Source organism: Aquarana catesbeiana, linkage group LG01 (assembly GCF_042186555.1).
Source record: "Aquarana catesbeiana isolate 2022-GZ linkage group LG01, ASM4218655v1, whole genome shotgun sequence".
NCBI classification, from domain to species: Eukaryota; Metazoa; Chordata; class Amphibia; order Anura; family Ranidae; genus Aquarana; species Aquarana catesbeiana.
In genome coordinates, this window is record NC_133324.1 from 744,289,681 (window position 1) to 744,866,396 (window position 576,716).

Consider the following 576,716-nt stretch of genomic DNA (forward strand, 5'->3'; position numbering starts at 1 on the left):
ATTCCATCGTGAACAGGTTAAATTCCTAGGCTATGTCATTTCCACTGCTAGTTTTTTGATGGACCCAGAGAAACTTTCAGCAGTCCTGAAGTGGCCCCGACCCATGGGTTTACGTCCTCAGCAGCGTTTTCTTGCCTTTGCCAACTATTTTTGGAAGTTTATTCATAACTTCTCGTCTCTGGTCAAGCCCCAACTGATATAACCAGAAAGGACGGTAACCCACGGAGTTGGTCCATTAAGGTCTTTGAGAGTCTCAAGGCTGCCTTTGTTTCTGCTCCTGTGTTGGCACATCCTGATCCTACGTTAACTTTTATCCTTGAGGTTGATGCTGCTGAGACTGGAGTTGGCACCCTTCTTTCTCAACGTCCTACCTCTGAGAGCGCTATGCATCCTTGTGGCTACTTTTTCCAATTGTCACCTGCAGAGTGCAATTACGAGATTGGTGACAGAGTGCTGTTAGAGATAATTTTAGCCCTGAAAGAATGGAGACATCTTCTCAAAGGTACCACGGTGCCGGTTCTCATTCTTACTGACCATATGAATCTCACATTCTTGTCTGAGGCTGAACGCCTCTCTCCCAGAAGGGCGCGATGGGTTCTTTTCTTGTCTAGTTTCAATTACATTGTCTTTCTTACCCGGTACTAAGAATGTAAGGGCTGACGCTTTGTCACAACAATTTTCCTCCACTCCCAAGATGGAGTCGGTTCCGGTTCCTGTGATTCCCCCTGATCGTATTCTGGCTACGGTTCGCACCAGTCTCACTTCTCCTTTGGGTGACAAAATTCTTGTCGCTCAGGTCCATGCTCCTCCTGAGAAACCTTGTGACCGCTGCTTTGTCCCAGAGAGTCTCCATACTGCTGTGCTCCAGACTTACCATTCTCCCAAGACTGCTGGCCACCCTGGGAAGAATCAACTCTTTTGGGCCATTTCCCAACAATTCTGGCCTAGTCTACGTGCTGATGTAACCGCCTTTGTAGCTATCTGTTCCATGTGTGCGCCATGTAAGACTCCTCGACACCTTCCAGTGGGCCTCCTACAACCCATACTCAATGAAGAGAGGCCCTGGACCCACCTGTCTATGGATTTCATTGTGGCGTTACCCAACTCTCAGGGCAACACAGTTATCCTTATGGTGGTTGATCGGTTCTCGAAAATGTCCGATTGTATTCCACTTAAGAAGTTGCCTACTTCTAAGGAACTGGCTTCCATTTTTGCTCGGGAGATCTTTCGCTTACATGGGCTACCCAAGGTGAATGTCTTGGACAGGGTTAGTCAGTTTGTGTCCTGCTTCTGGCGGGCCTTTTGTACACAGTTGGGAATTCAGCTTGCTTTCTCCTCTGCATATCACCCACAGTCTAAGGGGGCCACAGATCGAGCCAATCAGTCCTTGGAGCAATTCCTGTGTTGTTATATTCTGACCATCATAACAACTTTTCAGACCTCTTACCGTGGGCAGAGTTTGCTCACAATAGTGCCTTGAATTCTGCTTCCCGATTATGGTGAACTATGGTTTCCAACCTTCCATGTTGCCTGACTCGTTTGTTCCTCAGAATATTCCTGCATTAGAAGAGCATCTCCGTGGTCTTCTTTCCACTTGGGCAAAAGTCCAGGAGGCTTTGAGACATGCTAATGATAGGTACAGACTCCTTGCTGACCGCAGACGCCTGCCTGCACCTTCCTACGAGGTTGGGGACTGGGTCTGGCTGTCATCTCGCAACCTTCGACTTCATGTTCCCACTCCGAAGTTCGCACCTTGGTTTATTGGGCCTTTCCGTATTCTTCGCATGGTTAACCCAGTGGCTTACGCATTAGACCTTCCTTCTAATATGCGTATCTGGAATATATTTCATGTCTCCTTATTAAAACCTTTGGTCTGCAACCGCTTTACCACCTCGGTGCCTTGTCCTCAACCTGTACAGGTTGAGAACCATGAGGAGCATGAAGTACAGTCCATTGTTGACTCTCGTAGGTTCGTGGGCACATACAGTACCTGATGCATTGGAAAGGGTACAATCCGGAGGAACGCTCTTGGGTCTCATCCTCGGACTTACATGCCCCTGTCCTCCTCCGTTATTTCCATAAATGTTTTCCTCTCCAGCCTGTTGGTCCTTTGAGGGGGAGGGGTAATTGAGGAGGGGGTACTGTCAGGGCTGGGCTCAGCCCTTCCTTTCTAAGCTGGCCGCTTAGCTGTCAGCTAATTGCCAGCTCTTTTCTCTCCACAGTGATTCACCTGTTGATGATATCCTGCTCGTCAGTCCCGCCTACTTAAGCCCAGATGATAACTGCCTTCGCCTTGGTCACATCTCTAGAGACGCTCTCCTGTGTTCCTGTTAAAGACTTGCTTGGCTGACATTCCTTCTGGTTTCAGATCCTGCTTACTGTTCTACAATGCTCATCTCTGTCTCCCTGACGTTTTGACTTGTTTGACTATCCGTTCTGGTTCCTGAACTCTAGCTATATTTTGACTATGTTTGCTCTGTTTACCTTTTTATTATTATTATTAAGCAAGTGTGATTTAACTGTTCTTCTGTATCAGTCTGATTCATGGTTTCTGACATCTTCTCAGTTAAGAGCTGTGCGGGGAGGTGTCACAAGACAGGCAGGCTGTTCTCCCAGCACAGCCAGAAAACAGACCATGCTGGGAATGATATGCTATCATGCCTAGCATAGTAAGTTTGAAATAGGAAAGCAGGGGGTCTGCCAGGTTTACCAGGAATTTCACGAAAAAGAAGGGACGCAGAGAGAACAGGTTACTGTACTTTTTAACACAAGTGAAGACACATATTAAGAATATCAAATGTTGGGGTAACAAACAGTTTAAACTGAATCTGTATAAATCACATACCAGTTGCTCTAGCATTATCACCTTTTTAAACCTTATAAGGACCAATGAGATAATGATTGATATATTCAGTGCTCTTTTCAGCACAGTCTCTGTTGGTTTCTATAGACACATTTCGGTGCACTTATGCCAATACAGTAAAACTGAAGAAAGTCTGTACAAATTGGAAGTGCTAATGTCACATAGAAATGAACTAATTATTCTGTAACAGCTTTGTTTTGGGTTCAATTTTCTTTTCTCTACACTTAATGAAGGAGTCCTTTTGGAGCCAGTGAGTGCACTGAAAAGCACTACTCTACATGCTGATATCCGTAGGTGCATTAACTCCTAATATGACAGAATGACATCTCCAATCACACGTAGTGGTCTCCTTCAAAGGCTATTTAGCTATATCAAAAGGCAGAGAAGTATCCGGTGTCTAGAGAATCACTCTCTGATGTGTGCGAATAGATGATAAGAAAGCTCAGAGATGGTTATTAACATTTTCCCAAGAATATTTTGCAGCAGAATGCTGAATCCAACTTTGCCGTTAATATGGAATGACAAATAAAAGAACAATACTTCAGAAAAGGCAAACAACTGAAATGGTATCAAACATCACACATGGTATGGTTTTGCTTGTGGCTTATAAAGAGAGAGACAAGTAAAGTCCAAAGCTTTTTAGGCCTAACTGATCTCATATGTACAGAACAAAGTTGGAGTAGTAATCTGGAGTAGTGACAGAAATTTAATATCATCTATGTTTTTTTAAATCTGCTATTTCAATATGTACAGTAGTATAAAATAAAGTGTGTGATACACTTCAGATATTGCCCCCAGTAAGCATGTTTGAGAAGATCCTCATCTCTAAAAGAACAGGTCCTGAACTGTTCAAAGACATTCACATAAGCCAAACAAGTGGCAGCTTCCACTATGATTACACATTAGGGGATCAAGCATTCCTTTGTATATTGTATAATATTATTAGGCCTAGTTCACACCAGTGTGATTTCAGGTGCAACTTGTGTTGCACAGAATCACATGACAAGGGAAATTACATTATTCTTTATGGTGCCCATGCACACCAATGCAGCACAGCACTTGCGCATTTTTGGAAAAGGTGGCACTGCTACTTTGGTGTGGTTGCTGCACATGTTTGCCCCATTAAATAGACTTAAGTAGAAACACACCAAAAACACATGCAAAATGCATGTACGTATATGGTCAATGGTGTCACCTTTGTTTACTTAAGTGGCAAGGAGAATCAGGGATGTCATTTGGAGCAAGGCCAGTGATGGGATCAGTTGGGTCTTGGTGGGAGGCTTTTTTCATGTGGGCCAGTGGCCATTGATGATGGATGTACAACAGGGAATATTTAAAAAAAAAATTTAAGAAAGGACTTGTCAAAAACTGTGTTTGTGTTTTTATTCACCGACGATTGTTTTTTGGTGAATGAGTAGGGAGATCCCAGGCCCCCCACCAATGTGAATGAGCATCTCACAGTATGCATTAAAAGCTATGTACATCATCCTTCTGGCTCTTTCCACCAGCCATGATCTACATGAATGGACAGGTTTGATTTAAAATTGTAATTAGCATGTTAGTAAAGGGGAAAGAAGGAAACAGGGAAGGCAAATATATAGATTAAACTTCAGCTTTAAATAGAGAGTAATTACACTGAGATATTTTTCAAGATAAGCTATTCAAATCAAATATGAGATGAAAGTGGAAGAGTGCTAATATTTATCCAAATGCACGTGTTTTTCATTTACTGTCTGTGGTATTTTTAAATTAGGCAATAGCAAATTTGCAGAGTACAATATTCCATACCAACAAAGCAACAATCATCTGTTACTGTTATAATATCTGTTCCTCTGGTATGGTGTATTGTAAACTATTAAAGTAATCCATTACCCCAGAGGTCAGCCAATGAGCAGGATCCAGTGGGATTTCAGATTTTATTTAGCTGTAGACAATGCAGGGAATTATAAGGGTTGGTTCCTTCATTTTTGGTGATGACAAAATATAATAAGGAAGCTGTATTCCCTTACTAGTTCCTACCCAATATGGGGCATCCTATCTGCTCATTACTGGCTATGCCTACTCAGGAATAAAAAGCTAAAATTTTATCTGTTTTTTTTTTATTATTATTAATAATTACTACATTCTGCATATCATCATTGTTCTTTGCGCTGCCTGGGCACACATTGATCAAAATTCAGCTGTTTCAGCAGAGACCAGCCAAATTTCTATTCATGTGTGGCCACTGTGGTTGAACAAATGTCAATCTACCGACCTGTCAGTATTTTTTTACTCGATTAGCGCCCCAGGAAATAGGCATCAGCACTGATCCTTGCATTCTGATTGTGGGGAAGTCTCCTCACTGTGAGAATACAAAAAGACAAAGGTTCCTCCATCCACCTCGAATGTGTGGACGGGGGAATCGGGTCAGTTTTTTTTTCTCAACCCGCTGGTTAAATGAAAAAAACTCATCTATGGCCAGCATCTAAGACTCATCCAGCTTTAGCCTCTCCCAGATACCTAGCAGAGGCACCTAATTAGTGGAGTTTCCATATTGCACTGAGAACAAGGTTGTTTTTCTTTTTTCTGTGTTTATTTTTTTACATACTGTAATTATCTTTTAATTTGTTTACTATTGTAGTTTTTTTCAAAAGACATTATGCACAGCCCTAGAGTAATAATGTTATAGTTACATAGTTAGTCAGGTTGAAAAAAGACACAAGTCCATCTAGTTCAACCAATAACAAAAAAAAAAAAAAAAATTAACCATACAATCACATGTACGCAATCCTATACCCACAGTTGATCCAGAGAAAGGCGAAAAACCCCAGCAAAGCATGATCCAATTTGCTATAGCAGGGAAAAAATTCCCTCTTGATCCCCCGAGAGGCAACCAGATATTCCCTGGATCAACTTTACTAATAAATGTTAGTAACTAATTATGTTATATACATTTGGGAAAGAATCCAGGCCTTTTTTAAAGCAATCTACTGAGCTGGCCAGAACCACCTCTGGAGGGAGTCTATTCCACATTTTCACAGCTCTTACTGTGAAGAAACTTTTCCATATTTGGAGATGATATCTCTTTTCCTCTAGGTGCAAAGAGTACCCTCTTGTCCTTTGTGATGACCTTAAAGCGAATAACTCAACACCAAGTCCACTATATGGACCCCTTATGTATTTGTACATGTTGATCATATCCCCCTAAATCTCCTCTTCTCAATAGAGAATAAACTCAGTTCATCTAATCTTTCCTCGTAGCTGAACTCCTCCATGCCTCTTATCCATTTGGTTGCCCTTCTCTACACTTTCTCCAGTTGCCCGATATCCTTTTTGAGAACTGGTGCCCAAAACTGAACTGCATGCTCCAGATGAGGTCTTACTAATGATTTGTACAGGGGCAACATTATCTCTCTCTCTCTCTCTCTGCAGTCCAGGCCTCTCTTAATACAAGAAAGGATTTTGCTTGCTTTGGAAACCGCAGCTTGGCATTGCATGCTATTATTAGGCATATGATCAACCAAAACCCCCAGATGCTTCTCCACCATTGATTCCCCCAGTTGCACTCCCCCAGTATATATGATGCATGCATATTCTTAGCCCCAAGTGCATAACTTTACATTTATCATCGTTAAATCTCATTTGCCACATAGGCGCCCAATTATACATTGCATTGAGGTCGGCTTGTAAGATGGAGACATCCTGTAAGGACGTTATTGCACTGCATAGCTTGTTGTCATCTGCAAAGACTGAAATGGTACTTTTAATCCTAGACCCTATATCATTTACAAAGTTGTTAAAAAGTAAGGGTCCTGACACTGAACTTTGGGGTCACCACTGATAACCTTAGACCATTCAGAGCATGGCGTCACTAGGGGATGGCTTCTGGAGCTACACCCCTGAATCTGAGGCCCATAGCCCCGAGTCTCTTATCGGGGTCAGTGGTGCGCTCTGGGATTATGCCCACTCCATTAGAACTGGTGCCTGGTGGAGTGATATGCTTTGGAGTGCAGTGCCGGCACTCAGAGGGTGAGGCTATCCAGAACATTCGGACTGAAGGCTGAAAAAGTGAACGAATCCCTGCCTGCAGCCGCTGCCGAGCCTTATGCAGACACACTGTGCTTCACCAGCTGCAGTAAGTAGGCACCTGCTAGCTAGTAAAAGAAACAAGGCATGCTTCTCTCTCTTTCTCCACAGCCCATTATCTCCTGTACCATGTCCACAGCCCATGTCATCTCCTGTACCATGTCTGCAGCCCATGTCATCTTCTGTACCATGTCCACAGCCCTGTACCATGTCCACCTCCAGTCCACATGTCCTTTAGGAGTCTTAAATTTAATGCTAGAGGAGGAGCAGCTCTGGGGACCCTGATGTAAGGGGGGGGCAGCTCTCTGTGGATCCTGAAGTAAGGAAGGGCTCTCTGAGGGCACTGATGTAAGGGGAGGCTCTCTGGGGACCCTGATGTAAGGGGGCTCTCTGGGGACCCTGATGTATGGAATGGCTCTCTGGGGACCCTGATGTAAGTAGGGAGGCTCTCTGGGGACCCTGATGTAAGGAAGGGCTCTCTGGAGACCCTGATGTAAGTAGAGAGGCTCTCTGGGGACCCCGATGTAAGGGGAGGCTCTCTGGGGACGCTGATGTAAGGAGAGGCTCTCTGGGGACTCTGATGTAAGGGTGGGGGGTTTCTGGGGGCCCTGATGTAAGGAAGGGCTCTCTGGGGACCCTGATGTAACTAGGAAGCTCTCTGGGGACCCTGATGTAAGGGAGGCTCTCTGGGAACACTGACATAACAAGGAAGGTTCTGGGGCCCAATCAATAATCACAAACCATGGGATCTGCACTCAGATATGTAACAATATTTTAAATATATATAATATGTATATACAAACACACTTATATTATATACAATCAGGTCCATAAATATTGGGACATCGACACAATTCTAATCTATTTGGCTCTATACACCACCACAATGGATTTGAAATGAAACGAACAAGATGTGCTTTAACTGCAGACTTTCAGCTTTAATTTGAGGGTATTTACATCCAAATCACGTGAACGGTGTAGGAATTACAAGTTTGTATATGTGCCTACCACTTTTTAAGGGACCAAAAGTAATGGGACAATTGGCTGCTCAGCTGTTCCATGGCCAGGTGTGTGTTATTCCCTGATTATCCCATTTACAAGGAGCAGATAAAAGGTGCAGAGTTCATTTAAAGTGTGCTATTTGCATGTGGAATATGTTGCTGTCAACTCTCAATATGAGATCCAAAGAGGTGTCAGTATCAGTGAAGCAAGCCATCATTAGGCTGAAAAAAACAAAACAAACCCATCAGAGAGATAGCAAAAACATTAGGTGTGGCCAAATCAACTGTTTGGAACATCCTTAAAAACAAAGAACGCACCGGTGAGCTCAGCAACACCAAAAGACCCGGAAGACCACGGAAAACAACTGGGGAGGATGACCGAAGAAATCTTTCCCTGGTGAAGAAAACACCCTTCACAACAGTTGGCCAGATCAAGAACACTCTCTAGGAGGTAGGTGTATGTGTGTCAATGTAAGAAGGGTCGCTGGTTCGAATCCCAACCACGACACTACCTGCCTTAAGTTTGCATGTTCTCCCTGTGCCTGCGTGGGTTTCCTCCGGGTACTCCGGTTTCCTCCCACACTCCAAAGACATGCTGGTAGGTTAATTGGATCCTGTCTAAATTGGCCCTAGTATGTATGAATGTGAATTAGGGACCTTAGATTGTAAACTCCTTGAGGGTAGGGACTGATGTGAATGTACAATGTATATGTAAAGCACTGCGTAAATTGATGGCGCTATATAAGTACCAGAAATAAATAAATAAATAAATAAATAAATAAAGTCAACAATCAAGAGAAGACTTCACCAGAGTGAATACAGAGGGTTCACTGCAAGATGTAAACCATTGGTGATCCTTAAAAACAGGAAGGCCAGATTAGAGTTTGCCAAACAACATCTAAAAAAGCATTCACAGTTCTGGAACAACATCCTATAGACAGATAAGACCAAGATCAACTTGTACCAGAGTGATGGGAAGAGAAGAGTATGGAGAAGGAAAGGAACTGCTCATGATCCAAAGCATACCACCTCATCAGTGAAGCATGGTGGTGGTAATGTCATGGCGTGGACATGTATGGCTGCCAATGGAACTGGTTCTCTTGTATTTATTGATGATATGACTGCTGACAAAAGCAGCAGGATGAATTCTGAAGTGTTTCGGCAATATTATCGGCTCATATTCAGCAAAATGCTTCAGAACTCATTGGTCGGCGCTTCACAGTGCAGATGGACAATGACTGCGAAATACTGCGAAAGCAACCAAAGAGTTTTTTAAGGGAAAGAAGTGCAATGTTATGCAATGGCCAAGTCAATCACCTGACCTGGATCTGATTGAGCATGCATTTCACTTGCTGAAGACAAAACTGAAGGGAAAATGCCCCAAGAACAAGCAGGAACTGAAGACAGTTGCAGTAGAGGCCTGGCAGAGCATTACCAGGGATGAAACCCAGCGTCTGGTGATGTCTATGCATTCCAGACTTCAGGCTGTAATTGACTGCAAAGGATTTGCAACCAAGTATTAAAAAGTGAAAGTTTGATGGATGATTGTTAATCTGTCCCATTACTTTTGGTCCCTTAAAAAGTGGGAGGCACATATACAAACTGTTGTAATTCCTACACAGTTCACCTGATTTGGATGTAAATACCCTCAAATTAAAGCTGAAAGTCTGCAGTTAAAGCATGTCTTGTTTGTTTAATTTCAAATCTATTGTGGTGGTGTATAGAGCCAAAAAGATTAGAATTGTGTCGATGTCCCAATATTTATGGACCTGACTGTACATGTGTATGCCCGTCCAAGCGTATGAATTTCTTTACTTTGCTGCTTTAGGCTCTAGCCCCAGATCTTTTGTAGACCTAGCAATGCCCCTGATTCAGAGTAAGAATCATTAACAACTAGTCTCTGAATTTTGTATTTTAGCCAGTTTTCTATCCATTTACAAACTGATCTTTCCAAGCCTGTAGACTCTACCTTACGCATTAACCGTGTGTGGGGAACTGTGCCAAACGCTTTTGCAAAATCCAAATATTCCACGTCCACAGCCACCCCTCTGTCCAAGGTTTTACTTACCTCGTCATAAAAATAAATAATGAAAAAATTATTAGACTCCCGCGCTTATGGTGAAAATGAAAAATAAGGAGCTGCAGCCTCTATCAATAAATTCACCCTAAAGTGAATCTAGAAGAAATGTGAAAAAGAGGGGATAGGTATAGTGCTGCTCTTATTAAGAGGTGACCTACAACCTCTGAATACTTGAGGGGTGTGTGTCACAGGTGCATTTAGTGCAAAAAGTGACAATAAAAGTGCAGAAAATGAATATTTGTATATTCACAAAAAAATCCTACTGTGTAAACTTCCTAACCGCTTATACATAATACATATTGTTATGTTCAAACGAAAATAAAATAAAATAAACACAATCCTGTGCAAAAACTTGCAATTCAAAGTGACATTTCTGTGCAAAAAAATGCAACATATATGACTGGAGTATATTGTTGATGTGAAACTGGGTTCATAAATATGCAAATACTGTCCCTAAACCCTGGTGTATTAAAAAAAAAAAACAGAAAAAAAAAAGGTCCAATAAAGTGACAATGTGCTCCTTCAAATTATTCTGTGCTTCTTGGAAAACAGTGCCCTGTAAGAAATGCACTCACCGCTATTATTCACCCCACAAGGAGGTATTTCACCTTCACAGTATGAGCCACTGTGCAGCCTGTGGAGTGGGAGGAAACTTCCTGTCCTGTGTTCTCCAAGTGCCTCCTTGTCTGCGATGTAAGTGGTCTCCTCACTGTTAACATCTTAGATGTTGAGTGAAGGGTTAGTGTGTGGGTGTGGCGCTGTCCTAATTTATAGAAATACTTGGTAAATCGTGTGTAGCCAAATCCCATATGTAAAGTCGCATATAAAGTATAGACCAAAATTGCAAATGAAAAATTCAACGAAAATAAAACCAAACATAAAACAGCAAAGTGACCCCCTTTGGAGTGTGTAGGTGTAACGTTGTCCTAGTTTAAAAAATACTTTGTAAGTCGTGTGTAGCCAAATCCCACATGTAAAGTCGCATGTAAATTATAAACAAAATATGAACAAAATCGCATATAGCAAATTTAACGGCTAGGTTGGCCCCCTTTGAATTGGGGGAGGGGGGAAAGGGAACAGGGGATGAAATCAAAAAATGACTTTAGCCAAAACTATTCCATCCGCATAAAAACCCCATATAGTGATTGATTTAAAAGTCTTTGACAAACATAACATTGCTGAATGATTACATAGGTTAAATCGTGACTAGTGCTCAGTGCAACTTAAGTGAAAAACTTGACATCTTTGTAAAAGAAGGCAGGTATTTGTATTAATCTTTTTTTTAGTTTTTCACTTAAGTTGCACTGAGCACTAGTCACGATTTAACCTATGTAATTATTCAGCAATGTTATGTTTGTCAAAGACTTTTAAATCAATCACTATATGGGGTTTTATGCGGATGGAATAGTTTTGGCTAAAGTCATTTTTTGATTTCATCCCCTGTTCCCTTTCCCCCCTCCCCCAATTCAAAGGGGGCCAACCTAGCCGTTAAATTTGCTATATGCGATTTTGTTCATATTTTGTTTATAATTTACATGTGACTTTACATGTGGGATTTGGCTACACATGACTTACAAAGTATTTTTTAAACTAGGACAACGTTACACCTATACACTCCAAAGGGGGTCACTGTTTTATGTTTGGTTTTATTTTCGTTGAATTTTTTATTTGCAATTTTGGTCTATACTTTATATGCGACTTTACACATGGGATTTGGCTACACACGATTTACCAAGTATTTCTATGAATTAGGGCAGCGCCACACCCACACACTAACCCTTCACTTACTCTTAGATGTTGCCCATATGTAGAGAGGAAAGAGACTCCATAGTGTGATACCGTACAAATATCCAAAAATGTATTAATAATACTGATGGGTACTCACATTTAATAAAAATCATTAAAAGCAGTGTTTAAAAACAAGGAACCGGAGCGATCTGCGCCCCACGGCTCGAAACCAAAAGTGATGCAATGACGCTTCAGGTTCCCGCCCAGTGAGGAGACTACTTACATCGCAGACAAGGAGGGACTTGGAGAACACAGGACAGGCTGCACAGTGGCTCATACCGTGAAGGTGAAATACCTCCTTGTGGGGTGAATAATAGCGGTGAATGCGTTTCTTATGTTTGCCAAGAAGCACAGAACAATTTGAAGGAGCACATTGCCACTTTATCACTTTATTGGATCTTTTTTTTTTTTTTTTTTAATACACCAGGGTTTAACCACTTGCCGACCGCCTAACGTATATATACGTCGGCAGAATGGCACGGGAAGGCAGAATCACGTACCTGTACGTGATCTGCCTCCCGCGGGCGGGGGGTCCGATCGGACCCCCCCCCGGTGCCATCGGCGGTCGGCATCTGACTGGGAGCGTCGGGAGGCGAGGGGGAGACCATCCGATCGTGGCCCCCCCCTCGCGATCGCTCCCAGCCAATGGGAATCCTCCTCTGCCTGTGTGTAGTTTCACACAGGCAGAGGATGTGATGTCATCTCTCCTCGGTCTGGCAGTTTCCGTCCAGCGCCGAGGAGAGAAGACATGTAAGTCCACACAACACAAACACACACAGTAGAACATGCCAGGCATACTTTACACCCCCGATCCCCCCCCGATCGCCCCCCGATCCCCCCCCAATCACCCCCCCCCCCCTGTCACAAACTGACATTAGCAGTATTTTTTTTTTTTTTTTCTGATTACTGCATAGTGTCAGTTTGTGACAGTTACAGTGTTAGGGCAGTGAATATTACCCCCCTTTAGGTCTAGGATACCCCCCTAACCCCCCCTAATAAAGTTTTAACCCCTTGATCACCCCCTGTCACCAGTGTCACTAAGCGATCCTTTTTCTGATCGCTGTATTAGTGTCACTGGTGACGCTAGTTAGAGACGTAAATATTTAGGTTCGCCGTCAGCGTTTTATAGCGACATGGACCCCCATATACTATCTAATAAAGGTTTTAACCCCTTGATTGCCCCCTAGTTAACCCTTTCACCACTGATCACCGTATAACTGTTACGGGTGACGCTGGTTAGTTCGTTTATTTTTTATAGTGTCAGGGCACCCGCCGTTTATTACCGAATAAAGGTTTAGCCCCCCGATCGCCTGGCGGTGATATGCGTCGCCCCAGGCAGCGTCAGATTAGCGCCAGTACCGCTAACACCCACGCACGCAGCATACGCCTCCCTTAGTGGTATAGTATCTGTACGGATCAATATCTGATCCAATCAGATCTATACTAGCGTCCCCAGCAGTTTAGGGTTCCCGAAAACGCAGTGTTAGCGGGATCAGCCCAGATACCCGCTAGCACCTGCGTTTTGCCCCTCTGCCCGGCCCACCCAAGTGCAGTATCGATTGATCACTGTCACTTACAAAACACTAAACGCATAACTGCAGCGTTCGCATAGTCAGGCCTGATCCCTGCGATCGCTAACAGTTTTTTTGGTAGCGTTTTGGTGAACTGGCAAGCACCAGCCCCAGGCAGCGTCAGATTAGCGCCAGTACCGCTAACACCCACGCACGCACCGTACACCTCCCTTAGTGGTATAGTATCTGATCGGATCAATATCTGATCCGATCAGATCTATACTAGCGTCCCCAGCAGTTTAGGGTTCCCACAAACGCAGTGTTAGCAGGATCAGCCCAGATACCTGCTAGCACCTGCGTTTTGCCCCTCCGCCCGGCCCGGCCCAGCCCACCCAAGTGCAGTATCGATCGATCACTGTCACTTACAAAACACTAAACGCATAACTGCAGCGTTCGCAGAGTCAGGCCTGATTCCTGCGATCGCTAACAGTTTTTCTGGTAGCGTTTTGGTGAACTGGCAAGCACCAGCCCCAGGCAGCGTCAGGTTAGCGCCAGTACCGCTAACACCCACGCACGCAGCATACGCCTCCCTTAGTGGTATAGTATCTGATCGGATCAATATCTGATCCGATCAGATCTATACTAGCGTCCCCAGCAGTTTAGGGTTCCCACAAACGCAGTGTTAGCTGGATCAGCCCAGATACCTGCTAGCACCTGCGTTTTGCCCCTCCGCCCGGCCCAGCCCAGCCCACCCAAGTGCAGTATCGATCGATCACTGACACTTACAAAACACTAAACGCATAACTGCAGCATTCGCAGAGTCAGGCCTGATCCTTGCGATCGCTAACAGTTTTTTTTAGTAGCGTTTTGGTGAACTGGCAAGCACCAGCGGCCTAGTACACCCCGGTCGTAGTCAAACCAGCACTGCAGTAACACTTGGTGACGTGGCGAGTCCCATAAGTGCAGTTCAAGCTGGTGAGGTGGCAAGCACAAGTAGTGTCCCGCTGCCACCAAAAAGACAAACACAGGCCCGTCGTGCCCATAGTGCCCTTCCTGCTGCATTCGCCAATCCTAATTGGGAACCCACCAATTCTGCAGCGCCCGTACTTCCCCCATTCACATCCCCAACCAAATGCAGTCGGCTGCATGAGAGGCATTTTCTTTATGTCCTCCCGAGTACCCCTACCCAACGAACCCCCCCAAAAAAGATGTCGTGTCTGCAGCAAGCGCGGATATAGGCGTGACACCCGCTATTATTGTCCCTCCTGTCCTGACAATCCTGGTCTTTGCATTGGTGAATATTTTGAACACTACCATGCACTAGTTGAGTATTAGCGTAGGGTACAGCATTGCACAGACTAGGCACACTTTCACAGGGTCTCCCAAGATGCCATCGCATTTTGAGAGACCCGAACCTGGAACCGGTTACAGTTATAAAAGTTAGTTACAAAAAAAAGTGTAAAAAAAAAAAAAAAAAAACACATACAAAAATATAAAATAAAAAAAAAATAGTTGTCGTTTTATTGTTCTTTCTCTCTCTATTCTCTCTCTCTATTGTTCTGTTCTTTTTTACTGTATTCTATTCTGCAATGTTTTATTGTTATTATGTTTTATCATGTTTGCTTTTCAGGTATGCAATTTTTTATACTTTACCGTTTACTGTGCTTTATTGTTAACCATTTTTTTGTCTTCAGGTACGCCATTCACGACTTTGAGTGGTTATACCAGAATGATGCCTGCAGGTTTAGGTATCATCTTGGTATCATTCTTTTCAGCCAGCGGTCGGCTTTCATGTAAAAGCAATCCTAGCGGCTAATTAGCCTCTAGACTGCTTTTACAAGCAGTGGGAGGGAATGCCCCTCCCCCCCCAACGTCTTCCGTGTTTTTCTCTGGCTCTCCTGTCTCAACAGGGAACCTGAAAATGCAGCCGGTGATTCAGCCAGCTGACCATAGAGCTGATCAGAGACCAGAGTGGCTCCAAACATCTCTATGGCCTAAGAAACCGGAAGCTACGAGCATTTTATGACTTAGATTTCGCCGGATGTAAACAGCGCCATTGGGAAATTGGGAAAGCATTTTATCACACCGATCTTGGTGTGGTCAGATGCTTTGAGGGCAGAGGAGAAATCTAGGGTCTAATAGACCCCAATTTTTGCAAAAAAGAGTACCTGTCACTACCTATTGCTATGATAGGGGATATTTACATTCCCTGAGATAACAATAAAAATGATTAAAAAAAAAAAAAAAATGAAAGGAACAGTTTAAAAATAAGATAAAAAAATAATAATAATAAAGAAAAAAAAAAAAAAAAAAAAAAAAAGCACCCCTGTCCCCCCTGCTCTCGCGCTAAGGCGAACGCAAGCGTCGGTCTGGCGTCAAATGTAAACAGCAATTGCACCATGCATGTGAGGTATCGCCGCGAAGGTCAGATCGAGGGCAGTAATTTTAGCAGTAGACCTCCTCTGTAAATCTATAGTGGTAACCTGTAAAGGCTTTTAAAGGCTTTTAAAAATGTATTTAGTTTGTCGCCACTGCACGTTTGTGCGCAATTTTAAAGCATGTCATGTTTGGTATCCATGTACTCGGCCTAAGATCATCTTTTTTATTTCATCAAACATTTGGGCAATATAGTGTGTTTTAGTGCATTAAAATGTAAAAAAGTGTGTTTTTTCCCCAAAAAATGCGTTTGAAAAATCGCTGCGCAAATACTGTGTGAAAAAAAAAAATGAAACACCCACCATTTTAATCTGTAGGGCATTTGCTTTAAAAAAAATATATAATGTTTGGGGGTTCAAAGTAATTTTCTTGCAAAAAAAAATTATTTTTTTATGTAAACAATAAGTGTCAGAAAGGGCTTTGTCTTCAAGTGGTTAGAAGTGTGGGTGATGTGTGACATAAGCTTCTAGATGTTGTGCATAAAATGCCAGGACAGTTCAAAACCCCCCCAAATGACCCCATTTTGGAAAGTAGACACCCCAAGCTATTTGCTGAGAGTCATGTTGATTCCATGGAATAATTTATATTGTGACACAAGTTGCGGGAAAGAGACAATTTTTTATTTTTTTTATTTTTTTTTGCACAAAGTTGTCACTAAATGATATATTGCTCAAACATGCCATGGGAATATGTGAAATTACACCCCAAAATACATTCTGCTGCTTCTCCTGAGTACGGGGATACCACATGTGTGGGACTTTTTGGGAGCCTAGCCGCGTACGGGACCCCGAAAACCAAGCACCGCCTTCAGGCTTTCTAAGGCCGTAAATTTTTGATTTCACTCTTCACTGCCTATCACAGTTTCGGAGGCCATGGAATGCCCAGGTGGCAAAAAAACCCCCCAAATGACCCCATTTTGGAAAGTAGACACCCCAAGCTATTTGATGAGAGGTATAGTGAGTATTTTGCAGACCTCACTTTTTGTCACAAAGTTTTGAAAATTGAAAAAAGAAAAAAAAAATTTTTTTTTCTCGTCTTTCTTTATTTTCAAAAACAAATGAGAGCTGCAAAATACTCACCATGCCTCTCAGCAAATAGCTTGGGGTGTCTACTTTCCAAAATGGGGTCATTTGGGGGGGGGTTTGTGCCACCTGGGCATTCCATGGCCTCCGAAACTGTGATAGGCAGTGAGGAGTAAAATCAAAAATGTACGCCCTTAGAAATCCTGAAGGCAGTGATTGGTTTTCGGGGTCCCGTACGCGGCTAGGCTCCCAAAAAGTCCACACATGTGGTATCCCCATACTCAGGAGAAGCAGCTAAATGTATTTTGGGGTGCAATTCCACATATGCCCATGGCCTGTGTGAGCAATATATCATTTAGTGACAACTTTGTGCAAAAAAAAAAAAAAAAAAAAAAAATTTGTCACTTTCCCGCAACTTGTGTCAAAATATAAAACATTCCATGGACTCAACATGCCTCAAAGCAAATAGCTTGGGGTGTCTACTTTCCAAAATGGGGTCATTTGGGGGGGTTTTATGTCATCTGGGCATTTTATGGCCTTCAAAACTGTGATAGGTAGTGAGGAGTAAAATCAAAAATGTACGCCCTTAGAAATCCTGAAGGCAGTGATTGGTTTTCGGGGCCCCGTACGCGGCTAGGCTCCCAAAAAGTCCCACACATGTGGTATCCCCATACTCAGGAGAAGCAGCTAAATGTATTTTGGGGTGCAATTCCACATATGCCCATGGCCTGTGTGAGCAATATATCATTTAGTGACAACTTTTTGTAATTTTTTTTTTTTTTTTTTTTTTTTGTCATTGTTCAATCACTTGGGACAAAAAAAATGAATATTCAATGGGCTCAACATGCCTCTCAGCAAATTCCTTGGGGTGTCTACTTTCCAAAATGGGGTCATTTGTGGGGGTTTTGTACTGCCCTGCCATTTTAGCACCTCAAGAAACGACATAGGCAGTCATAAATTAAAGGCTGTGTAAATTCCAGAAAATGTACCCTAGTTTGTAGACGCTATAACTTTTGCGCAAACCAATAAATATACACTTATTGACATTTTTTTTACCAAAGACATGTGGCCGAATACATTTTGGCCTAAATGTATGACTAAAATTGAGTTTATTGGATTTTTTTTAGAACAAAAAGTAGAAAATATCATTTTTTTTCAAAATTTTCGGTCTTTTTCCGTGTATAGCGCAAAAAATAAAAACGGCAGAGGTGATCAAATACTATCAAAAGAAAGCTCTATTTGTGGGAAGAAAAGGACGCAAATTTCGTTTGGGTACAGCATTGCATGACCGCGCAATTAGCAGTTAAAGCGACGCAGTGCCGAATTGTAAAAAGTGCTCTGGTCAGGAAGGGGGTAAAACCTTCCGGGGCTGAAGTGGTTAAAGAGGAGCTCCACCTTAAAAAAAATATTAAAAGCCAGCAGCTACAAATACTGCAGCTGCTGACTTTTAATAAATGGACACTTACCTGTCCGCGATGTCGGCAACAGATGACGAGCAATCGCTCGGTTCTCGGCTGCCCCCACCACCATCCTCGGTCAGGGAATCAGGAAGTGAAGCGTTTCGGCTTCACTGCCCGGTTCCCTACTGCGCATGCACGAGTCACGCTGCGCGTCTTCACTGGTCCCCGTTGTGTTGTGGGAACTGTGTGTTTCCCAGAACACAACGGGGGGGGGGGCGGACATCTGCGGCTAGCTGCGGCTAGCTATTCCTGGAAGTGGGTGCAGATACCTGTATTATACAGGTATCTACACCCCCCTCCCCCCTGAAAGGTGGCAATTGTGACACTGGAGGGGGGGAGGAATCCGATGAGCGGAAGTTCAACTTTAGGGTGGAACTCCGCTTTAAGGACGGTATATGCATATTTCTGAACCCAGTTTCACAGCAACAATATACACCAGTCATATATGTTGGATTTTTTTGCACAGAAATGTCACTTTGAATTGCAGGTTTTGCACAGGATTGTGTTTATTTTATTTTTGTTGAAACATAACAATATGTATTATGTATAAGCGGTTAGGAAGTTTACACAGTAGGGTTTTTTTGTGAATATACAAATATTTATTTTCTGCACTTTTATTGTCACTTTTTGCACTAAATGCACCCGTGACACACACCCCTCAAGTATTTAGAGGCTGTAGGTCACCTCTAAATAAGAGCAGCACCATACCTATCCCCTCTTTTTCACACATAAAGAAATAAGGTGTGTTTGGCAATGTCTGTCTTTCATGAATCCATGCTGTCTGTTGCTTACAATATTTTTTCCAGCAAGAACTCGTCTATGTCGTCTTTTATGAAACTCTCCAGCATCTTCCCGACTATAGAAGGTAAACTAAAAGGTCTATAGTTACTTGGTAAAGACTTTGAACCTATTTTAAATATAGGCACCACATCGACCCTACGCCAATCCAGTGGTATTATTCCAGTCATTACCGAGTCCCTAAAAATAAGAAACAATAGCTTTAAAATGACAGAGCTCAATTCTTTTAGGATCCATGGGTGGAGGCCACCTGGTCCAGGTGCTTTATCCACCTTTATTCAGTCTAAATATTTCTGGACCATATCACTTTTGAGCCAGTGTGGATCATTTGGTGCTGTGTCAATACCATCCCCATTATGGACATGAGCTCCCCCATGCTCCTTTGTACTGTATAAGCAGAGCTGAAGAAAGTATTTAATACATTTGCCTTCTCTTTGTCCCCAGTCACCCACTCCAGATTATTTTGTAAAGGGTCTACATGCTCAGACCTGACCTTTTTACTATTAATACTGTATATTTGAAGAATTTTGGGGGGTTTGTCCTACTATCTTTTGCAATCTATCATTCACTTTTGCGTCCTTGAATTTCTTTTACATATTCTGTTATATGCTTTGTAACATTTAAACGATGATAGCCATGTGGACGAGAGGTCCATTTACGCTCACTGTGCAGAGACGGACCTGTCAGAGCCCCGCTCTCCTCTATGGGAAAATCAGATGAAAACGGGCCGCCTGTCCGCACGGGTCTGGTGCGATTGACGCAAGATAAATCGTGCTGCAACCGCAGAAACCCGCAGCGTGTGAAGCATGTCGCCCAAAAGTAGCTCCTGACTTTTTTTGGGTGACATGTTTCACGCGATGTGGGTTGCAGCGATTGCAGCATGATTTATCGCGCAACAATTGTGGCAGACCAGGTGAATGGCATCTTAAATGTGAGTCCTGCGATTTGTCATTCACACATCGGCACTTTCAAATCACGGACAGAATCATGGCAAAACTGCCCACTATTCCAAAGGCTGGGATAGCAGCGGGTGTCAGTGGACATGTCACAGCTGACATCAGCTACCCCATAGTAGTGAATGGAGCGCCTGATCAGGTCCGCCTGAAAAACTGACAGGCAGACCTGATCGGAAAGCCTGTGTGAAAGGGCCTTAGGTCATTTTAAGTAATTGCATCAACATGTTGCAGAACTTTGTTGCAAACCTTTTACATATTTGCCAGCTACAATATCTCACAAAAGTGAGTACACCCCTCACATTTTGGAAATATTTTATTATATCTTTTCATGTGACAACACTGAAAAAATTACACTTTGCTACAATGTAAAGTAGTGAGTGCACAGCTTGTATAACAGTGTAAATTTGCTGTCCCCTCAAAGTAACTCAACACACAGCCATTGATGTCTAAACTGCTGGCAACAAAAGTGAGAACACCCCTAAGTGAAAATGTCCAAATTGGGTCCAATTAGCCATTTTCCCTCCCCTATGTCATGTAACTCGGAGATTTGTCGCGATTCGGAAAGCGCCGATGTGTGAATAACAAATCGCAGAACTCACAATGGAGAGCACGGGTCTGGTGCGATTGACGCACGATAAATCGTGCTGCAACTGCAGAAACCCGCATCGCGTGAAGCATGTCGTCCAAAAGTAGCTCCTGACTTTTTTTGGGTGACATGCTTCATGCGATGCGGGTTGCAGCGATTGCAGCGTGATTTATCGTGCAACAATTTGGCAGACCCGTACTGCAATTTTAGGTGAATGGCATCTTAAATGTGAGTCCTGCGATTTGTCATTCACACATCGGCACTTTCAAATCACGGACAGAATCGCGGCAAAACTGCCCACGATTCCAAAGGCTGAGGTGGGAATGCAGCCTTATAACAATTTAAAACACCATTCTCTGCAGATACCAACTGGAGGTGCATGAACCAATTGTTTTGGTGTTCATTTTTTTACAATGTCATAGATACCAGCAGCTGATCAGATTAGCTCAATATATGTACAATATATTAACCACTATACATATATCAAGTTGAAAAATCAAAACAGCAGTATTGCAACACTGACTGAATAGAATGGATTTTTAGAACAGGAAACAGGGTGGATGGAAGGAATTAGCAAAGTCTTATTGCTTTAGTTAAACTAACTTGCTGAGCAATGCCTAAAGGCAACTGGTTGTTTTGCCAAGTGGCCTAGGAAGCCAGTACAACAATTAAACTCTCTTTGCAGCTTTGTGGTTTTTGGAGCTATGATATTTTTTGAGAAAGGAAAAGACACCACTACATGTATCAGAATGCAGCTTTACCTATACTTCCCAACTTGCAGCTCAGTTTATTGATCCTTGACCAGACCTCAGTTTTTCTTTACTTTAGACATGTAATTATCTTTTAACCAAAGAATTACTGTTATCTAGTGTTATTCTTTCCTATAAACCCCATGACCATCTCTTGTGTGATTTACTGGATTATGCTTTTACTATTACCAAATAGGTCCTAAGTAAGTCAATACCAAATTGATAGCTTAGTTCTGAGTGGACACTAGCTGGCACAATAACCTGCTGACCATCCTTGTATTCTAAGCCCGCGTACACATGAGCGGACTTTTCGGCAACAAAAGCCAGGCGACCATTTCGGCGGATTTTCGTCAGACTTTCGACGGACTTCCGACGGACTTTTGAATGAACAGACTTGCCTACACACGATCACACCAAAGTCAGACGGATTCGTAAGTGATGATGTACGACCGGACTAAAATAAGGAAGTTGATAGCCAGTAGCCAATAGCTGCCCTAGAGTGGGTTTTCGTCCGTTGGACTAGCATACAGACGAGAGGATTTTTAGAACGGGCTCGAGTCTGTCGGAAAGATTTGAAGCATGTTTCAAATCTAAAGTCCGTCAGATTTTCGACTGGAAAAGTCCGCTGAAGGTCCAATGAAGCCCACACACGATCGGATTGTCCGCCGGACTCGGTCCGTCTGACCAGTCTGGTCGAAAAGTCCGCTCGTGTGTATGCTGCATAAGTCTCAGCATTCTTGAAATGGTCTTTTGCGGCTTACATGCTCAATGATGTAGCCATGGGCAATCTACAAAATTTGCTATGGAAAAAGCCTGAACCCTAAAGTCACTATTATCTATGTATCCAAGAGACAATGTTAACAGTGAGTAAAGCTGGAGGACAAAAACAGTATAGCTACAACTCACACAGCACTGCAGGTGGATACCAGCCGAAGGGAAAGGTAAGGAAGATAGGTCTCTGGCTTTGTTAACATAATTTTGACTTTTTAGTTGTTCTTATGGCACTAAGGAAGAGCCCAAAGCCAGGCCAAAAGCATTATACACTCATGACGCTTATCACCCACAGTGGCTAAGTGACCATTCTGGATCACATGGAGTTAGAGGTGGGAAGGGGGTGCTGGGGATTGGGGACATGAGCAAGATTGACATGCAGCTGAGCAAACATTTATAGTTTTTCCAATACCTGTATTTTACTGGTGCTTCACTTTTGCTTTTAGTCTCTCTCTCTCTTTCTCTCTCCCTCCCTCTCTCCCTCCCCCTTTCACTCTCTCCTTTTCTCTCTCCCTCTCTCTCTATCCCCCTCTCTCCCCCTCTCACCCCCTCTCCCCCTCTCTCCCTCTCTCCCTCTCCCCTCCTTCTCTCCCTCTCTCCCTCCCTCCCCCCCCTCCCCCCTCTCCCTCTCTCTCTCTCTCTCTCTCTCTCTCTCTCTCTCTCCCTCTCTCCCCCTCCCCCTCTCTCCCCCCTCTCTCCCTCCCTCTCCCCCCTCTTTCCCTCTCTCTCTCTTCCCCTCTCTCCCTCTCTCCCTCCTTCTCTCCCTCTCTCCTTCCCTCTCCCCCCCTCTCCCTCTCTCTCGCTCCCTCTCTCCCCCTCCCCCACTCTCTCTCTCTCCTCTCTCCCTCCTCTCTCCCTCTCTCCCTCCTTCTCTCCCTCTCTCCTTCCCTCTCTCCCCCCTCTCCCTCTCTCTCTCTCCCTCTCTCTGTCTCTCCCTCTCTCTCTCTCTCTCTCTCTCTCTCCCTCTCTCTCTCTTTCTCTCCCTCGCTCCCTTCGAAAAAGAAAAAACATCCAGTGAGTGTCAGTTGTATGGACAAAATGCCTTTGTTGATGTCAGAGCAGAATGGGCAGACTGGTTTGAGATGATGCAGCTCACTAAACAGGTGCAATGTTAGAAGTAATTATGCAAAACGGGTCCAGGATGGTCCCGGAAAAGAGCATGTATACACAAAAAGATTATGAAAGCTGCACAAATATGGCCTTTTCACAGCAATTTCTCTGCAGATACATCAGGGTAACATGTACAGTATGTGCACATCATAGTCATTATATGACTCTGTAACAGCAGATAGTGTAGCTGAGAATCACTACTTTAGTAAAACAGTTTAGAACACTACCATCTACTTGTGATCATCCTCATAAACAGCATCCCTCTCAGTGAAGTTCAAGGCAGCTCCAGTAACACAGATGAATAGTGGGAGGAAACCATTGACAAAAAAAACCTGTACTGTAACTAGAGCAATGTTTCTCAACAAAGATACCGTGGCGCTTTGGGGTGCTGTTCTTGTTTCCTCAGAGTCCTGCAAACATAGGATGCAGTTTGCCCTGGATTAGAACCATGCATTGCCGTGGTGTTGATGGGCTGGCTGCCAGCACCATAACAACCAATGAAGCTCTAGGGCCAGGATGAACAGCGACCTGCCCGCACCACGAGAACGCATGATGCTGATACAGGGCGTCTAATATGCAGGGTGGTCCCCAACATTCAGGAGAAGATGAAAGTGCACCTCTGTCCAGGCCTCCTCTGCCCCAAACCCTCTGCTTTGCAGCTGGAGTAAGATGGTATTCTAATGATGGGGAGACTCTGTGAAGGGGGAACTCGATAGTGGTGTGAAGCTCTCATGTCCAGGGGGGACTCTGATGGGAAAGGTGGGCTTTTAATGTGATAAGAGGATTCTCTGAGGGGGGAACCTGAGTGGACTGGTGTGATTGGGGACCCCTGATGGGAAGAGGGGCTTCTGATGTGATGGAGGACTCTTATGTGATGGGGGGCTTCTAATGTGAAGTTAATTTAATCAAGGTGGTTGTGTGCATCACCCCAGGGTATAGTCACCCCATTGATGGTAAGTAACGTTTATATTTTTTACATTTTAGACTGATGTGACTCGAGATTTTGCATACTTTTATCGGGTGTCATGACTGCAAGATTATTGAGAAACACTGAACTTAAGTACTCAGGTAACCTTTGCGGAGTAGATGGATCATGCAGAGAAACTGCGTGATATTAGGCTCTAGCTTGGCTGCCCACATGCCAGTTCATCAAGTGTGGCGTCTCTGATCTGCTAAGGGAGGAAAGCTGAGGGTCTTATCTTCCCTAAACATGGCCAGAAACTCAGGGAGTTAAAGGGGCCTGATCCTGCATCTGAGCATGGTGAGTAAACAGGCACTCTGCTAAAGGCACAGGCTGCAGTACTGGATCACTGGTCTCTCCCAGCAGGGTACCAGCAAGGTACAAAGCAAAGCAAAAAGGAATTTAGAATTTTTAAATAAAAAATAAGTAGTATGTCAAGACTTTCAGCATTTTTTTAATTTTTATTTTTCAGATATAAGTCTGTAAAAATAAGCACAGAGTGTGGAATATTACTGAAATATTTATACGGCCCTTTAGCCAGAATAGTTTTGCAGATAGTAAATTACCAAAAGCACAGCTGAATTTATACACTATAAAATGAATTTTGTACTCATATTTATATGATGATCCTGATTCATTGTGTAATGAGCAGGCTAGAATTGGAAAAATGAGAGAGAGAGTAGAGTTGTGTGAATCACAAGTCTGGCTAAAGAGAATTACAATATTTTGGTAAGTGAAACAGTAAACCTATATGTATTTTAAATGTGTATGTAGCTTTCTGTATGGAGTTCCATTTTAGAGTGTATGTATATCTTAACTATAAACTACTCTTATTTGCTCCCCTTTGGCCTGGTGGATATCCCATTAAAAGTGGTTTGCTGTATTTGTTTAACTTACCGTAAATCAGTTTTTTCTGTGCTCTCTGCCTCGGCTGCATTGTTATCAGTTATATTGTTCTGAGACTACAGAACCCTGCTCATCTATGTTATGGACTAGAGGACAGAGGTAGGGGAGAATTCCACATGGCCTGTCCTGATACAGTACAGTGATGGAAATGTTGTCATACTAGGACAGGAAGGATATTATTGGCAAAATTGTTACATAAAAGTAAAAGAAAAAAATTCTGAAAAAGAAAACTAATGCAGTCACCATATTCAAAGATTGGAAAGCTGATGTATACAGTATATAATGTTTGTTTTCTAATTGTAGATATGCTTCAGGTAGATTTCTATTATGAAGATTTTCATTCTATTCTGTGTATCCATGTTCTACACAGCATTTTTCTTAGCAGTGGCGGCAGGTGCTACATTTTTTTTGGGGGGGGAGGGGGTGGCAAACTAACCTGGCCCCCTCACACCCCCCCCTTTAGCTGTCAATCTTGATGAGCCGGTGTTTGGGGGAGACCATGAAGCTCCCGGATTGATGCTGTTGCTTGGCTCCGGGCGGCCTCCTTTAGCTGTTGCTGCAGTAGAGGTGCGGGGAGGAGGACAATGACGAGGTGGTGGTGTTGGTGCTGGATCCGGGGTAGGGCTCCTGGAAGAGACTGTTGCTGCCCCGCTTCCCCTCCACCTGCTGCACATGGCCCGCAGCCTGCAGAGGGAAGAGCTGGGCCATTGCTTCTCCTCCCGGCTGAACAGGAAGAAGGTCCTGAGACCCGATTGGCCGGGAGTCCTAAGACTCCCTGGCCAATCAGGTCTCAGGAACCCCTTCCTGATTGGCTGGGAGGAGAAGCAGGAAGATATTATGTCACACAACTGGGCGAGCCCACCCTTTTTGAAGCCAATTAGAGCCTCATGCTCTATTCATGTGCTTCAAAAAAAAAAAAAACCCACATTGAAATCCATGCCTCCAGCGCCCTTCATAGAAAATAGGGGCCGGGCGTATGGATTAGGGGGATGGCACCCCCTGCACCTCCTATTGAGTGGACCGCCACTATTTTTGAGTGTATAAAACCGCTCAAATTGATCCTGGCTCCCTGAAGAAACGTAGAATTTAGTATCCCTACCAGAGAAATGCAGGCACACATACTGTAGTTTCATCAGAAATCAATTTAGCAAAATAGTCAGACACAAGTGGAATGTAAACACTTCACACTTGGGTGTCATAGACACCCTTTAGAATTTTTTGGTTCTGAAATTATTGGTGTCCAATTCATGTACCTATCAGACTCATGACATTATTCTTTTAGAGCCCAGCACTGAAGATGGAGTGCCATACTAGACACTCTTCACAGTGCGCACCCTCCCTGACCATTCCACTCTTACACGACAGGAACTTAGCCTATGGGTTCTGTAATATAGTGGGCAAAGCTTGATGGTGAACCAAGAGACTAGTTCCTCATCAGGTTGCCTTGCTGTTTATTGACAATGCGTGGCAGTGGGAGGGTCCATAGCTATGATTCTGTCCAATAGCGAGTTTCAAATCCACCCAGTGGCATCAGCTCACTGTTTATCAAAAGTAAGGAGGACCTGATAGGAAACTAGTCTCTCAGTTCTCCAGGAGGCTCCATCCACCCAACAAGGGCTAAAGCCATATGATCCAGTCATTTCCCAAAGATGGGCATTGCCATATTTGGGTAATGACATCATCAGTATCCCTAGCCCCCTTGTTTACATTTTGCTTTCGGCCAGGGAATTGTAACAGCTTCCCAGGAGAAACATGTTCCGCTCCGAGAACAGACAGACTTCCATATGACAGCTCATACCTGGTCCTAATTACTGCCAGTGTCCTAACCTATGGACTGGTGGTAATTCTTTAACAATCTGTTGCTACCATAGTGGCAGGTTCTTAAAGAGAGTAGTTAGGACAACCTGAATTTAGCACATATGTCGTAATACTGAAACCGGCTCAGTACTTGCCTGAATTAGGCACAAGTAGTTCTAAAGGAAACCTGTAAACCCTTTACTGAGTTCCCCCAGTATGTCTTGTAGAACTGGGCCCAGGAAACCTGTAAATCCTTTACTGCATTCCCCCTTTGTCTCTTGTAGAAACTGGGCTCAGGACCCAGGAAACCTATAAATCCTTTACTGAATTCCCCCAGTGTCTCTTGTAGAAACTGGGCCCAGGACCCAGGAAAACAATAAATACTTTACTGAATTCCCTCAGTGTCTCTTGTAGAAACTGGGCCCGGGACCCAGGAAACCGATAAATCCTTTACTGAATTCCCTCAGCGTCTCTTGTAGAAACTGGGTCCAGGGCCCAGGAAACCTGTAAACCCTTTACTAAATTCCCTCAGGGTCTCTTGTAGAAACTGGGCCCAGGACCCAGGACACCTTTAAATCCTTTACCTTATTCCCCCAGTATCTCTTGTAGAAACTGGGCCCAGAACCCAGGAAACTGATAAATCCTTTACTTTATTCCCCCAGTATCTCTTGCAGAAACTGGGCCGAGGACCCAGGAAACTGATAAATCCTTTACTGAATTCCCCCATGGTCTCTTGTAAAAACTGGGCCCAGGACCTAGGAAACCTGTAAATCCTTTACTGCGTTCCCCCAGTGTCTCTTGTAGAAACTGAGCCCAGGACCCAGGAAACCTGTAAATCTATTCCTGAATTCCCCCAATTTCTCTTGTAGAAACTGGGCCCTGGACCCAGGGAACCTGTAAATCCTTTACTAAATTCCCCCAGGGTCTCTTGTAGAAACTGGGCCCAGGACCCACTAAACCTGTACATCCTTTACTGAATTCCCCCCAGGGTTTCTTGTAGAAATTGGGCCCAGGAACCAGGAAACCTGTAAATCCTTTACTGAATTCCCCCAGGGTCTCTTGTAGAAACTGGGCCCAGGACCCCAGCTCTGTAAGGACAGAGTGCAAACCACGCAGTCAAATTGCTGTCTCATTTAAAGTTAACCACAGTTTTCCAAGTATAATTTATACACCTTGTAAAAGTGCCTAAAGTGTGAATGTAGGGCGATTTTAGAATTAATGCATGTAACAGTCATTTGTGGTAGACTGCTAATCCCAAACACAACAGGTTAGCCTGTAAAATATGGATTACTGCTGATTTTGTCTACTAATATGTTATACAACTTTGTCAGTATCCCCTCGGCATTCTATCAAAAATGCAAAGCTGAACCAGGCATACTGAAGCAAATGATGTGAGTTTCTGCCACAGGAATGCTGAGGGAATAATCAGTAAAAAATTCTTCGAGAATTCTCTCTCGGACATTTTTAAAAGCCTCGGATCTGATTCAATTAAAGCAAATCTACATCAATGTGTGTTACAGCTTGTTACAGATGTGATAATAATCTGTATAGATTGCTTTTAATAGCTTGTGGGGGTTTTGGTGAGAGGACATTTGATCATGAGAGTTGTTTTAAGAATCTCGACAGTGATGGGGGTATAAATTATCCTGGAACCTTTGTTTAATTGCTTTTGGCATAGCAACAACCCTAATACCTGAAAGGTATTACATTAAAGCATGGTTGACTTTATGGAGTGGAAGATACAACAGTTTGAAAAAACAGAAGGGACTTAATGGCCGCTATCACAAAAATGCTGCACCTGCATTTGATTAATACATGAAACATTAGTATATGAAATAAATAATAAGTTAGTAAACAGCATATTCATTAGGTTTTATATATTTTTTTGATTACCGGTATCATTATTTATTTTGTTCTCCAATCTGCAAAACAAGCTATTTGGTAAAACTGATGGCACCAAGGGTTGGGACAAATAACATTGCCAGGGGGCTCTCTATGTACACATGGCTTAAAGGACAACTTCATTTCACAGTGTAGTTGTCCTTTACCACGATGTCTCAAAAATAAAAAACATACAATTTTATTAAAGCCATCCAATAAAAGGAATCAATGCCTGCAATTATTACAGGTATTGATTTCTTTTATTGGATGGATTTAATAAAATCATATATGTTTTATTTTTGAGACATCGTGGTGCCAGATTGTTTTTTCTTTTATTGGACATTTGGAAGCCTGAGTACTGGGCATCTGAGCACATGAGTCTCTATCTCATCCTGTTTATCATTGAGGGCTATTTTGGGTTAGGAGCATTATTTCAATAGATGCATGTAGTTGTCCTTTAAGTGCCTCTCTTCTCCCCCACCCTTCTGAGTGCAACCCATCTGGTGAAATACCTTCCTCCATGTTCCCACAATCTTCACTGTGAATCCGTACCTACCCAGTGCCACACAGTCTTTATAAGAAAAGTACTTGGTTGGCTCCTTTTCCTATTGCACATGCATGCCACAAACACATTATTTTATTAATTTTTTTCAGGTACTTATATAGCGCTGTGAATTTACACAGCTTTTTACATGTGTATTATACATTCACATCAGTCCTTATAACTTAAGTGAGTGAGGTAACTTAATGAAGTATGTCCCACATTGTTCAAGCAGCTGAATCATGTAAAAATCTTCATTGCAGGGATGCCCCATCCTCTTCCTGCTGCTAAACTTAATAGCTTTGGATCTTCTGTGAAGTTGTTGTGAAAAAGTTCCCGATGATTACTTGCTACTCCTCTCGCTTTCACTTCCTGTAATATGATCTATGAATGGTGAGAGAATCCTGTAACTCATCAGACTCTCCTCCATTCACAGATGTCTTCACATGCAGTGAGAGTAGGGTTGCCACCTGTCCAGGATTCACCCGGACAGTTCGGATTTTGAATCATGTGTCAGGGTTTCAGACCACCTGAAACCCGGACACATTATTCAGACTGGACTATGGCTTCCCAGCAGGGTTGCTGGCTGCAGTTGGCTAAGCCGAGAGTGTCTGTTACACTGTCTTTCACACTGCCCAAAGCTAGCCCTAACCCCCCCCAAAACACATACTGAGGAGAGAGGGCTTGATCTGCTCCTCTTCCTCCCACCCCTATCGCTGTGTGTCTGCCCACACTCCAATGCAATAAGAAAAGGGAAGTGGGGGAGGGACATTTGAAGCCCAGCAGATGCAGATACATCTGGATGAGAGGTGCCGACTGCCAAAGGGTGAATAAGCTCACATCCATACCTGTCTGTGACTGAAGTCTCCCCCCTCCCCCCATTCTCTCTCCTGCCTCTGAGTGAGTTCACTAAGGTAAATCAGGGTTCTTGGAGCACCCCTTACACCAGAGGCCACAGTGTTCCCCCTTACATCACAGTCCTCTCCGTACATCAGAGTTCCCCCTTACATCAGAGTCTTCTCCGTACATCAGAGTTCTCAGTGTTCCCCCTTAAATCAGGGTTCCTAGAGCATCAAAAACAAACAGGCCTAGCTTGCAGCATAGGCCTGCTTAAATTTACTTGTACTGACAGAACCTACAACACTATACTTTTAGCACCTACCTATGGTAGAGGGTGCTACACTCCCCCCCACCCCCCCCACCACCACCACCACCATTTTACAGTTGGTCCCCAGCTGTGGGAAGAAAATGAACTTTTTTACAAAAATTACTCCTGGTCCCAGGAGTAAGGGCATCCCATAATACAAGTTGGATGGGGAAAGGAGCAAAACTTGGACAGGGCTATGATACAAATAAATTACATGCAAAAATATAGGCATTTACATTCTTGTAACATATTTATACTGTACATTTTTACATCCAGAGCATTGCTCCCAGGAGGAATGCTCTGACTCCCAATGGTCTTCATTCTCCTAGGCGATGGAGATGGACAGCCATCCCATCTCTGATGTACCTAAAAGAAGACAGAAAAAAGTTACATCCCACTTCTACAATCTAACTATACAAGTAATTCACCACTGAGAGGGGGTTAAAATCTTCCCTATGATGAAACATCAATTACATTTCTTGCATGTATTTAGCCGCCTGCTGTCACTCCACCAGGAGGGATCTAGGGGAACCTCCTGCAGAGCAACAGACAGACATACATGTGCGATCAGACCCCTCCTTGCTCCTGAGTGAAGGGGCCCCTTTTGAAGTAGCAGGTAGCAAAGAGGTTGACAGGGACAGTACTAACTAGTGTCCATATTGCACTTTTCCTCCCATCAGGCACTCTGGGTGGCAGGCAAAAGACTGTCCCCGCAAAGGATTTGAACTATCAGTGGAGAGAAACCACACAGGCCCTGCCCTGTTCTTGCTGTCCCTGTGGCCGCTTTTATGTGGGCTGCACAACACAGCAGTCCTCCTCATAAGTAAAAGCGTGGATCCGGCAACCTCCTCCGGCTATCCCCCTCTCCTCTGACGGAGACCAAGTGGCTCCTAGTAGGCCGACCCGCCTTTACAACCAGGACCCTGTCTCGGTATATGGCACAGCCCAACTTCCATTCCTGCTGAATGTCTTTAAACCGGCCCCGAACCTCATTTTCTGGCACCCGGAGTGGCCTGGGCACATGCAAATAGTCCCAAACGAGGTCATCCTCCCACTGTCCCCATGAGTCTTCAATGGCGTCCATGGTTTGGGCTGGGACATATGGATAATCTAAGCCCCACTCCAAGGCAACCCTCAGTTGTACCTCCCGCTGGAAACGGGAGAGCTGGGGCAGCTCTTTAGATTTTCCCTTTCCAGGCAGGACACAGGCGTCTGGGGCCTTGATGACCCACTGCCTGTATGTGGGTGCTCTGATCTGGGTAGTGGTGGGCTGATTGACAAAAAGTCTGCTGGTCTGCACTGGGGTCCATGCTGGGGATTGTGGTTCCTCCATTGTTTCAGGTGGAGTACCTGCAGATGGGGAATCTTCTGTCTCCCACTCACTGGTGTCCTCTTCTGGGGAAGACCAAGAGAATAGCTTCTCCACTGATCCAAACCTTTCCAGCACTCTGGGCGAACCCCAGTCAATGACCCAGTCCTCGCTCACCTCATCCAGCTCACTTGAGGGTTCTCCCTCCTCCTGCAGCATGGGCTCCTTCCGGATGGGCACAGCAAGGGTCTTACTTGGAGCCGGCTCTTCAGGGAGATCAACCAGAGGCTGCACACTGACTCCTGCAACCACCGGGCCCCTGGCCATGCCAAGGTCTCCACAGCAGTCTTCTTTTCCAATATGTCCCGGACCTCTGAGGTGGACATACCTGATGGCAGCTCTCCTTCATAACTGGCAGGTGATCCTCGGCCCTCTCTGGCCCTCCGAGTTTCCTGTGGTTGCGGCATGCACAGTCCTGTGAGCAGGTGTATGGAATAGTATCTCAATTCCCGCTGCCCTAAGTGGGTTAATGGCTCCCCACAATGACTGCACCAGGCCCAGGGGTTGACCCCGATTGTGGGTATATGGCACCTGGGGCATAGCACGCACAACTGCTCCACTCCTCCGATCGCCCCCAAGGCAAGTTCTCCACAGAGTTCCAGCCGGATACCGGTGTCGACCAGCACCCGATCTTGCATTTCAGGTGATCACTGAACAGCGGGTATCATCCGACCACCCTCTGCTATCTTCATCTGCCTCGTGGTGTGCGCAGCACGCTGGTCTCCTTCCCTGTTCTCCGCTGGGGCGTGACTCTGCCCACACGCACATTGGTTCATCGTGCGAGGAACTGTAAGCAGGATTCAGGCAGTGTGCGCTGTAGTGACACTTGGTGGCAGGCGCTGATGAATTGCAGGCACTGTTCAGGCATGTAGTTTTAAAACTGCATCACAGAAGCTGGAAACTGAAGGCAGGCAAACTATACAGCGATCACCATTACCATAGTAAAGTCTCTCCTGTAACATCCTACTGTATGGAACTGACCGTGCAACATCCCGTCATAGACATCCCCTCGATGCATATCGTTACTAGGGGCAACAGCAGACATTAACAACCTCCTTTTACTGTGTTAAGCAGGATTTTAAAATTCAGTTCAAATTTTCTGCAATGCAATATGCAATGACCGCACCATGCAGAGCGCTGGTCATATTTGTAATCCATGAGCGCGATCAATCGCCGTGGTTGCCATTGGTGATAGCACATGGTTACAGTCACTGGTTGCAGGGCTTGTCGCTGTAGTGAGTGTCCATTGAGGCAACCGGGTGCAGGGGCGTGATGGGAACGCTGATCCTGGATGGTTGCAATGGGCAATAACACTTTGCAACAAGCTTGGATTTGGTTGCTATGGGCAACAGCATGTGGCAAAAGTCAATTTTGAAGGCAAACACAGTCCTTTCCTCGTTATACTCCAAACTTGGCAAAACAGGCAAAGTCCCCCCTCTCTGCTGGTTGCTAGGGGCGACGGCCAGCAGGTTAACCATGAAGGTGGATCTCGGTGGGACCTTCAAATGTAGCGTGTGTTGCCACTAGTTACTAACATCCACACAAATTCACCCTGCTGCCAGACATCCATACATCACACTTGTAGGCAATGAAAAGTCTTTTGCTTTGTTTTGTTTTTGTTTATTGGGGGGATATAATTTGGTTGGGGGAAAGGGTATATGGGATGCCCATAGATCGAATTACTTTGCCATCATATTTATAAATTAGAACTTCGTTTGAGCCTTGAAGAAATAATGCACATGTATAACATTTACAGTCTCTTCCCTGCATCGCCATGCAGATTATTGCTCCTCCTCTGCGTAACTCCTGCAGACTATTGCTCCCAGGAATCCTTCCCTCCTGCATAAACTTATTCTGTAGCACATTATGTTTTTTGTCACATCCTCTTCTATATGCAAAAGAAACCACTCTGAATAGTCTCTAATGCTGACTCTGATTAGTTGCTGCTACTAGGCCAGAGGTCTGCAGTACCTCTCCCCGGAGGCCTAGTAGTTTAGTAGCATGTGCTAAACGGTGGACTACTGTTCCCAGCTAGTCCAGCCTGCAAATCCTGCGCCTTTGGGCTGCATCGATTTGACACTATTTCCCACAGTCTCTCCTCTGTTCCAGGACTTCTTATCAATGACCGTGTAAAGATGAGGACTTCATCCATAACCGTGTAAGGATAAAGTTCCCTCCCAGACTTCCTGGCATGTCTCCACATCAAGCACTCCACTGTAATACACTCCGCGACCTTTCTTTGCCCCAAGTCCATGATAGAGAACTTAACTGGACCATACGTTGAGACAGCTTCTCCTGCCCCTCTGCTCCAGGAACTCCTCATCAATGACCGTGTAAAGATGAGGACTTCACCCATGACCGTGTAAGGGTGAAGCTCCCTCACAGCTCTCCCGGCCCTCCTCCCGCTATCAGCGCACCCCCCCCCCCCAGATGGGGGTGCCCTCCTGCTGCTGTCTAGTACTCCATTCTACACTTCTCCCGGCCGACAACTCCCCCCAGTGGCCTGTTACCTCAGCTTATATGGGAGGCCTGCCCCCTGCCTATTCCAGTTGGGGATTGGTCAGGGCGCCTCACATGAGCTGCCTGCCACTCCAGTTCTAGGCCCTGCCACTCTTCCACATTCTCCCTGGAAGCAGGGGAGGCACCCCAGAACTAAAGCCCAGGTGGTCACACCCACTGCTACACTAACCACTTCCTGCCCCAGATCAAAAACGAACAGACCTAGCTTGCAGCATAGACCTGCTTAAATTTACCTGTACTGACAGAACCTACAACACTATACTTTTAGCACCTACCTATGGTAGAGGGTGCTACACTCACTCCCCACCAATTTACAGTTGGTCCCCAGCTGTGGAAAAAAAATGAACTTATTTACAAAAATTACTCCTGGGCCCAGAAGTAAGGGCATCCCATAATACAAGTTTGATGTTACACTAATGCCCTGTACACACGATCGGACATTGATCAGACTTTTTTTTTCCAACGGATGTTGAGCCAACGGATGTTGGCTCAAACTTGTCTTGCATACACACAGTCGCACAAAGTTGTTGGAATTTCCGAACGTCAAGAACGCGGTGACGTACACCACATACGACGGGACTATAAAAGGGCAGTTCAATACCAAACGAGCCACCCTTTGGGCTCCTTTTGCTAATCTCGTGTTAGTAAAAGTTTGGTGAGAGACAATTTGCGCTTTTTCAGACTCGTGGTTTTCAGTTTGTTTTTCTGCTGTTCAGTTTGTGCTTATGGGTTTGTATCTGGTCTTCAGTGCGTGCAGTGAGTTTCCATTGGTTTATTCATTGTGTTCTTGTCCATTCATTACTGATTTTCAGGCCTTGCTGTTCTTCAGTGCGTTCTGTTACTTCGTTCTGACCAGCCGACCGTTTTGAAGCCATGTTGCGTGTATGTACTCATCGTAGAGTTCGTGCTGTGTGGGGGCTTGGTTTTGGGGTTCTTACTTTGACACAAGCCCAGTCCATGAACAGGGTGGGGAGGAGTTCATGGACCAAGAATTGGTTACTCCAGCGTGACCAATTCTGTTACATGCCTTTGCTCTGTGAGACCTGTGAGAATAATCCTGACGATTTCAGGAACTTTCTCCAGATGACGGACTCCGTTTTTCACCGTTTGTTGGCTTTGCTGACCCCTTATATCAGCAGGCAGGATACCTGCATGCGGAAAGCCATCAATCCGGAGCAGAGGCTAGTCACCACCCTGCGGTACTTGGCGACTAGGAGAAGCCTGCAAGACCTCATGTTCTCGACAGGCATCTCCCCCCAGGCTCTGGGGATCATTATCCCAGAGACCTGTTCTGCCATCATTCAGGTCCTGCAGAAGGACTATATTGAGGTAAGATGTATTCTTTAACATCACATTATATGTATTTAATGTTTGCTAATATATTGTATTTCTTTCATCATTCCCTAATTACCATGATTGTAATATGCTGTGAATGTCCCCTTTGTCCTCATGCATGCTGGAATTTTTTAACTTTTTTATGTCCTTCATGCATATTTGCCTTCACTTACCTCCCCAGCATGCTCTCCTGGGCCTATATCCACCTCGCCTAGTCACCTAACAATGTATTTTGTCAGCTCCATAGTAGTGCTTTACCCTAAACCCCCCTATTATGTGTAAAGATGTTATTTGTGTCCTTAAATTCTGGCAGAGTGCCAGAGGCTTTTTTTTGGGTCCCAAACTCATTTGGAACCCTCCCTACACCCAACCGCTAAGTCAACTGGTACCAATCCTCTATCTGCTGACTTTGCAAAACCCATACACACTATACCTACAAAAATGAAATAATTGCAAAATGAATAATTTTTATTTCCTGGTTTGACTCCACAGTTTCCTTCCACACCACAGGAATGACAGACTGTGGCCTCCCACTTTGCCCAGTGGAGAACACGTTTGGAATAATGGCCAGCCGGTTCTGCCTATTACTTACGCCAATACACATGGCGGAATATAAACTCAATCACATCATCCTGTCTTGCTGTGTTCTCCACAACTTTTTAAGGAGAAATTCTGTGCACTATGCTGCCTCAGTTATGCCTGAGCCCGGAATTCATATTAATAAACCAACCCTGACGGTGCTTGAAACTGGCCGTCCTGGCTTGCCCCCCCTGAGTGCCCGCGAGGTCCATATAAGATACATGGAATACTTTGCGGATAGAGGGGCCATCGATATGCCAGACAATGTCTGAGACATTTTTTAAATAAAAATATATTTGAAACTGAAAAAATATTAGCTTTGATTTACTGCTTGGCTTTCTTTTAGCTGTCTCCTCGGTTATCTTTTATTAATGTTATATTTTTTTGGCCTTTTTCTTCAACAGTGCAAACAAAATTTCGTTGACACATGAGGTGACAATCTCTTCTTCGGCTAACTATTATTATGTTGTGGGTCTGCTACACACACACCTTGTTTTTTTTGTTAATGTATGTAATGCATTACTGACAAAAATATTAATAATTTTCAACACCATGACCGAAATTTGGGGAGTCATGAAAATTGCGTGATTGTGTAAATTTAGAAAGCACTGTTGGGTGTTATTTACTAAAGGAAACTACACTTTGCACTACAAGTACACTTGAGACTGCACTGAAACTGCACTTGTAGTGCAAAGTGGATTTGCCTTTAGTAAATAACCCCCATTGCAACTGAAAACAACAACTTTACTCCAAAAAATGCTTTTGAGCATTGAAAGAAGAAGCCACACATTGTTGATTATCAATCTTTTTAATCAAAGCATAATCACATGTGCGTTTCTAAAAGGGTTTTTGAACAAACCAACATGTTTGTTGTATAACTTTTTTTTTAGGTCACAATAATGATAAATGGCCTTTCATGGGTAAAACAGGCATGTTTAAACCCATAAAACAATACACAACTATGGAACTTACAAAGTTCAACTTTTATAAAGTGAAGGCAATATCAGACATGAGTATGTACAAACTGTGTTTAATAGTGCGTTCAGCAGATGGGGTGATGTCACCCCTGTAAAAGCCAAATTTAGAAGATGCACACAAATTGCCTAATGTCAACATGTGCTAGCTGCCATCATGGGGGGATCAATGGACGTGTTTTGTGTGTGCAACCCCTTCCTCTCAGCTACTTTACTATCGAGGAAGGGGTTGCACCCACAAAACGCGTACATTGATCTCCCGTGGTGGCAGATAGCACATGTTGACACACTGTGTGCACCTTCTAAATTTGGCTTTTAACATACGTAAAAATTTTTAGTCATAAAAAACAAAAAACAGAAGTAATTTAGGGATTTCTGGGTGTTTTAGATTTTCCCTAAAACATCAATGATGTTCTTCATTTTGTTTTGAACATCATTGATGTTTTGCTTTATGTTTTCTAAATCTCTATTACACCCCATTATCTCCCCGATGAGGATCTGGGCACTTTCACTGCTGAAATGACATTCCTCTTCCACAACAAACCGTATTGAACTGCATTTGGCCAAAACGTCGTATTTTAGTGGCTGAACAAACAAGGTTTCCTACGAACGATTAATGTGCCCATGACCATAAGAGTTGCCATTTTAAACTGTACAACAGTAAAGAAAAGCACATGGAGCAGCATGAACTTAATAAAAAGAAAGAATAGGAACACAGGACAACTCTTTACTTTTTCGCAGCACTCTCCTGATCCTTCTATATTGATCGTGCTCCCTTAATTTGAGGTCCGACCACCGTTTCCTCAGTTGATCCTTGGATCACTGTACCCCAAAATTCCTGTGCAGACTCTTCACAACTTTAGCCATGATCTTGGCCTTTCTCACATTTGGGTTGGGGTAAGGTCCATACTTCCCATCATAGTCGGCCCTCTTCAATATGTCCACCATCTCCACCATCTCAGCAAAGACCATATTTGAGGCCTTAAATCTCCTCCGGGATCGTGACGTTTCTGGCTCCGGGCTTTCCTCCTCCTCCTCGTTGCTGCTATTATCATGCACCTGCTGTCTCTCCGCCATGTGCTCTTCCCCACTGCGCCGAAAGAGAGGGGGCAGGGAATAGACTAGAAAGAACGTCAGGGGCGGGCGGAGTTTGACGCATGCATAGTGTATATAAAGCGTAACACGTGTGCATCGTACGTACGATCTGTGAGCGGAGGAATGAGTATCGGAAGCACCGATTGTGATAATGAAGGTACAAGTTTCACTTGGGCCTATACTGCTTATAGATTGAGGCCTATGTTGGGACAAGATTAGGAGAGTTTAGCCTGACATTAGGGTTTGTCTTGTGTTGTGTCTTGCAGAGAATATGAATGGCTTCAATGATCACAACTTCCTCTCCCTGTTCATAGACAAATACAGGGAGCTGCCCTGTCTGCGGCAGGTCAAACACCCGCATTATAATCATAAACAAAAGAGGCAGGCAGCGCTGGAGAAACTGCTGGAGTTGGTGAAGCCGGTGGTCCCCACGGCAACCATCCCTATTTAAAAGCCAAAATTGGTGGCCTGAGGAGCACTTATCTGAGAGAGTGCAAGAAGGTCCAGGATTCCCAGAGATCAGGAGCTGCAGCAGATGACGTTTATGTCCCCAGGCTGTGGTACTATGCGATTTCTGTCAGACCAGACTGAAGTCAGGGAATCCCTCTCAACTCTTCCTTCCACTCTTCCTTCCACCCTATCTTCCACCCCAGCTGAGGCTTCTGATGTCCAACCTAGGACTTCCAGCCAGGAAGAAGTGGAGGAGCCCAGCTTGAGTCAGGTATAGCATTGTTCTACAGATTTCTTGGCAAAACATAAATGATGTTTACTAGATGTTATTATTGATCACTAATTGCTGATTTAATAAAGATGTTTACATATCAATAGACAGTAGTGGGCAAAAATAATTGGGACAAGAATGAAAAATGCTGGGCTCAGAATGATAGTCTTTTCTATTTAATAACATTCAGTTTGCAACAGTCATGAGATGAAAATTGTGTGTGATTGATGAAGAAAAAACTAAAACTATGTCCCTTTTTTATACACAGGAAGACCTCAGCCAGGAGGAGGCTGTGGAATGTGGCACACAGGGGGAGGCTGTGGAATGTGGCAGCCAGGAGGAGGCGGGGGTTAGTGGCAGCCAGGAGGAGGCCGGGCCCAGTAGGAGCCTCAGAGAATCGCAAGTTCCTTCCCTCCGCCTTCAAAACAAAAGACCCAGGAAGGGGAGTAACGTGGAGGAGTCAGCACTCAGGCTGATTCAGGAGGCTTCTGGGTCCCTCAGAGCCACCCCCACTTGTGAAGAGGCCTTTGCCTCCATGGCTGCCACCAAACTGCAGGACATGCAGGAGGGTCAACGCCTCATGTGTGAGGAAATCATTTATAAAACATTAAATAAGGGGTTGAGGGGCCAAATCACACCCAATACCCACCTGTGTGAGTTGCATCATCCTACTCCTCCTCCTGCCACAACTCCAACACCATAGACACAGCCTGGAAGGAAGAGTGGAAGGAAGACAAGAACCTGATGGCCTGGGTTCAGTCTGGTCTGACAAAAGATGCAGGCTCTTGTATGAACACAGCAAGGGGACATGTATGTCATCTGCTGCTGTTCATGATCTCTTGTAATTCTGGACCAGATTGTACTCCCTTAGATAAGGACTCCTCAGGCCACCAATTTTGCCTGAAAATAGTTGATGTGTGCCCTGGGGGCCAAAGGCTTTGACAATTTCTGCTGTTTCTCCAGCGTTGCCTTGCTCTTTATTTGGTTAGGACCCCTTAATAAAGTTTTTTTGGGGAACTAATACTTGCCTATGGCTATGTGTGTTTTCCTTCAAAAAGGACAGTTTGTTTGTGAGTAGGCAGGTACATTTCCAAAATACAATGTGAAATTAACAAGGGACACCAACACCAACCAATCTCCTTGAGATTAAAAAAGACAAGATAATAATGGTGTTGTGGTAACTTGACACACAAAACAAACCCAAAACTATTCTGGAGATCACCAAATAACCAAAAAAAAAACAGGAGATCTGGATTAAAAAAAAAATACAACAAATAATACCAAAAAAATATATAAAGAATAAAAAAAATTTTCGGTAGATGTGACAAATAAAAATATTATATTCATGAAATCACGAGAAATAATAAAGAAAGAAGATTGTGAGAACTTTGTGTGAATATCAGCAGCAAAACAACTGAATTCTTCTAGCATTATAAAGAAGAGAGTGCGCTGCATTCAACAATTTAAAACATTGCAGCGTGACGAAAGTGCTATATCCATTCCGAACGCTAATTTTACCAGACCGAGCAGTTCCGTCTCGGAATTTATTCTGAGCATGCATGGCACTTTGTGTGTTGGAATTGTCCACACACGGTCGTAATTTTCGTGAACAGATTTTGTTGTCTAAAAATTTTATAGCCTTCTCTCAAACTTTGTGTGTCAGAAATTCCGATGGAAAAAGTCCAATGGAGCCCACACATGGTCGGAATTTCCGACAACAAGCTCCGATCGCACATATTCCGACGGAAAGTCCGACCGTGTGTACAGGGCATAACACTGCTGGAAACATGCATTACTTATAAATAGGGATGCACCAATACCATTTTTTTTACGAAGAGTATGAGTACCGATTCTTCTTTTTCTGTTTTTTTTTATAATAAGCTTTATTGGATTTTAAGAACAAAAACAATATAAGCAAAGTATTCATGAAAGTAGGTGAGCGAGAGAAGTATAGTCCTCGCTTTATAATTTTACAGTGCAACAGATAAAAATAACCTTGGTATATCGTGAATACAACATATAGTATCAACTACCAGAGGGAGAGAATTAACGAGAAGATACGGAATGGACCATTTCCCTTAAATTTTCCACAAGCAAGTACAACTGGGAGATGGGAAATGGGGTTGTGAGAGCAGTAAAAAGAGGGGGGGTGCTGGCTGTTTTCCTGGCATCTGGGGACCAAGAAAGATGAGAGGTAGGTCCCGACTGAGGGGGTGTGTGAGAGAAAGGAAAGAAGGGAGCAGCAAGGGGTTTGGGGGCTTTTTTTTTGTACTGGTCGATACCAATTACTGATACCTACTGCAACTGTTTTACTTACACATCAGATGTCAGCAATGGTACGAAGTATTAAAACGTTATTTACAAATGAAATCATTTTATTTATTTATTTATTTTTTGCCTTTTTTTCAATGTGAAACGTGTAAATATATGTTAAAGGTGTAAAAATATTAACAAACAAAGCATACAAAAAAGTTTTAATTATTAATAGTTTATAACATAGAAGTGAACAAAAAAAAATCAGCAGGAAAATAGTATTTCAATTGAGAAGGAGAATAAGGAGTTATTTAAGGCTGATTAGAGTAAATTAAGGGTAAATAAGGGGTTAAACAGAGGAACATTTATTAATAAATAATAATAATACATTTTTTTCTCAGGTTGCTTTAAACTGACTTCATCTGCAGATCGAAGTTCATCCCTTTGTTCTGTAGATGAATAAACGGAAAGATACAAAAAGAAACAATGTTTCTTTTTATCTTTCAGTTTCAGCGGCTGAGCAATGTTGTTGATAAACATTGCCTGACTGCTTTTTTTTTTTACATCTCCAATTGCCGTGACTTCATTTACATTTCAGCTGTCAACAAGGGAACCCCACCAACAGCTGAATGAGTCATTGGTTGTTAAGGACGCAGCGGTCCCACTCCTTAACAGCTGATAATTGCCAGCTTTTTTTTACATTTCAGCTGTCAGTGGGGGAATCCCACTGACAGCTGAAAGAACCGAGCATGAAAATATCGGTTTCAGGTATTTACACGAGTACCGATACTCATGCAAATGCTTAATATCAGCACTTTCTCTACCTGAAGAACTGGTATAATCGACAACATGTGTAGTACCATTGCCATAACTGCCTTGTTTGTATAAAGGGTGTTCAAATAACTCTGTGTGGTGATTTCTCTCAATCTTCAGGTACACTGAGTAGACCCCACCTACAATTCTGTACACACTTATTTTACCCTATAAGAATAATCCATACTACTGTGTATAGTCATACAGCAAACATACATAAAAATATAACCTTCTCATTTTGCACCTGAAGGCACCCAAACGTGTCATAGTGATAGGGATTAAGTTGTCAAATTTACCCTATACCAATTGAGTCTAACTAATTATCCATACCAGGAAGGTATCTTGCATTCATCCAGGTAACCCAAATAAAAAAGGAAACCCTGATTGTTGAGGTTGGGGCTTCAGGCCAAGGGTTCGACATGTGTTCCTTCATCCCCATTCTGTACACAAAAAAGCAAATGTAATGTTAAAAAATCTAAAATAGGAGACCCATACCATTTAGGGGCTGTATAGCTGTGATGTACACAAGTCTTTTTTTTATGTGCCTTCTGCCACATAAATAATACGGATGTATGTATATCATTACATATTAGTTTATGCTATATAAAATCTTGTCTGTCATCAGAGTTTCTTTACATGTTTATCAGAGATTGTTCAGAGTTCATAGGTTGTGTAAAGTTCTTACGTTCTGTTCAAGTACAACTGATACACTAGAAATACATCTGCATGGTGTTGTTCTTGGTAGTACATGCACAGTTTAGACATTTACAGCATATTAAACAGAACTAAAAGAACCAGACTTGGTGCTGAGTTTGCCTTTCTGGCCAACTGATGATGCAGCGGCCCACACAGACTTTATGATTTCTGCTCTAGCTGACAGAACTTTTTATCCAGTGGTTGGGTCAAAATAAATACGATAAAAATAATGTCCCTCCATTAAAGAAGAACCCTTTCCTACAGTTTCAAAAGACAGAGCTTTTAGGTCTGAATATAATATATTTAGTTTTAGTTTTTGAAGCTATTGATATAAAAAATATCTGTTCTTTCATGTTAGTACATGCCCTACTTCCCAACTACAGGAAGAAATGCTGTGTCTGTCTCAGTTCCTATCATTGTATAATCATGACTAATGCCGTGTACACATGGGTTGACTTTTCGGCATCAAAGGTCCAACGGTCTTTCCAACAGACTTTTGACGGACTTTTGACGGACTTCCAACAGACTTTCGAACCAACGGACTTGCCTACACATGATCACACCAAAGTTCGACGGATTTGTACGTGATGACATATGACCGGACTAAAATAAGGAAGTTGATAGCCAGTAAGCCAATAGCTGCCCTAGCGTCGTTTTTCATCCGTCGGACTAGCATACAGATGAGCGGATTTTTCGACCGGACTCGAGTCCGTCGGAAAGATTTGAAACATGTTCCAAATCTAAAGTCCGTCTGATTTTCGACCAAAAAAATCCGATGAAGCCCACACATGGTCAGATTGTCCAACGGATTTGTTCCGTCGGACCAGTCTGGTCGAAAAGTCCAGACGTGCGTACACGGCATAAGACACGGTTAGGAGAGACGGTAAGTGGCATTTCCTTTCCTCAGCGCTGTCACTGTGTGAGGAAAGGAAAAAGCCAATAACTGTCTATCCTGTAAAAGCACACATTTACACTGATAAGCAGGGCACTGATCATCAGTGCTAATCAGTGTCTATCAATGTAGCATATCAGTGCCCATCAGTGCAGCATATCAGTGCCCATCTGTGCAGCATATCAGTGCCGCCTATCAGTGTTCATCAGTGTTGCCTAACAGTGCCGCCTTATCAGTGAAGCCTCATCAGTGCCTCCTCATCAGTGCCCATCAATGCAGCCTATCAGTGCCTATCAGTGTAGCCTTATCAGTGTCCATCAATGCAGCCTCATCAGCGCACATCAGTGAAGAAGAAAAATTAGATATTTGCAAAAAATTTTAACATAAACAAAGAAAAGGTTTTTTTTTTTCATTTTTTCAAAACTTCTGGTCATTTTTTGTTTGTTTAGCAAAAAATAAAAAATAAAAAGTGGTGATTTAATTAAATACCAACAAAAGAAATCTCTATCTATCTCAAAAAAATTATACAAATTTCATATGGGTACAGTGTTGCATGACCGTGCAATCATCATTCAAAATGCAACAGCACTGAACACTGAAAATTGATCCAGGCATGAAGGGAATGAATGTGCCCATTAGGCAAGTGATTAAGGCACAAATTACAAGGCTGTGTAATCTTAAAATCGTAGGAATATAATTTTATTTTTTAGGTTAGGTTTAGGTTCCATAATTAGCTATTGGCTGTACTAATTCTCCACATGTTGGTTATCATAGGCTTCAAGGGCAAGTTGCCAAAGGAAATCATTTTATTCTAAAATAGGAAAGTAAAAGAGGCAAAAAAAAATGGGAAACAAGAAGGGGGAGGTTGGGGGATAGATGGGCATATTCTAATGGGATAATTAGGGAAATACAGTTTATGATGTATTTTATCACCCTCAATAAAAAATAATACTTAGGCCAATCATAAAAACTGCCCTACCCCCTGCATTTAGAAGTTGTGTGAGATTAATATTTTGGGTCACTTAGTTCAGCTTTAAGGGCAATGTTTGAACTCCATAAATTATTCATATGTGGCAAATAACAGAAACATTGTGTATATAAAGGCTAATTTTTAAACCGACAGATGGTGAGTGATAAAGTTATGATTCAGCAGAAACACATTTACAAGTGCTTGTAAAAATGAAATGTTTTCATTCCAGTTTAGGTCAAATAGTTTGGGTTAAATTTCGCTCAGCCAAAGATTTTCATGAAATGTACTGATTTTCATGAAAATGTGTTTCTATATATATATTATAGTTTAGGAGGTGGACAATAACAGTGGGTAAAACTTGTTATATGGACTTGTTATATGAACGGTGGTCTATTGAGCAGTTCCCAGTTGAAATTGTGTGATGGAAAATCACTATTCAAATCCGTACAGAATTAAGCAATGAGCAGCGGAAAGTGAATAGCACGTAGCAATACAGCATAAATGGATTGGTGGCACATCTTCGCACCCAGCCACAGATGAATGGCAAAGCAGAGGAAAGATACACAGAACTGAGGGAGCAGGCAAACTCAAACAGTAAGTCCTCATAAGAGGCAATCCACGTGATACACCACGCAACCTCAATATTCCGAACAGCACTGAACAATCTTTAGAGTGTGGGGTACCTGGCCTCTGAGGTCACATCAATACCATATCAGGTATAATACAGTCTCCACGATGTCCTGATGTGCTATATGGATCACCTCCGGTGTGGCTGCCTGCTGCGGCCGATGTGTCTCTGTTGTGCTCGGGCTACATCTACATGTTCGTGTGGGAGTCAGACCTACCCACGTAGCTACCCAAATCAGTGGAAGGTGTTGATCTTGTGACTAGTGGAGTTCAGCGTAAGTCTGCATGATGTCAAGGCATTTCACTGGAGACCCAGCTTCGTCAGGACATCATACAATACTTTTGGTAATATAGGGTAGTGTACTAAAGAGATGTAACCGCTTATTAAACATTACATATAGCAAACTCTTACTTATAAAATGGGAATTCTTGGTTCACATCTATTGCAACACGCGTTCAAGCTGGCCAACTGTGTCAAAGTGATCCCTCTCTCAAAATTCACAATGTCTGTCTAAAGTAATACTTTTAGTAATAAGAATGATATCATTAGCAGTAATCAGCATGGATTCATGAAGAATCGTTCTTGCCAAACCAATCTATTAACCTTCTATGAGGAGGTGAGTTGCCATCTAGATAAAGGAAGGCCCGTAGAAGTGGTGTATCTGGATTTTGCAAAAGCATTTGACACAGTTCCCCATAAACGTTTACTGTACAAAATAAGGTCTGTTGGCATGGACCATAGGGTGAGTACATGGATTGAAAATTGGCTACAAGGGCGTGTTCAGAGGGTGGTGATAAATGGGGAGTACTCAGAATGGTCAGGGGTGGGTAGTGGGGTTCCCCAGGGTTCTGTGCTGGGACCAATCCTATTTAATTTGTTCATAAACGATCTGGAGGATGGGATAAACAGTTCAATCTCTGTATTTGCAGACGATACTAAGCTAAGCAGGGCAATAACTTCTCCGCAGGATGTGGAAATCTTGCAAAAAGACCTGAACAAATTAATGGGGTGGGTGACTACATGGCAAATGAGGTTCAATGTAGAAAAATGTAAAATAATGCATTTGGGTGGCAAAAATATGAATGCAATCTATACACTGGGGGGAGAACCTCTGGGGGAATCTAGGATGGAAAAGGACCTGGGGGTCCTAGTAGATGATAGGCTCAGCAATGGCATGCAATGCCAAGCTGCTGCTAATAAAGCAAACAGAATATTGGCATGCATTAAAAGGGGGATCAACTCCAGAGATAAAACGATAATTCTCCCGCTCTACAAGACTCTGGTCCGGCCGCACCTGGAGTATGCTGTCCAGTTCTGGGCACCAATCCTCAGGAGGGATGTACTGGAAATGGAGCGAGTACAAAGAAGGGCAACAAAGCTAATAAAGGGTCTGGAGGATCTTAGTTATGAGGAAAGGTTGCGAGCTCTGAACTTATTCTCTCTGGAGAAGAGACGCTTGAGAGGGGATATGATTTCAATTTACAAATACTGTACTGGTGACCCAACAATAGGGATAAAACTTTTTCGCAGAAGAGAGTTTAATAAGACTCGTGGCCACTCATTACAATTAGAAGAAAAGAGGTTTAACCTTAAACTACGTAGAGGGTTCTTTACTGTAAGAGCGGCAAGGATGTGGAATTCCCTTCCACAGGCGGTGGTCTCAGCGGGGAGCATTGATAGCATCAAGAAACTATTAGGTAATCACCTGAATGACCGCAACATACAGGGATATGTAATGAAATACTGACACATAATCACACACATAGGTTGGACTTGATGGACTTGTGCCTTTTTTCAACCTCACCTACTATGTAACTATATATAGTAGAAAAAATATTTTAAAGAAAATCAAGACATTTCATGAAGGCATATAGTATATATCTTTAGTATATATCTTTGGAGAAAAGCTGCTTTTTCAGGATGATTACCTCAGTGAAGTCTTATAGCTCTAAACAAACAGCAGATATTACATGTTTTGGCTGCAAATATCTTAATTAGGGAAACTTCATTAAACTATACGTGTCCTGAAATGTCTCATCTTTTCTGTATAGTGAATGATTACGTAAAGTCTCTCTAAAGATGGTGTGCTGGTGACATGCTTGCTGCACCAAAGGCATAATTACGCAAGCCACTTTAGCACCCACTACTCTCTTGCCCAGTTTCCATACACTGGTAAGAATGACATTTGATCACTGATGCGTATGACAAAACTTTTTTATAAACATTACAAAGATTAAGCTCTTTAGTGAGCCACAAGTACTACTGTAGCAGTGTATGATGGCTCATTGTTGTATCCTATTAGTGTTTTGTTGCTACATAATAACACTTTCAAATATAACAGCACGCATCTCTTCTTCAACGCATCAACTGCGTTATGATCCAGTGGTATCTGTTGTCTTTTTGGTTCTCCAGTGCTGAGGAACACAGGTTCACATAGAAATAATAGACATTCAATTTTGCATGTGTGTCACCAAGGTACAAATGTTATACAGGAAAAAAAAAAAAGAAAGAAAAAATTTCTAGTGCGTATCTTGTGTGACATTTATTATTACATTTTTAGAAAATCAAAAATACATTTGGCTAAATGTCATAAAAGGTAGCAGTGTTGCAAGATCCTTATTTACATTTTGTATAGCAATGGTTGGCATATTGGAAATGTGAAAGTGACTTACTAACAAAAAACAAAAAAATAAGTTAACCACTTTAAGACCAGGCCTTTTTTTGATATTTGTTGCATACAAGTAAAAATCTTGATTTTTTTTCTAGAATCCCCAAACATTATATATATTTTAGCAGAGACCCTAGAGAATAAAATGTATTTGTGCAGCAGTCTTTCAAACACAATTTTTTTGGAAAAAACACACTTTAATGATTTAAAAAAAAAAAAAAAAAAGAGTAATAGTTAGACAAATTTTTTTGTATAATGTGAAAAATGATGTTATGCTGAGTAAATAGATACCTAACATGTCATGCTTTAAAATTGTGCACGCTCGTGGAATGGCAACAACTTACGGTACGTAAAAATCTCCATAGGCAACACTTTAAATATTTTTAAAGGTTACCTGTTTAGAGTTACAGAGGAGGTCTTGAACTAGAATTATTGCTCTTGCACTAATGATCGCGGTGATCATTAGTGTGGTTTGAACACCATTTACATAAGCGGGCGTGACTTACGGATGCGTTCGCTTCTGCGCGCAAGCTCGGAGGGATGGGTCGCTTTAAATTTTTTTTTCTTATTTATTTTAATTTTTATATATTATTTTTACACTGTCCCTTTAATTTCTATTTATTTTTTGATCACTTTTATTCCTATTACAACATCCCTTATAATAGAAATAAGCATGACAGGTCCTCTATATTGAGAAATTTGGGGTAAAAAAAACCCCCAGATCTCTCATTTACCTTTTAAAGCAAAAAAAAACAAAAAATTAGATTTTTCCTCCAAGGGCATAGAACCATGTGGGGGCTACCATGCCCTCACTCAGCTTCCTGCCCAGGCATCCGGCGGATCAGCTCCAGGTTTACCGATAGGTCCATTAAGCTCAGAGACGACCGGGAGGGAGGGGGGGAGGGGCACCTCTAAAAAAGTGATCTTGTGTTGAATGTGCCACTGAGACCACTTTTATATGAAAGCCAATCGCCTGCTGTAAATAAAGATATCGGGTTATGGCAGTTAGCTGTTGCCATAACCCCGGTATTTAACGTCAAAATAATGACATATATTTACAGTTAGGTCAGCAAGTGGTGTTACTAAACCCAGGACCCTGCATTCAATGATCTGATCTTCCACAGTACACAGAACATGGAAATGCAATAGTTTAGTAAATATAAAATGCTAAATACCTTTTCTCATCACTAAAAAGGCTCCAAGGCTCTGTTCTATCAGGAGATGGATTGGGGAAAGTGGAAGAAGGGGAGGATCAGTGAAGACAGGATCACAGGATTACACAATGCAGAGGATTAAGCCCGCAGGTTCCACAGTGAGTATAACAAGCATATACAGAGTGATGTTACTGTTGTGGGTTTAGTAACGCTTTAATATCAACTTGGATGTTAAGGGGAAATTTTGGATAGAGCAGGGAAGGGTTAGACCTTCAGCCATTTTTTTTTTGTTTTTTTGACTGTGTCCCCGCTGGGGTGATTAGAGAAAAAGATAGAGTTAGAGATTCATTCATTTCTTTGAAGATATGTTTAGTCACTAGTAATAATTATTCTGTAGATTTATAAAGCATTGAATAGCCATGTTTGCAGATTTTTTTTTGTAATTTTATTTGTATTCTATCCTACTCTATATTTATTTAAAAAAAAAAAAGAAGCAGGAAGTAAAACTGAGTTTTAGTTCCCCCTTAGTATCAGTCTCATATAGAAATTGCATGTTCAAAATAATTGTATGGTGTTGTATATTAAATTAAAAATGTAAAAGTAAAGGATATTCAGAATAAATGTGGATACTGGACTAGAAAACGGCTGCCACATTAAAAGGGTTCTGTACTGTAGTGTAGGTTCTATACTGTATGGAGGTGGTGGACGTCTCAGTGTTTAGCTTCCATCTTCCTTTCAGTTCAGAAGTGCACCTCCTTACCCTTCCTCCTGGACCACACACAATGTGCACAGAGGCCAGAGGAATGACAGGCCTCTACAGGCTGCTGTGGGGAGGAGGTGATGTCATCAGTGGAAGGAAGAAGGGGGCAGAAGCTTTCTCTCTCTTCTCTTTATAATATATCAATGCAAAGGTGAAAGCAAGGGTGAAGTGAGGACAGGGGAAATGGTTGAGTATGTAGTGGCAGAGTTTCTCGTTAGCAGAAAGGTCTAGTATCTGGGGTGTTGGAAGTCAGTACGTCAGGGGCATTGGGAGCTGGGGAGGTCAGGGGTGCAGTTCCAGGGGTGTTGAGTTCTTCATAGGCTCGAATGCTAAAGCTGTCTACTTGTAAGCCTGCAGGGAGTCTTCTATGACTGAGTGCTATCCCAAAAGGTAAAAACTGCTGGACCACATTGCATGCTGATATAAGTTAGTTGCAAAGGGTTTAGTTAGCATGGGGAGCAGGGTTGCCAACGCCCCGCAGAATTTTTTGCTGACAAAACATGGAAAATTTACTGGCAGAGCACATTTTTTACTGGCAACCTGAAAAATTACAGAACTCCTATTGAAAACTAACAGTGAATTTATGAACAGTATAAACATGATATGGAAACACTGACAATACCTAGAACAAAGTAATTTGCTTGATTTACACTTAAAAAAGTCAACATGGCATGAAATTATCAGCCCCTGATATTTACTGGCAGTTGTAAAAAAAAAAATCACTGATTTTTACAAACTGTCAGTACATTTACTGGCGGTTAGCAACCCTGCATACTAAGCTTGTGAAATATGAACTGTATGTTCTACACTCCACTCTACAGAATACAGCCACACACTGCCTAATCCCCCCCCCCCGGCCCCCCCGCCCACTCTAAGGATCACAGACTTCTCCTAGTAATATATAGATATCAGCAGTCACATCCATAGGCTCACCTCATCCACAGGCTGCCATTGTACAATCGCATCTACACCAATATCAACACACTGAGCCTATTGTAGCCATTTTTACTGGCACCGTTCGGCTCCTACGCACATTTACGGACCCCGGAAAAGTGCCCTGTTTTTACGGGCTGCCCGTAAATCTACGGGCGATTGGCAACACTGATGGGGAGGGATGTCATTACGATTAAGTTGTTTCAAAGTAGTTAGGCCTCCTTCAGACCTACATATTGTGCTAATGTGTATTTTACTGCAACGGTTACACAAGACAATACGTGGGGGAAGTTGAGGTGCCATTCACTTAGAATGGCACTCCAATGCACAAGAACATTAGGTGGCAAAAGAATCACATTGTAGCACACCACAGCACATGTGCCTTGCATTGTGGTGCCCTGCATTAAAAAAGGGTCTGTTTTTTTTTTTTTTGGCCTTTACATACATTGGCAGGCCATTCTCAATAAAATGGCTGCTTTAAGGGATCACATGTTTACTTGAATGCAGTAGTGCACTGCAATGCATAGTGTGAAGGACGTTTTAATCATTTCATCTGTGCTGCTTGCCATGTGAAGTGTGCACCATGAGGGCTTAGGAGGGTTCAAGTTGATGGAAACTCTGTGATTTCCATGGCATTTTCTAAACATACTTTACTCTTTTCCTCCCTCCCGCTGTGCTAATTCATCCATCCTCCCCCTTCTCCACTGTCTACTCACACGGTTCTACTGGGAACTAGTTCCACTGTTTACCAGTGGCTGGTGTGTCTGTGGCCAGGAGACTAACCTGTCTTTCGGCACCATGGAAGTCTATACAGTTCTACTGTGCATGTGTAGGTGGTGGTACCCAGACCCAGCATCTACTGACAGTAATGCTGATCTTCTCTAACCTGCAAGAATGTCTGCACATACCAACAATTTGCTCCTGGCACAATCTCCCATGCATATAACTTATTTGCAGTTCTCTTCAGTAGATCATGTGACATGTGGGTTCACTCTGGGGGTAGTGTAGAGTCTTTGGGATAAGACTAAATTGTGCCAATACTTGCACAGTAGCAGCAGAAAGATGATAACATTTTCTGCTGCTACATATTTATGGTATGATCAACATGTAAACATAGACTAGTGCTATTCACAACAGCCATAACCATTGTGTTGCACATCCAGAGTAGTGCCTGCAGAAGGTGAGCCTGTCCCCTTCAGTTCACACCACCTCACTATCCCAAACATCTGCTGTGGCTTACACCGCCACACCTGCAACCTGCCTCCGAACCACTAAGGATTCGATTTGAGTTATTTGCAATGTACAATTTGCAAGGAACTTCATCTGTTCACAGTTCATCAAACAAACTGAATGGCCATATTGGGCCTGTATTACTGCCACTAAATTACAAACTCTCTCTGTGCAAGCTGCATTGGTCACTAGAATGCTGGTGCCATATGCATCCTAGCATCCAGAGACCTTGTGCAGGACATCCACCTGCATTCTAGCAACCAATGATGTAATTTATGTTTTGATGACCTTTATCTGAGAAAATGGACTAATACATATTTTAGGATTTTTCATGCAAGAAAGAAAAAGAAAAGAAAAAGGTGCCCCCCCCCCAAAATCTATACCAAACCTTCATTTGAGCAATATGGTAATTGATGTGACACTAACCTTGCCTTTTTTGTTTACATGGGTGGGGATTCGCACCCAATAAATCAATGGGAGTGGATGACCTTACTAGTTGTTAAGACACAGCGACCTGCCATATCTTTAGCAACCTTTGACAGCAAAGAAAATGTCATAGTAACGGTAGAAAACCTGCTACGTTAAAGAAGTTGTAAAGGTTTTTTTTTTTTTTAAACAAACATGTTATAATTATCTCATCTGTGCAAGGAAATTGTATGACAGTTTCCTTGCTGTCAAAGGTTGCTAAGGAATTGGCCGGTCTTTAAAGGGTTTGTAAACCCTCAAGGTTTTTCATCTTAATGCATTTCATGCATTAGGTGAAAAACCTTCATTAGTGCAGCAGCTCCCCCAGAGCCCCTGTTTTACTTACTTGAACCCGCTCTTTCCAGTGACGAGAATGAGCACGCCACTCTCTCGGGACCTCATTGGATAGATTGATAGCAGAAGGAGCCATTGGCTCCTGCTGCTGTCAGTCAAATCCAGTGACACGGGAGCTGGGGGCGGGGCCGAGTCCGGCTGTCTGTGTCAATGGACTCAGCAGCAGGACTCTGGAGCGTGCCCGCACGAGTGCACCCATGGAAAGCAGCTCTCTGTGGGGGCACACGAGAAGAGCAGGAGCCAGAGGCCCCACTGGTGGACCTGGGAAGAGGAGGATCAGGGTCACTTTGTGTAAAAGTCCTCTGGAAAACCAACTCTTTCAGGTGTTGTCCCCCTCAACTCTCACTTGCTCTTCCCTCTTTCCTCTTTCCTCCACTCACTACAGGATAGAGTGGGTCATCATGAGGAACAAGCAAGAGCTGTAAGGATCCACTGAGATCAACACTTCTGGGAGTGTCAATTGCCCAGTGGAGTTTAGAGGGCCACTGCAGGAAAAGCGCAGCGATAAGGAACACAGACAGCAGGAAAGGTAAGTATTTACACTCATTTTTTTTACAAGTATGCAATTTCTAGGAGATTTCTATGCATTTATGTTAAGTAATTGTAATACCTCCAGATAGCTACCACCAAGATCAGTATACTCCCAATGACAATGCCTTAATCTGCTTTCTTTTTCAGAAGAATTAAACCTTTTTTGTTCAGGATTTATACAGTCTCAGCATCTCCTTCCTGCACTGTGATACTGACTCAGAGATGAAACAGTCTTCTAATTTTTAAAGTCTATACAGTTCTAGGCTGTGTTCACTAATGTCTGAGACATTCAGCTCCCATTCAGACTGAGAAAATGCTTCCTTCTGTCTGCACCTGATCAATTACATCATCTGAGCCTTAAATCACTGATAGGACCTCAATGAGTATTTTTTATGATAAAATGAAAGTTTATTAGTTATATATTGGGGCATGTCAGTTATAGAGTAGTCCACACCTTATGAGCCCTAGAATTCGGAAGATTAACAATGAGATTTGATTTATACTCATGGTAATTTTTGTATGAAAGTTTTCATTATGGATTACACTGAACTGGAAAAGATGTATATACAGTATCTGTAGTATTATTATTTTTTTGGAGAACTCTATCTTTAGAGTTGTATAAACTGTTTTTGTTCATTTATGACTATGTTTGTTTTCTTTTTGTTTCTTGTTAAATACATACATTTTTATCATATATAACATACTATTTAAGTGCTGTGCTTACTAATAATAAAATATGTTCAGTGGTTTTGTTCACCTGAATAATCTGTCAGTTTCCCAGTGTAATAAAGAACAAATTATTTTGGCATGGCAGTACAAAAGCATTTTTCTTGTTCAATATATTTATTGAATTTTTGCATAAGAAAAGACAAAGTATATCAGATATCATAACAAGGGATACATATATGAACAATAGAGACATATCTATATAGTCATTACTAAAACAATTCTCGCAGGCGAGGTGAAAGCAGAGATAATAGATATAATTTAAATTAGTTAATAATTTGTGGACCCAAATATGAATCAATATTTATATATGAGGTATATAAAGCATGCCTCCAGACCACCTATCCACCCCTCATGGGCTCAGACTGTGGATAGGTGGGGGCATGGATATTCAAAATTGAAATTGTTATTACAAATAAGAATTAGTCCATATAGTATACCTGAGAGAAGAGAGAAAAAAATTAAAATAGAAAACGAGAAAAAGGAGTGATACTCTCATTACAAATTATTGACTATACTTAACTATTGAAGGAGAAAAATTGTGAAAGTCTAATATGCATAAAGGCATTACTCATTGATAATGAGATATGAGTCCTTTAAGTAAATTGTTAAAGTATCCCAAAATTATCATTAATGTTGTAAATAATAAAGGAAAAGTTAGTAGAGAAAGAAGAGAATAGAATATAAGAATTATATGGGCATTATAACCTTAATGCTGAATACTAAATAAAAATTACATAGGTTTGCCCTAGAAATTAAAGGAATCTAAGAAAAACAGATAGTAAGATAAGAAGAGAAAAGAAGAAAAGAAAGAATCCCTCGAAGTGGTGTCCCGGCTCCCGACATAAATATGCAATAATACATAAATATTACAGGAATTTTAATAGGGTAACATCAATGACTGGTCGAAATCAGAAGGAAAAAGTGCTTAACCCATGGCTGCCAAATCATATGATATTTATTAATATTATTATCTTCGATAGCTGTCATTTTTGCGAAAATGAGGGCCTTGTTCGTTCTATGTTTGGCTTCCGCCACAATCAGTATATTAGACTTCCATGCCTTGGCTATGGTTTGTTTGGCTGCAGTATTGATTTGAATGAGCAATTTGAATTGATTACGGGTTATGTTGTCCGGTTTAAGATTTAGAAGTGCAATGGCTGGATCTAGTGTTATAGGAATTTCTAAAGCTTTAGATGCCATAGCCAATATGTTTTTCCAGAATTCTTGAGCAATCGGGCATTGCCACCATATATGCAAGTGGGTACTTGGTGAGGAACAACCTCGGAAGCAATTATTAGGATAAGAAGGAGTAAATTTTGCTATTCTAGCTGGTACTAAATACCAACGCGCCAAAACTTTAAAATTAGTTTCAAGAGCAAAGCAATTAGGGGATGAGGATTTGGTAGCCAGCCATATATTAGACCAGTCATCAATGGTGAATGTCCGTCCTAAATCTGTTGCCCATTTAGCAGTATAAGAGGGAAGTATATCATTGGAAGTATTCATGAGATTTTGATAAATGAGTGAAATAAGCCCTTTAACATGTGGGTCACTCATACAAATATGTTCAAATTGAGACATTTGATTAAGTGTAATACCGGTCCTAAGGAGAGGCGTATAAAAATTTTTGATTTGTAGATAACAAAATAATTAATTACAAGGTAGTTCATTGTTATCACATAAAGTAGAGAATGCTTGAAAATTATCAATAGAGACTAGCTTGTATAATCTAACCAAGTTTGTAGAGGATCAAGCAGAGAATGACTTTGGAAATTTCCAAGCAGGATAAGAGGCTGGGTTCCCTAGAAAAGAAAGAAGGGGATTGTGCATAGATTGAAGCATATGAGATTTACCAAACTTATCCCAAATAGCTAACGAATGTTTCGTGATGGGGTTAAGTAGATGAGATCTATCTCTAGGTTGCATCCATAACAAATTGTCTACAGATATGGGGTCGCTATCAATAGATTCAATAGCTACCCAAAGGGGTATTTCTTCCCTAGAATGGTATTTAGATAATATTGATATTTGTGCAGCATGGTAATGAGAGGAAAAGTTTGGTAACCCCAAGCCCCCGCATGTTTTGCTAAGGTAAAGAGTAGATTTAGATATACGGGGTTTAATATTACCCCAAATGAACGACATCACTTTACGTTGTGTAACTCTAAAAAAATATAATGGTAAAGAGATTGGAAGTACTCTAAATAGGTATAAAAATTTTGGTAATAACGACATCTTTATAGTATTTATCCGTCCCAACCATGACAATGGGAGAGAGGACCATTGTTTCAGAAGGCCTGTGGCTTGTTTCAATAGAGGTAGATAGTTGACTGCAAAAAGGTCGGAAAGTGAGGATGTAAGGTATACTCCTAAATATGGTAATTGATGAGAGACCCAATTAAATGGTAAAGAAATTTGAGCCTGTTGAAGATCTGATAATGATAAAGATATATTTAGCGCATTTGATTTAACGGGGTTTACAAAGAGCCCTGAAATATGTGCAAATTTATCAAGTACGTTAAGAAGATTGGGGGCAGAAATGTGGGGATGAGATAAAAAAATAAGAATATCGTCTGCAAAAAGACAAAGTTTGTGTTGGTAACCACCTAATTTAATACCTTTGATGTCTGGATTAGATCTGATTAATTGTGCTAAAGGTTCTATAAGTAGAGTGAAAAGCAGCTGGGATAGGGGGCAGCCTTGTCTCGTGCCTCTTCTAATATCCAGCTTTGCCGATTTTTAGCCAGCATATTTAATATAAGCCCTCGGATTGTTATAGAGAGAGGAAACCCAGGTCAGAAAATGTATTCCAAAACCCCATTTTTGAAGCATATACTGCATATAAGGCCAGGTGACTGAATCAAATGCTTTTTTGATGTCTAAAGATAAGAGGCAGGTTGCGATGCATCTGGATTTAGCTGCATGAATGAGTAAAAGGGTGCGTCTTATATTATCTCCTACCTGTCTCTTGGGCATAAAACCCGTTTGGTCCCTGTGTATAAGTTGACCTATAATATTGTTCAATCTAGATCCCAATATCTTGGCAAGCAATTTAATATCCATATTGAGTAGGGATACAGGGCGATGATTAGTCCAAGAAGTAGTATCTGAACGGGGTTTGGGAATCATAACTATAATAGATTTTAGTGGCTCAGATTGAAATAAGTGTCCTGCCAAAATAGAATTGAAGGCTCTAGTCAAGACTGGAGTCAAGACGTGCTCCAAATTTTTATAATATGATGCAGAAAACCCGTCTGGGCCCGGTCTTTTATGAAGTTTCAAACTTTTTATAGCGTTCTGAACTTCAATAATTGTGATAGTCTCTCTCGTTGTTCATTAGCTAGAGTAGGGAGTTTAATATTGGAGAAAAGAGTATCTGCATTGGTTTGATTAAAATCATGAGTATAAGAATACACTTTAGCTAAATTAGATCGAAATACTTCTAATATTTTAATTGGATTACTAGTATACACGTCACGTGACGTTTTCAGTCGTATAGGGGTCCGTATTTGATCTATTGATTTCAAATTTCTTGCCAAAGAGGTGGTGGATTTGTTGGCATTAAGGTATTGAATATGTTAGCGTTTACGTATGAGTTTGTCTGCTGAGTCAGTTAAAAATAAATCCAGATCAAGATGGGCATTGTCTAATTTAGCATTGTAAATGGCATTCGGGGATGATTGAAAGGCGGAATGACAGGAGTTAAAGTTATCTTCCAATTTTGCAAACAAAAGTTTACATTATCTTTTAAGGTTTGTAGCTTGTTGTATCAGTCTACCACGAATAACCACTTTGTGAGCTTCCCACAACATGGTGTCAGAAATATCTCCGGTGTCATTGGAACAGAGATAATCATTTAGTGCTATTTCAATTTCACTTCGACGGGAAGGGTGAGCTAATGTGGAGTCATTAATACACCAATTAGTATTGTGGGACCTAGGTATTGTAGATGCAAGGGATGTGCGTATCGCACAGTGATCTGTCCATGTAAAGGGTAGAATGCTTGAAGATGAAATTTCAGGGGTCATGCTATAAGGGATTAGGATATGGTCTATACGTGAGAATGATTTATGTGGGTAGGAATAATGTGTAAAACGTCTACTAGTAGGATTAAGCTCTCGCCATGTGTCTACCAAACCATGTTTAGCAAGTAGATGTTGAAGAGTTACTTTAATTGACCTATTGATGGGTGCCGGAGGAGACTTATCTAAGAAGGGGAAAACTGTTGCATCTGAATCACCACATAAAACTACAGTGCCAAATTTGTGGGTTCTACAATTTGGAAAAGATGAAACAAAAAGGATTCTGGTCTCTTATTCGGTTGCATAATATGATACTATTGTGACAGCCATATCCATTATATAACCTGTGAGAAGTAAATATCTTCCCTCCGGATCGTTCAGTTGTGTTAAAAGGGTGAATGGCATAGAACGATGAAATCCAATAAGAGTCCCTCGTTGTTTAACTGTGGTTGAGGCAGTATAAAATTGTGGCTAAGAGGGGGAAAGAAATTTAGGAGTAGCTTTATCTGTAAAGTGAGTTTCCTGCAAACAAATAATGTGTGCCTTCTTGGCTGAGAAAGATCTCATTGCTTTTGTGCGTTTATGTGGGATATTAAATCCTTGAACATTAAAGGATAAAATGTTTATCGAGGCCATAATAGATCAGAGATGACTATCACAACATGTAGAATACAATTAATAACTAGAGCCAAGGACACCACCCCGAGAGAAAGAAAAGGAAAAGAAAGGACAGAATAGGAGAGAACAATTTGCAATCGAGTAACCCTAATATGATAACATTTTAAGCATAAAGAAAAGCAAAATACTAGAGTATGGGAGCAACTTAGAGGAGTAATCAAAAAACTCCAAGAGACCCCAAAACCATGCACAGACTCCCACATAATAGTAGCGAGAGTCCGAGGATGGAGAGGGGGGCAACAAGAAGTTCCAAAAGGACGAACTTCGCCGGAGAACATAGCTCCATTAAAATATTCCACTATAACTTATAATACTAGACGCAATCTTAGGCAAACTAAATTATTTAAATCGCTACCGGCCTTAAGATTGTTTATTTTTATGGTAATTGTGACTGAAAAAAAAATAAATAAATAAAAATAAATAAATATATATGCAAACGCATACATACACACATATACACACCTATACACATATTCATACATATATAAATATACATACACATACTTTTTCTTAACAAATAGGATATTAAGTGTTATATCCTGGTACCAAAGGATAATAAAAAGTGATTATTAAAAGCTGTCAAAAAAAAAAAAAATTATATTTGCTCAAAAGATTATTGATGATATAATCATTAGAAACAAGGATTAGACTGGAAGTCCATAAACCTGAAACATTGGTATTGTGGATAGTGGGTTCGCTTAAACAGATTGTAATATAATACTGAAGATTTGGATAGAAGACATTATTTAACAGATATATAAAAATCAGTCCATTGAATCTTCATTATTAGGGGAAAGGTTGTCAAAGCGGCCTCGCTTATGTAGATTCTGACGTGAAGGGGTGGAAGAGTTATGGACTCCTGTTGCATTTTGCTGAGGTGATCTTGAGGCTGACCTTCTGCGTGGTAAATCTTTAGATGAATCCTGGTCCACTAGGCCCAACTCATTCAAGGCTGACTGCAAGTCCTCTGAAGAGCGACATACATATTTAGTTTCTAAATGTGTAAATCTGAGGAAAACCCCAATGAAGTAATTTGATGACTCTGAAGTACTTGTAACTGGGGTTTGAGTGCACGTCTTTTTGCCACTGTAATAGGAGAAAGGTCTGCAAAAAGCTGATATACATGACCTTGAAAGGTGAGAGAATCCTTTCCTCTGGCTGCTGCAAACAATTGTTCTTTAGTGCGATAATAATGCATTTTAGCAATTATGTCCCTAGGAGGACCATTTATTTTACGTTGAGCTAAAGCTCTATGCACTCTATCCATTTCTAATCTCTCTATTGGGATACCAGGTTGTAATTCCTGAAATAGTGTGGTAATAGTGGCTTGAACATCAAGGACAGTCTCAGGGATACCTCTAATCTGCAAGTTGGCCCGACGGTCCCTATTCTCTTGGTCCTCTAAACGTGACTGTAATACAGCATTTTCTTCTTTAAGGTTCATAAATTCTGATACATATTGCTGTGTTTGGCTTTCCAGATCATCCATCCTTATTTCTAACTCAGCTGTTCTTTGCTGAGTTAGAACAGCTGAGTTAGAAATAAGGATGGATGATCTGGAAAGCCAAACACAGCAATATGTATCAGAATTTAATCTCCCTTGTTAATTCATCTATTATGTGGTCTGACATCTGTTTTAGGGCTTTTTGTAATATTCGTTTAAATTTTTTAAATAAATCTCTTTGTGATGCTGACTGTGAGCCTCCTATGTCTGGGTCAGACTCTCCAGAAAAATCTATAGTGCTTGTATTGAGTTTCAATGGCTTGACAGTATGTGAAGTGCTGGGCTGTGAGGTGACTGCCGCCGCCATCTTGGATATCGGCCGGGCCGGCGTTTCTTTAATGTTACCGGACTTAAATTTAGATTTGGTACCCTTCAGAACCATTCCAACAGTACCTGAGGGCTTTACAAGTAAGTGCCTGGTAGTTTTGAGGATTTTCGGCGTCACTGGGATCTGTAGTCCTCCGGCGAAAACAGCCTCGGAGCGGAGCTCTAAGCAGGCATAACTATCCCCTCAGGCATCCGCGCATGCGCCCGCCACAAAAGCATTTTTATACTAAATTGTTATTTCCAGCTTCTTAGCCATACAACATTTTAGCTGTCAACTTTAATTTAATTTTCTGCTATGTCATTTCATTTCTTTTTCTGCTATGTACAGAACATCCATATTCAAACTACCATTCTAAACTAAGTCAAACATATGCACCCGACATCTTACAAATAAATACCACATGCTGCAATTACTTAAATATATATTTTCATAAAATTTGTACAATAATGCAGAAAAGCTTCTTTTTTTTTGTATACAAAGTCTTTATTTTGGTTTCAAATGAACATTGCATTGGAAAGATGTTATTTCAGTACATTGTGGTTCAATAAAAATAATTTTCTGCATGTTTTATTTACAGACTTTCCTGAATGTAGTGTATCTATAGAATATAAAACAATAATGTCAGGACAGGTCACTATATTTCAAATGTACATCCATAAGAATTTTCCACTCAGCCTCACAAAATAGATCCTTGGTGGGATAAGATTAGACAAGTTGAAATTTCAAAAAATTATAGGCATTAGATCAGAAATGGGAAACTGCTTAAAGTATCTCTGTCCCTTTATAAAAATACAAAAAATAAAAACAAAACAAAGTAAAGCTGCTAACATGTTTAAAGTGTTTTCACAGAGTATCTGCCCATGCCTACATCCGTTTTCAGTCCTCTCTCTCCTCCCAGGCCCTTTACTGTTTTGATCAGGCAAATTTTCTGCAACAGGCAACAGTTTCTGGTAGACACAAACTTCCCTGCTCTTACTAGCACTCAATACTGTACCTTTCTACTGGTCAAGCGTTAAGATGGGTTTTCTCACTGGCCAGTAGAAATGGATGGAAAGAAGGGGGCAACCACACTACTGGGTAGTGCTGGAGCTTTGACCAATCAAACCCTAATGTACTATAGGGCTCTCTAGACTTTATATTCTCCATCCTAAAGCAGAAATCCCAGCGTATAATTAAAACATGATATGCAAAGTTGACCAGTGTCGACACCTTGAATGATGTGTGCAACTGACTTATGTTCGACCCTAATGAGGAAAGTACATTCATTCAGGTGTCCAAAACTGATTCTCATTTGCAACTTTCTGTTATGGTGACCACTTACAGTATCTACAATCCTTTTCAGTTGTCTGCTGATCACAAATGTACTTCACAGCAGGCAGCTCTAGCTTCATTATATCTGCATTACATATGGTTGTTTCCTCCAACAGGTGAGAGTTCTGCATAATTTACCCATCTACTCACTGCTTACCACAATCTTCCAGTGCATATACTCTCGGTAAGATGAGCTATGACCACTTTGTTGTCACCACCCAGAATTCCACCTCAAAAACCCCCATAGACTATTTCATATAGTGGCTTCTTCACATCACTCATGGCAGGTGTGTTTTTCAGCTGCTGCTGTCTTAACAGGATGAGATGTAGTACAGTCAGGAGAACCCTAATAATGTTTACAGTGATGTAGTGAACAAAGAAAACATCACTGAATATATATTCAAATACAAATGTGATAAACAGTTACTCATGACTCTTTTATAAAAACAGAGGCAAAAAAAAAACGCACAATAAGTGAAGAACACAGACAGATCATTTCCACATGCGCCTGAGGTTCAGCTGTAAAGATATTTCTAAAACAATAGCCAATGTTGCAACATGCCATTTGCTTTCATTACAGTCTGATAACTGTGCCTGATTTGTGTATACCTATAAGCAGTGGCGTCGCTAGGGGGTGGCTTTTGGGGCTATAGCCCCGAATCTGGGGCCCATAGGCCCGAGTCTCTGCAGAGGTCCCTAAGGAGAGGGAAGGCTCTCTGGGGGCCCTGATGTAAGTGGGGGGCTCTCTGGGGGCCCTGATGTAAGTGGGGGGCTCTCTGGGGACCCTGATGCAAGGGGGAGGCTCTCAGGGGAACCTGATGCAAGGAGGAGGCTCTCTGGGGACCCTGATTTAAGGGAAAGGCTCTCTGGGGACCCTGATTTAAGGGGGAGGCTCTCTGGGGACCCTTATGTAAGTGGGGGGCTCTCTAGGGACCCTGATGCAAGGGGGCTCTCTAGGGACTCTGATGTAAGGAGGGGCTCTCTGGGGACCCTGATGTAAGGGGGGCTCTCTGGGGACCCGGATGTAAGTGGGAGACTCTCTGGGGATACACACACACACACGTATATTACTGTATATACATGTGTATGCCCGCCCAAGCGTAAGACTTTCTTTACTACGCTGCTATGGGCTCTAGCCCCAGATCTTTTGTAGACCTGGCAACGCCCCTGCCTATAAGCATTTGATTTTAAATATCTGGCTGTTGCTGTGTAATATCAGTAAGCAGCCAGATAACTCTGAGCCTCCTGAGCTGCTGGAACCTACAGCAGATGAACAGTGTTATAGGGTTCAGCTAAAAATATCACTCAGCCAAGAGATGGAATGAAGCTGCAGCTGTAGTAAATAGCTGTATGGCAGTAGACAGCCAAATCTGTAGTTAAATAACATATCAAACAAAGGCAATGGATCTGGTTAACTGCTTGCTGACTGCCGGCCATCAATTGACGGCCAGGGGGCGCAGCTCTCGTGGCGGGCGGGCGTCATATGACGGCCTCGCTTCCCCAGCCCACCAGGGGGTGCGTGCGCGCCGACGGCGGCGATCGCGCGCGCCCACCGTGTCACTGGGCACCCGGTCCGCGTGCCCGGTGGTCGCGATGTCCGCCAGGCACCCGCGATTACCGGTAACACAGCAGGACGGTGGATCCACGGTCCTGTCAGAGCAGAGGAGACCGATGGTATGTTCCCAGTACAGAGGAACTCCTCCCCTAGTGAGTCCCCACCCCCTACAGTTAGAATCACTCCCTAGCAAACACAGTTAACCCCTCGATCACCACCTAGTGTTAACCCCTTCCCTGCCTGTCACATTTATACAGTAATCAATGCATTTTTATAGCACGGATCGCTGTATAAATGTGAATGGTCCCAAATATGTGTCAAAAGTGTCCGATGTGTCCGCCGCAGTATCGCAGTCTCGATAAAAATCGCAGATCGCCGCCATTACTAGTAAAAAAAATAAAAAAAATAAAAATGTTGTAAATCTATCCCCTATTTTGTAGACGCTATAACTTTTGCGCAAACCAATCTATATACGCTTATTGCGATTTTTTTTACCAAAAATATGTACAAGAATACATATCGGCCTAAACTGAGAAAAAATTTGTGTTAAAGAGAAAAAAAATTGGATATTTATTATCGCAAAAGGTAAAAATTATTGTGTTTTTTTTTAAACTTGTCACTCTTCTTTTGTTTATAGCGCAAAAAATAAAAACCGCAGAGGTGATCAAATACCACTAAAAGAAAGTTCTATTTGTGGGGAAAAAATGATAACAATTTAATTTGGGTACAGTGTTGTATGACCGCGCAATTGTCATTCAAAATGTGACAGCGCTGAAAGCTGAAAAGTGGCTTGGGCAGGAAGGGGGTGAAAATGCACTGTATTGAAGTGGTTAAAATACTCCATACAGATTTCCTTTACATTCCTCTCTATGGATGAGGTTCTGTTTGACCATCACCACGGTTACAAGATTTGTAACCGTGGTGATACAAACAGGAGGTGGACTTCCTGTTTGCATCGCTCTTTGTTATATACATGCTTTTTTCTACTCTTCCAAATGTGAGTGTTTTATTCTATTTTTAATAAATTGCCCTTTTTATACGGTATCACGCTATGTTAGCCCATCTTTTCATTGCATGATATATCCCTCCTGGTATTTACCTTCCACCCTCCTCACGATGATTGGAGCCTTCAAGTCACTATTCAGTGACAGTCCAAGGTTGATTGATTGATACAGATCTAGGACCAGTTGTTTCCAACAGATGTGTTCAACCTAATAAGCTCTGCAGACTTGGGTGGTGTAAGCCCCGCCAAGTCAATAAGATCTGGTAAGCCTCCCCCTGTTTATGGTGGTGGTACTTCTGTTTTTTTTCCTTCACAGTTCATACCGGTGATTGGAATCCCCCATATGTCTAACGGGACTACACATCTAATTAGATTTCTTTGGACTTTACAATTCACCATTTCTGTTTTTTGAACTTACTTTATTGTGCAGTTGTTATACTAGCACATTATTATACTAGCACATTTTTCAGAAATTATTCTCATTTTTTCTGAATTTGGACTCACATTCATTATGTGTTAATCCTTGTTTATTTGATGTGTTTCTGTTTTATATTAACACCCTAACTTCTATATATCACCTGATTTATGGTAAAGTCGCCATACTAGCACATATTTCACCATACCTGTATTTTTTCAGAAATTTCACTTTTTCTTTGGTTGATTCACATTTCACCATGTATGAATCTCTGTTTATTTGATATACTTATGTTTAAGTCACATTTATATAATTTATGCAAATTTGCTTTTTTGCAACCTTAACGCTGCACTTATTTATTCACTGTGTTTTCTAACTGGCCCGGTGGCAGAGGAAGGGGGGCCAAAATTTTGGGGGACCTCACCGCAGCCAGGTTTCCCAGAAGTGGGAACAGGTACCTGTCAGGTACCCCCCCCCCCCCCCGAAAGGCACCAGAGGGGGGGAGGAAGCAAACAAGCGGAGCTTCCAGTTTTGAATGGAACTCCGCTTTAAGTGCCGGTTCACACTGGTGCGATGCGAGAACACTGCGAATCCACTGCGTGTTCCCGCATCGCATGTCAGTTTACACTGCCATATGCGAATCGCTGAGGAGTGTCAATACATGGTTAACGACACCCCCAGTTCAGCTTGCATATCGCACTGCGAACTGACAGTTCGGACATGAATTGGATCGCATATCTGAGAACACACATGCGATCCGATTCTGGTCCGAACAGAAAAAAGGGTCCTGTGCGTGTTTGCACCGAATGCAGTGCGATATCAGTCATACTATCTCAATGGCTGATATCGCACCACACAGACATCGCATGTAATGTGAACGGCAATGGACTGCGAATTACATGCGATGTCTGTGCGATGTTTGGCATCGCACCAGTGTGAACCGGCACTGAAGGTTTATTGATTTTTATTTTAAAACGAAAGAGACTTTTTAAGTTTCAAGTGCTCTGCACTTGTTACTGGCTTACTTTAGCTCACCACACACAGCTACATAGTTTGAACGGAAAATAAAACTAAGTGCAAGTGCACCCAAACCACCTCAAATTATATCACATTCACAGCAACCCCCCCCCCCTCTCTTTTCTGTAATAATAATAAAAAAATAGGCATACATTGCTTAGGCCTATTACTTCTTATGAAAACTGTTCTGCTAATAGTAAATAATTATACAATGTCTTCTGAAGTGTCCTAACTTTTGTGGTAAAACATGCTCCTGTGCTCTTTGACTCTAAATTGGGGCCTGGCCTCCCTCATTAAAATTTTCTGCTCCTGGCTAATTTTACACTGCTGTATCATCTGGCGTCTCTTATTTTTGTGGTAAAACACCTGCCTGTATTCTTTGTCTCTAGTACATTTCAATCTGTCATCCCTGAATAAAACTATTCTGTTACTGGCCAATTTTTACACTTCTGTATCCTCTGCATTTTCTTAATTATTGTAGTAAATCCCCTGTCTGTACTCTGTCTCAAGTAAATTAGGGCCTAGCCTTGCTTATTAAAACTATTCTGCTTCTGGACAAGTTGGACACTGCTATTGTCAAGGCAACTAGTAGAAAGTTGTGATTCCTTCCACAAGAAAGACCTCTTCTCAGACAGGAGAAGCCTCTGTATAAGTGTCCTGCAATGGATTCTGGGAAAGATATAGACTAGGAAGGGAATACCACAGGTCCTGGAAAAATACATAAGCATCATATCGGAAAGTCAGTAAAATCCAGCAGATCTGGATGGACAACATTAGGGGGGAAAGGTGTTAAGGAACATTTCAGTAGGTAATTCATGGGACTTTCGTGATCCCTACAGAAGACGTTTATGGATGTAGTGGAGATAAACCAGCCTTTAGAATTTTTCAGCATACATCCCCGGAGTCCACAATGTTCAAGCGAACTACTTGTCAAGGTCACAATTACACCCAGAGATGTTTGAGAACATAGTCCATTTGGGATCGCCATGTCAACCTGCTGGGCAGCAGCCTCCTGAGTAAGGATGAGCCAAATGCAAGTTATTGTCATAAAAAGTGTTTGGGAACCTGAGTCCTGCCTCAGGGGACATGTATCAATGCAAAAAAAGTTTTAAAGACAGCTTTTTTTTGGGAGCAGTGATTTTAATAATGCTTAAAGTGAAAAAATAAAAATGAAATATTCCTTTAAATATCGTGCCTGGGGGTGTCTATAGTATGCCTGTAAAGTGGCGCAGTTTTCCTGTGTTAAGAGCAGTACCACAGCAAAATTACATTTCTAAAGGGAAAAAAAGTCATTCAAAACTGATTGCGGCTGTAATGAATTGTCGGGTCTTGGCAATAGAGGTAAAACTCATTAAAAAAAATGGCATGGGTTCTCCCCCCCAGTCCATTACCAGGCCCTTTGGGTCTGGTATGAATATTAAGGGGAACCCCCTTAATATTCCGTGACATCAGAGGAAGGTGGGGTCGCCCATTTACGTCACCGAGTGGCCCCGCCGTCAGCTATATAACAGCTGTCATCGAGAAGAAGCGTCACTCGGCGGGAGCCTCTAATGGAGGTGGAGCTGTTGCGGCTTTTTCTTTTTCGGTCAGGCGGCGTGAGATGGATCTACATCACGGGACATTTTTATTTTTTATTTTAAGATTCCAATAAGCCCCCCGCCCGCAGTTCCCCACAACCACCGGGCAAGGGTTGCGGGGATGAGGTCCTTGTCCCCATCGACATGGGGACAAGGTGCTTTGGTGACCCCAAAGCATCCTCCCCATGTTGAGGGCATGTGGCCTGCTTTGGTTCTGGAAGGGGGGTCCTTCCCTCTTTTCCTGCGGCCTGCCAGGTTGGGTGCTCGAATAAGAGTCTGGTATGGATTTTAAGGGGGACCTCTATGCTTTTTTTTATTTTGATTTAGGGTTCCCCTTAATATTCATACCAGACCCAAAGGGCCTCGTAATGGACTGGGGGGGGAACCCATGCCATTTTTTCAATGAGTTTTATCTATTTTGCCGAGACCCGACAATTCATTACAGCTGCAATCAGTTTTAAATGACGTTTTTTTCTTTAGAAATGTCATTTTGCTGTGATACTGTTCTAAACACAGGAAAACTGTGCCTCTTTTCAGGCATACTGTAGACACCCCCCAGGCACGATATTTAAAGGAATATTTCATTTTTATTGTTTCACTTTAAGCATTATTAAAATCACTGCTTGCTCCCGAAAAAACGTCCGTTTTAAAAACTTTTTTTTGCATTGATACATGTCTCCTGGGGCAGGACCCAGGTCCCCAGACACTTTTTATGACAATAACTTGCATATAAGCCTTTAAAATTAGCACTTTTGGTTTTTCATGTTAGTGTCCCATAGACTTTAATGGGGTTCCGCGGCTTTTGAATTTGCCGCAAACACCACATAATGTTCATTGTTCGCCGAACAACCAAAGTTCAGCCTGAACTTATACTCGGGCCAAACCGTTCGCCCATCCCTACTCCTGAGTTTCCCTAAAAATGATCTGCAAAGTGGCCCTATAGTGCGTTATCAACACATATCACATTACTGTGCTGAACCTAGGGATGGGAAGACCTGGAAAAATTTTGAAAAAAAAATGTTTTTTTTTCAATGGTTTTTTAAATCTTTTTTTTGTTTGTTTTTTTCTGGAAAAAATAAAAAAAAAGAAGTGTGGAATATGTTCTCTTACAATGACAAATAATATATCTATGGCATGGTATTCAAACTATATAACAAAGACCTTAATTAAAGATTTCTAAGACTTTATGTAAAGTCTTAAACTATTGCAAGTTCTCTCAGCTGAAACAAGTAACTCCTGGAATACAATTCAAGTAACACAGTACTTCTCAATGCAGTTCTCAAACATGAGAAATATGCATATCTGCCACTAGGGGGCACTGTAGGGGAAAGGCTCCAGTTTAGTTTGCTTGTGGGCTCCATCTTGTATCAGTTGGGTGATTGCTGGGATACAGTAGATGATAGTTTCTGTCCTCTCAGGCCTTAATTGACAGGTAAGAGGGTAAATTTGTCTGACAAATCAGTGTTGTCTTTATTACTTTAAAATGATTCCTATTAATGTTCTACACCAGCACAGCATAATGTCTACCTATAGTCTGGTCAGTAAATTGGTCTTTTCCTTCTCGGTAAAATGGTGAGACCAACATCTATAGTTTGGGAACATTTCCACAGTGCAACTTTGGCTGAGAGCAAAGCTGCAATTTGCAAATATTGTAAAATGAAATATTCTTTACCAAATGCTACAATGATGACAAAACACATCCTTGCATGCCAGATGTGCCCTAAAGACATTAAAACATGTTATGAAATGAGATGATGAGGAGCATAATGAAAGTGCAAGAAGCTCCAGTGTTCTCATTCCAGAAGCAATCTTTCTGCTGCTTCTGGATCATCATAAAGTGTTTCTTCCCTAGCAGCATCTTCAAGTAAAGAAGTGTTACAAACCACTGCCTCACAAAAATACACAATACCCTAATTTATAGATAAAATAACACCTGAAAATCAGGAGAACATTGATCAAGCTCTTACAAGCACAATAAATGCTTCTGGATCAGCATTGTCAATAACTGAAAATGCATATTGGCAGGAAGATTTTACATTATTATGAGGGAAAGGGGGTGGTTACCTGTTCTCATGTATAGCTTTAATGTTCTTAACACATACAGTCCTTGTTATTCTATTTGTAATAAAATACAATTTTAAAACGCAAGTTTCGTTTATTTACTGAATAAGCTGTACTTTAGTTTCAAGCATAATATACACAAAAAGAGGGAATTGGGGTAAAATTACCCCAGGGACTTTAAAGGTGCTTAAAACTGGAGGTAGGTAAGGGCAAAGGAATGTATGCAATGTCTTAACTACACAATAATCTTTTATTGATTCAATTTTAATACATAATATCAAAAAGTTAAAAAAACAATCTCTCAATCTATAAGATCCAATTTTGACAGAGGCAATGGAAAAAAACACTCAGTAAATACCACTCGACATGTTTCGCTCATTCATGAGCTTCATCAGGAGTTTTGGTACACATGTGGTATACAAGCCAAAAAGGATTGAAGATAAATAACGTATTGGTTGTAGATAACGGAACACAATAGATCGCATTCACAAAAACTGGATAGGTGTCCAATGTCTGGACTTTCCAACCATTATGGCCACAGAGGGGCTATGTGTGGAGTATATAGCCAAAGGCTTATGTTGAATCAAGAGTATATTGTTGGGGGCTGATAAAGCCTTGTAACAAAATTCAAATGAAGCAGCTGCTTTCGGGTCTCCAACAGGTGACACTCAGCATTAGCCCATGAATTACAAAGAGGAAGATCCAAGATAGTGCAACAAAAGTATGCTGAATTGGTGAACTGTTCAGTGGCTTCTCAATGTTAAAGGGGAGGTTCTGTGTCTCTCTCCCCTTTCCTGCATGCCGTCCATTCACCAATTCAGCATACTTTTGTTGCACTCTTGGATCTTTGCCCTTACCTACCTCCAATTTTAAGCACCTTTAAAGTCCCTGGGGTAATTTTACCCCAATTCCCTCTTTTTGTGTATTCCCTAACATGGGATGCGGTGCTAAGGGTTAACTGTCCCTGCCCTCTTCATACAAAAATTCAAGCATAATATCTTTATACACACTGCACTATACCTTCCCAGTGTAACAAAATGACTTTCAATTTGTAAAACTACTCTACACTTAAAAAAAAATCTATTTTTCCACAATTTCCATTTTGTCTGAAAAAAAAAATTTCTAGAAAATTTCTGGAAATTTTCCATCTCTAGTTGAACCCACTTCCTTACCATAGTTAATTTTGGTCATGAAATTCTTTTGAAAGCTTACATTGGCATTTAAAATGATTAAGCATTCCCATCCCTAAATATTGATTTAGTTATTCCCTATTTGTCTGCTGATATGGAGCTGTCAGTATATCAGAAAATTATATTCAAATACAATTTCCATTCCTGACAGGCTCCATATCAGCAGATAGCCCTCCTATTTTTGTGGCTTCCTATGGAATGCTGTGGGTTTGGTAGAGTCAAAATTTGTTGGCATATGGTCTTGTGGGGGGGGGGGGGGGGTTAAAGGAGGGCAGAGTCTGTCCATTTATGTGCTAACATGGAGCTTCTCAGGAAAGGAAAGTTATGATAAGTGTTTGAACACACAGAATATACATACAAATGGCCACTGAACCTCCTCAAAACTTCAGCCCAGAGTTCCCTGTACTGACAAATCCCACACTAACAAAAATACCCTCTTTTATAGTCTAGCATCAACTGAAAATACCATCAAAATATACAACATCAACAAATACAAATCTATGGAGCTTTTCTCTTTTACATGACCTATTTATTGATACAAAAATTAAAACCAAGGTATAAATGAACAGGTCTTCTAAAAGAAAAAAGTCTGAAGGGATTATATTTGTTGTAGTGTTTTCAGTCTTTGGTAGTTCATAAAACAGGATTTTTTTTGTCAGTGTAAGTATTTAAATACTATTTTCTGATTCTGATTTCCAAGACTGATGGCAAACAGGTAAGTATCAGTATATTTTTAGATACCTACCACCAGTTACAAGGATACAAGAATTGCAGTGGTTGCATGAGTGAATGGGCCTTGAAAAAATAGGAGGTTTGCTCCAACACCCTCTTTCTACACCAGTTGCTACTGCTGTAGCTGGTCAACCTTCACATTATACACCTTCCTGCTCATCCCTGTGGTTTCTCAACTTTCCTGCAGCTGTCATTTAGCACCAAAATAGTTCTATATGTGTCACTGTTAGTGAATGACAGTGGAAGAAAAGTGAAGGAGTCATGACAACAGACCCAAAAAGTAAGTTGGGTGTTTAATGTTACTATGAATGGCATCACAAGGTCAGAGAAGGGGACTATCAACACTTGTGTAAAGACACTTCCCATCTTCCATTGATGAAACACCTGCAGGTAAAGTAAGTGCTAGATACACAACAGAAAATTCCAAATAACATCGGCAAACATGGAGTTCTCTAAAATGTGTAAAGTATTAAATCTTACGTTGCATTTATATGCACAAAGTTTCGCAAGTACTAAAATGTGAAAGTCATATTTTTCAGGCTGCTCCAAATATATTATTGTACACATTCCAAGTTCTTATATTCATTGGGTTATCTATGATGGCACTAATACATCAGGACCAGAACAGGACATTGTTATGAATTACCTTTTTCTGCTAAAATCTAATTTAGCAGTTTCCACATTTTTTGGGAGATTATTAAATCATTAGGTTACAGAAAAACTTTTTGGAGCAGAACACGTCTCTTTTTCAACTACTGAAGAATCAAAGATTTTTCCAACATCTTTTGTGTCCCCATAAATATATAACATATTGATTTTTTTAATAGAAAAGAATAATAGAAAGGGAGGACCCCCACTATGTCAACATCCAATGAGTATATGTAAGGACTGAGAGGATTTAAAAACTCTCTCAAAAATATTTTTTTATACAAATACAGCCTCATGGTATGCCCACAAAATTCGCCTTTTTTTTAGAGCGTTTTTAAACTCTCTTAATCCTTACATATAAAAGAATAATACAAATTTGTCCGTTTCCAAACTTTTTGGAAGATTATTAAATCATCAGGTTACCCAAAAACTTTTTGGAGCAGAACATGTCTCTTTGTTTACTTACTGAAGAAACACAAAGATTTTTCCAACATCTTTTGTGTCCCCCACGAATATATAACATATATTGATTTTTTAATATAAAAGAATAATACAAATTATGTCAAATTGTATTGTGTTTAAATATCTTTTGCTTAAAAATTGACAAATAAATGATACAAACGTTTCATCAAAGTATGATGCATTAATATAAAGCATAAAAATACATTGGACTTTATTTATAAACAGCAAATTAATTGGAAATTGAGTTGCTGCCCATAGCAACCAGAGTATAGCTACTGTACCAGGTTAAAATAATCTTAGTTTTGTATCCTCCAAACACATCCAGATTTAGCAAGGGTAACACGGGACTTCTGGATGGATCTGTAACTTTTTGTCATATGATTATGATCTGTGCTCTTAGTACACAAGTATAATTGTGCTACTCTAGCTTTCTGCATGGTAAAATCTATATATAGTTGTGCTGCGGGCTGGAGTAGGTTTTACCTAATCAACTGAATGGTAGTATAGACAGCAGAAGTAAATATGGAGAGTGGAGGTGGCCATAGGGGTGATAAGTTTATGGTGGCAAGGGGGGGCCTCTGATATAACCATAGTGCATTAACCACATGCCTGGGTGAAACACAATTCTCCCTCGGTAGGGAGGCTCTGATTTCTCCATGCAGTCCATTAATACAGTTAATATCATCATTTCAACTGAGATATGCATTTAAAGCAAACACCTAATTGGTATGGGCAAGCCACCTAATTTCAACATATTTACATTAATGAAATCCACTATGGCAATATGACAATCACCCATAGCGGTACATAGACATACATTCTTCACTCCATAAATTATGTTTGCCGAGGTATACATTTATTTCCTGCTGGAGTGGTTTCTAACAACGAGCTCTATCAGGTTCCATAATAGTGGTTATAGGAAAATAAAATACTGTACCAATAATAACAGTTACTGTAAAGGATTATGAAACTATGTAATCTTTCCACCAATCAGGGCCTTAGTATAAGGCTGAATAGTGAAATAAGCAACTTTGTAAATAGCATATCTCTCTTACTCCATTATGCATGTGTAGGTCTTTAAAATGTATACTGTACCCACTGACAAATGTTTATATTTTTTTCTGTTTGCCATAGAGGTATGTCTACTGTTATACATGGCTGCTCAAAAAATGTCAGCCTAGACAAAGCATTCCATGTGTTTCCAGATCCACTATGGGAGAAAACATTGTTTGTTTAGATCTAGATTGACTGGGTTCGTTTTTTTCTGTTGGGCTCCCATGATACAGTAAGAGCTCCACAAACATAAGGGAACAAGTTAATAAATGCCATATACACAGTTCACAGTTTAGTAATTCTGCATTTCAATATCAAATCTATAAGAAAGCTAGATTTGGGAAATTTAAGGATCTCTGTATTACAGTTATTTCGCTAGCTGTAAATGTCAGTTATTTTTATGGATGGCAATATGTGTCATCTAGTCAATGTACATAATTCTATAGTGCAGTCCATAAATATTAACTCTACTAATGGTAGTATTATTATATATTTAAATGCTGGTAAATACTGGCCAGTTACAATGAAGTTACTGCTTGCACACATGAGTTTTGATTGAAATTTTTCATGCACTGTTGCGGGATTACAGGTATCCACCATGACAGGTTTAGATGTGTGGAAGAAAATGTTAGCCTGCAAGTAAAATCCAGAGCAACCACCTACTTGACACTTTTTGATTGGCTTTAGCACAAGATTTATGCTGTATCAAAAAATGTAGGTAGTATTACAGGTATCCACCATGACAGGTTTAGATGTGTGGAAGAAAATGTTAGCCTGCAAGTAAAATCCAGAGCAACCACCTACTTGACACTTTTTGATTGGCTTTAGCACAAGATTTATGCTGTATCAAAAAATGTAGGTAGTACAAATGTAACAATTGACAAACAATGCAGAGTCAAGCTGATTAGTTTAGACATGCCCTTTCTGGTCCTCATAAGTGTCCATAATTGAAAACATTCATTTTTACACCTGAAACTCTTGCTGTATTAGCAATTCTTCAGAGAGAGCAGGCACTGAAGTTCCACTGAGACCTGAATGCACAGGTGAGGTGGAAGGAGTATGGACTGTGAGCATAGATAAGGAAGGAGAAAAGTTTGGGGGCATGACTGAAGACTGACATGCCAGGCTGGAGAAAAAAGGAGAACGGGGATATTTTACAAAGGTTTGTCCTGACATAATAGTTGGCATTCGAGGTGGTACAGCTCTTATCCCTGGCTGTGCAACAGATGTGATAAGAGGGGGTGGGAAAATAAAAGGCTTCTTTTGCTTTTGTACATTCCTGTTCATATTTTCATCTTTTAGTCTGCCAATGTCACCAAAAACAGAGGAAAGAGTCTGAAACCTGGGCTCCCAACTAAGCAGGTAATCCCAGTTGTAGCTTCCTCTCAAGTCCTCATCAGAAGCTACTAAAGATGCCAGAGAACCGTATCTAGAATCATAGGACATGGGGACATAGATATAGTCTTGATTGATATCTTGCAAAGTGTTTTTGTCCTTTGGATTTGTGTCATTGCTGTGGTGGGTGGGTGGCAGTTCTGTTTTGCAGGTATAATGTACTTGACCCTCTCCATTTCCATTGTCCTCCTTAACTATCTCAACACTTTCATTCCTTTCTGACCCGATCACCACATCTGTTTCATCTGACTCACATGAAAGCAGATCAGACTCTCTTGGAATTCCAGAGTCTGGAACTCGTGAACCACTTTCACTCAGAACAGAGCCAGATTCTTTTCTAATAGGGTATTCATTGATCATCTTTATTTCTTCATCTTCAGCAGTTTCCCCTTCTGTGGAGCCATGGCCACTTGAGTCTGAATTCCTGCATTTGTTCCCAGTGTCTTTCTTTTCTCTGATGCCAACTAATCCTAACCACTCAGATGTGTCTGGAGTTATGCCGTTCTTAACATTTTCAAACTTTGGACATTCATCAGGCATGCAGTCTTTAACATTTGACTTGGGAAGTGCAGGGATGGCAGCTTCTTTTATCCCACAAGCATTTACTACATCTTTGTGCTTGTATCTAAGAATAATTCCAATAAGGCTTATTGCCAGTAGCAAGAAAACCACAAACGAAATGCTAAAACTAATGGAAAGTATGTTTGCTGACATACCAAAGTAGCCCTCTAGAGCTGTTGAAATGTTAACTCGAACAGTACAAGTTGATGACTTTGAGTCTAGCTTTGGGCTTTGAGCTTTTACTACTAACTCCATAATGTCATCATTTTTCTTAGCATTACTTCTTATTTTATGAACACTTCTGGTTAGATATATAGCTCCGCTCGTAACATTAACAGAAAAAAATTGTGAAGGTTTTTCAAGTGAATATTGGACAACACCATCATCTCCTTCATCCTTGTCTGAAGCTCCCACTTTACCAACAATTTCTCCAGGTTTATTTTCTATAGGCAAATCAAATAAATACCGATCCTCATGAAACACAGGTGGAAACTCATCCTGTCCATTAATGTCCACATATAGTAAAATACAAGCTGTAGATTCACTTTTATCTTTCACCTGAACAATAAGGCAGTATCTCTTCTGTGACTCAAAGTCAACTTTATACTTAGTATAAATATCTCCAGTTAATGAGTCTATGAAAAATGTATCTTGGCCTTTGGGTTCATTTGGGCAGGTTGAAGGAATAGAGTAACTCAAGACACCAAATGGCCCAGAATCCAGATCAATGGCATTGGCTCTACATACTGGTGTAAAAGGGGGCATGTTTTCATACAGACTGCAGCTTAAACTGTTGAAAAGGAATTTTGGTATGAAGTCATTATCATCAAGCACATTTATATAGAGTCTTGAAAAGGCATCATGCTTTCCATTTCCTCCACCATCAGTAGCTTTTATTATTAAAGTATAGATAATTGCAGCTTCATAATCCAGATGGTATACTAAAGCGACAGTACCATTTCCTGGATCTATTGTGAAAAATCCTTCATCATTCCCAGACACTATGCTGTAAATTATTTCTGCATTCTCTCCACTGTCAATATCATTGGCTGAAACAGAAATCACTTCACTTTTTATGGGATGATGTTCTTGGATGCTAACATGATATTCATTACTCTGCAGTAGAGGAGGATTGTCATTTGAATCAATAATAGATATCAGGACAGTGGTGCTGGAACTTAAGGAAGGTAATCCTCGATCTGAGGCAATTAAGAGTAGCTTATGGTTTCTGTTGATTTCATAGTCCAAAATCCCATTTATAGCTAGTTTTCCAGTAACAACAAAAGGGGGCTGGGAAAGAATTCCAACACTTTCCACAACAAACATGTTTTGCAAATTTCCACCGGCAATTGAAAAGTCAATGTATCCATTTTCACAGGTCCAGTCCAAATCTGTCGCTGTGAAAGTGAGAATGGTTTCCCCAATGGATGTATTTTCTCTGACACAGATCTGGTAAACATCCTCTGAAAATATTGGTGCATGATTATTTGTATCGTGTACCTGGAGCTCAATAATCACAGTTGAGGTTAAAACTGGGAAACCATTGTCCTGAGCTGCTACCAAAATTGGAATCACTGTATTCTTGTCCTTGATTTCCACTGGGGTATCTGTATGAATTGAACCTGAAAAGAAAATTGAAAAAAAAAATGAAAAAGTAGGTCAATAATTGTTATAAAATATAACATATTGTAGCTTACCGATTCTGCAGTACAGTAAGCTACAACAGGAAATAGACAAAGCACAGTTTAAAGATCCGGTTCAGGGTTTTTAAAAGTCTTCTCATCTAAAAATGAGGAGTGACCTGACCATGACAATTTGGGGTTTGATCTGAAGCATTTAGATGCAATTGACTACATTTGTAAACTAAAAATAAAAAATCATCTAAAACATATGCTTAAAACTGCAATATGATGCAATTTGCAGACCAGTTAGGGCATCTTTTTACATCTCAACAGCTTGTAAGCCCAGGTATGACGGGCAGGCTAATGATTTGCCATTGCCACATGTCTGCCAGAGGCCTGCAACATGCAGTAAAGATTGCAGTTTTTGGGTTCTGCTTTACATTGTAGGGGGAAATAATTTAGTGAAACTGAAGTAACATGAAGTATCTGTGACATTGTGTTCCTGCTGCTTTACAAGCTTGCAAGGCAGCGTGGGGGCGTTTATATAGTAGAGAAAAAGATAATTAGAGAAAGATGTTGTAGAACATTGTGAGGTTATGTTAGACATATGGCTGCTGCATATGTTATAATAAATGTTGATAAATGGTTAGCAGAGATTAAAATAAGAAGATTCGGAAGATATTACATCAGTGATTCAGAGCTTTATGAATGGGAAGTTTTATGAATGAGCTATATGCAGATGAGTATGTTATTTTACATTAGGTTTAATCAATGAAGGGATTTGTTGAAAAAACAAAGCCATTAACTTTTAAAGAGCTGATGGGAGCAAGAAACCTTTGTCTGCTGCACAAAAGTTTCTTTCCAAGGCCTCCACATGGACCTCCTCTTCGCCTTTTTCCATAGCTAAGCAACATAATCTAGCATATCTAGGATTAAAAATCGTCAAGAAACCCTCCTCTCTATATCATTTAAATTACCATACGATGATTGCTAAAATAATAGGAGAGATGGAGGCATGGATGCACCTAACTCTGTCACTATTCAGGAGATGCCACTTATTCCAAATGGATTGCTTTGCCCCTCTTTTATATTCATCACATACTATACCTTTCCTTATTCAGCAAAACTATATGCATAGGATACACAAAGCTATGCTATCTTTGGTGTGGCTCAATAAAAAAACATTGTATAGCTTTATCTACACGTTATCTCCCGAAGAAGGTAGGACAAACCTTCTAAATATCAGAGAGTATATTCTCGCTTGTCTCCATCGTAATGGCCTGGATTAGATACTGCAAGCCTCATGTTAAAAAAATTAAGTCGCCACCTAATTGTTACAAAGCTGTCAACCTGAGTGAACAGGTTGGGCAGGATACAATGGTGGTGTGAACAATGCATGGCCGATAGCTTTACATGATGGGAAGTGCATGGATTTCTTTAGATGAAAGTAGTTTCCACAAGCCAGTGAAAAAAATTTCCACGAGCCAGAGAAAGCTTTAACTTACCAATTTTTTCCCTTAATTTTGCCTTGCAGTGAACATTACGCTAAGGTTTCACCTAATGCGAAACAGTATCTTACATGACAAATCTAGCTAATGCAAAATTGTACACTATGCCCAATTATCAGGTGTGGTTTCAGTGTTCAAGAATAAACCAATGAAGTGTGCAGAGTTAAGGGAGTTGTGAGCAGACAGGTGGAACAGAACAGAGCTGGATAGTACAAAATAAGGTGAAAAATATGTTTTGTTAACAGCTGAGGTCAATGTCCTCTTCACCTGTTCACATCCATGGTTTTCATATTTTTATGAGGAGCTGCATGGAAAAAAATGGTTTGGAAGCTGTGGGAAAAGTATGATTTTTGTTAAGCAAGGTTGTAATTAATACCTCCAAGGTCTTGATGTTACAAGTATTTAAGAAGGTGACGATATCTTGACCTTCAAGTGGTAGTGCAATAAAACCACTTATGCATAAACATGCCCACTGGCAAGTGCATATGTTTATGTACTGTGCAGACAATCTTGATCTGAATGGAACATTAATGACTGACTATAAATTCATATCTAGATTTAGTAGTGGATACTCCAATGGCCTATACATAGTGTACATTTAGCCTCCAAATATTTGCTGAGTGAATATTTGTGTCAGTTCATAAACTTTATTTAGTCTTACCAAAGATAGGTTTTTCGCACAAATGTGGCCTGGGTTCATTTATAATGTCAGAACTGGTATTCCCTGTACAACAGTGTCAATGTGTGATTGGAATCATGCATGAATTGTGCAAGTAGCACAATTTTATAGTTTGCATAGAGGAACCCACTATTTTTCCAGGTAGCAGTGTTTTTTTGTATATTTACAGCAATCGATCAGAACTTATTTATTATCTTATGCTTGATAGGGGGGAGTGATCTGGGAAAAAATGCACACTTAATAGGCCTTGAGTTCTGAGTTTGAGAAAAACTGCACAAACTATAACATTTTGACTCAAAGAGTGGTCTTAATAAAAATCTGCTGCAATATTTCCTACATTTAGAAAATTTAGTACTCATTACTCATTAAAAGACTAAGAAGCTTTTTAACATTTATGCTGATGAGGCAAAGTGTCCAGTTTCCACCTCAACACAGTCATAAAAATAAGTGTGTAGATCTGCTATTTAGAGAATAAAACAGTGGAAGACTCTGTGTGATCTGAATGTGTTAGAATCCCTTCACACTGAAAAATATTTGTGTGGGTACACCTTGCTATGAGTACTATTTGCCAACAAGTAGGAAGACAGTTAGTGTTTGTAAAGAAAATGATGACTCTAAAATATTAAATTGAGTTTATTTTGTAAAAATGTAAAACTATTTTTAGTTTATTTTAATCTTATGCAGGGTGGATTGGTGGGTGATCACAGGCACCACGTCCCTTATGAAAGCAAAAATACCCAATTTTTGTTGTAATTAGACTTTTTTTGTGTTTGGCACCAATAAAATCCCACCAAAACAAAGAATGCATATCTTTATTTTAATCTTGTTTAAAAACCAAAAATACATTTGTCAGATTACTCAACAGTGCAAAATATTATTTCCTCTTCTCTTGGTAATAAATTAGGGTTATTTAATGAAACCTTACATCATTTGGTGAAAAATTTGCAGTTATTTGACCAAAACATATGCAGTATGAACAAAATGTCAATTAGTTTACATACCAGTGGTTGGATTAATTACAAATCCCTTATGTGGAGAAATGATTCTGTAAGAAACAGGCCCATACATCTCAGAGTCCCTGTCTGTAGCAGTTACAGATATGATAAACGTATTGGACTCGGTCAATTCAGGTACAGTTACCTTCAGGGGAAAAAAAATAAAAGGAGAAAAGTAAAAAAAAAGTATAAATTGTCACAAATGAGAATTTTGTCTGAAATTTGGAAGTGAAAGTACATTTGACACCAAAAACAATATACAGAGTTTCACTAGTATTTTCATTGCTGATCTATGCAAGGTATTAAAAGATTTCTGAACAGTTCCAGAATTCAGATGCCCTTTCTGATTTATTAAAGCCCTCAATTGGAGATGTGGATTTACATAGCATCATATCCTGGGCAATCTCATGATGCAGCAGGACAGGGTGTAATTTAACACTAATAGAAGCAAGGCTTCACACAATATCACTGTCTGTGTTGGCTTGTGGTGGAGCAGCAGCTGCCATGCCATTGTAAATATACCCAGTGTTCCGCATACTTTCATAGGTTTGATTGACTTTGTACTTATTTGTATAATTTTTTCATCTTTTGCCTTAAGAGTCCATCAATATATATGATATCTGATATATGCGTACATGGGCTAAAACTGAACTCTTTGTTAATGTTTTATCAAAGGGGCTTTACATCCAACTGTACCGAATGTACCAGAAATGAAAATATCATTATTTTCTTCATTCATTCTATCTCATGTGGTGGCTAAAAACTTCACCTTTCAAAGAGTTACATACATCGGTCAGATGATATAGAAGAGTTAAAGTACAGTATTATTTTCTTATTTTCAACAGTGAAATAAATGTATATATACTATTATATTTTAAAGGAGCATATATCTATGTATTGGTTAGTCATTTGTTTTAATATGATAATATCTATTATCACTTATTCCTTTACTGAAACTATCTGCCACATTTCATTCAGCAAGTTTTAAGAGAAATCAACCCTTTTTTTTATCTAATTGTATCACATTGCATTGATTTATTAAAGCAAAATAGGCTGTTCCCTTTGTAAATGCATTTTCACTTAGCTTAGTGAATGTGATGATTGGATGATCAAAGTAATCAGAGCTTTACCACATTAACTAAGCAAATAGAAAATTAAATTGCAAAGTGAAAACCCCCTTGCAAAGAGAACAGTCTATTTGTCTTTAGTAAATCAAGCCCACTGCCTCTACCTATAGTTTTAATTACAAAATGGATCTTGCACAGTCATATTGGTTTGAGAAAGTGTTCTTTTAATGCATACATAATTTAAACTGGTCAAATAAAAAAATGTATCGTGTACTTGCTTTGGATGAATCATGGACTTTGTCTGGGCACCAGGGAGAGAAAGAAAAAAATGTGGAATGACAAATAGCCTTTGTGGTTCTTTTACAACTTCATAAATTATAGTTTTAAGGCACTCCTTTGCTTTATAAGTTTGGGTGAGTGCAGCTGGTGTCTTAATTGTACACTATATATGCATATCAATGTGGTATGAATCACCCAGAAACTGAATACTGCTGGGCTTAAATTAATATGTTCATAAACAGCCACTGATTTTCCAGGTGTTTTAAATAAAGGAAACTTTTCCTACTCCCCCCAATTATAAAAATGGCAAAAATAATTCCCAATGTCCTTCTTTCCTCTGTTCTAGACAGGCCCTAGTATTCATTAAGGAAAAAAACAAACACATTTAGGATTAAAGTAAATCTATTAAATATTCTATTCTATTCTGCCTGTAATTCTGGTCCAATGGCATCAGTAGTGTCAGAAACCGTGAATCAGACCGAAACAGAAGTACAGTTAAATCACACTTGTTTAATAATAAAAGTAAATAGAACAAACATAGTCAAAACATAGCCAAAGTTCTGTAACCGGAACAGATAGTCAGACAAGTCAGAAAGTCAGGAAGCCAGAGATCAGCGTAGTGGATCAGCAAGCAGGATCTGGATCCAGAAGGAATGTCAGCCAAGCAAGTCTTTAACGGGAATGCAAGCGATAGTCTCTGTGATGTTGACCAAGGCGAATGCAGAGATCATCTGGGCTGGACGGCTGAAGTAGGCAGGACTGACGAGCAGGATATCATCAACAGGTGAGTCACTGTGGAGAGAGAGGGGCTGGCAATTAGCCGAAAGCTGAGCGCCCAGCTCAGAGGAGGGAAGGGCTGAGCCCAGCCCTGGTGGTACCCTCTCCTCAATGGCCCCTCCCCCTCAGAGGACCACCAGGCTTGAGGGGAAAATATCTATAGATGTCCGAGGATGAGACCCAAGTGCGTTCTTCCGAACTGTACCCTTTCCAATGCACCAGGTACTGTATGCGCTCACGGAACCTACGGGAGTCAACAATGGACTGTACTTCATACTCCTCATGGTTCTCAACCAGTACAGGGTGAGGACGTGGCACCGAGGAGGTAAAGCGGTTGCCGACCAAAGGTTTTAATAAGGAGACATGAAATATTCTTGGCGCCAATCACTGAGCGATTCCTCAGCTCAGGTGCAGATGCCTCTCCCCCCTCCTTGGGCTCACGCATGTGGCGTTGGTGGCGTGTACATACATATCTCCCAGTTGGAGCTGGCTATTCACACGGCTGGTCTCCGCCTGGGGTTCCTGCACACCAGCTTTCCCTCTACTTGGTGTTGCATGGCAGCAGCACCTGGGTAAGTGTCCTTAGGTCTAGGTTCACCTTGGTTGTCATGATCCCTTTATTGCACACCATTTGGCTACACCCATTTATATTTTTTCCTCACCATCCACTAGCTCCATGCTTCCACGATTTTAGATATTGTCAGTCACCTTTCAATATTGGATCAGCCCATCACACATACACTTTATATATTTTTCACACAGGAAATGTTTATTGAGTAAACTGAACATTACACTTGATTATGATGAGCATATGATACTTACAGGAGCACATGAAAACAATTAACACAGAATAGGGTGATACACATTCAGATGTAAATTTGGGTCAGGGCCTAGAACCATCCACATGTCTTATTCGTAAGTAGACTTTATTAAAAATGTAAAAAAGGGATCTCATTCTCTTCTTCACTAAATATGACAGCAACTTTTTATGCATTGTAGCATGGTATTAGGTCCATCTCACGTGGGATTCCACATGACCTAGGAATATTTCTTTAGGGGGGGGGGGACCAGAGGGGTAAAACTAGAAAAGCAAGAAAGAGTTGAAGAAGGGGTAGAAGAAATAGCTATCGAGGATGGGAGGGGGAGAGAGGGAACTAAAACGGAAGGAGGGAGGGAGAAGGAAGGCCCCTAGTGAGACATACTAGTGTATTTTAAAGATTATCTTCACAATAGAAAAGAAGTGAGAGGGGGAGGTTGAAGAAGAAAGTAAGAAGTGGGAATCCGGAGGAGCTTGGTCACCCTCGGTCGTGCCAATACCACCATACTACAGCACCTTCTATAACTAGGGATATGGTCTCTACAACCCGCTTCCAGCCAGCCAGCCTCCCAAGACCCAACTCTCCGGCGCACTCACACCACCAAATGTCGAGCTTCAACCCAAGCCGCCCAGATTTTGTCAAACTTCTTGGGACAGTTCCTGCCCATGTAGGTGAGCTTATATAGTGGCAGTACTGCATTTATCTGTGCCCTCCATGCCCCAACAGGGGGGGTCCGATAACTTCCAGCGCAGCAAAATCTCTTTCCTGGCATAATAAGCTGCATAGAACACAAAAAGTTTGGTATACTTGGCTGTGGCCAAATTATCTGTGATACCCAAGAGGAACACCATCAGGTCGACTTCTAAATGCAGCCCTGCCACACCATTTATATCCGTTACTATTTCGCGCCAATAGGTCTGGAGGACCGGGCACGACCATATTACGTGAAAGAAAGTCCCCACCGACTGTCTGCATTTGGGGCACCCATCATCAAGCTTTGTGGGGTGTAATAGACTCTATGAAGAAACTTCAGCTGGACAAACCTGTCCCTTGCTGAAATCATGAAAGGGATGCATTGCTGCAGACCCTCTGACCAGTCTTCCTCAGTCAGAGCCGGGATTTCTAACTGCCATTTATGGAAAAGGGGAAGCATTTTGGAAGTGTCTTTGCACGTAAGTCTAAGGTATATGGAGGATAGTGTTCGGTCTAGATGATCGGTCATCAACAGGGATTCAACTGAGTGGGTAGATAACTCTATCCCATGCGGTAACTGCGCTCGAACCGCATGTCTCAGCTGTAGGAAACGGAAAAACATCCACGAGGGTAGGTTATATCTAGTCTTCAATTCTGCAAAAGGGGGTCTGAGGGTCTGAGGGTCTGGAACAGATTGGAGGTGCGGCATCGTTGGGTTACCCACTGGTAAGATACGAGGAAACCTGCTGCCACACCTTCACCGTTGTGTTCATGGGTGTAGTGACTTGTGGGCTGTATTTCAGGCCTCTGTAGACCAGATTACTGAGTTCAGAGTATAAGCCTAAAATCGCTGCCTCCAGATTAACCGCCGGGTTAATTTTGTCCTGAGCAAGCCACCAGCGCATGGTGACCAGCAGCGCCGCCCAATAATATTTCCTAAAATTTGGCAGGGATAACTGCAACGTTTGTTTGACTATCCTGGGTGTTGTCCCCGCCCATACAAAGGAGGTGATAGTTTGGTCTAATTTGAGGAAGAATGAATTTGGGGTGGGGACCGGGGTGTGACGAAAGGCATATAAAAATTTTGGGAGGAAGGACATCTTGATCAAGTTCACCCTCCCCACCGGGGTTAGCGGCAATGTTTTCCACACCGCACATCGCTGGATGAGTTGATTTAGAATGGGATAAATGTTTTCAGCTAAATAACATTGCAGGTCTGATTGGATGTGGATGCCTAGATATTTAAATTTAGCTACTGACTTGAGGGGGAGGAGGGGCGTCGACACCGGAGCGTCCATCAGGGGAAACAGGAGAGATTTCTCCCAGTTCATCCTGATCCCCGAGAAAGCGCCAAATCGGTCAATAATAGATAAAGCCGCTCTGAGCGATTGCTGGGTGTCACGAAGATACAATAACATATCATCCGCGTAGAGAGATACCTTTTCAACTAGGGGCGGGAACGAGATGCCGCCCACCTCAGAGGATGACTTAAGGAGTTCAGCCAGCGGCTCGACCGCAAGAGCAAAGAGAGCCGGTGATAGTGGGCAGCCCTGCCTGGTGCCTCGGTGGAGAGGGATAGAGGCCGATAGAACCCCGCCCGTACGAACCCTAGCCGATGGGCCAGAGTACAACAGCCGGAGCCATTGTATAAATTTGGGCCCTATCCCAAACCTATGTAGAATTAGCCATAAGTATTCCCACTCCACCGAGTCAAAGGCTTTTTCTGCATCCAGGGAAGCCACCACACCAGTCTCCCCCCCAGCAGCCGGACTCGCCAGGACAGTATGGAGTCTTCGCAAATTAATATCCGTTTCCTTGCCCGGCATAAAGCCAGTCTGATCTCCATGTACTAGTGATAGGATAACTGTGTTGAGTCTGGTTGCCAAAACCTTTGCAAGTATATTTGCATCCACGTTTAGAAGCGATATAGGCCTATACGAGGAGCAAAGCTCAGGGTCCTTGCCAGCCTTAGGTATCACGACTATCACAGCTCTAGACATGGGGGGGCAGAGAATTTGATTCAAAAGAAGCAGATAGGATCTCCAGTAACCTGGCAGCTATGGTCTCAACATGCGTCTTATAGAATTCCACTGGGAGCCCATCATGCCCTGGGGTTTTCCCAGATTGTAAGGAGCTAATGGCGTTTTGGAGTTCTTTGAGAGTGAGCGGAGCGTCGCGTCTCCCACAGGCCTCCTCCGACAAGGAGGGCAGCGTAATGTCTCCACGTACGCTTGGAGATCAGCAGTAGAGTAGCGCACTCTGGACGTGTATAGATCCTCGTAGTATGAGGCAAAGAATGTATTTATTTCCCTAGGGTCAGACAACATCTGCCCCGCTGCGTCTTTGATATTAGCCACTGACGTTGTTACCGACTGCTCCCTGGAAAGCCACGCCAAGAGTTGCCCAGTCCACTCACCCTGCTCAAAGATACGTTGTGACTGATGTAATAACTGTGTTTTGGCAGCTGCTACCCTAAGGAGCGCTACCTCATGCACAGCACACTGCAAGTCCGCTCTATGTACCTCGTCTCTAGTAGTAGCGTATTGAATTTCAAAGTCGGCTGCCCTCCGTTCAGCCTGGAGTAGAGCTGCCCCAGTCTGACGTCGGGTGCGAGCAATTGCCATCCGATAATGTTCCTAAGCATAATACTTCACATGACGCTGAGGACGTCATCTGACGAAGCGCGCACGACGGCACCACGCTCTTTACGTCACCTCCGGGCACACGAGAGGGTGGAACGCTGTATCAGCGTCTGGCTGCTATACCCCCCATCTCGATCTATGCTCTGGAATAGTGACTTTTTAAAATTTGTTTATCTGTCGGGAACTGTTTGTACCCTATCCCAGCCACTAACTGGGTGGGAATACATAAGTTTTTGAGATCCTTTTTTTCTCTTGTTTTATACATGTTTTTTAAGGAAAATAAAGTGGCTTTACTTTATTACGCTATGGAAGCTCTTTTTATTTTCTGATGCACGAAGGTATCACAATACCTCCACCATTTAGGATACACAGGAGGCATCCACTGCAGAAAGCAGCAAGCGGAGAGTTCCATCCATAATATACTGCAGGCGCACTACCCCTGCAGGGGTCCGGAAGCTGGATACATCGGAGGCACCCATCGCAGTAAGCAGCAAGTGGAGAGTCCCATCCATAACATAATACAGGCGTATTACAAGCTGGTGAGTAGGCAGCCACAAGGGGGAGCACTAAAGTCACCAGGCAACTGTTTCTGCACCAAAGTCACCCCTGGGAGTTCTTGACCTGACATAGTGTTATTATATGGGACTAATATACTCTACTGAGATGTAATTGCTGCAATTCCTATATTATGAACTGTTATGCGTGTATGCGATTTCCATTTCAAAACTGGTGTATATATGGCTTGTGATTAATGCAGTCTGATCCAGGTGTAACATATGCAATAGTAGTAGTGGTTTGTTGAGCAACCCCCACCCCTGATGCACACCAACCGTGCGGTTATGCAGATATGTTTGTATGGGGATATTTTGAAGTACATGGCATTTTGTATAGTGCACTAATTGAGGCATAGCCTCTAGTTTTCTCTATTGGTTGCTTGTCTGTATTTTTCCGTTACAGTGCATATTGATACATATAGTTGAACTGGCCCTAATATTGCACATAAGTAGTTATTATCAATGTGATTATACCCATATAACTTACCTCATCCCCACATCCAACAACTTTATGGGGAAGGGATTCTTAGATGCTTAAAGTTATGAAAATGTGCAAGAGTGTAATGATTTAATCAGTATACAAGGCTATTCCTGTACATACCTAATACTTAGGTTTTCAAGGTAGCGCCAACTATACCCACATTTTTTTTTATATTTGATGTATAATACTTAAATGTCTCCCAGCTAGATGCGGGTGTTGTAGCGGCGGGATTGTCAACCCAAAAGTCCCGCATTGCAACCTCCGCGTCCTGCGCTATACGGTCATCTGAGACCCAGAATCGTGATAGGCGCCAGAGACAGTCTAAGGAAAAGAGGAGAGTGGTCCGATATGCCCCTGGGCAGGTGAGAAATCTCTTGAACCATGTTAAGGACATTGGCAGTGGCGAACACCAGATTGATACGGGACATAGCCCTGTAGGAGGCTGACTGGCAGGTGAAGGATCTCAGCAGGGGATTGTTCCAGCGCCAGACGTCCATAAGACCAAACGTAGAGGCCCATGTAGACAATGGGGACTCCATAGCCGCGTCCGGCTTCAGCCTATCCAGATTTGGGCACGGTGGCATGTTAAAATCCCCCACCAAGATCACCTTGTCAGTGGAGTACCCTGCAATAAGAGTGGTAATCTTGTGGAGTACCGCCAACGACGCCGGTGGAGGTACATACAGTCCCACAATTATCATGGCTACACTGGCAACGACCGCATGCAATACTACAAATCTACCCTCGGGGTCCAGGTGCAGGTTGAGCAATGTGAAAGGCAGGGCCTTGCGTACCAGTACGCTGACTCCCCGAATGGTCCAAGAGATTAACTTTATAGGAGCCATAGGGAGTCAGAGCACATTGCAGCAACCCTTGAAATGAGAAGCACACCGGAACCCCTAGGAGGAAGAGTCCAGCCCGCCTCCCGCAGCACATCATAAGTCATCACATATATTAGCATCAAGTAGCATGAGCCTGCGTAATATAATATAAAACATTCCTGTGTATAACTTGCATAACTTCCCCTCTCTGAACGTACACCCCCCCACCCCTCACACCCCCCCAAACCTGGGCATGCCTGTTCCCCAAAACCAAAAAAGGTCATGAACCTCACGGGGTCATATACCAAATGATGAGAAGTAGATAATGTCTACTTAATGTACAGTGTTCCTAGCCTGAGGAAGATGCCGCCATCAAGCGGGAATAGACATGTTCTTCTCCTGGCCAGTGCCAGGGGCACAGACTTGGTACAAACAAGATTGTTGAAAATCCCCCCCCCCAAGAGCACATTTAACCAGGGTGAAGCAGGTGTCTCTACCCACGATCCAGGGGAGAGAAAGCGATCTGCCAAATAAACAGTAGCCACAGCTTATAGCAGCTCGTTCACCAGTGCTCCCACCGATCCAGTCCCACCCTGGTATAACTTAATGGATTAAGTGGAATAATCAGACGTCCAGGAGCCAGGGCAGTCTGTACAGTTCCATATTAAATAGGTGGAAACCATTCGGTCAGGAGATGCCCAACATATTTTGTAATGAGCCTGCTGTAGCTAAGTTGGGGGATAAAATCCCTCTGAAGTCAACGCGCCCTGCATTAGGCTTACCCCAACATCAGTGCCAACAGAGCAGAAGAGTAACTCAGGGGGTATAGATACGGTTGTTCCAGATCAGCGAAGAGTACATCATCACCATGCCGCCAGATTGGTCAGTAGGTTAGAGTTCCGGAACAGCATATATGAAGAAGGGATATCCACATACCTAATGTCTAGGCAGAGTGTTCAGCCACTGTGAGGCCTCATCTGGGGATGTAAAGAACCGGACAGTCTCACTGTCTTGCACGCGGAGTCGGGCAGGAAACAGCATGCTGTAGCGTATTCCTTTAGCTCGTAGGGCCTGCTTCACTGGATCAAATGACTTCCTTTGCTTCTGGGTGTCCACAGAGAAATCCGGGAAAAACATCAGACGGGCCGCCTCGTGGCGGATGTCCGCTATTTTGCGGGCCTCGCGTAGTATCAGATCCCGATCCCTGAAATTGAGCAATCGGAATATAAATGTGCGAGGCGGAGTCCCAGGCAGGCCACGGGCCGGTGGCATCCTATGGGCCCTTTCAACTGCAAAATGGGTTGAAAAGCTCGCCTGGGGAAACAGGGTGCAAAGTAATTTCTCCATGTAGGCAGTGGTATCGGAGCCCTCCAACCCCTCAGGGAGTCCTATGATCCTCAAATTATTGCGATGATTACAGTTTTCAGAGTCCTCGGCTCTCGCTTCCAGGTGTTTGACCCTTACTTGTAGGGTATGCAGAGAAGCCGAGTGATCTCTAATCGTGTCTTCAGCATCCCCCACCCGACACTCCACCTCGGTCACCCGCTGCCTCACCTTTTCAAAGTCCTGTCTAATAAGCCCAATGTCCAATTGAACTGTGTCAATCTTCATTGTGAGGGTAGACAGGGAGGACTGACATCCCGTTATGGCTTTCATCAGGGCAGCAAAGTTGCTCTGTTCAGTGAGAGCTGGCTCCGGATCCTCCGTCTGAGTCGCCATGCTGGTCACTGCCTCCACGTGTGCGGCTGCTCCACCCGAACTAATCTGGCTAATACTCGGGTTATAGTGATCCAATCGGTGCCGGTTCCATGTCCGCATCGGCAGGGGGGGGCAAGAGGCACCTCGGATGGGTCTGGAGATGTTCAGAATGGGGTAAAAGCATTAATTCCCCGCGGCGGCTGCAGAGCTCCCTAGCTAAACGTCCTGCACCATCGCCATCTTGGACACGCCCCTCCACTTTATATATTTTTACTACTCCTTTTTTGCAGACACACTGGGCGCATATTTATACACTACTTCTAATTTATCACTATATCATACTATATTATATATACTTTATGTTTGTTCCCAGAGAGCTCGGTCTGATGATCTACACCCCTACACTCGTGCTATATGGAGACTATCCCTACACCCAGGCACTCCAACACCACCTGTTGCTGCTAATGTATGTCACACTGCCTCAGCTCCTGTGGGGTGGTCTATGCCTCTGACCCACCATGTGCCACTCGCCTCATGCCGCACTCACTGCCAGGGTTGGTGAGTGTGCTTGGTTAATCTTTTTAAATACAATTTTTTCATCCCCATCCACGAAACGCGTCAAGCTATATTTGATGCTACAGAGATACTTATTAAGTCCTGATGATGTCATCTATATTATATACTATTTACTACATTTATACCATGCGATTATTTACACGAGTGCCGGGCATGCCGCTCTTAGCACTTGCAGGCCATATTGCTGTAGTACATGTTTTCAGTCGATTATTATGTATTTATCCTGATTCATGTAGTTATTTATATATACCTTTGTGCTATCATGTTTACACCATGTGCCTATATGTATATATATGAATTTATTTTGTACTCATTTTGTTATGAAATAAAATATTTATTACTCTCACCTCCACATTTCAGCTGCTTCATTCAAAGTCCCAAATTCCCCTTCATATAAGGTTTTAACAAGGAGACATGAAATACATTAGAGATACGCATATTAGAAGGAAGGTTTAATGTGTAAGCCATTGGGTTAATCCTGCGAAGAATATGGAAAGGCCCAATAAACTGAGGTGCAAACTTCAGAGAGGGAACACGAAGTCGGAGATGACAGCCAGACCTTGTCCCCAACCTGGTAGGAAGATGCAGGTGTCTGCGGTCAGCAGGGAGTCTGTACCTATCATTAGCATGTCGCAAAGCCTCCTGGACTTGTGCCCAAGTGGAACGAAGACCACGGAGATGCTCCTCTAATGCAGGAATACTCTGTGTAACAAATGAGTCAGGCAACATGGAAGGTTGCAAACCATAGTTCGCCATAAACGGGGACAATCGGGAAGCAGAATTCAAGGCACTATTTTGAGCAAACTCCGCCTATGGTAAGAGGTCTGACCAGTCGTTATGATGGTCAGAAATAAAGCAACGTAGGTATTGCTCTAAGGACTGATTGGCTTGTTCTGCAGCCCCAATAGACTGCGGGTGATACCCAGAGGAGAAAGCAAGCTGAATTCCCAACTGTGAACAAAAGGCTTACCAGAACCGGAACACAAACTGACTAACCCTGTCCGAGGCAATCACCTTAGGTAGCCCATGTAAACGAAAGATCTCCTGAGCAAAAATGGAAGCCAGTTCCTTAGAAGTGTGCGACTTCTTAAGTGGAATACAATGGGACATTTTCGAGAACTGGTCAACCACCATAAGGATAACTGCGTTGCCCTGGGAGCTGGGTAACTCCACAATTAAATCCATAGACAGGTGGGTCCAGGGCCTCTCTCCATTGGGTATGGGTTGTAAGAGACCCACTGGAAGATGTAGTGGAGTCTTACTCTGAGCTCACATGGAGCAGGCAGCTACGAAGTTGGTTACATCAGCATGTAGACTAGGCCACCAGAATTGTTGGGAAATAGCCCAAAAGTGTTTATTCTTCCCAGGGTGGCCAGTAGCCTTGGGAGAATGGTAAGTCTGGAGTACGGCAGTACGGAGACTCTCTGGGACAAAGCAGCGGTCACAAAGTTTCTCAGGAGGAGCATGGACCTGAGCAGTAAGAATTTTGTCACCCAATGGAGAAGTGAGACTGGTGCAAACCATAGCCAGAATACAATCAGGAGGAATCATAGGAACCGACTCCATCTTGGAAGTGGAGGAAAATTGTCATGACAAAGCGTCAGCCCTTACATTCTTAGTACCGGGTAAGAATGAGACAATGTAATTGAAACTTGACAAGAAAAGAGCCCAGAAAAGAGGTGTTTAGCCTCAGACAAGAATATGGCATTCTTATAGTCAGTAAGAATGAGAACCGGCACAGTGGTACCTTCAAGAAGATGTCTCCATTTTTTCAGGGCTAAAATGATCGCTAACAGCTCTCTGTCACCAATCTCCTAATTACACGCCGCAGGTGACGATTTTTTGGAAAAGTAGCCACAAGGATGCATATCGCTGTCAGAGGTAGGACGTTGAGACAGAAGGGCGCCAACTCCAATCTCAGAAGCATCAACCTCAAGGACAAAAGGTAACGTAGGATCAAGATGTGCCAACACAGGAGCCACTGAGAGATTCTCAAAGGCCTTAATGGACTCCGGAGACCAACTCTGTGGGTTACCGTCCTTTCTGGTCATATCAGTCAGGGGCTTGACCAGAGATGAGAAGTTACAAATAAGCTTCCGATAATAGTTGGCAAGGCCAAGAAAACACTGCAAAGGACGTAAACCCATGGGTTGGGGGCCACTGTAGGACTGCTGAAAGTTTCTTTGGGTCCATCGAAAAACCAGCAGTGGAAATTACATAACCCAGAAATGTAACCTGTTCACGATAGATTTCGCACGTCTCCAATTTACAATAGAGATTGTTCTCTCTTAATTTCTGAAGCACACGACAGACATCTGTGTGGTGGCTCTCCAGGGACTTGGAAAATATGAGGATATCGTCGAGATAAACCACCACACATAACTGGAACAAATCTCGGAGGACATTGTTAATGAATTCCTGGAAAACTGCCAGGGCGCTACAAAGGCCAAAAGGCATTACGAGGTACTCACAATGGCCTGTTCTGGTATTAAACACAGTTTTCCACTCGTCGCCCTCCTTAATCCTCACAAGATTGTATGCCCCTCTCAAATCAAGCTTTGTGAAAACCGTTGCTCCCTTGAGGAGGTCAAATAACTCCGTAATCAACAGAATCGGATAGGTATTCTTAATCGTGAAACGATTGAGATCCCAATAATCAATACAAGGTCTCAGTTCACCACTCTTCTTTTTCACAAAGAAGAAACCAGCACCAGCAGGAGACGAGGATTTGCGTATGAAACCTCGAGAAAGTGCGTCTGCAACATACTCCTCCATGGCCTTATCCTCCAAGACCGACAAAGGGTAAACCCAGCCATGAGGGGGTATGGCACCAGGTTGAAGGTCAACTGTGCAATCATACAACCGTGTGTAGGCAAACTACCAGCTTGACCTTTGTCAAAGACATTGCTAAAATCGCAGTATTCCTCTGGCAGGAGGAGAGTGAAGAGGTGCACAGGACCTTGGCTACCTTCTGGAAACATGTCTTACTGCATTGTGGCGACCAGGAGAGAACCTTAGCATGGAGCCAATCAAAAGAGGGGTTGTGCCTCTGTAACCAAGGATAACCAATAACCAGCGGAAGCGTAGGTGAGGAAATAAATTGGAATTGGATTATCTCATGGTGAAGGGCCCCTACGGCCATGGACAAAGGAACAGTCTCATGAGTCACATGGGCAGGCTGTAAAGGTCTCCCATTAAGAGCCTCAATGGCAAGTGGAGTGTCACACAGCTGCAGTGGAATCGAGTGCTTCGATACAAAGGTAGCATCAATGAACAGGTCTTCAGCCCCAGAGTCGATTAGAGCCTGTATCTCGACGGACGACTCAGCCCAAGATAGGGTAACTGAAACCAGGGGCTTATCCTGGATAACTGGGGGCAAAACAATGCCACCTAAGGTCTGTCCCTGACAGGACTTTAAAGTTTGGGCGTGCCCTGGATGGGTAGGACAAGACTTCAAAAAGGGACCTGCCTGGCCACAATAAAGGCACACTCTCTCCCTCTTCCTAAGGGTTCTCTCATCCACAGAGAAACGCATGAAGCCCAAGTGTATGGGTTCACCTTCACTGACCGACTCGGTACCAGGAGGCATGGGAGGTGAGGGAGGCAAGGGTGGGACTACAAAGCTCGGAGACAAATGTACAGGAGACTTATGACCAAATCCTTTTGGGCAGGAGCACCCCACTCCCTCATCAGTGCCTCTCATTAGTGTCCACCTGTGTCATAGGTGGAGACCTTTTAGTTCTCCCATATAGAGAAGTGTATGGCTCCCATGGTTCAGAGAAGCAGGATCTCCCAGTCTATGGATAGTGTAGGATCCACTAAACATATATAGCAATATGGTGTGACCAAATCCCCATATTAATTGATATTTATTGATGTTTTTTGAAAATGTCTAGGTGTTTTAAATAGCCTTGCAGGAGGTAAATGTCTTTTTTGCATGTGTGCGCTGTAATATTTTGTTCTTTTCATGAGAAAAAGCAGCCGCATTGTTCCAAGCAACCTCTGCTGCTAGAGTACAGAATTCAATGGCATAATGGCATAATGTTTGATGGACATGAGGCACTTGGCAGCAGAAGTGGAGTGCGCGGGAACGTCAAATACCCTTTTAAAAGTAGTCACAAACTCAGGGTAACTCAAGACAACAGGTTTTTGCCTCTCCCATAGAGGGTTTGCCCAGGCCAAGGCTCTCTCAGAAAACAAAGATATCACGAAACCTACTTTGCTTCTCTCTGTGGGAAATGCCTGGGGCAGCATCTCAAAGTATATCTCAACCTGGTTGAGAAACCCTCTGCATTGGATTTGATCACACCCAAAATCTCTGGGGAAGCGGAGTGGAACCAGACATACCTCTTACAGAGGTAATACTCGAGGCGGGTGCCTGCACAGAGACTGGAGCAGCAGCAGGGACAGCCTGCAATACAGGTTGTATCGGAGCAGCCACAGTGGGAGATTCCAGGTGAGCTCTGTGATTCAGGAGTGTTTGTAACGCCTTGGCAAACTGATTCATGCTGTGATCCTGCTCATCCAATCTGGAAAATATATTACCAACAAGTGGATTGACTGCATCTTCTGAATTCATGACCTTCGCCTACTGTCAGAAACCATGAATCAGACTGAGACAGAAGTACAGTTAAATCACACTTGTTTAATAATAAAAGTAAATAGAACAAACATAGTCAAAGTTCGGTAACCGGAACGGATAGTCAGACAAGCCAGAAAGTCAGGAAGTCAGAGATCAGTGTAGTGGAACAGCAAGCAGGATCTGGAGCCAGAAGGAATGTCAGCCAAGCAAGTCTTAGGAGCTGGCAATTAGCCAATAGCTGAGCGGCCAGCTCAGAGGAAGGAAGGGCTGAGCCCAGCCCTGACAAGTACTTTCTGTATCCCTGATCCAGAGCAGATATGCAATTCTGGAGCTTTAACTTCACTTTAGTCCTAATTCACTAAGCTTTATGCAAGGATAAAGATCTTGATATTCAGCCAGGTGACTGTAATTTTAAATGTCATTGGACTTAACTGAAAAAAATGTATTTGTAACTTTTTTGAATATCCCACTAAACGCTAAAATAACAAAACCAGCTTTGCTACAATAATTACCTTAATGCCAGAAATGATACTGTCATCTAAAGGAGGTTGGGACACTGGTAAACAGAAAAATTATAAGCCAGCTCCCATGTAATTTTGAACCAGGGACCCCTATTGTTACAGGATCATCATCATGTTGGTCTTTCTTGGCTCCTTCTGGTGAGACCAAGGCTTCATCAGAGACCTCCATGCCTACTCAAGATTTCCTAGATGTTTCTGCTCAGCTACTGGGGCATTCTGCCCACATAGGCTCTCAACAAGCTTTGGCCCCATCACCTTCTGAGCCTGTTTCTGACCCTCCTATGCCCTTTATATCAAACCAGGCTTGTAGCCCAAGTTACCATCCATGATTCAGGTCCCAATAGTCTAGCCATGAAAAAAATGCTTTTGAGACTTAGATTTGCATTGAGTTGTTTCAGATCTTATTAATGCAGTGTGCATAATACTGCATATGTATAATAGCAGTATACATGATGTTTGGCTGAACGGGTAAGTGTTTGGGTCTTCGTTCAAATGCCTGAAAAGCTAAGGTTCAGTCCAAACTTGTGTTTCTGACCGAACCTTAACCTCATCCTTAATGAGGATAGGTGTCTTCTTTGGAAGTTTTCTCCTCTATTCCCATTTTAGTGACTCAAAATTATGTATTTTCCCTCAATTTCAGTGAATCCCACTGAATCGAATCACTATTTACACCATTCCCTTTGCATGTGGTTAATAAACACACATATGAATGCTAGGCTGAAATACTATTTTGCGTCCCTTTAGTGTCGTATTGAAACATTAAAGAAAGACATAGCTTATTTCACTGGCATCACCTATTTTATTCCTCATTGGGTTTAATATATAAGTGAAACGGTAAACTTCTGGAGAAGTGTGAGATAAGCTTGTGGGTGCCCAATTACCTGGCAGCTCTTGGAAATCATATGAAAAAAAAACAAGTATGAATAAAACAATAGGAAATTGTTGAAGCACATTTGTAAGCGATAACAAGCACTTAAAAACACCAGAAATGCCAATGATGAGCAGTTAAAGCTGAACTTTTATGAAAAATTCCCTATTCCTTAAGCACATACACATAATAATATATACATTCCTCAGAAAGACACTCAAGATTGAACATTTTATCCAAGAAAAAGAGGAGGGGGGAAAAGGGATATATAGACAGATGTGTTCATATAGTAGACTAGGGCATGTGTATAAAATCAACAAAGACAGACAATATTAGCCTGATAACGGATGTATAGCCTCAAATTCATCAGCTAGAGAATCAACCAAATAATCGTCACTTTGAAAGTATGCAAATGTAATGTTGAACACAATTTATTTGTATATTTTTACATGATCTTAATAATTAAATTATTCACCTGCTTAAAATGTACTTGTCATAAGATATTGGTGGATTGGTGTGTATGATTTTCCACACAAAAGTAAAAGAGGGGTTGTAGGTTAGGATCTTGCCAAAGACAGCTTTTCTTTCGTTTTCTGTAAAGCTGATTTTTGGCTATTATAGTGACTCAGCAAAAAAATGCATCTCCTGCTGAAATACTCATCTCCTTTCTGGTGATGACATCTGCGGGCTTACTCTCTCAGATGTCCAGTGCTGGACCTCTTCTGTTTAAATAATGGTCAGCATCATTATTACACCCCTAGGGGTGTGGTCATCATGTAGACCTGAGCTCACATACAGCATAGAGTGAAGTCTTTAGTGAAAACCAGGAGCTGCTTAAAGAATAAGGGGCGTCCTAAGGGGGTGTGTCACCTTGCGGTCAGCAACCATGGTCATGATATGATTTTATATCTTTGCATTTTTGTATGCTTACCTTATAGGAATCTTTGGTAAATAGCGGGGAGTTGTCATTAACATCCAACACCTGTACGAGGAGCTCTGCTTTAGTAAGATGCAATAAATCAGATGCCTGGATCCTAAGGTGATGTTGTGGTTGTTCTTCATAATCCAACAACCCAATAAGGGTTAAAACACCAGTATACTTATCAATGTCAAACTTCATACCAGGGTTACCATCTTCAGTAAAACTGTATGATACATTTGGTTTTAGATCCACATCATTGGCGGTTACACACATTACAATGTAGCCAGGAGAAGCATCTAAAATAGTACAGAGCTCTTGATTAACATTCAAAGAAAATATCTTGATATCTTATAAATTAGATGTAAATACTCTGCTGAGCATTATTTTTTCACTATATTACCTTCATGAATGTAGACGGTCTCCAGAGGAGGAATAGTGGGTGCATTGTCATTTATATCTGCAACCAAAACCATTACTATACTTGTTGCAGAAAGACTTGGTGATCCTCTATCAGCAGCTTGTAGAACAAGTCTAAAATTAAGAGAAATGTTCTTGGTAAATACAGCTTAAAATTCAAAAGAAACATTTAATGCAAAATATTATTATAAAACAATATATTTTGTGAAAAAAAACTTAAAATACAACTAGCATTGGATAGATTTGGAAAGGAAAGTGTAGTGTTCTTGTATAGGTTTAGATGTGCATAGTGCACATTCCTAATGTTGAAACTTGCAGACAGTAAGTAGTAAATGTGAGGTGACAGAGATATATGGACACCAGGCTTTGCTACTACTTTGTTGTGAATAGTATGTTGTAAATTACAGATTACAGGCATACCCCACTTTTAAGTACACAATGGGGTTTATTTACTAAAGCTGGAAAGTGCAAAATCAGGCTCACTTCTGCATAGAAACCAATGAGCTTCCAAGTTTTATTACCAAAGCTTAATTGAACAATCTGGGGTTAGAAGCTCATTGGTTTCTATGCAGAAGGGAGTGTGATTTTGCGCTTTCCAGCGTTAGTAAATAAACCCCATTGTTTACTTAAAAGTGAGGTATGCCTGTATACACACACTAACCACTATATGAGTGAAAGCAGGGACACATCCCCCATTCTTTCTTCTATCTGCATGAGCAGTCCAAAAGTGTAGGGCTAGTGCTTGGCTTTCTTATTAGCAACTCCGGCATACTTGTCAAAACAATATTTTAGAAGCACCCTCTATTAAATGTTTATTGTAAAGAAATATACAAAAAAGAAATATACAAAAAGCAGTGCATACACTGGGATATGTTTTAAATAAACTAAATTGACAAATACATTTACTTATAGCTTTTTATCAACATGTATACAAGTGTATAGCATGTACATATCTTGTTATAAACTTAAGGAAGTCAGTCCAAGCAGCTCATGACCCAGTTAGACTTTTTTTTTATTGCATCAGCTTGCCCTGTGCTGTCCTACACCATTTCCCTTTTTATTCCACCACAATATGTTAGTGCCATTGAGAAATAAAGACCTGCATAGAGACAGGGAAATAAACCTGCGGGGCGGGTCCAGCAATATGGTATGGCCCATCCAAGATACAGTATAGGCCAGTAGCAGCAAGGTTTTGACTGCTCCAAAGCTCACCACAAGTTACAATCGGATTGTACAATCTGTTAAGCCGGCCATAGAAGGTGTGATTTTCTTTCCTGCAACCATGGGCTGCAGGGAAAAAAAATTGCTTGATTACCCCATCAACACAGTTAGGGTTGATAGGGCAATCCCTCCCATGGAGCTATAGCCGCTGGCAATAATTGCATGAAGAATCTGACAGACTGGTTGTACCCAAGTTGATTGATCGATCAGCTTGGGTGCAATCAGCCTATCCATACATGTTTCAAACAGTCTATGGGCGGCTTTATATCTACCAACCAGTATGTAGTGCAAGGACCTTCCTGATTGGATAGTTTAGGTGGATCCTCATATTACATCACTTTGGTAGATCTAAAGAGGATTGCACAGAGATTGTAGGATTGGATGGCAACGCATCTAGTGATCCTAAGAGATCTGATTTGCCACAGGTCACATGATTCTGCTTGTGGCTCTAATAGTATAGGGCTTGTTTTTACTGCAGTTACAAGGCTAAATTGTAATGGTATGCTTTATATGACATTTTTTTCAGCCCAATTAGCAGTTTGTGATAAAGCACATCTATTTTTTATAGGTATGGGCTATTGCAGAGAGGCAAGGAACATTTGTATCATAGATAGTTGCAATCAAGCTATCAAGCAGCATTTCTTAACACTAGCTCTTGTTTTCTCCCTGTAATGCACTCAGAAATGAATGCTGTATTCATTTCAATGAAAGATTTCAAAGAGATTTGCATAGTGAAATGTAAAGCTAGCATTTTTAGAGCAACGTCCAAAAATAGCTCATTGTTATGATCGACATACTGCTGTGCTATTGTTAGCAAATTTTGGCATTTAAATCTCTGAGTAAAAAAGTAATTGTCCATGGAATTCAATCAACAAAATCTAAAGAAAAATAGAGAAAGTTTGGAAATAATGGTGTAAAATATTCTCATTTTACGCCCATGTTTAGTAACAGTAACTCATAACATATACTGCGTGTAAGACTGCAGATATGATTTGTTGTTTTAGAGTGGTGTGAAATGGCCAGCAGCCAGTAAGATGAATCCAAACCCCACTAAAGTGTTTTCTGAGATTCATAATTAATGACTTGTTATTTTTAAAATACTACTTCTGGATTTCAAGCCAATTTTAAACCATAACAAATGTTGGATAACTACGTTAAAGGGAGACTAATGGACTGTGCCTTGTCTTGAAGAGTAATCATTTTATTCTACAGTAAATGTCTCCCATTTGCCTAGCTCGAATACAGTTTTTTTTTTTTAATTTGTAACTTTCCTAGTGGTTTTCTCAAGCTTTCATATTAGTTACCACTCAGGGATGATTTTAAAGTACTTTGTCAACATTTGTTTTATATCTAAACATAGGAGAAGGATGTTTGGGCATAGAGCAGTGCAACTGAAGGGGCTCTGTTTCTCACCAGGGTTAAAAAAATCTGGTTGGCTGCTTATTGTTTGGGAACTGATCAGCAGCGCAAAGTCTTTATGCTCGTTAGCATTTATATATATATATATATATATATATATATATATATATATATATATATATATATATATATATATACACAAAAGTGAGTACACCCCTCACATTTATGTAATTATTTTATTACAACTTTTCATGTGACAACACTGAAGAAATGACACTTTGCTACAATGTAAAGTAGTGAGTTTACAGCTTGTATAACAGTGTAACCTTGTTGTCCCCTCAAAATAACTCAACACACAGCCATTAATGTCTAAACCACTGGCAACAAAAGTGAGTACACCCCAATTAGCCATTTTCACTCCCCGGTGCCATGTGACTCGTTAGTGTTACAAGGTCTTAGGTGTGAATGGGGAGCAGGTGTGTTAAATTTGGTGCTATCGTTCTCACTCCTACTGGTCACTGGAAGTTCAACACGGCACCTCATGGCACAGAACTCTCTGAGGATCTGAAAAAAAGAATTGTTGCTCTACATAAAGATGGCCTAGGCTATAAGAGGATTGCCAAGACCCAGAACCTGAGCTTCAGCATGGTGGCCAAGACCATACAGCAGTTTAACAGAACAGGCCTCGCCATGGTCTACCAAAGAAGTTTAGTGCATGTGCTCAGCGTAATATCCAGAGGTTGTCTTTGGCAAATAGGCGTATGAGTGCTGCCAGCATTACTGCAGCAGTTGAAGGATTGGGGGGGTAAGCCTATCAGTGCTCAGACCATACACTGCACACTGCATCAAATTGGTCTGCATGGCTGTTGTCCCAGAAGGAAGACTCTTCCAAAGATGATGCACAAGAAAGCCTGCAAACAGTTTGCTGAAGACAAACAGACTAAAGGCATGGATTACTGGAACCATGTACTGTGGTCTGATGAGACCAAGATAAACTTATTTGGTTCAGATGGTGTCAAGCATGTATGGCGGCAACCAGGTAAAGAGCACAAAGACAAGTGTGTCTTGCCTACAGTCAAGCTTGGTGGTGGGAGTGTCATGGTCTGGGGCTGCATCAGTGCTGCTGGCACTGGGGAACTACAGATCTTTGAGGGAACCATGAATGCCAACATGTACTGTGACATACTGAAGCCGAGCTTGATTCCCTCCCTTTGGAGACTGGGACGTAGGGCAGTATTCCAACATGATAACAACCCCAAACACACCTCCCAGATGACCACTGCCTTGCTAAAGAAGCTGAGGGTAAAGGTGATGGGCTGGCCAAGCATGTCTCCAGACCTAAACTCTATTGAGCATTTGTGGGGCATCCTCAAATGGAAGGTGGAGGAGTGTAAGGTCTCTAACATCCACCAGGTCCGTGATGTCGTCATGGAGGAGTGGAAGAGGACTCCAGTGGCAACCTGTGAAGCTCTGGTGAACTCCATGCCCAAGGGGGAGAATAATGGTGGCCACACAAAATATTGACACATTGGGCCCAATTTGGACATTTTCACTTAGGGGTGTACTCACTTTTGTTGCCAGTGGTTTAGACATTAATGGCTGTGTGTTGAGTTATTTTGAGGGGACAGCAAATTTACACTGTTATACAAGCTGTATGCTCACTACTTTACATTGTAGCAAAGTGTAATTTCTTTAGTGTTGTCACATGAAAAGATATAATAAAATATTTACAAAAATGTGAGGGGTGTACTAGTACACTTTTGTCAGATACTGTATTATATGTGAATAATAATGACAACTATAGTTTTTTAGGAAAATATATACCGTTTTGTCTGTCTGTCTGGTGCTTCTAAAGTCTGAATATATATATATATATATATATATATATATATATATATATATATATATATATATATATTTTTATATATATATATATATATATATATATATATATATATATATTTATATATATATATATATATATATATATATATATATATATATATATATATATATATATATATATATATATATATATATTTTAAAGGGGCTCATAAATATGGATGTGGTACCCAACTGGTCCATTTTATAGATCTATAAATGAGACACATGACGGACTCTTTCCCCCCCCACCCACTGATACTCACTTTACCAGCATTTTTTAACTGCTCCTTACCCCATTGCAGCCAGAGACGATATCTAGTGCTCCCTTGTATGAGTGGAGCATGTAACCTCCTCCAATGGACAGTGCCCAGATCCAGTAACCAGATGTTGGGCCTCAGCAATATCACTTGTCAGAAGTAGTAATATCAATATTCCCCTCTAGCGTCCATCACCAGACGATACTGGGGATTTTAGTGACAGCTGTACTTTTTCTAGTGCTCTGGACTTCCTCAAAATCTCCTAATTTCATTTCTTTGTGATCATGTGATCAGACTTCCTGTTAGAGGGTGGCTATAATTGCTCTCCCTGGCCCCACTGGATGTGGGATTGTAGCCACATGGGATTTCTAGTGTGCATAGAGCCCTACGCATGACTGCAACTAACATGTACTACTCATTCCAAATATACAGAAGTGCGGATGCACTCAGTACCGCCACATAATCACACCTTGGTCCTCCTCTGAGCCTAATGATCGCCCACTTATCTCTGCCCTCATGCTTTAGATTGACAGCAACAATCAGAAAAACAGAATCAGATTGTGCATGCACAGTAAACTAAGAACCTGCACTGAACCATGGCATTATAGTGCACAGTGAGCAGTGCATGTGACTGCAATAAACATGCACTGCTCATTTAAATAAAACGGAAGTGAGTGGGCACAGAAGATGTATGGGAGCCTGAAACGGACTGCAGGAAACACAAATCAGTTTGCACAGCGAGAGGGAAATGCTGCTAATTCAGTGATTGGTTCACTGCTATCAGTTATAACTAATTCAATTGTAGTGGAAAGAGGAATTGGTAATGTCAATCCCTGGATACAATTAAGAAATGTATTGCTTAGATGCATTAGCTAAACAATATTTTTGATCAAGTTCTCTACTAGTATCTTGGAACAAATTACCACTACATACAAAATACTGTAAGTGTTTTGTTGGCCTGTTGCCTTTATATCATTTCCACTTTCCCAGGAATTGAAATGTATCAATGTAAGCAACAATCGCTTAGAGCCTCCATCTGTTAATTATGATAAAAAACAAAGATAGCTCAACATTAAATTCCCAGAGAGACTCGATGCTTAGTCAGATTTGTTACTTCAATTTTGTATCATAATAGGCAGCTATCAAGAATGAGCAAGTTTTACTGCATTACTGCATGTCCTATGTTGTTTGTATGCGTAAAGTAGACCTTCAGTCATTTTTTTCAACTTTTCATCTGTTAAATCTTCTGCCCTTGTTGTTTTAACTTTGGATAGTAATTTTTTTTTCTGACAGTAAATACCTTATACAGCCCACTTCCTGTTTCTTGTCCGGTCATTAGCATAGGCTTATGACATCATGCACAGCTCTCTCTCTCACTCTTGTGAGAGTTTGCCAGAAGGGAGGGGGGGTGAGTCAAAGGAGGGCCAATGAGAGCTGCAGGGCAGCAGAGCTGGAGGTGTGCCTCTGTGTGTCTCTGTAAAGCCAGGAAGTGAACAGGCAGCAGCTTCAGCTGCCCACAGTTAAAATGGTTGCAGCCAGACTCAGTGGAGGGAGATTTCTGAAGCATATTTGGCAAGTACAGAATCACAGTACAGTGAAACCTTGGTTTACGAGTAACTCGATTAACAAGCGTTTTGAAAGACGAGCAATTTTTTTTTTAAAATCCTGACTTGGTTTGCGAGTGTTGTCTCTCAAAACTAACAGGATTCAAGCCAATGGGGTGTGCAGTACCGCATTTGGCCAGAGGTGCGGGGGTGCCGGTGAACAGTTCAGAGCCGTTCCGAAATAATCGGGAATACTCGGAAACACTCAGAAATACTCCGTTCCCAAGTGTTTCCGAGCCTTTCCGAGGGTTTCTGAGTTCAGCCAAGCTGTCTCCGAGCATTTCTGAGGCTCTCCGGAAACCCCCAACCTCTGGCCACATGCGGTATTGCATGCAATAGGAGTCAATGCGGAACGAATTATATTCGTTTCCATTGACTTCTATGGGGAAATTCGCTTTGATATGCGAGTGCTTTGGATTAAACGCATTCTCCTGGAACGGATTATGCTCGTAATCCAAGGTTCCACTGTATAAATAAAATAATATGCAAAGTGGTTGGAGGGAAGCTTCAAAATAGCAAAGATGTTTTTATTACAAATTATGTGAGCAGACTACAGTTCCTCTTGAATAATTGTCTTCAGCAAGGTAATCTGATAGACAATTTTTTTTTTTTTACTGCTTTGTACTTGTGGCATAAACCTGAAGCATAAGATGACCTTGTCTTTGACCTGGAAGAGCTCTGACAATTCAGGGGGCGAGTGGGTGTAGAAATCAGGGAAGAATTAATTGGATTCACTGTTGGCATTAGTGTTGTCTTAGGTTAAACTGAACAACCAGCACGCCTACTAGTTACTTATTTTGATTCACAAAATATGTGTAACAAGCCAAATTTCATTTAAATCATAACCATGTAAAATAAATAATGGAAAAAAAGTAGTACAATAAAATACAGTAAAACTATGGATTGCAAGTAACTTGGTCTGTGAGTGTTTTATCAAGTTATCAAGGCCCTAAATGGTAATTGTACAATATTATTTAACTGCAGGCCATCTGGATTTGCTGCAATGGTGGGGGTTCTTTTTAGGCTTCTTTATATGGGAGGGGGTAAACTGTTTACATATGTGTATGTTGAGGATGTTATATGTTTACATATGTGTGGAGTTTTTGTAGAATTTCATTGTAATTTGCTTGCAATGGCAATAATTTATTTATCTTATCTATCTTATCTCAAAATAAATTATGGAAAAAAAAAAGTTAAATAAAATACAGTAAAACCTTGTATTGCAAGTAACTTGGTCTGTAAGTGTTTTACAAGAGGAGCAAATTTTTTTAGAAATTTTAACTTAATAAATAAAGCTGGCTACGCACTATCCAACTTTTGTTATTCGTTTTCCTTTAGATTTACCTTCAGCTAGTGCAAGGGCCTGCCTGCTTGCATACAAATTGAAAGTGTTTAGGTTTGACCTCATATCATATGGTTTTGGTAAATCTAAAGGAAAAAATCTAAAGAAAATTGTATAGCGTGTATCCAGCTTTAGGCTTGGTTCACACTGCCGCGACTTGGGATCCGATTTGTGAGACTCCAAGTTGCGTCACATGTGAAATCCCATTTTAGTCAATGAGAGCTGTCTTAATTAGCAATACTTAAGACGCTCCGACTTTAGAAAAGTTTCCTGTACTACTTCAAGGCGACTTTTTTCTGACTTGTGCCCATAGACTTTAATGGAAGTTGCCTCCAAGTCGGATCCTAATCTTAACAGATGTTATTTGGTTCGGACATTACAAGAAGATTCAGGCATTCCCTGAAGTTGCTTCCAAGTTGCCTAGAAGTTGCTGGCAAAGTCCTGCTGACTTTCAGGTCACAGCAATATGCACCTCCTCTCTTGTCTTTTATACTCTGTAGCTCCTGAAGTGCAGGTTAATTTGTTTTATTTTTACAGTAGACTTTATACTGTATTTTGTATTACTGTAATCATTTTTATATGAATAAATGGTTGTGGAACGAATCATCTGAGTTTCTATTATTTCTTATGGGGAAATTTGCTTTGATATATGAGTGTTTACAAGCCGGAACAAATTATGCTCGCAATCCAAGGTTTTACTCTATATCTGAGAATAGTCTTTAGTTCTACAATCTGTCTACAGTGAAATCTCTTCCAAGATAATTCCAAAGTACTTGGTTCCTCCTGCGTATCTCTCTTATAAATGCCAGTCCTATATTGTAACATATGTATGTTGTCTTGTTTGTATCTTTTAGCACCTTCATGTGAAGAAAAAAAACATGTCAAGCCTTGCTGTGCCCTACACCTGTGCTCAACAGATAAACTCACCAGAGGTGAATGACCTTACTAGATTATTTAGGTCAAAATGCACTTCTAATGATAATCTTTACATTTACTTGTTATCCGTTCATCAGTTCCACAGTTCCCTCAAGCAAAGCAAAAATAAATCAAACTCCACTTAGTCTAATACTGTAAAAATACTTCACTTTATTAAAAGTATGCAAAGCGCTATCACCCACCTCCCACCTAGTTTGTGAAAGAGGATTGGAGAAAGTAATTTTGACAAAATATGTCGGGAAGAGGGGCCTGAGCAAGCACTTGAGTAAATCACTGGGCGCTGAGCAAAAACATCAAGACTGGGAGATTTCACATCAGAGCGGAATGGTGAAACGTTTCATAGGCTTTTAAAACTGGTGCAGGTGAGAGCAGCAACAAATGTGAGTACATTAGCTTTCTCTTCCTTTTAATAAAGCAAAGTGGTTTTACAGTATTACACTATTTATTATATTATTATACAGGATTTATATAGTGCCAACAGTTTGCACAGCACTGTACAATAGACATGTGCATTCGTCTTCGTCCGAATGCATTTTCTTCCGAATTTCGGATATTTTCGTTATCGTTTTAACAAACGATAACGAACATGCAGAATCCGAAAACCGAAAGATCCGACATAAACAAATGCTTTATTTTCATTTTCGTTGCGACAACAGTTCGATATAGATAGGAGATTCGACATGACGCTGACAATAGCGATCTGTGTCCATCGAACCTGTGGTCAAATGTGCCTAACCTTAGCTCTATTAGTCCAAGATTATTCTACATAGAGAGAAAAGATTCGACATAGAGAGAAAAGATTCGACATTATAGAGACAATAGCAAAAAAGGTTGACTGTGCCTAATCTAACTCTATTAGTCCAAGATTTTTCGACATAGAGAGAAAAGATTCGACATGAAGATTCAACGAAGCAGTCACCGCGAGCGGACATTTATGGTCAAATTCTCCACCCATAGGCTATAGAAGAATTCTAATGTTGGTTGACTAGTAATAATAATTAATAAATATAATTATTACTAGTGTCATACAACATTAGAATTCTATTATAGCTTGTAGGAGGAATATTCGACTGGAAATGTACGATTGCGGCATCGTACAGTTTAGCTGCTCCGTCGAATCTTCTTAGAACATTCGACAGACACCATAAGCCTTCAATGACAGATTTGACCTTAATTATCTCGGATTTTCAGACTAATGCATTTTTTAACGAAACAAAATAAATAAAAATGAATTTCAGGAGTAACTAAATAAATGTATTTTTCGAACGAAAAAGAAATTCCGAAACTAAATATTTCAGTGTGCACATGTCTATGTAGGGCAAACAGTACAATTACAATACAATTCAATACAGGAAGAATCAGAGGGCCCTGCTCGTTAGAGTTTACAATCTAGGAGGGAGGGTCAAGTGATAAGGAAGGGTAATAACTGTGGGAGATGAGCTGATGAAGAAAATAAAAGAACAGTTGTTAGGGGGAGGCAGGGTAGGCTTTTCTGAAGAGAAAAGTATTCAGGGATCGCCTAAAAGTAGATAGATTTGGAGACAGTCTAACAGATTGGGGTAGGGTATTCCAGAGGATGGGCGAGGCTTGGGAGAAGTCCTGGAGGCGGATATGGGAGGAGGTGATGAGGGAGCTAGAGAGCAGGAGGTCTTGGGCAGAACGAAGAGGACGATTAGGTTGGTATTTTGGGACTAGGTTAGTGATGTAGCTGGGGGCAGAGTTGTGGATGGCTTTGTAACTTATTGTTAGTATTTTGAATTTAATTTGTTGGGTGAGTGGCAGCCAATAGAGGGATTGGCAGAGAGGGGTAGCAGACAGTGAGTGGTTTGTAAGGTGGATCAGTCTGACAGCAGTATTCATGATGGACTGAAGGGAGGATAGTCTATTTAAAGGTAAGCCAATGAGGAGGGAGTTGCAGTAGTTGAGATAACCAGGGCGTAAATCAGGAGCCTTGTGGTGTCATTGTTTAGTAAGGGACATAGTTTGGAGATGTTGTAGAGGTTGAGGAGGCAAGCTTTGGAAAGGGATTGGATGTGGGGCTGAAAGGAGAGTTCAAAGTCCAGGATAACACCTAGCACCCTAGCATGTGGGGAAAGGTGGATGGTTGGGCCGTTGCTCTTGACAGAGAAGTCAGGTGAAGAGGTATGCGGGGGTGGAAATATTATGAGCATGGTTTGGAAAAATTGAGTTTGAGGAAGTGGTTTGACATCCAGACAGATATGTCTGTTAGTAAGTTAGTGACGCTTGAGGAGACTGATGAAGTGAGTTGAGGGGTGGATAGATTTGGGTGGCGTCAGCATGGAAATGATATTGAAAGCCATGTGAGGAAATCAGCTGACCCAGGGACCCAGGGAAGAGGTGTAGATTGAAACTAAGAGAGGTCCAAGAACAGAACCTTGGGGGACCCCAATGGAGAAGGGAAGAGGAGAGGAGGAAGTAGAAGTGACACTGAATGTGCGTTGGAATAAGTAGGGTGAAAGCCATCGAAGAGCGCAGTCATGGAGACCGAGGGACTAAATTTTTTTGAAGATGAGGGGGTGGTCAACCATATCAAAGGCACTATCTGGAGTCCTAATTATTTTTACTTTGCTGGAGGGAAAAGTGAAACGGATGAATGTATAACAAGTGAATTATGAGAAAAGTGTATTTTTACATAAATAATCTAGTATGGCCATTCACCTCTGGTCAATCTGTCTATTGAGTACAGGTGTGGAACAAAGAATGGCTTGAGGTGTTTTTTTCTTCCCATTAAGATATTGAAAGACACAAAAATTTACTGTTCTTTGTTGCAATATAGAACTGGTTTATTTATGTTAAAAGAGATCTTTTCAAGAGAGATACACAAGAGTTACAAAGTACTTTTACTTGTGGTTGGAAGAGGTTTTATTGGAGATAGATTAGAGAACTAAAGAATATACACAGATATATTGAGAACTAAAGACTATACACAGATATATTTTATTTCACATGGTTAGGATTGTAAGTACATTTAATTTTTTACAGTGATTGGTACACTTGTTGTTCAGTTTAATTGTCACATGGATGTAGGTACACTTTACCAGGTGACATTTGTGGTATGATCACTGCAGTTCAAACAAATATTGCAAATTGCTTTCATTATATAATGTTATGCTTGGCCTTTGAAGAACTGTGAGAACTGTGATTTGCACCACCTATGACTCATACAGTAAAAACAAATAGTCTATTTACAGAATGGTAATGGCATATTAGTATCATTGTAAAAGCAACATGATGGACAGATGATTGCCTAAATAAAATAACATGCAAGATTCATTGCCTTAGCTGTGAGGTACACGTACAGTGTGTGGTTTAGATATCTGCCAGCCGTACCCAACTACTGGACACAGTGGTGACTTAGGGGCTTGGCTGGAGCCACAGCATATGGTGGGGGCGTAGGCATACCAAGAAAACTCTGTGGGTGGGTTTGCTCTTCAAGCAAGTGAAGATTCCACCAATGGGAACCAGGACACATATGTATAAAGTGTCTTCTTCACTGTAATGCCCCGTACACACGGTCGGATTTTCCGATGGAAAATGTGTGATAGGACCTTGTTGTCGGAAATTCCGACCGTGTGTAGGCTCCATCACACATTTTCCATCGGATTTTCCGACACACAAAGTTTGAGAGCAGGATATAAAATTTTCCGGCAACAAAATCCGTTGTCGGAAATTCCGATCATGTGTACACAAATCCGACGGACAAAGTGCCACGCATGCTCAGAATAAATAAAGAGATGAAAGCTATTGGCCACTGCCCCGTTTATAGTCCCGATGTACGTGTTTTACGTCACCGCGTTCAGAACGATCGGATTTTCCGACAACTTTGTGTGACCGTGTGTATGCAAGACAAGTTTGAGCCAACATCCATTGGAAAAAATCCTAGGATTTTGTTGTCGGAATGTCCAAACAAAGTCCGACCGTGTGTACGGGGCATTATACATTTTTTAGTTACAATAATACAGAAAAGACATCAACATATTGCTTGACAGGTGAATAAAAAAAAAGATTTACATTGCTTAGTAATTCATATATAGATATTATATGAACCAATCAATTTTTTTATATTGGAATTGTAGAGTGGTACACTATATCTATATAGTACAGTATCCTCACAATACAATTTAAAGATATTAAAAGTTTAAATGGAGTGTGGAAGGTGTTATATTATGGTAAGTATAGTGATGTAAAAAAAAAAAAAAAATGTTGGATAATTTAAGGGATCATAAAACACTCAAATGGCATGTTGTTTTTTGTTGCCTATTTTTAGTTTACACAATTTATAATCGGTTACAGCAAACAGTTTTTCTTTTTCATACATCATGGGACACAGTACGCTATAAATCATGACTACCTGGGTTATGCAACATCTATAGGTGAATGGACACTGGCAGAAAAATAAAAACCGACAGACAGCCCCCCTATACAACCCCTCTTACCCAGGACGTTACTCAGTTTTTCTCACTAGTGTCTGAAGGTGATGGCCACTAAAGGGCAGCTCTGCATGATAGTACCAGGTTCTCAAGTGATTCTAAAAGGGATGTGGAGATTGGGCGTCCAGATCTATTCCTATAACTGGGAGGCTAAGATGGGTGATACTCAGGCCCCGCTACAAAGGGATTGGACGTTTAATTGTGGATTGCCTGTAATATGGTCAGTCGGTGCTGCACCTGAGGATATGGAACCTTGTGCTGTTGTAACTGACAAAAATGTGTTTGGTAGGGTGCTGTACAGGTCCAAGGCAGTGGACCCCAAAAGAGGATCAAGTCCCTGAGGGTCCAGAACGACATAGCCTGCCATAAATGATGAAGATTGGATCCTTGTGTCTGAGACATTACGTCTGGTATTTTGGCTACTGCAGGGGCTTTTGTTAGAAGCGTGTCACAAAAGAGGACTTGGTATCTGCCTTGGCTGGTTTGGAGGGAAAAGTTGCTGGTATGCTTGCCTCTATAGGACAGAGTGGCAAGAAACAGGAGCGATCTCCTTCACCAGTTCCCTATCCGGTTAGGGAGGAGGAAAGGGTGGAGATAGACGAGGAGGCAGTAGAGGTGGAACTTGAAGGTCAGGCTGTGGATTCCACATCTGAGCCTGAGGGAAACTCAGAAGTTGTCTGTTTCTCAGGCACAGAGTATGTTTGTGAATTCCCTAACTAAGATGGTTCCGTCCCATTTCAAATTGCCACCTGCCAAGTACTTGTCTGTTAAATATTCTTATCTAGGATCATTACGTTCTCCAGAGAATCGTCTTGGAAGAGATGTATGCTGAGTGGAGTCACCTGAACAGGGTGTTTGTGCCGCCAAAGTGATTTGCTCAACTTTATTAGATGGAGGAAAAGTTTATAAAGAAAAAAACAACACCCTCAGTAGACGTGGCAGTGTTGTATCTCATTAAGAATTTGACTTGTGTGGTTGATGATGTTCAGGTCTGACCCGGTTGACAAAAGATTGGAGATGCTGGTCAAAGCCTCTTTTTTCTTGGCTGGATCCGCTATGTAGCAAGTGGTGGCAGCCATTGGGGTATGTTAAGGTCTTAAGCATCGCATTAAGTGAGTGGTTAAAAAGAACTGGGTGTGCTGCTGAAGAGTTAACAGAGTTGTCCTTTGCTCTTTATTTTGCAACGGCCATAAAGGACTCCATAAAGGTCTCCATTTAGCCAATCTCTTGGTTTGGTGTGTTGTACATTTGTATGTGCAAGGCTCTGTGGTTAAAAAACTGGTCTGCAGAATTGCCATGTATAAAGTTAGCAGGTTTCCCTTATCGTGCAGAATGTTTAATCGGGGGTGATCTGGATAAATGCATTCAATTTCTGAGGGTAAGAGTTCTTCCCACTTGCCTCCCAAGAAGAAAGGTAAGTGCCCAGCATACAGAGCATCCATTCCTCCTACATCCGCTTGTAGCTCATCTAGACAACCCTTTCTGGCTCCCAGGCTGTTAGTCCCAGGGGGAGGACAGTTGGGTCCTTTCTACGGTCACTCAGGGGTACAGATTGGAGTTTCTGGAGTTCCCCCCTCCTTGGGTTATGATGTCAAATATTTAGGTAAATCAGCAGAGGAAGCACACTTTCAGCTGACTAAATTCCCCCTGAGTATTCACAATACAGATGCTGGCTCCGGGCCTGAGTCTGACTCAAGCAATACTCATTCTGGAGTACCCAGATGATCTGTTGCTCAGAAAACAGTCAGCTTATCAGTTAAGGCAAAATGTCTCTTGCGGTCCATATTTTGGAAAGCTTGGGTTGGGTTTTCAATATGCAGAAATTGGCATTGGAACCAGTGCAGAGTCTGGAGTATCTGAGTGTCAAGCTGGGCACCGTCCAAATTAAGCTGCTGCCTCCAGAAATTGCAAATGCCCCCTGATTCGTCTCTGTATGAGACTGCTGAGAAACACAGTTGTCACGTTCGAAGTTGTTCCATACGCTCAATTCCATTCCAGGCTATTACAGAGGAATATCCTGTTAGAATGGAAGAAGATTCAGTCATCCAGATTCATCCAATGTCCCTACATCCTGATACGCAAAGGGCATTGGTTAGGTGCATGGCTCCTTGGAAGTTGGAGGCTGGAAGGTCGTTTTTTCTGATTGCCTGTAAGGTACTGACAATGAATTTCAATCTGACAGGATGGGGGTTCGCTGCTCTTGGGTTACTTTTGGTTTAGGGGACTCGATCTCCCTAGGAAAGATTATTACCAATCTACATTCTGGAGAACTGAGCTCTCCGTCTCGCTCTGTTGCACTGGACGGGGCAGCTGCAGGTGCTTCCAGCCAGGATCCAGTCACAGTGCCATGGCTGTGGCAGCCATTAGGGGGGCACCAGCATCCTGGCTGCCCAGGAGGAGGCGGCTCTAATTCTGTATCCCAGGGGTGGAAAATTGGCAGGTGGACTTTCTCGGTTACTACTGTTTGGTGCCAGAGGGGAGGTCTCTTCATTCCAACGTAATCAGGGCACTTTGCCAGCGATGAGGCACACCCAATGTGGATCTTCTGGCATCCAGATTCTAAACAAAACTGGACTGGTTAGTCTCCAGGACAAGAGACCCACAGGCAATTGCAGTAGACAGATCCTCGTTGACACTATGGGGCCATTTCTATCTAATAAAATGCTTTTCTGCTAATCCAGCTTCTTTCATGTCTGTTGCACAGGATTCGAGTGGAAGGAAAGCTAGTGATTCTGATCGCACCAGCTTGGCCCAGAAGAATGTTTTATGCCCACATCGTGAACTTGGCGGTGGATGGCCCTTGGGCACTTCCAGCTCGACTGGACCTCCTGTCTCAGGAGCCAGTCCTCCATACTGCTTTACAGTCCCTGAACGTAATGGTTTGGCTATTGGAACTCAAGTTCTGAAGGGGAGAGCAGTTTCTGACATGGTCATTCCCACATTTTAATGAGAACAAGGAAGGCCTCTTCCAGGAATATTCGCCATAGGAAAATATTATGGGCTGATGTGAGGCTAGGACATTTCGTCCCTGTTAATATGTAATGGGGTGGTTTTTGGCTTTTCTCCAGTCAGGTGTAGAAATTGAAGTTAGCCTTAAAGCGGAGTTCCAGCCAAAAGTGAAACTTCCGCTTATAGGCTTCCTCCCCTCCTAGTCCTCCGTGCCGTTTCTTCACTCACAAGTGCTGTGACTGACGGCTCCCACGTGCAAGTGCAGGAGTGACGTCACGCAGCTCTGGCCAGTCACAGAGCCGGAATCTGCGGCTCCGGAAGGAAGAGGGGCAAAGATGCAGTCACCAGTGGGGACAGGTACGCTTTGTTTGCAGGTAAGTGCCACATAATGGGCAAGTGTGCAATGCATACCAGCCCATTATGCTTTTACTTTGCAGGGGAACAAAGAGGAAGTAAAACCCATCAGGTTTTACTTCCTCTTTAACATTTGAAGTAAATATCCAATCATTTTGCCCAGTCAAAGAGACTAAAAACAACACTGAGATAACAAAATCTTTCACCTACCCTTGGGCTCTATTTTGGTTTTAATTCAGCTCTTATTTAGGGCTGTATCCATCAAATATTCATATTTCAGTATTGGGCAAACACTGCTGTGTGGAGTTGCACACCAGTTTCTTATATCACCTAAACCTCAGTGCCAAGACTTCCCCACTAAAATTTACAAACACGTCTCATGATTTCCCCATCAAATGTAAAGTAGTTATTACTGGAGATGGGATTTAATTTTACGTTGAACATGCTATTATGGCAGGTAGGGATGGGCCCGATTCGCAGAACAAACGAACATCTGGGGTGCTCGCGGGAAGTTCGCCCGCCGCGATGCGCCCCATAATGCACTGCGAGATCGCAGTGCATTGAAGGCTGCTGATTGGCCAAAGCATGCACCTGACCTGTATGCTTTGGCTAATCACAGCGCAATGTGCTGTGAGAGCCATGACTGGCCAAAGGCAGGGTGCCTTTGACCAATCGGGGTTTAGGGACTAGGTCCACACCCCACACTATATAAGGCTGCTTACACAGCGGCTGTGTATAGTGTTTATGAATAGAGAGAGATTAGGCAGGTTAGTTAGTGGATTGAGCGTTTAGTCGGTGTAGTGTATATAACCATACAGTCTAGAGTATATAGTGCAGTCAGTGTAGTGTATATAACGCAGTGCAGAGTATATAGTGCAGTCAATTTCATGTATATAACGCATATATAGTGCAATCAGTATAGTATATATAATACAGTACAGAGTATATAGTGTGATCAGTGTAGTGTATATAAGGCAGTGCAGAGTATATAGTGCAGTTCAGAGTATATAATACAGTGTATTGAGGTGGTTAAGGGGAACCCTGTGACAGAATTAAGAAAAAAAAATGGCGTGCCCCCCCAAAATCCATACCAGGCCCTTCGGGTCTGGTATAGATTTAAAAGGGAACTCCACACCATGCAAGCAGCCTGGCAAACCAAGAAAGGGGGGGACAAGTGAGCGTCCCCCCTCCTGAACCATACCAGGCCGCTTGCCCTCAACATGGGGAGGGTGCTTTGGGGTGCCCCCAAAGCACCTTGTCCCCATGTTGATGGGGACAAGGCCCTCTTCCTGACAACCCTGGCTGGTGGTTGTCAGGGTCTGCGGGCAGGGGGCTTATCGAAATCTGGAAGCCCCCAGATCCCACCCCCCACCTATGTGAATGGGTATTGAGTACCACATACCCATTCACCAAAAAAGTGTTAAAAAAGTAAAAACCGCAAGAGACCGTTTTTGACAAATATTTAATTATTCATTTTTTTTTTTTTAATTTCCGGCGATGTAAATCCACCATCAATCACGCCACTCGACGGACCAGAAAAATAGCAAAAATGAAAACGCTCCACCTCCATGGGAGGCCTTCCGGCAACTGCTGTCTCTTCGCTTTGACAGCTCTTAAATAGGCATGGGCGGGGTCCACCCGGTGACGTAACCAGGTGACCCCGCCCCCTTCTGATGACACATGAGAGTTTTCATTTTTGCTATTTTTTTTGGGTCCATCGGGGAGCGTGATTGATGGTGATCGTGGTGATTGCAGTGATCGCGGGAGACTTTTTTTTTCTTTTTTAATAAAGGATTTATAAAAAACTGTCTCTTATGGTTTTTACTTTTTTGACACTTTTTGGTGAATGGGTAGGGGTATGATGTACCCCTACCCATTCACATGGGAGGGGCCGGTATCTGAGGGCCCCCTTGTTAAAAAAAGCACCATCCCCATGTTGAGGGCAAGCGGCCTGGTATGGTTCAGGAGGGGGGCGTTCGCTCGTCCCCCCCTTTTCTGGCCTGCCAGGCTGCTTGCTCATATAAGGGTCTGGTATGGATTTTGGGGGGTGCACCCTACGCTGCCTATCCCTATTGTCAGGCATAGGCCCAGTTTTCTTGCTGACATCACAGTGCAGATGACAAACATATGATTAGTTAGATCATAACTAATTCGTTAAATCAAACATATGATTTAGTTAAAGACTAAAGAGGAGAGATTGTGAAAAATAATCTTCAACACACATTGTCATTTTTCAAAATGATGTCAGACCAAAAACGTATTCCAATACATAAAATACAGTACCCTACATATTAAGACAGGTAACAAACCTATAGGAGGATTTTATTTCCCGATCAAGAATAGCATTAGTTGTAATAATGCCCCATCTGGAATCTACTAAAAAAGCTTGATTTTCATTGCCATCCACAAATGAGTAATCTATTTGCCCGTTCATCCCACTATCTGCATCAGTGGCAAAAACCTATAAAATAGACAAGAATTACGTAAACATTACAAAGAAACTTTACAAAGAAGAGACTTGCAAAAATATGATGAAATATATACATTAACACTGTATAGAATCACAAAGTGCATAAAAGTGTGGTTGATTAATTACAACTGGGATTTTCCAGACTTTCTGTACCACCAATAAATTAACGTTTTACTGGTTTATGTCAAGCTTTAGTTGCAGATTTCTCCTAGCAACAGATAGGGGTTGACTTGATTTACAAAAACTGGAGAGTGTAAAATCTGGTGCAGATGTGAATGGTAGCCAACAGCTTCTAACTTTGGCTAGTTCAAGTCTGGAAGTCTGGAAGCTGATTGGTTTCTTTCTATGCAGAGCTGCACCAGATTTTGTACTCACCCATTTTAGTAAATTAACCCTAAAGTTCTAAAACACATTAACATGTTGCTTATGTTAATCACTAAATCAACCATTCAATGAAGTCCTAAAAATCTTACTTTGAGTGTCAATGCATTCAGTGGGTATCCAATGCGGACTAATAAAGACCGACTAAAAAAAAAAAGATCAATGCACAAGTACACCTATCACACCAATGTAAAAGTGATCACCTTTACAAAACAGTCCATCGCTGGCTAAAAAAAACAGGGCCTAACATTTCGTCTACTGACTTGTACTGTTAAATTAAAACACAGATATGTAAGTACAGGATACTTTTATTCTATCGATTACATGTACCACATTGTTGCTATGTCCAATCAGTTCTTTGTAATCACATGTTATTCCAGTATTGATATACTACCCTTCCCTTCTTTTTCAAAAGAAATGGAACAGCACACCTTCTTGTAGCCCCTGAAGGAGGAAATATACATGTTAAAGCGGTTGCATTCCCGATGAAATTTTTTTTACCCCTGTAAAGCAAAAGGCATAATGAGCTAGTATGCACCGCATACTAGCTCATTATGAAATACTTACCTTAGAACGAGGCGTCGGTATCTTACCTGGTCCACGCCGAGGTAGCTGACATGTTGCCTCGGCGTGTCTTCCGGGTATCACGGTTCCAGCGCTGTGAGTGGCTGGAGCCGCGATGTCATCACTTCCGCGCATGCGTGTGGAAGATTTCTTTCCTGGCAAGGTCCGGCAGTTGCCGGGCCTTCAGCCGAGAATCCCCTGTGCGCATGCGCCGCTGCAGTCAGCGGCTCATAGCAAGGGCAAAATCTCCTAAACCGTACAGGTTTAGGAGATATTTTTTTTACCTACAGGTAAGCCTTATTATAGGCTTTCCTGTAGGTAAAAGTTAAAAAAAAGACTATACAACTGCTTTAAAAAATCCCTCTTTTGCTTTCCGAAACATGTTGGGTACCTTGGCATACACGCCTCACCAGTCTAACTTCCAGTCTCGATCTGCGGTGTGTCCCAAGTTCAGCGGCTGTTTCATTCCAATGTTAGGTGTTTTACTTCATTGTTTTTAGGTGATTTTTGTACATTTATATTGTATTGTATATAATTTTTGTATCAATAATGTTGATAGATTTTTTACATAACTTTGGGTGTACCCGAATTGCACTTCTCTCTGTGTCCGTAATATCCCTGGGGCCAAACCTTTTCTGCATAAAAAAACAGTGCCAAGATCATTAGCAGCCACAATCTTGTAATGCTGACAGGATGTTTATATTCTTACATCGTTCAGTAAGTGGTTAAACTTACAGTTTACTGAATAGATTCAGAGAGGGAACTGACAATGCCAACACAGTCAAAGTGGCAAAGAGATACAATATAACAAAAAAATATGCATATGACACAATACAATGTTCAACAGAAAATAAAAAGATTGCAATAACAAGGCTCTCTAGGAGCAGTTTGCCTAAATGGTCACTAGGTGGCAGCAGAGTCTATGAAACAGTGAGTAGAGACCGGTAATCAGCCAGTACTAATGACTACTTGCATTTCCCTTGAAGTTGCTAGTGGTCCAGGTGAGCAGCTGAAGGGAACCCTAGACCTTCTCCATAGGGTGGTTGCAGGAAGGGTCTCTGCTCCTGATACACAGGATAACGGTTGCATGCACCGGGTCACCCTACTTTAGGCTTAGGACTTGGGGTGCAGTGCTCTATGCAGTGATTTGGGCTTAGAAGGAATCTGCATACTCTTGTGCTTAAAGCAGGTGGCCCACAGACCTGGACTACAGTAGGCAGGCCACTCACCTGGGTACAGCTCACATGCCCAGTCACTGCTGTCTCATCAGGTGCAGTCTCTCTGAGCACCAAAGGCAGGAGAGAGATAGCAATCTCTGGGAAACAGAGTCAAAGGAGCCCAAGCCTGCATTTGTGAATGGTAAGGAATGGGTCACGCCTCTACAACTGTATTGTACAAGACCATGTTTTTGTCAAGTGCCGCACAGCGGAGGAGGACATATGCTACAAATAAGTACAAATTACTGTTTAACCTAGAACCTAAAGAACATTACAGCCAATTAATAATTAAGGTGTATGCAAAGCATTTTGGATGGAATAGGGCAGGATTAAAACCCCTGTCAGTTTTTTTGTTTTTTTGCCATCTGTGTACCATTGGGGAGATTTGACCTCACTTCCTGTCCTTTAGACACAACAGGAAGTGAGAGGAAACTGAGTGAACTCTTAGACAGTTGTTTTCAGAACAAGTGTGCCTGTTAGAAGATGTTCCCGCTGTGCCTGTTCATCCCTTTCAGTCCCAGTGACATTGATCACCAGAACAAATAGAGATGGAGAGTCTCCCCAGGGGGGACTCAGAGAATAAAAACTTGACAGGGATTCCCAGCTCTCACTATTCTTTTAAAGCTAGATGGGCTTGTGTCTTTTTTCAGACAGACTATGTAAGTATCAGCATAGTGATTTACATCCTGAGGAAGCACTGCTAGATAGCCCATAACTCAGCAAATAATGGGGGAAGATATCCGTCATAGCCCATCACCATTTTCTCCTAAAACCTGCAGGCCAATGTTGTCTAGTGGAGTCTCGTGGTGCCCATACATATAATATATTTGCCTTATCTGGCTGATTTTGGATGTACTGGGGAAACTATCTCATATCCAAGATGACCTTCTAACCTTCTAAAATCCATCTGAACAAGTCTGTGACTGCAGCAAGTCCAGGCATGAGCAGACTTTCTCCTCCATACTTTTGATTTACAAATACATAGTAATTGTGTGCGGGGGGGATTATTTTTTGCTTGTGCTTAGTCAATGATAAACTCTTTGAGACTGTGTAATGTCAAAGTCCCATCCCTCTGTATATTCAGATTTAACTTTCTCTGAAAGGGCTCATTCACACTTATGTCTTACAACACACGTGGTTTAATATGCATGTGCAGAGATTCACCATTTTAATGTTGCTAGTTCAAAAATATGTGGTACGTTAACATGCCTTAGCCAAATAACTTTCATGTCTGATTTTTCAGCCATTGACAGGCATTATAGGAGCATTTGATAGAAATGGCAGCACATATTTGTGTATGACATTGCACCTGCCCAAACCAATAAAAAAAAAACAATGAAAGGGGAGACAAATGGGCACAAAGCTTAGGCTTTTTGGAATGTGTCAATGTTATATAAAAATTAACGGCTACTGTGTGCAGTATATATAGTGCAGAATAATGCGAAGAGGTCAGTTTTGGAACTATGCCTCATAAACTCTAACATTATTACTGCTTGAAGTTATTTTTCAATACGTGGTAGGAAAATGGTTGAAAAAAAAAAACTTAGCAGTGAGTACTTGGAGCCTAAACTCTTTGTGATTTTATGTTATAAATTATGGAGCTGGGCGTTTGAAGCACAAAAAATATATCAACTGGCAGTAGCAGCAGTAGCGGAGTATTAACAAATTTATGTTGTGGTCTCAGGCAAAGAACATTTATAATCTCATACCATTTCCTACCATTTTCATGCTATAAATCTGGCGGTAATGAAATATTACATAAAAATACACTTCTGTATTAGCAAAACATATTATACTTCATAGTTGGAATATAAATTTAGGATTATAATCAATGTAAATTTGATAATTACTCAAGACCACAGATTAGGAAAACACCTGAAATGTTGAGGTTGATTTACTAATTGAGTTTTGACTCAAAAGCATCTGCATTTGAGTAGGTACAGGAATTTTTTTTTTACATGATTGGATAATTAAAGTGAATATTTACACAATTGTAAGAGAAAATCCTTGAATCCTTTAATAAATGAACCTAGTTATTTTTTAGATAATATTTAGATAACATTTAAAATGTGAAAGCCCCAAGTGTAGATGCTATTAAAATACCACAAACCAAGCCCAGCAGATAGAGAATTGTATGCAGTTACTGTACCTGGATAACAAACAGGTTGTATCCCTGACCTTCCAAAACAGAAGTTATAAGATGGTCTCGATCAAACACTGGTACATTATCATTTTCGTCTTGGATCAATACTGAAACTCCACAGTATGCCACAGAAGTACTGCTTGTGGCAGCGACGACTAGATTCATTTTCATGTTGGCTTCTGCATCAAGTAACAAAGGCTCCTTCACAGTGAGCTCTCCTGTTAGACAAAATACAACAGATCTAAAAGATCTATAAGGAAACCAACTTCTACAATGAGAACACGTAATCAAATGTATGACATTTAAACTGTCCATTTTATACCACATATTACAAATGCAGCTAAATACTAGTTACGGGATACTTATAAATAGCGTAATGTAGATTTATTATTGCTGGCAGCAATTCACAAGCTATTTTTGACCAACCAGTCTTATTTCATAAAATGTGTGTATTACCCACTTCACGACCGCCCACTACACATATACTGCAGCAGGGCGGCCGCTCTGTTCCAGATCACGTACTTAGTACATGATCTGACACTTCCGGGTCTGGGGCCTGCTTCCGCTGTAATCACACAGCAGGAGCCCAGCGGCAGGTACCACGGACTCGATGTCCGTTGGCCATTGGCCGATTGTTTAGTACAGAGGCCTAACGGTGATCTGCCTATGTAAACAAGGCAGGTCGATGTTCTGTCAGTAGGGAAGACATTGATCCTACAACCCCTGGCAAAAATTATGGAATCACCAGTCCCTGAGGATGTTCCTTCAGTTGTTTATTGTTGTAGAAAAAAAGCAGATCACAGACATGGCCAAAAACTAAAGGCATTTCAAATGGCAACTTTCTGGCTTTAAGAAACACTAAAAGAAATCAAGAAAAATAATTGTGGTGGCCAGTAACAGTTAGATTTATAGAACAAGCACAGGGAATAAATTATGGAATCACTCAATTCTGAGGAAAAAATTATAGAATCATGAAAAACAAACAAAATAACACTCCAACACATCACTAGTACTTTGTTGCACCACCTCTGGCTTTTATAACTGCTTGCAGTCTCTGAGGCATTGACTTAATGAGTGATAAACAGTACTCTTCATCAATCTGGCTCCAGCCTTCTCTGATTGCTGTTGCCAAATCTTTGCAGGTTGGAGCCTTGTCATGGACCATTTTCTTTAACTTCCACCACAGATTTTCAATTGGATTGAGATCCGGACTGTTTGCAGGCCATGACATTGACCTTATGTGTCTTTCTTCAAGGAATTTTTTCACAGTTTTTGCTCTATGGCAAGATGCATTATCATCTTGATAAATGATTTCATCATCCCAAAACATCCTTTCAATAGATGGGATAAGAAAAGTGTCCAAAATTTCAATGTAAACCTGTGCATTTATTGAAGATTTAATGACAGCCGTCTCCCCAGTGCCTTTACCTGACATGCAGCCCCATATCATAATTGACTGTGGAAATTTGCATGTTTTCTTCAGACATCGTCTGCATAAATCTCATTGGAACGGCACCAAACAAAAGTTCCAGCATCATCACCTTGCCCAATGCAGATTCGAGATTCATCACTGAATATGACTTTCATCCAATCATCCACAGTCCACGATTGCCTTTCCTTAGCCCATTGTAACCTTGTTTTTTTGTGTTTAGGTGTTAGAGATGGATTTCTTTCAGCTTTTCTGTATGTAAATCCCATTTCCTTTAGGCGGTTTCTTACAGTTCGGTCACAGATGTTGACTCCAGTTTCCTCCCATTTGTTCCTCATTTGTTTTGTTGTACATTTTCTGTTTTCAAGGCATATTGCTTTAAGTTTTCTGTCTTGACGCTTTGATGTCTTCCTTGGTCTACCAGTATGCTTGCCTTTAACCACCTTCCCATGTTGTTTGTAATTGGTCCATGTTTTAGACACAGCCGACTGTGAACAACCAACATCTTGTGCAATAATGCGTGATGATTTACCCTCTTTACCTACATACTAACAAGCAGATTTAATCTGATGCAGGTGTTAGTGTTTGTAATAAAAATTTACAGGGTGATTCCATAATTTTTTCCTCAGAATTGAGTGATTCCATAATTTATTCCCTGTGCTTGTTCTATAAATCTGTTTATAGAGTCTCTCAGGGACTGGTGATTCCATAATTCTTTCCTCAGAATTGAGTGATTCCATAATTTATTCCCTGTGCTTGTTCTATAAATCTAACTGTTACTGGCCACCACAATTATTTTTCTTGATTTCTTTTAGTGTTTCTTAAAGCCAGAAAGTTGCCATTTGAAATGCCTTTAGTTTTTGGCCATGTCTGTGATCTGCTTTTTTTCTACAACAATAAACAACTGAAGGAACATCCTCAGGGACTGGTGATTCCATAATTTTTGCCAGGGGTTGTATATTCCTGCTAAGCAGGAACATGGATCTATGCCATCCCTTAGTAGAAGCACCTCCCACACAGTGAGTAAGCACTTGCTAGGAACACATTTAACCCCTTGATTGCCCCTGCTGTCAACTACTTTCCTGCCAGTGTCATTAGTACAGTGACAGTCCATATATTTTAGCACTGATCACTGTATTAGTGTCACTGGTCTCCAAAAGTGTCAAAAGTGTCAGTTAGGTGTCCGATTTGTCCGCTGCAATATCGCGGTCCTGTTATAAGTTGCTGATCACCGCCATTACTAGTAAATGAATAAATAAAAACATCCCATTGTTTGTAGATGCTTTAATGTTCGCTTACTGTTTTTTTTTTTTACCAAAAATATGTAGCAGAATACATATTGTCCTAAATTGATGAAGAAATTAGAGTTTTTCAATTCTTTTATTGGATACGTTTTATAGCAGAAAGTAAAAAATATTGTTTTTTTTTTCAAAATTGTTGATATTGTTTGTTTATAGCACAACAAATTAAAACTGCAGAGGGGATCTAATACCACCAAAAGAAATCTCTATTTGTGGTAAAAAGGACATCAATTTTATTCATGTACAGCATCACATGACCGTATCGCAACAAATGGCCTGGTCTTAAAAGGGGTAAATCTTCCGGAGCTGAAGTGGTTACCCAATGACTACCAAACAGATTCCGTGCAGTAAAATGGCTAAAGGAGAGTGAACTTTGAAGGCATAGTCTATTTTTCATAAAATGTAATAAATGTACCAACAATTAATACAAAATGTGCAAACTTTTTGCATTCAAGTTTGCAGGGAGCTGGAACTGTGATTAGTGTGCCACAGGTGCAATGCACGGGCTCCTGTATTACCCCAGGTCCTTACGAAGGTATGGACTTTTTGTTATGGGGCTGGGGGAAGAAATCAGTGAACTACAAGTGCAGTGACTGCCTTGCTTCAGCAGGATCTCTGCCGCAGTAGCAGATGGGACCTGTTCACAGATTCCTATAAATGGATGACGGGGTTGTGTGGGCAGTCACGCACAGCTGCACCGAATTCAACTTACAGCAACCTGGAGCAAGAAGCAACTCATGCTTCAGATGTGTGGGAACAGGGGGAATGGGATTGAGAGTTGGGATTAAGGAATGTCGTCATACTTCATGTTACACCCTAAGTATGAGTTTAACATGAAGTATGGTATCAAAGGTGGACTATGCTATTAAAAAACAAGGGGAAGGGGGGAAGCCCTATAGATGGGCTGAAGCAGGAGTTACTCTAGGCAACAGGATTGACATAGGATTGTTTCTTTAAAAAATTAAGCTTTATTTGGAATACCCAATATAAAATTCACATAATAATGTAGCATATATTCCTCATGAATTATTAACAATTATTGGCCATAGACATACACAAGACAGACAAGACTAACATGTTAAAGGAAGTGGAGCTAGCCCAGTCCGAGAAGAAGCTACGCCATCTGCACGGCGAAACGCGTTGACGTCACAATGCAGCCCAGTCTGTGGACACCACGGGCAAGGAGGCGGACGTGAGACAGTGGAGCACAAATCAGGAGCGGTTGATCGGCGTGCTAATCGGGGATTCCCCATACCATCCATAGGATCTGGATGAACAACTAAAGAGTGCAGCAGCTAATTATGCCGTTATTACCCTGCATGGATCGTCGCTTCACCTAAGACGCACTGCAATCAATGCGGAAGCAATATGGGACTGAACTCCCTGCCGACCTGAGGATAGCGGCGGAACAAGCAGTGCAGTTCCAGGCGAAGATGGCTAAGTACGGTAAAGTACTAACTCACAGGGTACTTGCCAGCACATACATTTGTATTGTCTGTCAGTAGCAGCTAGCTCATTAGAAAAGTGTGGATACTGCAATAAGGACAAAGTTACCTGTAATCATTGACTTAATCATTCATAGTCTGACAGCGATCTCTAGCATATACATGCAGCGATGACATTGCCTTGATTATTGGACTGTTTTCTCTCAACAATAAATACCTGGGCCAACTGGGGATCAGTGTGATTGATGAACATGATTTATTCTGTGAATAAATGCCATGTGATGAATAATTATAGTATCCTCTTCAAGGCTTAAATCACTGGATTGATTACTCCTGGATATGAAATACTGTTTTTCCGGAATCACTCTTGATCGCCTGAAGTAACTCTGCTCCTTTCTTTATAAACATAAGCAGCCCATCAAGTGCAATATTATTACATCTAGTTAACAACTTGCGCGCTCCTCCTCTCTCTCTCTCACTCCACCCCTATATTGCTCTGAACCACAGCTGACCCTAATAATTTGTATGATACAATCGTATCACCAACCAATAGTCTAATTTGCAAGGTCCCAGTGGTACAAAGCAATAACGCCCGGACTGGGCTAGCTCCACTTCCTTTAACATGTTAGTCTTGTCTGTCTTGTGTATGTCTATGGCCAATAATTGTTAATAATTCATGAGGAATATATGCTACATTATTATGTGAGTTTTATATTGGGTATTCCAAATAAAGCTTAATTTTTAAAGAAACAATCCTATGTCAATCCTGTTGCCTAGAGTAACTCCTGCTTCAGCCTATCTATAGGGCTTCCCCCCTTCCCCTTGTTTTTTAGTACCTAACCATGGTTACAGCAACAGTACTTCAACAGGTCAAGGATTGAGTACAGGCCCCAGCATTTCTTTGGGCTAGTACCGGTGGAAGCTCACATTACCCATTCCAATCTCCCCTTCCCCTTCCCCCATCCCAATATCTGAGGACTATGCTATTAAACTGGTCATTGTGGGGCAAGACAGAGAGTTCTAACTTGGCCCGTGGACCATTCTCTTAATGGAAGACATGCTGGTAGGTTAATTGGTTCCTGCCAAAATGTTCCCTAGTATGTGTATGTATGAATGTGAGTTAGGAACCTTAGATTGTAAGCTCCTTGAGGGCAGGGCCTGTTGTGAATCTACATTGTATATGTAAAGCCCTGTGTAAATTGACGGCGCTATATAAGTACCTGAAATAAATAAATGAATGTAATTCAACTATAGGAAACATCTGCTGATTGGGTTAACCCACGGCTTCTTAAATCTCACTTTGAATACAAAGGGAATTTCAAAAACAGGACTTTTGTTTGTAGATGATTGACATGAACGCCTAATCACCTTATTTACTGAACTAGGCGAACGGCCCTTTTTCCTTTAGTAAATTCTATGTGTGTGAAAAACTTTTGAGCAACATTGAAGCTGTAAAACAGCCCCAGTGGGGTGGATTTACCAAACAATTACAGGCTGGTTGCCATAGGTGTGCGCAGCCTATTAGGGTGTGCACTAGGGATGAGCCGAACCCACCCTGGTTCAGTTCACAGCAGAACATGCGAACAGACAAAAAATTTGTTTGAATGCGCAAACACTGTTAAAGTCTATGGGACACGAACGTGAAAAACCAAAAGTGATAATTTTAAGGGTTAATATGCAAGTTATTGTCATAAAAAGTGGGGACGTGAGTCCTGCCCCAGGGAACATGAATCAATGCAAAAAAAAGTTTTAAAAACTGACATTTTTTTCGGGAGCAGTGATGTTAATAATGCTTAAAGTGAAACAGTAAAAGTGAAATATTCCTTTAAATTTCGTACCTGGGGGGTGTCTATAGTTTGCCTGTAAAGTGGCACATTTTTCCCGTGTTTAGAACAGTCCCTGCACAAAATGACATTTCTAAAGGAAAAAAAGTAATTTAAAACTACTAGCGGCGATAATGAATTGTCGGGTCCCTGCAATACAGATAAAAGTCATTGAAAAAAATGGCATGGGATCCCCCTAGTCCATTACCAGGCCCTTTGGGTCCGGTATGTATATTAAGGGGAACCCTGCGCCAAATTTTTGCATGGGGGTCCCCCCAAATTCCATACCAGGCCCTTCAGGTCTGGTATGGATATTAAGGGGAACCCTGCGCCAATTTTTTTTATAAAAAATGGCGTAGGGGTCCCCCTCAAAATCCATACCAGACCTGAAGGGTCTGGTATGGATTTTGAGGGGGACCCCCAACGAGGGGACCCCAATATCCCCCCCATTTGAAATGGTAATGGGTACATTGTACCCATACCATTTCACAAAAAAAGTGTCAAAATGTTAAAAAAACACAAGACACACCTTGGGACAAAAAATAAAAATGTCCCATGAAGTCCATTCATCTTCTTCTATGGCTTCACCGACAGACTGAAAAAAAAAAAAAAAACTTGCCATCGATCCGCCTCCATGGGAGGCTCCCGCCGTCTGACATGTCTTCGCAGGTGACAATTCTTATTATAACTGAGGGCGGGGCCACTCGGTGATGTAACCGGGTGGCCTGCCCCCTCTGATGCCCTGTGAAAGCCATGGGGAAGTCCCTGTGCGTCAGAGTGGGGCAGGGTCACCCGGGTATGTCACCGTTTGGCCCCGCCCTCAGTTATATAAGAACTGTCACCTGCGAGGACGCATCAGACGGCGGGAAACTCCCACGGAGGCGGATCGGTGGCGGGTTTTTTTTTTGGTCTGTCAGCGGAGCCAAAGAAGAAGATGAATGGACTTCGTGGGACATTTTAATTTTTTTAATATTTTAATAAAGGACTTGTCCCAAGGTGTATCTTGTGGTTTTTTTTAACATTTTGACATTCCAGATTCCGATAAGCCCCCCGCCCGCAGACCCCCCCCATAACCACCGGGCAAGGGTTGTGGGGATGAGGCCCTTGTCCCCATCAACATTGGGACAAGGTGCCTTGGGGGGCTACCCCAAAGCACCTTCCCCATGTTGAGGGAATGTGGCCTGGTACAATTCAGGAGGGGGGGTGCTCTCTCGTCCCCCCTCTTTTCCTGCGGCCTGCCAGGTTGGGTCTGTTATGGTTTTTTGAGGGGATTATGTTATGGATTTTTGAGGAGACCCCCATGCCATTTTTTTAAAATTTTGGCGTGGGGTTCCCCTTAAAATCCATACCAGACCTTAAGGGTCTGGTATGGATTTTGAGGGGGACCCCTACGCCATTTTTTTTTTTAAATTGGCACAGGGTTCCCCTTAATATCCATACCAGACCTGAAGGGCCTGGTATGGAATTTGGAGGGACCCCCCCACAATTTTTTTTTTAAATTTTGGTTCGAGGTTCCCCTTAATATTCATACCAGACCCAAAGGGCCTGGTAATGGACTGGGGGGGATCCCATGCCGTTTTTTTCAATGACTTTTATCTGTATTGCCGGGACCTGACAATTCATTATAGCCACTAGTAGTGTCATTTTGTGCAGGGACAGGCATACTATAGACACCCCCAGGTACGAAATTTAAAGGAATATTTCACTTTTATTGTTTTACTTTAAGTATTATTAAAATCACTGCTCCTGAAAAAACGGCCTTTTTAAAACCTTTTTTTGCATTGATACATGTCCCCTGGGGCAGGACCCAGGTCCCCAAACACTTTTTATGACAATACCATACATATAAGCCGTTAAAATTAGCACTTTTGATTTCTCCCATAGACTTTTAAAGGGTGTTCCGCAGCTTTCGAATTTGCCGCGAACACCCCAAATTGTTAGTTATTTGGCAAACACCCGATGGGGCTCATCCCTAATGTGCACCCCAAAGCCCAAATATGTGTGTGTGTGTGTATATATATATATATATATATATATATATATGCACACACACATATACATACATACATATAGTATATACACACTCTATAAATAAATGTAAAAAACTTTTTAAAATGTATTAAAACATAGACAGTGTCAGTAGAGCAGTAGATGTTGTTAGTAGGGCATAGATTGGTGTCACTGGGGCAGTGGATGGTTTCAGTAGTTTTTTATTTTTATGATTTTATTTTTGTATTATTTTTTACAATTAAATTTTTAATTATTTTTTAAAAAATTTTTAGGAGCCCCGTTGGAGGGGGCTTTGGTGAAATATCAGCAAAGGTAATCTGCGCTGCATGGGGTGATTAGGGTGTGCCCCGATACACCTGGCACACCCTCTGCACATGCCTATGCTGGTTACTCTGCCAAAGGAATGTTAAAAGGTAAAACTGACATCACTTCGATTAGCCCATCATGATTTAGCAAAATACAGAGTAAACAAGTTTTGAAGCTAAGATACCAAATATCTCCTTTTACAATGGAGCTAAACTGATAAATCTTTAGCACTTACTAAAGGATTAAAAAAAAAGTATTTTATGCTTTTATTTTTGTTGTTACCCACAATGTAAATTTATCACTGTAAATATAATAAAATACCTGTTTCAGAGTTTATCATGAAGGTTCCTTTGTCACCGCTGATAAGGCTGTAAAATATGGCATCTCCATTTGGATTTTGGCGTTTGGCTTCTACGGTCACAACTGATGAACCTGCATTAAAAAATAATGTAGTAAAGACAGAAGATATGCACGATATACAGGTGGATATAAAAAGCCACCTCTAAGTTTACTAACCAATATAAAAACCAAAGTTAATATTTATAGTACAGAAGATTCCTATGCACAGAAAGGAAAATATGATTAAAGGTTGATATGTGTATAAAAAAAGTGGTAATGTTAAATAACTGATGTATAAAGTTATACAGCATTAATCTCCTTTTATTTGCCACACTCAGAGTGCACATTCACAGACTGAGACTTCTGTGGTTGTTCATCATAGATATAAAGCACGATCTCTACCTATATATTTGATGGATGGAAGTTTTAATTCTTAAATGGAAAATTCAGGTCACAGAATAATTAGCCATACCTATATTACTGTGAATCTTACAGCCACAAGGCCTGATGCTCTTTTGACATTAAACAATTATATTATTAAAGACCCCACCATGTTCACTTCCACTTGTTTCTGTGTACTTCCTAATTCACACATTGCAAATTATTAATTATTTTAAGTCTAAAATTCTTACCTGCATTCTCTCCTTACTTCCATGGCTAGCAAAGAGTTTTTAATGAATTTGCAACAACAGATTTTGAAGAATAGAATAAAGCACACAAAAACATTTCAGGCTATATGACAGAGGAGCAATCACTCTAATGTCATAGCTGGATAGCTCAGGGAGAGGTGGGGGATTCAACCAACAGGCATCAACAGAAAATGAAATTAGCAGTTTTGGTTAGAATTATATTTAAGAATTTAGTATAATATTAGCACATTCCTAACCTATAAAACAAATCCATAAATAGTATTTAAGAGCGGTGTTGTGGTGTAGGGAGAAATAAATTACAGTACTCATTGGAGTTGATTTACTAAAGGCAAATAGATTGTGCACTTTGTAAAGTGCAGTTGCACTCTGCAAGTAAGCAGAAGCCCTGCTGATTTCCATCATCCGATCATGTGCAGGCAAAAATTATGTTTTTTTTTTTTTTAATTTCTTTGCAAAGTGAAGATTTATCTTGCTTATTAAGCTCTGGAGCAACTGAGCTGGCAGAGAGCACACTTTATTTGCCATTAGTAAATCAACCCCATTACATCTATCTAAGGTCTCAAAAGAAAACATACCTGGTTCACTGTTTTCCAGTATTATGGCTTCGTATATACTCTGGAGAAAATAAATATTTCTTTCCAGTCCTTCTAGGGTAACTGTAACAAGACCTGTGGATGTTTTTGCTGGAGTACCAAGGTCTGAAGCCTCCACTTTGAGAACTGCATTTGTGAAGGTGACAGGGGATAGCAGCTTAATGACTTTAATTTCTCCTGTTTCTCTATTAATGTAAAAGTGTGGATCAGCTTTCACAAGACTGTACACCACTGTTCCATTTAAGCCCAGGTCTGGGTCACTTGCATATACAGTAGCGATGGTTGTATTTATAGAGCGTTGGGGAGAAACAAGGACCTGCATAGGGTTAATTGCAAATATTGGCTCATTATCATTGGCATCATCAATATGTATTATAACTTTGGCAGTGGCACTTTTTTGACCATATATGCTACAGTCAGTTGCTAGTGCCCTAAACACATATTGATGTTTAAATTCTCTGTCCAAGGCCTTTGCCGTCTCGATGTTTCCTGTTGTTTGGTTTATAGTGAAAGCACCTTGTGTATCATCAATCAAGGAGTACATTACTTCTCCGTTTAAGCCCTCATCTATATCAAATGCCTGAAGGCTAAGAACCACTGATCCAATGGTTATGTCTTCTCTGACAGATGTGCGGTACTGGCTCTTAGAAAACGTAGGTGGATTGTCATTTTCATCCAAGACCGTAATGTGCAGTTTGGCTATGGTGCTTTTCCGGGGGCTGCCCAGGTCATAGCATTCCACAGTGATGGTAAAATTGCTGACATCCTCTCGATCTAAGCTGCGTGTGGCCCAGAGCTCCCCCGATGTGTTATTGATGGCAAAATATCCGCCCGTGTTTCCACCTTCAAAAGTAAAAGAAGCATTAAGCAAAAATTGACAGTAAAAGACAGACAAGCGGAAAGATATGTCATCATGGGAACACCAATGAAAAAATTGTTAATTCCAATAATATTAAGAATTTCTGCTTGTACAGCAAATGCTTAAGTGTCTCTGGCATGTGACTGCCATGTGTTTGAATTAAAACCTGCATTTCATTTAAATCGGTGGGTGGCACTGACAGTAAATGTAGGAGTCCTCATCCATTACTGTGAAATTACTTTACCAGATGTAACTCTTTCTTCAAAAGTGATACACCTTATAAAATATGTATCTTAATACAAATTCAGCATGAGGACACGTAGCAGCTTTTTCATACAAACACAAAAAAACGCATCAAGTGCCAAAAACAACACGTGTAAACTGTCCTCTGGTCCCAAACAGCATCTCATTAACTGAAGTGGAAAGTTCTTTTTAGTTATGAGTTCTTTTTAGTTGTGATACTACCATCTACAGGGACAACAATTTATTTTAGATTGTGTTTCTAGGGGTTGCCACTCACTGCTATCCTGAGTGGAACTTCCATAGCAAAGCTATCCATCTACCAACTAATGCAGTAGAGGGAATGATCACTGGAAGGTCTCTGTAGGGGTTATTTACTAAAACTGAAGAGTGCAAAATCTGGTACAGCTCTGCAAAGAAACCAGCTTCCAGGTTTTATTGTTGAAGCTTAATTGAACCAACCGAAGTTAGAAGATGATTGGTTTCTATGCAGAGCTGCACCATATTTTGCACTTTCCAGTTTTAGTAAATCAACCATATTGTCTTTTGCACTTTTGGCCACTATTAAAACGCACCTGATATTTAAAAGATAACCTCTCAGATGTGTTAAATAAGTTATTATTAATGCAGAATCAAGAGTAAGCAGTCACCATTGCCTCCTCTATACAGTGATCAGTACCTGAGCACTGCTTTCTGCCCAGAGGTAAATGAACACCTACCTACGACGTATTCTTCCTTCTCTCCACTCCTGTAGGTTACCTTTTGACATATATATATATATATATATATATATATATATATATATATATATATATATACAGCCCGCTGGGTTGAACGAGAAAAAAAACTGACAGCTCTGGTCAGAGCCACTGCACTAACAATCTGAAGTTAGTACAACCATATCCCCTGTTGTGCTATTGTGTTCTGACAGGGGGACATCCCCCGCCACTCCGGTCATTGAGCCTGTCTGTAGACCTTTTTTGGTCATGACCCTTCTGTAGGACTGGCTGTCATACACACGGGTCGAATGTCAGCTGGTTTCTAATGAACCGGCCGATGCTGCTTAACTTTCCGCCCGTGTGTAGTAGGCTTTAGTAATAAATGATCTTCAAACAATAGTATAGTTTATGTGTGCTTTGTAAATGAGCAGTTTATATTGAATACATTTAGAGTTGGATGGTAGGTTACTCTATTTAGGTTACTAATAAATCAGCTATTGAATAAGTATGAATTAATGCAATAGGTATATATTATTGCATTTGTTTCTTCCAATGGTAATTCCACATTTTAAAAGCTTATACCTATGTTAGATGTATTGACGAGAATGCAAGAATTATCAGCGCACCTACACGACCAATATTCCCATTTCCAGGACATATGGCTTCCCTGGATATCTTTTATGAAAAACCCTGACTTTGCAACCTTATTATTCTAGAATTCCTTCATCTGACCCTAAAACTCCTATATATATATATATATATATATATATATAGGAGTTTTAGGGTCATATATATATATATATATATATATATATATATATATATATATATATATATATATATATATATATGACCCTAAAACTTAAAAAAAAAAATATTTATATAATATATATATATATATTTTTTTTTTTTTTTAGTATCGGACATCTTGTCGACAGGCCCATGTCATCATTATTTCCCCCTTTTTTCTTTTTTCTCCTCTTTCTTCTCCTTTTCTCTCTCTTTTCTTTGCAATCTTCTACATTTACTTATGGTTTTCAATGCTTAATCTCTTAAAGTACAATTTTATGGTAATCTATGTTATGATCCATAGGTATATCACTAAACATATTTAAGGCACCTATGAGTTTTTCCTATGTTGTTAATTGTATCTCTTTTCTTCCCCTAGAAAACATTTTTTAAATTTTTATGATGAAAATTTCAATAAAAATATATTAATCAAGATGTATTGATGCATTTGTTTCCTTGAGTATTAAAAAAATCGAATACCCATTTCAAAAGTTTTACCTAGGTTTTATTACTATAGACACATGTAAAATATATACTGTTATTTGTTTAGAATTATACGCTATGTAAGGTGTAATCTTAAAAACAAATCACATTGGGGCTCTAAAATGTTAGAGGCTGACTTTGAATATCCAAATATGTTCAAGGGAAATTAAAAAACTGAATTTTTGCCATCACATGACTGCTTTTGAAATGTACAGATTCATAGTTTTTACTAAATTTAGTGAATATTCAAGTTGCAAAGTGAACATTTACATTACTAAGTGAACAATCACTGGTGCTTTATTAAATAAATACCTCATAACCCCAAACCAAACAATACTGAATACATAACAGGTAAAAATCGACATTTCATGCCGTGTTAGACATCTGTGCAGGCAGTTTAGAAAGCATTATTTATTACCAATTATTTGGAAATGCACTCTGCCATTGTTGCCAGTATCCTTGTCTGTAGCCAGCACATTGTGAATTATTCCTGGAGCTTGGTTTTCTGGGACATGGATCTCAGCCTCAGGAAGTAAAAGCTCGGGAGTATTATCATTTTCATCTAGCACTGTACAAACAATTGTTGTGGAGCTGGAGAAGGAGGGGGTTCCACCATCTGTCACCAATACTAATGATAGAAGAATTACAGAAAAGGCATAGATTAGCAGTAAGGTCCAGAACCTAGCAGTCAAAGACAATGTAAATAATGTCATATGCTATAATGATGAGGAGCTAAAAATAAATAGAAAGAAACCTGACAAAACTCACAGGTATATGATAGATCTCTCTAGAGTTTGCAGCCCTCCATACTATGAAATCAGTATGTCAGTTAATTATGCTGTTTATATACACTTAGTGATATTTTACAAGTTTACCTTATAACACACTATGCAGGCAACTAAAATACTGCATACGGTATTATCCTGTATGCATAGGAAGTTTTTAAAGTTGATGGAAAACTGGAAAGGAAAGATGACATTTACTACAATACTTTTAAGGCTGAATTTACACAGAGTTGATTGATCAATCAAATTGGGTACAAGCAGCCTGCTGGATTTTACTTGCGATTATGGCTAGCGGCTGCTATAGGTGTTAGCAATAATCACTGCCTTCTCCCAGTGAGGACGGCTTCCGCCAACCACGGGTTGCAGGAATTTTGCACCGTCTATGGCCTGCCTTAATCTAGCAAACATACTGTTACACATATTTTGTTGGCAGCAAGATTTAGTGTGGCTAGGCATTGGAAATCTCCTCACACCCCTGTGATCCTAGAACTGGTAAACCTAGTTCAAATGCATTGCTCCTATGAATTATTGATGGCCTCTAGTAAGGTTAGTTACTCCCGGCAATATCCTTATGGCAACCCTGTTCACAAAGGGGTTGATTTACTAAAGGCAAATAGACTGTGCACTTTTGCAAGTGCAGTTGCTCTAGAGCTTAATAAATGAAGTAAAGCTTCACTTTACAAAGAACACCCAATCATATGCAAAAAAAAAAGGCAGCAATTCTGCTTGCACGTGATTTGATGATGGAATTCAGCAGAGCTTGCTTTCATTTACTAAGCTCTGGAGCAACTGCACTTGCAAAAGTGCTCAGTCTATGTGCCTTTTGTAAATCAACCCCAATGGTTCCAAGGCACATACAGTACTTGGCTGGTATCTCATAATACCTATCACCCTTTTTCCTTTGCCTACTTAAGTCCTTGTTCTGGAATAGGGGACTCTTTGATAACTGGTTAACTAAAAGACCTTTTTTGATAATGCATTTTATGGGGTTGATTTACTAAAACTGGAGAGTGCAAAATCTGGCGAAGCTCTGCATATTTGTCAAAGCTTAATTGAACAAGCTGAAGTTAGAAGCTAATGTTGCCCATGACACAGCTACATCAGATGTTGCACTCTCCAGTTATAGTAAATTAACCCATATGTGTTGAAGTCACTGCTTATTTTTAACCGCTTAAGGACTGCCCGCCGCATTTGTACTGCAGCAGGTTGGCTCCCCTGCGCGAATCACTGTCATTGTACGTTAGCTCGCGCAGGCACAGTTGCGGGCGGCCGCGCGCCGCCGGCAGCATGCTCTCGCACCCGCTGCACGCTGCGGGAGCGTGCCCGTGGGTCAGGCAGACTCGATGTCTGCTGGCGACTCACGATCGCCTACTGCAAAGGCAGAATGGGGATCTGCCTTTGTAAAGAAGGTTAATCCCCGTTCTGACAGATGACATGGCAGAGATTCACTGTTCCCAGTCATCGGGAACAGTGATCTTTGTCATGTCCAGGCAGCCCATCCCCCATACAGTTAGATCACACCTAGGGATTATAGTTAACCCCTTGATCACCCCCCAGTGTTAACCCCTTCCCTGCCAACGTCATTTTTACATTGATCAGTGCATTTTTATAGCACTGGCCCCTAAAAAACTGTCATTTGGGGTCAGAATTGTCCGCCGCAATGTCGTAGTCCCACAAAAAATCACAGAACGCCACCATAACCAATAGAAACAATAAAAAAAAAAGTCCCTAAATCTATCCCATAGTTTGTAGACGTGATAACTTTTGCGCAAACAATCAATATACACCTATTGCATTGTTTTTTTTACCAAAAATATGTAGAAGAATATACATCGGCCTAAACTGGTATATTGTTTTGGGATATGTATTATAGCAAAAAGTAAAATAAATTGTTTTTTTTTTCAAAATTGTCACTCTTTGTTTATAGTACAAAAAATAAAAACCGCAGAGGTGATCAAATACCACCAAAAGAAAGCTCTATTTGTGGGGAAAAAAAATACGTCAATTTTGTTTGGGTACAGCGTAGCACGACCACGCAATTATCAGTTAAAGTGACATAGTGTCGTATCGCAAAAAATGGCCTGGTCATTAAGGGCCAAATCCTTCTGGTCCTTAAGTGGTTAAATGATGCCCATGATACTTGATTTTGCGCTTTTGTGACTCCACGGTACCAATGTCTCAGCTTGGCCATACTGTATATTTTGTACCTACTGGAAATGAGATGGATGCATACTCTTTTCTTGGTCTATAGTTTGTTCCTTAAATTTCATTCTAGAAACTTCAATAAGCAGTTATTAAAATGAAAAAATAAGTTAATATTATTTATGTAAAGGACAAAGTGTAATATATAATGTGGAAATACTTATAAAAACATGCAGCAGAAGTATTATATGTAAATGTACCTACTTGTGTGATATGGTGTAAGAGTTAATTGGGGTATCAATTTTGCTAACTTGAACGTACATAGTACGTCTTTTATTCAGACACCTTTACTGTTTTGTACTGTACTGTAGACATGTGCATTCGTTATTGTCTAAATGCATTTTTGTCGAATGGGGATTTCCGTGTTTGTTTTAACAAAATGATAATGGGCAGAATCCGAATCCGAAAAAAAATGCTTTATTTTCATATCTATTATATTTTCATATTGTTGTGACAACAGTTCGATATGGATAGAAGATTCGACATGACGGTGACAAGGGATCTGTGTCTATTGAACCTGCAGTCGAATGTGCCTAACCTAACTCTATTAGTCCAAGATTATTCGACATAAAGAAAAAAAATTCACATTATAGAGACAATAGTAAAAGAACTGTTATGCTGTGTACACACGACCAGACTTTCGACGGACTGAATCATGTCGGACTTTTCAACGGACTTCTGTCGAATCGGACTTGTCTACACACAATCACACCAAAGTCCGACGGATTTGTGCATGATGACATACGACTGGACTAGAATAAGGAAGTTCATAGCCAGTAGCCAATAGCTGCCCTTGCGTCAGTTTTCGTCCATCGGACTAGCATACATACAAACAGATTTTTCGACCGGACTCGATTTCGTCGGAAAGATTTGAAACATGTTCTAAATCTAAAGTCCGTCACATTTTCAACAGAAAAGGTCCGCTGCAGGTCCGATGAAGCCCACGCATCATCGAATTGTTCAACGGAATTGTTCCGACGGACAAGTTTGGTTGAAAAGTCCGGCTGTGTGTACACGGCTTTAGTGATTGCTGTTGGAATGGGTGGGGGAAGTAAAATGATGATGATGATGAATGTTATTGGCTGATCAAAAATATGTATTATAACGTTCGGCATGAAGATTCGACGAAGCAGCTAAAAATATACAATCGCAGCGAGCGGACATTTACGGTCAAATGCTCTGCCATAGGCTATAGAAGAATTCTAATGTTGTTTGACTAGTAATAATAATTAATAATTATAATTATTACTAGTCAAACAACATTAGAATTCTACTATAGCTTGTGGGACGAGCATTCAACCGGAAATGTACGATCGCCGTGTCGAACAGTTTAGCTGCTTTGTCGAATCTTCTGAGAACATCCGACAGACACCATAAGCCTTCAATTGACAGATTCGACCTTAAAGCGGAGTTCCACCCAAAAATGGAACTTCTGCTTATCCGGTTCCTCCTCTCCTCCATTGTCACATTTGGCACCTTTCAGGGGGGATGGGGAAGCAGATGCCTGTCTAATCCAGGTATTTGCTCCCACTTCCAGGGATAGATCTCCTCAGAATCTGCGGCGATCTTTGTCATGTCCGGCCCCTCCTCCATTCCCCCCGCTGTTTTCTAGGAGACACACAGGTCCCAGAAGACAGCAGGGACCAGCCAGGACGTGCATGCGCAGTAGGGAACCAGGCTGTGATGCCGCAAAGCTTTACTTCCTGATTCCCTTACTGAAGATGCCGGCGCCTCCACCCGGGAGCGGAGGGATGGGACGGCTTTGGGTGAGGACATTGTGGGCACCCTGGGCAGGTAAGTGTCCTTAATTTAAAAGTCAGCAGCTGCTGACTTTAATTTTTTTTTTTCCGGTGGAACTCCACTTTAATTAATTTGGATTTTCCTATGAATGCATTTTTTTTTAACGAAACAAAATAGATAAAAACGAATTTCGGGAGTAGCTAAATAAATGAATGTTTCGGACGAAACAGAAATTCTAAAACAAAATATTTCAGTGTGCTGATGTCTGCTGTACTGCAGGAACATGTTTATACATTACCCATAACGCAATACAAGCAATTCAAATACCTCTAATGACAAAACGGTCCTCTTTCTCTCTGTCGAATGTTGCTGATGTAACAATTTCTCCTGTCTCAGGTATTATTCTGAAAAGCTCATTGCTTGGCAAAATGTAGTAAGTAAGTATAGCATTCACTCCTGCAAAATATAAATAACATTCCACATAATCTTTCTAACATTAATTACCTTTTCTGGCAAGTTCAGTGTGTCGTCTGTGCTCACAATCTAAGTAGAAAGAGATTACTACTAATGTACAGCTGGACGACATCCGTAGACTGGGACAGATATTAAAGTCGACATTATCACTGGACACATATGGAAAACATTGAACTGCCCGCAGATAGATGCACAGCTATTATATTAACCTTAATCTGTGAGCATACATATTTCTGGTGTATTGTGAAAAACAACAAACAGGGTGAATCAAATGTAAAGTTTGAGGTAAATACTGAATGTAAATTAGAATTGCCAACCGTACCAGATTTGCTGGAACATTCCTGCTTTTTAGTCAATTGTCCCACAATGGTTATGTCCCAGGCTGTGATAATAATGGTTGCCAAATGTTACTTACTACTGTGCATAGACATAGTGGGAAAAGCAGGTCCAATCACCAATCACCCTCCCCCAGCCGCACAAGGGCCTAGATTTTGATTTTTTTTTTAAGCTGGCCATACTCATCAAGAACTGGACAAATTTCGATCCTTGTATGGGCACCCTGGTTGTACATAGGTTGATTTATTGATTGTCTTGTGTACAACCAGCCTGTTGTGTTTTTCCCAAACAATTAATGCCACCAGCTATAGCCTGCAACACTAATCATTGTGTTCTGCTGGCAAGGAAGGTTTGCCACACTCTCCGCCGACTGAAAACAATAGTGCTGATGGAGGGATTGCCCCATCAACACTGATTTTGTTGATGGAGGAATCAAGCAATTTTCTTCCCTTCTACCCATGGTGGAGGGAAAGAAAATTGCCTGATCTATGGCCTGCCTTGGGCATACTTCCAGCAATCCCTTCAGTCACACTTGCTGACAGGCCACTGCTTTTTTGTTTTTTGACAGTTTATGCAGTAGCAGCATCAGTGCTGTCCACTAGTCTTTCCTCCTGACTGCCACTTCCAGCAGCATCTGTAACCAAGCCCACTGGACCTACCCTCTGCCAACCCACCTTCAGATTGTTAGCGTATTGCATAATAGGCCGGTGGTGGGGGCATTTAAGAAAATGAGAAAGTGGCTGCTCAGAGAACTCAGGGGTTGATTTACTATAGGCAAAAAGACTGCAGTTGCCCTCTGCACGGTCGGTTGCTCCAGAGCTTAGTAAATGAGTCTCTATACATTGGGGCACCGTCCTCCTATAGTCACTGACCTACGATGTGTGTGTGTAGAGGGGTTAACAGCACTGCCACTGACTAGGGATGGTCCAGATGTTCGAAACGGACATAAGTTTGACTCGAACACCGGATGTTCCTTTGTCTTCAGACGAACCGATCATATAGGGAGTTCGTGGCAAGTTCGAGCGCTGCAGCGCGCCCCATAATGCACTACGAGATCGCAGTGCATTGATGACTGCTGATTGGCCAAAGCATGCACCTGACCTGCATGCTTTGGCGAAATAACAGCACAATCTGCTGGGAGAGCCATGATAGGCCAAAGGTTTGCATGTTCGCTAGAACTTTTTGCCTGTTTGCATGTTCTGGTGCAAACCGAAACGGGGAGTGTTCAGCTCATCACTACCACTGACTACCAATGCACTGGCCACTGACCACTAATGGTGGACTGTATTAAATAACACTGCTTATGACCATCAATGCAGCAAGCGTGTTAAAGGGGGGATTAAGAACATTGCCACTAACTACCAATGAAAAGGGGGTTTAAATAGCATAACACTGACCAGCAATGTGGATTTTATTACTGTGATCCCATGCTATGTTGTTTTTTTCACTCACCAGTGCTGGGGATTATTATTGCAGTCACTGGCACCAATGCTGGGGGGTTATTATTGCATCCAGACACCCATGTTGGGGGTTACTATTGCAGCCAGTGACATCAATGCTGGGAGTTACTGTTACTGACACTGACACCAATGATGGGACTTATTTTACACCCTCTTTCTCTTCAGTGTGCCTAGCAGTAAAAAAAATACAGCAGGATCAAAATATTCAGGTGTTGAGGTGCGTTATAGCCCATGAATGGGCTACCTAACTCAGTTCAATGCAATTCAATGCATGAAAATAAACTGATTTTATACAGCCCTATTATTATTTAATTTTTTTTTTTACCACCACTGAGCTAGATGCTAGCACTGACACTGTCAGTGATGATAAGTGTCACAAACAGAAGGGGAGGGGAACAAAGACTGGTCTTAGTTGAAGATACCAAAAATGCAAGCTGGATAAATCTTCTTAATGAGGTACATACATGCAAATGTAGCAAATGTAGATAAAAAAACAGCATTTATAAATCTTTGTATCGTTGTCTTTTATAAAAAATAAAAAAAAACTTGATTATCGGTTTTGATGAATAATACTTTAAACACTTGCACTTACAACAATGTAATACAATCATAAAAGTCTGGACAACACTGCCCCCATGTGGCCAAAAATCATTTAACCAGTAGATTTATAAAGCACAGACTGCATACCGGTACTAATCAAGCAAAGTCATGCTGAAACATTTCATTTTTACTGCAGGTGCTGGCATTGCCTGAAACTAGTATGTAAGAACTGACTTCAGAGGCTCTAAGGTCCCATTCACATTTGGCGTTTTGAGATCTCAGGTAGAATCGCTGCGATTCTGCCCACGATATCAAATCACACTGCAATAGTGGCAAAATGCACCACGCACATTCAGGTGCATTGTGCGAAGCCTGTCACCCAAAATAAACTCTTGCTCCTTTTTGGGGTAACAAGCTTCACGTGATGTGCAAAAATCGCAGCGTTTATGTGCCATTGAAAATGAATGACACCCCAGCACGAATGGTGCATTTTTCCACTCTTGCAGTGCAATTTGGGATCAAGGGCAGAGTCGCAGTGATTCTGACCAAGATCCCAAAATGCCAGATGTGAATAGGGCCTAAAGTTCAAAGCAACTCATTATGATACAGGTATTCGAGCTGTATCATTTAAAGTAGTATTAAACCCCTAACAACTTGAAGCCAAATTCCAGCTAATACCTTATAAGCAGTTACAACAGTGTTTTTCCTTGTGGTATAAAGGCTAAAAATAAGTAAAAGCTGATCATTGTAAGCATCCCTGTCAGTGTTATATGATTTATCTAATCTCTGTAACTGCAATATACATATTTATAAAGACTGGGCAGTGGAGCTGATTTGCCAAGGAGTTAAGAACCTTCACACAAATTGTGTGAATATTCACTTCATTTATCCATTCATGTGCAGATGAAATAAATAAACAGGAATTTATTTTCACATGATTGAATGACTGAAGTCAATATTCAAACAATCTAGTGTGAAGATTCTCAATTACTTTAGTAAATTAGACTTAATATCTATCTCTCTGACATTTAGGCTTGGTTCATTCTACCGCAATGTGACTTTGATGCGATTTTACAGTGCAATTATGTGGTGTGACTTTGATGTGACTTTCATGCAACTTGGCATATTCTTTGGGGACAAGTAGCACTGTAAATTGCACCAAAGTAGTGCAGGAACCTTTTCCAAAATTGCACCATTCTGGGTCACATTGATTAGAACAGGCCCCATTGAAAACAAAGTGATTTCCCTTGTCATGCAATTTTGTGCGATTCAAGCTGCATCAGAAGTCGCACTAGTGTGAACCAAGCCTTTCTAAAATATAATGACATGCTGGGGAGTAATGCTACTATAGGTCATATTTTCATAAGGTGACTCAAATATAACTTACAAAAAATCTATTTTAAAAGTGGAACTTAAGGCAAACCACAAAATACACATTATAAATATGCAGTATATATATATATATATATATATATATATATATATATATATATATATATATATATGTACTATTTAGTATTTGTTCCAAAGGCAGAAGGTTTTTTACCTTAATGCATTTTATCCATTAGGGTAAAACACCTTCTGGGTGCAGCTCCTCCCCCCTGTCCCCCCTTGCATCTCGATCCAGCGATGTGCATGAGACCAGCAGCTCTCCCATGTCTCTATTTCCTCATTGGCCCATACAGCAGAGGAAGCCATTGGCTCCTGCTGTTGTCATTCAAAGTCAGTGAGCCAATGAGGAAAGAGTGGAGGGCAGAGCCAAGCCGGACTCCATGTGTGAATGGACAGGTGAAACATGTAGTTCTTAAGCAATTCATTTTCTTTACTATTTCACACTCAAGTAAACAGATTATATAAGTTTAAAGTGGATGTAAACCCTCTGCTATACCCAGTGAGGTGAACAGCCTCAGATGATACACAGAGATTAAACAAATCTTTCTAAATAAGTTTTACTTGCATATCTTCTGTCTGCAGCTTTCTAGACTCTTTAGAAAGTGCATACCATGTTGTAAATGTTTCTTCCTGTTTCAGCAGTGGGAGGGGAGTCTAGGTATATATTGTGTATACCCAGATTGGAGGAAAGGCACACCCTCCACCCCCCTCCACATATGCAGAGGAATGAAGAAACTTGCAGAGCTGTGCTGTGAATAGACCAGCTCTCTGCTTATTTATCTGTAAGTTCCCTCCCCGACACAAATTTCCAGCTGCTTTTATCTCCTGTGTTGGAGAACTCGTCAGACGTTATCATGCTGATAATAGAGGAACAGAGCAGCAGAAAGACATGGGACTTAGGGCTTTGGAGAGAGATAAGTAAACACTACAGATACTGTATATGTGCCCAGGTCAGATTTCATGAATAGGGTTTATATCCACTTTAAGTTACCTGTATACCATTTACTGTAAACAACACAATACAATACATGAGATTTTTTTAGTTACCTGTATCCATATCCTCAGCTTCTACTTTCATTACATGCATTCCAGGCTCCTGGTTTTCAAGAACTGCAGCTTCATAGATGGCCTGCTTAAATGTTGGTGGCTTATCATTGACATCACCCACTGTAACTGTCAAAATCTGTGTAGCAGAAAGAACTGGAGTGCCATTATCTGTAGCCAGAATGGTCAAAATATAAGTCTCCCGAATCTCACGGTCTACTGTGGAGGATAAAGTTAACCAACCTGGATAAATAAATTATATAACAGAAATATTACAATCAATATAAAAAAAATTAATACACAATACTGTAGAACTGGTATTTGAAAAATCATGTGATTATTTGGCACACTTAGGCATTTGTGTTTTGCTTCTGATTTATATTATATGTCAAGCTTCTAAGCAGGACCGGTACAAGGCAGGGGCAGAAGGGTCGGATGCCCAGGGCGGTACAATTTTCTGGAGGGGGGGGCGCAGCTGAAGTGCCGGCAGTGTGCTTCACAGTACACACTAGCCGGCGCCGCTAATCGTCTCTGTACCTTTTACTGTAATGTGCCAAGTGCGCTCCTGCACCCGGCACAAGCCTAGGTAGATAGTCACCGCACACGCCCTTTCCTGTCAGCGCTTCACCGCCCCTATGAAGGCGCTGCCTCATAGTCCCGTCCCGGCAGCGTGACGTCAATCACGGCCGGAGGCGAGATGGGAGGAGCGTAGAGAGCTGCTGCCGAAGCTGCGCCTGCAACCTAGAGGAACCAACAAATTGTGTATATCACACAAAAGTAAGAACTAAGCACTGCTAATGATTGCCAAATGCCATGCCATTAACCCCCACCACCCCCATGCTGCATATTACAGAAATTAAAAATAGCATTGGTAATTATTGTCCCCTCAGCCTCCTCCCCGCCCCCTATTGGATACAGACAGTTCATTTATGAATGTGCAGCAGATTCATAAATAAACTGTCTGGATCCGATTGGGCAGGAGAGGAGGCTGAGGGAACATTAATTACCAATGCTATTTGTAATTTCTGTAATATGCAGCATGGGGGGGGGGGGTTAATTACCCTGACACTGGTGCCACTAATGCAGCACAAAGGGGTTAATTAACTGCCACTGGTCAGCCACTGATGCATCAGTGGACCGGCAGTGGCAGTACATTAACCCCCCCATGCTGCAAATTACAAATACCATTGGTATTTAACCACTTGAAAAGACAACCCGTCACAGTACATATACTGCTACGAGGTGGCAGCTACAGGCGTATGACGCTGCCTGTTTTAGGGTGTCGGGCGCATGCTCCCACCCACCTACTCCCCTGTGATTTGACACAGCAGGAGACTGTCAGCAGATCCCAGCCAATGATTCATGGCTGGGACCTGCTGATCGGCTGTGTCAAATCACAGCCCAGAGCTCTGTGTTGATAATCAATACAGGGCACTTTGCAGAGTAAAAAGCAGCACACACAGGAAACATAGATTCCCACTATAAGCTGCTGATCGCCGCCATTATTAGTATAAGAAAAATGTATTCCCCTTTTTTTGGGCACTACCTTATGCAAAAATAATGCAAAGCTGAAAACTTAGTATGTTCACACGGGCTCTGACAGAAAAAACAGTTAACAGGCCTTTCTACAAGCACATTTTCTGCATTATTATTCCAAAGCACTTTAAGTGCCTCTAAAAATGCATATAATTAAAATGTGTGTATTGTTTTAAGCATTTTCTTGTTTTGAAATGACATTGCCCCTTTTTTTAACACCCGGGGGGGGGGCAGTTTGGGCACCGTATAACCTTGCTCCAGCACTGCTTCTAAGGAATACAGTGTTCACTTACATTCCTTTAATAAATTCTTTAAAGGAGAAGTCCAGCCTGAGCTCATTAGGCTGGGCTTCTCCTCTGGGTCACAGGAGTGCAATTTGTTTTGCACTCCTGTGACCCGTATTCAGCGGGGAGCGGTCTGAAGTCCGCTCTCCACTGACGTCATTGCCATCACTGCTGTCACTGCCTTGACTGATGGCAGTCTCAGCCTCTTAGCAAGCCGCTGAGATGGCGGCTCCTAGCCCCTCCACAGCTCAACGCTCCAATGAGCATGGAGGAGCAGAGGGGAGAGACGCTGACTGACAGTCAGCAGCTCCTCTCTCTGGGATTTGTGAGAACCGAGCCATCGGCGATGTTTGGTGGCTCTGTTCTCAGTGCAGAGATGGCGAGGGACAGATGCAGCATCGGTCTGATGATGCACCCACCAAGGTAAGTTTGAATCTAAAAAAACAAAAACCCATACTTCTCTTTTAAGTGACAAACAACATAGACACAGCCACCATTTTCACATCTTTAAGTGGCTGTTTCAAATATACAAATGCACATCTTTAAAATGTTTGTGAGTGAAATACTACATTGACTTATCATTGTTGCTTGGTTCTGATTAGTATGGTGTGGGCACTGGTCTAATAGGAAATTGTGGTTTTATGATATTGGGACCAGTGGCGGCTGGTGCTAAAACCTTTTGGGGGGGGTAAACAAACCCCTCCATGTCTGCACTCACCAGAGGACACCGTACATTCCACGGGACTAGAAGCCAGAAACTGGAAGTGACACAACGACGTATATTGTTTTGCTAAAATCAAAAGTGGAAGGGTAAGGACAACCCAAGGACAACCTAAAACAATCCAAATGAAGCCTCAGCCTCAAATCACATGCTTGTCAAAAATTTACAGACCTAATAGACACCCATTAGTCTGGCACCCCTCACAGTGCAGACACATAAAACAATTTATTTTTAAATAAATGATAATATGACTAACATTTCTTAACATCTTAAAGTAGCTTTCTTCTTTGGCAAACTAACTTTGAGAACTTTGGGGGGGAGGTGCCCCTACGCCCCTTATGAAACGGCCGCCACTGATTGGGACAGTAAAAGTTAAACTAAGGAAAGAAGGTAGGTGACTAGAGCTCTGGGTTTGGGGGAGCAAGGGTAGGGTTGGGGTCAGTGATAGAGGAATACAGTATGTAGAGTGGGGATGAAAGCATAGAAAAAAAGGAGAAGAGAGGAGAGAGCCCTGTGGCATGCATGTAGAATTTAGCATTCAGTAAAGAGACTTGTATTCAGGAGTCAATTTTAAATCCTGACAGTAGAACAATATTTTTCTGAATTTATCCTCTTGGCATCTAATACAATAAGGGCAGCTATCTTTTGAGTTTCGTTAACTGCGGAAACCCAAGTACTGGGAAAAGGTGGTTAACAGTTTTCCCATTTAGCCAGTATGCAAGCTCTGGCTACATTAAGAATTTGGTGTTTTTGTAAGTGCAGCATGTCCTGTTTTATTATGTTACTGATTTTATTCTTCGTTACAGTTCAATGGGAAAAAAATGGGAATGAATGGTACATTAATTTACTCTAAAACATATGTCAAAAACTTTTAATTGTATTTCTAACATTGACATACATAATTACTTGCATGTAAACCTTCCCCATTTCTTTCCAAGACTTGCCACTTTTGTTCTCCAGATTTTTCAAATGTCCATATCTTTTTTTTTTCAAATTTCCAAAAAGCGAATAATTAGGCAATGCCACTTTTATGCCACCTTTATTTCCCTGAGGGTGTATGGTGGTAAAAACAGTGCAAATCAGCATCTGCTTTGAATTCTCATTGGAATTCTAGTTTAGAGCAGACAGGCAATACATGAAATGCCACTCTGGGGCTGTGTGATAGTGTAAGGCCCTGCCAATGTGAAAAGGGTAGTAGACATAACATAGGGGTTACACATTTGCAGAATTTAGGGCTCAGGAGTATTGATTCTGAACAAAAAAATGTGTTTTTTTTAACTTTCTCTGGGTTTTGGTACTCCCAGATTGGGTTCTGGAGATTGGAGGGAAGAAATGCCCGACCCAGTAACCTGATTTTGCAGGAGACCATTAGGCTGTGAGTGTGCTGTGCACAGCTCTTTTAATGATGGACCGCTCCTGTTAGGAGACAGGTGTGTTCCACTCATAAGACAGCACTCCACGCTGGAGGAGAGATTCCTTGTCTATAGGGCTGTGAGAATTATGAAGGCTACTGGAGTCAGGGAGACAGGGAGAGCCGAGCTGACTAGGTGAGTCCAGGGGACTGAGGGAATCTGAAAGTCTTGGAGGAGTGAGAGAGCCTGGGTGTCAGAAGGACTCAAACCCAGACTAGGGAGTAGGTCCAGACAGCAGGGTACTAAAAGAGCCAAGTGAATTGAGAGAGAACTGCATCTGGAAACATAGAGGTACTGTGTAAGGTGGTCTGGGGGATCAGAAGCCAAAGGCCAAGGGTTGGGACCCTGCTAAAGAGAGAACCAGGTAACTTGGTATTATTTCTTAATACCTGCTTATGATGGTAAAAAAAACCCTGCGTAGGGAACTGTTTCTGTTGAACTTTGATTTGTTTCATAAACGTGGGCTGATAAATCTTGAGACCACAGTTCTGATCAGCATTGGCTCACTACAAATGCTTTTATCACTGAACTAAACAACCCCTAATATCATAAGCTGGTTTAAAATACCTGGAGCAAGCAAAAATTGGAAGGAAACTGGAGGCTGTCAGTAGCAACCATCTTGCATCTCTCAAAAAAAGCAAGGCATCAGATTGGTACTAGGTCACTATGGCTACTTACCTTTCAACTTTCAGTTAGTGGTAATTCAGCCTATGTGTACCTTTTTTTAGTTTTGAAAAAAGCAAGGTGTCCCATGTACTAATTAAATTTTAATTGTGTTTTACATTTCTGTCCACTCTGCACTGCTGAAATGTAAACTTTGATACCATCTTCATTGTTCCTCTCTGTACTTTGTTATATAAAGCTAGCCATGGACAAGCAGATGTCTATTTAACAGCTACAGTTATGGAGAAATCAGCCTACTAACTACCTATTAATGTTTGTCATAACAGTTGCTCATTTGTCTGAAAAGGCACATTCGTGGTGAATACATCCAAAAATCTCCCTGAGCAAAAGCAAGAACTTCTGATAGAAGGACTTATTATCAGCAAGCAGACTATCCTTACATTGCATAGTCCTTGCCCAAGTGTGGCTTCAGGCATTATATTGGAGTTCAAGCATTGCATGGCCTGCCTTTTGCCAAAGAAAAGGTACAAGTGGTGCAAAAAAAAAGGTATCAATGGTACAAAAAAAAAAAATATCCTGCCATTAACACACTGGGATAGGATGAAAATGCTTACTAACTGTACTGTATCTATGGAGGAGCAGCACTGTCACCCTAGGACAGGAAGTGTTTTAGGACTAAAGAACAGGTAACCCACCTTTCATCTCCATAATATGGTTGAAAATGTTAAGTCCACAGAGGTAAATTGGGTAGGCCTGATAACACTGCATGGGTTTTTAGTGCAGCACAGGCACATTGCACAGAAAGTTATGAACTTACTGGATTTTTTGCAGGATCAAAAAACATTGCCCTTTCAAAGGTAAATCTACCCGACCAAAAGGGATCATATATGAGGAGATCCTTTTTAAGGATTACATTACTTTTATATTACTTTTATACCTAATTGTTTTTGGTCTCTAGTTTTAATGTTGACACTTTTACTGTATGAGTTATGGAAATCTTCAAAGTTATAATGTATAATGACATAATATATTCCTTCATGTCGCTCTCTTTTATTAAATGTACTTGCTGGTTCTTGATAATGTACAGTATTGCAAAAAAACAAAGCAATAATCCAGAAGCTATTGACAAGATTAAATAATTATGTGTGAAAATAAACTGAAACTGCCTCAGTGGAGTTTTGTTTAGCATTCTTCTAAATAAAATGCAGTTGGTATCTGAACAAATTAACTTTGTAAACATCTAAGAGTTTTAAGAATGATTAATGCTGCATCCCTTTGCAGCTTACTTTTCATTGTTAGTGTCGGTCAACTTAAAGTGCTGTCTGTCGCAGTCAATCATTCCACTGCAGCTATATTCAAAATTAGACAATGCTATTCGCATACTACATAACAATAAAGTAAGCGTTAACAAGCAGCAGAATAAACTGTCAGCTATTGGTGATTATACCTTGCCATGCACAGACCATTTATTATCATTATTTCATGATAATATTTTACATAAACGAAACCCAGATGTGTTGAGCCTTTTCTTAGCCAAGAATAGGTCCAGGCATCTGCACGAACAGTTAGAAGTGGGAAAATGGATCATCTGAAATACTTGTTCCAGAAACACATTTTCCCTTTTCAACCACCAAGTTGCAAATGTATCTACTGTCATATTTGAGTCCAAGGAAAATTGTCTCCCTTGAAAAATTAAGTACAATACCTGTTGTTTGGTCCAGCAAGAAAACTTGCTCTGAATTCCCATCCATGATGTAAAAGGCTATTTTTCCATTCCTTCCCTCATCCGGATCTTCAGCTACTACATGATGTATAAGCGAGCCAATTTCTGCATCCTCCATAACAAAGGCAGCTGGAGATGATAGGAAATTTGGACTGTTGTCATTGACGTCTTGAATGATAATCTGAGCTGTCAGTGAACTGCGTCGACGCTGTGTTATGTTAGCGGCCTGATCTGTTGCAATTACTGTAAATACATATGATTCAACCGCCTCTCTGTCCAGTTTTTTGTCTGTGATCAAGCTTCCATCCCATTCGTGAATAAAGAAAGGGTATTCTCCAGGTCCATCTGTTTTTAATGAATATTTAACCTTGTTGTTTGGTACATTCCCATCTCCATCTTTTGCTTCAAATGTATATAAGACAGTTCCTATAGGTACATTCTCTTCAAAGCCAATGACTACCATGGGGTGAGGAAAGACAGGATAGTGATCATTCTGATCTTCTATATCAATCTTTAGGATGACAGAATGGTTTTGAGGAGGAATCTTGGTATGGTTCTGTATGTTAATGAGTAAAAGGTAGTTTGGGCTTGTTTCATAATCTAGTGGTCTGGAGAGGTATAAATCTCCTGAGGAACTGTCAATGACAAAATGGCTGTTGGGCTCTTCCTCAGAAATTTGGAACTGTATTTTTTTATTAGATAAAAACTTTTCACGTGACATTATTGAGCCTACTACTTGAGAAGGTTTTGCATCCTCTGGAATCTTCAAGCTTTTTAGTTCAACCATGCCTTTCGATTTCTCTTTAGCAGTTGAAATGACCTAAAAGATATGATATAGAAATATTATGGGTCTAATAATATTCTGATGTTATTTACCATAAGGATGAGCCCTGTCAGTTCACCTCAAAATGATATGGGAATTGCAGGTTCACAAGGCTGGGCTAAAAAACCGACTAACATCTTATAACTTGAGAATACCACCAAATAAAATGTCCCCAAATCAGTTCTCAGAACTAATCCTCAAATGATTCCCTCCTCCCGATTAGTACTCTATTATTTAATATTAATTTAAAAAATCCAGCAGAATGACTAAGCTCCCTGTCGTTCTAAAAGCTGGCATCTGTAAATGGCTATGGATATTTATGTGACAGTACAACTGGCTGCTTAGGCACTGAACACTGAGTTGTGGAAACCAAATGTGAATGTCGAATTTTTCTTGGGGCTCTGGCCTAGATTTGGGTGTAGGGAGTAGAGTGAGGAAGTGCCTTGGGATGCCTGTGGATTGGTTAAGTAAACCTGTACTTAATGCAGCTTTACTCTAAAGTGATTTCATGCATGAGGTCAGATTTATAAAACTGTATTGTAAATAAAGGATTCATTTTAACTTTTGGCCATTAATATACCATTTGCAGATTGTCTGTAAATCAAAATTATCTTGCAGCAAGCACTATCAAACACAAAGCACAAACTTGATAAATAAAAAGTATATACATCTCCCTCAATATAAATGTATCATTGAAAACTATGTATGGAAACAAAAGCTGAAGCATTTAACACACTCAGACATTTTAGTGTTGTCAGCATTAAAAATACAATTAAAAATATATTTTTCACTCAAGTACTCTTGAACATTGTATTTTTATCACCAGCCAACAGGTTACGTTCTGTGCACCTTTTTATATGTTTACATGTTTTATCTTAAAGCAGAACTAAAGTCTGCATCATTTTAGGCTGGGTTTACACCTATGTGTTTTTCAGTGCATTTGCAGATTTGCAGAAACACACTACAGTCCATTTAACATTAGTTCCTATGGGTCACATTCACATTTATGCAGTTTCCACTGGTGTGTTTTTGGAAAGGTGCAGGGACCTTTTTAAAAGCAGCACAGTGCATTTTTGGATCCATAGACTGCTATGGAATTGCATCAAAAAAAGATGAAAAGCATATGTACATGCGTTTTTGATACCTTTTTGTTGCATTTTACTGCACGACAACAGACACCTCCTTCTAGCAATATTAACACATTCCAAAACCACAAAACACAATGAAAACTTATTAAAAACACATGAAAAACAAGCTTGAAGAAACGCTGAACGTGCTGGAAAATGGGCCTCAAAAACATGCATAGATGTTAAAGGGGTTGTAAAGGTAAAAATTTTTTCACCTTAATGCATTCTATGCATTAAGGTGAAAAAACTTTTGACAGTACCGCCGCCCCCAGCCCCCCCGTTTTACTTACCTGACGCCTCGAATCTTCGCTGCACGTTCTTGTCATCTTTGCTGCAGCTCAGCCTGGTCGCTGATTGGCTGCAGTGGATGGATTGAAAGCAGCGCAGCCATTGGCTCGCGCTGCTGTCAATCACATCCGATGACGCGGCGCGCCGGGGGGCGGGGCCGAGTGATACAGCGAGCGGCTATAGCCGCCGGCTGTATCACGGGAGCGCGCCCGCAAGCACTCACCACCATGCGAGGGAGCTCGCATTAAGGTGGTGAATGCTTGCGGGGAGGAGCTGAGACAGCCGCCGAGGGACCCCAGAAGACTAGGTTCGGGGCCACTCTGTGCAGAACGAGCTGCACAGTGAAGGTAAGTATGATATGTTTGTTATTTTTTAAAAAAAAAAAAAATACCTTTACAACCGCTTTAAACCTAGCCTTAGGTGGCGTTGTTCTGTCACAATGTGGTGTATCCATTACTGTTGTGTTGATTTGCATCATTAATGAATTAATGACTTGGTGCTGACACCTAGTGGCCATTCAGTGTTATTACGTGTTTATTTCTGCATATCTCAGTGGTATGACCCAGCTCCCCTCTCTGTTAGGGCTAGTTAGTTTAGTCCTTTAGATAGACCCTCTCTTTCTATGTTCCCTCAGTGAGCTGCTATCCTTCATATCAAACAGAAGACTGAGAAGATTATTGTCTTTTTATACTTCAAATGACAAGTGAACATCCCACTTACTGCAGGTTAAGAAGTAAAATTATATAGGATTAAACGCCCGTGTCTTATTGAAGAGTTAAAGCAGAACTTCATCCAAAAGAGGAAGTTCCGCTTTAAGACCTCCTCCCTAACTCCTCTTTAAGAAGGGAAATTTTTTTGGTTGGGGGGGGGGGGGGAGCAGATACCTGGTTTAGACAGGTACTGAGGTACCAGCATCCAATTCAACTCGGATTACCTAGGCCATCCGAGCAGACGTTCTCTTTCCCCCCTCCTTCCCCACAGTCTTTTGGGACACGTCACATGTCCCGGAAGGCTGCAGGACCATTCACAATCCGGCTCGCGCAGGGAAGAGCCAGCAATTTAAATTTTCAGAAAAACGACTGGAGCCCTTCTTCAAGCTGTCTGTGGAGGGAGCGTATTAAGCAGCTGATCATACTGACCAGGTGGACTGAGGTCCAAAGGAGTTATGTCAAGGCATAATGCAGCAATGAAACAGAAAAGGAGTTTAGTAATAAAGTGAAAATATGCACAGCACCTTTACACATTATTGCAGACTTATTTTGCAAAGTACCCACCCTACAATTCAACATCTGTGCCCCCACCATCCTTTCTTTTGATTACCAGTGCTTCCATCACCTTCTTCTAGGGCCTAAGAATTTGACTGTTTAGCACTTACTACTGTGAGCAGCACATTTGCAGCTGTCAGCGTTTAATTTGTAAAAAAAAAAAATGTTAGCAGGTGAGGTAAAGAGTTTAGGGTATAAAAAGCATACATAGTCTCTTCCACTATAAATAGCTACATGCTAGATTTTTTTTACTCAAAAGTTTAGTTGAACTTTAATTGGTCCATTAAAAAACCCCCAATAGCTCAATCTGAAAATTACGTACACAACTAAGACGTAAGAAGTGTGAATTTGCACTTTCCCTCTCTGCCTACCTTCTCCAGTCCATCAGAGGAAGACTGAAAGAAAACCTATCCTGGTGTGCTCTCTCTTTAAAAATCCCATAATGCTCTGGAAATCCTGTGTCATGTGTACACCTCATATTAAATGTTTAATTGTCTATTCAATATTGTATACAGATAGTAGAAAAAGTACAGTAAAATTATTAGTTTAAATACATTTTTATAACATGAATTTTAAATGTTATCTGAAGAAACACTCACTATTGTATAGGAGAAATAATATTTCACATATATCCTTTTAAAAAATCATATATTTTTTTTTTTTTTTAAAGCAATAAACATTCTTCATATAAAAAGAATCTCCTAATGGAGTTTAACCTCCTTGGCGGTATTCCTGACCGTGGCTCGGGGTTAAATTTCAGTACCATTAGTGTTAACCCTGAGCCCCACTCGGGATTGCATCGCAGGATCCAGGAAGAGGTTACATACCTTGTCCCCAGGATCCTGCTGTGTCCAGCGGGCAGCGGCCAGATCCTCTGGATGATGCTCTGTATTCCGGGTTCCATTCCCTGCAAGCGTCGCAACGCATGGGGGGTGGCACAGGCAGCAATTTTAAAAGGTATAAAACACAACACATACACAATACATTGTAATCTTATTGGAGTACATTACTGTATCAAATCATTTGACCTCAGTTTGTCCCCAGTGCTTTGTTCAGTGCGCTGCCTGCAGTTTTACTGTTCTTTCTGACATTCTTTCTGCCTTGAAACTTGAGAACGACCATGGCATCCAAAAAGCGCGTTTCTACATCAAAAGCAGTTTATGACCAGCTTGAAAACAGCAATAGAGAAGTAGAATCACTTGCAGAATTGAGTGATTTGTGGGGAAATTTGTCATCAGACACAGAAAGTGACGACAGCCACAATTCTGCGACTGAGCTCAGTGATGTGTGAACTTGGTGCTCTATTGACTGCGGTACGGATCACGCAGTGCCCCCAAGATTCCCACATACTGGAGCGCCTGGTATGAAAGTGGACGTTGAAGATGACAACCCCTGGCATACCTACAACTATTTCTGGCCGATGAGGTTATTGAAAAAATAGTTACGGAGACAAACTGGTACCATTAGCAACAAGCTACTATGCATCGGAAGCTTTCAAGAAGCAGAAAGTGGGAACCAGTGACCAAAGATTACATTTGGAAAATTTCTGGGCCTAATAATACTTCAGGGAGTGGTGGAGAAACCCCTTCAGAAGTGGTACTGGACAACTAATAAATTACTTACCACTCCATTCTTTGGCACGGTCATGTCAGAGTACAGATTTTCGCTGATGATGAAATACTTACACTTCGAAAACAACAAAGAATTGGATGAAACTACTCAACCTGCACCACAACTCAAGAAAATTTGGGAAGTAGCTCAAATGATTCTAAAAAATTTCCAACGGAACTATGTGCCAGAAAGAGATTTTAGCATAGATGAAAGTCTAATGGCCTACAAGGGAAGGCTCAGCTGGATACAATACAGTGCATCAAAGAGAGCACGATTTGGCATAAAATCCTTTATGCTATGTGAATCAACTTGCTACATTTGGAATTCAGTCCTATACACTGGGAAAGGAATAAAATTCAACCCAAAATACAGCAACTATGGAATGGCAACATCTTCTGTTCTTTCACTGATTGAGCCATTGCTAAATCAGGGCTATTGTGTAACAACCGACAACTTTTACATATCTCCTAAACATTATGAGTTTCTTCTGCAGAACAAAATGAATGCCTATGGATCTGTTAGGGCTAATCGGCGTGACATGCCGCCAATGTTTGGCAATAAGAAGCTGAAGACTGGAGAAATGCTTGCCTGGCAGAAAGGCAAAATGATGGCACTGCGATGGCGTGACAAGAAAGATGTGTGCCTAATGAGTGCAGTCCATAATATCTCCGCTGTTATGGTACACACAAAAGGTGGGAAAGAAATCATGAAGCCACAAGTAGGGAGGTGTTGACAAAGCCGACCAAGCAATGACATTCTATCCAGCAATGAGGAAACTGCAAAAAAAGTACTACAAGAAGATCTTCAGACATCTTCTTGAGCAATGCTTGTGGAATGCCTACATTCTGCTCAAAAAAGAGAGTGACAAGCCTGTAATCCATTCTGACTTTATTTGGAAAGTTGCCGAACTGATCTTTGTGAACCACCAAACACCAGTTGGCTGTGAATAGAGCTGGACATCGTGCTGCCGGCGTTGTCAACCCGGAACGCCTGACTGGTCATCACTTCATGGACTACATCCCACCAACTGAGAACAAGTCAGCACCTACAAGGATGTGCGTGGTTTGTTGCTAGAAGCGAGATGACAGTGGAAAGAAAATCCGAAAGGAAACCAAGGTTCCATTGTCCTGATTGTGACGTCTGACTTTGTGCAGTCCCGTGTTTCAAAATTTTTCATGTTTACTAAACCAATATGCAGTGACTAGTAATATTGCACCCTTGTTTGGACAAATTTCAGTGTTTCTGATTTGATTACACTATTCAATAAAATGTATTGAACAAAATGTATTATTATTATATTAATATTTGTTATAATTTATAGTTATTTATTGTATTATAATTTATGATTTTGTATTTCAAACTTTATCAAACCCAGATGTCTACTAGACTCTTGTTTGGACAGATTTAAGTGAGTTATTCCTAAGACTTACAGGCCTACAATATAAAACGCCAAATTCCCATGTAAAACAATGTACCACTTTGGCATTCTAAAATCAGACATAATCATACCGCCAGGGAGGTTAAATTGACCTTAAGGTCCTCATTTTATTTATTTTTTTATAACAAACATGTTATACTTACTGTCTGTGCAATGGAATTGCAGAGAGCAGCCCAAAGCAAAGAGGGCAGAGTGAGCACATCAGCATGCTCAGTGATTCACAATGGGAGAGATTGCCACATGTAGCAAGCTTTCAGTACAACAGCGCTGTGCTTAACTCTTCCTATCCTTTGCCCTGGGAGATCTTCAGAGCAGCCAGGTGGGCTGGTGGACAAGCAGCCAGGAGGGCTGGTAGTTCCTGCAGGCAGTAGAGCTGGGAGCAGTTCTACAAAGGAGAGGAGATACTCCTGTATGCAGTTTACAACATACTGTACTATTTTCTAAAGGGGCCTGAGAGCTCCGAGTCCTCAAGGGACTTGTGCTTTTTTTTTTTGATCACTAAGGGCTGATGATGTCCAGGAAAAAGAACAGTCCAGGATTTTGTACATAGGAAGGAAGTTGTTCCCATTCATTGTTTCAGTCATGCTGGGCATCCCATAACCCCTTTACCCCATCTAAGTTATTATCCCTAATAAAACAACAAAACCAAGCTCAGACTGTTTTCTTGTGCTTGGATGAAAGTGGAAAATGCTTGTTGCCTGGCTGTGCAGGAATAGGGGAACCAGTTACCAGTTGCCCCTCCGACAGTAATGCTACACTTTCTTTCTAAACGTTCTGCATTTATCAATGGCTTACAAGGTACAAAAATCAGCTAATGATTTTACTTAGTATGTATGCATAACATACTGTATACCATGAAAAAATATCTACAAGAATGGGTACACTTTAGGATATTTAGGAGTTGTCGATAATATATTTTTGTATTGTTCGTACAGGGCATAGTGAAAGAAACTGCCTGGATCTTTCTTCTTACATTTCAGTGAAATTATCTTTGTTCCAGTACAAACAATGAGTCCTACAACAAGGCCTGCTTTGCTCTGTCACATTAGCTTTACAGAGCATCTCACTGCAAAACTGCAGGGGCAGCTGTTTGGCAGGAAGTATGAATTTTCTGCATATTATTAAACTGATTGGCAAGGTGACAGTGAACTTTAATTACACCCACAGTGTTTGCTTTTGTCTTGATAGTCTACAAAGTCACCCCAACTGATATAAAATATTACGTTTGCGAACTATGCTACTTGCAGCAACTAATATTTTTAATAACTCTGCTGCAACAGTGTTTTGAAACATGACAATGGGGCCTATCTGCACAGAGTTTGTGGAACAGACAAAAGTAAAACTAGAATGGCTACTTAAACGTCTCTAACCTTTGGGATATCCTTCTTAAGCAAACCTTAAAATGTAAGCTTTCTCTAGCTAAACCCCAACAGTTAAAGGGGTTGTAAAGGCAAGGTTTTTAGATAAAAATCTTCTGTGTGCAGCAGCCCCCCTCAGCCCCCCTAATACTTACCTGAGCGATGTCCACGAGTCCCTTGACTGTCCGAGACTCTCCCTCCTAATTGGCTGAGACACAGCAGCGGCCCCATTGGTTCAATCAAAGTCAGTCAGCCAATCAGGAGAGAGAGGGGGCGGGGCCGCGGCCCCGTGTCTGAATGGACACAGGGAGCTGTGATTTGTCTCTATTTGTCCTGTTTACCATTGTTACCGAAAGTGAAAGAAAATCCAAAATGTTGGGTTGTCTTTAGAACAGTAATAGAGGGGACATCTTCCAATGGAGACACTAGTTCTGGTGACCTTGCTGTCAACCAGGGATTTCCTCTCACTTCATGTTTTGGGACAAAAAGTGAAATCTCCCCTCCGGCAGTAATGGGACACAGATGAAAAAAAAAACCGACAGGAGTTATAACCTCCCTTACTCTATCCAAGATGAAAAAAAAAGTTTTGTCTTTAGTTCTACTTTAACCGCCACCCTAAACTCAACCGGTAACCTGCTCTCTAACCATGCCCTTAACCATAATGCTTACTCTTATGCCCTGTACACACGATCGGACATTGATCGGACATTCCGACAACAAAATCCATGGATTTTTTCCGACGGATGTTGGCTAAAACTTGTTTTGCATACACACGGTCGCGCAAAATTGTCGGAAAATCCGATCGTTCTGAACGCGGTGACGTAAAACACGTACTTTGGGACTATAAACGGGGCAGTGGCCAATAGCTTTCATCTCTTAATTTATTCTGAGCATGCGTGGCACTTTGTGCGTCGGAATTGTCCACACACGGTCGGAATTTACGCGAACGGATTTTGTTGTCGGAAAATTTTATAGCCTGCTCTCAAACTTTGTGTGTCCGAAATTCCGGTGGAAAAAGTCCAATGGAGCCCACACACGGTCGGAATTTCCGGCAACAAACCCCGATCGCACATATTCCGTTGGAAAGTCCAACCATGTGTACAAGGCATTATAGTGATACTAAAGTCTAAGTTTTCTCATTTAAAAATAACAAACATGTTATACTTACCTGCTCTGTGAAGTGGTTTTGCAGAGAGCAGCCCAGATCCTCCTCTCCTTGGGCCCCTCGGCTTCTCTCCTGGTCCCTCCCTCCTGTCGAGTGTCCCCACAGCAAGCGGCTTGCTATGGGGGTACCCGAGCCAAGTCGCTGCTCTGTTTGTCCATTCAGACACCGAGCAGCGGTTTGGCCCTACCCCTCTTTCTCCTCACTGGCTCACTGATTTTGATTGACAGCAGCAAGAGCCAATGGTGCCTCACTTCTGTCTCAGCCAATGAGGAGGGAGAGTCCCGGGCAGCCGAGACTCTCCTGCAACATCGCTGGATCGGGATGGAGCTCAGGTAAGTATTAGGGGGCTGAGGGGGGCTGCTGCACACAGAAGGTTTTTAAATTTTTTTAATTTAAAAAAACCTTCTGACTTTACAACCACTTTAAACCCTTTACAGTTACAGACCCTAATAATCCTAATACCAACCCAACCCCAACTTAATCTCAACCAGAAATTACATCTACTGCAGCATACATACCTTATTAGGTGCCCTTAAAGGGATATTAAGGGCTCACTTTTTTTAATAATAAACATACTTAATCTGCTCTGTGTAATGGTTTTGCACAGAGCAGCCCCCCTCCTCTTCTCGGGTCCCCCGTCAGCACTTCTGGTCCCTTCCCCTTGCTGAGTGCCCCCATAGCAAGCCACTTGCTATGGAGGCACTTGTGCATGCTCGCTCCCAGGCCGCCTCTGTGTGCCCATAAGACACACAGAGCAAGGGTCTGCCCTGTCCGCCACTCCCTCCTTACTGCCTGCGATTGACAGCAATGACTCTCACTGTTGTGTCTCAGCCAATGAGGATGGAGAGACCCAGGAGAGCCGCTGTTCTCCACATCACTGGATCGAGATGATGTTGGGGGGGATGTCGCACACAGAAGGTTTTTTACCTTCATGCATAGAATGCATGAAGGTAAAAGACCTTAAGTCTTTACAGCCACTAAGCATTACCTTAAAATGATTTAATTGTCATGTCAACATCTAACACCACTAAATCACAGCACTAAAACCTACTGATCCAGGAGACCGGTCACCAAACCAAGTCTTGTCAGTGGGGATACAGACAGCAAGTAAAGGTCCTAACTCATCCCTATTATACTGAAAAATGTTTTTAACTGAAATACCACTTGACTTATGATTTGCCAACACTTTAACTTATTATTGTGGGTTCACTTTCACAACACTGACCACACTTTGAACATGTATGAAGTATCCCTTGGCTAAGAAATCCTGATTTGTAGTAAGCAAGTGTCATGCTTAAAGTGGTTGTAAACCCACATTTGTAAGTTTTACCTATAGTTAAGCCTATAATAAGGCTTACCTTTAGGTAATGAAAATATCTCCCAAATGTGCGCCGTTTAGGAGTTATTTCCTGTACACTGCGCCAATGATGTCATCGGTGCATGCACTGTGAAAAGATGGACCTCCATGCCGTTTCTTCACTCGTTTGTGCCTTGAATGATGCGCGCATGCATGGGAGTGACGTCATGCGGCTCCGGCCAGTGATAGAGCCTGAGTCCGCTTCCCCGGAAGGAACAGAGCAGAAGATGGATGCGGCCACCAGCGGGGACACCGCAGGCTTCGTTTGCAGGTAAGTGGCACATAATGGGCTAGTATGCAATGCATACTAGCCCATTATGCTTTTACTTTGCAGGGGTTGCAGGGGAACAAAAAGGAAGTAAAAACCATCAGGGTTCACTTCCTCTTTATAGAAATGTTCACAAACCAATGAACAATAGGTCAATACACTTGTATCCTCACCTGAATATTCACAGTTGCATATTCCTCCAGAGGAGGGACCCCTTGATCCCTTGCTGTTACTGTTAAGCAATAGTATGACTTCAGGCTAACTGAGAAAGGTTGTGTTGTCCAAATTTCACCCGTAGAAGCATTAATAAAAAAATGACCAAGATCATCATCTGTAAACAAAAAGAAACATGAATAAAACTGACATCAGTTTCTAAAAATACATTTTATTTTAGTAAGCACTTGGCTGTACTGAGAGAGCAATCACCTAGCTTGGCCAGTTTATGAAAGTTTGGGTTGCTGGATTTCACAAAATGCTGGTGTACATGGCAATATCATTTAACACAGATGTAAAAAAATTTCAGTGGCATCCAGTCCATAAGGGGCGCAGGGGCGCTGTCCCCCTAATCCATGTGCCTAGCCCCTAATCTACATGCAGGGCGCCGGACGCATGGATTCCAATGGAGTTTTTTTTTTTTTGAAGCACATGATTAGAGCCTGAGGCTTCAAAAAAGAGTGGGCTCAGGGGGCAGAGCAGAGTTGTGTGACGATAGCGAATTAATATTCACTTTTGTCTTCCTGATTCTCCTCCCAGCCAATAAGGAAGCGGGTCCTGAGACCCAGGATTTCCTGGCCAATTGGGTCTCAGGACACACTTCCTGTTCAGCCGGGAGGAGAAGCAACGGCCCTGGCTCTTCCTTCCCCCTGCCTCCTAAGGTAAGGACCATCTCCCATGGGGGTTGCGTTGGATCGCTGCCGCCTTCTCGTCCATCTAGCGCCGGGGGGGTGGGGGTGTGCTTGTGACGATTGCTGCCTTTCCGTCCACCATCCGTCTCCTGCTGTGCTGATTTCTGATTCTGCTGAAATTCATTAAATGTATCTTGTACATAAAGCTGGCAAAAGTACCCGAACTATTCTTGTTTTCACTTTCCTGATTCCCCTGTATGGTTTCTCCTAAACTGAGAGAGGGAGGGCAGCCCTGTGAACCAATCTGACTTTAATGCATTGCATAGTTCTATCCATCTAGCAATGACAGCTTTCACATAGCGGGAAAGAGCAGAATGATGATTTCACCAGTGTGCTTTTTCCTTCAAATTCTAGACCATGTAGCCTCCAGAGAAGTCTCAGGAAGTGCTAAACATGGTCAAAGTGTCAAGATGACAAGGCTTAGTCGAAGAGAATTACAAATACCTTGGCAGGTTAATTATATTTTCTGTAATTCAATTTTTTAGTCATCTGTTGGCTTGGAGTTCAGCTGTAAAACACCTCTTTTATATGTTTATGATTAAAATTTGGTCTTAGTGGTGCAATAGTTGAGGGCTGAATAATTCTATAGTGCATGAATTACAGCGGCAGGGTAATTTTTTGAAGCACCTGATTCGAGCCACAGGCTCTAATAGGCGTCAAAAAAGGTAAACAGCAAGCGCCATGCCTGGCTGTGTTAGAAAACCAAATTAATATTTGCTTTCCTAACACTGAACCACCTCTCCTCCGATCAGGTGCTCGGGTCTGTTACCTATCACCTGATTGGCTGAAACAACAGGCGCCATGATTGGACGCCTATCAGGCGTCCAATCATAGGAGAGGACGGGAGGAGGGGACGGGAGAAGACATCAAGGACATGGAGGAAACTGCTCTCCGCCATCACCCACTGCCCCACCGAGACAGGGTAAGTGCCGGGCAGACGGCGGGCGGGGGGGCACAGTGGCAGCATTCGATGGGCACAGTGGGAGCATTTGATGGCACAGTGGGAGCATTTGATGGCACAGTGGGAGCATTTGATGGGCGCAGTGGCTGCGTTTGATGGCACAGTGGCAGCATTTGATGGCACAGTGGGAGCATTTGATGGCACAGTGTCAGCATTTAATGGCACAGTGGGAGCATTTGATGGGCACTGTGGGAGCATTTGATGTGCACTGTGGGAGCATTTGATGGCATAGTGGGAGCATTTGATGGGCACTGTGGGAGCATTTGATGGCATAGTGGCAGCATTTGATGGGCACTGTGGGAGCATTTGATGGCACAGTGGGAGCATTTGATGGCACAGTGGCAGCGCTTCATGGGCACAGTGGCTGCGTTTGATGGGCACAGTGGTGGCATTTGATGGGCACAGTGGCGGCATTTGATGGCACAGTGGCTGCGTTTGAAGGGCACAGTGGCAGCGTTTGATTATTCCTACTAAAGAATGTATTTGTTGCAACTTCCTATACCAGCCTTACCTTGTAGCCTACCCTCCTCTCTCGGGGGGGGGGGGGGGGATTTCTACATGTCTGGTCAAGGCCCCTCTCTTGTTGTTCTTACAACAAACCAATTTTTGATGACATATACTCTGTGCCTCTTTGCTCTTTTGCTTTTTCCCCTTTTATACTGATATTTGTGTATTGATCTGCACACTGTTATACAATAATAAAATATTTGAACAAGAAAATGGGATGCATAATATAAACCGCAAAACACAAAATTAGTACAACTATTATCACATCTCATAAAACAGCATTAACTTGTTGCTTACCTGAAGACAATAAATACTGTACTGTCCCATTACCACCAGCATCAGGATCTTTTGCAAAAACAGTTGTCACCAACATGTGTCCTTTCTGACCTTCTGGAACCTGGAAAAAAAGAATAGAAATCCGAGTGAGTGAGTTATTAAAACTAAAACATGTGATGCCTCATCACAACAACACCTGATAAAACATTATAGTGCATATAGATAATATGAACAAGTGATAGATATTCTAATTGCTGGCACAACATTCACATTTCCTGTGCATTTTTTAAAAAATTCCCTCTAATGAGCTTTTTTTTTTATACACAATTTTTGTAACTTAGCACAATATGTTAAAATGGAACAATTATAGTACAATTGTATTCACAAACATCTTGCTCGGTGCAGCATCCAGACCGAACACTAGGTGGCAGCCAGCTTTCATAAGTGGAGTAAAGTTACACAGCTGTTTACTTTCCAATATTTAACAAACCTTGACATGCAGTTGCTTTCCTAATGGCAGTTGTGGAAAATATGGCTTGTTATCATTAAGGTCAGCAACTGTGATGTAAACTGTGGTTGTGGCATTACGTCGTGGAGTGCCATGGTCCGTCACTAACACAGTAAACTGATGGTGTGTTTGCTTTTCATGATCTAAAGCAGCACAATTTATAATTTCACCTAAAGAATGCAAAGAAAGACACAAAAACATGGTATGATTTGCAGGTTCATTAAAGCAGAAATAAAAGTGATTTTTTTTGTAAATAACCACAACCAATCAGCTTTCCATTTTCTGCAGCCATATTAGTTCATAGAAGATTTCTGATTGGTCATCTTAGGTGTCTACTTTTTGCACACAGAAGTTGTACTTTAGGCTGCCTTATTAAATAAGCCTATGGGAGAGAGGTTCAATATAAGCCTTATGCCACAAGGATGAAAGCACACTAAGCATGTGCCACAAGGCTCATTATAAGGCTCCATGCACACTGGGCTTAAAAAAAGTCTGTTTTATTGGGAGTAAAAAATGCTCATATAGAGCATTTTTTGTAAAAGTCTAGACGAGATTAGAAGAGTTTTACTTTTTTTTTTGCCAGTGAGCTCCAATCAAAAATGCGTACCAGAGGTTTTTTTTTTCTTGCCTCTAAACGTTGAGCTCAAAATATGCCTGTAAACGTCCTAATGTACATGGACACATAGGGGTTGATTTACTAAATGGAAATAGACTGTGCACTTTGCAAAGTGCAGTTGCCCTCTGCAAGAGCAGTTGCTCCAGAGCTTAGTAAATGAGCAGAAGCTCTGCTGACTTCCATCATCCAATCATGTGCAAGCAAAAATGCTGTTTTTTAAATTTTCCTTGCACAGGATTGGGTACTCTTTGCAAAGTCAAGCCTTACCTCATTTACTAAGCTCTGGAGCAATTGCACTTGCAGAGGGCAACTGCACTCTGCAAAGTGCACAGTCTATTTCCATTTAGTAAATCAAACCCTATGTGTCCATGTACATTAGGACGTTTACAGGCATATTTTAAGCTCAACGTTTAGAGGCAAGAAATAAAACACCTCTGGTATGCATTTTTGCGTGCACAGAGCACAGAAAGTGCTGCCTTTAGTAAATCAACCCCATAGGATAACATTGAGCTGCTTCTACAGGCAGAACACAAAACTCCTGTAGAAGCAACATTTTTTAAACCAGTGTACATGGAGCCTAATTTTCCAGAATAGCATGATACAGTGGGGTTGTAAATAGGCTGTTTACTTTGCAAGGCAATTTCAGTTAGCTTGGTAAATGTAGTGAAAATCCACTTTGCAACGAATCCCCATTAGGCAAGGGAACTAAAAGAAAAAGAAAACTGTATTTTTGCTTGCACGTGATTGGATGATAGAAGTCAGTGGAGAGTCACCACATTCACTAAGCTAAGGGAAATGTCCCCTGTAAACTGAGAATTCCCTTTGAAAGTGAACAGCCTATTAGCCTTTAGTAAATCACCCCCATTTGAACTAATATGCATCTTGGGCAATTTTAATAAGTATAAGTACATTTTTTAGTTTGTGAAATAGGTTTCTACAAACATATTAAAAACACCTAAATAAATGCAGTTGCCATTAAATACACTCAAATTTAACAAAAATTGTTTAAAGCACAGAACAAAGATAAATGATAACATGAGAATAAAGGCTTCTAATGAACATCAACATACTGGAAGAGTAAATAACAAAAATATCGAAATAAAGCAGGCATTGGAAGGATGATTGGCCTATGCTAAAAAGCAAGAGGTATGGCAATAAAATATTGTCATTTTGCTTATCAGAATGTTGGTATAGGGATTATTTCAGAACCATATATTGGGTGTAATCCAGAATTTAATCGTTCACATGTACATATTTTGCAGTTTTTTTTTTGTTTTTTTCATAAATTCAAGCTTCTTAATCATTCAATACCATGCGATTACATGTGATACCATTCAAATCTGTGCAAACCATTTTTTGCTGGAAACCACATTAAAGTTGCAGCAAGCAGGATTTCTGCTAATGCAACACATCTAAAATGTGTAAATGTGAACAGAGCCTCAAGGCTCCCACTCCCATTGTTTGTTTTTTTTTTCTCTTGTTTCCATGCTATGGAGAATGTACCAGGAGGAATGGGAAAATGAAAAATCAGCAAAAACACCTAAAACTCCATGCTAGTCAGGGACAGATCTGGAAACTATAGCAGTCCCAAGCCCAGACGTAAAGCCCAACTCTGGGGAAAATAAAAATCCTCTCTTGCTGTGGGGCTGCCCCACACACCAAGGGTTAAATGCTCGCTATGGGAAGGGAAAAGCAGTTTTACCACAGGTGTGCACACAGGGTGTGCTGGATGTGCCTGGGCACACCCTAATCACCCAATGCGAATTAGACGGAAGTGGCTTCCTATGGTGGCAAATCGAGAGGAGGAGGAGCCAGAAGTGCCAGTGGTGGACCTGAGAAGAAGAGACTTGGGGCTGCTTTATTATTTACAAAAAAATGCCTTTACAATCACCTTAACATTCTTCCACAAGTTAAAATATACTTGTAAAAGTAGTTATACTTAAGGATGATTTATCATTCATTTTAAGAAAGCGCTGGACTTAAAGTAAACCTGTACATATCCTGAAATATTGGCTTACTGGCTGCCATGCTGACCTTATAGGCTCTGTTTGAAAGACCTGCAATAAGTATGGAAATGAGAGGTTCTGACTTCACTGGCTGTTTGCAAATTCTAGATCAGTGACTTAAAAAGTATGAGGGTCAGAGACAGCTAGGCCACTACCATTTTACTGAACCATATCACCAACAGCAACAGAGATGTGCATATTTATTATGTAGCCAACACACTATTCCCAATGCACACGTTCCTGTAAAAGTGGCTGTATGTAAAAGTGGGTGCTGAAGCAATCACCGGTTGGAACCGTGAACAATCTGAGCGAGAGATGTCACCGGCACACCATGGGTCTCCAAAATTGGGTACGAAGCTTTATTAAGCGATCCCATCATTACAGCAAACAGCAACATTTTGGAGCCATGCAGGACCCCTTCATCAGGCAGGTGTCCTGCGTCCACATCATATGCCTGATGAAGGGGTCCTGCGTGGCTAAGTTGCTGTTTACTGTAATGATGTGATGGTTGAATGAAGCTTTGAACCCACGTTTTGTAGACCCATGGTGTGCTGGTGACATCTCACCCTATTTATTATGTAGGTCTCTGCATTGACACAAAGAAAAAAAAAAGTTTCCTACGTATCGTATACACAGCATAACACTTCTGTCACGTGAGCAGTTTTTTTTCTGCGTGGAAATATGTAACATACATTTTCTGCAAGGGCATAGAGAAATCCATTGTTCTCTATGTGCCCTGTTTACACCACAATGTTGATGTCATGTGAGGTGTTTTTTTTCTGCACAGAAAACACACCAGTGTTGTGGTGTGAACAGGGCACATGGAGAACAATGGTTTTCTGTATGCCCTTACAGGGACAGGTGCAGAAAAACACGGTGTGCAGAAGGCCTCATATGGATGGCAAAATATTTTCTCCTATGATGCTAATCCTAGGTTGAATATTAATGGGCTATTCCAGCTAGTAAGTCTGAAAACAACATAGTTGATAAGCCTATACATTACCTGTCTTAGAGCTGATTTGGAAATAATTTTCTTCGGACAAGAGGAAAAAGGAAAGCTGCCCATTTTTCCCAGAGTCTCTGTCAGATGCTGTGATTGTGCCAATTACTCCATTAGGACTAGAGCTTTCCACAGTGGTGAAAAAATACATGGTTTGACTGAAAGCAGGGGAATTGTCATTAACATCCAAGACCTTGACAATTACTGAAGTAGAAGCTGTTTGCTCCTCTACAAAGTCTGTACAACTTGCCACTACGATCAGATTGTACATATTGGTTCTTTCGAAATCCAGAGACCGACGCAAGAAAATTGATCCGGTATTGCGATGAATTGCAAATGGAACTGAACTTTCAGGCCACAAAGAGTAAATAATCCTTGACAGCTGGCTTTGTCTGCCTTCAATGTATGCTTTCACCTGGAGGATTGTGGAATATACTGCAAAATCTTCATTGATTTCAATTCGATGCGCTAAATTACCAAAGGTCAAAGTGTTAATTGTGTCTGGCTTTGTGACACTGATGGTTAATGTAAAAAGAGAACTTAAAAACGGATGTCCATTATCTTCAGCTGTTATCAGCAGAATATGTTCACACACCATTGTTAAAGTAGTATTGAGGTACAAGATTCCAAAATTGGGGTCAATGACAAACACATCCTGGTTTTCACTTGAAATGCTATACGAGATGAGTCCATTGTATCCACTGTCAATATCCTGTGCCTGAGCTATATACAGAGCACTGCCAGGAGAAGTGTTTTGCTGCACACTTATTCTGTCATTCTCTCTTGGAAATAAAGGTGGATTGTCATTCACATCAGTTATAGTTACATTGACTTGTGTGCTGCTATAGGCTGGAGAGTTTCCTAGTTTGGACTGGACAGTGAGCACAACAATAGGCTGAGTTTCATGATCCAGCTGCTTTGCTGTAGTAATAATACCAAACTGGGGGTTTATGGAGAACATCTCTTGCAGATCGCCAGATAATATCCTGTATGAAATGGGCTCCATGGAATCTTTAAACAAGCCAAAACAGACTTGATTAAAAATGAATATTAACAACACATAGAAAATTGGAACTCAAAATATGAAGATGGATTATAACTGTGACAATACATTACAACTACTGCATATAATAATTCATACCCTTATCTTCAGAATATATGAATATCTAACAGTTTAGCACTTTTCAGTATGTGTGAATGAATTGTTTACATCAAACTCTCAGGAACACCAGAAAATAAATGTTTTCCTAATAGCCTTGAGAAAGACATATAGGGGTTGATTTACTAAAGGCAAATCCACTTGAAAGTGCACTTGGAAGTACAGTCGCTGTAAATCTGAGGGGAGGATCTGAAATGAGGGGAAGCTCTGCTGATTTTATCATCCAATCACGTACAAGCAAAAGTGCTGTTTTTTTATTTTCCTTGCATGTCCCCCTCGGATCTACAGCGACTGCACTTCCAAGTGCACTTGTAGTGCAAAGTGGATTTGCCTTTAGTAAACAAACCCCCCCAGTGCCTTGTCGAAACATCGTACCAAATAAACCTGTTCATGTTGCTTCAATGCAAGATCTGCAAGTGCCTCTTCCACTGGAGTGTATATAATTTATATATATATATAGATATATATATATATATATAGATATATATATATATATATCTATATATATATATCTATATATATTTATATGTATATAGATATATATATATAGAGATATATATCTCTATATATATATATCTATATATATATATATATATATAGTATCTCACAAAAGTGAGTACACTCCTCACATTTTTGTAAATATTTTATTATATCTTTTCATGTGACAACACTGAAGAAATGACACTTTGCTACAATGTAAAGTAGTGAGTAGAGCTTGTATAACAGTGCAAATTTGCTGTCCCCTGAAAATAACTCAACACATAGCCATTAAACCACTGGCAAAAAACGTGAGTACACCCCGAAGGTGAAAATGTCTCAATTGGGCCCAATTAGCCATTTTCCCTCCCCGGTGTCATGTGACTCGTTAGTGTTACAAGATCTCAGGTGTGAACGGGGAGCAGGGGTGTTAAATTTGGTGTTATCACTCTCACTCTCTCATACTGGTCACTGAAAGTTTAACATGGCAACTCATGGTAAAGAACTCTTTGAGGATCCTAAAAAAATAATTTTTGCTCTACATAAAAATGGCCTAGGCTATAAGAAGATTGCCAAGACCCTGAAACTGAGCTGCAGCATGGTGGCCAAGATCATACAGCGGTTTAACAGTGCAGATTCCACTCAGAACAGGCCTCGCCATGGTCGTCCAAAGAGGTTGAGTGCATGTGCTCAGCATCATATCCAGAGGTTGTCATTGGGAAATAGACGTATGAGTGCTGCCAGCATTGCTGCAGAGTTTGAAAGGGTGGGGGGTCAGCCTGTCAGTGCTTAGACCACGTCGCACGCTGCATCAAATTTGTCTGCATGGCTGTCGTCCCAGAAGGAAGCCTTGTCTAAAGATGATGCACAAGAAAATCTGCAAACAGTTTGCTGAAGACAAGCAGACTAAGGACATGGATTACTGGAACCATGTCCTGTGGTCTGATGAGATCAAGATAAACGTATTTGGTTCAGATGGAGTCAAGCGCGTGTGGCGACAACCAGGTGAGGAGTACAAAGACAAGTGTGTCTTGCCTACAGTCAAGCATGGTGGTGGGAGTGTCATGGTCTGGGGCAGCGTGAGTGCTGCAGGCACTGGGGAGCTACAGTTCATTGAGGGAACCATGAATGCCAACATGTACTGTGACATAATGAAGCAGAGCATGATCCCCCTCCCTTCGGAGACTGGGCCGCAGGGCAGTATTCCAACATTATAACTACCCCAAACACACCTCCAATATGATCACTGCCTTGTTAAAGAAGCTGAGGGTAAAGGTGATGGACTGGCCAAGCATGTCTTCAGACCTAAATCCTATTGAGCATCTGTGGGGCATCCTCAAGTGGAAGGTGGAGGAGTGCAAGTTCTCTAACATCGATCAGCTCCGTGATGTCGTCATGGAAGAGTGGAAGAGGACTCCAGTGGCAACCTGTGAAGCTCTGGTAAACTCCATGCCCAGGAGGGTTAAGGTAGTGCTGAAAAATATTGGTGGTCACACAAAATATTGACACTTTGAGGCCAATTTGGACATTTTTACTTAGGGTGTACTCACTTTTGTTGCCAGTGATTTAGATATTAATGGCTGTGCTTGAGTTATTTCGAGGGGTCAGCAAGTTTACACTGTTATACAAGCTGTACACTCACTACTTTACATTGTAGCAAAGTGTCATTTCTTCAGTGTTGTCACATGAAAAGATATAATAAAATATTTACAAAAATGTGAGGGGTGTACTCACTTTTGTGAGAAACTGTATACATACACTTAAAAACAGAAAAGCTGATAAACTAAAGTAGGTACTGAAGATACAAGCCTGGAAGGAAAAAAACATACACATTTTCTAAAGCAGCATTCTTCAGTAGAATTATTTTTCTATTTCCACCTAATGTAGTTGTTTCAGCTTTTGTGAGTAACTGATGTTGTGATATGTCCAATTTCATAGCTACTGCAACTGCTGTTGAGTCAAGACGATAAAGGTAAAATAATGAAAAGCTGAAAATGAAAATGTCACTCTTCCTGCAGTGGAACTGTAGAAATTTTGTTTTTTCAGCATAGCCAGTGTAGTTAGACATTCAACTGGTGGGCAAATGCAATTTTCTGTGAGCTACAACAAAGCAGCATATGCATTGCTGTACCTGATTTGGAGGGACTGTCCCTCTTCTGGAAGAAAGTGCATCTGTCCCCCTTTCCTTCTAATTTTGGTCTCATGTATATACATATTCTATAAAAAATATGTTCTTTTTAGCTATCAAAAGGTGTATAACAGTACTAAGCCTTTTATTCCATTTCTAAAAAGTTGCATTTGGAAATTTCAATAGCAATAGTAGTGGTTAAAAGTACTATTTTTTGCAATTTAATTCTCCAGATAATGGGGGTTTGGCAGGGGTGTATGCTTTGTCTACATATTTTGCTAATAGTTGCCCCTCTTTCCCATCCCAGAAAGTATATGTAACAAACAATATATATTTTAGTAAACCAAAAAGCAAGCAGTTGTAAAATACATTAAAAAAAGGCTCATCAGGATTTTCATCTATCAGATCATTATTGGGGACTTCAGTATGGGATTTTCCATTTGCTTGGTAAAATCTGTCACAGCATACCAATGCAATTTCCTTTCTCTGTAAGATTTCTATATCATTCTTAGTATTCAAGTTACAGTCCCTCACATATCAACACTAAGCAATGCTATTTCTAAGCAGGCACCAAACAGATTCAAGCATGTCCTAAAAAAATGAAAGATTAGATTGGAAAATCTGAACCTATTTAGCCAGGGAAATAACATTTCGTAGTATTGACGTTTTAATACAGTATGTCAAGCCGATTATTCTTTTTTATTTTTAGCAATCTAAAAAAGAAAAAAAAGGAAAAAATCTGACATTTGGGACTACCAAACTGCAAGGCGAGAGTGAGAGACTTGTCTTTTATATTGCTCTAGATGACAGCAGAGACTAAACCCGTGTCCAGTTCTGAAGCTGTTCTACACATAGGATGGTAGCGTATTTTCCTATTTCTTCTTGCATAAGGTGTAACGTGGTGCCTGGAAAGTCAATGTGGTTGTCATGCATTCTGCTAGTAGGAGATCCATGTCCCTTAGTGCACTTGGTAGGACGCATACACATTAGTAATGATAGGTACATTACAGTATATGACCAAAATATTGAGGGCATCTGACCATCATGCCCTTATGAGTTTATTGGACATCCTATTAACATGAGGTTGACCCCCCCTTCTCTCTTCCCAACCCTTGCAGTTATAATAGCCTCCACTCTTCAGGTAAGTTCCAAAGATGTTGGACTCCATTCAAGTTTCTCCTTAACAAGCTCCTTAAACCAGTTCTTTAGATGTGGCTTTGTGCACCTGAACAAATAACCTGGTTCACTAAGAACTAAGATGAAGCAACAAGCATGGCACAGGAAGTATTGCTTTGAGAATATAAATAGGCTGAGGGCAGTCAAATGTTGGCCCCAGAACTTGACGCCGTCCTTCTAGTATACTTTAACGTAGTCATCATCTGCTTTATTAGCCAAAATTAATCATTGTAAACAAAGCACTAATTAACAATGGAGCTACAAGCATAGCTTAGGAAGTACCCATTTACTCACCATGCTCAGATGCAGGTGCAGGCCTCTTGAACTTCTACAATTTCCTGTTTTTTTTAGACATGCCCAGTGAGGATAAGCTTCTCTGCTTCGCTCCTTCAGCAGCTCAGAGAGGCAACACCTGATAGGGCATAGGTAGCTGGGCAAATGATCTGCGGCCAGGTGAATGGACCCTCCATTTTCAGAACCTGAGTTGTGTGCAGAGTGTGTGGGAATGTGGGCAGCTGGCCAAAAGCCAAAAAGTATGCAGCTTCTCTAAAAGGTCCAGCTACTATGAGAAGATCCTCCCAGATTGCTATCAGAGTACTCTAGTTTCAGTGGGGTAGACCTCTGTCCTTGGTCCTTTGACCCCTCCAGCTGTTCTGTGTTAACCAGAGATTTTCTGAACTTCACTGTGAGGGATGCTGTTTATGAGAATATTCTCAAGTCTGTGCTTTGAACTGTTTTACTAAAGTAGTGCTTCTTGGAAATGCCCCAAACTGTTCAGGTATTGGCGCAATATAGTAAATACTATTAACCATGTCTATCAAACCTGCATAGATCTAGACCCTAAAATATGTCTCACTCTCTTGGGCTAGATGAAGAAATATTTACTCCTGATATTATAACACCTATAATTAAGCTACTATTTATAGCTTGCAAAACAATTGCATTAAAGTGGTTGTGCCCTGGGCCCCCTACACACGAGGAATGGCGACTTCAAGTTAACAATGCTTTATTGAAAGAATGACAAGTGTATTGGAATAGAGGCACAGCTAATACATTTTAGAAAGTTTGGGAGCCCTAGTTGGCAGGTCTTGGTTTAGCCCCCTTCTCATTATTTTCTTATAAAATGTAGCAGTGCTAATTGGTTGAGCGAGGGATAAAATACATCAGTGATGAATAACACAAATCTTAAAAATAGCTCAGGAAGGCATACAGATGGTAAGCACGCTGCCAGCACTAAGACATACAAAAAAAATTCATTTCTTTTTAATGATCAAAAAATGGTATAGTTAATAAATATATGAAGGCACTTGCTAAAAATGCATATACCACTGTTCTAACCCCGACAGTCCACAAAAAAAACACCAATATAGCAAGCATATACAAAAACATGGTGATAAATAGGGCATGCTTCTCATGATTCCATTAAATTGGCATAATAGGAAAAATTGCCCCGTAATTAATCTACAAATGATCCCATTCATATAATTCAATATAAAGATATATATTATTATAAGTCATAAGTGGCACAGCCAACTACAATAACAGGAATAATAAGAATATGCACTATTCCTGTCAGGAATAATCCAGTGATAAGCTATGGCCTGTTTTGAAAACATAATTTGGAGTGGGATTTGGAGTGGGATTAGAGCAGTCACAGTAACTGCTTTTATATACTGTATGTATTAATTCATGTTTTGACAATTAAAGTACATATATTATTTTTGTATGTCTTGATGCTAGCAGTGTGCTTATTTCCTACCATCTACATGCCCTTTTGAGCTATTGTTAGAAAACTGTTATGCCGCGTACACACAATCAGAAATTCCGTCAGAAAAAACTTGTATGGTTTTTCCGACGGAATTCCGCTCAAGCTTGCCTTGCATACACACGGTCACACAAAAGTTCTCTGAAGTTTCGACCGTCAAGAACGCGGTGACGTACAACATTACGACGAGCCGAGAAAATGAAGTTCAATGCTTCCGAGCATGCGTCGAATTGTTTCCGAGCATGCGTGATTATTTGAGTGTCCGAATTGTATACAAATGAATGCATTTTCGGATAGGAGCTTTTCCCAACCGAAAAATAGAGAACCTGCTCACAATCTTTTGCTGGCTGGAATTCTGCCAGCAAAAGTCCGATGGAGCATACACATGATCGGAATTTCTGGCCAAAAGCTCACATCCGACTTTTGCTGGCGGAATTTCTGATCGTGTGTACGGGGCATTAGGAGATTAGTTTCAGGATATGAATCAAACCAGGTATAGCTGAACGGTAGAAAAAAAAAAAATCACAGATGAACCTCCTAAATGAGAAATTGAGGAGCAATTATTGTCCTGCTGCATTCAAATATATGGAAGAGAAGACAGGAAATTAATCTCTTGAAGTTTATGCCATGCGTTAAAGTCTAAATATTACGAGAGATTAATTACTAAACTGTCTTACTTAAAATCTTATTGATTGATAACATTTTTATAGTGTGACTAAGCTACTAAAATTCACTCATGAAGGGCTAACCTAAAGGTGATATGAAATGCAAAGAGACAGAATATAACTCTTATGATAGTTAAATGAATACTACTTTTAGCATAAAACATTTTTTAATTCTGTTTATTTTTGATATAAGAAAAATGTGTGGCCCTTTGGAAAAGTTGATAAAGCATAAGGCCCAAAACACTTGAAAACACTAAAAATTCCACTTGTGAGTCCAATCATATGAAGATCAGGTGGATAGCTAACAAATCAAAAATATCAAATAACTACCTAATGTAAACATTTATCAATGAAAATACTATACAGCATTTCAAATACATTTCAAAGACATTTCAGCAATAAATATTACAACTTTAAAAGTAATCATGACCTTGAGGTAGAGACACATGAATAAGCAAGAATCAAATGTTTTTTTGTGTATGCCATACTTGGTCACAAAGTATATACTAAGTTAGGATCAGCCTTTTCCCCCAAACAGTAGATACTGTTTTTTCTTGCAGACATTTACCCTCCATGATCTTAACCTTTCTACATTTTAGTATTGACTGCATGATGGTATGCAAAATATACTTGATTTAAATTTGTACAATATGAGTTATGTGAGCTGAAGAAAAATAAAGACCATCAATTTCTGCTTTATGGGTGAATATTATATATTTTTTAAAATTTAAACTCAACTTCAGCCAATAGATGTATGGAGAACAACTTCTCTTCTAAAGATGTGATTGCTTTGATCCTATTAGGGAATTGTGACAATTAACACTATAGTAAATAAACTAATAAATAAAATGATTAAAAGCAGCTGACCTGTAAAACCTTTTCCTTTTTTTCTGAATCTAGCCCTTTATTCCATCACTGCAATTTGGCAGTTTCAATAAGAACCCTACATTTTTAATCTACAGATCTGTTTCTGCCCTTATTCATCTGACTGCTGAACCTGTTTCTGATGTCTATACTATCTATCCAGCAGTCTTATTCAGCATCAGCATTTAACCATTTAATATAGCCTTAGCAGCTGCAGTGGGGTGCACATACTTGATATGTTTAGTCCCATAGTCCCCTTTCAGTACCACCCATTAAAAAAAAGTTCAGGAACTAGTCATGAAAAAAATAAATAAATACATACATATATATATATATATATATATATATATATATATATATATATATATATATATATATATATATATATATATATATATGTATGTATATATATATAGAGAGAGAGAGAGAGCAAAATTATAGATGCAACCAGGGGCGTTGCTAGGTCTACAAAAGATCTGGAGCTAGAGCCCATAGCAGTGCTCACCAACCGTTTTGGAGGCCCGGGGAGGCACACAGGTGTAAGCAATTATTTGTGGGCAATGGCTGGTGTTGGCGCTTCAATCATCAGGGCACCATGGTTGATATGGCGTCAGGGTGATTGAAGAGCATTATTTCTATTATTACATTATAATGTATAATGAAGAGGTTCAACTCACCATAATGCAGAATCAGTGGGAGCCCCCAGTGTGTTATATCTCCTGCCACCAGATGCAGCTTGTCACTTGCCACTGTCACCTGTCACCAGGTGCAGCTTCTTACTTGCCGCTGTCGTCTGGCACCAGATGTGGATTGTCATTTGCCACGTCACCAGATGTGGATTGTCACCTTCCACCAGATGTGGATTGTCACTTGCCACCGTCACCTGCCACCTGAAGTGGATTGCCATTTGCTACGTCACCTGCCACTATTTGCAGATTGTCACTTCATCTACCACCAGATGTACATTGTCACCTGCCACGTCACCTGCCACCAGATGTGGATTGTCACTTGCCACATCACCTGCCACCAGATGTGTAGCATGGCAGCACTGGTCCATTTAGTTCTGAGTGAGGGCAGGAGAGCGGTGATGTGGGGCAGGCAGTGAGAGATGATGTCATCTCACTGCTCCCTGCCACACCTCCGACATTGAAGAGGCCTGCGCTGTCAGGGCGGAAGAGCGGTGATGCGGGGCAGGTGGAGATAGATGATGTCATCTCTGCTCGTCCGCCCGCTCACTTCTCTCATCCACCTGCTCGGCTCTCTCATGCAGCCCACCTGCCACACCCGTGGCCGACTGCAGAGAGGCCACGGCCCGCTGGTTAGGCAGGGACCCCTGCAGCAAGAGACTTGGGGCTATGGGCCCAAGATTTGGGGCTATAGCCTCAATAGCCACCCCCTAGTGATGCCACTGAATGCAACACTTTTGTGTTTGCTACTATTTATCATGAGCTGAACACAAAGATCTACAACTTTTTCTATGTACACAAAATGCCCATTTCTCTCAAATATTGTTCACAAATCTGTCTAAATCTGTGTTAGTGAGCACATCTCCTTTGACGAGATAATCCATCCACCTCACGGCTGTGGCATATCAAGATGCTGATTAGACAGCATGATTTTTGCACAGGTGTGCCTTAGGCTGGCCACAATAAAAGGCCTCTCTAAAATGTGCAGTTTTACTGTATTGGGGGGTCCAAAAACCAGTCAGTATCTGGTGTGACCACTATTTGCCTCATGCAGTGCAGCACATCTCCTTCACATAGAGTTGATCAGGCTGTTAATTGTGGCCTGTGGAAGGTTGGTCCATTCCTCTTTAATGGCTATGCAAAGTTGCTGGATATTGGCAGGAACTGGAACACGCTCCAGAGCATCCCAACCATGCTCAATGGGTGACATGTCCGGTGAGTATGCTGGCCAGGCAAGAACTGGGATGTTTTCAGCTTCCAGGAATTGTGTATAGATCCTTGCAATATGGGGCCATGCATTATCATGCTGCAACATGAGGTGATGGTCATGGATGAACGACACAACAATGGGCCTCAGAATCTCATCACGGTATCTCTGCCCCTATTGAATGCCTTGCATTTATTGAGAAAATGACAAGACGTCCTCTGAATGCCACTTGTGTTGAGTGAGCAATCCTCTGTGGTTATTATGCAGCAGGGCCAAGTATGGACCAGAGAAGATAATGGCAATCACTGTAGTAGTGGTGACTACTTTAGTGATTCTCTGTTTCCACAGATGTCTATTAGGTATAAGATATGCTTTCTTTTATTGGTCCAAGATGGACCTATATAACTGTGCAAAAAAATCTATTCATAAACTTCAGCTTCCAAAAAATAAATGTAAACAAATGTCAACAGTAATTCTTGTGACCTCATAATCCTCCATCAAGAAGCATGATTAAGGATCTTTGGCCTAAAAATGTTAGTACTTAAGGGTGTCCATCAAAGATATTCCAGAATGTTGGGAACAGGAATGAGTTAATTCAATTGAAAATAAAGCAAATTTACACTATTTAATTTGCCTGAATATACAAACGTGTCCAACTTGCTGGGAATCAAAGAACGTAATATTCAAAAACTGTGTTATTCTCTGCAGATTCTCCACAAAAATCCCACCTTATTTTTTTTGTCTTCAGTTTTTCTTTCACTGACACAAAGCTTCTTGAAGCTTCCTTTTTTTTTCAAATCAATTAAATGACTGCAGTTACCATGATTTGTATAGTACATCTGTACTATAATCCACAGCAGGACAGTTTTCTCCATTGACAGAGATCTATATATTTGATTTTGAATTTGGAAGTAACACAAAGTTTTCATTCCAATTAAACTATGCAAGCACAGATTTCTAGTGCTGACCTTTTTCAAATGAAGTCAAAATAACTAGAGAAAAAAAGTGCACATGCAGCTGCTAACTAAGGGGGCTACCATTTATCATTGTGGTTTTTTGAAACAATGTAAGAACAGCTGTTAACTGGGACCTTCAAGTTATATCAAACTTAAAGTGTATGTCTGGGCAAATAAGGATAAGGCATATTTAATACATTTCTGCAACACATTCACATTTCCCCAAGTTTTGTCATTTTCAAAATACGGCATGCACAGCAAATACCTGCTAATCTGTTTTGGATGTTTAGGTATTTTGCTTGTGGCTTTTGGTTAAGGTTTAGTGGCCCTTTAAAGATATCCTTTTCTAAAGTGGTTCTAAAGGCTTATAGTTTCTTACTTATATGTATTGTATTTCTGAAGATTAAAAACCATCAGTGTAAAGCCCCCCCCCCTATACTCACCGATCCCAATGTGCATGAGAGCAGAAGCTCTCCTGGGTCTCTCCCTCCTCATTGACTGAGACACAGCAGTGGCTAGCGCTGCTGTCACTCACAGCCAGGCAGGAGGGTGGGGCCGAGCTGTGCTCTGTGTGTCTAATGAACACACAGAAGTGGCTCGGGAGCAAGAACGCACTAGTGCCCCTAGGGCAAGCAGCTTGCTATGGGGAACTCAAGGGGAGGGGGGGGGGGTTGCGCTTGAGCGCTGCATGTTTGTTATTTTTAAAAAATCTGAAGCTTTACAAACACTATAGTGCAGAATAGGCGCTATCAGTTACAACTCTAATCCATCTAATCATGTTCACGCCTCTCTGTTATGAAAGTGTACTGTTTAGTAAATGGAAAATCATCAAAGACAGCAGAGAAGAGAAAAAAACACACCTATACATAATTGGAAAATGGATAGCCTAGTCCTGATGCTAATTAATTTTTTGTATCTGTGATACTTTAATTATGCCGTTAACATATGTGCCAAACTTACATTGTAGTGAAACTGGTAGATACTTACTTAACGGTTCCCTGGCCTTGACAATGCCGACAGTGCTACCTTGTGGAGCATCCTCTGCAATTACAAACACGTAGCGTGATTTCTCAAATACTGCCGGTGCCACTGCAGTCTTCAGAATTTTAACAGTGATTGATGCATTCACAGAAGATGTACGACCACCCTGGTCTCGAGCACACACAAAGAAGGTCACTTGTGAATCTTCCAAATGATTGAGAGCAGAGATCAAATAGATAATTCCTAAATATATAAAAAAAAGACACACAGTTACAAGTTGTCCAAACAGCCCAAGCTTCGCTACAACAAACAGAAATCACCTGAATCACAATTTATAAAATATTATTTCAGTCTGCTTTTAGTCTAAGTGGCAAAACAGTATACCGCATAAGCCTGTGCTATGCCCACTTACCTTTCTGTCCTGTCATATTTTAGTACACAGCCATATCATCACATCACATCAGATCACATCAATTGTCTGATCAGATCGTTACATGTATGGCCACCATTAAATCTTGTGTGTTTATATGATCATAGCACCGTTGGTAAATGTTATATCTTTGCAACTAATAGCATTCCACACACTATACAGGATTCATTCTGCACCCCCAATTAGATCTGGGCAAACAGTTTGAGCCGAGCAAAAGTTCGGCCCGAGCATTTCCTGTTCGCCCTTTCAGCGAACACCCGAATTTGCGAGGCGCCCCACAATGCACTGCGTGCTGCATAGTAGATAGATGGTTGTTAAGGAGCTGGCCGGGAAGCTGGCTTCTGTGTCCTTAACAACAGATGAGTCACAAGCTTTCAACGGGTTTCCCAGCTGACAGCTGAATGAAAAGAAAAACATTGCCGGCAATAGAAAAAAGCGAAAAAAACAGTGTGGGAGCTCCCCTGCCCCAAAGCACCCACCCACCCCCTATGTTGAGGGCATGTGGCCTGGTATGGTTCAGGGGGGTGGTCCGCTTGCTCGTCCTTCCCCTTTCCTGACCTGCCATGCTCAGATAAGGGTTTGGTATGAATTTTGGGGGGCACCCAAAAGGCCTTGTATGGATTGGGGGAGACCCCCCCACACAGCTTTTAAACATTTTTGTATTGCTGGAAATGGTATTATATTTCTGGCAATTTAAGTGTAATTTTTTTTTCTTTATAAATGTCAGTTTTTCTACAGCAGGTTCTATACATGGTACAGATGCGCCACTTTACATGCAAAATAAGGGGACCCCCTGGCACTATATTTAAAGGAATTTTTCATTTTTATTGTTTCACTTTAAGCATCATTAACCACTTCAATACAGGGCACTTTTCCCCCTTCCTGCTCAGTCCAATTTTCAGCTTTCAGAGATGTTGAATTTGAATGTCAATTGCTTGGTCATGTGACGCAGTACCCAAAGAAAATTTTTATAATTTCTTTCCCACAAATAGAACTTTCTTTTGGTGGTATTTGATCACCACTGGGGTTTTTATTTTTTTTGCTACAAATAAAAAAAGACCAAAAATTTTGAAAAAAAAAAAAGTTTCTTTGTTTCTATGACAAAACTTTGTAAATAAGTACGGTAAGTTTTCTCCTTCACTGATGAGCACTGATGAGGCTACACTGACAGGCACTGATGAGGCAGTACTGATTGGCACTGATGAGGTGGCACTGATGATGAGGCACTTATATGCAGAGCTGATGGGCACTGATAGGCGGTACTGATAAGCAGCACTGATGGGCACTGATAGGTGGCACTGATATGCAACACTGATGGGCCCTGATAGGAGGCACTGATGGACACCCATAGGCTGCACTAATGGGCACTGATAGGTGGCTCTGATGGGCAATCATAGGTGGCACTGATGGGCACTTTTAGGTGGCACTGATGGGCACTGATGGGTGGCACTGATAGATGGCACTGATAGGTAGCACTGATCAGGAGGCACTGCCAGGCATCATTGATGGACACAGAGTGCCATCCTAATGCCACTGATTGGCACCCCTGGTAGGCTCACCTGGTGGTCTGAAGTGGGCATCCCTGGTGGTCTGAGAGGGCATCCTCAATGGGTCTGCACTAATAATCAATGCACTGATTATCAGTGCAGACCCCCCTGTCAGGAGAAAAGCCAGTTGGCTCTCCTCTACTCGCGCCTGTCAGTGCGAGTGGAGGAAAAGCTGATAAATGGCTCTTCCTGTTTACACTGGGATCAGCTATGATTGGACACAGCTGATCACATGGCAAAGAGCCTACATCATAGGCTCTTTACCTAGATTGGAGATGCGGTGTGTCAGACTGACACACCTCACCATCGATCTCCGCGCTTAGCGCCCCCCCGGAAACACTAGTGGCTTTCCCGTTGGACGTCATATGACGCCTAGTCAGGATCTTTTAAAAAAAAAATGTTTTGCATGAATACATGTCCCCCAAGGCAGTACCCGGGCCCCCATACCCTTTTTATGGCCAATAACTTGCATATAAGCCTTCAAAATGGGCACTTACAGTCCCTTGCACCAGACCAGCCTGGGCCTCCCTAACTGATCTCCTCTGCCCCCCCCCCTTTTTTGTTTTTGTGAGTTTGGTTTCAAGATTTATTTCTCCCTAATTTTGTGGACTGCTCCACACCCCAGCCCCTGAGCAATACAGCTCAGACACCCTGTCTTGACCCACGGTTTTGATCAGAGGGTTATTGCTGTTCGATAGTTCATCTCACAAAACACGTTCTATATGATATTTTATGTTGCACTATGAAAAAAAAGGGGGGGGAGACTTAGTGGGACTTTATATAAAACGCATGTGAATAGGTCTCCATCCCTGATTCAGTAGAAACAAAAAATAAATAAAATGGGACTTTATATGAGGTATGTGCGGCAACAGAAACACAGTCAATATAAAAACACTATTTTTATTGCTAAATAATGATTACATAACAGGTTAGACAAATCCATTCATAGGTTTGTGTCCATAATTTACATTTAAGAAATATTGTATGTAAAACAACAATAAATGATACATTGTATAATAAATATAGAATCCCATGATTAAGTCTATCTATGACGAAACATGTCGGGGGCGTGGCTGTGAGATGTGACACACAGCGCGGATAAACTACACAGGAGTCAGGAAGTTTAAGTGCACGGAGGAGCAGAGGATAGCCGAAGGGAGGGTGAGATTGCAGTGTAACTGCAACCCAGAGAAAGCACACCTCAGGTCCACCGTGACCAACAGTTGTTTTGTTGTTTTGATTTACACCTGTTTGAAGATTGCTTGAAGATTGATGTGATCCACACATGATTTCTGCTGTTTTATCTTTTGTACAATGTGAGTGCATCAGTTGAAGATTGCAGTGGTTTTAATAAATAGCATTTGCTGGTTTACACTATTGGAGCACTTTATTTTCTTACATGTGGATCCATATAACAACTATCCTCCTGAACACTGATTATTCCATTTACACCTGAGTGTGGTAAAACAAGCGCTTTTTGCCTTGCATGAAAGTGCTGGCATTGTAATTCGGTGAGTGCATTTCTGGAGGGTGTGATTCACTGAACACAGGGGTGAGGTGAAAGACACACGAAGACACTTGAATGTATGCAGCTGATTTTGCACTAGATGTGATCACAAGCAGTTCCTCTTGGATGGATCTGACATATATGGACTGTCATATTATGTTTTGAGATGTCACAGTATGGAGTGCAGTGATTTCACATAGTGTTTCACGTGAATGTCACAATCATATACATTAATTTGTTCATGTGTAGAATGATAGCACTATTTATCTGTCACGTGTGACACAAACACAGTAGGAGGGTTCCACCACTATTGTGCTAAACACGTTTTTTTGTTTATAGATTTTATTATTTGTAGCGCCCCATATTTATCCCATGTGCCTCTAGGAGATTATTGGGGTATCAGGGGCATGTAGGATCAAATATTTCGTTTGTATGGTTTATATATTTTAAAGGGGCAGCTGATCCTAGTTGTTTATTTTCACGTTTTTATTATATTTTGTGTACACCGTTTAACACTGGTCAACACTATTCTTTCAATTAGGGAATCGGATATATTGGTGTTCACTATTTAACACTGGTTAACACAATTTTTTTAGTTTAGTTGGTGACATTGGCGCGGTGGGGGTGTCTGTTTGTTGGAAGGGCGCTCTATCAAGGATACCCAGTCATCAATAAATATATAACCGCTGCATCAAGATTATACATTGTAGGGTATATATAACAGCCATCCTAGATGACATGAACCACCTCAGAAACAGTATAAAGATAAAATCTATATATATGAAACTGGTTAAACCATCCAATGGAGATGAGATGCATAAAATAATTCCTACGCGTTTCATGCATTTAATCCACTCTTTGGGGGCTAATGCATTAAATATCTGTGAAAAAACACAAATATATAAAATAGAAAAGAATATTGTATAAAACAATCTAGCCAGGTGCCTGACAAAGATGAATACTAACCAAAGGTAGGAGAGTGCTTCTCCCCCTTGGGTACTTACATATGAGCTAAATATGAAGTGGTGAGATAGCAACAAAAGTGCCACTCAAGGCGTCTGTCATGGAAGCTGAGGTACTGGGAACCAAGGAGTAGAACAGGAGCATAAATGGAACCTGTTTGGGTGGAGACGCCTCCTCCTTCCCTCCGCTCGTCAAGCCAGCGTGACGTTGGGCGGGACTCTTTTCACAGATATTCAATACATTTGCCCCTGAAGAATGGATTAAATCCATGAAACGCGTAGGGATTATTCAATGCATCTCATCTCCATTGGATGGTTTAACCAGTTTCATATATACAGATTTTGTCTTTATACTGTTTCTGAGGTGTTCCGTGTCATCTAGGATGACTGTTATATCTACCCTATAATGTATTATCTTGATGTAATGGTCATATGTTTATTATAAAATGTATCATTTATTGTTGTTGCCAGTTTTTTACATAAAATGTTTGTTACATGTTGTCATTATGGACACAAACCTATGAATGGGTTTTTCTAACCTGTTATGCAATCATTATTTAGCAATAAACATTGTGTTTTTATATTGACTGCATTTCTGTTGCCGCGCATACCTCATATAAAGTCCCATTTCATTTATTTTTTGTTTCTTATGTTGCACTATGTTATGTTCACTGCTCATATCCCCTGCATGGGATTGTTACAGCTATATATCTTTTTCTTTTATTTCAATAAAAAATATTGTACCAGGAAAAAAACGCTACTATGCATGGAGCCTAATACTTCCTAATAGTCATTGACCTGTGACATGCACATAGCCAGTGAAGTCAGAAAGCTTTATTAATATACTTGTTCGGGGTCAGTAGTTTAAAAAGTAATGAAGACATTAGATCAGCGTAACAGCCAGGCAATTAGCATTTTCCAAAAATGAGATCAGCACAGATCTCTTTTAAACATACATTAAGTTTAGAGCAATAAAATGATATTATGCTAAATTATTACAGCATATTTCACAGAACATCTTTTAAGAAATGTCTGGGCTCTAAATATGGCACAAAATGAATTTTAAGCGTCAGGACAAGTATGCAAATGAATTATGCCAGAACGGTAATTGTCCAATTAACCTTTTAGCTGTCTTTTAGCTATCTCTCCTTTGGGGCAAGTTCTAATATGTCGAGTCTTGTATATGGAGCTATAAAATATGTTTCCAAAGCAAGTGTGAATTCCCATTATTAGGATTTATAAGTTATTTTTTCACTGGGTCAAATACAATACCATTCTTACAAGGCACACTTGTATAATTTCATTTGAGAAAGACATTTGTTCATGTATTCAAGCAGCATCAGGACACCCAATATAATTATGGGTCTGATGCCTGGGTCACTAAGAAGTCAAGTTTAAGTCAGACAGTCGGCAGATGGCCAAACATGGTTAGCAGTTTGTTACCTAAACTAACCTTAAAATCTAGTAGACAAATTATTTAAACATGTTTAAGATGGAGTACAACTGAGCAGGATTAGACATTTGCATTGCCCACAAACCACTAAATCTGTTTTCAAAAGCACTGATTTCTCTGAACATGCACATAAAAACACACAAGGCTGACCATATGAGAGAACTATTAAACACAATAATAAAATAATATACATACCAATGGGATACTGGCATTTATATTTACTTTTTATTTGTAATAGTAATAAACATGTAAAAAAAAAAAATCATTCTCATTTATAAACATTTAGGATACATGCACACGAGTAGGAAAAAACACCACTTTTTTTATGCCTCTAAACACAGCTCACAATTAGCCAAAGTGTCAATACACATTGTAATATTTATGTTTGTATATTAGAGCAGCATTTAGCATAAATATCCCAACCTGCCTTTGGCATACTGGCATAATTTACACATATGCATGCATAAACATGCATATGTGTGTTTTAAATTTGCAAAAACGCATGCATACGCCCGTATTTCAGCCTGGTGGATACAACATATGAATATTCTAGCCACTAGAATGAAATTATGAGCAAACATCTTACACAGATCAAGTATCTTTTACACAGGAACTGGCAGAAGGATAAAGTGTAAATGGGCATATTTTATTACGCCCATGTGCATGTAATCTTTAAGTGTTTTGCATTTATTAAAACAGCATCATGTTGCAATTTACAGTGTTAAAGGTTTCATTCTCTGGTATAGCTAGTAATGCAACTTGGGCTGCGTAATAAGGAGAAAAAAAAACCAATCAATTAATCAAGCAAGTAAATAAATAAAATAAATAAATGGAAAAAGAATAAAATTAATCTTGTGTGGATTGCAATAAGCCTTTTTTTAATCCATGCTTTACAAAGTAAACATTCACTGAGCTTAATAAATGCCAATAATATACCAGCACAATCTCGTCTTTTTATTGTTCAATAAGGGACACTGGATTCAGTTCATCTCAAACAATTGGTATAAAAACTGCGGCCTACAGGAGCATTTGGACAAACAAAAGAGTCTACGGTTGTCTAGATATAACTTTCCCTCCCCCCTCCAAGCACTCCTAGCGTACTTCAGTTTCTTTCTAATGTCCTAGAAGGATGATCATTGTTCCTCTATTAATAAAAGTTTATCCCCTTTTTACTAGTCATTTTATTTTCTTTATTTTATTTTTTATCAAGATATTTTTTCTTTAACCCCTTCCGAAAGACAGCTATAGCGTGAGCTTAATTTGCCGGGAGGGTCTACATGGACATCCTCTTGTGATCGGGCGGCGCGCTCTGTGATCGCCGAGTCCTTCAGACCCAGCTGATCACAGATCGGGGTAAAGGGCCATGTCACAAGTCGGTTACCGGCTTTTCTTTCTTCAAGCTCACAGCGTGAGGAGAGAAAAAAAGAGCTGATGTCCCCTGTGTTAAGGGGACATCAGCACTGATAATCAAGTCCAGTCCCAACTGTGCCCACCAGTGCTGCCAATCAGTGTCCACCAGTCTGCCAATCAGTGCCCACCAGTGCCGCCAATCAGTGCCCACCAGTGTTGCCAATCAGTGCTCATCAGTACTGCCAACCAGTGCCCATCAGTGCTGCCAGTAAGTGCCCATCAGTGTCTCCTCATCAGTGTCACCTATTAGTGCTTCCTATCAGTGACCATCAGTGTCGCCTATCAGTGTCCATCAGTGTCACCTATCAGTGCCCATCGGTACCACCTATCAGTGCACATTAGTGCCGCCTATCATTGCCACCTATCAGTGCCCTTCCATGCTGCCTATCAGTGCCCATCAGTACCACATATCAGTGCCCATCAATGCCGCCTATCAATGCCCATCAGTGCCACCTATCAGTGCCTCCTCATCAGTGCCCATCAGTGCACCTCATGAGTGCCACCTATCATCAGTGCAGCCTATCAGTGCTCATTAGTGCAGCCTAATCAGCACACATCAGTGAAGGAGAAAAATGACCTGTTTGCAAAATTTTATAACAAACTATACAAAATTTTATTTTATTCTAAATTTTCTGTCTTTTTTCGTTTTTTAGCAAAAAATAAAACACCCAGTAGTAATTAAATATGACCAAAAGAAAGCTCTATTTGTATGGAAAAAAAAGATAAAAAATTCACATGGGTACAGTGTTGCATGATTGCACAATTGTCAATCAAAGTGCAACAGCACTGAAAGCTGAAAATTGGTCTGGGCAGAAAGGGGGTAAAAGTGGTCACTCTCCCCTCCTATCTCCTTCACCCCCCAGCACTGATTACATGCCCTACACTCAATTCGACCCCCCCTGCAAATCCACTCTCCACAGCTACCATCATTAGCTGGCATCCCTCCTTTTCCACTCCCACCAGCTTCAGGTGCTGCATGGGGCTTGGGGGGATCCATATGTGTCCCCCCTGCCAGTAAGATCGCCCCCCAACTGCCCCCGCACCCCCGATCCATGGTCGCTCTGAGCGGCATCTCTCCTTCTCCTCCTGCCGCCTGCAGCTTCTCCCTGCACTGATCTCCATGATCTGTCAGGCTGGGGAGCGCGTGGGCGGGGTAGCGGTGCAGGTGGGGGTGAAGTAGGGGCTTGGGGGGTAGTAAACATGTGTAGTACGGTGGATATAGGCAGCGATCGCTCCTGTATCAACTGACAGCTAAAACATAGTAACTGCGAGTGTTACAATGTATCAGACTGTCATTTTCTGAATGAATGAGAAATCTCTATACAGATTCCTCATACATTAAAGTAAAGTGCTGCAGAGAAAAGGGAGTATCATCAGTCACTTTCTCTGTCTCAAAAAAAGAGATATGGGGGTCTGTTTAGATCTCTGATATCTCACCAAAGACCCCCCCCCCAAAAAATGTAAAAAGTGACTGTAAAAAAATGTAAAAAGTTAAATTAAAAAAACACAAACATAGTAAGACCCCCAGGTCTGCCCACACTCACCCCTCGACAGAGACACCCCCCCCTCCTGCACTCACCCCTCCATGGCTTCCTCCTCTTCTCCTCCCGGGCAACCTGATCCATCCTGATTGGCCAGGAGGAGCAGCTGGAAGATGATAGCGAATATTACTTTGCTATTGTCACAAGTGGGTGGGTTCGGGGTGTAATGCTCTGCGCCCCGAGCCCAACCTTTTTCAAGCCAATTAGAGACTCAGGCTCTAATCATGTGGCTTTAAAAAAAAAACTCATACAAACGTATGAGTCCGGCGCCCTGCAGGGGGGCGGCGCCCCAGCATCCCTAATGAACCGGCCACTCCTGGTAAGACCCCTTTCACATGGACTCTGTCAAGCAGATCCACCTGCTTAGTGAGGGATCTGTCTGCTGATCCCCACTGAGCAGGTGGATGAAAGGTCCGTGTCCGCTCTGCAGATGCAGAGCGGACACGGACACAGCCTGTTGTTTTCTATGGAGCGGTTGGATGGAAACAGACTGCCTATCCATTTCCAACGGATGACATCCAATCTGCTAGATGGATGGAGAATGGAATCCCCATTCGTCTGTCTGGATCAGAAAACGGACAGGCAGACTCGATCGGTGTGCTTGTGTGAAAGGGGCCTAAGGCCTTGTTCACACAGGGCATATACAGCATACCTTTACAGGGATGCACAGGTGTTCCGTGTAGGTCCGCATGCATGTCCCTAAGCTCACACTGTCTGCATCTGGGGTCATGTACCCACACGGATGTCAGATTGGGAACAGCAGCTATGCCTGTGCAGCTGTAGCATCCCAATTGACATAAATGGGACTGCTTGTACGGGGATGCACGGAACACCTGTGCATCCCTGTGTGGGTAAACATGGCCCTCCATAGGCGTACACTTTAGTGTGCCACATGTGAACGATGCTTTAGTAGTAATTTAGCAGGGATTTTGTAAGTTACGTTGTTTTTATGTGCACTATTAATGATCTTAGTGTATTTTTTGTGATTCTACAGGTCATGTGATTTTAGAAAATGTCTAATTTGAGGGGTCTTTTCAAATTCTGAAAGCTGTAAGTGAAAAATGGTAAAAGGTGTTATTTAAAATGTACAAATATTTGTTATTTATTTACTTAATACAGTTTTAACTTTTATATTTACTAGGAATTTAGCAGGAATTTTGTACATTTTGCCATGTATGAATCCACTATTAATGATTTTAGTGTATTTTTAGCAAAAATATTGCTTTGGTAAACATTTGTGCAGATATCGTGGGGCCTTAAAAATCAGTAGCATCTTCTTTTTATTCTACTGGTCTTATGCAGAAAAAATATGGTTTGGGGGGGGGGGGTCTTTCACAAATTCTGAATACTGTAAGGGAAAAATGAAAAGTGAAAACCTTCATATTTTTAGAGCAATTTGTATATTCTCAGTTTTGCGTATGTTCAGTTTGAACCATTTTGAAAAATGAAAACCTTCAGATTTTTTAAGAAATTTGTATTTTTACACTTTTGCGTCTGTTCAATTTTCATCATTTCGCAAAAAGGCGCAATTTAAAAGTTACAAATATTTGTTATTTATTAACTCAATACAGGTTAAGCTTTTATATTCAGTAGAAATTTTGTAAAATGTGTTGTTTTTATCTGCTAAAAATTGTTTTAGTGTATTTTTTGCAAATATATTGGTTTGATAAACATTTGTGCAAATACTGCGGGGTCTAAAAAATCAGTAGCACCTTCTTTTCATTCTACTGTTCATGTGCTTTGGGGGGGGTCTTTCACAAATTCTGAAAGCTATAACTGACAACTCAAAAAGCAAAGGAAAAATTGCAAAAATGGTCTGGCCACCTGAGTGTACAAATTGGAGCACAGGGTCTGTCAGCGAAAGGGTTAATGGCTGTGTGTTGAGTTATTTTGAGAGGGCAAAAAAAATTACACTGTTATACAAGCTGTACACTCACTACTTTACATTGTAGCAAAGTATCATTTCTTCAGTTTTGTCACATGAAAAGATATAATAAAATATTTACAAAAATGTGAGGGGTGTACTCACTTTTATGAGATACTGTATATACACACACAGTATTTCACATGCCCCTGTAAAAAGCACTATTTTCTTCTGTAGTTACAGTAATTACTAATGTCTGTTAGATGTTTTGAACAAAGGTTCCTTTGTTTTAAATGATGCAGTATTTTAAAATCAAGCATTAACAATAATACTAGACTCCATTAGGCTGGAAATTTGGTATTTTTTAGGCTGATCATGACTGTTCAGCATAACTCTTACATTATTCACCCAAAAATGACTTAATCATAGGGATCTCTATGATTAAGCCCTTTCACTGAGTGGTCCAGGAAAGCATAGGCTGTTTCAGGTAATTTAAGGGATCCAATACTGGAACCTTCTCCAATGCTAAGCAAGAGCACACAGCATCAGTAATGGTAGCTATGGCATTCTTTAGCTTGGTTGAAATCTTCATAACAGACATTTCATCCTGATGTGATTTATCAGAGGGTTCAGCCTTAATTGTAACCTCCTCTAAATGTGTCTGGCAAATTGTGTCTGGCACACAAGGTGTAAGGTACCTGGTAGGAGAGCCTGACTGTAGGAGAAGACCTCTCATACAACGCTGGTTCAGGAGCCACTGGAGTGGGGACAGTGGTCTCCTGAGCGCAGTGGGGTAGGAGTGCCTGTATAGTCTCTGATGTGGAGGCAGAGATCCCTCCTGGGATGGCAGAGCTGCAGGTGAGTGGAGACTGGAACAGCAGTAACTTGACTCACTGGGTTGCAGGTGAGAGGAGACTGGAACGGCAGCAGGCTTGACACACTGGATGGCTGAGTTGCAGGTGAGAGCAGACTGGAACGGCAGCAGGCTTGACACGCTGGAGGGAGAGATCACTGAAGCTGAAGCTGAAGGTGCAACAGCAAGTGAACAGTAGGCACAGAGTCAGACAGTCCGGGTCGGCAGGTAGCTGGCACAGGTAATAACGGCAGGCGAGGCAGAGTAGGTGAACAGGCAGGGTTCGGCAACGGTAGCAAATACAGACAGAAGAGTAGTCAGACAAGCCGGATCGGGATAGGAGCAGGTCGGATGGTCAAACAAGCCGGGTCAAGATCAGGTAGCAGACAATCAGGATACGGGTCAACAGATTCACAGAGCTGAGACGAAGCAGCGATGTTCTCATGGAACAGGGGAACTTTTATGTGCTAAAATGGCGCCAAACCGGCGCTAACCCGAGCGCCGCGCTGATGCACGGTAGTTTGATGCCGTGTCCGAATGGAAGCGCGCCGGCGCATAGGCGAATGCAAGTGCCCTGGACTGGTGCTGGTAGATCCCTGACATTGCCCCCCCCCAAGGGGCAGCCTCCGGATGCCCAACAACCTCTTCTTCTCAGGATGAGTAGAAAAATAAGCGCGCACTAAACGCCTGGCATGCACATTACTGTCCGGTTCCCAAGAGTTACTTTCTGGGCCGTAGCCTTTCCACTTGATTAAGAATTGGTTTTGCCCTTGCCTTCTTCTACAATCAAGGATAGCCTCGACCTCAAATTCCTCGCTGCCATTAACTACAACAGGTTCAGGGGGTCTTGTGCCCCTAGCAGGAAAGGGATCAGGTACAGCAGGTTTAAGCAGAGATACATGGAATACTGGGTGAATTTTAAATGAATCAGGTAACGTCAACTCATAAGAAACTTCATTGATTTTCCTTCTGACTGGAAAAGGTCCCATGAATCTAGGTGCCAACTTCTTGGAAGGACATGCTAATTTGATATTAACAGTAGAAAGCCATACCTGGTCGCCAATTTGCAAGTTCAGCTCCCCCTTCTTTTCCGGTCGAAGATTCTCTTACCCTCAGCCTGAGCCTTGGATACCTTTTCCTGTAACAACCGGCTGTTGTGACTGAGGAACTCCACCGTACTTTGTACTGCTGGAACCGAAGACTCTGAAAGGAAATCAGGTAGAAAGGTTAGGTGAAAGCCATAATTGGCGAAAAAAGGAGATTGACCGGTGGCAGAATGTTTGGCATTGTTATAGGCAAATTCTGCTAAGGGTAATAGAGATACCCAATCATCTTGTGTGAATGATGTGAAGCATCTGATGTATTGTTCCAGGGTCTGATTAGTCCTTTCTGTCTGACCGTTTGTCTGAGGATGGTATGCCGAGGACAAGGCCAATTCAATCTTTAGGGTTTCACACAGGGATCTCCAGAAACGTGAAGTGAATTGAACCCCTCTGTCAGAGACTATGTTTGCAGGTACTCCATGAAGTCTGATGATCTCCTTGATAAATATGCGAGCAGTTTCGGAGGCAGACGGGGTTCCCTTTAAAGGTAGAAAATGAGCCATTTTGGTTAGACGGTCCACAACTACAAAGATAGCTGAACATCCTTCAGAACATGGAAGTTCCACAATAAAGTCCATAGAAATCATTTTCCATGGTCTATCGGGTACGGGCAATGGTTTCAATAGGCCCCAAGCTCGGTTCCTGGACGACTTATTCTGGATGCAGATGGGACAGGAACTAACATACTTTTCACAAAAGTCTTTCAGATTAAGCCACCAGAAAGTACGCTGTACTAGTTCCAGGGTCTTGCGGACTCCAAAGTGGCCTGCCAATGGGTGGTCGTGGAGAAGTGTTAAAACCTTGACTCGAATGTCTTCAGGAACAAAAATTTGGCTTCCTTTCCAGAACAGACCATCTCTACTTACTAAAGAAATTCCAGTAGGCCTGGCTGATTCAGAGGATGCTTCCTTAATCAGAGAAAGTAAATCTTTTTGCAGCAGTAAAAAACTGTTTGAGGGTAAGATGGTGTCCGGAGTGGATAAGTCCTTAGGGTTGTCATGCATACGTGATAATGCGTCTGGTTTGATATTTTTAGAGCCTGGACGGTACGTGATGTGGAAGGAGAAACGTGAGAAAAACAGAGCCCAGCGGGCTTGTCGAGGCTTCAGACGTTTGGCAGATCGTAAGTACTCTAGGTTTTTATGGTCAGTATAAATTAGTACTGGATGCATAGCCCCCTCCAACAGGTACCTCCATTCTTCTAGAGCAGCTTTAATAGCGAGAAGTTCTCGGTCACCAACGTCATAATTCTTCTCCGCAGGGGAGAGTTTGCGGGAGAAGAACCCTACAGGATGCATTATCTCTTTGCTACCTTTGCGCTGTGAAAGAATCGCACCTACCGCAATCTCGGAGGCATCAACCTCTAAAATAAACGGTAGGGATGGTTCAGGGTGGCTGAGGATAGGTGCTGAAGTAAACAGTTTCTTGAGATTTTCGAAGGCATCTTGGGCAAGTTGGTTCCAGGAGAAACGGATATTTTGTTTGGTTAACTGCGTGATGGGTGCAATTATGGCTGAGAACCCCCTGATGAATTTTCTGTAGAAGTTTGCAAACCCCACAAACCGTTGAACTCCTTTCTTGTCCAAGGGTACCGGCCAGTCCAGCACAGCGGACACTTTTTGTGGGTCCATCTTGATGCCTGTTGCGGAGATGATTAACCCCAAAAATTGGATGCTCTGTTGTTCAAACTCACATTTCTCCGCTTTTGCGTACAGACTGTGTAAGCGGAGACGACCCAACACCCTGCGGACATGTTCCTGATGTAATTCACGGGATTCAGAAAAAATCAAGATATCGTCCAGGTATGCAATTACAAACACATTTAGAAAGTCCCTGAGGACGTCGTTAATCAGGTGTTGAAAAGTTGCAGGGGCATTGCAGAGTCCAAAGGGCATGACCAGGTATTCATAATGCCCGAATCGGGTTCGGAATGCTGTTTTCCACTCATGTCCAGCCCGGATGCGGACTAGATTATATGCCCCTCTTAGGTCAAGCTTGGTGAAGATGACGGCAGTCCTTAATTTTTGAAAAAGTTCAGGTATCAAGGGTAGGGGATACCGATTTTTGACCGTGATCTTGTTTAGCTCACGATAATCGATACACGGCCGGAGCGACTTGTCCTTTTTGGTCACAAAAAATATTCCGGCACCAGCTGGAGAGGTAGAGTGACGTATAAAACCTTTGGCCAGATTCTCATCTATATATGTTTTTAGTACTTCCTGTTCCTTCTCGGATAAAGGAAAAATGCGTCCGAATGGTATCTCGGATCCAGGCAGCAAATAAATGGGGCAATCGTAGGGCCGATGAGGTGGAAGAGAGTCTGCCCCCTTTTTACTAAAAACATCGATGAATTCATGATATTGTTTAGGTATGACCTGGCAGAGTTTCTGGTCGGTGTCTAGACAAAGTAGAGTAGATGAGGAATCCGAATCTTCCTTTAAACAGTGTTTAAGACAGTAAGAAGATGAGAATTTCACTTCTCCAGATGTCCAATGAATGTAAGGGTTGTGGGCCTGCAGCCAAGGAATGCCCAGGATGATGGGAAACATAGGGGAGGAGATGACATCAAGAACCAGCAGTTCCTTGTGTTGGGAGGAAGTAGAAGCAGGCAGAGGCAGGGTTTCTTGGGTTACTTGTCCTGATCTGATGCGGGAACCATCAGCTAGAAACACAGCGAGTCCATGGGTCTTGGTTTGTAATGGAATGTTATGCTGGCTGGCGAAGTTTGAGTCAATAAAGCAACTGCATGCTCCGGAATCAATGATGGCGTTGATCGTTATTGTCCCTTCTTGCAGCTGTAAAGACAGAGGAATGGCAATGTGGGTAGAGTTCGCAGACAGAGCAGAAAGACTGGTACACACAGAGGATGGGCACTTACTTAATTTGACTGGACAGTTCAGGACATAGTGCCCAGTCCCACCGCAGTAGAGGCACAGATTGAGTTGCCAGCGCCGGGCCCGTTCTTCAGGCGATAATGCAGGTCGCATCAGTCCCAATTGCATAGGCTCCGCAGAGTCAGGCATAGCATTAGCTGGATTTGAACTGGATGGGGGTAAGTAGCGTGCTGCCGGGAGTGGTGCTCTGGCTGTCATCCACATCGGGCGGGATTGTAAAGTGGATCGTTCAGAACGACGTTCCCGGATTCGCCGGTCAATTTAGATAGTCAGATTAATTAATGCTTCAAGAGTGTCTGGTACACCCACTCGGGCAAGTTCGTCCTTTAAACCTTCAGACAGACCTAAGCGGAACTGATGACGCAGGGCCGCGTCATTCCACTGAGTGTCCGCACTCCAACGTCTAAAGTTCATGACATAATCTTCCGCAGGTATGCGACCTTGCTGGAGCGTGAGCAGTGCTGATTCAGCTGTTGCAGTCTGTTGAGGGTCCTCATAAATTTGTGCCATGGCTTCAAAGAAAGAGGATAAAGACTGGGTTAGAACTGAGTCCTCCTCAAGTAGCCGATGAGCCCAGATCTGAGGTTCCCCTTGTAGGAGGGAGATCACAAACCCCACTTTGGTGGCCTCCAGTGAAAAGGTTCGGGGCTGTAACGCAAAGAAAAGCTTGCAGGCGTTGCGAAAGGCCTGGAACTTGGACCAGTCTCCAGAGAATCTATCAGGAGTGGGAACCTTCGGTTCAGGTGGAAGCATTACAACAGAAGGTCCAGGAGCCGTCTGTGCTGGGGTTGTGGCTGAAGAGGAGGCCAAGGGGTTAGGCCCTGCTAGGTTCTGGACTTGTCCCTCCAATCTGTTGTAGTTATCCTGAAGGGATTGTACGGCTTGAGTGAGGGCCGCAAGGTGGGTGCATATTTCTCTCAAAGGGGAGGTATCTCCTGCAGGCTCAGTCATGGCTGCTTCGTACTGTAAGGTACCTGGTAGGAGAGCCTGACTGTAGGAGAAGACCTCTCATACAACGCTGGTTCAGGAGCCACTGGAGTGAGGACAGTGGTCTCCTGAGCGCAGTGGGGTAGGAGTGCCTGTATAGTCTCTGATGTGGAGGCAGAGATCCCTCCTGGGATGGCAGAGCTGCAGGTGAGTGGAGACTGGAACAGCAGTAACTTGACTCACTGGGTTGCAGGTGAGAGGAGACTGGAATGGCAGCAGGCTTGACACACTGGATGGCTGAGTTGCAGGTGAGAGCAGACTGGAACGGCAGCAGGCTTGACACGCTGGAGGGAGAGATCACTGAAGCTGAAGCTGAAGGTGCAACAGCAAGTGAACAGTAGGCACAAACAGAGTCAGACAGTCCGGGTCGGCAGGTAGCTGGCACAGGTAATAACGGCAGGCGAGGCAGAGTAGGTGAACAGGCAGGGTTCGGCAACGGTAGCAAATACAGACAGAAGAGTAGTCAGACAAGCCGGATCGGGATAGGAGCAGGTCGGATGGTCAAACAAGCCGGGTCAAGATCAGGTAGCAGACAATCAGGATACGGGTCAACAGATTCACAGAGCTGAGACGAAGCAGCGATGTTCTCATGGAACAGGGGAACTTTTATGTGCTAAAATGGCGCCAAACCGGCGCTAACGCGCACGCGCGCCCGAGCGCCACGCTGATGCACGGTAGTTTGATGCCGTGTCCGAATGGAAGCGCGCCGGCGCATAGGCGAATGCAAGTGCCCTGGACTGGTGCTGGTAGATCCCTGACACAAGGGCAAAATAAAAGATGATTCAAGGATGAAGCGGCACAGTCTATGACCAGAAATCGTATCCATGATATCTAACATTGTGGCAGAAAATTGTTCTCTAGAAAAAAAAAGCTTTTTTTGCAGATAGCCCAGCTGAATGACTGGAGGAAGGCAGGAAGTCAGAATGGAGCAACTGTCAGAGGAGAAGGTACTATGGACCTGAATGGATAAACTACCTCAATGGAGAAAAAATGTAAGCTTGAGCTGGCAAGTCCATCTAAACCTCTTTCCCTACACTTAAGGTCTGTCACCTCAAGGACCTCAGCAACAGTAGAGAGGGAAGGGGGGATGCCTTGGTGACAAACAATAGGTTCCAGTAACCCAGGTAGTGTGATATTAGTTGCTATATTTTTACAGAATAAACGAGTGCAGCGCAACAAATTCAATACATGTGCACATACGTCTCAAAATCCATAATATTTGTGAAAATCCAAAACTATTACTCAAAAGTTCAGTTATAACTCGACAATAAAATCCTCCAAAAATGTGCAGATAATCAAAAATGAGTAAAGTCCAGTGCTTCCCAGAAAGTGCTTAATCTTTTATCTCTCACATCTTCATGAAAATGATTTGGAGATGTATGTGCACATGTATTGAAGTTGTTGTCCTGCACTAGTTTATTTTGTATTGCTATCATAAGGGTGTTGTGAGAAGACTATTGAGTATACAGCTGGCAACTTAATATAAACTGTTAGTCAATATATTTATCGCAAATCATTTAGTTTATAATAAAGTAAGTTAGTGGTGGTTGCGCTGATTGTATTGAGAGCAGCCCACAGGGAAGAATCGGAAGATGGCAGGATGCACAACTGCAGAAGATCAGATGAAAATGAGCTAGCGCAGGCACGCTAGTCACCAACCGGGATGATGCAAAGTAGTTCCAAAACAGGCAGACCAGTGAATTACAGTTGGTTCCAAATTTAAAGTAATCCTGGCACTCCCAGCAACCTGCTGTGACCATAGGAAGGTTGGTTGGTGGCCCCTACACACCTTAAAAAGGGGTCTAAAGAATAAGGTACACCCAAAAAGTTTGAAGTGATTCTGTTCTGTACTCAGCAGAATTAGAAGGCAGGAGTAATAGGGGATTAACCCCATTCAGGTCCCATTTTGGGCATACCGCTGCGGGGGTCTTCAGGTACAAGCCTCTGCCACAGCTAGTCCATGGGCCTGGTCCTGTAAAGTAACCTACTATTAACTCCACATGTTTCACTATGTGCCAAGGAAAGCTCCCCCAGCAGGAACCAATGCAAGGCAGAAACATTACAGGCTGGCCCCACATCTTCCATATGGCAGGGCCTAGGTTTGGTCCCCCCAAGGCTCTGCCACAAAGACTCTCACCGTAAAAGCTGCAAGAGAAATGGCATAGGCAATAGTGCAGCAGGAATCTTGATAGACGAATAATCTTGGTGGAACATCATCATTCAGATAGAGAGATACAGGGAAACTTCCATAGAAGAGGGTGAGCATCTCTCAATAAATAAAAGAGATCCATTACCTAAGAACAATAGTGTAGCGCTACCTCCGCAGGAGCCGCTTGAATATTGGTTGGTTCCGTACTCTGTCTCTCAACCCTAAGAACAGTCTCAGCCCCTCTGGCACACCTGGCAATAGTGTAAGTGCAAGGACCAATGAAAACACACACGTTATGATAAAACACAGAATTGTCTTTACTGTGAAGCTTCTGTGGAAAAGTAACAAAGAATAGCAACATATATCAAGTAAATCAACTGAACAGTAAGAATTGAGATCAAGAGCATTATAGCTCAATACTATAGTCAAGCTGCTTTCAGGGGACTCCACAACTCCGGATTGATTACCTCTACTCAAATTGGCTCTGAGTCCAGGCAGGAGTAGAGCAGAAGAATGACCTTCTCTTATGTCAGTCCTCTTTCTTCTGTCCCCTGACACCACAGGCCCAATTACAAACACTGTACTCAAATCAACATTCAATGGAACAGCTCCCAAAATAAACTGTCCCACACACACTATATATACAGAGCCCTGAGTATGTGTGTGTCCGTATGGCACCAATAACTTCAGTCCCTTTGAAGAAGGATAAAGCCTTGGATCTTCGGTTAGCCACTTTAGTTGGTACACTTAAATTCCTGCTTAGCAAAGTGTATCTGTGTGGTATTCTGACCGTATCCAGACAGCAAGGCGGACGCTGTAACTGCTTAACAGGCCATTAACAAGACCCAGGTTCTGGTAAGTGTTGGCAAAGTGAAGAATCTCTGTCTGTGTGCAGTGTCCTTTTTTCCTGCAAATGGGCAAGTGCCCTCTCACCAATCCTGCGGTCAAGGCCCAAAAAAATGTCCTGGAACAGGCAGGCTCTTCTAGTAACCTGTCTGGTCACCTCACACTGGAACGCTTCACGCTCTTGGTGCAGGGGAGCCTGGATATGCACCTGGGATCCCCCTCTCTCTGGCTGGGTGTCTTGACCAGCTGTGGATGCCTGAAATCACACGGTGGTCTGACCTGGGAGGAGGCACCTCTCCTCTGGGTAATGGCCTCTTCCAAAGCATTGTGGTTTCTGAAATCCCTCAGATAAGCAAGATTGAGTATTTTGTTCCTTTGCCCCCAGAGCATGCTGGCTCCTCTAATTCCTGCCCCCATACAAGGCTATGGGGCCATTTTAGATAAGAACTACATGTCTCAGGATCCTTTGCAGCTACTGCTGCTGCTGTTTAAATCCTTCTCATTGGTTCCTGATAATAGCTCCTCCCCTGCCAATACGCCTCCTGCCAATAGGAACACAGGGGAGGGAGCAGAGAGCGGGTGAATGCCTGTGCAAGTCAGTGAGGAGACAAAAAGGGAGAGGGGAGAAATCCCCCGCAGGAACTGGTAGGCTCTCTCTCCCTCTCAGGAGAGCCTGTGTACTTGTGGCAGCCAGCTTAACAAGGCCACGGAAGAAACAGGGCACCCACTACAACAGCAAAAGCTGGGGCTAGCTGGGAATGGGAGGGGTTATACTGCGGGATGTCCTTGCAGTTTTTTCCCCTTTTTTTTCTTTACAATATTATCCGCTTCCGCACCAGTCACCGCAGTTTTACTGCGGCAGGTTGGCTCCCCTGCACGAAACCATGTAACTGTACGTGGGCTTGCGAGGTCTGAATAGCAGGTGCGCATCCGTTGCACAGCGGGGGTGCTGGTGCTCGTGGCCGACGGTCTCGATGAGCGCCGGCCACGATCGATCATGAAGAGGAGAGACAGAACAGGGACGTGTGTGTCTAAACACACACATCCTTGTTCTGTTTTGACAGGAGTAACAGATCGTGTGTTCCTATTAGCTAGGAACCACGATCTGTCACTTCCTGTAGTTAGTCCCTCCCCCATCAGTTAGAATCACCTCCCAGGGAACACAGTTAACCCCTTCACCATCCCCTAGTGTTAACCCCTTCACTGACAGTGACATTTTTACAGTAATCAATGCATTTTTAATCGCACTGATCGCTGTATTAATGCCAATGGTTCCAAAAATGTGTCAAAATTGTCTGATGTGTCCGCCATAATGTCGCAGTCATAATAAAAATCACAGATCGCCGCCATTACTAGTAAAAAAAAAATGATAAAAATGCTATAAATCTATCCCCTATTTTGTAGACGCTATAACTTTTGCGCAAACCAATCGATGTACACTTTTTTTACCAAACATATGTAAAAGAGTACATATCAGCCTAAACTGAGGAAAAAATGTATTTTTATATATTTTTGGGGGATATTTATTATAGCAAAAAGTAAAAAATCATGCGTTTTTTTTCAAAATTGTCGCTTTTTTTTGTTTATAGCGCAAAAAATAAAAATTGCTGAGGCAATCAAATACCACCAAAAGAAAGCTCTATTTGTGGGAAAAAAAGGACTTCAACATTGTTTGGGTACAACATCGCACGACCGCGCAATTTTCAGTTAAGGCGACACAGTGCCGAATCGCAAAAAGTGCTCTGGTCAGGAAGGGGGTAAATTCTTCCATGGCTGAAGTGGTTATAAACACCTGAAGGTAGCTGCAAATAACTTAGTCCTAATGATTAAAGGCTAAGTTCACCTTTGTTCACCTTTTTTTTTTCTAAATTCCAGCTCTCCTATGTACCTAAATAGCATTAATGCACTTCTTTTGCAAAAATAAAACAGCTTTCCATTTATTCTACACATGCTTACCTCACTCTCTTCATGGATGTATAAAAACACTGCTCCATTACTTCTGCCTGGCTTCTTGAAAATACTTTAGGTCATGACACCGGAAGAAGTTGATCAGTTGATCTCATTAGCACACGCCCTGCATCATCTGCCCTCAGCTGGTCAACTAATTCCTGTGTCATGACCTAAAGTCTGTTCAGGAAGTAAGGCAGAAGTATTGGAGCAGGGTTTTTAAACATCCATGAAGAAAGTGAGGTAAGCGTGTATAGAATAAATGGAAAGCTGTTTTATTTTTGCAAAAGAAGTACATTAATGCTATATTGGTACATAGGGGAGATGGAATTTAGAAAAAAAAAAGAAAAGGTAAAACAAAGGTGAATTTTAGCCTTTAAAGAACCTGAGTCTTGCACTGTTTAATTAGAAAAATTATTTGATCTCTGCATGATTTTTGTGCCAGGCTCAATTTTCACACAACCCTTGGGTTTTCCATGAAAAAATTGTGATTTAAAATCTACAAATAATTGAAACCCCTTCATAGCCAAATTATAAATTGAATTTACCTGTTATAGCTGTTATATTACCCAAAAAGTAAAAGTTAGCAGCTACAGGTATGACAATGGACATTTGAATTAATTTACATCTTTGTATTTTATACTTGCACAAAAAAATTTATTTCATATACAGGTTACACTGCTTTGTTTGTTCTAACATTTACAAAAACTATTTCATCCCATCTTTCACAAATGACTCTGAAAATGTTATATATTCACTTCAAGGCTTGCCAAATTACTTTGCTCATCTGTTACAAGCAAACAAGAAAAAAACAAGAAATAACATTTTGTAAAACATTGTTTGTGAATTGGACAGTATATTAAGGCAAAGCAAATATGTTTGATCTCGGTAAATTTTCTTGTTTCCTTTTTGTTGAGTGTTCAAAGACAGAATTACATAGTGGTGCTATATAGGTTTTTATCCCTAATATAAGCACTGTCCCCTCACTCTGAAAGTCTAGCACTCTGAAACTTAAAGCATAACTAAAGACTAAAACTTTTATTTTTTTAGTTTTGGATAGAATGGAAGGGGATTAGAACACCTGTCTGGTTTTTATTGCTTTCTGCACTCCTGTTAGGGAGATTTACCCTCTCTATTTCTCCTGTTTACCGTAATTTGGGTTTTTGCTAGAACAGGGGTCTCCAAACTATGGCCCTCCAGTTGTTCAGGAACTACAATTTCCATCATGCCTAGTCATGTCTGTGAATGTCAGAGTTTTACAATGCCTTATGGGATGTGTAGTTCAGCAACAGCTGAATGGCTGTAGTTTGGAGATCCCTGCTCTAGAAAAATAATAAAGGAAACATCTTCCAATGGAGATGCAAGTTCTGGTGACCGTGGTCAAAACAAAGAATTTTCACCCTTTGAAGGGATTACCTCTGACTTCCAGGCTTTGACCATAGGACAGGAATAAGGGAGCTGGAGGACCTAAGTTATGAGGAATGACTACAAACATTAAAGCTATGCTTCCTGGAGAAGTGATGCTTAAGAAGGGATATGGTAGTGAGATACAAATATCTTAATGGTGATTCTAGCATACGGAGGAAACTATTTAGTTTTCAATTGCTTGTCAGGCTACATAGACACTCAATGAAGTTGGAGAAGCAGCGGTTTTACCTTAAACTGTGTAAGGGGTTCTTTACTGTCAGAGCAGTAGCTCCCTTCCACAGTGGGTGGTGTCTGTGGGCAGTATCGGAAATTTTAAAAGACTCTTAGATCAGCATCTTAGTGAATGCAAAATACAGGCATATGGAAAATGATGCTAACATAAACACCCACACAGGTTGAACTTGATAGACTGATGTCTTTATTCAACCTTACCAACTATGCAATTATGTAAGGAAGTGACAGGAAATCTCCCCAATAGGACACAAGTGCCAAAAAAACTGACAGGGGTTTTAATCCTCCCTTGCCCTATCCAAAATGAAAAAAAAAAATTGCCTTTAGTTCTACTTTAAATGTTAATAGCCTCATCTAATAGGCCTCTTGTCCAGGTGTTCTAAATCTGTTTATTTTAGAGTTTAGCTTTTTCCACTCCAGATTTCTATGCATACAGGACCAGTGACAACAAAATAATTTATGTATGATTTCCAAAGGTCATAAAATAAACCCAAATTGACAATCAAGTTCAGTAACAAAGCAAACAAACATTTGTTTTTTTTCGTAAACTAAAAATATGTGTTATAGTCTGATACCGGAAAATATAAATTGTAGTATGTAGAAGTTAATCCATAAACATTTGATTCTTTATTTAAAACTTTTTGTGTTTTTTTTTTTGTTTTTTTGTTTTTAGTGTGATAAATTGCTCTCTGCATGCTTGTGTCTGTGCAATGTTGTTGTTTTTCCTAACCTATGTTAATTAAGCGGCATAATTGTCATGCTATTTAATCAGACATACACATAGATGCTGAATCGCTCTCCTAATTGACAATCAGCATTCCACAGATTATGTTAAACTAGGGCATAGGAAGTGGTGTTTTGATGTTCCTAAGCACTATGTGTTGCTTGTGTTTTATTCTGTAATTCCACATCCCAATCACTCTGTAATAAAAAGTTAATTTAGCCAGGTAAACAAGTCATGATTTTTTTTCCCCATCAGATGTGATGTGTAATATTTGTGACAGTGAAAAACACTGAAGTGGATTTAGATGCAAATACATAAACATGCCCAAGGTCATGGGCTTATTTGTACCTTTGATGAAATAATATAAAACAGCATGTTTTTTGGCGCATTGAGCTGCAACCAACGTCGCAGAGCTATCATCTAACGTCTTCAGCTGGTTCTTATTAAATACATCATATTTTTGCCTAATGGAAAAACAAGCAGGATCAAGCACTCAAGTTTTGAGTTAAGTTTAGCTTCAAAACATATCTACCACAAAGGTTTATATATAACTCAAATATTTAAATGTATCATGCTGTGCCAAGTAATCTTATTATAGAATGCTATTAACAAAAGTAAAATCTAAATAAGCAAATGTGTTTGTTTCCAATTGGGTTTTCATGCATCAAAAGCATAACACACAATGAACAAGCCAATTGTTCGGAAATGACTCTCAAAATCACAAGAGCTCTGACAGACTACACACTAGAGACCTTCTGCTAGTGAGCGTGTAATACTGCTTTAAGGTCATTGCTCCGGTCTAATTTCTAAGGTCGCATATCAGTGTTTTTGGATCTTGAAGACCCCTGTGTAAACAATAGTCTGGTTCCCAGCAAGAAGGGATATTTTTACAACTTTTATCAATATACATTTGGAAACTGTTCTTTTGTGTAAGAACATTATGTATGTTTATTTGGTAGATTTGTCATAGTGAGGGGTTTATTTCTGCAAGTAACGCAGTATATGTTGTGTACTGTCTGCAAGGAGTCTTCAAAAAGTGTACACGGAGGGCTGATTGGAAAAAGGGGAAAATGTTCAATAAAAGTGATTTTTTTTGTCTAGGTTTAAGATTATATATTGAAATATAAAGCTCATAAGTATATTTTAAGTTAAACCTATCTGAATTAAATTTCCCCCGAATAGCACCCACAACTAACACTCTTTTATTCAAGAATCAATCCCTGTTGAAGACTGACCCCTCCTCTTTTCTTATAGGTACTGCTAACTACTGATGATTAAATCAGTTGATTCATTCATTTTGAAATGTTCCTATCTAAATGCATAGAGCAGGGGTCTTCAAACTGCGGCCCTCCAGGTGTTCAGGAACTACAATTCCCATCATGCCTAGTCATGTCTGTGAATGTCAGAGTTTTACAATGCCTCATGGGGTGTGTAGTTCTGCAACAGCTGGAGGGCCGTAGTTTGAGGATCCCTGGCATAGAGCAAGTTTTCTGTACAAATTAAACAAAAAAATTCGAACTCTCGCTAGCTTTCAGTTAAATTTCAGAATTATCCAGCAACCATGGAGTGTCACCACTGTATTAGTTACCATAATATACATTAGAGTATAAAATTATTATAATTTAAATCTATTTTTAAAAAGTTTTGTGGATGAATGTAGATTTTAGTTTTTTGAACATTTCTTAATTCAAATCAAGGAAATAGGAGGTTTATTAGGCTTTCCATAACAAACATATTTCCCTTTTGAGATCCATGCTTATGTTTACTCTATCAACTGTATTATTTACCATTCCCATGATGTAACGTTTCTGCACAAATCATCAGACCATCACATGAAATTAAAATTCAAGCCATTCCCACGGATATACCTATTCTACTAGATGGGCAGCTGTCTTCCTTTCGTGTTTTACAGTAAAGTTGTTTCCTGAAGCAAAATGATTGGCAACGTCCAAAAATAACCATTAAACCAAATAACTATTTAATGTGAAAAATAATTTACGCAATATTTACTGTACATAAGTGCACTAAAAATATTTGATGAAAAATCGTTTAAGGTAAAGCAATGAATAAAGTTGAAATAAGTGGACTGGTAACAACAGTACTTTATGTGATTTTTTTTTAATTTTCATTTCTAATGACAAACAGTCGGGAGATCTGCTCCCTTGTTCCAGTCCAAGTAGCATTGAGTACAGATTGTACCCCTAGAAAGAAGATTCCCTAAATCTTGTTCTGAAAATAGAAGTGATGCAGATAAGAAAGTATCACAAACAGTACTCAGCTGTTATTGAATGTCAAGCTTGTATTGCCCATCAAGTAATGTAAATGCAAATATTTAGTTGAGCTGAATTTTAAAGTGGTTGTTAAGCCACTACACTATAAACATACCACCCTCTCTGTAAAATAACATTATGTGCCCTTGGGTCTGTGTTATATAAAAAAAAATGCTGATTATACCTTATATCAGAGCGTCTCCCGGCGCTCACGTGACTCCTCGACTCTCTCCTCTCCCAGGCTGACAGCTATAGCAGGCTGGCCGAGCACTCCCGCTGATGTCAGAAGAAAAAAAGCACTGCCGAAGCACCACTGAAGCATCATCGAAGCACCACCGAAGCGATACAGAAGCATCAAAAGCACATCAAAAAAGCATGCTGAAGCGGTAGGCGCTTTATTGTGTGTTGAAGTCGAAGCAAGTGTAAATGAGCCCTAAATTCTTTACTACGTCAGTCTCAATTTGTACCCACAATCAGAAAACATACTAGCAGACTAAGCAACTTATTCCTAAAATTGTCCTTATAGCTTTATGTAGCTTTTTTTTGCTTATATAGCTTATGTGACTTCGGACATTAGATGGCATCTTTTGAGCCAGGAATGGGATAAGTTCTCTGTATAAAGAGCTGCATAATATATTGGTGCTATATAAATTAAAAGAACACATACATACTTAAAGGGGTTGTAAATCCTCATGTTTTTCCACCTTATTGCATTCTATGCATTAAGGTGAAAAAACTTCTGACACCGACCAGCCCCTCAGCCCCCCAGCCCCCCCGTTTTACTCACCTGAGCCCCACGGCGGACACACGCTCTACCTCTCTGACCATTGTCTAGGCTCTTGATTGGATAGATTGATAGCAGCACAGCCACTGGCTCCAGCTGCTGATAATCAAATCAAATGATGGAGGCGTGGCCGAGTCCGGCATTCCTTGTCTGTGGGCACAAAAGCCAGACTTGAAAGCACGGCCGCACGGTAACCCCCTGGGAGAGCGCTTTTCCTAGGGGGTTTACCGATGCGGAGAGGAGCTGACAGCTCTGTCAGGGGACCCAAGAAGAGGATGATCGGGGCCACTCTGTGCAAAATGAACTGCATAGTGGAGGTAAGTATGATATGTTTGTTATTTAAAAAAAAAAAAAATGAGTGTTTACAACCCCTTTAATTGTGCTGAATAGCTGTTAAACAGAAAGTTCAGCCAAAACATTTTTTTAAAATTTTGAAATAAAGTGAGAAAGGATTAGATCCCATGTTAGGTTTTTACCGCTATCCAAGGGCTCTGTTGGAGAGATTTCCTCTCTATTACTGTTACTATAGCAAAGGTTTTACCAGGCAGGAAGTGAGAAAAAAATCTACAACAGGGGCAATAACAGCACTAAAAAAAAAACACACACACAAGGGTTCAAACATTACCCTACTCTACTAAAAAGGTATTTGTATGTGACCCTGTAGAAGATTTCCTCTCACTTTTTGTTTGGTAAAACCATTGTACTTCGAGAGTAAGTGAGGAAAAATCTCTCTTATAGAGTTCCAGGTAGCAATAAAAATGGTCTTAATAATTCCCACTCTATCCAAAAAAGTTTTGACTGGACATACACTTTAAGGTTTAAAAATTAAGTGAATGCTAAGGGAAATTCACATGGCAGTAGAATGCTGTAAAGATAGGTAATTGAAGTTTTCATATTATTTTCTATAACATCCATTAATTTGGATTCTACATTTTAAACTTCCTAAAATAAAGAAGACAAAATTATATTAATTACTCAAATTGTCAAAAATGCTCATACAGCTGGTCCATTGTAGCTGTTCTCTTTTACTTCTTCCACTCTTTGTTGTTTTGTTTTTTTGTATTCAACATTTTGTGAACATCTTTGTACGTTCAAAGAAACAATTCAGAGAAGCAGGACTGTTTTTCTAGATATGTGTAGTAATAAAAATTCTACTACAAATCATGCACCAAAACAATTCATCACATGTAATTAACATTCCTTTCCATTCTGAAAGTCAATATGCTAGCAATTAAATCTGAAATAAACAGCATGTTTTAAATCATGACAATAGTTATAAAAATAGCACAATGTATTATTAAATGTTACTGGTTCACAATTGTGCAATATAAAGTCACATGTAACATTTATTTCTGGGTGAATTTATATGGAAATAAAACACTCGCATTTCAGAACTACATAGTCTTATTTATTTATTTTTTTCTTTTATTGGTTTTACCTGATTTTTTCAGGCATTATGTTTCAATTTTACAGCCCCATATTTGCAATTTTAAGCAAAAAGTTAAGTTAAACAAAAATACACAAAGAATTTCTGGCTATATAATAATCTCAGACACCTATAGGTCTGTTTATCAATGTGTGAAACTAAAAGATGCCAAATGCTGATGCTATGTTATGAATGTCACTATAATTTTCCAATACTTTGCAAACTGAAAACAATAGCAATAATATTTTACAAACCCACCTGCAAATACCACCAGTGCACTGAGTGTCCAAAATGTTATAGAAACCTTTCTTATATTGTGCTGATAATCCTTTTTTTTGTCCCAGGCTAAATTTGTAGACTTAACAAGTTGTCAAAAGGATTTTTTTTAAGAATTTTGGATCATACCAACTCCAAGGATTCCAAAGCTGTACTGAGTTGGGAGATTTTTTTTTTTTTTCACAAGAAAAGAGTTGGGAGATTATTTTAATCTAAAAGGGAGTACTACATCATGATAAATGAGCAGGTCTCTTTATTAAAGTGAACTAAAATATTGCTTTTTACCACCGGTGAAGAGGCAGAGAACTGTAAAGCCTCGTACACATGATCGGATTTTCCAACGGGAAATGTTGCATGTCAGGCTGTTGGAGGAAAATCCGACCGTGTGTATGCTCCATCGGACATTTGTTGTCGAACTTTCCGGCAACAAATGTTGGCTAGCATGTCTTCAAATTTTCCGCCAACAAATGTGTGTTGTCGGATTTTCCGATCGTATGTACACAAGTCCATCGGACAAAAGTCCAAAGTACAAACACGCATACTCTAAAGCAGAAGCGGTCGATCTTGTAAACTAGCATTCGTAATGGAGAATTAACATTCGTGACGTGGCGAATTATGAAATATCCAAATGCAGAGCACAATTCTCTTCTTCTTTAATGAGATAATAATGAAGCTGCTTTGCTGGTCATACTGATGGAGTTATTGCAAACAAACAAACAAATTATGCTTTTTTTTTGTGCAAGTTACCACAACACCATTATCCCGTAGTTTTTAAGATCAATGATACAACTATGTTGGTGTCCCTTGCAATTTTACATTGTATTTTTTTTAATGTAACTGCCTACTCCTAAACTGTCATTTGAAGCAAAACACATAGCCAAGTATTATTCTCCACAATTTTTTTATTGTGCATTAAAAAAAATAAATAAATAAAATTAGGCATGCTATCTGCCAATAGAACTTAACCAAAAAGTGCATTCTATGCATCCAAAAATATAGAAAATATACCAAATCAAATCATTATTCAATCAAAAAAAAATGTCAAAGCAATAACTCCAAGGCCAATAATAAATAACGCGTTATCTCCTCCGATTCCGCAACATGTCTGATTGACGAACGGCCTTTCAGAAACTAACTGAAAAAATGCAAAAGGAAAAGCGCAAATCAACACTCACCAAACTTCTACTAACACGAAATTAGCAGAAGGAGCCTAAAGGGTGGCGCTAAAAAGCTGAAAAACCACGTAGTACAACAAGTACATCACTACGTTCGTAATTGTTGGCCAACATTTGTGTGACTGTATGCAAGACAAGTTTGAGCCAATGCCCTTCGGACAAAATTCCACATTTTTGTTGTCGGAAAGTCCAATCGTGTGTACAAGGCATTAGACTCCAGCATCTACTTTTTCACTACTTTGGCATACGATAAGTTTGCTGCTACAAAGGATAGTTAGGACAATGATAGAGTAAGAGGTTAGGGCTGAGGTTAGAGAACCAGACCAAACTTGGCAGAAACTATATGCATCCATTAAGTAGACACGATTTTAATAACCAGCCTAAATAACGTTTATATCTGTTTTTTTAAAGTTAGGCCTTTTGTTTGGTATACTGTTTTAATTAATACCCTACTCACTATTTTTAATTACAAGCTGAAAATGGAGAATGGAAAGATGCCTTTTTAGTTAGTTTAAACAGAAGTATTTTAAAACTTTGTGAAATAGGTAACCTTTTCCAAACTGTAATTATTTTCAACATTGTACTTCATTCTCTGTACACAGGGAGTGCACAGAGACAGAAAGGGACATCTGCAGGCAGCAGAGGTTCACTTGTTAAAAAAAACTTCCAGCCACTACATAATCACCTTGATTGGCTGTCATGGCAATATGGTTTATGGTTTCTGAACATTAGTCACAGACATTGCAGTCTCTGAACCAGCAGCAAATGCAGGTGCTCTCTGCTAGTTCAAAGCTTCAGCAAAGGCTAACAATCTCTCAGCATTGATGAACTGTCCCTGAAAAGTTAATTTACATGTAGCGGGCACCTACTTTTAGGTAGGTGACCCTTTTTGCTAGCTTTCTATGTCAGGTAAATTTAGACAGGCTTATGCTATTACAGCAGGCCTGTTGTTGTCAATTCCCATTTGAGTGGCAGGTAGTTTATGTGATAGTCTCAACCAATCATTGATTTGCTTGGTAATGCCCGGGACTCTCATATAAAAGGGGGTCACGTGGTGTCCGGGGGAGTTTGAGTCCAGTCCTGCTCCGAGGAGCGAGAGAGCCAGTCTGGTTCCCGGAGGGGGAGGTTTTTCCCCTCCGGGGAGCCAACGGAGCTTCACCTTTGCGAGAAGGGTGAAGAACCGGTCCTCATGGAGGAACAGATGACATCTTACAGCATGTAGTCGCTGATGTCGTTGGCCGCCCCTGCAGGGAGGGGAGCGGGCCACAAAGGAGAAAAGGAACTAAGAATCGTTGCGGGAGAAGTGGAGTCAAGTGGAAGGAAACTGGGTGATGGATCGCTTAGGAGCGACACACGGGCTATTGATCAAGTGAGTGAAAAGCCCAAGGGAGAGGTACTGTCCAGAGGCTGAGGGATGTTGGTACACAAGTCAGCAAGACAGGTGGTTGTGGCCTGTGACTTTGGGTTCAGCATTGCCCCGGGATTTCAATCAGTCAAGCGGGAGAGGTAATTTAGAGTGACTCTTATCGTTTATTCTCTGTCAGAAATCTACTTCCATCTTCCCTGATAAAGTAATCATCCAGTTTTGAATCGCTGTCACCCGCAATGCTGTGAGTCTTTGCAAGTGAAGCAAGGAAAAGATCAGAAATCCACAAAAGAGCATCTCAAAGAAAGTCCTTCTCCCATCCCAGTTTATGTTGATGAATAAAGCATTAAGAAAAAGCATTAAGGACTGTGACTTTCAAATCTATGGGTTGCGAGAGTTGGGTGGTAAACGTGAATTAAGGATAAAACAATTATTTAGCCGCTCCTTCGGGGGTAAGCGCTTCATACAGATTGCAGTTAAGTTGGTTATTAGGTTACATGCTTAGGGTTAATCTTAAATTGATACTATAACAGTTTGGGTAGATTTTATTTGAATTTTGTTATAAGTTTCTAAATTAGTTGTAGATTTTTCTATAGATATATTTGTTTTACCAACAAATATTAAATGCATAATAAAAGATTCCCAGAGCACCCTGGATTCTCAAACAAGAGATCAGAAAAAGTTGTTCCCTCTTAGGCAGTCTGCCCCTCATTAAAACTTTAGATAGAGCTTTCAAGTAGGGGACATGTTGCAACTTGGAGCTTACACGGGGCCAAGGGCTGTATTTCAATACCCCATATGACAGTTCTAGGTGTCAGCTGCCAATCATTAAGCACCACCACTGTCACATGGTAGGAAAGGGGGTGAGTTTCATGATCCCCATACACATAAATAATAGCTATATTGCTTTGTAGCCAAATGGAGTGGTAGAGGAGAAAAGGTCCTGTGCATTTTTAGTGTGGAATCGGTGGGATTTAAGCCATACAGAATAATGTCTCAAATCCCACTGCTGAAGAATCGCATGTAGTTTCATAGTTAGTCAGGTTGCAAAAAAGACACAAGTCCATCCAGTTCAACCATAAAAAAATTAATAAAATAAAAAATATCGTACAATTCAGTATACCCAATTCTATACCCGCAGTTGATGCAGAGGAAGGCAAAAAACCCCATTTGTTACAGCAGGGGAAAAAATTCCTTCCTGATCCCCCAAGAGGCAATCGGATTTTCCCTGGATCAACTTTACCTACAAATGTTAGTACCCAGTTATATTATATATTACGTGGGAGTGTCCCAAAACGAGGTAGACCTCAAGGAGATGGAAAACCAGGGCTGGATGGGCCGATGTGGATGTCAGTCAGCATTGCTGGGGTTCTAGGGGTGCTGATCATTGGAGCACCTCATGGACCTGAGTGACCTGTTGGCTGTGGTGGTTGCCTTGACAATGCGTTTTGCACAGCTGCACTTTTTCAAATCATTCAAACCACCACAGCCAACAGGTCACTCAGGTCCATGAGGTGCTCCAACGATCAACACCCCTAGAACCCCAGCAACGCTGATTGACATCCACATCAGCCCATCCAGTCCTGGTTTTCCATCTCCTTGAGGTCTACATCATTTTGGGACACTCCCACACAGCTGGGATTCACATCTATTGGGCTCTACATTCTGGGAACATATAGTGTCATCCACACTGCAGCATCGCAGCTCTCTCCCCTCCACCTGTTAGTATGCCAGTGGACCTGGCGTCCCAGCCACGTGCAGCTTGCAGTTCGGGCCTCCACCTTCCAGCTGTCAATCATCTTCGCTCTCTTTTCCAGCACATCCAGCCCTTCTCCACACTCCACATTCGGCTGCAGTGCAGCAGGGGTATTGGCACCCCCCCATGCTGCAGGAGGTTTTTTTGTAAACCCCAATGCCATCAGCTCCTTGTTGCTCCATGGATCTTCTGTGAAACTGTAAGCTGTTGAATTTTTGTTTACCTACCTCACATTCCTTTCTGTCTGACAACAGGATTGTTCTTTTATAGGCATCACTGAATAAACTAGGACTAATTATGTTCAATTACCTGCTGTGAGACTGTGTTTACTCCTCAACCCATTGAGCGCTGGTCTGTTTTTTTGTACAAATTTTACTAAGCAATAATGTTATTGAATTGGCATCACTATTCATTTAGTAACATCAGACATTCACTTAGGACAATGCTGTCAGTTGAATCTCCTGTTCCTCCACACTAGAGTCACTTTTCTTATAATCTTTTACAGGATTCATTTGGTGTGATTGGCAGTAAATTTAAAGCAGAACTCCAGGCAGAAGTTTTTTTTTCTTTTAATTTCCAGTTTGTGTTAAAATGTTACCACTCAGGTGTATGCTATGGCTGGATCACTTCTCCATCCTTTAAAATAACTAATTTTCTTAATGCCAGATTGTACAGCTGCCAATGTACCTCAGGCCTGCTGTGGATCTGAGAGCTAGTGTTTTTTTTTTTATCCACCCAACTTGGCTATTAACAGAACACCTAGAATTCTGTGAATGAAAAGTATAATACATTCATACACTTCAATTCACGATACGTTGACATTTTTTTGCATATTACATGTCATTTATAGCCTATAGTAATGCAGCCTAGCACTGAAAGTTCATTTTTTATTTATACAAGTGACAAAGATTTTACCTACAAATCCACATGGACCAAAAGATGCCAGAAAGGCCTTCTTAAAAATCCAAGGCAAAACAAACACTAGGGCTACTTATATAAATGGTATAACATAGGGAAAGCACTTGCCAATATTGAGCAGATTTATTGTTTTACTTTGGCAAAGATCGAATCCAAACTCTGGGCTCCCCTCTACTTCCTTTCTCCCCAGTGATTTCATGGCCACAAAGGAGCAGAGGATGGCACTGTGGGAGTAGAAGAGGTTATCCCAGAATTGGGCATATGCGTATCATTTTCTGAAGTCGTTATACTATTCACCTTAAGAGCAGGTCCTCTTCTTTTTTGGATCTTCTCCTGATGGCGAATGGCCATAAATGATGCATAAAGTGGCATTGGCATAATATCATCTATGTCCCTCTGTGCATCATTACATAGTGAGAGAAGGGCAAAATGACAACCATACACCCTTAGTATATTCTGAGTCTCTTGGATTGAATGACCCAGGGAGACATTCACCTGTACAACTGGGAGCATCTAGTGACCAACCTAAGTACTGCAGGACAAGCGCTGGAGAGGATATAAGCCCAAGATGCTTTCTTTTTGCTTCATTGCTGGAGAATATTTAAAAAAAAATACCAGCAGTTGGACTTTAAAACATGAAATCTGAATGGTTGTAAAAAGGCTTTCTACTTTTGTAAAGGATTTCATCTTTCCTTCTTAAGTCCTTATAAATTGGGCCCTTATTGGCATTCAGAGCCAATACAGATAAAGTTCAGTGCATCAATCTGTGTATATGTTTATGCCTTGCTTAGTAACAATACGCAAGAACATCATGTGATGCTATTAACTTGGTCTCTTTACATGTTACTACAGAGAATGGGCACATTATATCTAGAGAATATCTATTTAGGATCAGCACAAAAAAAAACAAGGATGTTAGAAAGCTATGAAGCTTATTATGGTAAGAAAATCTGGAGTAAAGCTCTTACTGACTTCCATATACTGTCCTGGCAAAACAAGAAGATGTTTTCTATGAAGTATTCTTATAGATGTTAGGGATAGCTTTTGACAATGATGGATAATTCTTATTAGCTATATTAATGAAAACAACATGTTGTATATAACAGTAATGATTTTAAAATAGCAATATTCTGTTTCATGTGGGCTTGAAAAACAACAATAAATGCAAAAAAAAAATCAAAACTCATATTCTATAAAATGATACACAATGACAAGGATAAAATTAAAATGGTACAAAAGAATTGTCTTGTGTGAATTGTATTTAATAATTATTTTAAATATTGAATCCACTAAAGTTAATAATATATTCAGATTGACCTCACATAAACAAGTGTGAGGCATCACAGGTACTTATAAAGACCCTTCATTCATCCTTTTACATGTTCAGACTTGTTGGGGGGGGGGGGGGGGGTAGCAAGTGCCTTTTCCAGAAGATACTTGTTCTCACTCCTTCCTTCACTCCTTCCTTCCTTATTATAGGCTTACCTGTAGGTAAAAATAAAACAAGGGTGTTTACTACCGCTTTAATAAATGTTATATACGAATTTTAGTCCCATGCTTACTAAAAACATCTACCTTCTTAAGGTTTCTTTTTGTTTGTTTGTTTGTTTGTTCAGTCGTTTAGTCATGTACGACTCTTCGTGACCTCATGACCCTAGTATGTCAGGCTTTTCTGTCCGCCACTGTCTCCCGGAGCTTGCTTAACTTCATGTTCATTGTTTCGATTATGCTATTGGCCATCTTGTTTTCTGTTGTCCTTTTCTGCTTTTTCCTTCCATGTTTCCCAGCATCAGGGTCTTTTCCAATGAATCCTCTCTTTGCATTTGATGGCCAAAGTATTCGAGTTTTAGCTTCAGGATTTGTCCTTCCAGTTAATATTCAGGGTTGATTTCCTTCAAGATTGACTGGTTTGATCTTCTTGCCGTCAAAGGGACTTCAAAGAGTCTTCTCCAATACCATAGTTCAAAAGCATTATATCTCCGGCATTCAACCTTCCTTATGGTCCAACTTTTACAGCTATAGGTTACTGGGAATACCATAGATTTGACTATACGGCACTTTGTCGGTAGGATGATGTGTCTGTTTTTTATAATGTTGTCACTTCCTGTATTTCTTTTCACATGATGTAAAGCCATGATAAAGATATCTCCCATGAAAGTGAAGGTGTTCTGCTGTATACAAAAAGCTTCCAGCAGTTAACTGCAATACTCTGCATAATAGGTTATGGGTCCTAGGCACCCAGGCATTGGAGAGGATAACCCAGCCCACCCAGTGTACCCAGCAGGCACCCAGAGGCACTGGAAAGAATACTTAGTGAGTACAGTGAGTCAGTGGATACTGTATACAAGCTACTGAAACATGGCAAGTGATTCAGATGTGAAGTTTGCAATAGCAAAGCTGAGCAATGCCAGTTACCAGCTATGGAAATTTAAACTACAAATGTTTCTCAGCAAGGATGACTTGTGGCAAGTGCTGAAAAGGGACAGACCCACAGATGGAGAAACGGAGGACTGGGACAGGAAGGATAGACAAGCAAAACCCATTATAAGCTTACTAGTGGAAAATGACAGCTTATCCACATAAGAACAAAGAAAATGGGCAAAGGTATGTGGACTTCATTACAAAAGTTGCATGAGCGTTCAAGTCTAAACAGCAAATTGTTTTTGCTATGAAAGTTAAAAAGGAGACTAGAAGAAGTCCAGCAAATGTGTAACCATGTAAATGCTATGCTAGAGATCACCATCAGAGAGGACATCAAAGATAACTATGTTGTTACCCTGCTCCTCTGCAGCCTTCCAGAGACATACGCAACTCTCGATAATGCTTTATAGAAACCAGACCCGAGCAGGAGCTGACACTGGACTATGTCAAAGGGAAATTAAGTGATGAATATGACAGAAGGAAAGAAAATATGCACCATGATGACAAAGCTATTAACCTCCCTGGCGGTATGATTATTTCAGATTTTTGCGTCTCAAAGCAGTACAATTATTTAGCATAGAAATTTGGCGTTTTATATTGTAGGCCTGTAATTCTTAGCAATAACACACTTAAATCTGTCCACGAAGAGTCTAGTAGATATCCTAGGTATGATGAAGTTTGAAACACAAAATCATAAATTATAATATAATAAATAAATAAATAAATATAAATAATTATAAAAAATAATAATATAATAATAATAAAATAAATTTCCCCACGATTCACTATCGCTCAATTCTGCAAGTGCTCTAATTTACTATTGCTGTTTTCTAGCTGGTCTAAAACCACTTTTGACGTAAAGGGACACTTTTTGGTTGCTATGGACAATCTCCAGTTTCCAGGCAGAAAGAACAGTATATATCATATAAAACTGCGTGCAGGGCACTGGACAAAGCACTGTGGACAAAAGGGATGTGAAATGATTTCATACCGTACTGTAATCTGTAAGATTACAGTGTATTGTATGTGTTATGAATTTTCACTTTTTTTAATTTGCCGCCAGGCTCCCCCCCGTTCGTCGCAACGCTGGCAGGGAACAGAGCCCGGCACACAGAGGCTTCGGGAGGAGGACAGAGCCTGCGGACACAGCAGGGGGACATTGCAGGATCCTGGGGACAAGGTAAGTATACCACACCAGGATCCTGAGATGTAATCCTGAGTGTGGCTCGGGGTTACCGCTAATGGTGCTGAAATTTAACCCCAAGCCACACTCTGGAAAACCGCTAGGGAGGCTATGATCTACAAAGGCACAAAGCACAACAAAGAAAGCAGAGCCTGTTTGCGCTGTAAAAGGACTGGTCACTTAAAAAAAAAAACTGTTCTATCTGGAAAGCCGAGCAGCAAAAGCTACAGCTATCCATAAAAAAAGTCAAAGCAACCACAAAGGAAACTGCGGACACATCATGGAGTGGCACCTTTAAAGTAACACAGAGCGGCAAGCCACGCGACTGGTGCATAGACTCAGGAGCGACAAGCCACATGACTGACAATGAGATCTTCTTTATAAACATTGATTACAGTGCAATAGGCAAAGTTTCCCTAGCAAATGGGAAAAGCATCACATCAGAAGATAAAGGCCAGGGCTTCTTGAACTGCACTGCATCACAAGGCAAGCAGAGTATACTTGTAAAGAACTAGAAGGCAGCCTTCTATCAGTGAAAAGTCTTGCAAACAATGGTCTCACAGGTAAATTCCAGGGTGATGAATGCACAATTCATAATAATAAGCCATTCCTCGCAAAAGGAAGATTGGATGATCAACTATAAAGGCTCATTACCACAGACTAGCAAGCCATATGCATGTCAAGAAGCGATATGGTTTTCTCAACTTTTTGTGGACATTGGGATAGACATGTCAAAACCAATTCCCATTTTTGAAGACAATGTATAAAGCTTATGGAATCAGAAAGGGTCAATCCTAGGACCAAACACATCGATGTCAAGTATCACCTACTGAGGGATAATAAAGAGCAAGGTGTTATTGACATTCAATACTGCCCGTCAGAGGAGATGACTGCTGATGCACTCACCAAACCTTTGTTGAAGGAATGTCATAATTATTTCCAGAAGAAGCTGAATATAATTTGACAAAGCACATGCTGTTGAGAAGGGGTGTTGAAAGAAGCAACTGCAAGTAGCTTTCTATAATTTGAACTATATATATGCACTATACCTATCTATAACTGTAGGTGGCACTGCCGTGTTATATAATATGTATTCTATGGTAAGGTAATTAGAGGAAGTACCATCCTTATTGTGTTATATGTTCTTGTATATTCCTGCTTCCTGTTTTCTGTTCTCTATGATGTAAAGCCATGATAAAGATATCCTTCATGAAAGTAAAGGTGTTCTGCTATATACAAGAATCTTACAGTGGTTAATTGCAATACTCTGCACAATATAGGTTTGCCATTGCTTTCCTCCCAAGAAGCAAGCGTCTCTTATGCCGCGTACACACGGTCGGACTTTTCGTCTACAAAAGTCCGACAGCCTGTCCGACAGACTTCCTGCGGACTTTCGGCGGACTTGCAGCAGACTTTCTAACGAACGGACTTGCCTACACACGACCACACAAAAGTCCGACGGATTCGTACGTGATGACGTACACCGGACTAAAATAAGGAAGTTCATAGCCAGTAGCCAATAGCTGCCCTAGCATGGGTTTTTGTCCGTCGGACTAGCACACAGACGAGCGGATTTCGGGGTCCGTCGTAGTTACGACGTAAAGATTTGAAGCATGTTTCAAATCTAAAGTCCGTCGGATTTGAGGCTGAAAAAGTCTGCTGAAAGTCCGGAGAAGCCCACACACGATCGGATTACCAGCCAGCTTTAGTCCGTCGGCGTCCGTTGGACTTTTGTAGACGAAAAGTCCGACCGTGTGTACGCGGCATTAGTTTCATGGCTACAGTCACCGTCTGCCGTGATATTGGAGCCTAGAAGATAAAATCTGTCACTGTTCCCTTTTCTTCTCCTTCTATTTGCCATGGAGTGATAATTTTCTTAATATTCAGTTTCAGACCAGCTTTTGCACGCTCCTCTTTCATCTTTATTAAGAGACTCTTCAAGGTTACACGTTAAGAATCAAGAAGAATTAAGTCATTTTTGTGGAAAAAGAATGCTAAGTGCCTTTTTGTACTACATAGAATATCTCCATCTATTTAACTATCAATCTCTTAAAAGGACATGGTAACCTCTTCCCCAGAATTGTAAACTCACCCATCCACCCTCCCTCATTGCCTCTCTGCTCCATTGGGGCATTTGCTTAATTTTTCTATTAGAATGGGCCATTCAGGTATGGGGAAGCATGTGACCTCCCTCACTTGTCATTGCTTTGAACAGGTGAGTTTTTAGCACGTGTGTTATAATGCATCACTTTATAGGGGACACTTGTCTATATTAAGATAATTCTAGGCAAAATTCTCCACTCATTTAGAGCTAGTAAAACCCTATTGGATTTGTGCTAAGATATGCAAAGTATAGCTGTGTTTTGTGCTCCGTATTTAACTTTTGCAATTTAATAATTTTTCAAGGTGACTTGTCTGATATCTGCAATGTGTAGCAAAGGCTGGCAAAAATAAAAAAACATTTTACTCTACAAATTGTAAGCATATCATGAACGATACTTACATGTTTTTCTGATGACCCAGAATTTTTTTCTTTTTACATTCTTTTTTTAAAATATATTTATTTAGGAAAGTAACATATAAGGAGGAGGCAAATGCTGAAGATAAATATATCAGACCTAATGACGGTCTTTGGAGTTGCTGGAGAATGGTCAGGGCTATGTCATATGAGCAGCTGCAAAACCTCTTGGTGAAGTGTTCTCACTGCTTCAAAAATGTATTATGGGGAAGGAGGTAAGGGCTATGTCATGATTGCATTTGTATTTATTCTCAAGAAAATCACTTTCAGTAGTGTTACAGCTATCCACAAAATCCCCAGCTTCAGTAACTGTTCATGTTATCCATTGCAGATGCTGATGGCCATACCAGTAGTTTGTAGCTGCAAAGACCTGTATTATATCCAGCTACAGAAGCAATTTAGTTGCTGCTCCAGATCTTCGCTACAAAACATTACTGTAGATTTTACTTCAGAAAAAAGAAAACTGTAAAAACAAAAATAACATTTAGAAATGATAATGAACTCATACTTAAGTATCTAGAGTTTCATTTTCAATTTATTTGGTCAATGGTGTTGGAGAATGTCAATTGTTTACCGTATCTTTACATATTGCAGAATATACAAAAATTTTAAATATTTGTGGTGTCCGCAGATTTAAAACACATCTCACCCCAAACTTTTTCTTTTGGTTTTGAACAAACTGGGAGAGGGTTTGAATATCTACCATGTTTTTGTTTCTTTCATTTCTTGAATGGTCACCAAGACAAGATGTGAGCAAAATCTCTTCACCAAGGGCACAAAACAGGGCAAAAAACATATTTTTCTTTAAAGTACAGTGGGGAAGAGGGAACATCTGTAATGTTTTGCTTCTATTTGGTCACCAGGACAAGAAGTTAGGTGAAATCTTGATATAGCTACACTAACTCAAAAAGATCAAGGCCCCCTCATCCCAAATTGGACAATTTTAGAGAAGAAGGAAAGAGGATGTTCATGATGCCACAGGTAAAGACACATAATGTATTTTTCAATAAAAATATTTTATTAATATCCAAAAATTGAAAGAGAGTAAACAATGTTAATTCCCATAAAGACATACCTAAAATTATCACAGCATGATAGGAACAATAATGTGCATATAAAGCTAATTATAGCTATAAAAATGCTTGTTAGGCTCTACATGTTTTGTTATAGTGCTTCTTCAGGAGCTGTAAGGCATATATTGGCCATCATATATATGATAAATAGATTTATTTAGAATCCTGTTGTTCAAGTAAGAGAGGCAGATAAAGGAGCATCAAAATTCAACAATGGCAATCGCAGGGTGAGCACCAGAAAAATATCAGGATGATTCCTTATATCATTCACTGCAAGAGTGCTCAAGATAAAAATTATAACATCACAGGTATGCAATATGGAAAAGAAGTTCCCAGAGTTTTAGCTACCAAATCTGAAGAAGACATAGACTTCCAGACGGTGCAGCCCAGGGTGCAGCCCAGGGTACTTTCAAGCTCCCACAGGAATGGAAAGCCCAATCAGGTAGCCCACCAAGGAAATAGGAACAGCATCACCCCTGCTCTCAACAGGAACGATGGTGAAATCTTGTCAATAGGCAAAAGGAAAATAATAAAACCTGAGAGTGGTCAGAGTCTTAACTAAGTAAGCAAGATTCAGCAAAAATATTGAAAAATCCAAGTGTTAGTAAATATAAGTGTTAACTTTTTCTATGGGCAATCATTCTAAGATGGTAATAGAAAAGAAAAATGTCACCCAGTTTTAAAAAAAGGCTAGCATTTAACTTATTTCTGTCTTCTGCCCCAAAGCAAAAGATCCTGCAAAAAAGTATGATGGAGACATTTAATTTAACTAAGATACTTGCAAAACTGCATGCTTAACAAAAAAGAAACTTTGAAAAGCATATAAGCAAACATATTTTATGAATTTTGATTTATACACTAGAGTTATCGTGTCACAAAGTCCTGATGATTCTATGAAAAAAAAAAAGTGAGTGGGGAGAGAACAGCGCATTCTTGACACTTAAAAGGAGTCTCATATCCAGGTAACAGGGTAACTAAGGCATGACTTTTGCCAGAGTTACCCTGCTACAGGTAAGTGAGGCTTCCCACTGAGAGCCCAACCCTGACATAAGAATGTACCTGTCCTTGAGGTAAGCCTGACATTATGGTTAAAAAAAATGTACCTGTCTTGCACCCTGTTCTCTGCTTTCCTATTAAACAGAGAAAGTATTTTTTCCATTGTAATATTTTCCCTTTATTGCTGTTCCCTCCCTTTTAGTCCTGTGACGGTGCTAACATTGACAACAGGAGAGAGTCAATCTCTATAACAGAGACACAAACAGGAATAAAAACCTGCCAGGAAACCTAATCATCCAAAACTAAAAAATAAATAAATACAGTTTAACCGCTTCAGCCCCGGAAGATTTTACCCCCTTCCTGACCAGAGCACTTTTTGCGATTCGCCACTGCGTTGCTTTAACTGACAATTGCGCGGCCATGCAACATTGCACCCAAACAAAATTGACGACCTTTTTTTCCCACAAATAGAGCTTGTCGGCCTTTTTTTGTTTCTAGCGCAAAAAATAAAAACTGCAGAGGTGATCAAATACCACCAAAAGAAAGCTCTATTTGTGGGGAAAAAAAAGGACATTGATTTTATTCAGGTACAGTGTTGCACGACCATGCAATTGTCAGTTAAAATAATGCAGTGCCGTATCACAAAAAAAAATGGCCTGGTCATGAAGGAGGTGGAACCTTCCCAGGCTTCATTGGTTAAATTTTCATGCAAGATCAGATTTAAAATGACCTCATTGCCTAAAAGTCCCAATTAAAGCCTGCCTCAATAAAAGAAAATTATTGTTTGCTTCTCCTACTGTCCATGACACTGAACACTGCTCCACTTTAGAGAAACTTCTAACTGAAGTTTCTACTTAAATGGACACATCCAGACATGTTGATCTCCTGGTCCCTCTCTGTGCTTGGTGATTTACCCAGGCCACTAGTACTGGTGACGTAGGGGATAGAAGGAATAACCACTGAGCGATGTGGGAGGAGGCAGGCATAGGCAATTAAACACTCCCAGAAGTACAAAAAAAAATGCTTTTTTGTGTCAGAAAACTAGAACCTTATAGAGGTTATTAGACAAATAAAAGTGTTTGGTGTAACCCTAGTCAACAGTGGAGACAGTGAAGCACCCTATGTGATGTAGTTCACATTGTTTCTTCTGTACCCCAACATCAGACTAAAATCGCCACATATAAACATATCTATAATATCTACAATACAATAAACATGCAGTACTTTTAAATTTGAGAGGTCAAGCTTCTAACTCCTGGAAGAGTTGCCGAAGAAACTTGGTTGGGCAGGAACACTTCAGAAAAGATGGTGGGGGATCTCACTGTTGTAAATTTAGGTCACCAGGGACTGATTCATCCCACCACCAAAGAGACACACGATTTTAATAAGGGGCATAAAAAGAGTAGCACTGGCAATCTGAAAACTTGATTAAAGTCACCTATGGTCACAGTGACCTTGCAATCTTGATAATGAAAGGTCAGCTTATAGGTCAAAAATAACAATGCAGAATGAGAAATCTACTTCTCTTCACCAATTTAAGTCTAAGTGAATTTGTTTAGCAGTAACCTTACAATCAACATAGAGGTGACAAGGTGACAACATAGAGGTTTCTGACTTTCTTGTCTACCCTCATTTGTTTGTTTGACCATAAAGGAGTTAATTTTAGGTGGGAAGTAGGAATGACATGAAACTGAAAAAAAAAGAAGATAGACAGCATATAGGTTGTGGGCTATTGCCAGTAGCCACCAATCAGCTTCTACCTTTCATTTCACAAAAAAATAAATCAACAATAATTCTGACTGACTGCCATGAGCAAAAACTCTACTTTTGTGCTCATTTTCTTTTTTCTAGTTTTAATGAATCTTACCCTGAAGCTCACTGACCCGTACCTATTCTGTAAGCTGACCAATACCTCTCACTATCCAACCCTACCACATAAAATAATAATTTCTATTCAGCCAGTCCATTACAGCTCTGGTTCATAGCACAGCCCCTCTATCAGGGCATGAGGCTTGATTTGTATCTGTTGCAATTAAATATCACACTGTCATGTCTCTGCCCAATGACTGGAAAGAGAAAGCAGAAACAGCATACTGGTGAGCTTATCTATCTGCCACTTTGCTGTTTCCTCCATTCAGGATGCTCCTTAAACTGAAGCACAACCGGCTGGCTCCTTGTGCAGTTTTTCTCTCCCCCTGTCTGGATTCTATTATACAGGTAATGTAAGAGGCTGAAACCAAGTTAAACTCAAGTAATTACACTGCTTTTATTTAGATACATACTGTACATCATATATATACTGTAGTTTGGATGTGTGTTTAGCTTTAAGGTTGTTTGGTTTTTGTCTTGGTTCAGTTATTATACAAAAAAGCTGCAAATGTCAAGATGTCAGTAGCAATATCTGTTACTATGTAGTATATACTGTATAGGTACTACCATACATTTTAATAGGAACTATACAGAGGTAACTTGAGGTTTATCTGATTAGTAACAGGCTTAGCATGCATTTTATCTAGAAAATATCATGCAGACACATCTAAGTGAAGACATGATATTTCACACACAACTTTTGCTACCTTGAGTAGGAGCAAAAGTTCAGAAACATCCAGGGGGTATTGTGTTCAGTCTAATAAAACTAGAGAAATAAAAGTACACACATGAATCGACTACGAATGTCATAAGTTTCAGAAAAGAAGTGTGAGCTGCCACATAACTGACTGATTTCAGAGGGGAGTGGATGAAGAAAAGTCTCTGTTAGGGGCACAAAGCCTCCTTTAACTCCCACAATACCTTCTCATGATATTTAACATCATGAACTGTGTGAAAATGTTTTGGACACAATGGCATGGTTTTGATTTGAGGTTAAGAACCTTTTCGAGAGTATCTTTGATTATCTGCAGGCTTGATAACCCATGGCTTTTTTTTTGTTTTCTTTTCAATGCTTAGTTTCTATAAGTAAATGACGTATAAAATGAAGTGCAAAAAAGTTGCCGCTATTGACCATAACAGCCAAATAAAGGCCAACTTTTCCTTTTATCAAATTGATTACAAAGAAAAGGTCTTTAGAAAAACAATGGATACACCAGATACTTTTCCCCTCTGCCCATATAAATTAAGCCTCTGGTTACAGTATTGGTAAAGTACAGTGTTTGAGAAGTGAACCTACTTACCTGTTCTTTACATATTTACATAGAACATAACTAAGAATAGGCACACTTCCCTCTGTTGAGAGAGAGGGGCTATCAGATTGTCTACTACACATAATGATGGTATTATTATTTTAACCGAGCTGATCATCTCAGAAACTACAAATTTAGAAAATGGCTGATCTGTTAACCTTTCATGGCCAAAGATGGTGGTACATTCCATGGTGCCAAGAGATAGTCAAGAGATATCAGGTATTAGAGATGGTCAGGTCAGGCAGCCATGGCAGTATAGGTGGGTTAGAAACAAGAGTGTTACAGACAGTAGAATATATCATATCCTTTAACACCTAATACCCATTCTTTAAAGGTTTAAATAGACTATAACCAAGATAAGGCACTTTTGCTTCTTTTGGAGGAGAGGGGCTGTCAGATTATCTAATGCTTTTAACAATGGTATTGTTTTCACCCAGTTGATCATGTCAGAAGCTACACATGTAGTGAATGGCTAGTTGGAGTGTACAATCTGTTAACCTTTCATGGCCAAAGATGACGGTCCATTCCATACTGCAAGTCAAGAGATATCTCGGATTGTCCGACAGGGGGACATGAAAGTATTGTCAAACTAGGTGGGTTGGAAACAAGGGGGTTACAAGACAGCAGAACTTATCCTTTAAAATGATATCCACCAGTGGCATATGGGGTCAGGGATGACATAAGTACAAGAGCAAGAGATGGAGCGTACACACGGTCGGACTTTCCAACAACAAGCTCATATCCAACATTTGTTGTTGGAAAAACCGATCATGTGTACGAGGCATAACTCATTACCCCTTAAACAGATTACCGCTCTGTCCACATGGTGGCCCAAGACCTGTGTCGCTCCCTGTGACTGTATCTTCACAGGCTATGTGGTAGTCACTGGGGGGGGGCATGTGCCTGAGGAATAGGCAGAATTCAACCACGTGCTAGCTATGTTTAATGTGAAATGCGTATCAGATTTTAAGACAGGCGCTTTGATCGCCCTCTCTGTGTATGGGAGGCTAAGACTTTGTTACAGATACATGTGGGGAGAGAAAGGGGGGGGATTTGATAGTTGGAAGTGGGTCATGTTGGAATGTTCAAACTTAACCAGTTGCCGACCGCCGCACGAACATATACGTCCTCAGAGCGGCACGGGCAGGCAAAAGGACTTACAGGTACGTCCTTGCCTGCCCGCGGGTGGGGGGTCCGATCGGACCCCCCCCCCGGTGCCTGCGGCGGTCGGCAAATCTCCCCCGGCGATCGGTGGTGAGGGGGAGGCCATCCATTCGTGGCCCCCCCCTCGCGATCGCTCCCAGCCAATGGGATCATTTCCCTGCCTCTGTATTGTACACAGAGGCAGAGGAAATGATGTCATCTCTCCTTGGCTCGGTATTTTCCGTTCCGGCGCCGAGTAGAGAAGACTGTACTGTGAGTTACACAAACACACACACACAGTAGAACATGCCAGGCACACATTACACCCCCGATCCCCCCCCGATTACCCCCCGATCCCCCCCCAATCACCCCCCCGTCACAAACTGACACCAAGCAGGTTTTTTTTTTTTTTTTCTGATTACTGCATTGGTGTCAGTTTGTGACAGTTACAGTGTTAGGTCAGTGAGTGTTAGCCCCCTGTAGGTCTAGGGTACCCCCCTAACACCCCCTAATAAAGTTTTAACCCCTTGATCACCCCCTGTCACCAGTGTCACTAAGCGATCATTTTTCTGATCGCTGTATTAGTGTCGCTAGGTGACGCTAGTTAGGGAGGTAAATATTTAGGTTTGCCGTCAGCGTTTTATAGCGACAGGGACCCCCATATACTACCTAATAAATGTTTTAACCCCTAGATTGCCCCCTAGTTAACCCTTTCACCACTGATCACCGTATAACTGTTACGGTGACGCTGGTTAGTTCGTTTATTTTTTATAGTGTCAGGGCACCCTGCGTTTATTACCGAATAAAGGTTTAGCCCCCTGATCGCCCGGCGGTGATATGCGTCGCCCCAAGCAGCGTCAGATTAGCGCCAGTACCGCTAACACCCACGCACGCAGCATACGCCTCCCTTAGTAGTATAGTATCTTATCGGATCAAAAAACGCAGTGTTAGCGGGATCAGCCCAGATACCTGCTAGCACCTGCGTTTTGCCCCTCCGCCCGGCCCAGCCCAGCCCACCCAAGTGCAGTATTGATCGATCACTGTCACTTACAAAACACTAAACGCATAACTGCAGCTTTCGCAGAGTCAGGCCTGAGCCCTGCGATCGCTAACAGTTTTTTTGGTAGCGTTTTGGTGAACTGACAAGCACCAGCCCCAGGCAGCGTCAGGTTAGTGCCAGTAGCGCTAACACCCACGCACGCACCGTACACCTCCCTTAGTGGTATAGTATCTGAACGAATCAATATCTGATCCGATCAGATCTATCCTAGCGTCCCCAGCAGTTTAGGGTTCCCAAAAACGCAGTGTTAGCGGGATCAGCCCAGATACCTGCTAGCACCTGCGTTTTGCCCCTCCGCCCGGCCCAGCCCAGCCCACCCAAGTGCAGTATCGATCGATCACTGTCACGTACAAAACACTAAACGCATAACTGCAGCGTTCGCAGAGTCAGGCCTGATCCCTGCGATCGCTAACAGTTTTTTTGGTAGCGTTTTGGTGAACTGACAAGCACCAGCCCCAGGCAGCGTCAGGTTAGTGCCAGTAGCGCTAACACCCACGCACGCACCGTACACCTCCCTTAGTGGTATAGTATCTGAACGAATCAATATCTGATCCGATTAGATCTATACTAGCGTCCCCAGCAGTTTAAGGTTCCCAAAAACGCAGTGTTAGCGGGATCAGCCCAGATACCTGCTAGCACCTGCGTTTTGCCCCTCCGCCCAGCCCAGCCCACCCAAGTGCAGTATCGATCGATCACTGTCACTTACAAAACACTAAACGCATAACTGCAGCGTTCGCAGAGTCAGGCCTGATCCCTGCAATCGCTAACAGTTTTTTTTGTAGCGTTTTGGTGAACTGGCAAGCACCAGCGGCCTAGTACACCCCGGTCGTAGTCAAACCAGCACTGCAGTAACACTTGGTGACGTGGCGAGTCCCATAAGTGCAGTTAAAGCTGGTGAGGTGGCAAGCACAAGTAGTGTCCCGCTGTCACCAAAAAGACAAACACAGGCCCGTCGTGCCCATAATGCCCTTCCTGCTGCATTCGCCAATCCTAATTGGGAACCCACCGCTTCTGCAGCGCCCGTACTTCCCCCATACACATCCCCAACCAAATGCAGTCAGCTGCATGAGAGGCATTTTCTTTATGTCCTCCCGAGTACCCCTACCCAACGAACCCCCCCAAAAAAGATGTCGTGTCTGCAGCAAGTGCGGATATAGGCGTGACACCCGCTATTATTGTCCCTCCTGTCCTGACAATCCTGGTCTTTGCATTGGTGAATGTTTTGAACGCTACCATACACTAGTTGAGTATTAGCGTAGGGTACAGCATTGCACAGACTAGGCACACTTTCACAGGGTCTCCCAAGATGCCATCGCATTTTGAGAGACCCAAACCTGGAACCGGTTACAGTTATAAAAGTTACAGTTACAAAAAAAAGTGTAAAAAAAAAAAACACATACAAAAATATAAAATAAAAAAAAATAGTTGTCGTTTTATTGTTCTCTCTCTCTCTATTCTCTCTCTATTGTTCTGCTCTTTTTTACTGTATTCTATTCTGCAATGTTTTATTGTTATTATGTTTTATCATGTTTGCTTTTCAGGTATGCAATTTTTTATACTTTACCATTTACTGTGCTTTATTGTTAACCATTTTTTTGTTCTCAGGTACGCCATTCACGACTTTGAGTGGTTATACCAGAATGATGCCTGCAGGTTTAGGTATCATCTTGGTATCATTCTTTTCAACCAGCGGTCGGCTTTCATGTAAAAGCAATCCTAGCCGCTAATTAGCCTCTAGACTGCTTTTACAAGTAGTGGGAGGGAATGCCCCCCCAACGTCTTCCGTGTTTTTCTCTGGCTCTCCTGTCTCAACAGGAAACCTGAAAATGCAGCCGGTAATTCAGCCAGCTGACCATAGAGCTGATCAGAGACCAGAGTGGCTCCAAACATCTCTATGGCCTAAGAAACCGGAAGCTACGAGCATTTTATGACTTAGATTTCGCCGGATGTAAACAGCGCCATTGGGAAATTTATCACACCGATCTTGGTGTGGTCAGATGCTTTGAGGGCAGAGGAGAAATCTAGGGTCTAATAGACCCCAATTTTTTCAAAAAAGAGTACCTGTCACTACCTATTGCTATGATAGGGGATATTTACATTCCCTGAGATAACAATAAAAATGATTTAAAAAAAAAAAATGAAAGGAACAGTTTAAAAATAAGATAAAAATAATAATAATAATAAAGAAAAAAAAAAAAAAAAGCACCCCTGCCCCCCCTGCTCTCGCGCTAAGGCGAACGCTAGCGTCGGTCTGGCGTCAAATGTAAACAGCAATTGCACCATGCATGTGAGGTATCACCGCGAACGTCAGATCGAGGGCAGTAATTTTAGAAGTAGACCTCCTCTGTAAATCTAAAGTGGTAACCTGTAAAGGCTTTTAAAGGCTTTTAAAAATGTATTTAGTTTGTCGCCACTGCACGTTTGTGCGCAATTTTAAAGCATGTCATGTTTGGTATCCATGTACTCGGCCTAAGATCATCTTTTTTATTTCATCAAACATTTGGGCAATATAGTGTGTTTTAGTGCATCACTCTTCACTGCCTATCACAGTTTCGGAGGCCATGGAATGCCCAGGTGGCAAACCCCCCCCCCCAAATGACCCCATTTTGGAAAGTAGACACCCCAAGCTATTTGCTGAGAGGTATAGTGAGTATTTTGCAGACCTCACTTTTTGTCACAAAGTTTTGAAAATTGAAAAAAGAAAAAAAAAATTTTTTTCTCGTCTTTCTTTATTTTCAAAAACAAATGAGAGCTGCAAAATACTCACCATGCCTCTCAGCAAATAGCTTGGGGGTGTCTACTTTCCAAAATGGGGTCATTTGGGGGGGTTTGTGCCACCTGGGCATTCCATGGCCTCCGAAACTGTGATAGGTAGTGAAGAGTGAAATCAAAAATTTACACCCTTAGAAATCCTGAAGGCGGTGATTGGTTGTAGGGGCCCCGTACGCGGCTAGGCTCCCAAAAAGTCCCACACATGTGGTATCCCCGTACTCAGGAGAAGTAGCTAAATGTATTTTGGGGTGCAATTCCACATATGCCCATGGCCTGTGTGAGCAATATATCATTTAGTGACAACTTTGTGCAAAAAAAAAAAAAAAAAAATTTGTCACTTTCCCGCAATTTGTGTCAAAATATAAAACATTCCATGGACTCAACATGCCTCAAAGCAAATAGCTTGGGGTGTCTACTTTCCAAAATGGGGTCATTTGGGGGGGGTTTATGCCATCTGGGCATTTTATGGCCTTCAAAACTGTGATAGGTAGTGAGGAGTAAAATCAAAAATGTACGCCCTTAGAAATCCTGAAGGCGGTGCTTGGTTTTCGGGGTCCCGTACGCGGCTAGGCTCCCAAAAAGTCCCACACATGTGGTATCCCCATACTCAGGAGAAGCAGCTAAATGTATTTTGGGGTGCAATTCCACATATGCCCATGGCCTGTGTGAGCAATATATCATTTAGTGACAACTTTTTGTAATTTTTTTTTTTTTTTTTTTTGTCATTATTCAATCACTTGGGACAAAAAAAATGAATATTCAATGGGCTCAACATGCCTCTCAGCAATTTCCTTGGGGTGTCTACTTTCCAAAATGGGGTCATTTGTGGTAGTTTTGTACTGCCCTGCCATTTTAGCACCTCAAGAAACGACATAGGCAGTCATAAATTAAAGGCTGTGTAAATTCCAGAAAATGTACCCTAGTTTGTAGACGCTATAACTTTTGCGCAAACCAATAAATATACACTTATTGACATTTTTTTTACCAAAGACATGTGGCCGAATACATTTTGGCCTAAATGTATGACTAAAATTGAGTTTATTGGATTTTTTTAGAACAAAAAGTAGAAAATATCATTTTTTTTCAAAATTTTCGGTCTTTTTCCGTGTATAGCGCAAAAAATAAAAACGGCAGAGGTGATCAAATACCATCAAAAGAAAGCTCTATTTGTGGGAAGAAAAGGATGCAAATTTCGTTTGGGTACAGCATTGCATGACCATGCAATTAGCAGTTAAAGCGACGCAGTGCCAAATTGTAAAAAGTGCTCTGGTCAGGAAGGGGGTAAATCCTTCCGGGGCTGAAGTGGTTAATAAGTGCAAGTATAAGGGTAAATGGTGCTACCTATATAATGAAAGGCGACAGACCCTGTTCACTTGTTAGGTGCTATGTGCCTCTATTGTGTCTAATAAGAGTGCATATACCAATGGTGCAATACTTATTAAATTAACAATGTGCATATGTGTGTTTATGGCACAGTTTGTAGTGGGGTGTATGGTGTTGTATATATTGCAGTAAATGGTGATTTTCCTGATAATTTTAATGGACACCCTGTCTGGTCCTTATTGGTAAGACACAGTAACATGACATTTTTAGATCACAAGGACATTGCTGATGTAAGGCTACATTTATAAAATCCAGCACATATCATCACTAGGTTTTCTGTTGGGCAGATAGCTGGAAAACAGGTTTGCATTAGCATCTGTGGAAGTAGTTTAAATATTTTCTTCTCCTACAAAAACTGCAAGGTACTGTAATTAATGTAATAATAATAATAATAATTATAACAACATGAAGAATACAAAAAATGGTATGTTCACACTGTGCTAACAAAAACCAATAAAAATCATATTTAATTTTCTTGTCTGCTCATCTTAATACATAAACGAGAGAATTTGTTACTACTTAAATAAAAATGTGGTAAATAAATGCAAAGGTTCATGAGACCTTGCCAGTGAACTGCACTGCACATACATTTATGTTTTTCTGCAAGCATTGCTGCCACAGAGGAAAACATTAGATCAGGTTGTGAATACCGCTATATTCATGACTAATAGGGAGGACATTTCAATAGGTTACGTTTCTTGGTTAAATATCTTGTGCTGAGTATCCCTTTAACAAAATCCCAGACATATTCCACTCAAAAGTGCTGAAGAAGCTATACACTTGTGGTATAGCATTACACTATAGGTTTATGATATAAACCATAATTACATCAACACTGGATCTGGACAATATCTAGGATAGTTATCAAGAAGCCTGGAAACATGGACATGAAGAGTGAGGCTTAAGTTATAAAAATGGAATGATGGTATTGTTAAGCTCCTGGGCATCAATCCACTGTTGCGTTTACTCATCTGCTCATTCATATGATTAGACGATATAACGTTAAGATTGCCTCTCCATGTGGGATGACTTGTCTGGGATACAGACCTTAAGTCTGATATTGGTTAATTACATCTCTAAAGGGGTTTTCCATATTACAATCACTTTAATTTGTTGGCAAACACACGCCTTACGGAAATGTCTACTACTAAACACATTGCTTTTTTGTCTTCCTTGCTTCCTCTTTTTCTTTCCTGTCATATATTTATATAATCAGATAGGGCTGTTTATTTGTATTGACCTCTTCTTTGGTGTTGTCTTCTTTGCATACTGTTTTGTCCATTGAGCAGCTTTGTGTCATATGATAGTACAAAATAAACAAGTCTGTCTAAACAGTATAAATACATAAAAGAACAGACTGAAGCTGGTATAACAAAGCGTCTTAAACAGGATAATTGCTATTCATATTTTTCTAACGTAAATGATGAAATACAATATGATACTGTATTTTCTTAACAATCCATCTATGTGTTTAGTGCTGATTGGAACAAGATAAAATACCTGTGTGCCACTGGCAATGCTATGGCTTTATGTGCATGCCCTACACATTCAGAAAATGTAATAGCATAGATTCTCTCAGTCCTGAAAATGTATTCCATGCTCCAATTTATAGATTTGTAGACCTGGATCTCTTTTTGTGGCAGTACCACCATGCTGTACTTAAAACTAATTCTGACTATACACTGATAGATTCTTGAACGAAAATATTAGTATGAACATTCATATGAAAATTCTTTGTACATTCAGTGACTGATGTCGAAAATCACATTTGTGTTCAAAATTAGTCCAAGAAAAATTTTCCATCTTGGTCCTTCAAATTTTCCCATTACTGTGATGAAACCAAACCAAATGTTGATTTGGCCCCACTAACCGTTACAAAATCAAGTGAATGTTCTTAAAACAAAATTTTTTGAATGAAAATATATACATGTATGACCAGATTTTTTTTAATAAGATGTGTATGGGGTGAAATATAGTGGTAAGTAAACAGAGACACCATTACCTGTAGATGAGTCAATAGTAAACAGTGATGTTTTCTCTCCAGGTATGATTTCATAAAGTACTCCTCCAAATATTCCTCCATCTTTGTCCTCGGCTAACACATTAACAATTTCTGTGCCTGCTTGAGTGTGGCTGCTGGTGCTTGCCACATAATTTGTTGTCTCAAACACAGGTGCATTGTCATTTATATCCTCTATATCAACACGAACGAAAGCCTGCGCACTTAAGCCACCCTGTTAGATGTAAATAAAAGACAAGGTCATAAACCTCCATAGAATTAGAAAAATAAGTACATGGGTACAGCAATTATTGCACACACTAAAAATTTTGCACCTACAGATATGAAGCTGACAACATTCCAGACATGGATTTCAATTTTAAGAAATAAAAATGAGATCAATAAACAGAAAACAAGCAGCTGACAGGAGCAAGCTGAACAAACTTCTTTTATTTGCTCATTTTTAATCTGTGTAATGTATCACTGGAAGTATTGTGTTATATCTGTTTGATAAGTGCCAGCACAAAACTTGTTGAACATCAGAGCTGTGCTGTGTACATTTCCTGTGTTAACTCAAAGCAACCCCCTAGTTCTTATCTTGGAGTTCAGAATAATTACCTTTGTGTTGTAAAGATCTGAGAGTGGTAGTGGTTGAGTAGTTTAGCAAAAAACACTGGGCAGTGTTGTCACCACTCAGGTCACAAAAATGCTGTGCATTGCCAACCCACAACAGTGTTTAACCATTTGACAATCGTGCTATAGTCGAAAGACAGCTACAGCGCGGTTGTCCAGTTCTGGGATGTCCATGTGTATGTGGATATGCAACCTGGCTTCTCTGGAGACAGCACAGCACAGTATTCTTTGGGCTCCTGGTGGTGAGCTTTTTTAAACAGTTTAAAGAACTTTTTGGTTCCCTCCATTAAATTGACAAGAAAGGTCGGGAGAATCCTCCACTAATAGGAGCAGCTAAAGATATATCTTTGCCTTACTTCTGGTGAGTGCATATATTGGTGGAGGCTCACGGATGGTGATTCAGTGTTCAGATTACCGGGTGGAGTGTAATGGCAGTTTAAGACTGTATATTCACTTGTTTCTGGTGAGTGAATAGTTGCTTAGATGAGTGCATTAGCCACATGGTGGATACCCAAGTCACTTTACAGACAGTTTTTGCACTTATATTTTGGGACATTAGCATCATGCTTTGGACTTTTACACATACGATTTTGTATACTGTTTCATAGCAATATAAAGCGCTGCACACCATTAACAATAATATATACAGTATATATAAGATATAAGAAATTCATTTAGGTTATGCTCAAACAGGTTGAAATAAACCAGTAAGTTTTCTCTACTGCAAACATAAAGGTATTAGTATATCACTACATAAGGCCCAGATTTTTTATTTAGCACAGTAGTCTTTTCCATTGTAGGTTCATTAGCTATGCAGTATATTGTTTCCCTATCATCAGCAGAAATACATTTATGGCATATGAATTATAGAGTAACATTATTGTAAGTTTTAAAAAGAACCAATAAAACAGGGTGTTTAAAAAACTGTATCCAGCAGAGAATCCTTTAGGTACCAATGTTTATATGCTTAAAAACTTCTGTGATGGGAGTGCACATGCGCGGTAGCTCCAAGATGGCTGCATAAGCCCGGAGCTCTGCATCACCCCAAACCTACGGTGCACACAGCCCCTCTCACAGCCACCCAGGACAGTCACCAACAGGACACCCCAGTTCCTGAGACCCCAGTGCAAACCCCTGGATGTCCAGACCGGCCGCCAGATGATATCTTGTGCCGCAATTCGACACATCAGCGTGGGGTGGGTGTACCAAATAGGCCGCTGCAGCACCATAGCCACAAGCAGCCTACACAGAGGGATCCCAGGATCAGAAGCAAGTCTTAGCCTCAGCAACACTCACCTACTCCCAGGTGATCCATGGGAATACCCAGCTCCCCCTGGCTCCTTCTCCAGCCTCCACAGAGTCCCTGCTGGGCCATGCCATGGAGGACTACACGCTTTCTCTAGTTGGGCCTTCCCAAACCCATCTGCTTAGAACCCATCCCCAGGCTTCCCAGGCCAGGACCCGGCTACTCCGCCAACAGACTTATTCCACAATTCTGACCTCCTAGAGAGGGGGCTAGCCAACACAGTAGCTAAAATCACAAGGGACATTAAATCTGATTTTCAAAACCTGGGATCCCCATGTTTCCCAGGCCAGGACCCGGCTACTGCACCAACAGACCTATTCCACAAGCTCTTTGACCTCCTAGAGAGGGGGCTAGCCAACACAGTAGCTAAAATCACAAGGGACATTAAATCTAATTTTCAAAACCTGGGATCCAGAATGGAGGCCATAGAAAACAAACTGGACATTACAGCATCCAGAACCAGAACAGAACCAAAACAGGTCCAGAAGATATAACTTCAGAATCTGGGGCTTTCCTGAGACCATCACGGACATTTCTCCTGCAGTCCAGGAGCTTATCAAGGATCTAATCCCCAATACCCTGCCTGGAGTTGGACAGCGCTCACAGGGCCCTGGGACACCCCCCCCCAGAAACGATGGATCCCCTAGGGATGCAATCGTGAAGCCACACTTCTACACCATAAAGGAAGAAGTCATGTAACAATCACGCACCAAGCCAAAGGTGACATGTCAGGGTCATCAAATACAAATCTTTGCAGATATCTCCCCCTCAACAATTCAAAAGCGGAGAGCTCTCAAACCACTCCTGTCAGTCCTCTCACAACAGGCCCCCCCCCCAGCAAGCCCTGTCTTCCCAGTCTGGAACAAAGGAAAGACCAAGAGATCCAAAGATGGCAGGCCTTCCTAAGACTGCAACTCGAGTCAACAAATACCCTACTCTCATTTGTTTTCCTCTCCGGCGATTGTGGTTCTACCTGTTGATGGAGCAATTCGCTCCTAACCTACGCACCCAAACTGTTTGTCCCCCTGCATTCCAAGTTTTCTTTCCGCTGCTTGTTACAAGCAAATTACAGGACAAAACAAGTCTTCCTCTATTTTCTAAAAAACTGTCTTAAGTGTTGTCAATGATTATTTGCTACCTCAAAGGCCCTAGTTATCGAGAAGTTCAGAGCTTTACTCCAGAGCTTTTCCAACCCCTCTCGAGCGCAGCTCCAGGGGCGCTGGAAATTTGGGCTTTCCCGTGGCCTGGGGATAGTAATATTGTATGCATTCAGGGCCTTAAGGCAGTCTCAGTGCCTTAAGCACGTTTCATGCTCTATACAGTGGCCCTCCCTTTCCCCCCCCAATCTGGAAGGGTAGGGAGACACCTCAGATGGAGTCCTGGGAGTTCCCGTTTTCTTTTTTCTTGTTTTTCACCCATTGTTCTATAGATATGATAACATTAGTTGTGTTTATTTTTTTTGTTACTGTTCCACATAGATGTCAGGGTCCGGGATGACCCACTTGCGCCTCCACCTATCCCATAGTAGAAGCTTCCCTGTTTCTGTGGGATAGGTTGTCGGCCCTCATTATGGCCAATTTTTCTCGGTAGGAGTTTGGCAGGAGTGTTCCAAACCAAACCCAATTGGTCTTTCTAGAAGACACTTTTCCTTATTTTGTCTACTTTCCTCTTTTTTTCTATCTCTAACTCTTTTTCCTTTTCTAGCCAATCTACAGGTTGAGACGTGTATCCGGTACCAGCCCCGGATTAAAACCCGCCATACACTAAGTTCTATTTCCAACGGAAGAAGACGGCAATGGGTAAGTGACGGTAGCTTCAACAGCATTTCACCCCTCTGTTCTCATGGATAACTCAAACCCAACAGGGACAAATTTTAGCATAGCTACACATAATGCTCAGGGACTAAACTCCCCCGGGAAATGAAGGAAAGCATTTGAAAACTACCACTCTCTCAAACTAGACATAGTTATGCTCCAAGAGACACACTTCCCGGCCCGATACAACCCCAAATTCCTAAAAATATTACCCCACATTTTACCTAGCAAATGCAGCAAACAAGACCAAGGGAGTAGCAATCTTATTCTCTAAGCATAGTAAATTCTCCCCGATCGTGGACTACAGAGACCCGGAGGGAAGATTTCTCCTAGTAAAGGGAACTGTGGAGGGACAGTTATACTCCATAGTATCCTACTACACCCCCAATAAGGGACAGACTAAATTCTTCCAGTCTCTCTTCCAAACCCTAAAGCCCCTCTTGGAGGGCACGGTCATCATTGGAGGGGACTCAATTGTTGTTTTTGACCAGGGCTAGACAGGTCCAAACCCCCTATGGCCCAGCTGACCTGCCCCACTAAGGTGAGTCTCAAAATAGCTAGACTCCTTAACTCACAAGGCCTTGTTGACATTTGGAGGGAACTGAACCCCTCAAAACTAGACTATACTCATTATTCCTGCCCCCACCAGTCCTATGCCAGGATCGACCATATCCTAGTTTACCCAAGCCTCATTCCATCTGCTCAAAAATCAACCACCAAAGATACAGTCTGGTCAGATCACTCCATGGTAACGCTCTCCCTACATACCACCCTTACAAGACTACCAGAAATGCACTGGTGATTTAATAAATCGCTCCTTAGGGAACCCATCAAAACTAAACAAATAGATGACTCCTTAAAGGAATACTTTAACCTGAATGATGTTGACAATATTTCCCCGGAGACTTTGTGAGCAGCCCACAAAGTGACCATTAGAGGCAAGATAATCCAACTGGCGACCCAAATCAAGAGAGAATGACAGATGGACATTATATAAAATTATAAAAAAACCTTTGCAACCCTAAAGGCTAAACATAAGAAATGTCCAACTAAGGCCTCAATAGCACAGTTAGATGCAGCTACTGTAGGTTAGAGCTCAATCTAGCTCTAAGGGCAAAAGCGAAAAAACACATTCGCTGGATTGGGGACAAATTCTATTCTCAGAAAGACAAAATTGGCTCCATGTTAGCCTCTAAACTTTCACCTCCGTATCGTGCCCACACCCTCCCCAAAATTAGGATAGCAGGACAACCCCCTACAGCCAATCTGAACAAAATACTCTAAGCCTTCCATGACTGCTACACTAAGCTCTACAGCACAGCCTCCACAGACAAGGACCAAATAATCTCTAACTTTCTAAAGGACCTTCCCTTACCAACCCTATCTACCGACCACAAAAACTTGTTAGAGGCAGCCTTTTCGGTTGAGGAGATAACGGAGGTCATAAAAGAGCTTAAAAAGGGTTCAGCCCCTGGACCTGACGGTCTTTCAGTACCCTATTACAAGGCCTTTGCTGATACTCTCGCCCCCTACTTGGCAAAATTTTTCAACACAAAAACCCTAGGCTCTCCCTTAGACCCTAAATTCAACACTGACTACATAACAGTAATACCCAAACCAGACAAAAACCAGGAAAAGGTGGGGAACTATAGACCCATCTCCCTAATAAACAATGACCTAAAGATTCTAACAAAAATTCTTACCAATCGCCTAGCTTCCTTCATTAGTCGGTAAGTCCACAAGGACCAAGTAGGATTTATCCCAGGCAGACAGGGGCCAAATCAGAAGGGCAATATACATCATCTCCCTTTTACAATCCAGCTGGGATAAGGGCCCCAAACAAGAAGGCATGCTACTATCCCTTGATATACATAAGGCTTTTGACTCGGTGACTGGCCTTATATTTTCACCCTCATGGAGCAATAGGGATTTAGCCAGCGCTTCATGGGGATTCTCCACTCCCTCTACTCCTCCCCGAAAACTCTGATACCCCTCCAGGGACATTACTCAAGACCCTTTAGTATAGCTAGGGGCACTAGATTGGGCTGCCCACTGTTCCCCTTAATTTTTGCTATTGCGATTGAGTCCTTGGCGATCGCAATATGCTCCAACCCCAACATCTAAAGGGTAACTTGTAGCTCTCAAACCCATAAATGTTGCTTATTCGCCAACGACATGCTGCTATTTATTACTTCACCGATTACAACCCTTCCCAATCTCTGCTAACTATTGAAGGAATTTACAGCTGTCTCGGGCCTCCAGGTAAACTACTCTAAACCCCACGCTCTAAACATTTCTTTTAATCCAGAAGCAGTTACAGCACTGAAAAGCTCTTTCGAGTTTGAGTGGAGCGACACCTCTATTAAGTACTTGGGATCACTCTCACAGCTAAAATAGAACGCTTATATTCATCAAACTTCCCTCTCATGTACCAGAAGCTAGAGTCTGACCTGAGAAACTGGGCTAAGGGGGAGCTATCCTGGCTAGGTAGAATATACTCCATAAAAATGATGATCCTCCCCAGACTGCTTTACCTATTCAGATCCCTCCCAATCAACATAAGGAAATATCATTTGAAATCTTTCCAAAGCAAAGTCACTAAATTCATCTGGGGGGGTTCATGCCACAGGATACCCCAAAAAACCCTATTCCAACCTAGGACACGGGTTGGAATACCTGTTATGGTATTTTCAAGCAGCAAGAATAGCTCAAATATCCACTGTGTACTCCAGACTTGAAAAACCTGACTGGGTTCAAATAGAGAGGCAGGCAGCCCTCACCTACACCTTAGATTATCTCCTATGGGCCCCCTCCAAGGATCACCCCCCAATATTATCACCCATCCTATCACAAACCCTGATTCTCTTGGACAAAATTAGATCTGAGACCTCACTGACCTCTGAATGTCAGCTCCTCTCACATATCTTTCACAATCCAGACTATCCCTGGTCAAGACATTAAATCCTTTAAATGGTGGTTGGACAAGGGGTTGTATTGCATTGACCATTTCTTCACTCCCTCGGGACAAATTTCCCAGAGCTTCTGTGCTCAGAAGCTTGAACTCCTGACCTCGGAACAATGCAGATTTCAACAAATACAACACTTTCTCCATAAGATCTGAAAGGGGAAACCTACCCCTCCCAGATTTTCACCTTACAAATTATGGTGTGGACAGGCCATAGATCAGAGGGGTGGAATCTCTGTCATCCACCAGTCACGTGCTCACCTGTACTGCAAATCATCTTATATGTTGGCTTGGGAAAACGACCTCCAAATTCAATGGGATTTAGAGAGGTGGCAGACCTCCTTTTCTAGATCCTTCAAGGGGATTAGGAACATCTCCTTAATCTAGCCTAATGCCGCGTAAATACAATCAAATTTTCCGACGGGAAATGTTGGATGTGAGCTTGTTGGCGGAAAATCCGACCGTGTGTATGCTCCATCGGACAATTGTTGTCGGACTTTCCACCAACAAATGTTGGCTAGCATGTTCTCAAATTTTCCGTCAACAAATGTGTGTTGTCGGACTTTCCAATCGTGTGTATACAAAAGTCCAAAGTACAAACACACATGCTCAGAATCAATGCTCACTAAACATGACATTAGCAGAAGGAGCCCAAAGGGTGGCGCATGACTATTGAACTTCCTTTTTATCGTCTCACCGTACATCTTGTACGTCACTACGTTCATAATTGTTAGCCAACATTTGTGTAACTGTGTGTATGCAAGACAAGTTGGAGCCAACAACCTTCCACAGTTTTGTTGTCGGAAAGTTAGATCGTGTGTACGGGGCATTAAATTGATGACCAGATGGTACCTCACCCCCTCAAAGCTGGCTACCATTTTTCCCACAGCAAACCCTCAGTGTTATTGGGGTTGCCAACTCCTAGGCTCCATGGCCCACATTTGGTGGGAGTGTCCCAAAATTAGGTCGTTCTGCCTTGATCCAAAAAGTGACAAGTTACCAGCTCCCAAGAACCCTGGCCATTGCTCTCCTGAATTCGAACCTTCCAAAGACTCTCAAAGCCAATTGCAAATTGATCCATTTTATGCTGCTAGGGGCCAAGCTGACCATAGCCAAAGCTTGGAAACAACCCAAGGTCTCCTTCTTAGCAGCCAAACGTAAGATTTTGTGGTTTATGTCCCAGGAGAAGTTGGCTAGCATCTTAACGAATGCGGTCTCGTCATTTGAAACTATCTGGGAAACTTGGGCCCTGCACGTGGGCATTTCTTTCATACCTGGAATCCAGGTCTAACAAATAATTGCTTTCATTTAGCTAATACCTCCCTCCCTGTTGATTGGCTCTTTCTATGCTTCCTCTCTCTTCTCATGATCAACTTTTCTCCTCTGTTCTCTCACTTTTCTCCTGCACTACAGTCCATCCTAACATACAAAGTGAATCCACGGGTTTGTTACCTAAATGAAAGTATGATAATTGGTCCTTTTCACTAGGCTCGAAGGTTTGGTTCTAGTGCTTTTCTACCCTCCACAAGGCTCATTCGCTTCTTCATGGATTGTTGGGGTAGGCCTCCGGGCACAGTAAGTTCCCATATGGGGTGCCGGGAGTGCTTCCCCCAAAGATCCTGCTACACTAATCACAATGCAAGAGGGCTTGTCAGGGTTTATCATGCCAAACCATGGTTGATTGTCTACACCACCTCATACACACGATTGGATTTTCCGCAGACAAAACCTCGGACTTTTGTCCGAAGGAGTGTGCCTGGATTTTGTCTTGCATACAAACGGCAAGGAATTGTCGGCCTACAATCATGAAAGTAGTGACGTACTACGTGTTTTTTCAGATCTTTAGCGCCACCCTTTATGCTTCTTCTGCTAATTTCATGTTAGTAGAAGTTTGGTGAGTGTTGATTCGTGCTTTTCATTTCGCACTTTTCATTTGGTGCTTTTCATTTTGTGCTTTTCAGTTTGTTTCTGAACGAACGTTCATCAACCAGACATGTTGTGGAATTGGAGGAGATAACATGTTATTTATTATTGGCCTTGGAGTTATTGCTTTGATCCAAGTCCAGTCCAGGAACAGGAGGAGGAGGAGTTCTTGGACCAAAAATTGGTTGCTTTATTAATCGTGACCAATTATGTAATATGCCTTTGCTGCAGGAGAATAATGCAGATGATTTTCAGAATTATCTCAGGATGACGGACCCCTGCTTTCACCAGCTCTTGGCATTGTTGATCTCATATATTAAGAAGCAGAAAACATGCAAGAGGCTTTTATTTTATTTTTTGGTTGAATAATAATGATTTGATTTGTTATATTTTCTATATTTTTGGATGCATAGAATGTACTTTTTGGTTAAGTTCTATTGGCAGATAGCATGTATAATTTTATTTGTTTTCTTTTTTAAATGCACAAGGGACACCAACATAGTTGTATCTTTGATTTTAAAAACTACGTGATAATGGTGTTGTGGTAACTTGCCCATTAAAAAAAAAAAACAATTAGGAAAAAAAAGCATAATAATATTATTCTTGATATCATTAGAAAAAAAAGCCTTTGAAAATGTGTTTGCAACAACTCCATCAGTATCACCAGCAAAGCAGCTTCATTATTATCCCATTAAAGAAGAAGAGAATGTGAGCTGCATTTCGAGATTTCATAATTTGCCACGTCACGAATGTTAATTCTCCATTATGAATGTGTGTTTGTACTTTGGACTTTTGTCCAACCAACTTGTGTATACACACTCGGAAAATCCGACAACAGACATTTGTCCACGGAAAATTTTAATACCTGCCATCCAACATTTGTCCGCAGAAAATCCGACAACAATTGTCCAATGGAGCGTACAAATGGTTGGATTTTCCGCCAACAGCCTGTCATCACACATTTCCTGTTGGAAAGTCCGTTTGTGTGTACACGGCTTTACTCTTCTTTGACATCTGGTTTTACATGTAATCACAACGGTTTTTCATTGCTTCACTGGAAATAGTTTATTTCATGTTTTTGTATTAAAAAAATAAAAATCTTTGAAAGAAAAAAAGCTTATGTAATGGAAATATGGCCTCCTTGCTCATTCTCAGTTTTTAATTTAATAGTTGTGAAGGGGGCAATAAAATATACCCATTACTGTCCCTCAATTAAAAATATTTCCCAGCCTAGGATGTTTGTTTAACTGTCTCTTAACTGTACCTTTGATAGTATCAGAAGTATGAAAGCAGTGAGTCTTTCAAGATTTGTTGGTTTGGCAGACAGAATTCACAAAATTTGCCCTGCAGGAAGGAATATTATTTGACATTTGCTGTAAATTTTGCAGGAGCTAAAAGGCCTTTGTCAAACTGACAAGTAGCCATGGCTTTGAAAAAAATCGGTAAGCTTACCACAGTCTCAGTGACAGCTTATTAAAATTTTATAACCATGATTCAAGACATAAGTCTTCAGCACTATGGTATTTATTTTTCTTTAATTTTAAATTTCAAATTTCAATTGTATCCACATTTTTGCATTAGAAATATAAGTTAATGTGCTCACTAGTTAAATTAACTCATATTGGTTAAGTCAGATGAAACTGTAAGCATAGATAAAAAAAATGGCTTAAGAAATGTACTTAGTGTCTAGATTAATCAAGAGGCTAAAAAAATTACCATTCTGCTTCAAATGCCTATTCTGAATATGTTGTCTGTATTAAGTGCAGAATGACTTTGCATGGTCTTAGGACATTTCATATTACTGATATAAAATTGTGAAAATGAAATACAAATTAATTTGAGCCACTGTAGCTAACTTTCTTAGGATGAAGGACTTGGATACTATCATCAAATTCCAATTATGGAAATGGCATAAGAGATACAGATTAGAATTTCAGATCATAATATCAGGTCACCTTTGTATGCTATGAAAATGAAACAGTTCTGAATTGTGTTCTCATTTACACAAGCAAAAGTTTACACTGAATGTCTTATTGGCAAAATTTCCCACTATTTCCTTCATTATAGCTCTTATTTGCCTTGGAAAATCCTTTTCCAAATCCCGCAGTGTAGAAAGTGGTGAATCTAGATATTTCACTGTTCCATATTTAATACAATTAATGTTCATAGCAAACAGAGATCTAGCAAGCCACCAAAGAACAGAATTGCATTAAGCTCCTGAAACCAAGACACTTTTCAATAACATGTAACCTACTGAATGTAACCTCCATCATAGGTGTGAACACCATTGATAATTAGGTAAACTTTATTTATGCCAGAATCTAAACTATCTTTTTCTATGAACAAAAACATCTTAAAAGAAAAGTGTGGGATAAGGAAAAAATAAACATATCTACTCACCTATGTGGAGGCAGTATTGATTCCCCACTGGTTATATACTGAGAACTGAGTGCTCAAAGACCACTGATCGCTCAGTTCTAGTGGTGACTATGCTCTATCCCACTGGAAGCCAGGCTGTGCAGGGGGCTGGAGCGACTTGCTCAGTCTCCCAGCCCAAGCTGAGAGGCTGAGCCAACTGCTGATCAGGCATCTGGGCAGATCAGGGAAGCAGGGATCTGGGAATAGGGAACATCAACTATTGAACAGCTGCATTTTCAGCTCCTTTTTCAATAGAGCATTGTAACTAAAGCCAAATCTTTGTTTTCATTTTGGATTGGGATGATTAAAACTAGTCATTATTTGACAAAGGAGGAATGAACCTCTGAAACGCATTTGACCACCCCAACATCATCCCCCAATTCTCACAAACACGAAGGGGTTACCACGAGGTAGACTGCGCTTGTGAAGGACACTGAGGAATACCGGGCTTTCTGACAGCTGTCATGATCTTTTCTCCCTGATGCCAACTAGAGGGATAGGACAGGCTTATACATTGACAGCCTTGCAGTTTCTTCATCCATCACACTACGTACAACCCTGAGGTGTTTTCCATCTGCCATCTATGCTGATTACCAAGATTTTAACATGTAAGTGTACTATTTGTTTTTTTGGAATAAATCACTTTATTATTCTAATGAGGATCTCGCGCTGCCATTTTTTTGTTGTTTAAGCTCCCTGGATCTTCCCGGATCTTTACCTGGCAAACTGCAGGACCCTTGTGTGTTGGAATGAATTTCTGTCCTCACCATGCTGATAGCATAGACTGCTGTCTGTTGGGCTGACCCTTGTAGTGTGCTATACTGGTTTGTGTCTTTTTATATACTTTTTTTATCAGCCTTTTATTTGGAAGGTTTCCCCATTATTCCTGTTCTAGTGACAAGTAAAAATTTTAGGCTGCCCCTCATTTTCACTCCCCGTGACAGTGGTCACTGGGACAAATTAAGAAAACAATTCTTCCTAACTGGAACACAGGCATTGATGAGAACCTAACAAAGTGTTCCAACCGTTCAGCACTCTATCCAAAACATTTTGGCTTTAGATGCACTTTAATCTAAAATATGTCTACAAATGACTAAAAATGTTAAATGCCTAGAACTTAAACAAAAATTCAGGGCCAAATGTTAATTATTTATAAATATATAAAATGTGTGAAAATCTATTTTCATTTCCATTAACATTCTAGTCATTCAGCTAGTGGTATAGTCAAGATCAACAGGCGGCAGGTATCGTGATTAACAATGGATTTACAGTGGACATTTTTTTTTCTTTTATAAAGAACTTGTCAAATGTTTAGGTGTCTTTTTTCTAGGCATCATCTTTTTTGTGAATGAGTAGGGGGGATTTTTATCCCTTATTTAGTCACATAGGGGGAGGTATCTGAAGGCCCTTTACTATTAAAGGGGGCTTCCAGATTACAATAAGCTCCCCCTGCAGACCCCCCCTCCCCAAACTACTGGCCAGGGTTGTGAGGAAGTGGCTCTTGCCCTCATCAACATGTGTACAAGGTGCTTTGCCATAGGATATCCCTTATGTTGATGGTATGTGGCTGGCATGGTCCAGGAGGAAGGGGCTGCATGCCCCCTCCCCCCTTTCCTGACCAGCAAGGCTGCATTCTTGAGTCAAGGGTCTGGTATGAATTTTTAGGGGGAGTTCAAGCTTTTTTTTGCATGGAGATCTCTCTTAAAATCTATACCAGAAAAAGGGGCCTGTGTGTTTTTTTTTAAGACTTGTCATTTGCTGACTATTTGAAACACTTTTTTTCTAATGCCAGTGATGCTGCAACACTTTTTGTACATCACAGAGATGCACCACATTCACAGACAGAATTAGGCCACCCACCAGGCATGTTATTTAAAGGAATTAGGCATTTTTACTGTTCCACTTTAAGCATTTTGTAAAAAATCACTGCTCCGGGCCAAAATAAAAATTTGGATTTTTTTTTTCTTTTGCATTGGTGCATGTTCCCCAGGGCAGTGCCCCCATTGCTATTTTTTTACATCCCCTTGCCTATTAGCCCAGAAAAAGGGCGTTTTCAATTTGACAGATTTGGCTCCTAATAATTTCCATGGGGTTCAAGTTCAGCATCTGAACTTCTTTAAAGCTCTCTGAACCTGTCTCGAACTGAACCCAGGGCAGTTCAGTTTTGCTTCAGTAACATTGTAAGGTGGGTAACAAGATGATGAAACCGATTTAAAAAAAAAAAGTATCCACATTGGGTTACTCCATGAATGCTATTTATCTGTGAATCAGAATTACATGGGAATAAAATGTCCATGATGTCAGGGATCAAGAATACACATCTGTGATTCATAGATAACCAATGAAAATGTGTCGAGGGCTGAAGTGAGGTCATACAAAACAAAGTAAATAACAAGAGTCATATGCTAAAGGAAGCCGTGAATCTTCCTTTAGCTTCAGGCTCCTGACAATGACTTTGTAAATATTTCTCTTTTATATTTGATATGCTGAACCGACTGCCTTTGGACCAGCTTATCACCATAGGTCAAGGCTGAGTGGAAAACATATGGAGGAATTGTAAAAAAGCCTTTTCTTTTAACCTTTCCATCTGTTACTGTGTGCTGGATGTACTGTAGGATGACTGAAGCAATACTGATAAATGAATTACACTGGAAGGAAAATACAATAAAGATGGTGACCAGCATATTTAGTGGTGATATCAAATGAATCAAGGTCTGGGACTATTCTAACTAAAATTATAATGTGGAGCAAACCAGACAAAGTTTGATTTGCACAAGGCACAGCGAGCCCAGAAGAAAGCCCACAAACCCTAAACCTTATAGAAATCTACGAAAACCATATCTTTCCTTGTCAAAAGAAGTTTATTGAGTATACAATGTTATAAAGATACATAAAGTAAGTTTACAAGGATCTATAAAGTAAGCTCATTGTTTTACAGTAGGGTTTATATAGGTAAATATCATGAAATTTCAAATATTAAACATTGGGTTCACGTAAACCTAAATTAAAGATATATATAATTTCCTTAGTTACTTTTGTAGGTATTTAAATGATTTATACCTACTATACATATTGTTTACAAGTAGAGTGTATATAGGTCAAATAAATTCTGATAATGAGCTTTAATCGTAAGGTGGAGAAAAGGAAAGAGAAAGAAGAAAAAGGGTTGAAAGGTAGAGGTATGGTCCACAAGGTTGTCCCGCTCGTCAGTTTATTATTCTTTTTAGTTCTCTTTGAAGCCTTAGAATGGGTGTCTCTGTAAGTCATTTAATCTGTTACCATGGCAACAGGACAGAGTCATTGAAGTTTGACAGGAACTGTTGTTTTATCCAAGGATGCCAAAGTTTTTCAAATTTTGGAATTTGATTTTGATCGATGGCTACCATCTTAGCATGGGACATTGTATTATTCATTCTGTGAATTGTTTCTGCTAGTACCAATGTAGGAGATTTCCATGCCTTGGCCACTGTTTGTTTTGCAGCCGTTATTAGTTGGATCATAAGTTTGAATTAAGAGAGTGTTAACCATTCCGGTTTTAGATTAAGTAAAGTTAAATATGGATCTGGTTGTATTATTTTTTTAAATATTTTAGATGCAATCACGAAGACTTCCTTCCAGAAGGTTTGGATTACTGGGCACGTCCACCATATGTGTAAATATGTGCCTATTTCTGGGCATCCTCGAAAACAAAGAGTTGAGGTATTAGGTGAATATTTTGCCACTCTAGCGGGTACAAGGTACCAGCGAGTTAGGACTTTATAATTTGTCTCCAGTGCTAAGATGTTGGGTGAAGATGACTTAGATGTGAGCCATATGTTAGACCAGTCCGTGTCTTCTAAAGTTCGTCCCAGGTCCTCCTCCCACCTCTGAACGTAAGAGGGTCTATTAAGATTTGCTACTCCATATAATTGATTATAAAGTGATGAAATTGTACCTTTAGCAAATGGATCTTTTGTACAGATTGATTCAAAAATGGATAATTGGGATAATGGTGTATCCCCCTTTAGGAATGGTGTATAGAAATTTTTGATTTGGAGATATCTAAATATCTCAGAGTTTGGTAGATCATATTTTTCTCTAAGCGATGGGAATGAAAGGAATGATTTAGATGCTATGAAGTCATTTAGTGTCTGAATGCCTGATGTTGTCCAAGCTTTAAAAGAATTTGGGTAGATCCATGCCGGATAAAAGGCCGGATTTCTGATAAAAGAAAGGAGAGGATTGTGTGGAGATTGTAACTGATATTTGGTTTTTAGTTTATCCCAGAGAGATAAGAAGTGTTTAGTTATGGGATTATGAATTTTAAAGCGGTCTTTAGGATCAAGCCATAATAAATTTGATATTAATAGAGGGTCATTTTCTGAAGCCTCCATAAATACCCATAATGGGATTTCCTGTTTTGCATGGTATTTGGACAGACTGGCCAAATGTGCTGCTCTGTAGTAGTTAGTAAAATTAGGGTATCCCAGGCCTCCTTTATTTTTGGGAAGATGTAGTGTGTGTATAGGTATACGTGGTTTAGAAGAGCCCCATATAAACGAAGTTGCTCTTTTTTGTACTATTCTCAAAAAATAGGAAGGAATTGGAATAGGGAGGACTCTGAATAGATAAAGCAATTTGGGTAGAATAGTCATTTTGATTGCATTAAACTTCCCTATCCAGGATAAAGGAAGTTGCGACCATTGTTTTATTAGATTTGTGATCTGTTTTAATACAGGAGGATAATTGGTTGAGAATAAGTCAGAATGAGATGCTGTTAAATGAATTCCAAGATATGGGATTGATTTTTCTGCCCATGTGAATGGGAGTGCAGCCCTAGCCGGGATCAATTCCATGTTTGTGAGTGAAATATTAAGCACTAGGCATTTCTTAGGATTAATCATAAGGCCGGATAGGGCTGAAAATCCATCAAGAGCTGGTATTAAGTTAGGACCAGAGACCTGTGGTGATGATAGAAAAAGTAATATATCGTCTGCAAATATACATAATTTGTGTGTAATACCTCCTACTTCAATGCCAGTTATAGTTTGGTTTGTTCTGATGTATTGGGCCATGGGTTCGAGTATAAGGGCAAATAATAAGGGAGATAATGGGCAACCCTGTCGGGTACCTCTTTCGATATTAAAGGCTTCAGATTTGTATCCAGCATATTTTATATAGGCTTTGGGTTTATTATATAATGCTTTGATCCATGTTAAAAAGTGGGGTCCAAAACCCCATTTTTGTAATGAATATTGCATATATTGCCAGGATACTGTGTCAAATGCCTTCTTAATATCGAGAGATAGAAAACATAAAGGGATTTTCCGTTTTTTAGCAATATGTGCCAATAACACTGCCCTGCGTATATTATCGCCTGCCTGTCTATTTGGCATGAAGCCTACTTGAGCTCTATGTATTAATTTTCCTATAATGCTATTGAGGCGTTTTGCTATTATTTTTGCTAATAATTTAATATCGAGGTTTAACAGAGAGATAGGCCGATAATTCACACAGGAAGTATCATTAGAAAGGGGTTTTGGGATCATACAAACAATTGCCATTAGTGTTTCTTGCCGAAAAGAATGTCCATCTAGAAGTTTGTTAAAAGTTTCAGTGAGAATGGGAGAGAGTATTTCTGAGAATGTTTTATAGTATAAAGCCGAGTAGCCGTCTGGGCCTGGTCTTTTGTTAAGTTTTAGGTCTTTTATGGCGTTAGCAACTTCATCTATAGTTATAGGCTCATCCAAACTGCTTTTTTGATTCTGAGATAACTCAGGTAAGGTTATTTTTGAGAAGAAGGATTCAGCTTCTGTAGGATTAAATTCATTGTTTGTCTTGTATAAAGTTGCGAGATGTGAGTGAAATTTATGGACTATTTTAACTGGATTACAAGTGTAAACATTTTTTGATAATTTCAAACGTATTGGTTTGAAAGATTTGTTAGTTGAATTTAATGCCCGAGCCAAATATGTACCTGGTTTGTTTGTATTCATGTAGAAATTGTGTTTGGAGCGTTTGAGGGATTTATCAACTGACTCAGTGAGAAATAGATCGTATTCCAATCTAGATTTTTCCAGATGAGATTTTGTACTCTGAGATGGATTATCTTGAAATGATATGTAGGCTGCATTAAAATTGAGTTCTAGTTTTTTTGCTAGATTTTTGCGTTCCCGTTTAAATAGTGCCATTTGTCTTTGTATTGTACCACGCAAGACAGGCTTATGAGCTTCCCACAGTGTTATTGGGGAGATGTCTGTTGTATTATTAATTGATATGTATTCCTTTAAAGCTTGTTCAATGGCCATCTGATGTAGTGGGTGTTTGAGCATTATGTCCGGTAAGTACCACGTTGGGTCATGCGCTTTTGGTATGGCTGAGGCTATAGTAGTGTATACTGCATTATGGTCAGACCACAGAATCGGAATTATATCTGATGCAATAATTTCTGGTATCATTCCTATTGTTAGAAAAATATGATCTATTCTGGTGAAGGTTTGATGAGGGTACGAGAAATAAGTGAATTTCTTTTTCATTGGGTTACTTTCTCTCCATGAATCTACCAGATTGTATTTGGAAAGAAGTTGAGAAAAAGGTAATCTAGAGGTTATTTTGGATGGTGTAAAAGGTGATTTATCTAGAAATGGGAGGAGGACCTGGTTTGAATCCCCACACATTATCACTGTTCCTATTTTGTGTGTATTAATCACTTGTAATATATGTGAGAGGAATGGTGTAGGTTGTTTGTTAGGAGCGTAGTAGGAAATCACCGTGATTGCTGTATCCATTATATAACCCATGAGTATCAGGTATCTACCTTCTGGGTCTTTAATTTCTGATGATAAGGTGAATGGTGTGGATCGGTGAAATGCAATTAGAGTTCCCCTTTGCTTGGTACAGGCAGAAGCCGTGTAAATTTGTTGATAAAAAGGAGAAATATATTTTGGAGTAGAATCTTTGGTGAAGTGTGTTTCTTGGAGGCATACTATGTGAGCCTTCTTGTTATGGAAAGTACGGAAGGCTTTGGTCCTTTTTTGAGGGACATTTATTCCCTGAACATTCAGGGAAAGTATATTCAGTGGTGCCATGGCAATAGATCAAATAGTTTTGACTTACTTTTTGTTATGCAGAGCTGACTGCGCAGATCAACCTGTGTGGACTGAAGAGATGAATAGATAGAAAAGAAACCAGTGAATTCTGGAGTAAAGAGTAAACAAAAAACATATGAGATTAGATGATACATTGTATAAATTATTTTTTGCAAGTAATCACAATTTACCCGTGAAAGAGAATAAATATCTCTCTCAGGGGAATAAGTGCCTTCGTCACACTCCCACATAATATGGTTGGGAGAATGAGGAGGGCTAATGGGGGTACACGGATCTTCCGCTTACAGGAGAGAAGTGCTATGTCAAAAGACATCAAAATGATGTTTCATTAATTGGAGTGCAGAATATAGTTTTTGTTGAAATTATTTATTCCAGGGTGGTTGTATATGGTTAGTCTTGCCCTAGGCTAAATAATTCAGTTAGAAAGGTACTGTTAATAACTTTGGTATTGATGAAGATAGTTTGAATTATTTTGGGATTTTAACCCTTTTAGAGTAAACAATTACATATTTTATTCATATGTAACTGTTTAGATATGTTAACTCATAAAATTGAGGTTGTATTGCTTCAGATTAAAATAAACAAAAACATAATTCTAGGAACTAGTTAGGTAATAATATATTTGTTTTAAGAAAAGAAAGAAAAAGCTTCCATTACTTCTGGATTATTGAACATATTTGTCCTAAAAAGTAATAAATCTATTGTTATTACCTGATAATATATAACCGAACAAGAATTTCCTTATTTCACTTATATATTCTAAGGCTATATGAATCAGAAGTAATAAGAAATATAACTGGAATGTAACATGATCCCACACAGTGTGTGACTATCAGAATGCAGTTACATTCAGTTATAAATATAGGTTTTTTATAGAGAACCATCTCTTAGTATAATAAATGAAGAGATATCAGGAATTAGGATGTCAGTCCATTGAATCTTCTTGGTCCATGGATGATGTGGCATAACGGCCTCTTTTGTGAGAATGATGATTCCCATTTTGTTCTGAAATTTTCTGGGTGCTGCCTGAAGGTGAAGATGACGCCATTCTTCTGCATGTGGGAGTGTTGCTGCTTGTGGGTTCTGTCAGATTTAATTTTAAAAGGGTTTGTTGTAGTTCATCTGCTGATCTGCTTCTGTAAATTGTACCTTGGTAGTTAAATCTGACTGAAAAGGGGAAGCCCCATTGATACATAATGTTGTGGCGTTGCAGTTCCATTAGTTGGGGTTTCATGGATCGTCTTTTAGTAATAGTAAGTTGGGATAGGTCAGCAAAAATTTGATAGTTGTGTCCTTGAAAATTAAGTTCCTTTTTTTCTCTTGCAGCAATTAGTATTTGTTCTTTCGTTCTGTAATAATGAAATTTTGTGATTATATCACGTGGGGGTCCATCTTTCTTTTTGGCTGTGAGGGCTCTGTGTACTCTGTCCAGTTCTAAACGTTCAATAGGGATATCTGGCTTTAGTTCTTGTAATAGAGCAGTAATAGTAGATTGCAGGTCTGTCACAGTTTCAGGTATTCCCCTTATGCGCAAGTTTGAACGTCTGGCTCTATTTTCGTAATCTTCGAGCTTAGTTTGAAGTATTAAATTCTCTGTTTTTAATTGTTCCAATTCTGTTATATTTTCTTGGGTTGTAATTTCAATTTCATCCATTTTTATTTCTAAGGCTGCGGTGCGGTTTCCCAGCTCTCTTATTTCTTTGGTTAGGCTTTTTGTTATTTGGTCTGAGGTTTGTTTTAAAGCCTTATGAAGCATCTTTTCAAATTGTAATAATATTACTGGGGATACTGAGGAGGCTTGTGGAGAAGTTTGTGAGAGGATTTGTTCTGTATCTGACTCAAATGGAGAGTCTTGCTGTGACATTTTCTGTCTGTGAGAGCGCCCTGATGCTGTATCTTGTGAGGTGACTGGAACTGCTTCCGCTGCAGTGAGTGCCTGTGAGCTCTTTGTGAGGTGATTTTTATTTCTGCCACGGTTTCCTCCCAGTACCATATTTCCTGCCCAAACTTTCACAGTTTGTTCCCTGGGGCAAAAAGGTTCAAATGGATACCTTTTGAGCCTGCAGGCTCCGTTTTGTCCTTCTCTTCTCTCCTCAGCGGTGTGGAGCTCTAACAATGCATGTCTGCTCTGCTAGGCTCTGCCTCCTGCCCCCCGAAAACCATATCTTTCTATTCTTTTCTAAAATTTTTCAGGGCTGATTTACAAATTGATACCTGTGTACAGCCATGGGTAAAATGTACGTATGCAAAAAAAAAATGAATAAAATTATGTTCAGGTTCTTTTCATATGGCTTCAAGGACAACATTGATAATACACAAAACCGAGGAATTTTGCAGTGGGTCTTCTCTGGAATAGCCACCCAACGCTGTCCTGGTGTGAATCTACCCTTACAAACTGTTGCATGTTTTTGCTGTATTTTAATATTTAAGATATTTAAAAAAAAAAAAAGAAAAAAAGTCCAAACAGCTTCTTTTAAAATTTAAACAGGCATCCACACAAGCATGTGTCCACTGTTAAAACTGCAAAAGTTGTTCCTTTCCATCCCTTTTGTTTCCAAATGTATTAGCAACTAAATACTTGATGCATTTGTTACCCTAAAAAAAAAAGGATCCTGTTCCTTTAAAGCATAAATAACAGCACAGTGCTTGTGCTGTATAATTTGGCCCCTTGTTTAACCTAAAATACCTGGCTGATCCTGTCTGGTTCTGCCCTCCCCCCTGTAAACTGACCACAGTTTATCATGGCTGCTGAGCCCTGACACCGTTGTAAGTTTACGTGCATCCGCAGCTCTACTTTCTGCTCTCCCCCATCCTCTCCCCCCTCCCCTCCCTGCCTGTCAGCTCTGTGTGTGAGCGCCCCCTCCCCTTCTAGTACTGTTTTGAGCAGTACAAAAATTACTGCTCACAATCACTGCCAACCCCTCTGCTAGGATAATATGTAGTATATAGTGTAGTTTTTTAAAATTCATCTTCCGAATACCTTTTTTCTTTTTGCCAATCAAAGGGAGGTCACGTGACCGCTCGGCAGACGTCAGAGGGAGATTTTGGCCCCTCTCTCCATAGTACATACATTAGAGGAAGAGCGGGACGGGCGGTCCGCTGATTGGCGAGAAGAAATAAGGTATTTAGGAGATTAATTAATAAAAAAAGACATACATTATATACTACATGTTATCCTAGCAGAGGGGCTGGCAGTGATTGTGAGCACTGCCTTAACAGCCCCTTTAATTCATAGCAAGGGGATCTGACATCAACAATCCGTTGCTCTACCTCAACCTGCGCAACTACATACTCCACTTTGACTGGCATGCATTCTCTGCTTTTTGGTACTGGACAAGGAAACCAGGAGAGGCAGAGAACACAGCAGGAAGATCCCATAACATCACTGCACACTTCCAGGTCCAAGCAAAACCTGATTCACAGATCTGAAGCTGCGCAGTGATTTTGACACGCATTAAATGCTGAGGGAGGATGCCCTAATCTGCAATATACTGGGGGGGGGGGGCGCAGTTTTGCATCTTTGCTCCGGGTGATAGATGACCTTGTCCCTGCACTGTTAGTACCTCCCATGCATTTCCAAAATGATAAAAAGGAGAGGAAGCCACCTACACTGTGAGAAAGTCCTTCTCACTAAAAGTGCTGTAAAAAATGTGAACAATCCCTGATGTAAATTAATTGTCCATTATGTTGCCCAACGATGTACTGTATATCCATTGCCAATCATATCAACTTGCCACTTCTTGGTGATGTTTTCTGCCATTATGACTGGATAAGCACCTGGTTAAAATAAAACGAGGCACTCTACACAGTTTTTATGTTTTTTTTTTTTAAGGAACAGTAGACATAGAAAAAGGCAAAAATGGCATGGGGTGCCCCTTAAAATGTAAACCAGACCCTTATCCAGGTATGTGGCCTGAGTGGCCAAGAAAGGGAAAGTAGCAAACGTACAACCCCCCTCCTGAACCACCCCAGGCCATATGCATTTTAACATTGGGGGAGTACCTTGCAAGAAGGGGTAGCAATGCCTTCCCACCTTGAAAGGCACCTTCTCCAAATGTTGAAGGACAAGGAGGGCCTCTTGGCAATATCTCTTGGCCCAAGAGCATGTGGCAGTTTGAGGGGGGTGACTTAAAGGAATCTGGAAGCTTCCTCTATAATAAGTGACAACATTTCTCTCATCACAAATGTCAGATACCTGGTGCTGCTGGAATGTAATCAACAGTGCCAGGAATCCTGGGTTTTGTCAATGATGTTGCACAGAATCGCCAGCTGCTTTGTTTACATTCTAACAGTCAGAGATTTGTGTGGGCGAACTGGCCAAAAATGGGCAGTTTGTTCAGATGTTCAGTTTATCCCTATTTGTAACCCATTACTAGATTGTCTTACTGTGGGTTTAAAAATAAATAAAAAGCAGACTATTTTATTCATAGATGCTCTAAACGGTGTTATCTCAAGTTAGCTGTAAATGGTGCTTATTTGTTCCAAGACAAAGTGTACAGTTAAGTGAAGGAACTGGATGACAGGGCAAACAGCTGTAAATACAGCTGTTTCACTTGGACATGGAATCTAGGTCTTAAAAAAAATGTGTATCTTAGACTGAACCTTCAGTTAAATTTAGTTTCAGGATATCTGAAAAAGGAACATATTTCATAAAAAAAGGTTGTAGCTGGATGCCAGTAACATGTGTACTGACCTATTTCTAGCCAACTCAGTGCTTCTGTAGTATGTTAGAGAATGCTCTAATCAACATATAATATAAAAAAATATAGTACACTTAGGTTTTGTCTCCGGCTTAACAGGATATCTGCTGACAGAAAAAGGGGTATCTATAAGCACCATATATTGTCAATATCTAATTGCAAACCAAACCTTCAATCAATTTAATTTTAGTGTTGTTCTCTCTACTTTGAATGGATTTATCTAGCATGACAGAGAGATCTAAAACTGAACTCCAAGCAAACAGTTGATTAAAAATACTAAATACATATATGAGAGTTGTTTTACCTGCCTAAGTGACTGAACAGTGAAGAAGCAGCAGTGGAGAGATTTATGATGTATCGCTGTCACTGGATTCTCTCCTACTACCAGCATGTTCTTTGTTAGTACATTGTAGCACAACTATTCGGCTCCTTATGTCGCTTGTCCCTCTCACTGCTTGAACTCTTTTATGGCAGATTGCAAGAGGTTGATACCAATCAAATTAAGATATTTACATTCATTGATTTAAAAAAATAAATTTAAAGTTTATCTAAAACAGCTTTTTTAAATAGAGAAGTGTTTTGATCTCAGGTAAATTTTATTTTTTTAAGTGCCTCCAGAGGGTGGTTTGACCCTATCTATTTGTTTTTGAATTCAACCTTATTTGAACCCTATGGGCAGAGTTTAAGGCTCTACACGCTTTACATTTGCCCTAGTCATAGACAGTTGGGCAAATGTTTTTGCCTTATACTACATGCTCATGGTGAACCTTCATTCCACCTGCATGACACTTCTGTATACTGGTCAGTGTGACAATCTGTCATTGCTGGCATATTGTGATGATTGCGCTCTCAGCCTCACCCTGCACAAAGAATTTCCAGCTTGCGAAACAACAACCTAAGTGCCAGCAGGCTAAGGGTGATTGGCTCTGGGGTACTTAACTTTTTATACGTACTTACAATATTTGCCACCACGTGTTTTAATGGACACATGCACCTTTCTTCAAAGAGGCAATTATTCTTTCATTTCTTATTTGGAGCATTTAGAGAACTAGCTTAAAAGGTAAGTTCACCTTTACAGAAAAATCTGTAAGGTGAACTTACAAAGGACCCCCTCCTCACACCCCCCCCCCATCCCACTGACCTTTAGCGCGGCGATCTCCCATTCTGAGCTCCGGTATAGCCACCTAATGGCTTAATCTCCTAAATGTACTCCATCAGGAGGTACGTTTAGGAGCATTCTAAATGGCCCATCATAACTCGCTTAGCCAATCCACTCAGCAGGGAAGAAGCAGAGAGAACGACGAGGGAATTTCTAAGCCCTGGACCCCTGAGACGGCTATACAGGGGCTCAGAATGGTGGATCAAAGTGCTCCAGGTCAGCGGGGGGGGGGGGGTCTTGTGTAAGTTCACCTTACAGATTTTTCTGTAATGGTGAACTTATACTTTAATGATTTTTAAATATCAGTTTATTGAAAATGAGGAAATAGGGTACAGGAAAATATTTACAGAATACAGATTGTAAGCTCTCACCAGCAGGGCCCCACTAACCCTACTGTCTTGAATTGTATTGTCACTGTATTGTTTCCCTATATTTTGTAAAATGCTGCACTATTGGTGCTAAATAAATCCTGTATAATAATAATAGTGCATAAATATTATTCCAAAATATACAATAGCAACAGTAAAATTAACAAGATTAAAAGTGAAAAGTAATTGCAAAGTTCACCTGGCCCTTGGTACCTGTGCAGAGTCCAATTTGCTGAGTATGTCTGATCTGATAAAGTTACTGGCTCTGTCATAAATGACTCTTCCAGTATCCTTAGCAGTTTCAATGACAAACAAGAGCTCATTAGCTGCAGATGCAGCCATCTTTTCTGTTCCCTGAGGAGGGTGTTTACAGATATGACATGACCAAACAAAGCGTAAGGAGTTTGTAGGGGGGGGGGTGTTAAAGTGTTCAGCAGCCACTCCCTTGATGCCAGTTTCTCTAACCGTATCAATATTTTTGGACGACCAACATATTATAGAACACAACAAAATCACAATTTGATACAGAATAAAAATGATTTAAATAAAATGCCTTTATCATTTAGGACAGTTAATGTGATCAATTTGCCAGCTTTAAAATATAGCATAGGTATATTTAAGTAGAGTTTGAGAGCTGGGTTGTATTAAATAGATATGTGCAGTTCGTGTCATTCCAAATTGAAATTCGGACAAATTTTCGTTTTTACAATAGTACCGAATTTAAATGAATTTGAAATAACGAATAAAAAATTTGGACAAAAAAACTTTTCTATTCTAATGTTTTGTTAATTCTATTCTTTTTTATTCTATTCAAATTTCAGAAGATAGTTATAATCTTTCTAATTAATTCTATTTTTTTTATTTTCTATTATTCCTTTTTATTCTATTCTATTCCATTATAATCTGTTCTTTTATTTTCTATCCTATTTTGTTCTGTTTTAATCTATTATAGTCTATCTTTTTTAATTTTCTGTTATATTCTTTTCTATTCTATTCTATTTCTTTTCTATTCTATTTTATTCTCTGTGGAAATTGGAAAACTATTCGAATTTGAAAACTTTTTGAATTTGAAAACTGTTGAATTGTATTATAACTGTACTGTCTGCCCTCATGTTGTAAAGCGTTGCACAAACTGTCGATGCTATATAAATCCTGTATAATAATAATAATAATAATATTCAAATTCGAAAACTATTCAAATTCAAAAACTATTTGAAAATGATTCAAAAACTTCTTGAATCAATCCAAATTTGAAAATTCTAATCAATTCGAATACAAATAAAGGACACAAATTCCGAAAATAAATTAAACAGTTGAAACAAATTGAACTAAACAAATTTATGTAAATAATGAAACGAAAAAATGTTTCCATTCTGCACATATCTAGTATTATTTCAAGTAAAGCAGTGAGCTGGACTCACATGGGTATTGCTTCTAAATGGCTATACAGTAGCCAATTAGGATCAGAATACACCCTGTTTTATAGTTCGCCTAGAGGCTTTTTGACATGGCAATTTTAAGATGGCTATTACCCGTTTTGGCTTACAGGATATCCTGCTAACAGGTTTATTGACTCAGACCTGTGTTCTGTCAAAGTTGCTGTAACTCTAATGTTGTAACGTAATTTATGACAACTGACAGCTGACTGTTCAATCTGATGATTTTTTTGATGACTTTAAAATAAATTAGGGAGAAATGAGGTGGCACTGTGCTCAGCATGACTCCCCATTCTCTACTCTATTGGGGATGCATAAGAATCTTATTATCATCACAAATAGAACATGCAAGCTGAGCATATAATAAATATTGCTTTTCGAACTGACCATGAGTCCAACCTGTGCCCAGCCAATACATTTCCAAGTGTCCCTCCATTTGCCATTTGGGGTATTTAGATATTATATTGCATATTATAGAAACACTTAATAATGCATCACAGCTCCAATATATTAAAGAAAAGTTTTCGATAGTGAAAAATCGAATAAAATATGTACATGGACTGTAATACAGTTGTTGGAAAGTTTATTAGAAAATGTGTGAATTCATGACACTGCAGCAGGAATGTTTATTGTGGCAGGTATTCAGGTTGTCTGCAAAATTTATGAGGCCTGTTAAGTTTAGAGGTTCAAATGAAGCTTGTGTTGAGACGTTTCAGCACTGATTAATTATATATACAAACATTTCTCACTTTTCCATTCATTAAAACAACTGCTGGTAAAAGATATTGTTTATAGCTGCGTAAAAAGAACACCCTAGTAATGTGTGTTTCTAGTAATACAGAGCTCATGAAATAATATAAGCTGCCTGAAAAGCACATGTAAACATAAAGTAATTACATGATATACTCCAGCCAAAATTGAAAATGAAATTGTAAGATGCAAACAGACACAGCTGTACTGCGCCAGTCCATCCTATTTCCTTTTGTTGCAAACTTGTAATCCTAGAGAACACGTGCTGGGAATGCTAGAGTATTAAATGATGTAGGCGCCCCATCTCTTCCGTTCATCTCCTAGTCTTTCCCCTCCACTCTTTCCTCCAGCACCTCCTCCACCCTATCCTTGCCCTACAATTGAATCTACTAGCAGGAACAGTTTACAGCATGAGATAGAAAAATACAACATATAAAAATGGTAGGTGCATTTCACACTGATTAATCAATGTTATGCTATAATGTGACATGGGGAGCATTAGACCTGGTCGCTACATGAGATGATAGCTTGGTGGATGCAGGAGATGCACCCTGTCATTACTGCAGGGATATAGCCTCCTCTTTATGGGAATAAATATATGCCTAGATGGTTGATAGCAGGATTTAGTATGTGGTATGTTTTGATGGATTGACATGGTAGGCGGCTCCGGAGGGCGTCCACCCAGACATGTGAATGTGGCTCTAGAGGGAATTTAGAGAAAGTCAGTCTGCTATCGCTGTGGCTCTGATGAAGAGGGTACTCCCTCATAACACGTTGCAATTCCATCTGGTTCCTTCTAACATTCAATCCAGGTTGCAGGTTTCTAGAAGACACGGTCCTGAATTTTTGGAGCAATGTTAAGCCTTTTTTAACGTTTGTTTGTGAGTATTACTTTTGTTTTTACTATTTAAATAAATTGTATCTTTGGTAATGCACGAGGTCGGTGCGCCCTCCCTGTTTTTCTATATGGGAATGCTAGAGTACCCTCCTTGCTGCCTTGAATATTATTCCGATGCAGGAAGCAGAAAAAGGAAGTTGCACAGCCATCATGATGTACTCTTCTACTGATCTTGTATAAAGCTACTGTATATGTGATTATTCTGTAGGGGGCTACAGATAATTCAGGATAAGAAACTCATATAATTCAAGATTGTAAGCTAAATGTTTTCACTTGTTGCCCGTTAATAGCTTTTAAACAATTTATGCTTTGCATAATATCTGTCCACAGAATATGGCATGTGGAAGTTGTTTCAGGCACAAGTAACAATTCAGGACACAACCAGGTACATCATGAAGTTTGGAGAACATGCAAAATATCTAACCTATTGGTGACATGGCCAAAGTTTGACAGCAAGAAGTTGGAAAGCTATAACACAGACATGAGCCTGATATTTAGTTGTATTCAGGGATCAGCAGAAAAGAAGTTGGGAAGATGGGCAACTTGGTCTACAGCTATGGAAATTAGAAATATGAAATAAAGGAGGGAACAGAGACTGTCAAAGCTGTGCAAAAAAGAGGAAAAAGCAAGAACAAACTTTTATAAAAATCCTTGTGGCATTTATACAAAAAAGAAAAGTGGATCCCTGAAAAGTGTCAAGGGAAAGCAGACAGAGAAAACTGAGTACTGTCTGTGATACTTTTTTTATTTGCACTAATATACAATTTTTCAGAACAAGCTTTTGGGGGGAATGTCCCCTTCTTCGAGGTCCAAGCAGTACTCAGGGAAAGGGAAAGCTGAAAGACATCTCAGAACCATCCCCAATGATAAGCGCAAAGAAGAACTGATGCTTCCCCCAGCCAACATCCCACCAGTTTTACTTCCATAAAATCACTCTAACATCAATCTTCCAAGGTTGAGTGAAGCGATAGAGATTGTGAAGTAGGCAAGATAGCCATCAGCTCTAGGCCCATATGGTGTTCTGTATGGTGTTTACAAGAATACATGAGAGTTGTGTGGCAAATGCAAGCAAGTAATCCCTAAATCCTGGTCAAGAGCTAAGGGCAATATTGATCCCAAAAGAAAAAAACAGTCACCATCAAACAGATTTGCCAAACAAACTTTTCCAATATAGATGGCAAGATCTTTTTTAGCATGTTGGGGCAAAGACTTCAAAAGTATCTGAAACAAGCAGGAGACAGCCAACACAGGCCCTTCTTCCCAGGCCTACATATATTACAGTTCAAATGAATTATGTTACGCAGTTCTACTGGGCACACCCCCATGGCTGGGGTGCCATTGACTCAACAAACTCTAAAGCAATCATTCTCATTGTCAAGATTGGTTTCTCTTCAGTTTAAAGAAGGATGATTGTACCAATCTTAATGCCACAAATCTCTCTGAGACATGTTAATTGCATTTCTGTTTAAATGGTTTTTATTAATGGTTTTGGTAAACCAATAAAAAACAGTAGAACAGCGAACAATTTTCGCTTGCTCTGCAGGTGTCAGATAAATAGATTAACAAAAGAACAGACAAATAAACAAATGTGGGGCTTAATGAAGACCCGACACGCAGGTTAGGTCTGTTATGTGCCCCCCCCAACATATTTTAACTAGAATGTGAGGCAGGACATGTTAATTGTATTTCAACTGTACTAATCCTCTTATATCACAAAATGTTACTGTGACATGTTATCTGTATTCAGTTTTTATCTCCAATAAAATAATTGAACAAGTAAAGTATCTGCAACAAAACTATTTAGTTAATCCATCAATCCAGAAGTAGGTTTTAGGGTTTCCTTGAACGTACCAGCATGATATCAGTGCTGCCTGTCAGTGCCCATCAGTGCCACCTTATCAGCGCAGCTTCATCATTACCCATCAGTATACCTCTCAACATTTTGAGATGGGAATGAGGGACACCTATAGGCAGATGTATGTAGGAATAGGACACGCCCCTTGCCATGCCCCCTTAAAGGAGAATTAACCAAAAAAAAGGTTAATTAAACCCACAAGTGCTTTTTATACCACTACTATTCCTTTATATTGTCTTTTAAAATTTACAAATGCAGCAATTTAGAAATTGGATGAAAGGTTTAGCACTGGGAACCACTTTATGAAAGATGAAAAGTGCATTTTATATACACTTATATAGATCAGACCAAAATGAGGGACAAATGAGGAGGAATGAGGGACAGAGAGACATTGCTCCAAATCAGGGACAGTCCCTCGAAATCAGGGACAGTTGGGAGCTATGCATCAGTGCCCATCAGTGCAGATTCATCAGTGCCTATCAATGGAGTCTATCAGTGCCCATCAGTACAACCTCATCAGCGCACATCAGTGAAGAAGAAAACATTTTTATTTGCAAAATTGTATAACAGAAATGAAGAAAAAGGTTTGTTTTTTTTAAAATATGTCAGTCTTTTTTCACTTGTTTAGCAAAAAATAAAAAAAACAGTATTAATAAAATACCACCAAAAGGAAACTCTATTTGTGTGAAAAAAATATAAAGAATTTCAGATAGGTACAGTGTTGCTTGACCGTGCAATTGTCATTAAAAGTGTGACAGCACTGAAAGCTGAAAACTGGCCTGGGCAGGAAGGGGGTAAAAGTGCCCTGTATTGAAGTGGTTAAGGTGGCAACTCACACGATAATCCATATCAAACCCTTACTCATAAATACAGCCTAGCTGGCCAGCTGGCTAGCTGGCAGTGAACATATCCCCCCCTTAAAACTTACCAGGCCACAAGGAGACCTACCTGCATCTGGAAGTCCTCCTAAAAATAACATGATATCATTGACCAAATATGGCCATAGTGAATGTTTACATTTGAGGTGAGGCTTCCACAGGGAGTTTTTATTACTATTTTATGCGCAGGGTGCCCCATTTAAATTCCTATCAGACCCTTAGGGGGGTCCCATTTTTTTTTTTGCATGGGATCTCAGCACAGAAGCTTAGCCACTGAATTAATGCATATGCGAGGCATGTGAGAATAATGCATTATGTGGACGGTCACTGATTATAATGAATGCAGACCATTATCAAGGGTAAGGTGCTTTTTAGGGGGTATCCCATTTTTTTTTTATCATGGGGTAGTAAATGTAATGTAATTTTTGTACATCCTACAAGTACACCACTTCATAAGCAGGTTTAATGCATCCCTTAAGCTTGTTATTTAAAGAAAGTTGTAATTTTAGCATCACCTTTAAATGTATTTATTTATTGCAGATACTAATAAAGCGCCAACAATTTTACACAACGCTTTACATATATATTGTATATTCACATCTGTTCCTTACCTCATGGAACTTACAATCTAAGATCCCTAACCCACATTCATACATAATATACTCAGGCCAATTCAGACAGAAGATGTCTAACCTAACAACATGTCTTTGGAGTGTGAGAAAAAAACGGAGTACCCGGAGGAAACCCATGCAGGCACAGGGAGAACATGCAAACTCCAGGCAGGTAGTGCCATGGCCGGGATTTGAACAGAGGACCCTAGTGCTTGCCTTATTAAAAGAGCTGCTCTCAGCTGAATACTATTTTCTTTTTTTTGCATTGGTACATGTCTCCCAGTGCAGTGCCCAGTTCCTTGGCTATTTGTTTGATTTTTTTTTTTGGGGGGGGGGGGGGCATGCCATTATTTTACAAAAATAAATGGGAAGGTAAATGTAATTTAGCTGTATTTTCTTTCTAAATATTACTTTTAGTTCAGTCCTACAGATGTGCCACTTCGCATGGCAGTTTTTAAGTAATCCCCCAGACTGTATTTAGAGAAAGATTGTATATACAGTACCTTGAAAAAGTATTCATACCCCTTTAAATGTTCCACATTTTGTCATGTTACAACAAAAAAGGTAAATGTATTTTATTGGGATTGTATGTGATAGATCACCACAAAGTGGCACATAATTGTAAAGTGGAAGGAAAATGATGAATTATTTTCAACATTTTTTACAAATAAATATCTGAAAAGTGTGGCGTACATTTGTATTCAGCCCCCTTTACTCTGATACCCTTAACTAAAATCTAGTGGAACCAATTGCCTTCAGAAGTCACCTAATTAGTTAATAGAGTCCACCTGTGTGTCATTTAATCTCAGTATAAATACAGCTGTTCTGTGAAGCCCTCAGTGGTTTGTTAGAGAACCTTAGTGAAAAAAGCATCCTGAAGGTCAAGGAACACATCAGACAGGTCAGGGATAAAGGTGTGGCAAAGTCTAAAGCAGGGTTAGGTTATAAACCCTGGTCCATGGGTTCAGTATTTACTTGGCCCACCCTTTGCAGATATAGCTATCAACTATTCTAGGAAAGCTGTCCACAAGTTTTAGGAGTGTGTCTATGGGAATGTTTGAGGTCAGGCACTGATGTGGATAAGAAGGCCTGGCTCGCAGTTTCTACTCTAATTCATACCAAAGGTGCTCTATTGGGTTGAAGTCAGGACTCTGTGCAGGCCAGTCAAGTTTCTCCACCCCAAACTCACTCATCCATGTCTTTATGGACCTTGCTTTCTGCACTGGTCCAAATCATTTGGTGGAGGGGGGATTATGGTGTGGGGTGGTTTTTCAGGGGTTGGGCTTGGCCCCTTAGTTCCAGTGAAGGTAACTCTTAAGGCGTCAGCATACCAAGATATTTTGGACAATTTCATGCTCCCAACATTGTGGGAACAGTTTAGGAATGGCCCCTTCCAGTTCCATCATGACTGCGCACCAGTGCACAAAATAAGGTCTGTAAACACATGGATGAGCGAGTTTGGGGTGGAAGAACTTGACTGGCCTGCACAGTCCTGACCTCAACCTAACAGAAAATCTTTGGGATGAATTAGAGCGAAGGCTGCGAGTCAGCCCTTCTAGTCCACATCAGTGCCTGACCTCACAAATATGCTTCTGGAAGAATGGCCAAACATTCCCATAGACACACTCCTAAAGCTTGTGGACAGCCTTCCCAGAAGAGTTGAAGCTGTTATAGATGCAAATGGTGGGCCAACTCAATATTCAACCCTACAGGCTAAGATTGGGATGACATGAAAGTTCCCAATACTTTTGGTAATATATATATATATATATATATATATATATATATATATATATATATATATATATATATATAGTGTAACTTTACTATACTTTTACTTTAGGACTTTTTAAAAGTGTTGCTCCCCCTTTGAAAGGGATGTTTAAAGTTTTTTTTCACTGATACATATTCCAATAGGATTCACAATAGAGTTCGCATTTTGCAGATTTTTGAGTGTCTTAGCCCGACCTGCTCTTGAATTGAACACAAATGAATTTGCTAATGTTAAAAGTACATGCCAATTGAACAGAATATTGTATGAGGGCCATTTCCAAAACAACATGTAATCCTCAAATGTGTTGCCAGATTAACAGCAAAAGCTGTAGCATCCTGTAGCATGTGATTTTACTTGAACATTACCTTTTATCTATATCTTATGCGTATTTTGAACTATGACAATTTTGCAAACTTGATATAGACAATCTGAAGCATGCATCTCATATTTTTTAATTATAACTGTTACTTCAATGTAGATAAATGTTATACCAGGATAATATAAAGATTTATTGCCAATATTATACCTGTCCTGTGAAATTGCAAGGTTTCAGTTCATATCCTGACCCACAGACAAAACAGAACAACATTTTAGATGCATTTAAAGGGTTGAGGTATATGGGACAATGACATTAGTTTGAGATCAGTTTGAATGTGTACTGCTCCATAAGGTCCAAATAAAAATGTAAACACTATGCTCTATAGCTAAAATTTGCCTACCAAACTGATATCAGAATCATACTACAAATACGTATGTATACCAGCCCTAAAGCCATAATAGTTCTTAAAGTGGTTGTAAATGCTAGAAAAAAAAAAACGTGCAAGACAAAGGCATAATGAGCTGGTATGCTTAGCATACTAGCTCATTATGAATTACTTACCTTAGATCAAAGCCCCCGCAGCAGTCCTCGTACCCCGCTCTGGCCAGCGACATTGCTCCCAGAGTTACTTCTGGGTATCACGGGCTCCGGCGCTGCAATTGGCCAGAGCCGCGATGACGTCACTCCCGCACGAATGTGCGCGGGAGCCACCGATAAAGGCACACTCACTGAAGCAGCGGCACATACATACCGCTGCTTCAGTGTGCATGTGCCGATGACGTCGGCACATGCAGATACAGTAGATGTCTCCTAAACCGTGCAGGTTTAGGAGATATCCAGGGTAGCTAGAGGTATACCTTATTATAGGCTTACCTGTAGTAAAAAGTGTTTGTAAAGGGTTTACAACCACTTTAACTTTAAGGTTCTGCTAGCAGGAGAGAAACACCAGGGATATATAAACTAATGCAAAGATCAATTCATTAAGGCCAAGTACAAACAAAAATGTTCTTCCAAGGCACACTATTTCTTGAATATATGAATATGAATAGTGTATTTGTGTGATATACAAAACAGTTGTAATAAACAAATAGTTTATTACAATAGTAATAAAACAATAGTCAACAATTTGTGAGACCCCTGGCTTGATTTACCAAAAGAGAATGTTCACTTCGGAAAATGAATATTTCCCTAACTCAGTGGATAAAGTAAAGTGATGTACACTGATAACCATCAATGGATGAGATGCAACAAAGAACCAGTAAGTATAAAATTCAAGGAGATGTATCTAGAAACACAGCAGACAGGTTTAGGAGATGGTGAGAAAGGGTAATTAAGAAATATTGGGAGGACAGAATGGGCAGGAACAGCAATGGGAAGAAGATTCTGGAATACAAAGAGTGCAATCAAACAACAATAGGCAACCAGAGCCTGGGCATGGTGTGCCTTTAAAGCACACTGGACAAATCAGGAGATCCATGCTTGGTCACTCTCTGTGACATGCACAGTCAGAATGCAAAAATGTAATCTGTAGAACAGTAGGGCCAAGAGGAGCAGCAGAAATAGATGGACAAGAGGAGAACAGAAGCAGTGTCAATCGGTGGACATGAGGACTAAGGGTAGACAAAGACCAACATCAGGAGATGCTACAATCGGTCCAAAAGCAGCAGAAGTTAGCAAGCCACAGCTGCATCTAACGGAGTGACAGTCTATCAGAAAAGTGACCAACAGGTCAGTGACAAATGCCCAGCAGATGACTGATCAGAGGCGAACAATGGCCATACTCCCAACAGATAAGCAACCAAGAGAAGGTTGACAGTTGAGAAATATAATGTTAACATTTTTTGAGATTTGTCACTAATCATCCTTATTTATATATAACTACCCTACTTTAATTTGGGCTGCATAAACACCACTTTCTGCTTCTCTCTTTGTACTTTTGCATGTCATTTCCACTGTGAAATGTTCTTTCACTAATTCTTCTGCTTTTCTAAAGTTGAAATAGCTAAACAATTTACCATCGCTTAAAGTGACATTAAGTAACACCAGTATTCAGAAATAAATCCCCTTTCTCTTATCTTACTGTCCCTGACACTGTAATCAGTTCTCTATAGATGTGAATGCTTTGGAAGAATTTTAATTAATCAAAATATTTCATTGACTGTAGCTAGCTTTGTATTAGATAACCTACAATTTATTGGTGAAGATATAGGGCATGGGTTACCTGAAGAAGGCACAAAAAATTAGCAGAAAGTTCCATAGCATCAGGCTCTCTAATTTAAGAAGCCTTCCAGGCAACAAATCTATGAGCTAACATAACTATTCAGATACCATCATGCCATCTCTTAACATTTACCTAAATCTGTGTTCTGCGTAATACACTACATCTAGAATCCAGTGAGCAACCCTACAGGGTCGCTATGACTGTATTTCCTGAAGTCTCCGCTCTCTATCTGCTTACTGTAGCACCACAAAATTCCAAGCCAGGTTTGAATCTAAATGGTGGCTGTGAGAATCTTTTTAGTATCAACATTTTGATTCACGATCCTTTTAGATTGTAAGTTCTCATGTGCCCTCTGAATCCTCTTGTATTGGATCTTGTATCCATCCACAATTTAGCTCCCAGCTACATTACTAGCCTAGTCTCTAAATACCAACTTACTCGTTCTCTTCGTTCCTCTCAAGACCTTCTGCTCTCTAGCTCCCTCATAAAAACACAAGGCGCCACTCTAAGTGCAGAAATGCCTTAAAATGTATTAAACAAATAAGGAAAGGTGGTACTCACAAAAGTACATGTTTAAAAAGCATGTTTGTAATGTTGCTGGAGTGTCCTAAAAAGTTCCTGATCCGGTCTGGATGGTGTTGGTTACCGGTGGACAGGCTACACGTCCCCCTACCTGGAAGTGATCTCATCCCTCTAGTTCCTGGGTTTCAGCATGTGTTCCAGCGGCAGGAAGCGATGTCATCCACCGCCGAGCCTGTCCACCGGACACCAGCACCATCCAGACCGGATCAGGAACTTTTTAGGACACTCCAGCAACATTACAAACATGCTTTTTAAACATGTACTTTTGTGAGTACCACCTTTCCTTATTTGTTTAATACATTTTATGGCATTTCTGCACTTAGAGTGGCGCCTTGTGTTTTTATGTTACAGCACCCAGAGGACTACTTCTTTTCTTTAATCAGGGCAGCCTTCTAACGTGGTCAGTATTTTATACTTATTATGGACATTTTTTCAGCTTATATGGACATTATAAAATATATAATTTTTCACTAATCAACCAATGTTCATTAATCTTCATCCACCATTGATATTGTTTTTAAATTTATTTTAATTCTCATCTATAACATACCCCTTATATTTTTTACTGTTTGTTAATTTATAACTGTGTTGGGCCCCGCGCTCACGTCTACCAGTCTCTAGCTCCCTCGTCACCTCCTCCCATGCTCGCCTCCAGGACCTTTCCTAAGCCTCACTAATCTTATGGAATGCCTTACCCCAATCTGTCCGCTTATCTCCTACTCTATTAGCTTTTAGACGATCCCTGAAAACCCTTCTCTTCGGAGGAGCCTACCCTACCCACACCTAACAACTGTATTTTCATTTTCTCCATCAGAATCGAGATGGGCTCAGGTAAGTATTTGGGGGGACTGGGGGGACTGGGGGGAAGCTGCACACAGAAGGTTTTTTATCTTAATACATAGAACCACTTTAAAGGTTTCATTTTAAATTCAAAGTGGACTACACCTTTAAACTTTATCATAATAGGTAATGTTTTTGTCATTCAGATTATGTCTTGCTTCCCTCTTTCAGATTCTCTTCAGATGCAAATATTTCTGAAGTGAGGCACCGGCTTTGAGATTCCCCTTACTGAAAAAGGTTAATGTCTTTAGCATATATTTACAAATCTCTTTTGAATTAGGACAAATGACCTGACATTACATGAAACATCTGTTATTTTTCATGTATTACTGTCTCTTTAACATATACAAAGATCAAGCTGCTCTGCAATCATCTGGTAATTAATTCAGCAGAGCACTTGCTTATGTTCAGTCTAGCAGTGTAATTAGTTAATGTACATTTGTTAACTTTTATTTCCTAGCTTATTTTAGATAAAGAACAATTTTTCTGACAGCGCGAGAGGAGGAGGAATCTACATGCCGCAGTGCAAGATAGTGTATGGTGGATATCAAGCACAGAAAAGTCATCAAAAAGTTTTATGTACTCGACACTTTATTGAAGACAACTATTTATGTTTATAGCTGGACACTTTTTAAAGAAGTTTTGCACTTTATATACAGTTTAATGTCATTTTACTTACTGTATATGTATTCTAATTTTGTGTTTATAGCACTGGATTTTTTGTAGTTATTTTGCAAAATTATTTTGCACTTTATTGATATATAATTATTTTTATTGGTTCACATACAGTAGTAAGTTAATTTGTGCTAGCACTGTCAGAAAGATTTTTTTAATTTGTTTGGTCACTGGATCAATTAGAATAGCAGCTGCATGGTCTAGTTAAAGGTGACAATTTGGTAACAGCTCTGTGGCGCAGTTCTACTTTAGTTATTATTTCAGATAAAGGTATACATTAAAGCGTCCTATACCTATTCCAAAAAAAGAATACATAAAAAAAAAAAGTAACATAAGAGATTGTTTTTTATAAGATGTTGAATAGTTTAGGAGGGAGGAGTAATACATACTGGTGTTATATTTGAAACAAAATACTTACCTTGCAAGTAAAAGAAATAAAAAAAAATCTGGATGTTAAACTTTTTAAAGATGGCTGCCACTAAGGGTTTAATCTCAGTGTTTGACTTCTCTATTTCTCTCATCCTAGAAGTGTGCACCATCGACCTCTCCCCCTGGCAACACACACAACTTGCACTGCACCCCAAGAGGCCAGAAGGCTGACTGCCTGACTATTAAAGCGTAGTTGTCGAGTGCATAGCTGTCATTTCACTCTGAAAACTTAGGAGGCATCCAGAATAAAGTGCCCCACGCCAGGTCTTCTGACAGTTGAAGCTCATTTTTGAGTCTCTGTGAGGTTATCTGCATCTACAGCCAGGACATGATATTACCAGAGGGAGGAGAAAGTGGGCAGAGTCAAAGACAGAGTGGGCAGAGAGCTAAAAAAAACAGGTTCCTCCTCTCATATTTTCTGCATGTCCCTGCAAAGGTGACAGGGGGGAAAACAGGGACAAGAGGACCAGTGGAGGCAGGGACGTCTTTAATATTGATTGGACCCTGGGCAAAACTTTTCTTGGGCCCCCCCCCCCATGCAGTTTTGCTCTCCACCTGCTCTGAGACACAATAAATAGCAGCTAGACTCAAAATCAGTTTACTGAATAAGATCAGGCGGGTATTGCGATTGGTTACCAGCGGTTACAGTGTATCATTACCGCTCACTGACTGGTTGCTAGAGGTTATAGCACACATTACAGTTCACTGATTAGTTGCTAGAGGTTACAGCACATGATTTCTGCTTGTTGATTGGTTGCTAGAGATTACTGTGCATATGACCTCAGGGGGCATGATATACATATCAATGCCGCCGGCCGCCGCTATTTACATGTGAATACCGGGAATTTACATGTAAACACAGGGTCTGCAGGTGAGTCATCTGTACACAACAATAGGGCAGAACTGGGCAGCATTAGTAGCAGCACTTCACACTCAGATATTGGGACACAGCACAGGACTAAAACCTCAAGGGACGAGGCAAGTATGAGGCAGCTGCTTTGGGCCCCACAACAATGACAGGGTCCGGGGCAGCTGCCCCTTTTGTCCTGCCTTAAAAATGGCCCTGAGTGGAGGAGTATGCAGTGGCAGAGTTACTAGGTGGCAGAAAGGTGCAGTGTCTATGAGTGTTTTACTGCAGTGTCTGAAGTTGAGGTGTGGTGTCAGGGTTGCTTGGAGGCAGTGTCTTGGGTTTTGTAAAGCAGATTTCTGGGTGATAGGAGAAGTTTCAAAACAGCTGGGTGGCAGGGAGGTTCACAGTAAGGGGTGAAGTGGTAAGGGTGCTGGGTGGCATGGAGGTTCAGAGTCAGGGGTGCAGTGGTAGGGGTGCAAGGCGGCACTAAAGTTCAGCATCAACATGTTCAGTAGTAGGGGTGCTGGGTGGCAGGAAGGTTTAGAGTTAGGGGTGCAGAGGGTTTAGTGATAGAGGTGATTGGTGGCAAGGAGATGCAATGTCAGTGTGCAGATAGCCAGTTGTCCTGTGTTTTTTATTGGGCCAAAAACAAAAGCTGTCTGCTGGTAAACCTGCAAACTGTATCTTTAAAGAACAAATTTAAATTGAGATTGAGATCAGGTTGAGAAGTGTAACAATTTTTTGAACTGCCCCTTGCCTTCCTGAATACTGTAATTATTTCTGTCTTTGTCACTGTCCTCACTGTTATAATATGATGGCAAATATTGCGATATCATCAAAATAAAGAATATTACTGATATTTGTTTTAAGTTATAGAAGATATTCTCTTGTATAAAACTGCCTATTATATTTTCCAAGCTACATTTAATCATATCTGCTTTTTACTGAACACATTAAATATTCTGACAAGCATATTCTGGGAATACATATATGAAAAATATTTTATGATTTTTGATCTCCTTACTTGACTTGTTCCATTAAGTCAAATGAAGCTCTGAATTTTGCCTTGGGTTGCATTTACATTTGTGTTTTCGCTAAGCCAATACTGAATGTGTGTGAAAACTGGCACATACATTTACAATGAGATGTTTTTGCCATCATGAGGCTTCAATGGCAACCATACTACCAACAGAGGAATCAAAACTGTGTTTGAAAAAAGGATGAATATGTGTGTAAAAATAAAATTTTCACATATTTCTTTCTTGGGGAATTTAATATATGAGAATTACAGATAATATTACTGTTACTTTATGCCTTTAGTCTTGGTAAACAAAAAACTATAAACAGAATAAATATAACATTGGTCTGTATTCCTCATCAAATTCTACACTTATAGAGAGGTCATTCCTGTTGGTCATCTGGATAAGGTTTGACCCTAGTATCTACTCCAGGGCTCATGTTAACTGTTTTCCCCCCCAAAAAAACACCAAAAAAATGAAAAGAAAAGAAAGCAGCATATTTAAAACCAAGGACCATATGAACAGCCGGTAGACCTGGTTTTCAAAGATTCACTTGCTTCTACTCACAGCAAACCAAATGCACAGTCGATATATTAAATACAAGCTAGACCCCTAAATTTACTTTGTTTTGAGCAGATCCTTTCACTCACCAGGATACAAGAATGTGAAAAAAAAAATCATCTATTAAATTTGCCACCATAAGGGCCCTTTGTGTCAACATGCTTTAGGCTTGCATCGATGGCATCAGTTTGAGACATTTAAGAGCTCATTCAGAATTCATTGACAGGTGCAGTTCACCTCCTTCTGACCAGCATTTCACCTGTTTTAAGTGAGTTTTGCTTCACCCTAGATTTGTATAAGCAGAAATGTAAAACCCACTTGAAGTGAAACAATACCCACTGACACAGGCCCTAACTCAAGTCCAACTATTCAGTTGCACATTATATTTCCACTCCAACCCCATCTGATTTCTTCCTCCCTAGTTGTGCACCCCCCCCCCCCTTTTGGCTAAAGGTCACTACTGAATGTATGCACATTGTCAGCATACCTGCAATAGCATCATCATTTAAAATCTGTTTAGAGCTATTTGTCAGGAGGTAAGCAATAATTTCCTTCCCTGATCAACACTTGTCACCAGAGAGGCACACTAGAGGGCTACAGCTTGGAAATTGCCACACAGCCAAATCTAGACCTATTTATAGGGAACAAGCTGGAAGAACAGGCACTTTCCTCAGATAAACTTCAAAAAAATGGGGATCCTGCTTCCCTTTTAGTCAGATAATCATGCTATTTGCAGGTGGACAAGTCTTAGTAAACTGTGACCTGCAATCTCATTTTCTATCAAACTGATATTAGGAGTAATTTGTAATAGGTATAACCCCACTAAATTTCATACATTGAAGCCATTTAGTATTTTTCTAGATGCTAAAACACAGTAAATAGAAATAACTTATTTTTTATGTTTTTACAAATGTATTTAGAATGTTTTAAGGATACAAATCATTAGGGTTGTTGACCAATGTCCCATAAATTAAATCTGGAATGAAAATAGTACCGTTTACATTATTCCCTTTCTGCATTTTATCATTGTAAACATGTAGTCCCTGAGGGGCTACAGCCATTCAAGTCAGGTAAATATACACAACATAACCACTGGCACTATTTCTTGTAGCTAGTTATTTTGATCTTATTAGAGCACAATGGCATGTGATATATACTGTAACTATGTTTTACTGTTCTGAACAAAACAAACAGGAGTCTTACTTTATATGTTTCTCATGGATTTACTGGAAATATACATGGAAGAAATAAAGAGAACACAGAAAGCTGTCTCAGTAGCAACCAATCACATTCTTCTTGTTATTTCCAGGTATGTTTCATCGTGGGTTTACCTCTGTTGATGTAAGCAATCAATCAGTGGCGGCCCATCCATAGGGGGCGCAGAAGCGCCGCCCCCCCACCCAAAGCTAGTCACCCAAAAAAAAGGTCCTTTAAATGTTTAAGTGCACTGTGTTTGGGCGCCGGACACAGTGCACTTTGGGAAGCATGACGTCAATGCAGACGAGACGCTTCATTTGCAGGGTTTTTTGCTGCATTGTGGTGCAATGCAGTGCACCCCTACACTCCTTCATTCTTGTATATGGGCACAGTTGGTTGCATATGATGGGCACAGTTGGCTGCATATGATGGGCACAGTGGCTGCATATGATGGGGACAGTGGCTGCATTTGCTGGGCACAGTTGGCTGCATATGATGGGAACAGTTGGCTGCATATGATGGGCACAGTGGCTGCATTTTCTGGGCACAGTTGGCTGCATATGATGGGCACAGTTGGTTGCATATGATGGGGCACAGTTGGCTGCATATGATGGGGCACATTTAGCTGCATATGATGGGCACAGTTGGCTGCATATGATGGGGCACAGTTGGCTGCATATGATGGGGCACAGTTGCCTGCATATGATGGGGCACATTTAGCTGCATATGATGGGCACAGTTGGCTGCATATGATGGGCGCAGTTGGCTGCATATGATGGGCACAGTGGCTGCAAATAATGGGCACAGTGACTGCATTTGCTGGGCACAGTTGGCTGCATATAATGGGCACAGTGGCTGCATTTTCTGGGCACAGTTGGCTGCATATGATGGGCACAGTTGGCTGCATATGATGGGCACAGTGGCAGCATATGATAGGTACAGTGGCTGCATTCGCTGGGCACAGTTGGCTGCATATGATGGGCACAGTGGCTGCATTTTCTGGGCACAGTGACTGCATAGGATGGGCACAGTTGGCTGCATACGATGGGCACAGTTGCTGCATATGATGGGCACAGTGGCTGCATATGATGGGCACAGTGGCTGCATTTGCTGGGCACAGTTGGCTGCCTATGATGGGCACAGTGGCTGCATTTGTTGAGCACAGTTGGTTGCATTTGCTGGGCACAGTGGCTGCATATGATGGGCACAGTGGCTGCATTTGATGGGCACAGTGGCTGCATGTGATGGGTACGGTGGCTGCATATTATGGACACAGTGGCTGCATTTGATGGGCACAGTAGCTGCATATGATGGAAACAGTTACTGTATTTGCTGAGCACAATTGGCTGCATTTTCTGGGCACAGTGGCTGCCTATGATGGGCACAGTGGCTGCATTTGCTGGACACAGTGGCTACATATGATGGGCACAGTTTGCTGCATATGATGGGGCACACTTAGCTGCATATGATGGGCACAGTTGGCTGCATATGATGGGCACATTTCGCTGCATATGATTTGCACAGTGGCTGCATATGATGGGCAAAGTGGCTGCATTTGCTGGGCACAGTTGGTTGCATATGATGGGCAGAGTTGGCTGCATATGATGGGCACAGTGGCTGCATTTTATGGGCACAGTTGGCTGCATATGATGGGCACAGTGGCTGCATTTGCTGGGCACAGTTGGCTGCATTTGCTGGGCACAGTTTTTTTGCATATGATGGGCACAGTGGCTGCATATGATGGGTACAGTGGCTGCATATGATGGGCACAGTGGCTGAATATGATGGGTACAGTGGCTGCATATGATGGGCACAGTGGCTGAATATGATGGGCACAGTGGCTCCATTTGCTGGGCACAGTGGCTGCATATGAAGGGCACAGTGGCTCCATATAACAGCACAGTGAGGCTGCATTTGATGTTTTTGTTTCAGTATTTTTCAGAATTTTTCAATTAGTTTGCACCCCGCCCAAAATTTTGAGCACCAGCCTCCACTGCAATCAATAATGTACTCTTAGATAAAGGATACTTATGTTTACACAAAGACAAGTTCCAATTTCATTATTATGTAACAATTTGTGAGAAATCACCAAATGTAAATTCATGACTTGTGATGATATGTAGTTTGTAGATGAATTGATTACAATTTATAAGCTCACCTCATCTTGTGCCTTCACCAGAAGTTCATAGCTCTCAACATCACCTTCTCTGTCAATATCTTGTGATACACATATACGACCAGAATCCCGATCAATAAAAAACTTCTGAGATTCCTTCAAGGTATGAGATTTCTCATACAGGGAATAGTGAACTTGACCAAAAGAGCCCGAGTCAGCATCTGTTGCTTTCACCTGGAGAGGCACAGAAAAGTTATCTTGTAAAAGACTGAAAATCTTTTTAGAACATGGCATTTAAATGAATACCTTGCATGCTATATTAGCGATAATCATTGTGCATTGTATAAACAACAATGGGGCTAATTTATAAAAAATGATGCACAGCCAAGTTGAGCTGCAGCCCATTATAACCAATCAAATTCAAAGTTCTTTCTTCCTAATGTAGGTAAGAGAAAAGCAATTAATGCTCAACTACTTCCCGAAAACATCAGATCTAATTCTTTGCTCTAGTTTTATCATTCAGTCCCAGTCTGTTCAGAAGTGAATATAAATGTATTATTCAGATATTTGTTACAGAATAATTTGTATTAAAGCAGAGTTCCACCCAAAAGTGGAACATTCTGCTCATTTGTCTCCTCTCCCCTTCCGGTGCCACAATTGGCACCTTTCAGGGGGAGGGGGTACCGGATTCCTGTCTTTGACAGGTATCCTGTTCTTACTTCCGGGAGTCCAGGCCATTGCCCGTGACATCACCGTGGGGCTCCCTCTTCCTCTCCCTGTCACCGGGCCAGTAGGAGAGAGGAGCAGGGCCTCGCGCATGCGCATTAGGGTTCCCGGCGTGAAGCCATAAGGCTACACTGCCGGGTACCCTTACCCGCAATGGCGGCGGCAGCGGAAACATCAGCTGCGGTTGCCGACAACGCTGGACTCCAGGACAAGTAAGTGTCCTATTATTAACAGCCAGCAGCTGCAGAATGTGTAGCTGCTGGCTTTTAATTTTTTTTTGGGGGGGGGCAGAACATTGCTTTAAGTATCTGTATAGCCCAAAGATATATTCCAGAATATATTGTTAAGAATACATTGTGAAATACGATACACGGATGCACACGATAGTGATTTTAATAGACCAAAAAGTACAGGTATCTTTTTCTTTTATTATTGACATATTAAATGAAGATTCACTTTGTAGGCATGGTAACAAATAATTCTTATTGAACCAAAAGTGCAGCTTCAGTAAATGTTTTCCCATATGGCATTTTATAAGCCCTTGTTATCCCTTTATCATCATTCCTCTATTAATCCTTATCCTTTAAACCCATTACTTCTTCGGTGATGCTAAGCATCTGAAGTGTTGTAACAAAACAGAATCTGTGAGCAAGTAAAACTCCAAACCTGTGTGCTTGTTCTGAGACCAGATGTTGATTTACTTAGAGGCTACTCACTTAGCAAGGTGAATGTTTAGTTTGCGAAGTATGTGTTTACTCCTAAATGAGGTGAAGGTGTGTCCACTTTGAATACCCAATATTGTCCAAGGAAAAGTAAAAAATACAGGATTTTTGCTTGTACATGTGAACACAGCTGCACAATATTCACTAAGCTAAGTAAGCATTTGCATTCCTTTAGAAATTCAACCTAGTGATTCACTTTGCTGTGAAGTTGATGAAAGGTAATGAGTGTTGGGAGAATGATAGTGTGGTAACTACCAATTTTAGGAGTCAGGAAAGGTGGCACAAATATTTATCTCATGGCAGGTCCACTTTATTTTGTAGAATGCTATTCCTCATAAATTTGCAAGAAGATTGAACATTTTTTAGGTGCTCATTCACACCATCCTGCATGCTACAATGCATGAAATTTGAGCTGTAGATGAATTGTCAAAGCAAGGTTAGTTTTAACAACTGGAGCAATTAACAAAGAGTGATGCGAGTACAATACTTCCTTGCATAGTTTTTTAAATTGTTGAAAATGCAGAGGTTGCTCTTAACAAAAGAGACGGAAGTCCCTTTGTTAATTAGGAGTGATCGGTGCTCAGTTCTGCCAAGTCTGCAGACACAGCATAAAGAGCTGGAGCAGGATGTTCTAATACCTTTGTCCATGTCCCTCCCCTCCAGTCAGTTCAGAGAAGAAGGGAGTTGTTAGCCCATGCCGTCCATGCTTGTGTAGTGTAATCACTGCACGAGCAGAGAAAGGGATGTGAGATTTCTGCTAACAGCTTACATCCCATGCAACAAAGTCACACCTGGCAGGAATTTGTGGCAGTTTTCTATATGGAAAGCTTCCGTATTTTGTCTGTTAATTAGGGAAGACTTAGGCCAGTTTCTACAACAATCTGAAATAGAAACTGTTGCAGGGGGCTAGATAGACCTGAAATCAGTCCCAATCTCCTTAGTTAATGTGGCACACGCCTCTCCTGACAATTTCCTATGCCGAAGCTTAGTTAATTCCTCCTCGTTTTTCTATATTCCCTTGCCTTGAGCACGTGTAGATGTATGCACATCAATGCACATCAATGCAACTGAACTGACATGGTGTGAAAAAGTCCTAAAACTTGTGTGGGATAATACGGCAAGTTTTGTCTTCTGAAAATATTTGGTATTATAAATCATGCGATAATAAACTCAGGTTTTACAGCAATAGGACACAGCAACTAAAGAAAAGGTTGAAAAGTAATTAAAATCAGATGAACCTTAGCATTGGCACTAAAAAAACATAACTGTGCGATGAAAAGTTCAAACAAATATACTTGCACTACCTCCTCCTCCCCCCCCCCCTGCTTTTACATAGCAGAGGGTGATGTCATTGTTTTTATTTCAAGATTCTGGAGAATGCTTAGTATACCAAATCTTCTGGAATTTAGTATTTTTTTTACTGCTGTTATACTGACATTTCAGATGAGCAAGAGAGATGTGATGTAATAAGAGGCCAATAAGTGCATGGAAATGTGCTAATATATATATATATATAATATATATATATATATATATATATATATATATATATATATATATACACACACACAATATACAGCCCTCAAAATTTACACTCGCCTCGAGTGTGAGGCTGCCTCAGAGGAGGCGGGGGCCGCCGGCAGGCGGGGTTGAATGGGAGCCATTCTCCCAGCAATTGGCAAGGAACCTAGGGAAGAGAGAGAAGGGGAAGAGGAGAGCCAGTCACAAAGAACAGGTATCTCCTACTGTGACACAGCTTTGATTTGCATTGCCTGGCGGCCGCTGTCATGCGGGCTCATGCCTCCTGGACCGGCTCCTATGATATACAGCACACCGGTCCAATGCCAGGACATGTGACGTCTATCATAGGAGGCGGTCCAGGAGGTGGGACTTTGTATGACAGCAGCCGCCGGGCAATTCAAATCAAAGCTGTGTCACAGAGGGAGATCCACGCTCTGTGTGACCCGGCTGGCTCTCCTCTTCTTCTCCTCTTTCTGATGCCTGTGCACTGGTGAGGCTGCATTGATGGGCACTGGTGAGGCTGCATTGATGGGCACTGGTGTGGCTGCATTGATGGACATTGATGGGCACTGGTGAGGCTGCATTGATGGGCATTGGTGAGACTGCATTGATGGGCACTGATGAGGCTGCACTGATGGGAACTGGTAAGCCTGCATTGATGGGCACTGGTGAGGCTGCATTGATGGGCACTGATCAGGCTGCATTGATGGGCACTGGTGAGGCTGCATTGATGGGCACTGGTGATGTTGCACTATTGGACACTGATGAGGCTGTGCTGATGAGCACTGGTGAGGATACATTGATGGGCACTGATCAGGCTGCATTGATGGGCACTGATGAGGCTGTGCTGATGGGCACTGGTGAGGCTGCATTGATGGCCACTGATGAGGCTGCATTGAGAGCCACTGATGAGGCTGCGCTGATGGGGACTGGTGAGGCTGCATTGATGAGCACTGGTAAGGCTGCATTGATGGCCACTGATCAGGCTGCATTGATGGGCACTGATAGACTGCATTGATGGGCATTGGTGAGGCTGCATTGATGGGCACTGATGAGGGTGCATTGATGGGCACGAATGAGGCTGCATTGAAGGGCACTGATAGGCTGCATTGATGGGCACTGATAGACTGCATTGGTGGGCATTGGTGAGGCTGCATTGATGGGCACTGATGAGGGTGCATTGATGGGCATGAATGAGGCTGCATTGAAGGGCACGGATAGGCTGCATTGAAGTGCACTGATAAGGCTGCATTGATGGGCACTGATGTGACGGCCCTGATGGGGTGGCACTAATGGGCACTGATAAGCTGCACTGATGATGCTGCACTGATGGGCACAGATATTCTGCACTGATGGGCACTGATAGGCTGTACTGATGGGTACTAATAGACTGCATTGATGAGCACTAATGAGGCTGCACTTATGGGCACTGATAAAGTTGTTGGTAATATTTATTTTTGTAACTTAATTCTGCATAAAACATTTAACTATGTCATTTCATGAGATAATTTATAAGGGCGTGTTTAGGGGTGGAATTAGGGGTGGTGCAGGGTAGGGGTTGGGTGGGGCAACTGGTGGCGAGTAATCCTTAAGGCCTGGCTGGTAGCTCAGGACTTGAAATGTTGAGCCCTGCAGTATATAATATATAGCATTAGACAAAGTAGTTGTGAAACTATAATTGAATTGTACAGTTTATTTATGCAGTGACAATAATGAGCATACTCTTGGATAAACCTATAAATCACAAACAAGTATGAAGTCCATAAATCAAGACTATCTATAGTTAGATGCTTATGGATCATTGCTAGTGTATGGCAGTGAACCTACAGTGCGAAGGGTTAGTAGTTGTCATTTAGAAAGGCCTAAAAGTTTTGAAAATAGAATGCTCAATATCATGTTAAAGCGGAGTTCCACCCAAAAGTGGAAGTTAGACTTTAAGGACTCCTCACCCTCTTACATGCTACATTTGGCATGTTATTTTTTGGGGGGGGAGTGGGTACCTAGTTTTAAAGTAAGAGAAAAAACACGCTAAAGAAAAAATTATATTCAAAACTTATAGCTGCACGAATAGAACACCAATATCTGTGTAAAATAAATCAAAATAAAACAAAAAACGTGCACTCATAATCAGTATAAGAAACTCATATTGAAGCAATCTCAATCTGTGCAAATAATTCAACGAAATATATGTGCAAGACGGATCATAATAAAACAACTCAAATCCATACAATTCAAATAAAACAAACATGAATCAAAGTGATGTCAATGGATGATATATGGTGAAAAAAATGTGCTGATGTACTTAAAACATATATCATTACACTCCTTGAAGCTTCCCGCACTAAATAAGTGGTTAAATAAAACAGTCCTCAAGTATAAAGAACTTTTCAGCCGTAAAAAAGAAGAAAAAAAGGTAGTCCATAGAATGAATGACAGAAGGAAAAGTCCCATAGATGAATAACCGCTTCACCAAAGCAGAGGGAAACATCCACAATCCATCAGGTCAGACGCCACACAAATACATGGAAAAGGAGGGAGTTTGTAGACAAAAGCTCTCATAGAATCCAACAATGTTGAAAGGTGGACCCTTACCCTCAATGGTGATTGTGTAGTCAGAGCAGCCACTAATAATAAATTTTATGTATACTACACCATTGGAGCCTCTCTTCTATTTTTACCCACCTCCCTCTGGGATAAGTGGGCTTATCACCCCCCCTCAGGTGGAAGAGTTGGTTTATGCCAGGTTGGAGACGCACAGTACACCAGCAGGATTCGGATACCATCCATCTACAGTCCCCGCAGAGGGCAAAGTCTGCTTGCACGTAAGACCTCGCCAGAAGGGAGGTCCACCATTGAGGGTAAGGGTCCACCTTTCAACATTGTTGGATTCTATGAGAGCTTTTGTCTACAAACTCCCTCCTTTTCCATGTATTTGTGTGGCGTCTGACCTGATGGATCGTGGATGTTTCCCTCTGCTTTGGTGAAGCGGTTATTCATCTATGGGACTTTTCCTTCTGTCATTCATTCTATGGACTACCTTTTCTTGTTCTTTTTTTACGGCTGAAATGTTCTTTATACTTGAGGACTGTTTTATTTATTTATTAAAAGTCAGCAGCTACAAAAAGTGTAGCTGCTGACTTTTAATAACCACTCACCTGTCCCATGGTTCATAGATGCGACCGCCCGAACCCTCGGTTCTCTCCCTTGCCTCTCCCCAGCGCTGGCATCACAAGTGTGGCATCCCGCTGTGACAGCTTGATGATTCAACTCAACAACTCTAATCCAACCACTTATTTAGTGTGGGAAGTTTCAAGGAGTGTAATGATATATGTTTTAAGTACATCAGCACATTTTTTTCACCATATATCATCCATTGACAACACTTTGATTCATGTTTGTTTTATTTGAATTGTATGGATTTGAGTTGTTTTATTATGATTCCTCTTGCACACATATTTCGTTGAAATATTTGCACAGATTGAGATTGCGTCAATATAAGTTTTTTATACTGATTATGAGCGCACGTTTTTTGTTTTATTTTGGGTACCTAGTTTTGACAGGTACTCAGCTCCCACTTCTGCTCGGGCCCCCTAGGCGACTCCTCCTCTCCCGCAGTGCGCACCCAGGTGTGAATCTGCAAGCTGTCACAGCGGGATGCCACACTTGTGATGCCAGCGCTGGGGAGAGGCAAGGGAGAGAACCGAGGGTTCGGGCGGTCGCATCGGTGAACCATGGGACAGGTGAGTGTCTGTTTATTAAAAGTCAGCAGCTACACTTTTTGTAGCTGCTGACTTTTAATAAACACAAAAACTACTGCAAAACCTACACAAAAGCCAAGCCAGTTAAAAACTTCATCTCATTCCTTTAAGCCATGAAAAAGGGAAACTTATTTGCTGCCAGGACAACAGTTGGTCTTTTATATGAAAGGCCCATTAAAGCAGGGTGAAGCCTGTCAGGACAAGATGGAGCCTAGTTTGCTTTTACAGAATAAATAAAGTAAAGCTGATTTGATTCTGTGGTGGCTAGAGATGCACTGAAAAGCAAACGTTATCTAGCAAAAGCTAAAATGTTTGCCAGAATTTCCTTATTGCCTTTATAGATTCCTTTCAAGGGGTACAAAGCTAATATCTCGGAGGTCATGGCCAATGTGTTCACAGCAAGTATAAGCAGCTTACCTCCTACACCTTGGTTACAGTATTAAGATAGATGCTCAATACAGAGTACAAGCAGAGTACCCAAAACCAAACATAATGTTGCTCGGTTGTTGTCACAATAAATGAAAAGTAAGCCATTTTCAAGAACATTAAAGCACAGTAAGGCTAGGTTGACATATGTGCAGGTTAGAAACAGGTGTGAAATGCGCTTCCGGCTGACAGAAAACCGCGCTGTGCTTTAGCAGATGTCCCAGGTGCCATTATTTCAGTGCAGTGCAATTTTGTAAAAAAACACAGGGGACTTTTTTCTTGGCATTTCTATGGGTCGGGCAGATCATTGAAATGAATAGGCTGCCCTACTTGAGGAGCACAGATGCACAGGTCTGAACGGAGCTTAACAGATCAGAAAGAAGTGTTCTGTTATGCTCATTCTTTATCTGTGCTCTTTCTTCCTCCCTTGGCTCACTCGGCCACCTTCTGGGGCCTGAACACACCTAATAAAATGACAACAGTTCTCTAGGAATGAAGGACAATACATTATAGTCAGGCTGAGAACCTATGGAAAAGCCAAAATAATTAGATAAAATCCTACCTTAACTATTTGACTCGTTTCACTTTCCTAAACAAAAATATAACTAGGATTTAGAAATAATAGTGATGTAAATGCTGGCATAAATAAGCATTTGGATTCACACACAGGGCCTGATTTACTAAGGTTATAGGCTTGCTTGGTTGACTGTTGACCTCTTGTGATGCAGTAATGATGCCCTACCTTGATTTGCATAAATGGCCACCAAAAGCCCAGTGCAGAGGACAAGTCACTTCTCTGCAGGGTTCACCTAGTGCCAGAAGTAAGCAGCATTCAAGTGATTGCTGTTTTTGCTTCTGGATGCGAATACAAAAGTGAGTGAGCGATTTTTCGATCACCACCTCACCCCATGCTCTGCCACCTGCTCAATGGCACTCTCCTTCATGGCTGACCTTAGTTTTGATGGTCATGATGGCATTTCTCCAATTCCAGAGCTACTCTCCAGAAGCTTTATATAACACTGAGCTAAGTAGTAAGGTATCTGCTAATTAAATGTCTCTGTTTGGTAGTTTCCCCTGTGGATTCTATTCCTGGTTAGATATTATTCTTGCGTTAGAGGTATATAGTCAAGCTTCATAACAAGTAAAACAAATATGGCTTTTTTTGTGTGTCTGATTAGCACAGTACTCTAATCAACAACACTCATGCTCCCTAAACAGCATAGTTAGTTGGAGCACTTTACGAGGGAGGGCGTGTCCAATTAATGCATGAAAACCAAGATTTTAATTGGGTTTTAAAATGTAAGCAGTTAATGTGTATGTAATGCATGGTTAGCGTACAAGCATTTTATAGCCTAACCACATAAAAGAAACCTAAACCACGGTATTTACCAACAGCAGAGCTCTCATTAATAGTACCACCCACACTTACAACAGATCTACCAATCTGTTTTATGGTACAACCATTAATATACCATCTAAAGCATTAATTATGGAATAACGACTCAATAAAAAAAAACACATATGCCTATTTTGGAATTAACAGAGTAAATGTTACTTAACTGGAATTTTAAAAAGAAAACAACGATATATCTTATTCTTGCTATATTGTACCATCAAATATTATTGGCCACGTAGCTGTGTTACAAGTGCCAGCAGAACTTATATCATAATGCATGTTTTGTTCTTCTGTTTGTATCTGGTTTGTCTTGGTGCACTTTTGTTTATTCAAGTATAATTTTAGTCATTTGGCTGTGAGCAGATGTAGATGGCAAAATAATCAAATGCTTAATGTCTACAGGAATGATATATGCAAGTTCATTACACGCCTTGTTTACCAAGCCAATTATTTATCAAAGCACATCATTTCCACATTTCAAAGGGATGGGGGAACATTAGCCTTCTAATTCATACCACCTTTCATTCAGAGGCTAATAATAGCAATTATACTCATGTGTAACTTATCTTTATTGGTAATAATTCTAGCTATACACCAATATTAATGCATGCCAACTGGAAAATTACAGTTAATATCAGTGTATATCATTAACCACTTGCCCTCCAGAAGATTTACCCTCTTTCATGGCCAGCCCATTTTTTGCGATACGGCACTGTGTTATTTTAACTGATGATTGCGCGGTCATGCAACGATGTACCCAATGAAATGTATGCCATTTTTTCCCACAAATAGAGCTTTCTTTTGGTGGTATTTGATCACCACTGTTTTTTTTTTTTTTTTGCACTATAAACAAATAAGAACCAACAATTTGATTAAAAAAAATAGTTACATAGTTACATCAGTCAGTAGGGATGGGTGAACGGTTTGGCCCGAGCATGAGTGCAGACCGAACATTTGCCTTTGCGGCCGTTCGCCAAACACCCGAATTTGCAGGGTGTTCGCCCAGACAAACACCCTGCTGAGCACTGCACAGTGCATTCTGCGCCCTGATTGGGCAAATCTTTGTCCAATCAGGGCGGGGTCTATGCTGGTTTTTAGGGAGTGGGGCTGAGAAGCCGACCGCAATGTCGTTAACAACTGATATTCTTCAGTCTTCAGCTGTCAATGGGTTTCCCTGCTGACGGCTGAATAAAAAAATAAAGTGTTGGTTAAAAATTTAAAGAAAAAAACAGCATTGGATCCCCCCCAAAATCTATACCAGACCCTAATCAAAGCATGCAGCCTGGCAGGTCAGGAAAGGGGAGGGGATGAACGATCGCCCCCCCACCCCCCCCCCCCAAGCCACATGCCCTTAGCATGGGAGGGTGCCCCTTGCCTGTATAAAAACTGTCAAAACGCTGAGCGGGCATAAGGTGGGAGGCCTCCCAGGAGGCGGAGCATTTTTTTTTTTCGGGTCCGGCGGGCATCGTGGTTGATGATGGATATACATTGAGGGACAATATTTTTTTATTTTTTAATAATGGACTTGTCAAAAACTGTTTCTTGTGGTTATTACTTTTTGACACTTTTTTTGGTGAATGGGTAGGGGTACTATGTACCCTATACCCATTAACATAGGGGGGGCTCGGATCTGGGGGCTCCCTTGTTAAAGGGGGCTTCCAGATTCCAAAAACCCCCCTGCCCGCTGACCCTAACTAACCACAGCCCAGGGTTGTTGGGAAGAAGCCATTGTCCCCATCAAAAACACCCACCCCCCATGTTGAGGGTATGTGGCCTGGTATGGTTCGAGGGGGCACATGCTCATCCCCCCTTTCCTAACCTGCCAAGGTTCCCCTTTAAAACCATACCAGACCCGAAGAACCTGGTATTCACTTTGGGGGGACCCAATGCCGTTTTTTTCTTTATTTTTTCAATCGCCAGGTGCCAGCAATTGTAACCACGAGTCATTTTACATTTGATTTCTTTAGAAATTTCATTTTTGCGGTAGCATGTTTTTCCCCATCCATACTCAGCATACTCATCCATCCATCCTCATCCATACTCAGCATACTCATCCATCCATCCATCCATGCTCAGCCATCCCATCCACCCCCATCCATAATTAGCCATACCCATCCATACTCAGCCATACCCAGCAATATTCAGCCGTAACCAGCCATACCCAGCTGTACCCAGCCATACTCAGCCGTACCCAGCCATACCCTGCCATACTCAGCCATACCCAGCTGTACTCAGTCGTACCCAGCCATACTCAATCGTACCCAGCCGTACCATCTATACCCAGCCATACTCAGCCGTACCCATCCGTACTCAGCCATACCCAGCCATCTTATCTATACCCAGCCATACTCAGCCGTACCCTTCCGTACTCAGCCGTACCCAGCCATACTCATTCATGCTCAGCCATCCCCATTAACGGCTTATCCATCCCCATTCATTCTCATCCATACCACATCAGTTATCATTCATGCTACATCCATGCCACTACAGTTCCTTACAAAAGTGTAATAGGTAGTCAAATTAGATTTGAAACTTATGTCCCTAGAACACCTGATGGTGCTCCCTGCATGTTGGTCCTCTGTATGTGGCCAGGCTGTGGAAAAGTCTCACACATGTGGTATTGCCGTACTCAGGAGGAGTAGGAGAATCCATTTTGGGGTGTAATTTTTGGTATGCACATGCTATCTGGTATTGCCGTACTCAGGAGGAGTAGGAGAATCTATTTTGGGGTGTAATTTTTGGTATGTACATGCTATGTGTTAGAAATATTGTGTAAATGGCATTCATTTTCTTTACACATTTTCCAAAAACTTGTAGAAAAAAATAACATATTCAAAAGACTCGATATGCCTCATAGATTGTACATTCGGTTGTTTTCTTTCCAAAATGGGGTCATTTTTGGGGTGTTTCCATTGTCCTGGTTCTCCAGGACCTTCAGAAGTGTAAGAGGTAGTCATGAAATTATATGTGTAATTTATGCTCCAAGAACGCCTGATGGCGCTCCCTGCATATTGGGCCTCTGTATGTGGCCACGCTGTGTAAAAGTCTCACACAAGTGGTATCGCCATACTCAGGGGGAGTAGCAGAATGTCTTTTGGGGTGTAATTTGTGCTATGCATATGCTGTGTGTGAGAAATAACCTGCTAATATAACAATTTTGTGAAAAAAAAAAAAAAAAATCTTGATTTTGCAAAGAATTGTGGGAAAAAATTACAACTTCAAAAAACTCACCATGCCTCTTACTAAATACATTGGAATGTCTACTTTTCAAAAAGGGGTCATTTGGGGGGTATTTGTACTTTCCTGGCTTCTGGCTTGTTAGGGTCTCAAGAAATGAGATAGGCCATCAGTACTTCAGGTGTGATCAATTTTCAAATATTGGCACCATACCTTGTGGACTCTATAACTTTCACAAAGACCAAATAATATACACCGATTTGGGTCATTTTTACCAAAGATATGTAGCGGTATAAATTTTGGCCAAAATATATGAAGAAAAATTACTAATTTGCAAAATTTTATAACAGAAACGAAGAAAAATGCATTTTTCAAAAGAATTTTCAGTCTTTTTTCTTTTATGCAAAAAATAAAAAAAACAGCAGTGATTAAATACACCAAAAGAAAGCCCTATTTATGTGTAAAAAAGGACGAAAATTTCATATTTTTCAGGTACAGTGTTGCATGACTGAGTAATTGTCATTCAAAATGTGAGCTCACTGAAAGCTGAAAATTGGTCTGGTTAGGAAGGGGGTTTAAGTGCCCAGTGGTCAAGTGGTTAAAGAGAATAACTTAACACCAAGTTCACTATATGGACCCCTTATGTATTTGTACATGTTGATCATATCCCCCCTTAATCTCCTCTTCTCAAGAGAGAATAAATTCAGTTCCTCTAAACTTCTGAGCCTCTAAGCTCTAGCTGAGCTCCTCCATGCCTCTCATCAGTTTGGTTGCCCTTCTCTGCACTTTCTCCAGTTCCCCAATATAAAACTGAACTGCATATTCCAAATAAATTCTTACAGATGATTTGTACAGGGGCAAAATGATATATCTCTCTCTCTGGAATCCATACCTTTCTTAATACAAGAAAGGACTTTACTCGCTTTGGAAACCGCAGCTTGGCATTGCATGCTATTATTAAGCTTATGAACTACCAAAACCCCCAGATCCATCTCCACTATGGATTCCCCCAGTTGTACTCCCCCTATTATGTATGATGCATGCATACTCTTAGCCCCCAAGTGCATAACTTTACATTTATCAACATATACGTCATTTGCCACATAGTCGCCCAATTAAACAGTGCATTGAGCTGGGCTTATAAGTTGGAGACATCCTGTAAGGACGTTATTCCACTGCATAGCTTGGTGTCATCTGCAAGCACTGAAATGGTAATTTTAATCCCATACACTATAAATAATATTTTTTATGTTTTGCTATAAAACATATCCAATAAAAAAAAATTAAATTTCTTTATAAATTTAGGCCAATATGTATTCTTCTACATGTTTTTAGTTAAAAAAATGCGGAAAATACAGTAGTTTCTTTTTTATACTAGTAATGGCAGCCATCAGTGACATAGCGTGACTGCAATATTGCGGCGGACATTCTGAAACTAACTAACACTTTGTGGGAACCAGTGACACTAATACAGTGATCAGTGCTAAAAATATGCACTGTCACTATACTTATGACATTGGCTGGGAAGGGGTTAAACATCTAGGGTAGGGATGAGCCGAACACCCCTCTGTTCAGTTCGCACCAGAACTTGCGAATGTTAAAAATTACAAGAGACAGTTTTTGACAATTCCTTTATTTAAATGCTTCTTCTTTCTTCTTTCTTCTATCTTCTATCTTCCTTCGGTTTCTTCCTCCATCTTCTTCTTCTTCTGGTTCTTCTGGGTCTTGCTCCGGTATTCTCATCTGGCATCTTCCTCCGCGGCGTCGGCGTCTTCTTCCCTTCTTCTCCGGGCCGCTCCGCATCCATGATGGCATGGAGGGAGGCTCCCGCTGTGTGATGCTTCTCTCTTCATCTTCTTCTCTTCATCGTCTTCTCTTAATATCCATACCAGTCTTAAGGGCCTGGTATGGAATTTAGGGGGACACCCCACGTCATTTTTTTTTAAATTTTGGTTTGGGGTTCCCCTGTGGGGAATTCCCATGCTGTTTGCCATGCCAATACCATGAATATTATCCTTTAAAATTAGCACTTTTGATTTCTCCCATAGACTTTTAAAGGGTGTTCCGTGGCATTCGAATTTGCCGCGAACACTCCAAATTGTTCGCTGTTCGGCGAACTGGCGAACAGCCAATGTTCGAGTCAAAGCTCATCCCTAATCTAGGGCGATCAAAGGATTAAATGTGTGCCTAACCAGCATTTGTGTGTAATATGTGTGGTGCTTTCACTATGGGATGTGATGGATTTTCTTTCTTGTGCTTTGCAGGGAAAGAAAATCCATCATATCCCCACTGACAGGACAAGTTATTTACATATGCAGAGCTCTGTCCAGCCTCTCTCTTCGACGATCAGCGGGTGCCGGCAATCACATATATATATATATATATATATATATATATATATATATATATATATATATATGTGATTGTGCACAGAACTGCCGCCAAGTAGCAATAAATCTGCTATAGGGCGGTCAGCAAGTGGTTAATATATAATAATAATTGTAGCTGTTATTTTTCACAAAAAATGCAAGATAGCATTCTGTACTATCTGTATGTTGAAGTAAAAAAAAAAAAACTGATTTAGAATTCTGTAATATTAATTCAGAGTAAAAAGTTCAATCTTTTTATAGTTTTGAAAATAAAGTGCCAAAAGAGCACTCTTTGTATGGGATATAAATTACACTGAACATCACCAGTATCACATAGGTTGATACTGTGTTTTGAATTCATAATACGCAACACAATTGATTCCCTGAACTACTTTTCTTAGTATATACCGAGACATTTTTTTAAAAAAAACATCTAAAATACAATTCTTTAGCCTTGAATTCATTATGCTACAAGGGACACCTTCTAGCACAATGTATTTAGGCAGTGAGCATTCCCCTGCCACACCCTGAGTTATGTAGACCATTAATGTATCACTAAACCCATATGATAAAAAAAAACTATCAATAAATGGTGTATTACATGCTGTTCATACTTACTCAGTCACTATGAGATTCATTTTCTGTATTCTGCAAAAAAAAACCTGGTTGATCATGCCACTCTCTGTCTCAACATTCTGTTCATGCCACCAATTCAGCTAGGGATTTAGCATCTGTGGTGTCAACTCTGCAGATGCTCAGTTTTCAGTGAGTTTCTATGCTGAGCATTTCCTCCCTAACACATCTGAGCAGTCCATGTGGGGGTATACACAGTGGTAAATGACAGCCCACTTCCGCCCTCCTCCTCCATGCCCACTAACCAGCTAAACACAATGGGGGTGGGATATTACATGCAGATTAATGAAGGCTGCACCTCCCTATTATTCTAAGACACAGGGTGGAGGGGAGTGACTGGCAAAAATCCACTCATACCATGCTATTTTCTCAAAATAATAAAGATTTCACTTCACATATATATTTGTATACCAATTAAAAACAGTTTATTGATATTATTTATTTATTTTTACTCTGTATTCCAAAGGCTGTTTTTTTTGTTTGGGACATGTGACCAGCAGCAGAGGACTAGAAGCTCCTCCTTTCCCTGTAGACAGGGTGGGAAAGATATGGGTCATGTGACAGCTGTATATTGATTAGGAATAAGGTACTTAGATTATTTTTTTTTAATTAAAATAATTATAGTGCCATCATCCACACACAGAAATAGAAGGGACAATGTAGATTAAACAGTGTGTGTTTAGTATCACTTTAAGAATGTATATGTCAAAAATGATTGGTTATACCCAGAATTCAGTTTTTCTATCATTACTTTTCCTTCATACTGTTTTTTTTTTTAAATAGCAAACAAAATAATTCAAATAAAGGATGCAGCTTTTAGTGCAGAATAACACTGTTAGTAGTTAAATAGTACATTTTCATAGATACCTGCACACACATCTAAAAAAGGGACAAGGAAATGAGGGACCGAGAGATTTGGTTCCAAAAGAGGGACAGTGACTTCAAACTAGGGACAGCGGAGAGGTATGTGTATATATACATACTGTATATGGGATAAACTCAACTGGTGGTATTGGCAGCAGTAAATAATACACAAGACAGGAACAGTCCAAAACACCTGCTTGTCTGAGCCATTAACTAAATTTAAGATACACAATTTGTGTATCTATATGCAGCCTTGGCACTATTCCCAGCCTTTAGAAAAATGTCAGGGCCCAAACAGCTTTTTACCACTTTATTTAAAAATAAGTCTCGTCAATGACTTGGAGGCTCACAACTTATATAGCTCATGTGGCAATGATCTTTAGTGAAAACAAGGACAGACTGAACAATGGAATCATTTAGCAGCGACAGACATCTTTATTACATTATTAAACACCAGCCCGTGATTATTAGTGCATTAACAGTGTCCTTTTTTGTACTGGTTATGAAAATGGCACTAAGCTAGGAACTGTTCTTGACTTCCATAACTTCTTTATGAATTCATTCTTGCAACAATTGAATCACTTTTAATGATGATAAATACCTACACAAGGAATGGTGGACACACTCATCAATGGCACTTGCCCACTCCTGTCCATCTTACCACTCTAGTTTTTTGCTTACAGGTTCTTTTGGATTTTTATTATGGCCCTGAATAAAGTATTAATTACACAGTCGTAAATACTGCTTGTCAATTTACTTTCCAAAAGATCCCGCTTGGCATGTTGAGGCACAAAATTGTACTCTGTGAGAATCTGTAATACATACCCAATTCTACCTTATAGCTATTCCTGTTATGTCCTTGTGTTCTCTTATAAACAGGGGACAAAGGAGCCACTTACCAAGGACTGATAGAATTTAAATCCATGTATGGGCATACTGGTAGTACACAAGTCGATCTATTGATCAACTTGTATACAACCAGCTTCTTAGGTTTTTCCCAAATTATCAGTGCCACCGGCTATAGCCAGCAGCACTGATCTCTATATTCTGATGGCGGGGAAGGCTCCTCGCCATCAGAACACATTAGCACAGAGGGAGTGATTTCCCCATCCACCTCGAATGTGTGGATGGGGAAATTGCACCTTTTTTTTTTTTTTCATTTTGTTCAACCAGTGGGGTTGAATGAAAAAAAAAAATATTAATGTGTGTCTTACTCCTAATCAGCCCTGCAATGGCTGATCAATTGATGACTACTGCTTCTATGTTAGATTCTCCTGCTGGGAGTTTTCTTAACCCCTGTTTAGAAAGGCATAGCTCTTTCTGTAACTTTCTCTGGCTTCAGGCTAAACACACAATCATTGCACTTTATATAATCTGGAATAGTTTGCCTACAAACCGGGCCACAAATCTATCTCTGCTTAATCCAGCAAAGCAATAAATGTTGCTTGAAACACTTTCACTTTGTGTGAATAAGTGTTTTCTTTTGCTACTAGCTACTGCAGCTATCACTCAAGCAGGAGCTGCTCTGATTGGCTTCTGTTTGTAGACTACATTTGTCAAGTTCAGATTAAGTCCTGGCAGGGGATATGTTGCAGTTGAAACAGTGGGGAAGGAAAGCAGCATAAAAATGTCCTGTCTTCATGCACAGCTCTGCTTAGATAGCTTCATAAATTTATTGTTAGACTTGGGTGAATGGTCCTTCCCGAGCATCAGTTTGGGTGTAACATTGGCTTTTCGCCTCAATTCGCAGGATGTTTGGCGGGTGTTTGTCCCGTTGAATACCCTGCAATGCACTGTATGCTGCACAGTGCATTCTGTGCATTGATTGGGCAAAGCTTTGGCCAATTAGGGCGCAGTAAAAGCTGGCTGTTAAGGAGCAGGGCCGGGAAGCTGGCCGCAGGATCCTTAACAACAGATCAGTCATCAGCTGTGAATGAGCATCCCCGCTGACAATAAAAAACAATTTGCCAGTAAAAAAAAAAAAAAAAAACACGGTGTGGGGTTCCCCCCCAGGATCCATACCAGACCCTTATCAAAGCATGCAGCGTGGCAAGTCAGGAAAGGGGGGAAAGGGGGGGGGGAATGAGCGAGCACCCCCCTTCCTTAACCAAACAAGGCCACATGCCCTCAAGATGGGGGGTGAGTGCTTTGGAGTGAGGGGCAAGGGCCACATCCCCACAACCCTGGCCTGTGGTTGTAGGGGCAGTAGGGGGCTCCCAGATTCCAATAAGCCCTCTGCCCACATACCCCCACAACCACTGGCCAAGTTTGTATGAAAGCACCTCCCCATATTGAGGGCATGTGGCCTGGTATAGTTCAGGAGGGGGGGTGCTCATTCGTCCCCCCCCTTACCTGACCTGCCAGGCTGCTTTCTCGGACAAGGGTCTGGCATGGAATTGGGGCGGGGCCCACACCTTTTTTTTTTGCTTATTTTGCTGTGGGGCTACCCTTAAAATCCATATCAGACCCCAAGGGTCTGGTATGGACTGGGGGGGGGGGGGGGGGCATGCCATTTTTTTTTTTGCAATAGTTATGTGCCAGCAATTTCAAATGGAGAGTCAATTTAAATGTGATTTGATTTTTTTTTTTCTTTAGAAATGTAATTTTTTTCTGCAGCATGTTCTATGCAGGCTACAGATGCACCACTTTACAGGCAGACTAAGGGGATGCCGCAGACACTATATTCAAAAGGAATTTTTTAGTTTTTATTGTTGCACTTTAACCGCTTCTGGACCAGCGGCCGCAGTTATACTGTAGCAGGTTGGCTCCCCTGCGCGAGCCGTTGTAGTTGTACATCGGCCCTTGCGAAGCGTGTCCCCGAAGCCGATGTGAGTGCCCGGGCCAGATTGCTCATGAAAGAGCGAGAACCGGGATCTGTTTGTGTAAACACACAAATCTCAGGGGAGAGCAGAGAGCATGTGTGTTCATACTAAGTATGAACACCGATCTCTCTCCTCCCCTAGTCAGTCCCATCCCCCTACAGTTAGAACACACCTAGGGAACACAGTTAACCCCTTGACCGCCCCCTAGTGTTAACCCCTTCCCTGCCAGTGTTATTTATACAGTAATCAGTGCATTTTTATAGAACTGATCGCTGTATAAGTGTCACTGGTCCCAAAAATGTTTTAAAAGTGTCCGATTTGTCCGCACCAATATCGCAGTCCCAATAAAAATTGCTAATCGCCGCCATTACTAGTAAAAAAAATAATAATATCCCCTATTTTGTAGACACTATAACTTTTGTGCAAACATATCAATAAACGCTTATTGAGATTTTTTTTACCAAAAATATGTAGAAGAATACATATCGGCCCAAACTGAGGAAAAAAAAAAATTTTGTTTTTGTTTTTTCATTTGGTATATTTATTATAGCAAAAAGTAAAAGATAGAGAGGCTGATTTAGTAAAGGCAAATCCACTTTGCACTTGGAAGTGCAGTCGCTGTTGATCTGAAGGGAAGATCTGAAATGAGGGGAAGCTCTGCTGATTTTATCATCCAATCATGTACAAGCTAAAATGCTGTTTTTTATTTTCCTTGCATGTCCCCCTCGGATCTACAGCGATTGCACTTCCAAGTGCAAAGTGGGTTTGCCTTTAGTAAATAACCCCTGTTGTGGTTTTTTTTTTTAAAGTGTCGCTCTTCTTTTGTTTATAGCGCAAAAAATAAAAATCGCAGAGGTGATCAAATACCACCAAAAGAAAGCTCTATTTGTGGGAAAAAAGGACGTAAATTGTGTTTGGGTACAGCGTCACATGACCGTGCAATTGTCAGTTATGTCGAGATGATAAACGCTCTGGATGACCTTGCACTTCGAGAACCAAAGAAAATGTTGGAAAAAATCAGATTGTTCGAAAAGACCTCCGACTCAGTGTTCAAATAATAGCTGAATCTGTGAACATTGACAAAGACACCGCATGGAAAATTTTGTTTGAGGATCTTAACATGACGAAAGTTTGTGCAAAGATGGTCCCAAGGGTCCTCACACCAGAGTAAAAAGAACTTTCCCAAAAGTTAAATCAGTGCTTATAGGGACACATTTTGAGTCAGTTGATGCTATAAAGAAGAAAACGGTGGATGTGTTGAAACAGATGACAGAAATTGATTTTCTCCATGCCTTCGACCAGTGGAAAACAAGACTGCAGCAATGTATTAGTGCAAATAGGGAATATTTTACTGCTTACACAAAGTCTCTACACAAAAGATTATAACATCTTCTAGTTAAGAGTGATGTTGAAGCTTATTATTTTTTTTTTTTAATTGTAATTACTTTTGAAGCTCGTGTGTGAAGAGACAGCAGATGTTCCCATAAGAGTTTCCTCATCTAGCTGCATAGCCTACTGCTGAGAGTGCCTGAGGATTCATACTGATGTCATGGGCCCATTATCAGATTCTAACAGGAGGTGATTGTAGAATATTGCGTTGCCACTGGGTTTTCACATCACAGGTGCAAAGATAAATATTATTTTATACTCCTATTAAAGAAAATGAGTCATCTTAGCTAGGTGTCTTTGTAAACCTAAATATAACAAATAATGATTTTGGTCTTATATACAGTAGAAAAAAGAAGAATTTCACGTGAAGTTTGAACGGATGACTACTCAGTAATAAATACTGTAGCTCCATCTTATGACGTCCAGTCGGGTTGTACTGTATGTGGAATTCTCACAGTACCAATGAAGAGATACTTACTAGGTGAAAAAGTTTATTTAGGATGACATAGTGGCTAGACAGCCTACTTCTTAAATTTGAAAGTGCAAAGGGAAGCACTGACAACTGCTGAGAGAGGTGATATCTGAGGTCAAACAACACCTGAAGAGGAATTATAGGTGATCTCATATGGAAATCATAAGTACGTGTAAGAGGCAGGATATCAATTATATGGGCTCAAGTGGCCAGAGTTCATTTGGTTGTCGCTTTGTGACTTTTAAATCTGAGCACTATTTGTAATTAGCTAGCGTCCCTTTGGTTACAGGCAGTGACACAAGCATAAGGCTCACTACTTGGCTGCATGCCTGTACAACAGACGCACAACAAAAGGGTTTCATTAGGATTGTAAAACAAACAAAGATCTCATTGGCTCCATTTAGGTCCTGCAGATGGGGATCAGGGCATCTGACATTTTACAAAAGACAGAATGTTTTCATGAGTAAAAATAACAGAAATTTTGAAGTGGCCCAATTAGTTTCAGTTTTCTACTTTATAATGGCATCTTAAGTCTCTATTTGTTGCATAAGTGATCAGGTCACTTTAGCCTGCAGAATGTAATCTTTTGATGTGGAATTTTAACTGCTGAGCCCTTTGAGTATCGTTGCTTAAAAAATAAAGGCCAAGCTAATTAAACGTCAATATAATGTTTTAAAATGAAGAGCTGTTAAACTTAGTGATTATATCCAATGAACGTTTTAACCTACTTCCCTTCCAATGGTAAATAGGTAGTAGCAGTTCAAGCGTACCCTCCTAAACTATGGCATTAATTTATGAAATCAGAAATTATTTTCACATAATGCAGGAAATCTGCGTTCACTTCAAACACTTAATCGTGTGAACCAGTTAACATGTCCTAGAATCTATCTCTACTTTATGAGCACCCTTTTCCATTTGATGGCTGTTGAACATGCTGATTATGACTGATCAACAGGTTAGCCTGTTTTCTCACGCCATAGGATGAAAACCATAAAACATACATGGATATAGCGATTTTGCACAAGGCAGTATTTACATAATAACTTTAATAGGGTCGTGTGCATATAAATGTCATACGGCCACCAATTAATGCAGGTCTGTATTTATCAATATATATCGTTGAATATATTTCTTAAATGCATACCTGCCTACTTTTGAAGTCTTAGCATCTTCCCGCTGGCTGTATGCATATATGAAGCCTCTCGGCGGGTGGGCTTTTATGCTGAGAGGCAGCATATATGCAGCTCTATGTAAACATCTTTGTGTGCTAATAGCGCATGCCCTGCGTACTCCTAGCGCAGAGATCAGCGGGTACCAGAAAGCTCTCAATGCACACTTGCAATCAGGAGCTTTCCGATCTTGTGACCTCTGTGACAGCCAATCACAGTGGTCACGTGATCAGAATGCCCGCCTCTGCCTCCCGGCTTCTAGAACTTTTTAAAGGGCCAGGAGGCGATGGCAAAAAGGGATTAGGGAACCCCATCAAAAAATATTATATCTACATTTCACAGTAAAATAGAATGATGTTGACCATTTTGAATAAAAGAATAAAGAGTATGTCATACATAGAATAGTTGACAATCAGAGCCAAATATTTTACAACTCATCCACTAATCCATCCCTAAAACCAAAATGAAGTGAGCGCTGTATGGAAAAATAAGCAGCTTAGCACACAAAAGTGAATATACAACCTACAATAATTAATAAACCAGAAAATGGTGTGCAGCGCTCAGCTGTGATAAACATACAGAAAATCTTAATAAATGATGTACAAATAAAGTTCTAAAATAAATAAATCTGTAACGTGATTAAAAAAAATCTTTCATGTATTCAAAGTAATTCCAATAGCAAGCGTGTTGTGTCCAAAACACTCACCAGAAATCAAATAATATCAAGCAGCAAAATGCACTTCACCCAACATATAAAGGATTTCGACAGCCACGACTGCGCACCTCCACCAATCTAGACACTCACCAGATAGCGGACATCAATAAGCCTTGAACTATTGCTATGAAGCAAAATGGCCCCCTGCCCAGGTGTTGCAATCAGATGGTGAATTCCAGAGGGAACATCCACAGATGGCGGACATCAATGCACAATGATCAATTGCTATGAAGCATAGTGGCCTCCTGCCCCGGTGTAGCGATCAGGTGGTGATATCCAAAAAGGTCATGCACTGTATAAAGAAAGCTCACCAGCGGGAGCCCAAATGATGCTCACATAGTGTAATATTTTATTTTAAAAATCAATTACAATTGCTACAGCATAAAAACATAAAACTTTTCCAGAAAAAACTGAGAGGGGCCTACGTACTGACGTCATTACCGCTGGGTCCTCAGCTATTCTTTTTTTTTTTATTGCAACATCTGATTGCAACACCTAGGCAGGAGGCCATTTTGCGTCATAGCAATAATTCAAGGCTCATTTGGCTGTCCAAATCCTTTACACGTTGGGTGAAGTGTATTTTGATGCTTGATATTATTTGATTTCTGGTGAGTGTTTTGGACACAACATGCTTGTCATTGGAATTACTTTGAATACACGGAAGATTTTCCTTAATCATATCATGGATTTATTTATTTTAGAACTTTATTTGTACATCATTTCTTAAGATTGTCTGTATGTTTGTCACAGCTGAGCTCTGCACACCATTTTCTGGTTTACTAATCCATTCCTGTTTGCATGTAACTGATTTGTACAGTGGCTGTATGCAAACACCTGTGACTCCTGGGCACTGAAATATAGTGCTTCCTGATGGGGTATAGTCCTTTGCACCTGTGTGCATGAGCCCTGAATGTCAGTGGGAATTGTCTCCATACATTGGAAGTAATTGTAGGTGACAGATTAATCTGTCATTGCTCACTGCTCACGAAACCCCTGGCAACCTCCAGATCAATCCTAGGGTTCATGGATCCCCGGCTGACAAAACCTGTGCTAGAGAGAATAATGAAGGTTGCTAAATAATCGTTTCCTGGATGTTCCGTGCTGTGGTTCTGTTTGAATCACTGATCTGGAACTGATCAGAGTTTATATGGACATGATTTCTCTGGATCAGTAACTCAGAGACTACTAAAACCAATGGAACTGTAAATAGCGTTGCCACCTCTCTGGGATTCACCCAGATAGTCCGGGTTTTGAATCACGTGTCCGGGTTTTCAGGTGCACTGAATGATTCAGACTGGGATGTGGCTCCCCAAGTAACCAAGGTAGTCACACACAAATCTGTTGCTATCCGGGAGCTGCGGGCAGCTGTCTGGGGGCAGGTTCTGCATCACTGGGGGGGCAGGGCGATCATGTCAACAAAGGGTAATTTGACAACGCCCAATGTTCGCTGTGGCACGCGATGCACACCGCATTACTACTCTTCTTGGGGCACCCAAAGGTGTCCTAGGCCACTAAAGTGTTTGAGTTTGGCTTGAAGAAAAGGTAGCAACCCTATCTGTAATGTCTGCCTTTGTTTTGTTTAAGCGTTTCGCAAACTGTTGGCGTTATATAAGTCCTGTATAATAATAATAATCAACATGGTGGCCAGTCAACAAATGTCTTTAGAAGGAGTGGTCAGCAACAACAGCTTACATAGTTGCTTCACTACAGGTTTCCTGTAGTATGAACATATATGCAACATATGTATAGTTCTAATATGGCAATTGTATACTGTAAGTATGTTAAAAATGTATGCTGTACAAGTCATTGTGTTTGTCAGAAAATGTAGAACAGTTTGTGATTGCACTAGATATATCCATTTTGGGCAGTTTATTGTTTTCACGTTCTGTATGTCTGACACAGTTTGAATCTATAATAATATTGTTTCCATGTACTGTACTACAGTTCACACCTGATGAAGTGTGAACATAAGAAGTCTGGTTGCAAAGAAAAATAGGACTGCAGTACAGAAAATATATCTAGTGCTATGGTTTACAACTCCCTTTTCTCTACGTTTTTATATTACAACCACATATTCACACTGATCCAGCACTGTGAGCCCTGTATGCCTTAAATCGTATATCATATCATACATTATAGATGTGCAAGGGTGTGTAGAGATGCCACTCGAGCTTAGCTAGAGGTAGAAAAATGTCAGGCTTTGCCTTATTTTCTTTTATCTTGACTTTTTTAAATCTGCCAAGAATGGACAGAACATTGGTATCAAAGAGACATATTTTTTTTTTTTAAATGAGATGCATAGAGATGTAAAATGTAACATCCACCAGCTGACAGTATGCACCAAGGTCACGTAATGAGTTCCTCCCACTAAATGTGGAATACTGTGCACACTCAGTTCTTGCCTCTTGCCTAATTACTTAAAGGGAATGTGTAGTATTTTTGTATATATAGTATTTATGGTCGAAGCCCTTCAACCGGGATGGATGTGAAATATATAAACACGCCATAAGTCTTACAACATGAAATGGACCTGAAGTGTGCCCTGGTCTGCTGGTTGGTATACCAAAAAAGGGTTCATACCCAAAATAAGTAATAGATGTTTGTGGAGAGAAATTAATTTGAGAAATGCCCTGAAAAGGGGATGGGAGGGTGGGTATCGTGCACAGGAACCGACAAAGACCACAGATGAGTGGGCTGCTTAAATACCCCCCGGACTCCTCCCATAAATTTAGGCCACCATACTGGCCTTCTTATTTATGGTCGAAGCCCTTCTACCGGGATGGATGTGAACCACATAAACACGCCATAAGACTTACGACATGAAATGGACCTGAAGTGTCCCCTGGTCTGCTGGTCGGTATACCAAAAAAGGGGGAAAAAACATTCAAGTAGGGGTGAAAGCTCTTTATTGGTTTGTGTTATTTACTGAGCAAGTTTGGTAAATGCTTGCGACATTTCTACCTGAGGACTCGGGATTTACCGGGCAAAGCAGGCAGATTTCCACCTGCCTAATCTTGATGATGTGGTCTGGAACCCCAAGCTGGGATGCTGCCGAGGCTGCTTCAATTCGGAACAACTGACCAGAGTACCGACTGGGGTTGAGGTCTAGGTTGCGCAGGAGGATCCTGACGTGCTTAATGAACTGGGAGCCACTCAAGGGTTTGGTTGGGAAAGGTAGTAGGGGACTGGAGTTCGACAGCCTTGGTAGGAGTGACAGTAGGCGGTCAAGTATCGCTACTGAGCACCAGATGTTGTTTGTCTTGAATAGATGGATGTCGACCCCAAAGCCTGATTGCTGGGTTTTGAATACTGTGAGGTGGAGAATGAAATGATCTTGGTAGCGATCCAGGTGACGTCTACACAGTACCTGGTCGGCAGGGCTATTACAAAATGAAATGAGCGAAATGAAATGAGCGAAATGAAGCCATCACGAATCGGAGCGCTGCTAAAGCGAGTGGGCTCGGATCGGCATGTGGGGTATATGAAACGAAATGAGTGAAATGATTGCCATGACAGAGGCACAAATTTGTGTGTTGCTATAGCGACTGACAGCGAACCTGTCTATGGAACAGGAAATAATGGCTAACACAAGTCGACGTGGATTGGTGCGTCGCAGATGCGACTGGTTTCGAATCGGAGTGAAGGGTACGTGAAATGTAACAAATGAAATGATTTGCCATGACAGAGGCACGAATCGGCGTGCCGCGATTGCGACTGTCAACGAACCGGACGATGGAGCATGGAATGAAATGAGGTGAAATGACTAGAATGAACCGGTATGAATCGGTGCGTCGCAGATGCAACTGGATTCGATTCGGAGTAAAGGGTATATGAAATGTAATAAATTAAATTATTTGCCATGACAGAGGCACGGTTCAGTGTGCCGCAATTTACGACTGACAACGAACCGGACTGTGGAGCTTGGCATGAAAAATTAGATGACAAAACTAGCCGGGACGAACCAGTGATGTGACTAGATTCGGACCAGAGGGAAATGCGAACTAAAATAACTGTGATAGACAGTGATAGTGATAGACAGTGGGGGTTATTTACTAAAGGAAAATCCACTTGGCACTGCAAGTGCACTTGGAAGTAAAATCGCTGTCGATCCGAGGGGGACATGCAAGGAAAATAAAAAACAGCATTTTAGCTTGCACATGATTGGATGATAAAATCAGCAGAGCTTCCAATCATTTCAGATCTACCCCTCAGATTTAGAGCGACTGCACTTCCAAGTGCACTTGCAGTACAAAGTGAATTTGCCTTTCGTAAATAACCCCCAGTGTGTCTCTTAAGTGAAATGGGCCTACTACGTGGCATGAAACAACAAGGTACGGGAATGTACGAATGAAACCGATGAAAAGCGGCTCGGTGTTTGTGCTCACGAACTGAGCGACAAGTTTGTGGTTTGCACGAGGGTAAAATAAGGCTGCATACGGAAACTTTAACAAATGACTCCTAAGTTCCTTAGCTGGGTTTCGGAGACATGGGGTATCTGACAAAAAACGATGCGTGAAATGAAGAAATGATATACGAATCCTACCTGCGACAGTCTGGAAGTTCGGAACACGCAACTCACGAACACCGAATGAGTTGGAAGAGTCTGCCTAGTGACATAACGAATCACGCACAGGAATCGACAAAGACTACAGATGAGTGGGCTGCTTAAATACCCCCCGGACTCCTCCCATAAATTCAGGCCACCATACTGACCTTCTTATTTACTGTCTTTATTATGTTCAGGACTTAAAATGTATTTAAAATATTCACTTTTTTTCGTTTAAAGTGTTACTAAACCCAAAACCCTGCATTCACTATATCTGGTCTTCCCCATTACACAGAACATGGAAATGCAATTATTTCAGTAAATATAAACAGCTAAAAACCTTTTCTCATCAGCAGTATATAGCAGTCTTGTGACTTTTATTAGTGTCTGGTTAAAGCTTGCAGGAAGAGTTTTCATACTCCTCTGACTGTCCTATGAAGCTGCAGGCCCCCTGACCCTCTGTCTGGAGAGTGCTGATTGGTCTTGTGCTGATTACATGCACTCTCCAAAGAAAAAAAAAACTCTAGCGATACACACCAAACTGAGCATGTGCAGAGTGCCCCCAAAGCTCTGTTCTATCAGCAGATGGATTGGGAACTGCGGAAGAAGGGGACGATCAGAGAAGACAGGATCCAACAGCATTTTTACACAATGTGGAGGATTAACCCCTTAGGTTCCACAGTGAGTATACCAAACATGCTTTACTTCATATACATACTGATTTTACTGTTATGGGTTTAGTATCACTTTAAGTGTATTTATTTACATATGTATATTTAACCACTTCAGCTCCAGAAGATTTTACCCTCTTCATTACCCCATTCATGACTAGGACATTTTTTGCTATTTGACACTACACTACTTTAACTGGCGATTGTGCACCCAAATTAATTTTATAGCATTTTTTTACACACAGAGATTTCTTTTTTTGGTATTTGATCCCCTCTGGGTTTTTTATCTTTTGCGATATAAACAAAAAAAAGACAGAAAATTTTGAAAAAAAAAACAATATTTTTAACTTTCTGTTAAAAAACACACCCAATAAAGAAATAAACATAATTAAAATTTCTTCATAAATTTTGGGTAAAATGTATTCTGCTACATGTTTTTGATTAAAAAATGCCCATAAGTGTTTAATGACTGGTTTGCATGAAAGTTATAGCACCTACAAACTATGGTATATATACTGGAATTGTATTTTTTTTTTATACTACTAATTGCGGCGATACTGCGGCAGTCAATCTGACAATAACAGCCGCTGGGGGGGAAATGACTAACTGCCTCTGACATCACCAGTGACCTTAATACAGTTATCAGTGATAATACTATACACTGTCACTGTACTAATGACAATGACTGGGAAGGGGTCAACATCTATCATGATCAGGGGGTTTAATATGTGCCTAACAATGTATAATGTGTGTGCAGTGTGTGGCTTTTACTAACGGATCTCTCAGTTTCGCTTTGCAGGGGTAAGAAACTGACAGATCCTCCCTTTGTATTTGTTTTTGTTTTTTACCAACAAAAGAGCTCTGAGCTGTGATTGCACACAGCCAATCAGCAGGTTCCAGCCATGAATCATTGGCCGGGACTTGCTGACAGGCTCCTGCTGTGTACAATCACAGTGGTAGCCGGAAGGGGGGGGGGGGGGGCATGTGCGTTTGCCTAAAGCGGTCGCTCGCACACAGTACATTGCGGGCGGTCGGTAAGCAAAAGGTTATTATTTTCCTATCGATAGCCAGCTTTTTGATATGGTCACCCAGGTAATCTTAATGCTTAACTCCAATATCATTTCTTCCTGTTTTTTATCTGTTAGCCCATTAAATAGATTTTATCTCACTGTCTGTTGGGTGCAGGTGTCACAAGAACAGGAAATTACATAAAGGAATAAAAACATTGTCAAAGTTCCAGCCCCTCTCCAATATACTATAAATGTATTTGGCCCGTTGTAGAGAATTCCTATGATTTCCTCTCCTGATAGTAAGTGATAGGAAATCTCACAAATAAGGGTACAGTGTGCAAATAAAAACCTAACAGAGGTTCTATTTTATTTCATTTTGGATAGAGTTGGGTGCACTGTATCCAAATTGAAATAAAACTTTTTGGCTGGAGTAGGCCCTTACCCGGATGACTCAACACACAATAAATGTGTCAGAGCAGTGACTCTTCCATCCTATTTCCCCCCTCTCGGCCTGTGCTGTCCTGTTTAGACAAGAAAGATGTGTAACAATGTTCCTGCAGGCAGCATGTAACACTATGTGGTTCTACAATGGAGGCTCCCAAAATTATGGAGATAGAACTGCAGATAATACGGGGGTGCAGTGAAGAGGTTCTGCAGCTTTACCATGTATTTGCAAATGTGTCCAAACTAAACTGCTGTTTTTAATGCATGCTGGATAATTTGGTTGGTTGCAGGATGGCCAGTAAGTTGAGCTGGGAATTTTCTTTGGTTTTGTTTGACATGCGTCACCCTTCCATGTGCTCTTTGCTGCAAAGGCCAGTTATAGATGGGGCAGTGGCCATTTGTTTGTAGCATGTAACACTCCAGGCTCCATTTCCAGCGTTTGAAAGCTGTATTTATCTGCTCTACTGAAAAATATGTTAACAGAGCTCAATATCTCAAGCTGGGATATACACACAGTACTGGATGTGTCAAATGTCTCTGTCTCTTTGCCTGCTCCATTCAGACATGATGTTTGCATATTCAAGCAGAATAAGAAAGACTGAAGGAGGAGAAAATCCAGACTGCTCTGCATGAAATATGATTGCAATGCTCCTCGAACTGACAGATTTTTCCACAAGAAGAGAAAAAAACAGGACTCAAGCAACTAGCAATTTTCCCAGAACTCATGTTTTCGAGATCCCAACTCACTATCAAATGACTTTACCAAGTAACTACCTAGTCCTGTTGGCCTGGTACCACATTTATGGATACAAAACACTTACAAAGTAAAGCCCTACTCTTAATATCAAATACTCTACTGCTTGAGATTTCAACAATGCCACTTTCGTCCATAAGGCAAGTGACATTACTATGTGACCTTGCAAGGCAAATGGCACTCTGGGGTTGGTTTACTGAAACTGGACAGTGCAAAACCTGGTGCAACTGTGCATGGTAGCCAGTCAGCTTCTAACTTGCTTCTAACAGCTTGTTCAATTAAGTTTTGACACAAAAAAACTCCCCTCACAAGTGCCAGATGAGAGGAATGGATTTACATAGAATATAGATACTACATTAATACAGTAAATCCATGTTTCCTCCAAATCAACTTCCCATATTACAAAAAGCAAATGGGAATGTCTTCCCTTCCTATAAATACAACACAAATAGATAATGAAGGCTATACCAGCCCTAGGTAGATCCTGGCAAACTATCTCACTAGAGCAATGTCTATATTGTAAAGTTACTTCAGCTTATTGATTCTCATTCACTATTGCTTTGGGTTGCAGCTGAAAAAATAATTAGGCAAAGACATAAAAATAGCCAAAAACTTGCAAAACTGCCAAAATTATAACTAGCGGTGCTCTGTTTACAATATAACTATGTCTTTTTCTTTAGTACAGCTTAAGTTTAAGCCTACCCCTGCCAATATTTTTAATTATTTAGTTTTGGGTAGAGTAGAAGAGTTAAAATATCTGTCAGGTGTCCCAAATGGGAAGATTTTCCCTCATAGACAGCAATAACACATTGTCAAAAGTTCCAACCCCTTCTTGTCTCAGCTAAAAATGTGTTTATGTTTTTTTCGGTGTCTCCTCTGAAGTGATTTCCCATCACTTCCTGTCTTAACAGGAAGTGATGGCGATTCTTTGGTTGAGCTTTCAAATTTAATTCATTTTTCTCAGGAGGAACATTTTTAAATCAGTTAAGAATGTGTCAAGATTGCTGGAACTCATGAAATAGTTGTCGTGTTTTAAAACATTTACTTTCTGTGTTTACAATGATAAATGGTGAATGGGTAACAGCTTACATTTTGTCTTTCAGTTGTATATAGTTGGGGGCTCTCCATTCTGCTTTGTGTCTGGATAGTTAAGATAATTAATAAAATGTATTACCTAGAATGAATATTATATTACACTGTTACACCATAACATCAATCTAGACACTGAAAACTTGTCAAGAAACAAGTTAGTTCATAGAATTAGTAAAGTCCAAACTCTCTTTTCATGGGAACATTTTTTTTTTTTAGATTAACTGCCTCTTTTTTTTGTTTTAGCAACAAGCATCACGCTTTGTTACTAAATCCTTTCTTGAGATTGTTGCTTCAATTCTCATATAACTATAAGGGAAGATTTATGAGAGGCAGAGTATGTGGTTGGGGACAGAAACCTGAGGCTGTGAGCTGGAACTGAAAATATGGTAAAAAGATCAGTATAGTTTAGAGAATTGTCAACCACTCAAATATTATTATCACACACAGAGCTCAGTGAAGACTCTTTCATTCATGAGATGTCCACTTTTTTCCTTTTTTAACCACAGATCCTCGTTGGCAATACCATTACATTCTTTGAAAAGTGAAAAGCATTTGGATAAAAATGGTGAGAATTAATTATGTAATGGAAAATGAATTTTGTTCGCATTTCTCTGTGGGCATCACCCTTAACAGTGGAATTGGCAGTGTTTGTAGTCATGGTTTAAATTGTTTCATGTCATTAGTTAATTTGTTATTACAATATATGAGCATGCATAAGTTACAGAGAAGCAGTGGGCCCTATTTAAGACACACCCAATTAAGGACCTTTACTACCATTAATCAGCGTACAGAAGTGGGGGAGATCACAGGTGTTTGTAACCAGCTGTGGCAAGAAAGCCTGTACAAATCAATGACAGGCTGATAAGTGTCATAGTTCTCATGTAAACAGATATCCAAAGGTTACATGTGATTAGGGATGGGTAAGTGGTACATGGACTCAAGCTATGTCCAGCGCCACTCATCTATCCTTAATTGCATGCAACACCTCTAATGTTTCAGTACTCCTCATTCTGAGCACTGTCCTCATATAAAGCTGGCCATAGACAGTGAAAATGTATTTCCTGCAGCCACGGGTTGCAGGAAAGAAATTTTCATGATTCCCCCATCAGCACAGACAGCGCTGACAGGGGAATCAGCCTGCCGAGACACTGTTTTCTCCCAGCGGGGGAAGATGTCCCTGCTGGTAGAAGACAGTAACTATTGTTAGTGGCTATAGCAGCCACTTGCAATAATCAGCAGTGAATACAGCAGGCTGGTTGTACCCAAGTTGATTGATCATTCAACTTGGTACATTCAGCCTGCCCAATAGTGATTCGAACCATGTATGGTCAGCCTAAGCAAAACATTAATCTTAGAAGGTCCATGGCCCTTTACCAACTTGGAGCTTACACAGGGCATCCTCTATTCATCCTGATGATCAATTTAAGTGGCAGGGAAGCTAGCGAAAGCTGAGTCTGTGAAGCTTGAAAGGACAGTAGTTAGGCGACCCTGTGGCTTTGCCACGTAAAACATATATTCACATTAATTCAAACACCCAGAAAAGGTATGCACACATAATATGGCCAAAAGTTTGTAAACACCCGACCATAAGCTTGTTGGACATCCCATTCAAAACCATGGGCATTATTATAGAGTAGCACCCCCTACTTCTTTTGGGCTTTCATTCTTTTGGAAAGCCTTTCAGAGTTTCTCAAAGATCCCTAAACCATACATTTTCTGAAAACAAAGGGCGAGTAGAATAAAAAGATGGTGCTACTGGTTTTGTACCCAGCCAGTTGTACAACATTTCTTATTTTACAGTTGAGCTTTTTTGGAATTCCCAAAAACACCAAACTGTAAATAAGCAACTTATGCTAAAAATCTGGAGATTGGCTACACATCTTTGTATTGTGGTAAAGCCTTATTTGTAGTGTCACGTGTGCACTTTATTGGTTTGCATAAAATGATGCAGGCATACACCTTATGGCAACACAGCGCATTACAATGCATGGCAATGCATCACAATGCATTGCCATGCCAGGAGCTGAATTAGTGTGATTTTTTTTTTTTAAGTTTAAAAAACTAAAAATTAAGCGACTTTAGTGTGTTCGTGCACTCCAGTGCAATGATACATGTTATGTGTGTGCATGTAGTGCACATGTGTATGTTATGTTTGTGTGTAATTTGTATGGTGTCAGCCCTGCCCTGTTAGGGTGTAGCGCAAGATAAGAATTAGGGGAGCTAGTTAGACTCCTTAAGACAACACCCGTGACAGCCCATCCATTAGGGGCGCACGGGCGCTGACCCCCCCGTCTTTGCATCCGGCCCCCTGATCTACATACAGGGCGCCGTACCATGGATTCCTATGGGGGGGGTTTGAAGCACGTGATTAGAGCTAGAGGCTCTAATAGGTTTCAAAAAATGGTGGGCTTCGGGCGCAGAGCCCTGTGCCTGAAGCCCACCCAGTTGTGTGAGATAGCGAATGAATATTCGCAATTTTCACATTAAAACTCATTCCGGCCAATCAGGAAGTGAATCGTGAGACCTGTTTCCCGATTGGCCAAAACGTCAGGCGATCTTATTGGATGCCTAGCGCTTAGGAGGAAGAGATTGGAGACTCACAGTGGAAGCCACTGGAGGAGCGGACACCAGAGCCGCTGCTTGTACCTGGCCACCCGCTACCTAGATGGGGTTTGCCTGCCGTGCTGGAGGGGACACTGGAGCCGCTGTTCGCACCTCGCCACCTTGATGGGGCCTGCCTGCCATGCTGGAGGGGACTCGGAGCAGCTGCCCGCACCCCGCCACCTAGATGGGGTAAGGACTGACCAGAAGACAGCAAGGATGTTCGCTAGTCCCACGCCTCCGGCCGCCGGGGGGGTAGTGCCGCATTGCTGGCTGCCGGGGGGTATTGGGGGTGGTTGTAAGTGCCGCACCGCCGGCCGCCAGAGGGGGTGGTTGTTTGCCGCCCCCCCCCAAAAAAAAACACCAGCCTTCACTGGATAACACAGTAAGTGTGCACTAAACACTGGATAGCTCCAAATTTCTGACATGATCAACAGGTATTTTTTTAACTCGAACAGGTACAACAAAAGAATTTCATTTTCATATTTAACAGAGAAAAAGACAGCAAGTAAGAGGAGTTAATTTAAGGAAATTATTCCGGACAGCTGCATTTCCAAAAATCCTTTATAGTAATGACTAAGCGCTGACATTTGCACAAAGCTCATCTACCTTTTTGTCCCCTGCACCATCTGTCAACCACTTGTCACTTGGAGCTTCAATAAAAGGATTTTTGGAAGTGCAGCTGTCTGGAATCATCTCCGTTACACAGCATGCGAGCTGGGCTAGCACCTGACTAGTGTGTGTGGGGCTTAACCAGAGGCTCACTCACCTGGAGCGGCGGAGTTAAAAGTTTACATTAATTCGAAGATTAATTCTTAAATAAAATCCCAGCTTTTTACTTTGTTTGACAAATAACATACAAATAACATGAAAACATGGTAAGCTTAGACAAGTACCTAAATCACGGGGCCTCTAAAATTTACAAACCAAAAAAAAAAAAAAAAATCACTCACATTTGCAAAACATCTGGGCCAAAATGCCAGACTGATTGAACTACTATTTTAAAACCTCCTAAGGAAAAAAGAACACAGTAAAAATATTAATTAACCCACCACAAATCAGGACCACACCAAATCAAACCAAGAATTCAAGATGTAAGTACTGACCAATTCTTAAAGAATTACTATTCTATCCTGTTTGAAAAATTACATTAATTTAAATGAAATTAAAAAAAAAAAACTGCAACTGCAACATTATTGTTGTTTGTGAAATACAGTATATTCTGTTATTTTCCTCTAAACAAATATTCAGAATAAAAAAAGTAATTTTATAGAAGAATGGCCATATATAACATTTATATTTAAGGACTTATCGGGGGTTATTTAAGAAAGACAAATCCACTTTGCACTCCAAGTGCACTGCAGGTGCACTTTGAAGTGCAGTCGCTGTAGATCTGAGGGGAAGATCTGAAATGAGGAGAAGTTCTGATGATTTTATCATCCAGTCATGTGCAAGCTAAATATTATGTTTTTTTTATTTTCCTTGCATGTCCCTCTCAGATCTACAGCGACTACACTTCCAAGTGCACTTGCAGTGCACTTGTAGTGCAAAGTGGATTTGCCTTTAGTAAATAACCCCCATTGTGTGGTTAAACTGAACTCTGGGCTTTTATGCTCCCACCCATGTTGTGCAATCAGCATCTGCCTTGAGAAATTCTATGGTGATTGGATTAGGATGACAAAGGTACCTTCCTTGTTATGCATGCATTCCTAACACTCATTTCAACTGAAGAAGTGATTTGTGTGAGTGGTGCCATGTCTTTAACACTACAGAACAAGTTCAGTTGCAAGAAACTGCTAATTATACCATGACCTTGGTGAATGAAAACCTTGACAAACATAAATGTTTAGATATCCACCACTCATTATAGTCATTTATATTCTCCAAAAATAGCATATAAATGTGGTTATGATCTGCAGAGGCAGTGCCACGTTGTACTTTTAGCTCATATATTGTTGCTGTGGAACTCCAGCTCAAATTAGTCTTCATGACACTGACATGCTTGCTTTGTTTCAGAATGTACTCAATTTCTATAGTCAAAAGTTATGGTTATTGATCATTCTCAAAAAAAAAAAAAAAATGCACAAGAAGAAATTACTTTTTAGTCACCTGACCTCTATAGTCTCTGTGCTTTCCATCAACACTGAGGGAGCTACAGGGTAAGGACTATGGAAATATACTTCAAGTAATGCCCAATGAGGATGACAACAGCATTATTATCTGCAGCCCAGGAAGATGATCAGGTTGAAGTATGACAACCAGACCAGTGACTGGGTGCAAAGGAGATGATGACAGTTTAAAGAATAGGCAGATTAGTGGTAGGCACCAGTTTCACTGTCTGAAAAGAGGCCAACTGTGGGCTGGAGAGGGAGTTACTCATTGAAGGACACACATAGATAGATGGACATATCTTTCACATGCGGTGGGAATGCCCGTCCATTGCCCCATTTTGGATGTGTGTCTCCAACCTCAATCAAAATGTAACTAAAGTGCCTTTCATGCTAACCCCTCAGATGGCTCACCTTGAATTAGGACTCCCAAACTGGCATCCAAAATGTCACCCTATTATTACACATATACCTATTGCTGCTCGCCTCTCCATTGCCAGGTTCTGGAAACAGACCAATGCACCTACTCTATACTGTACTATTGATATCTTAAATGACCATCTATCTATGGAACTCCTATTTGCTAAATCACAGATGAAAATTGATAAATTCTATGATCACTGGCAATACTGGCTATCGGACCCTAGAGCTGCAGCATGCTCTTAATCCCTTGATTTGCCACCATCTTTAGTTCGATGATCATCCATATAGAGTGTCATCTATACTATCTATACTCGCCTATCCCGAATACAGCACCGCTTATTGTTCGCTGTAGTGTATAAGATAATATTGCTTAAATGTTTATTTGCTTTTCCAGTCCCTTCCCTTATAACCTTCCTGGTTTCTTTCTTTCCCCTCACCTATCCTCATCCCTGTTATCCCCCTCTTTAAGAAAATAATACCCTGAACCCTTGACCCTCTCTATTTTAGGTCAAACCTGATATTGTATAATCACCCTGTATTGTTTGCAACACAAAGGTTGTTATTACTTACTCACCTACTGTATGTGTGGAGTGGGCCTCCCCACTTCAGTTTTCTTTTCTTGTACCGTAACTGATTATCTCAATAAAGAACATATGAAAAAAGAAAGACAGACATAGAAGAGACAATGCAAATCAGGAATTTATATTTTGTATTGTTTGCTGATTTCAAGTTTAGCTTGTTGCTGAGTATAACAGATCATTTATTGCAGACTATAAAGAGTAAGTTGATCAGTGCATAGTTCCAGCTGTCCATATTAAACTATACTAAGCTTTGATGGAAATTGATTAGATAGATTTCCTAACAGCTGTTGAGGAGGTTTGTTTGTTCCAGTTAGTTTACATGTCAAAAAATTAATAGAACTAATTACAGAAATGTGCATACAAATGTCATGCTCTTCAATGTTTCTGATGATAATAAGCCTGTGTTTTCAAATATTATTGTAAATTGTACAATTATTGTTCCTTTCTGTGTGGGAACAGTCAGGTCACCAGAGATGATGAGCAGTGGGCTGTGATAGTGATGTTCACTTGTGACTTAAAATTGCTGGCAGAGGAAGGCATTTTTACTTGCGTCCTCTGCCAGGCTCTGACTGATGATGTCATCTAATGCAGAATCTGGCAGAGGAAGAGGTTAAATGGAAATCCTTCTTCTGCTGACTTTTTGCTAGTAGTCACCTACTTCATACACAATTGTCACTAGCAGTCAACCTAGTTCAAGTCTCCACCACCACTGCACAGGTAAATGGTAGCATACCTCCCAAACGTCCTGGATTCGCTGGAACCATCCCGGGATTTAATGTAAGTCCCAGGGTCCCGGCGAATTGAGTCCCGGAGTGGAGCACAGCGCAGGAAATTCCATTTCAATTCCAAAACAGTATAATATAATTTTGGAAATTTTGAGCAATCCCTCGGTTCAAGGCAATCGATTGTGCCTAGGCCGTAAGGTGCAATCTTAAAGAATGTTGGCATCAGTCTTCCACAAGCAGGAAGAATGAGTTCATCAGTCTCTCTACATTAGCATTCTTTTAGACTGTAACATTTAGGCTTCATAGCGAGGTACAGTGGGGTTGACTAAAGGCAAATATACTGTGCACTTTTGCAATTGCAGTTGCTCCAGAGCTTAGTAAATGAGAAGGAGCTCTGCTGACTTCCATCATCCAATATTATGCAAGCAAAAATGCTGTTTGTATATGTTACTTGCATGTGATTGGGTATTCATTTTAAAGTGAAACTTTACCTCATTTACTTTTCTCTGAGCTATTTACTGAGCTTACTGAGCTCAGTAAAGTACCAGGGTTTACATGATGTTGTCATTTAGAGCAGTAGTTCCCAACCTCATTCTTCAAGTACCCTCAACAGATCATGTTTTGTGAATTTCCCCTATATAAAATAGCTTTCATAAATACCAAGCCCTTAAAATGAATTTAAAGCATCTGTGCTAGGTGAAAGAAATCCTGAAAATATGACTTGTTGAGGGTACTTGAAGACTGAGGTTAAAAAAACACTGATTTAGGGAAAGCATTTCAGTTCAGGAAGTTGATGTCAATACTGGATTATCTGTAAACTAAGATGATGTTGGCCTATTGAAAAAAAAGGTAGATGACGGAATTATCAAGAGAAGTACTGTGTGATCTTTTATAAGCTGTCTGTATCTGTAATGCCACGTACACACGATCGCATTTTCCGACGGGAAATGTTGGATGTGAGCTTGTTGGCGGTAAGTCTGACCGTGTGTATGCTCCATCGGGCATTTGTTGGCGGACTTTCCGCCAACAAATGTTGGCTAGCATGTTCTCAAATTTTCCGCCAACAAATGTGTGTTGTCGGTATTCCAATCATGTGTACACAAGTCCGTCAGACAAAAGTCCAAAGTACAAACACGCATGCTCGGATTTAAGGACGAGCCGGAAGCGCTCGGTCTTGGAAAACTAGCGTTCGTAATGGAGATATCACATGACTACTGAACTTCCTATTTATGGACTCGCCGTACGTATTGTGCGTCACTACGTTTGTAATTGTTGGCCAACATTTGTGTGACAGTGTGTCGCAAGACAAGTTGGAGCCAGCACCCTTCTAACGAAATTCCACGGTTTTGTTGTCGGAAAGTCCAATCGTGTGTACGAGGCATTAGTGTTACATTTTCACATAGCATGTAGTATGCAAGGATATACCATGAAAAAGTATAACTGATGATAGGTACCCTTTAAACAATATGAAACTGGTAATCCAGAGGTAGTATTTCAATGCCTAACATTTTTATCATGTCCTGACTCCTGATGATGGTGCTGTCATGCAGTTGGGCATCATATAATTGCTTTAGAACTACCGAATAAGTACATTTAAAATCAAGAATATCAAAAAGAAGCATACTGAACTAAACCAGATTGGAATCATTACTGACTGCCACTCTAAGGTGACATACAGAATATAAATTTGAAGATAAAAGAATAAGAGGTAGAACAATATACATTATTTTTCATTATAGGAAAGAAATGTATTGTACTCGAGCAGTGATTATGTTAGCCAAATTATAAACTACTCAAAACATATCTACCGCTAGTTAGTGGAAATCTACTGTATCTAACTGCTAGTTTGTCAAATTAATGAACTTTGCTTTAAGTTAATGGTGCATGTATGTTAGCCGTCTTCCTGACAAATTATATACACCACAGAATATCAATGTCGTAATTTAGAAACATTTGCAAGGCAACATTTTTAGCAGAACCCTTGCAAAAAGCTTCTTCATATGATGGAAGTTTCATTAGTCAATGAAATTGGGTTTTTTATTGGCATTCTTACTGAGCAATGGATAGATTGTAACATTATAATGGATGCCAAAAGAGCTACCTTTCCTTTTGTTTTATTAACAGTTTTCTTTTTATCATGCCCTGAATCGTGTCCACAATCCCTTATTCAATTTTATTTGATCACTTCTATGGCCTTGGAGGAACAGAGCTACGTCATGACGTCACTTCCGATGTAGGGTAGAAGTAAATAATTTTTTTTTTTTAAAGCAAAAGATTTAAACATTTTTATTTTTTGATCTTTTGCTTTTAAAGGTAAAGAAGAGATTTGGAGTATTTTTGACCCCAGATCTCTCCATAAAGAGGACCTGTCATCCTTATTTCTATTACAAGGGATGCTTACATTCCTTGTAACAGTAATAAAAGTGATTAAAAAAAAAAAAAAAAATTAAAGGGACTGTAAAAATGAAAAATAAAATAAAAATATAAAGCGCCCCCACTCCTCCTTGCTCGCACACAAAAGCATACATAAGTCACGCAAGTATATGTAAACGGTGTTCACACCCCACATGTGAGGCATTGCCGCAAACATTAGAGTGAGAGCAATAATTCTAGGACTAGACCTCCTCTGTAACTCTAAACAGATAACCTGAACAGGCATTTAAAATATTGCCTATGGAGATTTTAAAGTACCGTAGTTTGTCGCCATTCCACAAGGGTGAATTTTAAAGCATGACATGTTAGGTATCTATAGGCATACCCCACTTTTAAGTACACAATTGGGTTTATATACTAAAGCTGGAAAGTGCAAAAACAGGCTCACTTCTGCATAGATACCAATGAGCTTCTAACCTCGGCTTGTTCAATTAAGCTTTGGTAATAAAACCTGGAAGCTCATTGTTTTCTATGCAGAAGGGAGCCTGACTTTGCACTTTCCAGCTTTAGTAAATAAACCCCATTGTGTACTTAAAAGTGGGGTATGCCTTTATTTACTCAGCATAACATCATCTTTCTGATGTTATAACAAATTGGGGTAGATAGTGTTTTTTTTTTTTTTTAATTCATTCAAATATATTTTTTCCAAAAACTTTGCGTTTGAAAAACCGCTGCGCAAATACCGTGTGACATAAAAAATTGCCACGCCATTTTATTCCCTAGGGTCTCTGCTAAAAAAAAAAAAATGTATAATGCTTGGGGGTTCTAAGTAATTTACTAGAAAAAATACTGATGCTGATGTTTGATACTAATAAATGATATTTTTCTAACTTTTAACTACTGTTAAAGTTAGAAAAACATCACATACCTCCCAGTTCACGATGGAGTAATGCAAGAAGTGAATACCACTTTATCTCCTAACCTTCCTTTACATTTTCCCCAAATTATTTTATTCTAATCTTTCTCATCTTTGTGTGATCTCATTATACTGTCCATGAGACCTCTCTTCCACTCAGACTCCAAAACCGAATATTTTTGTTATGATCTGTGTCAATAATTGTATAGCAGAAAATACTTCTAACATGCACAGGAGAGTGAACAAAAAGTTCCCAGAGGCATCTAACCTTGGGATTTATGAAGTTCCGTTTTGCTGTCCCGTGCTGAACAATTTTCAGCATGGAACAATAAAGACATTTGTTTTGTCACTGAAATATCATCATCTATTACTGTCAAAACCTGGGATACCAATATGTCATTAAATGTTCTCAGTCTGTAAAAGTCATCCTTTATTCCTATTTGACTGTGAAATGTATTAACCATGTACATATTCCCACTCACCCAGTGCATCAATTTTATGAATCCCATTAAAAGTATCATCTGAATTAAGCATTTCCATGAGAAGAAAACTGTTCTCAGAAAACCAAGAATATGACACCTGGAGCAATGAAACCATCTAAACCTGGAAAAAATGTATTTTGTTCTAAAGTGCAATGAGGGAGACCAGCTGTGGAATGAGATGGTCGAGCACAAACTGTGTAAAAGGCTTTTAAACTAGTGAGCACAGTGAGGCTTTGAAGAACACTGTCATAAATTCCAGTTATAAGTATTTAAAATAATGTTCAGGAGATGACAAACAATGGCTAACGGAGAGGCTTCATGTTCCAAAGTGTCGCTAAATGTAAAGCATTATAGGAAGAACAAAGGCACTGCAGAACATTCAGCCACTTGCTCTAGAGAAACTAGCCATCTTGTCCTGCAGACTGGAGACCTGTAATTCTAACTCTACTCAGTGTGCTTAGTGAGAGAGACAGAATTTTAAATTACCTTACATTTGACAAAAATGATTCTGTACAATAGGAGAGCAATTAGTATCCACGTGATTTTATTTTTATTTTGATGTTGTGCATACCTGTTGGAACTGAGTTTTATATTCAGTTTACAGATTTAGCTATAAGGGAAACTAATATTTCAACAGTGAATATTGAAAAATACCACATTTCAAAACTTTTTTTTTTTTTTTTTTAGTTTTTCATAGAGTGGGGAAGCGTTAAACACCTGTCTGTGTTGTTGCTGGGGAAATTTACCCTTATTTATTCATCCTGGTAACCATTATTGATTGGAAAGAAAATATTGGGAAATCCAAAAGTTTAGAGTTTACCCCAGAACAAAAATATAGAAAAAAAAAATCTTCCAATGAGCACTATTCAAGTAACATCTAAAGGCCCGCACACACTATACGAAAATCAGATGGAAAAATGTGTATGACGAGCTGTCTGTGGATTTTCGGATAGTTAGTATGATACTTTCAACAGCCAACTTCACTTTATTACTGGCTGTGCAGACTATAAATTTTTTGTCGGATGTGAACTCAACGTCTGACTTTCGTTTCATCAGTACGGTTTTCGTACGAGAAAAATTGTAAGAGCAAGACTACGTATGCTCAGAAACGAAAGAATACATACAAAACTATTCAACACATTATGTCACTTCTGACATTGTATTCTGTCATACGAAAATTTTAGTATTGTTGGTAACCTCTTCACTTTCGACATGAGACTAGCATGCCACAAAAATCGGACGTTCTGTCATCCGAAAATCAACAAAAAGTGTGTGTACGAGGCTTAAGAGGTGATTTTTCCACACTTTAGAGTATTTTCCCCTCACTTCCTGTGGTGTCTCAAGGACAGAAAGTTAAAGTATAACTAAAGGCAAAACTTTTTTGTAGTTTTAGATAGAGGTGAGATGTATTAGAACGCATGGCAGTTTTTATTGCTGCCTGTGTCCCTGTTAGAACCACCCCTCTCTATTTGTTCTGTTTGCCCTTACCATTGAAAGTGAAAGTAAAGGAAAATCCCAAATTTCGGGTTGTCCCTAGAAAAGTAATAGTAGGGAAATATTCCAATAGGGACACTAGTCCTGGTGATCTGGGGGGCCCAAGATATTCCCTTAATATGGAGGGGTTTCCACGTATTTCCTGTTTTGGCTATGGGACAGGAAGTTAAGGTAAATCTCCCCAATGGGACAAAGATAGCAAAATTAAACTTTACAGGGGTTATAACCCTCCCTTACTCTATCCAAAAGGAAAAAAAAAGTTTTGCCTATAGTTCTAAAGTGAATTTAAACCCAATTCATGAAATCTGACCTGGGCACATATACCTGTAGTGTTTACTTATCTCTTTCCAAAGCCACAAGTCCTGTGTCTTTCTGCTGCTCCTTTCCTCTGTTATTAGCATGATAACTTCTGACAAGAGCTGGTCTCTCTGACACTGGAGATAAAAGCAACTGAAAATTTGTGTTGGGGATGGAACTTAGAGAGAGATAAGCAGAGAGCTTGTCTATTCCCAGCACAGATTCAGAAACACTCATGTTTCATTCTAGGAGGACACAAGATGCAGGTCTGGATGGCAAAAATATTAGTCCAAATTCATGCAAGTCTGTGCAATGGCAACATAAAGCAATAGCAAATAGTTATTTCCAATCCATCGTACACCTTACTGTCTAGGAATCAACATGATCAACAGAATTTTCCTTTAACAAATAATTTCTGTGTTTCTGAATTTAATGTTTCTGGATCTGCTGCACTGCTGAATATTTAAAAGCTGCAACAAAAAGCAGTGGTTATCACTTTCTCCTAGCAGCACTGGGGTTGTTGATTCAAATCCCAACCACGGCGCTATCTGCCTGGAGTTTGCATGTTCTCCCTTTGCCTGAGTGGGTTTCCTCCGGGTACTTCAGTTTCCTCCCGCACGCTAAAGACATGCTTGTAGGTTAATTGGTTCCAGTCTAAATTGGCCATAGTATGTGTATGTATGAATGTAACTTAGGGACCCTAGATTGTCAGCTCCTTGAGGTCAGGGACTGTTGTGAATGTACAATATATACAGTATGTGCGCTATATAAGTACCTGAATAAATAAATACATTTAAGTTATTAAAAATAACCCTAATTAATGATTACTGAAAGATGTGTTAAGGTAGGGTTAAATATGGCTTCTTTCCCATGAAACTCATTGTTGCTGACCCTTGTTTTTTGGTGAGACCCTTTTATCCAGATAATATTTTAGGAAGTATTTATTTTACTTTTATAGTAAAAACTAAGTGAACATCTGTGTATATGTTTTCCTTATGGTCATCCTAGATTTTGGACAAACTTGTTAAAATAAGCTTAGCAAACGGGAAAAGATTTCATGAAAATGATTATTCCATTGCACTTTTGTTGCATCATGGCTGTACAGTTTTAAATAAATAAACTTAGCAGTATTTGTCTTGGAGAAGGAAAAGGTTTAGGAAATGTTATTGGTGCTACCGAAATATAGAAATCTACACAATGTTTTTTATAACTGTAATTTTCTCAGTTTTGAATGAAATTAAAAAGTTGCCAGAGTCCAAAAAGAGACCAAAATAAATTAGTTTTTCTCCGCAATTTTTTTTATAATTGTATTTTTTTAAGATTTTTAACAAATATAACAGTTCACAGATGCGTGCAGAGATATAAAAAGATCCAGAAAAATATTGAATAAAACGTTTTTATGGAGCAGAAACTCCTCCTAGATCACGTGCGGTTGATCTATTAAAACCTGAGAGTGCAAAATCTGGTGCAGCTGTGCATGGAAACCAGGACTGCAGTCAGAAATCAGGGGGCCCCTTACAACCTACCTGACAGGCCCCCCCTCCCTAAAATATCAAATTACATTTTTGTTAAAATGCGATGGTCGCAATGCTGTTTTGCAGCCATGGCAGAAATGATACCCATTCTACAGCCACCCGCTGACACCTGTTTTTATACTTATACTTTTTTTAAATTGCTGAATAATAAGTTACAAGGCAGAAAAGCCAGCTCTCCTCTCCTGTAGGTGCCCGGGCCCTCTACAGGAGGGCCGGCTGTACTGCCTTATCAGCGGCTCTTATAGAAACCAATCAGCTTCCAGGTTTTTTTTTTTTGTCAATGCTTAATTAAACAAGCTGAAGTTAGTAGCTGATTGGCTACCATGCACAGCTGCATCAGATTCTGCATGCTCCAATTTTAGAAAAAACACCTCAGCATGTGCCATAAAAACAACAAAAGTGAAAAATACTATGGTATAGCAACATTAAGAAGAGGGGAGAAGAATTGATTTTAAAAGTTTCAGAAAGATGAGGATAACAATTACATATATCAATGGAAAATACAAGGTACTAGTGGATGTCAATTGAAGTCAAACTGTGATGAGTAGAAGTGAACAGAGGGAGGAGAGGCAACATAAGTGGACTGGACCCACAGGTCCTAAATTTTTTCATTGGTCTACGGTGTCCCCAATTTTAGCCATGAAATGTTTCGTCCTAATCCTTTTTTAGCACATCTGCAGATTCTAGGGAGAAAAAAAAGCCCCCAAAAAAGGATTGGCTCTAGAAGGAAAGACATGTTAAAAAGTTTCTGCAAGGCTGATAATACATGAGCTCAGATAGGGCAAATGTGAGGACATTTGGAAAAGAGAGCCATTTCCATGACCACATCTCCAGCACTTAGCAGGGATTGTTGTGTTTTGAGCATGCAACAATCAGGAGCTTTGTACCAGACTATTTTAATTTTATAAGTATTCTCCCTGTATACCATGCAACGTGGTGACTTGGAGGCATATTCCCAGATGTTTTCCCACAGTTAAGTGGGGATTGGTTGTTGAAGGGTCTGTGCCCATTTACTCATGTATACATGGGAATTATTAGTTAGAGAAGATTCTTTATAAAGTAGTTTGATGCGGGTCCTGGGCGCAAATATCTAAAAATTTAGTGGGTTTCTCCAAAGCTACGGACGAGGTCCTGGTATAGAAGAAATGTTTAATTTGGAAGTTAGAGTAGTAAACATGAGCAGGGATCTATTTAGAGATTCGTATATTTGCTGCTTTAGCCCGTGGTAACATATGCCCACAGGCTGTTGTACTGAGGGGGGGGTCTGCATTGATGAGGTGGGGGTCTGCACTGAGGGGGGGTCTGCATTGATGAGGTGGGGGTCTGCACTGAGGGGGGTCTGCATTGATGAGGTGGGGGTCTGCACTGAGGGGGGTCTGCATTGATGAGGAGGGGGTCTGCACTGAGGGGGGTCTGCATTGATGAGGTGGGGGTCTGTACTGAGGGGGTCTGCATTGATGAGGTGGGGGTCTGCACTGAGGGGGGTCTGCATTGATAAGGTGGGGGTCTGCACTGAGGGGGGTCTGCATTGATGAGGTGGGGGTCTGCACTGAGTGGGGTCTGCATTGATGGGGTGGGGGTCTGCACTGAGGGGGGTCTGCATTGATGGAGGGAGGGGGGTCTGCACTGAGTGGGGTCTGCATTGATGGGGGGTCTGCACTGAGGGGGGTCTGCATTGATGAGGTGGGGATCTGCACTGAGGGGGGGTCTGCATTGATGAGGTGGGGGTCTGCACTGAGGGGGGTCTGCATTGATGAGTTGGGGGTCTGCACTGAGGGGGGTCTGCATTGATGGAGGGAAGGGGGTCTGCACTGAGTGGAGTCTGCATTGATGGGGGGTCTGCACTGAGGGGGGGTGTGCTGATGGAGGGGGGTGGTCTGCATTGTGGGGGGCCTGCACTGATAGAGGGGGATCTGTAATGAGGGGGGGTGTGTGCTGACGGAGGGGGGTGGTCCGCAATGTGGGGGGCCTGCACTGAAGGAGGGGGGTCTGTACTGAGGGGGGGTGTGAACTGATGGAGGGGAGGTCCGCACTTATGGAGGGGGGTCTGCAATGATGGATGGGGGTCTGCACTAAGGGGGTCTTCACTGATAGATGGGAGTCTATGCTGATAGAGGGGGGCTATACTGATAGATGGGGGGTCTGCAATGAGGGGGGCTATACTGATGGATGGGGTCTGTACTTAGTAAGGAGGATCTATACTGCGAGACGGGGGTCTGTACTTAGTGGGGGGTCTATACTGAGAGGGGGGTCTGCAGTTAGTGGAGGGGGGTCTGTACTGAGGGGGGGCTATAGTTGGTGGAGGGGGGTGACACCAATTTTTTCCTCACCGGGTGACACCAACCCTAGTGATGCCACTGGAGAGACGCTCTCCGCTCAGAGCCGTGCTGTCCTGAGGAGACAGAGGACTCTGATAGAGGACTCTGATGGGCACTGATAGGGGGCACTTATAAGATTTACTGATGAGCACTGAAGGGGAGGCACTGATAGGGGACACCGATGGGAGGCACTGATAGGGGACACCGATGAGAGGCACTGATAGGGAACACTGATGGGCACTGAAGGGAGGCACTGATAGGGGGCACTGATGGGAGGCACTGTTGGGCAATGATGGGGGGCACTGAGAAGGCCCTAGGGGGCACCGATGGGAGGCACTGATAGGATTTACTGATGAGCATTGATGGGGGCACCGATGGGAGGCACCAATAGGATTTACTGATGAGCACTGAAGGGAGGCACTGATAGGGGGCGCTAAGAAGGCACTGATAGGGGCACTGATAGGAGGCACTGAAAGGGGGCACTGAAAGGGGGCACTGATAGGAGGCATTGATGGGCATTGATAAGCACTGATAGGCAGAACTCATAGGCTGCACAGATGGGCACTGAGGAACACTGATAGGCAGAACTAAGGCAGTATTGATGGGCACTGATGGCAGTATTTAAGAGTACCGATAGGTGGCATGGATGGACGCTGCAATAATGAGCACTGATAGGTGGTGCTGATAGGCGGATTTGATGGGCACTAATAGGCAGCATTAATGAGCACTGATAGGTAACACTTGTAGGCGGCATTGATAGGCACTGATAGGTGGCATTGATGGGCACTGATACATGGCACTGATGATTGTGGTACTGATTATCAGTGTAAACAATTTACTGACATTCTTGACGGTTAATGGCAGTCCTTTCCTCGCACAGACACAGTGTGGGAGGGAAGGGCTGCGGATAACCGGCAAGTCTGTTTACATGTGATCAGCTGACATCACATGGTAAAGGGCCACTGTGATTGCGCTGGATGCACATCCCGGGGGGCATTTGGGAAGCACAGTTTTGGGAGGATGTCCATGGATGCCCTTGCACCGGGGCCCTGAAGGTTCTAGTTACGCCTCTGGCGCGAAGGCCTTCTTTGTCTTTAGAAATAGAACATGTTTCAAATCTTTCCGACGGACTGGAGTCCGATGGAAAAATCAGTTCGTCTGTATGCTAGTCCGACAGACCAAAAACGATGCAAGGGCAGCTATTGGCTACTGGCTATGAACTTCCTTATTCTAATCCGGTCCTACGTCATCACGGTGGAATCAGTGGGACTTTAGTGTGATTGTGTGTAGGCAAGTCCGTTTAGTTGGAACTCCGTCTGAACTCCGTCAAAGTCCTTCGGAGTTCAGTCCGTCGAAAAGTCCGTTCATGTGTACGCGACGTAAGACTAGAACATTTTTTAGATGGTCTTGGATAACAAATTAAAACTGAACTCCAGCTAACACTTTTTTAAGCAGCTACAAAAAACATTTTTTTTTCCGTTTTGGGATAAAGATTTTACATGAATGAATAAAAGCTGACTACTGTAAGCACCCCTGCCAGTAATAAATGTTATTTCTCAATCCTCTAACTGCCACATTTGCTGGACATCTTGTTCTGTTACAGTAAGTTGAAAAACTAACAGACTTACTGACTGAATCACCAGGTGAGAATAAAGGAAAAAGCCTAAAAAATGCAGCCACCATATTTAAGGATTGGTAAATTGCAATATATACAATTTTTACATTCAGGTTTAGATACCCTTTAAGGAGATTACTGTGTTTTTTACCAAGAACATAATATTATTTTTTTACTTATGGTGCTCAACAAATCCAAAGACCTATTCTTTCCAAGCAGATCCAGTGCATTTAAAGTATGCATGTTATGTTATACTGTGCATTGTGTTAAGGTAGCTAATTCTGCAAATGAACAACAGACAAAATAAATTGGGCTAACACCATTTTGGTAACATAGGTGTTGATTTACTAATGGCAAATACATACCTCCCAACTATTTGATATGGGAATGAGGAACACCTATCAGCAAAAGTATGTAAGCATAGGACACACCCCTTGCCACGCACGCTTAAAGGAGAATTGTACAAAAAAAAAGATTTGTTAAACCCACAAATGCTTTTTCTTACCACTAATATTCCTTTATATTGGCTTTTGGAAATTAGAAATGCAGCAATTTAGAAATCAGATGAAAGGTTTAGCACTGGAAAACACTTTTTGATAAATAATAAGTGCATTTTATATACATCTATATAGATCAGACCAAAATGATGGACAAATGAGGGACTGTTATGTCTCCAGGAGACCTTTCTCTCTCTCGAGGTTCAGAAAAGAGAATTCACCTTGTCATTTAATTTGTATATTGTGTTGCTGCATTATTAAGCTATAAATTATGTTTGTTCCAGGTTAGCTGTTATGCATGCGCCACCTACTGGCCAAACATTAATATCGTTTGTGATAAACCTGTTTAGCCTTTTAAAGGATGTGACATAAAAATCATCACATCCTGTTTAGTCAGGAAGTGAAAACCCCTTAGGGATCAGCATTTTCAAGATTATGCCAGCTGCCTAGATGTTATCTCTTCCCATCCATGGCATCGGAGGTAAGCAATCTTCCCCTTCCTCCTCCACAGGCTATTAGGGAAAGGAGTTTTTCATTTCAGTTATTATTTTATATGATGTTTACTATTGTATGGTAATGTTATATTATTCTTGTTGTTTTCAGTTTTACCGCATATCACGTGTGTCATTCACACTTATATTAAAATCTGCAACATGCCAATAAAGACACAGACAAGAAACATCAGTCTATTATTGTGCACGCAGAAAAAGGTCATCTGCCTGGATAGCTACCCATAGACTCCGGGAGTACGGGGGGCGAGGCTAGGACAGGGACAGAGGGACATTACTCCAAATCTGGGACAGTCCCTCAAAATAAGGGACAGGTGGGAGCTATGCCAATAGGCTGTGCATTAGCACCTGAATAAGTGCACAATCTACTTGCCTTTAGTAAATGAACCCCATAGAGTACGGCAAAACAAATCCATTCCCTTGGGGTGTTGTGGTGCCATTGAAAATGTAAAGCACTGCAATGCACTAATGGGAATGATGCATTTCCATGTGTTAACATGCATATGTGGAATGGACTCTAAGCATTTTTTTGTGATAGCATAGTACTACTTTAACCTTGCATGGTTGATCTATATGTATAGTAATATCTTGTAAAAAATGATCATATAGCTAATACTGTATACTGGAGGGGTAATTTATACCCTAGTCTGTATTCACTTTAAGGCTGGGTTCACACTACTGCGAATTGGAATTGGTGTTTCTCCGCATCCAATTCGCATGTCAGGAGCCTGTGACCGGCTCTCTATGGAGTTGGTTCATACAGCTCCGGGATGGCTGCGGAGCGAATTGCACAGGAGTCCTGTGCTTCTTCTGGTCCATTTCATGTCTGAATTCAGCCAAAAATTCTGACCGAAATCGGACTTGAAACGGTGAATAGGGATGCACCGGACCCCTGCTGTGAGCCGCTCCGTACGGTATTGGGAACCAAGCCTAAGATTTTGAGTCATTGAAATAATAAAACGTTCTTTGAACCTGAGCTTCTGAAGTAAACAAAGTATAAGACAACATTTTTGCTTCTTTGTTTCTTCAGCCATAATGTCATAGTAAGTTTAAACCACCAAACATAAAACGCTTTGAACAATCTTCACTGAAATAAATAGAAGTAGGCTTAACATACACCTGTGGCAGGGAAAGGGGGGTGTAAAGGTAGGCAGTTGAGCTGCAATTCCCCCCCCCCCCTCCAACTGCCCTCCTTAAAGAGGAGGGCCAGTCAAAAAAATAAAAATAAAAGTCAGCAGCTAAAAATACTGCAGCTGCTGACTTTTAATTGGACACTTACCTGTCCCAGGGTCCAGCGATGCGGGGGATCAAAGCTTCACTCATTTCCCCCTCCGTTCAGTGGCACCGGCATTGCAACTGTGGGCGCCGGACTGTGGCACCCACTGCGCATGCGCGAGCGGCACCTCGTGCCGTGATTGGCCGCTCAGTCACCTGGGACCTGTAATGGGTCCCAGATGATTGACAGGAGGGAGGGAGCAGAGCTGAGCCCTTCCTGTGCCGAGGGGGAAGTGATGTCACCAACCTCAGGCATTGGAAGAGGCAGACTACGAGGGAACCCCTAGCAACAGGCATTTAGAGGTAAGTAAAAAAAAAAAAAATATCCAAATGTTTTTTTTTATTTTTTTTAGGCACAATCATGACTTTTTATTTTTTAGGGTGGAACACCACTTTAAGCTGCACGTGAGGCTGTATACATGCAGCAGCCACAATGCTTAATCTTGAGTAATACCTGCAGAATTGATGCAAGCCATTACACCTGACTTTAAAAGTTTACATAATTGAGACCGAGAAACACAAGTCACACAAGCGATAGATCTGTATAATTGCAAAATATTCTGGAAACAAGCCTGACATTTTAAGCATGGCTCAGCAGACCCTTAAATCCGATTACTCTTGCAAATAGTTATTGTAGAATGAGTTAGCTAAGCCACTGTATGCATGCGCCCACACTGATTAGGATGAAACTTGCTGGCAATCCATATAAAATATTCAAAATTGTTTAAAAAAACCTGTTATGAATATGCTTTGCATAGCCGGCAGTATTGTCACTCAACAATATATTTACACAGGATAACACATTTGATATAACACATTTAATTGAATACAATTAAGAGGATATAAAGTTTTTGTTCTGTTCTTATTCTGAACTTCTATATGAATATGAAGCACTGGATTTCAGCTTTATAGCATTTTTTGCAATTATCAGTAAATAGTTAATAAAATAGGGAAAAAAGAGGACATTGAAGTATAAGGAAAAAAAAAAAAAAAAGCTGTGATATATTTAAAATGCATAACAAGCAAAACGTAGAAACATGTGTCGAGAACAGTCAGGTCAGGGGACTTGTAAATCTGTCCATATATAAATGTGTATGCGCAATATAGCAATGTGTAAGTCGTATATTTCCAAGCTTTTCTCTCTAACACTTTGCTGTCATCATGCAGAATCAGCAGTAGTTTTCATTATTTGCAGACTGTGGGCCTACTTTTAAAAGGCAGTTTATGGATTTCAGAGAAAAAATAGGTCCATTACGGATGGACAAAATGTATATGATAACAAGCTAACTTGGTCAAAGTGGTTGTAGTAGTGCTGGTGGTGGGTGGTGGGAAGGAGCAGGAGGGCGGGAGTTCTATTCCACTGTAGCAATAAAACAATGTTTTTGTATATATATTTTACTTCAAAAGATTTGTCTAAGCTACAATAATAAATGTTATCGCAGATCACAAGGTTTTTTTATTTTTTTAATGCTAAAAGAATCCTATTGTTTAAAAAAAAATAAAAATAAAATAAATTTGCATATAAGGAGAAACATGGATTTGTGAAAAAACAAACATACTCACCTCTATGCTGTAGCATCGGCGTGATGAGACATCAGATGACTGCTGCTCAGTTCTCTGTCTGTTCAGAGCGGAGAGCAGTAAGGCCCTTTCACAGTGGGGCGGTGCTGGCGTTGGCGGTAAAATGGCGCTATTTTTAGCTCCGCTTTACCGTCGTTTTAGCGGCGGTATTTGGCTGCTAGCGGGGGCGGTTTTACCCCCCTGCTAGCGGCCGAGAAAGGGTTAAAACCACCGCAAATCGCTGCTGCAGCAGCGCTATGCCGGCGGTATAGCCACGCTGCCCCATTGATTTCAATGGGCAGGAGCGGTGAAGGAGTGGTATACACACCACTCCTTCATCACTCCAAAGATGCTGCTAGCAGGACTTTTTTTACCGTCCTGCCAGCGCACGACTCCAGTGTGAAAGCCCTCGGGGCCAGAGATCCTGCCAGGGATTTGAGCAGCTCTGCCACATCAGCTGACAGCAGGCAATAGCGGCACAGACAAACACACATGGATTTCTTCAGAATAACAAAGGACGTGACTTCCCATTTTCAAGCTGGATATTGAGGAGGACTTCCAGCCACTGTCGGAGAGCTCCAGTGACAAGGAGGACCCATAGACCCTGTAGAGTCTGCTGGCATATATGACCTTGCTCTTTAGGGGGTCCACCAGTTCTGGTAAGTGTCCCCATGTATCGAGTGGGTTTTTTCTATTCAAGATACCCCCATCTCCTTGGTGACGGTGGAAGTGACCTGGAGTTCATCACCTCATTGAAATCACCCCCTCTCAAACTGTGGAATCCTTTATGTGTGGAATCAATATGTTTTTTTCATTTCTTTTTATGCAGAGTCTTTATTTATAGACTTTATATATTATATATACTTTAATATAAACTTATATTTATTTTGCACTTGCACTTTCATTTATTTAATCATCACTCACGTTGTATATGAGCGCAACTTACTTAATAGCCTGCTATCAGCTGACATTGGGTCACAGGAGAACAAAAGTAAGTGCACTTACAAGACCTACAAGAGAATTATGACCCAAAAAGTTCCAGCCATACTTTTCTTTTAAGATTATGCAGGGTGATGCATGCAAAAATGGTTACTATTTCTCCAAATCATTCAGGAGGCATTAGCTATGGGTCAGAACCTCCTGCTAAACAACTATTTTTGCTGCCCAACTGATTGCATCCTTAAAATGTATGTTTTGTATGTTTTTGCTTTAGTCTGGGATAGAGTGAGGAGGGGTTAGATCCTCTGTGAAATGTCCATTGCTGTCTATGTCACCACTAGGTACATACACCCCTCTACCTGTCCTCCTGTCCTAGTAATTATTGTCACCAAGATTGAAAAAAAAAGGGTAAATCCAACATTTTAGAGTTGTCACCACAGCAAGAGGTTAGGGTAGCTCATCCAATCGGGACAAATGTTCTGGTGACAACTGTGTGATACTAAAATTCCCTGCATTTTGAGGAGATTTCCTTTTATTTTCTATTGTGTTTCCAGAACTAGAAGTGAAATCTCTCTAGTGGGATATCAACAGAAAAAAAAAAAAATCTGATAGTTATTTTATCGCCTCACAAAGAAAGAAACGAAATAAAAAAGGATTTGGCTTTACATACATAGAAGAAATGAAATGTACTAGAAGACAATGGTCATATGGGAAAACATTCATACCTTCAAGTAAACATTGTTATATAGCAGAAGTGTTTTTATATTGTAAGGTAATAACTTCTACAGGCAAGAATACACACATATGCAACATTTAGAACTATAGTTTCTTTAGAGAAAAAAAAGTACATACTTTCATTTTATAGCATAAGCATTGTAATATTACAGACAACAATTATTTTTAACAATCTAATATTAGTTTACATGATTTAATGCTGTGAGCTTTTTCAGGTCAGCTGTCCATCTCTTTCCACCAATTCCTGGATTCCCAGCATGCTTTGCAGCTTTTCCTCTGCTGTTTACTTTCAATTTCTAAGGACCTTGCTGCCTAAACAACCAATTCAAAAAGACAATTGCATGGAAAGGACCCATCAAACCCTTTGCTTTTGTGATAATGGAGGAGATTTTTTACTTGATTCATTACATCTTGGAATCTATGTAAAGCCTTTTTCTTCCAAATAAACCTATAACCATATGGTTTTTCACTATGTGGAGGCTTTCTGTTGTTTCTTTAAGGATGCTTTTAACCATAAACCTACCAAACGGTTTTCTGGTGGAAGGAGTTTTTTTACCTTAGGGGACATTGCCATGCTGATCCATATTCTCACAGGCCGGGTTGAGGTTGCCTGAGTTTGCTCAGCTGAGGAGGAGGAATTGCACCACTCGCTATCCAGAACTTTGATATCACATGCCTGATTGATGCTACCTTCTGGTAAGCGTATTTTATCTTCTCCCCTGGGTGGTGGATGCACACACGGCGGTGACTCCTTTAGTCCTACACTCCTGAATTCCTTCCCATTAATATATACTAATGGATTAATGTTTTAATCACCAATGGGACTATACTACCAATGTCGATTTACAATTTGCACAGTGCACTTTATTTAGAGACGCTATCAATCAGATGATGGTGTTAGAGTTTTTTGTATACGCTAATCACAATTTATTTTGTATATCACAGTATGTTGATAATTAACATTTGATTCTTAGCGCTGCACTGTTTTCACTTTATTCATTTTATTCATTCACACAATTTTTATTAAGACTGTAGTGCTGGCTGCTATTGTTTATTTATGTGTATAGCGCAGTATTTTCACTATTAAAGCGTTTGTTAACCCAAAAAAGCTAAAATAAAGATTCTGTTCCCTTAAAGCATGTTATACAGCACAGTGCCTGTGCTGTGTCATTTGGACCCCCTTATCACTTGAAATACCTGGCTGATCCTGCTTGGCTACACCCTCCCCTCTGCAAACTGACCACGAGCCCTGCCACCGCGGTCCGTTTGCCTGATTCCATCAGCTGCAGCCTGCTATCTGTCACCTGTGTCCTTCTATATGAGCGTGGCTCCCGGCGCTCAGCTGATTGTTGGTGCTGTCTCTCTCCTCTCTCTCCTTCCTCCCCGGCTGACGTCAGTGGGAGGGCTCGGCCCCGCCCACTGCAGCTGTGAGCCGGGAAGAGAGGAGAGGAATCAGCTGAGGGCCGGGAGCCGCGTTCATATAGGTACAATCGGGTAGTTTTTTTTACAGAACACAGGCACAGGGACAATTATTATAATGGTACAGAGAGGATAGAAGCATTTAATAAAAGTGGGTTAACAATTTAATGGTACACTTTAATTACAGGATGAGAACAGCCTTCCCTGTTATAAGCGTAGGTAGGTCAAAAACACATGGTCAGTTGCCGGGGACAGGTTTAATTAATGATCCATTTGAAGCATATGAAAAAGTATGTATCATGTGTTTTTATGCACACCCATTGACTTCTACGGGCCCCTTGACATGCATCGGCAGATGAAATAATGTACTCAAACTATTTTTCATGATGCATTACAGCGCAATACATATAAGTGTACCATTAAAAACAATTGAATGCCAAGTAATATACATTTTCATGCCCTGTAACAGCACATAGCTGTGAACAGGGCCTTTGCTATGGACATTCCATATGAGTTGAACACCTTGGTGCTAATTCATTAAAACTGGAGATAATACAATTAGTGCAAAATTCTTGTCTCGAAAGGCAAAAACTGATTTCTTGTTGGCAGCAAATCTAATGTTGCAGTCATTTTCTTTTCTTATAAAGTTAGTGATTACTGCTCTCCATGTCAGAGAGCAAGTAATATAATCTGTCAGCGACAGTTCTTCAGTGAATGGCTCTTTGAGCAGAGTATTGGAATAGTGTAGTTTCTAAACAAAAATTGGAAAGTGCTATCTTGAGCCATTGAAGTAGATAATCAGTCACAGCATTTAATATGGGCAATGCTGCTTTAACAATGCAAATGGATCTGTACCCTTTATATTTTATAGCTGGCTAAAAAATACAAAAAAGAGGCAGCATATCCGTATTTTCACCCTGCATCTTTCTCTTAATCAGATAAAAGCCGAACACGTGTTGTCACCCTGGTTTCTCCTTTAACACCTTTGGTGTTTTAGCTTTTACTAAAAGACAAAATAAAAGAGATGCCCCTACATACAGTGGGTATACTGTAAAAACTCTACACACCACTGTTAAAATCTCAGGTTTCTGTGATGTAAAAAAATGAGACAAAGATAAATAATTTCAGAACTTTTTCCACATTTAATGTGAGCTATAAACTGTACAACTCAAGCTGAACAACAAACTGAAATATTTTAGGTGGAGGGAAGTAAAAATAAAAACACTCAAATAGGGACATGACTGTATGGCAACTGGAAGTGCTGTGAGTGCAAGGTCCACAGTACCGTGAGACGTTACTTACTGAAGTCTGACTTATCGATGGTCGTATTTAGGATTATACCCAATGCTTGGTTTTGTTTTACTTGATGTAAGCACAATAATTGAGGCTTTTAATAAATTTTGCATTCTTTGAGACATAATTCACTAGTGGAGCTCTCTTTCTTTTTTCCTCTCACGAGTTCATCTGTTTTCCATCACGGAGACTGTGATCGCTCTGTTGGATCCATTGCCCTTCTGGGTTTCATTGCTTGTTTGCCAAAACACGAGAGTGTGAGGTATGATGTTTTGGTGAATGCAATACTTATGGTATAAGGAGCACATACAGTATGGTGTGAAGATCACTATTTCCATGCAGGGCTTCTTTTGTATATTATGATACACTTATTCAGTTATGGACTATGTTATGGACTGAGTTATTTATTACATTTTTTATTTTTTATTTTCCTCTTATTTTCCATTGTCACTTGGGTGTATTTCAATAATTTTGTTGTGCACTCAGTTTTTCAGTATCACTATTGTATTATAATTTTAATAACACTACTGCATCGTTTTTAGAGCACTACTGTTCACCTATATTTGGATTATTTTGTTTGTTTTAGGTGATTATATTCACTAAAATAATATAGTTGCATAAATGTGCACACCCTTAAACTAATACGTTGTTAAAACACTTTTTTTATTTTATTACAGCACTCAGTCTTTTTGGGTATGAGTCTATCAGCATGGCACATCTTGACTTGGCAATATTTGCCCACTCTTGTTTGCAAAAACACTCCAAATCTGTCAGATTGCGAGGGCATCTCCTGTGCACAGCCCTCTTCAGATCACCCCACAGATTTTCAATGGGATTCAGGTCTGGGCTCTGGCTGGGCCCTTCCAAAACTTCTTCTGGTGAAGCCATTCCTTTGTTGATTTGGATATGTGCTTTGGGTCGTTGTCATGCTGAAAGATGAAGTTCCTCCTCATTTTCAGCTTTCTAGCAGAAGCCTGAAGGTTTTGTGCCAATAATGACTGGTATTTGGAACTGTTCATAATTCCCTCTATCTTGGCTAAGGCCCCTGTTCCAGCTGAAGAAAAACAGCCCCAAAGCATGATGCTTAAACCACCATGCTTCACTGTGGGTATGGTGTTCTTTTGGTGATGTGCAGTGTTGTTTTTGCGCCAAACAAATCTTTTGGAATTATGGCCAAAAAGTTCAACCTTGGTATCAACTGTTAGATTTTTTGAGAAGAAATAATTACATATGTTCATTTTCTTATGTCATGAGCCCCATGAGAGGAAGATGAAGGAAGGGTCACAATGACTTCATCTGTTTCCAAACTTTTAATGAATCGCCTATCCTTAAATACTATAAGCAAACTATTTTCAAATCTAGAAACCCAAGAAGCAAAGATAATTACATTTTGGGTTGGTTGATAAAGAAACCTGGTACCACTAAGATGAGTCAACAAGATAAAAACTTGACTGACTATCCTCCAGATGAAACCTCTGTCTGTGGACAGAGAATATTGTGAAGACTCCAAGAGTTATTTATCCAGCTAAACTGACTAACTAATCAATCAGACTGGGCAAAGTCCATGTTAGGCAACTCAAAGAACTATCTGATCTTTTCCTTACTCAGAAATATTTGAAAGTATACTAATCATGGTTGTGAATTACATATATCGTCTACATAAATATATACATTAATCCCATAATATCTACAAGAAGAATACATGTATCCATATTTAATACTTTTATATGATATTGATGAGTACCCGGCATAGTGCACTGGTTACCTGAATTCCTAAATATCATATTAATATATATACAGTGGGGACGGAAAGTATTCAGACCCCCTTAAATTTTTCACTCTTTGTTATATTGCAGCCATTTGCTAAAATCACTTAAGTTATTTATTTTTCCTCATTAATGTACACACAGCACCCCATATTGACAGAAAAACACAGAATTGTTGACATTTTTGCAGATTTATTAAAAAAGAAAAACTGAAATATCACATGGTCCTAAGTATTCAGACCTTTTGCCGTGACACTCATATATTTAACTCAGGTGATGTCCATTTCTTCTGATCATCCTTGAGGTGGTTCTACACCTTCATTTGAGTTCAGCTGTGTTTGATTATACCGATTGGACTTTATTCGGAAAGCCACACACCTGTCTATATAAGACCTTACAGCTCACAGTGCATGTCAGAGCAAATGAGAATCATGAGGTCAAAGGAACTGCCTGAAGAGCTCAGAGACAATTGTGGCAAGGCACAGATCTGGCCAAGGTTATAAAAAAATTCTGCTGCACTTAAGGTTCCTAAGAGCACAGTGGCCTCCATAATCCTTAAATGGAAGACGTTTGGGATGACCAGAACCCTTCCTAGAGCTGGCCGTCCGGCCAAACTGAGCTATCGGGGGAGAAGAGCCTTGGTGAGAGAGGTAAAGAAGAACCCAAAGATCACTGTGCTGCACTGTGTGAGCTCCAGAGATGCAGTCGGGAGATGGGAGAAAGTTGTAGAAAGTCAACCATCACTGCAGCCCTCCACCAGTCGGGGATTTATGGCAGAGTGGCCCGACAGAAGCCTCTCCTCAGTGCAAGACACATGAAAGCCCGCATGGAGTTTGCTAAAAAACACCTGAAGGACTCAAAGATGGTGATAAATAAGATTCTCTGGTCTGATGAGACCAAGATAGAACTTTTTGGCCTTAATTCTAAGCGGTGTGTGTGGAGAAAACCAGACACTGCTCATCATCTGTCCTATACAGTCCCAACAGTGAAGCATGGTGGTGGCAGCATCATGCTGTGGGGGGTTTTCAGCTGCAGGGACAGGGCGACTGGTTGCAATCGAGGGAAAGATGAATGCGGCCAAGTACAGGGATATCCTGGACTAAAATCTTCTCCAGAGTGTTAAGGACCTCAGACTGGGCCAAAGGTTTACCTTCCAACAAGACAATGACCCTAAGCACACAGCTAAAATAACAAAGGAGTGGCTTCACAACAACTCCGTGACTGTTCTTGAATGGCCCAGCCAGAGCCCTGACTTAACCCAATTGAGCATCTCTGGAGAGACCTAAAAATGGCTGTCCACCAACGTTTACCATCCAACCTGACAGAACTGGAGAGGATCTGCAAGGAGGAATGGCAGAGTATCCCCAAATCCAGGTGTGAAAAACTTGTTGCATCTTTCCCAAAAAGACTCATGGCTGTATTAGATCAAAAGGGTGCTTCTACTAAATACTGAGCAAAGGGTCTGAATACTTAGGACCATGTGATATTTCAGTTTTTCTTTTTTAATAAATCTGCAAAAATGTCAACAATTCTGTGTTTTTCTGTCAATATGGGGTGCGGTGTGTACATTAATGAGGAAAAAAAATGAAATTAAACGATTATAGCTGCAATATAACAAAGAGTGAAAAATATAAGGGGGTCTGAATACTTTCTGTCCCCACTGTATATATCATCACCACTATACAAGAAGATTTACATTATGAAAGTTGAACATATTACTTAGAAGATATTTCAGAACAAATATTTCTACCTTTGGACACGCCTGGTGGTTGAAAGAGATATTGCCTAAACCTACAATAAGGTAATTAATAGATCTTTCAACCAATGGAAAAGAAGTTACACATTCTGGACTAGGCTTATTATAATTTTTATGAGTCTATTGTCCAAAATGGTATATAGGATCAGACAGACACAAAGGACCCACCTTCATGAAGATTCCTTGTCAGACTATACTTTGAAACTGCGCCACGACAGCCATTTTAAAACTCTGGTAAGCAGCAACTCAGAACAGCCATTTTGGAAAGGGTAATTATGTCGTATCTTACCTTATATTCATTTGTGTTATCTAAAATTTCTACTTATTCATTATTATATTCAGTTGGATAACTATTTATCTCGAGTCGATAACCACCTTGTAGAATTTTTTCTGAGCTTCAATTTTTCATTTTAAATTTCTAGTCTCTCTCCTACTGACATAGCAAACGTCTAATTTTATTTCACCTTATTAATCACTTACTTGCCTGCAGTATAGTAACTGTTGAATTTGTGAAATACAGCCGTTCTGTCTAATCGTCATTTTAGTTGGTTATTGATTTTTCAAAGAAGTTTTATCATTTCTGTGTCAAAAAGTACAACACTTCCATTAGCAGGTATTTCTATTGATATTTTGAATTTTATGTAGTCCAAATATTATTCTTTATTTTATGTAACATTTGTTTCTGTCAACCAATATATATATATATAACTATTTGGTATGAGTACATATCTGGTGAATAAATCTCCTATTTTTAGTCTGTGTTTATATTGATTGATCCTGTATCTTAAAAATATTATCGTTTAAAATGACTTATTCATAAATACCGAGCAGGAAAATTATCCTAAGCACGACATATCAGACCATAACACATTTTCCCACATGCTTTTGGGAGACTTCAGATGTGTTTTTACAAAATTTAGCCGGGCTTGCATGTTTTTCTTTATAAGAAAAAGCTTATATCTTGCCACTCCACCTCATAACCCAGACATATGAAGAATACGGGAGATTGTTGTCACATGTACCACACAGCCAGTACTTGCCAGATATTCCTGCAGCTCCTTTAATGTTGCTGTAGGCCTCTTGGCAGCCTCCCTGACCAGTTTTCTTCTCGTCTTTTCATCAATTTTGGAGGGATGTCCAGTTCTTGGTAATGTCACTGTTGTGCCATATTTTCTACACTTGATGAGGACTGTCTTCACTGTGTTCCATGGTATATCTAATGCCTTGGAAATTCTTTTGTACCCTTCTCCTGACTGATACCTTTTAACAATGAGATTCCTCTGATGATTTGGAGGCTCTTTGAGGACCGTGGCTTTTGTTGTAGGATGCGACTAAATGTCAGGAAAGACCTACTAGAACAGCTGACTTTTATTTGAGGTTAATCAGAGGCACTTTAAATGATGGTAGGTGTGTACTGACTTCTATTTAACATAAGTTTGAATGTGATTGCTTAATTCTGAACACAGCTACATCCCCAGTTATAAGAGGGTGTGCACACTTATGCAACCACATTGTTTTAGTTTTTTTATTTTTATCCCCCCCCCCTTCCAAAAAAAAGATTTCAGTTTGTTTTTCAATTGAGTTTTACAGTTTATAGGTCACATTAAAGAAAAAGTGGAAAAAGTTCAAATCCCAGAAACCTGACATTTTAACAGGGGTGTGCAGATTTTTTATATCCATTGTACCTCACACTCTAATGCCGCGTACACACGGTCGGACTTTTCAGCTACAAAAGTCCGACGGACGCCGACGGACCAAGTCTGGCGGACAATTCGATCGTGTGTGGGCTTCCCCGGACTTTTCCAGACGCAAATCTGATGGACTTTAGATTTGAAACATGCTTCAAATATTTACGTCATAACTCCGCCGGACCCAGAAATTCGCTCGTCTGTATGCTAGTCCGACGGACAAAAAACGACGCTAGGGCAGTTATTGGCTACTGGCTATCAACTTCCTTATTTTAGCCCGGTGTACGTCATCACGTACGAATCCAGTGGACTTTGGTGTGATCGTGTGTAGGCAAGTCCGGTCGTTAGAAAGTCTGTTGAAAGTCCGTCAAAAGTCCATCGAAAGTCTGTCGAAAGTCTGTCGGACGGGCTGTCGGACTTTTGTAGCTGAAAAGTCCGACCGTGTGTATGCGGCATTAGATTCAGCAATGTACACGGAAGGCTCTTTCCGCCATTATGTTTAGTAAATATCCACGGGAAAGTACTGTTGTTTTTCATTAGTAAATCAGATCGCTTTTAGATATATCAGCAGCCTAAAAACCCCTTCAATATAAAGAACCCACTTAAATGTCTATGTGAAACAAAAATAAAAAAGAATATCTGAAAACATCTATTGTGCAGAAGAGATTGCAGTTAATGGAGTAAACGGCTGTTTTACTTAATGCTCAATGAGAGTTTGTAAAATCAACTATTAATGAGCAGGAAGTCAAAACACTGGCTACATTTTGAAGCGCTCAAAGCATATTGAAAACATTTTGGTCATGATGACTGCCTTTCAGGTTTTTGGCTCTCAGTAGTCTGCCACCCAAGCTGTAGGACCTTTACAGGGAACAGTGAATTTTATTTGCCCAAATAAACCTTTTATTGCATTTCTTGTAAGAAGAAAAAATACAATTTAATAATTATAGTGGGAAGATTTTATATTATGCTGTTACTGGTTCAAGTACAGAAAAGGAGACGTTGGCATCCTGGTGTATCCAGTGAGGGAACTAGTTTGGGTATGCCAGAAATTACAGTAATCAAATAACCTAAATCTGCCATTTTATTCTGGATAATATCTTTGTTATTTCCTGCCAGCAAAAGTAGGGATGGTTGAAATACCAAAACCATAGGTGTGTAGACACATATTGCCCTGTCATCTGGGATTTTGCAGTTATGGCATGAGCCACCCAAGATTTTTTATAGGGCTGCATCCCACATAGTAGACTTTTTGATCAAACGTTTTAGATTCTTCTTCATTTTTTGCATACCATTGAGACTGCCAGTTTAAAAAAACTTAAAGTATATCTTAAAGCAAAACCTATTTTAGTTTTCAATAGAACGGGTTTGAGTCTATCATCAGGTTTTTTTGCCACCTGTATCCCATTGAGGAGAATTATCTTCATTTCCTGTCCCATAGATACAGCAGGAAGTAGAATGGCACCTCCTAAACAGTTGTTACTAGAACAAGTGTCCCTACGGGAAGATGTCCTCTTTATTCTTTTTATTTAAATGTATTTATTTATTATTTTCATTTTCCCTCACTCTCAGTTCTGATGACAATGGTCACCAGGACTCATGTATAGTGTGAATATCCCTACAGGGGACATAGACAGTAACGAACCCTGATAGAGGTTCCAACCATTCCCTCTCTACACAAAACGAAAATGTTTTTACTTGAGATGCGCTTTAAAACTCAGTAATCCTTATGTTCCTAAACTTGATCTTGATCACCCCACAACATACATTCACTTTCTTGTTACAAATATAGGTATCAGGAGCACTATTCATACTTCCAATAAAGCCAGTGGACAAGGCCTTCTTTATTTATTAGTGACATTAATTTTTATTTAAAGTGTTACTAAACCCAGGACCCTGCATTCACTATAGCAGGTCTCCTACAGTACACAGAACATGGAAATGAAATTGTTTTAGTAAATATAAACTGCTAAATACTTTTTCTCAGAATAAAGCTTGTAGGATTAGTTTTCATTCTCCTCTGACTTTCCAATGAGGCTACAGGAACCGCTGACCCTTTGTCTGGACAGTGCTGATTGGCCCTGTGCTGATCACATGCACTCTCCCAAGAAAAAAAAACCTCTCTAGAAATACAGACCAAACTGAGCATGTGCAGAGTGACTCCAAAGGCTCTTTCTTATCAGCAGATGGATTGAGGACAGTGGAACAAGGGGAGGATCAGAGAAGACAGGATCAAACAGCCTTTTTACACAATGCAAAGGATTAACCCCTTAGGTTCCACAGTGAGTACAAAAAGCATGCTTTAATGCATATACAGACTGATTTCACTGTTGCAGGATTAGTAACAGAATAATGAACCTCATATCATCCTAACACTCAAGCCTAACTATAAGACATGAATTGAAAGTGTCAAGTCAACACCTTTGTTTCTAGATTTGGAAAAACTGAGGAAGAATCGGGAATCCTGTTGAGTTGCTATATGAAGCTCCATTAGAGAAAAGTCCCCTCACTGCCTGTCCTGCTGAGGGTTTTTACAGCAAGTAAGGGAAAATCTGCAACAGGGACGGAAAAATACAAAATCTGACAGGGGTTCTAGCCTTATTCTTCTATATCTGTGTTGCTTTCTGGTAAAACTTCCTTAGCAAGGCAGGACATTCCAAAATCTTACTAACACAGCTCCAGATACAAGTAAAAACCTGACAGGAGTTCTAGTCCTTCCTCACTATCCAAATCAAAGAAAACGGCTTTAGCTGGACATACACTTGAATCAATATGAACTCCAAATTTTAATAAACATTGTACTTAAATGGTTTCTAATCCCAAGATTAGTCTGCATTTAGTTTTCTTTTTTCAAGTTAAGTAAATTTTTTGCAAAAAAATATCCATTGATCCTGCCAGAAATGTGGTGTCCTTGTAACTTTTTGTACCGTGAACTGATATCAAACAATGCTATCACCATTCCAAGTTACTGTATCTTCTGAACTACAAAACACAGATTCCTTATGTAATGAAGTTGAAGGAGTTGTGTCCAAATCAGAAGACCAACCTAGAGTGACAATACTGCTCCTACATAGATACAGTGCAGTGACTGAGCGTTGTCATTTTAGGACAGGAAGTGTAGTATTGGCAGGATCACCAGACAAAATTAAAGGAAAGACTAAGAAATTTCATAAAATCTGAACCCCATTGGTAGACTCAGTGCATACTATATTACCCGAGGGTTGATAATAATAATAGTTATGGGCTGGGATGTGTTTATTCTACACTGCTTATTCCAAATATGTATTTTGCTTGTCCAAAGTTATTCTTTTATCTTGCTGCCGTTTGGATTTATTGTATCCTGTATATGTTATGCCCAGATATGCCTCCTTCCTTTATATGATCTTCCATTGTATGGTGGTGATATACTGAGTGGACATTTTATCTTTGTACTGTGTCTCATTTATATGTCAGCAAAGTTTGCTCGAGTTTGTTCTTATATTGTTCTTATTTGGAAAACAATGAAGTCATCTTTAAAAAAAATGAAAAAAGAAGACTATGGGGGTTATTTACGAAAGGCAAATCCACTTTGCACTACAAGCGCAAACTACAAGTGCAAAGTGCACTTGAAATTGCACTTGGAAGTGCAGTTACTGTAAACCTGAGGGGTAGATCTGAAATGAGGGGAAGCTCTGCTGATTTTATCATCCAATCATGTACAAGATAAAATGTTGTTTTTTATTTTTCTTGCATATCCCCCTTGGATCTATAGTGACTGCATTTCCAGGTGTACTTTAAGTGCAATTTTAAGTGAACTTTTCACTTGTTGTTTGCACTTGTAGTGCAAAGTGGATTTTCCTTTAGTAAATAACCCCCTATGACATCTAAACCATCACAACTACATACCTCCCAACTTTATGAGATGGAAACAAGGGACATCTTTAAGCAAATATATGGAGGCATAGGACACACCCCCTGCCACTCCCCATTAAAGGACAATTATACCAAAAAATGATTAGTTGAACCCACACTTTGTTTTTACCACCACTATTTCTTATATTGGCTTTTGAAATTTACAAATGCAGCAACTTAAAAATTGGATGAAAGTTTTAGCACTGGGAAACACTTTTTGAAAAATAAAGTGCATTTTATATACAATTATATAGATCAGACCAAAATGAGGGACAGATGAGGAGGAAAGAGGGACAGAGGGACTTTGTTCCAAATCAGGAACAGTCCCTTGAAATCAGGGACAGTTGGGAGCTATGCAACTAAGGACTAATAAGCTGAAACATATTACATGTTTGTTTTGTGTTTACATATGCTGTAAGCCTAGGTTCACGCTGTAATGGGCTCTGCTTGCCACTGCTGTACTTGCAGGAACCACAGGGAAAAAGTTCCTGACCCTTTATTTAGTGCTGCGGCACCATGCAATATCAAGCACCCAAAAACGCGTTGTGTTTCGGATGCATGGGAGTGCCATTAAGAATCAATGGCACCACCACATGTCTGCAAAACAGCAGCATGTTTTGCCTGCGGATTGGGAAATGCATGCGATTTACATGTGTTCCTGGACACACTACAGTGTGAACCTCAAAATGTCTGATGTTGGACCTTAGAGGAATCGTTTTCTTTACCTGCTATCCTAATTGCTGCAAAGGTGTTTTGTACCAATTATCCTTTCTCTTGCATTTCAAAATAATAATTTACTGCATGTGGCTTAAAAATGATATCTCTTCTCTACTGTATTTGTAATCAAGCTAAAGAAAAGATATTTGGCCTTGGCACCTTACTATGATTTACTCTTCTTTGCTATTTCAACAAAGTACTTTTCTTGAACTATTCCATGGCTAACACTTTACTAGTTTTTAACTTAAAGTGGTTGTAAAGGCACAAGGTTTTTTACCTTTATGTATTCTATGCATGAAGGTAAAAAGTCTTCTGTGTGCAGCAGCCCCCCCCCCAATACTTACCTTAGCCCCCTCTCAATCTAGCAATGTCCACGAGAGCCTTGCCTCTCCTGATTGTTTTTTTTTTATGTAGTAGCGGGAGCCATTGGCCCCCGCTGCTGTCCATCACAGCTAGTGAGCCAATCAGGAGACAGAGGGGGTGGGCCAAGCAGTGGCTCCGTGTGTGAACACACAGAGTCACAGCTTGGGAGCACCCCTGTGGGGGGATGGAGGAGCTAGGAGCATTGGCGGGGGACCCAGGAAGAGGAGGATCTGGGCTGTTTGTTATTTTAGGAAGAAAAGAAAAAGCAAGACTAATATCGCTTTAATACTCCTGGAATTGATGATCTTGCTTTTTCAAGTTTTAGTAGTATGGTACATTAAGTTGTAACAATTGGTCATTTCTTCCCCTGCAGAAACAAACAGTAGTTGTTGCATGCCTCTGCTGATGTATTTTCATATATATATATATATATATATATATATATATATATATATATATATATATATATATATATATATATATATATATATATATATATATATATATATATATATGAGGGGGGAGTGATGAGATTCACAACATAGCAGCACTGACAATGTTTTTATACTTAATAGGAAAGTGGGCAGAGACATTAGAAGCTGATGAGAAAAACAGAATGGTAGAGAATGACAAGTTCCATTTAAGAAGTTAGTGAGATAGATGAGGCTGCAAGAATATGTTGGGAGTAACATGTAAAAAAAATCTATTGAAACAGGCGGGTTGCCTGTAAACTGGTGTCTGTAGCAGAATTTTATTGAAATTATTGTTTTCCAGACACCTTACTCAATAAATGATTTCCTAAGATAGTGATAGCCACTAGAAAGTCTCAGTGAATAGAGATCCTACAAACCTCAACTGGCCAAGAAACAGCAGCAGATTAGCACTTGGTGAGTGGGGCAGAGCTTGACCTGGTCATAGGAAATCTACTGCAGCTCAACTTTTTCAGGTTGGCTTCAGACAAGGAGAAGTTTTGACAGTTGGTGAGATGCTCCGTAAATAAAAGTATTCAGTACCGCTGTAAAAGTTCATAGGGCAATAGCTAACATGTTATAGGGCAGTTATGGTAAACCTTGGCACCCCAGATGTTTTGGAACTACATTTCCCATGATGCTCATGCACTCTGCAGTGTAGTTGAGCATCATGGGAAACATAGTTCCAAAATATCTGGGGTGCCAAGGTTCGCCATTACGCTTATAGGGGATCCCTTTCTTCAGGGTTTTTGGCAATGTTGTGGCTAGATTCCATGTCTGGCTTTTTTAGGTAATGTGGATCAGCTGGTCCAGCCTGCAGCAGCAAATTCTCCTGATTGTTGCTTCAGGCTGGACCACATTAAAATGTGCTTTTCTGTAATTTTTCGTGGGTCTATGTAACTGCTGTAAACACCGTGTTCCATTTGTCTCTTTATTATATTAGCTTATAAAGAAAAACAGCATATTCTAATTATTATAACAGAATCACAGAACTAAGCCCATCACTAATATTTTAGACAATTCCCACATTCTTTCCTTAGTTTATTGCAAGCATCGCATTAAAACCAAATGAAAAACAGCCTTTCCTTAATGTTTCATATTAATATAGTATATTTCTTTGAGGCTTTAATGTGTATACACAAAAAAAAAGCTCAAAATAAAAACGTATGTTCAAAGAGGACAGCTGTCACGCTAACTGCATCATCTGTAGGCTCAAAAGCTGTCTGCTATGGGTTCTTGTTCTAGTTTTTTAATAAATGCCCAGCTGTAGAAACAAAATGCCCATCTGTAGAAAATAACCAATCAGTTATGTTCACATAATAGTTTGTTTTGTTTTTTTAATGGCTTTACGTTTTCTGCCCATTATACAGTATGTTCTACAGGTAATTTTTACAGGTGGAAACCATCACATGGGTAGTGTATATCCCCAAATGCAGTATAAAGATAATACATATAAAGGAGCCTTTTGGCAGACATTTTTACCAAAAAAAGTAAATAGGTGTCAACTTATTCAGTTTCTTAGGTTCACCCCTACTGAAGAAGTCAATGCTTTGACGATACACGTCTAGGGGACAGAGCCTGCGTATTGACATTACATTGCGGCCATCTTGAGACCTATTGTGTCTGAAATGTGTTTTCAGCTTGCACAGCTTACAGCGCCATTTTTGGGAGTTTTATACCTTTTATAAAAAATTAAACATTTTAAAAGGAGAGCACTAAATTCTGCCTTCCTTCTTTTGCATATCCATCATATAGTGAGATGATCGGGGTTTTTATCCCATGGGAATAAGCGATTTGAAGGAGGAAAGTGATTACCAGCACCACGCCAGCCTTCTCTGTCATCCCCTGAGGGGAACACTACTGATTTTATTCAGATGTGAGGTGAGCAGTCTGTGAGACCGGTGGAGGAAAGCACAAGCACTTTGGATATTTGCACCATTGATGTATTGATTTTTTGAATTCACTTCAATCAGTCACAAATACTATATATGAACTTTCAGCAATATACATTTATTGATTACCATTTTTAGTTACACTTTTATCATTATTGATTTTTTTATAGGGCAGCACTGTTTTTTTGATTATTCAGTTTCTTCAGTGGCACTTTCCTTAAAGTGGTTGTTAAGCCACTCTCAATACTTCATACTATCCGCTCTGTCTCTTAATGCTGTGTCCCCCTGTGTGTGTGATTTATAAAATAAATGCTGATTATACTCCATTTTAGAGCGCTGATTGGCGCTCACGTGCCCGGCCGGCTCTCTCCTCTCCCCGTCTGACAGCTAGAGCGGGCGGGGCTAAGATTCCCACCCTGACGTCAGTTGGGAGGAGGAGAGGAGAGGAGGAGAGAGCTGCCCAGTGCTCTGAAATGAGGTATTATCAGAATTTTTTTTTATAAATCACACACACAGGAGGACACAGCATTAGGAGACAGAGCGGATAGTATGAAAATGTACATGTTATTTCAGCAGCAGGAGGGGCAGGGATGGGCACTGTCATGAGCTGACAGGTAGGGAGGGGGGAGAGCATAGAGGAGGACAGAGCAGAGCTGCGGATGACAGAGGCACATAAACTGACCACAGTGTCAGAGCTCAGCAGCCATGGTGAACCGTGGTCAGTTTACAGAGGGGATGGTAGAAACTGGCAGGATCAGACAGGTTTTTTTAGGGTATACAGGGGGACAAATGACAGGATCCTTTTTTTTTTTTTTTTTTTTTTTTAGGGTAACAAACGTTTTAAATATTTACATTTTTATTTTGCGAAATCAAATAGACACCTTAGATGAGGTCATTGCATTCATTTTTGTGGCAGCCTTATTTTGTGCTGCCAGAAATATGCATTGCTGTTTTCTGTCGAGCAGCCTGACTGCACGCTTGCAGCACTGTGATTGTTGTCACCAGCACTCTTAGTCATAGTGTAACATTGAGAGCTGATTGGCTGGGCTCTTGCACGTGTTATCGTTATCGATAATAAAAACAAAATCAGGAGATGTGCATTAGCATTTACAACCAAATGAAGGCCCAATTTGTCCTAAAAAAAAAAAAGGTATAATTTACCTGGATAGTCTAAGTCAGCGGTCCCCAACCTTTTTTGGCACCAGGGACTGGTTTCATGGCAGCCAATTTTCCCAGGAACTGAGGGGGGAGGTGTTTGGTGGACAGGTCGGGGAATGGGATATTCACAGAGTCTGTCCTCAGCCCCCCTTCACACCACAACCCCCTATTTACAGCACAGTCCCACCTTTATATCAGTGTCCTCAGTTCTCCTTCACATCACAGCCCCCCTTTACATTACAATACCCCCTTTGCAGTGCAGTCCCCTTTTACATCACAGTGCCCCTTTACATTAATGTAATGTGACTGCTCTGTAAAGGGGGCACTGTGATGGCGACCCCTGCTCTTAGTCATGGGTGTTGCAGAACTATAAGTCCCATGAGGCATTGCAAGGCTGATAGTTACAAGCATGACTCCCATAGGCAGAGGCATGATGGGAAATGTAGCTGGGCAACAAATGGTGCATGGAGGGCTACGGGTTAGGCACCCATGCTCTAAGTAGTAGCAAATATATGTACAGTTTTACATGTAAAGTTGCACTAAAGCAGGCATTAAAGTGGTATTAAACACTAAAACAAAAAAAATGAATTGCAGCTCGCCAGTTCTTAGATGTGGTGGCTGCATTACTTTTCTTTTTTTCTTTATTTTCACCTGGTGATCCAGTCAGTAAATCTGCTGTTGTGTTTCAACTTCCTTTAACAGACTAAGCTGTCCAGACAAAGTAGCAGTTACAGGGTTGAGACAAACCATTTATCACTGACAAGAGTAGTTACAATGGTCAGCATTTATTCATTTATATAAAGCCTTTATGCCAAAAGGAAAAAAAAGTTTGCTGTAAATCCTTATTAACTGGATCTCAGCTTCAATTTGTTAGCAAAGTTCATCAAAATCTGCTAATCTAATGCCGCATACACACGAGCGGACTTTACGGCAGACTTTGTCCTGCGGACTTTTCGACAGACTTTACGGCAGACTTTCCGAATGAATGGACTTGCCTACACACGATCAACCAAAGTCCGACGGATTCGTACGTGATGACGTACGACCGGACTAAAACAAGGAAGTTCATAGCCAGTAGCCAATAGCTGCTCTAGCGTCGTTTTTTGTCCGTCGGACTAGCATACAGACAAGCGGACTTTTCGACCGGACTCCAGTCCGTCGAAAAGATTTGAAACATGTTTCATTTCTAGGTCCGTCGAACTTTTGGGGAAAAAAAATCCGCTGGAGCCCACACACGATCGAATTATCTGACGGACTCTGGTCCGCCAAACCAAGTATGCCGTAAAGTCCGGTCGTGCGTACGTGGCATCACACTACCCTCTGCCTAGACTGACAATGCTGCTGTCCAAAGGTGTCTGCTTTACTACTTCATCCAGAAAGTAGACACCCCAAGACAGGAAATGTATTACTGCCTGGATCGCTAAGTGAAATAAAGGGGAAAAAAAAAAGAAAATGAATGCAGCCACCACATTAAAGGATAAGCTGCAATAAATTCATTTTTGTTTTCGGACCTAATACTGCTGTAAGGTTTGTTGTATTATTGGGGTTAAAATTTCAGCGAAGCAAAGTCACTGTGTGGTCATCTCACTACAGACAATTAGGAGGTGTATTTCTGGAAGATTAACACATATTTCATTCACTTCTCACACAGATAAAACAAAACATTTTAACCATTTGTGAACACTGTTCAAGCTGTGTACGCCCCCAAAAAATGTAATTGAAGTACACAAGATTCCAGAAAACTCAACAGTAACAAATTGTTTAACCACTTAAGGACCGGAAGGATTTGCCCCATAAGGACCAGGCCATTTTTTGCACTGCAGCACTGCGGCGCTTTAACTGACAATTGCGCAGTCGTGCGACGTTGTACCCAAACAAAATTGATGTCCTTTTTTTCCGACAAATAGAGCTTTCTTTTGGTGGTATTTGATCACCTCTACAGTTTTTATTTTTTGCGCTATAAACAAAAAAAGCGACAATTTTGAAAAAAAATATTTTTTACTTTTTGCTATAATAAATATCCCCCAAAAGATTGAAAAAAAATGTCTTCATCAGTTTAGGCCAATATGTATTCTTCTACATATTTTCGCAATAAGCATATATTCATTGGTTTTGGGCAAAAGTTATAGTGTCTACAAAATAGGGGATAGATTTATGGAATTTTTCTTATTATTATTTTTTTTACTAGTAATGGAGGCGATCTGCGATTTTATTGCAACGGACAGATCGGACACTTTTGACCAATTTTTGGTCAAAAGTGTCCGATCTGTCCGCCGCAATAAAAATGCACTGATTACTGTGCAAGTGTCAATGGCAGGGAAGGGGTTAACACTAGCGTGCGATCAACGGGTTAAATGTGTTTCCTGGGGGGTGTTCCTAACTGTGGGGGATGGGACTGACTGGAGGAGGAGAGAGATCGCTGTTCCTAATCACTATCAGTTTAATCAGCTTACATTGACAGATCCCCATTCTGGCTCTCTGTGGAGTGATCGCGGGTGGCCGGTGGACATTGCTGCAGCTGGCCACGTGCATCAGCTTTGGCGTCACGCCTCTGGTGGCGCACATGCGCCCCTTATCGCTCTTAAAGCGATAATGACAGTATAGTGACAGGGGCTGGTCTTAAAGGGGTTAATACAATTGTATCCCCTTATTACCTTATAGTTCACCCTAATCAGTCCTAATTACCTCCGTCTTTCCCTTCCTTCCTCCTCTCCTATCATTTCCTGGGGGTTTTTTTTCTTTTTTTTTTCCCTTTTTCTTTTTATTCATTTTGTTCACTATTTTTTTGTGTCACATTAACATAAAATTGAATATTGATGTAAAAGCTGTGTTTGGTCATTTTTTTTTTTTTTATTATAAGAGCATATTATAAGTAAAATACTGTGCAAAACACATATAGTGTTAGCAGCAGTAGAATTTGTCTCACAGTATTAGGGGTGTACATAATTGCGCTGAAGTTTTTTGGTTTGAGAATGTCTTTGAATGTAGGAGGAAACCGGAGTACCCAAAGGAAACCCAGGCAAGCACAGTGAGAGTATGTAAACTCTAAGCAGATAGCGTCCTGACCAGGATACCAGCTGCTAGAAAATTTCTGCTTTGCATATTATGTATTGTTACACTTAATTCACACTAAAACCTCTGTAACTACATTACAAAAGAAACGTTTTGTATGTAGTTATACTTAGGCCATTTTGTTACATAAGGTTTACAGTATATTATTCTTTGAGCTATATAAAATATATACAAAAGGTGCTTTAACCTGCAGCACAGTTCTAGTAAAATAAATATACTCTTATACAATCAATAAAGCATTCAAGGTAAAACAGAACCATGCTTTGTACAAATGTTTTCACTTTCTATAAAACGATCCTATCAACTTGGCTCATAAAATACCCATCAGCAAAATGTGTACATAAGGTAGTTATTAAATATTGTAGCTCTACATACAAAAGTGCTTATCCAAATGAATTTCCTACTATTTATATGAATTTCCTATTCTTAATGGAAATTGTATATGCCACGTGTAATATAATTACCTTTAAATAGCACACATTAAAAATAAAATCTATACATTATTTTTATATGGGTTCTACATGAGGAAGTTATTTCTGGCTATACAGATTCATTTTTTTTTTTTTTACTTAGAATTTGTATGACATTATTGTATTAGAGATATTTGCAGCAGTGTTGAGTAAAAGACTGCTAAATAGTAAATGGTCTTAACAAGACGTTAATATTGTGCAAGTGTCATTAAGCAGGCTTAAAACAGTAGTAAACTGAGGAACATTTTTTTTTAAATGAGCCCCCAGGTGGGTTATGTTATATTGTGCTGGTATGCACTGCATACTAGCACATTATGATAGATTTACCTGTCATAATGTGCCCTCCAGCCCTGTCATCAATGCTGTAAATCCCGGGCATATCCATCTTTGCCTGGTTTTCCTTCCAGGTTCTGTCTGTTCTGCCTCTTGATGACTTTACTAGGGTTGCGATGACATTACTCCTGCATACGCAAACCGGAGTCACATCACCGTGGCACAGATCAGGTGCCATGAATGTGGTCTGAATTGCACACATGTGGCTTAGATCACATTACTGCTAACAGACAAGTAGAGTCATTTTTGACAGAAGAGACCACAAGTGTCTCTTTTGTTATTAAACCCCTACCTGTCAGCGGTTTTTGCATATTTTACTTCAATACCACTTCAAGACAGGTCTCCCTGCTATTTGTGAAAATTGTGACTAGCAGGTTTGCCTGTGCAATGATGAGACCTACTACCCTTCATTGCTAACAATGACTTGAAGCTGAACTGAGGGTACTACATAGGTTAGTGTAGTGTCACCTATAGAGGTCCCTGTTCCTATAAGCCAAGCAAGCCTAGCGTACTGGTATGTGGGTGCCATGTTCACTGGCCATAAAGTAGAGGAGGCTAAAGAAAGGAAGAACAAAAAGTTCCTGTGGTTCCAGGAGTGCAGTTGTCTGCAGGAGATGGCTGGAATTGGTGTCTCACAGGAACGTAGTCAGGGGGATGTGCAGATGGATTAGTTCAGGTGCAGGCAGAAACATGGTCAGCAAACAGGCAAAGGATTGGTCCAGACAACAGGCAGAAACATGGTCAATAAACAGGCCATGATTAGTACATACGGTGGCTGTGATACTTTGCTTCGCAGCGGTGGAAGGAATTATACCCCATGTACCCCTTTCCAATTTGAGACCCATACAAGTTAATGGGGTTGCTTGCTTGGGATCCAAGGAGTTAAAGCAGGTGGCGAGGAGGCAATAAAATGCCTCTCACTGCTTGTCAAATGCTCTCTGAAGAGCAGTCTGAACATGGATGGCTCTTCAGACAGCATTGCACATGTGATCAAGTCCTTATGGTGACATTGTGACTACTGTGGCGGTGATCAGGGACCCATAACTGCTGTGGCAGTGATCAGGGACAGTGTAACTGGTGTGGTGGCGATCGGGGACACTGTAACTGCTGTGACAGTGATCAGGGAGGGACACTGCAAGGCCCATTTCACATGGTCAGGTTGGTGCAGCCGCCAGATTCCCACGGGAAGAATATGCTGCTAGCTGCGGTTTGAGACAGATGTCTGAGCCTGGGTGCAGTTGACTATATCCAGGCTCTCACTATCTGCAGCTAATAGCTCTGTGTGTCAACAGCAGTAGCCACTGTTAGCCCACTATTAGTTTAAACGGACTGGCCACTGCTGATCATATAACCGGGTCATTCCAGCAGCAAGCTGGCCACACCAATCTGGCCATGTGAAAGGGGCCTAACTAGTGTGGTGGTGATCAGGGATACTGCGACTGATGCGGCGGTGATGAGGGACACTGAGTGGGTGGTGGTGATTTGGGACACTGACTGGTGACAGTATGTATTGAAAAAAAAATATTTTTTTTTAATGTATTTTTAATATTTTTTTTTACAATTTTAATCAGTTGGTTAATTTTTTTTTACATTGTCACCAGAGTAGTGCAGTGTCACCATTGTGACACTGTACTACTCTGGTAAGCTGTTCGTGACTTTTTTTTCTTTGCTTTTTTTACACTGTGATTGCATGTTACAGTGATGATCACTGTAATAGCAATCATTTAAAGTTTTAAACTGTTATGAATGGCTTTAATTCGTGTCTCTTGTTTTACTCTTGTTTACTCATGTGATGCTGTGATTGGTCACAGATATCACATAGTAGAGAGCCACTGTGATTGGCCTTGTACACCATGTGATCACTCTGACCAATCACATCATAACAATAGTTAATAATGGATCATGAATGGCTGCCATTCATGAGAGTTATTTGGTGAGCACTGTGTCCACCGCACACAGTCGAACTGAAGTACCGGTACAGGGCTGCTGTGTCTGGCCCAGGTACTATGTGATCACTGTGACTAATCAGAGTGTTGAGTGTTGTAATGTTTACAGAAGCCTATTGGCCACTCCCACCAAATTTGTAGCAAAGAGCAGCAGACCGACCAAGTGATGATATCACTAGATCTTAAAGATGTATTTCTCAAAAACAGAAGCATTTGCATGAAAAAATGTAATTGCACATTGCTACGGCATGTAGGAGGAGACAAGGAAAAGTATTATATGCATATGTTTTACTTTTGCTTTAGGCCTCCATCACATGGGCATACATAAGTGCATACTTACTAACCGTCCTGGATTCAACCTGGGATTTGATTTAAATCCCGGCAAATCAAGGCTGAGTCCCGGAGCCCAGTGCCAAGACAAGTTGAGGCACTTGGCTCTAGTAACTGGTCTAACAGGGGTATGGTAGTGCGAGCAACAGCAACACCAGCCCCACATCTCTTGCCTTGGGTTCCCGTCATGATTGCATCTTTCCACTGAAGCCGGCATCTCTCCTTTTCCAGCTGCCAGTACAATTACTCACTGTAGAGCAGTGCCACCTCCTCCTCTCGGCTCCTCCTCTTCAGCTCTGACGTTTCATGTACATAGGTCCGGAGGAGCTGGGGAGGAGAAGCGCTGCTCTACTGTAGTCACGCTGATCTGAGGTCAGTTATTATCTGGGAATTAAATGAATTCACTGAAGTTGTAATTAGCTGGGAGCTAACCAATATCTAGGTGACAAACTATTAACACTGCATTTCTTGAGGAATTATTTAGGGGGAGGGGGGAAATAAGAGGATATGTGCTGGGGCTGCCCCAGCACATAGTCTCTTATTCCACTCCTCCCCCAAATCAAAGAGATGCCGGCTGCCACAAAGGGGGCGATTGCAGCATCTGAGACCCTGGGCACCTCACAAGGCATGCAGGACAATTGCCCGGATGCCCATGTTCAAACCCCAGCTAGGCGAATTAGTGAAGCCTAGTGCTGGAACTTGTTCTGGCACTGGGCTCCAGGACTCGGGATTCATGGAAAACCAGGAAAACCAGGATTTTGATTGAATCTCGGGAAGGTCCCACCAGAACTGGGAGGTATGGATTTTTAGCAGAAGGGGGGAGAAGATTTGTGTGGGGGGGTGGTCTGGGTGGGAGGATTTGTGATAGAACTAGGGAAAGCATTTGTTCTGGTGTGGGGAACTTGGGGGTTAAGAGGATTTGTGCAGGAAAGGATCGGGGGGAGAGGATTTGTTCTCTGATGGGGGATTATGTTGGAAGGGGGATTTGGGGAAGAGGATTTGTACTAAAAGTGGGGAGAGGATTTGTGCCAGGAGTTGGATTTGTGCTGGGGGGGTTAAAGAGAGGGAAGAAGGAATTGGCTTGGATAAGGGGATTGATTTGTGCTATAAGTAGGCAGAGGATTTGTGCTGGGAGGGGGAATTTGGGCAAAGGAGGATTTGTGCTGGGATGAGCAGCTGTGCTGGGAGGGGTTTATGAGGAAGAAGATTTGTGCTAGAAGTGGGGAAAAGATTTATGCTGGGAGGGAGAGGGTTTGTTCTGGAAGGGGGGTGGGGGGGATTTGTGCCTGGAGAATAAATGTGTGGGGTATTTATGGTGCTGGGAAGGAGGATTGGGGAAAGAGGGTTTGGCTGGAGGGGGATCTGGGTGGGGGAGGATTTCTACTGGAATGGGGGATTGTGATGGGAGGGAGGATTTGGGACGGGGAGAGGATTTATTCTGGGAGGTAGATTTGTGCTTGGAGCAGAAGAGGATTTGTGTTGGGAGTGGGAAATTGAGGGGGGTGGGGATAAGTCCTGGGATGGGGAGCGGTAATATGCTGGGGTCTATATGTGTCTGTGAGACTCTTGATTGTGGCGTATTGTATAGATAGGTACAAGAAAGTCCAGGTTTTGTTTAATCATGTTTCTTAAGCCCCTCCTTCCTTAATCCCCTTCCTCAGGTGTCCCTCATTCTCAATGTCAAAAGTTGGAAGGCATGTAAGCGTACACCTGTGCAAGGGCTGCGTTTGCCCACACTGGGATGCACAAGTGTTCCATGCATTCCCTTGCAGGCAGTTCCATTGTTGTCTATTGGGACACAGTGGCTGCACCGATACAGCTACTGCTCCCAACTTGACATCCATACGCACAGGTGTACGATTATGTCCACCGTGTGAATGAGGCCTTAAAGTGTTACTAAACCCAGGACCCTGCATTCACTATATTTGGTCTCACACAGAATATGGGAATGCAATTATTTTAGTAAATATAAACTGCTAAATACCTTTTCTCATGAGCAGTATATAGCAGACCCGTGACTTCTATCAGTGTCCAGCCCAGCACTGGTTAAAGCTTTTAGGAGTAGTTTTCATTCTCCTCTGACTGTCCTATGAGGCTGTATGACCTCTGACCCTCTGTCTGGACAGTGCTGTTTGGCCCTGTGCTGATCACATGCACCCTCCCCCCCCCCCACAAAAATCTCTCTAACAATATACAACAATATACAACAAACTGAGCATGTGCAGAGTGCCTCCTAGGACTCTGTACTATCAGCAGATGGACCGGGGGACAGTAAAAGAAGGGGAGGATCAGAGAAGACAGGATCAAACAGCCTTTTTACACAATATGGAGGATTTTTGGCCCACACTATCATTTCCCACCACTGACCACTGACCACTTAATATAATGGGTTTAGTGCTCAATTATATACTTTTAAAAATTCAAGATGAACAAGGGAAAGTTTGCAGGAAAATAATGTAAAATGTTGTGCAAGGATAATATGCTAACATTTTAATCTTCTGAACTAATGATATCAAAAATGCCAATTACAGAGAATTAAATATAGTGAAATGTACAGAGGAAATAAAAAATGTAGCCTTACACAAACATAGTAAAACCACAACTATATTTTTTTCTGGTTTAAGCATCTTCAAAGTAATATTTATTTATCAACTAAATAAAAGACCACTTAGTGTTGAAGGGACTTCAGTCAATAGAAATTTTCAAATGCATGCTTCATTAACCTCCCTGGCGGTATGATTCTTTCGGATTTTAGGTGCTGAAAGCGGTACAATTATTTTGCATGGAAATTTGGCGTTTTATATTGTAGGTCTGTAAATCTTAACAATAACACACTTAAATCTGTCCAAACCAGAGTCTAGTAGATATCCCGGGTATGATAAAGTTTGAAACACAAAAACATAAATTATAATATAATAAATAAAAATAAATAATTAAAAAAAATTTAAAAAAATAGTAATAAAATAAATTTCCCCACAATTCACTATCGCTCAATTCTGCAAGTGTTCTAATTTACTATCGCTGTTTTCTAGCTGGTCTAAAGCCACTTTTGACGTAAAGGGACACTTTTTGGTTGCTATGGACAATCTCCAGTTTCCAGGCAGAAAGAACAGTGTATATCATGTAAAACTGCATGCAGGGCATGGGCCAGAGCACTGGGGACAAAAGGGATGTGAAATCATTTCATACAGTACTGTAATCTGTAAGATTACAGTACTGTATGTGTTATGATTTTGACATTTTTTTGAATTTGCCGCCAGGCTCCGCCCCCGTGCGTCGCGCCGCTTGCAGGGAACGGAGCCTGGCACGGAGAGGCTTCGGAGGAGGACGGAGCCCTCGGACACTGCGGGGGACATCGCAGGATCCCGGGGACAAGGTAAGTAAAGCCGCCCCAGGATCCTGCAATGCGATCCCGAGTGTGGCTAGGGGTTACCGCTAATGGTACTGAATTTTAACCCCGAGCCACACTCGGGAATACCGCCAGGGAGGTTAAATAGTTAACATAGGGTCCTCTCTAGGTCAGAGCACACAACATTGCTGCTTAATACTGGTTGATATGTGTGAATGCGCTACTCCCGTAACTTACCACCACCTGCAATGCTTTTTAACTATTACTCATAGATTTTTCATGTGCATGAAATTTTAAAACTTTAGATCAATAAACCATATAATCATTCAATACATATACATAAAACAAAAGATCCTTCAAACGTGCTGCAAAATCTTGTAACCATTAACGTGACTGGCGTGCTCCTATGTTGCTTCAATATTCATATGTGACTGAGTGGGACCCTCCACCATTCAGATTGGCCACTCACCAGATACTTCACTAGAGGTACGCCTTTGGTTCATTTCAAGGGATAACCACTCCACCTAGGCACCACTTCTCACCGGCTAAAACATGGACTCTAATGCTCCTCATAGGAAAGCATAGGGACAAAAGGCGATCATAGCGCAATATGTTTGAACCATTTATTTTAAAATACAAAGTGTAAAATAATCACTCACATTAAAAAGTGCCCTCGAGCCGGCACGAAGCTTATCCAGCAGTTACGGACGGGTAAATGGCTGTTAGTATGGTCCGCCTGGTGATAATGTGCGGCCTCCACGCTCGGCTTGCGCTCCAAGCCTCGTTACCTTGCTTGTCCGGTCACGTGATGCAAAAAACTCTCCCAGCAGCCTCTCCTGGGAGAACAGCCTATTTGCCTTTAGTAAATCAATCCCAGTAATTTGATGAAGACAGTACATGGGATTAGAGCCTGTTATCAAAAGTGAAAGCATGTAAATAAAACCATAACAATGATCAAGGTTAGATAGTTGATGATCTTAAAAAAAAAGACTGATGTCCATTAAGTTCAACCTCTTCCAACTCCTGCAACTTTGGACTGGAGGAGGGAAAAACAAAATGTCCCGTGTAATTCCATCCAATTTTGCCACATGAGAAGAAAAAATGGCTATTGGCATATAAAGGGGTCCCACCAGCCCATCTTAAAGCAAACTCATACTACATTGCACAGTAAACATGGAGTACACTTGCAAACCCAAAGGAATAAAAAAAACTGCATTGAAAAGAGTAAAAATGATGGCAGCCACCGATGCAGATACATGCACTTGTGATCTCCACAGCATATGAGATATGAGCGACTGCATCAGATAACTATGGAATGCTGGTTTATAATACTGCAGATGTTGTGTATAATTAATATCACAAAAAAGAAGATCTGACTGCTGTGAGCAACAACCAACCTAACTGAGAGTGACGTGTGGCTCACAGGCCACTAATCACTTGTTGAGCTTCTGCTGAGATTGTATAGCATGATAATTGTTTCAATTTATTTAATAGTTTGACTAACATAGGTTCTCTCCATAACATTCTAGCAATGTTCAGCAAGCCACCAAACGTGTTCCTATTATACGGTTTCTGCTATGTGACAAGCTTAGAATATGTGAAGGAGGGGTGGGATTGTTCCTTTTCCCCCTAATTTCACTTATTGCAAATACTGTGCTAATGCAACATACCAACATTTAATTCTATAATAACAGGGAGAGGGAAATTAATTCTATTATCAATGTAAGTGAATAATGTATTTCAACTCTGAAAAGTGTTTTCCAAGGTTTAATAAATGAACAATGTAACTGAGTGCAACTGTACAATACACCAATCTATGTCTTCTGTGTACAGCATTACAGCACTGCTGAGCAACATTCCTCTCTGTAAGAGTCTTTGTCGGGGTTATCTGGTACTGCCAGGGGAAATGCACAATGGAATCAAACAGAAAGTGGCATCATGACTCTGCTTTTTCAATAAATGCCAGCATTCTGTAGAAATGAAGCCGATCGCTGCTGGTATATCTGATTGTGATCACTGCAGTGCTATGCCTCACACATACTGAATATTTAGAATTAAAATAAAGACTTAGTCTGAGCTTTCAATGTATCATACTCTTAACTGTCCTTAGTTTTGTAGCTGGCAACTCTGCTATTCCAAACTTTTGTTTTAGCACTTTCAATAGTGTATTCTGTTACAAAAGTGTTTCTCGATCTCATTACATTATGTATTAGTGCAACACAGATATTCCAACTGGCATGTGTCAGTGTATCTCCAATATATCTGTCAGGGCAAAGAGTGACATTTCTGTTTTCAATGTACATTCAATATTCATTGCAAATGTTTCTGTTTGTTGTGTTTACCCCTAAAATCAATGTTTTGTATTTCATAGTCCCCATTATTCTAGATGTGTTTCAATCTTGTGTATTTTTCTGTGGTTTCTCTGTATTCATGGCACTCGCAAAAGCAAATCAATAGAAAATTAGATTTTTTTCAGAGGAAAAAGTCTGCTAGGTTAAAGTGGACCTGAACTTAAAGCGGAATTCCACCCAAAAGTGGAACTTCCGCTTTAAGGAATCCTTAAGGACCCCCTGACATGTCACATTTGGCATGTTCTCCTTCAGAAGGAAGCACGTTGGATACATGAACTGTCGGCCCTCAAATATCCAGGCATGAACGATGCATTTAGCTTCAAACCCTTTTTGTAAAAATTCTCCCTTTCCCATTTCTTCCCCATTTTTGACGTTACCTTTCTGCCCTTTTATTTTGTTTCTTTTCTAAAACATTTATGCATGGCGGACACTTTTGTGATTTGCCTGTATATATTTCGGTTACCATTATAAAAATTCTCCACTGAGTCGATATTGTTTTCCTTACAGGTTGTCTGTGTAACAATGTATGTATACATACTCATTAATTTAGTTAAATTGATTATTAATTAGGTCTCTTATTTAGGGCTACTTTTGTCTATTTAGGTCCACATGGACGCCCGGGGCACCCAATTTGACAAGTGAACAATCAATCACTCCTCTATTGGGAGCCCTAGAGATGTCAGTCCTGTTTGCGGTGTATTGGGGAGTACCATATTAATTAACCTCTAACGTTGAGCCCACTGGTAAGTCACTAGATAGTGGACTAAAAAATATATATATATCCTTTTTACTTTATTTTATTTTTTGTTTTCTGCCGTTAGGTGTGGGCCCTTTAGGCCGGTTACATCTTAAATTAAATTATTCTTGGTCATTTTTCAGCAGGTATGGCGTGTTGGCATGAATACTGATGTGTTTGCCATCTACTTTGACCCTTTCCAAGATGGCGCCACCTAGGCATTCTCAATTGACGTCCGCATCCCAGCGGTGAGGTCAGACGCCACCGGGATGGGGGGTTTAAAAGGGCGGTTCGCTACACCGCACACTGCTCTGCTACAGGCATCACACTACAGGGAGTGCACGGATCGCTCCCAAGCTTATTTGCCTCCAGACATTTACAAGTAAGTGCTTCATCTGCAGCCCTGTCTCTTTGTGACAGTAGCTGCACTTACAAAGCCTTTCTAACCGCTGTTTCGTTTATTGTTTCTGCCTAGAAGCTGTTGCAATGAAGGGATCCCTTCCTCTGCACAATCCATAATATTTTACATCATTATCCTTGGTTATTATTATTTTCATCAATTGCTGGGAGGTGTTTTTCACTTTGAGCAATCATCTATTGGTTCTATTAAGGTAATAGACTCCCTCTTAGTTATAGGTTAATTAAAATGCCTATTGCATCTATGTTTTGGCAAATTTTTGACAATTCTATTGTTTAAGGATTATACAAAACTTTATATCCCTCTGTGGCCATACCAAGACAAGGGAATCCATATTTATGAGAGCCTATATTTTTGAAAAAGCTGTAGCAGTTTTTCAGCCATTTCAAGTTTAATGCATTTGCTTGAACACGACAACCTGGTAAGATTCATTAACCATAATAACTTTAAGGCCCCTTTCACACATGCGGACAGTATGTCCGTATTTCATCCATCCGTTTTCGGATGAAATACGGACATACATGCATCCCTATGGGATAGCGGGTGTCAGCGGATGTACATCCGCTAACACCCGATGTTGTCCGCTCCGCTCTCGTCCGATTCTGCGGACGGAAGAAAATCCTATTTTTCTATCCGTTTGCAGAGCGGATCGGATGAACACGGACAGACGGTCCGTGTTCCTCCGATCCCCCATAGGGGAGAGCGGAGATCTGACAGGGCGGTCCCTGCACAGTGTGCGGGTCCCGCCCTGTCATCTGCCTGCTCAGCTGGGGAAAACGGAGCGATCCCCGCTGAGCAGCGGATAAACACGGGGCGGATCAACACGGATCCGTCCCGTGTGAAAGGGGCCTTAATATTGTTTCTTCACATATTTTGCTCTAACAATATATGATCATTATTCTGTACATGTTTGATTTATTATCTTATTGAACCTTATTGGTTTAGCACCTTGTATTGTAAATTGATATGTATAATTTGTTATATATTGTTGTTTTCATTCACTGTTTTTTTATTCATTGTTTTTTCATTTACTGTTTAGAGCTTACTACAATCTTTGCCACAAACTCCTGAAGAAGCTTGCATTAGAGCGAAACATGGAGCGGCAGATTGTCATGGAATTAAGTAGCTCTGTCTTTATGTGACCCTGAATGGGTTAAATTATTGGTCTGTTTTGTGTGTTTTATGATGATGCCTTACCTGTAAGGAGAATATGGTTTTAAAAATGAATTTCCAATAAAAATTATAGATCTTTTATAAAAACACTGTACAGATTCTTCTACTTTCTGTGTCTACTACATATTTAAAAGCACCTTAATAGTCCCCGGGGTATTTGCCTTAAACCCCCTCCCCTGGCATTTTGCATTTTCATACATTTCTGTTTGTTGTGTTTACCCCTAAAATCAATGTTTTGTATTTCATAGTCCCCAATATTCTAGATGTGTTTCAATCTTGTGTGTTTTTCTGTGGTTTCTCTGTATTCATGGCACTCGCAAAAGCAAATCAATAGAAAATTAGTTTTTTTTCAGAGGAAAAGGTTAAAGTGGATCTGAAAGTAAAGCGGAAATTCCACCCAAAAGTGACACTTCCGCTTTAAGGAATCCTGACCCCCTGACATGTCACATTTGGCATGTAATTTTTTTCGGGGGGTGGGTACCTTGTTTTGATCGGTACCCAGCTCCCATTTCTGCTTGGGCCGCCTAGGCAGCCCCTCCCTCCCTGCAAACTTCTGGGACATGTCGCAGGTCCAAGAAGATTGCCCGGCCATTCAGGACGTGCAGCGCGACTCGCGCATGAGCGGTGCGCACCCGGCTGTGAAGCTGCAAGCCCACAGTAGTGGTGCCAGCGCCGCGGAGAGGAGAGGAAGAGAACTGAGGCTTCGGGTGGCTGCATCTCTGGACCGTGGGACAGGTGAGTGGCTGTTTATTAAAAGTCAGCAGCTACACTTTTTGTAGCTGCTGACTTTTAATAAACACAGACATGGCTGGAACTCCGCTTTAAAAACTCAACAATTGCTCTCTTATATGGAACATCTAGACATGTTAATTGTGCCTAAGCTGTACCCCAAAAAATGTAGCTGAAAATTAGTAGGGTACTTTTGAGCCTAGACACAGGGGTCTCAAGCTGGCAGCCCTCCAGCCGTTGCGAAACTACAAGTCCTACGAGGCATTGCAAGGCTGACAGTTACAAGCATTACTCCCATAGGCAGAGGCATGATGGGGCTTGTAGTTTCACAACAGCTGGAGGGCCGCCAGTTTGAGACCCCCTGGCCTAGAGCCTCATAGCTCATAGCTGTATATATGCATTGTGAGATAATGCACTGTTGTCTATGACTGATTGGGGCTGATTTACTAAAGCTGGAGAGCGCAAAATTTGGCGCAGCTGTGCATGGTAGCCAACCAGCTTCTAACTTCAGCTTGTTCAATTAAGCATTGACAAAAAATAACCTGGAAGCTGTTTCTATGCAGAGCTGCACCATATTTTATACTCTCCAGTTTTAGTACATCAACCCCAGAGTCTCACCAGATTTGGAGGAAGATTTAGTAATGTCATTACTGAGCTGCACACTGTTCTACTGAGAGCTGGATGGTGAAAAAGCTGCACCTGATGTCCTGCAGTGCAATTATCTCCCTGCTTCTGCTCCATTCATCCTGCTGATTTGTGCTGCCTTAGGGCCCTTTCACACATGCGGACCATTCATTTCATCAGTTTTTTACATCCACTACCAATGCAAATACAAATGCAAAACGGACCGTTTGTCAGTTTACATCTGTTTTTCATCCAATCCATTTTTTTAATCGAAGAAAAAATAGTTTTGATTAGTTTCAAAAAATGGATGTTGACGGATGCAGATGTAAACATTTCATCCATTTATATCCTTTTTCCATAGAGATGCATTGATGTCCATTTTTCATCCGTCAACGGATGGATGAAAAACGGACAAACAGCTTGCATGTGTGAAAGGGGCCTAAGGCCTCTTTCACACGAGCATTCCATTTGTCCATTTTTCATCCATCCGTTGACAGATGAAAAACGGACATCTATGTATTTCTATGGGCAAGCGGATGACATTGGATGATAATCCATTTTTTGAAACAGAAGAAAGCCCTATTAGTTTTCAATTTATTCTATGGAACAGGCAAAAAACAGACGTAAAGGGACAAACGGTCTGTTTTTGCATCCATTTTTGCATTTGTGGTGGATGTAAAAAAAATTATGTAAAAACTGATGAATAACTGATATAAAACTGATGAAAAACTAAAAAAACATTACTGAACTGATAAAAGAAATAGAACGCCCGTGTGAAGGGGCCTTAGTGCTTCTGCTGCTTCTAGAATACTACCCCACAAGCCATCATATCAGAAGTTATTTGAAGGACATCTCAGGCATGAGGAAGAAAAACCCTGCCTCCACGCAGAGACACAATGCAGAACAGAGCATGGTAAGTCAGTAAAAGGGAAAAGATCAGCTACACTGACCCTACCTACTCTCTTAAGCTGAATTTTTGTTAAAGGAGAAATATGTCCACAGCTATTTTGGCTATACTTCTCCTGTGGGTCATAGCGGGGCACTTAGTTCTGCACTCCTAGGACCCAGATTCAGCCGACAGAGGGCTAAATCCTGCTGTCAGCTTATGTGACAGAGCCAGGCCAGGCTCTGCAGGGATCCGGACAACAACATTGGTATCTGCCCACATGCCTGACCAGCACCTGGCACAGCCTGAGTCAATTGCTCTCTCCCCCTTTATAGCCCGGCGCTCCAGAGGAGACAGAGAAGAAAGCTGGTGACTGACAGTCACCATTGTCTGCTTAGTGAAAACCAAGAATTGAGTAATCAGTGGTCATTGATTGCTCAGTTCTCATTCCTAGAGGCAACAGGAGGCAGATGCAGCATCAGACTGATGCTTTATCCACCTAGGTTAGTATGATTTTTTGTTTGTTTGAAAGCCGGCACTTAAAGGGGTTGTAAACCCTTGTGTTTTTTCTCCTTAATGCATCCTATGCATTAAGGTGAAAAAACACCTGTCAGTGACCGGCCCCCCAGTCCCCCCCCACCCCGTTTTACGCCCTGAGCCCTGAAACTTCACCCGGCGGGGACGCCCGGGGTTCTTGGCTCTTGATTGGATAGATTGATAGCAGCACAGCCATTGGCTCCTGTTGCTGTCAATCAAATGCAATGACGCGGGCGCCAGGGGGCGGGCCTGAGTCATACATTAAGCGGCTATGGGTGCCGAATGATGGACTCGGGAGCGCCTGCAAGGTAACCCTCCTGGAGAGCGCTTCTCCTAGGGGGTTATATGATGTGGAGAAGAGCCACAAGAGCCGACGAGGGACACCAGAAGACAGGGCCACTCTGTGCAAAACGAGCTGCACAGTGGAGGTAAGTAGACATGTTTGTTTTTTTTGTTTTTTTTAATCGAAGCTTTACAATCACTTTAAGACTTTTTTTTTTTTTTTTTTTTTTTACAGTTTTGGTTACATTACTTACCTGTAATGAAGCATATCCCATGATATGCAGGCTACCAGGCTCTGTAGAAATCCTCACTACAAGGCTGCCCTGTCCTTTTCCTATTGCTGAACTTCCAGTTTTGTGAATGTTAACAACGTCAAGTCTCAGTGCTCAGCTGCACTAAAGCTGATCGGATGGGGACACTCCACCATAATGAAAAGTTCTGGATGTAACAGGATCTGTAAATAAGGGAGAGAATCTGGTGACTGATCAGACTCTCCCCCATTCACAGAGCATATTACAGACAGTATAATCAGTGAAAGAACATTTCTCAATGGAGGAGAGGGCAGGAGGTAGAGTATCCCAGTTAGATCATCTTTATTGCAGCTGAGCCCAGAGACCCCAAGCTGTTAACCCTCACAATGCTGGAAGTTCAGCAGCAGGGGGGTAGCTCTGCAGTGAATATTTCTACAGAACCTAGCAACCTGCACATTGTTGTGAGACATACTTTATTACAAGTAATGCACCTAAACTGTAGAAGAAAAAGACACTTTTTAGCTAAACTTCAGGTTACCTTAAACTTCACCCCCAGCATGCTCCCAGGCGGTGACTCCCCTTAGCTATTTAAGGACTGTCAAACATAGGACAAGGCATTCTGCAGGAGCCTTCATTGGGGCCGGAGGTTTTATTTTTTTCATCTTCTTCTCTTTCGGTTCCAGCGGTGCGGCGTGCGTTGTGATTGACCTTGGATCTACTTTGAGGGACATTTATTTATTTATTTTTTGAATAAAAGAATTGTCAGTGTGTGTGTTTTTATTTTCTTTTTTACACTTTTTTGGCGAATGAGTTTTTTTTAACTCATTCACAAGGGGGGACTGTGATCGGAGAGCCCCCTTGCTAAAAGGGGCTTCCAGATTCTGATAAGCTCCCCTCCTGCAGACCCCTACAACCACAGACCAGGGTTGTGGGGAAGAGACCCTTGTCCCCATTAAAATGGCAGAGCCCCCCCACCCCAAAGCACCCCTCCATGTTGAGAGCCTGTGGCCTGGTATGGTTCAGGAGGCGGGGGGTGCTTGCTCGTCCCCTCCCTTTCCTGGCCTGCTGGGCTGCATGCGTGGATAAGGGTCTGGTATGGATTTTGGGGGGTCTCCACGCCATTGTTTTTTACTTTTTTTTTTTTCATAAATTTTTGTTGCTGGCAAGTTTTCTTTACATTCAGCTGTCTGTGGGGAACCCGCTGGCAGATGATAAGTCATCTGTTGTTAAGGATTCAGCGGCCGGCTTCCCAGCCCACTCCTTTGCAACCAGCTTAATGCAAAAAATTACTGCATGAAAATATGCGGTAATTATCGCATTATCAAAAACTTTCACGCAGTAGTTACACTGTAGCTGCTGACTTTTAATAAGGATCCTTACCTGTCCGGGGAGCCCGCGATGTCGGCCCCCCAAGGCCGATCTGTCCATCGGATCGGGTGCAGCGCGGCAATTCCAACTAAGGGAAAGCGGCAGTGGAGCCTTGCGGCTTCACTGCCGGTTTCCGTCTGCGCATGAGCGAGTCACGCAGTGCCTTGTGAATGGCCCGCTTGTCTTCTGGGACACAAACAGGTCCCAGAAGACAATGGGGGGCTCGCCGCAGAAGAGGATGTAATGTCCTGGGTCGCAGCCTGGCTGGATCGGAAGTACTCTTAGTACTTCCAAAAAAGGTACTAAAGAAAGAAATTTTTTTTTAAATATCCAAAAACGAGGGGTGGAGAGGTGGTCTTTTGTTTAAACCACCTCTCAAAATTGGGTGGAACTCCGCTTTAACCACTTCAGCCCCGGAAGAATTTACCCCCTTCCTGACCAGAGCACTTTTTGCGATTCGGCACTGCGTCGCTTTAACTGACAATTGCGCAGTCGTGCGACGTGGCTCCCAAACAAAATTGACGGCCTTTTTTTCCCACAAATAGAGCTTTCTTTTGGTGGTATTTGATCACCTCTGTGGTTTTTATTTTTTGCGCTATAAACAAAAAATTATCGCCAATTTTGAAAAAAACACATTATTTTTTACTTTTTTGGTATAATAAATACCCCCAAAAAATAATTAAAATAACATTTTTTTTCCTCAGTTTATGCCGATACATACTCTTCTACATAATTTTGGTTAAAAAAAATCGCAATAAGCGATTATTGATTGGTTTGTTCAAATGTTATAGCGTTTACAAAATAGGGGATAGTTTTATGGCATTTTTATTAATCATTTTTTTTTACTAGTAATGGCGGCGATCACCGATTTTTATTGTGACTGCGACATTATGGCAGACACATCGGACATTTTTGACACATTTTTGGGACAACTGTCATTTATGCAGCAATCAGTGCTTTAAAAATGCACTGATTCCTGTGTAAATGACACTGGCAGTGAAGGGGTTAACCACTAGGGGGCGGGGAGGGGTTAAGTATGTCCTAGGGAGTGATTTCTAACTGTAGGGGGGATGGGCTAGCTGTGACACGTCACTGATCTCTGCTCCTGATGACAGGGAGCAGAGATCAGTGACACTGTCACTAGGCAGAATGGGGAGATGCTTGTTTACATCAGCATCTCCCTGTTCGTCCTCTCTGTGAGGTGATCGCAGGTATCCCTGCGGCGATCGAGTCCGCGGGACCCGCAACCCGACTCAGGCCGGCGCGCACGCAATGGCACGGCGGGAAATTCAAATGCGACTTACAGGTACGCCCATTTGCCCAGCCGTGCCATTCTGCCGACGTACATCGGCGTGCGCCGGTCGGGAAGTGGTTAAGTAAACAATAAGCACACCCTCTGTAATACTGTTACATCTGTTTATTTAATATAATGAAGGCAGTGCTGAGTGGCTTATGACTACTATTTTTACATTTTAGTTTTTATTAGCTATAGGTATTGGACTGGAAGAGAGAGGTCAATTCAATAATGGAGGCTGAAAGATGGGTAAATGCGATTAAAGATAGAAAGGAACAATTCAGGGCAATATGGGCAAGCTGGGAACAATGCTCTATGGAAATCGTGTAGAGTAATGATATATAAAGCCGCATGGTATCTGGGCTCGGATGCGGTTGCCCCTGGGGGAGAGGAGTAGAGGGCTTCTTTTTTTTCCCCTTTCACCTCCCTTCCCCCCTCTTTCTTCCATTTCTCTGGGGGATATAGGTAGGGGGAAGGAGTGATGCACTTGATGTTGAGGAAGGTGGGATTTAATAATGGGAAGAGGGGACAGAGCAAATAGGGGGGAGAGTAAAGGAAGATGGATATATAGGGTGGCGGGTAGAAGGAGTAGATATGGTTAAAGGAAGATGAGATGTATATTCACTATAGATAGATAAGGGGTGGATTATGGCTTATAGAAGCCTTGTTTTTTTTTTTGTTTTTTTTTTGGGTGATATGGACATGGCTTATAGAAGCCTCTAAAAAATTGTTTTCTTTTTTGTTTTTGGGTGTTAAGAGTGATATGGACATTGCTCATAGAAGCCTCTTAAATTTTTTTTTGTTTTTGGGTGTTAAGAGTGATATGGTCATGGCTCATAGAAGCCTCTTAATTTTTTTTTTTTCTCCTTGTCTTGGGTGAATTGGAAACACATTTAATATAGGATATTTGGAAGAGGGAGGATGGATGGGGGGAGAGGGGAGAGGGGAAAGTATGTTATGAAGGTTGTTTTAATGGACATGTCAAATTTAATAAAAATTTAATAATACAAAAAAGCTATAGGTATAACAGTTATTTAGGTCACTATTAAAAAAGAAGCCGCTTTATGGGAGGGGCCATGCAAGCTTGTTTTTCAAAACCTGAGCAGTGTCTTCTAATAGGACAATGAAATGACTGGGCAATTTTGTTGTAATGGTGAACTAACATTTTAGTACTGGCTAAGCTTTTAAGTAGTCTTTCTAAATATACATAAATGGCACACTCTCTGATAGGGAATCTTGGTAACATTCATTTGTAGAGCAGCCAAACCTTTTAATCAAAGTGTAGCTTCGCAGGACTCCAAAACACAAGTACTCCTAAACTACGAGTAAATACACTTCATATTTCAAATACGTCTTTGCCAATTATGTCATTACATTGTATGAGGATTTGTTAAACAGTGCTTCCTAATGACATCTTTTAGTTAATGCCCTTTACATATTGTCTAGTACGATCAGATAATCAGTACTGGATTTATAAGGCTATAATTGAGTGGGTATTAGTGCAGAGAAAATGATAAAGAACTGTCTGCCTACATGTGGCATTTCCTAATTTATATAGTACATAATTAATCAGCCTTTATTGACTCAGAAAAGAGTATTATCACACACTTCTAATATCTGTTTGAGAGACACTGCTACAGCTGGATGCCCTACAGCTGCTGTCTACATCAGCAAGTGTATAATGCAAACAGATGAAATCCTGCTAACACCACTGACAAGGTACTTACAGCTGTCTATCTAATCTTAGTTTCAAGGTCGTGGTGGCAGCCCACTTGTAGATCCTACAATTTTTTTTTTTTTTTTTATTGTAATTTTTATTATTTTCCAAGAAATTACAAAGCAATATAAGCAAACAGAAAATTGAATAAAATATAATAAAATTACAAAGAAGAAGCTATAAAAAGCAATCTGGTGATACAAGCACCAATATATGTTCCTTTTAACGTTTCAAAAGGTTTGGGTACCAAAATGTTTAGTCTCAAAGCATGGAAGAATAATGTACTAAGAAAATGTACCATAACATTAGGATTGCTTTAGTAAGGCATATATAGCAGGATGCTCAAAAGAGCCACATGAAAAATGACATCAAATAAGTGAGAAAAAACAAAACAAAACAAAAAACAAATTAAAATCAAAGTATGGTTTAGTTTGCCCAGGAGAAAAAGAAATACAATTAGAGTCTCTTTAATCTCAAACTGTAATTATCAGTTATTAAATGTAATTGTTTCTGAATTAAGGGAGGGAAGATGAATTAGTGAACTTTCAATCTGCCCAAAGTGTTTGAGAAGGTTGCTTTGTGGTACCAGTCCGTGTATCGAAATGGTATCATTAGTTGTGTGATTTACGAAATTGAGAGTTCACTCTATAAAAAGTTTCCATCTTGTAAAGAAACGACTGGTTGGCCCAAAGGATTGGACTATCGTGTCTAACCTGTCGATATACAATGGAGCCTATAATTCATTTAAGTTAAAATGTATGATTACAGTTCTTGGAAAAGGAAAGTGTCTCCAGTTGTGTGATAAAATGCTAGCTATTTTTTTTATGACTTACTTGAGGCCGATATAATAAATGACAAGGGGACAAAGAAACCCACACTGAATGACAGTTCAGTGTTTCCATAGTTTCCCAGGTTTTCCATAGTTTAGTAGCATGTGATTAATCCTTTTGGGGATTGTTTGAAGATGATTTTAGGGTTTTGCAGTGTGGGGAGAAACAACAGTTTATTCACTTTCTATGCATGTTCAAAATGACATTGAACTGCTAAGACAAGAGAGCAAATCAAATTGGGAAGGAGAGGGGCTTTTTTGGAATGGAATTCCAGCACTTTTATGAACTCTCAGGTGATATTTCATTAGTGCTGGGAAGTAAGGATGAGAATAAGGTTTACCACTACCATGGGTTTGAGAAGAATCCTGTGAGTTTGAGATTTGCTGTCAGGAAAATTGATGTGCAGATTTGCCCAGAAGAAATAAAACTGTAATCCACTGCATGACCTTTGAGTTATGACCAGCAGACTTAAAATGGTCAATAAGGGGAGTTTTATATAAGTCAGCCCCCTCACCTTAAACAGGCAGCGCTTAAGGGTCCTTTCACACTGGGGCGGTTTGCAGGCGCTATTGCACTAATGATAGCGCCTGCAAACCAATCCGAAAGTGCCGCTGCTTTGATTCCAGTGTGAAAGCCCCGAGGGCTTTCACACTGGAGCGGTGCGCTAGCAGGACGGTAAAAAAAGTCCTGCTAGCAGCATCTTCAGAGCGGTGAAGGAGCGGAGTGTATACCGCTCCTTTACCACTCCTGCCCATTGAAATCAATGGGACGGCGCGGCCATACCACCGGCAAAGCGCCTCTTTAACCCTTTCTCGGCCGCTAGCGGCTGAATACCGACGGTAAAGCGCCGCTTACAATAGCGGCGCTTTACCGCCAATGCCGCCCCCGCCTCAGTGTGAAAGGGCCCTAACAGAGTCATCATATTTAAAGCTTTTTTGTAAGGAAAGCATAGGGAAAGATGAAAACTGAATAGGGAGAAGTTAGTAAGTAAACTACAGTATGCTTTAATTCTGATTACTAGCTTTTCGGTAATGAATCTCTTTGCTACCCTTTTTTGTTATAATTATTTGGGCTTTTTTTGTCTTTTATTCATTTTGTAATTGATTTAAGGTCAGTAGTCCCTTTCATCTGCTGTCCTGTCCACAGCAAACTTTTCATTTTAGTGCAAGGCTTCCCCTAAAAAAAAAATGCTTTTTTTTCAGGGTTTTATGTTAATAGGTCCTTTTTAGGTTTGGGCGCTCAAAGTACAGCATGCAGTTGCTACTGACCATCTGACTTTTGTTTACTTTACACAGTTTCATGGTTTGAAAGTAAACACTAAGTTCAAGAAACCTGCTATTCCCATAGTAAAGTAAAAGTTAGGCATACCCCAGTTAGGCCTCTGTGATTGAAAGCGTGCTGCTGCTGGCCAGTTTTACTCCACTGTGTTATCCGTGGTCTCTTAATTCTTGTAGTAAGACATCTGCCTGTACTCTTTTTCTCTAGTACATTTCAGACAATTCTCCATCATTACAATGTCCTGCTGCAGGGCAGTTTACACTGCTGTACCACCTGTGGTCACTCAATTCCTAAGCTTAGTAAAAAATGACCAGAAGTAGAACAGTTTTGCATCAGTGAGCACAGGGACAGTCTTAGGGGACTACTAGCCGGTTTCTATCTGCTGGTGAAAGAGGGCCTGCTTGATGAAAAAGCATGTGTTGCTGCTAAAAGTACCTGGAATAAAAGCCTTTTTTTAACTCAAATAATCAGTTTGGAGTTTTGCTGATTTATTTAAGGCAAGCTAATTGTGAATGTAAGAAAATAAAGTTCACAGCAAATACAGTATGTACTGCCAGCGTATGCTGTCTGTGAAAAATCATACTGTTCCGTAACACTACATACAGCTTTAGGGCATCCCGAAGTTAGTTATTTGAAGGATTTGTGTTGCCCTCAAAGCCACAGGCTCTCATCTTGTTGTTCACTATTTTTATTTCTTTATTTCTTTTTTTTGCATTAGTACACGTCACCTATGGCATTCCTAAGCTCCCCATCCCTTTCCTTGATACCGTAGTAGCTTGCCTATTAGCCTCAAAAATGTCTAGATTCTACTGACAATTGGATTTACTGCTAAGTTTAGGTTTGCTGAATTTAAAACAACATTCACCATTCCTACTTTATCCACTTTCAGACGATCCCTGAAAACTCATCTCTTCAGAGAAGCCTATCTGGCCCCCACCTAACAACTGTACATTTATCTTCTCAATCAGCACATCACCCACAGTTATTACCTCTTGTATCTTTTGACCTTCCCTCTTAGATTGTAAGCTCGAAGGAGCAGGGCCCTCTGATTCCTACTGTATCAAAGTGTATTGTATTTGTACTGTCTACCCTCAAGTTGTAAAGCGCTACGTAAACTGTTGGCGCTATATAAATCCTGTATAATAATAATAATTCACCAAGCTCCCTGCAAATTGAACCCATGCAGATTCGCTCATTTAAGCTGGGAAATATGTCTCCACTAAGGAAGATAGGGACTGCTGTAGTGGAGGTATACATTGATGCTCCAATAATCAAAGTGATGTCATAAAACTATGACGTTAAAAGAAATAATAAATGCAACATGTAGCTAAGAGTTTATTTCTGATCATGAAAATTTGTCTTTATGAAAAGAGTGTTTGGACAAGTCGATTGGTGCCCTGTTTAGTATTACAAGGTAACACTAAATTCACAATGGGTACAGTCATTTTGACTAATTAACCTAACTGTCCTGTAACACAGCAATTCTGAAAACTCCTGACTCTTACTGGTATTCAGTTAGAAATGTATATAGAAGGAATCAGAGCAGCAACCACTTACAAAAAATTACAGATTCTATTTCATCTGGCCATACAACAGTGTAATCTTGCTTTATGTTTGACAGATTTGGTTTTACAGGATAGCTATTCACAATGAACACAATGCAGTAAGAAGAACACTGGATCATGTAGGTGCTGAAATGGCCTCAGAAATACTGTAATCAGTTTGGCAGTACGTCATCAGCATAGCTTCCTCTCCTTGTGGTTATTTTATTAGATTACCTGACAGTAACTGTAAACTGATATGCAACATTATGTGGTCATACAGGGGTCTCCAAACTTTCTAAGCAAGGGGCCTGGATTATTGATTTGAGGCAGCGGACTGTGGCCAGTGAGAGTAGAAAATGCTCCAGCATCAGTGCCCCATCATTGATCTGAATGGGAAGAATAGTGCCCCATTTATGGTGTTTGTATTGGGAATAGTGCCCTATCATTGATGTAAGTTGGAGGAATAGTGCCCCAAGGGCCAGATAAAGTCTAGCAAAGGGCCACATACAGCCTCTGATCCACAGTTTGGAGACAACTGCTTTAAAGCATAGCTTAACCCCCCAAAAAGTATATATTGCAGAGAACCACTCCTTAGATGTAGTTGCTGCATTAGTTGTATTTTTCAGGGTTTTTTTTTACCTTTACTTGTATCTGGCAACCCTGCTAATAACATACATCCTGTCCCTGGGTGGCTTCGCTAAATCACTCCCTATGGAGGGAGACATTGGCTACAAACATGTCTTTCTCTTGTTATCTCCAATACATTGTGGGTGGGGGATGCATGGTTTACAAAAGATAGCTTTGAGGGAAGATAAAATTGTGTGTTTCAGGCTAGCTCATTGGAAGTTACAAGGATACAAAGTCACAAAGGCATTTTTGGCAGGATCTACATGTATTTTCTATACTTGTTGAGAATGTTTTTAGCCTGAAAAATGGAAACAATTGCAGCCTTAATATCTGAAGAGTGGTACACTGAAATATATTACCTTTTTGTTCTTAGACCCCTCCAGGCAAAATTCACTTACCTTGGATTTGCTTTTAGAATACGGTTACTCAATTTTCCATGGATACAAAGTAGTTAACATGCAACACCAGCTAAAACTTTTTGGACAGAGTGGGAAAGGGCTTGAACGTTTGTCAGGGTTACCTCTTTCTACTGTTATGTCACTGGGAAAAGAAATGAGGAAAAATCTCTCCAACGGGGTAGTAGATGGCAATACACAACCATACACTAATTTTAGTACAATAGGAAAGAATTATTATTTATCCATTTTATTACTCTCATTGGCCCCTACTTGTCTTCACTTTTTATGCCAGCGAAACAGGAAGTGAGGAACAATGACACAGACATCAACTTAAAAATTACAAAGGCTCTAACCCTTCCTCCCATCTAAAATGTAATAAAAAATGCCAGAGCTCTACTCATTACAAATCTAAACTACTGGTTTAAAACAACAGGAAAACCACATTGGTTTCACATTTATTTTGGTACTCTCATACATCATTGGGGTTGATTTACTAAAGGCAAATAGATTGTTCACTTTGCCAGTGTTTTTTCCCTTAGCTTAGTGAATGTTATAAAAATTCACAGGGCAAAGGATATTCAATCACGTGGAAGGAAAATGAAAAACAGTATTTTTGCTTGCACATGAATGGATGATGGAAGTCAGCAGACCTTATTCACTAAGCTAAAGGTCATTTTCCTTGCAAAGGGAAAATTCCCTTGTAAAGTGAACAGAATATCTGCCTTTATTAAATCAACCCCATAGCCATGACAATTCTGGGGATGAAAGGTTATATATAGTATGTAATAATTTTTCTAACCCATTAACTCATCCTTGGCACTACAACTGTAAAAAATGCTTTTTCCTACAGCTAAAGTTCTTTTAATGAATTCTTGGCACCACATCTAAAGCTGGGTTACATTTATTAGATTCAGGCATCTACTTGGGATTTCTGAGAGATGAAGCTGACATACCCCTTTACTCATTTCTTTGCTTCAAGAAATATTATATTTGATTCCCAAACTCTGTCACTATGTTCATAAAATATGTAAGGTTTAGCAAATATCAGTAATTTGTATTATTTTAGGTAATTATTAACGTCAACAATTTATGCAGCACTTTAATAATATATTGCACATTCCCATCGGTCCCTGCCCTCAAGGAGCTTACATACTAAGGTCCCTAACTCACATATATATATATATATATATATATATATATATATATATATACACACTAGGGACAATTTGCTACCAGCATGTCTTTGGAGTGTGGGAGGAAACCCACACAGGCAGAACATGCAAACTCCAGGCAGGTAGTGCAATAGTTGGGATTTGAACCATCAACACTAGTGCTGCTGGACAGAGGTGCTAACCACTTAGCCACTGTGCTGCTTAGTAATCCATTGTAATATGAGTGAAAAAAATAAGCATATTATTAGAAAAAGGAATGCATGCTTTATTTAATGCATGTTTATTGTATTTTCTGTATTTTTTTATTTATTTATTTACTATGGTTGGGACTAAAAATTAAAACATATAAATGCAGTAGTCATTTCTTTTTTGTAAGTTACTTATGAAATATGAACAGTTCATAATCACTGTCCACAACAAGTAATGCAGTTAAGTCAGTTTTCTGCCACCTTTGTTAAAATATTTTTCTGCTTTGCTGTAAATAGGTTATAATATGACCTGATATTTAGAGCATTGCATTGCTGAATAGATCAGACAACACCCTCTGCAACCCCCCCCCCCCATACCCTTCACCTCACCACCATGCTCATATGACTCTGTACAAGGTTATCTTATTAGTAATTCAATACAGTTTGGTAACATAGTATAAGAGAATCAACATGTAGGAAATATTTGTTTGTAAAATAACGTTTTTTTCAAATAAATGGGCCATTTTTAAAATGTAAAACACTTAAAATCTAATTGATCCAATCAAAATAATTATGGTTTCCACTTAAGAATAGCATTTATGATATATTTTACTTGAAGGAGTTGTAAAGCAGATGCTATGCATTAAGATAAAAAACCTTCTGTGTATAGGAGCCCCCCTCAGCCCCCTAATTACCTACCTGAGCCCCTTCTCTCTCTAGTGATATCCACCATACCCTCTGCCATCCAGGACACTCCTCCTGATTGGCGGAGACAGAGCATCGGCACCATTGGCTCCCATGGCTGTCAATCAAAGTCAGTCACCCAATCAGGGGAGAGAGGGGGCGGGGCCAGGTCAGAGCCCCGTGTCTGAATAGATACATGGAGCTCTGACTCGGCTTGGGTGCCTCCTGTAGAAAGCTGCTGGCTGAGGGGCACTCAAAGGAGGGAGGGGCCAGGAGCAGCAAAGAGGGACCCGAGGAAGAAGAAGATCCATGCTGCTCTGTTCAAAACCAACTGCACAGAGGAGGTAAGTATAAAATGTTTGGCTTGCATCCGAGGGTACTTAGGGAACTCAGTCAAGTAATTGCCAGACCATTGTTCCTAATTTTTACTGACAGTCTACCGACTGGAATGGTACCAAGTGATTGGAGAAATACCAATGTAGCACCAATATTTAAAAAGGGCCCAAAATACATCACTTGGAATTACAGACCAGTTAGCCTAACATCAATAGTATGAAAGCTCTTGGAGGGGATGATAAGGGACTATATACAAGATTTTAGTAACAAGAACGTTAGCAGTAATCAGCATGGATTCATGAAGAATCTTTCTTGCCAAACTAATCTATTAACCTTCTATGAGGAGGTGAGTTGCCTTCTAGATAATGGAAGGCCTGTAGAAGTGGTGTATCTGGATTTTGCAAAAACATTTGACACAGTTCCCCATAAACATTTACTGTACAAAATAAGGTCCGTTGGCATAGAACATAGGGTGAGTACATGGATTGAAAACTGACTACAAGGGCGAGTTCAGAGGGTGGTGATAAATGGGGAGTACTCAGAATGGTCAGGGGTGGGTAGTGGGGTCCCCCAGGGTTCTGTAATGGGACCAATCCTATTTATTTTGTTCATAAATGACCTGGAGGATGGGGTAAACAGTTCAATCCCTGTATTTGCGGATGATACTAAGCTAAACAGGGCAATAACTTCTACACAGGATGTGGAAACCTTGAAAAAAGATCTGAACAAATTAATGGGGTGAGCAACTACATGGCAAATAGACATGTGCATTTGTTTTTGTCCAAATGCATTTTCGTCCGAATTTCAGGTATTTTCGTTATCGTTTTAACAAACGATAACAAAAGTGCAGAATCCAAAAAACGTAAGATCCGACATAAACAAATGCTTTATTTTCGTTTTCGTTGCTACAACAGTTCGATATAAATTGGAGATTCGACATGATGATGACAATAACAATCTGTGTCCATCAAACCTGTGGTCGAATGTGCCTAACCTTAACTCTATTAGTCCAAGATTATTCTACATAGAGAGAAAAGATTCGACATAGAGAGAAAAGATTCGACGTAGGGGAGAAAAGATAAATAAAAATAATGATGATGATGAATGTTATTGGCTGATTGTAACCAAAGAGAAGGAGCAGTAAAATAGCTAGAACTAAGTACACACGTACTTTGGCTTATGGTGTCTGTTGAAAGTTCTAAGAAGATTCGATGGAGCAGGTAAACTATACGGCGTCGTACAGTTTAGCTGCTCTGTTGAATCTTCTTTGAACATTCGACAGACACCATAAGCCTTCAATGACTGATTCGACCTTAATTTGGATTTTCGGACGAATGCAATTTTTAACGAAAAACGAAATAAATAAAAACGAATTTCGGGAGTAACTAAATAAATTTATTTTTCGGACGAAAACGAAATTCCGAAACAAAATATTTCAGTGTGCACATGTCTAAAGGCAAATGAGGTTTAATGTAGAAAAATGATACATTTGGGTGGCAAAAATATGAATGTAAGCTATACACTGGGGGGAGAGCCTCTGGGGCTAGAGGATAGAAAAGGACCTGGGGGTCCTAGTAGATGATAGGCTCAGCAATGGCATGCAATGTTAAGTTGCTGCTAACAAAGCAAAAAGAATATTGGTATGCATTAAAAAGGGGATCAACTCCAGAAAACGCTAATTCTCCCGCCCTACAAGACTCTGGTCCGGCCGCACCTAGACTATGCTGTCCAGTTCTGGGCACCAGTCCTCAGGAAGGATGTACTGGAAATGGAGCGAGTACAAAGAAGAGCAACTAAGCTAATAAAGGGTCTGGAGGATATTAGTTATGAGGAAAGGTTGTGAGCACTGAACTTATTCTCTCTGGAGAAGAGACGTTTGATTTCAATTTATAAATACCGTACTGGTGACCCCACAATAGGGATAAAACTATTTCGCGAGTTTTTAAGGGAGTTTAACAAGACACGTTGCCACTCATTAAAATTAGAAGAAAAGAGGTTTAACCTTAAACTATGTAGAGGGTTCTTTACTGTAAGAGCGGCAAGGATGTGTAATTCCCTTCCACAGGCCGTGGTTTCAGCGGGGAGCATTGATAGTTTCAAAAAACTATTAGATAAGCACCTGAATGACCGCAACATACAGGGATATACAATGTAATACTGACATATAATCACACACACAGGTTGGACTTCATGGACTTGCGTCTTTTTTCAACCTCACCAACCTCTGCAAGGGTTCTGATCATGGCAACCAATGCTAAATAACTCTAAACCATTAGGATGATACCGATAAGTAATGAATGCAAAAAAAAAAGCCATATTCTCATAGCCTACCCAAAGTCACCCCAGGGGAAGGCAGGTGAAGGGGACAACTCGGATTCAAAAGCTCCAACAGAAGCAATCAGATAAGGTCCAAACAAGCTGGTTGGAGTGATAGGAACTCATAGGAGATCCATGGTTTCCAGACCTTGAGAAATTTAGAGTGTGAGTAATTTAGAATACTGGACATCTGCACATGGAGCATCAAAGTGGTCATATGTGACTTCGCCCCTGTAAAAGTTCTTTTTAATTCTTCTTTCTTCCAGCACACCACAGTATAATCCACCACCAGATATAATATATAAACTCACCAGAGGTAAATGCTGGTAACATTATAAACCAACTAACAGTTCCCCTCTGGGAGTAACAATCTTCAGCGTTGGCAAATTCCCCTTTAAAAACTCTCCAGACCATCAATCCATATATTGAGGAAAGAGGGAAAGAGCTTGAATAGTGTAAAACCATTAAAACATTTTATTTCTAAAATCAATCCAAGGCACTCACATTTATATGTGTCTCCACTGACACAAGTATGAATCATGTAATCATAAAATCGGACTGGCGTCGACCAAAATCCCTAGCCATGAGCACATACCCTGGGTGTTTTTGGGGGAAACATGGTTGTATTATATTAGGTAAAGGGTCTCAGGGATTCAACTCAATGTTAGGAGTAAGTCAAAAAGGAGGAAAATCAATGTTTTTAAAGCGGAGATCCACCCAAAAATTGAACTTCCGCTTTAAGTGTAGGTGACCCCTGACATGCCACATTTGGCATGTCATTTTTCTGGGGGAGGAGTGGGTACCCTGTTTTTACGGGCACCCAGCTCCTACTTCCTCTCTGGCGCCGCAGCGCCGGAAGGAAGATCACCTCTCCCCCCTCCCTCCCTGCAATCTTCTGGGACACATCATGGGTCCCAGAAGATTGCCCGGCCAATCACAGCACACAGCGCGGCTCAGGCATGCGCAGTGTGCGCCTGGCTGTGAAGCCACAATCGGGCGCCCACAATAACAATGCCGGCGCCGTGGAGAGGAGCGGGGCTTTGTGTGTCCACATCGCTGGACCGTAGGACAGGTGAGTGATTATTAAAAGTCAGCAGCTACACTTTTTGTAGCTGCTGACTTTTAAATGGGTGGAACTCAGCTTTAAAGTGTATGGAAAGCAAAAACTTTTCTTTTAGTTTTGATAATGTATGGAAGCGCTAAAAACCCTGTCAATTTTTTATTGCTGTCTGTGTCTCCGCTGCAGAGATCCACCCTCTCTATTTGTCCTGTTGACCGTTGTCTACCATTCAGAAAGAGATGAAAGCATTGTCAGGAAGAGAAGGGACATCTTTCAATAGGGTCAACTGTCTAACAAGAGGATTTCTTCTTGCTTTGAGAGATAATGTTTATTGTGTCTCTGGAACAGAAAAAATCTCCTGCGCTCAGGTGTCTAGATATTCGGTGTGTGATGTAATAAGGCCAGAGAACTTCAGTGGTGTCTGCCGTCTTGCAGCCCTCTTCAGAATATGGGTATTCATAGACTACAAGAGAAACAAAAGGAAGAGAGGGCGCATCGACCTAGTGCATTACCACTGATGGCGTTTATTAAAAGAGTAAAATGACAAATAAATACTCACAAACAAGCACGAATTAAGGCATGGACATAGACTGCAGGTGCGCAGTGACATCAGAATAAAACCGGGACCGGACATCTGGTGGATGCGGAAAAGGTTGACGCGTTTCGGGGGAGAACCCCTTTCCTCAGAGCCTAAGCGGGTGTATTGTGTCTCTGGGACAGAGGTGGAGGGAAATCTTTTTGATGGACCCTTATAGCGAAACACCTGATAGGGTCTTAATTTTTCCTTGCTCTTACCAAAACTAGAAAACAGTTTTGCCTTTTTTGCATACAGTATTCTCTCTGCAAGAATTAAAAACTGTGGCAATATGTTTAAAACAGCAATTTCACATCAAATACAGTCAGGTAAAAATTATGATATTTGGAAATATAATTATGTTTTCTAATGATGATATTTTGGAATATGTGCTTACCTGTAGAACCATCACATTTCATCTTTCATCAGTTTAGAAAAGGTAGAGCAATGAAAGAGGACTTCAGATGCAGCATATGTACCTGTTCTTTACTAAATAAACATAATAACAATCTAAAGACTTGCAGGATGCTTCAAAAGAAACAGAAATAAAAAAAAGGTACATTTAGTAACTCTAAGAAGAAATGCGTTAAGCTTCAATGCAGATGCAGTACTGTATTTTGTGCTATTCTATAACAGATAGAGTTAATAAAGTTTTATACAGCTTAACTGAATTTAATCAGTGGTTGCTAGGATGGAGCTTTAGCTGCTAAAATATTCAATTATAATCCAGACTTTAATTCTAAAGAAGAGGAACTTGAGCTTTATTGATATACTTACTTGAAGCCACTGTCATTTCAAAATTACAGTTGCTTAATTTTGCCAAGGGCAGTGAAATATGTAGGCTAGACATTCTTTTGCTTTTTGTCTATGCAGACTATGAGAAAATTATAGAATCTAAAAGTTTATCCTGGGGTCTTACCATCAAAAAGACATCTGCAACAGGCAAGAATATTTTGTGCTTGTGGGGTACTGCTAACATAGAGGGAGGAAGCTTATTCTGCAGTTGACTGCATTATTTTGTTGTGTTGTATTTTTTTTGTTATTCTTTGGCCACCTCTGTCTTCTTTCTGAGCAGGGTTGATCTGGGAATTTGGATGGCATTAGATTTGGACCACAGTTCATGAATTTGGATGTGCAGAGCTGAATCCGAATTTCAGCATTCGTTTGGCATCATCAGGTTGCCAGGAGCTTCCCAAACCACTCTGGACACTTACTGTATGCATCATTTACTGCTTTATAATACACCCTCTTGAAGCCTGACTTGGACTCCCATTGACTTTGGATTAGAAAAGGAAATTCTGAAGGTTTGCAAATATTTTAAAAGTTAAAGTATAACTAAAGGCAAAACTTTTTTTTGTAGATAGAGTGAAGTGGGATTTGAACCTCTGCCAGTTTTTTTTTGCTGTCTGTGAATCAACCCTTAAGGAGATTCACACTCTCTACTTGTCCCGTTTATTATTATCACTGAAAGTCAAACTAAAGAAAATCCCAAATTTTGAGTTGTCCCCAGTAAAGTAAAAAAAGGGTAAATCTTCCACTGAGGACACTAGTTCTGGTGACCTGGGGGTCCTTAATGGATTCCTTTAATTTGGGATTTCCTTTCACTTCCAGTTCGGTTATGGGACAGGAAGTGTAGGGAAATTGTAGAAATGGGACACACATGGCGAAAAAATATGACAGGGGCTATAAGCCTCTCTTGCTCTATCCAAAATGAATTAAAAAAATGTTTTGCCTATAGTTCTACTTTAAGCAGAACCATAACTGATCAAACTTTACAGAAGTTCACTCATCTCTGCTTTTGATTTTGGACTTCTGACTTGCTAGCTAGTAAAAGGAAAAAACGTAACACTATTATTTTACTGTTGTTGTTAGGCCAGAAACAATGCACTTGCTACTGTGCATTGCTCTATTACCCAAATTTCCTGCTACAGGAATTAGTCTTCAGTTTCTCACATACTAAGCTGCCTTAAAAAAAAAATCTATTCTTCAAGAGCTTCAGTCAAATTCACACAATCAATTTTCAAATGCACAGTTGTCTATTAGTCAAATAAAAACCTTACTATTCAATTTGCTGTTTTTGGGCAAGAAATACCACCCGTGTCGTTGTGTGTTATTAATTTGTTTCATAAGTTTGTCCTGCTACACAGAATAATTAGTTACATTACAAAGGTCAAAGCTGGTGACAAAGAAAATCTGACCACACTATACTCCAAAACACACACTGCCATACCGTTGTCTGCAGTGAAACTCTTGATCAACACTTTTAAGAAAACTGAAAAGTTATCTTTGGCAATGGAATGACTAATCATAACATTAGAAGGTGTTGTAACCCAGAGCAAAAGCAGCAGTTGAGCAGCAATCCAAGAATACCACACTATGTCATAAACGTAACTGAGTAATAGTGTAGAATTTTTATCCCTGGTATATTAATTGACATGCAATAATCTAATTTTCATTGCTTTTTAATAACTTTTTTTGCTTCCTCTTCCTCTTTTCTATAAATAGCGGTTTCCACCCACCAGCTGGCACAGAGAGCGACAAGACATTCCAAGCGTGTTCATTTCATTTGGAAAGTACAGGATACACTCCTGCATAGTAGTACCATTTTACTCCAGTTTAACAAGTCGATATCTGGTATATCCATATTTAAAAAATATAATTCCAAACAGGAATTTGAGATTTCCTATTATAAATGGAAGAATATGTATTTCCTGCAAAACTGCAATGCAGGACACGAGAATATTTATTTTGTAAAGAGAAACAACATCTGTAAAGTATATATCCACTGTTTTTAATATTCTCTAATAATGAATGAAGATGATTTATTGTAAACAGTATTATGTTTTTTGCAGCTCTCTAGTTCTAGGACATGATCACATTGATAAACCTGAGGTGGAGGCTTTTTAGTGCACATTATAGCCTATGGTACTGTTCACATTGCAAGAGTTTGCTGCTCAGAGCTATCCAGCAAGCATGAGCAGATTTATAACATTTTATCTTAGAGCAAGGCCCTTGAATTTTACAACATTATTAATTTGGCAGTGGTGCCAACATATAAACAATTTTACTGCACATGTCAAAATTATTTATGTATGCCAATTTAGACGAGCGCTGAAAATGGACTTACTCAGGGAAGCCTATCCCACCGCCACATAAGAACCGTTCCCGAGCCACCTCCATCAGATCATCCACCATATAGGAGAGGGGAAATTATTGGTGCAAAGTGGAGCCCAGATGAGCAAACAATGTTGAATGATAAAAAAGGAACAGTTCATAGGGTTTCATGAACAATTCATATAAAAAAAATGGCTCATGCTATCAGAGTCCGTTATTGTGTGACAAAATCCATGTCTGTCAGAAATCATGAATCAGACTGAGACAGAAGTACAGTTAAATCACACTTGTTTAATAATAATAATAAAAAGGTAAACAGAGTAAACGTAGTCAAAACATAGCCAGAGTTCAGGAACCGGAACGGATAGTCAGACAAGTAAAAACATCAGGGAGCCAGAGATGAGTGTAGTAGAACATCAAGCAGGATCTGGAGCCAGATGGAATGTCAGCCAAGCAAGTCTTTAACAGGAACACAGGAGAGCGTCTCTAGAGATGTGAGCAAGGCGAAGGCAGAGATCATCTAGGCAGGACTGAAGAGCAGGATATCATCAACAGGTGAGTCACTGTAGAGAGAAAGGAGCTGGCAATTAGCCGACAGCTGAGCGGCCAGCTTTTTAAAAGGAAGGGCTGAGCCCAGCCCTGACAGTCTAGTCCAACTGTGGCCCACTGGGGTAGGTCTGTGTAGAAGCAAGGAGTAGCTTTAGAGGAAACACAGGGAGAAGCATAGGTGCCTCTGCTTCTCCCTATCAGATCATCCCCCCACAGTTATTGCCTTTTGTACCACCTCCCCCTCCCTAAAGATTGTAAGCTTCACGGGCAGGGCCCTCCCATCCCTTCTGTATTTAACTGTATTGTAATTGTACTGTCCCCCCATCTACATTGTAAAGCGCTGTGCAAACTGTTGGCGCAATATAAATACTGTATAATAATAATAATGTACTTGACCCCAGCATAATTTTTAGGCTGAAAACACGCAGCAGAATTTGTCCACTCAAAAACAAATTGCTTTGTCTTTTGTATCACTTTATGCAAAATACATACCTCCTAAGACCCTGTCTGTATGGACAGTATGCCAGTTTCCTGTCTCAAGAAGATTCACAGGCAGTGTCAACTCACCAAGAAGACTAAGAATACCTTATAAGTAGCTTGGCATTCAAATAATTTTTTCCTATTATTTCTTGAATAGTAAAAAGTAATCTCTCTCTCTCTGAAGCATTACTTACTCAACAAGGGTAAAACAAAAACTGAACTAGGTAATGGAAGGTTAGGGAATATCTAATGAGGGGCTTGTTTAACTAAAATAAAAACAGAAGGAGGTAGAGGAAATATACTGAGTGCAATATGATTACCTGAGTAATCGAGGAGTTGTGTCTTTCCTCACCCAACATGTAGATTTACTGTTCATCCCTCCAATACTGTACATAAGGTAATAATCAGGAGTGCTGGGTTATATCTCTATCCCTCTCTATTTTTTCTGCTTTATTAAGAGGGATAAAAGTTAAGCCTACTGTAAAAATGTCAACAAGTCCTATTATTAGCAATGCCTGAAAAGACTATCAAGATGACTGATCATACTTCAAATGTTGAAAGATCATTGCAGGGTTGCTGTGGAAATAAGCAGCATTAGATAATCTCCCCCTGTACATGACAAAATGTAAGTGTGAAGGGCTGTCAGCTGTGTTGATTACACTGGACCATTCGAATTGTCACTGCTCACTAAAAAGTTTAAAGTAAAGTATAAAGTAAGTAAAATTTGTCAAAACATAGCTTGAGTAATCTTCTAATGAGTTTTAACCTGATTATTGTATGTTATTGTTTGCAGCTTGGTGTGCCGAGTTTATAATATTTTATTTTATATAGTTTCTGGTCTGTTTCTGCCCCTGCAAGGATAGACTCAACATTGGCACAGCACCCAAAGATGGAATAAAAACATTGAGTAAGTCAAACCTTTTTGTCCCTGATTGATTTCTGGAATGATTTTTGAATGCTGGACAATAAGTCACCATTAAAGGTGAATACAGGAACTCAGCCACTTTGTAAAAAGTGAAGGCACACTACGAGTTAGGTCCAGGGAGGTGCATGTTATCTCCTGGCCTTCTCTCTATTAATTACATTTGAAAGGTTAAACACTCCGGGGGGGTCAGAGGAGAGAAACACACACAGCAGCTATGCCCTCCCTTCCACACTGCTGTCCATTTACAGAACCCTTTGTATTTTGTTAATGTTTTCACATAATACCAAGGCTTCTGTGATTGGGCAGGAGGAGGGAAGGCATAGCAGCTGCAGCGACTCTCCTGTTCAAGATGCAGAGCTCACAAGGATCAGTATTACTCCCCCGGAACTATAGCAATAGCTGTCTTCCGGCAGTACTCAAAGATGTTAGATGTATATAATAAAGCTAAGCCCAGGAGGTGTCATGCACCTCGCTGGACTTAACTCATAGTGTGCCTTCATCTTTTTTACAAAAGAAATCCTGGGATTGAGCTTTAAGCAGTCATGTGTCCTAGGAAGGGATCTTTGAATGGAGCTATAGATGTGAAGTAGACAAGTTGAGAAGAGAGGTGCCCCTGAAATCTGCTAATAACATTTGGCTTTAGAAGGTATTAGAAAAGTTGGTGATTTGAGGTGCAGGGGCAAATAGCGGGCACTGAGGAAAAGGCTGGGATAGGGCACAGCAGCAAGTTTAAGTGCAACACAGTTACACTAACATAGCTCTAGAAATGCACAGTGCTGAATGTCAGAATGCAATGTCCTCATTGACTAATTGTACATTGTGGAGAACTTTTCTACATTTCTTTTCATTTGTTTTCCTTATGTACATGTTGTATTTGATCTAAAGAAGCTTTTTCGTGTATTCTACAATTATAAAAGTGTTCTTAATTATATATTTTCTGGGAATCTCACACTTTGTCATACCCACATTCCACTGTTCAACCACAAAATGTGCAATCAATCCCCACTTGTGACACAGGAAATCACTGCCAGCCACATGGTCATTGCTTTATTCTAGCACACAATATATACTAGATCAATTACAATGCTATTCGCTTTAAGCAATTCATCTTCATGTGCAGTTCATTATAACTGTACATGCTTATACTTACAGTATTATTATAAAGTAAAGCTTCTACAACACTTTTCGAAAAAAAAGTCTGCTTCTTCCTGCTAGGATTTACCCTTGGTTCACACCTATGCATTTTTTAGTGTGCTTAGGGTTTTGCAGAAACGCACTATAGTCCATTTAACAAGGTTTCCTATGGATCTAGTTCACACCTGTGCGTTTTGAGCCAATGCATTTTTTGGAAAGGATCGGGGACTTTTTTCCCTGCAGCAGATTGCGTTTTGCGTGTAATAGTCTTTAATTGACAAATGTTGCGTTTCTGATGTGTTTTGCGTTTTTTTTGGTTAATAGGAAACTCTGTTGAAGGAGTGCGACCTTCATGAGACTTTGATGCAAATTTACACTCTTTGGCACTCATGTAGCATCAAACTCACATCAAAATAGTGCAGGATCCTTTATGTGTCCAAAGTTGCAAGTTAGGATTAGAGTTAATCGGGAGGGTTCAGGGCAAGGGTTAGGATTAAATGTTAGTGTTATGGTTAGAGTTAAGGGTTAGAGTACGGTTAGTGGTAATTGTTAGAGTTAGAATGCTTAAAGTGGTTGTTAACCCACTCATTTAACTTCATATAATCCTGTGTGTTTGCTAACTATAGGTGTTCTTGTGTCTGTGTTTTATAAAAAAAAAATGCTGTCTATACCTGATTTCAGAGTGTCTTCCGGCGCTCACGTGATTGGCCGGCTCTCTCCTCTCCCTGTCTGACAGCTGCAGCAGGCCGGGTTGAGATTCTACCACTAACGTCAGTCGAGACGACGGAGGAGAGAGCTGGCTGGTCATTTTTTTTTATTAAAAAACACAGAGACAGGAGCATACATTGTTAGCAAACACACAGGATTACATAAGATTTTAACTGTAATTTCTGCAGCAGGAGGGGAGGGGGCAGGCACGGACAAGGAGCTGACAGGCAGGGAGGGAGGGGGAGCGAGGACAGAGGAGGACAGATGAGAGCTGCAGATGACGGAGGCGCATAAACTGATCATGGTATCAAGGCTCAGCAGCCATTATAAACTGTGGTCAGTTTACAGGGGGGAGGGCAGAACCAGGCAGGATCAGCCAGGTATTTCAGGTGTTACAGGAGGCCAAATTACACAGCACAAGCACTGTGCTGTATAACATTCTTTAAAGGAACAGGATCTTTTTTTTTTTTTTTTTTTTTTTTTTTAGGGTAACAAATGATTTAAAGGGTAGCTACACTCTCATGGCAAAAAAATTGCAAATAAAAAAAATATATAGCGCATACAATTGCAACACAAGCAATTTTGTAATCAAATGTTATTAAAAATTACCCTTCCTTTTCAATCTGCAGTGCTGTATTTGTCTGTAAAATGCAATGCAATATGGCTACCTGGAGGCATTCCATAAACAAATGGTGTACAGAATGCCCACCCCCCGGATTTCCTGCTTGTGTAATTGGCTTACTAATTTTCCCGAGAAGTCTGCACTAAGATACAAACTTGATTTTAGGCATCCCCTGCAATTTTCCTCACTAGAGCCCTGCAGGTGCAGCGCCTGATTGATAATTACAAAACCACTCCCATACAGGTTCCCTTTCCACATGGACACAAACAAGCAGTTATTTCTTCAGAATAACAAAAGGTAGGACTCTTCAACAAAGTTTGTCAAAATCCTTGCAATGTAAATAGATCAACCAGAGGGGAATATTGGAGTTATTGCTTTACAACCCCAAGAACACTATGCATTTTTGAATATTGTTGGACCTTGTAGTTTTCCCATTCACAGAACTGCATGTTTTGCAAATTCTGACAGCTGGGGGGGGAGATCTCCCACTTGCTGTCAAGTCAGAACAGGGGTTCTGGGGAGCAGGGGCTTTTAACTTATTTGACAGTGGTGCTTACAATGGTCAGTTTATATTACTTTTTGTAAAACCTTTATCTCAAAAGGAATGAATAAAAAAACTCTTCCCGTAAATGCTTGCAAACATGTTAACTTTATTTTTTTAGTCAAGTCCATCTAAATCTGCTAGTGCATCTAATACTTCTCTCTCCCCAAACTGACAACGCTGCTGTCCAAAAGTGTCTCTGTTGTTCCTCCATCCAGAGTGGAGACACTTTATGACAGGAAGTGTCTTACCAGTCAGAGCAACAAATAAAAAAAAAGTAAGAAAGCCTTTAAAAAAGAAAACTAATACAGTCACCATATGTAAGACTTGGTAAGCTTCAGCATATACAATTCTTGTATTTGGGTCTATTACCACTTTAAGTCTCTACCTTCTCCCTGCTGGTCACATTGGATGAGATAAATGTTCAGTCCGAACACAAGTTCAAACCAAACTTTTGCTGTTCTTGAGTTTGTCTGAACTTTTAGCCCATTAGGCTGGATTCACACCTATGCATTTTTAGTGCTTTTTGCATTTTGCATATTTGCAATACAGTCCATTTAACATGCTTTCCTATGGAACACGTTCTGTAGTGCAAATCTGAAAAATGCAAAAAGCGCTAAAAATGCATAAGTGTGAATCCAGCCTTAGTCAGGAGCCAAAAATCATATATATAGTAGCAGTATTTCTACCACTACCATTTTTTACAGCTTCCTATCTGTTGGTCGTTAAGAAAGCAGCAGGTGCTGGTGCCCACTGTGTCCTTACCAATCAATGATATCACTCTACTCCATTCATTTACAGCCCAGGATACCCTGGCTATGTAATCAAAGGGGTGAGGATACCAAGCTGTCCAGCAGGAACTATATTCTGTACCTTATCCATTCATGTGTTGGGATGGGTATCCAAGTGCACCCTAATTGTTAAAAAGAGGTTACATTATTAAGTCAGAGTCCGATTTTGCAGATAAAAGCCAGGCAACCAGCATTTTCAGAAGGAGTATTGCAATGGTTGCCCCCATATCTCTCTCAGCACAGCCTCTGATTAGGAAATTGTCACTTCCACCTACTGTCTCCACACTGTGCTGTCTTTTTTATTTATTGAAAAGTAAACCACTATCTGGAGTAACATTTATAAATATCCTAACTATGGCATTTAGCCAATGTCTCTCAGACCAGCCTCTATCCATCACTTGAACCGCTATTGTAATCTATTTATAACATAATTCCTCAGCCACAACACTGCAGATCTGTTTGGATTATTGCATGATGCAGTGGCTACATTTTAAAAGCCATGCATAATTTAAACACATTTATTTTATTTAGATATAAATAAAAATGATACTTTTTTCTCTTGATTTGTTTGCAGATGGGGTGGTTAATGCATAGAATATTATAAAAGAGTATCAGCTTTTTTTTAATAAAGAGTTTTCATTTGCAAGCGCAGTAACCAACAACTATCAATCTGAATGCCCTCTGAGCAGGCAATCTAGTGCAAAAAAGATTCTGATTTGTTACAAATATAATTTTCTACATTTAATTATTAACGTTTCATAATAAGAACTCTACAGTGAATAAGGCTGAGGCTAAAAATGTTGATAAAAAAATGGGTAGACGAATGTGGCTGCTGAGCATGTGCCACTATAATAATAAGCATAGGCTCCGACAGCATATAGATCAAGACAAAGAGCCTCAAGCATCTGTAACCTTGCATATATACTGTATATAAAGGCCTGTAGACAGCAGCAGAGAATAATAATGAGGTCTGCATACCAGGTAAGATGTGGACTAGAAATTGGTCTGTGGCCTGTGTTCTACATAAAACTTAAAGTTTGCAGAACTCAGAATGAACTTGTGACCCATGTATTGTTCTTTTTGTTCCAAGCCATCCACTGTAGAGGGTAATTCTGCACAGGCTTTTAGGGCTTCCTCTACGTGGTGATGTAACCTCAGAAATGGATTCCTTAGGCATATCTGCAGTGCTGCCTTCTTGTTCCAGTTCAGTGGTGCGACTTTTTGCAGTAAACAGATAAGCATTACAACCATTTTGTTTCTAGTCACCCCCATACTAAAAAAGCCCTCACTGGATCCCACCAATCTCAACAACTTACGTCCCATCTCCTTACTCTCCTTCTCCTCCAAACTTCTTGAAAGACTGGTCTACAACCGACTAAGCAACCATCTGACCATGAATAAACTTCTTGATCCCCTTCAGTCCGGTTTTCGCCCTCAACACTCCACGGAAACTGCTCTCCTTAAACTCTCAAATGACCTACTAATGGCTAAAGCCAATGGACACTATTCTGTACTACTTCTCCTGGATCTCTCTGCTGCCTTTGACACAGTGGACCACCCCCTCCTCCTCAAAAAACTCCACTCCTTTGATCTCTGTGACTGTACTCTTCGCTGGTTCTCATCCTACCTATCCCACCGCTCCTTCAGTGTCACTTACAACTCTACTTCCTCATCTCCTCTTCCTTTTTCCGTTGGGGTCCCCCAAGGTTCTGTTCTCGGACCTCTCCTTTTCTCAATCTACACCACCTCCTTGGGTCAGTTGATTGCCTCCCACGGCTTTAAATATCATCTCTACGCTGATGACACCCAAATCTATCTCTCCACCCCCCAGCTCTCTCCATCTGTCTCCTCACGCATTACCAACTTACTAGCAGACATATCAGCCTGGATGTCACATCACTTTCTCAAACTCAACCTATCCAAAACCGAGCTCATGATATTTCCTCCCTCAGGTGCCACTTCCCCTGATCTCCCTGTCAAGATCAACGGCTCAACTATCAACCCATCTCCCCACGCCAAGGTCCTAGGTGTAATCCTGGACTCTGAACTAACCTTTCGACCCCACATTCTATCACTATCCATAGCTTGCCGCCTCTGTCTTCGCAACATCTCCAAGATACGCCCCTTCCTAACCAATGACACCACAAAGCTTCTAATCCACTCCTTGGTCATCTCCCGCCTTGACTACTGCAACTCCCTCCTCATTGGTTTACCTCTAAATAGGCTATCCCCACTTCAGTCCATCATGAACGCTGCGGCCAGGCTCATCCACCACACAAACCGCTCAGCGTCTGCTACACCCCTCTGCCAATCCCTCCATTGGCTGCCACTCAGTCACCGAATTAAATTCAAGATACTAACTATAACCTACAAAGCCATCCACAACCTGGCCACTAGCTACATCTCTAACCTAGTCACAAAATACCAACCTAATCGTTCTCTTCGCTCCTCCCAAGACCTCCTGCTCTCAAACTCCCTTGTCACCTCATCCCATGCTCGCCTTCAGGACTTCTCCAGAGCCTCCCCCATCCTCTGGAATGCTCTACCCCAATCCGTCTGATTTTCTCCTACTTTATCCACTTTCAGACGATCCCTGAAAACTCATCTCTTCAGAGAAGCCTATCTGGCCCCCACCTAACAACTGTACATTTATCTTCTCAATCAGCACATCACCCACAGTTATTACCTCTTGTATCTCTTGACCTTCCCTCTTAGATTGTAAGCTCTAAGGAGCAGGGCCCTCTGATTCCTACTGTATCAAATTGTATTGTATTTGTACTGTCTACCCTCAAGTTGTAAAGCGCTACGTAAACTGTTGGCGCTATATAAATACTGTATAATAATAATAATACTAAAGCATTAGTAAAAAAAAAAAAAAAACAGAGCTTGCACTTGCTTTGGTCATCTTCAGTAGACTTGCGCCTGGCCCATATGTATCACTCTACCCTGATTTTGAATCTGCTTGTACTACCTGACCCACAAAGCCTGTGTCTACAACCTTACCCAAAAAGCAGGGGTGTGGCCTGGTTGGAGGTTTTGCAGAGATGTGCGATTTCCAGGACCTTTCCCTTTTCCATTAGAAGTCTAGAGCTGGGACAAGCTCTGTCCTTGTCTGCACTCCAAGCGGTTCCTACATAGAGGACACAGTGGAGGCTTGAGCACCTGTCAATTTAGCTTGGCTTACCCAAAAACTCACTGTTAGGGATGAGCTGAACACCTCCCGGTTCGGTTCAGTTCGCAACAGAACATGCGAACAGGCAAAAATCGTGTTCGAACACTCGAAAATCTATGGGATACGAACGTGAAAAAATCAAAAGTGCTCATTTTAAAGGCTTATATGCACGTTATTGCCATAAAAAGTTTTTGGGGACCCGGGTCCTGCCCCAGGGGACATGTATCAATGCAAAAAAAGTTTTAAAACGGCCGTTTTTTCGGGAACAGTGATTTTAATAATGCTTAAAGTGAAACAATAAAAATGAAATATTCCTTTAAATATCGTGCCTGGGGGATGTCCTTAGTATGCCTGTAAAGTAGCGCATCTTCCCCATGTTTATAACAGTGCCACAGCAAAATTACATTTCTAAAGGAAAAAATGTCATTTAAAACTGCTCGCAGCTGTAATCTATTGTCGGATCCCAGCAATATAGATAAAAATACCAAAAATACCAAAAGAAAAGGCGTTGATGTCCCCCTCAAAATCCATACCAGGCCCTTCAGATCTGGTGTGGATATTAAGTGGAACCCCACACCCAAATTTTTAAAAAAATGGCGCGGGGCTCCCCCAGGCACTATATACTCTGAAAAGCAGTATATATATTATACAGCCTGCCCTATATACTCTGCAGAAAACTGGACCTTAGGTGTTGGTGGTACCAGAACACCGTAAGCCCTCACAGTTACTCTTGTTGGGCGCAGGAACGGGCCCTGGTGTGAAATATTATATCAAGAATTGTAATTACATGCCCCTGTTAAAAAGGGGCAGAAAAATTGGGCCTTGGGTGGTGGTGGTGCCACAACACTGTAACCCCTCACATATACTCTTGTTGGGCGCATGAATGGGCCCTGCTGTGAAACATGACTGCATGTCTCTTGTCCTTCTGTGGCACCCCCTCTCTCTAGGCTCACATTACTCCCTTCCTCAACCCCGGAACCAACATCGGAGCCTTCAAATCGCTGCTCATCCTTCAGCAGCATATAACCAACACTGTGGTCGATTAATTCTGGGGACTCCTCCGTGCATGATGGTGGGGCTACGGAAGGAGTGACTGTGGACAAGGAGCAGGTGGAATAGGCCACTTTGGCAGCTGCGTTGGAAGGCAAACTACTCTGAGCCTGGGTGACAGAGGATGAGGAGGATGAGGACAGCTTTGTTATCCACTCCATCAACTCTTCTGCATGTTCTGGCTCAATAACACGTCCAGCAGCAGCAAAAAAGGACAAGCGTGTCCCATGGCCACCTGCAGAGGATGCACCATATCCATGACCACCACTGTTGACTGTAGACACAGAGGCTGCTTACCCTCTTTTAGTGGCCTGTGAGCATCTGCCTCTCCTAGTGTACACCACCTGAAGTGTATTAGAAACTGTACACACTGTTTTAGATACTGTGTACACCGCCTGCACTGTATTAGCAACTGTACAATGGCTGCACTGTATTGTATACTGTGTACACCACCAGAAGTGTAGTAGAAACTGTACACACTGTATTAGACACTGTGTACACTACCTGAAGTGTATTAGAAACAGTACACCACAGAATGCACTGTAGATATAGGCTACACTGAATACAGAGTATATATATATATATATATATATATATATATATATATATATATATATATATATATATATATTAGACTATATATATATTAATACACTGCCTGCACTGACTAAATATAGAGTAAACACTGAATATATACTCTATGCTAAATGCAGAGTATATATATATATATATATATATATATATATAGATTGTAAGCTCTAAGGAGCAGGGCCCTCTGATTCCTACTGTATCAAATTGTATTGTATTTGTACTGTTTACCCTCAAGTTGTAAAGCGCTACGTAAACTGTTGGCGCTATATAAATACTGTATAATAATAATAATAATAATAATAATAATAAAAATATATATATATGTACTAGACTGACTGTATATACAGTTGTGCTCATAAGTTTACATACCCTGGCAGAACTTATAATTTCTTGGCCATTTTTCAGAGAATATGAATGATAACACAAAAAAAATTTCTTTCACTCATGGTTAATGTTTGGAAGCCATTTATTATCAATCAACTGTATTTACTCTTTTTAAATCATAATGGCAACAGAAACTACCCAAATAACCCTGATCAAAAGTTTACATACCCCAGTTCTTATACTGTGTTTGCCCCCTTTAACATCAATGACAGCTTGAAGTCTTTTGTGGTATTTGTGGACTGAGGCTCTTTATCTTCTCAGATGGTAAAGCTGCCCATTACTCTTGGCAAAAAGCCAAGTTCCTGTAAATTCTTGGGCTGTCTTGCATGAACTGCATGTTTGAGATCTCCACAGAGTGGCTTAATGATATTGAGGTCAGGAGACTGAGATGGCCGCTCCAGAACCTTCACTTTATTCTGCTCCAGCCAATGACAGGTCCACTTGGCCTTGTGTTTTGGATCATTGTCATGTTGGAATGCCTAAGCACGTCCCATGCGCAGCTTCCTGGCTGATGAATGCAAATGTTCCTCCAGTATTTCTTGATAACATACTGCATTCATCTTGCCATCAATTTTGACCAAATTTACTGTGCCTTTGTAGCTCACACATCCCCAAAACATCAGCGATCCATCTCTAATGCAAAATTGCAATACCCAAAGATGTACTGATGAACAAAGTATACTTACACTGCTTACCAAACTGGTTAGGGAAGAATGTTTGCAGAGGGCCGGTATTCAGGATTATGATGCTATTATTTCTTAGCTATGCCCTGGGCTAGGTCATGAGGCAGTAAGTCACCCAGCCTAGGGGTAATCTTAGCTCTGCTTGCTTTCTGCTTCTCTAAGAAGCTCCACAAGTGCCATTGCACATTAGCCTTAACTGCAAATGAATGTATTTCCATTACATCCATCAAAACCCACTTCAGGTACCTGACCTAGTGTGTAGGACTTTATCCTACAATATCCAGAATACTGCAACTTTTGCCAGGACTCTGTACAGCGACTGAGAGGTTGGGTTAGGTAACCATAAACAGAAAAAATTCAGCATGACTCCAGTAATCTGTTTAGGTATAACAATTATCTCACACTCCAGTATTTTTTTCAGAAATTAACAAGGAAGCCATAGACACACAAACATCATCCATAGAACAAGTAAACATTTATTTGGTCCTTTTAAGAGTATCAAAGGAATGTCATGGTTCATTACAACCTCATCAGGCAGAAACAGTAAGCATGGAATACTTTGATCCAAGTTGAAACATCACCCTATGTGATAGTCAGAGCTATACACACCTGATGCTGTTTACTGCTTTCTAGACTTCATTATAACAAGCAACCGTCAAAGACAAAACATTGCTTATTCATATCAAGTGCCAATTGTGCTTGGGGGAAAGGGGGGGGAGCTTCCATGCCCTTTGAACAAGACATGGCCAAAGACCAACAACCAATGCACCTGCAGTAGTAAATCAAGCACATCCACTATTATCCTGCCATCACAGACAGACTTTGTTCTCACAGTAAAAGCCTCTCCATTGGGAGAAAATCAGAATTCCCCCATAAAACATGTATGTAGGCTTCCAATTTATCAAGGCTTATGTGCATGATAAAGTAAACTCAAACCTAGACTCCTGTGATAACCCCTTGGAACATTTGCATTGCAGCAATGAAGAATAAAATGTGATAAAGGGGAAGGAGTTCTAGACACAGGGAACAATTGGTGGGAAAAGTTTAAAGTGATATTGAAGTGAAGCAAGATCCCAATGCTGTAAAGCAGGATGAGATACTTCAGAAATCATTTTGCCTTTGGCTAAGCAATCATATGAGCGTACAATATCTATCTCTAACACTAAACATCCGTCTCAAGACATATCTGTCTGTTAATTTCTCTGAGTTTCTTAATCTGTTTCAGTTTATCTAGGTTCTGTGAAGAACAAATTCAAACAGTGTGAACTAAATTCCAGAAGGGGATATATTTTTCTTTAGAAGAACTTGGATGAACTTTAAAAATCTGCCTGAATAACACAGATGTGCTATGAATTAGTTCACTCTTGTTTGGAGCCCATTTTCTGTTTTGGAAACTGTTTGTGACATTTATTAAATCTAAATGTCATCCTTACAACTTCAGGGAACTGTCTGAGGGATTTCTGCCTGCCAGAAGAACCTATACCCAACTTAGTGTAGCCAAAACCATCCCTCCATAGCCTCACCACAGGAAGTTGTAAAGCTGAGAAAACAGTTAACCCTACCACTGCTTGTGTTACAGGACTCTCTGCCAACATGTGGGCTAAAGAAAAACACATCAGTTCAGTAGGGAAAATATTTTAAAGGAGACATCCACCCAGAAATATAGGCGGAGGATAATGAAAGAAAAAAATAATTATAATTAAAATTACTAATCTTGCTTATTTTTCAAACAACTCTACTTAGCCACTGAAGCTTACTGAACTGACTGTTAAGGAAATGCACGTTGTACCAAGACAGATTCAGAGAATCGGACATCTATCCTGTAAAAATGGCAGCTGCGATCTAGGGGGACCATAAACAGGAAAATAATTATTGAACATCACTTGTGCTTAGCAGCCATTTCTGACCAGCTGGGCGGTGAAAGTGAGTACCACTGGGGTCAAAGCCATTTACTATTGCATAGAAAACTGTTCCTAACTGTAAGAAAGTATATCAAAGTACTTCTTGATATAATTGTTAGGCAAGAATCACCATGGATTCATGGGGCTTTGAATGATAAATATTGCTTTTTATCAGACATATAAATTGGACTCCGTTTACACCATATACAGTTAAGTATTGTGTTCTGTGACCACTAAAGGTCACAGCACTTGATGGCATAAATGTATGTGAACTTTAAGACTAGTTAATTAGTTTAATAATTCATATGCTTCTCAGCTAGATAACATTTATAAAAGACGTCTATAAAGAAAACCTGCTGTTTTCTCACTACAGACCTTTAGTTAGATCATTTGGCTCTTTAAAACAACAAACTCAATTTTGAAACTCCAAAACTGCCTAGTTTATCCTTAAAATGTTATAAAGGGTATTCATATTTTTCATAAATATCTGGAATACTATAGATCTTTCAACTTTAACGTAACCCAAGTTTTTAGAAGATAATCACACTTACTTATTCAAATTATGCTGCATGATGAGAACAATACCTCCAAATGGGAACAATACCTACATAAATCTTTTATTTTATTTTTTAATATTTTTTTAATGGTTAAAAGCCATGTTACTCAATATGGAATTTTGAGATAAAATAAAGAAATACTTGAACTAGTATACTATAGCTCTTCCAAAATCAAAAAATATTTCAAACTTCCTAAGCCAGAAAGGACTAGTAAAAAAAATGGTGCTTAAGTTTGAAAATCAGAGCACCGCATCAACATTTAAGATACAAAATGAAGCTTTATTTCAAAACTTTAGCAGTTGCTACAGCCAAAAAAAAAGAAAACATTTAAAAAAAAAACTGGTACTTTTAGCGAGTTGTTGCTTTAGGCACCAAAAGTGTCTACAGGATTTAGCAATGGAAATTTAACCCTGGATTATGCAGCACAAAGTTCAAAGTTCTATAATCGTAGTGTTTGATAAAAAACTGAAAGTCCAAAGAAAGGTGAGAGGTTCTCTTGTAAGAAAAACCTCTCTCTCACCTTTGCCATGCTCCTCTGACACTCTGCTGCTCAATCAGCACCTCTTTGCCATGCTCCCTCTGTAGATGGTCAGTCCTGGGTATGAAGGAAAACTTTACCTCCTATCGGGATGCAGTGCTCAGGCCTCATTCCCTACAGTTGTACTACATAACATGAAGATTTTAGCACACTATTTGAGATTCTTAACTTTTTCTTGCCTCTGTCCCTCTCAAGCTGGTTGGTATGTGTAATGGTCTACCTTTATTATAGCCAGCTGAGCAGTCCCAAGGTTTTAATTAGAAAAGAAGTGGCCATGTCATCATTTATGTTTTAGGAATCATTGAAAGTATTTCACTAAACATGGAATTCTAAAATTAGTTGATGTTTGATATTCTACCTCAAGCTTTGTTTAGGTTTTTTTGGAAAAACAGTGAGTCAACTACATAAGAGGAAATCTGAGTTTTGGGGGTGTTCTGCACACAAAGATTATTTTTAATAGCATTAGATTGCAAAGTAGCAAGTATACTGCATACGTTATATCAATGTTTTAGCAAAACAAGAGTTTTTTTTTTTAAGATTGTGCAGAAGTGCTTGTCAGAAGTGATTTATGTTGATAGCAGAGGAACGAAGCAGCAGACAGAAGTGACACTTATTGATCTTAATTAAGACAAGTACACACTATAGAGGGATATGCTTCATTCAAATTTCATGTCTGAGATTTCCAAACAAATTAAGGGAAGGGAAGGCTAAAGGGGTTAAAGCTGAACCCAGGGCACAACATTTTTTACTTAAATATATTCCTTGATGGCCTTGAAGAATATAATCCATTTTGTGTGTTCCAAATACCTTTGAAATACCTTCTATCCTGTGCAGAGAGTTGAGCTGTGGTAGGCACCCAGTAGCCCCACCCACTGCAGGCTACCTGTGGAAAACTACAGTTGGGTGGAGACAAGACCAGTCCCCCTACACAAGAAGAGAGAGCAGCAGTCACTGGTCTGCACAGAGATAGTTTCATACCAGGTTACTGATCAAGAAGAAATACACAAAGCACACCTTGATTCAAGGAAGAATACACATGCCTTCAGTATTTAGCCAATATTTACTTAGCTCAGAGTTCAGCTTTAACACTGTTACACATTGCAGCTATGTGTGATAAAGCAAAATATACACTGAAAAATAATTACCTGAAAGTTATAAAAGGTGAGGTAGGTTTTTGAGAGACTGGGGTTGATTTACTAAAGGAATAGAGACATCAGTGTAGCCACATCCCCTCCACTTCCTGTCATCACCCAGCTGAGAGAGGTGCTGTTTGGAGTCGCACCCCTCTTGCCACTTCTGGAAGTTGCTGATGCTTATGTTCCAGCCTGACGCACTTCCATCAAGAACTCTGCTTCAACTAGCCACATGTCTGCTGAGCCCTGCAGCCTTGCAGTGATCCTATGGAGGTCTATGACAAGCCTTAATCCACTTTTATCTAGTGAGTGCATTTTTATTGTCTTTTATACTTTTTTAAAAATAAATCGCTACACCTAGATGAAGGCGCCCTCTTGTGTTTTAAAAGTGGATGAATAAACTGAAATAAAACAATTTTACCCTATTTACTAAGCTCATTGATCATTCACTTTGAACAGCCTCTACTCCTGTAGCAAATGTACCCCATTTTGTGAATGGAGCTTGAAAGCAAACATGGCTCCATAGCGTAGACTTTTTATGAGAACGTATCAAATCTTTCAAAATAACCGTGCTCCAATAGCAGAAGAACTATTCTTGTTTGTGAAATTAGTGCTTTTATTTCAATGCCCATTTATTTGACCATTTTGTATTACCCTTTTTGTAAATACATGCATGTATTGTTGAATCTACCATGCTGTATGTAAGTAGGCAAGTTGTTGATGTGATAAGGCCCTTGCTTTGGGAGATAGTCCTCACTACAATAAGGACAATGACACTTCCATAAAACTGTAGTAGAAAGTCATAGAGGCCATTTCTATCTAGCTACATAGGGTTGATTTACAGTACTAAAACTCTAGAGTGCAAAATCTGGGCGCAACTCTGCATATAAATCAGCTTCCGTTTTTTTTTTTTTTTTTGTCAAAGCTTAATTGAACGAGCTGACGTTAGAAGCTGATTGGCTACCATGCAAAGCTGCACCATATTATGAGTGCTCCAGTTTTAGTAAATCAACCCCACAGTCCTTGTTTATTACTACAGGTCACTGGTATGCCATGGACACCTGCATTGGGTAGCATGAGCATTTATTAAAGCTTTGTAGCTAGCTCCAAATGCTGAAAACACTAAAAAAAAATATCTCAAAGGAATCACTTTTACACAGGCCTTACATTGACTGAAATGTAATTTTCTATAACGGCAAAAACAGTGATGCCTTAGCTGCTACAAGGCACTATGTAACTCAATAAAAAGCTGCTGAAAATCAATTTCTACAATCACAGATCATGAGGCTGGGCAACAAGATACCATCACCTTGGGATAATGTGGGATGAATTTTAGTGACCTGACACAGGCTTTAGTATAAAAAGTATCAGAAGTCTTCCTTCATGGTTCCCAGTTTCTTGATAGAACTGAAAGATAAGTGACAATAAGGGGAAAGGGCAACCATGGCTCTGGGACCATAAGCACAAATATGGTTTCTGTAGTGGTAGCTCCATACTTGGAAACATTTTAATATAGAATCCTGTTTTATCTGCATTACAATAAATATTTTAAATTTTAGGCTTGAATTCACAATATTACACTTCACATAAAAAAATGGAAATAATTAAGTGTTGCTCTATAAGTATTTAAAGCGGGGGTCCACCCACACCGCCAAAAAAAAAAAATATTAAAAGCCAGCAGCTACAAATACTGCAACTGCTGACTTTTAATACATGGCCACTTACCTGTCCCAGGGTCCAGCGAAGTCGGCAGGCGACGCCGAGAACCCGCTCGGTTCTCGGCAGCTGCCACCGCCATCCTAGGTGAGGGAATCAGGAAGTGAAGCATTGCGGCTTCACTTCCCGGTTCCCTACTGCGCATGCGCGAGTCACGCTGCGCATTGTAAGTGGTCCCCGCTCTCTCCTGGGAGCTGTGTGTTCCCAGCAGACAGCGCAGTGGGGACGGGAAGAGGCGTAGACTCCCATGGGAGTCTATGCCGGAAGTGGGTGCAAATACCTGTCTTAGACAGGTATCTGCACCCCCCTCCCCCCTGAAAGGTGCCAAATGTGACACCGGAGGGGGGGAGGGTTCCGAAAAGCGGAAGTTCCATTTTTGTGTGGAACTCCGCTTTAAGATTTTGAATAGACATTTTTTCTGTTTTCTGTTTCTTTATAAACTGTGTTATTTGATAATTGAATTATTTTGAAATTATTTTATAATGATTGTTACTCTGGACATTGTGCATCTTTATACAATTACACAATTACCTTCAAGATCTTTAAAACACAGAGTACATGCTAACCTAGAACACAGTTATAAAATTATAAATTAGACATTGGATATTAATGGAAAATACTGACTTTTGATTTGAGCTGTCTGAATGTTTCTTCTGATGAAAAACAGAAAAAATGAAATATGCTTTTAAAAATATTTAAATTGAAGTATGCATCATTCTTTCTACAAAAACTACGTATCTATTATTATAAATATGGATTGAAATCATATTTTCTAGAAGGTATCTGTATTATAAAGCATTTTCCTATAAAAAGGGCACTTTGCAGTCATATGTAGTTTTTAGACATGTGAAATGTTATCAGCATTCTTTTTTTTTAATGTACTGTTATTTGTTTTCACAAAATATGTATATGTTTAAAGCAGAATGCCTGCAATCAATAACAAGAAAAAAAATAAAAAGCCAATTGAAAGGTAAAATAAAAAGCTGCTTTTGTTGAAGTATTTACTTTTAATTCAGAGCTTTTCCCTGCAGTACGTCTTTTGATGGCAATTGACTTCCCCTGAGGCTAGGTTGTCCTGGGACCACCCCAGACTGGACAGTGAAAGTAGAAGCAGAAGGGACTTCATCCTTGTCAAGGTGAGGATTGTAGAAGTGGGAGCAGGTGCTGATAAAAATCAGTACTCGCCCACTCATTTCCCCCTAAAGAATCTTGTAACTCAGTTACAGGCAGGGGAGGGAGTGAACCAGTGAGACTTCACTTTCTGGGTGAAATTCTGCTTTAACCACTTGCTGACCATGCTACAGTGCAGCCGGCTAGTTCTGGGAGGCTGTCATATGATGGCTTCCTGTGATCGCGCCCGCTGCCGGGCGCAGGTTTCGCACTCTGTGATCACAATTTGTCTGAAGGACACTGCTGATCACAGTTTGAGGTACAGAGCCAATCATCACGGATGTAAATAGAAGCTAGTCATCAGCACTCCTTTCCTCATGCTGACAGCATGAGGAAAAGAGAAGAGACTCAATAACTGGCTTCTCTAAAAGGGACATCTACACTGATAATCAGGGCACTGATTATCAGTGTCCTGATTATCAGTGCAGTCCTAACAGTGCCCACCAGTGCTGCCAATCAGTGCCCATCAGTGCCTCCTCACCAATGTCAATTATCAGTGCCGTCTACCAGTGCCCATCCGTGCTGCCTATCAGTGCCATCTATCAGTGCCAACTAGCAGTGCCGCCTATTCGTTTATTTAGCAGAAAATCCAAAACCCTGTGGTGATTAAATACAATCAACAGAAAGGTTGCTTCGAAAAGAATATTTTGTTTGGGTGCAGTGTTGCATGACCGTGCAATTGTCATTCAAATTGCGACAGAGCTGAAAGATGAAAATCGACCTGGGCAGGAAGGGGGTAAATGTACCCAGTAGGCAAGTGGTTAATGATGTAGTAATGATTACAGATGGGCCAGATAAAAAATATATAAACAGACAAAAATGTTTTTTTTCTTTATTCACTTGTGTGTGTGTGTGTGTGCGGGGGGGGGACAATAAACTACATTCTGGGAATGAGCTTTATGTTTTAAGTTCCAGGTGCGTTAGCAGAGACTACTTTTGTTCAACTGATTTGTTAAAGGTGATACCTATTACTGAATAAAAAGCAAAATTGCACTTACAACTTAAATTGTATCTGTAGTAATCCTCATTAATAAATTGGCAGGTGGATTTAAAAACATTCACCTCCCAACCTAGGAAACTGTGTAAATACTGATTTTACTGTAACTAGGAAACCCATACTTTGGCCTAACTCCTAAACCTTGCTTCCAGACAGTGATGCTGCCTATCATGTGAGGCAATGGATAATAACTAAATGTGTAGACATCTGGAGGCACCTGTTTTACAATCTACCTATCCTTTTATTAACATGGATATCAGTACAGGTTGATTTTAAGCATAGTGTAACATCTACAGGCGTATGCAAAAGGACAAAAGAGGAAAAAGAACATGCACAGAGCTGCCAGAGTTCACATTGCTACTGCTGGTTCACGTAATATATGACTGCCAAGTGATTGCTGTGGGTAACTGCACGTTGCACAACTCATGGCACTTCACACTTTTCAATACCTATTTAAGTTCAATGTAAGCACTAGACTAGACGAAAGAGTTTCATATTAATTTACTAAGCAATTTAAACAATTACTGGAAATTAATATATTGCAGTACATTACCTCCAATGTGTTGACATAAGGTAACTTCTATCAAAAGTAAAATAAAGAAAAAAACACTAGCATGGGATATTTTGAAGTTGACTATGAAGTTGGGCCCTTAGGATCCCTTGCAGCCCCCCAGGGTCTTTGTATAGTGCCATTTGGTATGTGTCACAAATGAGGTCTCCTCTGAAACTGGCAGGATTTTATGTGCAATATGATATTGGGTTATCTTTGATGTGTGCCAGCAAATTGCCTTTCTGCAACCAGTGTAGGCTTGTTTAATGTGCTTCTGCACATGTTTCTAAGTACAAAGCACTGTGCATAAAAAGAAACCTGGGAGCACTTAAATTGAACAGAAATGTTTTCTTTACATGTACGGTACTCAATGGCGTGTTTCAGTAATAGAAATACCCCCCAAGTATTAAAGACAAGCTAACAACCAAACAAGGACTGTGGATATTCCAGGCTTCCTGTAAATGCTTTTATAAGCTGTTGTGCTAGTAAATCTTTACCTACAACCCCAACTGATAAGGCTGGAACAATTACTACTGAATATTTCTCCAGTAAAGATCTGGTGTGATGGGCTGGAGCAATGAATTATCATTGCCTTTGTTCAACCTTGAAGCAAACATAGGTTGTATACACCATTTATTCATTACAATATGTATTGTTGCTTAGAGACTCAGAGTAAATTGTATGTAAACGCTAACAATAAATTTTATTTATTTGATTCTTTTGGTCTGTTAAATATACATTTGAAAGTGTTTTGTTATATCTGTTTGATAAGTGCAAAAAACATGCTGAGAGCTCCCTGTGCTCTCTGCCTGTGCTAACTCCTACCACTTACATTGTTCTCAGCTATCTCTGGGGACTACAGAACTTTACTCTAGTCTATTTATGGAAAATAGCAGAGGGATTGGACTCTTGTAGTCCTATCCTGTTTCTGTTGTCCTTATACAGTAGCGTGAGGGTGGGTGGAGAGTAGAGGAGGGGGATAGAGAGAGGGTAGAAGGGAAAGAAGGGTATAACGGAGAGAGAGAGAGAGAGAGAGAGAGAGAGAGAGAAAGTGAGGGAGGAAAAGAGAGAGATAGAGGAAGAAAGACAGAGAGGGAAGAAGATGACATTCGCCATTATGGAGAGTGCTACCAAGTCTAGGAAAGCTTGCAGACCTTCCCAGGATGTACGGCAGAGGATGCAAGCAAGCAGCTGCACAGGGCGTGAAATAGCAAGTAGCAGAGTGTAGCTTAGTAGGGTTGGATTTAGGTGAAGTTATATAAAGGTACAGATACTTTTTAGAGATCACTACAACCTACTATCCCATGCCCCAAGAAAATATTGGTAGACGTTAAGATTCAAAATTACTTTCCATTTGCAATTTCTTTCAGTTTCTGATTTAATTTCAATATAATAGAACTTTAAGAGGTAGGGGAGCATATCCTAAAAGAACAACAAGCCAGTCTCCCTCCTGGTACCTCCTACCAAGACTAGCTACGTAAACCCTCTACAAGGGTAAATAATCCTAGACAGTTCTAGACCCTTTCCAATTTGACATCAGTCCAGCAGAAAATTAGTCTCTTCCTGAACAGGAAACTCCAATCCGCCAGGTGACACTGATCAGTGTACAACATTTAAGATTGGGTATGATCCCAAGAACACAGTTGAGGAAACTTTATATCCAGAAACAACCTCCTGAATGCGAGGATTGTCTCTGGAACTCATGGACATCAGAAGCCAGACAAGTAGGACTTTTGTTTTGAGATGGAAATCAGGAAAGGCAAACATAAAACATTTCAATTGTAAATGTTGACCCTAATCTATGATTACCTTACTATAGAACAGCCACACCTTAGACATCATGATCATCTCCATTCTGATGAAATCAGGATGTCATCTACTCTGAAAAATGTTTGTCTTTCTCTGGCCGTTTACTGATTTATCCAGGCATCACTAGCAATAGAAGAATAAAATAAGAAGTCGAATATAGCTGAGGGACATTACTATGGAATGCTAAGTTTCATTTATTTTTTACAAAGGAAAAGAAACACAGCGCCTCTAAGTGCAGTATTGGTAAACTATTTAATAAGTCAAAAGTAAAACTACTCACAAAGGGAGCATAAACACAAGCATGATAGTAATCCTGCAGCAAAATCCGGAGGTGGTTTTTCTCCTAAAGATCCGTGTCTCTGAAGTGCAGCTGACAGCTTGTGCAGGTGGATTCCAGCATTCGCAGCCTGTGAGAACAACAGGGAACACAGGGGCGATCGGAGTCGATGTCCCTTCCGGCTGCAGGGTGAGAGGAGGTGGCTTCGCGTTCGGCGCATGCTTGCTCCTTCCTCAGGCCATCTGTGTTCCCATAGGCTGCGAATGCTGGAATCCACCTGCACGAGCTGTCAGCTGCACTTCAGAGACACGGACGTTTAAGAGAAAAACCACCTCTGGATTTTGCTGCAGGATTACTATCATGCTTGTGTTTATGCTCCCTTTGTGAGTAGTTATACTTTCGACTTATTAAATGGTTTACTAATATGCACTGTGTTTCTTTTCCTTTGTTGCATTGCAGAGACTGCTTCTAGCTCTTCACACTGGCTGCCCTTAGTGCTGGTACATGGATTCCTCTCCCTCTTCATCATAGAGACTGTTGCTATGGACTTTGTCCCTCCTATTGAGAGACTTTATTAATCATATTTATTTGATCTGTGTACACCTCCATGGTCTCTCCTCAAACGAGTGCTGAGTTTATTTTTTTACAATGGCAGTTGTTGCTGGAGTTGGGAAGTCAAGATACTGTAAAATGATTTTGTTCAGTATGCACCGCAACTGTGCAAAAGTCAGTAAGTTTAAGCAATCTGTGCTGCGTAACCCCCTGCAGCTGCAGCATATGTTGCTGAACATAAGGTCAGTAGCAGGGCAGTAGGAATGTATTTCTTAAAGCCTGTGCCTTTCTTTCTCTCTCTCTCTCTCTCTCTCTCTTTCTCCTTCTGAGTATAGTTGGTAATGTAGTTAATTGTTGCATAAATACAATGTATTCATATCTTTGCTACGATTGTTAAGCCGGTCTATTATACCACTTTAAAATGTTTCCACCTTATTCTCGTGGATCGCATGGTTTGAATCAAGTGTCACTGAGCATGGCCCTTTAATGTTGATGAGTGTTATAATGGTCTACCTATTAATGATTATAATACCTTTTCTGTTTTGGCTAAACTGTGTGACTCTGGCTTGGATCCATGGGAGACTCCCAGTGCAAATTTGGATACTGCAAAACAGTATTGGTATCCGTCAAAAGTATTTTTTGCCTGTTGTTTGTTTATGTGGACCAGAGCTGCCAGTACTAAAATGCCTTTGGTGGAACCATTGCAAGAGCAGTCCACATGGTGAGTAAATAAGGGTTGGTGGCATAGCCCTTCACAGCATGGTTGCTTACATCTGCCCTTTCATATTTTGTGGACTGGGTGATCTCATAGTCCTAGCACTGAAATTGTTAGGCAGAGCAAGCAAACAAGCTTTATTCCCCTTATCTTCTCTTCCCTCTAGTAATTAGCTATGTTGACACAAATGCTTTTGCTTTCTGACCCTCAATAAGAGGTAGCATGTTTCATCCCACTGGCTATCTATGCACGCAGGTATTCTGCTCTCTTACATTGGTGGCCAATGAAAGGAAGAATGTTCCCTTACATTGATGCTAACTGGGAGAAAGAATGCTTCCGTCCACTGGTGTTAGATGGGAGAAAGAATGCCACCTTTCAATGATGGTAAGTGGGAGGAAGAACGCCCCCTTACATTGGTGCTCAGTGGGAAAAAGAAAAAGGCTGTACATTGACGTTCAGTGGGAGAGGGAATATCCCCTAAACTGGCAGTAAGTGGGAAGAAGGAATGCCCCCTTACATTAGTGGTTAGTGGGAAAAAGAATGATCATTTACATTTCTTCATCGGGAGAAAGAATTGTCCCTGCACTGGCAGTAAGTGAGCAGAAGGAATGCCCCCTTACATTAGTGGTTAGTGGGAAAAAGAATGATCCTTTACATTGGCGTTCAGTGGGAGAGAGAATGCCCCCTACACTAGCAGTAAGTAGGAGGAAGAACGCAACTTACATTAGTGGTTAGTGGGAAAAAGAATGATCCTTTACATTGGCGTTCAGTGGGAGAAATAATGCCCCCTAAAATGGCAGTAATTGGGAGAAAGAATGTCCCTTTACATTAGCGGTTAGTGGGAAAAAGAATGATCCTTTACATTGGCGTTCAGTGGGAGAGAGAATGCCCCATACACTGGCAGTAAGTGGGAGGAAAAATGCCCCCTTACATTGGTGGTTAGTAGGAAAAACAATACTCCCTTACATCAGGATTGCCAACTATCAGTAAATTTATGGACGGTTTGTAAAAATCAGTGAATAATTGTCTGTAGATATTAGGGGCTGATAATTTGTCATGTTATGCTGACTTTCTAAGTATAAACCAATCAAATTACTTGTTCTTTATTTTCTTAGTTTTTAATGTCATTTTTCAGATTCTCAGTAAAAAATGTGCTCTGCCAGTAAATTTTCCATTATTTGTCAGGAAAAAATGCTGCGGGAGGTTGGCAACATTGCCTTACACTGATTCTCAGTGGTAGGAAGAATGCCCCCTTACACTGATGTTCAGTGGGAGAAATAATGCTCCCTTACATTGGTGATCAATGGGAGGAAATATGCTCCCGTACACTGGTGGTCAGTGGGAGGAACAATGCTTCCTTACATTCGTAGTCAGAGGGAGAAGGAATACTTCCTTACATTGGTGGTCAATAGGAGGAAATATGCTCCCGTACACTGGAGGTCAATGGGAGGAAATATGCTCCTGTACACTGGTGGTCAATGGGAGGAAATATGCTCCCGTACACTGGTGGTCAATGGGAGGAAATATGCTCCTGTACACTGGTGGTCAGTGGGAGGAACAATGCTTCCTTACATTCGTGGTCAGAGGGAGAAGGAATACTTCCCTACATTGGTGGTCAATAGGAGGAAATATGCTCCCATACACTGGTGGTCAATGGGAGGAAATATGCTCCTGTACATTGGTGGTCAATGGGAGGAAATATGCTCCCGTACACTGGTGGTCAGTGGGAGGAAATATGCTCCCGTACACTGGTGGTCAATGGGAGGAAATATGCTCCTGTACACTGGTGGTCAGTGGGAGGAAGAATGCTTACTTTGGAGGTTAGCAGGAAAAATACCAACAAAGAGTAGTTTTTATTTCCTAAAATTTACCACGAATGTAACAATTGACTTCTTCCTACTGATCACAATGTAAGGAGACAAATTTTGCCAATGACTACCAATTTAAGGGGCAGTAGTCACTTGCTAATTGCCAAAGGATGGGGGCATTCATTTTCCCACTGATCAACAATGTATGAGGTTATTCTTTTTCTTGCAGAACACCAGTTTAAAGTATATCTAAACCATCACTTTGTAAAACATCATATTCGGTTTAAAATGGAAATGAAAGACAAAACATTTCTGTATATGTATAAAACATTATAAATACCATTTTTCTCCTTTCTTATTAGTGATCACATAATCTGTGTTCTCAGCTGTAAAAGGAGCTCAGAGAGCTGGGGGAGGAGAATCAACAACACACTTACTTTCCCAGTGAATGGTTGTGTGGGGAGGAGGGAAGGTGTCAGCACAAGTCTAATCATTGGAGAAGAGCAGGCTGATGTCTCAGCACAGCTAGAAAGATGTGTTCTCTTACCTAGCATGGTCAGTTCGAAATAGGAGAGCATGAGTACTGGCAGAAACGCCAGGTATTTCACACAAAGGAAATAATGCAAAAGAGAACAGGAAACTTTTTCTTACAAGTAAAAGGTGCAGCAGGCACATATCATAAATGTGAAATGTTGAGTTTACATATCCTTTAAAGGAGGAATATTGATCCCATTGGCCACCAATGTAGGAGGACTGTTCTTCACATTGACTGCTAGTATAAATGGGCATTCATCTGCCCAGTGAAGTAAAGGGGACATTTTTTTTCTTCCATCGACCATTAATGCAAGGGAGAATTTTTTCTCCCCCTGACCACCAAGGGAAGGGGATATTCTTTCTCTAAATGACCACCACCGTAAAATGAACTCTACTTCATACTTCTTAAAACCACCAACGTAAACAAGCATTATTACTCCCACCAGTATCAGAGAACATGTTTCTACTGAACAAAACAACAGAAAAACTGAATTTAAGAGAATTAAAATGTAAAGAAAAAAAAAAAAAAAATACACAGTTTTGTTTTCATGTTCCAAGTCAGCCATATAGCTTTACATTTATGCAGATAGCTAATTTACCCTTTATTTCATTTATAATCTATTTTTTTTTTTAACTGGGGTGAATGGTGGAAAATAGTAGTCATGTGCTATAGCTCAGGACCTGTGCCATAACATTGTGTTAGTTAAGGTCCTAGCCCCTGCCCCTAGCAGTCAGTTACAAAGCAAAGCAAATGTGATGGTATTGTCCATAACAACAATTATATTCTACAAAGGTAATTTTTCTGAGGCAGAAGATGAGATCACCTGCTATTGTTAGTTAATTTTATTTTTTTAAGCTGTTTTCATAGAATACCATTGTTAGCTTTAAGCGGATTAAAAGATCGCCCAGTTTTTCAAGGAAAGCAATAGCTTTTTTATGAATCAAGGCATATTTTTAGCAGTGAGTGTGATCTAAAAATAAATGTTTCTCCTTCTTTTCCGGCTCTAGATTGTGAATGGGCTGTGTGTAAAACCCAAAAAACCTTCCATTGCGTAAATGCCTGCTAGTGTTGATTTTTTTTTAAGGTGCTTTAAATTCAAGATGAAAAGCTGCATTGAATCATTTATCTGCAAATTAGTGTCAGATTGTTTGCAATTGGTACTTTTAATTCAGGATTGTTTTTGGGTTGGTTCCCAGAGCTTGCTAAGAAAAGAAGTGTACCATATGATTTAACAAGCCTAGTCAAAATACGGACCTCAAGTGATCAGTCTCATGAATAACTTATCCTAATCAGACCTGTATAAGCCTTGATAAGAAAGGCATATGAATGTAACATCTGAGAGTCACCTCTTTTAATGTTTGAAAACAGATGGTTGAGATGATCCAGAAATAGCTGTTACTCCTAAAAGTACATCATAAACAAGAAAAAGTAATATGTTTAATTTCCTACTACAGGTTTCAAGTAAGCCTGTTACCAACCTGAAAAATGCAAAACAAAAATATGATGAAAAATACAGCAGATGTTACCTGCAGTGAAAGCTGAACAGAAGATCCAAAGATATAGCTAGAAAGATCTAATGCAAATGTGGACTTTTCCTACAAAAGTCAAGTTTGATCCACCCCTTACCAACTCCCAAGCCTTAAAGTGGGTCATTTAAAGTGATTGTGTCACTGACATAAAAGTGGGGAAAAAAGTGTCCCCCACAAAGAAGATAAATACTTACCACTCCTGCTGGCTACACTGCTGATATCTACGTTATTTTTAAAAGAAATTGTCACCTGAAGAATCTTCAGGACACTTTGGGAATGGTTGGATTTCTGGTTAACTGCTGCAATCTTTGGTTCTTCCTGCTGGTCCCTATGTCACCGCAGAACTCAGTAATGATGTAGGGTAGACATATGCATGACCAAAAAACGTGTTTTGTTTTCTTTAGATTCGTTAATCTAGTTATTTAGTTTCGTTAAATTCAGTTGATTCGTTAAATTCGTATTCAGGATTCGTATTCAGAGTTCATATTTGGAATTCGTTTTATATCTTTTTTGAATATTCTTAGAATTTACTGATTTTTTTGGATTTGAAACTTTTGAATCGATACATTTTGAATCGGTTGCATTTTTTTCGATTTGAATGTGGCGAAGTAAACAAACAAAAGCTAAATCTTCATTAAATGATTACAGTGGGGTTGATTTACTAAAACTGGAGAGTGCAAAATCTGGTGCAGCTGTGCATAGAAACCAATCAGCTTCCAGATTTATTTGTTAAAGCTTAATTGAACAAGTGGAAGTTAGAAGCTGATTGGCTACCATGCACAGCTGCACCAGATTTTGCACTCTCCAGTTTGAGTAAATCAACCTCAATGACTCTTTGAATCATCTTTGGCTTAACAAAAACAGCATTATTTAAACATTTCTAATAACACACACAGTCTTTGATTTCGGAAATATGTTTACAGTTCAAATTTGAATGGAATTCGATCTACAATTCGATTTTCAATTTGAATTTTGGAAATTCGGACAAATTTTGTTTCGTTATTCAGGGCATTCAGTAAACTTTGTTTATACTGTAATTTGGGTATTCGGACATACCGAAATCTCTGAATAAAGAAAAATTTGTCCAAATATTTATTCAGAACGAAATGAACGGTGCATGTCTAATGTAGGGGCTGCCAGATTTACCCACTAAGCATGTTGAGAGACCAGGAACCCTACACTTCCATAAGTGTATGAAGATTTTTCAGGTAGTGGTTTATCTTCAATACAGCGGAGATCATTCCACTGTACAGGTGAATGCACAAACACAATTCATCTTAGCTTTGGGAAATGCACTTTCCTGCCACTACTTACATATTTAAATATTTAGGAAGCATGTTATCCAGCTGCACAAGATGAATAGCCAAGAGGAGTCAGAGCCACTCATCAGGTACGAACATATATTTTTTATATTTGATCGGCTTGCAACTTTAAAGTGTGAGTACCTTTCCCCCCCCCCCCCTCAAACCTTTTTCACAGGCAAATAAAAAACACCTCACACCGCCTGGCTTGCCCAAGGCTTTCATTGCTTGAAAGTCATGGCTTGGTCCTTTGTTCAGTCCTCATACTTCAAAGACACGTGCGTCTCCATGGAAAGTTTTGATTGTACTTGGTATGTGTGTAGTTAGGAGTATGGATATCATTATTTTCTTTGGGCATGCAGTGAGATTGAGAGCAGCACAGGGACTGGACAGAGATGTCAACCCGAGAGAGGAATTTTCAGAGTGATATACACTGAGCATACTGCTGAGGCAAAATGTAAGCTTAGCCAAACCACCATAATTCTAGGTACTGATAATGATTGCAATATTAATTATAGTATTTATATATTTTTACAATAATGTACAAAAATACAGTCAACGTGGATTACTGACTTGTTTCTTCTTCTGTATAATAACCACAAAAATACTGTTTCAATTGCTCAGAATTATATAATTATTATATTATATAATTATATAATACTATAAGAATAATATACTACTGTGAAGCATTTCTCCGGCCTGCTCTCCGCAGCAGTTCCTGTTTTATCCTAGAACAAAAATGCTTGGCACCATTCAGTAGTAACTTTTTCCATCACAGAAGTTTGTATATGGTATGCAAGGAAATGGCCACCACCCCCAGATCCCATAGGTACACATGAGCAAGCTGAGCAGCGGGAAGTAGACTTTTAGCGTGGATTCAAACTTATATGTTCCTGTGCGTTTCATTAGCACATACAGTGGGGGTGGGGGGGAATAATTATTTGATCCTCTGCAGATTTTGCAAGTTTGCCCACTTACAAAGAAATGAAGGGTCTATAATGTTTATTATAGGTGTATTTAGATGATAGACAGATTATCAACCAAATATGCAGAAAAAACACTCAAAACAAATGCTATAAATTAAGCTGCAGTTCAGTGAGTAAAATAAGTATTTGATCCCCAAGCAAAACATGACTTAGTACTTGGTGGAGAAACCCTTGCTGGCAAGCACAGAGGTAAGATGTTTTTTGTAGTTGGTTACCAGGTTTGCACACATCTCAGGAGGGATTTTGGTCTACTCGTCTTTACAGATCTTCTCTAAATCCATAAGGTTTCTTGGCTGTCTCTTGGCAACTCGAAGTATTAGCTCCCTCCATAAATTTTCTATAGGATTAAGGTCTGGAGACTGGCTAGGCCACTCCATAACGTTAATGTGCTTCAACTTGAGCCTCTGTTGCCTTGGCGGTATGTTTTGGGTCATTGTCATGCTGGAAGACCCATCCATGGCCCATCTTCAGTGTTCTGGCTGAAGGAAGAAGGTTCTCAACCAAGATTTTATAACGCATAGCTCCGTCCATTGGCCCCTCAATGGTGCAAATTCAGCCTGTACCTTTAGCACAGAAACAGCCCCAAAGCATAATGTCTCCAACTCTGACTGTAGGGATGGTGTTCTTAGGGTCATAGTCAGCATTTTCCTTCCACCAAACATGGCAAGTCAAGTTAATGCCAAAGAGCTCAATTTTGGCCTCATTTGACCACAACACTTTCTCCCAATCTTTCTCTGAATCATTTAAATGTTCATTGGCATGACTGTAAATGTAAACCAACCAGGGCCGCCATCAGGGGGGTACAGATGACTGGCGGGGATGTGAGAAAGCAGGGGAGCTCCATGGCAGCGCTGGCTTTCTGAATGAGTGTGAGTCGACAGCTGCTGCTCTGTGTCATTGAGCTCACATTGGGCTCTTTGCTGCCACCTTTGGCAGTTTCCTGCATGTGCACTCCTCGTGTGAGCTGCACAAGAGCTTGGGCTAGAAACACCACCTAACAAGTAAGGGCTGTTGTACAAGTGAAGGGGGTGTCTGTAGGTGTTCATGTGTGTGTGTGTGTGTGTGTTTGTGTACATGTGTGTGTTTGTGTACATGTGTGTGTGTACACATGTCTGTGTGTGTGTGTGTACATGTCTGTGTGCGGTTTCTCCAAGCCACACAATATCTTCAACATTACAGAACAGGTTTAGTTGATTGTGAACAAATACTTCTAGCTGCACCATGACCTGGACAAATACGTGTGTGTGTGTACATGTCTGTGTGTGTGTCATATTAGCCCATTGTTCAATTTCTATCCTGTATATGGGCACCATTTTTTTAATTTTATATTTAACTCAGTTGACTAGGGGGTACTTACATTGTAACTCACCCACTCTTATGAATAAGTAGTACTTCTATTTCCTGTACACACCAGTTTGTTTTAATAAACGTTTTAAAAGTACTCAAGCATCAGGCCACGCGCCTTCTCTTTCTTCTTTTAGTTTAGCATTCTGAACTTCTCCCCGGTTGGCCAAGCCAGCGGGGCATTCATGCATAATTGATTATATATCAATATCTATATGAAAATACTACCAGTTTTACCAAGACCTATCTGCACAAGAGAAGGAGAAACAAAATTTTCTCTGTGTATACTGCAACTCTTGATTGCACATTACAGTGTGCTGCAGCGTATGCACATCTGAGCTGCATTGTGTCTAAATGATTGGCACTGCAGCACAGTAACACACATAGCGACTGCAAAAGAGTACTTCAGCCTTAATGTTGAGCAGTGATAAGGGGGGTCCGCAGGAATAAGAGATGAGCTCATGAGTAGAATTGCACTTACATTCTAAGTGGGCATATACTAATATTTTACAGGGCATTGGTATAATAAATATTGCTATGGATACAATACTGACTATGAAGTAACTATGCATAGAAGAGCAGCACATACAGCTAGGGTTGCCACCTGTCCGGGATTTACCCTGGCAGTCCTGGTTTTAAATCATGTGTCTGGGTTTCAGTCCCCCTGAAACGCGGACACATTATTCAGAGAGGAATGTGGTCCGGAACAGGCCTTGACAGGAGGGTAAAGGGGGCACTATGTAAGCCGCATTACTATTCTCTTTGCAGACCCCAAAGGTGTCCTAGGTCTGTTATCCTATAGTGCTGTCCGCCGCTAAAGTGTTGGGGTTTGGCTTGAAGAAAAAAGGGCAACCCTACATACAGCTCAGGTTGATAGCAATTAGAAACTACAATACCTAGTACAAACAAACTGACCTGAATTCCTCTTACCAAAGAGAACAGTTAAATAACTTTGAAACAGAATATTTTCTAGGAAAGAGCTCTAAAGCATGATAATAAAAATGACTGCCTTTATGTCTGTACAAGTATGGATGCTAAATATAAGCAAGGTGTAAATAACTTGTGTGAATAAAGAGCTTGTTGAAGTAATCCTGCAGATTACTGGTGAGAAACCATGAGACGTATCTCTAATCAGCTGTGTTAATATCTCTTAATCAAGTAGCAACATGTTAGCTGGAAACTAAAACTGTGCTTATTCAAATGCTGCAGGCTGAAACATGCTACATAAACGAATCTCAATAAGATCATTTGTGATTTGCTGGAGTCCTAAAACAGTATTTATAATACATGCGGTTACATGTAAATCAATATTAGCTTGTTATTTACGTGCTTCAAATAAGTAACAGGCTAATACAGTAAAAACAAGGAGGAAACATATTTGCAGAATGATAGTTTAAGTAAAGCAACTCTGTCTCTATTAAAAAAAAAAAAATTAAAAAGCATCCCTTGGAAGTTCAGTCGCTGTAAATCTGAGGGGTAGATCTGAAATGAGGAGAAGCTCTCCTGATCTTATCATCCAATCATGTACAAGCTTAAATTCTGTTTTTTATTTTCCTTGCTTGTCCCCCACGGATTCACAGCGACTTTCAGTGCACTTGTAGTGCAAAGTGGATTTGCCTTTCGTAAATAAGCCCCAGTGGGTCTATGCCACGTCTATGCCACGTTCCCTCTAGCTTCAGTAGTAAGCAGCAGTCATGTGATCACTTTGTTTACTACTGAAAAAGTTCATTAGCAATATAGGATCTCTGCCTCACTCTTTAATACTGCTAATCAAATAGAGCGTTTGTATTCTTAGGTACAGCAGCAACACTCCTGTCGCCTAACCCACCTGCCTAGTGCCTACACTACTTACTACTTACTAACTTACCATTTCTTTTTGCTTCCCTTTGCCCCCAACCATAAACAGACAAGTGGAGCTTTAAAAAGAAGGTAGCTACAGTATATGCAGGAAGGGGGCATTAAAGTGAAGAGGTTACTTTGCCCTGCATTGTCAAAGCACAGGTAAAAGTACTGTACAGTTGTATGCAAAAGTTTAGGAACCCCTGACAATTTCCATGATTGTCATTTATAAATATTTGGGTGTTTGGATCAGCAATTTCATTTTGATCTATCAAATAACTCAAGGACACAGTAATATTTCAGTAGTGAAATGAGGTTTATTGGATTAACAGAAAATGCGCAATATTCATCAAAACTAAATTAGACAGGTGCATAAATTTGGGCACCCTTGTCATTTTGTTGATTTGAATACCTGTAACTACATAGCACTGATTAATTGGAACACACAATTGGTTTGGTGAACTCATTAAGCCTTGAACTTCATAGACAGATGCATCCAATCATGAAAAAAGGTATTTAAGGTGGTCAATTGCAAGTTGTTGTTCTCTTTGAGTCTCCTCTGAAGAGTGGCAACATGAGGGCCTCAAAACAACTCTCAAATGACCTGAAAACAAAGATTGTTCTACATTATGGTTTAGAGGAAGGCTAGAAAATGTTATCGCAGAGATATAAGCTGTCAGTGTTCACTGTGAGGAACATAGTGAGGAAATGGAAGACCACAGGCACAGTTCTTGTTAGGGCCAGAAGTGGCAGGCCACATAAAATATTGGAGAGGCAAAGGGGAAGGATGGTGAGAACGGTCAAAAACAGCCCACGGACCACCTCCAAAGACCTACAACATCAACTTGCTACAGATGATGTCACTGTGCATCCTTCAACAATTCAGCGCACTTTGCACAGGGAGAAGCTGTATGGGAGAGTGATGCGAAAGAAGCCTTTTCTGCACACACTCCACAAATGGAGTTGCTTGAGGTATGCAAACGCACATTTGGACAAGCCAGCTTCATTTTGGAATAAGGTGCTGTGGACTGATGAAACAAAGATTTGGTCATAACAAGGGGCGTTATGCATGGCGGCAAAAGAACACAGCATTCCAAGAAAAACACTTGCTACCCACAGTAAAATTTGGTGGAGGTTTCATCATGCTGTGGGGCTGTGTGGCCAGTGCCGGTACTGGGAATCTGGTTAAAGTTGAGGGTTGCAGGGATTCCAATTCAATATCAGCAGATTCTTAATAATAATGTTGAGGAATCAGTCACAAAGTTGAAGTTACGCCGGGGCTGGATATTTCAACAAGACAACGACCCAAAACACATTTTTGCATTTATGCATTTATGCAGAGGAACAAGTACAATGTTCTGAAATGGCCATCCCAGTCCCCAGACCTGAATATCATTGAACATCTGTGGTGTGATTTGAAGCGGGCTGTCCATGCTCGGCAACCATCAAACCTAACTGAACTGGAGATGTTTTGTAAGGAGGAATGGTTCTACTAAATATTGATGTGATTTTTCTGTGCCCAAATTTATGCACCTTTCTAATTTAGTTTTTATGCATATTGCGCATGTTCTGTTAATCCAATAAACCTTATTTCACTACTGAAATATTATTGTGTCCTTCAGTTATTTGATAGATCAAAATGAAATTGCTGATCCAAACACCCAAATATTTATAAATGACAATCATGGAAATTGTCAGGGGTTCCTAAACTTTTGCATACGACTGTATATGTGAATACACATTACCTAAATGACATTGGTACAAAGCAAATATTATGAGCGTCCCATAATTGCATCTATGTATTTAAGATACAACATGTTGCATGTTATACCCTTAATTCTGTGCAAAAGATGGAGTTAGCCTTTAATTAAACCAATAGTCTAGCTATAAAAGTTCAGGCTAAGCATCCCAATAATGACCAATTTTGTACCTCCAGCATTAGACTAGATTACCACCCCCTAACAAACGCCATAACAAAATATCCTACTGGGAGGGTGGGAGGGGGACTTTCTGCTGCTCCTGATAGGACTGCAACATAGGTGGTATGGTAGGGGCTTAAAGGGGTTGTAAAGGTGTTTTTTCACCTTAATGCATCCTATGCATTAAGGTGAAAAAACACCTGTCAGTGACTGGCCCCCCAGCCCCCCCCTTTTTACTTACCTAACCCCTCGAACTTGTCCCAGGGGGACGCGCCATCTCTCTGCCTGGGGTTCTCGGCTGTTGATTGGATAGATTGATAGCAGCGCAGCCATTGGCTATGGACGCTGAATGCTGGACTCAGGAGCCTGCCCGCAAGGAAACCCCCCAGGAGAGCGCTTCTCCTAGGGGGTTATCTGAAGCGGGGAGGAGCCAAGAGAGCCGCCGAGGGACCCCAGAAGACCAGGATCGGGGCCACTCTGTGCAAAATGAGCTGCACAGTGGAGGGGAGTATGATATGTTTGTCATTTAACCACTTCAGCCCCGGAAGAATTTACCCCCTTCCTGACCAGAGCGCTTTTTGCAATTTGGAACTGCATCGCTTTAACTGACAATTGCGTGATAGTGCGACGTTGTAACCAAACAAAATTGGCATCCTTTTTTTTCCTCACAAATAGAGCTTTCTTTCGGTGATATTTGATCACCTCTGCAGTTTTTATTTTTTGCGCTATAAACAAAAAAAGAGTGACAATTTTGAAAAAAAATATTTTTTTTAACTTTTTGCTATAATAAAATATCCCCCAAAAATATATAAAAAAAAGCAATTTTTTCCTCAGTTTAGGCCGATATGTATTCTTCTACATATTTTTGGTTAAAAAAAAAAATCACAATAAGCGTATATTGATTGGTTTGTGCAAAAGTTATAGCATCTACAAAATAGGGGATAGATTTATAGCATTTTTATTATTATTTTTTTTTTTTACTAGTGATGGCGGCGATCTGCGATTTTTATCGTGACTGCGACATTATGGCGGACACATCGGACAATTTTGACACATTTTTGGGACCATTGGCATTAATACAGCGATCAATGCTATAAAATTGCATCAATTACTGTAAAAATGTCACTGGCAGTGAAGGGGTTAACACTAGGGGGCGCTCGAGGTGTTAACTGTGTTCCCTGGGAAGTGATTCTAACTGAAGGGGGAGGGGACTGACTAGAGGAAGTGACGGATCATGGTTCCTAGCTAATAGGAACACACGATCTGTCACTCCTCTCAGAACAGATCAGTGTAGTGTGTGTTTACACACACTCATACCTGTTCTGTCCTGGTCACTATCGCTCGTGGCCCGGCGGTCATCGTGACCGTCGGTTACGAGCACTGGCACCCCCACTGTGCAGCGGGCGCGCGCCTGCTATCCCGATCCCGCGAGCCGACATATAGCTACAACGTATAACTACGGCGGTTGGTCGGGAAGCGGTTAAAAAAAAAAATTAACTTTAGTGTCACTTTAAATGACCGGTGGCTGTAAGTAGATGCACATCCCACCAGTTTTTACCTATTAACATTGGTTGAGCCACTTGAATCTTCTGTCACAAGTGGCTTGCAAAAAACTAAGATAATCAGTAACACTCATCCCATAGATGGCTTCATTATATCAACAGCCATTTCCATTATTCATCTGTGTATGTTGTGGCTTGACAGTGAGGCTACAGCTGGGAAAAGCTTTCCATCATCCAAGTGGTGCTGGGCTTAGGACATGTCTATAAAACTGACTACACACTTTCAGATACAGGCAGACTGTGCGTCAGAAGCAAACTGACCAGGCAAGCATGTATCTGCTTTCATGCTTGGTGCGGTCAGTTTACAGAAGTAATTTTTAGGGCCTGGCAGGATCAGCAGATATTTGTGTCCAAAAGAATCAATAGAAATACAAGCATACAAGACACATATAGGCTATAATAAATTTAGGGATGACATACAGTTTAACTGCTCTGCTGAAAAAAGCCAGGACTGGGCTGCACAACTGAAATCCATTTTTTTCACACGACTGAATGAGTCAGAAAAATCTATGCCCCCCCCCCTCCTTCCCTGCCCCATACATCTCTGTACACTGTACTCGAATCATCCCAACCCCAACATCCAGACTGGCTCTTTTACAAAAAATTCATAAAATCATACCAAGAGGGAAACATGCATGTTAAATTATAAGTGTTTCTGACAGCAATGGGCCCAATATGTCCCAAATAAAACAAATGACCAGTCCAAAGGGATTATGGATCTGACAATCATCTAGAAATAGGAGTGGGGAAGCAGGCATAATCACACCTGCTGTTCCTTTTTCTTCCTGTATAACCAGCAATTAGACTAAAAACCTGGAAAAGCTTCTTGAATTATCTTTACAATACACGTGCCATCTTTCCTTGTCTTTTTCTTGGCCACTTTGTAGCATGTGCTACTGCTTTCCAACAAAAGATGAGTAATGATGCTTTAAAGTCTGTAACGTATTTTCGCTTTGTTACTCCATTACAGAAAATACATAGAATTCTCCATTCAAGGTTAAATGAAACAAAAAACACTCTTTCTGCTTTTAACCGAGGTCAATGCTGCCGGCTCCTGTTTATCGGAATTACCTGCAGTTATTTAGAAAAGTTTGAGAATAGAAACGCATATATTTCAGTTAGAATAATTTAGCACATTTCTAAAATGTATAAGGGTTAGAACTGAAAGTTGACCTGGACAAATTACCAACAATTTGTTAAATAGGCATTCCTTTTGCTCTAAAATAAAATGCCAAAAGTGATGTATCATGAGCAATTTTCACACGAATAACGTAATGTTTTTACTTGGGTTTTTTTCTATGTTTTGGCTGTACAAAGGCTGGTTCCTACACTTACCCTATATGGGCAGACTGCTGTGTTAGTCATAACAGCTTACATAGTATCACAGTGCTGCCCGGGATTTTAAAAGTAATAATTAATAGTTGGCCCTACCTGCCACGAAAGAGCTTAAGTAATAACACATCAGTTTACTAAATTGCATGAGTTATTTTATCATTGTTTGGTATTTGATAATATTACATTTTTCCCTCAAATTCAATTACCATAAATAAATATCACATACGTGTACAATAATTTTGTTCAGTGAAAAAACAATTTGTTTTGACTTGAAGGATTTCTACATGCTTTATTTTGCTGAGAAATCACTTTAAAAAAACACCCTCTAGCTGTTCTTGTTATGTCATCTTGAGAATCCATCTGCCCTTAGTTCAGGCGTGCAGAAAACCCCTCCTCCCTTCCCAAAGACGCCAGACATGTATGACTATTATTTGCCTAGACCTGGAGTGGAAACCAGGAAGTAACTGAAGAAGTGTAAAAAAATATTTAAACAAGTAAATACGTTATACTTTCCTATCTATTTATAGCCAATGATGACTGAGAGAGTGAACTTCTGCTTTAATAATCTGGGCTCTTTTGCAGCTGGTTCAGGACCCTTAACGATGTCAGGAAGCAATGCTGGTAGTGTCAGGAATGCTAGAGATGCCAAAGCTAAGCTGATAGGCACACCTACCATGCTGTTGGTTTCCTGTGATTGTTTTATGGCAAACAGGTTCTAGTTAGGTATGGGAATGGGTAAATCTTCCCAGGTTTATGGTCTATGGGGGTGGAGGTGAAACTTGGTACTAAATTGTAGCAAATTTCAAAGCCAATAGGCACGCTAATCTAAAAAAAAAAAAAAAAAAAAAAAATCATTTACAGTGCAGACAGGGTCCTGTTGATGTTGCTTCGATGGCAGGAAGGAAATCACATGAATCTTTCAAATAACAGGTCTGAGGGATGCCTTAAAGTGATTGTAAACGATCACCTTGTAAAACAACCCATTCGGTTTAAAATAAAAATGAAAGGCAAAACATTTTTGTATACATATTAAAAAAAAAAGTATAAATACATTTTTCCCTTTTTTATAAGTGATCCCATTCCCTTTGTTCTCAGGTGCAAAAGAGCTGGGGGGAGGGGGTGGAGAAGAAGCAGCAGCACACTCAGCTTCCCAGTGAATGGCTGTGCAGCGGGGGGGTGTCAGGACAAGTCTGATCATTGGAGGAGAGCAGACTGAGTTCACAGCAGAGCTAGAGAACTGATCACGGAGTGCTCTCCTGCTTAGTGTGGTCAGTTTTTAACAGCAAAGCAAGGGGACTGGCAGGAACACCAGGGATTTCGCACAAAGGAAGCAATACAAAGAGAATAGGATACTTTCAACACTTTATGAAGTGTTGGAGTAACAAACGCTTTAAAGCTGTACATTGTATTTTGAAGCCAGCATGAATTTTGGCTAGAGTCTGCTTTGGCAGCATATTTTTAGCTGTGGGATTACAGACAACAGCAGTTCAACCTACTTCTATTTGATTAATATCAGTTAAAAAAAATCAGGTGCAGTGACTGGCAGGAGTAGTAGCACAAAAAAGCTGGCGTTGCGGATGCAGTCTGTTCTGTCTCCTCCACTAATCCCCCCAGAACTTTTGAAACCGGCTATGACAAGATCCATTAGATTTGTTTGAGCACTCCATTTCTGAATTTCTGGAGCAGCCAAAGGCTGGGGTTGCCTTGATGCTTACAGCTATTTCCATCTTTTCTTTGGTTACCTGCCTCGCCATTACCCTTCTCTATAATTATCTATCTATCTATCTATCTATCTATCTATCTATCTATCTATCTATCTATCTATCCTAATATATCTATTGATGTTAATTATCAATGCACTTTACCCCACACCCTTCCTTCAAATTGCCTACGCCTGGAGAAGACAGAATCATTTGTGCTCCATTCCTGCTATGTTGCATGTGTAGCCATGCATACATCTACTTTTGTTCTCAGGAGAAGTATTGGCAGTGACAAAACAATTAAAAAGGTGAAGTAATACGAAGAAGAACAGCTAGGGTACTGCCCTGCCTCTGGTTTGTTTGTGTCAGCACAATTTTGACCATCCTACCAGCTTGACATGCAGCTAAACCTTTCTATTCTGCAATTGGCCAAACTGTCAATTTGAAGCTTTATTAACAAAACAGGGTGGGGTGAAACCATTGAGAAAAAAACAAATACAGATACATATAATCAGTATATAACGTATACAGAAATACAATGAATAAGCTAGGCTGTAGATGGCAATAAGTCATTCTTACCAGTGATTCTGCATTTAGGGGATGCAAGCAGATCCAAGTTTTAGTCCAACAAGTGCTCTGATAGCTATTTCCTTCTTTCAGTTCCTAGGATGGACCTCTTTCCCTTCTTTAGACTGAAGAATGATGGGAACTTTTGTTACAGGTGAACAGTTTCTTGTTTCTGCAAAAACAGTAAATTCACCACTTTCTCCATCTTGTGGTAAAATCTGATATTGCAGGCAACTTAATTAATATCCTGCTGGTGTCAGAACACTGGGTATGTTTTTATTATTTTCTCTAAGGATGCAGTGAGGTGTTGTGAAAAAAAATTAGCTCTTGAATTGATTGTCAGCAACAACTGTGCATTGCATTGTAATCACCCCAAGCTAAAGGATATGATTACAAAAAGTAGCAACATTTTGAGGATTAAAGAGCTAGCAAAAAAGTTGCTGTGGACAGATATTGGCCTTAAAAGAATGTTTTGGTGTACAGATCTGGGAATAAGAGAGCTAAAGTAGATGTAGATCCAAACACTCATATCTCATATAAGCTTTAACATGATACTCTTACTGGGATAGCTTTTTAACTGCTAACTTACATGAAAAAAACAGCTGCTGATATTAATTTAAAGGCGCTTGTTTGGGTACTTTGTGTTATGTGGAGACTACCTCTGTCTCCCACAATCTCCTGTCTGTAGATCACACTGTCACAGGCTCTACAAAAGACACCTATAAGCTGCTGTGGTAAGGCACATAATCCAAGTATATTGCATTGTTGTCACCATTTTAAAAAGGCTAACAACAATTAGGTAATATGCTCTGTGTAATTGATCTGTGTTATTGTAGTAGCTTTAAGGGATTTTGATGTACTACACAGGAACAGGCTGTACAGAGGCTACAGAAGATCAGCAGCATGGAGAGGTAACAAAGGATGAAAATAGGTCCTCTCCCGCACCACCCATTGCTCCTTCCTCTCCTCTGAAGCTGGCACTGGAGCCGATCACATTACTAGACCAGAGCGCCCTCAGAATATGCAGGTATAAGCATCTTCTTTTCATAGGGTAGTCTAAATAGGATTTAGAAAGGTGGGTGGCTGTAGGTTTATGCATAACTAGCAATAGTCTGCAATTCTAAATGAAGTCTTCAGGACCTCAAATTTTGAACCTGTTGGATCTGCCACAAGCCCATGGTAGCAGTGAACCCCAATACTGATCCCTAGTTAGTAATCAGCAAAAGAAGAGAGGCTACACATACGTGGGACACAAATGACAAGCATAAAAATGATGGGGAGGGCTGTTTATTTGAACATCTTCTTTCTGCAATCTGTTTTGCAATTATCAGTGGGGTTGACTTACTACAACTGGAGAGGGCAAAATCTGGTGCAGCTCTGCATAGAAACCAACCAGCTTCCAGTTTTTTTTTTTTGTTTGTTTTTTTTTTTCCCAAAAGCTTAACCACTTTAAGACAGGGCCTCTTTTTTAGATGTGGTGTTTACAAGTTAAAAACATTTTTTTTGCCAGAAAATTACTTAGAACCCCCAAACATTATACATTTTTTTCCTAACATCCTAGAGAATAAAATGGCGGTTGTTGCAATACTTTCTGTCACAACGTATTTGGCAGCGGTCTTACAAGCGCACTTTTTTTTTTTAAAAATACACTTTTTTTTTTTTAAATACTTTTTTGAATTAAACAATAAGATAACAGTAAAGTTACCCGAATTTTTTTTCATATTGTGAAAGATAATGTTACGCTGAGTAAATTGATACCCAACATGTCATGCTTCAAAATTGCTCGTGGAATGGCGACAAACTTTTACCCTTAAAAATCTCCATAGGTGACATTTAAAAAATTCTACCGGTTGCATGTTTTGCATTTCAGAGGAGGTCTAAGGCTAGAATGATTGCTCTCGCTCTACCGATCGCGGTGATACCTCACATGTGTGATTTGAACACCGTTTTCATATGCGGGCGCTACTCGCGTATGCGTTCGCTTCTGCACGCGAACTCGGTGGGACGGGGTGCGTTTTACTTTTTTTTTTCCCTTATTTATTTTATCTTTTACTTTTAATTTTTACACTGTTTTTTAAAAAAAAAAAAAAAAAAAGTGTCACTTTTATTCCTATTACAAGGAATGTAAACATACCTTGTAATAAAAAAAAAAGCATGACAGGACCTCTTAAATATGAGATCTGGGGTCAAAAAGACCTCAGATCTCATATTTACACTAAAATGCAATAAAAAAAAAATAAACAAAATAAAATGGCCCTTTAAGAGCTATGGGTGGAAATTACTTTTTGACGTCAACAAAAACAATTGCATACTAGTGAAGAGCTTACAATCACAGCATGTCTGGGCTCTGCATCTTCTGTGATCAGAAGCATCATGGCACTATTCCAGTAGATGGATTCTCTCACATTCTCAGGGCAGAACTGGGAATTTATGCTAAGTCAATAACTCTATGTAGACCAAGAGACTATTCTTCATTTTATGGTAGATTTGTATGCAGTTTTTGTTGTAGGGATGTGTGATCCAGTCCCATCACAAAAAGGATTGTTGTTGCTGTATGTAGTTTCTGGTTTGCAGTGATATCCTCAACACTTCCACTTTTGTTTATATCATCTTTGCATGAACCTATAACTCCAATAATGTATTTCTAAAAAATATATACACATTGTTTCCTTTAGAAACATCACAGGGCAGAGAAAGTTACAAATCCTACCTTTCCCTTCTACTCTTATTAAAAAACTATTTACAATAGTTTTAAAGTGTTACTAAACCCAGGACCCTGCATTCAACATATCTGGTCTCCCACAGTACACAGAACATGGAAAAGCAATTATTTTAGTAAATATAAATGGCTAAATACCTTTTTTCATTAGCAGTATATAGCAGTCTTGTGACTTCTATCAGTGTCTGGCCGAGCAATGGTTAAAGCTTGTAGGAGGAGTTTTCATTCTCCCCAGCAGAGCCAAAGATGTCACTCAAAACACACTCTTTAGTATTCCCCTTTGCTCTTCCCCACAGCTGCTACATGAAAGGTTATGTAAGAAGGTTAGTTGTAGGCAGTGGCAGCTGGTGCTCAAATTTTTTTTTTTTGGGGGGGGGGGGCCATCAAATGCTGCCACTGTGCCCTCAAACACTGCCGCAAAAAGATTTTGAAAGAAAATCATCAATTGCAGCCGCTGTGCCATCAAACGCTGCCACTGTGCCCATCAAACACTGCCACTGTGCCATCAAACGCTGCCACTGTGCCCTCAAACGCTGCCACTGTGCCATCAAATGCTGCCACTGTCCCATCAATTGCAGCTACTGTGCCATCAAATGCTGCTACTGTGCCCATCAAATGCTGCCACTGTGCCATCAAACGCTGCCACTGTACCCAAATGCTGCCACTGTGCACTGCCACTGTCCCATCAATTGCTGCCACTGTGCCCAAACGCTGCCACTGTGCCCATCAAATGCTGCCACTGTGCCCTCAAACACTGCCACTGTGCCCTCAAATGCTGCCACTGTGCTATTAATTGCAGCCACTGTGCCCAAACGCTGCCACTGTGCCCATCAAATGCTGCCACTGTGCCCTCAAACACTGCCACTGTGCCCTCAAATGCTGCCACTGTGCTATCAATTGCAGCCACTGTGCCAAACACTGCCACTGTGCCCATTAAACACTGCCACTGTGCCATCAAACACTGCCACTGTGCTATCAAATGCTGCCACTGTGCCCATCAAACGCAGCCACTGTGCCAAACGCTGCCACTGTGCCCATCAAAAGCTGCCACTATGCCCATCAAATGCTGCCAGTGTGCCCATCATATGCTGCCAGTGTGCCCATTAAATGCTGCCAGTGTGACCCCCCATCCGCCCGCTCACCATCTGCCCAGCACTTACTCTGTCTTGGTAGGGTAGTGGGTGACAGTGACGAGCGAGGTCTTTCGTGCGTCTCCTGCCGTCCTCATCTCCTGTCCTCTCCTCCTGATAGGCGTACAATAGCGGTGCCTGTCGTTTCAGCCAATCAGGTGACAGGTAACAGACCCGAGCACCTGATTGGCGGAGAGGCAGTTTAGTGTTAGGAAAGGGAATATTAATTCGCTTTTCTAGCACAGCTGAGTGACCTGCAAGCGCCCAGCATGGCGCTCCCAGGTCACTTTTTTTTGACGCCTATTAGAGCCTATGGCTCTAATCAGGTGCTTCAAAAACACACACACACCCGCCGCTGTAATTCAGGTGCCCGGTGCCCCAAAAGGTGTCAGGCGCCTGAATAGGGGCTGGCAGTGGCGGCCATGGATAAATTCATGCAATGCGTGAATCTATTTATTGGTGATGGGGGGGTAGCTGGAGAGAGGGGGTGGCACCCATGCACCCTTATGGATGCACCGCTACTGGTTGTAGGAATGAAGGAGATGCCACCGCAGAAATAAATTAGGCACTTCCAGTAGACAAAAGGGTTATGACATGGCAGAAATGAGAGGGCTGTGCTAAGGAATTCACTCTCCTGAATTAATCGATTTTTTTTAGGAAGTTCAAAAACACCACAAGTAACTATTTAAAATACTTATTTATTTTGTGCTTTTACCTGCGTTTTTTTAGTTGGTGACAGGGTTTCTTTACCACCTGAGGATACTGAGTGTAGGTGATCCATCTTTAACAAAGTTTTTAAGGCATATCTCCTACATTCAGCTCTTCTCATTCACCATCACTCTCCCTCCAGGTATTGCTATGTATCAAAATGCTGTCAAAATGCAGCTACAGTACTTCTGTGTAAAATGACACTAGAAGATAGGGTGCAAGTATCATTGAGTAAATACAATGTAGCAATGTATTGTTTCATTGTGGTTAATCGTTTATTCATATGTAGATCTAAGGTGTGACCTTTGATACTTACATATGACATCAGTTGAGAAATCTTGAAAGTTTAGAAAAAATGTATTCATTTTATACATTTTTTTGTATTCTTACTTTTTACTATTGATATTTAACTTTTTTTTCATTTTCATTCATTTTGTTTGTCATTTCTTTCAGTGTTGCATGTACGTGATTCTAAAGGAAAGATTTTTTTTTTTTTTTAAATAACAAACATGTACTTATCTGCTCTGTGCGATGGTTTTGAACAAAGCAGCCACGATCCTCTTATTTTTGGGTATTTTTGGGTCCCCCCTCTGGTGGTCCTGGCTCCTCCCCCCTGCCTCTTGCTATGGGGGAACTGGAGCAGGCTCATTCCCAAGCCGTGCTCTGTGTGTCTATCCACACACATAGCATGACTCGGCCCCATCCCCCCACTCTCTCCTCATTGGCTCTCTGGCTGTGATAGACAGACAGATAGGCTGTGTGTGAGCCAATAAAGAGAGAGACCCGGGAGAGCTACTGCTCTCACACACATTGCTGGATCAGGATGGGGCTCAGGTAAGTATAAGGGGTGTATAAGCTGCACCCAGAAGGTTTTAACCTTAAAGCATAAGGTACAAAAAACCTTGCATATTTAGAACAACTTTAAGTGTAATTATTTTTTCTTTTTAAGCCTTTTTGTCTGTTGATATTTCATAGAATATAAAATAATTTTTGCATGACGATATTGGCCAAAAAAAAAATGTATGTGGTACTTTATCTTAAAGCAGGATTCCGGCCTAAAAAAAAAAAATTAAAAGTCAGCAGCTACAAACACCGTAGCTGCTGACTTTAAATAAATACTTACCTGTCCTGGGTGCCCAAGATGTCGGCCGCTCGAGGCCGACATGTCCCTCGGCTCTCGGGTCCCGGCACCGCCATCCTAGGTAAGGGAAACAGGCAGTGGAGCCTTGTGGCTTCACTGCCAGTTTCCTACTGCGCACACACGATGGCGCAGCGCTCTGTGAATGGCCCCTTGGTGTTCTGGGAACACACACAGTTCCCAGAAAACAACAGGGCCGCTCACCGAGGAGCAGAAGACGCAGTGGAAAAGGAAGAGGCAGATTAGGAAGACTGCCTAGCAACAAGGGTTTAGGTAAGTTTAAATTTTTTTTTCATTTTTTTTTTTTTTTTTTTTTAGGATTTTTGGTGTAATTTTTTTTTCAGGGTGGCCCTCCACTTTAAGTAATGACAAGTTATTGCCAAATAAAAAGTATTTTAGTGGAACTGTAAACATTGTCCTGGTCTATAAAGGGGCATGAAGGCATAGTACATTTAAAATTTTCATTTTATTCTTAATTTTAAAATAAAGAATTATTCTTAATTAAACTGCCACAGGACAAGGCTATGAAATGTGTTCTCATTGCCAAGGTATAAAATTTCCCCAGACCTAAAAGGGGTTAAGTACAGTTCTGGATTCATTAATAAATCACTTTTTTTTTTTAATGTAACTAGTATAAGTACCTGAATTTAAAGTGGTATTAACCGCAGTCTCCTATACAGTAGCACTGGAGAGGACAGGACAGGGAGTCAATTAGGTGATCTGCATACAAATGTAGAAAGAGCAGAGAGATGACCTAAGCTTCATTCTGCTGCTTTTTTACTGTCCAGTCAGCAGGGTTTGGGTAGAGAGAGCATCAAGGGCATTGGCATCTATTAAACCCCATATCTCTCCTCTGGCCCCCAAAGCATCGGCTCAAACCAAGATTGGTTTGATTACATGCTGTACAAGCAGGTAACGGCTTGTAAACAACAAAATGGAACCAGATGTGACAAAATCCTTGTCGCTTCAGGTTTCTTTCATCACAGAGGGGAGGTGGGTAAAGGTGTACTTTCCTCCCCTCTCAGTTTACAAGTACACCGAGTGATGTCAGTAGCTTGCCTCCCAATGACTCGCCCTGTAGAAGTGATCAGGCGGCTATAGAGCTTCTAGGATCACTTCCACAGAAAAGCCCATTTCTTGCTGAAAATTTCAGTACTGGGATGATAGATGCAGCTGTTGCCTTCACTTCAGTACAGCCACTTAAAACCAAGGGCGTACAGGTACGTCCTAAAGGGTTGAAATGGTTAAAGTAGCAGTAGTAAGAACTACCCGAATTCGCTGCATGTGTCGGTAATGTTACCAACACTGGCACAAATACTTGCCTAAATTAGGCGCAGGTAGTTTTTAAGGAAAACACTTCCAGAAAAGTGCCGTTAGGGCTGTTTTAAATTCTCCTGAATGTGCCATCATTTGACAGTGCCATCTTGGCAACCCCGGGCTAGGCTTATATTTTTTTCAGCTAGCACAGGTTTGTGATTAATTGTATTAAAGATGTATATGATTTGAATGCATGCCTCCTGTCCTGATTGCAGGGTCTCAGAGCACAGCTCTATATCGCAGCCTGCTACTGGAATCACAGCGCCCGAGGAACAGATGTGCAGTTCTGTTAATCAGCTGGGACTGATGAATCAGGAATAAAAATTGCTAAATAACTGAAATGTTATGATTAAATGAACCAGAGAAGAGAAGGTGCAGAATTACGGCTCGTACACAAGAAATTAACTTGTCTCTTGTTTACAGATGGCCCAGGGCCTATTTTCAGCATAGGTCTTATAATACACCATTCAGTTTACTCCATGTTACCATGTAAACCTTCCAAAAATAAATAGAAACACGTCCTTGTAAAGGTGAGCTCAGCCACACAGTGGATATAGATTACACACAGCTGGGGGGTAGAAGACGGATTTTGTCAAGCGCATGGAGAACGTCCTGGCCTGCAAAGAATCATGGGATATCATGACACCAAAGACAGGGGTCGGTTTACTAAAGTGCAACCTTTGATATCAACAGGAAAGCATCATAAAAGAACCCGCACACTGAAAGTAATCCCTTTACTGAGATTGTATTGAAATATTTGATTATAGTATGTGGCCTCTGGATGTTCTCCTGTTTTATTATTGTTTTAAGGAATGTTTGCTGCACTGACCTTGATACAATTAAATGTGTACATATTGAATACTAACATTAAGGGACTGTTTAAGGGTATATTTAGATGGGCAACCAGACCCGTCCCCTGATCTAAACCGCTGTCTACAGCGTGAGAATCCACCTCGAAGCTGCATGGCAGCCCATAGAAGTGGATGCACATGAAGCAGCTGCACGGACGCAATCAAAACCCCTGTCAGGGTTATAAATGCCATTCTCTATTCATTCCTGTTAGCATTACCTCTGAGATAGAATGTAATAGGAAATCCAAAATTTTACTGTTGTCACAGAAATATGAAGTGAAGGGAATTCTTCCAATTAGAACTCCTGTGACAAATCTCTATAAGGGGAATTTCCCTTGATGTGGAGAGATTTCATTTCACTTCCTGTTGTATCTCCAGGATTGGAAGTGAAGGGAATTGCGAACGTATTTACAGATATTTAACATTGGATCTCCTTTCTAAGCACTAGCCTATGAAATCTTGTGAAGGGATAAGGATGACGATCCTTTATTATACAGTTTCAAAAATAAGCTATTAAAGGCAGTTGTAATATTTCCCTACTGACATGTGTGTTTTATATTTGAATAATTTAAAATATATTTGGAAATAGACCAGCTTAACGAATGAACCAATTGTATTTATTTTTATTTTTTTCCTTTTTTATTTCTTTATTCTTTGGTATTCTTGCTTTTCATCTTCTATCTGGTTCCTTTTAGTTTCTTTCTTTTTTTTTTTCTTAAAAATATGCTAAAAACTGTTGTGGCTCTGCAATGTATCCTCACACACATTTATTATTGGTACTATATAGAATATCTCTGATTAGGTGGTCATTTTTTTCTTTTTTTCTTTTTTCTTTTTTTTAAAAGCACAGAGCCAAGTAGATGAAGTAGGTAAATGCCATAACTTTTCTATTTGATACCTAATTTTGTTAATGAGGTCAAAAGTTTCTGATGTATAATACATAAGGGTATTTTGAGAATTTGTAGATTTACTATGTGTTAAGGTATATGAAAATTCATGGTTCTGTATTTTAGTCTGTTGCTTCAAATATAATAATGGGGAAGAAAAAAGTGAAAAAAAAATTAAAAAATTTTAAAGTGTCTAACATGTTTGTGTCACCCAGTGATTATTTAACCATTGCTCACAATATCTAAGGGTGGTCATACACAGGGTAAGTTGAGCTCCCAATCTGAATTGTGCTTAAAACAACTGGGTACTTTTCAGGAATTTTACTTAGAGCTATTTAGTATACAAAGAGGTTAAGGATGGGCCAAACACCCCCCGGCTCGGTTTGCACCAGAACATACCGAACAGGCAAAAAATTTGGCAGAACACACGAACACTGTTAAAGTCTATGGGATACGAACACGAATAATCAAAAGTGCTAATTTTAAAGGCTTAACTGCAAGTTATTGTCATAAAAGGTGTTTGGGGACCCGGGTCCTGCCCCAGGGTGCATGTATCAATGTAAAAAAAAGTTTTAAAAACTGACGTTTTTTCAGGAACAGTGATTTTAATAATGCTTAAAGTGAAACAATAAAAGTGAAATATTCCTTTAAATTTTGTACCTGGGGGGTGTCTATAGTATGCCTGTAAATTGGCGCATTTTTCCCGTGTTTAGAACAGTCCCTGCACATAATGACATTTCTAAAGGAAAAAAGTCATTTAAAAGTACTCGCGGCTATAATGAATTGTCAGTGCTGGCAATACAGATAAAAGTCATTGAAAAAAAACGGCATGGGATCCCCCCAGTCAATTACCAGGCCCTTTGGGTCTGGTATGAATATTAAGGGGAACCCCGAACCAAAATTAAAAAAAAAAAATTGCATGGGGGTCCCCCCAAATTCCATACCAGGCCCTTCAGGTCTGGTATGGATTTCAAGGGGAAACCCACGCCAAAATGTAAAAAAAAATGGCGTGGGGGCCCCCCAAAAATCCACACCAGACTCTTTTCCGAGCATGCAACCTGGCAGGCCGCAGGAAAAGAGAGGGGGACGAGAGAGTGCCCCCCCTCCTGAACCGTACCAGGCCACATGCCCTCAACATGGGGAGGGTGCTTTGGGATAGCCCCCCAAAGCACCTTGTCCCCATGTTGATGCGCAAAAGGGCCTCATCCCCACAACCCTTGCCCGGGGGTTGTGGGGGTCTGCGGGCGGGGGGGCTTATCAGAATCCGGAAGCCCCCTTTAACAAGGGGACCCCCAGATCGCGCCCCCCTGTTTGAAATGGTAACGGGTACATAACGGGTACATTGCACAGGAGGCAGTTGGAGGGATTCAAGTTGGGGAGGCAGCGGAGAGAGAAAGGATAGACAGTGAGTAGATCAGCACGGTGCAAGGACAGACAAGGGGAGAGACTGTCAGCTGTAACAGTGCTCTCTAGAAGACAGCAGTGTGCCAAGACTTCATCAAACCTTGCCCTGGGGAATCTCCATGTGCATGTCAGTCAGGAGGACTGTGAACAGGAAGACAGCCAGGTAGGCTAGCATCTTCTGCAAGCAGTGGAGCTGTGATTAGTGGCCACAGGGAAGCAGAAGGAGAGGTTATATGCTGTTTCACTCCATATGTGCTACTTTTCAGGGGACTGAGAGTTCCTGCCTATAATGGGCTGTTGCTGAACTGACAAGAAGCCTGTCAGTTCTCTCAGCAGTGAACCAGCAGAAGCTGTGCAAAAGAGTAACAAAGTTTGTGCAGGTGGAAGGCTGAAGAGGAGTCTGTGAATAGGGAGGAAGTGTCCCTGAAGTTAAAGTTGTTGTCACACTGGGCATCCCATAATCCCTTACCCTATCCAAATGATCATCCCCTAATAAAACAACAAAACCAAGCCAAAGACTGATTTCTGTGTCCGGATGAAAGAAAGAAATGCTGAGTGACTGGCCGTGCAGCAGTCTCTCATCTCATTGCAACTCCATAGACTTTGTTGCAAGACCTTTTTTATAGAGGATTTACTCTCTATATTATATACTGTATCCCATTACTGATCTATTTTCTACAGTCATTCAGCAATGTACACTGCATATAATATACAGTATATATTAATATACAGTATATATATATATATATATATATATATATATATATATATATATATATGTGTATATATACATATATATATATAGAGAGAGAGAGAGAGAGAGAGAGAGAGAGGATGAGACTGATTATCCTAACAATTTGCATATCAGTGCTTCTGTATCAAATCATCACAATATCTGATATGAACAATCATTAGCAAGTTCAAGAAAGTTATGGGTGGCTTTAACCATTTCAGCCCCGGAAGATTTTACCCCCTTTCTGACCAGAGCACTTTTTGCAATTTGGCACTGCATCGCTTTAACTGACATTTGCGCAGTCGTGCGACATGGTACCCAAACAAAATTTACGTCCTTTTTTTCCCATAAATAGAGCTTTCTTTTGGTGGTATTTTATCACCTCTGCTTTTTTTATTTTTTGCGCTATAAACAAAAAAAGAGCGACAATTTTGAAAAAAAAAACAATATTTTTTACTTTTTGCTATAATAAATATCCTACCAAAATATATAAAAAAAACTAATTTTTTTCCTCAGTTTAGGATATGTATTCTTCGACATGCTTTTGGTAACAAAATGCAATAAGCGTATATTGATTGGTTTGCGCAAAAGTTATAGCGTCTACAAAATAGGGGATAGTTTTATGGCATTTTTATTATCATTTTTTTTTTTATTAGTAAAATCTGCGATTTTTATCATGACTGCAACATTATGGCGGACACATCGGACACTTTTGACACTATTTTGGGACCATTGTCATTTATGCAGCGATCAGTGCTAGAAAAATGCAATGATTACTGTGTAAATGACACTGGCAGGGAAGGGGTTAACAACTAGGGGGCGATGAAGGGGTTAAGTGTGTCCTAGGGAGTGATTCTAACTGTGGGGGGGGAGCTACCTAGGACATGACAGCGATCACTGCTCCCGATGACAGGGAGCAGTAGATCCCTGTCATGACACAAAGCAGAACGGATAAATGCCTTGTTTACAAAGACATCTCCCCATTCTACCGCTCTACACCGCAATCGCGGGCCGCCGGAGAACATCGAGTTCCCGGGACCCACGCGCCCGAAAGGCAGCAAATTTAAAGGGACGTACCTGTACGCCCATTTGCCTGCCTGTGCCATTCTGCTGACATACATCTGTGTGCGGCGGTCGGCAAGCGGTTAATAGCATCAATTAAGACATAGCTTTGACAATATTCTCATGAAAATAACTGAACCTCACAGAAAAATCTTCCCGTCTCAAAGAGACAAAGTGAACCTTGTCACTAAAGTTTATTTTGCTGAAAACATGAGAGAACTGTGATAAAAACTATATTTAAACAAGCTTTGATTTATACAGTTATGGTGTAACATTAAAAAAAAGAGAAAAGAAAAAAAAGGGAAGAGGACTCTTTGGTGAGCTGCACTTCTCACCCCTTCACCCACTTTTCTGTAACTATACGATATTGAAATCATTTTCACTCTATGCAACAGAGATGGGTAGGTACAATGGTTAAGGTATTCGGGTATTATCATCAGCTATTATATTATATTATGACCCTAATACTAGATACCGAATATTCTGTAGGTGTGCTACACCCACGCTAATCCCTGCCTGGAATATGCCCCTTAACTTTGGATGGGGACACTTCCAATACAGCAAGGCACAGACATTGGATTGGATTGATTTACCAGGTGGACGTTGTCCACTTAGATGGGCGTGGCATGCTCTGGTGGGCATCAATTTGGGCATGGGCATGTGGATATTTATAGAGGTAACCAGAGGAGGTAAGTCATTCACCGCTTTGGCTTTGAGGAGGAGGGTACACCCTTGAAACGCGTTAGCCATTTGTGATGCCATCTGACCCCGCCAGTATCAGGTCCGGGTTGCAGGCATTCGGAGACATAGTCTCAACTACTGATAAGCCTCTTTTATACGCTCGGTTGTGAGTATGATTATTGCTGTTATGGGTTTTAATAAAATTTACCATTGGTAATGCACAAGGTCGGTGCGCCCTCCTTTTCCCCTTTTTTTTCAGTTCTAAGAATACCCATTGTTCTGAGAAGGGCAGCAAGACTGCAGGCATTGTTTGATTCAGAGGGTTGGCTGCACCACTTATCCATAGACTAAGCCCCCAAGCGCAGGAGATTGCCGTTGTTTTATGGTGTAACATTAAGCAGTCTTAAAAGCATATTCTTTGTTAGAAAAAAAAAAATCCTTCAATAGCTGGCACGCTTAGTGAGGTTGATCAGGATTTTTAAATCATACAGACGGTGCTTAAACTAATGCGTGAGTACCTGGTACTGTTTTCCTTGAAATGGAAATCCTTGAAATCCTTTCTGTTATCATTTGGTCGGTTGTATATAACCATGGTTTTTGACTATGTTTTCATTCCATTTAGGAATTTTCGTCAAGGCCACCTATGTTAAGTTTTACCTTTGGAAGTTCCTCTTCCCTTTTCTGTATTTTATAACAATATTACCTATAAGATCAGGAGACTAAAGAGATCTAAACCCAAAAAGAAAAATGCAATATATTGAAACTTACCAATTGTTTGATAGCATGAGTTTTCTGTTTTTATTTTTATTTTTCCTTTATTTTCACCTGGTGATCTGGCCAATAGCACACTTCTGCATTAGGCCTCTTTCACAAAGGGCAGATTTTGTTTTGATCAGCAGGGTATCATCTCACAGATCTCCTTCTGATCAAAGCAGAGGCAGATGATACATTTATATCCTTTCAGTATTTGCAGAGCGGACAAAGAGAAAGCCAGCCCTGATCTATGGGCGGCCGGGAGTAAACTGACTCCACTGTTCATTTACACCTGACTACCCTTTGATCAGCTACTGCTAAATGGAAGAGGATGGATCGCCATGATCTGTGACCGCTGTGTCCACCAGACAAAGTGGATCACCAAACAGGGTAACGGGCTGCTGTGATTAGCTCTGGTCCCATGTGATCACTGAGACCAATCTGTCCAGTAGTAAACAATGGCTTTCGTTCATGATGCCATTGCTTACTACTGTGATCTATGTGATTGGTCACAGTGATCACATGGTACAGGGTCAACTACAACAGCCCTGTACCATGTGGTAGCTGTGGCCAGTCACAGCATTCACAATAGTAAATAATGGCATCATGAATGGATGCCATACACAGTTAAAATTATTACTTATACAGTGATCATCACTGTATTTTGCAATCATAAATCCTAACCCCCAGAGTCTGGTGACAGTATGTAAAAAAAATCGTAAAATTTTTTATTTAATTTACTTTATATACAGTCACCAGATCAACTGCAGTGTCACTATGGTGAAATTGTACTGCTGTGGTGGTGATCATGTACAATGGCTGGCTGCTCTGATATCACTATATGCCAGTGCCATCAGCCATTGTCTCTGATCACTATCACAGCACTGCAATGTCACCAGACCAGTGCTGCCAGTCAGTGTCCATAATCACTTCACCACCGCACTAGCCAGTGTCACCAGAACAGTGTAGCTAGAATTAGTGTTCCTGACTGCGACCACACCAGACCAGAGCAGCCAGAAATAGTGTAACTTATCAACCCAGTAGCAGTGTCACCACACCAGTGTGAGCCAGCAGTGGTGTCCCTGATTGTCACCACACCAACCCGAGTGTCAGCAGTATTCCTGGTTGCTGCCACACTAGTCCCCAGTGTCACCAGACCAGTGTAAGCCAGTAACAGTGTTCCTGATCACCACCACATCAGTGCAGTGTAGCCTCTACCTGTCGCCTGTACTAATTCTGGCCTGTTTACTGACCATGTTTCTGCCTGCTGCCTGAACTGACCCATCTGCATGAACAACTGACTATGTTCTTGCAAGACACCAGTCCCAGCCATCCCCTGCAGACAACTGCACTCCTGGAACCACAGGAACTATTTTTTGGTTAATTTCTGTAGCCTCCTGTACTTCCTGGCCAGGGAACATGGCATTCCAGGGGGCAGCCATGTACCAGTAGGCTAGACTTGCTTGGTTTTTAGGAACAGGGACTATTATAGGTGACGCTGCACTAAACTATGTTCCCTGACCCCTCAAACAGAGATGACTATTATAGTACACTGGTTTTGATACAACTGGTTGGTTTCTGTGACACACATGATACAATGTCCGGTACATAATCAGTCCAGACCGTGAAAAAGTATCACACATGTGGTATCACCATACTCGGGAGGAGGGGTAGAATGTGTTTTGGATTTTAATCCTTAGTATGACCATGCTGTGTGTGAGAAATATCTTATTATATTTATTTTTTTTATTTTCTTTCCGCACTTTCCAAAAACCTGTGGCGAAAAATTAAAGGATTACTAAACCCTTGTTTTTTTTTTTTTAATAACAAACATATCATACTTACCTCCACTGTGCAGTTCGTTTTGCACAGGGTGGCCCCAAACCTCGTCTTCTGGGGTCCCCTGGCGGTGCTCACGGATCCTCCTGACATCTGGAAACCCCCTAGCAGAAGCGCTCTCCCAGGGGGTTACCGTGCGGGTGCGCTCCTGAGTCCAGCATTTGCGTCCATAGACACAGAATTTCGGACTTGGCCCCACTTTGTGGATGTTTCTACTGTCCATGTGCTCCAGGGCCTCCAAAAATGTCATAAGTAGTCAAGAAATTATGTAGATGTGTAATTTATGCCCCTGAAATGCCTGAAGGGGTTCCTTGGATTTTGGGCCTCTCTGTGTGGCTAGGCTGGCTAAAAGTCTCACAAATGTGGTATCACCATACTCAGATCGAGTAGCAGAATGTGTTTTGGGGTGTAATTCTAAGTATACCTATAAAAATAATCTTATTAACTGACAGCTTTGTGTAAAAAAAAGTTTCATTTTCTTTCCTGCATTTTCCAGAAGCTTGTGGCAAAAAAATTACATTTTCAAAAGACTCACTATAGCCTTACAGAAAATACCATGGAGTGTTTGCTTTCCAAAATAAGGTCATATTGTGGGTGTTTCCACTGTCCTGGTGCTCCAGGGCGTCCAAAGTTGTGATAGATGGTCAGGAAATTGGACTTCCTTGAAAGCCCAAAGGGGCTCGTTAGGTTGTAAAAAAGTCTAGCACACTTAGTAGCCCCATACTTGGGAGGCCTAGCAAAATGTGTTTTGCGGTGTAATTATAAGTTTGAAATAATGTGTTATAATGACAACTTTGTAAAGAAAACATTTTTTATTTAATTTCTTCATTTTCCAAAAAAATGTGACAAAAAATTACAACTTCAAAAAACTCATCATGCTTCTTCATAAACACCTTGGAGTCTCTACTTTTCAAAAAGGGGTCGTTTGAGGGGTATTTGCATTGTCCTGACATTTTAGGGCCTCAAGAAATTAGATCAGGCAGTCAGTACATCATACAGCATGTTGTAGTTACATAGGGGTTTATTTACTAAAGCTATAGAAGGCGAATTAGTCACAATTATGCATAGAAACCAATCAGCTTCCAGGTTTTAGTGCCAAAGCTTAATTGAACAAGCTGAGGTTGGAAGCTGAACGGTTTCTATGCAGAAATGTGACTAATTTTGCACTCTTTAGCTTTAGTAAATAAACCCCATAGTTACATATTAGGTTGGAAAAAAGCACTAGTCCATCTAGTTCAACCAATAAAAATAAAAAAACACACAAATAGAAATCCTCCATATACACTATTGTATACCCAAGGTCGATCCAGAGGAAGGCAAAAAACAAACAAACCGATAAAGCATGATCCAATTGGCTCCAGTGGTGAAAGAATGGTGATCAAATGAAAAAACCCTAGACATTATGCATTGAGACCAAACATCCAGAGCTGTCTTCTGATACTAGGAGAGGACTGGGAACATTTGGCCAGGAAGGCAAACAAGATCAATTGGTTCATTCATGTTATGGAAGTTTCCTGGGAGCTATAATTGCACCAAACCAAGTGTATCAATTGGATTGGTGCCCAAGGTGAAACATGGTTATTGTATTACTATAACATACCTTTTCAAAAACACATGCTAAACCAAGGAGGTTTATTGTAGAGGTGAAACTATATTAACTGAACTAGAACAAGGAGAATGCGGGGATTTTAGCGGTGCCAAAAAGAGTCCCAAAAGAATACATTTGTTTAAAAATATTTTGTAATATATTTTATTTTAGCAAAGTTAAAAAATTCAAAGAAAACATTCACAATAATGACAATAATATAGTGGTCACTAGGATTTAGTAGGTTACAGCAAACCAATACATTGCACATTAGCCCGACATGTTTCGCTGATTGCTTCTTCAGGGAATGTGCAAATTGGGACAAAAGTAGTGTAAAGGACTAAAAAAAACAGATACAAAGACAGAGAATTACAATGAGTTAACAAAAATGCATATATAATTGTTTTTAACGAGAGCGTAGTGTTGAAACAGACATCACGGACAAAAACGCTCACCCTGCAACAAGTTCCCACCAAAGACAAACGAGAGCTGGACCCAACAATCCCGTAATAACCCCCATACACAAGGGAGATAGTCAATTGCAGTCATAGAGGACAGAAAGGCGAGACTATGAAACAAGACATTTTTATTAATTGTATCATTAGTAATAAAAAAAAGTATAAAAATAAGAATTATGTAGTGAGTATAAAATAGAAAAAATATCTCAGATGATAGATACTCACTGAGGGCTATATAATACTGAACACATGGAATCAAACTCAGCCTTAGAATGCCTACACCGATAATAACTGCAGGGAGTAATGCTAAAAGTAAATAGAAAGAAAAGACTAAATTCCAATGAAAAAGATGGAATTGCAGATATTAGATAACTGAGATTCAAATAAATCTATAATGTGAAGGATATTATGTAGATAAGATAAATCAAAAAATCATAAGGATAAAATGATTACAAACTTATTGAATATTAAGTGGGACAAATGTCTCTTAAAAAAATCTAGATTGATAATGAAAAGGAACCCATGCTAATGAAGATGAATTGGACAGTAAATAGGGTTCAAAGAATATTATAATAAAGCTTCCATATAAAATACCCAATAGGTAATATAGTGTTCAGAAATGGTAAGCTAGGAATTGTTTAAACAGCTGCGGAACTTACCGGTGAAAGAGACGACGCTCGATTTTGTCCCGATTTGCACATTCCCTGAAGAAGCAATCAGCGAAACATGTCGGGCTAATGTGCAATGTATTGGTTTGCTGTAACCTACTAAATCCTAGTGACCACTATATTATTGTCATTATTGTGAATGTTTTTTTTTTTTGTTTTTTTTAACTTTGCTAAAATAAAATATATTACAAAATATTTTTAAACAAATGTATTCCTTTGGGACTCTTTTTGGCACCGCTAAAATCCCATCATTCTCCTTGTTCTAATTACTTATATATGGGATGAGGCGCCTTTCTGAGTGGGTGTTTTAATTAGACCAACTTTTTGCATTTTATATTAGCTGAACATGACTGCTCCTCTCTGAAAATGATATAGACTTATATAAATATATATGTAAATAATAAAATTCAATGCCATTATCATTATTACAATGTAATTATCATAAATATTCATTATTCAGCTTCCTTTACAAATAAATACAACACATTCACAGTCCTGCATTCTTCCAACATTGACTTTCTTTGCAGCTCTCTTGCATTCAATTGCACAATGGCCAAGGCTAGCACTTGAACACATAAAGATCATCTTTCAGTCCAAACAATATCAACAAACTGATGGTCATTCTATTTCTAGGGATGCCTTTACACATATATGATTTCAATAATTACTTAAGGCATGCAGAAAATACAACAGGCCAACAGTTTACAAATTATCAGGCAAAACTTTCAAAACCCTAAAAGTGAAATAGCCAAAAGCAACGATGTCCCTAAGCTCTGTTCTCTAACAAATTTCATGGCTAATTGCTACTCAGAGGAAATAACCACAGGCTATTAGCCAGAAACACGTCCGGGGCAAGAAGCTTAGGGATGTTTCTGTTTTTAGATGTTATGCTTGAACTACAGTTCTGATTTACTAGTTATTGACTGATGGTTTTAGAATTGAAAACAAAGAGGATACAAGGTTTAAAGGGATTTAGGGAGGTTAAAGGCATTCTCTAAAAGATATAAATGCCAGGTGTTATTGTCATAAATGCAGAGTAAACCCAACCTGCCACATTTTTGGTTGTATATGTAGATTTTAGATGCATTTTTACTACAGTATGAACATAATCAATTCTTCCATAAATAACAAAAACTTTTGCTCCTGGAACTATACTCTATTTATCATAAATGAAGTACATCAGGAAAGAACAATATACAGTACATACACACTGAAGCCATACTGAAAAACAATCTAAATTCCAATTTAACAAGATTAGCAGAGAAAAAAAAAACTTTTTTTTTTTTCCAACATGTAAAGGAGTAAAGAAGAACTGTGCTGGTATACACATTTGAGTGTAGATAATGCTTTTTTGTCTTACAACACCAAAGTCAACCAAAATGTATGCACGGGATCTTTTACTTTCAGGTTGATATTTTTTGCCAAAAGTGAACAACAATTATTTAAAGTACATAAATGAGGTGATTTATTAAAGGCAAGTAGACCACACTTTACAAATGTGGTTTCACTCATTTTCTCCAGAGCTTAGTAAATGCGGTGAAGCTTCACTTTGTAAAGAATACTCAATCCGCTGCAAGGAACATATAAAAAACAGCATTTTTGCTTGCACATGATTGGATAATAGAAATCAGCAGAGCTTCACCACATTCACTAAGCTCTGGGAAAAGGAGTGCTACTGCACTTACAAAGTGCACATTCTGTTTGCCTTTAGTAAATTAACCCCTTTGTCCACCAAAAGCCAAATAAACACCAACGTGTAACTCTAATTCTAGTCTCACTAATAAAAGCCTTTTATTAACTACTTCAGCCCCGGAAGGATTTGCCAATGGCTGTGCTGTTATCAATCTATCCAATCAAGAGCCGAGAACCCCGGGCAGAGGAAGAGCGCGTCTCCGGCATGTGAAATTCCAGGGCTCAGGTAAGTAAAACAGGGGGGCTGGGGGGCCAGTCACTGCCAGGTGTTTTTTCACCTTAATGCATAGGATGCATTAAGGTGAAAAAACACGAGGGTTTACAACCCCTTTAATGACCAGGCAATTTTTTGTGAAACGGCACTACGTCACCTTAATTGACAATTGCGCGGTCGTGCAACGCTGTACCCAAACAAAATTGATGTCCTTTTTTCCCACAAATATAGCTTTCTTTTGGTGGTGTTTGATCACCTCTGCGGTTTTTATTTTTTGCGCTATAAACAAAAAAAGAACGACAATTTTGAAAAAAAACACAATATTTTTTACGTTTTGCTATAATAAATATCCCAAATTAAAAAAATTAAAAGATTTCTTCACCAATTTAGGTCAATATGTATTCTTCTACATATTTTTGGTAAAAAAAAATCGCAATAAGCGTATATTGATTGGTTTGCGCAAAAGTTATAGCGTCTACAAAATAGGGAATAGATTTAAGGCATTTTTATTTATTTTTTACTAGTAATGACGGCGGTCATCGATTTTTATCGGGACTGCGACATTGCTGCGGACAGATCAGACACTTTTGACACTTTTTTGGGACCATTAACATTTACAGCGATCAGTGCTATAAAAGTGTACTAATTACTGTGTAAATGTCAGTGGCAGGGAAGGGGTTAACACTAGAGGGCGATCAAGGGGTTAAATGTGTTCCCTCATGTGTGTTTCTAACTGTGGGGGGATAGGACTCACTGGGGAAGGAGACCGATCGCTGTTCCTAATTACTAGGAACATATGATCTGTCTCTCCTCTCCTGACAGAATCGGGATTTGTGTGTTAGCGTGCCTGCTAAGGCTCTTAAAGGAGCCGACGTTCCTATGCGGCGGTTCACGCAGGGCTGCCAACCTGCTGCAGTATATGTATGTGAGCCAGTCAGGAAGTGGTTAAAGAAATAAACAGCCCATAGATGATTCCGTTTTTTGACCTGACTACAAATTCAAATGTGTGGATGGGGATTCACTCCCGCTCAGCTATTGTATTCTGACAGCAGGGAGACTTCCCCCTGCTGTCAGAACACATTGATCAGTGCTGCAGCTGGCGGTGCTGATCAAATGGCTTTTATCCAACAGGCTGATTGTACAGAAGTCGATCAGTAGATTGACTACTGTACAGATACTGTTCCCATACATAGATTGAAATTCGGTCAGTCCCTGTTGAACCTGCCAACGTTTTATCCATGACTGGCCAACTAAAAAAGTGGTTGTAAATCCTCTCATATACCCAGTGAAGTGAATAGCCTCAGATGATACACAGGGATGAAACAAATCCCCCTACATAAGTTTCACTTGTTTATCTGCAGTATTCTCCTCCATACACCCCTTCAAAAGGGCAGAATCGTGTTAAAATCCATGCACAAATTTGCCAGGACACCATGGATCTTCAAATGCAGTCAAAAGCTTTTATTGCAGAAAGATCACATCACAAAGGACCAAGTGCAATGTTTCAGAGCCGCGCAGGACCCCGTCGTCAGGACCCTTGCACACACCAACCCACCCCTATGCTCACTCATAGTCTGCATCTTGTCTCAGGTTGAACAGACTATTGAATAGAAACACACTACGGGGTTGACTTACTAGAACTGGAGAGTGCAAAATCTGGTGCAGCTGTGCATGGTAGCCAGGGTGGATTTGATTTAAATCACTAGTAAAAAGGCTTGATTTAAATCAACTCGATTTAAATCAAAATTTTTAAAAACTGTCATCTCTGTCCCGCAGCGGCTCCTCCTCTGTCCCGCTGTTAACTCACTGACAGTCCCATTCACATTAAAGGGATGGCTGGGGATGCGGCAGTGGCAACAAGGTGAGGGAGGTGAGTGGATGCCCGCTAACAGGCGCTGCCATGATGGATCTGAAATGACAGGTGCTCTTTATATGTAAGGACTTGCTGGTAGTTAGAATCTGTAATATTTGCAAACATTATGAAGGTTTAATATTTAGAATATTAAGCTGTCAGGTTAGTAAAACAGCTATATCAGAACCGATTCAATCATACAGTTTGAAGTGTACATAGATTTGCAAAACAATGGGATAAAGGAATGTTCCTGAACTTTGGTTTATCTAATGGTTACTGTGAAATTGTCTGAATGCATCAATGCAGTGCATGTTATCAAAGCTTGCAGAGTTTGGATTCATTGAATGAGTCTACCAAAAATGTAAATATTGCAGAATATACAGACTCGTGCTACATAACTAAGCTCCATTTCATGCTGAATAAAGAAAATAATTAATGTATCTTAAATAGAAAACTATCTTTAGATAGATCTTTGCCTCAAAAGCATTTTATTAAAATAAATTTGATAAAAATAAAAAAAATCAGATTTAAATAAAAAGAATCTGATTGATCATTGATTTGTATGCACCCTGAAGGTAGCCAATCAGCTTCTAACTTCAGCTTGTTTAATTAAGCTTTGACAATAAAACATGGAAGCTGGTTGGTTTCTGTAGAGATGTACCGGATTTTGCACTCTCTAGTTTTAGTAAATCAACCCCTATGTGTCAGCACAGTATTCTGTAATCTCGTCCCCACTTTTAAGAAGGTAAAAAAAGTAAGACAGATCATTTCTGAAACCAATCAATAGCCATTATGGTACCTACATAGTTATAACTATAATAGAAAGTGTATAACATAGTATGTTCACAACAAATTTTTGCCATCCTTAATATTCAGTGTAATCTAATGCCGTGTACACATGGCCGGACTTTTTGACCAAACTTGTCCAACGGAACAAATTTGTTGGACAATTTGACCGTGTGTGGGCCTGCAGCGGACCTTTTCTGTCGAAAATGTGAAGGACTTTAGATTTAGAACATATTTCAAATCTTTCCGACGGACTCGAGTCCGGTCGAAATAATCCCTTCGTCTGTATGTTAGTCCGAAGGACGAAAACCGACGCTAGGGCAGCTAATGGCTACTGGCTATGAACTTCCTTATTCTAGTCTGGTCGTACGTCATCACGGTCGAGTCCGTTGGACTTTGGTGTGATTGTGTGTAGACAAGTCCGATTCGACGGAAGACCGTCGAAAACTCCGTCTAAAGTCCGACGAAAAGTCCGACGTGATTCAGTCCGTCGAAAGTCCGGTCGTGTGTACACAGCATAACTTTTCACTGGCCCTCATCTCCCAAGCATGTCCCTCTTTTTCAAGTTTTAAAGTTGGAAGTTGGGAGGTATGTGTGTGTCAGGAAATTCTCCAAAATCAATCCAACCTCAGCGCTCACTTACGTAATTAATAATGTCTCCAGCGATGCTGATCTCCTTGAGCGGGGAAACTAATTATCACTATAAAGAAAAAAAAGTTGGGCGCAAACGCCTAGTGCATTACCTTCAACACCAACTATTTTTTTATTGAAAAAAGGCCAAAGACATACTCAAAAACATGAGAAGATTAAAAACATATCATTCAAAACTCCAGTATCGGGGATGACAAATCTCTACAGAGATTTGAACCGGGGTGTCTGACCATTTGGAGATCAGGCCATTCATTAATAGCCTGATATAAACATCTACCATTCCACGTATACAGGAATTACTATTGCTGCCTTTATCAGCATGGATGAAATGAACATCAGATGAAACTTTCCAGCCCGCCAGATTCTCTGTGACTGGTATCTTCAGGTCCACCAGGGAGCGATGGCTACTGTTGATTAGTTCTGAATATCTTTTAAATATTCATCCCTTTGGTAAAGCACCCCCCAGATCGTTCATAAAATTTGCTCTAACCTTGGTGGTTCCACATCCTTGAATTACATTTAAAAAAAAAAGGCTTTCTCTTTGATGAAGAACATTAAATGTCACATACTGTGCGGGATAACATCTACAAAGAACAGCCACTGCTGTTTGTAAATGATACACACTCAGCTGAACTCATCAGCCATGCAGTCAGAAGCTGCTTATACAGTGCAGCAATCCGATCTCTTGTAGATAAACATACAGGACCTGCTCTGAAAATCCTTTGTACGTACTGTATATGTTTGTTGTGCTATGTGTTATTTTTTTTATATTCTCCCTGTGTGTATTTGACAGGACGCTATGGATATACAAAGCAACTCTTGTCTATGTTCTTCTCACTCAGCTCAAATCCTCACTTTCTACCTTAATTTATGCTTTGTGGGATTCTGTGAACGCCGTTTAGCAGCACACACTAAAGGCCATAAACATAAAATGTAACTCCAGCCAAAACTACAGTTTGACTTTTGATAGAGTGGAACCTCTCTTCAAGTTTTAACTGCTGTATGTGTCCCCTTCATAATGATGTTCCTGTACTGGGCAAACGTATTCTGACCACAGTAAATTTAAAGATAAGTATAATGAAAGTCAAACCTTTTCTTTAGTTTTGGATTGCTGTGGGTGTCCCTGCTAGGAAAAATAACCTTTTCTATTTGCCCTGGTATCCATTATCATTGAAAGTCAAGAAAGTCCCAAAGTTTGAGTTGTCATTTCAACAGGAATAGAAGGGAAATCTTCCAACTCACAGAAAAAAAACAAGAAGTGTACCAGCCTTGTGCATTACCTAAAGCACAGTTTATTATTAAAACAAATACAAATATACTCACAGAGGCCAAATGGTAGTAGGCATATCATTATCCTAAAATATTATCACTCGGAAATCCTTGCACCTCAGTGTCCAATAAGAAGACCTGGTTGACACACCAAGGCAGATGCAAGAGCTGATGCATTTCAAAGGGTAGACTCTTTTCCTCGGAGCTCTTACATCTGCTTTGGAGTGTGGCCCAGGTCTTCTTATTGAATCTTGATGTCCAAGGCTTGCCAAGTGACAATGTTCCAGGATTCATTATATGCCTGATACCATTTGGCCTTTGAGATTATGTTTGTATTGGTTTTATTAATAAACTGTGCTTGAGGTAATGCACAAGGCTGTTGTGCCCTTTTTGTCTTTTTTTGTAATTTAGAACCACAATATTCCCCCCAATCTGAAGAGATCAGCAAAGCCTGAAGCAGAAATTGGAGTTTCTGGTTGTCAAACCCATTTGTTCCAAGACAGTTAAGACCAAGTTTTTCCAATCAAGTATTTGTTATACATAATTTTAGCACTGATGTGGTTGTTCTTATAGTTTTTCTGTTTGGAAATCTTTCAATGGTGACTCACATTCTAGGGATTCATGACAATGAGGGGTTTCCTCTAATTTCCTGTTGTGGTTATGGGACAGGAGGTGAAGGAAAATCTTCCCAATGGCCCACTGATAGCAAAAAAACAAACAAAAAAAAACAAAAACTGAAAAGTGTGATAACCCTTCCTTACTCTATCCAAAATGTAAAAAAAAAGTTTTGGCTTTAGTACTACATTAGTATAGTTGAAAATGAGCTGAAATTAGAGGCTAATTGGTTACTATGCACAGCTTCACTAGATTCTGTGTGCACCAGTTTTAGTAAATATGTATAGGGCCAAGCCAATGCACAAGGGATCATTTATGAAAGTGAACATGTATAGTGAAGATGGGTTGGTCCTTGCAAAGGATTGACAAATGTGACTTTTAAATATCTTTAATGTGTATGTATAACTTTTTCTAGACCTGAACTGGCATTAGTAAGAGCCAAAGCTTTTGCACATACAACTGTCAATGTGCTAAGCTAGAAATGTAAACTAATATAGAGTCTGAGGGTTTACAAGACATGAAGCAAATAAAATAGATAGTGAAAACATAGCTGTGGTTAAGTGCACAAAGTAAACACCTACCAACACTCTCAGGTTGAACTGGATGGACTGGTGTCTTTATTCAACCTTACTAACTATGTAACTATGTAACTATGTAAAGTACAGTTAGCCACAACAAGCGGAAGTAATCTATTCCCCATTTGACCATATAAAACATGATATTACATTGATTTAGGGGAGTTACTAAACTTTACAAATGTTAAAATGACCATATTAATCACTTACAAAATTGAACTGAAAGTCTTCTGTAAAAGAAGAGCTCTTACACTCACCTCTCTGGTGGGCCATGTCTGCTACCTTTCTTCCATTCTGGTTTTGCAACCTCTGTCAGTCTCTACTAGAGACTCTAGATGCAGGGATCTCCAAGCTATGGCCCTCCAGCTGTTATGGAACTACACGTCCCATGAGGAATTGTAAAACTCTGACTCACAGACATGGCTAGGCATGATGGGAATTGTAGTTGCTGAACAACTGGAGGGCTGTAGTTTGGAGCATTCTACTCTTCTGGGCATCCCGAGCTTCAAGCTGTGGTTCCATCCTCTGACCCCTGTACCAATGCTGAGTCCTGCAGTGACAGTGACATTCAAACCACATAATGTGAGTTGAAGGATCAAACCACAGCATGTATCAGGAAAACAGGCACCAAACACTCCTGGAAGTGTCAAATGAAGAGTCACATGGAGGCTGTAGCACTGGAATGGAGGGAGGGGAAGAGACATGGACCACTGGATAGACATGTATATTACTCTTTTGTTGCAAATGGCTTTGAGCTTGATTCTTTTAAAGTGTAAATAAAAGTAAACATCGTTTTTTTCATTTTGGATAAAGGAGGATTATGATCCCTATCAGGGTGGTGTCACCAGTGTCCCCATTGGAAGATTTCCCTGTACATGTTCCAGTGATAACCCAAAATGTGGGATTTTCTTTTACTTTTAGTTTCGATGATAATGGTAAACAGGACAACTAGAAAGGTTGTTTCTCCCTAATGGGAGCACAGACAGCAATAAAAACCAACAGGTCCTTTCCACTCTATCCAAATCTAAAAAATGAAACAAAAAAATGTTTTGCCCTTAGTTTCACTTTAGGCAAATGACTAATTTCCATTAATGCTCTTTGTACTGAATGACAGAATAAACTGTAAATCCAATCAATATAATTATAGACAGCATGTAAAATAAGCATGGTCCCATACAGTATAGAAGAGCTAATAGAAAACTTTTCGTATGATACACAATATAGATATGCTACTTAAAAAATCGTAGACAGAAGTGCATTAAAAGCCAAGCCATTTAATGACTAACTACTTAAATGACTAACGTCAGAGTAGAGAGCAGATTTCCACTGGAATTACAATTTTATGTCAGTGAAGCCCATAGTCTATATGGTGCTTTTTCTATAATGAGGAAACGTATTACAAATGAAAGCAAACAGGATGCATGTACCTACCTACATCACACTGCCGTATTATGAGGGCAAGTAATTACTAATATTATACATTGACTCCATAACAAAAAACCAAAGTGTCAAAAGGATTGGTAAACAGCTGTGGGTGTCTGTATGTTAAAGCTATCTGCATGTAAATAAGCCATTATTAACCACTAGCCGAACAGCGCACGCCGATGTACGTCGGCACAATGGTACAGCTGGGCAAATGGGCGAACAGGTACCTCCCCTTTAAATCGTGGTTGTGGGCATGCACGCGACACATGCTCCGTGACCGTACCCGCGGGTCCCGCGAACTCGATGTCCGCCAGGGGGCCCGCGATTGTGTCATGGAGCGGGGAGAAGCCTATGTAAACAAGGCAATTCCCCATTCTGCCTAACAACATGACAGAGATCTACTGCACCCTGTGTCTGGGAGCAGTGATCGCTGTCATGTCAGTGGAAGCCCATCCCCCCACAGTTAGAGCACCTCCCTAGGATACACTTAACCCCTTGATCGCCCCCTAGTGTTTAACCCCTTCCCTGCCATTGTCATTTACACAGTAATCAGTGCATTTTATAGCATTGATTGCTGAATAAATGACAATGGTCCCAAAATGGTGTCAAAAGTGTCCGATGTGTCCGCCATAATGTCGCAGTCATGATAAAAATCACAGATCGCTGCCATTACTAATAAAAAAAAATAATAATAAAAATGCTATAAATCTATCCCCTATTTTGTAGACGCTATAAATTTTGTGCAAACCAATTAATATACGCTTATTGCAATATTTTTTACCAAAAATATGTAGAAGAATACATATCGGTCTAAACTGAGAAAAAAAAAAAATTATATATTTTATGGAGATATTTATTATAGCAAAAAGTAAAAAACATTGCTTTTTTTTTTCAAAATTGTCGCTCTTTTTTTGTTTATAGCGCAAAAAATAAAAATGCAGAGGTGATCAAATACCACCAAAAAAAAGCTCTATTTGTGGGAAAAAAAGGACGTCAATTTTGTTTGGGTGCAACGTCGCACGACCGCGCAATTGTCAGTTAAATCGACTCAGTGCCGTATCGCAAAAAGTGCTCTGGTCAGGAAGGGGGTAAATCCTTCTGGGGCTGAAGTGGTTAATGGTTTTTTTTTTTTTACATTTTCAGAAAAATTGAAATTCTTTACATTATTCTCTGTCTACCCCTTTATATAAATATATTTTTTTTTTCCTTTTTACTAGTCTATTCATGAATTATAGCTTGTAACAGCCTCAGCCAGCTTCCACTGTTTTGCTATCCACCAGAGTCTCATTGTCTGCACAAATCGTGTTCCATGTGCGCACAGCTGCAGTCTAAAGTGCGTGTTCTGCATATACCCACTGCTCTTGACGTTTCCAAATATTTCAGTGGGTCATGTATTTTAAGTATCAGAGGGAAAGTGAGAAGAAGGGATAACAGCAAGACTAATTACAGCCTTTCTTTGCAGCAAGTCAAAGTACAGAAAGGTACAAAACAGGTATGCCATGTATACCTTAATTAGCAGAGGAAGCTTGTATCACACCACATTCATGGCACATAAGAAAACAATTAAACATTGTTCCTTTAAGATGATTAATTGGCTTAAATATTCAATACACATCTGCAGTCTTGTACATTAAATTACAGCCTGATGTTTACTTCCAGGACAAGTTGCTGGAGAACGGAAGACAAGCTTGATATGTACATTTTTTTCCATCTCTAACAAAATAAACCTTTTTTTTTTTTCTCTGTGTTTTACTTAACTTATCACACAGCAATAAACTTGCTTGCTTGTTCCCTTTAATTAAACCTCATTTAAACCATTTAAACCTTTTAAATGTGTTTTTCATTATACTAGTCAGCTACCCAAGTTGTAATTAAATCCCTGCTTTTTTTTTTGTACATACAAGATTAAGTACCTGCACATTGTTCACTATACTGCCACTGCAGCTGGAGGCTTTGATTTATGAAATACCCACTCGGTTCATGAAATTGACAGTTTGTGTTTTCAGACCCGCTATAAAATATTCAGTAATATTTAAGTTTTAAGTAGTAAAGTTAGTGTCTGGATACAAACATAGACCAGTATTCATGGGACACAGCTCAGTTTACATTCCAGCACAGAGCCTGTATGCCAGGATGACGGATCTCCTGTGCATGTACCATAGTGACATCATCCTGTGCTGGCCAATCAAGATGGAGGAAGCCGAGAATATGCTGGTACCAGCAAAGGACCAGACCATTGAAAGTGAAAGTATTGTTGACTGTTAATGCTGACCTGATTATAGAAATTCTAGCTGCTTTTTCAGCAAATCTATTCTGGGTTAATGGCCCAAAGCATTGAAGCAAGAGGGTTCCTGATATGTTTTCTGAAAATGCTAGTTGCCTGGCAGTCATTTTTATCTTCTGGTTTCACTACTTTATAAGTTAAAAAAATTGACTGTAATGCTCACTTTCTGGCTTTAATACTTTGAGTTACTGACCTGGAACATGGATGCACCAACATGGAACACACACAGAAAAGGACTCAAGACCTTTCTCTGATCTTATCATACAGGGTTTACAGTGGGGACAGAAAGTATTCAGATCCCCTTCAATTTTTCACTCTTTGTTATATTGCAGCCATTTGCTAAAATCATTTAGGTTCATTTTTTTCCTCATTAATGTACACACAGCACCCCATATTGATAGAAAAACACAGTATTGTTGACATTTTTGCACATTTAATAAAAAAGAATAACTGAAATATCACATGGTCCTAAGTATTCAGACCCTTTGCTCAGTATTTAGTAGAAACACCCTTTTGATCTAATACAGCCATGAGTCTTTTTGGGAAAGATGCAACAAGTTTTTTCACACCTGGATTTGTGGATCCTCTGCCATTCCTCCTTGCAGATCCTCTCCAGTCCTGTCAGGTTGGATGGTAAACGTTGGTGGACAGCCATTTTTAGATCTCTCCAGAGATGCTCAATTGGGTTTAAGTCAGGGCTCTGGCTGGGCCATTCAAGAACAGTCACGGAGTTGTTGTGATGCCACTCCTTCGTTATTTTAGCTGTGTGCTTAGGGTTATTGTCTTGTTGGAAGGTAAACCTTCGGCCCAGTTTGAGGTCCTGAGCACTCTGGAGAAGGTTTTCGTCCAGGATATCCCTGTACTTGGCTGCATTCATCTTTCCCTGGATTGCAACCAGTCGTCCTGTCCCTGCAGCTGAAAAACACCCCCACAGCATGATGCTGCCACCACCATGCTTCACTGTTGGGACTGTATTGGACAGGTGATGAGCAGTGCCTGGTTTTCTCCACACATACCACTCAGAATTAAGGCCAGAAAGTTCTATCTTGGTCTCATCAGACCAAAGAATCTTATTTCTCACCACCTTGGAGTCCTTCAGGTGTTTTTTAGCAATCTCCATGCGGGATTGCATGTGTCTTGCACTGAGGAGAGGCTTCCATCAGGCCACTCTGCCATAAAGCCCCAACTGGTGGAGGGCTGCAGTGATGGTTGATTTTGTACAACTTTCTCCCATCTCCCGACTGCATCTCTGGAGCTCAGCCACAGTGATCTTTGGGTTCTTCTTTACCTCTCTCACCAAGGCTCTTCTCCCCCGATAGCTCAGTTTGGCCGGATGGCCAGCTCTAGGAAGGGTTCTGGTCGTCCCAAACGTCTTCCATTTAAGGATTATGGAGGCCACTATGTTCTTAGGAACCTCAAGTGCAGCAGAATTTTTTTATAACCTTGGCCAGATCCGTGCCTTGCCACAATTTTGTCTCTGAGCTCTTCAGGCAGTTCCTTTGACCTCATGATTCTCATTTGCTCTGACATGCACTGTGAGCTGTAAGGTCTTATATAGACAGGTGTGTGGCTTTCCTAATCAAGTCCAATCAGTATAATCAAACACAGCTGGACTCAAATGAAGGTGTAGAACCATCTTAAGGATGATCAGAAGAAATGGACAGCACCTGAGTTAAATATATGAGTGTCACAGCAAAGGGTCTGAATACTTAGGACCATGTGATATTTCAGTTTTTCTTTTTTAATAAATCTGCAAAAATGTCAACAATTCTGTGTTTTTCTATGTAGCTCAGGGCACAGTTTTGAATGGCTTTGTTTGGTGTTGTTAGTATTTTGAATTTTATTTGTTGGACAATTAGAAGCCAGTGAGGGAATTAGCAGAGAGGAGTGGAGGACACTGAGCGGCTGGTAAGGTTTGAAGGATGAATCTGACAGCCACATTCATGACAGACTGAAGAAGGGATAGTATATGGAGAGGTAGGCCTATGAGAAGGGAGCTGTGATAGTCAAGGAGAGAGAGATAACAAAGGAGTGAATGAGTAGCTTAGTGATTCCATCAGTTAAAATTTAGAGACGTTACACAGGTGAAGTCTACAAGCTTTTGACAGCGATTAATCAGTATTAAAGAGTAATTGGTAAGGCAGACACTTAATTTTGAATTGGTAGGTAGCTTACCTTAACCCATGTAGTGCTCAACCGCGAAGGGGCCACTGGAAATAACCCATGTCTCACCTGTTCAGAGGCTGCCAAGCCCAGGTACCAGTTCCAAAACACACTGACTAGGCTTAGTCTAGGGGTGTCTTTTTGCAGATGTATTGCAGTACTTGAATATAGGCGGGTAGAGGGATGAGGGTCCAGGATACTCTAAAGCACATGCAGGCATTAGAGGACAGATTCTCAGGCAAAGTATCAGCCTTTAGTATTTCTGGAGGTAGAGGGGACAGCTAGCTACTCTGAGACTCTGTAGTCACAGTCCTTGTAGCATCTAGCCCTCAAAGTACAAACACACCTGAAGCTCTAGGCAAAAGGTCCTACTCACAACATCCAGAAACAGCTCCCAACCAGCTTCCCTGCCACACTCTTCAGTGAAAGGGGTCCTTCTCCAACCCAGCTTCCTAAGGAAATGTTCTACAGCAAAGTCTCCTTAATCCAGGCCTCTTCAGAACCTCAGCCAAGCACATGCTGAGGCCTGATAACAACTCTTCAGTAACACAGGCTTTCTCCCAGAGGAGGAGGCCCTAGAAGAGGGGAGAACTTTAACAGATGCTCCCAAACATTTATCTTCTTCCAGCCACACCTTCTGGACCTACCTCTCAGAGATTGGCTGAGGTCAAAAAAATATTCATAACCCAGTGGCTGGCCCTCCTACTCTATTTCTAGAAGCTTCTTCCAGAGGCAGGCAGGAATACCGAACACACAAGGCTTAGGGAGACCTGACCAGATCTAGAAAATAAATTGAGTACAGCAGAGCCAAAAACTACATTTAGCAGGCTAGATTGCTACGCACACAAAAAATGGGCATAAAAAATTTAACATGACAACATGTGTGTTGTGGTGATCTGTAGGGCAGGTGCATTGCCCGTTATTGTAGTTATCTGCACCATAGTTCTTACATTAAAGGAGAATCTAAAAAAACAAACATCTATACTCACCTCCCTGCTGTAGCATCAGAACTGAGTGATCACATGACTCACTGGAGTGCCAGGCTAGTGCAGGGGCAGCAACAGCTGGCTCAGGCTATCAGCAGTGTGCTGAGAGGCTGAGCCAGCTGTCAGTCAGTAATCTGGGTGGATCCTGACATTATTGTGAGCCTGGAGTGGCTCTGTGACGTTAGCTGACAGAGGGCTCTAAGTTTGGGTCACAGAGGAGCCAGAGTAAGTGCACTCCTGTGACCCAGAAGAGAAGTATGGTCAAAAAAAGCTTTAGCCATAGTTCTCTTCTAATGAAAGGGAACTGCAACAAATTTGTGAATGGACCACATGGGGTGAAACATAGGAATAAAGGGTTAATACATTTAGGGGAATTAACCTTTTTTTTTTTTTATCTAACAGCAACAAAGTTAGTCGGGTACTATGTGTAGTGACAGCCTTTTAATTGGTTATGCTGACAATCACTCTGGCACCAAGTTTCACTGACCAATTACCTTTAATATTCTCATCTCAACAGTATCTGAATGGTTGGATGGCAGCTCACCCTGTAGAAGATACATGGCTTTTTTCTTTAACTTGCCCATTAACGGATTTGTGGCAGACACTGGAGTCAGTGCCCCGCTTCCCTCTCTCCTTCCCTATTATGGGTTGGGTTGACTCCAGGCAAAACTTATTTTATTTTTCTGGATACAAAGAGCCTCTACTGTGGAAACATCCTTTATTTCCCACAGAGATTCTAATCCTTCCCCACTCTATCCATGTATGTGGAGGATTGAGTGCTTAACACAAAAACTGAAGCTAGAAACTATTGTTACTGCAACTCAATGTACTGTATATGTATTTACATTTAAATGGAAAGGGTTTATCTTGGTGTAAAAGACATATTAATACAAACATACAAAAACACGTACTGAGGTCATTTCATGAAGCATAATTGGTTATGAGACTCTTCACTACACGGGGAAAACGTACACTGCATATAGCACATTATGTGAGAAGAAAATAGAAAAATTACCAACAGCTAACCTTCAATAGTAATGACTGGCAATCAATGAATCTGTGATTTTCAAAAATTACTAAGCACTTTTGAGTTGTAGCAAATGCAAGCAAAAAATTAAATCTACATAAATACACAAAGAGGCATATTTATAAAGCAGTGAATGTGACATTTATCACATTTTCACTGCAGATAAATCAATCATTGTAACTTAAAGTGGTAGTAAACTGTAGCTGATGGAAATAGCAAAACATTTTAAAAAAATCCCCTGCAAGGCAATGTCATATAATGTGCTAGTATGCATACTAGCACATTATGAGATACTTACCTTAAAAGTAAGCCCTCCGGTGCTGCCTTGTCACCGCCGAGGGGGCTAACACCTTCCCTGGTCTTCCTTCCGGGTTCGTGTGCAAATTTAGGAGATATTCACAGTACCTATAGGTAAGGCTTACTATAGACTTGACTGTAGGTACAACAAAGCTTACTACTACTTACAAACACAGACACCGGAAAGATACACCTGAAGAGAATGTTTAGTGAATGTCACATTCACTGCTTTATTAATATACCCCATGTCTAATGCAAGACATAAAGAATTTAAATGTTTCTAAATGACAGCAAACAGTGAAAAGGTCTATAACCAACTTTTTCTGCTACATTTTATTTTCAGCATTACTGACGATATTTTGTCCACATAAAAGATATCAGTCCTAATCTGAGATAATCAGATCCAGCCCACCTGCTGATTGAATCTTTAGATTACAACCTTTTTATGTCACACTGTGTATGTAATAATGAACGTTTTTCTATTGCATATTCCAAAGGGATTGGGGTCCTAGCTGAGGCATCTTTCATCGTGTACCATTCTTTGCATGCAGAGGAAACATGGAAAGAGCCTATTCCAAACACTGACATCAAAGTACTGTTGGACGTCATAGCTTGAACGTTTAAGAGACACCCAGAAGTAAATCATGCTACACAATATCTAGCAGGACCATTACAAATGAATGCTAATTAGAGTCTCTGTTCACAAAATGTTAAGTGATTAGACTAGGTATAAAACTATAAAATGAACTGAAATTATTACATGTCTAGTGTAAGTACTGATTGTACGTCGACACACAAAAATGTTAAAGCTGAACTCTGGGATAAACCAATATTGTCTAAAACGCAAAGGCATGTGTATTCTTCCTTGAATCTTGGTGTGCTTTGTGTATTTCTTCCAGATCTGTGCAGTACTCCAGTGTGAAATGTTGTCTCTGTGTGGGAGCTTCCTGTAATAAAGACCACTGACTTTCAATATAAGGACACTTACCTGTCCAGGGATCCCACAATGTCAGCAACCCGAGCCAATTCGTCAATCAGCTTCGGGTGCAGGCGCTGGCATTGTAGGTAAGGGAAACCGGCAGTGAAGCCTTTAGGCTTCTCAGCCGATTGCCTACTGCGCATGAGCAAGTCACGCTGCGCTTTCTGAATGGTCCTACTGTCTTCTGGAACCTCTGTGTGTGTATCCCAGAAGGCAGCGGGGGGAAGGAGGAGGGCCCGAAAATGCACATAGATCACTGATTGGCAATCTTACCCAGAAGTGGGAGTGGGTACCTCTCAAAACCAGGTACCTACTACCCACCAAAAAGTGCCAAATGTGGAAGTGGAGGGGGGGGTGCGAACAAGCGGAGCTTCCCCTTTTGGGTGGAGCTCCGCTTTAACTGTTAACCTTCTCCAGGAAATATAACTCTTCTTCCTGCAGGAAGACAGCTGGCTGATGTGTTCCCCCAAGATAGGGAAACACACCAGTCCAGTCAAGCCTGAGCCCATACTGTCATTTCTGGTAACACATAGGGGTTTTTGCATATTGCTACATCAGTATCAGAAACCCCATTCTCATTGGGTAAGAATCATCAAAAGCCTCCCCACCCAGAGAAATAGCATACAAGAGCTCCAGATATTAAAAAAGCTCTGATGATCACAGTAATTCCACCAATCTGTTCGAACCCTGATAACATAACTGTACTGCTGCTACCAACATTAAAAGTAAATTGCCATGTGGCCTGATATTTGCATTGTTTAGTTTATAAATTCTATGGAATAATTCATGTAGGTTGCACCAAGTTAGGTCATAGCTATGTTCAAAATATAATTTACACTAACAAATAAAAGTATTACTTTAAGCACAGGCTGCTTTGTTGGTTGAACAGCCTCTGAAGTCTAAGCCCAAAATAGGGGAAATCCCAGCAGTTTGGTGTGGCTAAGCGGATAAACATTAGACAAAACAGTAATTGTACATTTTTTTCCATTACGACAGACAAAGCTGGTTCAGTCTTTAATGATGGAATCTTAATGTTATTTTTTTGCTCTTTTTGCTGTTCTAATTTAACAAATTGTTACTTTATAAGCACACCATTACAGATTTTGTATACGTAGCAATCAACCAGCAATAGTAAATAATTACTGAAGACTTTTGATTTTCAAATGCCCCAACTGAGTAATACTATGGTTAAACTAAATAAGTAATTTATAAGCAAATTAAAGAACAGAAAGAAGGCAGAGGAAGAAAAAACTAGCAAGAAAGGAAAACAAATGAATGCAAAACACATAAATCTACAGTCAGTGAGTACAGAATTTAAGGATTTCAAAATTTATAGTAATGGTAATTAATGATCCCAACTGGTAAACTTGTGCCATTCCAGAGTAAATCATCACCAGTAATGTTTGCCATGTCTCTTTTTCCTCTACCGACTCCAGAGCATAAAACAAAACTACAAAACATAAATATACTTATAGTAAACAAACGTTAAACTTCCAGTGCAGGAATATTCAGTTTAGAATGCAAATAGACATTATTTAGCATCTGAATAAAGTGCCACAAAATATTAATTACAAACTAGTTTATGCAACAATCAGCTCTGTTATGGTGAGATAGGCACAAAGCCTTCCACTACAATATAATGTGAAGTGAAACCTTGCCTTTTTCTATCCAGTGTACATTCTTCATTCCTCCATTTATGTAGTTAAAGTGATTGTAAACGATCACCTTGTAAAACAACCCATTCAGATTAAAATAGAAATGAAAGGCAAAACATTTGGGTATAGATATAAAAAAATAAAAAAATAACTTTTCTCCCTTTTTTTTTATAAGTGATCACATTCCCTATGTTCTCAGCTACATAAGAGCTGGGGAGAGGAGAAGCAACACTACACTGAGCTTTCTAGTGAACAGCTCAGGACAAGTCTGATCATTGGAGGAGAGCCAGCTGAGTTTCCAGCATAGCTAGAGATCTGACAACAGTGTGTTCTCCTGCCTAGTGTGGTCAGTTTTTCATAGGAAACAGAGGGACTGGAAGGAACACCAGGGATTTCACACAAAGAAACCAATACAAAGAGAACAGGATACTTTTTTCATAAAAGTACATGGTAAAGCAGGCACATATATATATATATATATATATATATATATATATATATATATATATATATATGAAATGTTGAGGTAACAAACATTTTACAAGGTAGCCACAGATGTAAGATAATTGCTTCCTGAGTCTGATGATTATTTTGGCCATATTATTTAATAGCCCTTAGGTTAAAAATAAAAAACAGCAAATAACCCCAGCTGATTACAGAAGAACAGGTAGTCAGACAGGTTGAATACTTTCAGCAAGCTGCTTTAATTTTTCACAAGATCTGAGTAGGGGTTATCGCCTCCACTTCTCCATAGCACTATAAAGAATACTTTGCTGATACAATGATCTTTTCAGAAAACAAATATTGCACCCAAATGAAACCCACCATCTAAATATGGCAGAAAGCACAGAATTCTAGGTGATTCCTGATATACAGGCCACAGTTAATGTTTGAAACTCTACCAAATGGTCCTAAAGTATTCTGTGCATGGGCAGACAAAATCGCATTCAGTGAAATCTATCATGAGACCCAATGATAGAAGACCTTTCTGTAAAAGTAATGGGATTTGTTTGCACATGCGCAGAAATGTCTGGACCGGCCAGGAGTGTTTCCATATCCATTCCATATATTCCAATACAAATGCTTTTTCAGTAACTTTAGAATATAGGGAAAAACAAGAACATGGCAGTAAATACCTTTTTGGTCTATAGGAATAATGGCCTCTTTTGAAGGTTGTGCAGAGGAAGCAAGGATAACAAGAGATGTTTAAGAGTCACTTTGAAAACTGATACAGTGGAGTAGAATCTAATGGGGCATAGTAGGTAACTAGTTACAGCTCAGCTCTTACAAATTGTAAAGTCATGCTTGAGTAAAGGTGATCAGAGGGAAAAGTGGTAGGTCAGTGGCACACAAGGGGGATGCCATCTGAGCTATATAATACGCAAAGGAAATCTTCAGTTCAAGTGTTAAAGTATTTCATGCATACAGTAATTACTTTCTAGATCATCCATGTTATCATTCTTTAGGGATAATTATATGTAAGCAATCATCCCATCCTGTTTAATAAAAGCATTAAATATATTCCAGATATTTATCTAGCTTCTTCTTACACATTGAAAAGTGAATGCTAACTTAGTTGTAAATATTGTGTATATTTGGAATACCCAGCCATGTTCAGGAGAAATTAAAAACTAGATTTTGGTTAGTTGTTGTTGGACAATTAAAGAAAACACAACTTTACCTTATTCACTATGGTAAATTAGCTTTTTAAAGCAAGCCTTCCCTTTGTGATATACCAGTTTTATTCTTTAGTAAATCAACCCCCTTAGTTTTTTCAGTATATATTGATACCAACAACCTTTGCATATATAACCTCTTGCCTTTTCTTCTCTGGACAAAATAAAAATCGTTCTGTATACATTCAGATTGTCTACATCTGCACTGCAGCTTCTTGTTGCAGACAAGAAGAGTGAGAACAAGGAAGGCATGTGCTATATGTAACATTTTGATTCAGTTAGGATAATTTACTAAATGATTTGAGAATGTTCACAATTTTACTATCCAATCCTATAAAAAGAAAATAAATTGTATATTAATTTTAACTGCACTTGATTGGATAATTATTAAAGTAGAAGTCCACCCTGAAACTAAAATCCCTGCATCTATAGACACTCACAAGCTAAGACTAACCTGTAAAGAAGAAATCAGTATACATACCTTTTCTGAAGCCATTTCAACCCCCATCTCCAGCGGTGGAAGCTCTGCAGACGACAACGGCTGTGAAATGAATGGGAAGTGACGTCTCCCATAGACTTACTATGGGGATTTCGTTGTTGGCTGCCTCCTCTGCAACCATCTACAAAGTGAAGCTGCGGCTGACGGCTCAGCGTGAGATTGGGTCGGAGTGGCTTCAGAAAAGGTATGCATACTGATTTTTTCTTAACAGGGCTAGATAGGTTAGTGTTAGATTGTGGATATCTATAGATGCAGGGATTTTAGTTTTAGGGTGGACTTCTACTTTAAAGGAGATGTATGGCCAAAAGCAATTTTGGCCATTTTGGCCATACATCTACTGGGGACCACAGTGGTGGACTAATTTTGTACTCCTGTGTCCCAGATTCAACTTTAGTTCGCTGTCAGCTGATGTCACAAAGCCAGTCCAAGCTCTGCAGGGATCCCGACAATAATGTCAGGATTTGCCCAGATGCCTGACGGCAGCTGGCTCAGCTTCTCAGCATGCCACTGAGAGCGTGAGCCAATTTCTCCTGCCCCCTCCACTGCCCAGCGCTCCAATGAACGCTGGAGGGGCAGAGCACAGAGCCAGTGACTGACAGTCACCACTCTCTGCTCACCAAAGGCAGAGAACTGAGTGATCAGCAGTCCTTCAGCTCTCTGTGTAGAGTCAGCTGCAGCATTGGATCTAGGTCAGTATGTTTGTTTTTTTTGTAAAGCTGCACTTCTTTTAATGTCTTCCCTTCCCAGGAATCATGAATGATGATTTCTGTGTTGGAATGACTGTATCCAAACAATGGAGATCACAAACTGGTATAAGGAGAAAGCCTCTACAAACTGAATAAAAATCCCCATTTTAGACAGTTTTTTACCATCACTTTATCAAAATTTTGAATCTTCCATTATTTTCTGTCCTGGCGACAACTGTCACAAAAACAAATATAGAAAAATACTCTCCACAGTGGGGATAAAACAGCAAAAAACCTGGAAGGTTCTAACCCTTCCCTAGGCTACCCAAAACTGAAAAATTTTTATGGTTATATATCCACTTTAAAACGGTAGTGGTTTAAAAAAAGAAAAAAAAAATTTCTGCAAGGCAATGTCATAATGTGCTAGTATGCATGGCATACTAGCACATTATGATAGATTTACCATAGAACGAAGCCTTCCAGCGCCGCAATGTCACCGCTCAGACGGATGACATCTTTCCCTGGTCTTCCTTCTGGGTTTGGGCCTCTGGCTACATGAGTGGCCGGGGGCGTGATGAAGTCACTCCCCAGCATGCGCATGGGAGCTGCCGTTTACAGCACAGGCTCTGAAGGTCCGGCAATGTAAGTGAGCATGAGCACTGGTGATGTCATTGGTTGCATGCGCACTGAATATTTCCTAAACTGTGCAAGTTTGGGAGATATTCACAGTACCTACAGGTAAGCATTATAAGCTTACCTGCAGGTACAAGTGGTGTAACAGAGTTCACTACCACTTTAAGTAAAATCTTTGCTGTCCAAATAATTTGCTAAATTTGCCTATATGGCAAATTCTGCTTTCAAAAATATTCTCCGACAAGTTTTTTTTTTTTTTTTGAGCAAGTCTCTTCAGAACTTTAACTCAGATGTAAATAATTATCAGAGATGAACATTTTATTGTTTTGTATGGTCTACATGTAAAAGACCCTATACACAGAAACTCTATGATCAACCATAAACGATTATATATATTGCAATCAGACACAGATAAATGTTTGTTTTATATGATTTCAATTTGTATAAGGAGGAAAATAGACTTGACAGTGCATTCTTTCTTCATGCTGATTAAAGTTTACCAGTGCAAAGAATGCTTTGTGTTATATGGATCTCACAAAAGAATGCATATAGTTTTTGATCAAAGTAGATGTACCTTGTCCATGGTGGAATCAGTTGCTGCTATTGGACATTATTCACCGTTAAAACAGTTATTACTAAGCATCACAAAGCACTGCTGACAGCATCTCTTTAGATAAGGGTTTAGTGGTGTTCACTCTACTCTCCTCCTGACATTTCTCATAATATAAACAGAGTATCAAGTTAAGGATAAGACACCAGAGCATGACTGAGTCAATTTAAGTGAGCTCAGGATTTAATACGGCCTTGTCAGGGAAGCAGACCCTCCCGTATATCATTGTTCATAAATTATATTCTACCTATCTAGGGAAATACATCAGGTTTTCTCTAGTAACCACTCACATCAAACTCTAATCTATGAATGTACTATATATTGTAATAGTTTCATTCTATGACTTCTTTAAAGCAAAACTCCACCTTAGCAACCCATATAATTAGATAAAGCATAACAATAAAATATTTGGAATTGCAAAGATTATTAACAGTTTTTTTCCCCTTTGTATCACTTGGTAATTGAAAGTGGAGTTCCACCCAAAAGTGGAAGCTCCGCTTATCTGTCTCCTCTCCCCCTCCAGTGTCACATTTGGCACCTTTCGGGGGGGAGGGAGGAGCGGGTACCTGTTACCCATCCCCACTTCCGTCGGACCTCCCCGTATGTCAGAAGTTCAGCCCCCCTCCGCCTCCTTCCCCTGCTGCTGAGCCAGTAAGAGAGCGCAGTGTGCTTCGTGCATGCGCAGTAGGGAATTGGCTGTGAAGCCGCAAGGCTTCACTGCCGGGTTCCCTTACTAGAAATGGCGGCAGCAGGACCCGAGAGCTGATGGAAACATTGGCTGGGGTGCCGACATTGCTGGATTCCAGGAGAAGTAAGCATCCTATTATTAAAAGTCAACAGCTACAGTATGTGTTTTTGCTGACTTTGGATTATTTTGTGTGGGAAGGCGGAATATTTTTAGACAAACATAATTACATGTTACATTGTTTCTAGTTCCCACATGACCATATGTATATTATTGTGAACAGTGTATGGCGAAAAATAGGTAACCAATATTGTTTACAGAGTGGAAGATTTTGCTTCCATGGCTTTAAATAGTCACTTAGCTAAAAAATGTTAGCAGTGTTGATCATGTTAGTCATTTGCCAGTGCATACATTTGCAGTTTAATGTGTATGTGTATGTAACTGACACAATCTTCCTGGAAACAAGCTCCTAATATTTCCCCTTCCTGCCCATCCATCCTCACTGACCTTTCCATTACAATCAATAATACAACTATCAGCCCCCCCCCTCGTGCCAGGGTACAAGGTATAATCCTAGACTCTGACCGTTCCTTTCAGCCCAACATCCAATCACTGTCCAAATCTTGTAGACTTCACTGTAACATTTCTAAAATACACCCCTTTTTTTAACCAAAACCACAACGCAACCCATTCACTCCCTTGTTATCTCTCGCCTATTGAAACTCCCATCTCAGTCATAGACCTATAGCTACACAGGCTATCCCCCTTCGGTCTGTCATGAATGTTGCTGCCAGATTCATCCACCTTACCAATAGCTCAGTGTTCAACACTCCTCTCTGCTAATCCCTCCATTGATAGAAAATAAAAAACTGCGCTGGCAGAATATTAATCTAATTAATTCAGTGACATAGTGGCTGGTGCCATATAAATCAATATGCGTGTGTCATACAAATCAATATACAAACAAAAATGAATAATTATACACAAATCTCTAAAAAATCTATAAAGTGCTTGGTGCTCATATGATGAAAGAAAAAAGTGCAACGGTGCTCCAAACTTGCAAAGTGTGAGGTGCCACACACCCCCCTCGGTGACCCCACTCACCAGACACAATCACCCCTCAGCTTTGCAGTCTGGGGTCAAAAAGGCTGTGATCAATTGATCTGGGGTATGTAGCATGATTGCACAAAAGCTCTTCCAGGGGGGTTGCTTTATAACAGAAAGGATATGCCACACTCCATAGATGGGGAGACAAAGAGAAAGCTCATAGTGAAATACTGCTAAAATGAAATGTAGAGCGCAATCTAGGCTCCACTTACAGGATATCTAACAAAAACAGGTATCAGTAAAACATCCGAGTCCGCCGCTGTATGGCGTGCCTTCCACGGTGGTGGAAATTGCGTCAATAGTTAACGTGAACCAGAAGTACGTTGATGCTTTTCGCCCCTCCCCCAGGGTGTCATCAAAGGACCCGTCTACGCGTTTCACCCTCCATTGGCTTCTAATTGCCCAATGAATAATACAATTCAAAATGCTAACAAGAACACACAAAGTCATTTACAACTCATTTACAACTCTGCCCTCAGCTACATCACAAATCTTGTCCCAATATATCACCCAAACCATCCTCTCTGCTCCTCCCAAGACCTTGTGCTTTATAGCTTGCTTGTCTCCTCCTCCCATGCTCAGGACTTTTCCAGAACCTCTCCTATGCTCTGAAACTCTCAACCTCTTTCCAGGTATCTCCTACTCTGTCCACATCTGGGTGATCCTCGACAACTCATCTCTTTAGGGAAGCCTATCCTGCCTCCACCTAACAACTGAACTTTGAATTCTTTCATAAGTTCATTCCTTACCGTTATTATCTTTTGTACTATGTGCCCTACCCTACACGTACAGCCGGCTATAGAAGTGAATGTCTGCACATAATGGTACTTGGATATATGAGACATAAGCATGTGCGTATGATGTATAAGCAGACTAAAAAGGAAAATGCATTTCCAATTCACACCCCAAAGATCTAAGAAAACATACAAATGAACTCAAGCCTTTCGTGTACAAGAACAAAAATCTTGAAGCAATATTCCCAAACAATCTCTTGTGGCATATGAAAAAAAGCTAATTGGGAGAAGTTTCCAGCCCAGTATAAATAGAGCGTTACCCTGCATGCACTAAAGATATACAAGTCCTACTGGGATGACAGCATGACACTCTTTGCTGCAGATCCACAAACGTGATATACCTAATAATTTGTATAACATGTTCGAAAGGACGCTGTGTTGGTGAGAAACCATGCGCTAAGGAATGAATCTACATGCATTCACTGGAATAGTGCTGACAAAACAGACTTTAACAGATGGACAGCACATTCTGCTATATAAAGTGCTGTATTTGCTGTGAAATCCCAGAATACCTAATTCCTGCAGAAGTTACCTAAATGATATGTACTTCTACAGTAGACATGATTAGGACGCCAAAAAGTGCTGAAAGTAATGACATGTTTGACATTTGTAGGATATTATTTTTGGGGCTGCAGCATAAAAGATTTCTGCAATTAGGAGTTCAAAACACTCCAGTCACTCTGTCTCTAACACTTTGCCATATGCCACGGAACTGAACAGAAGGTCAAAGCAATAGAGCACATGGAGAAAATAATATGTTATTCCCTGAAGACTCTGACATTTGATAACTTTTATGATTTTAACATATTGATAGAAGGTTGATAGGTTGAGATAGAAGCAAAGGAATGTACAGAAGCATGTTTAAAAAAAAAAATTATTCTTAACTTTTTTTTTGGGGGGGGGGGCTGCTGTGATCCAACTTCCTGTTAGAGGGTGCCTACATTTATTCTCAATGGTCCCACTGTATGTAGGAGTTGGAACATAGCCATTCTCTAGTATTTGTGTATGGATTAATTTTGGAGAATTAGGATATTAAAATTGGAGAGTGCAAAATCTGGTGAAGCTGTGCATGGTAGCCAATCAGCTTCCAGGTTTTGTTGTCAAAGCTTAATTGAACAAACTGAAGGTAAAACCTGATTGGCTACCATGCACAGCTGTACTGGATTCTGAGTGTTCCAGTTTTGGTAAATCAACCCCTAAGTGTCACTTTAATTACAGTGTTTACTGACCCCTTAAAGGGTTAGTCTACACCTGGGGTCAGCAACCTGTAGATCGTGATCTACCAGTAGATCGTGGACAGGTGACTGGCAGTCTGGGCTTTCTGATTCACCATTCCAAAGCATCAAACAGAGTGCAATACAGAGGGACTACTTGGAGGTGTAGAAAGGAGCAAGTAGTGATGGGCTCGGGCGTGTTCTGACCGAACCCACCAGGAAGCCATCACTGTACACCGCCAATCATAGGCAGTGAGGCATTTCCTGGCTCGCAGCTGCACATACACACGCTGCCTATGATTGGCAGTGTGCAGAGCCAGCTTCCTGGCGGGTTCGATTCAAACATGCCCGAAACCATCACTACTCCTCTGTAGTGCTGCCTCCTCCCCACTTGATTTAAACCCATGATTGCCATGCAATGCACGTGATTGTGACACGGTAGTACAGCGGTTAGAGGTTTAAAGTGTGAGGCGACACTATGCCGGTGATCTTTGATTTCTTCCATGTTGTTCAGGTAGATCTCCAGCTTAGTGTTGCCTACCCCTGGTCTACACCAAACTCACACATTGCTTTGTTATTGCTGGGGAGGGGAGCGGGGGGGGGGTTAAAGTATTTATGGCTTTTTACTCTCTCTTGGATATTTCTATGCTTGAATTTCCAGGTCTGCACACTTTTTCTGGCAACTTCAAAGGTTTTCATTCTCTCTGTCATTATCATTAATTCACTTTTTTTACAAAAACATGAAATGGGAACACCTCAGTGTGGTAGAGAACATCCTAATCCTCATGATAGACAGCACAAAGCCATAATCTATAGCAGTGAGATCTAGCTGATTTGAGCTCAGGAGATAAAATAAAACAGCAGCTAAGTTCTTAAGACCCCACAAGTCACCGAAATATAATTAGTGAGCCAACTAACCTTTGATTGTATAGCAAAAATCAAAGTTTTAATTTTACTCTTTCAAATTGCTTACTGTGTTTTCTTTCAGGGAAACCTTTATTGAACCAAAAAAAGTGGTGCTTAAACTACTCCTGCTGACCACCAACCCTATGGCAATATTTACTCCCACTGAGACATTTTTACTCCCACTGACTGTTGGGGCATTTTTCATTCCCACTGACTCAGATCATGTTTTACTCACATTGACCACAAATCCTGGGGCATTTCCCCCCTTTTTTCAGAAGAACAGTGAACTGGCCCTTCGTTTAAAAACAGTTTATACATGTACAGTGAGTTAGCAATGGGATAACAGAGGTAGTAACTACCACCATTGCTCATGGGGGAACCAATTTAACAGAGATTCAAGACTTATTGATGTTGATTTAATAAAGGCAAATAGGCTGTTCACTTTGCAAGAGAAATTTCCACAGATCTCAGTGAATGTGGTGAAATGTCACTTTGCAAAGAATACCAAATCACGTGCAAGGAAAATAAAAAAACAGCATTTTTTTTGCTTGCACTTGATTGGAAGAAGGAGAGATCCAACTCATTCAGTAAGCTGTGGGGATAATTCCCTTGTAAAGTGCAGCTTCCCTTGTGAAGCAAATGGTCTATTTTCCTTTAATAAATCAACCCCCTTGCCTCTTTATCTTTCACTAATCTAATGGAAAACTGATCATATATGTATTAGCTAACATACTCACAGATTTGTTATGCCATAAGGCTTCCCTCTCCTTCGCAAGTTCCCAGACTTTTAGTGCCTGATTTTCAACATAGTGATATTCAAAGCAGAGTTCAAGAACTAGGAGCCATAACAGTAGCTTCAGGGCAGTTATCACTATGGGGAAATCTGAGAAATTCCATGTTGTAACTGGAGTGCTGTGACCCAAACCTGATCGATTGCTCTGAGGCCCATGGGGCTATGCAGGTAACAGTAGTAAAGACATAGCATAAACACATAAAATAAAAATAAACACATAGCTTAGTTATCTCACATCATGCAATGAATAGCATATAGTAATGTAATACAGTTGTTATAAATGTGTATTTTATTAGGGTAAAGAGCTCCATGACCCCAAACAGAAAGAAAACAACCAAGTTTAAAGGTTTTGATTAATAATAACATTATTATTATTATATAAAATGGTAACCTGTTTAAAGGCCACTGTTGATGGGGTTTAAACACACTGAAAATGGTTGGAGTGATCTAATATTCAACAGCTTTATTTATAATAAATAATAAAACAATTAGGTCCCCACTATAAATCCAAACACTCTTTCTGTTTCTTCAGATTGTAAATCTTTTAGATAAAACCAATCAGATTCCAAGTAGTTACCTTAACAGATACAGTATAAAATAATAGAATGGGATTTGGCATTTCATTCCAATGGAAAACTCTGGGTTAACTACTATGCACAGCCTATAACAAAATACTATACAAAAGGAGATCATGGACCCTTCAATCAGTAAAATCTTAACCTCCCTGGCGGTATGATTATTTCGGATTTTAGGTGCTGAAAGCGGTACCATTATTTTGCATGGAAATTTGGCGTTTTATATTGTAGGTCTGTAAATCTTAACAATAACACACTTAAATCTGTCCAAACCAGAGTCTAGTAGATATCCCGGGTATGATAAAGTTTGAAACACAAAAACATAAATTATAATATAATAAATAAAAATAAATAATTTAAAAAAATTAAAAAAAATAGTAATAAAATAAATTTCCCCACAATTCACTATCGCTCAATTCTGCAAGTGTTCTAATTTATTATCGCTGTTTTCTAGCTGGTCTAAAGCCACTTTTGACGTAAAGGGACACTTTTTGGTTGCTATGGACAATCTCCAGTTTCCAGGCAGAAAGAACAGTGTATATCATGTAAAACTGCATGCAGGGCATGGGCCAGAGCACTGGGGACAAAAGGGATGTGAAATAATTTCATACAGTACTGTAATCTGTAAGATTACAGTACTGTATGTGTTATGATTTTGACAGTCTTTTGAATTTGCCGCCAGGCTCCGCACGGAGAGGCTTCGGAGGAGGACGGAGCCCTCGGACACTGCGGGGGACATCGCAGGATCCCGGGGACAAGGTAAGTAACGCCGCCCCAGGATCCTGCAATGCGATCCCGAGTGTGGCTCGGGGTTACCGCTAATGGTACTGAATTTTAACCCCGAGCCACACTCGGGAAAACCGCCAGGGAGGCTACTGGTGAGACCCTGATGTGTTAAAAAATTAATTCCACCAAACATTAAGACTAATGCCGCGTACACACGGTCCGAATTTCGGCCCGCAAAAGACCAATGAGAATTTTTCGTCGGAAAATGTGACCGTGTCTATGTCATCTGTCTTTTGCCTGCAGAATTCCAGCCAGCAAAAGATTGAGAGCATGCTCTCAATTTTTCGGTCGTAAAAAGTTCCTACCCGAAAATGCGATTGTCTGTGGCAATTCCGATGCAGAAAGTCCCTACGCATGCTCGGAAACAATTCGACGCATGTTCGGAAGCATTGAACGTCATTTTCTTGGCTCGTCGTAGTGTTGTACGTCACTGCGTTCCTGACGGACGTAATTTCAGCAAACTTTTGCGTGACCGTGTGTATGCAAGGCAACCCTTGAGTGGAATCCCGTCGGAAAAGCCGTCATATCTTTTTCCGACAAGAAAAACGTTCGTGTGTACACGGCATTACAGTAATTTATTGCACCATTCTCAAGTAATCTTCACTTTTTTAGAGCATACGCAACAAACATAATTTTTTTTTATTGCTTAGCAAGTTAGTGTTCATTCCTGTATTTTTCCACAATGCACTGCAACCCACCTCAAGGCGGATTAATGCAAGTCAATGCACATGGTGTGTACAAGCCTTTAATGCTCTGATGGACACTGACATCTACATTCACCCTTCCCTTGGAGATGTAGGAGGATTCACCCCTGCATATCAGAGCCCTCATTTCACCTTAAAAGTGGAGTTCCACCCAAAAATGGAACTTCCACTTTTTGGATTCCTCCCCCCCCTCCGGTGTCACATTTGGCACCTTTCAGGGGGAGGAGGGAGCAGATACCTGTCTAATACAGGTATTTGCTCCCACTTCCTGGCATAGATCACTGCGGCGCTATGCCACTTCCGGCGCCTACCCCGTCCTCCCCCGCTTTATTCTGGAAGACACACAGGTCCCAGAACACAGCAGGGACCTGAGAGGACGCGCAGCGCGACTTACGCATGCGCAGTAGGGAGCCAGGAAGTGAAGCCGCACGGCTTCACTTCCTTATTCCCTCTCCGAGGATGGCGGCGGCAGCAGCCGAGAGCCGAAGGACAGATTGGCTTCGGCTGCCGACATCGCGGGCGCCCTGGACAGGTAAGTGTCTATATATTAAAAGTCAGCAGCTGCAGTATTTGTAGCTGCTGGCTTTTAATATTTTTTTTTTCAGCGAACCTCTGCTTTAAAATCAAGGCCCTCAGTCCTCCCTTTAGATATTCAAATGAGAGTCCTCAGTCCCTCATTCACATCAGAGTCCTAACTCACAGTCCTCACCACAGTGCTGCAGCAGCGTGGTAGAGGTGGGAGGCAGAGCAGGTCTGACCCATGGCATCATTGGTTGTTATGGTGCTGGCAGCTGGCCTGCCTGCACCATGGAAACACATTAAATACTGGACAAACTGCATCCTGTTTGAATTTTACTTTGAAATCTGGGATGATTGATACTTTATGCGATGGTTACAAGCCTACACCACATTAGAAATTTGACCCATGTCTTGTGACCCTCTAGCCCTGTATAGTGACGTTATGACTGCCAGACCTAAATAGGCTTATTCTGAATATATGTTTCCTCCATATCATGTGCATTTCTTCCTCCAAACTCCAAGAACCCATTGATAGACTAATCAGCTTCGGACTATACAGTATAAAGCGTAGTGTTTGCACCTATATGACTGTTGTAGGAAAATAAGTGATTGTAAAGCTCTGTTTAAAAAAACAAACGTGTTATACATACCTCATCTGTGCAAGGGTTTTGCACAGAGGGGCCCTGATCCTCCTCTTCTGGGGTCCCTAAGCGGTGCTCCTCCTCTTCTCGAGTGCCCCCTTGGAGAGCTGCTCTCCCTGGAGTACTCATGCAGGCGCACTCACGAGTCCTGCTGCTGCGTCCATTGACACAGACAGAGGGACTCAGCCCTGCCCCCAGCTTCCGTGTCACTGGATTTGATTGACAGCAGTGGAGGCCAACGGCTCCTGCTGCTATCAATCTATCCAATGAGGACCTGAGACAGAAGCTGGAGCTGCTGTGCTCGTCCTCGTCACTGGAACGATCGGGCTCAGGTAAGTAAAAGAGGGGCTCTCAGGGGCTGCAGCACAAAAGGTTTTTCACCTTAATGCACAGAATGCATGAAAAACCATGAGAGTTTACAACCTATTTAAATTATAACTCTTTGGGGGCAGGAACTGATACGATTGGTAGAATGTTTTCGGTAAATCATGGTTGTTCAGTCATTATTGCCATGAGTAGTATAAAGTACAACGTATAGCTGTGTCTTCAGTCTAAGACTGCAATTGAAAGCAATTGGATAATACATTAAAAAGTATTAACTGGGGTGGTATAGGTTATTTCACAAGATTTGTCATGGGGAATGACATTTGCAATGGGTTTGTCTCTTTATAAAACATATATTCACAGCACAATATATAAATTAATTTTCACAATATTTCAGCCAAGGTGAAAACATTCCAGCAAATCCTACTTTGAAGACACCTTTCCACTAAAAATGGACATGAAAGCACCAAATGTTAAGTGCAGCCATGCTAAGTATTGATTGAGCACACCACTTGCAGAGATTTTGTACCTCTTTTTCTTTTAATCTTCTTTTTCTACAAGAAGGAAGACTTGCACTATCTTTCTTCATGCATCATTCAGATTCTTCATCTACTTTCTAGAGTAATTCAAGCCCAGGAATTATGTAGTTGTATACATCCCAATACCTGTACAGTAGCATTTAAAGGGTACACTTATCCTTCCTGTCTATCTCTCCCCCCCCCCCCCCCAACATAAAGTAACCAATCATTTCCCATTCAAGATGCATATGTACTTAAAGCGGAATGTCAGTCATTTTTTCATCTTTCCATCTAATAAATGTTCTGCCCTTGGTGTTTTAACTTTGGATAGTAAAACATTTTTTTCTGCCAATAAATACCTTATACAGCCCACTTCCTGTTTCTTGACTGGTCATTAGCCTAGCCTTATGAAATCATGCACAGCTCTCTCTCACTCACTCTTGTGAGAGTTTGCCAGGAAGGGAGGGGGTATGAGTCATAAGAGGGCAAATGAGAGCTGCAGAGCTGGAGGTGTGCCTCTGTGTGTCTGTGTAAATCCAGGAAGTGAACAGGCAGCAGCTTCAGCTGCCCACAGTTAAAATTTTTGCAGCATATTTGGCAAATACAGAATCACAGTATATATAAGATAATATGCAAAGTGGTTGGAGGGAAGCTTCAGAATGGCAAAGATGTTTTTATTACAAATTATGTGAGCAGACTGCAGTTCCTCTTTAAGTCTGAGAGCAAGGCATGCTCCAACTCCAAAATTACAAATCCAAAATTACCTTGCTCCTGGCCACCCCTGTGCAGTTGACCCTATAGCCTTCAATGGGAATATCTCTAGCCTCAGGAAATTGTCCCCTAAAAGTCTATGTGGATTGACTGCTAAGGCGCCACTAGATATCCTATGGGATTTCAACACAAGATTTTATCCGCAGCGCTGAGATTCAAGTTAGCTTGCATCTGGGGAAAGGTAGGGTGTGTTACTTTGGGTCAAGATGGCTAGGCAATAAGCATAAGTGTTCTTCATGTGAAAGTGCAATCTTTCAGTTTTGGGCTGTGTATATAAAGTTTTTCTCATGCAGAGGCACTTCTTACCCTGTGACCTGTTATAATGTTTCAATAGGCAATTTAGGTGTATGGGAATGTCCAGACCGGAGATTAAGCGTTATTGTTTAAAGCTGAACAGGGGTGATCTGTTCTGCATACTTACATTGATCCAGCTTGGCAGAATTTAAGTATGCATATCTTATAGCTTATGGACCACTAGAGAAACTGAAATTCACTATGGTAGTTGGTGCTTTTACAGTGATAGCGGCAATACTGCTGCTATTATTAAAGCGCCATATTTTTGTTCCAAGAAACAGAGGACGTTCTTTGATTTGACATGGTGGGCAGTGGACAAAGTGGGTAGTGACATCTTGATCTTCACCCTATCCAATCAGGAAAATGTTTTGTATTCAATGAAAATATTAAAAGGCTTTCTAAAAATAGTGGTGGTGCCAAGCAAGCATGCAGAGGGGAAGCTGCTCATGCAGAACCCTGAGCAGGACCTGGAAGATCGTGATTATCACTGAAATAGTGCAGAATACTACAGTGATTTTCAGCTTCACCAGCTGCTCACCTGGTATGAGATATGTACACTTACATTGTGCCAACAATGTGATAATACAATATAGAGGATTCCTGGAGTTCAGCTTTGATAAATGTGCATTATTTTTTATTAGATTTGTTGTTATTTAGTAAATTGTGACATGTATGGAATGTAATAATGCAGATTTGTTAAAGTGGTTGTTGACTCTAGAAAAAAGAATGAAAAGTCAGCAGCTACAAAGACTGTAGCTGCTGACATTTAACAAAAGGACACTTACCTGTCCATGGATCCAGTGTCATCCTCACCTGGGCTAATTTTTCACTAGCCTTTGGGTTCCCAGTGCTGGCATCCTAACTGTGAGCAGCCAGCTATGCTGCTTTCAGCGTCACAATCAGTTTCCACTGGGCACGCGTGAGCCACGCTGCAATTTGTCAATAGTCCCACAGTCTTCTGGGACCTTTGATGTGTCCCAGAAGAACTCAAGGAGGGTAAGGGAGGAGGAGAACTTTTTCTTGGATTGTCTAGGCGATCTGAGTGGAAGTGGGAGGGGGTATCTGTCAAAACGAGGTACCCGCTCCCCCCACCCCAAAAATGACATGCTAAGTATGGGAGGAGAGGTGGGAAGAGCTCCACCCAAAAGGGGAAGTTCCTCTTTAAGGACTCTTCCTCCGATCCTCTTTAAGAACTGGCACTTTTGTGGAGTGAAGAGGGGCGGGTACCCGATTTTGATAGGTACCCACACCCACTTACGTTTTCCAACTGGAGAGTTCTCCTCCCTCGCTCCTCCCCCCACACTGACAGGTCCCAGAAGACTGCATCCACCATTCATGATGCGCAGTGCTGCTCGCGCATGTGCAGTAGGCACCTGGCTGTAAAGCAGCAAGCTGTCAAAGCTGGGTGCCCATAGTGAAGATGACGGCGCAGAAGAAAGAAGACAGCAGGTAAAACTGACTGGGGCAAGCACACCGCTGGATCATGGGACAGGTGAGTGGCTGTTTTTTAAAAATCAGTAGCTACAGTTTTTGTAGCTGCTGGCTTATTTTTTTAACAGCAGTCTGGCACTCCCCTTTAAATGGTTGTTTTTCTCCCCCAGGGATCCAGTAAAAAGTGCATTTACTTACCTTATTCTTTTTCCCACAGGCTCCTACTTCCATGCAGCCAGTTCCCCACAGCCACTTCTTATCAAAGCTCAGCTGTGATATCATGACATACAATACAGGACCATAGTCCTGCATTGTAAGTGAGGACACCAACATTACTGTCCACCAGCTGGAGTATCAGAGGAGTAAGAGATAAAGAAAGTAAAAGCACTTTTTATTGGTACTCTGGGCAGAAACAAGCAGAGGAGCCCCACTGCAAGGGTAGTTTTTTGTATTCCGTTCATCCTTAAGCTTCTAATAGGGCCACCTTAATCTATTATTTTTAATACAGGCTAGTTGAAGAAAGGACTTTACTTAGGAAGATGTGAATTTTTAATCTTTGACAGATCTTTATACTTTTTACCATTTCTTTCACTTGACTTTGATGTTATTGTGCATATTCCCATTTCAGACATTTGAGAAAAAATGGCAATAAGACAGTATAGAAAAAAACAGAAGCATTTTTTTTATGGCTTTCAACAAACAGATCCCTGTAAGTGTATAATGATAAAACCAGGAATAAAAAGCTGCGATCAGTCATCTACAGTATGTATACTGCAGGAAGATTGTGGATTTTGAAAAAGATTGCTGCAGGGTGCACCTGGCATCAGAAAGAGGTTATATCAACATAAATCAAAAAGCTGAAAAATATATATTTTTTGTTTTTTTTGTTTCATACATTTTTAAAAATATCTTAATACTGTTATATCTTACCTGAAGAAAGCAGTGCCCCAAAGCTGAATGTTCCTGCAGGGTTACATTGTAAAACTGTTGTAAGAAGACTGGTTCATTGTCATTGGTATCCTCAACCATTATGGTCACATGACAACTAGATGATAGTGGAGGGTTACCCTGGTCAGTAGCTATAACCACCAGATTCATTACAGTCTCGGTTTCATAATCCAATGATCTTGTAATGCTCAGAACCCCTGTATGTGGGTCTAGTTTAAAAGCAGTAGAAGAGGAATTGCTCTGCAGTGTGTAAATTATTCTGGCATTTGGGCCGTCCTCATCTAAGTCCTGGGCATTAATACCGAGGACAGCAGTGCCAGGGGAAGAGGATTCTGAAACTGTCACTTGGTATCCATTAGGTTGGTTAAACATTGGAGGTTGGTCATTTAAGTCAGTGATACTAAAAAGTAATGTTTTAAGAGTCTGTAAAGGAGGGGAGCCTGAATCACTAGCAAGCAAGCGCAGTTCATATAGATCTTTTTGTTCGCGATCAAGAAGAGCATCAACACACAGAAAATACACTTGTGGTCCAACAGGACGAAGAGAAAATGCACCATCAGCACCTTCCAAAGTCAGTGACACTTGTTGAGGTGCTCCAGTGATTCCAGGATTAAAATTTTGTCTTTCTTCAGCAACATTCAGAGGATTTTTGTTTTGTGAGATATTTACAACCGGTGGTATTTTTGCTAGTGAATGTCCTACCACACCAACATTTTCTCTCCTATCTTGAAACTTGCCTACATGACTTTCATTGCCCTTATCACTACTGGTTTTCCAGGGCTCTTCCTCAAACTCTAAATCAGGGTCAGAAATTGAAATTCTTGCTAAGTACTCTCCTATTCTTGCTCCTTCTGATACTTCTGGTTGCCCACTTTCAGTGAGTAGGGTGACTTGTATGCTGGGTTTGTTATCATTAACATCAAGGACATTTACCATGACAAGGACACTAGAAACTTCAGGTTGGGATCCACCATCTTTAGCTTGGACTACCAGCTGATGAAGAGCTTTTTGTTCTCTGTCCAGGGGGCGACTGACCCTTACAATTCCAGTACTTTCTTCAACACTGAAATATTCCTCACCTGACCACAAGCTATAAATAACTTCCCCATTGCTGCCTAAATCAGGGTCCACTGCATGAACAGCACAAATTAAGGTGCCTGCAGGGGCATTTTCCCACACCCAACCCTTATATTCAGACTGGTCAAAGCTTGGTGGATTATCATTTGCATCCAAAACAGTTATGTTTACCAAAAGTCTTCCGGTTCTACGTGGATAACCACCATCAAAAGCTTCAACCTCTAGCTGATACTTATCAATTTCTTCTCTGTCAAGCCAATGTACTAACACTAGATCCAGAGGGTTGAGGCGAGAATCAGTAGATGACCATTCTACCTCTACCTCTTCCTGTGAATCAGAACTGTCAGTATTTCCTCTTGTATCAGGATATACTTCATACACATAACCCCCAGGATATGTACCATGCCCCAGGAAAGGTGATTTTAAATGTTCAGAAAATATCTCTTTCCCATTAAACCCCCCCTCTGCATCCTCTATATCTGACTCCCACTGCTGTCCTCTCTCTGAGTATGAATCCTTATTTTCTTCTTTACTGTTATCAAATGAAAGCAATTCACCACCCCTTATCCATGACCCCTCAGTGTCTGATCCTAATCCCTTACTGGTTGTCCTAAACTCTGCTGATTTGTCCTGTACATGTTCCTGACTAGACTGATCTGTTTGCTTCCAAACCTGAAGAGTTGCTTTTGGTCTATAAAAACCCCCTTCCCCCCTTACCTGTTCTGCTACCTGACCCCACTCCTTCCCTGCAGCCCCTGCACCAGACATGCTATCCCCATACCTGATGATGAAGGCAGCTTCCTGGCTACCCCTGAGTAGTGAGTAGCCTAATAACCCATGCTCTCCCTTATCTGGATCCCAAGCTGCAGGTAATCTGAAGGTAGTTCCAGGTGGAGTTAGCTCAGATACTTGTAAACTAAGTGATTGTACAGGAAAGGTAGGAGAGTGATCATTGACATCATGTACTCTGATCTCTACCTGCACCACCTCCCCCAGCAATGTGGCAGCCACAAAACTGTACCGTTCTCTTCTCTCTCGATCCAGAATTCGGAGGGTCCTTACAATTCCAGTGTCTGTGTCTATCTGAAAGTCCCTGAGCACTGGGGACTCACCACTTTCCTCTGATAAGAAGAAACCTTCACCTGGGCTCCCCTCTGGCAGTCCTGCACGGATGTCTCCTACTAGGGTACCAGGTGGTAGACCTTCATCCACAGCCAGGCTGAGATTGTACACCTGAGCTCTGCAGCAGCAGTCCATACAAAGCAGCATCAGCACCAGCACCAGCAGAGAGTGCAGAGGTAAAATGTGTCTATAGCATCCCATCACTCTGTCCACTCTGCACCTCACTCTATTCCTCATAGCCATCCTCTGCTGCTACAACTGCACCAATACATCCAACACACTCCTTACATCCAAGAGTTCTTCTCTACCATGCACATACATAGATGCCAGTCACTGCCAAGCTTAATCTCTTCTATCCAATATCCAGACCTTGTCTAGGTCCTTTCTTGTCTGCAGTTCATATTTAAATTCAAGGACTGTTTTTAAGGTCCAGATGACTTGGCACAGACTGCTAGTTTGATGCAGATTCAGAAAAAAAAACCTCCCTCCTTCTGTGAACAAATGCTGTATCCTGTCTCTTGTATTGTCCTATGCAGAAAGAAAAAAAAATCTTTAGTATTTCCATTCACATCTGGTTTTCTTCTGCTGGAAATCTGTCCTTTCCCATCGAATCAGGTGCATGCTCTGTATTATTGAAGTGCATTTTTTTTTTCTTCTTGAATAGGAAAATAATAGAATCCTCTGGAGCACAGATAAGAGACGAAAAAGAAGCAGAAAAAAAGTTGATGGGAATAACAAGTGTGTGTGTGGCAGCAGCAGCAACCCCTGTCCCTGCAGTGTCTCCTCCTCCCTGCTCAGACAATCTGTGCCTCTCTCTCTGATCTGCCTGTCTAGAGCTGTGCTGGTCCTCCTGAGCACGTGATCCTCAGGCAAGGGCAAAGCCTGCTCATTGCATTGCACTGCAGTAAGCATCTGCTACTATCACTATTCACATACACCAGCCTGCTCCACTAATAACACCCTTCCCTGCCTGCTGACATGGACAAATGGACAACTTTATCATCCTTAGTACAAAGTAACCTGTACACTACTTAGTGTGTTCAACATAAACTGATCACACAAACAACATAGTAACTTTGTATACACTTTGTGTATTGCTATTATGTTTTTTTTTTTTCTTTTTTTTATGTAACTATTATGCTTTTATAACAACAACAAAGTTTTTTTTTTTTTTTCCTGCTGGGTCATCGTAGTTCTTTTTCTCACCATACCAAAAATGTATAAAAATGATCAGCATATCCCTATTCATAGGTGTGCGCAGCCTCTTGCATTAGGGTGTGCACCCCAAAGCTCAAATACATATGAATGTGTATATGTACTGATGGTGTCAGTAGGGCAGTGGACAGTGTAATTTTGTTTATTTTCTTTGCCAAAAAAAAAATTTTCTTTTGTAACATTTTTTTGGGGGATGAAATATCAGTGGTCTAAACAGGGGGGAATATGCTCCACACAAGGCGATTAGGGTGTGCCTAGGCACATCTGGCACACCCTGTGGGCACGCCTATGTCCCTATTTGTAATCTTAAATCATTGACATTTTTTCCATTTTTTCCATTTTTTTTTTGCTTTGAATTTCTGCTGTCTGTATTCCATTTTCTCCATTTTCCCTTCAGTTTCTGACCCACAGACATAACAGAGTGAAAGGAGATCTCTTCCAAAATGAGGATGATCCATCCTAAGGAACACCATACACATTACAATCTAGCCATACAATCTTTGTGCAATCAACTTTGGGTTTGCCAAAATTATGTAAGGGTGGAGACCTATGCCTCGTACACACGATCAGATAATCGGATGATAGAAATCGCTTTCGGATTGATCACATGATAGTCTGATCGTTAGTACATAGCTTTCGACAGCCGATCACGACAGTCCGTCCAACAATATCCGAAGGGATAGACATGAAAACTTTGCTCAGACCATAGCCCGACAATCGTTTAATCAGTACAGTATGCATCCACTAAAAATCAATAGACAAATACCACGCATGATCGGAAACACAAAAATAACCCAGAAGGAGTCGGAGATGGGAGAACATAAACAATGTTCGTACCACGAAAAGAGTCTTCATTCATCCTTAAAAAAATTTTGATAATCATCTGGATTGTTCTCTTGCAACTCTTTTAGAAGAGACATGTGGGAGTACTTCTGTCGGTCCTGCAGCCATTGCTTGGACCATGTCCTCCTTTTTTTTTCTCTTTTTAAGGACATTCTGGATAGCCAATATCTCCAACATGACAATTGGAAGTGCTGGGTCCTGCATTCCTTCTGTAAAGTTCTCTGTTCTACATTCATTAAGAGCGCGAGTGAAAAAACGCACGCAAATGAAACGTGCGGAGAGCAATACATGAATATGCCTCTACACCAGGGACGTTGCTAGATGGCAAAAAAAACAAGGGGCTGCAGCCCGAAGTCCAAGGCCAACACGGGGGGGGGGGGGGGGAGGGGGGCGTTAGTGGGGGTAATCTTACTTGCTGGTTGCTGCCTGGCTTACCAGTGCCCATCAATGCTGACCACTAAACTCACCTGCCTGACACACTGACCTTTACACTTACCTACCTGACATACATACACTAACCTACCTGACATACATACACTAACCTACCTGACATACATACACTGACCTACCTACCTGACATACATACACTGACCTACCTGACATACATACACTGACCTACCTACCTGACATACATACACTGACCTACCTACCTGACATACATACACTAACCTACTTACCTGACATACATACACTGACCTATCTACCTGACATACATACACTGACCTACCTGACATACATACACTGACTTACCTACCTGACATACATACACTGACCTACCTACCTGACATACATACACTGACCTACCTACCTGACATACATACACTAACCTACTTACCTGACATACATACACTGACCTATCTACCTGACATACATACACTGACCTACCTGACATACATACACTGACCTACCTACCTGACATACATACACTAACCTACTTACCTGACATACATACACTGACCTATCTACCTGAAATACATACACTAACCTACCTACCTGACATACATACACTAACCTACTTACCTGACACACATACACTGACCTACCTACTTGACACACATACACTGACCCACCTACCTGACACACATACACTGACCCACCTACCTGACATACATACACTGACCCACCTACCTGACATACATACACTGACCCACCTACCTGACATACATACACTGACTTACCTACCTGACATACATACACTGACCTACCTACCTGACATACATACACTGACCTACCTACCTGACATACATACACTGACCTACCTACCTGACATACATACACTGACCCACCTACCTGATATACATACACTGACCTACCTACCTGACATACATACACTGACCCACCTACCTGATATACATACACTGACTTACCTACCTGACATACATACACTGACCCACCTACCTGACATACATACACTGACTTACCCACCTGACATACATACACTGACCCACCTACCTGACATACATACACTGACCCACCTACCTGATATATATACACTGACTTACCTACCTGACATACATACACTGACCCACCTACCTGACATACACACACTGACCCACCTACCTGACATACATACACTGACCTACCTACCTGACATACATACACTGACCTACCTACCTGACATACATACACTAACCTACCTACCTGACATACATACACTGACCTATCTACCTGACATACATACACTGACTTACCTACCTGACATACATACACTGACTTACCTACCTGACATACATACACTGACTTACCTACCTGACATACATACACTGACCTATCTACCTGACATACATACACTAACCTACCTACCTGACATACATACACTGACCTACCTACCTGACATACATACACTGATTTACCTACCTGACATACATACACTGACCTACCTACCTGACATACATACACTAACCTACCTACCTGACATACATACACTAACCTACTTACCTGACATACATACACTGACCTATCTACCTGACATACATACACTAACCTACCTACCTGACATACATACACTGACCTACCTACCTGACATACATACACTAACCTACTTACCTGACACACATACACTGACCTACCTACCTGACACACATACACTGACCCACCTACCTGACACACATACACTGACCCACCTACCTGACATACATACACTGACCCACCTACCTGACATACATACACTGACCCACCTACCTGACATACATACACTGACCCACCTACCTGACATACATACACTGACTTACCTACCTGACATACATACACTGACCCACCTACCTGACATACATACACTGACCTACCTACCTGACATACATACACTGACCTACCTACCTGACATACATACACTGACCCACCTACCTGACATACATACACTGACCCACCTACCTGACATACATACACTGACCCACCTACCTGACATACATACACTGACCCACCTACCTGACATACATACACTGACTTACCTACCTGACATACATACACTGACCCACCTACCTGACATACATACACTGACCTACCTACCTGACATACATACACTGACCTACCTACCTGACATACATACACTGACTTACCTACCTGACATACATACACTGACCCACCTACCTGACATACATACACTGACCCACCTACCTGACATACATACACTGACCCACCTACCTGATATACATACACTGACTTACCTACCTGACATACATACACTGACTTACCTACCTGACATACATACACTGACCCACCTACCTGACATACATACACTGACCCACCTACCTGACATACATACACTGACCCACCTACCTGATATACATACACTGACTTACCTACCTGACATACATACACTGACCCACCTACCTGACATACATACACTGACCTACCTACCTGACATACATACACTGACTTACCTACCTGACATACATACACTGACCTACCTACCTGACATACACACACTGACCCACCTACCTGACATACATACACTGACCTACCTACCTGACATACATACACTGACCTACCTACCTGACATACACTGACTTACCTACCTGACATACATACACTGACTTACCTACCTGACATACATACACTGACTTACCTACCTGACATACATACACTGACTTACCTACCTGACATACATACACTGACCTATCTACCTGACATACATACACTAACCTACCTACCTGACATACATACACTGACCTACCTACCTGACATACATACACTGACTTACCTACCTGACATACATACACTAACCTACTTACCTGACATACATACACTGACCTATCTACCTGACATACATACACTAACCTACCTACCTGACATACATACACTGAACTACCTACCTGACATACATACACTGACCTACCTGACATACATACACTGACCTACCTACCTGACATACATACACTGACCTACCTACCTGACATACATACACTAACCTACTTACCTGACATACATACACTGACCTATCTACCTGACATACATACACTAACCTACCTACCTGACATACATACACTGACCTACCTACCTGACATACATACACTGACCTACCTGACATACATACACTGACCTACCTACCTGACATACATACACTGACCTACCCACCTGACATACATACATTTACTTACCTACCTGACATACATACACTGACCTACCTACCTGACATACATACACTGACCTACCTATCTGACATACATACACTGACCCACCTACCTGACATACATACACTGACCTACCTACCTGACATACATACACTAACCTACCTACCTGACATACATACACTGACCTACCTACCTGACATACATACACTGACTTACCTACCTGACATACATACACTAACCTACTTACCTGACATACATACACTGACCTACCTACCTGACATACATACACTAACCTACCTACCTAACATACATACACTGACCCACCTACCTGACATACATACACTGACCTACCTACCTGACATACATACACTGACCTACCTACCTGACATACACTGACTTACCTACCTGACATACATACACTGACTTACCTACCTGACATACATACACTGACTTACCTACCTGACATACATACACTGACCTATCTACCTGACATACATACACTAACCTACCTACCTGACATACATACACTGACCTACCTACCTGACATACATACACTGACTTACCTACCTGACATACATACACTAACCTACTTACCTGACATACATACACTGACCTATCTACCTGACATACATACACTAACCTACCTACCTGACATACATACACTGACCTACCTACCTGACATACATACACTGACCTACCTGACATACATACACTGACCTACCTACCTGACATACATACACTGACCTACCTACCTGACATACATACACTAACCTACTTACCTGACATACATACACTGACCTATCTACCTGACATACATACACTAACCTACCTACCTGACATACATACACTGACCTACCTACCTGACATACATACACTGACCTACCTGACATACATACACTGACCTACCTACCTGACATACATACACTGACCTACCTACCTGACATACATACACTGACCTATCTACCTGACATACATACACTAACCTACCTACCTGACATACATACACTGACCTACCTACCTGACATACATACACTGACCTACCTGACATACATACACTGACCTACCTACCTGACATACATACACTGACCTACCTATCTGACATACATACACTGACCCACCTACCTGACATACATACACTGACCTACCTACCTGACATACATACACTGACCTACCTACCTGACATACATACACTGACCTACCTACCTGACATACATACACTGACTTACCTACCTGACATACATACACTAACCTACTTACCTGACATACATACACTGACCTACCTACCTGACATACATACACTAACCTACCTACCTAACATACATACACTGACCCACCTACCTGACATACATACACTGACCTACCTACCTGACATACATACACTGACTTACCTACCTGACATACATACACTGACCTACCTACCTGACATACACACACTGACCTACCTACCTGACATACATACACTGACCTACCTACCTGACATACACTGACCTACCTGACATACATACACTGACTTACCTACCTGACATACATACACTGACTTACCTACCTGACATACATACACTGACTTACCTACCTGACATACATACACTGACCTATCTACCTGACATACATACACTGACCCACCTACCTGACATACATACACTGACTTACCTACCTGACATACATACACTGACCTATCTACCTGACATACATACACTGACCCACCTACCTGACATACATACACTGACTTACCTACCTGACATACATACACTGACCCACCTACCTGACATACATACACTGACCTACCTACCTGACATACATACACTGACCTACCTACCTGACATACACTGACCTACCTGACATACATACACTGACTTACCTACCTGACATACATACACTGACTTACCTACCTGACATACATACACTGACTTACCTACCTGACATACATACACTGACCTATCTACCTGACATACATACACTAACCTACCTACCTGACATACATACACTGACCTACCTACCTGACATACATACACTGACTTACCTACCTGACATACATACACTAACCTACTTACCTGACATACATACACTGACCTATCTACCTGACATACATACACTAACCTACCTACCTGACATACATACACTGACCTACCTACCTGACATACATACACTGACCTACCTGACATACATACACTGACCTACCTACCTGACATACATACACTAACCTACTTACCTGACATACATACACTGACCTATCTACCTGACATACATACACTAACCTACCTACCTGACATACATACACTGACCTACCTACCTGACATACATACACTGACCTACCTGACATACATACACTGACCTACCTACCTGACATACATACACTGACCTACCTACCTGACATACATACACTTACTTACCTACCTGACATACATACACTGACCTACCTACCTGACATACATACACTGACCTACCTATCTGACATACATACACTGACCCACCTACCTGACATACATACACTGACCTACCTACCTGACATACATACACTAACCTACCTACCTGACATACATACACTGACCTACCTACCTGACATACATACACTGACTTACCTACCTGACATACATACACTAACCTACTTACCTGACATACATACACTGACCTACCTACCTGACATACATACACTAACCTACCTACCTAACATACATACACTGACCCACCTACCTGACATACATACACTGACCTACCTACCTGACATACATACACTGACCTACCTGACATACATACACTGACCTACCTACCTGACATACATACACTGACCTACCTGACATACATACACTGACCTACCTACCTGACATACATACACTGACCTACCTACCTGACATACACTGACCTACCTGACATACATACACTGACCTACCTGACATACATACACTGACCTACCTGACATACACTGATGGTAGTGACATAAATACACTGACCTACCTGACATACACTGACATACACCTTACATACATACACTGACCTACCTACCTGACATACACTGACCTACCTGACATATATACACTGACGGTAGTGACATACATACACTGACCTACCTGACATACATACACTGACCTACCTGACATACACTGATGGTAGTGACATAAATACACTGACCTACCTGACATACACTGACATACACCTTACATACATACACTGACCTACCTACCTGACATACACTGACCTACCTACCTGACATACACTGACCTACCTGACATATATACACTGACGGTAGTGACATACATACACTGACCTACCTGACCAGGAGACAGACTTCATGTGTCCTGCAGCAGCTCAGCTCAGCCGTGGTGTGCGGTGTGCGGGGAGCGGGGATCTCACAGTGATGTGGCGCGGTGGCCGCATTGTAATTCCCGCCTTCTGGAACCTGCTGTGCCTATGATGGACGTCCCACGGTCCCAGCACTGGACCAGTGGGATGTCTATCATAGGCGCTGCAGACTCCAGACCTGCTATGTTACTTGGCTGCACTCGGCTGTGCTCGGGATCAGATCGGTGGCGGCGGCGCTCGGGGTTAACAATAGAATGGTGCATGCCTGAGACCCGGGGCTTTTCAAGGAGCCATTCGGGACTCCAGCCCCCGAGGAAAGTGTGAGGAAAGTAGAAAGCATCAAATCTGCAATGAATTCTTTGTCTCCAAAAAGGTAGTTACTCAGTATCACCCTTCACCTATGCCATGTCCTGGTTGTTGCCCACAATGAGGAATTATACAGCAGCTAAATGTGTTCATCATCATGATAATGACACAGTACAGGTGCAATGAGCCACAGCACCTGTATTGTGTGATTATCATGATAATGATGATATAGAATGATAGTGAAATGAATCTTTAGGCCTCATTCACACAGGGCGTACTACAGACATGTGTCTAACATGCAGAGCTGTCTTTTACTGGCTTGGGGATGCATAACGTGTTGCATATATCCCTGTGTGGGCATCCCATTTATTTCTACTGAGACACACAGCCACTCTGTCCCAATATGTCATGCGTGCGGGTGTGGGTCCCAGAGTGCATGAAGGCACGGTGCGTTCAGAGACTCACACCAGCATGTCATATTGGGACATAGCGGCTGTGTCAGTGTACAAATAAATAAAAATAAATAAAAGTGTGGCATGTGTCAGAATACAAATAAATCGGATGCTGGCACTGTTTTAAAACAAGGTTAGGACTGTATGATACGTTAAATACAGTTCTGTAAGCAACACCTTATTTTCTGGCAGTGCCCCTCCCGAGACTAGACTCTGGATCCCCCCTGCTTTAACCACTTCCCATCCCGCGTATATTAATATGACGACCGCAAGGTGGCTCTCTCATGCTGGGCGGCCGTCATATGACGTCCTTGGCTCCCCAGCTGTCTAGGGGGTGCACGTGTCCCGCCGGTGGTGCGCACGTGCCTGCTGTGTCACTCAGGAGCCAATGCATGTGCCCGGCGGCCGCGATGTCTGCCAGGCACCCGTGATTGCTTGTCACAGAGCAGGAGAGGAGACAGATCGTGTGTTCCTTGTATATAGGGACACCGATCGGTCACCTCCCCCCACAGTCAGTCCCCTCCCCCCACAGTGAGAATCACTTCCTAGGTAACACATTTAACTCCTTGATCGCTCCCTAGTGTTAACCCCTTCCCTGGCAGTGACATTTATACAGTAATCAGTGCATATTTATAGCACTGATCGCTGTATAATTGTCAATGGTCCCAAAATAGTGTCAAAAGTGTCCAATTTGTCCGCTGCAATATCACAGTCCTGACAAAAATCGCAGAGCGCCGCCATTACTAGTAAAAAAAAATAACAATAATAAAAATGCCATAAATCTATCCCCTATTTTGTAGACACTATAACTTTTGCGCAAACCAATCAATTTATGCTTATTGCGATTTTTTTTTACCAAAAATATGTAGAAGAATACATATTAGCCTAAACTAAGGAAGATTTTTTTTTTTAATTGGGATATTTATTATAGCAAAAAGTAAAAAATATTTCTTCCTATTGGGTCCCTCACCGGCTCAAGCAGCTTGCTATGGGGGCACTGGAGCATGCTCGCTCCCGAGATCCGCTGTAAGCTCCTATAAAGCAGCGTCTCACCCCCTCACCACTCTCTCCTCATTGGCTCACTTCCTGTGATTGGCAGCAGTGGGAGCCAATGAGGAGAAAGAGACCCAGGACAGCTAAGGCTCCTGTGAACATTACTGGATCAAGAGGGGGCTCAGGTCAGAATTAGGGTGGGGGGGTAGTGGTGGGAGCAGCAACACAGAAGGTTTTTTACCTTCATTCATAGGAAGTATGAAGGTAAAAAATCTTCAACCTTTACAACCATTTAAAGCCAGCTGTAGATGGATCAAAATTCTTGCTGAGCCAGCCGCATGTCAATCCATCTATGGGCAGAATGGTTGTACTAAAATTGATCTATCGATCAACTTCTGTACAACCAGCCTGTCGTTTTTTTGGGTTTTTTTTCGTTCCATCGCAGCTGGCGGTTATAGCCACCACCAGTGATTATTGTATTCTGATGGTGGAGAAACCTCCCCTGTCAGAAAACAATAGCGCAGTGGAAGGGATTCTGTTGACTGTGTGGATGGGGGAATCAAGCAATGTGGTTGAAGGAATGAAAACTGCATAATGCATGGCCTATCTTACCTAATCTATCCAATCAATTTGTATCCAGTCAGACAGATCCTTGAACTACATAGTTGTTCTTAGGGTGACCATACATGTTACAATCTGGTTGTACAATCTTTGTACAATCAAGGTTAGAGTTTCCAAATCTATGTATAATGAAGCAAGCAATGTGGTTGAAGGAAAGAAAATTGCATAATGTATCTGCATACCTAATCTACCAAAGCAATTTGTATCCAATCAGGCAGGCCCTTGAACTGCATAGTTGTTGGTAGATCTACAGGAGATTGTGTAATCAGACTGTAATGTGTGTGATGAGCTTAAAGTGTTAAACCCAAAACCAACCACACAGCCTGTATGAAAGGACCCTTGAGGTCAGGGCTGGTACAGGGGGTGGGGGGTGGAAGGGGCAGAAGCCCTTGGCGGCACAATTTACTGGATACATACATTGTGATTGTACACACCGGCTGCGCTAGAATACTGCAGAGCCAGTCAGAGCTCCAATGCCAACAATGTGCCGAGTGCACTCCTGAACCCTGCACAAGCCTAGGACCAGCCCTTCACTTCCCTGTCATTACTCCGCCTGACAGGCGCATTCTAGTCCCGGTTCCGGAATGACATCACTGAGAGGCTGGCCGGGAGTGGAGAGGAGCACAGGGTGCTGCTGGAGCTGCCAGTGCATTCTAGAGGAGGAGGAAGCAGTGTATCGCACAAGCCATCTGCAGATGAGCTAGTTAACTCTTTGGATTGGGGTGGCTAATAAATTACCAATGGAATTTCTGTAATATGTAGCATGAAGGGGGTTAATGCACTGCCACTGGTCACTGATGCATTAGTGACCAGTGGCAGTTAACTAACCTCTTCATGCTGGTGCCACTAATGCCACCCAAAAGGGTTAATTAACTGCCACTAGTCACTATATTACAAATACCATTGGTAATTAGCCACTTGCTGACCTGCCGTAGTACATATACTGTGACAGGGTGGCAGCTAAAGGCACCGCAAAGTACCCGTTTCAGTTTTTTGGGCACATGCCCCCACCCACCTACTCCTCTGTGATTTGACACAGCGGAAGTCTGTTAGCATATCCCAGCCAATGATTCATGGCCGGGACCTACTGACTGGCTGTGTCAAATTACAGCCCAGAGCCCTGTGTTGACAATCAACACAGGGTTCTGTACAGAGGGAGCTATCACTTTTTTTCCCCTGCAAAGCAGAGAGAATAAACACATCAATCTATGGTAAAAGACAGCACACAGTACACACATTACACATTGTTAGGCACACAATGAACCCCTTGATTGCCCCTGTTGTTAACCCCTTCTCATCCAATGTTATTAGTACCTTGACAGTGCATATTATTAGTACTGATCACTGTATTAGTGTCAATGGCGATCTTAGTGGCAATTAGTCAGTTCCCACAAAGTGACAGTTAGTGTCACTATCACAGTCCCACTATAAGTTGCTCTTTCTTTACCCCTGGGGGGGTGCAGTTTGCCATCTTCACTCTGGGCACTGGATGACCTTGTCCCGACACTGCTTGGGATCACCACACGCATTACAGTTTGACTTTTTAATCTTTGTACAATCAACTTTTCATTTACCAAAAATTAGGACCCACCCAATTTTTCCAAACAATTTGTATACAGTCAGACAGGACCCTGCCTTAAATAGTTATTGATAGATCTAAAGGTGATTGTACAATCAGACTGTAACATGTGTGGTAAGTTTTAGATCTAAAGCCCCATACACACTATTAGATTTTCTGCAGATTTTTGTCTTCAGATTTACCAAAACCATGTAGTGCTAGGGTCTGCCTGTTTGCATACAAATTGAAACGCTTAAGGTTTGACCTCATATTATATGGTTTTGGTAAATCTGAAGACAAAAATATACAGAAAATCCTAATAGTGTGTATGGGATCTAGAGGCCCATACACACAGTCAGAAAATCTGAAGTTAAATTTTGTCCGATGAACGATCTGCCGATTTTCTGATCTTAGTATGCTGCTTTTGACGATTAATTTTTGGCGGACAAAAACTGAATGTTCAGGCTCCAAAATGTTTGTCTGATGTGACCTCAACGTCCAATTTTCTTTTCATTAGTACGGTTTTCTGCCCCCAAAAAATCTGAAGAGCAAGACTAGGCATGCTCGGAAATGAAAGAACACATACAAAACAATTCAACACCTTACGTCACTTCTGACGTTGAATTCTGTCATCCAATTTGATTTGAGACTAGCATCCAACAAAAAACTGTCGAAAATTCTTCCAATAATCTGACCGTGTGTACAAGATTTAAGACTGTTCTCATCAGAACAGGTGTCCCCACTGAAATATTTACCTTCACTTTTTGTTTTGATGACAACTCTAAGGCCCCTTTCACACCAAAAATCCGATTGATTTCAGCTGTTTGTTTTTCAGCCGGGCCCTCCATTCTTCTCTATGGAGTCCTGGATGTAAATGGACTTGTGTGTCTTATCTCTGGGCTATCTCTGGGTCCAATCCATTCCCCTCTGACTGGCCGGATCGGATCAAAGGAAATTTCAGGCTGGTTTTATCTCGGTTGTCAGAGAACTTGTAATGCCTCGTACACACGGTCAGATTTTCCAATGGGAAATGTTCGATGTGAGCTTGTTGTCGGAAATTCCGACCGTGTGTATGCTCCAATTTCCGACAAGAAATGTTTGAGAGCAGGTTCTCAAGTTTTCAGACAACAAACTTTGTTTACAAAATTTACAAATATTTACAAAAATGTGAGGGGTGTATATACAGGAACCTGGGCTAACCGATCTCTGGAGGAATAGTAACCCTACAACCATACAATTTTCATGCTTTTCCAGTACCCATAGATCTCTTTCCGGAATTGACTTGGCACTGGGAACAGCATCACTTTTACCCATGATCTCAGATATTGTATATGAGGAACGAGGTATATCTGATCATTTCCCTTTAACTATAAAGATGTTTTTACAATCCAGTCCAAATCGCTCCTTTTGGAAAGTAAACCCCTACTGGTGGTCCCTTCTTTCTTCACCGGAGAGTATCGTATTGGATTTGGCAGCTTATAGTAATGCCAATAGATCCACTGTGACTCTCCCAATAAAACTGGACTCACTGAAGGCCTATCTTCAAGGTCTCCTTATCTCAGAAATTTCCAAAATTAAACAGTGCTCAAGGAAATGGAAAAAAATTGCTGGCTAATGAAATGATACAGGCTGAAAGCCAATGTGTTAGTAACCCTAACTCTGAAACCCAATTACAATGGTTACAAAGCCAACAAAGGTATGTTTCTGTTTCTATACAGAAAGCTGACAATAAAAGGTTTTTTCTTTAACAGCCATATTTCAAGGATGGGGAGGGTACAGGACACCTCTTGGCTACTATAGTGAGGGCTCAGAGGCCTTCAGGCTATGGGGTTGATTTACTAAAGGCAAAAAGACTGTGCACTTTGGAAAGTGCAGTTGCACACGGCAAGAGCAGTTGCTCCAGAGTTTAGTAAATGAGCAGAAGCTGACTTTCATCAACCAATCATGTGCAAGCAAAAATGCTGTTTTTTTTTTTTTTATTTTCCTTGCATGTGATTGGGTATTCTTTGCAAAGTGAAGCTTTACCTCATTTACTAAGCTCTGGAGCAACTGCACTTGCAGAGTGCAATTGCACTTTCCAAGGCGCACAGTCTATTGGCCTTTAGTAAATCAACCCCTATGTGTCAGAAATGCAACTTCCCTCGAATATAAAGGTGACTACTACTCAAAGGATTTCTAAAGGATTTCTTAATTTTTTTAAACACTATACAGTAATAAACTGTAATATTTTGTGGAAGATCTGATCAAGTTTCTGGATACTATTAATATACCAGTTTTGTCAGAGGCTGAAAGGGAAACCTTAGAAGAGCCTTTAACTCTTGATGAATTAAGGGCTGCTTCAGCCAGCTCTCCTAATAATACAGCACGGGGGGCTGATGGCCTTCCAGGAGAGGGGATGGGGATGCGCTTTTGCCAGAACTTCTGGAGGTATGCAATAATGCCTTCAAAGTGGGATCCCTTCCTTGACTGAGGCCATAATTATAGTATTGCTGATGCCAGGCAAGAACCCTTGTAGTCCTGGCAAAGGTGCTAGCTTCTCGGCTTTCAAAAAATATTGCTAAATTAGTTCACCTAGACCAATCCCAAATAGATCCACAGCCATTAACATCAGGCGTCTATTCCTAAATTTGATGCGGCAAAAGACTTTGACGGCAAGAGCCTATGGCACTGTCTCGGTTTGGATTTGGGCCACGTTATATCCAGTTGATACAACTTCTCTATACTACCTCGAAAGCCAGGGGTCAAGTTAATGGCTATATATCAGACCCTTTTTCATTGCACCAGGGAACAAGGCAGGGGTGCCCCTTGCCACCCCTCCTTTTTGCCCTGGCGCTGGAGCTTTTGGCAGCAGCTGTTAGGGAGTCCCCGGATATCATTGGATTTCAAAGGCCCACAGGTGAAGATAAAATAGCATTATATGCAGATGACAGCTTTTTATTTTGGGGAGACACTTCATCATTGGATGCAGCTATGTCTCTAATAGATACCTAAAGCTCTTTCTCCGGCTTTAGTATCAATTGGGATAAGTTGGTACTTTTTGCCCCTTGACCCTATACCAGCAGATTACCTCTAAGGCAAATCAAATAGCAATAGTCACATCTTTCAAGTACCTAGGAATTATAGTTACACCCAGAGTGCAGGATTATGTAGACAGAAACGTGGTCCCTCTACCTACTAGATTCAAACAAACAGGCAAAACCTGGAATAAATTGCCTTCAACGGTAATAGGCAGAGCAAACTTGGTTAAAATGGTATGGATGCCACAATTACGATATATCCTTCACAACTGCCCTGTTTGGTTGCCACAACGCTTTTTCCAAATGATTGATTCCACTTTTCTTGATCTTATCTGGAGATATAGATGGCCTGGAATTAGACTTTCTGTATTACAGTTAGCTAAGGATAATGGTGCCCTTGCGGTGCTCAACGCAAGATTGTACTTTATTGCTTCCCAACTATAGCATTGGTATGGATAGGATGAAGTGAATTTACCCAGTACAGAGTGTTATCTTGTCACAGTTTAATGTGTCTCCGCTGGTTCAACTAATGGTGGTGGCACATCATTTCCATGACAAATGAAAATTTCCCACTTTTTGCCTGATACACAGGCTGTGGGGACAATCTGTGCCTGGTTGAACTGAATAAATTAACGGGGTTTGACTCATGTAACAGGGCTGGTATTACTCTTCTTCATCAACTGTATGACATAGATGTCTTGTTGTCATTTAGTGCACTTAAGCAACATTTTCAGCTCTCCAACAATAATTTCCATCAATACCTCCAATACAGAGTCATGCATTTGTTTACAAGATGAAATATAACCCTTCCAATACCTTATCTATGGACATTTCTACAAGCTGCACAAAAAGGGGTTTAATAGGAGATTTATACTCTTCCCTCCAAGCCACTGTTAGTACTCGTAATCAGGTAAACAGCCTTAATTCATGGCATAGGGACCTAGAATTGTTGGGAGAAGAGCACTGGACTCAGGCACTGGAGGTGTTGCCAAAAGTTTCCCTTTCACCTTTTCAGCATCTGACTCGGTTGTTTATTGTTCATAGAGTGCATTATACTCCACAGAAACTCCACACTTGGGGCAGAACTACATCCCCCCTGTGTCCTCGATGTACCTCAGATACTGGGACCCTTGTCTGCATGTTCTGGAGATGTCCTAAACTTCATCGCTATTGGGAAAAAGTATTTCAGACCCTAACCAAGTTAACAACAGATCTGAAGTTGGCACTCCTGGGTATTATTCCTGAAGATTTACTCCCGGAAGAAATGCACGTAAAAATATAACAAGTAGAGCAACAAATAAACCAATAGAATTACAGTATTATAAAGTATTACATCGAAAGCATTATAAAATTCTATTCTATTGGTTAATTTTGCAAGAGCAGTAATAAGAAGATCAATCTAGTAGAAAACCAAAAATAGGTGTAGATAGAGAGAAGAGGGTAGAAAAAAAGGGGGGGGGAGGGGGGGTTACAAGTGGTGATGCGAACCCAAATGAATAGAAAGTATAGTCAAGGCAAATAGAGTAAAATTACCAAGGCCATAATAGTGTGTCATCAAAGTCTGGAGGTAAACAATGCTCAACCCAAGGAAGCCAGAGTTTTGACCAATTCGATCTCTTTCGATTGCTACCATTTTAGCATGAATAAGAGCTTTATTAGATCCGTGAATAGTTTCAGCTAGAATTTAATATTTCATTTTTCATGCCTTAGCAAAAGTTGGTTTTGTGTCTGTTAGGAGCTGTAAAAGAAGGCGAAATTGATTTTGTGTGATCCCATCAGGTTTCAGGTTTAATAGACAAAAATATTTCCGCAAGAAAGGGGAAAGAAAAGTAAGGCTCAAAAAGTGACAGGGAGTGCAGTCTGCTGTATATAATGAATAAATAATCTTTAATGGTACAATTATCTAAAATCGTGTATGCTGAATTGCAGCCAAAGCAGTGGGGGACATATAAAAAATGCACAGCGTGACTAATGAAACAGGCCGGCATGGGTCAAAAACATAAACAGACAATACATATAACATGTAACGTGTACGTGCGGACACCAGTTAAATAGGAACATGGAGCAACACCACGAAAATGGCGTGTATGGCATCTATGAATGGAGCAGTCTATATGTGGCATCCATGTGTCGACCCCCTGGGGGCTGGAGCTGTGGGAAGGGAGGGAAGGGAAGAGCATGGTGGTGAATATTTAATCTCCAGTCCGGTGAGCATACAGGTAGGGAATCAACACAGGTATCCTGTTAGGGGTGTTGCAAAAGGCTGTGAAGCTGTAAAAGAATGATCCCATCAGGTTTCAGGTTTAATAGGACTGTAGAAGGACTGGGCTGTATAGGTGTATCAGAGATTTTGAAGTCAAAAACTGCCTTCCAGAATTTTTGGACTAATTGGGCAATCCCACCAAATATGAAGTTTAGTGCCAGACTCTGAACAGTCGTGAAAACAAGCTCCAGGGTAATCAGAAGAATATTTCGATATTCTAGCGGGTAGTTCAGAGGATTCCAATTAAGCTCCTAAAAACAAAACCTGTTAGATAAGACGACACTTAGGTGGTGGTGGAGGGGAAACAAATAATGTAGGTGGCGAAATGTGGTCAATGAGGTGGCATCATCTAATTAAAAGGCAAAAGTATATCATACTGGGTCGTTTAAGGGTATTGCGTGACATTTGAGTTGACCACTATCTGTCCATGGTATACACACTAAGTTGTACATGATATTAATAAAAAATCTATTGCGTCTGTGAAGTGTGTTGTACTGTTTGTTTAGTGTTTTATTTTATATTTGCTCTATTTTCTTTGTTTTGTTTTGTATCAAATGTCCCTCCTTGTGATACTCTTTTGCTATTACTTATGTGTTTTTTGTAAGCATAACAAAATGGTTAATAAAAAAATTACCTGATTATAAAAAAAAAAAAATTATAAATCACTGATTGAATGTTTGAACTTCTTAAACTCTGCGAGGCAACCATCCAATTATCCACCTAGTGTATTATGTGCGTGCAAAACAGCATGGGCATATATTCACAACATTAGTAGAGTAAAACCAGGGTAAAGTGGTCCTATTCTACCCTTTCTATCCTATCCATACTATTTTATCCAATCCCATTCTACATAGTTTATTATACATGTTCTATTTTCAGTTTGTCACTGGGAGATTCTTCCTCCAATTTTGGATTTACCTGAACTGAACATTCTGTAGCGTGGGATTGCATCCCCAGCACTCACATTGGTCTTTCTCTAGTATCCCTTCTTCCGCACACTCAATATCCAATTTCCATGCCAGCGATTCTCAACTTTGCAAACACAAATTTATTAAACCATCACGTAAACAATCCATGCTAGTATACGTTCTTAAAGGAGCTTGCAGAAACAACTATAAATGTAGTTTTTGTTTCAAACTTTAAACATTTTAAATAAAAAGGGTAATGCATACCACCCTACGCCCCTCTCCTGTGTAAGTTAGCATAGAAACACTTAGTTATAACCCAGTGTAAGTGCAGATCAGTGGGGGAGCAGGAAGGGTTAGCACAATTTAGTTCTACTATGCCTAGTGTGAGTGCACCTTTCATGCTTGATCACAGTTTTTTGAGCATTGTTTGTGTAGACCAGTTTGCAACACTGAAAGGAAAAGAGTTCTGTGTCTGAGCGGTCTGAGAGGAAATTTTACACAGGCACAGCTGCAAAGAGAGGTTGCTACTACAAACTGTGAGCAGCCAGTGTTAAGGCTGCTCTCCATATACTAGGGGAACCCTGAGGATGATGTGGACTTCTAGATAAAATAGATGGGGAGAAGTATGAACGATTGTGAGAGAGATAGTTCCATAAAGGCTAAGCAAAAAGAACTACAGATCCCACAGTTTGAAGAGTTCTCAGTAGAGAGGAAAAAGTGGGCTGTTTCTGGCCAGAGGCTGATGAAAGGAGGTCATTTAGAAAGTGTTTGTGCTCTCTGGTTGCTGGTGAAATGCTGACCACCACATCAGAGATGGAGAGAGGCACTGGAAAGGACACCTTCTGATATGCAGATCGTTACTAATTAGTCAACTGTCTAGCTGAAAAGCATTGTGGTTGCAAACAGGATGGGTCATCGATCGGGAACTGAGAGAGTTCACCTGTTGTCATCACAAAAGTTGGTGAGAGTCCGCTGGCCAACCCTGCACTACACCTTAATAAAAGAGAGACAGAGTTGCTTCAATAACTAAACAAACACAAAAAAATTGATCATAAATGACCCCAGTAGGATCATAAACATATTAAATCATGAAACATAAATCATAACATGTGATTCACATGTGAAACATAAATCCATAAAAGTCCATATGTGAAAATATATCCTTGTCTGGATCTGGAAATCAATCTGAACAGTGGAACCCCTTCACCGTCTAGAAATATCACCCAAAAGGGCTAGCATTTTCAGCTTCCCACATTGCCATTTTTTACCTGCTTGTGATCACTTGTATCCTGTATGGTTTTTATTCATTAAATCCCATTTTTTGACCTACACCATGTGGAGCTTCCTTTTGTCTTTTTCCATGGCTCCATTCTGAACTGTTTCCTCCTGACCATTCTGTTACGGAATTGGAGAGCGTGTGTGACAGGAGTTCAACTTTCGCCTGTGACAACTACCCCTCACCGGTGACCGTGGCCTATAGGACATCATCCGGTTGGACATCATAGGAGACCATCCCCCCATGCCTATTAGACGCACTGTTATATGGCATGTGCGTCCTACGGATCTGGTAAGGGTATCCATTTATTTCCATTGAAGATCTGTGTGCCTTGGTATCTGTGATCTCCTTCCCATTTGAGTGTTAATATACCTCTCGGTGTTATATGGTACCCTCTTATTGGAGAAGACATCCTTTTTACCCTACATCTTATGGAATTCCACCTCTTGCTGTTCTATAATTCACTACAGACACTTTGATTAATCTCAGGAGGCTTCACTGCCGGCTTCTCACATTTGTTTGCTGTTATACTTACTTTTTCACATGTGTATTCAGTATTATAATTTTTTCACATATATATCAAGTATATGCTAGATATTCTTAGCGCTGCACTTTATTTATTTGCATCTTTATAGGACTTGGTTTGTTTGTGTGCCAGCTGCTTTTGTTGTTTTTCACTTTTATTTCTTGGGTTTAGCGCAGCATTTTTTACATTTTGCCTAAGATACAAGTCAAAATGTCATTTTTGGTTAGATATTTCCAATAGGAACATGTCTAAGGCCCCTTTCACACGGGGCTGTCCATTTTTAGTACTCCGCTTGCTCAGCGGGGATCGCTCCGTTGATCCCCGCTGAGCCAGCGGATGACAAGTCCGTCTCTGCACTCTGTGCAGGGATGGACCCGTCAGAGAGACCGCTCTCCCCTATGGGGAGATTGGATGATTACAGACCGCCTGTCCATTTTCATCCGATCCGATCCACCAGACGGACGGAAAATAGGACATCCATTCGTCTGGATTCTGCGGAGCGGATGGGGCGGTTCGGATGTCGGCGGACATGTCACCGCTGACATCCGACGATCCATAGAGATGTATGGAGCGACTGTTCAGATCCGCCTGAAAAAACTGACAAGCAGATCTGAACAGTCCGCACATGTAAAAGAGGCCTAAAGGGATGCAGGCCTAGCAGCTTTTCTCATTAGTGCTCTGCAGCTGCCACAGCTGACTGATGGTTAGGAAACCACTCCCATTAGACTCACTCAGCCAAGAGACACAGACAAACACACAGGGATTTCTTCAGAATAACAAAAGGTAGGAATCTACAACAAAGGTTGTTATAATCCTTGCAATGTACATAGATCACCCAGAGGGGAATGTTTTTTTCTCAACAAAAGTGGAGGTACACTTTAAGAGTTGTGGGCGCAGGAACAAGGGACCCAATACATTCAGTGGCTCCTTCAGGGGGAAGTGCTACATTTATTACATCCCAACCTTGTCCATTTTAGAACAGGCACATTTTTGCTGGTAATGTACAAACAAGGTGTAATATACAAACTTGTAGTAACAAGTAATCCTACATTTCTACAAGGCCTACAGCCCTATAGTCTTTTATGGCTCTTAAAATTTTAATGGTGTGTTACAAAATATATGAATATAGGTATATGAGTATAGGGTTGGCTGCAGGCGATTAAAGTGGAACTTCACTCTCTCAAACAACATTGAATATATGTAATCCTTATGCTGCTAGCATTAGTAAATAGATAGGAAAGTATATCATATGTACTTGTTTTCAACTTTTATTTACATTTCTTTAGTTACTTCCTAGTTCCCATGCCTAGGAAAATGATGTCATATATACCAGGAGTCTTCAGGAGGGGAGGAGGGGCTTTCTCAGCTAAGCACACCCTCCTGCCTGCATGTCTGAGCTAAGGGAAGATGGATTCCAGGAAGTAAATACTGCATGAATCGTCTGCCCTTACTAAAGATGGTCACTGCCAGAATTGATGGGGGGTGTTTTACAAAGTGATTTCTCAGCAAAATAAAGCATATAGACATGGATAGATAGGGGAGTTTGCTTTGAATTTTAAAAATGAATAAATAGAGCTTTTGGTTGGTGGTGCTCAGATACAGTGTAGTTCCACTTTAAGCACAGGTTGAACTGGATGGACTGATGTCTTTATTCAACCTTACTAACTATGTAACTATGGGGTTGATTTACTAAAGACAAATAGACTGTGCACTGTGTAAAGTGCAGTTGCACTCTGCAAGAGCAGTTGCTCCAGAGCTTAGGAAATCAGCAGAAGCTTTGTTGACTTCCATCATCCAATCATGTGCAAGCAAAAATGCTGTTTTTTTTTAAATTTTCCTTGCATGTGATTGGGTGTCCTTTGCAAAGTGGAACTTTACCTCCTTTACTAAGTTCTAGAGCAATTTCACATGTAGAGTGCAACTGCATGTTGCAAAGTGCACATTTTACTTGCTTTTAGTAAATCAACCCCTATGTAATTAAGTACCATGTAGAAAACAAAGATAAAATATGAATGATTATTTTCAATCACACTGGCAGGGTCCAGTCATTTTTTGCGTTGAGATCTAGCAAACCTAAATTTCCCATACAATTACAAAGTCCACTGCGGATTCCATTACACACACACAATCTGGATGCTGGATATTAGGTAGTAGGGCAAAAAGAGCAAAGATTTGCAACATCCCAACAACCAATCTGTGTTCTAAATTGTCCCAAAGGGACAGATTACTTCACTACGCTTTACAACCTGTTATAAACTAAAAACACAGAACAAGCTTTGTGATCTACTATACAGACTCTTCCCTCCAACGTAGTTATAGTGTCTTATTAATTTTGCTGTTAAGGTTAAAGTGCCGTACTTCATGCATTGTAAACTCATCCAGTACTATTGGGAACATTAGGCCATTACCCTGCTACAAATGTGCGAATTAGATTTGTCACATGGAAAACTGAGCTAAAGAGTGTGAGAAAAACAGGATTTTGGATATTACAAATATAGTTTTACATAAATAACAGCTGCGGCTATTACCAATAAATTATTCTTCATCCCCTTGAAATTTTTGATTAGGTGTAGGTAACACTACATTTTTGAAGAAAACATTTCTTGTAGCTTAAAACAAACATTTGTGAGAATATTGTATATACAGCCAAATGTATATCTGCAAAGCTGCATTCTAAGAGCAAACATAAAACCCATGTTAATCGTGTTCAGCAGTACTTTGTGCAGGCAGGGAGAGTTAGGATCAGCTCTTGCAATGGCACTACAGACAGTTCCTCCCTGGAATGGCTCCGTCTTACTGCTTTTTCTGTTTCCTAAGAGAATTTGTGAATCAGTACTGCTTGGACCTTGAAGAAGGGGACATACCCCGAAAGCTTGTCCTGAAAAATTGTATGTTAGTGCAAATAAAAAAAGTATCACGGACAGTACTCAATTTTCTCTGTCACAATTGCACTAATACGGCTACAATCAAATCAAGTCTGTTTCCTAAGCATCTACTCCATCCACTCCTCTCGCTACAATGCCGGTATTAGCCAAGACATGCTAAAAGAAGGGGGGGTAGACGACAGCCTTAAACATCCACCATGTGAGTGATCTATGTCATGTTTTTTTAACAGAAAGACATTTTTAAAAAAGTTTGTGGAGTTAATACCATATAATAATAGCACCACTTCTTAACCACTTGCCGACCAGCAGTTTAACCACTTGACCTCCGGAGGATTTTACCCTCTACATGACCGGAGCATCATATGCTATTCAGAACTGTGCTATTTTAACTGGCAATTGCTCTGTCATGCAATGTTGTACACAAATGACATTTTTATCATTTTTCCCCACAAATTGAGCTTTCTTTTGGTGGGATTGGTCAACACTGTTTTTTTTATTTTTTGCAATATAAACGAAAACATTTGGAAAATTTTGAACAAAAAAAAACTATATTTTTTACTTTCTGCTAGAAAACATATCCAATACAAAATTTAAAGAAAAAAATAATTTCTTCATGAATTTAGGCCAAAATGCATTCTGCTACATGTCTTTAGTACCGTATATACTCGAGTATAAGTCGATCTGAGTAAAAGTCGAGGCTCCTAATTTACCACAAAAATATGGGAAAAACTTATTGACCCGAGTATAAGAGGAGGGTGAGAAATGCAGCAGCTACTGTAAGTGGGAAAGAGGGTCAACAATGCCCATCTGCAGCTGTATACCTCCCTGTGTCCTGTGTATGTGTCCTGTGCATATGTGCATGTGTCATGTGTCCTGTGTATATGTGCATGTGTCATGTGTTCTGTGTATATGTGCATGTGTCATGTGTCCTGTGTATATGTGCATGTGTCATGTGTTCTGTGTATATGTGCATGTGTCATGTGTCCTGTGTGTATGTGCATGTGTCATGTGCCCTGTGTATATGTGCATGTGTCATGTACCTGTGTCCTGTGTATATGTGCATGTGTCATGTACCTGTGTCCTGTGTATATGTGCATGTGTCATGTGTCCTGTGTATATGTGCATGTGTCATGTACCTGTGTCCTGTGTATATGTGCATGTGTCATGTACCTGTGTATATGTACCTGTGTCCTGTGTATGTGTGCATGTGTCATGTGTATATGTACCTGTGTGCATGTGTTTGTGTGCATGTGTCTGTGTGCATCCTACCTGTGTCCTGTGCATCCTCCGTGTGCCGCTCTGCACCGATCAGCGCGTGCGGCGGCCATTCACTGTTCAAAAGCCGCGCCTCCTCCTCGTCCATGATAGGCAGAAAACTCCATTTCCCAGCAGTCAGCGGTCAGCCTATCACGGACATTCTCTCATCCTCATATCACAGACGATGAGAGGATGAGAGAATGTCCGTGATAGGCTGTACACTGACTGCCTAACACAGACGAGGAGGCACGGCTTTTGAACAGTGAGAGGCTGCCGAGTGCTAACTAATTAATATACATTTATTGGGATTTTTAATTACCAAACACAATTAGCAGAATACACTTATTCAGTCCCCTCCCCCCGCAGTTAGAAACACCCCCCAGGGAGGTGTTTCTAACCCCTTTGATCACCACTAGTGTTAACCCCTTCCCTGCCAGTGTCAGTTATACAGTAATCAGTGCATTTTTATAGCACTGATCGCTGTATAAATGTCACTGGTCCCAAAAAAGTGTTAAAAGTGTCCGATCTGTCGCAACCCTGCTAAAAATCACAGACTGCCGCCATTACTAGTAAAAAAATGAATAATAAAAATGCCGTAAATATATCCCATAGTTTGTAGATGCTTATTGTGATTTTTTTTACCAAAAATATGTAGAAGAATACATATTGGCCTAAACTGATGAAGAAATTTGTTTTTTTTTACATTTTTTGTGTGGATATTTATTATAACAAAAAGTAAAAAATATATATATTTTTTTATAAAATTGTCGGTCTTTTTATGTTTATAGCGCAAAAAATAAAAACCAAAGAGGTGATCAAATACCACCAAAAGAAAGCCCTATTTGTGGGGGAAAAGGGACGTCAATCTCTTTTGGGTACAACGTCGCACGACAGCGCAATTGTCAGTTAAAGCGATGCAGTGCTGTATCTCAAAAAATGCCCTGCTCATTAAGGGGGAAAATCTTCCAGTCCTTAAGTGGTTAAATATGAATATTGCAGCAATGCTGATTTGTTATCTTATCTTAAAATTACATTTTTTTTCATCTTGATATTTTTGGCTGGGGCTCTGCCTTAAATACTCAAAACACAATCACTGTAATTTGTAAAGTGTGTCAAAGATACTCTTTAGGAATCTGTCTCATTGTAGTGCAAAAAATGGGGGAACTTGGGAGAGATTGATGTATGTGTGTCAGTAAGGTGTATAAGAACCTGTTACCAATCTGACAGAACTGTCGAAAGCATCTTTCCTGCAAAGTGGCTGAGTTTTACAGGCAGAGAAGGTATTTGGAAAAGTTGGAAGAGTAATCTAAACTTATCAAATATCAGTTCCAGTTCCAAAATCTGTTGCAGAATTGTCTCAAAGATGCAACACAATAATTACACATGTTACACAATCCATAATTTACTCCACCAAGGAATAAATTTTATTTACCCCCTCATTCCTTATAACCGCTATGGTGGTATTTCTTTATGAATTTGTCGCAATAATAGCACCATACAGTAAAAGTGTCACAAATAAATACTTGAATTTGTTGCACATGTCGGTACTAACCATAAAAAATATTGCAAGGTTTATATGAATTTGGAGCAAGGCTTCCAACTACGTACACACTGCCAAAAATGTGTTGCAAATGCCTTATTAAATCGTTCCCAATATACCATATTTACCTTTTATTTTACTTCTAAACAAAAAAGAAATGATTTAAAGAAAAACTACATATTGCCTTTTAAATAAGCAGTATGACTGTCAAAAATCCAATATTTAAAAATGTAGACTATATTATCTGTTATTCAGGCTTACATTCAATAAACATATGGAGAAACATTTTATAAGCCTCATGTTTGTTCTTGCATCACATTTATAGTCTATGTACAATTAGTTTGCCAGTCTTTATACACAAGCCATAATGGTTTCTTACGTGGGAACAACATGACTTCCACTTCTAACCGTCATTAACCAAATCACTAAAGATGGAAGATAATACAGAAAGTTACCAAAACCCTTGAATTCATTTCCTGAAGGACCTAAATACAATATCCCTTGGCTTGGCTAAACAGCAAATGGTTTGTGTAAGTTAAATAGCTTTTCAGTGCACAGAGTGCATTCAAGTTAACTGTGAAATGCGCTTCATTGCAACTCTAGCCAGTCTCGTAAAATGAATTTGCTCTGAAGTGTTTTGGCTTGTTAAATTTCAGGCAAAGTACAAAATGTGAACAACATAAAGCTGGAATAGAAAGTGAAATACAGTAAATTGCTCAGAAACATCCAAATAGTTTGAAAACACGCAAAAACACTAGTAGCTGGTTTTTAAAATTGTAATGATTTATAAATAGCGGGTTGTCATATTATGTGCATAAAACAACATGTGTAACTTGTAGCCATCTTCATCCATGGAACGCCCTTACAGATAGCCAAACTTAAACTAATGAGGTCACAACATGTAACACCTGTTTTCTGTGGCTTTGTACATTGTTCATTATGGATGACCCTAATTAAACCTATTAAGCTGGTTACCAGCATTTCTTAATTTCTAAGGATAAGCAGCTAATGGGGTTATTACATATAGTATACGTGAACAGACCCAATCTGTCTATACTGTCAAAAATCAATAGTGCAAACTTAATTACAGCTTTATACACAAGCTAGGAGATTATTTTACCATCATGTTATGCAGAATGAGTGATATGGAAGATAGATAGATAGATAGATAGATAGATAGATAGATAGATAGATAGATAGATAGATAGATAGATAGATAATCCATAGACAGTAAATACCTTTATGGAGCATTTGGCACACAGTTTAGTGACACTGGGGTTGATTTACTAAAACTGGAGAGTGCAAAATCTGGTGCACTTGTGCATGGTAGCCAATCAGTGTTTAACTTCAGCTTGTTCAATTACACTTTGACAAAAAAAGAAAAACTGAAAGCTAATTGGTTTCTATGCAGAGCTGCACCAGATTTTGCACTTGTTTTAGTAAATCAACCCCACAATGCCATTAATTCATCGGTTCATATTTTGACCTGCATCAACCAATTAAAGTGTATCTTTCGTGAATTCAGAGCAATAAGAAAAATCTAAAATGATTGTTGATTGTTTAATGATTTTTGCACATTGCACTTTTTTTTTTCTAAACCCTTACTTGATTCTGGGTGGCAATAAACTGCCTGATCGTCCTAATTTTAAGGCATTGATAATTGCATGAGAATAGGGCTGTATAAGTCAATGCTAGGGGACGATAGTGAGGTTTCCTAATTATCAAAAGGATTTTTTATCACATACAGCGATTTCCAACCTGTTGGAAGATGGACCCAACAACTGTAACCCAAGCAAATAAAAATAGTATTTATTATTATTATTACTAACACAACATCAAATGTATATAGAACAAAACAGGGAAAGCTCCTCTTGGATCATGGGAACAAAGTTGCAATCTCAAGATGGGCCACAAGATGGCCCAGAAGCACATCTTAGAATAGTAAGCACAATTAGAGGAGAAGAACACCAGGCATGGTGGGTGGAAAAGTGTTGACTGCCTAGGAGGAGTTGGCTTTTTTTTTTTTTTTTTTACAGTTGGCTGCACTGCTTTTGGGCTTATAGAAGACCAAAGAAATGCCAAACACAGAGATTTCTCCATTTCAGTTGGACATTAGTGGGGAATGTAGATCTGTCATTGTGCTCTATGCTGCTCTACTGTAAACTGTGTTATTGTGCCATCTGTTGACTCCCCCTTTGCGATATTTTCTACCTTCTTGTCAAAAATTTAAGTTTGGTTGTATCTCACAAAGATTTTCCAACAGGTTGTAAATTGTGTGTGTGATAATGAGTACTTCTCACAGAGAAGAAAACTCATTATCATCTTGTAATGTAGATCTATTAAGCCTTATCCTTGACTAGTTGTCGATGCCATGGTGGTAAGATTAGGCAGGTTGTTGTCATCCAATATTGGCTAGATCATGTGACTATGGACCCTGTTTAAAGAGGAACTTCACCTCTACCTAACTATTTTTTTATTCCCTGGTAAGTGTTCTGTAAATAAAAAAATACATACCTACTAGTTTATAGAGTCCAACATTTCCTCCTTGCAGCCTAATGTTCTTCTTTGTTGTTGTGCTCTTAGGCTGCTGTGTTTGCCGGACATTTGGCACATGAGCGACATGCAGTAGGTATCTGCCAGGTCTGCGAGACCTGGCACAGGCATGCAGTATAAGACTATGCATGCACTGGAATACACAAAATCCCACACACATGTACAAACATGCCAGGCGGCTCTGCCAGGTCCCATAGACTGGCAGAAACCTGCTGCTTTGTGCAAGTGCATGGGAGTTTTTAATGCAATTCTGAAAATGCGCAGACACTCCACACAACTCAGTTTCTCTAGATCTCATGACATGTCTGCACATGTGCAAGATTTTGCTGCATATATCATCCTCACCTAGGCTAGAATGCAGGAAAATAAACATGTAAGTGTCCCCAATTGTGAATGAGAGAAGGGGAGAATTCAAAGGAGAGAGAAAAGCATATTTATGGGTAAACACAAAGAAAAGAAAAAGGAACTATTATAGGCTATTTAGATCATAAACAAAACCAATAATATTTAAAAAGAAAATATTTTAATAAACATATGGATGAAAAACAAACATGGCTGGAGTATACAGAGTCACAAGTACAGTTCAAACACCAGAGCAATATGATTTTAGTTGCTTATATGGTAGCAAAGGGGCACTGATGCTTTTTAAAGCCCACTTCTTCTTCAGAGGTGCCACATGCAAACTGGTAGAATGAACTATGATTGAGAAAATTACAATACACAAAAGTTAGTTTAAATATAATATGGATATAGTCTTTTGTATATACTGTACATAGTACAAACAGTATTATATATCATATTAGCTACTAACCTTAAGTGCACTGAGGGTATACATATGCAGCCACTAAGTAAAAATGTTAAAACCAAAGTTGATGAAATTCCACAGATTCATGCAGGGGAATACGGGGAGATCGCCCCAAAGTCGACACCCCCCACTCTTCCACTACTGGGGCAGCAGAGGATGGCAGCCTCGATAGGAGGATGTGACTGGCACAAGAAAAATATATAAGAATATCTGTACTTGTATATGGTCAGTGCATATGCACTAAACCAGGGCTTAAAATAGCTTATAATCTAGGTAGCCTATAATAGTCCCTTATTCAATTTAGAGGGTATTTTCTTTGTGTTCTATGTTGGGTTGATGGCTACTTTTTGACACCAGATCCCGTCAAGCTTAATATTTATGGGTAAAGGGCCATTTTAGGAAAGGAAAGAGCACAGTCATTGGATGCACACTCTGCTGGGTAAGAATGCTAGCAACATGGTGCCATCCTTTTATTATATCATATTGGTAGAGATAGATGAATAATGCAATGCGCGTTATCGGTGACAGATAGATGTATGATTTACAGTTTGCAATACTCTGCATGTTCCTGCTTTCTTAATATTGTGTCATCGGCCTTCAACTTTCAGTGCCTTTCCATATATCTACACAAACTGGTGATTTATACTGAGATTGTTTCTTTATTAATTCTTCTGAGGTCACCCTAATGAACTGAATGATCCATTTTAAGTTAATTAGTCATCTGACACTTTCGCTAACACATTATTCAGTTGCACAGGAAATCATTAAATGAACATGGCAAAATAATGATGTTGTAAGACCCAAAAATAAACCAGGCTAAATGTTTTTCTCTATTCATGTAGTATTAATAAGTTGGGTGATCAAATATATTAGTAATGGAATATGAAAGGAGAAAAATGGCAACATTTCCCCCTAGTATATTGTATAACAGATTTCATCTTTTATAAATGTTCTTTTTAAATAATAATTCAAACAACTGACAATGTGTCACTTGCACTACTGCTGAACAAATACTGTCCATTGGACAGACCTGGATTTGTGGAAAGGATACCTAGGCCAGTTTCTTGGGGTAGCTGACTAGCCCTCAATTTGTCATGTTTTCATACTTCTCTTATTTAAAGCTTTTTTTTTTGCATAGTTACCCTGGTCCAGCTTGGACCTAGTGTGCATATCTCATAGCTGAGTTATCTCTGTGGGAGCTGTAAATTTCTGTAGTGGTCATCACTACTACAGTGATAGCACCAATCTTGTGGGTCCAGTCAGGGCTGCCATCAGAAATGGGGCCACTTACACAGCTTTAGGTCTGGCCCCTCCCAGGCCTGACCACAAATATTCTTCAAGGCCCGCCCACTGGCTGTCCCACCGAATCCACCCACTGGCCGTCCCACCAAGTCCTTCAGTGCTGCCCACATTTATTTTAATCTTCTTACAACCTAATATATTCTGCATCCCATGTCCTCTTCCTCCTCCACTCCCATATCCTCCATCCCATGTCCTCCTCCTTCTCCATCCCATGTGCTCCTCTTCCTCTTCCAGTCCCAACTCCCCCATCACATGTCCTCCTCCTCCATCCCATGTCCTCTTACTCCTCCAGTCCCATCTCCTCCATCCTATGTCCTCTTCCTCTTCATGTATGCAGTGGTCTGGGGGTGATGCAAGCTGGGGGGGGGGGTTTATAATAAAAAAAGTACTATTGTACACTATCTACTAATATATACAACAATACATAATACAACATTGGTACTCAAAGAAAACATCCTCCTGTTATAAGATGTAAATACTGTATATATCTATATAATCCAGCCTCTAGCACTCTATTTATATCCGGAAGATGTGAAATTAATTTATGACAATTCATTTAACCCTTGTGTCTAAGCTCTGAGTCTGTACAATTGAGAAAACTCACCACATAAACACAGGGTTATATGAGTGGTCATAAATTACCTTCACCTCATCTGGACAGAGTGATTGGGGGATGTTTATATAGATAGGGCTGTGTGCCAGCTTGGGAGATATCTGTCACACTCATTGTCTCTTGATTCTCCTTGTCTCCTTATCACTGCAATACCTAAAAGACAAATCCTAACAGAAACTTTGGCAGATTTTCATCCAAGGAGACTTTGCTCAGAAAAAACTCAGCTCACCTCCTCCCTGTAGTGTGAGCATCGGCCAGCCCAGCCAGCAGTAGCTACACTGCACTTGGCCCCCCCCTTAGCACACGCACTAGTGATCGGAGTAAGGGGGGAGTGGGTTGAGTCAGAGATCTCACAGTGCAGGAGAGTGGGGGAGAAAGGAGCTTTGGAGATTCTAAATACATACACCCCTAGCGCAGTGTATGTATTTAGAAGCAATGAGACTGCTGCTGTCCCCACAGTGGCAAGTGTACCCCCCCTCCACTTACCCTGGGCCCTCAGTCCACCCCTGGTCAGAATTGAGGAATAGCCTAGGCTCCATCGGCTAGGTGTGCTGTTGTGATAAGCAGACGACACCTGTCACAGAGTGCTTCATTGCGGCGCCGGTCCTCAGAGGATTTATTTTTTTACCAAAAATATGTAGCAGAATACATATTGGCCTAAACTGATGAAGAAATTAGATTTTTTTACATTTTTTTATTGGATATTTTAGAGCAGAAAGTAAAAAATATTGTTTTTTTTTCAAAATTGTCGGTCATTCTTTGTTGATCTAGCGCAAAAAATAAAAAACACAGAGTTGATCAAATACCACCAAAAGAAAGCGATATTTTTGGGAAAAAAGGACATAAATTTTATTTGGGTACAGTGTTGCACGACCGCACAATTGTCAGTTAAAGTAATACAGTGCCATATCGCAAAAAATGGCCTCGTCAGGAAGGGGGATAAACCATCCAGAGGTCAAGTGTTTAAGTAAGAAAATTGTATAATGTATGGCCAGCTTAACACCAAACATCCCAAGTCTCCTGCGAGCCGCAGGAGTCTCCCACATTTTGCTGCGGGCTCCCGGACACCCGCGAGTGCCGGGCGATCTTCCAGCAGGGCCTGTCAATCAGCCACAGACAGAAGACAGAGTAGCCCAAGCAACCGAATACAGTATGGGTGCAGTGGCTGCTCGGGCTGCTCTGTCTTCTGTCTGTGGCCAGGGGAGGGGATTGGACAGAGACGGGAGTGCTCCGATGGTGAACACTGATGCTGCGCTGGTGGACACTGATGAGGTGGCCCTGAAGGAAACTGATGGGCTGCACTGTTAGGCACTGATGAGGTGGCACTGATGGACTGCACTGGTGGGCACTGATGAGGTGGCACTAATGGACACTGATGGACTGCCCTGATGGACACTGATAGGCTGCACTGATGGACACTGATGGGCTGCACTGGTGGACACTGATGAGGTGGCACTGATGGACACTGATTAGTTGGCACTGATAGGCTGCACTGGTGGGGACTGATGAGGTGGCACAAAAGGACACTGACACCGATAGGCTGCACTGGTGGGCACTGATGAGGTGGCACTGATGGGCTGCACTGGTGGGCACTGATGAGGTGGCACTGATGGGTACTGATAGGCTGCACTGATTGACACTGATAGGCTGCAATGGTGGGCACTGACGAGGTGGCACTGATGGGCTGCACTGGTGGGCACTGATGAGGTGGCACTAATGGACACTTATAGGCTGCACTGATGGACACCGATAGGCTGCAGTGGTGGGCACTGATGAGGTAGCACTGAAGGACACTGATCGACACTGATAGGCTGCACTGATGGACAATGATGGGCTGCACTGGTGGGCACTAATGAGGTTGCACTGATGGACACTGATAGACTGCACTGATGGACACCGATAGGCTGCACTGGTGGGCACTGATGAGGTGGTACGAATGGACACTGATGGTCACTTATAGGCTGCATTGATGGACATTGATGGGCTGCGCTGGTAGGCACTGATGAAGTGGCACGGATGGACACTGATAGGCTGCATTTAATTGACACCGATAAGGCTGCATTTCATTTGGGGGGGGGGGTCGGCGCCGGTGCGAAGCGTCACCTCCCTGAAATGATTTTTTGCAGGTTGGGATGTCTGTAACACTGCTTAACAGGAAGAAACACTTCAGTTCAAAAGCACTCTCCTCTCTGCAGTCCAAAAACATGCAGTCTTGTCCAAGTTCTCTGTAGGCTCATGACAGGTGTACTGTACAGTCTATATATGGCATATGCTGGTTTTATTGTTCACAGTGATCACACAACATACGTTCTGACACAGGGATTGGAGCCTGTACATAAAGAACATCATCATATACGTAGGCAAAGGCAGTTTTTTTCTGAATATAGCCCTGCATCTGAATTATAAGCTGTTGATAGGAAGAATCATTGCCAGTTGTTTACAAGAACATTTTCAATGGTCGGCAAAACATTTGTTGGCAGGCTGTTCCGAGTCATTGTTTTGCGCCTGTGAAGCTGGAAAGAAATATCATGCATTTTTAGTGATGATTTTTACAGTGATCTCAAAATCTGAGGAATTACATTTCCAGATTGAAAACTGCAAACTAAATTAGTCATGCGTTTTGTTACAATCCGTGTCCTGCTGTTGGGGGGGAAGACAAGGTTACCTCATCTCTCTAGAACTAACCTGAAACATAGCTAGTCCCATCTGAGAAGGACTTCCTTCCTAGATCTGTACTCCATAGGTAGTTTGTGTATTTAGTGCCACAATGGAATAACACTTTATGGGAAATTTAGAGGATCAAACCATTTGTGTGCGCTCTTGTGGTAGTTATCCAGCTTATTAATTGCACAACTAATACTGACGTTTGTTGTCGTTGGAAGGAAAGCTTGTAATGCACAGTGTAAATATACCCAGAAAAGTTGGTTTTCATCTTTCAGACACTTTGAACATAACAGTTACTCAATCAAGTCCATTCACGGGAAATCCTACAGTGCCTATAGGGCAATTATCTGCGTATTAAATGACTTTCCTGTCTGATTTGTTCCAGACCCCAGAGAAACAAAAAAGGGTCAGGAGGAAGCTTGAAGACAGCTTTACTAAAGTGTAATAATATACAAATGGCTTCGGAAAGCCTCACACCGGAGTTCATGAAAGCACAATTAGCAGCACTACCTAGACAAGGAAATATTGGAATTGTAGGTGTTATGTACATAAAGGTTTCTTTAATTGAGATATAAAAAGTGATTTTTACGACCAGAGGTCCTTTTGAGGGTTTACAGTTCACTAGTTGGCAAATATTGAAAATCAAATATAATATGTACATAGCATAGAGGTTACGTTTTATATTCGCATGTATGTAGTAATAAAAAAAATATGTACTTTCTGGTAAATTCATATCATTTGAAACATCTGATAACACAAAGAGTGTAAACCATTGAACTTATTATTGCTTTCTGGATGTTATAAAAAAAATACATTGAAAGATCATTGTGTTTTCTTAACCTCTTGCCAGCCGCCAACAGTATATTTACTGCAGTTAGACGGTACAGTCAGGCACCGTGACATAACCGTACATTGCTGTGTACTTCCTGGTTTTTGAGCTTCTATGTGCGCACCCCCTCCTGCCCTTTGCTTTGACTGGGCACAGGATGAGTTTGTCAGCAGGTTGCAGCCAATGATTATGGCTGTATACCTGCAGATCGGTTGTGACAAATCACAGCATAGACCTCTGTGTTTTTAAACACAGGCTCTGGCTGGAATTCTCCCTGCTGTTCAGAAATGAAAGCTTGGAGCAAAACCCAACCAGATCAGTGAGTACAAGCACCACACATAGAGCTAGTTTACACTTGCTTCAAAACATGGCTTCGGACACGCTTTGTTAAAGCTCTCTGAATGCCAGTCAAAGCTCCTGTCTCTAAATAAAATGGTTAGCTTACGGTCCTGTTTACACCTTGCTTTTGCTTGGTGCTTCGATGAGGCTTTGGTGGAGCTTCGATGAGCCTTTGGTGGGACTTCGATGAGGCTTCAGTGGAACTTCAAGCGAGCTTTGCCATAGACTTCTATGGAGGCTTTGAAGACGATGCAATACTAAAGCTACATGGGGTATACTTTTTGAAGCAAAGCCAAAGAAAAGCAAAGCAAAAGCAAGCAAAGTGTAAACAGGACTGCAAGCTAACCATTTTATTTGGTGACAGGAGCTTTGACTAGCATTCAGAGAGCTTTAACAAAGCTTGTCCGAAGTCTTGTTTTTAAACAAGTGTAAACTAGCCGTTAATGTGTGTTGAAGCCGAAACAAGTGTAAATGAGCCCATACACTTGCAAACACACAGCCAACCCCTTGATTACCCTCCTGATCCCCCCGTCACCAAGCCAGTGCCATTAGTACAGTGTCAGTGTACAGTATTTTCACTGATCACTGTATTAGTATCACTAGCAATGTCAGTGTCAGTTGGTTAGTTGGTATCCTTCCCAGCAAGTGTCAGTAAGCACCAGATTACCAGCCATACTATCGCAGTTACACTTTACTTTCGGGTGTTGGAGGTTGATGATCAGTCATGGCTAGAGGAATTTTTTATTTTTTTTTCTGCATTTATCTGGCCTCCATGTGAATATTTAAGAGAGACATAAAAATACCGAAAGAAACTGCGCTATATGCATAAATGTGAGAAAAATAATAATAATGCTATATGCAATAAATATACATATAAGTGACAATAATATCAAATCAGTGTTTTAAATTGATAATAAAATTCAATTATTAAAATTCCTTTATCATCAGGAAGCAATGGCAAGGCTGTAATCACACTATGAGATATTTCTCTGGGCTGCAGTTCCTCTGAACTCCACAGAGGAACTGCAGCCCAGAGAAATATCTCATAGTGTAATTACAGCCTTGCCATTGCTTCCTGATGATAAAGGACAGTCCTGAGATTTAGTCCTCTGACTCATCATATCCTCATCTCACAGGTTCCAGGACTCAGAGTGTCAATGAGGTGATGACGTCTGGAACACTCTCTAGGATCTATCACCAGGCACTGTAATTATAGCCGACTGTGGGGAGCAGTGATCTCCTTTCTGACAGTGATAGTAGAACTCTAACATCAGCAGAGAGGCAGCAGGAGTGTGTGATCAGCCACGCTATACGGAGAGAGTTTATAGACAGTACATCGGGGTCTAGTCCATATGCTCACCATATACAGGTGTATCCAGAGGATTGTCTCCATTGCCTTGCAGCCCTACCTGGAAGTTGTCCTAGTTGTGCCTATTTGCGCTTCCCATCTGGTAAGCGCATTTGATAGTTGGTGGAGGTTCACTTTGCAGGGTGTACTTGCTTTCCATATTTCACTGGGATCTTACAGAGAAAAATCAAGGGACTCTTTTTGCTTTTTATCATATGTATGAACTTTGCCATTAATTTAAAGTGGAGTTCCACCCACTTTTACAACTCTTCAGCATCCCTCACTAAACTGTGCACTGTAAACAAATTGGATATTTTTTAATTTTTTTTCTCAGCACCTACTGTATATCTGCTGTATTCATTTTTCACTTCCTCCTTCCTGGCCGCGGCCCATCGCATCATTTCCTGCTTGCAATGCCTTCTGGGAAGGGGCGGCAACTTCCTCTGAAATTGCCGTTGCTATGGAAACCTGACCTGAAACCTATTACACTGCTTGTGCTGCACTGAGCATGTGCGAGATCTGCAAGGATGAGATCCAGGAAGAAATACAGTCTGGCTTCAGATGCCCACACTTAAGATGGCAACGGCCTGCTGTAAGTTTGTAAAATAACAAACTACTGCTATAAACTAACAAAACAGACCTTAGTTTACAGACTAACTTTACTAGAATACATTAAGCTTGTGTATTATAGGGGTATTTTTATTTAAAAAGTATAATTTTGGCCGGAACACCACTTTAATAACACTGATTTCATATCATTATCACATATGTGTGTGCATATTTTTTTACATTTATATATTTAGCGCATCATAATAATTGAATTTTATTATCAATTTAAAACACTGATTTGATATTATTGTCACTTATATGTATATTTATTGCATATAGCATTATTATTATTTTTCTCACATTTATGCATATAGCGCAGTTTCTTTTGGAATTTTTCTTGTTTATTGTGAATATTTCACGGTTGAACTGCTGCTTAGCTTGGGGGGTTTCTCTATGGTAGCGCGGTGATTTTTCTGTTTGTCTTGTTTAAGAGAGACATGCCTATTCATACAGCCAATGTCTGCAGGGTGAGATGAGAGGAGTAATCCTAGGTTCACACATATGCATTTTTTAGTGCCTTTTACAGTTTGCAGAAACACACTACAGTCCATTTAAAGGGGTTGTAAAGGTAAAAATGTTTTCACCTTAATGCATTCTATGCATTAAGGTGAAAAAACTTCTGACAATACCGCCGCCCCCAGCCCCCCCGTTTTACTTACCTGACGCCTCGAAAGTCAGCTTCTCGTTCCAAACATCTATTCCTCCGCTCACCCTGGCCGCTGATTGGCTACAGTGGATGGATTGGAAGCAGCGCAGCCATTGGCTCGCGCTGCTGTCAATCACATCCAATGACGCGGCGCGCTGGGGGGCAGGGCCGAGTGATACAGTGAGCGGCTATAGCCGCCGGCTGTATCACGGGAGCGCGCCCGCAAGCACTAACCACCATGCGAGGGAGCTCGCATTAAGGTGGTTAATGCTTGCGGGGAGGAGCTGAAACAGCCGCCGAGGGACCCCAGAAGACCAGGTTCGGGGCCACTCTTTGCAGAACGAGCTGCACAGTGAAGGTAAATATAACATGTTTGTTATTTTTTTTTTTTTTAAATTTTACCTTTACAACCCCTTTAACATGGTTTTCTATGGCACACGTTCACATCAATGTGTTTTTTCAGCCTGCGCATTTTTGGAAAGGGTCATGGACTTTTCTTCCCCACAGCAGATTGCGTGTATTTTGCGTGTAATAGACTTCAATGGACCCACACCAAAAAACCGCATGTTCAAAAACGCACCTGAAAAACATCAACTGCAACCGCTTAGATGTGAACCTAGGGTGAGACTTTGCACACATTTTGTATTGATGCAGTTGGAATGTATTAAGCTAATTTAAATTGGAAGTTTGACTGAGCTTTGAAGGATAAGTTTACTTTTTAGGAAAAAAAATAACTGCAAATTTTTTGCAGGTAAAAAAAATGTGCATTTATTTAATTTATTTTTAATTTTTTTTGGTGCCTGTAATATTCTGTTCTCTGACCTCCCCTTCCCCGCAGTGGTAATCTTCCAGTACTGCAAATTTTTTTTTTATCCAAAAATAATTTTATTAAAGATTTAACACCTTACATTACCATACATAACAAAACAGTACATAACCCATTGTACACATATCCGTCTGATGAGTCAGACGTTTATACAGATAAACCGAAAAACAATTGTAATAAATTCATTATGTCATTTAGACCCGTACCTCCAGTCATTGGCCAGACCTGCCATCATGCAGTGGCACTGCCTGTTCCCACTGTGGAGCTGACCCCCTTACCCGGCATTAAGTCTGAGCAGACGGTCCATGATCAGATCCACAGGGACATCCAACCAAGGAGCCCACAGTCTTTCATATTTAAGTGTACAACCCCTGTGTTGGTATATGAATTTCTCCATTCTCAACATATTGCCTATGATCCCAACCCATTCCCCACCTATAGGAGGGTCTTCAGACTTCCAGTGCACCATAATGAATTTTATTGCCTGGAATAAGACTCTGGTTATGGTCTCTCTAGTGTACCTTTCCCAATCATATTCCTCCAGTATACCAAGCAAGCAAGATTTCGGATCCATGGATACGGACACTTGAAATACAGAATACATAGCTTCCCAGCCCCCCTTAAAACAAAGAGAAGAAAGCAGAATTGTTCCTTGCTGGAAGTTCCAGGAAAGAGCATATGAAAATGGTAAGCTGCATTTTTTTTGCTATGTGAATGCAGACATGTAAAAAAAAAAGTAAGTATTATTTCAATTCACCCTTTAAGTTCATCTGTAATGCAGCGTACACACAGGTGGACTTTTTGACCGGACTAGTCCGACGGTCTATCCAATGGACTTTCGGCGGACTTCCAACGGACTTTCCCAACGAACAGACTTGCCTACACATGATCACACCAAAGTCTGACGGATTCATACGTGATGACGTACGACCGGACTAAAATAAGGAAGTTCATAGCCAGTGGCCAATAGCTGCCCTAGCGTCGGTTTTTGTCCATCGGACTAGCATACAGACGAGCGGACTTTTCGACCGGACTCGAGTCCGTCGGGAAGATTTGAAACATGTTCCAAATCTAAAGTCCGTCAGATTTTCGACCGAAAAAATCAGCTGCAGGTCCGATGGAGCCCACACACGATCAGATTGTCCGATGGATTTGGTCCGTCCGGTCGAAAAGTCCGCCCGTGTGTGTACGCAGAATAAGTGTTATATAGTTATACAGTTATTTAGCTTGAAAAAAAGACAAGAAGTTCATCTATTTCAAGCAATAGAGGAAAAGAAAATGAATGAATAAATAAATTGAACACATAGAGAATAGTTACATCAGCATTTTCTATTATTTATACATTTACAGAATAATGTCTATAAGAAGTAGAAAGTGATAAAGTAGATTGCATAATACACAATTGAATAAGTGACCTTTACTGGATTTAAAACTGCTACCAGCAAATTACGCTGCAAGTGTCAAGTGTCAATGGCTGCATTATAGTAGAGGTAACCAAAACTTCTTTGAAAACCCAGATGATGGCAAACCCATATTATACTTTGCCACAAAGTGTTTACAAGCTGGTTACAGTCTTTCTAGCACTTCGCATTAAGTAACATGTTTGTGTAACTGTGGTATGAACTTAAGGCTGCAAATTCACTGGGGTTGAAACTGATCTAAATGGTTTAATGGAGCGGAGTTATCAGAATCTCAACTAACACCCCAACTTCAGCTGAACATTGCCGGTTTATAAGATTTAATACCGGTAACAAATGTATTATTAAAAGTGATATTTTTCACTACAGTTGTGAATGAGCTTTTGTGACACTAAAATTGATACTTGGCAAAGCATATATATTTTTTTAATTTTAGCATGTTGTTTTTTTGACCCAATGTTACCATGACAATGTTGAATCAATTATGTACAGATGAGGCGAGGACAAATGAATCCTCAATAGACAGCAAGACCTTGCCTTTGTTTCATTTCTGCTCATATGACTAAGCAGTAAGTCATTTTTAAAATACTGCAAATGCTGATCACCTCCTAGGGTCAGGTTGCAAATCTCAAAGAGTTAACACAAAATAAAGAAATTAATGTTAATTCTTCCACATGAGAACACATGAATTTTCAGTGTCGATTTTATGTGTTCTTATTCTAACTTTAAGCCTTTTTGCTATGTAATGTTCATCTGCAGTGCTCATTTTATGGCTTAATTCATTCAATTTATGTACACCCATAAAAAATAGTTATTGTACAGCATTAAGATTTCAACAGTTAATGGTTTTATATATGTATTACTTTCTGTAGCAACTTAGGTCCCAAAAAAGTAAAATAAACGCAGATCCACCTACATTTCTTTGTTGCTGATCCAAGAGAAGGCAATAAAAGCAAACTGAAGCCACATCCAATTTATTGTAATCTGATTCTTCTTAGGGAAACAATGGCATCTTTTCATCGGTCTTTTGTTTTATAACTTTGTTTTTTTTTTTTTAATCTAAATGGAGGCTGTTTAGAGAACTGCAGCAGTTAGGACAAATAAACCTAAAAATAAACCTTAAAATAAACCTGTCAAGTCACCACTAAAGACTGCCATTGATGTTAGAGGGCTGTTTGATGTGCAGGTATTATCCAATCACCATCAAGCAGCTGTGCCAAGCAGATTTTCTGTAAGCCCATATTATTCGATCAGAGTAGTATTGTAGCAGAGAGGAGAATGGGAGTTGCAGACATTACTCTTGACAGCTTATAGGGGGAAAAACAGTAGGGACCGCATAAGGTTTTCCAACATGTCGTGTTTCACCCTAACAGGTCTTGACTGATGTTGTTTGCTTGCGCATGATACATACCTGAAACATAAAATCAGGAGGTTGTTGTCTGGGTACCTTAGAGCAGATCCCTAGCCAGATATTTATTAATTACAGGTATTTATATAGCACTGACAATTTACACATCACTTTACACAGGGCTTTTTTTCAGCTGGAACTTGGTGGAACTCAGTTTCACCACCTCTGTCTCAGGCCCTCTGCTCCCTGCTCACCACTATCTCTTGTAAACACAGAAGTCTGGCTTCTGTGTTTAACAGTAATGGTTTGTCTCCCAACAGCTCCCACGGATCTGATCTCCTGAGCAGTTCCCTCTGAGTGCAGGATGGTAACAAGGGAGATGCAGGTGCCTGGGGTGCATTGCGGATGCCGACACCCCCACTAGATGATCTCCCTGCAAGTGAGAAAGGAGGAGTCACTTACAGTGTGCGGGGAGGTACTAGTGCCTGCTGGATGCTTCAGCTTAATACAGCAACAAAAGTAAGTTATGTGGAAGATGGTGGATCTTTTAAGGGGGGGGGGGGGATATGGGTGAAGTGAGAGGGGAGTTGCATGCAGAGGTCAGAGCTGAAGAGGGGTGAAAGTGAGATGTGGATGGGGGATGCAGCAGTAAGCAGCTGTGGACGAAGCCTAAACTCTACACTCTGTACATAGCACACCCCCGAACTCTGCATGTAGTGCATCCCTAAACATTGTACTATGTACCAAGTGCACCCCGGAAATCTGTACATAGCAAACCCCTAAACTCAGTAGTCTGTACCAAACGTTCCTGCACCTATTTTCTGAGAAAAAAAAGCCCTGACTTTACATATACAGTATATTGTACATTCACATCAGTCTCTGCCCTCGAGGACCTTATGATCTAAGGTCCCTAAAGCCTGCTATACATGGATCAAAATTTGACCGGTTCAGGAGGGCTGATTGTACCCAAGTTGGTCCCTTATTTGACTTGGATACAACCAGCCTGTCAGATTTTTTTAACTTTGATTACTACCATCCATGGTAGAAGGAAAGAAAACCAAGCCAACTATGGGCTGCTTAAAGTGATACTAAAGTCTTGTTTTTTGTTTTTTATTAAAAATAACAAACATGTTATACTTACCTGCTCTGTGTAATGGTTTGGCACAGAGCAGCCCAGGTCCTCCTCTTCTTGGGTCCCTCTTCAGTGCTCCTGTCCCCTCTCTCCTGTTGAGTGCCCCCACAGCAAGCAGCTTGCTATGGGGGCACCCAAGCTGAGTCACAGGTTCCTGTGTCCATTCAGACACAGAGCTGCAGCCCGGCCCCGCACCCCTTTCTCTTCTCATTGGCTGACTGACTTTGATTGACAGCAGCAGAAGCCAATGGCGCCATGCTGCTGTCTCAGCTAATGAGAAGGGGAGTCCCTAATGAAGGGCAGCCGAAACAATCCTACAACTTCGCCGGTTCTAGATGGGACTCAGGTAAGTATTAGGGGGGCTGAGAGGCACACAGAAGGCTTTTTGTCTTAATGTATAGAATGCATTAAAATAAAAAACCTTCTGACTTTACAATCACTTTAACTTACATTCATATACCAGGGCCAATTTACTTATCAGTATGTCTTTGGAGTGTGGGAGGAAACCCAAGTACCTGAATGAAACCCACACAGGCACAGGGAGAACATGAAAATTCCAGGCAGGTAGTGCCATGGTTTGGATTCACGTGACTTCTTCAGGGAGTCACGTGATCGGTGATGTCACGCGTAGGGACAGAATAGGCTGTTTCACATTGCTAGACACAGAACGAGTTCGCTGCTCGTAGGAGAGAGGTTTGCTCTGCATTGTTTTTATGTGAGTACATCTACTTAAAGATTTTTAATAAAGCATTACCTGGTTAATACATACATCCCCCTGATGAAGACACGTGACTCCCTGTGTCGAAGACGCGTAGGGGAGGGGCCAGGACGGAGCGATCATCACAGAGCTGGGTTGTGGAGCTCTCACACCCCGCAGCACGCCGCACAGCCGTTTTTTCCTATGTTATGTTTGGTGCACATGAGCACCTTATAAATGTGAGTACCCCATGTGGGGATTGGATGTGATTTTAATAAAAGTATCCTACGGTATTATACTATATTAGCCTTTTTCTTTTATATGGTCTGATGTGAGTGGAGCCATAAAGAATCTAGTGTGGGAATCAGCTGTACCTAATACTGAGCCCAGGGGTGGCTCCAAAAGCGTGTATTGACACAATTAAAACCTGTGTCACACGCTCCAAGGTGAGCGCAATCACATTGGGGGTCACCAAGGCACTTCACAGCATGTTTTTCTTTGGGCACGTTTGATTCAAAACCGGAACTTTTTCTTTGAACCATCACCATTACACTGACTTTTATTTGAACTTGGTCACTTTATGTTACTGGATTGGAAGATTCTTTCATGGATGTGATTTGAACACCTTTATTAGGGCGATTATAGTTTCAATTCGCCCATGCATGTGATTGATTTACTCTGTTTGTGCTTTACGAATATATATATATTGTTTTATTTAATTGTTTTTTTTTTTTTCTTTTTCATTTTAATCACAGTGGATCTACATATGTGTAACATTTTTTAGCATATACACCTTATTAGGAATGATTATATTTTAATCACTGTGGATTGTATATTTATCTTATTACGTTTTTCTATGCACATTGCACTTTGTGTTTTATTGCACTAGTTATTTGTTAGTGTGTTTGTTCATAGGATTCACACAGCAGGTGATCTTAGTAAGTGATCAGAGCTTTAGGATTCACACAGCAGGTGATCTTAGTAAGTGATCAGAGCTTTTAGGCTCTATTTGATTTGCACTCTTTATTATCTATGATTTGTACTTAGATTTACAGTTATTCAGTTACACCCCTAGGCGCGGCGCATTTTTTTCATATATCATTTATCGCACGGTCATGAATACGTGATCTGCGCCTGCAGCCGGGTAGCTGTTTGGTTGAATTTCCATTAAGGCACTGGATAATTGTGGCTCGCAGGATTTTTTTCCATAAACATGTTATACTTACCTGCTCTGTGTAATGGTTTGGCACAGAGCAGCCCAGGTCCTCCTCTTCTTGGGTCCCTCTTCAGTGCTCCTGTCCCCTCTCTCCTGTTGAGTGCCCCCACAGCAAGCAGCTTGCTATGGGGGCACCCAAGCTGAGTCACAGGTTCCTGTGTCCATTCAGACACAGAGCTGCAGCCCGGCCCCGCACCCCTTTCTCTTCTCATTGGCTGACTGACTTTGATTGACAGCAGCAGAAGCCAATGGCGCCATGCTGCTGTCTCAGCTAATGAGAAGGGGAGTCCCTAATGAAGGGCAGCCGAAACAATCCTACAACTTCGCCGGTTCTAGATGGGACTCAGGTAAGTATTAGGGGGGCTGAGAGGCACACAGAAGGCTTTTTGTCTTAATGTATAGAATGCATTAAAATAAAAAACCTTCTGACTTTACAATCACTTTAACTTACATTCATATACCAGGGCCAATTTACTTATCAGTATGTCTTTGGAGTGTGGGAGGAAACCCAAGTACCTGAATGAAACCCACACAGGCACAGGGAGAACATGAAAATTCCAGGCAGGTAGTGCCATGGTTTGGATTCACGTGACTTCTTCAGGGAGTCACGTGATCGGTGATGTCACGCGTAGGGACAGAATAGGCTGTTTCACATTGCTAGACACAGAACGAGTTCGCTGCTCGTAGGAGAGAGGTTTGCTCTGCATTGTTTTTATGTGAGTACATCTACTTAAAGATTTTTAATAAAGCATTACCTGGTTAATACATACTTCACTATCAAGTACCTTTGTCCTGCATATTCCTGTACATACATACCTGAGATGTGGAGGCTGAGCTAGGATCCGCGCTGGTCCAGGACCCCTGATAGGACCATAGCCACTCGTAATCAGCTGCCATTAGGATAACCTAACACCGGTAAGCGTGGATATAGGGACACGATTGAGGCTCAGGACCTGGCGTTTTAGCTACAATTCATGCGGTTGACCTAGCACCGCTAGGTAAGGGGCCACTGCTTACATTAGTGTTTTATGCACGAAAAGGACACTGAGTGAATTGCATCCCAGACACCCCACTGTGGTTTTATTGAATACACCAGAACTTGCTTTTGCACCTTCAATGACTTTTACACTGGCACTTTAAGTTTGCTGCACTTACTGGCATGTCATTGGTCATTTGTTTCACAGGCCAGCACAATATATTTTATATCACTATTATTGGGACATTTATTTATATTATTTATTATCCATATTGCGTTGGATTGATGTGTTATATTTGCGATATCTAGATCACCTTTAAGCACTGGCACTTTGTACGTTTTGCACCATTTATAAGGATATGTTTTTGATGGTTATTTCTGATTTATTCTATGTATTTGTATTTAGAATTATTCACATGAAGTAGTGTTTATGTCCCTTTGTGCACCAACACATGATTATCTAGATTTATATGTTTTTAGTGTCAACACTTATTTATGCGATTTAACATGCGATTTTTTTGTCATTTAGTATATACCAATTGAAAAGGATTTTTTATGCACTTTTTTTCACATACACATGATGCTGATTATTAAGACTTGAATGTTTTTTAGTGTCAACATTTATTTATGCGATTTATTATGCGATTTTATGTCATTTTATTAATTGACCACAGACAGAGATTTACAGCTTTCTTCTGGTTAGCGCAGCACCTCCCCCCCCTATACCTCAGTTCGAACACCACTTTAGTTTGCCTGTTTGCTGAACCTCCGAACAAGCAATATTCGGTCCAAATCTAGGTACCAAACCGACAGCTCATCCGTCCTGATAATACCTGGCTGGATGTGTCAGAGTTCTGATTGACATTGATTAGCACTTTCTTGTATAATAATTTTTTTGGAAAAAAAATTTGAATCTTTTTTGGAAAATCTATACGTGTTATCATGCTCCCTGAACAGACAGCAACTCCTTTTATCACCAGGTAAGAAGCCCTGCACAATCGTTTTTTTTTTTTGTTTTGTTTTGTTTTTTACACACAAGCAGTGAGCAAGCTGAGCTAAGAATGCCTGTGTATAAATATAATTAGATTTTTGTTTTCGGAGCAATTATCATTTTGCCTGAAGTTGTTTTCTGTACTTTGTAACATTTCTTTTTAAATATTCAAAGTGCTCCAGACTAGGATTACCTCGAGTTTTCTTGTGTTGTGCCTTGTAATTATCTGTAGATGCAGAGCTTTGTTTGATGAAAAGGAATTCAGTTTCATTGGCGGCGGGATTGTTTGCTGTCTTTTTTCATATTTTCATAATTATCCTGAGCATAAAATGTAGTATTTGGTTTTATGTATCTATTTAATGTATTGCTATTTTGTTGCTTTAAACAAAAAAAAATAATATTGTAAACATTTAAAATCTGGATTCAGTTTTTTTTTTGGCTAAAAATTAATGAATAAATATATTATAGTCCCCAGGTTATATTATTAAATACACTGTTACATAAAAATGTCCAGTTTTCTTTAGAAATCCAGCTTACTAGCTATTCTAAACGATCTGATTGCTATGAATTACATTACGTCCCCGTCTTTTACATCAAATTAAATATGCCAGGCTGTATTAAAAAAAACAACTATTGTTAAAGTGTTACTAAACCCAGAACAGCAAAATCAGTCTGTATATGCAGTAAAGCATGCTTGTAATACTCACTGTGGAACCTAAGGGGTCAATCCTCTGCATTGTGTAAAAATACCATTTGATCCTGCCTTCTCTGATGCTCTCCTTCTTCCACTGTCCACAAATTATGTTCTGATAGTACAGAGCTTTGATGGCACTCTGCACATGCTCAGTTTGGTGTGTATTGCTAGAGAATTTTTTTCTTGGGAGGGTGCATGTGATCAGCACAGGGCCAATTAGCACTGTCCAGACAGAGGGACAGGGGTCCTGCAGCCTCATAGGATAGTCATGGGAGAATGAAAAATCCTAAAAAGGTATTCAGTTTATATTTACTAAAATAATTGCATTTCCATGTTCTGTTTACTGTGGGAGAAACTACACAGTGAATGCGGAGTCCTGGGTTTAGTAAAACTTTAAAAGCTGGTTGCAGAGATTGAAAACATTGATTTAAATATGTTTTATTGGAAGTGAACATATACATTTTTTTTAATATAGTTTAGCTAAAGAAGGAAGGATTAGAACCCCTGTCAATTGTTATGGCTGTATGTGTCCTCATTGAGAAGTTTCGCCCTATATTGTCCTGGTACCAGTGTCACTAAGATAAAAAGTGATGCAAAGTTTTACAGTTGATAATAGGACAAAGGGGGAGGATAAATCTTCCAATGGGGACATCTGTTCCATTAACAGCTGCCTACAAGGTGAATTCCTCTCATTTTGTAGAGATTCTTTGTCACTTCCTGTTGCATCTCCAGGAAAGAAAATGCAGGTAGATCTCCCTAACAGGACACAGACAGCAAAAAATGAACTAAAAGGGGTTTAAACCTTCTCTATGCTATCCAAATCTAAAAAAAAAAAAGTTTGGTTATACATACACTTTGAGGCCACATTCACATCTAGCGATTTGAAAGGCTAATTTTTCACATGCTTTTTCCTGCGACATGCATAGGGCAGCCCATTGATTTCTCAAGAAGCATTTTTCCTCCTTTATCGTGCATGTGGCAAAAATTTGCTTCCAGCTTTTGGGGTGCCATTAACAATTAAAATGATATTAAAGCCTCCTTTTTTATTTTCAATTCATGTTCCTTTTAAATAACAGCAACCCATAAACGTAATCTTATTTTCTAAAGCTCTGCCGTGGTATAAGTTTTCTGTGTGTTATTACAAACTTGTTTCTGTCTTATATTCGAAGTGCCCCCTGCCCCACACCGATCCAATGTGGGCACCTGTGCATGTTCACATTCTTATAGACACGGGCGGGCTTTTAGACCGGACTGGTCCGACAGAACGAATCTGTCGGACAATCCGACCATGTGTGGGCTTCATCGGACCTTCAGCGGACTTTTTCTGCTGAAAATCAGACGGACGTTAGATTTGGAACATGTTTCAAATCTTTCCGACGGACTCGAGTCCGGTCGAAAAATCCGTTCACCTGTAAGCTAATCCGACGGATAAAAAAGGACACAAGGGCAGCTATTGGCTACTGGCTATGAACTTCCTTATTCTAGTTGATTCTAATTGATTAATTGCCAGATTCCATCCACACCCAACACAGTATATAACAAGGCTTTCTTTACGGGGGTACACATACAGGGGGCTGCACATACAGGGGTTCTTCCAAAGAAGTGGGGTTCTTTAAATAAGTGGCACTTCTGCTCTTGCACTTCAGCAATTTGCACAAAGCAAACTACAACAGACTGCAGGTGACCCCATTTTCAAATTATCTCACCTTCCTCTCTGAAACATGCACTCTTTACCTCTCTTCCTCTTCACAATTGCTGCCTCTCTCCTCAAATTCTCTTTTCTTCACCCCTCTGCTCCACCCCACAATCTGTACATATCAATCTCACTTCTCCCCTCCCCCTATTACTGCACTCATCACCTCTTTCTAATTCTAAGCCCACTTGCTAACAAACCCCCCAGGATGCTGAAGCATGTCTCCTCATACAAATCACATTCTCATACTACCTCCCTTACTCTTCTGCTTCTCCTAATCGCTGGAGATATTTCCCCAAACCCTGGGCCTCCCTTATTTAACTGTACCCAACACACCCATCACCCTACACCCTCTGACAGTAGTCCCAATCTACGCAATTTAGTCTCCATTCCTCTTCTTCCCAACCCCAGCCTCCCTCTCTCCTGCACTATCTGTAATGCCCGCTCTGTCTGCAACAAACTCACTGCTGTTCATGACCTCTTTGTCACTAATTCCTTTAATCTACTTGCTCTCACCGAAACCTGGCTCCACGAACATGACACCCCTTCACCTGCTTCCCTCTCCCAGGGTGGCCTTCACTGGACTCACTCCCCTAGGCCTAATGGACACAAGGGAGGTGGAATGGGATTCCTCCTATCCCCCCAGAGCACCTTCCAGGTTATTCACTCCCCTCCCTCTTTTTCCCTCTCATCATTCGAAGCCCACTGTATACGTCTATTCTCTCCTACTTCCCTAAGAATTACTGTGATCTACTGGCCCCCTGGACCATTATCGACTTTCCTTGATGAGTTTTCTGCCTGGCTACCCTACTTTCTCTCTTCGGAAATTCCCACAATCCTTCTCGGTGATTTCAACATACCTGCTAATACAAACACTCCCGCTACTTTTAAAGTCTAACCTCTTCATTTGACCTGAAGCAATGGGTACAGGCTTCTACTCACTCTGATGGCAACACACTTGACCTTGTATTCTCCTACCTATGCACTCCATCATGCAACTTCTCAAACAATCCTTTTCCTCTCTCCGACCATCACCTTATTAGTTTCTCTCTCCCCCTGTCTTCCACCACCTTTCCCTCCAATCGCCTAACCATCACCCGTAGAAACTTTCGCAACTTCAACTCCTCTCTCCTCTATTCTGCTACTGACCACCTCTATGACAAAATCTCTCCCCTGTCCTGTCCCAACCAAGCCACGTCCATCTACAATAAATCCCTGTACTCCACCCTGGACATGCTCGCTCCCCTCACTACACGCAGAATCAGGCCTCGACCCCTACAACCCTGGCAAACAGATGACACTAAAATTCGCAAAAAACGTAGTCGTGCTCTTGAGCGTCTGTAGCACAAGACTAAGTCTCTCAAAGACTTCAACCAATACAAATCTGCCCTCAAAAAATACTATTCTTTCCTCCACACTGCCAAGCAAACCTATTTTACAACTCTTATTAACACCTTCTCATCCAGTCCCCGTAAAGTCTTCTCTACCTTCAACTCTTTACTTTGTCCTCCACCGCCTCCACCCACTGACTTACTCACTGCCCAGGAGATCGCTAATCACTTCAAAAACAAGATTGATACAATCCGTGATGAAATCTTCACTCTACAGGTATCTCCCCTAGCTAAGACCCCATGTCAACAGGTACAACTGACATTCCCCCTATTCAAATCTGCTACTACAGACGAAGTTGCTAAACTCCTTTCTATCGCCCACCTAACCACCTGTCCCCTGGACCCTATTCCCTCTTAAATGCTACGTTTGCCCTCTGACCCCATCCTACACTCTCTAACCCACATCTTCAATCTCTCCCTTACCTCTGGCATCTTCCCCAATGCTCTAAAACATGCACTGGTCACTCCCATACTTAAAAAGCCGTCCTTGGACCCTACCAATCTTAACAACCTACGCCCTATCTCCTTGCTCCCCTTTTCCTCTAAACTACTTGAGCGCCTGGTTTACAACCAACTGAGTGACCACCTCATTAAAAACAACCTTCTTGATCCCCTTCAGTCTGGATTTCGCCCTCAACACTCCACAGAAACTGCTTTTTTAAAACTCACAAATGACCTACTAACTGCAAAAACCAACAGACACTATTCTGTACTCCTACTTCTGGATCTTTCAGCTGCCTTTGACACGGTTGACCACCCCCTCCTCCTCAAAAAAAACTTTACTCCCTCAGTCTCCGTGACTGTGCTCTTCAGTGGCTCTCATCCTACCTATCCCAACGCACCTTCAGTGTCACTTACAATTCTACTTCCTCCACTCCTCTTCCCTTCTCTGTTGGGGTCCCCCAAGGTCCTGTTCTTGGACCTTTTTTTATTTTCAATGTACACCTCTTCCCTTGGTTAGCTGATAGCCTCTCACGGCTTTCAATATCATTTCTATGCTGACGACACACAAATCTATCTCTCCACCCCTCAACTCACTCCATCAGTCTCCTCACGCATCACTAACTTACTAACCGACATATCTGTATGGATGTCACACCACTTCCTCAAACTCAACTTGTCCAAAACCGAGCTTATAATATTTCCTCCCCCACGTGCCTCTTCCCCTGACTTCTCTGTCAAGAGCAATGGCAAAACCATCCACCCGTCCCCACATATCAGGGTGCTAGGTGTTATCCTGGACTCTGAAATCTCCTTTCGGCCCCACATCCAATCACTTTCCAAAGCTTGCCGCCTCAATCTCCGCAACATCTCTAAACTATGTCCCTTTCTAACCAATGAAACCAGAAAGCTCCTGATTCACTCCCCGGTTATCTCTCGCCTAGACTACTGCAACTCCCTCCTCATTGGCTTACCTTTAAATAGACTATCCCCCCTTCAGTCCATCATGAATGCTGCTGCCAGACTCATCCACCTTACAAACCGCTCAGTGTCTGCTACCCCTCTCTGCCAATCTCTCCATTGGCTACCACTCACCCAACGAATTAAATTCAAAATACTAACAATAAGTTACAAAGCCATCCACAACTCTGCCCCCAGCTATATCACTAACCTAGTCTCAAAATACCAATCTAATCGCCATCTTCGTTCCTCCCAAGACCTCCTGCTCTCTAGCTCCCTCATCACATCCTCCCATATCCACCTCCAGGACTTCTCCCGAGCCTCACCCATCCTCTGGAATTCCCTACCCCAATCTGTCAAACTGTTTCCAAATGTATCTACCTTTAGGCGATCCCTGAAAACTTTCCTCTTCAGAGAAGCCTATCCTGCCTCCATCTAACAACTGCAATATTTTCTCCATTAGCTCCTCCCCCACAGCTATTACCCTTTTGTATAACTTGACCCTCCCTCCTAGATTGTAAGCTCTAACGAGCAGGGCCCTCTGATTCCTCCTGTATTGAATTGTATTGTACTTGTACTGTCTGCCCTAATGTTGTAAAGCGCTGAGTAAACTGTCGGCGCTATATAAATCCTGTATAATAATAATAATAATAATTCTAGTCCCTTCGTACGCCATCACGTTCATACCAACGGACTTTCGAATGGACTTTAGTCCATTCGTGTGTGGGCAAGTCCGGTCGTCGAAAAGTCTGTCGCAACTCCGTCGAAAGTCCATCAGAAAGACCGTCGGACGTTTGATGCTTAAAAGTCCGCCTGTGTATACACGGCTTTAGGACTACATTCTCACGTCTTACGTTGCCTTTGCCCACACGCACAGGCATTGGAGGACACTGCAGGTGGGAAATAGGGGTGCCTGAAAGGAGGAGCAGAAAGCTTGCTTTCTTCCAATGATGGCGAGTCTGCTCAGCCTTGCATCAGCCTAGTGAAAAAGAACACAGGTGCAGAAGTGCACAGCATGATGGGACGTGTAGTCTCAAAAGTTGGTTGCATGATACCCAGGAGCGCACTCCCTCTGCTGGAAGCTTTGAAACTTCAGTGCAAGGATCGCTGAGGATGCGACTATTAACAGTTTGTACATGATGTTAGCTGGATTTTTTTTTTAATAAAGAGTGATGGATGATTAGAAACACTTTATTGGAATTGCAAGTGGGACGCATGTTTTTCACACATTAAGGGAACTCACAATGAAATGCCTGTTTCCGTAGGCGTTCCCGGAATGCACAGATATGAACAGAGCCTAAAGCTGAACTCCAGGGATTTTTGGTATTACATACTAACATTGGTTCATTTTGAGAGAATGTAAGTATACACATCTCATGCCTAATTGGAAGCTTCTAATCCTGACAATCACTGTAGTAGCTGGCCCTATTACAGTCATAGCCGCAATCTTACAGGTCCTGCTCAAATTCTGTGTGATAAGCTTCCCCTCTGCACACTGACCACAGGGGCTCAGCACCGCCATCACCACTTTTTTCTTTTTTGTGAATACACAGCATTCTCTGTTTGGACAAGGTAGAAAAGAGAGGCAATGACATTACAATCTCTACTTCATCCAAATTCATTTAAAAAAAAAAAAAAGACATACTATGAATGGCAGCAGTGCCGAACAAGCGACCCCCTGTGATCAGTGTACAGAGAGAAAGCTGCACAGGACCCAGAAGATCGTGGCTATTGCTGTAACGGTACCGGCTACTACATTCATTAGAGACTGCGGTCCCTCAGCTGTGAGTAATGCATACTTAGGTTGTGCTAAGCTGGACAAATGTAAGTATGCAATAAAGATCATACCTGGAGTTCAGTTTTACAGTTTACTTTTTTACTTTCCCACTTTGTTTTAGCTGAAGTTTCACTTTGTGTCAGAGCTGACTGTTTCATTATACCTTGTGGCTGATGTAAGATGTCAAAGTTTAGTAATAACTTATGTTAAAGAACATAATTGGACATGAGCTGTGAATACAAAAGTCAAAAAATGGTAAATAATAATATAACCCAGGTCACTGAACTGTAACAGGGAACTATTCATCCACAAATGGGCCATATCATGTGGCAGCACATCCTGCAATAGTCATTAACTTTAGCTAGGTGAATTTTATCAGAAATACAGAACGTGTGTAATGTTGAACACAAACATTACATATTTGCACACAATGATATAATTTTATTCTACACTGAAAAGTTTTTTTGGCAATATAACGTCATTTTGGTTTTCAAGTTTTGATAATTCAGTATGTAAAAACAGCTAAATTGCTGTGGGTGTGAGTAGATCGTAATTAAAAGATATCGCTCTGTCCGAGCTCTGTTTATGGCATTTATTAAAGTTGGGGAATTGCATGTATAAATTGTTCTGTAAAAAAAGCTTATTTCTAATCAAATACCCAAGATTGATTCTCAATTATGGGAAGAAATTACTCCATGTGTTTCCAGCCTGATAAATATATATATATATATATATATGAGATAATTGTATAGCAAATATTTTTTATGTGTGAAGCAAAATTTGCATGCTGCTGAGATGTAAGGTAAATGTGCCTTACCATATTATTCTGCGGTTTATGTACCAACAATGACCCCAAGAAATGAAAACCCAGCACAAGGCAATCTTTGTATTTTTTTTTTGTATAGAGTGTGGTTTAAACCCCTGTCAGATGCCATTGCTCTCTCAAAGCCAGCGTCTGAAGCATGTTTTTAAATTTAAGGAGTCAATTTATTCTGGAGTTGATTTAACCTTTCATTATCTAATAGGTGTTCAGGAGGGAACCATATACTGTAGCCCCTGAATTGTGCTGGCTTGTCATTTTTGTTATTTTTTCTGAGATGAAAAAATAACAAGGTAGTTGGCTTCATCTTTCCATATTTTCAATATGAAGCCCAGATTAAGAACATGGAAGTATGACCTCAAACTAGCAGGAATAAAGTTCAAAACTAATCTTAGAAACTATTATTTTACTGTAAGAATAGTTAATTCTTAGTATAGACTTCCAGTAGAAGTAGTGAGTCAGTCAACAGTAAGTGTATTCAAACATTCTTAGGGCAATCTAAGATCTATAGATCTATACTCAAACAAAAAAGTAAAAAAAAAACCCATAACAAAAACAAAAAAAAACACACACACACACAAAAAACAAAAGCATATATAAACAGAAATAAAAAAAGGGGGCATATACTATTCGTGTAGTGCCCCTTTTTGTTTTCTTGCACATTTCATTGTTCACCCAAGGTACCTTTAAGGCCCATTCATGTTAGAGAGCTGCCTAACCTTTGGTTTTTGTACTCCATAGTATGGACTTGCCTTAACAATGAGAAGCAAGATCAATTCCAGATCCAGTGCCCACCAAAATTGTCTAACATGTTTCTAATGCTGTCTGTGTACCAATTGCTGTCTTTATGTTAATTAGAGCAAACTTCCTTTATTTCCCATCCTGAGGACCTCAAATTACACACCAATGTCACCATGGAAGTGTGTGGAAATCTCTCCAATGAAAACTGACATCTGTGAAAGGAAATAGAGTGACACAAAGTTGACAGGTCAACATCAGCAACAATAACACATTCTGCCAAAACAATCTGCTGAATCAGACAAAAAACAGGGCCAAGGGCAATTTGAGGTTGATAACATGAGACAAACCATAAAGGGAGATACCAAGACAACAGCAAAATGATATGACTAATCTAGAAAGCAAAATGAACTCATGGTAAAGGTCAACCATACCTCTTCCGTTTTCAGCCACCAAATTAATTTCTGTAAAAGTCACACATGAACAGAAACACACATTTTCCAGTAAGTTCCAAATAATAAAAATGTAAAGCTTAACTCCAGCTAAAGAAAAAGGTTAATTGAAAATTCATAGCCCAGTAATAGTTTAAGTAATTAAAAAAAAATGCTGCAATATTTTTCTTTAGTTTGATGCTGTCCCTAAAGGTACGTTTTTGCTTAAAGGTGTCCTCAGTCTTTCAAGTTGAATAATGGCCAGCATCATTCAACCCACTTTTTCTGAGTCCAGGCTATCATCACACAGTTCAAAGGACCACTGCAATGCGAGCATACGTCATAATGTGAGCACTTGCCAGTGCAGCTCTAAGCACCACCATTGGAAGGGAAGAGAAGAGTTCTATGATGTTATCAGACCAGCCAGAAGACCCTTGCTAAATACCTTGCATAATGTTAGCAATTTCCACCAACTTCAGCTAGCTTTTGATTGCAAAAATAACCAAATAGATCAAGGAAAACTACCACCAGTGGTTGCTATCTAAGCTGTGAAATGATCAAAGCAGATCATGTTTGGTTGACTTGGTCCATTCGGTCATTTTTGTAATTGAAAACTACCGTAGTTAAACATGGCTGAAATTATTTAACTCTTTTAGAAACCTGGCCTGAAAGTATCCAATTGTGTGTGCTTTGCTGCAGTTTTCTGGAAGAATAACCGTGTGTAAATATTAAGACCACTTTGATCAACAGATCAGAGAGTACATCTATGATATCATATATTAATAGTTGTAACCAACTGATCCACTTTTATTCCAGCTGTCTTAGCTGTAGTTATTATAAATCAGGCCCATATAATGTTGTGTACTGTATGTATTTGATTGTTACCAATCAATGAATAGAAGACCTAATCCTGGCATTATAATAGAATGTTCTTGCTAATATTTTGTTAAGGTCATTTTGGTTCGCATTTTAGAAATCCTTCACAATCCTTCACCACTCTCCCTAAATTGGACTCACCAGATCGATATATTGATAAAATATCTCCTAGATTGTAAGCTCTAACGAGCAGGGCCCTCTGATTCCTCCTGTATTGAATTGTATTGTACTTGTACTGTCTGCCCTAATGTTTTAAAGCGCTGCGTAAACTGTCAGTGCTATATAAATCTTGTATAATAATAATAAATAATAATAAAATATAAACCAGCTGGAGGACCACACTCTCCCTAAACAATCCTCAATTACAGTTCTATGGTCAGATTTCCCTCCAATATCATGGTAAAGATAAAAAAGAAGGCAGGAGGCTCCCAGAGTGTAAAAACATCTAACAGGCTTGTTAAAACTTATCTGTAATCCACTCACATTTGAAGAGTGCCTGCCCATCACTAGGAAATAACACGCTCAGCTGTTTTAGCCATCCATTTCCTCGTGCGATGTCTTCAAGGAGCGGCTATGAACATACTCCAAAGCTGGACATGATAGCATCAGAAAAATGATGGCCCTCATATTGCTCAACATGTTTGAATGTTGTTGACACATAACAACGTGGTATTTTTACTGAAGACAAGTTATGAAGGCCTTGAAGCCAAGCTTCCCAATGCGGTCTGAGGTCATCAGGAAGTGGTTCATCCCAGCCATCTTTTTTCCAACTAAGATGAAGGGAATGACAAATCCGAGAGGATCAAAAAACGAAGCAACTGTAGACAGCAATCCTCTTCTAGTGGAAGGATTTCCCCTTACTAAGACTCTGAAATGGAACTTGTCTGCAGTTACGCTCCATTGGACCCCTAGCACCCTTTCTATTGTAGGTTCATCTGGGGTCAAATCAAAGTCAGTTGCACCTTCAGCACATTCTTCCGTTGGGATTGTGGCCATCACCTTCTTGCTGTTGGTGACGAATTTGTGCAAGCGAACTTTCCCGGTATTGCAGAGATCCCTGGCTTCCTTCACAAGCTGGATAGCATCTGCATGTGTCTACATTTCTTAGACCACTGTCAACATAAAAATTGCATTGTATAAACTTCACTGTAACTTGATTAAATTTGCCTTTACCTTGTGCAGCAAGGTGCTTGAGCCCAAAGCTTGCACATCCAGATGAGGAAGCAGCTCCAAACAGGGGAACTTTTATGCGATCCACTGATAGTGGGGATTCCATGTTGCCTTCTTCCCACCACAGGAACCAAAGGTAGTCTCTATCCCTTAAAGCAGCATGAAACTGATGGAACATACGCTCCACATCACACATGATGGCCACTTTGCCATTCCGAAAATGACATAAGACTCCAACAAGGGTATTTGTGAGGTCAGGTCCAGTTAGTAGATGTTCATTCAGGGAAGTATTCTAAAAACTAGCAGAGAAATCAAAGATGACGCAGATCTTGCCTGGTTTCTGGGGGTGATAAACCCCACAATGAGTATATACCATGCTGGTTCATTGCTTATCTCCATCTCTGGAACTTTTTCAGCATCTCCTCTTACTATTATGTCACTCTTACTCACTTAATGAAAGCCATGTAGTCCTTGTAGTATTGCTCACCTTTCTTCAGACGTTTCTCTGTTTTGAGTCTATGTTCGCCACAAGCTTTGTTGTTTGGCAAGTCTGGTCTCTTGTCTTTAAAAGGCTATGGCATCTCATAGTGTCCATCTTGCCTTTGCTTAATTCCTTTTTTGTTGTCAAAAACTGTAGGTCCCTTTGTGACATAAAAACTTCCTCCTTTCACCAAAATCTGACTCAAAAACCTTCAGTATATCTGCTAAAAAAAAATGTCTTTGTCAGTTTAGGCCAGTATGTATTCTTCTACATATTTTTGGTAAAAAAAATTTGCAATAAGCGTATATTGATTGATTTGCACAAAAGTTATAGCGTCTGCAAAATAGGGAATAGATTTATGTTATTTTCCCTTATCTTCCCTATGCTATGTTATTTTTATTATTTATTTTTTTTACTAGTAATGGTAGTGGTCTGCGATTTTTATTGAGACTGTGACATTGCAACGGACAGATCGGACACTTTTGACACTTTTTTGGGATCATTGACATTTATACAGCGATCAGAGCTAAAAATAGCCACTGATTACTGTATAAGTATCACTGGCAGGGAAGGGGTTAACACTAGGGGGTGATCAAGGGGTTAAATGTGTTCCCTCACTGTGTTTTCTAACTGTAGGGGGATGGGAGTGACTAGAGGAGGAAACATATTGTTGTTCCTACTTAGTAGGAACACACGATCTGTCTCCTCTCCCCTGAAAGAACCGGAATTTGTGTGTTTACACACACACACACACATCCCTGTTCTTGTTCTGTCATGAGCGATCATGGGTGCCCGGCGAACATCGCGCCCGCCTGGCATGTGCATCGTCTCTGGGGACACGCTGCAGGCACACACGCGCGCCTGCAATAGCGTCTTAAAGAGCCGACGTATACCTACGGCGATTTGAGCAGCCGTACCAACCTGACACAGTATAACTGTGGCGGCTGGTCAGCTAGCGGTTAAACCTTGCGATAACAGCACTGTACAATCTTCCTTTAGTTGCAAGAAAAACAGGAAGCTAACATGTAATAATGAATGATGGGGAAATAAATGAACGCTTAAGCACACATGCTCCATCTAGAGGAAATTAACATTATAGTCACAGAACTTTTGTGTATGCCAGTACATAGTCTATAACCTCTAGTAGCAATCTAACACATCCTAATTTTAAAATATAAAATGGACATTTTAGCATGCATAAACCCCGCTAAATAGTGTCCATTATTACCAAGTACACTCAAACTTTACCAAGCCCCACCTCTTTTATAGTTTTAAGTACCCTCCTGACAAAATTGGAGCATTAAGGGATTATGCAGTTTAGACCTGAAAGGCAATGTGAAGTGGTAATGGCTGGAATCCAGGGGTTACATAAATTAAAAGAACCCTTCATCCTCTTTTTTTTACTTCCCATCATTTTCTTGCTCCCCCCATACACAAGGAATATTACATTTCCTGACACAAGCATGACAGCATACATAAATGGGATAGGCTACTCCTCTTGCCCAATCAGGACTGGTTATACTATATATAAATGAGTTGCCTCCCCCAGGCAGCATTCTCTTTTTTTTTCCTCAAATGCTCAACTGGTTATAACCTATGAATCAAAGAAGATTTTTATTTTTGCCCTCACCTTGCCGTGTTCATCTGGTCAGCCGTACAAGTTCAGCCTCTTTCCTGTGATGAAGCCCCTCTGTTCGGTTGTAAAACTTCCATACGAGGTAGACCCCTCCCTAGTCCAGATAATGGGGGGCTGGGATAATGGTCTCTGGATGTAGGTAAAACCGTTCTGCCTTGTGGTGGGGCTGGGACTGATCCAGTCTCTCCTCCCTGGTGAATTGTGGCCCCCACACACACATTTTTATTAGTCTGGCTTTGGGTATGTTGGATTCCCTTGCAAAGGTGTTGGAATGTTGTTGTCAGGGCTGCCTCCTTCCAAGATGGCTCCTTGTCTGCTTCCTGTGGCTGGACTGCACTTTCAGTCAGCAGGGAGCAGCAAGATGATGTTGGGAATGGATTGGTGGCCACCTGTTCAGGAATTGAGCCTCTCCCATCCCCCCTTAGAGCCAGTTAGGATGGGGTGCTGCACAGAGCAGGTAAGCTTTCCTTGGGCTGTCATGGTGTGTCTGAATCATTATGCTGTTAATATACAAGCTGCCAAAGTAGGTTAAACGGCTGTGTATAGTTCTGTCTGTTTCATTTGCTTCACAGGTTTTGTTTGTCTGTTTGTAGGACTACTAATGCATGAATTGATATACAGGTGTTTGCAGCAAAGTTGAGTCTTTCCTAGTAACTCAGCAAGGCCTGGCTTTACAGATTTGGGATCACTGTGTCAATGCTCTAATGCTTGGATTTGCTGTTTTTAACCTTTTACAGGGCAGAAGCATAGTGTAGGTGATCCTGCCAGCTATATTAACCCTTCATTGCGCTGCTTATGACAGAGTGATGCTTCAGTATGGATGCCACTGCTATGCATTTATGTTGCTGCAATGTGCTTAGGGTTTGCTTTTGGGTGCAATGTGCTTAATGATTGCTATGCATTAACCTATTATGTCTAAATGTCAGCATGAAAAAAATTCAGTGTTCTGCTTAAGTTACAGTGCTTTAAGTAATTGGTTTATTACACTATTATTTGTAATACTGTAATTGCTCCTGTCTTAGGGTTTAACCCTTGCTCATAAGCATACAGGTCCATTTGCCGCTTCAATGTCTGCAAATGGGTGTGTGGATGGCCACCCAAATTGTATTAAGGCTATGTCCTTTCAAATACTTCCAGGTAATTATTATGACCACAAACCTGCAGCTCATATCTTGAGCCATAAGCTCACCCAGAGACCAGCCACGATCAATAAGGTGAGGGTCAGGTAGGTATGCTATCATAAAAAAAACTAAAAAAATAAAGAGTGTTCTTCCAATAGTGACAGGTCCTGTTTGGCTCTAAAAACTGCCATACATTCAAAGTGCTGCCAGAAGGGGCAGACTAAAGAAATCACAAGAATGACCATCCTGGGCAGAATTGGGAGTGTGGTTAACTGACATTCCCGCCAATATACTATGACATGTTGCATATCAGGCGGCAGTAAACACAAAGGCAGATGTGTTCACTCAAGTCGCTAACAATCAGGTACTAAGCTAATCAAACAGCAGAGTTTGTTTAAAGGGTACCTCCTGCCTCAAAAAACAGCAGGCCAATGAGCATTCATCAGATCATCAGATTGACCAGATGTGTCTTCATGCTAACAGAGGATGCAAGATCCCCACTGTAAAGCCCAACTTTGACTGCAGAGGCAGTTATCCAAGCCAAGTAATCTTCATCAGACTAGCCAGAAGTGCCAGTCTCCCAGCGGATGATGCAATAGCCTTCGCAGAGGCATGGGAACAGCAATATGGATTGGAGATGAAGGTTTATACTACCATTAGGGAATACGGTGTGGCCTGCTTTGGGGTTCAAGTCAGTAGCGAAGGCTATTTGGTTCTCAGCAGACGAGTTAAAGGCAAACTTGGCCAGTAATACACCTCTGTGGTGCCTGATCCATGAGTGAAATTGGAGTGACCAGCGAGGCAGTACAACCACTATGGAGGCAGCAGGCTGTTCCTCCTCCTATTTTGTGAGGGTAGTCAAGCCCTATGGCTTAACCCACTGAATGTGTATACCTCTAAGTTGAATAGAATGTGATTTAAGATGGAATCAGTGATGTGCAGATCAGGGACTAATCCCTTTGGCTAGTCACCTAGGCCCAGAACAAAGAGTGGTAACAAGGCCTGAGAAGAGCTAGAGAAGAGATTGGAAGATCCATAGTCACCTTTGATCGCCTAAGCCCAAGTCTGCTCCTCTCGAGGAGCAGCAAAGTCCCTTTTCATTCAAATGTGCCCATTAGGTGTTATATTGCAGAAATGAATGCAAATTTGGGCAGGAGGCTCAGGATCAGTGGGCCTGTGCAGCACTTGTCTTTGTGATGTGATCTGTCTGCAACAAAACCTTGGGACAACAACGGAAGATTCCTGGTGTGCTGGCGAGTTGTGCTTTGCGCAGTAAGAAAGTAAATAGAATTTCTTTCCACTCTTCCAACTCCTCTAATTACCACTTTGGTTCTTTAGAGATATCAAGGCTTTAAGCAAATGTTACCAAATCTTGTCCAACATGAACTATTGGTCCATTGTTCTTAGTCAAAAAGCAGATTTAGGCAAGATATGGAACAAAAGATCAAGATAAAAAAAAGTCATATGGAGTCATTGAGAACAATCACTCAAACCATCAGATAAAGCAGCTACAGTTTCTCTAGATCTAGCTGATGTGTACATATGCACTTCAGTATGCCCAAGCTTCTGAGAGTTTCACTTTGGGTTTGTTCAACAACCTTTTGACCTTTCCACATACTCAAGACATTTTTCCAGAACGTTACTTCCAGTAGTGGCCATCTTGCAGAGGCAAGGGCTGCAGGTTCCTTATGCTAATAACAGCTGCAGGTGGCTCAACATCCTCCAGGTCCTGGCAAAACCCTGGTTCAGAGGGAAGGCCAACTAATCTCATAATAATGACATTTTAGACATTCAGGAGAATACTGTAGAGTTGCCCTCATGGAGGGTGACAGTATTGGATCTTATGTAGAGGCAAGTCCTAGCTCTATCCCATCTGTTTGTATCCCATGGTCTCAAATGGTCGAGAAGTAGTCTGCAGTAATCCATGCAGTCGGTTGGACACACTGAAAGATTGAGCACATCATAAACTGGCCTTCTAAGGTAATGAAAGATTTGCTTCCTATTCCAGGGAAGATTACCCCACATATGGGACTAGTCCCATTGATGGTGGCAAAGGATAGTTAATCTTATCAACTTCCAGGCATACCAATCATCAAATTCTATTTACTTTCTTAGTATTCACCTCAGTGACCTCCTAGCTCAAGGTCAATGACATAGGCCAATGGAGGACGAAGTGTCTAACATCAGGGGTACAATGATTCCCAAGTGGGGAAGTCGTTTGGGCAACACAGCCCAGGAGGCCTCAGTTATTCCCCAAACAGACAGCAATAGATAATCTCCTATCATCATGACAAGAGGTATCTCCCATTCAGATTTGCCAACAGTAAAACCTGTCTCATCTCATCGCTCTGTGTTCTGGCTTCCCAGAACTTCCTGTCAGATACGGTAAATTACGAAGCCTTGGATGTCAAGGGTGAATCCCTAGACCAGCAACCTGTTCAATGAATCCCAACTTGGCAGTAAACTCAATGGTCAGGAAGGGCAGTTATTTCTGCAAGAGGAGCTTTTCAGAAGTGGAAGCAGGGGATCTACTAACATCCAGCTGAGTTGGCAGGTTAGCCTATATAGCCACCAGACTCGGTGATCTCCAAGCTCCTCATCAGGATCATAGTACATATTTAGGCAGGTTGAAAAGACACAAGTCCATCTAGTTCAACTAGGATCCGTAGTCATACAGCTGGGATAAGGGCAATAATGATCCGGGGGCCTTACCGGCCGTGGTGTCCTCAAAGTACAGTCTTTGGCCCAAGAACCTCCTATTCTATTCTTCCTGAGATCTCAGACCTTATACAGCAGAGCCAAATGTATCCAAATTCAGCCATGTTGGATCTGGCAACTGGGAGATCACGTTAGGAAGGCTCATCGAGGGGTCTCACCACTATTTGAAACCTTGTGGAAACCAGGGGAACCTACGGCAAACTCCAGGTTTACTATAACATGGGAAATCTCACAGAATTTAAGGATAGAATCCTCTGCTCCCGGCTGCAAAGGTTAAGATGGCTGCAAGTAATATAAGATAAGGGATTGAGCAGTAGTCAAGCCTTGGTCAGGTCCTCAATTCTTGAGATCCAGTGACTGCCGCACATCTGAGGGAATCAATTCTGAAAGGCCGGTACAGATCGTTCTTTCCCCTTAGAACTGGCAGTGCAACTAGTGTTGGGAAGGTTGTCCCACTCCCCCATTCTTCTGAACAAGACGACTTCAATAGGTTCAGTGACATTAAAGCAGTATTTCTTAATCACGTCTGGGAGAATTATTTCAGAGATCCATGCGTCAATCTGTAAACTACCTCATTGCTACCATAATCAAACAAAATAGCCCTGGTTCCTTCCTCTCCAGCACCAGACAAGGGTCTGCATCCTTGCTTCTGGGTCAAGACATCACCCTTCCGGCATGTCCAAACTGAAATGTCTGCGTCACCACAAACTGGAGTAATGGACTGTATGTGGAAGAAATACATGGAAGTGGCCCTTCTCTAGAAGGTCAGACAGTGGCCTCTTCAGGCCTGGCAGTATCAGAATACTTTTTCACTGTCCACTAGGACAATGGCATTATCTTGGGTCAGAGTAAGCCTAAGGGGCTATAGGATGAAGATAAATTCATCAATCTAGCGCAGAGCTCACTTTATCAGATGGGTGGCGTGCTCATGGGCAAAATTCAGAGGTCCAGAATTTTACGGGATACCAACCAGGTTCATATATTACAAGCCATTTATTTGCCTATTGCAAAGTCAATTAAGCAACATTGGAAGTAGGGGAGTTGACTTCAGTTCTAAATTAATCTAATATGTTGATTCAAATGCTTCAGCATGGCCCTCCCTTATAGGTTTTGTTGGCATGCTACATCCTATTCGTGAATGCTGTCATGCTTGTGTCAGGAAAACAGAAAATTTGATACTTACCTGACGGTAATTTTCCTTTCCTGATGCAAAGCATGACAGCATACAAGTCCCTCCTTTGTGCATTTCGCATTTGAGTATAGTTAGGAGAATGCCACATATATATATTATAACCAGTCCTGATTGGGTGAGAGACGGAGCCTATCCCATTCATGTATGCTGTCATGCTTTGCATCAGGAAAGGAAAATTACTGTCAGGCAAGTATCAAATTTTTTCATATTTTCTTCTTTTTAGAGTAAAGTATCTAATGCAGGACGTGGACCTGCAATTTTTTTTCCAACAAGACAAGAATACTGTTCTCCTCCACCTCCCAAAACCTCATAGGATATTGATGTTACACATCCCAAGAGGTTTCAGGCCATCTCCACTGTACTGCACATTCAGCAAGCAATACTAAACTAGAATGAGGAAGAGACAGCCAGCCCCTGGTGACATCAGATGAGAAGATGGTGGCATAGGACCCTGACAGCTGACGATAGACAATGCTTGAATAATTGGGCATGTAAGCATGTTTTTGGGGGGCAACCCAGTAGACAATGTAAGAAGGGAAAAACATTTTTAGAGGTTGTAGTGAAGTTCCTCTTTAACATCTTCATCCATTTCTCCTAAGCCTTTGTACTTTTGTTCCTTTAAAAATAGAAGCATGAAGCATGTTGGGTTAGTTGTATTAAATAATGCAGATAATTTTTCCACATTTTGGATTTGCGGAGAAGCATATAGTTTAAATTGTTCATACAAATTCAGAAGCGTACATGTTTTGTTATGGTAGCAATGGGGGTGATTTTAAAGTTCATAGTTAGTGTATATTGCTCCAGTTATGCTTCAGTTCCATCTGTTCCTTGTCAGTGAAGTGTCAAACAGAGGAAACACTAAAATCACCGCTTCTACTCTCCAGAACATAACAAGTGAACTGGCACTTCCTTTACTGTTTATAGTAAGGGGCAAGGGACAGGACATCTTGGTTAACGCCTTAATGACCAGAGATCACTGAAGCCTAGTTGCCGATATCAAGTTTATCTTAAGAATACATGTGTTAACTAGATTATAACTCTTTGACTAATTTGTCTGTCTAAATCATTTTAAAATTGTTTTATGGTTTTTATTTGGTGCACTGGTTTAATAAATACCCTGCTCATTTTTTCACAAAGAAATATTTTTTATTTATTTAATTTTTTTTACCCACTATAACCATTTCAAATAATGCACTTCTTTCTTTGTGCACAGCAAGGGCACAGTGAGAGAGGCACAGAGTAATCTACAGACTTGCAAAGTTTGTTAACAAATTTCTCCAAGCCCACCGTGGTCACCATAATTGGTTGTCATGGCGATTATTTGATCAGAAGCCATGCTGATTGGTTCTTGATCATTAATTTAGACTGCACAGTTACAGAATTAAAACTTACAGTTGCAATTTTAGTTCTTAGGTGTAACTTAGGCTGCCATTTTCTCATCACAGGAAACTGAGAACATTTAACGGGTCCCCTGATTGTTATCTGGTTATTAGGTTTATCATGTTCAAAAACCATAAAAATGTCAAAATGGGACTTGTGAGGCACAACATTTGTTCTATTTAAAAAAAACACGTTATTCATTTCTCTAAAATGCCATAATGTTACATCAAAACTTTTCACGATACAGTACATAACCATAAAAAGTCAATAATGACAATGTGATACATCTTGTCCACATGTGATGGTCTTAAGGCTCAGACATTTAAGGCTAAGACATTTAAGGCTTAAGAAATGTCTTAAGGCTAAGACGTTTCCTGGACTTAGTTCACTTCCTTAGGAGCCAATGATACATAATATGCACAGCATGCAATATAAATAGAATAACAGATATCAGCAAACACTTCTTAATCATTTCATATTCCCACCGCCATCCATTGCCACCAAATAGTAACCCAAGAAATGCTCAGATCCATAAGGGGGGAGCAGAACTCACTGACGGAGCCAAGGGGGCCGCTCCCATGCCCCCACCTCCCAAAAACGGACATCCCACCCTCATTACAAGTTGGACATATACAGTGCATCCGGAAGTTATTCACAGTGCTTCACTTCTTCCACATTTTGTTATGTTATAGCCTTATTCCAAAATGGATTCAATTCATTCTTTTCCTCAAAGTTCTACAAACAATACCCCATAATTATCTTCTTGTTCTACCTAAAGCTATCCCTTGATTAAGTTTGTTCCATACAGTGCCTCCGGAAAGTATTCACAGTGCTTCACTTTTTCCATATTTTGTTATGTTATAGCCTTATTCCAAAATTGATTAAATTAATTATTTTCCTCAAAATGCTACAAACAATACCCTATGATGACAACATAAAAAAAAGTTTTTTGAAATCTTTGCAAATTTATTAAAAATAAAAAAAATCCCATGTACATTAGTATTCACAGCCTTTGCTCAATACTTTGTTGAAGCACCTTTCGCACCAATTACAGCCTCAAGTCTTTTTGAGTATGATGCTACAAGCTTGGCACACCTATCTTTGGACAGTTTCTGCTATTCTTCTTTGCAGGACCTCTCAAGCTCCATTAGGGTGGATGGGGAGCGTCCATTCACAGCCATTTTCAGATCTCTCCAGAGATGTTCAATTGTGTTCAAGTCTGGGCTCTGGTTGGGCCACTCAAAGACATTCACAGAGTTGTCCCATGGCCACTCCTTTGTTAGCATGGCTGTGTGCTTAGGGTTGTTGTCCTGTTGGAAGATGAACCTTCACCCCAGTCTGAGGCCCAGAGCGCTCTGGAGCAGGTTTTCAACAAGGATGTCTCTGTACATTGCTGCATTCATCTTCCCCTCGATCCTGACTAGTCTCCTAGTTCCTGCTGCTAAAAACATCCCCACAGCATGATACTGCCACCACCATGCTTCACTAGAGGGCTGGTATTGGCCAGGTGATGAGCGGTGCCTGGTTTCCTCCAGACATGACGCTTGCCATTCAGGACAAAGAGTTCAACCTTTGTTTCATCAGACCATAGAATTTTGTTTCTCGAGGTCAGAGTTCTTCAGGTGCCTTTTTGCAAACTCCAGGCATGCTGTCATGTGCCTCTTACTGAGGAGTAGCTTCCGTCTGGCCACTCTACCATACAGGCCTGATTGGTGGAGTGTGGCAGAGATGGTTGTTCCTCTGAAACAACCTTCGACATAAAAGGGGTGCTCTGTTCTGTCAGTATCTCTTTGGGGAACCCAGTTTGTGAAAACATTTGAAACTCCCAGGTAATGGCCTTAGAGGAAGTTTTCCTTAAAGGGACTGCTTCTGGATACCTAGTTGCATAATCCAGGACTACTAATATATATTGGTGTCCCCTTGCTGACTTAACTAAGGGCCCCACCAGATCCATAGAAATTCGTTCAAAGGGCACCTCAATTATGGGCAAGGGAACCAGGGGGTTTCTGTAGTGTGACACTGGGGCAGTTAACTGGCAAGAGGGGTAGGATGCACAGTACCTTTTTACCTTCACCCCTGGCCAGTAAAACCAGTCGGTTATTCTGGCCTCTGTTTTCTCAGCCCCCAGGTGTCCCCCCAGTGCATCATTGTGGGCTAAATTGAGAAGCATCCGCCGATAGGGCTGGGGAACCAACAACTGCTCTACAGTCTCCCCTCAGCTTTCAGCAACTCGATAAAGCAAATCCCTGTTCAGTGTTCAATGCAAAATGAGGAAACCTTTGATCCGCACCAGGCACTTGTGAGACTCTATTAACCACTTAAGGACCGAGTCTCTTTTTTAGTCTTAAAATCATTTTTTTTTTTGCTAGAAAATTACGTAGAAACACCAAACATTATATATATTTTTTTTCTAACAACCTAGAGAATAAAATGGCGGTTGTTGCAATACTTTCTGTCACATTGTATTTGTGCAGCAGTCTTACAAGCGCACTTTTTTTTGAAGTAAAAAATACACTTTTTTTAAGTAAAAAATAAGACAGTAAACAGTAAAGTTAGCCCAATTATTTTTTATATTGTGAAAGATAATGTTACGCTGAGTAAATTGATACCCAACATGTCACCCTTCAAAATTTTGTCCGCTCGTGGGATGGTGACAAACTTTTACCGTTAAAAATCTCCATAGGCGATGTTTAGAAATGTATACAGGTTACCAGTTTTGTGTTACAGAGGATGTCTAGGGATAGAATTATTGCTCTTGCTCTAATAATCGTGGCAATACCTCACATGTGTGGTTTGAACACTGTTTTCATATGCCGGCACATCTCACGTATGCGTTCGCTTCTGCGCGCAAGCTTGTCGGGACGGGGAGCTTTAAAAAAAAATGCTTTTTCTTATTTATTTTACTTTTAATTTTTTATTTTGATACAGTTTTTTTTAATGTTCTGGTCACTTTAATTCCTATTACAAGGAATGTAAACATCCTTTGTAATAGAAAAAAATCATGACAGGACCTCTTAAATATGAGATCTGGGGTCAAAAAGACCTCAGATCTCATATTTACACTAAAATGCAATAAAAAAAAAAATTGAAAAAAAAAAAGCCGAGCAGGGGCCATCTTCCCCTCAGTCGGCAGACAGGCATCCATGGGAGAGGACATGATCGTCTCCGCCGCTAGCGGGTCCAGTAAGCAGCGGAGACGACAGTAGCGCGGCGGGAAGGGGGGTGGGCACCTCTCCGCCACCGATAAAAGTGATCTCACGATGAATCTGCCACAGAGACCACTTTTATCTGAAAGAGAAATGCACGGCGTTCCCGAAAATACCGGGGTTATGACAGCTAGCTTCTGCCATAACCCCGGTATTTAGCGTCAAAGTACAGACGTACGGGTACATTGTTTTGTGTGAAGTGGTTAATAACTGAACCCTGCTCCCCAAACATTGACCAAAGTAGGATCCTGTAATTGGGCAGTGCCAAACACACTCATGGATACATCCAGGTCTGGGTGCCTTGGTCTAGAGGAAGTTCCCACTTCATCTTCCTCAACCAGGATCTGTAATGGGGAAAGTTCCTCTTCATCCTCCCCCACCATGACCTGTAACAGAGAGACTCCCCCCCCCCCCCCCAGGTCAACTCGGTCTTGAGACCTGAAACACAAACATTATCAACTAAATTAATATTTTCTGCAATGTCATTATCAATGATAGCTATGTCACCATTAGGGGTGTGTGTTATGGGAGGTTCTGAATTGGACCCCTCAGACTTTGGCCCTTCAAGGCCCAGTGTCCCCTGTCCTCTTGGCTGTCCAGGAAGCCCACTCTGTACCTGGTTCCATAGTTCGAAAAACAATGGACAGTCACGCCCAACTATGATACCATGTATCAGAATTTTAACCACCCCAACTTCTTGTGTCACTGAGGTAGAGCTATAGGCAACGGTCACTGGAACCAGGGGTACTCCCTGGTGTCCCCATGGATACATACTACCTGGAGAGTCTTACCTACTGGGCTGAGTCTCCCAATCATCCTGGCATGTACTAATGTCACCATGCTGCAGGAGTCCAGTAGAGCCTTGGCAGGTAGGTGGTTCACCCACACTTCACATTCAAACTGACCTGCCGCCAAAAAGAGGATCATAGAAAGAGGATCTCTGACCAGCCCTGCATTCCATAGGCTCGTCCTGAAGTGGGCACTGTGCCCGGGTATGTCCCCAGGACCGGCATCGCCAACACTGTATGTCCCCCATTCTTGAGACAGGGCCCGTCTCTTCTAGGCACTGCAGCTGGCCTTGCTGCCCTTGGTGTGGGTTCCCAACGCTTGGCAGGCCCGAGCAGGTCCTCCACCATGGTATTTCTTTCAACCAACTCTACCAGCTGGTCCATGGTTGTAGGGTCTCCATGGCTTACCCAGTGCTGCAGATCATCTGGCAGAGACTGCAGGTACAGGTCCATCACCACCGTTCCACCATTTAGGGACTGGTCAACTTTTCTGGTTGCAGCCATTTTTTTTACCAGCTGAACCAGCTCATGCATCTGGGACCTTGGTGGTCGATCAGGTCTCTGTTCCCGGACGGCTGTAGTCACTCCCAGGCAGGCCAGGATCTTTGCCTTCAGTCGTTTATACTCTGATATGCTCATATGTCAGGTTACAGTAGGCATTTTGCAGGTCACCAGTAAGAAGGGTGGCTATAATGCAGTCCCACTGGTCATGGAGCCACCCCTCTCTATTCGCTAGCCTCAAAAATGTAGTGAGAAAGGCCTCCACATCATCATTAGGTGTCAGTTTCTGCAAGACATGGTTGGCCCTCACGGCTATTTGGTTGCCAGGGGCAATGGCCGCTTGCTCCCATTCCTGAGCAAGACACTGCACTGCCTCCTGAAAGGCAGCCACTTGTGGCGTGTGGTTTCCTGCTGGGCTGAAAACTGGGCAGCCAGCAAATGAGTATTTTCCTGCTGTGCAGCTACAGCCTGTGCCAGGGCCTCCTGCTGCTGAGCCATTGCCTCCTCATGGCGACGGTTTTCCTCGATGGAGGCTTGCTGCTGGGTCACGGTGGCTTGCATAAGTAACTTGATGACCTCCTCCATGTCTTTTCCTGCTGCTTGCAGTGGCTGAACTGATTTTACCCAAGACATGCAATAGGTACACTGTCTCTTTTAAATGTCAGTTTTAGGTTGAAATGTCTTTTGCGGCTGCAATGCACTCTGCCAGCATCCAAGATATCAATTGTAAAGCTTGGGGGTTATAGCTCCATGGGACCAAAGACATTTAACTTTAAACAAAGAGGTGTTTATTTTTCTTTAGGCAAACACAAAGAAACGTTTCCAGCAGCAAAACAAAAATGCAACACAAAAAGTCTGCTTGTCTTCAGTACAACAGCATAAACAAAATATAAGGAAACACACAGCTAATAGATGGGACTTTACCCCAAGGTTTGCACAGTCCCAGTTTGGCAGCTTCCAGCATACGTGCAGCACTCCAAACAGGTGTCTCTCACCAACTCCTACTCACACCCCCAAACCTTAATACTACACCCTGTTTTAAGTACTGCTTCCCCTTTGGGGACTGGAATCCCTGTAGTCAGGAGTGGAGGCCCTTTTCCCACCCAAATGTCACTTCAGGGCAGGGCTGGACTGGGACAAAGATTTGGCCCTGGACTTCATCATGACCGGCCCATTTTAATTATGAGTGTCCCCAACAGCGTCCCCCTTACATCAGTGTGTCCCAATCAGCAGGTCCCTTCTCATCAGAGTGTCAACATCAGAGTCCGCATCAGCAGTCCCCTTCACATCAGTGTGTCCCCATCAGAGAGTCCCCATCAGCAGCCCCCTTCAAATCAGAGAGTCCCCATCAGCAGCCCCCTTCAAATCAGAGAGTCCCCATCAGCAGTCCCCTTCACATCAGTGTGTCCAAATCAGCAGTCCCCTTCATATCAGAGTCTCCATTAGAAGCCCCCTTCACATCAGTGTGTCCCCATCAGAGAGTCCCCTTCACATCAGTGTGTCCCCATCAGCAGTCCCCTTCACATCAGTGTGTCCCCATCAGCAGTCCCCCTCACATCAGTGTGTCCCCATCAGCAGTCCCCTTCACATCAGTGTGTCCCCATCAGCAGTCCCCTTCACATCAGTGTGTCCCCATCAGCAGTCCCCTTCACATCAGTGTGTCCCCATCAGCAGTCCCCTTCACATCAGTGTGTCCCCATCAGCAGTCCCCTTTACATCAGTGTGTCCCCATCAGCAGCCCCTTCACATCAGAGAGTCCCCATCAGCAGCCCCCTTCACATCAGAGAGTCCCCACCAGCAGCCCCCTTCACATCAGAGAGTCCCCACAAGCAGTCCCCTTCACATCAGAGTCTCCATTAGAAGCCCCCTTCACATCAGTGTATCCCCATCAGAGAGTCCCCATTAGCAGTCCCCTTCAAATCAGAGAGTTCACATCAGTGTGTCCCCATCAGCAGTCCCCTTCACATCAGTGTGTCCCCATCAGCAGTCCCCTTCACATCAGTGTGTCCCCATCAGAGAGTCCCCATCAGCAGTCCCCTTCACAGAGTCCCCATTAGCAGTCCCCTTCACATCAGTGTGTCCCCATTAGCAGTCCCCTTCACATCAGTGTGTCCCCATCAGCAGTCCCCTTCACATCAGTGTGTCCCCATCAGCAGTCCCCTTCACATCAGTGTGTCCCCATCAGAGAGTCCCCATCAGCAGTCCCCTTCACAGAGTCCCCATTAGCAGTCCCCTTCACATCAGTGTGTCCCCATTAGCAGTCCCCTTCACATCAGTGTGTCCCCATCAGCAGTCCCCTTCACATCAGTGAGTCCCCATCAGCAGTCCCCTTCACATCAGAGTCCCCATTAGCAGTCCCCTTCACATCAGTGTGTCCCCATCAGAGAGTCCCCATCAAATCAGAGAGTCCCCATTAGCAGTCCCCTTCACATCAGTGTGTCCCCATTAGCAGTCCCCTTCACATCAGTGTGTCCCCATTAGCAGTCCCCTTCACATCAGTGTGTCCCCATTAGCAGTCCCCTTCACATCAGTGTGTCCCCATCAGCAGTCCCCTTCACATCAGTGAGTCCCCATCAGCAGTCCCCTTCACATCAGAGTCCCCATTAGCAGTCCCCTTCACATCAGTGTGTCCCCATCAGAGAGTCCCCATCAAATCAGAGAGTCCCCATTAGCAGTCCCCTTCACATCAGTGTGTCCCCACCAGCAGCCCCCTTCACATCAGAGTTCCCACCAGCAGCCCCCTTCACATCAGAGAGTCCCCACCAGCAGCCCCCTTCACATCAGAGAGTCCCCACCAGAAGCCCCCTTCACATCAGAGAGTCCCCATCAGAAGCCCCCTTCACATCAGAGAGTCCCCATCAGAAGCCCCCTTCACATCAGAGAGTCCCCATCAGCAGCCCCCTTCACATCAGAGTCCCCAACAGCAACCCCCTTCACATCAGAGAGTCCCCATCAGCAGTCCCATTCACATCAGTGTGTCCCCATCAGAGAGTCCCCACCAGCAGCCCCCTTCACATCAGAGAGTCCCCATCAGAGAGTCCCCACCAGCAGCCCCCTTCACATCAGTGTGTCCCCACCACCAGTCCCTATCACATCAGAGTCCCCACCAGCAGCCCCCCTTCACATCAGAGAGTTCACATCAGAGAGTCCCCATCAGCAGCCCCCTTCACATCAGAGATTCCCCACCAGCAGCTCCCTTCACATCAGAGTCCCCTTCAGAGAATCCCCACCAGCAGCCCCCTCGACATAAGAGAGTCTCCACCAGCAGCCCCCTTCACTTCAGTGTGTCCCCATCAGAGAATCCCCACCAGCAGCCCCCTTCACATCAGAGAGTCCCCACCAGCAGCCCCCTTCACATCAGAGAGTCCCCACCAGCAGCCTCCTTCACATCAGTGTGTCCCCATCAGAGAGTCCCCACCAGCAGCCCCCTTCACATCAGAGAGTCCCCACCAGCAGCCCCCTTCACTTCAGTGTGTCCCCATCAGAGAGTCCCCATCAGCAGTCCCCTTCATAAAGTCCCCACCAGCAGCCCCCTTCACATCAGAGTCCCCACCAGCAGCCCCCTTCACATCAGAGAGCCCTCCCTCTCCTCTCCCTCCCACATGTACTCACAGTTTTCAAGGCAGCTTCTCATTGCTCTCTCCAGTCATTTGATAACAAGTGATAGGGGAGAGAGGAAGGAAAGTCAGTCGGCTGTCTATCTCCCCCTGCAGGCTGGAGGGAGCATAATGCCTAATGCTCTCTCCAGCAAGTTATGGAAGCTGCTCCTCCTGACAGGAGTGAAATCGCGATCAGTGAGGAGCGGCTCCAGGACTGCACCTGACTGGCCCACTGAGCCATTCGGCCCACTGGGATACTCCTGGTAGTCCCGATGGCCAGTCCATGCCTGCTTCAGGGCCTCCAAAATTCCGGGTCCCAAATACCTCTCCACTAATACAGAGACAGACCTTTTCTTTTTCAGGTTAATCCGGAATTCCTCACCTATCACAGGTGAGCCCCCTGAATACCCACACACTTGCTTAAAGGGACCATAACCCGAACATTGGTGACACATATGGCAAAAGAAAAAACTGCGCTATTATGTGTAGTGCTAAAGCTGCAACTCAAATGATATACAACACAAAACGAAACTATGGAACAAAAGGAGCTGCGATAATGGTGAAATATAAGTTATGCTGTAAAGAACAAAAAATAAATGAATACATAAACATAAGCATGTATAAATGTGTATCGCACCAAAAATGTCATGATATTGATAAAACCTACAAACGCAAAATCGGAAAGTGCTAAAAGTTCAAACAATAATTGTGCACAAACACAGGAAACAAAAAAAGTCTATAATAGTTGAAATCAACACAATGATAATGTTGCAACACCCTGTGGAAAATCTTCATGGAATATGAAACAGTGGGATTCCACCACCTTAAGAAGTGCAGGCTTACCAGATAGCCAATAAGATATCACTCACTCCTGGGTAGTGAAGATCTCCTGCTGCTGTATACAGCCACTGTGAACGATTCACCGACATGGCGTTCTCATGGAATTCTGACACAGGAGATCCAGCAGTCCCGATAGGACAGTATCAGTTAGCAGGCTCAAAAACTGGTAATGCAGCACTCAATCCACCTGGGTGGTGAGGAGGAGTTGGTGAATACACCTGTCTTGGAGAGCTTGATGAGATTGTTCACCCCCATCCACTTCCCATTCACTGGATTGAGTGCTGCATTACCAGTTTTTTATGTATTTATTTTTTGCTCTTTACAGCATAACTTATAGTTCACCATTAGCGCAGCTCCTTTTGTTTCATACTGGTGACACATAGCATACATCCAGGACACACCCTTGGCATCCTGTACACTGTTCACAGACAACGGTGTCACCAATAATGACAGACTGTGACCGATCATTAAAAATAAAATATATATATCTAAAGCAGCTCGCCACCTTTGCCACCAAGTGATCCTCAGATCCAGCCAAATGAAGAGAAGAGAGAACGCCAGCCAGGTGCTGCCTCACATAAATAGGGTCCCCCTAATGAGCCGTACCGGACGGCATTAGCCGGGCGGGGATCTGGCAACATCCAAGATGGCCTCTGGTGCCTCTAGGAGTAGTGCGCATGCGTGCGCACATGCCCAGACAGCACAAACCAGCTCGGGAAGGAGCCAGGAGCTCTTGGGCTGGGTTGCACAAACACCACCCTGATCACGTAATGACGGGCAGTGTCCTGTGCCCAGTAAACTGGGCCCAGCTCTGGTGTCTGACTCCATCTAGCAGATAATCCCACTCCCCACTCTGCACATTCTGTACATAATGGGCCAAACAATGGAGGGGTCATTTAAAACAAGACATTTGTTTGCAATTTAAAACAAGACAACACAGTAATGCTAATAGCAATGATAGCATTTCACCTGAGACAATTTAAACTGGCCACCTACCTATCAACATAAATGCAATATATTTATACTAGCTCTAAAGAAAAAAAGTGATGTCTATGAATTTACAAAAAAGGCGCAAAACTAATGACATCATTTATCCCTGTGGCAGTGAATGAAGCTTGGCTAAAGATGGAATGTTCTCCAACATTAACAAATAAAAGTTCATAAGGGAAACTGAACAAATGTGGAAAAAATTTAAAATCTGGGAAAGAGTCTGTTCAATGAAGTAAGCGATGGATAATCATCTGTTACATGATCACCGGGGATTGAGCGTCCACTATGTAGGGGTAGGTACTCTTACTGGAGAATGTGGACTCGCAAGCCAGCGGCAGTGAGTCAAACAAGCGTGAGGATAGAGACAGGAACTCTAATGAACTGTCACTGGAAATCCAGATGCAATGTGCCAACTTCTCGTCCAACGATTCCGCTCTCTTCTCCCGCCACACGCTCATCACTCCCGTAGGGTCCATGCACATGGAGAAGAGAGCAGAATCGCTGGTCGAGACGTTGGCACATTTCATCTGGATTTACAGTGAGGGTCCTCAGGCACCATGACTCCTTCTAAGGTGTATACTAGATCCAGGGTATCTTTAATATAGGAGGGCAGGCTAGTTACATGCTGCATTAAAAATAAATCAATAAACTTACTGGCGGGTTTGGAGTATACTCCAATTCCCAAGATGATTGAACTCCCAGAGGATCTGTAGTATTCTTGTGGATCTTTAGTAGTGAATAGAACACTGGTACTTTGGGATGTTTCACAGTCAAATATTCATTTGTTTCTTTATCAATAGTTCCGGTATTGTAAGCTTTAGCAATTAGTTTAGTAAATTTAGATTTGAATACATCAAAACTATCCTTGTGAACTGGTTTGTACAAATTTTTGTTTTACAATATGCTTTTACACATTCCATCGTATCGCTCACCATTCATCACCACTACATTTCCGCCCTTATCGGCTAGTTTAATAACTATAGAAGAGATTTCTCTTAATCTGTCCAAAGCCTGTAGTTGTTCCTTGCTAAGATTCCTATTTTGTAATGGGGAAAGGTTAATGATTTCAATTGCCTTTGTCACCTGTGTACCACTAGCTCCTAACTTCTTCTAACCCTTCATTTTCATTGAGCAATTGGATAAGGTCTCATAGAGCTCTGAAGTCAGTCATGGTATAATTTTTGAATTGTTCTATTTTACTTTTGTCCTCGACTTTTTGAGTATGATCTTTATCATAGAGAAATCAAAACGTTAAATTTCTTGCAAACAGATAAAGATTTGGTTATTAGGTTTTGCGGCTTCTTAGATTCTTTAATTCTAAAGTTTTATAAATTTAAATGAAGGAAAGTGCCTCAATCTAAGTAAGTAGATATAGGTAGGGGCGGGTACCATCATCCTTATGCTTACAGCAATTTTTGGGCGGGACGGATCAGGTGACGTCGGTCACTGATGCCAGCCGGCGCACCAACGTGGTCCTGATTGGAAGCCCTATAAGGATGCGTCTATGGCGGCCCTCATTTGCAGATGGCTGTCACCCAGGGACGATACCCAATTCAACACTTGCAAGGTAGGAATTTTAACCGTGACATCCCACAGTGATGCTCTTTTCCCTTTGCCTATGTTGGTATGTGTAGGAGTGCTCCTGCTTACACTTATTACAATTTCTCTTTAGTTTAACTCTGCAGGGTATCACCAATAGGCAGTGTCCTGAATGTCGGACCTGCCTGGGGTATAGCCCTCCTCCCTATTATTGTTGCAGTGGTTTTGGGTTGAACATTTTTCCTGATCCCCGGGTTTTACTCATCACACGCCATTCATTGGGTGGGTCTAACTTCCAGTATTTAGATGTCTCTCTTTCACTTCCTGACCCCTCACCCCTTTTCTTTTTGTTCCGCTCTCATTGCCGCCCCACCCTTCCCTTTCTCCTCTCCCCCCCCCCCCCTTCCTCCAACTTCTTCCCCCCCCTTTCTCCTAACCCGTCCCCGTCCTAATTTTTCCCCAACTCCCTTCTTTTCCCTTCCTTTCCTTCACTTTCTATTTAACCCACCTTAAATTTTTTCCTTTTTTCTTCTCCTCCCACTTCTTCTCCTCCCCCCTTCCGCCTTTTTCACCCCCCCCTCTTTCTTCCCTTTTTTCCCCCCTTTCACCCTTTCTCTTGTACTTGTGTGTTTTTAGACCCATATATATCAGTTATATTACATTATATAACTATAATACGTCTTTTTCAGTTATCGCATCCTTTCAGTAACCCCGTGTTCGCCGTGGGGGGATTACCCATTTTTGGGTGCCTCCAACTGTGCCGCCCATAACCCCAAATCCGGTTCCCATTGGTAAGCCAGGCCCGGCTGTAACATACTTACTCCAAGCATCAATGTATTCATTTTGTATTGGTACAACCTTCCCCCCCTTTTTCTCCCCCTTGTTTTTCCCTCCCCCCTCTTTTTACCATTTGTGATAAATTAATTGTAAGATTGTATTTCCTCATAGATGCATAAGGTTAATTCCTCCTGAAGAAGCGAATATTTTCACGAATCATGTAGAGGATCACATTTTGGACCTACATCTTCGGAGGCTCCACTATTTTGTGGGGTTCCCACTATTTAGTTTGTATCATCTTGCTATTGTATGCAACCATTTTTCTATATATTGCCTGTATTAATGTGTATCAAGTTTGTTTTGTATAATAAAATTAATTTTTTATATGCAACTGTCTATTCCCTGGGTACCAAGAGAGTCCATTCATAATCCCTTTGCATGGGGCATTTTTGGAGTAGGCCTTGACATCCCCCACACATTCATAAATTTAAATGCAATGGTCTAAACTCTTAATTCTTTTTTTTAATTACTTAGCAATTGCAGCATAAATGTAAAAAGGGTACATTGTGGCTATTTCAAGCAGTTTATTAAGTGTAAGGTCAGTCCCTGGTGTTATATAAAGTACAACACCAGATCATAGGAATTTAGTGTGTCAGGTTTGATGTCAGTCCCTGGTAATGCAATGTTTAAAGTTTATAATCAATGTAAACTCTGATCCTTTTCTTGGTGATCTAGTCCAGTGTTTCTCAATCTTTTTTCAGTCAAGGCACCCTTTAAAAATTCTGCACACTCTCAAGGCACCCCATTCTAAAATGTAAAAAATTAAACCAAAGGTAATTTATTGATTAGTATTTCAATGTTTCTATTCTCTCTCAGTTTCTTCCCCTTACTCAGCTAATATGACCCCAATGCTGACATAGAGGGGTGGATGGGAAGCAAACAAGGATGCCGTGCAGGTGCCCTATGTCCTCCCTATTTACCAATGACCTCATAAGTTGTTAGGACGCCAGCAGCTGGCCCAAGGCTGTAATGATGCACAATGAAAACCTGAGGCGTTGTGTAAAACAAGGCAGGTTGTTTCTTGTTGTTTGATTACAATTTTGGGGAAATTTGGAGCAGTTTTTAGGCATTTTGCCAAGGCACCCCTGAAGAACCCAGATGGCACCCCAGGGTGCCACAGCACCATGATTGAAAAAGGCTGATCTAGTCTGTAACATGTAATTCTAGTCCTTTATAGTCCAGCATGTAAGACCTAATGTCAATCCATTGCATGTAAAGTATAATGGTGCATTGCAGGTTAGTGTCAAAACTGCCGGGCTGCTCAATGTTTAAAGAGCTTTGCTTGTCCTTGGTAGTCTATTCTTTATTATTACTAGTGTTATTCATGGCAAAGGCGTGTTTTACTCTACAGATGAATCCTTTAAAAATATGTCTTTATATTCCTAGCAGTTGAATTAGGATCTATGGAGCATCTATAAACACCTAATGTCTACCCCTCCAGTAAGCATTTCCTTTTGAAGGGTGTTAGACAATGTCCCTTCCTCGCTATGGAGCTTATACTGTAGTGGCAGACAATGTAGACAGCAACCTGCTTGACAACACAGAATTCACTTGTTATGCATGAAAGTATCACAAATAGTAAATGCGTGACAAATGTAATTTTGATTCACAATGACCGTTTTTCTTCTATTTTCTAGCTGATGGGCAACACTTTAGACAACTTGCAAAAAAACGAGTTAAAACCTAAATTACAAATATATATTTTAAATCACTTTCCTTTCCTGTAGAGCGAGAAAGATAAGACATTTAATCATTATGCAACGCCCTTTACATCATGTGTTTTTCAACAGGGATGCAGAGCAGCGAGGAAAGATTCCCTGCAGATCGCCTAGTACAGAGATGCGCAATAAACTGCAAACATTTTTTTGTTTTTCCTTAACAAATGTGCGCTGCATGTCAAGTGGCTGCTCTGAGTTTCAGAGAATTTTATTACATTTAGCTGAACTGACTGAAGGGGCTCTCCATTCCAGTTAATCGGAGTGATGTATAGCTGCTGCAATGAACCATAATGGCTCTTACTGAAAAAGAATTTGTTTTATGACTCATGGAGCCAACAATCTGCACAAAGTCAGCCATAACAATATTTCATACACTATCAAATTAAAATCTGGTTAGGGGGCATACCAGAGGTATCTCACAGCAGAGATATCTGCATGCATGATAAACGACACACCATGTATAATTACATCTCAGTAAACAAACTTGGAATCTGATTAAAAGGTCTACCCACCCAAAATTGGAACTACAGTTTGTTATAGATGCTAGAGAGTTACCTGACAATACAACAGGCGGAACTGAAACATGCAACAGTGGGCAGAAACATGCAAAACTCTCAGGTGGACAGAAATAGGGGGAGGTGGAGTTATAGAAGATTTTACAGTTGGGACATCCAAGACATACAAAACCAGGGATTGATGCAGCTCACTAGACCACATATATAAGTATATATCACTTTAGGTAAACTACCCCTTTAAAGTATTTTAGCTAGCATGATTTCAAAACATTGTTCTTTATTTTGTGACTACAGAAGGTAGTGGGATGGAAATATACTGAAGTTGAAAAAGATGAGTTGAAGAGCTCTAAGAGGATCAGTAATTGGGCGCAGGGGCTGCCCGTCCATTAGGGGCGCCCAGGCACCGCCCCCTCTCCCCAGGCCACCCCCTATATGCAATGGATAGATTCATGCATAGCATAGAGAATGTGACCGGAGCCCACCCAGGTGTGTTACAACAGCGAATGAATATTCACTGTTGAAACACTGATCTTCAATCCAGCAAATCAGAAGCGGGTGTGAGACCGGTTTTCCGATTGGCCAAAAGGACAGGCAATTCCATTGGACGCCTAGGAGGAGGGAGGAGGATCACGTTAGGACACGCTGCGGCTGCCCGTAAGACACGCTGCGGCCGCTCATAGGACAGGCTGCCTGCCCGCCTGTCCGCTACCTAGATAGGGTAATTGCCGGGCTTACCCCGTCCAATTGGGGGGGGCGTGAGTGCCACTGACTGACGGGGGGTGGTTGTTTGCCGCTCCTCCCCCCCCAAAAAAACACACCAGCCGCCACTGATTGGCCAACTGATCAGACAGGGAGTAACTTTAATTTTCAGTTAAAAAAACAGGTGCAAAGTTGGAATCAAAAATGCAAAACGGGGTCAGACAAGCAAAGAGAATGCATACCCTATAGACAGGGCTGAGACAAGGGGAGGGGGGGAGGGGTATAAGGGTACATGCTTTGGGTATAGTGCTATAATGTAGAGGGGGGAGCAGCAGTGCCATTGCTATAGGGCACCTCAGGTCCCGGCACTATGATTGCCAACATTGCTACAGCTAGCATTTCTTCCTGCCAGTTGTTAGAACAGGTAATTTTTCCTAATGTAATAGATATGATCATTATATGATATTCGTCTCCAGAAATTTCTAATTGTCTTGCAGACATAAAACGGCCTACACCTGCAGAACATAATATCATGCCTCTTTCTTTTTTGCTTTATTATAGGCTTTCTTTAAAGTAGTTTTGGTATATCCTCTAAGCAATATTCTGGACCTCAACAGTTTTGCCTCCTCGTCAAACTGTTCCTCAGTGGAACAGTTCAGTTTGATTTGCAAATATTGTGAATATGGAATACTCTTGATTAGGGGCTGTGGGCGGGCACCATCTGCATGGAGTATGGTATTCCCAGCGGTGGGCTTTCTATATAAAGGTGTGCCCAAAGTACCATCCGACTGCTTAGTAATATACGGATCAAGAAATGGCTGTGTGAGATTATCACATTGCATGGTAAATTTTAAGTTATAGCTGTTAGCAGTCAGATGGTCCATGTATTCCTGCAACCTTGTTCTATCCGAGTGCCATACCAAAAAAAAAAATATCATCAATATACCTGTACCAGCATATTATGCTGGACAGGTATGCTGGTGACAGTTCATCAACAAATAGATCCCACTCCCACCCCCCCAGGTACAGGTTGGCATATGATGGGGCACAACATGTCCCCATCGCAACCCCCTGCACCGGGAGGTAGTGGGAGCCATCGAAAGTAAAAACATTCTTGGTAAGGATATTATGTAAAATCTGTGAGACAAAGGCATTGAGCAGTCAACCCCTTCTCATTCAAAAATGTTCTCAAAATTACGAATACCTAAATCATGGGGAATACTGCAATAGAGAGCCTCTACATCAAGGGATACTAAGAGACTATTGGGCAGTATTATAACATTGTGTAATTTCCTTAAAAGATCCATAGGGTCCCGAATATAAGATGGAAGGCTAAAAACGTGAGGGCGTAGAAAGGCATCTATCAGATGGCTCCCCTTTTCCGTTTTTGCCCCAATACCTGAAATTATGGGATACCCCGGAGGCCTTCTAAGATCCTTGTGCATTTTTGGTAGTACATAGAAAAGATGGAACTCTGGCATATGGGACTTGAAGGGCCTCATCGACATCTTTGTCAATAATCCCATTTCTATATGCATTGCCAATAAGTGTGTCAAATTAATTGTCAAATTAATTGTTGAAATCAAGGATCTTCCCCTCTTGAATGATTTCATACCAGTCTTTGTTGGAGAGAATATCAAGACACATACCTTTTGTATCTAGATGTATCCATCACTACAATATTTCCTCCCTTATCAGCCATCTTCATAGTAAGGCTTTCATCTCTCTGAAGTCTGTCCAAGGCCTGCCTTTGCTGTGGTGATAGATTGTGTCACCACACCAAAGAACAAAGAGGACCTCTCCTTACTCCTCATCAGCTGGGATCTCCAACCCCACTATACCTTCAGTCCTCTCTGAGACCTGCACTGAGAAGAATGAAGGTGTAGAATTAGGTGTGTCACAGCCAAGTACTTGGCGGCAACCTGCTATCGGTACACCGACGTCAGATTGTACCAGGCAAATTTCCCTGCCCCAGCTGCTGCACCGCCGAAAGAAGTTCGCTCCCAGCCATCCACATGCTCAACAGTTGAATGCTAGCATTGCTAAATTGCTAGCACTTGAACTGCTGCCTTTTCAGTTGGTAGACTCTGCCCCCTTCTGTGAGTTTGTGGAATGTGTGGTTCCTCAGTGGCAGGTTCCCAAAAGCCACTTTTTCTCACAGAAGGCGATTCTGGCTCTCTACTGGCACGTGGAAGGCAATGTCTTGGCCTCGTTAGACAGAGCGGTCAATGGTAAGGTGCATATTACTGCTGACTCATGGTCCAGCAGGCATGGACAGGGATGTTACCCATCTTTCACCATGCACTGGGTGACTCTTCTGGCAACTGAGAAGGATGCAGGAGAGGGTGCAGTAGTGTTGGAGGTTGTTCCGCCACCACGCCTCCAAAATTCTACTAGTGGTGATTCTGCCACACATCTCTCCTCCACCCCCTCCTCTTCTTCTTCCTCCATGGCCTCTTCCTGTGCTGATTTGTCCTCGGAACCAGCGGTGCTCCGTAGGCGTTCAAGGGGCTACGCAAGCACGCAGGCAAAAAGATGCCATGCGGTGCTTGAGCTGGTATGCTTGGGGGACAGGAGCCACACTGGGGCAGAGATTCTGTCAGCTCTGCAGGGGCAGGTTCAGAGGTGGTTGACGCCACGCCAGCTTAAGGCAGGTATGTTGGTTTGCGACAATGTCACCAACCTCTTCTCCGCCCTCCGACAGGGACAACTGACCCATGTGCCCTGTTTGGCTCACATCCTTAACTTGGTGGTGCAGCGGTTCTTGGGCAGGTACCCAGGCTTACAGGATGTCCTGAGGCAGGCCAGGAAAGTCTGTGTGCATTTTCGCAGGTCACATAATGCCAGTGCTCCGCTGGCTGACCTCCAAAAGGAATTTAACCTGCCCAAGAACCGCCTAATCTGTGACATGCTCACCAGGTGGAATTCAACGTTGGCCATGCACACGCAGCAGAGGGCCATCAATGAGTACCTATGCGACTATGGCACCAGGACAGGGTCAGGGGACCTTGTTTTTTTTTCCCCACGCCAGTGGGCTATGATCAGGGATGCATGCACTGTCCTGTCACCATTTGAGGAAGCCACGAGGATGGTGAGCAGTGACAGTGCATGCATCAGTGACACTGTACCTCTTGTCCACCTGTTGGAGCACACGCTGCGTGGAATAATGGACAGGGCACTTGAGGCAGAACAGAGGGAGGAAGAGGAAGACTTCCTTACCGCTCAAGGCCCCTTTATCCAGACAGTGTTTCTGCATGCCCGCCGATCACACAGGAAGAGGAGGAGGAGGAGGATTGTGTCAGCATGGAGGTGGAGCCTGGCACTGAGCATCAGCAGCAGTCTTCAAGGGATCATTTACAGTCCCAAGAAACCCATGGACTTGTACGTGGCTGGGAGGAGGTGGCTGCTGATCATGTCGTCCTTAGTGACCCAGAGGACTCCGGACCTAATGCCTCAGCAAACCTACACTGCATGGCCTCCCTGAGCCTGCAAAGCCTGCGGAAGGATCCTCGTATTCGTGGTATCAAGGAGAGGGATCAATACTGGCTGGCAACCCTCCTTGATCCACGTTACAAGGGTAAGGTTGCGGACCTTATCTTGATGTCGGATGAGAGGGAGCAGAGGATGAAACATCTTCGGGAGGCCTTGCAGAAAGGTCTGTGCAACGCGTTCCCAGAGACGGGGAGGTTACAAACTCCTGTTCCTGGACAACGTGTTGCTGAGGCTTCGGTCAGTCAAAGAAATAGCGGTGGAGAAGGTGGCTGTCTAACTGATGCATTCAGACAATTTTTTCGTCCGCAGCCCTAAGGTATGATCGGTTCCAGCAACCATCACCAGCGTCTGTTGTACATGGTGCAGGAATACCTAGGGGCAAGATCTGACTTGGACACCTTTTCCACCGAAAATACTCTGGGTTACTGGGTCTTGAGGATGGATCACTGGCGAGCTTGCACAGTATGCAATTGAGCTACTGGCCTGTCCCGCATCCAGTGTTCTCTCGGAACGCACATTCAGTGCTGCTGGAGGCTTTGTAACCGATCACAGGGTGCGCCTGTCCACCAACTCGGTCGATCGACTGACCTTCATAAAAATGAATCAGTCTTGGATCACCACCAGCTACCAGGCACCTGATGCTAATGTAACCGTATAAATTTTTTTGAAATGTCAGATCCCTTCAAGACTGCCTATGCCGATGCTGAGTGACTATCCTGTTATGCTGAGTGATTATCCTCTTCCTCCTCAATGATCATGCTGATAGCTTGTAAGAACATTTTTGGTTCTAGGCACCACCACCAGTGGCTAAGGCCCAATTTTTCAGCCCCTGTTTAACAGGGGCGTGTAATTACAATTTTTGATGCAATACTTTGCAGCAGGGCTCATTCCTGAGCTCCAACTAGAGTATCTGTAAGGGGTTGCAGTGGTGTGGCACCAGCACCAGTGCCCAAGGCCCACTTTTTCTGCCCCTGTTCAACAGGGACATGTAATTACAATTCTTGATCTTATATTTCACAGCAGGGTCCATTCCTCCGCCCACCAAGAGTAACTGTGAGGGCTTACAGTGTTGTGGCAACACCAACACCTAAGGCCCCAATTTCTGCAGAGTATATAAGGCAGGCCCCTACTTTCAAACATCCAACTTACAAACGACTCCTACTTGCAAACGGAAGGAGACAACAGGAAGTGAGATGAAATCTACCCCTAGAAGGGAAATTTCTCTCCTGTATGAGTTAATATGGGAAAAACGTGTCTCCTCTCCACTGATGCTTTATCACCAATCCTTGTTTCACTAAAAACCCCACATTTTCAATAAAACATTTGTCGTTGGGACAGAAAGTGAGGTAAAATCTTCTGAAGAGGTGCACAGACCGCAAAATGTTACAGGGGTGATAACCCTTCCCTATGTTTTCCAAAAATCTTAAAAATAGATTTTTTGGCTGGAGCTACACTTTAACCACTTGACAACTGGGCACTTAAACCCCCTTCGTGACCAGACCAATTTTCAGCTTTCAGCGCTCTCACACTTTGAATGACAATTACTCAGTCATGTAATACTGTACCCAAATGAATTTTGTGTCCTTTTTTTCATACAAATAGAGCTTTCTTTTGGTGGTATTTGATCACCTCTGGGCTTTTTATTTTTTGCGCTATAAATGAAAAAAGACCGAAAATTTAGAAAACAAACGCATTTTTCTTCGTTTCTGTGATAAAATTTTGCAAATTATTAATTTTTCTTCATAAATTTTGGCCACAATTTATACTGCTACATATCTTTGGTAAAAATAACCAAAATTAGTGGATATTATTTGGTCTGTGTGAAAGTTATAGAGTCTACAAGTTGTGGTGCAAATCATAAAAAATTGATCACACCTGTTGTACTGGTGGCCTATCTCATTTCTTGTGACCCGAACAAGTCAGGACAGTACAAATACCCCCCAAATGACCCCTTTTTTGAAAGTAGACATTCCAAGGTATTTAGTAAGAGGCATGGTGAGGTTTTTGATGTTGTCATTTTTTCCCACAATTCTTTGCAAAATGAAGATTTTTTTTTTTTTTTTTTCCTCCCTTAAAATTGTCATTGTAATTGGTTATTTCTCTCACATGGCATGTGTATACCACAAATGATGCCCCAAAATACATTCTGCTACTCCTTCTAAGTATGGCGATACCACATGTGTGGGACTTTTTCACAGCCTAGCCACATAGAGAGGCCCAACATGCAGGGAGCACCATCAAGTGTTCTATGAGCATAAATGACACATCTAACTTGTTAACTACCTATTACACTTTTGAAGGCCCTGGAGCACCAGGACAATGGAAACGCCCACAAAATGACCCCATTTTGGAAAGCTAACACCCCAACGTATAATCTATGAGGCATAATGAGTCTTTTGAACGGTTCATTTTTTTCCAGAAGTTTTTGGAAAATGTGGAAAAAAATGAAAACGCATTTTTTTTTACACAAAGTTGTCCATTTATAAGCTATTTCCAACACATAGCATGTACATAGCAAAAATGACACCTCAAAATACATTCTGCTACTCCTCCTGAGTATAGCGATACCACATGTGTAAGACTTTTATACAGCCTGGCCACATACAGGGGCACAATACTGAAATAGCACCTTCAAGGGTTTTAGGAGCATAAATTACACATCTCATTTCTCACCCACCTATTACACTTTTTAAGGCCCTGGAGCACCAGGACAATGGAAACGCCCACAAAATGACCCCATTTTGGAAAGCTAACACCCCAACGTATAATCTATGAGGCATAATGAGTCTTTTGAACGGTTCATTTTTTTCCAGAAGTTTTTGGAAAATGTGGAAAAAAATGAAAACGCATTTTTTTCTACACAAAGTTGTCCATTTATAAGCTATTTCCAACACATAGCATGTATATAGCAAAAATGACACCTCAAAATACATTCTGCTACTCCTCCTGAGTATAGCGATACCACATGTGTAAGACTTTTACACAGCCTGGCCACATACAAGGAACACCGTCAGGTGTTCTAGGGACACATAGCATGCACATACCAAGAATTACACCCCAAAATACATTCTGCTGAGCAAAGGGTAAAAAAAAAGATTACCTGTGGTTTTAGTAGCACAGTTGTCCACAGGAGGATAGCACTGGTCCAGGCAGCAGGCAGACTTGGTCAGCAAAAGCGAACGCTATTGTCCAGGCAACAGACAGGAACACTGTCCATAGTCAGTACAGACAGCAGGCAGGGATCCTGTCCATATACAGTCCAGGGTCAGTGCAGGCAGAGATTGTCAGCAGTGCCAAAATATTGATCCTGGTAGTAGGCAGGAACATGGTCCATCCATGTGGTGTGGTCAGTTCATGCGACAGGCAGAGGCATGATGGCATAGGTCCTACAGGCAGCAGGCAGAAGTAGGGCCTCGTTCAGGACAGAATGGGGACAGGGGTAGAGGCTTCTCCCACCCAAATCTCTTTGAAGCCTCCGAGTCTCCAGACCCTAATCTAGGAATGAGAAAACAAAAAAAATGTTTTCTTCATCCAGAAAAACAATTCTGGAGCCCCTCACATATGTGAGACCCCTGTGTTATGAATCCCACTAGTCCAGTAGCAGGGTACAAGATCAGTCCAAGAGGCAGGCAAAAAGGATGGTCAAACAGTCCAGGGTCAGTTCCAGATCAGGCAGAGGTATGAACAGAATCGGTAGGCAGAAGCGTGGTCGAAAAACAAGCCAGGGTCAGTTCCAGATCAGGCAGAGATATAAACAGAATCGGTAGGCAGAAGCGTGGTTGAAATACAAGCCAGGGTCAGTTCCAGATCAGGCAGAGATATAAACAGAATCGGTAGGCAGAAGCGTGGTCGAAAAACAAGCCAGGGTCAGTTACAGAGCAAGCAGAGGCATAAGGGGTGTGAAGGTAAATGGCAGGAAGTGAGGGTTATGTTCACCATACTTCACTAATAATTTAGTGAAGTATGGTAACGGCGGAAACAGTTAACTATACAGAGGCCTGGTTGGGAAGGACATTGGGGACAATAAAAAGTAGTGTCTCTTCTCACTCCTCCTTTGGTGCACACCCGGCATTTTTTCTGCCGTTTTTGGCCTGTTGGTCTGGGGGGGATTTTTTCGGGAAAGTGGCGTTCGGACAGTCTACTAATCACATCGGATCGAATGGTTTCTGGTGGGCCGTTCGGGTATATAAGGGCAGTGATGATTTCCTCCTGGTATCCAAGGAAGGATTTGGGGCTTGCAGTGGATTTATGATAAATAACATAGCTGTTATATATGGCCAAATTGAACAAATATATCGAAACTTTTTTATACCACTGGTATGTTCTTCTCGTGGCAAGATAGGGGTCGAGCATCTGGTCGTTGAAGTCGACACCCCCCATATACTTGTTGTATTCAAAGATGCATGTGGGCTTTTGGATTACCCCATTCCTCCTGGTTACCTCCACGACGGTGTTATTGTGGATTGATGAAAGCACGTAGACGTCCCTTCTGTCCCTCCACTTCACAGCCAGAATTTCCTCATTCCTCAAGCTCGCCATTTCCCCTCTTCTTAGCTTTTTGTTCACGAGGCTTTGAGGAAAGCCCTTCCGGTTCTTCCTTATGGTGCCACATGCTGGAGTCTTCTGTCTGTGAAGATTTCGGAACAGGGGCAGACTAGAATAAAAATTGTCCACATATAGATGGTAGCCTTTTTCCAGGAGTGGGTTTATGAGTTCCCAAACGACTTTCCCACTCGATCCGATATATTCTGGGTAGGGTTGTCCCGATACTGATACTAGTATCGGTATCGACACCGATACCGAGCATTTGCCCAAGTACTTGTACTCGAGCAAATGCTCCCGATGCTTCCCCCGATACCTGGAAGACAGCTGTGATCGGCGCGTGGGGGAGTTACAAGCTTCTCCCCCAGCGGCTTTCACCAGCTTTAGTGACAAACAGCGGTGATCGCTCACAGCTGACTGTCACTGCATCCTCCTCCGTGCCCCCTCCTTTCCTCTGTGCCTCTCCGCTGTCCCCCTCCGTTCTGCTCTCCTTATCTGTCCCCTCCGTTCTGCTCTCCTTATCTGTCCCCTCCGTTCTACTCTCCTTATCTGTCCCCTCCGTTCTGCTCTCCTTATCTGTCCCTTCCGTTCCTCTCTCCTTATCTGTCTCCCTCCATTCTCCCCCTCCGTTCCTCAGTCCCCCTCCTCCTTCCTTTGTGTATGGATAGAGTCAGCTGACTCTGTCCATTCACAATAACTGAAACATTGTAATCTCCTGTGATTACGATGTGTCAGTTTATGAATGGAGAGAAGCTGCTGTCTTCTCTCCATTCGTTCTGAGTGCAGCTGAGGCTGCAGAGAAAGGGACTGGGGAATCTCTATCCTCTGTCTCAAGGGGGAGATATCAGAGGTCTGTTAAGACCCCTGATATCTCACCAAAGCCCCCCAAAAGGGCTGATTAAAAAAAAACAAAAAAAAAACCAATAAAGAATAAAAAAAATATTATTGTAAAAAATAAAAGTTGTAAATAAAAAAAAAAAAAAAAACACACACATACACCGTTCACACCACCCCCCCCCCCCCCAAAAAAAAGCAAGCACTGTTAAAAAAAAAAAACAAAAAAAAAAACAAAAAACACTGTCACGTGACATTTAAAAAAAAAGTATCGGTATCAGCGAGTACTTGAAAGAAAGTATCGGTACTTGTACTCGGTCCTAAAAAAGTGGTATCGGGACAACCCTAATTCTGGGCAATTAGGGGGATGTAGCTGGGTGTCCTTCCCTTCGTATACCATGAAGGCATAGGTATATCCTGTAGCTCAGTCGCATAATTTATACATTTTCACCCCATAGCGGGCCCTTTTGGTGGGAATAAATTGTTTTATGCCCAATCTGCCACTAAATTTGACCAGGGACTCATCCACACATATGTGCTGGTCTGGGGTAAATAACTGGGGGAAGATATCAGAAAAATATTTTAGTAGTGGGCGAATTTTATATAGCTTGTCAAAATGTGGGTCATTTCGGGGAGGGCACTGGGTATTGTCATTGTAGTGTAGGAATCTCATAATCATGAGATACCTGGTTCTGGGCATTACAGAGGAAAAGATGGGCATGTGGTGGATGGGGAGGGTAGACCAATAGGAACGTAATACATTTTTTTTGGTTAGTCCCATACAGAATGTGAGGCCCAAAAAAATTCTAAACTCCTCCACTGTTAGGGCTCTCCATTCGTAGGGACGGGCATAATAGGACGTTGGGTTACTTGCGATGTATTGTTGGGCATATAGATTGCACTGGGCCACAATCGATGCAAGCATGTCCTCAGTAAAAATAAGGTTGAAAAAATCTAATGGTGAAAAATTTTCTGTATCCACCTGGACTCCTGGCTGGGCAGTAAAAGGGGGAATGATAGCTTCTCCTGAATTGGGTGGCAGCCATAAGGGGTTCTCAAGGGAGTAGGGAAGGCTGGCATGGGACCTAACCCTTTGGGCCTGAGGTGACACCCCACTGGTACGTGGACTTTGTTGAGGTACTGCGGTGCTGGTGGATGGCACTGCGGTGCTGGTGGATGGCATTGCGGTGATAGTGGATGGCATTGTGGTGATAGTGGATGGCATTGCGGTGCTGGTGGATGGCACTGCATCCTCACCAGTACGTCTTCGTCTGGCGGGCGGACTCTCATCCTCCTCTGAGGCTGTCAGTGTACCACTGCTGAGGACAGGCTCGTAGTCCACGTCAGACTCAGAATCTGAATAGGAATCTGAAGCGGAGAGCTCCCCGTTGCTCTCGTCGGCCGCAAGAATATTATATGCCTCCTCAGCTGAATATACTCTTTGTGACATAGTGATGAAAAATGGCAGATATGTGGCACTGATGACACGTGACACTGGCAGATTGCACTGGTGATAGATGGCACTGATACGTGACACTGATGTGGTAGGTGACACTGGTGACACTGATGACACTGATGTGGCAGGTGACAGACAGGTGGCACTGACGACAGATGGCACTGACAGATTGCACTGATATGTGGCACTGATACGTGGCAGGTGACACTGACAGGTGGCACTGATGTGGCAGGTGGCACTGATGTGACAGGTGGCACTGATGTGACAGGTGACACTGATGTGGCAGGTGACACTGACAGGTGACACTGATGTGGCAGGTGACACTGACAGGTGGAACTGATGTGGCAGGTGACACTGATGTGGTAGGTGACACTGGTGACACTGATGTGGCAGGTGACAGACAGGTGGCACTGATGACAGATGGCACTGACAGATTGCACTGATACGTGGCACTGATACGTGGCACTGATACGTGGCAGGTGACACTGACAGGTGGCACTGATGTGACAGGTGGCACTGATGTGGCAGGTGGCACTGATGTGGCAGGTGACACTGACAGGTGACACTGATGTGGCAGGTGACACTGACAGGTGGCACTGATGTGGCAGGTGACACTGACAGGTGGCACTAACGGCAGGTGACACTGACAGGTGGCACTAACGACAGATGGAAGCACTGTGGCACTGATGTGGCACTGTATGGGCACTGTATGGGCACTGTAGGGTGTTTCACTGAAGGCTCGGCACTCACAGTTATGACAGATCGCTCTCTCTCCTCACACATGGTCTCTGTGTGAGGAGAGAAAGCCGGCAATGAGAGATGATCTCATATGTTTACATTTGAGATCATCTCTCATTGGAAGCTCGGATCGCGCTGTAAACGGCCGCTGTGATTGGCCGTTTACGGCGATCTGTGACTGGCTGTGTCCAAGGGACATGGCCAGAGCAGAATTTCCCCGATGTGCGCTCCCGGGAGCGCGCATTGCGGAAGTGAACAGGAGGACGTCCAGGGACGCCCTCCCGGCAATTGGAGTCCGCGCTGTAGCCGTCTTTCGGCTATAGCGCGGACGCCTAGTGGTTAAAAATGTACCAGTTCAAAATTACAAACAGATTCCACTTAACAACAAACCTACAGTCCCTGTCTTGTTTGCACCACCTGTATACTGATGTTCAGAGTATATAGGGCCTGGGGGCCCCACACCTTTCCTTTTTTTAATTTGGGTTCAGGGGTTCCCCTTAATATCCATACAAGACCCAAAGGGCCTGGTAATGGACTGAGGGGGGTTACCCATAACGTTTGTAGAACTGATTTTCATCCATATTGCCGGGACCCGACATTACATTAAAGCCGCAAGCAGTTTTAAATGACTTTTATTCCTTTAAAAATGTCATTTTGGGCAGGACAGTTCTAAGCACGGGAAACACGCGCCACTTTACATACTATAGCCACCCCCCAGGTATGATATTTAAAGGAATATTTCACTTTTTTTTTACTTTAAGCATCATTAAATTCACTGCTCCCGAAAAAACGGACGTTTTTAAAACTTTTTTTTGCATTGATACATGTCCTCTGGGGCAGGACCCGGGTCCCCAAACCCTTTTTAGAACAATACCATGCATATTAGCCTTTAAAATTAGCACTTTTGATTTCGAACGTTCAAGTCCCATAGACTTTAATGGGGTTCTAAAGTTCACGCAAACTTTCGGTCCGTTCGCAGGTTCTGGTGCGAACCGAACCGGGGGGCGTTCGCCTATGGGCGTTACTGCGGGCGTGCCTGGTAGTGCTGGCGTGCACGCTGGTGTTCGGGGCGCGCTCGGGCGCGTGCGGGCGCATGGGCGTATCGGCGCGCGCACGAGCGTGGCGTTTGGCGCCAATCGGCCTATTTAGGTCTGCCTCAATTCCTGTTCGGTGCTGCCTGATCAACAGCTCTGTGTCTAAGTTCCGTGATCCTCTCTGTGTTCCGTATCTCTGAAGTTTTCACCTGTTACGACCCGGCTTGCCTTTTGGACCTCCCTGACTGCTGCCTGAACCTGACCCCGGCTTGTTTGACCCCGCTTCTGCCTGCTCCTTTTGTACCTCTGTTGCCAGCCCGTTGCCGACCTCTGCCTGTGTGTGACCAGCCTAGTAAGCTCCTGCTCAGCATCAGTTCCAGTGTTCCTGAGTTCTACCTGCTGCTTGAGAGACCACCTTTATCCAGGATCCACATACCACTCCGTACTCGCGGGCTTCCTGTCTGCTCTATCAGGGGCCCCAAGTCGGATACGTAAGGGAGCCTACCCTCTGCCCAAGCGGACTCACCTGTCTGGTAAGTGAGGGACTTGACAGTATCAGGCAGCCATGACTGAGTCTGGGCAGGGGGCCTCCCCCATGGATGAACTTTGCAGGCACCTAGCGGGCCTCACCTAAGCGGTTAAAAGCCTACAGGAGGGCTATACAAGACTGGAAGGACAGGTCCAGGCCCTCTCAGCATCTCCTCAGGGAGCAGCACCTGCTAACCCCTCCACAGTACCCTCAATAGTAATGCTCCCACCAGAGCCCAGGGTGCCTACACCTGAAAAGTTCTCTGGAGAACGTTGCAAGTTCCGGGCATTCTGCAACGCATGTGAACTTTATTTTGCCTTGCAACCCCGTACGTTTTCTTTGGAAGCCACTAAGGTGGGGTTCGTTATATCACTTCTGACCGGTGAGTCCCAGACCTGGGCCCATCGTCTGCTGGAGCAAAAATCCAGATCTCTGGATTCCTTGGATGACCTCTTCATAGCAATGTCTCAGCTATACGAGGAACCCCAACTAACTGCCACTGCAGAAGCCACCTTGCACTCTCTACAACAAGGCCGCAGAGCGGCCGAAGATTACGCTGTAGAGTTTAGACGTTGGAGCTCTGATACAGAGTGGAATGACGCGGCCTTGCGTCACCAATACCGGCTGGGGTTGTCCGACCCCCTTAAAGATGAATTGGCACATGTAGGGATACCTCAGACTCTGGATGAGCTCATAAACCTGTCAATTCAGATTGACCGCCATCTTAGAGAGAGACGTTCTGAGAGATCCGTTGGCCATCCACGTCTCACTTGGATGTTGCCCAGGGTTCCTAGTGCCCCGAACCAAGCTTCTCCTGTTTCATCTGTTCCGGCCCAGGAAGCTCCAGAACCCATGCAGCTAGGACTGCTCCGTCCCTCTTTGACCCCAGAGGAGAAGACGCGCAGACGCACACTCAATCTATGCCTGTATTGTGGAGAATCTAGACACTTTGTAAGGGCATGCCCCAACAAGAGACATAAGTGCCTGCCGTCCTCTTCTTTGTGTGCACTTGTCTCACCCAGATCCGGTAACCATCTAACACTTTCTGTTATATTACAGCTACCTGGAAGGAACATCCCAGTACCGGTCATTATTGATTCGGGAGCATGCAGCGGTTTCATTGACCAAACCTTTATCGAAAACCATAACATTCCTATCCAACCCAAGGCCCAGGGAATGGCAGTATTCTTAGCGGATGGCTCCACCCTCAGCTCCGGACCAGTTACCCAGGAGACTGTTCCTCTACTGGCCACCATTGGCCCGGAACATCAGGAACTTTTATGCCTGGATGTCATCTCCTCTCCTCTCCTCTCTTTCCAATCATCTTAGGAATGCCTTGGCTACAGGCTCACTATCCCAGTATCGACTGGTCCACAGGCAAGATCCAGTTTTTGTCCGATTATTGCAAACAACACTGCTTGCGGGGAACCCCCATGACACCATCTCAGTGCCTTTGCTTAGATTCGGAAGCCAAGTCTTGTCAAAATCTTCCCGAACCCTACCGGGATTTCCTGGATGTGTTCAGCAAGAAGGGGGCAGAAACTCTCCCGGTACATAGACCCTACGATTGCCCGATAGAGCTTTTACCCGGAACTGAAGTTCCCTTCGGGAGGATTTTCCCCCTAACTGAGAAGGAGCTGGGCACCTTGAAAGCCTATATCGACGAAAACCTAAAGAAAGGATTCATTCGTCTCTCCACATCTCCAGCAGGTGCAGGCATCTTTTTCATGGAGAAGAAAGATCACTCCTTACGTCCCTGCATCGATTACCGGGAACTAAATAAGATTACAATAAAGAACAGATATCCGCTACCTCTAGTGCCCGAACTATTTCAAAGATTAGGATCCACTACCATCTTCACTAAGCTGGATCTCCGCGGAGCCTACAATTTGATCCGCATAAGAGAGGGGGACGAGTGGAAGACGGCCTTTCGTACTCGATTCGGGCACTACGAGTACCTCGTTATGCCCTTTGGCCTGTGTAATGCGCCAGCCACCTTCCAGCACTTCGTCAACGATGTCTTTCATGACTTCCTGGACCTATACGTCATTGTCTATCTGGACGATATCCTGGTTTTCTCTGCTTCCCTGACTGACCATCGCAAACACGTGCGAAACGTACCCGACTCAGACAACATGAGCTTTATGCCAAACTCGAAAAATGTGAGTTCGAGCTCCAATCCATTCAGTTCCTAGGCCTGGTCATCTCTCCTGATGGTATCAAGATAGACCCGCAAAAAGTATCTGCTATCTTGGATTGGCCTGCACCTGTAGACAAAAAAGGAGTATAGCGCTTTATCGGCTTCGCCAATTTTTATAGAAAGTTCATTAAAGGATTCTCTTCAATAATAACTCCCATTACGGAACTCACCAGACAGGGAACCCGGTTCTGCTGGACCCCTAAGGCGCAAGCGGCCTTTGAAAAACTCAAGACTCTGTTTACTTCAGCCACTATCCTTAAACATCCCAATCCTGCCTTACCTTTCATATTAGAAGTGGATGCTTCCGAAGTTGCGGTAGGAGCCATGCTCTCACAAAGACAAGGTGCTAAAGCACTCCTGTACCCTGTGGGATTCTTTTCACGTAAACTTTCTTCTTCCGAGAGGAACTACGTCGTGGGAGATCGGGAACTTCTAGCCATTAAGGCAGCTTTGGAAGAATGGCATTATCTCCTGGAGGATGCAGCTCACCCCATTTTGGTCTACACAGACCATAAAAATTTGGAATATCTAAGGACGGCTAAGAGACTAAAACCCCGGCAAGCCAGATGGGCACTTTTTTTTCCTGATTCATATTCCACATCACCTACAGACCCGGATTCAAGAATGTCAAATCCGACGCTCTCTCCCGCATGTTCCTTGATTCAGAGAAGACCCTGCCTCCAGACACCATCCTCCCTTCTGGGAATTTCCTGATCTTACAAGAAGATCTAATCTCTCAGATCAGACGGTCCTCTATGGGAATGACATCACCTGCTGAAGCTTGTACCAAAGACGGGCTGTTCTGGTACAAAAACAAAATTGTGGTCCCTGAGGAGCTAAAAGTACGGGTGTTAAACTTGTGTCATGATCACAAACTGGCTGGTCACTTTGGCGCATGGAAGACAATCGATCTAGTACAACACACCTTCTGGTGGCCTCACCTTGTTAAGGATTGCAAGGAATATGTTGAGTCCTGTAATACCTGTGCCAGAAGCAAGAATAGCCGGGCAAGGGCATGGGGTCTATTGAAACCATTACCGGTCCCAGAGAGGCAGTGGGCCATGATTTCAATGGACTTTATTGTTGAACTCCCCCCATCAGAAGGTCTCTCTTCCATCTTCGTTGTGGTAGACAGGCTGTCTAAAATGGCCCTCTTCCTCCCCATGAAGGGCACCCCTTCGGCTATGGAAACCGCTACCATCTTTATCAAAGAAATTATCAGATTGCATGGAGTACCAACCAACATAGTTTCTGACAGTGGCGTCCAATTTACCTCCAGATTTTGGAAAGCCCTCTGTGACTCCTTAGAGATTGAATTGTCATTTTCTTCCGCCTATCACCCCCAGTCAAATGGACAAACCGAAAGGACGAATCAGACCTTGGAGCAATACCTCCGCTGTTTTTCTGCGTTCTCCCAGGACGACCGGGCTTCCCTGCTTCCCATCACAGAGTTCTCCTACAATAATTCACTGCACTCAGCTATCAATCAGTCACCATTCTATGCTAATTATGGCTTCCATCCATCCTTCTTACCTGG

The 576,716-nt window shown here is 41.2% G+C and overlaps 1 protein-coding gene across 1 annotated transcript; it reads right to left on the bottom strand.

The window, feature by feature from the left end:
* Positions 1-71,765: 71,765 nt before the first annotated feature.
* Positions 71,766-480,766, bottom strand: DCHS2 (dachsous cadherin-related 2). The gene is made up of 20 exons (XM_073605397.1): positions 476,549-480,766; positions 277,066-277,257; positions 233,642-233,873; positions 180,071-180,307; positions 168,004-169,011; positions 164,361-164,548; positions 163,892-163,991; positions 161,395-161,552; positions 150,504-151,341; positions 144,225-144,464; positions 139,303-139,431; positions 134,667-134,876; positions 131,141-132,001; positions 129,898-130,008; positions 121,269-121,480; positions 116,797-116,948; positions 98,114-98,244; positions 97,723-98,009; positions 80,421-80,559; positions 71,766-77,232 (listed from the first exon to the last, which is right to left on the bottom strand). The coding sequence occupies exons 1-20, from the start codon at positions 479,006-479,008 to the stop codon at positions 74,618-74,620; spliced, it is 10,500 nt and encodes a 3,499-aa protein (XP_073461498.1). The 5' UTR covers positions 479,009-480,766; the 3' UTR covers positions 71,766-74,617.
* Positions 480,767-576,716: the final 95,950 nt, after the last annotated feature.

Excerpts from the sequence above, each read along its gene's own strand:
- DCHS2 (XM_073605397.1), bottom strand. The coding sequence starts at position 479,008 with ATGGCTATGAGGAATAGAGTGAGGTGCAGAGTGGACAGAGTGATGGGA. Across the intron at positions 132,002-134,666 it reads AGTGCATTTCCAAATAATTG|GTGGAAACACGGGCGGATAT; the intron begins GTAATAAATAAT and ends TTACTTTTGAAG. Across the intron at positions 121,481-129,897 it reads CATGATAAACTCTGAAACAG|GAGAGCTCACTGTGAAGGAG; the intron begins GTATTTTATTAT and ends TTTGTCTAACAG.